Here is a 489,069-nt window from a genome sequence, read left to right as displayed (position 1 = left end):
CAGAAGTTCTAATGTGTCCTAAATTAAACTCCTCCATTCTCCTGTAAAACTGACACTTTCTTGGTGATAAATCAAGACGGTTATTTACATTGGGAAGCTCTCAGTGCTAATTGAGGGACCTAACAAGAGTGTGGGGTAAATAGTATGATTTATCCTAGCTACTTTCTTGCTCACAGATATTTCTAGAAGACTTTGCCTTCAACAGTGACAGTGACCAATTCAGATTTATACACGTCTTATTGATGTAACAGCTGGCTGCTGCATAAGTGGTCATCAGTGTGAATTGAGCTAGCGGGGACTGTCTCAGTCAGGATAGACTAAGTTTTTTTTGGTCCTTTTTATATTAGATTTTAAATGTAGGCTGGGTTTCTCTGTTATAAAATACCACCAGAATCCCAGTGGCTTAATGCAACAAAGGGTAATTTCTTGCTCATGCCAAATCTCCAGGGCAGCCATCATGGTAACTCCCCATGTTAATGAATAGACTGTGGAGAACTGCGCATCAAATCTCAAATGCTTGCACCTACATTCTGATTTCGCACATTTCACTGGTCAAAGCTAGAATGAGATCATTAATGTTAAGGGGGTAGGTACTCAGAAGGAATGAAAAGGAGACATCTTGGTGAGATGACTCCTGCCTACCACAGGGACCCAGCGTTACAGAAGAGACAAGTAAAATTCAACTGCAAACCGTCTAATTATATTATAGTAGAGGGTGAGCACAGATGACGCATCCTAGGAAGGTATACCATTACATGTGGAGTCTTTGAAGATAGCTTGTTGTTGATATTGTTAGTATTATTAGCCGGTATTATGTGCAGAAACACACATCATAATATTCTGATTCTCTGCTTGTCAAGGTCACCTTATGATCTAGTCAGGGTCATTCCATTTCAGGCAATGAGCTTCCAAGCTCTTCTGTGATATAGGAGCTGGGAAAGACCTTCCATCTTGGCTATACTCTGGGACGCACACCAACCATTAAGTAAGGTTACATCCCTACAATCAAAAGTATGCCTTTACTAAGAATTTTTACTTTTTGCCTTTTTCAGAGGAATTTTTAAATGTAATCTTGTGAGTAAAAGTCCTTAAACGAAGAAAAATTCATTCTTCTCAATGTGAGGAAAATAAAATCACAGTTTTCAATAAACTTTTGGGTATCTTTCTCCAAAGAGAAGAAATTATGTCAGCTAAACTTGCTTCTTACATTTCCCAACACTTCATGTGTTTAAAAGAGATAGAGCACTGACAAATGCTGTAAACACTAAAATGCTATGGAGATGTAGAATATTCTAATACATTGCTGGGCATTGAATAATGCTTTGGTCTTAATAAAATTTTTGTTGACTCTGCCCACACCCATCAGTGTCATCTCCTCCCCTTTTAAGGCATTTATGTCTTATAAAAGTGGTCCCAAATATTTTTACATAACAAGCATCTTTCTAAAGCTAACATTCTGAGAGCTGTGATCATACATTCCCACAAATATCTAACGAAAGCAATTAAAAAGGAGAGGCCTTTTATCAATTAATGTTTTAACCTTTAGTACAAATCCTTCTCATTTTTGATGATTTATTTTTAGCCCTGAGTCCTGTTAAGTTTTAATGCTACTTAAGCACAAATCATAACCTCAAGAGATATGCTACAGTGAACCACTTATAAAATACCAGCAATACCAGGTAGGACGGAGATGGAAGTATTCATTACTAGGACATAGTGGGATTTATCAAGATGAGTAGTAAAGGTGTCATGAGCTGACAGCTTCACAGAAATCACTGCCTTGTGATAGCTCTAGTATCCATTCACAGAGTCAGTGTTCGAATTTAAAAAATAATGCCACCTTCAAAGCATTGTGGGGCTCTTCTGAGTAAATATATTTGAGCTAGCTAAAAAGTATTTATCCCCTGCTCTGGGTATAAGGGGGATGACTGGAGAAAAGGGTGTCCTCCCCTTAATGGTCAGGGCAGGGACACAGCAAATCCACCCTATCTTGGTGGTACAGGGCATACACTACTGGTTCTGGAATTCTCATCATCTGACCTAGAGAAATAGGTGCTATAAACAGGAAATTAAGCAAAATGCTGGATGCTATAGATCTTTTGCCGTAATTTTTTCCTATTATTAAACTACAGGCTGTAGATTTCTTAGTTCTCACAAAACTTCTATCATTTTAAACTGACTTGTATATTAAGGGAAAAAAAAGATCTTAAGTAGGATGTTTTGTACTATTGCCTGACCCCCTTCTGTGACAGGTATGGCGTTTGATTGTTTGGGATTTTGTGTTTTTAAAAACGTATCACTTGACTTTTTTGCCAAGGGAAAAAAATAAATATGTTCCAGTGGGGGGGGGAAGGGGGAGGGGAAGTATTTATCATCAGTTTATAGATGAAGTTAAGGAGAGAGCTTAAATGACATGCCCAAGTCCATATGCTTAGATACTTCACCCAAGTCCGAATTTCTAGCAATGCCAACTAGGAAAAACTGAAGTCTTTATAACATAACATAGGAGAGCGAAAATATTTTGTATAGGATATAGATGCATATATTATAGACTGTATTTAAGGTACATTGACAGCAGCAAAATATTGCCTTGGCTCAAGCAAAGCCACTGTGTGGCAAAAGTGTTCAAGTTTTATACCACATTTTTAAAAGTTCTGAAAATATACAAATAAATAACTTGGATGCATATATTTATATATGCTACTTAGAATAGGTGTAGCTGAAAGGAATCAACTCTTTCTGCATCCAGTATTTTTATCACAGTATGTTTTGAAGGCAGCTGATTTCATTAATTAATTTGTTGATTAATAAATATCTCAAAAGTGAAACTGTCTTCACACTCACACCCTTTGTCTCTGAGGCCAGGGGACAAAATCTGTTAAAAGTCTTCTGTGGCAGCTCTTTGGGGCCCAAAGCACAAATGACTTTTAGAGGCTAGTAGGATACCACCAATTCACCTTGGAATCCCCTGGGAGGCAATGCAGTCTGTTTGTTGAATTGATAGCCATTATTGATTAGACATCACCTTGACAGTTGTATTTGCATTTTATATCTCCTATATCCTGTCCATGAATTGGTCAATCAGTGTATAAGAATAATAGGTAATTGTCTCCTTGCCTGTTCGTAATCTTCTTTCTAATGGCTCTTTGATTCTTCAACAGAGATTTTGCTCTCCTTTGGCTCCTCTAACTTTAAAATTGCTCCAGTCTTTCTAAGTTGCACATTATTCAACAAAGAGTTTTGTGATGCCTTCTAAGGACAGTGGCTTTGTTCAGTGCTGTGGTTACTCAAATGATCTTTGTTCTCAAGGAAAGACAGAAAAATGTGTGGATATGTGGCTTGTGGGGTATTAAGAGGTATGAACAAAGGGCTAAGAGAAAATGGGACAGTCAAGAAAAACATCACAGAAGGGCTGTCTTTTGTATTGGGTCTTGAAGGGTAAAAAGGAGTGTACCAGGTGATGATGGTTTGGGGTAAGGCTGAGTGTGTAGGCAAGAGTATTTGAGGGAGGGAATGTGAAGGATAAAGATAGGATTAGAGATTCAATATGGCTGGCAGGTAGGATGCGTGGAATGGAGAGCTTGGTGTGGGCTAGACTAGAACAGGCCTGCCATGAGCAGCTGAAGTTATTGGGTGTAATGCATTGGCTAGTGGTTTCCCAGGTGAGTGAGAACACTCTAGAGTTGTGTGAGAATATCCAGTGGGGTGTAGAAATAAAGTGTTAAAATTTGGATTTGTTTATTTGAAATATGAGAAAGGAGTTACGCTTTACTAATAAGTAACAAACAATTGGTCCTGATATTTCACGTGGTCTGTCTATCGGGCAGACAGAAGAAGTAACCAGGTGCAAGGAATCCCAAGGAATGGTGGGGATTCACAACACCAAAGTGATGTCTGCAATCCCTTTACTCATTCTTAAGGCAAACAACCATTTACTAGCAGTTTTTGTGAAGTTGGCTAAGTGAATTTATTTATATTGTCTAGTTTAATATAAGCCTCTCAAAATGGATAAATGACTTAAAACAGCTGAAGATAACATGAGTAATGCAAACCGTACTAAATTTTAACAAAAGTCCTTGCAAAATTGATATATGGTTTTGAAAAATGAGCATAATAATTTCATCAGCTTACCTAATGATACCCTTACTCCAACTGGATATGTGTTTCTTTGTGAGGTATATTCTGTGGCTCTGACAGCCATCAAAACTATCAGAAAGCAGCAGGAAATTTCCAAAAACTGTGAAGCCTATTCAAACACATTACTCTCATTAAACATTTTAGTGATAGCAAAAGATTCTATCCACCATGAAGAAATAGAATATAAAATAGCATTTATTTCATCTTTATTTTACCCTTTAAAATTTCAATTTTTATATTACGTGTATATTAATGTAGTAGTTGTATATCTACATTGTTTACAAATGTATATGTGTGTGTGAGATAAGGAATGTTTCATTTATAGGAGTGTGTAGGCAGAGGGAAACCAAAGAAGGTATTAGAACAAATAATATGATCAGTTTTGGATTTATGAAGATGACTGTAGCAACATTAAGAAATGGAGGATGAGAGACAAAATCCAGAGAATTAGCCAGGCTAGCAGTGTTATCCAAATGAAAGCTAATGAAGACCTGGCCTAAAACTGTGGTAATGGGTTTGCAATGAGAGATCTTCATTAGGAGAGAAAGAGAGAGAGAGAGAGTGTGTGTGTGTGTGTGTGTGTGTGAGAGAGAGAGAGAGAGAGAAAGAGAGAGAGAGAGAGAAAATGATTCCCTCCCGGGTTTGTAGTTTGCCACTCTGTGTATATGGTGGAACTGTTAGTTGAGACAGTGGGATATTGAGCAAGATACCTGTTAAGTCAGAGGTGCTCAAGGGATTCCAATGAGATGTCTAGTGCATGGTGAAGCTCAGAAGAGAGGTTCAGCAGCTTGGAAATAGAGATTTTACAGTTGCTTTAATTTCTTGGTTCATAACCCTTTCTATAACTGCTAGGCTTAAAAAATACTTCTCATTTAAAGACAAATTAACATAACATCTCACCATTTATAATTATTCATAATGAAATAATGATTCATAATCAGCTAGTGCATTACATAATGGTAAGGCAGCATTAGTAAACAGGACAATCTAAATATTTTCACTGGACATTGAGGCTGGTTTTGTACTCTACTTGACCTCATTAAAAGTATATTGTCCTTTACTGGTTTTCCCTGTTTACTATTTTGTTATTTTTCTAGTGGTATCTAGATTGTAGTTTGTTTTAAGACAGTCACTTTATCTCTCTTCTACATCTGTTCTTTCACACCTAAAGCCTTGTTGTTCAAGCCAGTCATTTATTTTCTTTTATTACACTATAGAGCTTGTGAATGCTTTCTGATTCTGCTGTACCATTTCCCTTCTGGAGGAATCACAGGCACTGTAAAACTGGGGTGTGCTGTCCATCTGAATCATCCATGCTCTCCATATTATATATTGAGCAACCTGTCAAAGCATGGTTTTTACTGTTATATAAATGCCTTTCTTTTTTTTCTTTTTTTGGTAAAATGCCTTTCATACCATGCCGTTCTCCCCAAATTCTTACTGTATCCCTATAAAGCAACTCTATATAATTTACCAGTTTTATTTTCAGATTCTAATCATTTATCTCAAAAATACAGTTTTGTAGTTAAGCCATGTCAGATAGATACCTATTTCAAGTTTGAAATTTCTTTTATTGTGTTTTTTTGTGGCATTCTATTATTTAAAATTTCAAACTCTTATGCTTTGTCTTCCTTATTAAATTGGAATTTATTTTAGTACAGGGACATAACTCTCTCCATTAGAATGCATGCCCCATGAGGACAGGAAGTTTTGTCCATTTTGTTCACTGATTCATCTTCAGTGCTTAGAATTGTGCCTGCAACATGATAGGTGACAAATGAATATTTTTGAATAATTGAATGAATTAATAAATAAAGGAACAGGATTGAGTCATAAGTCTTGTTTTCTAATTTTTTAAAAATCCAACATCTTCTTTACCATATTGCATTATTTCCCTGTAATTTAGCATCTCCATTTATTTTAAAATACTCAATTTCTTGTAAATTTATTGTAAGATTGTAACTTTCATTCACGTAACAAGTTTTGATCTTCCAACTTCTAGGAGAAAAAGCCCTTTCAATCTACTTTTACCTTAAGATATTAAGGCCCACAAACATATTTTATGTGAGTGTACAAACAATAGGTAGGAAGGTCAGGTTTAGTCTCTTAAAAATAAAACTCAACATTCATAAAAAGCTCTTTTCTCTGGAATGTGACAAATAAATAAACTAAAAAGGAAAGATATACAATGTCTTAAAATAATAGAATAGGAGACCCAGCAATCAATTTCTCTAAGACAGTGATTTACCCGTGAAGTGCTAATCATATGCTGCATTTCAAGGCATTGCTAAAATAACACCTAACCACATCCATGTCACCATTTTACAAAATGTTTTTTCCCCCATCTCAATTCAGAGGAGTAAGCAATTGGAAGAAATACAACTTAAATGTTCCAGAGAAATTTAGCCGCTGTGTTGTGAGTTGTATTTTGGCTATGGGGACTTGGGTCAAAACCTCTGTACATGAGGATAATGGGTGGGGAAGAAAATCTGCAGTGGTGGGAGAGTCTGGGCCCTGAAACTCCCAAGTCAGTTGTGTTTTGGAGAAATGCAGACATTGTTTGCCACGCTACCATGTGTCTCTTTGTTCTCTGAGAACATCCATTCTGTTCACCACCCATGAATGCACATTTGGTTTTATCTCATAATTGAGAGTGTAAATGAGTAAAGAAAGAAAGTAAAATATGTTCGTATTGAGATTCCCTACAGGCTCATTCATCACTTCTCTCCCCCCTTTTATTTTTTGTTGATTTTCTTTCTTATGAGGATCTTATAGGATAAAGCAAATTTTGGACAAGTCACAAAATTAACATTCGATTGAAAACAAATGAATGCTCTTAAGAGTGATGATGATAGAGGAACAGAGCTCAGGAGTTTCCACCTCACCACCACAAAGACGTTTATGGTGGGTACATAGCGATCTTCATGGTTATCTCCAGAATAATGGTATTTTTAGTGCCAGGTTGGACTCATTCTGGCCAAAGGCCGAGTTGGCAACGTGTTCTTTATTCATAATGAGCTCTAGCTTGCACGAAGTGGAACCAACTGCAGGCACTTTTGATTCTGACCTCTGGAGACCACAGACCTTGCGTGCAGTACCAAGCTGGCTTTTGACACCAGGAGGGAGAATTATGCATTTAAAGAATAAAAAGAAATAATCAGAAAGCCTGGAAATAGCCAAGGAGTTAAGCAGAAATTGTTTAGCTATTTGATGGCCTATTTGGTAACTGCTAAAAATATCATGTTAATATATGTAAGGGTGTGGAAAAACGCTTGCTTTAATATATTAAAGGACAAAGACAAGGTTCAAAACTATATCCAGCATTATGCCCTTTGAAGAAAATAAGTTTCTACATGTTTATATACATAGCTTATTTAATTAATTAAAATTTGATAAATAAAATTAAAGAAAGTATGTCTAAATGGTGGGATTCCTTGATGCCTATATTACAGGGATTTATATTTTCTTTTTTATACTTTTCCATTTATAATGGAGATTTCTCATTCACTTTCACACATTCATTTCCCCTTCTATTTTTCTGATTGCAGATAGGTTTTACAATTGGGTATTACTCCCTTCCTCAGGAGGCTCATATACTTTTCATGAACATTTTTCATTTTTCCAGCAACGGTCATAAAATAATTTAGGTGAGGTGACTTAGATGACCTAAGCTCAGTGCGTGCATTCTAGAATTCTTGTCTGCAGTGCTAGGATAGAAGCTCTGTCTCCTGTAGGGAGGGGATGTGCAGATGGGCAACTGCAAGCAACTATGAAGGCAGATAGTCTTGTAACGAGGTCCACATAGGGGAAGGCAGAGAAGTGAGATAGCCTTTGGTTATAGAATCAGACCAACCCTAATACCTGTTCCTTCTCTGGACTTTCAGTTACTCAAACACTTTCTTATTTAACTTTTCTGTTAACTTGCAATCACGTTTCTGTTGATATACATATTTTCCAGTTTTGCAGCAAATATGAGTTACTTTTATAATAAAGTTATTACCGGGCTCATTGAGTCCAAGACAAACTTTTTTTCATATTTGAAGTCTCTGAAATTGGGATATGTTGGACAATCTATGGCATGATGCAGTTTGTGTTTTTTCTTCCGTAGTGCGTATAAAATAATGGTGTTCATAATCAAAGCTGCTTTAGACTTGATAAAAGTTATTTTTAAAGAAAAATGGAATGCTACAGGCCCAGGACACTTGGAAGGATATGGCATATATCTCTGCAACCAAAGGGTGATCTAGATGTCCTTGCATTTCTGGAATGGTCCAAGAAGAAATCAATAACCTAGAAGTTGGCTTTGCTGTACTGTTTAAGACTGTTGTAAACTAGGCTGATCTTGAACATATTGATTCTGATATTGGAAATGGGAGCCAATCTTTTCCTTTAAAGAATGGGTAGGTCACTACTTACTTGAAATGACCCAACAGTAGATGGTTTTTCAATGTCTATTTCCCTTTTCTGGGTCTTTTAGTTTTGAATGGCTTCACCATCAACTTCCCCAATCATGCTATTTTAGGATGTTAAATACATAAGATTTACAATAATACCAGTCACAGCACCACAGCAACAATAATATGCTCATGCATACATATATATTTAAAAGTTTTCAATCACATTGTTACATTTATTGTATGACTTGATTCCCATAACATTTCTGAGCATTAGGTAGGGTATTAGCTCCTTAGTATGCAAGAGACTCGCTTACTGTCATGGAGTAGTTGGTTACAGAGGTGAGACTTCCAGTGGACTAGAAAGAAATGGTTGATAAAATGAAGTTTTATTGCATGAAGTTATGATCCATGTGATTGGCAAAGATAGACTACAATTTTAGAGTTTTTGAACCCAAGGTCAAGGTTATGGTTATTGATTCATGACTTTCTGCTCACATATCTATATATTCCTGTCACTAAAGATGGTCATTGGTGAACTGAGAACATCATAACTCACTAGTTCTTAAAAGTACATTTTTACTTTGCGCTAACTCACACTTTATTATAAATGCTTTAACAATAAACTATTTTAGGAGTTAAGGTATTGAGCGTTAATGTCGTTTATTGGATTAATTTCAAATTTAAAATGTTTCTTTGACCAGAATTGGTCAACTATGTCTATGATATTCTTTTATGTTATGATGAAGAATTCTATGAACAGTAACAATGTGCAAAAAACAACTTCTACATTTCTACCAGTAATGTTATAGTTGTGATAGAATCTATCAGGATCTGTGATAAAATTTATTAGTAGCAAATAAAGTCAATCATGTTTTATCCTTTGGTCCTTGAGTAGCATAGAACTTCATGTAAATGCAGATTTCTTTTTGATATATCCTATGTTATCTTAATGCATTAATTTAAGGAAAATGTTAACACCAAATCCTTTTCTTATTTGTATTTAGTTTGACAAGTGACTATGTTTCTGATAGAGAAATGACGTGCTCATTAAGAAGCACTTACTGCTTCCCTCATTTTTCATCACATTACCTGCTGTATTTTTTTCAAAGTATTTGTAACTATTTTAAATTATTATTTATTTATGTGATTATTATTTATTCTTGCACCTCTCCCCAGCCCCCTGCTAGAAGATAAATTCATTTAAAGTGGAAATAGGAAGTGAACTTGACCCAGTGGTTAGGGCGTCTGTCTACCACGTGGGAGGTCTGCGGTTCAAACCCTGGGCCTCCTTGACCTGTATGGAACTGGCCCATGTGCATTGCTGATGTGCGCAAGGAGTGCCCTGCCATGCAGGGGTGTCCCCTGCTTAGGGGAGCCCCACACGCAAGGAGTGCGCCCTGTAAAGAGAGCCGCCCAGCGCGAAAGAAAGTGCAGCCTGCCCAGGAATGGCGCTGCACACATGGAGAACTGACACAACAAGATGACACAACAAAGAGAAACACAGATTCCAGTACCGCTGACAGCAACAGAAGCGGACAAAGAAGACGCAGCAAATAGACACAGAGAAGAGACAACCGGGGTGGGGGTGGGGGGGCGGAAGGAGAGAGAAATAAATAAATCTTAAAAAAAAAAAAGTGGAAATATTTTCTATTTTGGTCACCACTTTACCTCTAACACCTAAGATCAGTGCCTGGCAGAGAGGAGGGGGAAAATAAGTATTTTTTGATGACTATAAAACATGCTAGAACTACAGTTGGCACAATGCGGGCGGGGAGAACTAGCATTTTTAAAGTGTTTAAGCTCTATTTGATGAGCAAGGATATGACTATACCAGACCAAAATAACTCAAGGTGTTTAACTGTAATAAGAAAGTGAGAAAGTGTAAATAGTAACAAAAATATTCAAATTAAAGGGAAGAAGAAGAAGGAAGAGTGAAGAAAAAGAATTTGGTGGATAAAACAGTGAAGTGGAGCAGCTTGCCTGTTGATGGTCAGGAGCTGGAATAGTATGGTAACAGGCAATAATTATAATTTGAGTGAGAACTGATATTATATGTTCACATATTCTTCCAAAAATTTTTTTGTTTTACACTTAAGGCTCAGCTTTTAAAAATTTTAAATCTAAGAATATATTCCATTATTTTTTCTTCTTTTCTTTGTTGTTCCCAATAATCAAGTCTTATGTTTTTCTTTTTAATTGTGTCAGGCAGGAGTTAAAGACAACATATAGGAAAATAATCATAAATTAAGAAATAAAAAGTAGCTAGAATTAATTTATGAAAGAACCCCTGAAGTGCATCTTTTATTTTTATTCTCATAAAAAGCTCTACTCTTTCATAAAAGCTCTGCTCACCTTGTGAATTACTGTCCCATCTTATGCAGCTATGCTTATGAAGTTTTGCTCTTCTAATTTTTCCATATCCTCCTCTTCACTAGGCTATGCTTTTCTGGAAGGCATACAGTAGCATCTTATTCTCTCAGGCATAGTCTTTCCTAGTATACTGCCTGGCACATAGTAGGTGGCTGGATAGGAAAATATAAGATGGTCTTTATTTCCTTGGTGAAGGGGGTGGGCTCCTCTGCTGAGGATTAAGGAGTAGTAGGATTAGGGTTGGGAGGTTGAAGGTATGAAAGGAAATTTCAAAGTAAAGTCACAGGATTTCCAAGCAGTATTGAGATTCCAGGTGAGGCTGGTAGCCAGAGGATTTGGGCCTGGGTTTGGAGTGGGGCAGAGGAACAAGTCTCAATTGGCTGCCGCTTCCTTTTATATATAATTTGTGGTAAGATATACATAATCTAAAATTTACCATTTTAACTGTTTTTAAGCATACAAGTCTGTAGTACTTGGTATTTTCACAATGTTTGTAACCATCACCATCATTGTTATTGCCAGAACATTTTCATCCTAAATAGAAACAAATGTACCCAGTAAGCAATAACCTCCTCCTCATTGTCCCCCAGCCCCTGAGACCCCCTAATCTACTTTTTATGTCCATGAATTTACCAATTCTAGGTACCTCATGTAAGTGGAATCATACAATATTTGTCCTTTTATTGTTTCCTTTTATATAAAATTGTGGCAGCGAATTACATAGATGAAAAGGCTTGGCCTTTTAACCTCAACACCTGACTGATTTATAGCTGTGAACAGGAAACATTTTAAAAGTTTAAGCAGTTTTACTTATTTTACTTGAGAAGCCCATTTATGTAAAGAAAATACAACTATTATTATTCAAAAGTACCTAGAAAAATAGGACAACTGTAGTGTCATGCTGTATTTGCTTAGGGATGCCCTATAATCTTCCAGGAAATTCATAGAAAGATTCCATCTAATAAGGTAAGAAAGATATTAGATAAATAATTAAGGTAAAACAAAGAAAACAAAAATACCCTCATGAATCCCAAATCCTAAAGATAAAGCAGTTTTGTTTCTTTAAATAAATGCTTTTATATCACATAATTGTGCAAATTCAATTAGAATAACTGATAGTCCAATGACATTATTTTGATTTTTTAAAAATTGTTAAAAATTTGTTTTTAAATCTTGTTTTATATTGGATTTTTTAATTAGAAAAGTTGTAGGTTTACAGAAAAACCATGTAAAAAATTCAGCATTCTAATATACCACCACCCAAATTATTAACCCTTTGAATTAATGTGGTGCCTTTGTTACAATTGATAAAAGAATATTATGGGAAGCGGATTTGGATCAACTGACCGAGTGTCTGCCTACCATGTAGGAGGTCCAGGGTTCAAACTTAGGACCTCCTGACCCATGTGGTGAGCTGGCCCACACTCAGCTGATGTGTGCAAGGAGTCCCATGTCATGCAGGGGTATCCCCCGTGTAGGGGACCCCCTTGTGCAAGGAGTGCACCCTGCAAGGAGAGCCGCCCCATGTGGAAAAAGCGCAGCCTGCCCAGGAGTGGCACCACACACATGGAGAGCTGATGCAGCAAGATGACACAACAAAAAGAGACACAGATTCCTGGTGCTCTTGACAAGAATGCAAGCGGACACAGGAAAATACACAGTGAATGGACACTGAGAGCAGACAATGGTGGGGGGAAGGGGAGAGTAAAAAAAAAGAATATAATATATATTATTATAGTTTTACTTCTTCCTTTCCAATTTGGATGATTTTTATTAATTTTTTTTCTTGTCTAAGTGCTTTGGATGGAGTTTTCCAGCACATTGTTGTATAACAGTGTTGACAGTGGTATCCTTGTCTTGATCCAATCTTAGAAGGAAAGATTTCAGTCTTTCATAATTGAGTATGGTGTTAGCCATGGCATTTTTATAAATGTCATTTAGCATGCTGAGGAAGTTTCTATTTCTATTTTTCTAAGTGTTTTTTAATCAAGAAAGGATGTTGGATTTTGTCAAATGCCTTTTCTGTGTCAATCGTGTGGGGAAAAGGGGTTGGAAATGCAAATCATTTCAAGGCACTCATAATTCAGGGGACTTGTGGGTGCTAGACTGTCCCCTTTTAAGATATGAAATCCCTCATATAGTAGTTACAGAAAGATGGGCACTCTGAATCCCAAATTGTCATGGTGAGTTTTTTTGGTATTTTTGAGGGCAGTTTTCCTGGAAAGGACTATTAGTACTTACTAATAGTACTTACTAATATTAATTAAAAATTAATATTTGATTTATTAAAGCTACAAATTTGAACTCTAGTTTTTCCTTATGCTTTTAATTTAAACTTATAAGTGTAGTTATTCTGTTTGCAAATCTATAAAATTTAAGAATTAATTTAAAAATTAAATTTATTGTATTTTATTTCTAAAGATCAGTTAAATTATCAAAACAAGTACTACCTTCCCAAACATTTAAAGAATTCTTAAAATCTATTAAACTGTATTTATAAATAAGGAAAATTTTAAAATATTATTCTAAATGTTACAACATTGCATATAAAAAAACTTATTTTATGCAATTCCATTTGAAATTATAAGTCTAAACAAATTGCCCAAATGCTCATTTAAAACAGGAATTGAAGGATTCATCTGAACATATTCATTTTTGTGTTATTACACTCTGTGACTATTATGCACAAGGTTTTCTATTATTTAACATAGGAATATTATATATTTGATTTACTTTTTCATATTATGCTTCAATCTAAATTTCCCAGGGGAAAAATGGAAAAAAAAAATCCATAAAGTAAATTGGCTCTAATCCACCAAGAACTTTCTTAAATGGACAAGGTTACATATCTGCTAGTAATATTGTTTGGCTTACAGGATTTTTATGGTTCTGAGATACTGCTGAGATTCTAGGATAGGGTAAACCCTCAAGATATTGGCTTTAACAGGCAACCCATCTCTGACAAAAGAAGTCTCACAGCCCACTCAAGTCCCCAAATTTTAGTGTATACAAAGTCTAGTCTTTCTACTTCATTGCTTTATCAGTCAATAGGATTCAACTAATCTTTTCATTTCTTAATTCTATTCTTTTTTTTTTTTTAAGATTTTATTTTTTTCTTTCTCTCCCCCCCATTCCCACTTTGTTTGTTCTCTGTGTCCATTCACTGTGCGTTCTTCTGTGTCTGCCTGTATTCTCATCAGGAAGCTCTGGAAATCAATCCTGGGACCCTCTGAAATAGGAAGAGAGGCAATCATTCTCCTGCACCACCTCAGCTCCCTGTTCTGCTACATCTCTTATTGTCTCTCCTCTTTCTCTCTTGTTGCGACTTCTTGCTGCTCCAGCTCTCCTCATAGGCTGGCACTCCCGTGTGGGCCGGCACTCCACATGGGCCAGCTTGCCGTGCAGGCCAGCCTGCCCTCACCAGGAGGCCCTGGGCATTGAACCCTGTACTTCCCATATGGTAAACGGGAGCCCAACTCCTTGAGCCACATCCGTTTCTCTCTTAATTATATTCTTTTTTTTTTTTTTCCAAATATTTATTTTATTTCCCCCATTGTCTGCTCTCCATGTCCATTTGCTGTGTTCTTCTGTGTCTGCTTGTATTCTCATTAGGCAGCTCTGGGAACTGATCCTGGGAACTTCGGAGTGGGAGAGAGGCAATTACTCTCTTGAACTACCTCAGCTCCCTGTTGTGCTACGTCTTCTTATTTTCTCTCCTCTGGCCTCTTGTAGCGTCACCTTGCTATGCCAGCTCTCCGTGTTGGCCAGCACTCCTGTGCGGGGCAGCTTTCCCATGCAGGGCTGCACTCCTGTGCAGGACTACAATCCTGTGTTGGCCAGCACTCCGTGTGGGCCAGCTAGCTGTATGGGCCAGCCTGCCCTTTCCAGGAGGCCCTGGGCATAGAACCCTGGACCTCCCATATGGTAGATGAGAGCCCAATTGGTTGAGCCACATCTGTTTCCCCCTTAATTCTATTCTAAATTCAATTTTTTAAAAAATATGATAGGACTCTAACTCTTAGAAATATTTAAATGGTATCTGTTTTGGATTCTTTCTGTTTTTCAGGATTTTGCCTGATTTTGGCTCTAACATTGAAATCACATGAATGATGGATAAAACCATTTGGCTTAGTTTGGCTGCCTCTGGAAGCAGACCTGAGGTAAGGACTGAAGTTTAACTGGAATGTAAAGCAAACGCTGTGGGGAAATGAGATAGGGAAGAGAGACAGATGATAAAAGTGTTTAGTCAAGCCAGTTATCACAGTCGGCTTAATGCCAGTGAGGAAACTGGGAGCTAGTGTAGAATACATGTCTTTGAGTCATCTCACTCAAGGAATGAGGGGACTGGGTATTTATATACCAACTTCTGTCAGTCATAGGTTGCTGCTTTTGGGAATCCTTAATTCCCATGACTTTGATCTTACAGCACAGAAGGGCAAAGTGGGCTTCAGGGACCAGAGAATGCCCTCAGGCAAAGACTACAGCAGCTGAGTTGCTAGAATCATCAGCCTGTCTGTCATTTCCTTCCTTCAGAGCTTTAATTGCACTTAACAACCACAGACCAATTTCATAGTTCTTAATCACTTTATTTAATACTGGAGATATTGCATAATCCCCTTCTACCTGCATGGCTTCCCCATCATCAGAGGTGAGTCTCAGTCATTGGGTTGCCCCAGGTTGCCTAGGCTTGTAACCACTTGACCTACCACCAGCAGTAGAGTCCATGTGGTCATTTGGCTAGCGAGTTATTCAAAGTTAGAATCACACCCTGGAGATCTGCTTCTCAGCACCTCTTCAGTACCAAATTGTCTCATTTTGAACTCTCACAGATGTATACCCTGAGAGAAGGATTGGAGTACAAGAAGTTTATTTGGGAGGTGAAGCAACTAGTAGGAAAGAGGGAGGGAAGACAGCTGACAAAAAAGCGCACAGTTTGGCCAGTTAGCACTGAGCCTAATCCCACTGGGGATCTCTGGGAGCCAGAGTAGAACATGTCATTGTGTTACCCCTTACCCCTGCAGTAAGGGATCTAGGGTATTTATTTACTAACTCCTTTCAGACATTGGTGAAAGGTTCCCCTTGAGGGATGCTAATTCCCTGGCACTTTTGACCTGTTGCAAAGTAACTAGAAAAAAAAAAATCTCCAGGCAAAGAAATGCAGGTGCTGGGAGCTGGAAGTCTGGCTTAATATGCGCTTAAGTGGTGAGGGCCAGGGGTTATTAATAAGGTTCTCACAGCATCCATTTTCCCACTTCTTGAAGGTTTTTATTTACTTTGATGTTGGGTGCTGAGATAAAATGAGAATATTTCAAGATTTTTTTTTCAGATTTCCAAACAAAATAAAATCTCCCAAAGTGCCAAAATCCTTTTAAATAACTGAAGCATTTTCAGTGTACTGGATAGTAAGTGTGAAATTGCTGGGAAGACAGATTTGCTAAACTGTGCTATTTAAGCTAAATTATTTATTTTTACTTCTGCTAATAAGACTCCCAGATATAGATGTGAAGGATAGAATAAACAAATTTCTTGGATCACCAGAGGAAGGAAAGATTATGAGTCATGTGTATATAGATAGTCAGGGAATTGTTTGGCGGGGGATTAACACGCCTGGGCATTAGTAGACCTATTTTAGAGCAAGCAAGTAAACTAGCATTGGGGGTTGGGACATGCCTGATTCCAGGGCTCCAGTGAGATAATAAAATAATATAAAATAAATTAAAATATTATTTTAATATTTGCATGATTGAATTAAGTTTTAAAAGTAAGAATACCTTTGGTAGATATTTAAGGAAATTTTATTGATAATACATGACAATATACTAATCTTGTGTTAATGTGACGACCATATTAAAACTTCTGGTTATCTAACATTTAGAAACACCAAAATTTAAAGTGAGGAGCATGATATCAAATGCTGATAAAACGTCTTAAAACAAAATTTACATCCAAGCCACTTCCTAATTGCACGTATATTCTGCAGACATATTAACAGTCAATTGTGATAAGGTGAACACAATGACTAAATAATAACAGTAAAAAGTCCAAATAAGTTTTTGTGTGTAGGAAAAAGAGAATAAGTTTTGATTTCCAAAATCAAATTGACAGTTTTCAATATCATGTGTCAAGCCCTTGTTTGTCTAGTGAGCAAAATGCTCTTCTGGGAACTATGGATAATACAAAGTCAAGTAACATAGTTATTGCCTGAAGGTTGATTATGGACCGTTAGCTGAGATAGTCTTCTCACACACTGGTCCATAAGCAACCTTCGGCTCATTAAAATACAATGGGGAATGTTGGGAACTTTAGAGGGAAGAAAAGCCATCTGAGATCAAAGAAGGGCCAGGGGAATCCACTGAAAATGCCAAACAAAACTTTCACCACCAAAGTGGCTGTTGAAAGAAATGACTGGTTAGAAAAGTGAATGGGAACCCCTGAGAAGAGTTTCCAAGAGGTCCTTTAAAACACGACAATAGCTAGATAGAGATACACCAAATGGAAATCCTCTTAGACAGGTAATGCTTTCCTTTTGGAAAGTAACTAGTCACCCCTTCACAATCTCTCTAAGTGGTTGCAGATGTGGGATGGCTGTCCCTACCAATGGTAGCACTGAGTATATTTTGGCAAATGGGTCTGAGCAACTCTATGAAATGAGTGGAGTCTCTGCTAAATCCTTGGTCTGCAGGCAGCCAATTTATATGAGCCATTAGCTGTGCTTAGAGTTGATTGTTCTGGGCCCAGATGCATGGTGGTAAGTAGCAGATCTATTTAATTATCTAGTTGCTCAGATCATTAAAATCACCGAGGAGTCAGTAGTCCTGTTCAGCTCTCTGAGTAATGATACCAAGCAGGTAGGCAGCAGATCCAGGGGAACTTCTCTGCACCTTCAACACAGCCTCTTCCAAACACTCTCCTGAACAGAATCCAGGTGTGAGGCTTACCCTCTCCATCTCCCACGAAACTGCCTAGAAAGCAGACAGCAAGTGAGTCATTTTTAATGTTTTCAAAAGAACGTTAAATAAAATCAAACCTGATTTTAAGGAAAAGCTAACGTTTCCCTCCAGTTACCTGTCAGAGTATGATTTTTTTTTTTTAAGACAAAAGCAAAAACAAAATCCAGACTTTTATCTGTGCCTTCACCATCTGTCAAATGAAAATGGGTCAGTCGGCATGTTCAGGGCAGGAGAGAGCCAAAAGCTATTAAACTGATGGATTTGTTATCCAGACCAGAATAAATTGATTGGAGTGAAAAGCAGTACTAATATATTTTAATTTTCACTTGTGATCAAACCCTGAGCTCTGTTTAGTTTGTGAGGCACCTTCAAGCCAGCTGATGTGGGTCTATCAGTTTGAGATGGGTGGCTCCAAACACTGGTTTATTGTGCTATCACTGATGTGTATTTGCTCAAGTTATTACACTGGACTAAATAGATCCTTTAGGTTCACCACTGCTGGCAAGTGCCAGGATTTGCCACGGTAGGAGACTAGGAAACCTGGTCCAACTTATTAGACAGTGGAAGGGAACCTACAGGAAGGCAGTCGAGCATGACCCTGGGACCTGAGAATAGAGCTATCCTACACCCAGAGGAAAGGCCACAACAGGTTCTGGGCCTATTGTTCAGAAGGCAGGCACGTTTGATTGGAAGTGACATACAGCTGAAACTCCGCTTTGGAGTAAAGGTCCAAGCCTTGGCCATTCCAAGAATTTTTCTTGAAGCATGGTAGGTGGGAATGAGGGCAGAGATCAACCCCTGGAAATGAGGTGAGCTGGAGCCAGGTGGGAAGTCGCTCCCCAGTGAAGCATAGGAGGTGCAGAGTGAGGCTGGAGGCAGTGAACACAGTAGCAAGTGCAGGTTTAGTGAACCAAACACGGGGATCAGGCCCAAGAAGGTTTTTCTTCAAGTTTTGGGGGTGGAAGTGTAGGAGAAGATCTAGAGAGAAGAATGTCATGACAGGGGGACTGATCACCTTACAAATATATACAGGATGAGAATACACAAGGGGCTTTGCCTCTCATGTGAGGAGCAATAACGGTGGCTTCCAAACCCAGCTGCTATTCAACTATGCATTCCCTCATTCAGCACACATTTATTGAGTGACACTTATATACACACACACATTCTGTTTCAGGCCCTGGGGCAACAAGCACATTCTTCAGAGAGGTAAAGAGTTCGTTATAACATCATGGCAATGCAACAATAGGGATATACACTTTTGTGAGTGGAAAGAAGATGATGCTTACTTAGCATGGGCCAGAGATGGAGGAGGGAAACTTCTTACACAAGGTAGCACTATGCAGAAACAGGGGACAGAAGCACAGGCACAGTGGCGTGGGATGGTTTGATGTACAGGGGAAAATAAAAGCAGTGCCGCATTCTTGTTCCAATGGTGACATCCAGAGGAGTGTGAGATGTGGCTGGAGAGGGAAGCCAGCTGCTCTCATGGATTCAGGAAAGGAAGTGAATCCATATGTGCCATTAAATTATTGCTCATAAAAGATTCCAATGACAATAAGAATAGCGAACATTTTTTGCAACTTAAATTTACAAATCTTAACTCTCTTCATTTTCATAACCATCTTAGGAAGTAGGTGACAATATTATCTTTATATTATGTATGAGAAACTTGAAGCTTCTAATTGAAGTTCGCCCTCAAAAAGGGCAGGGCTGGGATCTAACGCAGTTCTGTCTGCCTTGAAAGCTGACGCCGTTTCCCACCATCAGGGCTGTGCATCAGAACCATCTGAGAACAGACAGTGAGCGGAGCAGCGGCTCACCCAGGCCTGCAGCGGAGGGTACGGGCAATGGCAGGCCTTCAGCCAGGACATCGAATTGTCAGTCCCGCCTCATCTTCTGTCTTCCCATCTTGGCCCACCTACATTGCAGTCTTTTTCAGGGCATAAATTATGCACAGAGATCCCATCAGTTTTAGACTCTCCATCTGTTCATACTACTGTACATTGCAATGGTTCTCAAAGCATGGTCTGTGGATTGCTGAGGGTCCCTGAGACCCTTTCAGGGGGTCTGCAAGGTCAAAACCACTTTCCAAGTATTACTAAGACTTTATTTGCCCTTACTATGTAGACATTTGTACTGATGATGCAAATGACTTACAGTAAAAAGAAAAAAAGCCTGTTTACTGATGGAGCAGTAAAATTATTAATTTTATTAAATCTTGACCCAATAATCTGTGTGATGAAATGGGAAGTAGGTATGGAGCATCACTGTTGCATGCGAAGTACACCAGCTGTCTTGAGAAATGAAAACTGAGTTGTTAGCTGAACTAGCCTCTTTTTTCATGGTACAACATTTTCCTTCAAAGAATGACTAGCAGACTAATCTGGTTATTCAGATTTGGGTATTATTCAGAATACATTTTTCTTTAAAAAATGAGTGAAATCAGCCTATCACTTTAAGGAAAACAACTGATGCTTTGTTGACAATTATAAACTCAAGCTTTTATATGTAAACCTGTATCTGCCACAGGCAACATGACAGCCTTCCAAAATTTGAAGACTTTTTCAGATGAGATTAGAGGTGATACTAATAAATGAGATTTTTTTTGGATATTATGTAATGAAATGTGTCAATATTTGGAAGATCTGTGTAATTCATTGAAACAGATTTTCCAAATCACCAGTGCATGTTATAAAATTTTATGATTCATTCAAAGTGCAAGATAATGGATTTTAATGTAACAGAGAAGAAAAGTTCATTGATATGATTTTAGATTCCACATGGCAATTAATCTGTAAGAAACAACCACTTTCTGAATTTTGGTATAGTATCCAAGAAGACTATGCACAATTATCTGAAAAAACTATTAAAGTACCCCTTTCCATTTCCAATTACAACTCTGGGAGAGGATGAATTTTCTTCATATACCTTAACCAAAACAACATCTTACAAAAGATTTAATGTAGAAGCAGACATGAAAACCCAGATGTCTTTTATTAAGCCAGACCTTAAAGAGATTTGCAAAAATGTAAAATAATGCTACTCTTCTCTCTAACTTTTTTTTTGTGGGAAATACAGTTATTACTTTTTTTATCACCCTCCCCTTGCGGCTTTTGTTTGCTGTCTGCTCTCTGTGTCCATTTGCTGTGTGTTATTCTGTGTCTTTATTTATTGTTGTTTATTCCTCCCCCTTGCTGCTTGCTTGCTGTCTGCTCTCTCTGTCCCTCCACTGTGTACTCTTCTGTGTTTTTTTGTGTTTTTTTCTTTTTGTTGCGTCACCTTGCTGAGTCAGCTCTCTGCAGCACTTGCGGACCTGTGGCTCTCCGCAGCATGTGGGCAAGCCTGCCTTTATAAGGAGGCCCCGGGATGCGAACCCAGGGCTTCCCATATGATAGTTGGGAGACCAACTGACTGAGCCACAACTGCTTCCCTAGTTATTACTTTTAAAAAATGCTAACATGTAATGGGTTTTTATATTTTAAATAAATGCATAAAACATTTCTGTTTCAATTTCTATTATTGTAAACATTGGTAGATGTAACCCACATAAACACAGTAGAAAGGGGGTTCTCCTTGATAAAGTATTTTCACCTATGTGTTGCATTAGATGTAAATAGTGTTTTAATACTTATGTTCTATACTTTGAGGATTCAAAGAGTGCATAAAAATGTATATTGAAAGCATTGAGATAGAACATCCATAAATAGGGCTGCCGGCATCTGTGAATCTTCACAGAAACTTACTGGTAGACATAGATTACTGGAAGAGTAGAGCTAGCCCACCCCTCTTTTTAACATGAGGGAAACCTGTCAGGGGCAAATGACACTTCTCCATCTTTTTATTTGACGTAAATAAGCAAATGTGTGTGCTTATAGTGTTTCTTATTGAAACTATGCTGTGCCTTTGGAAAAGACCTCATCAACAATTACATTTCTGTGCCTCAATAAAGAGTAAAGGTATCTCACTGATATTTGAACAGTCCAATTACTAAACTTCATACCTGCTATAACAGTCTAAAAAATAGGTACATTTGCCAAATAAAATCTTTTTTCTAGTCAACACTTATTAAACAAACACGTTTGCTAGTTAAAAAGCAAAAAATTCCATTACTGACTTTTTTTTCCATAGAATTGATTGTTTTCACAAGTATATGTCAAATATTGGCTCAGAAATAGTTGGGTCTGAAGGCTAAGGAAGAGGCTAGAAGACAGCGATAGTCTGTTCGTTGTTTGGGGAAAAAGACAGACTCCTATACATCGATTGCTGGTTTATTTTTCTTGTGTTAAGGAACAGTTTCCACGTGTAGAGTGTAATAAAGCCTTGCTAGTCATAGTGTGATCCTCGAACTAGCAGCACCAGCACCAGTGGAAGCTTGTTTAAAACATAGGAGCTCAGGCCTACAGAATCAGTATCAGAATTTTTTAAAAAATCATACAAAGTTTGAGATGCTCTGCTATAAAGGATACAAATAATATACTCTCCATATCTTTTGGAGTGTTTTTCTGATCACTATTCAATTACTCTTCCAGTACAATTTTTAAGAAAGAGAATCAGTGTGCTCAGACTTAACCCTGGATTGCTAAAATGTTTACCCCTACCAATCTTTTAAAAATAAAATAAAAAGATAAAATAAATCAGACTAACACTGTGTCTTCTGAGATGTAATGCCATTGAAAAGGTCAAACAACTAAAGAAATGGAGATGAAAGCCTAAATGTGGGACAATAGTCACTGATAAAGTGAAACAATGTTTATATCTTAAAAAATATTTTGTCTTTAATGTGCATTTCTTAAAGGAAAAACTTTTATTTAAATATGAGGTTTTTCTACACAGCCCTTTATCTGCTCAAGAAAGGAAGAAGGCAAATTTTTAGATTGGAAAGAGATTTGATTTTCAAGATAACCTAATAGTTTGACATTCTTCAATATGTTGTACTTGCTTGCCAGCTACCAATAGCGGCCCCTTGCCTTATTCATTCAACCCCCAAACTTTGAAGGATAGTTAATTCTCGTTCCTAAGAAAAATAAAAACTTTATCCAAACATCTTTTAACACTCCCTAGTTGGTTGGGATTGCCTGTGCTTGGTAGCTCTGTAGTAGCCTGCTTTAGGTCAGTTAATATTATCGACAATCTTCCCTGAAATGATGAAAGATCACTTTATAAAACTAGCCCATCTTTTGAACAGTTGTTATTTTTGCTTCAGAGAAGGTGGGAATGAAGAAATTCTACAAAGCATGAGAAAAAGTACACCAGGGCCTTATACTGCCTTATTTTCATATTCTGTGTGAGGCAGACTAGTAGTTTAGGAATTAATCAGCAGATCTGGAACCTGGCAGGAAATCTATGTGGACATGAACACCCCACAAGATGGCTCTTGGAAGACCCTTGTGAGAACTGCCATTCTTAACAAGATTTCCTCTGGAATCAAGGAGAAGATCCAGATATTCTCTAGGGGGCCTTATCATTGGGCCCCCCTAGGGGATTTTTTAAAAAAATTTTAATTAAAAAATTTTTTTATTTTTTAAATTAAATTTAATTTTTTAATTATCTTTTTTAAAGTTAATAGATCACACACAATGTTACATTAAAAAACATAAGAGATTCCCATATACCCCCCCCCCTCCACTCCTCCCACATCAACAACCTCTTTCATCATGAGGCACATTCATTGCATTTGGGGAATACATTTTGGAGCACTGCTGCACCACATGGATAATAGTTTACATTGTAGTTTACACTCTCCCCCATTACATTTAGTCGGTTATGACAGGATATATATATATAATGTCCAGCATCTGTCCCTGCAATATCATTTAGGACAACTCCAAGTCCCAAATCCTCCTGGGGGATTGAGGGGTGGGATAATCAATCAAAGCAAACAGCTGGGACTCCTCCCCTGTCATTAGCAAAGGGGCAGAATAACTAATGGTATAAAAGGCAAGTGCCAAAACCAACCACCCCCCTGTTCTTGCCTTCTGCCCTCCTGCCTGGATCAGCATGCAAGCAAACCTTGGCTTCTTGTAATCTGTAATGGGGAACTGTAGTCTGTATATCAGGCCTCTTTCTCCTTTTTCAGCCCCTTTCCTCTCTACCTGGGACCCATAATCTGTTATTTTCTCCCATTTCTCTTCCCTCTCTTCCTTACTAAATTACTGGCCTAATTAAATTGGCTTGCACTTAAAATTCATTTTTTTTGTAGCTTAGCCAAGAACCTAGAAAAATCCAGCAATATGTGTATATTTCAGTATATCTGAAATATATATTTGGCATGGAGTTCTTCCCAAGGTAAAGATCACAGATTTTAAATATGTGTTATCTAGTACCTTATGTAGTCAGGGCTTTTAATGTCGACTCAATAAATACTTAACTGCAGCTTATACAATACAAGGCATAGATGTTAGACATTCCCATATGAAAAGCATTAAATTAATTAAAGGTCATAGCCACATCATTACGTACTTCAGGAACTTTGAGATAATGAGTTCCCTCTTGTTTTTTTTGTCTACTACCAATTTTAATGTGGTCAGTGATGAATTGATGAATGTTTAAGATATGTGCTTTCATTTACACTGATAAAGCTAGCTGTCAGAATGTGAATACACTCCGTACTTCCTAGATATTCCATTAGTCATTACTGGAGAAAATATGAATAATTGATTGACAAAAAAGTTTAAATTAACCCTCTGACAATTTAAAACGTCCTTAGAGGTGCCTAGGGGCATGGGACATTGGGGAAGTGGGGGAGATGGGATTGTTCTTTGTTAAAAAGAAGAGTGTCTCAAAGGAAAGAGGAAAAAAACACTCCCTACAAAAAGTCAATACACAATCATCTAATCTATTTTCTCATAGTGTAATCATCTTGGGTAAACATTTTTCATACATTATACTTATAGCTGTTTTTAATTATAGCATTGTTACATAGACTTGCCCACAAAGTAAGATCACCTGTTTAAATTATAGTTTCAGATGGCATTTGTTTTTAAAAGAGCAGATTTAGATGAGTACATTTAAAATATTAAAAATATTTAAATTTGAAATAAAAATAGAAATCATTCAAAAGAATGAAATATATAGCACAGTGCTCTGTGTAGAGAAGGTATAGGTGGCAACAGGGACCAAGATGTAATGAAAGAGGGTTTTGAAAATGGAAAGTAGGAAGAGAGGAAATAAATGAATTGCAACACTAGAGAACTGACAATCTAGGTGAATCTAGGCAGAATCTAGGTGAATAATAATAGAAATGATAATAACAGAGAAGTTAAAATTTATTGAGTATTTATGTTACATGTATAATTTTTCCATTTAATCCTCAGAATGATTTCTCAAGATGGATGCTATGGTTTTTCCTATTTCCAGGTGAGGAAACTGAGGCATGGACTTGTGCCTTGAGGTCACATAACTTTTAAGAGTTTAGTAGGAATCAAATCTAAGAAGTGGGTGCAGGAGCTCATTTCTCCAACCCTGCCTGCTGAGACAGGCTGCTGCTTCCTCACCTCAGGATTCCCCTGCCAGGTGGTCACTGCTCCATAGGACCAGGCTTCTGAGGAGAGCTAATCAGATAGTTTCTCAGAGTCATCTTCTCCCATTCACTCCACTTCCTCATCTCATTGTCCGGATCAATCCATTGCCCTCAGGCTTCCATTCTCACCATTTTTTGTAAAATAACTTTTTCCTCTGAAAGTTTTAATATTTCCAAGAAGTTGCAATTGGAGTACAGAGTTGACCTGCATTCTTCTCAGTGCTTGGTATTATCAGTATTTCTTATGTTAGGCCTTCTAACCCGTGTGCAGTTGATTTTCCACATAGCTTTAATTTGCATTTCCCTAATGTTTAATGATGTTGAAACATCTTTTCATATGTTTATTTGCCTTTTGTGTACTGTTAGGTAAAGTCTCTCAAGTCTTTTGTCCATTTTCTAATTGGATTACTTGCTTCTTGTATTGCTGAGTTTAGAACTCACTTTATATTGTGGATACAAATCTTTTTTGCAAATCTTTTCTCCTAGACTGTGTGTGGCATGTCTTTGCATCCCCTTAACAGGGTTTTTATTAGAGCAAAAGTTGTACATTTTGTTGGCTTCCATTTTATCGATTTTTACTTTAGGGATCATCATGTCTAAGATCTCTTTGTCAAACCCGAGGTCATGAAGACTTTCTCATATGTTTTCAACTCAAAGCTTTATGGTTTTACATTTTACTTTTAGGTATATATTTTGAGTTAAATTTTGTATAAAGTGTAAAGTTTAGGTCAAAGTCCATTTTTTTGTTTGTTTGTGATTTTCCAATTTTTCCAACACGGTTTGTTGAAAAGACTATCTTTTCTCCCTGCCAATTTGAAAAAATTGCTTTCACCATGGTTTCTAACAGTCTCCTACTTACCTCATCTAAAGGAATAATGGCCTGTAATGCACTTTGGCCATGTAATATCAATGTTGACCATGTGCTTTATAGCAGTAGTGATACCAGGACCTGTTCACCTGGATGCTGGGAGAAGAGAGGGAGAACACGGACTTCAGCTACCACCCACTGGGGGAATGAGACACATTCAGAGACTGTGGGAGCTGTTTGGACTCTGTAGACTGCCTGCTCATGTTGTGATGATGGAGCAAACTAGGGCTTATCTACACGGACTTCGGCAAACTGATAGAAAACTATCTTCCAAGAATATTTCCCATGTGCGCTCCTTGAAATAGGAAGTTAGCATTGTAGCTTAAATTTTATTTTCTTTTTTGAAAAATTTTTAATCACTTTTTCTTTTTTATGTATTTTTAAATCTGTTTCCTCATTTTTGTTTTTTTCCTTGCTCATTATAGTCTTATTTTTATTGACCTTTTTTTAGTTTTTTTTTTTTCCTTCCTTTTTAAAATCTTTTTTTTTTTTTTTCCCCTCTTAAACCCTTGTGTCAAGGGCTGACTTTCAATAGATTGCAGTGAGGATGCTGCTCTGCCACAAATGAAGCTCTCACGCAGAAACAGGCACTGTCCCAATGGTTTACAGCCAGGTTCCCCACGTGCCTGCTGTGCCTGAGGGTGAAGGGCAGCCCCCTTTTTGGCCAGGCCTGTTTCCATGGACACCAGGATCTCAGGATGCACAGGCGGGGTGTGTGGGGCCTGCTCTCAATGACCTGCAGGGGGCGTTGGTGGAGGCCCGGATGTCTGAGGCCGACAGAGGCTCAGCCCTGCCCTGCCCTATGGTTCTGCCTGGGCAGGATTCTGACTCCAAGCTGTTTCAGTCATAATGCCACAGATGGTAGCTTCGCCCCATTGGCTCCTCAATGTAGCTTTAATTTTTATTTTAAAAATGAGGTTTTCTTATTACAAAAGTAATGTATGCTTATTATAATAAATCTGAAAGTGCCAAAGCACTTTCTCCTCTTTTTCCTCATTCATGGGAGATACACATAGACTTGATAATGGTGATATATTTCTTTGGAGAAATAGGAAAGACAAGAGAGGGGCTTAGATGGATTGATGAATTGATGAGTGGATGGATGGATAGATGGATAAAGTGATAAAGCAAATATGAAAAGTGAACAGGTTTAATCTTGGCTATAGGAACATGGGAGCCTGTTTTCTTTTCTCTATTTTGGTCTGTACGCTTGAAATGTCTCAGAAATAAAGTGAAAATAAATACTCCCCCCCCCCCCCCCTGCCTCAAGATGTTTACTTTCAGATGAAGGGACACTAAACCTTTGTGACCTTATTATCAAATTATACTGAACAAGAGGTCAGAGGCAGAGCGTTCCCACCATCCCAGAGGTGAGAAGATGCTGCTTTCCACTGTCTAAAATGGATCAGTGCTTTTACTAAATGACATATGAAAAATAAGAGGGTGTCTAGTCTGCATGGGATGTTTGAAATGATGAATGGGAGATGAACTAGGTGTTTTCCCCAGGTCACTTTACAGGTATGCTGTTCCTTGATATATGTGAAGGCATGAATAAATTACCCATATGGCAATTTTGGACAATTTCCCACTGTAAAGATAATGAGAGCAGGCAGTTGAACTTACTGGGAGTTATTATTAGCTCAGCAGAATAAAATCACCCTTTAGAGTCAAGTCACAAATCTTACAGAAGGTTTTCTATGTTTTGTTTGCCAATGGGTCTGTTACTTTTTAGTACATTCTTTTTCTAGACATCTTGGTTCCCTTCTACCACCTGATTAGAATCTGGAGACTTCTTATTGAAATCTAGATAATAGACTGTAGTAATATACTGAAGCAGAGAGTTAGGGTAACCATTTAGATGGTTCAAGCAAAAAAATGTGTCTATCCATACAATGGAATATTATTCAGTCATAAAAAGGAATAGACTCCTGATACATATGACAATATGACTGAACCTTGAAGAGATCATGTTGAGTGAAATAAGCCAGACACAAAAGATCAAATATTGTATGATCTCATTGATAAGAAATAATTAGAATGTAGGTTATCAGGGCCCATGATGCGGTGTAGGGAATGGGAAGTTAATGTTTAAATTGTAAAGGATTTCTGTTTGGGGTGATGGAAAAGTGGTAATGGATGGTGGTGATGGTAACAGAACAATGGGAATGTAATTATCAGCACTGAATTATCAGTATTGTATGTGGTTAAAAGGGAGAAATTTTAGATTATAAATATTTTATTAGAATAAAATTTTTTTAAAAAATCCATGGAACAGTATGATACAAACAGCAAACGTTAAGTTAAACCATGAACTATAGTACAATTATAAAAATGTGATTTCATCAATTTTAACAAAGGTACCCCACCAATGCAAGGTGTTAATAATATGGTGGAATGTAAGGAACCCTGTATTTTTATGCATGATTTTTCTGTAAACATACAGCTTCTCTAATTAGGGAAAAAGTTAAGGATTTTGGCAAAAGTTTGATGCTACAGACACAATTATTTGGGGGGGGGGGGTGTAGGACTTTTCTATAAATATTCACTCAATGTATTTTCTGCTTAGACTAAATTTCAAATCAAATACATTTTACATTGGTTTATCTGTCTTTTGTTTATGGAATTGAAGGTATAAGTGATTTCAGATGTGTTGAGAATTCTTTTTATTCTTCAACTGGCTTTTATTTAAACACTGTCTATGGAATACTTATTTGCAACTAGATTTTTTTTTTGCTTTAGGACAGCTTAAAATTGCATAAGTTTTTTTTTTTTCTTCACACACAGACTCAAAGTTTGAAAGCAGTTTGGGCTCTTTAGAGAGATATGCATGACCTGTGTGGTTATATATTGGATATTAAATTAGCTATTTTCTCTGGCCTGTGGACTGAAGGTAGATTATTGTGAACAATGAAGAATAATATTTTAAATATATGCTCGAAAGTACATTTGTCAGTGTTAGAAGCTGTAGGGATTTTGTGTAATATTAGAGGTCTTTGTCAGTTTATCACTGGTTTAAGATATACCTCTGTGGTTTTGTTTGTTTCTTTAAGATAAGCCTTTGTGATTCCTAGACCTTCTGCATAAGAATTGAATTTGTACTTCATAAGAAATGTGTTATTTAGGTCAGTATATTTTCATGATACCACTGTGGTTTCAATTTTATGATGATATAATATAGAATTACATATGGGCATTTGGGGTAATATCTTGAAGTCATTCAATTGATGTATTTGAACTGAAATGCTGTCTCTTTTCTTTTGCTGTTTGAAGTGAATGCAGGAAGTTTGAATTGGTGGTAGAAGATATTGGGTTACCTAGTTTCATGGAAGTGAATGGGACATAGTATTAGTAGAAGAAATAAAATTATGTAAAAAAAGATTTCATTATAGGAGAGAGAAAAACTCACCTCAATATAGATGTGAACTATTATCGGGCTGAATATGGAAATACCATAGTATTACAGCCAAGAAAAGAATTATACTTGCTTTAGACAAAATGCAACAGAAAATTAGTATCAGGAATAGTCACTGAGGCTTAGAACAATGATTCTCAACCTTTTTTCTACTGTGCTATCCATGCTATCCCCATGTGTCAATTCCCATAGGAGCACCCAGACACTAAGTATTGTTTCATGCATCACATTTGATAATTGCTACAACCATTAACATTTACTATAATTTGGCTAACTATGGACTGCCTTTCAGAATAAGCAGTGGTTATGTACAGTTCTCATATTTCCGATGCAGTTGAGTGAGAACAATTGCAAAGACATGTTTGAGTTTATGCTATATCATATGTAAAAAGCAAATAATTTAAGAATGTTGATATTTTATTGTTTTCAGTGAATAAACAAAAGTGTAACTCATGCTTAATTATTGTACACTAGTTTGTTATGATAGCACATTTGACACCTAGTAGCCTAGAGGGACTTGGCTATGAAGAATATCTAAGCATAATGAGTTATCAAGATTTTGCTGTTATTGGTGAAAAGTGGCATTTACAAGGCCTGAATTAATTGCAATATACTGATTTTACTGGATTGAGCTGTTCACCAAGCAGCACTATTGATTATATTTCTAAGAGAAATGCTTTGATGGAATTTTGAAATCAATACAACTATTTGCATTAGGACTTTAAATCATTTGTTATTTTTATGGAGGTGATAGTGGTCCAGTTGGGAATATAATCTGATGAATTATGGATAAACAGAATGACTGGGCTTCATTTACACCAACCATCATTTTCCAGGATCTCTGGTTGAGTACCAGTTCTGGAGAGTTTGGCAAATTAGAACCTGGATATACTTGAGGACTTTTTTTTTAAGATTCGTTTATTTATTCCCCCACCCCCATTGCTTGCACTCACTGTTTGCTCTCTGTGTCCACTCACTGTGTGTTCTCCTGTGTCTGCTTGTCTTCTCTTCTGTCTTTCTCTTTAGGAGGCACCAGGAACTGATCCTGGGACCTTCCGGTGTGGGAGAGAGGCACTCAATTACTCGGGCCACCCCATCTCCCTGGTCTGCCATGTTTCTCACTGTTTCTCCGCTGTGTCTCCCTTTGTTGCGTCATCTCGCTGTGCCAGCACTCCATGGCACAGCCATCTTGCCTTCACCAGGAGGCCCTGGGAATCAAACTGGAGGCCTCCCATATGGTGGATGGAAGCCTAATTGCTTGAGCCACATCCATTTCCCTTGAATAAATTTAATATACCAAGCATTGTGCATGGGCAGGTCGTATATGTTTTTGTTAGAAATAAGAGAAAGATTGCTTTTCTTTGGCATTTAAGGTTTTGTTTGAAACTCATAAAGGATTTGTTTAAAATTGCATCATTACAGGCAATGGTGTCAGTTACAAGATCTGAAAAATGGAGAAGGTGGAGATATGGGGCAGAGAGTGGCTCTCAAGGTTTTCTCCATAGGATAAATAAGAAATTAAACAACAACAAAAAGAATATCAGAGGGAAAATAAAATGGAAGACTATGCTACTTTTCTTTTTTTTGGAGGTATTGGGGATCAAACCTGGAACCTCAAACATGGGAAGCTGGTGCTGAACCGCTTGAGCAACATCTGCTCCCCACTTTGATCTTAAGACTAGCCGAATTACATAGTTTCTTTTACTGTGAATTAAAATTATACAGAAGCAGGGCACAGTAAACCTGAGTAATAATATATGGGAACTTACAAATAATTAAGTTTTATTTCCTTTTAAAATATCGCTCAGGCAAAAAAGGTGGTTATCTAGTGGAACACTAAGAAAGACAAAGGAAAATGATAAAATGTTTAATGGTTAAGTAGTTTAATGTACAGTGCAGGTATGGGTAAGACTGACTTGTTTCTCTATAAACATTGAAAAGATTGGGTCATTCATTTATTTATCTGACTTTTCTGATAATGAAATGAGTTTAATCACCAGAACAGAATCCCAGCAGTCAGGAAAGGCTGGCAAACATGTGGAAATTCTGTCATGGCTCTACCTAACGTGTCCACCCACCCTTTTATTTATTTATCCCCATCTACTATTGCCAGCAGTGGTACAGGCATACCTTGAATATATTGTGGGTTTGGTTCCAGGCCACCTCAATGAAGTGATTGTTTCATGAACTCAGGGGTTGACTTTTGTTCAGATCCTGCTGGAGGGTGAGCACAATGGACACAGAGACAGAGATGTGTGCTCTTACAGCTCTACCTATTGAAGACGTATTTGGATCTTTAAGTACTGGGTAGTACAAATAAGGGAAGGTATAATGGGCAGAAAAGTATCTGATGGGACTATCATTCTCTGGTACCGTTTTCAAAGCATGTTGACATATTATTGCTGTTTTCTTCAACAGTGTCACTGTGGGGTGGCAGGCCAGGTCTTATTACCATTTCACAGATGAGTAAGAAGAGTCTAGTGCGGCAAAAACATTTACAGTCATGCATACCAAATCATGCCGTCCCAGGCTGAACTGTATTTCTCAGCACTCTCCTCCCCTCCACACTTGCAATCAGGTATGGACGCATGGCTAGTTCTTCTTGCCTTTGGAATGTGAGTGGAAAGGATATGTGTCACGTGTAGGCCAGGCTTTTGAAAAGTGGTAGGACTTCTCCATGCTCTCTCTGCCTTTCCACTAGCCTGAAGCAGTGGACTCTGATGCTCTATGGAATGGAGGAGTTACCAAACAGGAAGAGCCTGGGCCCCTGAATCACCATGGACACGAGGGCTGCCTGCTGATCAGGGATACGTACATCGGACTGTCCTGCAAGACTGTGTCTTCTACAACCAATGACATTTTGGTGTTTACTTGTTATAGCAGCTAGTATTATCTTAGTTAATCCATCCATCTAGGAATAGTAAATGTCTTGCACAATATTTCGTAGTAAGTTAATGATAGAGTGATTGATAACTAGAACTCAGATATCTAAACTCCTTGTCAAGGGCTTTGATGGGTGCTCACTGCTTAGGGTACCGTGGGGTCTGGGAACAAAGGATGCGTTTTACAGAAACCCTAAAGGTAGGTAAGTAAACTGTTGCATCTGATGCTCATTTGGAAAATCATGTTTGAAATAGTTAAAACCAATAAACCACCCTGGGTGCCTTATAAATCTGTGGTTTGTTGAGAAATAAACTTTATTAGCTGCATATGATGTTTCTTGGGGTACAAGACAGAAATACTCTTCTTACAGTGAGACAATGTGCATAAGATTTTATCCCAGATGGCTCTCTTCCTGCCAATTTTATGTGGAAATCAACAGCTTGTTTGGGAAAATGCCTAAATACTCTTCCGAGGTCAAAGTTCTCCTCACATGACAATACACTCATGTGTTTTTCTCTAAAAAGAGAGCTGTGTTGTAAGGCTAAACTTATTCCAGACTAAAGTATACTTAGTCTTTTTTTAAAAAATCCCCATTCTAACAAAAATAATAGATTTCATTATCCGGTGGCTGATGATTCCATTCATAGATAAGTTTCAAAAATTTATTGTTACCAGGCTTTTGGTTAGTAGCATTCCAATGTTTTCTTTCTTTTTTTTTTTAAGATTTATTATTTATTTATTTTTCCCCACCCCCTCATTGTTTGCACTTGCTGTATCTGTTGTCTTCCTTGTCTCTTTAGGAGGCACCAGGAACTGAACCCAGGACCTCCGATGTGGGAGGGAGGTACCCAATAGCCTGAGCCACCTCCATTCTCTGCTTTACTGTGTCTCTCATTATGTTTTTCCTCTTGTGCCTCTGTTGTGTCATCTTGTGTCAGACTGCTCTGCCTGCCTGCCATGCCAGCTCACTGTCTTCAATAGGAGGCATGGGAACCAAACCACAGATCTCCTGTGTGGTAGCTGGGAGCCCAGTTGTTTAAGCCACATCCGCTTCCCCAGTATTTTCTTTTTAATAATTATCTGTCATTGAAGGAAATGGTGTTAAAGCTTCCACAAGTGGCAACCTTCTGTCTATTTCTATAGTTCATACACAGCAGGGAATTCTTGGATCTCAATCCCAACCCCTGGATATGAGCCTGAGATTTTCCTTTTGACTTGAAAAACCTCTCAGGGGATTCTCCATGGCAAATTTGGTGACCTGGGGAGCTTTCAACAGTATGGAGGATGGGTAGGTGCACAGAGTGTGACAGAAAAGCAAATACCCCACAATGGGGCAAGATATGCTTTCCTCCAGTTCTATGCTGAGGTGCGCAGTGGCTCCTCCTCCACTCCTCACTTCTCTGTGCTTATGGGCCTCTGAGTACAGAGCCTATACCTTGTCTCTGTTGTATAAGGAAAACTCTCCCCTTTGCATGCAGAAGGGTCATGCCTGATGAACTATATGCATTATCTGTTGGAGGCTTGCAATAATTAACATGCTGTAGCTCAGTTTCCCCTGATATGCACTGGGGAAAGGCTAACCCCATCCCCCATAAGCCTACATGTCCAAGGGCATGGCACTTCCCCACAGGTTAAATAAAGATACCACATAGAGACAGGAGTAAAGGGAAATGGAAGCCTTCCCTACCTGCATATCAGAGGGAGATAAAATCCCTACAGATCAAAGAAACATCTGCTCCTGCAGCATGCCCAAAAACCATAACTCCCTAACCTACTATCTTCTAGTCACTATCAGAGAAAGTTTTCACCTCTAGGGCTTCCTATTGGTCCCTGCCCCTTACTCGAACCCTCAACCCCCTCCCACCAACTATCATTTCCCCTCCTAGGAAAGTTCTGTATAAATTCAAGTCCCCCCCTTCCAGGAGTGGGCTGAAGTCTCTCCTCAGACCCCCATCATGCTGGCAGGGGGGCTAACGTCTGTTCTTCAGATCCTGTCCATTAGGAGAGCTTCTCAATAAATTATTTCTCTGCCTGTGGTCATATCAGTCTCCATGTCCCAGTATGTGCCATTTTTCTCCAACATTATCCTACTTGAGGGGTGGGGGAAACTGAGGCAGAGTCTACTACGCCCTGGTGAGAGCCAGCCTTTGTGATGTAAGAAATGGAAACATGGAATATAATGAAATTTGTTGGAGCAGGATGGAAAGGCCAAGTCAGAAAAGATACTAGAATAGATTAGGTCCAAAAACCTGGAAAGACTCGGAATGAAGCTCAGGTCAAAGATGGGGATTGAAGTTAACTGTATGAAGCCAAGTATTCAAAGATGATACTAGTTGGAAGCAGAGTAGGATCAAGACCCAAGTTTTTATTTAATTAACAAAGTTAATTGTTATCTGTTTTAAAAATATATTTCCTATAAAAATTCACTAGAATTCCCAATTCTCTTTAAATCTTTCTAGTCTGAACCAGATGAGTGTGTGTGTGTGTGTGTGTGTGTGTGTGTAGATAAACTTCCCTATGGGAGATTCTTTCAGAGTTTCAGGATGAGATGTCAGAAAGTGCTCTCTGCTGCAAAACGGGCAGGGATTTTCCTTGATATCCTTGTGTTCCTTCTTTGGGCAGTGGAATTAGCTTGAGCAGCTTTAGAGCAAAGTGCCAGATATGGAAGTGTGCATCCGGCTTCTAATTAAACCAAGAGTAAAATTCTGATCAAAGGAATGCTTTCCGCAGTTGAGGAAGCCCTAGGAAACGGGGGAGTGGGAGAAGAAACCCTTGGCGAGAAAAAGGCAAGGAGGCGCTGGGTCAAGTAGCATAAGAGGCTTGGTGATGAGGATTACTACCTTGCTGGGAGTGGCGTCTGGGAAAGGAAATGCAATTAAAAGATCAGTCTTAATCGGTTTAACTCTCCTATCCCTATATGGTGACGGGGGGATGGGCAGGGGAGAGGAAGTTTAGTTTTATTTAACTGAAACAAACAAGTAAAACCCACCAAGACTTCATTAGGTTATCCCAGTTCCTTTCCCAAAACGTTCATTAACCAAGAACACTATACTTGATAGAGTAGCCAGAGCTTCAGCAGAGACTGACTTCAAAAACTTCCGAAACAACTCTTCAAAAACAGGCTAAAGGAGGGTGGGGGAGAGGAGGGGTTACAGGAATTTCTGAAGAGAAAGTGTCTGAGAAAGAAAAGAAAGATAATAGGAAACTGCTGGAGACACAAGGATCAAACACAAGTGCCCTCGAGGGAACACTGAGAGGTTTACATTCATATCCTACCACCTTCCCCTCCCCTGCTTTTTGAAACTGTCTAGTCAAGTTTAATTCAATTTTACTAGGATTTGGTTGTTATGAAAAAGGTAGACATGTAGGGCTCCAATTTTACCTTTTTGAGTTAGCGTTATTAATACAAATGGCACAAATGACCTAGATTTACAATTTGAGTGTGTGAAACAGTTCTGAAAAAAACTCGTTGACTTTCTGTAGTAAATTTTTTTTTTCATCTCAAAACAATGTTTGAGTGATCTTCCTAGCATCTCCTAACTGAATGTTACTCTTCTCAATATTTTCCTTTATATTTGCAAATACTTTTATATTTTCCTTAGCAAGCACAAAGCTGGTAGTCCCAGAAGCCAGAGATAATCCATCTGAGTTTGAAAGGAAGTGGTTAGGAAAAGAGGAATTCTAATAACAAAGAAGGTGATGGTGTCCTCAGTCCCTTCCTTCATCAGATGATGGTATCACTGCTTTAATGGTGAATTGTTGCCCTGCTCTGTCAATTATGGGCCAAGTTCAGGGAATATTTTCTTGACTTTGTAAAGTTTCTCTAGGTCCAAAGATGTAATAAATCTATGTCAACAATGATGACAAGTCTAGCAAGCATCTGGATTTTCCCTCTCTATTCCTTTCTTGATATTTTGTTTTGGAAATTGGAGTTTCATTTTGTAAATGTGCACTTTACCCACATGCAACCACTTGCCTCAGCTCAGAGCTCTCAGCGTGACTGAATCTGAGGATTCCTAGCTCATGGCTTTGTTTTGGAAAACAATATATAGAGAACACTTTAGTATACACTAAAGAAGAATTTGGTTGTCAATGAAGCTTCTGATCCATAGTTCACTGGGTCCATGTAGAAACCTCAGCTTCCTTCAGTTCTACCAGATCCAAAATTCGGTTTGGGTTTGCACTTTCATGCAGAAAACACATAGGCAGAGAATGCATGTCAGCTTTTGTTTTTTTCTCCATTTATGAACTTCACCAGTGGATATTAAAAATTTCTGGTAGTAAATTATCTCCATAACTGACAGCTTCATTTAAGGATGCAGTTAACTGAGTTTTAGTCATGCAGAATGTTTATTTTTATTTTTAATATAATTTTGCTGCATAGAATTATATGCATTTCTGAAGTGAATGTTATGATTCTCTCACAAATTCTGAAAGAAGTGCATAGCTAGTGAAATTTGAATTGGAAATAGGTTAACATGAGAGGGACAAACATGCTTCATTTAAACCACTATGGATATATATAAAACACAGTGTGGTTGCTAAGTGCCCTACTAATTTTTATTTGTTATCCTTAACCACACACTTGTGAAGTGGCTGCATTATAGTTTCTTGTGCTTTAAATGTTGGACCTGTAGTTATATCAAGTTTACCTGGGCTGATATATTAGTACAACTAAAATAGAAAAAAATAATGTTGTTCCTAATATAGATAAGTAAGCAGATCAATACACACAAAAATAAATATGTAAATTCATGCATAAGTTAATAGAGCTACGCTGAGTATGACCTCTTCAGATAAAACTTACAGTGACCCATTATTGCACTGTGATTAGGTAAGGAGGTGTGGAAAAGAAGAATACATATATTCTGTCTTAAGCCTCAATAAAACAGCATTAAGCCCAGCTCCACCAGGTATGTTGCAAATATTGTATTATTTGTATTTCCAATTACCTGTGAAGTATGCGTCCCCTAAACGAAGACTAGATTCATAATGAGAGCTGGGCTTGAATCCCAATTATATCACATTATTACCATGACTGTTAGTAAATCATTTATTTTTCTAAGACTCAGGTTTCTCATTTGTAAAATGGAAATGATAATAATGCCCTTGCAAGAATGATTTTGGAGATTGAGCATAATAATGGCTATTAAAGCTTATCATGAATTGCAACGAATTATGGAAATAGAAGGAATGGTTGGGTGTTGTAACCATCCTTTTTGCCACAAACAAAAAGTAAAGGTGGCAACGGACTTGGCCTAGTGGTTAGGGCGTCTGTCTACCACATGGGAGGTCCACGGTTCAAACCCCGGGCCTCCTTGACCTGTGTGGAGCTGGCCCAGGTGCAGCGCTGATGCGCGCAAGGAGTGCCCTGCCACACAGGGGTGTCCCCGTGCAGGGGAGACCCACGTGCAAGGAGTGCTCCCCGTAAGAAGAGCAACCCAGTGCGAAAGAAAGTGCAGCCTGCCCAGGAATGGCACCGCACACACCGAGAGCTGACGCAGAAAGATGACACAACAAAAAGAAACACAGAGTCCTGTGCTGCTGACAACAACAGACGCGGACAAAGAAGACGCAGCAAATAGACACAGAGAACAGACAACTGGGGTGGTGGGGGGGAGGGGAGAGAAATAAATAAATAAATAAATCTTTAAAAAAAAAACCCAAAAAAACAAAAAGTAAAGGTAACACTGAGTGGACATGAAGGTCAACAGGTTAATATGGTCACAAATTTGATAGCGACAGAAACCCTGTAAATGAACGCTGCCATGTTTAAATAATTTCTCTTATGATTTATTAAGCTTATTGAAGCAAATAATTAGACTGAGAAATTAATTATATTAAATAAATTGTAATAATTAAAATATTAGCATAAATTTTGAATCTTACTGTCTTCCTTGAAGTTAAAAACTCAGCAGAGGGGAATCCTTTGTGAGATGATGAAGCAAGCATAAGAAACAAGTACGCCAAGTGTTTATAAGTGCTTCAACAGCAGACATGTGAAAACCCTGATGGAGATCCTCAAAAAAAGGCTTTGTCTGGGGATTAGGTGGCGTACATGATCGGACAGCTTCCCATTTGGATGATCCTTACGTTTGTGCTGAGGCTGAGATACTTAACAGGTAAGAGAATTTTTTGTTTTAACTGCCAGACTGAAAAGAGAAGAAAAAACCCTCTGATTCCATCTAAAGCTAATTATTGCTACTCCAAAGGACATAAATTAAAAATGCTCAATACAATTTAAAAATTAAAAATACAGTGAATGAATGAAGTTGGCAAATCCTTAAATCTCTCCGACTGAGTACAGTGCATAACTCGCGATCAAGCTACCACTTCCCATCCAAGTAGAATCCACTGAGCACATCCCTCATTCAACTACCCTGGGACTTAGTCTGCAAATTCCAAGTTTCATATACCACTGTTCTTTAGCTTCAATAAACAAGCGCTCCTACAGCAATGGGCCAGGGGGAGGGAAAGGGCTTGTTATTGAACCCAAAGGGGACTTTCGCCCTGTTTGTGGAGTGAGCAGGGTTGGGGTGTGGCAAGAAAGGCTCTGCTCAGAGTTCCAGGGAGCTGGCTCAGAAACACTGAGGCCATTGTCTTTAGAGGCAACAAAAGGGGTTGTTGAAAAACCAAGCTTTAATATAAAGCCAAAAGTTTGTGCCTGTCATTTTGTGTTTATTTGGCATTTAAGTATGGCAATCATTCTCAGTTCTCGGTGCTGTTTATCTTTAAAAGGAAGGCCCACAGCCATGGAATGGGAGCCAGCTTGCACTATCTCACTCCTAAGGAAATCTCCAGCCGTTTTACTATATCCTCTGACTTCCTGTCTGAACCTTCGAGCTGGTGAGTGACAGATCAATGGGCTCCTTGACACCAGAGCCGGCTGACACTCCTGGATAGCTCTTTCTAACCAGATACACGTTTGGATTTACTTGGAGGATGGGGGACAGCATTCCTTTGTCATTGGGTCAGATTTTCCTGTGTTCTCATTTTTTTTGTGTGTATGTGGGTCTGGTTGGACAGTTCCTGTCAAATCTCAGGAGAATGGGAAAGTGATCATTGTGGAGTTTGTTTCAGTGTCTTGGTTACCAGTTATATTGAGCCTCTGGCTTATGGGAAACAAAGCTAACCTAATCTTGCACAGCAAAGGAAGCTGCTGCAATTATCTACTGCTTGATGAATGAGGACTAGAGAGGAGTGTGATGGAGTGGTGGTGGTGACTTGGTAATAGTCAAGGGTCACTACAGTATTGATTGGCATCCACAGAACTGACGCATTTTTTCTATGGTAAAACTAAAGAATATTGTCATTCATGGAAATGAACCAATACCCTTCACTTAGAAGAGGTGAAGAAAATTGTTCATAGTAAGCTTCCGAACATAAGACAAACTGCTAGAACTGATGAGTATGATACCACCGTATATTTTAATGATAAATTTTATTTTTTGTAATGCTTTTCATTTATATGACTATAAGTTACTATATCATTATATTCATATTTTATTATATTACTTTATTTGATCATTACAATAAATCTGGAAAGAACTTGCTAAAGGCATTAGTATTGTCCATGAGAAATTTGTTGAAAATGAGTTTAGTGATTTGCCTAGTGACGGATAATCCAGGCTAGTACCCAGATATCTTGATTCCTCATGCTGCATTATTATTTAATGTATCATCTGACTTCATGAAATGTGGTCACATAGAAAAACCTAAAGGTTCAACAGTTGAAATACAATAAAATGATTATAAGTTATACAGTAAAAAATCTCTAAGTTGCATCCAGTTCTTGAAACCACCCAGTTCTTGAAACAACCCAGTTTTTACCTGGAAAAAGAATAAATGTTGGGGAAGAGTCATTATTGCTTCCTGTGCGTTAAAGCAATGACACATAGTACATTCTCCTCATTTTCCTTTCTTCCTTTTTTTGCCATTAAAATCAATTTTCACTCGACTTTGGTGAAGCCTTTCATTAATTCTGGTTTAAATTATTTTAGGGTAAAGTCTCCTTTATACATCAAACCTTGACTTGAAGGAGTTGGATTTCCTTAAACCATTATTTTTGTGAGTTACAACCAAACCAAAACTCCATTTCTTTCTATCCATATTAAAAATGCTCACAATAATGAATCTTCTCAGTCAAAAGTGATTTTTAGAACTGCTGGTCTAGGTAATCTACTGAAAATCCTGTTTGTCTAACTTTTGGAAGACCCAATGAAAGCTGATGAGCTGAAAATAATACCTTATGAAATCCTGATCAGCCAATTAAATGTTTGAAGTTTAACTATTCTGTGAATTATGTAGATTGTCTTGGTCTATAAAGGAAGAAAATAGCCTGGTGGCTATTAAAGGAGTTAGTCAGTTCCTCAATGTATTTTTTGCTGGGGAAGATCATGAATGGCAATGTTTCTTTTGGGAATTTTATTTTATTTTATTTTCCCAAACATCTCTCCAAGTGGACAATTTGTGGAATGTTGAATATAAATATTTAAGGGACTCTGCAAAACTCTAGTTCTGAGTATTTCCTGCTCCCAAACTTTTGTTTATTTCCCAGTTAGAATGTACAGTAACCTATTTCAAGCTCTGGCTTGCATAGTTTTAGACAAGTCTTCCCTGGAGGTAAGAATGCCAGGGCAAGAATTTGCCAGATTGTAATCTCTGAGGTCACATATAAACTCTGCCAAAATTTCTTTGGAAACAGATGTTCCTAGAGAGGGGGTAGTGATCACATATCCTCTTACATTTGTTCAGGAAATGTTGATTCTGGAAAATACAAGGATTTAGGTTATGTTTATGAACAATTCACGAGGGATATACCTTTTCTGAGAGAATAAACATGATTATTCCAAAACATTTCTTTCTCTTTCCCGGCATTTTTCATTTTTAAAATATAGACATTCCCATTTACTTACACTCAGGAAGAAGTAGTCAGGTAACCACTTCCACCTCTCCCTCAGCCCACCCTGACAAAGTGGCTCCTCTATCAATCCATGGATGAGTAATTTAAAGACCATCATAATAATTCCTAATATTAGGAATATTGCCTAGCATACAAATCTAAACTTCAGGTCTTTCTCATTGTGATTTGTAAACTATCTTTCAGCCCCAAATAGTAGAATTGTAATATAAAACTCCAAAAGGGGTTTTATATTTGTTATATTTGTAAATGACTTATAAACCAAGAAAATGCTGGACCCCAAGTTAGTACTGTGGTATTTGTCCATTATAGTAAATGGATATACATATCAGGATAATATTGCTTCAGATAAAAAAATATCAAGAATTTCAATGGTTTTTTCCATTCAAGGGATGCATTTTATGTGGAATATAAAGCTATTAAAAAAAAAAACTGGTGTAAGACTGATTTATATTTGCTGAAAATTCCAGCCCCAAATGGCTTTATTGGAAGTAACAGTTGAACTGATTGAGTAAATAGCTACTGATAAGGATTATAGTTCTTTCACTGGTGAAAGCACCTTACTTAGGAAGTCTTAGGGATCTTTCATGTAATTTGTGGAATGGTCTATAGTTTTCCTGAGTTGTCAGAATGTTACATATTTCAAACTTCTAATTATTTAGTGAATGAAAAAATGTTAGAACAGATTTCTTCAGAAATTGCAGGATAATGTCCTTTGTAAATCTCACTCTAAAGAGGTTAATAGCTGTTCCAGAAATATCAAGGCAGTACTCTTTTTTGCATAATTGAGACTACAAACTTTTATAGCATTTATTTGTCTCGGTTTTAAAACAATGGAAAAATCTCTATGGACCAGACTGTATTTAGTCTTTATAGACTCCAAGTTTATATGTTTCCTTCCAGAGTCTATTCCACACTACATTGAGATTCCCAGTGGGTGAGAATGGGCCTGGCCAACATCTGAACTCATGTCTTAAGAATTCGATTTTGCTTTTAGATAGAATGAATGATCTCTGTTAAAAAAAAAAAAAAAAAAGGGAGGGCAAGTTAATGACATGGCTAAAATTTCTGAGTATATAAATTGATTCTCATAGCTAATCACATTTTTTTTCTTTTTTAAAGCTCAATATTAGGTATGCCAAAATTCCACTCAGTATTTTTGACAGACTCTGTTCTGCATTAGATAAGCAGCACTAATCCTCTTTAACCCACAGGTTATCTCATTTTAGAAAGCCTAAAGGGAACCCACAGGTTTTTTCATTTTAGGAAACCCAAAGTGAATTTGCTAACAAATGAATCCTGGAAGGACACCAGGGTGAGGTCCTGAAGAAAATTAAGGCTGTGATTAAAAAAAAATACAATCATGTTAAATGGATATTTTCTGCCCTTAAAGGCTTCCTCTATAGAGTAATATCTTACATGCTTTCGAAATGGAAGTCAACTGAGAATTGTTACATACCTGACGGTTTGAACATTTCTCTACCTGCTTTCTATGGTGACCAACTGTTGTGATTTGACCAGGACTCAGTGCTAAAACTGGGTCACTCCCAGGCAAACTGTTGAATGACTTTCTGAGGTTCCAGCCCTGCCATAAGATATTTCTGCAGCCTGGGAGTCAGAACAAAAATCAGTGTCTCCACTTCTCAGAACAAACATCACTTCTACCTGAACTTTGGAACAGGTGGGTTGCCTCAGGAAGCTCCCATTTCTGGGCTTTCTAGAGTCATTGTCTATTTCAAAGCTCCCATTAAAAATGCCATCAATGACTACTGATATTTAGAAGCGCAGCTGGAGGAACAGTGGGTCCTGCCTGTGTTTTTCATTTCTTCTATATTTATTGTGTACCCACTTCACACGAGGCAATGGGTTGGGTGATGGGTTCCAAATGAAGGTGGACTCCTGCTCTCCATGGGCTTAGAGTCTGCCAAGTCAAAGATGTAAACCTGCAATTCTTTGCAAAGCTTTATTCTTTCATTAGCCCAGTTCAGGATAAACCTATAGTCCTAGAATAAATTCTTTTAGCTTTACTCAACTCACTTTCACAGACTTACAATTTAGCATTATGCTAAATGGTGATATGAAGAACAGCTCTGTGCTTTACTAGGAAAAAAAATCAGTCACAGACTGTCCATTACACTGCTCAATGTTCATTATACAGAGATCTTCATGATATATGTCACTGAGAGTTCATGGCTGGAAAACATCTGTCTCTGCAGTTGAAAAAGTCTACTTCCTTGTAGTAGAAAATGAGAGCCAGTAAGCCAAGTTTTGCATGCAGTTTCCAGTATATTTCCTTTGCCTTGGTTTAGATTTTCTGGTAAAATTATACTCTCTCTTTTATCCTGTTAAAATGTTTTAATCTTTTTCCAACAAGGAGGCTTCTTTGTTCTCTTTGCAACTCAATAAGGGGGAAATATTTCTCTCTTCTCATATATTAACCTCCCCACTTCAAGGGCATTTTTTCCATATTTATGACTTTAGTAAAGATTTTCAGAGGACCATTATTCCCAAACTGGTTATAAACAAGGCAAAAGCTTCTTACTATAAGCTTCTCCAATGTTCTACAACCAGACCTGCCCCCTATTACTCTTGGTTTTTATGGGAGGAGTCTTTAAGGGGGTGTTTTCCGTAGAACATCACAACCTTGCTGCAGGGTCTGATGTCTCAGAAAAAAATCTCTTTTCACCTTTTCCTGCTCTCCTAATTCTCCTTTACAAGCTCAAATAATGTTTAAAACAAAACTTCTCAAAGTTAAATATGTGTTGCTAGGGCAACCGGAAGACAGCCACATTCAACTAAACTAAAGCCAAGGAATTGAGCACAGCTCCTTGGGCATATCTTCATCTTGGCTGATGCTGTATCTAGTGGAGGCGAGCTGAAGTCGATTTAGCCCTGGACAGAGGGAAAAGCCTGTCTCCCGAAAGCCCTCCCAGAACCGCACCATCTCCTCAGGAGTGAGATATTTCTTGTGTTTTCCCTTCTGTTTCCTTTTTGGTGGCATGCTGTCTGTGTCTTCTCATCTCTGCCTTGTCTGCAGATATTTTTTACAACAGAGAGAATTCCCCAGGTTATCCATCTGGATGCTTTTGCACTAATTGCTGAGCAAACAAGAGGGAGCATAATCTGGACTAACTGGAAGTTGGGTATCCCAGGTGCTTCTCAAGTTACTCTTGGCTGACCTGCATTTATTGAGCTCCTGCTATAACGATAGTGACGATACAATCTGGGTTTCAGTTCTGGCTTCCTCCCTGGGTATTCTTGGGCAAATCACTCAATGATTGTCAATTTTCTATTTCATTTAAAGGAGGAAATTTCATCATCTGCCTGACACGGGTGTTGGGATGATTAAATGTGTATAAAACAGTTTTTGCAAATGCATAGGATTACATCAATGTTAGGATCCCCATCCCCTCACCTCAGTATCTAGAATTTGGAAGGAAAGAATAAAGGGAAAGGGAGAGGGAAGAAGGCAAAGAGGAAGAGAAGAAAGGAGAGTGTGTATAGATTTTTGACTTTGAGCTGCTTGCACATTTCTGGCAGAGAGGCAAAGTGATTGGCATGCAGTGATGTTGGAAGGAGAGGGACTTCCCATGTTTAGATTTGGTTGGCCATGCAGAGTGTTCTAATTACCCATTGATCTTTTAGTGTTTACCTAAAACTTGCATTCCTTCCTGGAGAGACATTTATTTTGTTGTTATTAAGGGGGAAGAAAAGGCAAGATAGTTTAAAAAATGAGGGCAAGGGGTGGGATCTGGCATGTTTTTCACAAGGGTTGAATATATGCAAATTTTCTATCAATTGGAGGAGTGATTTAACCTCAGGGAAACCTCACCTACTCTTTATCTGAAGATAAAGTTTTAAATGCCATGTAGTCGAAAAAATTGTAATTCTAACAACCTTTTGGGATATAAAACCATGCTATTTTTAAACTTTAGCTAATATTTCAATCATAAAAGTCACCCATATTTATTTTAGAATATGCAAAAAATACAGATGGAGGAATGAATATTTAAAAATAAAAAATTTATCCAAAAATTCATCTTCCAAAGAAATCAGAGTTAACACATTTTCTCTTTTCCTTTTTTTTTCAGGAGTTACTGGGGATTGAACCCCACACATGGGAGGAAGCAGGCACTCAACCACTGAACTACACCTGTGCCCCAACAGTTAACACTTTAAAGTATTTCTACCATTTAAACTTTTTCAAAATTATGCTTACATGGTCTAAAAAATTTGCCATTTTCCTCAAAGTCCCTTTCACAGAAACAACTAAGTTCAACTTTTTGCTTCTTCACTTGCTATTTACCTCTTACCTGTTTGTATTTCTACTTGTTTTATAAGTTTTAGGCATTATTTACAGACTTTTCACTATGGAATATGTGAATTTAGCTCTCCCCTTCTTTCATCATGTTCACTTTCCATCCCCCATCTTACAGGTAGAGTTATGTTGTAATAATAATGTAAAATTGCATTTTATGCATGTGCTTTTAGGAGCTGAGGTTCAAAACCGAACTATGTGGTATACTATGATTACTTACTCTTTTCTCAAGCAACTTGGCAGTTAATAATCATATTGTTTTTCTTTTTTCTTTCTTTTCTAGGTACAAATGGGTAAATCTAGGATTTGTACAAATGGGCGTGGACATGACACAATGTTGGAAACCTGCTGGGAAAAAATACAAATTACAAAATTTCATTAACAGCTTGACAAGCATCTATAATAGCTCCCTCCTGTCCATTACATTTCTTTCCATTCACAGTTTTATATATTTGATGTTTGGAAGAAATTTCCACAGATGAGCTTTAGATGCCATACATTATAAGCCTATTTTTTCCTTCACTACAGAATATGTCTGGTGTTGGGTGTTAAAAGATTACTTCATATCATGGTATGCCCCCTGGCCTGCACCTTTGGGTGAGAAGTGGGTAAAATGGCACTAGGAGCATTCCTGGAAGCTGTTTCTGTACTGGGATGGCTAGTAATAACTTAGCTATACACGGAAGTGACTATGTACTTCAGAAATCTGTGCCTCTGAAAATAAACTGCAATTTAACTTCCTTTTAGGCAGATCCTAAAAATTCTTGCAGTCATCCCAACATGATCCAACACAAGGAGAAATACGAGTGGATGATATATTAACTTATGGTCAGTAGGTGGGCCCTTTCAACCTGGATGCTCATTTCCTTCAGTTTTTGGAAATTTTCTTGAATTATTTTGCTGATGATTTCATCTTCTACACTTTCTCTGTTTTCTTTCTGAAATTCCTCTTTAGGATGTTGAACTGCCTGAATGGACCCTCTAATTTTTCTTTTCATATCCTGTTTTCTTCTCCTAGTCCTTTTTGCTCAACCTTCAGAGATATTTCATCGACTTTATCTTCTAACCCTTTAAGTTTCTCATGTTTTTTATTTCCCAAAGGTTGTTTTGACCTCTGAATGTTCCTTTTTTTTTCTCTCTCTCTCTTTAAAGTTGTCTATTCCTGTTTCATGGATGAAATATTTTTGTTTTTTTCTCTGTCAGAGGATATCAATAATAGTTTCTTAGGGGAATTTTCCTCAATGAATCTATTTTCTCTTTTCCCATGTACATGGCTAGATCATATTTCTCAGCCTTTCTTGCACATAACTAGACCACCTTTCACAGCTTCCTTTACAGTTAGGTGTAGCTATATGAATGAGTTTTAACCCTTTGAAATATGAGCAAAAATGATGTTATGCCTTCCAGCTCAAGTCCATGAAAATCTCCCATGCTCTTTTTAGCTGGTTGGCAAAATTGAAAGCATCTGTTAAACATAAAAAAGACAAAAGGTGGAAGGAGCCTCAATTCCTTAATCAGTATTTTGGGAGAGCTGCCTGCTAATCAGAAACTCCCATTTTGGCCTTTATATTTTGTTTAAGGCATTATTCTATATGGGTTTGATTGTTTTAGAAGCTAGCATTATCTTGCTTAATTTCCTCAGCATAGTATGTTTTTTTTCTAGAGGGTTTTCTTTTCCCCCTATGTTTTGGTTCCTATCATTTATGTTAAAGGCCTTACTCAAATGTGTGGTTTTGCTTGGTTTTTCTGCATGTTTTTAAAAAGGGAGTCAAAATAGTTGATTGGTAGGCTTACAATCTGAGTAGGATTGGTTGGACATGAGCTTTTGTATAGGGTGGTCTGGTTGGGCCCATGTCAGTATTTTTAGGTCTCTCTTTTTGGTCTACTCAGATTTCCCAACAAGGCCATTTCAACTTCAATTTGAAGAGTAAAGGCTGGGGTCCCAGTGTACTGATGTTGCTAGGGGAAAGCCAGATGGAAGAATTTAGTGTTCATATTATAACTAAATTCCTTTGCTTTTGTACAATACCCAGACTTTAATTATGCCTGGTAGCCTTTAGAACTGAGCCTTTGTTTTATCTTTTCTGTAGTATGAACCTCCAGTTTTCCACCCTGGTGAAAGGAGTCATTCAGTGGAGGGAGGAGGAGAAGATACAGGAACTGTTTCTTCAAAGGCTTTCTACCAGTCCTGCTAAGGTTCTCCCCCAGTTTCAGAGGCACCTGGTCCAATTCCTGAGCCTTTAAGATTCTGGTTGGTTCTCAGCACAATATTCTGCTTTCTCAGATCTGATAAGTTAGTAATCACATGTTCATTTGCTTTCCAGGTTCCACAATTTTATTTCCTCTTCCATTCTCTCTAAATTTGTGCCTTTTAAATGTCACTTGGAAGCCTCACTCTTTTTCTATGCATATTTTTGCATAATTGTCTATTCCATATAAAAATTTGAATCCTACTTTCATGATTTTTCATATCATATACAAGTCTTTGGTCATGTTATTAAAAACTCTTCATAGTCATGTTTTATATAACAGCTTTATTGAGATATAATTCACAAATCATATAATTCCCCCATTTAAGGGTACAACTCAATTGATATTGGTATGTGCACAGCCTTGTGAAACCATCACCACAATTTTAGAACTTTTCATGACTCCCCAAAAGAAGTCCTGTATTTAATAGCAGTCACTTCCCATCCCACACCACTCCAATTCTTCCAGCACTGGGCCACCACTAATTTGCTTTCTGTTTCTATGGATTTTCCTATTCTGGATATTTCATATAAATGGGATCATATAATATGTGGTCTTTTTTTTTGACTGTCTTCTTTCACTTAGCATAATGTTTTAAGTTTTAGTCATGTTGTAGCATGCAACAGTACTTCATTCCTTTTTTTAAAAAAAGACTTATTTTTATTTCTTTCTCCCCCCACTCATTTGCACTCGCTGCCTGCTCTCTGTTTCTGTTCATTGTGTGCTCTCTGGGTCTGCTCATTTTCTTCTTCTTTTTTTTTTTGGAGGCACTGGAAACCAAACCCAGGACCTCCAATGTGGGAGGGAGGTGTGAATTTCTTGAGCCACATCCACTCTCTGTTTGATGTGTCTCTCATTGTGTCTCCTTGTCCCATCAGCTTACTGTCTTGCTCATCTTCTTTAGGAGGCACTGGGAACCGAACCCGGGACCTTCCATGTGGTAGGAGGGTGTGGGCACTCAGTCACTTGAGCCACATCTACTTCCCCACTTCATCCCTCTTTATTATCAAATATTCCATTGCATATATATACCAAGTTCTGTTTATTCATTCATCAATTGAAGGACATTTGGGTTGTTTCTACTTTTTGGCTACATGTATAATGCTGCTATGAACATTTGTGTACAAGTTTTTGAGTGGCCTTGTTTCATTTCTCTGGAGTATGTACCTAGGAGAGCAATTTCTGGGTCATATGGTAATTCTGTGTTTAATCCTTTGAGGAACTGCCAGACTTTCTCAGAGTGACTCCACCATTCCACATACTCATCAGTTCATAATTATTCTGTCTACAAAATATTGCATAGTTAAGATATATTATAGTTCAGTAACTATTTTTTTCTGTTGTATTTTTAAGTTATTTATACTTTTTCTGAAAGTTTAATATTCTTAAGAGAGTGTCCATGATGTGGTATTATCGGATGATTAACAAAGTATGAACAATTTCAACTCCTCCCTGTCCTCCCCACAAACTTTTTACAAGTGCATATTCTCATCAGCAGACACTTCACTTTAATATTGTCTGTTTTTTTATAAAAAAATCAGTGTTTACTTAATAGGTTTTAGGTGGCTATGTTACTGTTTTAATTTTCATTCATTTCCTTCTTAGTGAGGTTGAACAGATTTCCTTGTATTTATTTTTAAGTTAAATTTCTTTTTGTATGACTTTTCTGAAAACAATCATTGTCCCCATTTTATTAATAAAGATTGTAAACTCCATAGGGGACCAAAAGAAAGGAACTGACATGTTTTTGAGCTTTCATTAGGTTCAAGAACCTTGCTATGTGCGTTATAAACTTTGTTTCATTTAATTTAGCTCTGGAAGCAATCAATAGATAGTGTCTCACTAACACAAATTGCTATAAAATTGCAAAGCAGTTTTTTAAATGTTATATTTACAAGTCCAGAGATCAGAGAAGAGTCCTATACTTTCTTCCTCTTAAATATTAATTGAGGCAGATGAACTTCCAAAATTAATAAAAGAATGGCTCCTCATTCAAAAATAACAGAGAGTATACTATTTTCATTCAAAATTCGTTTTCAGAGTCAGTTGGGGAATGATTTCTGCCTTGATATGGTTGTTATGACGCCTATAACAATTTGTAAATTGTCAGTATTGTCTTTGTGTATTGACCTCCCCAAATGGGAATGAGGGAAGGGAGCTGGTTGTAAAGGAGTGTGGAGATGGAAATTGGAGACAACTCTGTGGATTTATTATATTGCACAAGAACTCCCTTCAACACCTTAGAGGAAAAACAAACATGAATTTCCTCTCAGTTCCTCAGGATTTCATTTGAAATTGGGAGCTGGGAAATTGAAAGCTGAAGAAATTCTTTGTATGTGATCAAGTTAATTTGATTCAATACATATACAATGGGTCAGTTCCTAGCTCTTATCTCACTTGACTTATTAGCTGCATGGGACACAGTTGAGCACAACTTCTGCCCTAGAACACTTTCATCATTTGGCTTCCAGGATGCCACAGCTCCTGATTTTCTTCTTGCCTTTCTGATCACCCCTTCCCAGTTTCTTTTATCATCCCTTTTATGAAGACTCTGAAATGGATAGCTCCAGGCCTAGATTTCCCAAACATTACTCCCTCTTTCCACTTGGATGTCTAATAGGCAGCTCAAATGTATAACGTCAGAACTGAGCTCCTGAACTTCTACCTGAAAAGTTTGCTCTTCCCAAAGTCATCTCTCCTCAGTTTTGCAACTCCATTCTTCCAGTTTGGAAGCCTCAAATTGTATCATCCTTGGCTCCTCTCTCACACACATTTCAACCCATCCATAAACACCTTGGCGCTACCTGCAAAATATATGTAGCATATGGCCACTTTTGCTCTACCCTAAGCCAATCTTTTGCCTGCATTATTGCAGAAGCCTCCTGACTGGTTTCCTTAGTCCTGCACCTTTCCCCTTTACTGTCTTTTCTCAACACAACAGCCAGAGTTATCCTGTTAAAATAGTCATATACAGAAAGAGTGGAATGCAAAAACAAAGCACAGAAGTAGCAAAGTTTGGGAATAACCATTAGTTGAGTGCAATTACAGTGTGGGTGCTAGGATTGGGGAAGACGAGGTTGTAGGGTAGGTAGGAGTCCAACTGTGGAAAGCCTTATATGTCATATTCTGAAGTCTGATAACAGACAGTGGGAGAGCTTTAGGAGGCTTTAAGGCTGGGAAAAGACATGGTCAGGTCATTTGAGCAGTGTGTGAGTTATAAAACATCACACTGGGGCAGAATAACCGGAAGTATGAGGATGACGTAGAAAGCTTCCCACACTTAGAAAGTCTCTCTGACATTAGGTTTATTTAACGTTGGGGTCTCCTTTACTACAGGGCTGCAGAGTTCTTGGAGGCAGAAAACAAAGAAACTGGGATAGACCATGTGACTAAAGCAGGGCAAAGGGAGGGACGTCACCATTCTTTGCAAAGGACTGCAAAGATTTTATTGCAGGGGTTATATAGGGAATTATAAATGGAATAATTTCCAGTGAAAAAGGCTAAGAGCCCTCTCTCCAGCTCGATGGACCCAGAATTCACTTTGCTGCAGGTCTCTGACTCCTCTCTGCACACTTGAGTGGACTTTCATTAATTTATGGAGGGCATGTCAGCACACACTGCTTTGGGGAAACTATAGTAGGGTAGATTAAAAAGCCACCTCCCCCTATAAACCATTATTTATACAGCTGGTATCTAGGGAAGAGGTGGGCAAATTTTCAAAGAACCCTCCTGGGATAAAGGTGAACCATAGACAGCCCAACTCCTTTATTTAGGTGAGCCTTATGAGACCCTCTCATAGACCAAGATGATTCCTACTGAGACATGCAGGCAGGAACGTCACCAAAGGTCCTAAAAGGAAACTCCATGAAAAAAGCAGCTGACTAGTGACTCATGTTCGGTAGCACATCTTGGAGCTTCACAGGGGAGGGCTGCTCTTGCACAAGCAGGTGGCGGGAGCTGAAAGCTCTTTCAGATTCAGATTTCAGGTTGTGCATTGGGAGTGGTCACTGGGCTGTGTGTCCAGGTGACATTAACTCATCCTGCACTAGATAATATGTCAGGCACCAAGATGTGGACTTTATGTGCATCTCATTTAATACACCCCACAATTCCAGAGGTCAGTACTATTGTTGTCTCCATTTTGCAGATGAAATGCACCCCCATATTGATTATAACAAGGCTTTCTGTAAACAGCAGAATAGCATCTCATTTAAAAAAAATTGTGACCAAGACAGGGAAGGTAGCTATTTCGTCTCAGTTGCTCAATACCCAATCAACACATTGTGCTTTCACACTGCAAGCACTGGCCTTTCTCCTTTGAACAGACTGACTCCATGTTGCTTTAGGAAATATTAGTTGAAGCAAAGGAATAAAACACTCGATATAGTGTTTTTAAAAACATTTTTAATGAAGAAATAATTCCATTCCAAAATATAGACACACAATTAAATAGTTTAATCACTTCAAAATATAACATGTCCCCAGTAGGTTCCAACACACACGCATACACACAAAACAATACTTAACAGCAATACAAAAAACCCATACAATAGTAGTTTTGTTACAATACCAAGGAATATTGTGAAATCTTTAGTGTCTCTGAATTGGTTATTTCAAATGGTGTCAAATTACTGTAGTCATAATTAAAAATTTCTTGTAGTTAATTAGCCTCAAGATGTAATGCATTTGATTTTTTTTTTTCTTTTGGGTTCAAAAGTAAAAATGCCCTTTCTTCTGAGGACACAGTGGAGTTCTTGTTTGTGGCTCCTTGCACAGAATTGAACCAAGGTGATTGCAGCAACCCAAGGTTGCCTATGTACAAGGTCTATCTACAGTTAACAGCCAAAACTAAGAAGGGTGGACAAAGATGATAAAAATAAAAGCAGACATCAATGCTAAATTATGTTGCAACAGTTTGGCTCATGCATATAAGAAAATACACAGTATATCACAACAAAGGCCACACTCTTAATGCAATTCAGTTCACATTACTACTTACAAATGAACCTTCCCTGCCTTAGTGTAGATCATTCAAGAACCCATTTTTCACATTCTTCCACACATCTCCCTCAACCAAACTTACCCCAACTTCCACCCTGACCAACCACAACTGATTCCTGAATCCCATACAGTAGTTTTCTGCCTCACCCCACCCCCCTTACATGGTGCTTTGAGGGAGGGTCGGCTTTGTTAGAACAGTGCTCATTAATAGACCATCATCACTGATGGAGATGGATGTGCAATTCAATGTGGAACAAGCAAGGAACAACCGCCGGAAGATATAGTTGTATCTAATGGACAGGTGAAACCTGCTGGGTTTGCACTTAGAACAGGCCCCAAAAGTAAAACTGGAGAGCCAAGGAAAGAAACCCACCCAAAACCACAAAAACCCAAAACAACACATGCCATTTTGTCTCGGTTACAGGATAGGGGTGCTTGAGTCTGGTCTCAGTGCTGACGTGGAGCTAAGAGAAAGAAAAGGTGGCTGGTTAGTCAGAAATTGGTCATTGGAGAAGTTTCCAGAGTCCTTGCAATGGCTTTGTATGATGGTACCAACATTGTGTGATGGAGTTGGCAAGGGACGCTATGACAAGGGGGAAGGTTATCAGCAAAACAGTCCAACCCTTAAATAGACTTTTTGATGTAGAAACACAAAGTGACAACAGGTCAGCTCAGTCCAGTCAGTGGCTGAGTGCCACTTGCAGGGTCTGATTTCTGAGTTCAGGTACCACCTGGCTATGATTTAGGTAGTTGAGATGTAGTGGTTTTAAGTACTGAGTATGAGGCACCAGTGGCCACCTGCTCCATCTAGAGCGGTATGGGTTCACAGAGGATGGGCAGTGGAAAAGAGATGAATGTTAAGACATCAACAAAACCGACAGAAAAATCTATCTGTGCAAAGAAATGTGAGAACTGTGCAGTTTTGCCACTTTGGTGTCCACCTGTCTTCAGGGGCTTTTGTCAGGCTGGTTCCCTGGAGGGAAGTAAGGGAATTAGTCCAACAAGGGACAGAATGAGCTCCTCATTAATGCCTACCAAACTCTTTCCTATTCCCAAGGTAAGCAATTTTGTTCCAAAGGGCGGTCAAGGAGATGGTTTCCAACCAAATGAAGTGACATGGACATCGTAGTTCCCTCTGAAGAGGGAGCTTGAAGATGATGGCCAGGACGTCTGTTTTCAGCTGCGCACCCTCCAATCAAGGACCGGGTAAGTGGGGGCAGGAGAAAGTTTTGGCCCGCCTTAGAAGCAAAATCCAATCACGGAAGTTTTAAGGATGACTTAGAACCTCTCTTGCTTATTCTGAATAAGGCCTTTCCAGGGATTTTGTTATCTAACTTTATTCTAAAGCAATGGTTCTTACACTTTACCGTGAATCAGAATCAGCTGTAGGGCTTATTAAAACACAAAGTGCTGGGCTACCCCACAAGAGGTTCTTAGGCCCGTGTTGGACCTAAGAATCTGAAGCTAATAAGTTCCAGGTGATGCAGATATTAATGGCCCACATTTTGAGAACCAATCACTGTTCTAAAATGATAGCAGCTTCTTTCTTTTAAAGAAATAGGAATTTCAGAGAAGCTCCTATTGTAAGTTTAATGTATCAAAAATGTTGCAGGTTTTTTTTTTTTTTCATCAAATCTTGACGCATGGAGAAGATTTTTTTTCTTTTACCCAGAACCCCGAAGGGCGGTCTTTAGGTATCTCTAAAGAAGGCCCTCAAAAAGAGCCATCTGCAGAGTCTTCCGTCCTCCTTCCTTTGCACACCAGCTTTTCAGTGAGAGTGAAATCCCAGCTCCACCTGGAAGAGCCTGTCTCCTCTCACAAGACCACGGAAGGCCGCATGCAGGACGCCAGGTGGCCAGCTAAGGCAATAAACATTCAGAAAGAAAAGGAGAGCGAACATTGGCAAGCGCACTTTAAGCCTGTACATTTAAAGCTGAAGGCCTCCAAACAACCTGATAGGGGGGCTTGTGAGGAGCGGTGCTGCTGAAGACATGCGCCCTCAAGCTAAAACGAGAGGAAACAAGACCATGGAAGCAGAGGAACTGTAGTCCATTTGGGGATCTTATGGCACCTGTGGTTTATAAACAGCTTTAGTAACGAGTATTTCAAAACATAGTTCACAGTTTTAAGAAGATCTGTGCTGATTTAAAAACTAGATTCTATATAATTTGAATGCTGCCTTTTTGAATACGATATCTATTTGGAAAAACTATTTACACTAAATTCTATGGCTGATCTGTTCGATTCTCTTGAAAGAAAACAACCCCAAGTTGGAAAGAAGCCCCAAAGAATGGATTATCCCGGTGTGTTTGGTTCGTCACTGCTCACAGAGACTTGCAGTCAACTGCAGACTACACAAGCCAAGAACACTTCTTGGCTTCTGGACTCTGAGTCTGTACACTCAGGAACCAAATCCATTAGGGTTAGTGAATAATTGCAAGTGGTTGTTTCTTCCCCCCAATTGCTGTGGGGGAAAAAATGTACAGTGTATAATAAACTGATTTGCTAAAATCTCCATGAATCCAGAAATCAAACTTCTAGCTATAAACAGTATTAATATTGTCATTGTAAACTGAACAGGTTCAATATCATGTGCAAAGGTTTAAACTGCTTGTTAATACTGCCATCCTATGTCACAGCAGCATGGGTCTCAGCCTGTGTTCTTTACCGGGGTGAACCATGTTACAGAAGATGTAGCTGTAAGTTAGCTTGAAACAAAAGTCTTTTTTTTTTTTTTCCTTCTCAAAACACACACCTATGAACTACAAATCTTAGAACAAAAAGTTAGCTGCACTGCAGTCAGCAGAACACATCTGTGGGGGTGGGGGGTTTGCCAGGAGCTGCTGCGTGTGCTGGTTGCTCTCTTCCACGAGCTTGCCGCCAGGCTGCTGTCTTCCTCCTCTGTGTGGGTGCAGCACTCTCCATCATCATCAGTTTTCATGTTACTTTCATCATCTGTCTGACTATAGCTTGCCTGGGAATAAGGAATGTGTAATTTTTTTAAGAGATGAAAACTGTTCTCTAAATTAGGGTTATGAAGCACAGGATCCCCCTTGCCCCCTGACACACACACACATACACACACACACACACAATCACATGCTCCTTTCCCTTCCTAATCAGGAACTAATGTCCTAGGACCTTGTGAGCTATCAAAGAGAGGCCAAGAAGTCCTGCAGGCTGACTTTCTTGTGTAAAGTATCCCTGAAGGCATCCAGAAGGTTTAAGCAGCCCAAATAGAAGAGAGATGAGGCTGCTGATCCATCCTCAGAATATCATGTGGATTATAAATAAACCCACTTTTGATTATCCAGTCCCCCCAAATCTGAGGTTAGGATGTGGTTGGCCAATGTGGAACCATGTGGCCAGAGGATGGTAGAGGGACAGATTCAAGACCTGAGTGGTCCAAGTGGAGTCTTGGTTGACTCTGTATGCTGTTTCTTCTAAAGTGGCTAGTTGAAAAACAGTAAATCAAGTTTTTCTCTATTCACTCTTTTTAGTATGTTGATCAGTGTATATGGATCTTCAGGTAGGCCTGAAGGTGTTTTTGGGCAGAGAATGGGCCTTCTATTTCTCTGGCTCCCACCTTCTGCCTGCCTCAGTGATGGCTAATAACTTATCCAAGGAATTCGGCTTCAGCACCTGTGGGTAAGAGGTGCCTATACTTTGGGATACTCTCTCTTCTTGCAGCCCAATCAGAGAGTCCAAAGAAAACAATTTTAGTAGTATAACTGTTCTAAAATTTCAGCTATATTTCCTGGCCACATTAAGGAAAATTATAGTAGGATAGAGCTAGCTGAAAAGATGATAAGCCAGTAGCTTCTGCTGTGTTCTATCAGGTTTTCAACACTTTTTGCCTAAGTGGCTGAATTATGGTGGGCTGGTTCATGTGGAATGGCAGCTAGGTAGGCTAGCGGAGGCAGTAAATGGCAGAAGGCCACAACTGTTTTAGTTTTACACTGCCGGATTTGCAACAATGATAAAACAATGGCCTAAGAACTTTCAGAGTAGTGCATTTTTTGGCTTTTAGGTACAAGAAACAAATGCCACTTTTTGTCTGGGTTTATGTCAAGGGTGTTTTATTATGCTTACATTTTTTTTCTCTAAGAACTAGCTGCCAATGCTTAAATAATGTACAGAATGAAAATGATCAAATTGCTGGAGTTAAGAAAAATAACTCTTATGAAAGGAAAAGACTTTCTCCTTTGGGACTAGGTTTGTTGTACGTGGAGTGAATATTTTCAGAAACAGCCCCAGGGAATTTTTTCACTCTACTCAGAATGAATCAGGAGAGCATGTGGTATAACATTCTCAAATCAAAGGGAAGTAGAATAGAATGTGGGTCAATAAGATCCTTCCCCTTATTACCAGAAGGGTCTTATAGCTCTTCAAGTATACTTCGTAATCGCAGTTAGACCATGATTTTTATTTGCTTAATCTTAATTGGAGGCTTGAGACAGGGGTCAGTAGTGTTTGAGCTAGAATGTATTCTTCACTAATTGATATGTCATTAGGATTTATATATACGCCTTTTACAATTTGGCAACCAGAGTTGATGGAGCTTACTGCCAATTGCACTGTAGACCTAAAGGATTCCATGGTTGGAAAAGACTTGTATAACCAACCTAGCCTTCAGTCCTTGGGCCCATGCAACCAGATTACTCTGAATGGAGTGTTAGTTTGAAATTCAATGGGAGAAGGATAAGTAAATGGCCACTAGCGGGATCCAGAGAGACCATCAATATCTATGGGACAGAGTAGCACATGGTATATCAAATTATTGCACATTAACTGAGTCCTGAACTGATTTATAAAGATTGAGAGAGCAAGCTAGTTTAGAGTCTTGGTAGTTCCCACACACTCGCAAAATAAATATGGCAGTTCCCAGTTACTGAATTGATTGGTCATAAAGCACTGAGCATGGTGCCAGGCTTGTATGTAGTATATTCATAATAAATTATAATATGCCTGCCAGCATGCTAAGTTCTTTAAAAACAATGTCCCATTTAATGCAACTCCTCTATGAGGTAAATATTATAACCCATGTTGTACCGAGGAAACCGAGGCTCAGAGAGGTTTCATAATTACCAAGGCTTACACTGCTAGGCGGTGGCAGAACCCATATTTGAAGCAGGTCTGTTAGAGTCCAGAGTCTATGCTGCAGACCACTCTATTAAATTTATCTGCTAGCCAAGTGTCAGTCTCTCTCTATTGGAATATTATGAGGAGACATTGATAATACCAGACAAAAATTTTCCATGTATTTAGTTAGATCCTTGGGGTGGGATCATATGCCATATAATGCTTTTTGATATTAATTCCTGCTAAATTGCACAGTGAATTTGAATCAGTCATTCAAAAACTATAAGGCTGAAGAATTTTTCCTCTGTTGTTTTGGTTCTTTTGTTTTCTGTAATAATCCATGGTTTTACTTTTGCTTGTTGAGGTATATACTTTTGCTCTTTTGGGCCCTAAGTAAAACATGACTAAGGAGTTGACCCATCTCCAGAGGTTCTGAACAAGCTTAGATTTTTTCCTTCTCAAGGACTAGTCAGATATTCAAAGTTGGGTATCACTATGGATTGGTTCTGTGGTTATGAATGCTTCATAGCCACAGAGGATCTCTGTGGCAACTCTAGAGTTACAGAGGTTTTTGTGCCCATTTTCCTAATGAATATAGTAAAAAATCAACACCTAAAGATGTCTGCCCAATCTGCTCTTGAGTAGAATGAAATGTTCCCTATACTGGGGTGACTGATATCATCAGGAAAGGAACACATTTTATCACATAGAAACATCTAAGAGAGGGTGATGGTGAATTCAGGTACAAGTTATCAGAATTCAGTGTACAGTGGCCACATTTCCTCCTAAATAAGAGGATACTTACTTGAAAGGAGAGTGATAAAGGATATTGCATTCAACCTTGCAAGCTGACCTGTGGGTGACAAAGGACACAAACAAGAAAGGTGACATGTCAAGTCTGTGACGCAGTCAAGCTGGTGAGTTATTTTGTTGGAAGCCATGCACAAAGCCAGAGCAAGAGTCCAACGAATGGAGGCAACGTTCTGATCCATCAGATGATCATATGCTCACAGAGCACCAAGGAAAACCATCTCAACCTTCTCCAGGGCATATGTCTTGAGTGGCGAGAAACAGACCTGTTGTATTCTCCCAGGTCCCTGTCCTACCATTGATACTTGAAGTTAGCAGGCATGGAAGGGAAAGCTAGTTCTGAGTCTTGGTAGTTCCCACACACTCACATAATAAATAAAGCAGTTCCTAGCTGTTGAATTGATTCATAAAGCACTGCATAAGAGCTTAAGATTTACCAGAGATGTGAAAACTCCAAGTAGGTCTTAAGCCATTAATAGATTTTTTTCTTCATTTTACTTATATAAGATTAAATGCCCAATTCATTAAGATAAATAAAAATTGAATATTTTATATGGAATGGTAAAAGGCCATCTCCCTTAAAAAAAACCAAAAACTTCTAGATTTCAATTGCTGTTGTCACTAATGTCCAGAAATGGAAATGAGCTCAAAAAGAGATCTAAAAGAGCGTCTAACTGCACGACCAGTTCACTGATTATTTAGCTACATATCTCTTGTTCCGTGTGGTGGAGCCCGGTGAGATATGTGGAGGAAATCCATCCCTCAGAGTTCCCCAGGGATGCTCTGGCGCCTTCATTCCAAGCTAAATCCCTTCTGTGGAGAGCCCATAAGAAGTAGCAAAGAAAGAATGTGTCTCATGGGTCTGCATATAAGGAGACTGACAACTGTAGCATTGGGACATGGGTTTACATCATGGGTTCTTAACCTTTTTTGTTCCATGGACCCCTTTGCCAGTCAGGTGAAAACCACGGACCCCTTACTAAGTCCACACTATACTGTGTATTATTTAGTAAATATATTACACCTGTACTGTGTCCCAACAAGAATAATGTTATTTTGAATATTCAATTCAAGTTCATGAACCCCCTGAAATCTTTCCATAGACCCCTGGTTAAGAACTCCTGCTTTACATATAGTCACTTTTTTGGGTATGACTGGGTTAATATTTATTTATATTTGAAATGTAGTTTTTAAACTGCAAAGGCTAATGGAAACTTCTAAAGAGGCAAAACTTTTCTTTTGTATTGTTGGATTGGGGTTGGTAGGCTCCAATTTCCCTTTCTTCTACATTCTTTTGGGGAAAAAAATTCAAGCCTTAATCAATAAACATAGGCGAGCAGAACATAATTTCTCTTTCCTTCACTGACAGAGCAGAAGAGGTTCACTGGTCATGTAAGAATGTGGAGAAAGTTGGTCTGGCCGATGGACGGAAGCCTGTTATGAAGAAATAGCCCGCTGGGGCCTGGAGAACAGCAGGCCCAGAGCAGGCAAACATCCCTGAGTCCCCAGAATCCCAACAAAACACCGGTGGTTTAGAGGGAAAGGGAACATACAAGAAAGACAAACAAGGCAGTAGAACAACCTCCATGGGCGAAAACAGCATTGACTTTGGGATGTTAATAATTACACTTATTCCCAATTGCATGTGTTATGTTCAGTGAATTCTCAGATGGATTCATATGCTCCAGTATGTCTGAAAAACCCATCTATCCACACCCTGCTTACCGTTGCCCCAGCATTAATTGGTGAGGTTCATTTACATTTGGCATGAAGTGAGCACAGAGGGAAACGAATGATTCCAGGAGAAGATCACTGCACCCACTTCCCTCAGAAGGGAAGAGATATATTTGTGCTTATTCAATTTCCTTGTGCCCTTTGTATCTTTATTTTCATCTATGAGGAAAAACGTATCTGTTAATCACCACGCCTCAGCCAACCAGGCCTCTTTTCACTTTCCAGATCATAATTTGTCAGAGAACATGGGGAGTGACAGCTGTAAGAAGTGTTTAAAATTTTTACCGAATGGAGTGCATGGGCTAAGAAGCACAGTTGAGACACTGGAAATGGAGGCTGGAAGGAGGAAGGAGGCCCTGACCTTGTGAGTGAAGTTAGAGACCCAGCTTGAGCAGGCCGGGGGGGTGGAGTGGGGGTGGGGCTGGGCACCCTGGTACCTGGTAGGCCTCATCCTGCAGCTTCTGCTTCAGGTAGTCCTCCATCTTGAGCTCATTCTCCAGCTGCCGGACAGAGTCGTTTTCATAGTTCTCATCCTCAGGACGCACATAGGGGTCCCCGTCTTCTGTAACCCTGGAAATAAACCGCAGGTGGCACTTTGGAGCAAATCTTAGAAGAAAAGTTTGAGAGGAATTTATGTGTGAACTGTAGCTTTGTTGGCACATCTATCTTTCCTTAGTCTTCCAGTTCACTTCCACTCCTATCGGCTTCTTTTATTTGAAGGAAAACTTTTTAAAACTTTGGAAGTTTGGAGAAATATACAATTAAGGTATTCTCATACGCAATTTTTCTACGACAGTTTGGTGATCATCGCTAGAGTTTACATGGATGGGTTGGCCTTTTAAATGCTCCTCAAATTAAAAAAAAAATAGATGTGTCATTTGAGGGAATATAAACTCTTCTCAATCAGGTTTTTTTTTTTTCTTTCTTTTTTTTTTAATGGAATGCAAGAACATTTTCTATAACGCGAGTGAGCCCTCTAGTGAAATAATGCTTGAAGAACTAACTCTCTCTGTTATGTACACACATACACACATACCCCAACTTTATTTTTATAGTAGAAGCAAGTCTCAGAATATCAGCTAGATACTCTAACCCTTGGATCTTGATGTTAAACATTTATACTAGCTCTGAATAAAAAAAATGCATTTAAATTGTTCAATGCCACTGCAAAATAAATAGATAAAAATGGTATAATTCCATTTTCATCTTTTTATCCCAGTACATGTAAAAACTCTTCATGGAACTGAACATAAGTGTATTACCTAAATCATATGACTAAAATATTCTTGGGGTAAAACACAGAACATATTTGGATAGTACAAATATTAAAATAGCTCTTAAAATAAAAGAACAGTTAAATAGAAGTTTCTGGGCTGGAACTTAAATGCCACCGTTTGTGTTTATTTATATACATATGACATGTTCTCGTTATTTTTGGAGGTTTGTGGCCAGCTTAAATGGGTCTGTGAGGCCCTAAGAACTTTCCCTCCCCATTTCCTGTGGCCTGCGTTGGTGGCTGCTCCTGGTACCTGCATGCAGGGACCTGAAGAACGCGGGGGCTTAAGTCATAGTCTTGGATCTCCTTGATTCCAAGCATTCTCCTTGGAACAAGGAGAAATTTAGGTAACCACCATGGAAATTCTTAATTATAAGGAGCCGAATAGATATGTATTTACTTGATAACATAGATGACCATTAATTCATTATTTTGAATAATAAATGAAAAAAATGTGAAGTTTAGACAAAAGGAAAAGAAAGCAAACTGGTATTAAAACCAACAGCATGCTGCCTTTTTCAATTACGTTATAACTATTTTGTTTTACTCTTACCCTGTGTTTCTTCATAGCTGGCATTCAAACCAGGTCTATTTATAATTCCACATTATTACTGGTCTTTTCCTCACTATTTGGGTTGAGAGCCAAAACACCAGAGAGGCCTCTGGTTAGTTTCTTCTTTAGGTCTTTAAAATAGCCAGTTTTTTTCTAGTTTTTTCTAGACCAGTCTGAAGTACTTTTCCCATCAAGCATAATCACCCTTGTGCAGCGTTTCAGCCTACGCACTCTCTCTCTACCCAGCCCCTGCTTCATCATCCTGAGGGCCCACTTCCTCCGTGTCTCCCCCTCCCCAGCTGGTTTTTCAGGTCTGCCGTTGCTTTGCCTTTGTTTCTCAGCTTTGGTTTCCTTTACCTGACTACTTTTAACTGATCCAGGGTCACAGGTCCAGTGGGGCGTCACGGGTGCTGCTGGCTTCTGACAAGCTGCAGAAGCCTAACTGGGGGAAAATGTCTCCAAAGTAATTTTTTCAATGGTCAGATTTATACATTGTTATATGAAATAGTAACCATTCAACAAGTCACCCAAATTGGATTTTTTTATAAGGAGATTTTATACCGTTACTTATTTGAATTTCAAGTGCCATGGTTAATTTTATGTGTTAATTTTACTAGGCTATGTTTCCAGTTGTTTGAACACTGGCCTAGATGTTGCTGGGAAGGTATTTTGTAGATGGGATTAGCACATAAAATCTATTGACTTTAAGTAAAGCAGAGGACCCTTCATAACGTGAGTGGGCCTCATCCAATCAGTTGGAGGCCTTAAGAGCAAAGAACTGAAGGTTCTAGAATAAAGAAGAAATTCCACCTCCAAAGTACAACCATTGGCTCCTCTCTGAGTTTCCAGCCTGCCAGACCGCCCTACGGATCTCAGATTTGGAGTCCCCATACCCAGTGTTTATATTGTGTTGTTTACACCCATTCTGAACAGCATCTCCAGAATCCTGGGGTCCTGCATGTGCAAACTTGGGTGTCTACCAGCGATATGGTAAATTTGGAGGTTAGACTGACATTTCCTGAACCAATCTGTGAGTGCCTGGAAGGCAGGAAGCAATTTTTGCACTATTTGTTTACAAGTAGCACAGTACCTTGGGCGAGGCTGGCTCTCAATAAGCCTGGTTGATTTAGGTTATTGATACTCCCTGGCAATGTGAGGATGAAATTTGAAATATCAAACTGAAAAGCAGCCTACTTCCACCTCTTCTGGCTGTCAGGGAATCTGCATCATCTCTTTCCAGAATAAAGCACTATGCAACCACGTTTTAATTTTGTTATTGTTCCCTACAGATTGATCCATTACCCACAGAAAAGCCCCAAGCAGAAGGTACTCACATATCACTGCGAATGGTGCTTGTGGTAGCTCCACCATGCACGTACCCGGGTTTTCTGGCGTGGATTTGAGCTAGAAAAGCCTTTTCAGAGGTTGGCGATGGAACCAGATCCTCAAACTGAGTCCGTGCAAACTCAGAATCCACATTACTTTCTGTTTCACTCCCCACCTCTATTAGGTACAATTGAAGAAATAAAGAATGGTTTGTTAGACCTTTGTGACCTGCAAATACAAGGCTAGATGAATTCTAACATAAATTATACTGTCTTGTATATAACATTAGCCAGTTCTTGTACATAAGTCAAAGAAATGTTTATTTTTTTTCCAAATGAGAATTGATGCTGAAATGAATTACCATAAAATTATTCTGTATCTGGCATTTTCTTTAATATCTCATAACTGCTGTAAGGAATTTTTGTCTCTTAGTAACTCATTTAATTCTTTATAACTTTTATTTTCCCCTCTATGAAAGTCTACGTTAAAATTGTTAATTTTATTTAATATTATCCTGCTTTAGGAAATACTGATCTTGAAATATTAATCCACTTAATATTTCAAAGTAGTATAGCATTATAAGAGTATAAACTAACAGCACTGGAGACTCTCAAAATTACTTTTAAAAAAATATTTGTTTCCCCCCATTCCTCTTCTCCCACCCTGCTGTTTTTGCTGTCTGTGTTGTCTTCTCTTCTTATTTTCTCTCCTCTAGGATTCACCAGGATTCGATTCGGGAGACCTCTGATGGGGAGAGAGGTTTCCTGTCAATTGTGCCACCTCAGTTCCTGGTTTCTGCTGCGCTTCACCTTGACTCTCCCCTTGTCTCTCTTTTTGATGTGTCATCATTTTGCTGCATGACTCACTTGCGCAGGCACTGGCTCACCACACGGCCACTCTCGTGGGCACTGGTTCACCTTGTGGGCACTCATGCCGGTACTGGCTTGTGGTGTGGGCACGCTTTCTCTTCTTCTTTTTCACCAGGAGGCCCCAGGGATCAAACTTAGGTCTTCCCGTGTGGTAGGCAGAAGCTCTATCACTTGAGCCACATCCGTTTCCCTCAAATTTACATTTTAGTCATCCTGCTAAGGCAGCGGCATTTGCCATTGTTCATGCTGAGTGAACCATGATTTCATCCTATTTGGTATTTCTTCATTTCATATAGCAGCAACAGTTTCCATATGCTCTGTTCCTAGGTATCTTGCTTTAGGCCCGAAACTCTTGCTAAACTATTTTCATTTTTTCTTATTTTAATTTTAATAAAATAGTTTATGTATTAGTAGCATAATTATGAATAGTTAATAAAATAATATATTTTTTAAAAGGTTAAGTTTAGGAATATATATTTATATACTTAAATCTAATTATAGAGGCTTTAAGAAGTTTAATCAGGATTTTTAAAAAAATTTAAGCTTTATTTCTTATAGTTGTCATCTCAACTATATGACCACAGTCCTAAGACAAATATCTTGCTAGGTCTGCTTTAAGGAGTAGATGAGATTTACAAGTAACTGGTATTATTTACTGGTATATTCATGCTGTTAACATGTTTAAAATTCTGTGAGGTGTAAGTAGGAAGAGTCTACAGCAATTTTACTCTATTATTTTTCTTAGTTCTTTTTTTGGTGATATTGCAAAGGTAAATTTCAGTTTAGGCTCATTTAATTGATCATGTGTTTCAAATTAGCAGAGTCTAAGTGAGTAAATAAAATCCTGGCTCTGGCACTGCCTGGTGCTCTGTCTCAGGCTGATCTCCTAACTGTCTCCTGCTGCTGGCCTCCCTTTCAATGGCTAATCCCTGCCTTACTGCTTCCAGGGGTTTGTGCTTTTTGTGTAGAAGGAAGATGAGAAGAGGTACAAGGAACTGCTAGATAGTTTCAAAACTGTTAGAGAAACGATGCAAATGTTTAAGTACTCTAAGATCTCTGGTTGATGATAATCTCAAAATTAGGTCTTCTGTTTAAATGAAACATCATTATAGTAGACATTATACAGTGGGGAGGCGGGTACCGGCTCTTAGAAAGAACAGGCTCCCTGCCAGGTGCTTCGCAAGTGCGATCTCACTTCAACCCCAGCAAGCTGGGACTGAAGTTCAAGGTATCGAGATTATTAAGTATCAAGCAAAGAACTGAACCAAATGTGTCTGATTCCAAAGCCTATAATCATACGGGTGCACACACACAGCATTTAAAGAACGCCTGCTTTGTGGGTTAGGTGGTTTTTTTATGCATTACCTCATACTCAGACCAACCCGGTCAGGCTTGCTTTCCAGTCTTAGAGGTAAGAGATCCGGGACTTAGGGGAGTTAAGTAGACTGTACAGCGCCACACAGCTAGTGCATGGAGAGCTTCAAACAAGGTCATTCCAGTGCCAAGGCCGTGTCTACCCCTGCACCCCCACCTGTATTCCAGTGCCTCGTGGAATACAAGGGAGACAACACAAACCTGAGGGGCTGGACAGCCAGGAGAGGATTCTCCTTGGAGCTGACATTTCAACTAGCCCTGGGAGACTGCAAAACCAAAACACTCCTCCTCCGCATCTCCTGACTAAGATGCACTGATAAACAACAGGACAATCGGCAAGAGAGTCATGACTGCCCCTGACTGCACGCAGCTAAAATAATATCCTCAGAAACGAATGCACAAATATCTTTTGAAGTAAATGTAAAACAACTAAGTACAATAAAAACCTAAGCTCATGACATCCTCAGGGGGTGATCAGAAATTTTAGCAAAGATTTGGGCCCACACATACTCACTGCAGAGTTGTAATAGTGGAAATTTAGACACAATGTAATATGACCCCAAATAGGGGGCCCGTCATATCTCTACAAAACAAAATATTGTTTATGAAGAAATTTATTGGCAAGATGCAAAAGTATAGCTAGAGAAAAAATTCAGTGATGTTTTAAATCTACATAGCTATTTGTCTAGAAATTTTCAGATATATATTACGAGATGAGGGCAGAGAGATACAAAAAAAAAAAAAAAAGGCTGGAAGGAAACACACCAAAATATTAACAGTGGCTATTTGCCAATTCTAGAACTATAGATTCATTTGAATACTTTTCTTTATTCTTTTTTTGTGTTTTCTGCATTGATAGTCTTTAATCAGCAAAATATAAACACTACTACAATATCCGAATACATCAACAAAATATCACATGGATCTTTAACAAATTTTTTTTGTGTGACGAGCAGATTTCCAACAGGGAATGGTCCCTAGCATTCGTGGCTCCCTTTGTTATGAGCAGATGACTGAGACGGGACCCAGAACTTACCAGAATTTAGTTCTTTCACGAGAGACGACATGGTGTTAGTGATGGAATCTGCTGCCACTAGTAAGTCATTCCTTAAATTTCTTCTTGAACCTTAAGAGAAGAAGAAATAATAAAAAACAAAACACCAAAGTTTTCTTTCTAAAATTTTCTGTTGTTTCTCATTTCCATTGACATCTTCAAGTAAGAAAATTTCCAAAGACTTCTCCGTGTCAGAAGAGGTTTAGTTCATTTTTCTGAACAAACACACTGGCTTAGGGCACTGATATAAGAAGACAGGGCCAAGGATGGGTGTACATATAATTCATTGTCCAAATTGGGACTATTTTGAGGGTGAAAAGGGGCAGTGTTAATAACAAGACAGGGTCACCCAGCGCCAACTGGGATAGTCCTGGGTAAAACATTCCATGTGTTACTCTATTAAGGAAACACCATGCAGTTGAAGTCTGGATTTGCCATGAGAGTTGTGCCTTCCCAGCTGCCACTCAATTTCTGGCCACTCCCTGACTGCTGGGCTCATTGGATTCTGATCTCTGTTACCACTCTCCACCTCCTTTCAGGGGTCCTAGAGCTCCCCTACCATTATGGGTGCCTCTTGGGAGTGGGAGACCAGTGCACTGAATGCAGAGACTATAAGTAAAGGGGTGAGGATTCTTGCTCCTGCTACCAAGACATGGGCAGATGTATGCCTGGAACCCTGAAGTACATTCTATGATAGAGAAGGATTGCTGTTATTATGTTTCTGGTACACTAAAGGTTAAATGGATATTTGTGGGCTGGCCTGGATTTGGGACAAGGGGGGAGATGGTACAGAGGACCAATCACCATAATATCTTTGGAGAAAACGGTTCAAGATTCTAAAGAACTGACTTAAAATGAACTTAGGTAGTATAAACTATAAGATAGTGACTGCCTATAAGCCACAATTTTATCCTGTCATTTCTCAGGAGGTAATAATAAGTTAAAAATACTAATATATATATTTAAATACAATCAAAGTAGTTAGGCAAAACATTAATTATAATGGAAAGCTCGAATTGAGTTAAAATACTGTAAATGTTTATAAAACATGATTTAGGAAAAGGACATTATTTCCTTTTAAAAATTAAAAGGGGAAGTTATTTTGTGAATTCCATAAAAATTTCTTGAGTTACACTTAATGTTTAGAAGCAAAAAGCCGTATTATGAATCCTTCCCTTTCTTTCCTAATAAAACAAAGTGTCTGTCATGGTCTTCCTTTAAAAAGTGGTAAGATTTTATCCCCATACCCAGGAGATGAGAGGACCCACTCCTCACACTGTTGATATCCCTGCATACTACTGGATGTTAAATTTTTCTTTAATCTGCTAGGCAAAAGGTGCTATTTGTTAAAATTTATATTTCTACGTCTACTCGTGAGCTGAACACTTTTTCATGTCTTCATTGGCAATTTACATTTCTTCCTCTGTTCCTATCTTTCACCTAGGCTTATTTTGGGGATGGCTTTTTAAAAATTGATCTCCTCTTTTGTTTTTTTTGCAGGCAGGAAGTTTATTGGGACGCTTTTCCAACTGAGGGGGTCTGAAGAATAGACTTCAGCCCTTGATTTCCTCTTGCTTTATGGATAATCGACATTGTGAAACTTGATTGTCACATGTGCTGGAAAAGGTTTCCTCAAGTTATTTTTTAACTTATTTATTTATTTATTCACTGTCTCTTGATTTGGTTTAAGTTCCCTTTTGCCTTAAAACTAGTAGTCAACTATGTCCTTATTTTCTTTAAATCTGTATGGGAGGACCTGGAAATATGTTCATATTAATAGCCTAAAGAAAATGGAAATTGCAGACCAAAATGCAATGCATGATCTAATTTGTGTGAAAAAAGAATGTGTTAACACATATACACACATACATACACATATATAGACACACACACACATATCCATATATAAGCAAAAAGTTGGGAAAGACTAACTGTAAACATTGGTTACTTTTGGGAATGAGATAAGCAGGGTAAAGGTCTATAGGAGGATCTATATTTTTTGTTTTATTTGCTCTAAATTTAAGAAGTGGTGGCAGGAAAAACCTTCTAAAAGTGTTAAAAATTTCCAATTTAATAAGGTCACATGCATTGGGACAACCTCAGCAATTTGTAAATGGGAGTGGCAGTCAGTAGGAGAATGGTATTTGTCATCTCTAATCACCCTTGACCTTGGAGGCCTAATCTTCCAGGCCCTTGGTACAAAGTCAGAGATTCAACTCTTTAGGGCATCTGGACAGGGAATCTATAAAATGACTGACAGTCGTTCCAGTTCATCTCAGGGATACAAATTTGGGATTGCTTAACCTCAGGCTTGAGTTGGCATTAATGTAAAGATCACTTGTAAATAGGAGATAATCCAGAATTTTAAAATGGGTTATCAGGAATTGGACGTGACTCAACTGATAGACCGTCCACCTACCATATGGAGGGTCCAGGGTTCGATATCCAGGGCCTCCTGACCTGTGTGGTAAGCTGGCCCACATGCAGTCCTGCCACATGCAAGGAGTGCCATGCCATGCAGGGGTGCCCTCACATAGGGGTGCCCCACACGCAAGGAGTGTGCCCCGCAAGGAGAGCCACCCCGCATGAAAAAATTGCAGCCCGCCCAGGAGTGGCACCGCATACACGGTGAACTGATGCGGCAAGATGATGCAAAAAAAAAAGACGCAGCTTCCCAGTGCCACCTGACAATACAAGCGGACACAGAAGAACACACAGTGAATGGACACAGAGAGCAGATAATGGGGGGGGGAAGGGGAGAGAAATAAATACAAATAAATCTTTATAAAAAAAAATAATAATAAAATAAAATGGGTTATCTAGAAGTTTTCTGAGATTATTGGTGAGAGGATTTCCAGGCCCTTAAAATAGGTAAAAACTCACTGAAAATTGAGGCAGGGCAAAAGAAGCCAAAGTAAGGTAAGATGGTGAAGTGAGAAGCAGAAGACCAGTGTAGGAGTTTCTAAAATGACTCACTGGCCAGGCGCTGGCCCTAGAACACATACAGGGCAGCTCTGACCACTCTCCACCACTCTGTGGTGGAGATAACCACGATAACTTAGTGCCACACAAAAGCAAGAACATTACAAAAAACGAAGCCACTTACTTTGTGCAAAAGCCTCTTGTACATCTCCCCCTACCCCGGTGAGCGAATCCTGAGGTGTATGAGTCGGGGTGGAGCAGGCTGACGCGGACCGGATGGGCATAGGAATTGGCCTGCTGATCGTGTGACTGGGAGAGGAGCGTGGAGAACCTGCGCCCTGGGTCTGGAGAGACAAGGCAAGTCATTAATTTCCTTTCTCAAGAAATTGCCACACACCAACCCAGCGTCTCAGTCTCGCAAAACAGTGACAATGAAATTCCAAAGCAGGGAGTAATCCTAGGTAAATGAGATGGTATTCCTAAAATCTGGGTTGAAGGTGCAGATAATTTAGGACCTTATTATATAGAACCTGAAGCTATGGTTAAATATTGAAAGCTAAGAATATTAACACAGTGTTGTTCTATAATATGTGGGGCATATGCCTATTTAATGAAGATATTATTAAGCAGAGATAATTACAAGGTGTGTTTATATTTTCTTCTTGAAGGAAGTTCTAGGTAGAATGAAAATACATTCAGGAGAAAGTTTTAAATATAAACTTGGAGACTATTTGGGATGGATGCAGTTTATTTACTTTCCTGGCATCATCTTTGGAGGACAATACACAGTTTAGATCATGTCATGCAATTGTGTGCAAGTTAAATCTCTAATGAAGACTCAAGGAAGGGCAAGTTGTTTGATCCCTATTTGACAGTAAAAGTTGATTTTGTCAAATTAATCTGTGGTTCAGGGATTCAAGTTGGGAAGAGAAGAAAATCCTGGTTTCTAATTTTTAGCTCTCTATAGGAAATATCCTTCTCTTCACCTATGACAAAGCAGTGAGGAGAGAACAACTAAAGTCTCAGGTGTGAAACGATTCTGAGGTTGTCACAGCTTGAATTTTATGGCTTTGTAGGAAGAGGCCCCTTGAAAATATTCTTCCAGTTTTAACAATTAGTTAACAAAGGAAGTCAGTCACACGGGGATAAGAAAATGCAAGTCCCTCAAGTGCACATACAATGGGTTAGGAGTTCCCACAAATTCCTTTCCAGTCCATTGAGGCTGGACAGGTAGAGTGAGGACTCTTTCACACCAGTGCCCAGAGATTTGCTATCGCCCCATTCCAACTTGTTTGGTGCTTGTCCAACCAGACAAGCACCAGGAGGATAGTGCTCTGGAACATTCCGTTTTGACCTTTACTGTAGGCTCAGCTGCTTGCAGTTAAAACACACATCAATCCTGTAAAATGCCATGCTGTTAGCTCTCCAGGGTTCAGCCTCACACACAAAAATAAAATCTAGGTATTGAGAAAAATCTGGAATTAAAAATGAAGCAAAACAGAACCGAGCACAGGAAGTAACTCAGGGGGTGCCCAGGGGCTGAGGATTCCATTCTTTCACTCTCAACAGTACCTTGCAATGGTCTGTCCAGGACCAAGGAAGAGAATTGTTCAGGGTTGCGATGCTTTACCAGCCTGCTCAAGGAGGCCTCTGGTTTTCCCCAGCAGATTTTGGGAGCTCAGTCCGTTACCATGAAACCTTCTGTTTCTGAGCTTCCGACTCCAATCATAAATAACTTTACATTTGAGTCATACTTGACAATGTACAAAAGATTTTAATATACATTAACTCACCCATTCCTCTCCACAACCATATGAGGTAGGTATTAGGATTCTACACGTCCTGGGGCTCAGAGAGGTAAAGGGAATTGCTCAGGAGATGGGGCTGGAGTGGCAGGGCTGGTGTCCGAGCCCTGGTGCTCTGACCATCCAGTGCTGTGAGAATCGTGGTGGGCCCTGGCCAGTGGAGGTTCCATACAGGAGAGGATGCTGGCCAGCAGCCTAGAGGGTTGCCTTCCCCTTGCAGTCCCTCCTGCCCATCCTTCTCAAGGCAGGACCCTCAGCTGGGCTCCTGGGCCTTTCTTATCTGTTCTCTTTACCAAGCAAGGATCCAGATCAAAGCAGGGAGTGGGCACTGGCGATGGGAAGTTGGATAGAGGGGGTTGTGGGAAGCTGGCTTCTCTTGGCTACACAGTATGGGTTGTGCCCCCAACCCTGGGAAGCCAGGTCCTCCTCTGTGATAGGAGATTTACAATAATAAAACAATCTTCACTTTTGTATATGGTTTACACTGTATAAACCCTTTCACACAGCTGTTTTATTTCATTTTCCTAATAATGTAGGGGTTGGAATAATAGTATCTTAGGTTTATATACGTAGTTTGCAGTATAACAGGCACTTTAACCTCAGATATGTCACTTAGTCCTCCAAAGAATTATGTGAGCTATGATTATTCCCATTTTACAGATGAAGAAACTGAGGCCCAAAGAGAATAACCGAGTTACCCAAAATCTCAGAGCTAGTGAGCAGCAGAGAAAAAGTGGATCTCCAGCCTTCGGTCTGCAAGCCCAGGGTGTTCCCCTGTACCACAGGTGCTGCCAGAATTGTGGGTGCTATGAGCCATCACTGCCTGGGGTCAGTGGAGGAATGTGTAGCCACCTGAAGGCTGAGAAGGCACAGGGAACAGGCCAGCAGCATGTGGTGCTCGAGCAGGGCCTGGGGTCCTCCTGCTGAGCCAGGGGAGCCCCTGTAGTTGCTGGGTCTTGACGAGGGGTTCCGGGTGCCAAAGGCAGGGAAGGGCCCATGGGCTATTCATCAGCCAGCTTAGAATTACAGGTCTACCATCACTTAGCCACACATGTGAGATCCACAAGGCTCTGAAAATCCCATATTCTTTCATAACTAGTTTGGTCCAAGAGGATGTGAAGCTAATTATATGGTAGTTGCACTGACTTGCCTTTCCAAAATCTGAAAGACTTTGAAATCTGGATCATATCTGGACCCAGGGTTTGCAAATGTAGGGTTAGGGATCTGTATTCCAAGGCTTGAGTGGCTCTTTGGGGCTGTACTTATCACCAGCTCCGCTTCCATCTCTCATGTCAGAGAGCCTGCGGGGCTCCTACAGTCAGTCTTGCAGTTCTGGGGAGACGCACGCTAGGGAGCCCTTCTACCTTCCTTCTGGTGGGCCTCTCACCTTGGCAGTACCCCCTTCTCCTAGTGTACTGGGCTCTCCCGCTAACCTCTGTCTGAGCTATTCCCAGCCCTTCCTCTCTCTGCTTAGTACCCAGTCTCCAAAACCAACTTTTCCTCTTCTTTCTATTTCCTTTCTTCAAATTTCCCATTAGTGGTTCATGTTAAGAGAAAAATAATTGATTGTGGTTATGTGGTAAGGGAAATACAATGGACTGAATATAAATTACACCAAAGCATGAATGACTAATAGCCACCATCTCTGAATGGAATCTCTAATTGGTCCCGTTTTTAGGCAGTCTGATTCTGTACTGAAGAAAAAATTCAGCTGCATCTTTCCTGCAACTCGCAGTTTCTGAGTCATAGCCAGTCTTTGCCCAGCTCTTTGTCTTGTGGAAGTAGGCCCTGCCTCCCTGGGTGAGCATGGCCCCATCTTTCTTTCTTGGGACACCGTCCAGTTTGATGCAAAGCATTTTCTTAGGACCTATTGCTGGGAACACCACCTCTGGCCTTCCTTTCTGTTCCGTTCTTATAGGAAAGGGGATTTGCCTCTTGGCGTTGGGGTAGATCAGTAGAGATATCAGTAAATTTCATTTTCACCAGTGGGGACTCTGCAGAATGGTAGTGTCAGGCCTGGTAATGAAGCATGATCGTCTTTTAACAACTTTAGAAGAGTTAGAGGAAATAATCCCCATGAACATCCTTTCCTGGAAACCACTCAGTGATTAATGGAGGAAAGACTTAAGGGGCAACAGTCCATGCAGATCAATATATAGATCTAAAATTCCCAAGAAGAGGGTTGCTTTATGGAAGAAGGAACGCATACATCATACTCGGCAAATTCAAACTAGCTCTCTTTCTAGAGAAAAAAATAAAAGAATAATGTCTACACTCTATCCTCAGTACCCTCACCCTGCTGTTTTATCAATTTTTAAAAAGTCTGACTAGATCCATGAATTTTCTGAACTTTTCCAGGAAGGTTTTTGGTTTTCATTCGGCAACAGAAAGGAGGGATGCTTGAAGGAAAGGAGCAAATGTCTAATTGCTGACCCAGTAGCCCTGGTGAAACGCTGAGCTGAAAACCACAAACACGAGCGAGTGGCACCAAGAGCCTCCAGCCGTGAAAACCCGCCTCCCAGGTTTGCAGAGAAAGCGGCCTCCCCATGCCTGGGGGCAGTGAGCAGCCTGGGGAGGAACTGAAACACAATGTTTAGCAGCATTTAACCCCTTCTTCATCCTTTCTTTCAATATACACTTAATGACTGTCGTTATACCGGCGGTAATTTCTATAGTCAGGCCTTTTGAAGGGACTGTTAAGTACAAAGTGTTGTGGGGATTCAGGGCGGGTGATTAATTCTGACTGGACAGGCAGGAGGTGTCATTTGACATGGGTGGTAAAAGTGGAGATTTCCAGGCAAAAAAAAAAAAAAAAAAAAGAGTATGGAGAGGAGAGAAGAACATTCCAGGCCTCTGGAATAGCCTGAGCAAGGCATGGGAAGTGCGAGGGGGAATTGGAGATTTGGTGGGCAGGCCAGTATGGCTGAAGCTCCAGGTTCACTGGGGGAGGCTGAGGACGGGTGGAGCCAGGTCTCGGGGTGGCCTTCAATGTCATAAAAGGAACTTAGGATTTATCCTGAAATAGAGGGATGCCTTCTAAGGTTTAGAAGCAGGGAGATCATTTTTTACTTCTCCAGAATGAATTAATCAGTCCCACAATAATATAATAATAATAATAAAAAGATGAGCAAGAAAGACTGGGAGGGCACTGTTTGAACACTACATGATAGTCTTACATTGCAACTGATTGTCTATGGTGGGGAAAATCACCTTCTCTTACTGTTGACTGGTTTTCTGCTCTACAGAACCCACCAGAGAGAATAAGCAAGGGAAATAAAAGAAGGTGAAACCCAAGCTGGTAACATTTGTCATTTCTGGTTGCTCATATTCCATAATGTGTTTAGAAGAAGTAGGAACCCAAGTGACTGCAATTTCCTAAATTAACTGGGCCAGCTGTAAATAGGGAGATGTGTGGGGGAATTTGGAATGATATTTGGTTTTCTTTGAAACTGTAAAGAAGTGAATGCATGAGTATGTGTGCATATAAAATACAGGATAAGTTTTAAAAATTTATATATACTCCTGTGTGTGTCAGATACTTACATCTGACATTCATATAGTATCTTACAAAGTCTGTTCACATCTGTTATCATTTAAATCTATACAACAACCCCATGAGACAGATGTTATCAGCATGTTTGAAATAAAGCACCTGGGAGTTGATTAACTTACTCAAGATCTTACATCTGTGAATGAAGAGTTGAGACCACTGAAATTCAGGTTAATACCAGTAATATTTAAAAAATTATATTATTGAGCCCTTCCTTTCTGAATTCAGAGTCAGGATATGTGGTTTTAGAATGGGAAACTGGAACTATACCAGGAACTCTGGAACATGTTGTCACTGCAGTTATACCCCAGCTGCTTTTATTATTCAGCTTTTTATGAGTGTTCTGTTTATGGTTCCTTCAATAAATCTTAAAAATACACAAAGAAGAAAGAGGGTAGGATAACTTTGATTCAAGTTTTGTAAAAAAAAAATTTATTGCTTGTGATACCATAATCATCATATTATATTACAGGCACTATTTTTTTTTTTTTTTAATTCATGTTCTTTCCTCGAAGGGGATAAATTCATGCATTACCTCTAACAAGAACAGTAAACGTAAGAATTATATATATCAGTATAATAAAATTCTACATTGAACCAATCACACAGACTTATGATGAAGCAAGAAGAGGTTATTAAATCAAGCACAATTTGTTGTCTGGGGTGTTTTAAGTCTGATTTTACAAAGTAAAAGTCCCCAAAAGGGAAAGGGTCATAAACAAAAACAGAATTTAGAAGCAGATGCCAGACTAAAACCTCTAAATTCTCTCCTTAGATCATGCTCTACCCCAAGAAGTCTATATATTAGATGGCATTTATTTCTGGTGGAACTGTCCCTATGGGGTTGGGATGTATGGGATTCTGCCTTCAGTTTTAACTGAAGGTCAGGATCAGAAATGGCCACAAGAATGTACTACTGCATTTGTCCATTTCATTATTAAGGACCCCTTGTGCAGAGCTCTAAGAGAAGGCTTTATTTTATATTTTATGCCAACAGAAGTTTGGGTCCTTGAGAACTGGTATTTCTGCTATGATAAAACCATCAAGTATGTTGTTCTCTTCTGCCCGTTGCCAGAAAGCTCAGAGCCAGACTTCTTCCTTTTGATTTAGATATGCATTTTCTTTTTTGTAGCTTTTGATTTTTCTGTATCTATCTTATGAAGTCATTGTTTATGTCTTTTGAACAGAGGCTTGAGTAGAGGAGCAAACAAATCAATGAGTGAAACGGGCAAACTCTCCCACCGCCCAGACACAGCACTGCTGGAGTCTGATAGTGAGGATGGCCTGACCTGGAGGACCTCCGCAGCGGTGCTCCCTGCTGGCCCACCTGGCCGACCTGCCAAGGTGCTGGGGCTGCTGAGCGGGCTCGGGAGGAGCTGCGAGGAAAGTGAGTGTGGTGCTCTTATGTGCCCTGGCATAGTTTGGCTCAATGCATCCATCTGTTTATGAACTTCACGGTTCATGGAACCTTTCAAGAACATGTTGCCTGGGAAATGGCCATGAAGGGATCCCCGAGGCAAATGGCTAAAGCAAGGCTGGCTGACTGCAGGATGACAGCCCTTCCCTCCCACGAGGAGGGGAAGGTTATATTGAGCCCTACTTCCCTTTTTCTATGCACAGACTAAGTAAGACACAGGAAAGAAAAGAGGCCGTCTGCAAAGAGAAGCACTTTAAGCAAGGCATTTTTCTCTACCATGATCTAAGTGTGTTGGAAGAACAATAACAATACCCCATGTATCCATTTGTGGGCAATTATACAGGCTATAAATTCTACATGCCCATCTCCCGGGGGGACTCTGTCATTTACGTTTGACTTTAGTAATTTTTTTCACAAAATGCAAAATAATGTAATACATTTTCTTTATTTCTGACATTACAGATTGCTTTACACTTTCCTTTTTTACATACCATGGGAATGAAGGGTAAAATGTGTTTAGCATTTTGCAAACATTCTCTGTTACATACAAACACACATAATGAGCCATAGAAAAAAGAAAGAATACAGAAGAGTTAAAAGATGTGTTAAAACTGGACAGGCCATGGTTCTAACTGATCCATGGAAATAATGTGTAATTTTAAAATAATGACAGAGTTGGGCTATATTGCCATACAGAGCTTGGTACATGCACTTGAAATTAAAGCATTTTTTATTTTAAAATTTTGATTCTCTTTCCTTTTCTTTTCTTTTTTTTTGACTATACTGCTCCCTCTACTGGCTTGTGAACTTGACCATAGAGTTAGACACAGTTCCAGTTAGGCTATGGTGAGAACCACAAAGCTCCCACATATACAATTTCCAGAGAGAATGCATGTAACAATCTTGTGACCTCCCACAGCAGAAAAACTCTTGGATACAGGAGAAAGGCTGGAATTACCTATTCTTTAGAGATTATTCTCAGCCAATGGTAGGGATTCTGCTTAGGGGAAGAACTGAAAAGATGGGAAGTGAACAGTTCCTCAGTATGATCTTTTCTTTCATAAGAACAGCACATTTTGGTCAGCAGTGGGAACTGAGCTTAATAATTATGCCATAAGCAAGATTTAATTGGCTGATTTTAATCAAAGGAGGTTCCACATCCTTTCATTAGAATGGAAGCTGAATATTCACAGCATAAGAAGAAGCAGAGGTTAGCCCCTGAGTGCTGTGGGCTTTTAACATAACCTTGAACCTCAGCGTAGCTCCAGTCACTGTAGCAGGTGTCTTTACATTAAGAGAAGGGTCTGATCAACAACCCAGAAAGGCAGGAGACTGGCTTACAATTTAGACCCTGGAAGGTCTGAAAAGTTTCCAACAAATTACAGCTTGCTCCCTCTTCTATAAGATGTAATAGCTCTTCTTTGGATGCCGACAGTAGTAATAGTTATCAAAAATGCTAAAATGTATATATCTCAATTCAAGCACTACATTGAAAAGGAGGCAAATTAGTATGATTTTTTTTTTTTCTTTCCAAACTGAAGCATGAACATACATTAGAGGCAAAAGCAATGAGAAAAACAGCAGGATGGCAGGCCCCTCCACTGTTAGTTAAGACCTGCAGTAGGGAACATAACTTACTCCCTGCTTCAGTTCTTCTTCCTACAGAAAGATTGAATCAATAACAGTTAGATTACCCAGGGTTCCAATGAGAGCATGTACACAGTATGAAGGGACGCAGGGCAGGGGAAACATCAGCATGGCCTTGATGACAGCTCAGGACTTTGCCACCTCAGTGGTCACAGTTCCAAGCAGACTTAGGTATTTGCGCCTAAAGACCTATCTTGCCTCCCTGTCTCCCAATCCTCTTTGAACACAGTCTATCTCTCTATCCCAGTGATTGCCCTGAAATGCACACCTTGAAAAAATGGGCTGTGCTCAGTTGGGTTTCATTTATACTAAGATGGCTGGTGGTAAACAGACTCTTATACATCACTATGGTGGCAGAAATATAGCAACATGAGCAGGTAGTTGTTTTCAAAGCTTCCTGAAGGGAAGGATGGCACCAGTTCTCTTTATTTAGTATATTTGGAAACGGAAGTAGAGAGGGCTTTTCTTGGTCATCAAATGAGATCATAAATCAAAAACGGCAGTGGGTTATTAATTATTTAGTCCTGTCCTACCATTTGAGGTACAACAAAAACTAAATGCCATGGTTTATATGTCTAATACTCTGAAAAGTAAACTTTGCCCAAAAAAGATATAATTTTCAACACTGTTAAGGAAGGCATTGATGGTAGGAAAAATTGACTAACGAATAAAGCAGAGTAAGGAAAACAAAAAGAAAGAAATGCTATACATAGAATAAGAGCACTTAGACAAGTGCCTGGAGCACAGTGGATTTCAAAAAAAAATTAAAACAAATGAATAAATGAAAGAAAGAGAAAAAGAAAGGAGTGAAGAGAGGGAGGAAGCAGGGAAGGAAGGAAGACAGGAAAGAAGGGAGAGGTACAAAGAAAGAAAAAAAGAAAGGAGGGAGGGAGGGAAGAAGGAAGAGAGAGGTAGAAAGGAAGAAAGGAAGGAGAGTGAGAGGGAGGGAGGAAGAGAGGAAGGGAGGAAGGCAGGAGGGGAGGAAGAGTAATAGAAAAATAACAAATGATGGTATGTCAGGGATGTTGGGAAACAGGGACTGGAAGTCAGGTCATCCTGTCTCACAGGTGTGCTGTGTCAGGGACTTTTCCTTAATTATTCTCCTATCAGAAATTCTGGTGCCTGCTTGTGGCATGTCACAGTTCCAATCTCTACTTGTTCGTGCTTGTTCATATAAGGCAGTTGACCACACAGTACTGCCACTTCTACTGGACTGTGGACGTGTGGCCAACATTAGTCTGCTCTTGATTTGAAATGTATTTTCAGTGTATACTGAAGACTCTATTAAAGGAAGAATGTCATTTTCCAATGATAATAATAGATTATAGCACTCTACAGAGGACTTCTATAGATCATCTTATTAAACACTCTGCTTTCAGAAAAGTAAGGAGATATTACAGTTTATATTTGAAGTTCACAGAAGTCATGTGGCTTGCTGCTAAAGCCACACAGATAAGATAAAGTACTTTACTGAAATCAACAGTTATTCATCTTCATACAACCATAATCACCAAGATTATTTAATGTCTAGATCTTACTTTTCAGAATTAGCTATTAGCCTCTGTTCGATCTACCCGTAATTGCTAAAAACTATTTAATGTCACATATTTCTAAATAAATCCAGTTTTGTTGCTTCCAAGGATATAAAGAAACTGGATATAAGCCAAGAAGAAGTTGTCCCATGAAGGTCCTCAGAGATCTGGCTCCAGCACAGTAATAAGACTGAGCTCTACAGTTGATTGCTTTTAATGCATCTAAGGAACTGTTCTATACTGAATTTGGAACATTTTTTGGGAAATGACATATAGTAAATGGAAAAACCATTGCACATTATGTGCAAAACATTTTACAAATGCCATAGTCACAGGTCTAGGACAGGTTTGTTTGAAATGCCTTACCTTCAGTAGCTTCATGAGACCTTCTAACTGGACCATTAGCTCTCTCCGGCTCTCCTGGAGAGCAGACATTCTCTGTTCCAGCTCATCCTTGCGCTGTCTAAGAAAAGAGAAGTTGTCATCAGAAACAGCCTTCAGTTCACTGAGCTATAATCACATTCTCCATTCTAGCGGGACTACCTGACTACCAGAAAAAGGGCATTTCTGGATCTTAGACATGGTTATTGGGCAGAGAACCATCTTCAAATGAATGAACAATCATAGCTTGAGGTGTACTTTTATTTGTTAGAAGTCATACTAAACCTACACAGAATTAGAGTCCTTTTAAACATTTACCCCATTCCTACCCTAAATTAATGAACCATTTAATGAAATGTTTTCTGAATGCTGACTATGTAGTGGACTCTGTGCCAATGGGTTCCAATGAATCAACAAATAAGCAAAAATCAAACTGCAAAAGGTCAATCCCACAGATCCTCCAAATGCAAAGACTCTAATAAATCTCACAGAAAATACTGATGTAGAAAAGTACATTTTAAATCTCTACCACATGCATATGCACTGTGACGCCTTTCAGAAGTGAAATGTGACAATATTCTACTCATTATAGTCAATCTCTATTTTTTTTGTTTGGGTTTGGTTTTATAATGTTTTATAATGCAAAGTCAGAATAAAGGAGTTCCTACATAATTGTTCTACAATTGAAAATAATCTATTGGGTATGTGTTTGTTCTGCCAAGTTAAATTGTCAGCAAGAATAGGAACCACTAAGGACAGTCTATACTCTATTAATTACATTGACACTAAGAAATACCAAAATGATCTTTAAGAGGGGGAAAAATGAGTTGGTATGGAGAAGAATATTAATAGTTCACAGTTTTTCTTTATTAGAGAAGTTTACAGATCAATTATTCATACAATACGGGATTCCCATATACTACCCTATTACTAACACTTTGCATTGAGGTGGAACATTTGTTTCATTTGATGATAGCATATGTTTATAATTGTACTATTAACCAAAATCCAGGGTTTAACTTAGAGTTTGTGTAGTGTAGTTCTGTGTATTTCTTTTAAAAATGTTATTCTGTTACAGTCTAAGAATCTAACATTTCCCTTTTTATTCACATTCAGATATATATTTCATTTGTAATGGTGTGCTACCATCACCACCATCCATTAGTTCACATTTTGAAGTAAAAGTATATTATTCAAAGCAATTTCAAATCCATTATTTCATGAGCATTAGTGAATAAGTAATACATGAACTTTTTCCCTTGCCCCAAAGGCATGTGAGTTTGAAATATTAGAACTTACATTTTAAAAACGTGTGGATGCTTTAACCATGTGTGTATTAATGCATGAATGTATATGCCTAGTCTCAAAGGCAGAGACGCAATATTAAGTGGGGCTAGAGCTGGGACTCTGAAGTGAAAAACCAACAACATCAAAATGTCACAGAGCTCAGTGACTCATACTACTGAAAAATATTTTGTGGGACAACAGGTTAGGAAAATAAATGAGACATTTTAAATCTGCTTTCATGTAGGCTTTCTCTACAATGAATTAGGAAAAATTCTGCCCCCCCCCCACTGTTTTTTGCTGTCTATGTCCATTTATTGTGTGATCTTCTATATCTATTTCTCTTTTTTTGTCTTCTTTTCTTGTTTTTCTCCTCTAGGATTCACTGGGATTCAATCCTCGGGACATCTGATGTGGAGAGAGGTTTCCTGCACTTGTTCCACCACAGTTTCTGGCTTCTGTTGCGCCTTGCCTTGACTCTCCCCTTTGTCTCTCTTTTTCCTGCGTCATCATCTTGTTGCTGCGTGACTCACCTGTGCAGGCACTGGCTCGCTGTGTGGGCATTCACATGGGCACTTGGCTCACCACACAGGCACTCGGCTCACCACGTGGGCACTGGCTCACCATGTGAACACGCTTTTTACCAGGGATCGAACCCAAGTCCTCCCATATAGTAGGCAGAAGCCCAATCACTTGAGTCACATCTGCTTCCCTAGGAAATTTTAATTTATAAATGTATCTCAAATTTTTGAATATGTTTATATTTTTAGCTAATATTGTCACTTGCGACTTATTGCTAAAGCAATCCTTCATTCAATTCCTCTACAATTGCCTCTTTTCTGAATCCAGAGGAGGAGACACATCATAATTTTATAGGTTTTAATGGTATCTTATTTTAGTCTTTGTCTCCTTGGGCTTAAGCATTTTAATTTTGAAAGTCTTGCCTATTCAAAAATCTTCTTCAATGACAGAGCCATGAGCTGTTTGCCTTTGGCTTTGTCTGCACGTTGTGTACCAAGTGCACACACAATCGGATTTGGTACAAGGACAGATAGTGTTTCTGATTTATTTCCAGTTCTCTTCTAGATGCTGTTCTGTGATTTTTAGGCCTTTTGGTCACAGGAGCACTTTGGGAGGAAGGTTGAAGCAAATTCTAGGATTGTAGGTAAGAAATACTCAGAGGGGCATTTAAAAGCTTTCAGAAAAAGTTAACTAGCCTTAATTAGAATCATTCAACATTAAAAAAATCTTACTTATACATTTATCTTACATTAGTCATTTCTCAAGACATGACATTTATGCTTTCAGGCAATTGATTGATTTCATTAAAAAATGTTCATTTAGTAGGGTCTTCTCTGTAAGTGTTTATACCAGTGGTTACCAAATGTGGGTCTTAGCATGAATCTGTGGTGCAACCTCCACTGTTCCAATGAAAAATTAGAAGTAAACAACTAAGTAGTAATTTTTTTTACATTTACATAAAATTAATGTTGTCATCTCTAAAGGAATGCCTTTTATATTGAGATTTTAAGATTATTTCTAATTCTGTATGTATATTAAAATATACTTTATTTTAGGACAGTAGACAAAATTTGACAATAGACAAAATTTGAATATGAACTATATGTTAGATCATAAAAGATATAAGCTGAACCTTCTGAATTTGATGATGGCACCATGGTTATATAGGATAATATTTTTGTTTTTAAAAATATACACTTAGGGAAGTGGATTTGGCTCAACTGATAGAGCATCTGTGTACCATATAGGAGGTCCAGGATTCAAACCTAGGGCCTCCTGACCCGTGTGGTGAGCTGGCCCATGTGCTGTACTGATGCGCACAAGGGGAGCCGTGCCATGCAGGGGTATCCCCCGTGTAGGGGAGCTCCACGTGCAAGGAGTGTGCCCTGCAAGGAGAGCTGCCCCACGTGAAAAGAAGTGCAGCCTGCCCAGGAGTGGCGCCGCATACACAGAGAACTGATGCAGCAAGATGACACAACTAAAAGAGACACGGATTCCCGGTGCCGCTGATAGGAATGCAGGCGGACACAGAAGAACACGCAGCAAATGGACACAGAAAGCAGACACTGGAGGGGTGGAGGGAAGGGGAGAGAAATAAATAAAAAATAAATCTTAAAAAAATAAAAATAAAAATTAAAATATACACTTAAATATTTAGGGGTAAGAGGTAATGATAATCTGCAACCTACTCTCAAGTGGCTCACCAAAAATACCTATGTACTTTATGTATATACACTTTTATATAGAAGGATGGGGCAAAATGTTAGCAGTCAATGAATCTGTAGTTGAAGGGTAGAAGGAAATTTGTTGTAATATTCTTACAACTTTTCTGTAGGTTTGAAATACTTTCAAAATAAAAAGTTAAAAACACTGTCATTTATGAAGCTGTGCTGGTAAGAGATGGCATTATTATAATATGGCAAACAAAAAGTACTCAATTCTGTTGTTTCTCAAAATAATAAAAAATAATTAGTGTCTGCAATTCAAATTTCTGGAAACCACAGACTTGGATCAGAGATTACAATTCCATTTTATGATTTGTAAAAATGTCACTTTATTATATTTGAATTTATATATTTTGAATTTCTTCAAAGAATAATTTTATATACATTAATAAAATATTTTGAGGGAATAAAATACAAGGCCATTTTTAAAGCAAGAGATAGATATGGCAAAGTTATACTTGTTTTTCTTGAGATTTGTAATGTGAGGTTAGTTGCTTCACAGTTTCAGTAAATGTTTTCTTCATTTTAGCAGATGGCATTCTTTTTGCAAATGCAGTTCTTTAGCTGTTTTGATAACACATCCTTCCGGCATTGGATGACGTTAAGTCTCTAAGGGAAGTTTTTCAGGGTCAGTGATTGAATGAGGAAATATAATTCTGATAACAGTGCAGACGGACTGGAGGCAGAGAAACTAATGGTCCAGTTAGATGATCAAGGTTTGAGAAAAAGACAGGCACTCCACCTCTGCCACTCATTGTGTGGGACCTTGGGCAAGTTATTTAGCCTCTCTGAATCTGTTTCCTCATCTATAAAAGGAGGCTAGGAATAGCATCTATCTTCATTTGTATTAGCAATTATATGGGGCAAAATATGTACCTTGTAGTGCATGGTAAGTGTCAGATTAGCACACAGAAATGCCTATCAGATAATCCTAGTCCAATAATAGATCTGGGCTACCAACTTGGCTTTCAGCTTCCTTGGAGCTCAAGTATAAAGGGAAACATGATCATTTAAAAAGTTCGTAGTGCTCTTACGTAAAAATAAACTATGTACTCACAAAAAGCAAAGCTCAGCTCCCTTCTTCCTCTCCCCCACCCTTAAATTGAAAGAAATTTCCCTTGTTAGTTTTCAATAAGAGACCAGTGAAAGAAGTAACGGATGGACACCTTTACACCTGCAGCTTCACTTGGCCACCCATCAGTGAGGACTAAGGCCAAACTAACTTTGCAAGGGACCCTTATTTTGAAGCTTGTTGAATAGAGTGTCTGAAATTACTAAAGAATAAAACTTAGAATACCCAGAGCAGGCTTCTTAGTCTGGGGTGTCAGAATATCTGTTCAATCTCCAAAACTGTGAAAGTGCCTAGCACCAAATAAGTGGTTTATAAGTTCCTAGGGAAATATGCTTCAAGGATGGAAGGGAATTCCAGGCAGAACAAGTAGCATGTGCAGAACATGGAAGCAAGGAAGGCAAATCAGCAGAGCGAGACTCCTTAAGGAGCTCTGGGCTCAGCAGGGGCCATGACTGGAAAGAGAAACCCTGTTCTCCAGGCAGTGGGGATGCCCACAAGCTTGGGCCTGGAGGATGGTTTAGAATGATCAGTGTTTTCCAACATGGCAATGTAAAGGAGGGAAGAAATATCAGTTGGAAAACTCATCATCAGGGATCTAGGCACATCAAGAAATTCTCCCAGACTGTATTATCCAAATCGAACCAGATTCTTTCGAAAGCAAAAGCTAACTGGGGGAAACCAGTGAAAATACGTATGAAAAACCCCTGGTCACCATCCCTCCTGTAGAAACTAGGACAGCCAATGGAAGAGGTAAAAGACATTCCAGGCAGAGGCGAGGCACCCTGACATGTGGATGAAGGATTACTCTAGTTGCAAGATGGTTAATTCAATGATATTTCTGTATATAGTAGATTTAAGCTTGTGAGCTGGGGGCTCTTATGTAAAAATAATCCTATTTGGAAAAAAACACTTTCAAGCAGGCATTCACTTTGAAGTCCCTCTAATAAGTATGATGATATGAAATACCACATTTTCTTCTTTTCATTTTCATCTTGTCTGGGTGATGTGCAAGGACTTCTAATACATCTCTTTCAGGCTAGGACAAGAAATATCTACATAGGTAGAAAAGGAAGAATCTCTCTGTTTTGTCCATTTTATAATTTTGTTATTCAAAGGTATTAAAGAATCTTTTCACATTCAGCAGTCCCCCTAGCTGTAGGTTCTGTAGCTCTCCTTCTCACAAGTCAAGCAGGTATGTGGGTCTGGGGAGAGGTAGACTGAATCCCAGTCAGAGGGTAGGCAGGAGCCTGGGGCCAGGTGTTCTGTAGCCCTAGGTGTAAAGTGTCAGAAGGACAGGGCTGGGTAGGAACCCCCAGAAACATCCGTGATTACTGTATATGTAAACCTCATCAAGGGACTTGGTAAAATCAAAACACAGGCACACAGAACCTGCTCAAGCTGTTGGACAGAGGAAGAAAATGACAGTCTAATTTTGACAAATGAGGCATTTATACTTTCTATAAAAAGACTGATTCAGAGTTCGATACACCTGGAATGCACCTTAGCATCCAAGCTGAAAGATGGAAGGAACCTAATCCTTGCAAACTAGAGGTACCTTGAGAAAGGTCAATATGAGTTTTCTATGTGGAAATGTCTTTGAGTTTAATTTTTGTGTTGTTTCCTAGACAAATATGTTTGAGTGGCTGCCATCTGCAGGGCCTGGTGTTAAGCCAGGCTGACGTGGACCCCACAAAATCATGTGGACTTGATTTTGCAGGGTGGGGTGCTGGGGAGAACTAGTCTTCCTCCAAGCTGCTCTTAGCTCTCTGACTCTGAAAGTACACTAAGATTCAGGGTTTGAACCAGATGACTTCTCAAATAATTTATGTTGACAGATTAGCCAACCCTAGGCCTTTTAATTCTGTTGCAGAAATAAGAAGGTATGAGGCCTACTTTTTAAAGTTCTGTATATCAAGCTACTAAGGATCAAGATGTAGAGAAAACCAAACTCCTTTTTATGTGTTTATGGGCAAATTTTAAAAATTTAAAAGCTATGATGGTTTCAGGGAGCAGGTGGAGCTCACTGCTTTCCATGTACAAGGTCCTGGGTTCAATTTCCTGGTACCTCCTAAAAAAAAAGCTATGATGGTTTTTAACACTTGTTTAATTATTTAGCTTTTTATGTGCTTGTTTTATTGATCACATAATACAAACCATGGGATTTCATTTATGTTCTAAAGAGCATTGTTTTCTCTCTCTTTTTGGTATCAAATGAAAATATAAAATATAAACAGCCTCTTTCCAAAGGCCCCAAATTTCAGCAATTAGGTATATGTTAGTAAAAATAAAAGCAAACAAGCATCAGCAGCTTGTGGTGGCCAAAGACGATTTTGTATTTAGACACCAACTAGAGTTCACTGAAGATCTCAAACACGTATATTCCCTGAGATTACTTGGGCTCCCTCTCTTACCTGAGGAGCCGGAGTTCTGCCAGCAGAGTGGGGTTTTGTTGAGCCTTCTCTGGAGTGGGCTGAGAAGCCTGTTCATGTTCTAGCCGCAGCCTCTGGATCTCCTGTAAGATTTCTCTTAGGAGAGAAAAAGTAAGACACTTCAGTTAACTTCTGGGATACTAACATCTGAGCAGATCAGGGTCGCCAAGACAAAGAAAGAAGGGGTCCTCATATATAAGGGAGCAGAAACAACCCTCACTAACCAACAAGCGCACTGTGTTTATGAGGCTTTGCCTGCGGCTGGTTGGGTGCTGGGGGTGAGGCAAAGACACAGTTCATCTCCAGTACATCCAAACCACGAAGGTTCTGCAGCAGCTGCTGGAGCCTTCAAGCCAAGGGCTAGCCCCAGGACTGAATCTCAGTGGCAAGTAATATAATGCTGCGGTAATGTGTTCAACTTAGAAGAGTGCACTGCTTAAGAGACAAAAATGTATCTTCCTATTATTTATGATCACCCTCTGATGCCATAAAGTACCCACAGCCAGCAAGTGAAGAGGAGCTTTGAGGGAAAATAAGGATAAATGAGGCTCATTTCACAAAACTAAATAACCTCCTTCTCTTACCATGAATGAAATTCCTCTCACTGAATTTATCTGAGAAGCTCCCAGTTAGGCAAAATCCTTTCTCTTTTATCTTAACATTTTCAGCCTCAATTACAGGATCTCCGTGAGAGTAGTCTTAAAAGGAAAGTGCTTCTAAAAGGTTTCACTGTAATTGAGTCTGTGACATAGAGTGCTATTGATGTGACCTCGGCCAGGGGTGAGATGCGTCAGTCGATTATTGATGTTGGAACAGGGCCGCCCTGCACTTAGGTGGATATTAGGCTGGCCATAAAGGATGGGTGACCTGTGCAAGGCAAATTATCCCTAAGCTAGTCAGAAGCCATTAAGTAAGGTTACAGGTCACTTATTCTCGGAGATGTGTGTAGGGGTGAGTTTCCCACCCAACAAAATGCATAAGAGCCTGGAAGACATCACAAAGCACCGCAAATGGAAGGTGAACTTGGCGAGCAGGGGGGAAACGGCTTTCTACTTGACAGGCTGATCTACAGCTGCCTGCTTCACACACACACCAGAATCCAGAGGCTGATTTTCAGTAAGTCACTACACCTGTCAAGGGTATGGTAGGACAATTATTCAGAGATTTTTTTAACCTTTTTTTTTTTCTTTTTTTTGGTCCCCTTGTTCTTCTGTGGTGGAAATCTTTCTTTAAAAGAAATCAACCAGGGAAAGCCAATGTTAAATAGTTAAGAGGCAGCTGGTCTAGTTACCAAAAAGGGTGGCCCATTTGACGCTAGCCCTTTCTCCCCCCTCTTCAGGAGCCCCTGAGGCAACGTTTCAGCACCCTCTGAGGCAACTCTGCAGAGCCTCCAGGCTCAGGATGATAACCAGTGCAATGGGGTTTCCAAGTTCTCCTCCTAGGGTAGAGACACCTAGGGGCCAGGAAATAACTCAGCCAGGATGAAGGTCTCCTTCTGCCATCCCTTCTCATTTGCATTTCTTTGTTCTCCCTCTGGTCCTAAATATGTGCATTTAGAGAGCGCCATTTAAACACTTCCAGGAAACATGCAGTCTGGGTGATACCATGACACAGCCAGGGCTGTTGGGACACTCACAGCACTTTTTGCAGCAGACAGACCCATTCTGGGGCAGGTACTTCCTGAGGTACTTCCTCAACGGAAGTCCTGGTCTCCCCTCAAGCGGCCTATCGCCACGCTCCAGTGGAAGCAGAGGATTGGATGGGAGGACAAAGTGCTTTGGAGACACAGAAGAGTAGCTTCGACATTGCAACCAAGATAAGATGTTTGGAGGCTTGTGGGGTTATACGTATAGTCTCTTTCCTTTTAGGAAGGAATGTAGGCGGAAGTAGATTTGGCTCAACTGATAGAGCGTCCACCTACCATATAGGAGGTCCAGGGTTCAAACCCAGGGCCTCCTGACCTGTGTGGTGAGCTGGCCCACACGCAGTGCTGATGCACAAAAGGAGTGCCGTGCCACACGGGTGTCCCCTGCATAGGGGAACCCCATGCGCAAGGAGTGCTCCCTGCAAGGAGAGCTGCCCCATGTGAAAAAAGTGCAACCTTTCCAGGAGTGGCGCCACACACATGGAGAGCTAATGCAGCAAGATGGCGCAACAAAAAAGAGACACAGATTCCCAGTGCCACTGACAAGAATGCAAGTGAACACAGAAGAATACACAGTGAATGGATACAGAGAGGAGACAACAGGGGGGTGGGGGAGGGAGAGAAATAAATAAAAAATAAATCTTAAAAAAAATCGCACATTTAAAAAAAAAAAGCAATGTGGGAAAGATGCTGAAACTATTGGAAACTCAAGCCAGGTTTGACCTGCTCCTCGTGTTATTATACAAAAATTCTCTTTGACCTTGACATTTTATTCCTTCTTCCCCACCCCCAACTTTTAACTTTACTTTTCATATAAGAACAGATGGATAGGAGGCAAGAAAGAACAGTGAGCAAAAGAGAAGAGGGCTGTGAGTGAAATTGGAGTTGTGTAAAGATTATTGCTGGAAAATGCAGACTCCCTAATAGAAAGTTTAGAATAATGTGAATAACAGGGAGAATCTTGTAAATTAACATTCCAGAAATATTTATTATTTTGCCTAAACATCTCCTGTTTTTGTTCCTTTACTTCTATTCCTAATATTGTCAATTTAACATAGATCATCATCACTTCCCATCAGCTTCTGACCAGCTCCCCTGTAAATCCAACCTGCATATTTAATAACATGATTATTTTGTCATAAGCATGCAGCTATTCTGTCACTCCCCTCACCACTGCCCTCCATTGTGACAGGATACAATTCAGGTTCTTTAGCCTAGGGTACCAGTCTCAAACATTGATGTTTCCAGTCTTATTCTTCTCAATCTCTTGTGCTAGCCAAGCAAGTGTCCTCACTGTTTGTCTCAAAGCCTATGTGTAACCTGGAATTCTCTTGACCCTCTCTTTCACTCTGAATTCCACTCTCCTGAAATGTCCAATAAAAACTTCTTGCCTTTTCCATAAAGTTCACCCATACAACCTAGAACATAGGGATGGTGAGGTAGTCTTTGGGGAAAAGAGTAGAAATGCATTTCCCTTAAAAAAATTTTGTACAACGGAGATAATATTAGCTACCCTGCCTACTTCACAGAGGTGGTCTGAGGATGAGAGGAAAAAATGTTTGTACATGTGCACTATAAATACATAAGATTATCACTATTACACTCTCCAGCACCCCAAAACAATGACCTAGGTTTCTTACTGTTGCCACCTGGAAGCTACAGTCATATGTGTGTGTGTGTGTGTGTTTTAAGATTTATTTGTTCCCCCCACCCCGCCCCTCATTGTTTGTGCTTACTGTCTGCTTTTTGTGCCCATTCATTGTGCTCTCTTTGTCTGCTCATTTGCTCTTTAGGAGGCCCTGGGAACCCTAGTTTGGTCCTCTTCCCATTGTATGGCTACTTGTTGGTTAGCAATCTTAGTTTGTTATAGAGAAAAGGGGTAAGGGGTAGAAAAGAGGTTATGGGATGACATCTGGGAGAATCTGTGAATAAGGGGTCTGCACTCTCATCTTGTTATTTATAGTTGTCCTGGGTGAGTCCAATGAACTGGAGAGTAGGTGTTGTAACTCTATTGAGATTCAGGTCCAAACTGGCACATGAACAGCCCAAATATTTAAGTCTCTTGGGCATATACCTCTCAACTCCAGTACTAACTATAGGTTCAAATAGAAGGGGCAGAAGAGCCATGTATAGGAAAACCACAGCTAAGTCCAACTCTGTCACACTGCAGAACATAAACTCCAAAGTAGGGCCCACTGTCAGGGCACCAAACTCCTGAGCTGTGTGCCCTGCCTTTAGTGTCTAGATGTCTCCAGAGACCTCAGGAGCCCTGCTTTTGAGGAAATATTTACTTTGGCAGTTAATGAGATCCTGCTGAAACGTGCATCAGTGTAACCTCTGGAATGACCTCTAAACTCACTTTGAAGTCTCTTAGCCATTTAAACAAATTTGTCTTTACTCTTTCCTCCTTTTGGTCAGGGTCTTTTTCCAATTGCATTACTAGATGGTGATTGGTAGTAATCACTTGGTCAGGGAGGCTCATCCCTGGGAGTCATGTTCCACTCTGGGGGGAGATAATACATTTATATGCTGAGTTTGACTTAGAAAGAGGCCACATTTGAGGAACAAGGAGACTCTCAGGACTAACTCTTAGGTACCCTATAATACTAGGCTAAGTTTCAATTCCTCCCCTATATTTTTAATGTAACATTTATGTAATCTAAGTATCTTTAAAAAAATTAAAAAGTATATATATGACAACCTTTGAACACCCTGTTCTCTACCACCATCAATCCTCACACAACCATGCCATGGGCATGAGAGTTCACAATGGTTCATTTCCATGCTTACACTAGTGCTGTTGCTTCCAACCCTCAGGCTAGTGAGCTCAGTTCACATACTTTCACCCATGCATTGCTGACTCCATATTTACTCCCTATTTTTAACTACTTTTTTTCTTTCCTTTGGGCTGTTTCTTCTTCTGGATTCTAAGTGCCTTTGCTCATTTGAAGCCATCCGTTCATCCAACACCCTTTTCCAACTTAGCACAATTATTTGCACATAGTAGATAAAATAAATGTTAAATATTTAATAGGATTTTCAAGGCTTGCAACTATACTGAAAAAATTCCAATTTGTATAGCAATTATTCTAATTATTCTACCATGCTTCTGCTTTCTCCCTTCTTGAGCCTTATCTCCTATTACTTGGTAATTTGAGAGGGATCATATATTGCAAACATGCTTAATAAATTCCAGCTCTGATGTAGGAACACTTCTTTGGGGTTTAGAGTAGAGTAGTAGTTTCAAAGGCTTCATGCCATCCCATTTATGAGGCTATTTCCATTCGACTTTGTAGTTTCAAATGATAAGAATCTGGTCCTAAGACAAGTAAGACAAAAGTCTTTTAATAGGAAAAATATGAAAATCTGACAAGAGCATTTGCTTCTTCCTTTTTATTTCTTCTAAGGAACTTTAAATACTGTTTTGATTATTTATCCCAGAGTTTTTAGTTCAAATTCTACAGGCAAAAAATAATTATCATGACCTCCACTTTCCTCTACCAACTTGACCTTGGGAGGGTTATCAGTGAATAAGGGTAGAATTCAGTGTGAAGACATTTTGGTGCTGTTGCAAGAAATAGAGAATGAGCAAGGTGTTTAGAAATTGGCTTTACTCAGCACTGGGTTTGAGATCCAACTTGGTCATTTATTACTTTCTCACTCAATATTATTTACTGAGCTTCTGTAATGTGGCAGGCATGGTTCTAGACTCCATGGACCAGTCAGCTTGGCCTCTGTTCTCAAAGATCTTATGTGCAAGCCAGATAGTAAATAAGGAAACAAACACATAAATAAGATTATCTTAGATAGTGATAAGTGCTTAAAAATATAAAAAAAAATAAGGGAATATGACACAGAATGACTGCTAGGGTAGTGAGCCAGATTAGATAGGGTGAGCTATGAGGAGGTGACATTTGAGCTAAGAACTGAATGATGAGAAGGAACCAGCCACGTAAAAACCTGGAGGAAGCGCTTTCTAGGCTGAGAGAACAACCAGTGCCAAGCACGTACTGAAAGAAAGAAGAAAGTAGCCCCACGAGGCTGGAGTGTAACAAGGTGAGCTGAGGCTGGACAGGTAGGTGGGAATCAGATCAGACCTAGCATGCCATGGTAAGAGGGGTTTTATTTGAAGGGAGATGGGAAACTATATTATTCCCATTGGCCAGGGAATAATACGATAAGATTTATGGTTTAAAACATGATGGTTGGACTAGGGCAGCTGTGGTGGAGGTACAGACAAGGGGCAGTTTATGGGATATACTGCAGATAAACCTGTGCTGAATAAAGGAAGGACTTGCTGATGGATTGGACATGGGGGGGTTTGGCTTGAACAACTGGGTGATGGGGCGTCACTCCCAGTGCCTCTTTAGCCTGAGAGCCTTACAAGAAACCTTCCTGACAAGACTCCCACTTGTCTCTAGGGGATAGAAACACCTTCTCCTAGCACCTAGGAGGGCCCTTCTGTGCCACAGAGCTTCTTAACAAAAACAGGTGCATCAGAAAAAGGGAAATGAGGTAGTAAAATGAGACCACATTAATTGAACTGACACCTCAGACCTTTATATATATATATATATATATATATATAAGCAATGTTTTTCTCATGCAGCCTCCCAAGATGAACTTTTCAGAAGCTGGCAAACCATTACAGACTCTAGATGTCTGCCATGAAATATGCAGATGGGGAGAGAAACCCCGATGCTTTAAAGTACAACTACAAGTTATTAATGAATGCACACTTGGATCAAAAAGCCAGCGTGAATAAAAAGTCTCACCTGTTCTTGTTTTCTAGTTCTGCGATCAGCTGCCTTTGTTGCTTATTTGCATCGATGGTGAAGGAGATGTCAGGAGCACTTCTCTGCTGACTTGGCTGCTGTAAAAGACATAGTATAGCCTATTTAATATGAAGAAATGTGAGCCCCCATGTATTTGAGAATACAGGAAACATGAAATAGACAGACAAGAAAAGCAAACCGTTTCTATCAGAACATTAAGAGCAAATACAGAAAATCAAATGGCCATACCCCCCTAAGAGAAACTTCTCTGTAGTTATGCCTACATGAGCCTACATGAGCACATGTAGGCAGTGGAAAACAAAACAGAATTCTTTGCGAGGCAAATACATAAAATATAGAGAAACTGTTTTTCAACTTCTGACCTGAAGCCTTGGGAAGCTATTTAATTCTCGCTACGGTGCTGACCTTAATGCAACTCTTCTTTTCAATACAGGCCGGTTTATAAAAATGTTTTTGTGGTGAAAACTCTTTATGGAAAAGTCTGTTCATCATGTAATGCAATATTAAAAGTGGATAGTTTTTAAGTCATAGTAAGGCTTTCTTTTCTTTGTTTTTTGGTCAACCAACGATGGTGGATTTCTTTATTCTTAGATGTAATTTTACATTAATGGATCACATTCCACTCATTCTTGGTCATGCAACCTATTTTAACAACTGGTGTAGATAAAGTCATAGTTTTATCTATCCTCATTTAATCACATATATCATAAGTCATCATATCATATTTATATATGCCTATACATGGGTATTTAGTCAGGGGTTTATTTGGCATAGTTTTATAAAAAGAGGGTCAGATTATACTTCTCTGTACCTTGCTTTCTTCAATCTACATTATATTATGGAAATTCGTCTAAGTCAATTTTTATTGCCTTTTAACAAATGAAAAAAATCACAATTAATCTTTTTCTCAAAGAATGCCAAGATTTTTAAAAAGGTTCCTGTTGCCTGAGCCAAAGACATGAAGGAACTCAGCCTGCTCTTTAATGTTCACAAATCTAACTGTAGGAAAGGCTAAACTTTTTAAAGTTCTGGTTTTCATAGAGCTTTTTATGATTTCAAATTAGCATTTTCTTTGGTAAAGAAAATATTTGTATTATTAATGAAGAATTTTGAGGTCCTATGTTTTGGATCCTAAATGACTTTAAAAAAAAATAATATTTAAAAAACATTTTTAAAAAAGATACTTAGGTTACATAATTGGTACACCAAAAATATAGGGATTCCCCTATGCCCCACTCCCCACACCTCCCACACCCTCCCATATAATCAACATCCTTCATTAGTGTGGCACATTCATTGCAATTGCTAAATGAATCCTGGGGCATTGCCACTGAGCATGGACCATAGTTCACATTGTAGTTTATACTCTCTCCCACACAATTCTGCATGTTAAGGGAAGATATAAAATGGCCTATATCTGTCATTGCAATGTCATTCAAGACAACTCCCAAGTCCCGAAAAAGCCCCCGTATTATACCTGTTTTTCCCTCTCCCTGACCCCAAAGCCTCCACATCAGTGTTGTAATTACTTCCACTAAATGACTTTCTATACCTAAGTCTGGTGTGTGCAAATGGCAGCTTTGACCTGTGATCCAAGTTTTTCTTCTCCTTTCATTACATGATGTTCTTGTTCAAGCATAGATTTTAGGTATTCATAAGAAAATTATCTGAGCTAGTTGTGGATTTTTTTTTTTTAAGATTTACTTATTTATTTCTCTCCCTTTCTCTGCCCCCCCCCCCGTCATCTGCTCTCTGTGTCCATTTGCTGTGTGTTTTTCTGCGTTCACTTGCATTGTCAGAAAGCACTGGGAAACTACGTCTCTTTTTTGTTGTGTCATCTTGCTGCATTACCTCTCTGTGTGTGTGGTGCCACTCCTGGGTGGGCTGAGCTTTTTTTATATGGGGCGGCTCTCCTTGTGGGGTGCACTCCTTGTGTGTGGGGTGCCCCTATGCAGGGCTGTCCCTGTATGGCATGGCACTCCTTGTGCTTGGCAGCACTGCGCATGGGCCTACTCACCACACGGGTCAGGAGGTCCTGGGTATCGAACCCTGGACCCTCCATATGGTAAGCAGACACTCTATCAGTTGAGCCATGTTCACTTCCCTAGTTGTGGATTTGAGTCATTGCTTTGCTCTTTATATTAACTGATCAGAAATTATACAGAGAAATTGGGTGTTAGGCTGGTTCAAACACTGAAGTTTGAATTTCACGTAATTTTCACTTACCAAAAATATTCTCTTTCTTCTTTTTTTCAATTATTAAGAAATGTAAAAATGATTCTTAGCTCATGGGCCATATAAAAATTGACTGGATTTGGCTATGCATAGTTTGTTGACCCATCTAGGGTTAAGGTGTCCCTTTTTATTTTATTTTTTAAAATTTTTATTCTCCCCCACTCCCATGGCTCCCTCGTCTGTCTGCTCATTATCTACTCATCTTCTTTAGGAGGCACTGGTAACTGAACCTGGGACCTCCCATATGGGAGGAGAGTGCCCGGCTGCTAGAGCACTTCCACTCCCTGTTAGTAGTGGTGTCTGCTGGTTGCAGCAGTTGTGGCATCTGCTGATTGTGACATCCTGCTGGTTGCAGTGTCTGCTTGTCTTCTTTTAGGAGGCACTGGCAACTGAACCTGGGACCTCCCAAGTGGGAGGCAGGTGCCCAATTGCTTGAGACACATCCATTCCCTCCCTTTTAATTTTAATTCATTTTTAAATTGATAGATAGTAGCCAAGATAAGGGGGAATTAATACTAAATCATAAACAGCAAGAAACAATGTATTTCTTTAAAGGATGAAAATATATAGCATCTAGGTTACTTGTTTTTAAAAAATTAGGGCTAAGGATTTAAACATATTCAATAAATACAGCAAATAGTAAATGGTAAATCCATTCATATTGGGAGAACAAAAATGAGAAGAACAATAAGGGATTTTGAGTTTGAAGGAGAAAAAAGAAAAATAGCTAGATTAAGAGAAGGCAAGAGGTAGAAATAGAGGCAGAAAGAGAAGGAAGAAGAAAATATCATTTATCAATGCATACTATGTGTCAGACAGCACACAATTACATGTGTAATTGTGTCTTACTTCTTTATGAGATGACATGGGAAAATATGGAGATGGTATGGCAGTTTGATATTATTTATGAATTCCAAAAAGAGACATTGATTATGCTTGTAAACTGGTCTGTTCCTTTGGGCGGGCTATTCCTTTGATTGTATTAAATTCAAAGGTTTCACTTTTACTTTATTTTAAATCAAGATTAGGGCTTTGATTTGATCACATCATTAGGGCATTTAGGGTTGAGTCTCCACCTCCTTGGTGGGCTGTATAAATGGATTGTCACTTGAAAAGAACACAGAATAAGATACACACAGAGAAGTGGATACACAGAGAAGAACACAGACTAAGAGAGACAGATCCATAGACATGGCAGAGGCCTGGGGAAGTGAGATGAGCCTGATAGTTTGAAGCTGAAGAGAACAGAGCAGCTGAGAAGTCCTGAGAGATGAGCCTTATGCCAGCCTAGAACTGAGAGCAGAAGAAGGTGGGACCATGGAGCCTTAAGAGGAAGAAGGAAGGCTGAACCCTCACAGACTTTGCCCGCCATCTTGCTTCAACACATGGCAAATGACTCTGGGTGAGAAAGTACCGCATACAGTACCTGGAATTGGAGTCTTTGGGGCCTTGTGACTGTAAGCTTCTACCCTAAATAAATACCCTTTATAAAAACCAACAGATTTTTGGTACTTTGCATCAGCTCCCCTTTTGGCTGATTAATACAGATGGCAAAGCCAAAGAGAGCCAAACAGATCTTCAGAGGTTATTCATAAAAAACAAGGCCAACACACAGGTGTAAGATGGATTTTCTCTCTTTCCCTGATCCCATCCTCCTTTTAAAGACAGGATCGGGGGGCGGATGTAGCTCAGTGCTTGAGCACTTGTTCCCCACATACAAGGTCTTAGGTTCAATCTCCAGTACCTCCTAAAAAAAAAAAGCCATATAAAGGCAGGGTCACTGTGACCCAGAAGGGCACTGAAATACATCCAAGTCAGCTAATTTTATGCAGTCATATCTCAATTATTGAATACAGGAAATCCGAGATTATTATCCTTATATGGCCTTTAATGTCTTATTATATTTTCATAACTATGGGCTATGGAAATTTCCCAAATTCTTTCAAAGACTAAATCTGGCTTGTTAATTATCTATATCCTACTAAAAAATTCAACCAATTAGAATTTAACCAATTTTCACTAGTTATTTTACTGTGCTGTAGGCAACATTTCATACTCAAGCCTTGAATTTGAGGACATCCTACTACTTGCATTTAGGTAAAATTTTCTTACATTTTGGGCTCCCTCAAATTTATTGATTTATTTAGTCTTCTGTTCAACACATTTTCTTTATATTCAGCATTTATTATGTAACAGGTACTGTGGCAGGTTTCATATAAAAAGATATCTTTCTTTTTTCATGAGCATTTATTTTTTTATTGTATTTTTTGAAGATAATAGATGACAAAAATGTTACATTAAAAAATATAAGAGGTTCCCACATACCCCACACCCCACCCACCCACTCCTCCTCCCACATCAACAACCTCCTTCATCATTTCGGCATATCCGCTGTGCTTGGTGAAAACATCTTGGAGCCCTGCTCTACCACATGGATTATAGTTCACATTGTAGTTTACACTCTCCCCCCGAACATTCAGTGGGTTATGGCAGGATATCTTGTGTCCAGTATCTGTTCCTGCAATATCATTTAGGACAATTCCAAGCCTTGAAAATGCCCCCACATCATATCTCTTCTTCCCTCTCCCTGTCCTCAGCAACTACCATGGCCACTTTCGCCAGATCAATGCTACAGTTTCTTCCATTACTAGTCACAAAAGTTCTATAGCAGAATACCAATAAGTTCACTATAATCCATATTTTATTCCTCCATCCTGTGGACCCTGGGATGAGGATGTCCACTCCACCTCTATATCGAGAAGGGGCTTAGATCCCACATGGTTGATGTATGCAATTCTCCTGCTTGGAGTTGTAGGCACTCTCGGTTCCCTGCTGTAGTGGTTGACCATCTTCACCTCCCTGTTAGCTGACCTGGGTAAGTCCAACAAACTGGAGAGTAGCAGTTGCAATTCTGCTGAGGCTCAGGGCCCAGCTGACACATGGCCAGACCAGACATTCAAGTCTCCTGGGTATATAGCAACCCCAGTGCTAACCACAGGTTCAGTAAAAGTGACAGAAGAGGCAAAAAAAGATATCTTTCTTACCTCAATGATCATATAAACAAATATAATTGGTATGATAACTGCTATAGATAATGTATAGACATGATTCAATAGGAGCACAGAGGAACCATGACTAAATTATTATAGTTATGGCAGGAGATATGGGGAGATGACATTTGAGCTGATTTATTAGGTAAGAGGGAGTGGGCAAGTAGAATCCAGATTTCAGCATGGTGTATTTGGAAATGGCAAGACATAGGTTATGGAGTAGTGATGGATAGGAAAGTAATAGGGATTTCCATAAAAAAGAGTGAAAAAAATTGACCCAAGTAAATAACCTCTTCCTTGTATTTATACCCTAATAATATTTTATTAGTTATTTATTAAGTTCCTCATACAGTTTTTGATATATGATTATGAAGAGATTTATAAAAGAACTAGAATTGAAGTGTGGGTAGTATCTTCTCTATGATGAATCCAAAAAGGTTACATATTAAAGAAGGCAGGGAACTCAAATGACCAATGTTCTTGAGAAAGAAATGAAGGCAGAGTTTGAAGAAGTTAGTGCACACATGAATAATGACATGTGCGTAGAAACTTGGCATTCGCACCAGGGAGGGGCCTGGGAGGGAACCTAAATGAACGAGGGGGGCCTGGGGTGGGGACTGTGCCCAAAGGGTGAATGTTTGCTCTGTGCAGCTTCTTGTTGCCATGTGGAATGTGGATCCAGTCTGGAAATCCAGCCGTGATTTGTAAATACCGGCAGCTAATAAAGTTAGAAGCATTGTGTTGTCTGAGAGTTCTCTTGTTCACCTCATGGATAAAGTTCTAGGGATGAGTTGCTCATGGCAGAGTTCCAAGGGATGGGCAAGGAGGCTCCCAGTCTGAGTCTGACAGAGAGATTCTAGGAGAGTGAGAAGTGGTTTATGGCAACAGAAGGTGGCACATTCGGCAGATAGAAGGACCTGCTGCTTCACCGAGGAATGCTTCTGAAGATGACATGGTGCATTGGAAAGCGTCCCAGGGCAACCCTGGGAAGCATGTGCTGAAGATGGCAAGGCTACATGAGGGAAAGAGCCAGGCCACTGTGTCACCCTGAGGCAAGTCTCCCCCATCCAAGGTTGAGCAGGGACAAACTGGCGCCACAGAAAACCCATGAAATTTTAAGACCTTGCCAGTTTCAGTTGATTTCTCCTGAGTTCTTCTGATTGAAATCCAGGTCTCTTAGCTGAGGACTCTGGAGTCTTGCCATGCCTGCCTGCATTGACCAAACACCATGGAGAGAGGGAGGCTTCAGGGAAGGGAGAGTCCTGTGACACTTGCAGGCAGGATCAGGCTTCCTTCTGGCAGAAGGAAACTTAAATCAGGAGACTGAGCCTCACTGAGGGACGTGGTGTGCCCACCATTGTGCCCTGACATGCTCGTGTGCAGTGAAGCATTGTGGCATGCCCCTGCTCTCACCCTCTACATTTGCTGCATGACCAGGTGGGGTCTGGAGTGGCTAGAGCTCATGGGCTGGTCTCCCCTGACTGCCATCAGCCTTGTCCACTTCCCCAAATGCACTGCATAAGCAACATCACCTTCTATTGGTGCGGTGAGCAGAGCAAAGTTAGAGAGCAACTGTTGTTTAGAACCTGGCTATCCCCTTCTCCCCCAGGCCAACTGAGGCTCTGCCCTGGTTGCCAGGCTCTTGCTTCCTGGCAGACGGAATGCTCCACAGGGTTCCGTGCAGTCAGCTGTGGCTTACAGGATTCTGGCATCCAGAGGCAGATCTGCAGTGCCCTCTGGGACCACAGAGGAGCTGCTGACAGCCACCGAACTGTCTTCCCAGCTGGTCCTGGAGCAGCTGAACCATCCTCTGCCGGCATTGTCTGAATGCTTGAGACATGTCCCAAGTCTCTTTGGGTATCTCTGGGAGGTCCTGGTATGTACTCAACAGTTGTTTTTATAGTAAAGAACTGACATACTTTAAGGATAGAGAAAGAGCTAGGCAAAGGACACAAACTCATATTAAAGAACTTCCTAAAGTCCTAATTAACTGGCCTAATTAACAAGAGCTGGTGAAGCCCTGAGTTGCCTGGGGTGGAGGTCAGTCCTCTGACATTACTGATTCTGTGTTTGACAGCATTCAGTGAAAATCTGCCATAGTTGAACCCCTTGATGGTCCAAAACTTTTTTAAAAATGAAGCCTAATATATTGCCAAGTTCAATTAATAGAAAAATGAAATAGTAGTGATAGGTTTAAAGATTAGAAATAGAATACATAGTAATTTAGAAAAACTAAAATAAAGTAAAAATAAATTGGGGTATTAAAAAATGAAAAATATTTTAAAACTTTGTTTTTGGTGTTTTGCCTTTCATCACTGTAATTGGTGTTGCCCTGTATGTACAGTGGCAAGGTGATTTCTTTAATTTCTTCCTCAGTGTCTCAATCTCACAGGCCATGTGTGAGCTGGGCCCTAAGCCTCAGCAGAGTTGCAGCTCCTACTCTCCGGTTTGTTGGACTCGTACAGGTCAGCTAAGAGGGAGGTGAAGATGGTCAACTACCACACCTGGGAACTGAGAGTGCCTACAACTCCAAGCAGAAGAATCGCATCCATTGACCATGTGGGATCTAAGCCACCTCTCAATATAGAGGTGGAGTTGACATCACCATCCCAGGATCCACAGGATGGAGAAATAAATTATGGATTATAGTGAACTTACTGGTATTCTACTATAGAACTATTGTGACTAGTAATGGAAGAAACTGTAGCATTGATCTGGAGAAAGTGGCCAAGGCACTCAGGGCAGGGAAAGGGAAGTAGAGATGATATTTTTACTTCCCTGGACCCTCTAGAAACAGGTAGTGTAAGTATTGTATTTTAATTTAAATAAAAGGCTCAGTATTTGATTTGTTTAAGATAGCTTTCGCTGTTTAATGCTTCTAAATTTTATGCAGTCAAAACAAAAGTTTTCCATTTATGGCAAAACAAATAAGAAACGCCCCCCAAGAGAAAAAAAAACACAAAAAATTCCCACCCCTCAGAACCTTATACTATGAAGGTCACTCTGTGAAAACATGGTTGATGTCTGTTTCAGCTGTGAGGTTTCATTTAAAAAACACTATTGGTGGCGGACTTGGCCCAGTGGTTAGGGCATCTGTTTACCACATGGGAGGTCCGCGGTTCAAACCCAGGGCCTCCTTGACCCATGTGAAGCTGGCCCATGCGCAGTGCTGATGTCCTGCCACTCAGGGGTGTCCCCCGTGTAGGGGAGCCCCACGCAGGAGGAGTGTGCCCCATAAGGAGAGCCGCCCAGCGCGAAAGAAAGTGCAGCCTGCGCAGGAATGGTGCCGCACACACGGAGAGCTGACACCACAAGATGATGCAACAAAAAGAAACACAGATTCCCGTGCCGCTGACAACAACAGAAGCAGACAAAGAAGACGCAGCAAATAGATACAGAGAACACACAACCGGGGTGGGGGGGAGGGAAGGGGAGAGAAATAAATAAATAAATCTTAAAAAAAATAAAAATAAAAAACACTATCAATAGTGATATGGCAAAGATCACCAGTATCAGTTTTCCTTGCTTTGTTCTGAATACATTGTAAGGAACTTTGCCCACAGGAAGCTCTAAAACATGTCCCTAACATGTCTCTGATACTTCCTGAGCACTTACAGAAGATCTTTAAGCCAGGCTGGTATTGGGTGTGAATGAATTTCCTCCTGAGATGAGCTATGCAAAATACCAGACAGTTCTGGAAAACAGAAAACTCTCGGGAAGGCTGGCTGCCTTCCAAGGGAAAAAAGAGACCATTTCCAGCAACAATTCAATAATTAGGAAATAAAGGTCTGGTGAAAAATATTTATAAAAGTCTTTATTATATGGGCATCCAAATATATCTGTAAATGGAACTGGGGTGGGTGGGGACATTGTGGAGGCCAAACAAAGGATTTCTGTGAGACAAGTTTGGTCTGTTGGCCTCATTTTGTGACCTCTGACTTACGTGGCTCTTTCATAGGCTTTATTATGTCATTTTACTTTCAATACAAGCAGTGCTAGCAAATATTATAATTATATCCCTACTTACAGAGGAGGAAACAGATCCCAAAAAGGTAGTGCTTTCTTCCCTTTCCTTCCTTCCTTCCTTCCTTCCTTCCTTCCTTCCTTCCTTCCTTCCTTCCTTCCTTCCTTCCTTCCTTCCTTCCTTCCTTCCTTCCTTCCTTCCTTCCTTCCTTCCTTCCTTCCTTCCTTCCTTCCTTCCTTCCTTCCTTCCTTCCTTCCTTCCTTCCTTCCTTCCTCCCTCCCTCCCTCCCTCCCTCCCTTCCTCCCTTTCTTTTTTTTTGTCAATATGAAACACACTTATTCTCTTTCAGTTCTAGAGGTCCAAAGCCCAAAATCAGTTTCACTGAACCGAGTCAAGGTGTGGCGGGGCAGCACTCTCTCCTAAGTTTCTAGGGTAGAATCAATTTCTTTCCCTTTTCTAGCTTCTAGAGCTGCATTCCAAAAAGGTAGTGCTTTGAATGAGACTGTGGAGAGCTGGCGCTCAAACTCACAAATCCACACTGCTAGTCCCACTAATATAGCCTGTGCATGAATTCAAAATTATCTAACCCTGTATCCAAGTGTGTCTAGTTTCCAGAAAGCCAATTAAGTAATATAGACCCTATAGGCTTTAAATATTCAGAAAGCATGTAGACTGAATGTGTATTCAAAGTTACATCCAGACGGAATGTGGGCCATACGTTAATTCAAGCTTACCTGGAATGTGGACAATATGCTAATTCAAGCTTAGCTGGTATTCAGACAAATGGCTAAACCTCTCCTGGCCCTCACCATGTAAGTCTCTTATATAAAAATAACCTAGAGCCCATACTGGATGCTCGGCTTTTTGGACAGGAGTCCCTGGGCCTGGCTGGTCGTAATAAATTTTTCCTTCTCAAGAATATTCCTGAATCCTGACCTTTAATACGCAATCAATGCATCTCTCTGCTTCCACAACACCACCTTTTGCTACAAGGTGCTTTGTGTGTCTACAAAGATAAATGCAAGGAAAACCGGAAAGGAGGCTTTGCCAGAAACCTCATCTTGTCTTTTCTTTCAAGTGGTCTTCACTTCTAAAGTCTGGTTTTCTCAAACTCTCAGCTGCCCTTTTAATTTAATTTTCTTTAATGCTTTTTTTCTTTATTTATGGCACATTGGATTTCACACACTCCAATTATATCTCTGTTTCATCATGCCTGATTTTGGGGCCGTGAAGTGCACTTTCAGCCTGCCCCGGGCTCGTTCCCATCACCATCATGGTAGTTTCTAACAGTGTTGCAGCCAATAATTCTGAGCAGAGAACAATGTCAGGGCTAATACAATGGGTCATTTTACGGCTCCCATCTGGGATCGTTAGTTAAATGCTTTGTATGAATGGCTCTAATAGTTGCAACATCTTACGGGAGAGGAGCGGGCAACAGCTTCTCCACTTGTTCCCCTGCCACCACTGTCCTTTTTGATGCACCGGTGACAGCTCATCCTCATTTCAGCACAGAGTTATTCTGAATATAAGTACAGGTTGATTATTTTTTTTAGAGACAGCAGCAAATGGAAAGAGGTACTAGCCTTGTTGTATTTCCTAATATTTTTTAAGTCCCATTTGCAACTATTCTGCTTTAAACCTAGTATCTTCCCTGACCCTATCTCCTTTAAAGCCATTAAAGGAACCATAACTGTCCTTGGGTAGTTTGTGTGGTCTCAGTGTCAGGTTGACTGTAGATGGTTTTGCTCCTTAAGTCTGCCATTTTAAAACTGGGATTGCATCAAGATACCAAAATATAGAAACCAATACATGAATAACGATTACAAATTGTCATGCTAATTAGCATCAATTATAACAATGAACTTGACATATGAAGTGCAAGGCAACAGATGAATGCTCTCCCACAAACTACTTACAGACGAGGAGGACTCTGCTGCCAGCCTTGCTGCGTACCTGGCGATCAGCCTGTGTTCTTCATCAAGTCGGTTTGAACTATCAAGCATGCTATTGAGAAAAGAGCAAGAGGGAAGCTATTAGGCAACTGAGAAAGACTGGCCCATTTGTGTTACCCTCAGGGGCTTTTGCTATGTCAATTTTTCAAAGCAAAAAAATGGAAGGTTATACAGAACGCTATTAGGTTAGTAACCCCGGACTTACATTCATGACATGATCTAATATGTAACTAGAAAGGTCATTAATAAATCCTGCCTTCAGTCAATCCAATTGTCTAAGAAGGTTCCAACTAAGAATGACCTTTATGATCACTATTTCTGATGAGAATAATTTTTCTTTAATTTTATTGCCTTTAAAATTATTTCCTTATTCTACAAGTAATGCATGTCCAAAATAGATATGTTAGAAAATATGGAGTAGCAAGAAGAAAAGAAAGATAAAAAATAATTTTGGTCAGCTTTGGGTGATTCCCAAGGCCTCGTCTTCACACACTTGAGTGTGGGATAGACATCCTGACTTTCTTCTGATGAACACAATATGGCAGTAGTAACGAGCTATCATTTCCAAGATTAGGCTAGAAAAAGTCCAAAGACCTGGCTTCCATCTTGGGCACACTCTTTCTTACATTCTCTTGGGTCATTTGCGCTGGGGGAAGCTAGTTGTCATGTCCTAAGGCAAGGATGTGGAAAAGTGTAATCCTCTTAGAGTAATTGGTCAAAATTTGGTTCATCAGGTATTATGGTGTGCATTAGGCCAGAATCAAGATTAGAAGCTAGTTTCTTTCATTCCCAAGGATACTTATGTTGTTTTCCATTAGCTCTTATGCTTCAGTCTGTCCCTTGAAGAAAATAAAATTAATACTCATGGTTATACATTAAAAACGAGGCACTCCTATATCACTAATAAGATTGTAAGAATTCTCCATTGAAAGCCTTGTATCTGTGTAAAGTAACATGCATTTTATATTTATATATGCATTTACATATGAAATGAACATGCAACATAATAGTCTTTTAACCTTTGCTCTAAAGTGAAAAGATGAGTAAAAATCCTTATGTATTCTGGCATTAGCTATGACACTCCCAAACAGCTCTTCCCTGGTTGGCTGAATCCATTACTGGAAATTGTTTCCTGGTCTTTGGAAGATATTCCTATCCCCATTATCTTTTCTGTAGTCTATACCCCTCTAATTTGTAAGTTATAACTCTTCTAATTCTGAACCTTTAGCCTTTTCCTACTGAGTGCAACAAATATCTAGAAGTCATTTAGGGATCTTGTGAAAATGAAGTTTTTGATTCTGTGGTAGGGAGTGGTGGGCCAGAATCCGGGATGCGTATGATCTGAGAATCTGCATTTCGAACAAACTTCCAAGAGCTGTTGATACTGCAGGTCAAAGGACCACACATTGAGTGGCAATGATCTAAAAAATCTTTAAAATGAACCCAAATGTAAACCATTTAAAAGTGGTTGTTTCCCAGTATATATGATATTTTACAAACATTGCCTTAAGACAGAAAACTCTAGCATGCAGGGCTCACATATGTGTAGTATCAACTGCAGTGGATTGAGATTTTAATCAGCATACAAATTTAGAGTTGGAGTATGGAAATAATTTTAACAGCAAAAGATAGAATTAGTTCTAGAAAATCGATGATTTAAAGCAGATGTTTATTCTTCATAAAACAATGTCTGTACTCTGAAGTGGTTTAAAATAATAACTAAATTCCTTATTATAGCTTCAGTAAAAAAGAGCAAGTTACACTGTCTTTGCATTAAACATAAAACTATGCCACAAAGAGACAGTTTAATTTGATTTTTAACGTTTATTATTTCTTGCTGGTATATTGGAGACCATAAGCCGAATTCAACATAGGTTGTGTAGATGGTGGGGCCTGGGAATTATCTTTTTGCCTGAAAGTGAAATTGTCAAACAACTTGTGAGTGTTTTTATCAGTAAATAATTTTTAAAGACCTTGATAACAAAAACTTTTTAATGAAAGATACTTTTATCATGAATGACTAGCATATATAAATAATATGAAGGTTATATAAAAAAAGCCTCCTGGAAATGTAAGACAAGAAATTATGGGATTGTGTCTAGTGGGCTATGACTCACGCGTCCATGCCTTTCCTCCCCCCAGAGCTGAGTGAACGAGGAGTAGAGCGATAAATTACCCCTTTGTGTGCACAAACGATTTATGAGTCCACATGTGCCATTTCAGTATGTTCAAATTATACAAGGGTGAATGAGGCATTCCTATGATAAATTCCATATTTCAAGACTTCAGTTACAAATAGTTGAAAATGAATGGCCAATAATCCCTAAATCATTAAAATAAATACTGATCCTAACACTTTATCCATCTCTGGCTACTCATTTTAAGACTTTATAATCAGTAATCATGATATAAGACCATGATCAATTAAAAAGTGGCTGCTGTATAGACCTAATTTTCATGTGGGGAAATTCATTATTTTGAAAGCTCTCCGCTTTCTACCATAAATGCATGGCCAGTGTCTATTGCTAGTGATTTCAAAATGGAATTCTAGGAAATCTAAGTGGCCCCATCTAAGGTAGGGTTTTCTAAGTTGTGATGATTTAGCAAAGATTTCTGGGAAGTGAGTGGTTTCACTGTGGGTCTGCTCTAACTTCTGGGGTGGGGCAGTCAGGCAAATATAGTGTGATCCAAGGGCACCAGAAACACTTCAATATTTTCCCTTAATATGTTTCCACTGTGTGAATGGTGATAGGAATTTTATCATTAGATATTAATTTCTGAAGGTCATTATGCCTCATGTACTACTCTTCTATTAAAGTGCAAATAGCTAATGGCATGAATATGGTCTGAGAAGATATTATTAATCAACATTTAAAGGGAAGGTTACTTTATCAGTTAATTTTCTGTCTTGCATTAATTGAGAGCAAAATGCTAGGGTAACAGAGCATGGTTCAGTCATATGGATGCCAGAGAGTGGAAGAGAGTCAGGGACGGAGTGGAAAGGAATGAATCAATTCTGGCGCCCTGAGAAGTGGAGTTTATAGGATTGAACAATCCTATAAACAAACTCTTGAAGCTTAAAGTGTTGGCTCTTTAATGAATGGTTTAAAGGGAAAGGAAAGAAAATCTTGAAATGGCAATCTTCATAGATAATTTACTGTATGCTGTAAATTATCTATTTACATACATCTATTTACATAGATGAAGAGATGGCCTCTTCATAGGGATGCCATCAAACTCCTGTATCTTAGACCTTGACATTAACATCCTGCTGATAAAATTGTCCACTAAGATCATGCATTCTACCTATACAAACTTAAATTCCTCCATTCCCCTCTATTCCAACAGTCACTAATGTACTCCAAGCCACGGTCATTGTCTTCTGAATTAGTGTAACGCCCTTCCAACAAGTTACCCTGCCTTTAGACTTATTCTCCCCTGCACTCCCATTCATTTTCTATCCTGTACTCAGCAATCTTTCTAAAATGAAGGTGGTGATAACATTCCTATGGATGAATCCTTCAATTGCTTCTCATTTCTCAGACTCTTAAATAAGACTTTCAACCTACATGACTAGCTTCATCCTTTACCCCCCAGTACTTTCTCTCCATTCCTCACGTGAACCACTCTCTCCACCCTGAGCAGTCTCTCTGCCTCCTCCACCCACTTCCCCTAGTCTTCTTCATCCTGGCGCCTGCTTTAGCTACTGCTTTCTATCCTCACACCCAAACTGTGAGTTCAGGTTCATTGTCCCTGACATAGCCCATGGAACTCTGTGCTGCCCTTTTGATAGGTGTTATCCCTTTGCATTTAATTGCCTTTTCATTTGTCTTTGTCCTTCACTAAACTTTAAGTTTTTGAGGGAAGAATGGTTCCATCTTTTTACCATTAAATCTTTAGGAGTTAGTCCAGTGCTTTGAGCACAGCAGAGATTGCCTAAGAATGAGTTGACAAGAGAATAAATAAGTTTAGTCCTCTTTGGCTTATGGACTCATGGTCCCTGGCTCACCTCTTCTATCTTTTTCTTGGCTCTGCCTACATCCTCAACATTTTGAGAAAATCAGAAGAATGCAGATGAAATACTGTACTTTACCACTAGCCATGTCATTTAAAACTGAACAGTGAATTATTCACATTTGGCAGAGTTAAAATCAAGACTCACTCTGTGGCTGGTGCGGAATCCTGATTTGCTTTCCACAGGTGCTAAAGCTCATGGAAATGCCAGTATACACATTCATATTTAGCAAGACCACCCCCACTCCCAATTATGCACAATTTCCTCTGGTTCTCATTTATTTTTGTCATTGTTTTAAAGATTAAGGAAGCAGATGACTTCCAAAAGAGGTAAGCTCCATTAAAAGACATGCTTAATCTTAGGAGAGCTGAATGGCTGGTAGGGATGTTATAAGAAAGTGGGTGGGAGGATGGACTGGATCATTTCTGGATTCAAAACCCAGTTCTTTCATCTATCAGCTGTGTGACTTTGGGCAAGTCACTTAACCTCTCTGTGGCTCAATTTTCTTATCTATAAAACAGGAATACAATGGTACCCACCTCTTGGTTTGTTGGGAGGATGGCCATATAATGTGCTTAGAGCAGTGCCGGGGCATATGTAAGATTCTATGGGAGTAACTATTGATCTTTTTATCATTATCTCGGAAGAGTCATGAAACATCCTGTATAAAATTATAACAGTGTCTTGGTATGACCTTTTCTTGCACCATCACCTCCTTATCGATAAATTAGGTTTTTGGTCAGTAAAACGTGAGTAATTGGATACCGGTCAGTATTCTTTGTTATACCAAAAAGAAGAAATACAGTTAAGTTGAATCAACCCAGGAGGTTTTTTAAAACAAAAGCAATGGGTAGTCTTTATATCTCTCACTTCCTAAACTAAGGAAGGAGTTAGCTTAGTTTAGGATTGCCTCCTCTTCTTTCTCCTTGCTCCTGAATGTAAAGCTACACTTTACCATGAATTTCTAATCAAAATGTCCTCTTTGTACAATTTATCAGGCAACATATGAGACCATGTCCTATTCTGAATTCTTATTTTAAGCACATTTGGAGAAAGTTTCATTCACGCAACAATATTGATGAACGTCCATGAAATGCCAATTTATTTCTACCATTTTATAATGAACAGGTTTTACAAGATGGAATAAAAATCTTAGCTTATTATATGCTTTAAATACTATTCAAACTTAAATTGGGAACTAACATTGAGTTATTGCCATGTGCCCGGTACTGTACTAGCTAATTTACATTTATAACCAAATCAGATTGGTAGAGTCAGGCTCATTTTCCAAGGAAACTTAAAGTTTATTGGAATCTATCACAGCCAAGTGAACTTATCTTAAAATCAATGACCTTAATTTTTATGATCAGATTATGTTCTGAAAGTCTCTGTGTGCATAACACAGCTAGTGCAGATACATGCACTGGTGCTGTGACATTCTCTAGATTTATATTCCTAGGATTCAAATGAAATACCTTTTCTAGAACCTGAAAATTTTACTGAAGAAAAGGAGTGATGTTAAAAAGGAAATGAAAGCATATACAAGGGACACCGTCAATACGTATAGGCAATAGTTTCTTTTTTTTCTTTCAACGGGTTATAATAAGCTTACATTGTACAAAATTAGGAACATTTACTGAAAAGGAGTAATCAAATCTTATACTACATATTGAAAATGTTAAAAGCATACAATTCAGTAGGTTTAATATTGAAGTGGAAGAGACCAGAAAGCATTCAGAATACATATTTTTAAATTCTTGCCCAATGATATTTGAGTTTTTTTTGTTTTTTTTTCTGTATTAGTTGCTTTTCCATGTCAATGAACTGTTGGTGTTTGTCTTTATCCACGTTTTCCACTTCTAACCATGCAAAGCTTAATACTTAATTTTTTAAAATCTGTGTTATACGCCCACACTAAATGTTTATTTAGGGGCTACTCTGTAATAGGTGATTTTTTTTCCCAGTAAAATAGATTTTGTGTGGTCTCAACAATTTTGCTTAGGGTAAGAAGGAACTTTATACCTATAGCACTACCAATATTCTATACCATCAACTGATGTTTATTGAGCACCTACTGTGTGCCAGGCAGTGTGCTGGGTGCCGGAGATATGGAGGTGAATGAGTCAGAGAGGGTCTGCCCCAAAGATGGGAAGATAGACAGCAAACCAACTAACCAACCAGCCAATGATTGCACTTGACAGATGACAGAGGCTAACATGGAAGACCTCCTGGAGGTGACTTTAACCTGAGATTGGAAGCCAAAGAAGGAGCCAGTCAGTATGTGTATGGAAGGAGGAGGCAGAAGTGAAGTGGGGAAGAATGTTTCAGACAGATAGGAGAGCTAATGTCATGGTCATGAGGTAGGAGGGGGCTTGGCATGTTCTAGGAATTGATTGAAGTTCACTGGGACTAAGTACTGTGATGGAGTAGGAGAACCCTGCAGTAGGCAAGGGCTAGATCACACAGGCTTGTAGACCACGGCGAGGGGTCTGAGTTGTAAGCTAAGTACATTTGGAACCTATTAAAGGGTTTTAAGCCGGCAAGGCAGTAAAAACTTAAACTTCACATATGGCTCCCAGATGTAGGCATCCTTTGTATGGGGAGATGTTTTTTTCTCTAAACCATAAAATAGTGTGAAACAATAATAAAAAAACTAGTTGGATTATCAATTCATTTAGTAAGAAATCTATTGGCAATACAAATGCACAGTTCCTTGTACTTGAGAAAAACATAAGAACAATTTTAGCCTAGTAATATGAAATAAGGAGTCTAACCAAGTGACAGCAATTGATCATGACATCAAAGTGTAGATTGCAGCCTTTAGCTGTCCCCCTGTCCCCCTTACCCTGGGGTGTAGAGGAATGGTAAGTGTTGATATAATCGTGGTTGGAATTGGAAGTTTGGGGCTGGATTCCAATCCCTTGGTTGGCCTGCCACAGATGTTCCCTGTAAATCACTGGCCAGTCCAGGCATCTGATAAGTTTTAGGGGAGGGCAGAAAAAGCTTTCACCCATTTATATTTTGAGACCCCTCTCCCTTTTGGAGAAGGTGCTTGACAATCACTCAGGTTGAGCTGCAGTTCATTCATGTGGCTTATCTGGCATTGGAACCAACAATAACACAGGTGTTCCTTTAGTTTAGCAGCAGACTATTAGTAAAGAAGTCAGTTTCCCACTGTGTTGAGTAGTTAATACAGGATAGACAACCCCCACATAGAGTCAATCATAAGCATGTGTATAACAAAAACAAAACCTCTAACCAAAAACAGCAATTAGGTTCCTAATTGCAGAATACACCACGAAGGATGCCCAAAAAGGGGGGCCGAGGAGAGGAGATGAAGCCCCATGTCAGAAGATCCCTGTACCAGCTCAAACTAGTATGCAGTCCGGATAAGTCACTTAATTTTTCAGAGCTTGAGTTTGCTTATTAGAAAACTGGAAACACGAATATCTGATCTTATTGTGTTTTGCAGAGCAAATGAAATAATGTGTGGGAAAGTGCTCTGTAACCTGTGAAGTGCTTTATAAGTGTAAAATTAATTACACATATTATGGCTGCTGTGATAAGATAAAAGAGACTGGAGAAAAAAGCCTTGCCCTTTGGAAGCTTACAGTTTAAATGAGAAATCATAATACATGGAACTAAATATGTAAAAGCTAGCTTATTAATAATCGCCAATCCTGTCACTAGTATATGCTCAAGACATTTATTAAAAATGAAATGAAAACAATATAGTAGAAGATGCAATTTCAGTGCCTAGATATGTGGAGGATACAGTGTGGAGAGACATCTGAAAGCTTCCTGGTGAGCATGTGTTCATGTAGGTTTTATAAGAGGCAAATTTGCAGAGTGGGTACAAGCTCGGGAGCAGGAAGATAATGGTTAGAATCCCTGCTCCAATATTTAGTGGCTGTGTGACTGAGGAAGAGTGCCTTAAACAATCTGAGTTGATACCTTTCCTTCTCTATAAAATGGAGATGATAGCATTATTACACAGGCGTACTTTAAGGACTTGACAAAATTATGTATAGAAAGCTCTGAACACAATGCTTAGCATACCGCTAATATTTTAAAGGTGGCCGTTAGTATGAAGATTACCATTATTATGTTTCACTATAATTAAACGATGATAAAGTATTATAGCTATAATGATGATAAAGGAGTGAAGATCACTACATTATTTCTGTAATCACAACAGGTGTAAGGAACTGTTCAGATCTAATTAAACATAAAAGAAGGGGAAAGAAAAATGGGAAACTGGAAAGAGAAACTTTTTAAAGTCAGAAAAAAGTTATGAGAAATATGGAGGGCACCTATTAAAACAGAGCCTGCTGCATTGGCCAGTCTTAAATTGTGCTTTGTTTTCAATATATAAATCACATCCAGTGTTCAACAAGGAGCTGTGTGGCAGCTCTGCAGAGAAGTTTTGCAGTCTTAACTGACCAGCAAGTCAGTGTGATTCATCACTTGGTGTAGGGGAAAAGGGCTGGTGATGGCAAACTCTGAACTTTTTTCTTTGGTGATTTGTTACAACTTTAATTAAGAAAAGGTCAAAGAAATGTGGTAGAAATAACCAGGTCGTGCTTAGAATTATGGGGGAGAGGCGACAGTGTGAGGTCCCATCACTGCCTTCAGACATGATTGAATCTATATTGACCTTCTTTGTCTTTGAAGATTACTGATACTTTTTTTTTTAAATTCAGTATTCAGTTGCATTGTTTCACCTATCATATGACACTGGGGTACTAAACTCATTGGGACTAAGATTAAAGCAATCATTCTTTCCTCTTGGAGTTTTGAGAGGCTGAGTCATGAGAAAGTGGAGATACTGTTTGATCTAGAACCAAAAGAGACACTTAGGTCAGCTGAATAGTGCATTTTTTTCTCCTTAAAGAGAAGGATATAGTACAAAATTAAATTAGTTGCTGGCTATATAATTTTTAAAATACAAATTAGGTAAATATATAGCTATTAAAACAAAAAAAAGTTCATCAGTGTATCATCTAAAATCATCTCACGTACTACTCTTGCAAAATGTTCTAAGGCAGGAATGGGAAGAACTCAAGAAATAGTCAAGGGGAAAAAGAATCCTAGAAACAAAAGGGTGGCTGACCACACCCAGTGGTGAGAGCAAGGAGCAGAGTAAGGGCCATGGGCCATAATGTGTTTGAGGGAGGTATTTTTGTGACACATTAGAGGAAAGGGGACCAGCTAGGCTGGGTGCAAACCAGGTTAAAGGGAATTTAACCCATTCACTCATTTAATAGTTATACCTGCCAAAAATTCACAGGTCCTTAGTTCAGAGAAAACCAGAGTTGTTAAGCAAAATCGAAATGTTTTTAAGAAACTGGTTTGCTAAATATGTTTGTAAACAGTAGTCTAAGCTAGGCTGAAACATACATATGATGACTATATGGTTTATTCATTTACTTTCATTCAAATTGCAAATGGACATTTATTATTAAGGTCAAGTAATCTTTACCAAAGGGACGAGTCTCCTATGTCATAATTAAAAATAGAAAGAGCAAAACTTTATGAAACGCTTTTATCCTAATCCATAAAGCCAGTAGGAGTCCTTGATTTAACGCAGCTGAAAGTAAGCTTTCCTATTATGGGACTGGGAAGCAGGTTTTATCAAGGTGGTTACTCAGAAACATTTGTAAGTAGTAGAAGAGTTGAAAGACAGTTTCTCCCCCATTATCATTGTTAAAGAACTGCCCTCCATTTTATTATTCCATAACAGCACTTTTCTCTTTTTCCACTTTATTGTAAATGATTTGGACCATGGTTTTCCTAATCAGCAGAGACATCCGCGTCCTTGGAATGAGACAAATTCTTGTGTCACCACTGTATGGTAATCTGACATGACAGCACAAAAGGGATTGGTGGGCCCACAGTACTGCATTTACCTGAAAGCAAATATTTAGCATGGTGACCATTAATACTACTTTTCCCTTTAGCTAAGATAAAAATGAGGACTTGGGTTCTATGGCACATTAGTTGCAATTATTCAAACAAACATCACAAAAGACATCTGAATTGGTTCAGTTAAGAGGTGCCTTAGTGACATCTTTGTGTCTGGTGACTTCGTCCCTTGCTGAGACTACTCATCACCAGATCAGCCTGTTCCCTCTCCAAGGACAGCCAAGAGGCCAAACCTGCACTAACCATGATGGGTTGTTCCGGAGCATGTTGACATACAAGCCGATGAGAACATGTTCATCAGCTAGCCTGTCTGCCACATTGAGGCTGTACTGTATCCTGAAACAGGCAGGAGGAAAGAAAGGGGGTTTGTTAGGAGAGGCAGACAGAAATAAGCAGAGCAGACAGGAGTGAGTTTGTGGCAGAAAAGACATTTATAAAACCAAGCAAGTAAAGGAAGAGCAATAAGTAGTGTTCTATGAAAAAATCCAAGCGAAATCCAAGCAAAGAAATTCACAATCCCATCTCATCAACTTTAAAAATAAATACTTCCAGTTAGGTTAAGTCACTTTCAAGAAAACAGATTTGCATTCTTCAAACCACTAAGACCAAGTAATTCATCTGAACAGTACACACATTGAAATGGGTTGCAAGCAGAGATTTAGTATCCTTTGGGAAAAAATTAAATCTTCAGCTTAGTCATTGAAAAAAAAAGGAAATCAGGGAGAGTGAGAAAGAACACAGATGTGTCTATTTGAAATAACTGCTCAGTGCTGTTAATTGGGTTATAACAGAACTGCTCTTACCACATTCAAGATGGTCTTTCAACACAGCGTTTTTTTGACACTAGAACTCTCCAGTTTTAGTTTAGTTAATTCAGTGTTCCAGCACACTGTCTTTAACTTACCCTTTGCCCTTCAGAAAAGCCGGAGCAGCCCTAGCCAGAAGTTTGTTCTGCTCTACTTCACTGTCCTTAGGAGGAGAGCTAGTTAATAAGATGGGAAAGCCAAGAAGAACGTAAACACAGCAATGCATTCAAGAACAGAAACTCCCAAGTCTAGAGCCAAGCTTCATTTGGATGAATCTCTTATTGTTTGAAACATCCAAGATGCTTTCAAATTTCCACAGAGTTCGACTGGGAGTAGAAACCTGACCTGAGAACCACAATCACAATCTAATATCCAAACCACCATGATTGCAGATTGACGTCTGCAATTTGTTTAACAACCAAACATTTCTATTGCATAGGCCTAGACATAATGGACATCCAGGCAATATTCATTACAGAATATCATGCAAACAGTTCAATAGATCCCACTAGCGAAATTTACTTTCTCCAGACTTCCCTGAATTCTCCAACTTTTTGAGTTGAATAGAAACTTAAAATAACTTGTTTAGAGATTGCTGTCATAAGTGCTTTACTACTACACATACAAGGCACCTCACCTTAGCTGAAAAGAAAACTTTCAGAGAAACAAAGAAATAAACCTTTAAGCCTTATAAATACATATTCATAATCTTTGTGACTATAAAAATACATAGCTGGTGAATACTGTCCCATCATATACCACATTCTTATTTTAGATTTGTTATGAGGCAAGATCGTTTTATTCACTTTATTTAGCAATTCAAATCATAGTTTTAAAATTGTTAAATGCAGTTTTACTAAAATATATAAATAATAATTAATAAAGTGTGGCCAAGCCAAAGCCTCCCAAGATCTACTATAATGGAAAGGTGTGTTTCACTTGGAAATAAGCCAGTCATTCTTCTTATGATTGTAGTGATAATGTGCTTTAACAGAGTTTGCTTCTTTGTAGATTAAACAAGAATTTTCCCTACAACTCTATTCTACCTAAAACTATTCCCCTAAAGGAGAACAGAAAAATAAACTACTGACTTTTTAAAAATATTAAGTGTTTAATTACTGGGATCTTAATTATGCAGTTTTACCATAACTTTTCAAACAGCTCTAAATCCAACACATCTATTAATCAATTCCTTGACCAATAGATACATTGCTTTAAAAAGTTTTAACTACGAAGTTTTAAGTTTTATTACCAAGTACCACTCTTTCAGACGGTGAAGTGTTAAAAAGCAGAAATTTATCAATAGTCACATTAGAACTATGAACACTATAATTGGAATCCTTGTTTTATAACAAGATTTGATACCAGATTCCTTAGTGAGGACTCTGGTAAATTTAAAATCAAATTTGATTTATAAAGAAAATATCTAGCATATTAACTTCAAAAATGAAATTAGATTGGTATAGGACAATTTGCTTTCCTAATGAGCTTAATGATTTTTTTTTCAGTGTATTGATCTTTACCTTCATACTAAGACTATAAAACCTACCTATCAGGGTCAAATAACCTACCTTAAGGCAGCACAGTTGGTGTTTTCTGTGATGCACTGTCATCTCACCAAAACAGTTTTCCACCCTTGTCTCCTGTAGCATATCCCTATATGTTCAATTTTCAGTAACTATAGTCTCCCTGCTTCCTGAGCAAGCCCTTCTTCATTTAAAAAAAAACAACTCAGGATAGAGGTACTTATTGCTTAATTGATTTCAGATACCTGAAAACCACTCAAAATATTATACAAAATATCAATGATTCTTCTCTTCAAATCAAGCTACGTCTCTGTCTTGTTATGCTTCTTTGCTCCATGAATCCCTGAAATTATGATGCTATTTCCTTAAGTCAAAAGCCTAATAATGACACAGGTACAACCTCTCATGATGAATGCATAAGAAGAAAAGAAACAGCAGAGAAGAGAAACACCAGAGGATCAGCCATGAGGATGTATCTACTGCGAATTATTCTGGTGAAATCTTACAGGAGGAAGATGATGTGCCAATTAAGCCCCAGATGTGCTGCACAACCACTTGGTCAGCGACGAAAAGCACAGGAGGAGCCCTACTGACATCTGTGTGGTGGATGGGTGGGGTAGAGGAGGGGACTGATTGCCCTGGCTTTCCTTTGGTGGTCTTGGTCTTTTTCTTTTTCTTCATTTCTTTGGGGGCTTCTCTTCCTCTTTCTACTTCATTTGCCCTTCTCCCATCTTCTCTTCTTTTTCACCCTTCTTCTGAGGTCCCTTTCTCTCTCAAAGGGATGAGCAGATATTCTAGGTATATGCATCTCATTTCCTTTCATTGTCATTTTCTTTGCATTGGCCATTGTCGGTGTTGGTTTGAGGGAATCACTTAAATCTCTTTATTTGCCTTTCTCTTCCCACCTGAATTCCTGGGAAATATAAATATGTAAGTCTAGAGACTGGGAAAACAAGTTCTTGGAAAATATGGGGATTACATCATCTCCACTTATGGGTTTGTGGAAATAAACTATTTTCTTTGGTTATGGCTCTTAAATTCTAGTGCCAGGAGCATTTCTGACTTTAGGTATTGACTGCCTTCATAGGTTCTGTACCTCTTAGAACTATCCTCACAGTTTTCTCATCACTTATTTCTGGGAAGTCCAAAATATGACCATGTACAGAAGAAGTCAACTGCTTTATTAAAACAAGAAAAAAGAAAGCCACCATTTCAAAATGATATGGATCACAAATTTAGAGGACTGGCTGGGAAGCAAGTTTCACTTTTGGGTCTACAAAATCTTTTCATGTGAAGTACCTTTCACCAGAATCTCTTCTGGTATTCCAAAGGAGCATGAAGAGAAGCAAAGAGAATTTTTTTTCTCCCTAGTTGTTGTTAAAATAGTGACAATATATAGTTTATAACACTCCCTTCAAAAGCATTGTATTCTCACAACATTGTACTGAATCATTTAGATTTTTAAACTTTCATTTTGTAGTTTGTCAGTTTACATGGAGAACTTAGGTGACATATGAAATTCAGTGTGGGCCTGGGCACCATAACACAGGACACTGAACCTACTTCCTTGTTAAGGAATGATTGCTTCCTCATATCCATGTTTCCCTTTAACTGTAGCTCTAGCTCTGAATGCCTCTCTTTGTTTTACAAGCCATGTCCTCAAATCAAAATGCATTCTTCTTTTAATCTCTGAAATTGGAACAACTTGGGGTTCTCCTTGACTTTGAGTGATGCATCTTTTCTAATCTAGTCCTGGGGTGACGTAAAGCTACTAACCCTAAAATTGTATGTATATAAATCTCTTTTCTTTGTCATTTTTTTTTTTTTCATCAGACCCTTGCCTATTACCATTTATGGGGGTGGTGACAATTGTACTCTGGAGGATATGACATGATCAGTTTTGAGGTTTATTTGTCCTGCTGAAAGAAAAAAAAGGCAGGAATTTTTTTTTTCCTAAAAATATCTCTATTTCTCACGAATTCCCTTTTAGACCTCTGGGAAACAGCTTACCTAAAGGGAAATTGTGTTCTAAAATTTGTCATACACACACAAACACCATGAATTCTGGAAGGACAGAATAATTTCACAATATTCCATATTTATTTATTTAAATTCTCTCCTAAGTTTTGAAGGATGACACTGATGCTAGTATTTTTACTTTAATGGACACATTTTTGGGGTCTCCTAAGCTAACAAAATGATACAAAAATGCTCCCTGGATTTTTACTCAAAGATGGAATATATATATATTAAGCCATTTCTGCTTATTTTGGTTACTATATTTGCCCTGGGAAAATATTTTCTTTTATTGAACATATTAAAGATCTGGATGCTATTTCACAGAGCAACAGCACTATATAAATCAATCATGTAATGTGGAATAATTATCACAGTAGTTAAAAAGGCAGTGATAATTGAACAGTGGTAAATTACACATAGATTTTTATTTTCATTGACTCTTAAATAATTGATAAACTTGTGTGGTATCTGGACTTGTGAAGAATGGTTAATAAAGTTGGTTCCTTCCTTAAGTAACTATAACTTGTGAATAAAACTTTCCTTCTCAGTTTAATTAACACAGATAAAAGTAAGGTCATAAAAATAATTTAAATACAATAAAGAGTCTACAGTTTTTTCAAGAAGTAATTTGTTGAAAAATTCTGTTTCCCTTTCCCTTTTTAGCTTTCAATATCTTATATCTGAAATATAAAATGTCTGCCAAATGCAAACATACATAAAAAATAGTTAAGTATTTCAGTGGGATAATTAGTTGTTGTCAATTCAGGCTGGGATGAAAGTTGAACCATCTTGAGAAGTTACCAGGAAAGAAAAAAACAATAATTCTTAAGTCATATTTGACTTACTACATTTACTATTAATTATGTTATCCCTAAGATATAAAAGCAACATCAATTGTAATTGTATTTTTGCCAAGAGAGCTTCTAGAAAAGTTTCCTGGGTATAGTGCTTCTACAGACAACAATAAAAGAAATTCTAGTAAAAGAATAAAGATTACTGAAGTGAGGAAGAGAGGTGATTGTGGTTTTAATTATGCACTAACATTTTAGTATAGGCAACTGTTAGAGTTGAGAGTGAAAGCCAATTTAATCAAGTTTGAAAAAAATTTAACATATTAGTGGAGCTCAGGTGCAATATGGAATAAAGAAATACCTGCATAGAGAGAGATTATCTCAAATTTCATGGAGTTTCATAGAACATGTCCAGAAAGCATGAAAAGAAAATGAAAGATTGAGGAAATCTTCAAGGTGCTGCCAGCTGTTGATTTAAAAATTTATCTATTTTTTTTTAATGACTAACAGGGGATAGGATTGAATACCTATAAAAAATTAGCCATGAAGAAAAAATTGATTTTTAGGAGCAAAGGCTGAATCCAGTACTTCATTTTTTTGTAGTAGAGAAATTGTAGATATACAGAAAAATCATGCACAAAATACAGGGTTCCTACATACTATCCTATTATTCATCTTTTACATTGGTGTGGTACATTTGTTACAACTGATGAAAGCACATTTTTCTAATTGTACAATTAACCATAGTCCATGGTTTAACTTAGATTTCACAGTTTGTGTCATGCAGTTCCATAGAATTTAAAAAAAAATTTATTCTAGTAACATATATACAACCTAAAATACCTCAATTTATTTTCTAGTCACTTCAGATTACAAAAGAACAAATGTTTAAAATTCAGTCTTAGCATTTTAGGTCAGATCAAAAGCCTGGGTTTTTAGGTAAAGAAACTTTGGGTAAGCAAAAGTGTTTGAAAATACTTAAAAAGAAAGAATAAATTCAATCTTTCTTTATTTGAAACCCTAAACCAGTTGACCAACTGGTCAACCAATCAAACAATCAACCAACAAAACTCACAAATGTTGTTTCACTGGGAAGATTTGGAATTTCGGAAGGGTTTGAAGTGGGAGATGTGCCGTCTTCATATAACAAACAACTTATTTTGGTGACAATTCAGAAAATAACATGTTAGATTGTGCTCAACATATTCTATGAATTAGAAGCAATTTACTAATATTTGTATTTGTATTTGGTAGAGTGATAACATCTGGCTAGGTGCCACATAAGAGCCAAAGTGATTCCTTTGGTTTTGAGTGGTTACTACTTTTAGAGGTTATCACTATGAAAAAATTAAAAGTGAAACATTTAAGCAATGTTTCTAAAATTGGCGGCAAATAAACCTATACATTCAAACTTTCAGAGTGTCATTATGGCTAATGAAGAAAGGTCCATTATTTAAAGATTATTCTATATAGGAAAGTTCTGATTAACCCTTCTCTTACATAAACGAGGCAAGGATTTTGGCAAGATAACTAAGATTTTAAAAAGGAACATGATGTCAACAAAGAAAGCAGATATAAAGAGACAATACTGTTGGCTGTAATGGGGAGAAAAGAGCCTTTCAGGCCTGGTTTTGTGGTCAGCCCTTGCAATAATGTTTGCAATAATGGTATGTTGTTGTTCATAGGCTTAGATAATGCTGTTGCCCCACCTCCACAGTTCTTTGAGCCCTTTTCCTAGAGGTGATGATAGAGCAATCTGGCCATTCTTTCTTATAAATTCATAAATTTGTTTAAAAAAAGCATGCTCAAGAAAATGCATGAGGGGATTTGGTTGATGAATTGTGTTATTAAACCCACATTCTACCTAATTATCTGCTAACCAGCATTGAGCTGATAACTACAATGTTAACCAGCACGCCAGCACTGTTGCACAGGTGTACACACACAAGACTTCAAAGGGCTAAAGGAGAAGGGCTTTGAGAATTCCCTCCTTTTAAGGGTGGAAAAAGTGAATCCAGTTATAGCTAGAAAAAGATATCAGAACATAGGATGTGACAGATGGTGGTGGTAAACAGAGTTATACACTCGTAAATCTGTGTGCGGTGTGAAGACTTCAAAGATATATCCCAGTGCCTTTTGAAGATCAAAGTGATATGCTTGTAAAGGACCCTAGGTGAGTAATGCCAGGAGTTTGTAGCAAGAGATTCTGGAGTGGTGATTTCAATTCATCCTCACTGTTTTATCTTCCTAAGATCTATCACAATACTGAAAACTCAGGTTAAATAAAATATTTGTTTGGCAAACTTCCCTACTTTCCTAATGCTGCCTTGACACTGACCAGCACCATTCTTGGATTATTTGTCCCCCCCACACCTTATTTTAAAAGGAACACTTGGGGTGGGACAGAAGCAAGAGCAGAGTTCTAGGTCATATTTCTATGGTTTAGTTCCAGTCATTAAAATGGTAGGACATCTAACTTAGGCCTACATTTGAGGTGATGGAGTTCCATCAATCTTAGGTGTATGAACATGGTTAAGAACTAAACAGTGGATTTGAATTGGCTACTTCAGTAGGCGTCAGATTCCCTACCTGGAAGAAAAATGGCCCAAGTCCAGTGGAATAAGAAGGTATAAATCATCAAGTGTTTATTTCCAATAAGTTTCAGCAAGGGACATTATCCTAGCCTCACCCAGTTGGTGCTAATTATCATTCCAAAAGGCTCTTAAATTCAAGAATCTTAGAAATCTCCTTCTGGGATCTTGCAAGTTCTACAAAATCAGAGACTCATCCAAACAAGAAGTTCTAGCCTGGCACCCTTCACATATCTGCATCTTGTTTATACTGGTCCAAGACTACTGAAATCAAATGAAATACTATAAAACAAGTGGGAAAGAGAGGAAAGAGCTGCGACTCTAATGTGAATCTTCTTAAGCCGGGGAGGCCTCCATCTCCATGGAGAAATGCTATGAGAGGATTTTAGTGATGGAGTAGAATGACTAGCAGTCTAGCTATGGAACTACTACTATGATTAGTGATTCAGGGCTGGGATACTGACCGTGCACCGTGGTCAAGCTGATCTACATACAGCTTTATGAGTGAATGCTCCTCAGCCACAGGGCTGGATGCACTTATTCCCTCAGGTAACCTGAGGGATTCAAACAATGAGACCTCATTAAAACTTCCCATGGACAGAGCAAGTCCCACTCAAAGAGGAAAGACATTCAATGTACACAGCTTTATTGAACAGCACCCTTAAAACAGAAATGGGAGGCCAATCTCTGAGGTGAGAGGAAGAACTGCAAGCTTTAAACGTGTCTGTAGTTCACAGGGAACATTCCAAAAGGACTGAAAATGGGAAGAAAGGGAAATGATAATATTTTCGGTTAATGGGCATCATGCATCCTGGAAGAACCAGAACAGCTCAGAATATTATAGGAATATTTTAGGGTAGAGGAAGTCATGTTATCCATCTAGACGCATCCACCATAAGCACCGTCCGAGCTGAAATGATATAAAATGACCTTCAGTAAGGATGGGGTCCATCTTTGCTTGACGTTTGCAGAATGCAGAGCTTCCTAATAAAAGCAAAACATCTTTCTGAACATTACATCAGATCTTCCCCAGAGAGACTTTATAGTTTATGGTTTTGTTTTAGAAAAGATGGTTGAATTTGCTGGTGGTTTGGAAAAGGTTTATTGAAAGGAAGTTACTGAGGGTCCAAACATATTTCATTGTGGATATTCTGCAGTTCAATTGCCTCCTCATTTCAACTGGTTACAGACTTAATTTATAGAACTGAAACATCATGTACTGCCACATTCTGTTTACTCTTCTAATTACAATTACAAGGAGCATTTTCACCTAGGGTCCCTGCTGATGTGCAAGTACGGGAACTTAGGGGGAAAATTAGCAGATTTCTGAGTCTCTCTTTGTCTTCAAATATTCACTAGAATGCACCAGGATATTACAGTGAAATTTGTATCCTAGAAACCTCTTCAGGGAAAAGACCAATTATGATTTTTTGTGAAATATGAGGTATTTTTGAGATCTTATGTTCAATTAGTACTCCGATTTTCCTTACCTTGCTTTTGCTTTCCTGTGGGCATTCTTCGTGTATTACTAAAGTGATTTTCTGGTGTTTTATTTGTGATAATTTGATCAAATGATTTAGAGCGCTTTTTGACTCTTGCAGATTTCCAATGTGTAACTCTTAGAGGAATTCCTGTTTCCCATTCTATTTGCTCATATGGGAATGGATTTTGCACAAAAAAATGAGACAAATATCCATTTAAAAAAAAAGTCCTATTATCCAGGCAATTACTTATAGGGAAGATACATGTACAAGTCTGATCCTTAGACTCTAGCCTCAGGAACTCCAGAGTTCACCAAGAAGAGGACTCTTTGAAATTTTCAACTTTAAATAATGAGATGTTTCAGAATGAGTATAATAATATACCACCCATCTCAAAATTCCAATTCTCTGGCTTAAACAGATAACTACAAGTGGTGTGAAAGTTTACCATAGATTTTGGCTCTGACTTTCTCCATGAGATATAATGCATGTGTGTCAGCAATAAAAATTAAACATACTCCACATTCTTACTGTGGGTAGATTATAAAAGCAGGTTTTCCAGAAGTCACATTAATACCAAAAGGCCCTCTTCAAATGTATTGACATGAATGAAATTGAAGACTACTGAGAGATATTTACACGTCAGTTTCCAACAATAATCTTCTGCAATTGGCTTACACTGAAATATTTTTCTTGTCACAGAATGAAGACTCATTACCAAAGAGAGGGCTTATTTTATAATAGGATTGGAACTTACCTCCTGGTAATAAAAGGACTTCCTGAGGAGGGGACAGAGTGGGAAAACAGGGTGTCATTCATGCTGGTTACAGGTCTGGGAGGCCTGAAACAAAGTGCAGAGTGTATGGAAAATTAAAACAAGTAAAAGCCATGAATTAAAAACCATCCTCGATCCCATGAGAAAGAGGCTGGAAAGATGAGAGTTCCATCTTGCCCAGGATTAACATGAAATTTTATATTTTCCAATTAAATTCTCTAAGTGTTTTAAAATTACATTTTCCCTGAGAACACAAAATCACAGCTAAACATTGAGATGAAGATCTCTGGGTACTACAGGAAAGTTCTCCCATGAGCATGGGGCCTTGGTATTTCATCTAGTCATATTCTCAAAGAGAGTGAGGATTTTGAGGCGGTCTTACAGAAACTGCATTCTAAAGCTCAATGCTTTGGAAACCTGATGACTATCAGAATCTACAACCTTTGGGAAGAGGAGAATTTCTGGGCTTTGAAAAATTCCTTTTGTCTTCTGCATGATGATGGCTCTCTTCTAATATGCCTGGTCTGGAATGACATGGGAAGTAAAATCACATTGCATCTTGTTTGCTCTTTGTTCTCAGTGAAGATGCAATTACGATTCATGAGGATTTATTGAGTTTTTTCACATGGCAAGAGAATATAGGGCTCAACAGTCCTCAGAATTATCTGTGATCCTAAACACCAAGTGCATCACATCAGTCATCCCTGTCTTATTTTTCACCTCATCCTGTCACTCTTTCCCCATCACCAATGTCTTAGTTCTGGTGAAACAGTACAGGTATGATCACTATTTCCTCTGTAAGCAGTTTTTAGTTTCATTTTAGGTTCCATGTAAGATATTCCATGGTGAGATGGGATGGGATTTAGAGTTCAGAAGATGGAAGCAAGGATGGAGCAATGCATTATTCTGAATCCCAGGAAATTTTGGTTTCACTATAATTCTTTGTTTGAGGGTGAGAGAAGAGAATTTTTAAAAGAGGAGACATTAATGACAGTTACCTATAGAATCTAGGTTGGCTTGATCAGAGGGCAAATTTGTAAATGGTTTAATTTTTAAGTTAACAAATCCATTACTTTTGGAATCTACAATGAAGAGACTGGGGAAAAGGTAAAATTGTTTAACCCAATATATTTATGGGAATGGACATGACGCTATGCAGGTTTTAAAATATAAGAACTATATACACAATTTCATTAGAACTTTTGCTTTCTGGTAGCTGGTGCTAGACTGCTCTCTTAAGATTTTGTAAGACACATATGTTGAATGAGGGCAAAACCAAAGTTTTACTATTTCATTTACTTTAAAGAGCTTAGCTGAGATTCTGAAAATTATCTTAGTTTGCGCATTACTTTTCTGGTATGTGTCTTTGATCCAAGTGAGCAATATGAGGCTAGTTTAAAACTAAGTCTACCTTGAGCTGAATACTTTCACAAGAAGGATGCCAATTTTATAAATATGTAAACAGAATAAAAAAGTAAACAAAATTAAAGTTCTTCATTGTAGCTTAACAAAAAGTTGTGAAAAAAATTGACCCACATTTCTGGTTTTCTTTTTTCTTAACTTTTGCATCTTGGCCTGTCTCCAGGAAATGAGAAAACAAATGGCTTTGGAATTCTTTTTAATTGACCTGGTAAGTTTACTCTATTTGACCTGGTTACTGTCTGCAAAGCTGAAATTGTATTAATAGTTTCTTCCTAAATGGTTTCACAGAGGTTTATCATGGAAATGTACTTGGGACACAAAATGGCAAAGTTGGCATCAACTGGTGATTTTTAGAGGGATTCAAGTTTCTATTTCTTCCATAATCAAAAGGTCAGTTACTTAATCTAATAAATGGCTCACATTGGAAATTTTAAACATATTTACTCTTATTAAAATGAAAAAGTTCCACAAGATGGGGTAAGTCACAGGGGCCTTTTGCAAATCTTCTTTCTGGACCGTATCTGGAGTAGTTTTGCATCTCATAACTGCTTCCAAGTCTTTATAAGTACATTGGGGACTGCTGAACTACTTACCAGGTATCACTTTTGACAGCAAAAAAATGAATAGAATAAAGACTGTTAATCATGGTAATATTTATAAGCAATTCAATAGCTAAGAGCAAATGCCAAAATACCCAAATGTCGCCACCTGCTCATTACTATTTAAGGAATAATTCATGACTGGCAATTTTTCTTTGCTGTATGTTGGTAAAATCCTTTGATTATAATAAAATAATGGTATTTTCTGTGTGAGACATGGTTAATTTCAATGTGCAGGTGTGTATACGTGTGATAGTAGCACTGCAACCTGTTAAAATTTATTTCTGCTGATTCCATCTTTTTTTACTGTATCCAAGACTACTAGTAAAATGTTAAATTAGCTGTACTGTGACTCGGCCACTTTTTGGTGTTTTTCACAATTAAAATTTGGAACTGATGTCTTAATTAAGGAAAATATTGTCTAATCTACTTATGTTTTGATCAAGCATAAGCCAATAATTTTTTTGTCTCAACTTATATTATACCCTATAATGACATTTTAGTGCGTAAGACTGGATACACTACCTATTAGAGTACTAGTATCAATTTTGAATACAAATCATAAAAACAATAAGATGTGTGCATTTAAGAAGACTGCATAATGTTCAACATTAGATTCCATATCTATAGGCATTGTATCATAATATATATTTCAGGCCACTATACATATTCAGGCTCACAATTATCCTTCTCATATCAAATATTTGCACTGCATGTTTTTTTTTTCCATTGAAGAATGTCTTAGAAGAAGTTGTACTAATTTTTTTCTTAACATTAATGCAATTTTTCCCCAGAGTAACAAAGAAGAAAAATGCATTATCCTGAATCGACACTGCACTACCCCCATCGACAATTCCAGCATGTGACAGTACCACCAATGTTGCCACTGCTCAGCCCCACTCACAGCTCTCTTCTCATTTTTGTATAAGCTTATTCATGGGTGTAAGTAATACATATCGAGATATCTCTGTAAGCCTATATGAACATGTGTCCAAAGAATGATAAAGATGTGGTTTCTGCCACAATTAAAAAATTGATTAAGAAATTATGAGAAAACAGAGGGAAAAGTCAGTCAGGGAGTGAAAACTTCAGAGGCAGAATTATACCTAAAAAGCACATTTTTATTGCCATGTGTGTTTCTAAAGAACATGCTCTAGAATGGTCTTTGTTAGAGATTCAACAATAAAATTTCTCACAGCAAATGTTTTTGTACTATGGTAATATTCCTTCTGTTAAAGACCTTTATTCTTTAAACTATACTTTAAGCACATTAAGCAGGGGAGAGGGGATTGAAGTATTTTATTTCTGAAAGTTTTTATTCACTACATTGTACAGCACTGTACAAAAGTGGTGGGACAGCTTATGATAAAGGATATGCTATGGAATGATATATACTTTGTCTGATCTATCAAAATTATATCTATATACATTTGGAATAAGTATGAATATTCATTATTTCCAGATAAATATTTGTTATGGCAGATTATGAGAGTATCCTTCTTTGAAAAAGATTAAATTATAATACTATTTATTTTGTCATTTATATTGACTTTATATGCCTATGATAATTTAGAATAGCTAAATGAGCAGCATATTTTAAAATTAAGTCTTAGACTATTCCCACCCACAAAAATGATATGGATGCCTATTTTGAGCAATAACACTTAGCAAAGAAACAAATAAAAAGAAATATTTCTACATATAAAAATAGAAAATAAAAATATTCTAATACAGACTAACTAAACACTCTGTATCCAGAGTGTTATTTCAATAGTTAAATATTTTACACAATTTGCGTTTTAAAATTAAGACATTTGCCCTGGAAAAAACATTATCAGTAAGTAGAGATCAGTATTTTGATTTGAAGACAATTTTGAGAATCAGGTTAAATATGTACAATTTTTCTTAGAAATAAAGCACATACTTTGTACACTTGTAAAATTTAGTACACAATTTTAGGAAATCCTGAAATTTGCCCATGGCACCCAGATTAAGAATCTAATGTGTAGATATTGCTCTCAATTAAGTCAGTGAATATTGCCTCTATGAAGTTTAAAAATTATTACTCATTAGCCAATTAAATAAATCTCAAACACACACACACAGATTATGGCCAAGCACCTGCTGGGTGCAAGGCCCAGTGCTAGGTCCATAGTGCAGTGTGACCTCTTGTAAACTGGATTTTAAATTTACGCTGCTCACTACCTAACTGTCTTGATGTGAGAGGCAGTATCCTAACTCCACGCTACAGCAAAGCTCTTGCAGCCAGGCCATTCACATCTACTCTTTCTCTGTCAAACAGCTCGGACTGAAGCTGTCTCTGGGTGAAACTCTTATGGGGTGGGTAGAAAGTGACTCGGTGGCAGCAGGGCTCAGAGAGCACAGATTTGCTCTCACTTCGATTTGTTCATTCATTAGGAACTTAGTGATTGTCTCTAACTGGCTAAGGAAGGAAAGCCGAGACCTTGTTAATGTCTCTTCCTCAGAAAGCTAGAGCTGGGCAACAGCTGTATGGGTAGCTTTGGGTATGTGGTTGGCCTTCTGGAGCATTCCCTACATTTATTTATTGCCCCCAAGGTTATTTTAAGGTTTATTTTTAGAAGCATAATTTCCAAAAATAAGGTAACCATATTCTACAGAACTGGTTTATATTAGGGTTTCCGATGCTTACCTCGTGCCAGCATATAAGATGAGAAACTGGAGCCTCCAGACTTTGTGCATTTCTAAGGGCAGTGATCCCTCAGAGCCCACATTCAGGAGCAAGCCAAAAAACCCCCTATTAATTACACAAAGCTCAGAGACATGATGCAACACAAGTCAGGTGATGGTCATTGCTGAGGGCCATCGGAGGAAAGCATCACTGCTTTCCTAAAGCTCTCTCATGCACCACAGCGCCTCTGATGGGTCCTATGCTGAACTGCCTGGATCACGCACTTGGCATCAGTGAATTCCTAAAACTGGTAGGACCGATCAACCCACTTCCTGGTGGCAATTGGAGCCTCTGACCTGTGGGAACCAATGGCAGGGCATAGGGAGGGGCAAGCACCTATTCTGGAATTAACAACATAATTTCTAATTATACACGGATGCAGGTAATATGCCTTTTTCTTCTTTTCAGCCCAAGAAAAAATCAAGAAAGAAACACTTTCTTTTCTAATTCTCCCCTATTATCTTGGCCACCCAGGCCTGAGAGAGGTTCCAGGGCACGAGGTTTCTGGGAGACTAAAGGAATGGGTGGGAGCAGTGCTCTGCCCACCAAACTCCCATGAACTTTGGAGAAACTTTTTAAAAAAGTCTGTTTGTGGATGTTCTGATGCATTTTCCCACTGATTGCCCTCTTCAACCCTCCCCTGCACAGGCCCTGATCCTTTCAACATTATGCAGCTTTGGATATTTTTTAAAAAGTGCAATTTCTTGGTTTGCTGGCATCTTTGAGAAGACTGGCTCTGCAGAGAAATGAAATGAAGGGCTTTTGTTTTTGGGTTCACAGTTAGTGTACAATATGCTTTAAATTTTTCTTACCATGGTAACTCTATTGATTGTTTACTTCTCATTGTGCAAACAACATTAATATCCATATGCTTTTTGAACATTTTCCACTTCTAGGTGAATTACATTAGTGTTGTGTAGATTACTTGTACAGTCCAACAAGAAAAATTATAATGACATTATTTTCACTTTCTGTTGTTAATTAAAATTTAAAATTTGGTCCCTGACAACTGATATGAAATTGGCTTCATTGGCATCTAGCCATGTGTCAGTGGAGAAAGATGCCACTTAATGTGGAGGGCAGAGATACTCACACGATGTGAGCCAAGTTGAGAGGCTTCTCAGGCTGGTCAGGGAACATGGGGTGCAAAGGTTCTCGGCTGGAAGCACAGCTCAGAGACTTGCTTAGTGCATTAGTTAGCTTCTTAGCAGGTGATTTCTGGAAAGAACAAGAAAGGTAGAAGCAAAACAATTAGCATTTATATAACATTTTATCAGATACTTTGCTTTTCAAAAAAGGAATTCATTCATTCATTCACTCACTCATTCATTCATTCATTCAAGGAATCCTTTTTGAGTACCTTCTGTGCATCAGGAAGTTTGCTCCAAGATGGCAATAGGGGGCTGGAAGAAGCCACCAGGGAACTGATTCCTGGCACTAAAGGTCAGCAAGTGGTGTAAACAGAAGCACTTTTTGTGAATGGGATTTAAAGGACCAGCAGGAGTCCTTCTGAAAAAAACTCAGGAGAAGGGAAAGGTAATTTCAGTTGGAGTAAGCAGCAACTGCAAGGGCGGAAGAGAAAGAGACTCCCTTCTGGAGATGAAGGCAGGAGACAGATCGTAAAGGTCTTCACACACCACATGGAGGACTGTGGTCTTTATCCCAAGGGCAGTGGGAGCTTAAACCCCAGGGGCCATTCGGTCAGGCGTAATTCTGGAAGGACTGCTCCAGCTGAAGTATAGAGCACAGTCCGGGAGGGGATGGGATAGAAGGAAGGAGATGAGCAGAATGTTTTGCAGGAATCCAGGTGCAAGATGTTTCAGGTGTGGCCTAACACGTCCAGTTAGAAGTAGAAGTGGAACTTTAATGCGAGTCTTTAGAATTTAAAGTTCATGTTCTTTCCAGGGCATTATGCTATGTCTCTTTCATTTGGACAGATGGAATGTTTCTCTTAAAATTATACAGCCAAAATGATTTTAAAAAATAATCTACCATCTATAAAAAAATTTTAACACAATTTTCCTTTCCAAAAGAAACCATTCATAATTTTGTCATTGCCGTTTACACATACTATCCATAATCATTATTATAATGAAGTGACTTTTGTCTTCATTATTTAAAACTAAGTAAAAAGACCATTGTTCAAAAGGACCCTCTTAGACTTTTGTTAGGAAGTAAAGTTCTTAGAGCACTTAAATCAGCAGCAACCACAGCTCTTCATTCCATTAACTATGGGGTAGTTCATCTTCCTGAGAAGTCTGACACTAGTTTATAAAGATAATGTCCTGTAGGGTGATTTTAGAGTCCACAAACCTTGAAAGGGAGACTTATTAGGTGACTTTTGCTTTTATTTAGTTCGACAATACAAAATGATTAGTCTTTAAACACTAACCCTCCAGGATTTGAGAAATACCAAGTTTGAAAATTGTTAATACGTTAAAAAGAAAAAGTAGAAGTTGTTTTTCCCTCTCTTCAATATTAAATTACATTTCATGATCTGTATTAAAATTATTTTCCTCAGCATATGATATAACCAAAAGGGAGGCACAGCATTCGAATTGGCATGAAGTCCTCAGTATATGCTGCCATAGTGAAGAAATGCTACTTGAATTCAGAATCTGATAGGTGATGAAAAATCAATATATTTACACTGGATATCAGTCCCAATAATGATTTTTAGAAAGATCACTGCGATTTAACATGCATATCCTGAAGACGTTCTCTCTTTTTTTTTAAAAAGAGCAATCAAGTTTTAAGTGACAACAGGATGAATCTAAACATATTAAATATAGAAAGGCTCATAACTAGTTTGCATTTTCTTATGATGAGAACTATTCCAAGAGGGACTGGCAGGGGTTGATAGCATATCCCACAAAAAATAATCCAAAACCCACACATAGAATGATACCTCAATGGAAGCAAAAGAGCAACATCATTGGAACTGACCTTTGAGTTTAACTGAGACAGAGGTCAGCAAACTGTAAGGCACGTGAGCAGCAAGTACACTGAGGTAGTCTAATTCCTCTCGTAGACCCTGTGCCATGTGCTCCTGAGAATACATCTTTCACATGGGCAGACATTCACAGACCACCTTTAGCTAGCTGGTCACAGACTATTTATTCATGAAAAGATCATCTGTTAATATAACCACAACCCCCACCAACTCCCTGCAAAAAAGTAAAATGAAACAGTATCTTTAAGCCTACCCTCCCATGCTTCTTTCTTTTATATTCCAGTTATGCATTTAACAGAACCCCAGAATCTAAGAAAAAAGAAACCAACAGTTTTTAAGCAATTCCCAAACAAAACAAAACTTGGAAAAAACCTTAACTTACTGTGAAAATACGATTATGTTCCAGAAGGTGCCTGCTGTTTGGTTGGCGTTTAAGTCAGTACTGACACTATCTATTTCCCAAGAAGTAATATAGTGTGAGTCTTTCTATATTTTATGGCCCAGGAAGCTCCCTGGGTTCTGAGATAATCAGATCCCAATAAGGTGAGGGAAAGCACAGAAAGCAATGTTAGATTTGGAGTGGAAGGTAAGTTTCCCTTAATTCTGCCGCCATCCTTGGTATTCCCTCTTATTCTGGGCAACACCCACACATCTGACGGTCAGTATTGCCTGGACTTTGCCTTACCCATGATGTGTACTCTTTCATTTGGTGCTGGTTGCTATGGGAACCACCGGCATGTCCCCTCCAGAAGCAGTCCTGACAGAGCTGGTAATTGTGACACTGTTGGCATCGGTAGCGAAATCCCATCATACTCTCACTGTGGCAGTAGGAACACTCAACCGGATGGAAGACTAAGGGGGAAGTAAATGAAGGGAAAAAAAGAATGAACAGAACGAAAAAAACATAACCTAACAGGAATTGCATTCTCCTGCCATAGGCTATGGTTTCAGGTGATAATCCATCTTGGCTGAGAGAAGCATTACGTGTATTCCTGGAATCTCACTACCGTTTACAAGCATGTGTGTGTGGGGGTGGAAGAAATGAAATGGTGATTGGGAATAGGCGTCATTTTAACAACACAGAGCTCTGTAATGCCACTTGCTCTCAATACTCCCATCTCTTATACTACAAGAATATAAATGACCCAAACTGACCCGCCTTTCCAAAAAACTGCTCTGTCTCCAGGAGACCAGCCGAGCTCTCTGGAAGGCTCAGAAGCACAATGGATGAATACAGCTGACTGTCCAGTGGGTACAGGGAAAATACAGATAAATGGAAATTAAGAGGAAGAAAAAGGAAAGGGAAATGCAAGGAAAGCTGAAAAACTCGAGAATTGAGTTACTTTTAAAAAATGCAGTGGCTAATGGGCTGTATTTAATGAGTGGTATTGCCTCCTCTAATAACCAGATTTTTTTTTGTACTGGAGGCAGGTGAATAGAACTCAAAAAATGTTAAAATTATCTCAACATAGTTATGATTCAGATTGTTCCAGAAATACTTAACACTCTTTGGAGGAAATTTGAATTATAAAACTGGCAAGGTAAAATATTTGAGATTTGAAGTTAATAAATCATCACATCCATGTAATTGCATGTTATGAGCTAGAGAGATTAAAGCAACAGCCACAATAACTCATGCCTTGTATACAGTTATTCTCTGGCTAACAGCTCAGTAAAAATTATGCAAATAAGAATAAATGAAAGATAAGGAGCAAATTGTAAGACAAACACATCATCAATTCTGTATCCCCATCCTCTGAACAAGCACCCTCCCTTTTCCGGGTTTGGGGGAAGATCAGGGTGGCATCAGCATCTAAGTACAACTGCTCCAGCACGGTGCTTCATTTCCTGCTCTGGGACAGAGACTGATCTGCAGCAGAAAATCCTGAGAGAGAAGGAATGAATGTACAGCTTTAGCTAGAAAAATGACTACTTGTGGAACTGTAAACAGTAAAACCAACTCATCCTGTATGAACAGGACTTTGACTGCTCTTTGTTTCTGCATGTGGATAAGGAGCATTAAAAAAACCCCAACAATACAACTTGGGTTGTGACTGCAGAGAAAATGACCTAATTGTCTTCAAATTGTCCCCACGAGCAAAAAGAGATGAATTGCTTTTCCTTGCTTTTAACTAAAAGAGATGATAAGGGCAAATGCTAAAGGTTCTGAAAATTAAGCTAACTTTAGCTCCGATACATATTAAAGAAATGTAGAGAAGTTAAGATTCTAATAAGAGATACGTAATAAATTATTTTATATTCAAGTATGGATGAATTCCAAAGTCAAATTAAACATTAAATAAGAACCCTTAAAGATCAGATGGAGGTGATGAATTGTTCCCATGTTTAAACTTCTTTACATCTTTTCTGAAGTGTTTTTCATATCTGATTTGGATATGCCAGAGTAATAAATTTATATGCTAGAAATAGTTGCGTGTGTGTGTTTTTAAAACATATTTCGAAAGTTAAATTTCACTTAACTTTTATGTAACAAACTTTTGAAAGTAGACCATTTGATGAGAGGTTAGCAAAGCACTACCACCCAGTTTTTGGCCATTTCCCCCACCTATTCCAGATCAAGGGCCTAGGAAGAAATAGTATTACGTACACCAACATTGGAAATTCAGATCTAAAACAAATAATAGATGCACATCTTAAGCTTTAATGAGGTTTCTTTTATTGAGTTGTCTTTACACCACACCTGACTTGTACTGAGAAGCACACAATGACAGTCTTGAGTTTGCACTGATCCTATAGGGTCTAACTGATTGGGGAGAATGGACAGTTTTATAATTAACAAACTAAGAACTATGAAATAGATTTCATAATAAAATGACCTTGGCTTAATAACTCTAGTCCAATCGCCTAATTTCAGTAATTTAAAAAACTGCCTTTGCTCACTCATACCTACTTACCATTCTCTACATTTGCCAGTCGGTGCAGAAGAGGCAGCCAGACCAGACACTGGGGAGGTGGATCTGACATGAGCGTATCCAAGAAACCATTTAAAGTGACTTTCTTCTGCATCAGAAACAAATGAAAATAAAGAATAGCAGAGAATAATCTTAATTTACCTGGCATGTAAACATTATTTGAGACTGAAGAAAGGCATTCAGTTAACCTTTAAAATATGACTAAACATGACTTCTCGAATGTGTTATTAAACTGATCAGGACTTGCCAGAGTGCTCATGCTTTATACTTATGCATACATAGGACTGGATTATCTCCATGGAGGCTGTGTCAGTATTTCATAGTGAGGAAAACCAACATAGCACCATCACTTTTATATGAGGGACATGTGAAAATGATGAGCAAAGAAGAAGAAAAGAAATTCTCCATAGAACTGTATCAAATAGTGCATCACAGTATGCACTATAATTCCCATATCAGCCAGTCCTCCAAATTCAAAGAACAAATTTCCTTGAAAACTTGCTTAGCTCCACAGGTACTCAATATTTAGTGTTTCATATGAATGGTTCTTCTCTATAAGATTAGTATAATATATAATTCTTGCCTATTTGGAGGCCAAGTCTGAATTTGTAAAAACATCCCTTCTATCCTTTATTTATGTATCTTTCATCTCAAGTCAGTCTGTTTGTGTCTCATTATCCTGATCCTTTCTGATGTGAAAAGAAATGTATCATAGCTGTAGTTTTCTGTCAAAATGGCCAAGGTAAGAAACTTACATTGATATATGATACTGTAATATTGTGAATGACAAAAATGGCATGTTCATATATGAAAACCATTATTTTATTTTATAGTTAGAACTGGAATACAAAAGTGGATGGAGTGTTAGAAGGCAAGAGTTTCATTTCTCAGACAGGAAAACAATCCTGAAGAGGTTAAGTCTCCTTCAAGATCCAAGGCTTACGATTGGAAAAACTTGTACTAGTACTTGTCATTCACAAAACAATTGCTTTGTTACCCTTTCATTAGTCTTGTACTTTTAGGAGCTATTCATAATTTTAGTGTTTCCTCATAATACTAAGGAACTTAAACTTTCTATGGGATTGAATCAACATTGTTATCAAAATATATATTACATAAATTATAAGTAATATCAAAGTTTTTTTTTTTAAAGCTAACAGAATATTGCCTTTCAAAACAATCACTTGGGGTGGCTTTGGAGTTTTCCTAGTAAAGTATTTCTAACAGTTTGAAACTTCATCTTCCAAACTACTGTTAATGCCAGTTTGTGAAGCACAACATAAACTGGTTTTATTATTTTTGTGTTACTACTTTTTATAGCTCAAATGATCTTATTCATTTTGACCCTTCACCATTGACTAAAAATGACTCCTAGGAGTTTCCAAAAATGTCATTATGTTTTGAGCATATATAAATTTCTCATCTTTCAGGATCTCTAGAAGATTGTATAATAGGACAGTCTAGAGGTTTCAAAAGGAATTTTGAATGATGGCAACACATATAGAATAGACAGCTCTTTGGAATACGTAAGTTCTACTGAGTTAAAGAATCAGTTCTGTTATCCTATCCTTACCTGAGGAATATCCTGGGGCATTAGCACATTTACTGCGGATTCTACAGTACCTAAAAGCTAAGAATTCGGCAATAGATGAAGCTTTTATTGCCTCTGTGATTGAGTGAATCAACATTACCTGCAGTCATAATTCTCTGGCGCAGGCCACCTGCACATCTGTAGCTATAAAATGACCATGAGCAAAACAGACCCAGCGGCAACAACGTGACAGCAACAACAAAATGGAAGTGGAGTCAGAACACCCAGCCCCCTGTACTCACTAGTGACAAATCCCACATTGTTACAATTATTAAAGAGGAAGTATTTTTTCCCTCATGACCTCACAGGGTTGTTGCGAGGTATAAATCAGATAAATCTTTTTGTGAACTATAAAGCACTGTTCAAGTAGGGAGCCATAATTTTAGAAAACCATGGAAAAAGGTGGAATGCAGTGACGATGAAAAATACTTGGTTAACAGACTTGTGTTTTGAGATGACAGTTATAAAAGTTGATTCCAGTTTAAAAAAAAAAGAATCAGTGAAATTCAGTCTAGTGAGCATTTGTCGAGTCCCTGTTAGGGGAAAAGGATGCAACTTCTTAAAAATACAAAGATGGCTAAGATAGGAGGCTTGACATCTTTAGTGAAAGACTTCCCATAGAAAGTGACTTTTGGCCAAGGAAAAGGAGTAGGTACAAGAAATGGGGAGGACGCTTGGGATAGAGAAAACAGCACAGGCCAAAACACAGATTCACAAAACAGCATGGTTGTGTGAGGGAAAGGAGAGCGGGGACTTCAGTGAGGACGGGCAGATGAGCTGGAGGAGAGATGGCCTCATGGGGCTTGAATGCAGTCTTAAGAGCTGGCGCTTTGTCCTGGCAGCAAGGAAGGCTGCTAAGCAGGGGCAGGGCCATCGGTTCACACTGTGGGAGTTGGATCAGGAGAGAGGATACCTTCCTCATTTTTCTCTCTGTGCATTTTCTCCTATTGTACCAAATGCAATTTTAGGACTCCTTAAAATGCTTTCTTGTAATGAGGTTCCAAAATATTTTGGAATGCAATAGGGTATACAACAAATGAACACATATACAAACAACCAAATAAATCCAGATAGGGAGACCAGTTTGGAGGTTAATGTAATAGTCCAGGCAAAAGAGATGAGGAGGAACAGATCCGAGAAACTTCTGGAAGATTAGATCAGCTGGACTTGATTGAGGAGAAGTTGTGGGTGCTGAAGAAGGAACCTAGGAGGACGCTTGGGTGAATGGATCCATTCTGATGCTGCCAACTCCAAAGGGGTCTATACAGAGCAGCCTGCTTTAGTGGGGGCAGAGATAAGGAGGCAGGCACTGGGAGTACCCAGCCTGGCTTGGGGGTGGGGCAGTGGGGAGGGTCAGCAGGGCTTCCAGGATTAGAGCTGACACAGGAACAAGTGAGCACTTAGTGTGTCAAACCACCCTTCCCCTTATTGCTTTGTACGTGGAGGTAGACTGGACACATTCTGATTTTACATACATCCATGAGTCTAATTCCTAATAACTCTTACCAGGGTGTTATCTGGAAATACTTCATCCAGGGAGCTGAGGCCTTCTTTTATCCACGATCTGTTCTACTCTGATCTCAGACTTTGGGGCTTTACTGGTCATTTCCCATCAATTTAAGATCAGCAAGAAGAGACAGAACTTTTAGCCACCTGTTCCTTAAAGCAGATTGGCTAAGAACAAATGCTTTGGAGTCAGCAAGAGTAATGATTAAGGGTAAGGGCTCTGCAATATGCTAGGGAGAGACTCAAATTCTGGTTTTGCCACTTCCTGGCTCAAGACATTTTTACCTTGCTGAGCCTCAGTTTCCTCATGGTGAAGTGGGGACAATGCTAGAACTTCCCTCAGAAGGCTCTAGAGAGGATTAACTGGAGTACTGCTTGCAAAGCACTCATCAGAAAGTCTATTTCACAGAAAACACTCAACAAACACGACCTACTGAGCCAAGTTCAAATCTTGGCTCTGTTATTGATTAGCTGGGTGACCTTGGGCAAGTAACTTAACCTCCCTGAACCTTAGTTCATCATTGTGAGGTGAGAAAGAAAGGGCTGACCATGGCCAAGTCAGTTCCTCCCTGGGCAAGGAGGTGGGAGGCAGTTGTGATGTCCTGGAACTCAAGGTAAACAGGTCGATGAAATTTACTAACTGGACAGTAATGCAGCTTTCCACAGTCTACTATATACATATTTCTTACCTAAGGAGTCCTTTCAGAAGACATACTTGGCTAGTTTGGATTTTTATTTTTAATTGTAAACAGACCTTCAATTTACGGATTTATAAACCACCACTGTGCTACGCTGGAAATGGCTTTTAGATATACAGTCTTTCTACATGACTAGAGAGGTAGAAATATGGAGAGCCTCCCAAACTAACTTGGCTTAACTTGTTCTACCTCCAGTTAAAACTCATCGCTCCAAATCCCAAATGCATTATACCAACAAAGACTTAGGCAGCTGTGTCTGGCATATTTTTGGTCTTCCAGATCTTGATACATGTGCTGTGAGTCCTTTCTTATACCTCTTGCTAAACATTGGTAGAGTTTGGAGCTGGGGAAGACTTGTGTTTCATGGAAGGCTCAGTGACAATTCTGCCCTTCTCAGAGTACAGTGAAAATAGTACTGTTGTCACAGTGCCATATGGATCCTGAGGTCATTGGGTTGTTGTAAGGATGAATGAGATCATCAAAGAACTTAGCTTGGTGTCTGGCTCATTGTCAGTAAACACTAAGTATTACTACTACCCAGGGGCATTGAGTTTAGTTGCTGGTTCTGAGGCTGGAAGATACTCTAGAGCTTGCTATCATTAAGAAGAATTTGTCTAATAATAAACGACTTGGGATGACATGTAGAAGAGAGCAAATACCGTTTGAAAGGTACTTCCTTCAATACATTTTCCCTACCTGTTGAGAGAAGCAGGATCTAGCTGACTGTTCTGTGTAACCAAATGAAGGGCCTTCAAAAACTGCTGTGGGGAGTTTGAGAACTTCCCTCAGGAACTGGTCATATCGTCCATATACCATCACCCCACTGGAATCAGAAATCATCGAGAAAATATCTGATAGAAGGAAAAGGAAATATTTTTATGCACCACATACACCTTCACCATTGTTTTAGTTCAACATATCTATCTGCTGCAAATAAAAAAAAATGACGCAGAGTTAATATGCTTTTTTTCAACTTATAAAAGAACAATATAAAGGTTAATTTTATACCTAAATATACCCGGTATGGTGTTTTCTCTGGTGTCTTTCTTAAGATGATCCTGGCAGAGAGTATTAACTAATATTTTGGGGAAAATTAGTATATTTTGTTAAGATATAGAAAATCACCTTTTTGTTTTGAATTCAATTACCAACTCATGTATAGATCAATAGGAGTTATTTCAGAATATATGAGAAATATAATGACCTCATTTGGAAGTTGCAGTGGGATTTTGCTACAAAATTGGGGTGTATGTGCATCTATTTAACTAATTAGCTATCTATCCACCTATATTATAGTTAAAATGCTTGGGTCTTGGTTTATGATATTTGAAAAATGAAAGACAATGGGATAAGGATGTAACCAAAACACTTGATTAACTTGCTACAGAAGCAGAAAACTTTCTATAAATCATAGTGTTCTGGGTGAAAGCCTCTTGATTTATGGAGAAAAGGCTTTGAAACTCATGCAGTAAAGGAGCTCAGCCTTGTGAATGAGCATTGCGGTAAAGTGAGCATCGTGGATTATTCTCAGCAGAGCCTGTGGCTTCACTGAACCTGTGTTCTTCAGTTTCTGCCAATATATGCTCTTAATGAATATTAATGACATAATTTCCCAAGGTACTTTATAATTCCTCTACGGAAATCACTATTAGAAAAAAGGGGTTTGCAGGATTTGCTATCATATATTTTATTGCTATTCTCACTAGATTGTCATTATGGTGCTACAGCTGCTGTGAGAAATTCTTATAAGTTCAGTGTGCCACCTCAGTTCATTTTGGTTTAATTTGACAAGGTTAAATGTAATCCAGGGCATATTGTTTTTATATTGTGGTCCCGTGTTAAGCACAACATAGGCTTTTATTGGGTTATGTCATAAGAATGTAAATTGACTCTCATTTTCTTTCTTTCTTTATATTTCTCTCCCCTCCCCACTCCCCCAGTTGTCTGTTCTCTATGTCTATTGCTGCATGTTCTTCTTTGTCTGCTTCTGTTGTTGTCAGTGGCACAGGAATCTGTGTTTCTTTTTGTTGCATCATCTTGTTGTGTCAGCTCTCCATGTGTGCGGCACCATTCCTGGGCAGGCTGCACTTTCTTTCGCACTGGGCGGCTCTCCTTATGGGTCACACTCCTTGCACATGGGGCTCCCCTATGTGGAGACACCCCTGCATGGCATGGCACTAATTGCGTACATCGGTACTGCGCGTGGGCAAGCTCCACACAGGTCAAGGAGGCCCGGGGTTTGAACCGTGGACCTCCCATGTGGTAGACAGACACCCTAACCACTGGGCCAAGTCCGCTTCCCTCATTTTCTTTAAATACTCATATCAAGAAGCCCAGTTATAATGGATTTCTACTGTGTTTCAAATATTTGTCTATCATGAGGCTATAGAAATCCTCTCTGATCAACAAAATTAATATTGTTCCTATCCACATTCATAAACATTAGGCTTCATTATAACTAATCAACATGTTGTATGATCTTTGTATCTTTAAAAAAATTTGAAAATCTATTTTAAAAAAACTAATCAAGAAAAGTTCTCAATAGGAAAAATTCTTATAATAATCCCAAATATAGAAACTTAAGAATCCCAAGCAAAAAGGGGAAAAGGGAACCTAGGAAAAGTAAACTGACTTTCTTATTAGGGTGGCCACCTTTTTTCTTTAGGCTCTTTTCTTTTTTCTTTCTCTCCAGTTGGTTGACTTTAATTGGGTCAGCCTGATTATCTTCTAGGTGCTGATGTTCTAGAACAGGACATATTTTAAAAGTAGCCTAGGCTTTTCAAATCTCCCACTGAATGAGTTTAGACAATGTCTCTAATTAGATCAAGTACAGGAGTACCAATGGCATCCTTTCACAAACTAGCAGCTAACATTGAACTTAGTTGTGTTGAGTAGGTTCTGCTAAGCAATAGCCAAACAAGGCTGGATCACTGGCTCTAAAGCAGGGGTTCTTAACCTTTTTTGTTCCATGGACCCCTTTGCCAATCAGGTGAAAACCACCTACCCCTTACTAAGTCCATGCTATACTGTGTATTATTTATTAAATATATCATACCCGCACCAACATGTTCTCACCCAAGAATAATGTATTTCTGAATTTCAATTCAATCTCATTGACTCCTTGTTAAGAACCCCTGCTCTAAAGAGAAGCAGCTGTTAATGGCCACTTAGATTTAAAAAAAAAAAATGAGGGGATTAGGAGGAAGCCCTTAAAATATGTGTTTGCACCTTAATTTTGGACCCTCTGTTATATTCTTCATATGTATCTATACATACACACAGTCATACATATATGCTTATAATATATGCATTTATATTTATAACAAAGGGTTACTTTAAGGAGAAAATTAATATATGTAAAGTACTTAGTGCTTAGCACAAACTGGTATAGAAATGTTAGCTATTTTTATGATTAATTACATATTGTTTTATTCTGTCATTTACCTTATATGTTTATGCTTTGTCTCTGAGATATGACTGTTATGTAAGGGTCCAGACCATAGTCTAAACTGCCTTTGTATTTTCTATAGCAGCATACAAGAACAGATACTTAGGAAAAATTTTCATTTGTTGATTCATTCAGCTAAAATTAACTTAGCATCAACTAATTGCCTGAAATTGTGTGAAGCAGTGAATATACAGGAAAATCAGGATATAGATCTTTGCTCTCTGGGAGGCCCCAGTATATTGAGGGTGACAGAGCAATGCTTCCATCATACATCGTATCTGTTATACTTCAGAACATCGTGCCAGGAGTGGCTGTAGCTCAGTGGTTGAGTGCCTGCCTCCCACATATGAGGTCCTGGGTTCAATCCCCAGTACCTCCTTAAAAAAAAAAAGAACAAAAAACTGTAATGGTGGTGTGAACACAGTAATCACATGGTGTACTGGATGCAGCAGGGGCTCAGAGAGCAGGTTCCAGAGGGAGGGTAGAGTCAGGGAAGATTTCCTTAGAGGGGTGACTTCTAGGCCAAGCTTTTAAGTTCAATTAGAAGGGGCTCTTAACCAGGGGTCTGTGAGCTTGAATTGACATTCAAAAAAACCATTGTCCTTGTGGGGATGTGTTGGTGTGCGTGTGATGTATTTATTAAATAATACACAGTGTAGTGTGGACTTAGTAAGGGGTCCGTGGTTTTCACCTGACTGGCAAAGGGGTCCATGAAACAAAAAAAGGTTAAGAACCCCTGAGTTAGAGGGTAGTCAGGCTCACAGGAGAGGAGTGGGCTTCAGGAAGCAGGACCGGCCCGTGCCTGGGCATGGATATGAGGGTCAGAAGGTTGTGATCAAGGATCTTCAAGAGGTTCACAGGGCAGGGGACGTGGGTGCAGGCAAGGACACAGTGAGAGAGGAGGTTGAGCGAGGAAGTGTTGGAGAGCTCCGCTAAGGAGGTTAGCTTGGGTCCAGAAGGTGCTGGGGAGATACTGAAGACTTTAAGACAGACCAGTGAGTTAGAGGCATTAGCCTGAGGGGAAGCGTGAAGCAGCCTGAACAGTTCAGTAATAGAAACTGACAACCATTAATACATGACGCTTGCCATAATAGTAGTCTGTTAAGTACAACAAAACCACCCCTCCCCAGAAGCTGTAGAATAGCATATGGCATAGCAGGTTTACAGCACTGGATTCAGAATTCCTTAAGATCCTTAGAACTACCTGGGAGCCCTAAGGCAGAGATCTAATGGGAGTCCTCACCTGTTAAGACAAGAGGTTATAATTGGGCCAAGAACAATTTGGCAGGAAAAGAGTACGGAGGTCAGCTTATATTTAGGTTGCTGTTCTACAGCTGCAGGGGTACCCTTGCTAATCCTTGGCTGTGCCAATGATGTCCCTGGCGTTATGCAACAAACACCCTGCATATCTGGTTGTTGCTGGCCCTCAGTATTGGACACTGATGCAACAGGGTAGTGTACCTTTTAATGCATTTTAAAACATTTATCAGAAAATCAGCTTTAGGTTTTCTGTTGTTTTCTACTTCTAAAAATTTCTAATTGATTTCCAGCCAATTATTCTTGTGCTATGCTCTCTAACAATAAGGGCCTAGCTGGTGCAAACGAAATACCCTTCATTTGTAAGCACAAAAATACAAAAATTGCCAAATAGGCACAGCTGGCAAACTGGCTTAAAGTGAATTAGAAAATTTTAAAGGGAAACCCTTCAGTGAACCCTGAAAAATTTCATATCCTTTCATTTTACTTTTTCTTTTAACAAAGCAATGCAGCAAATCACAAACCTGTCTGGGAGCCAGTAAAAAGGAGATTGTAGGAAACACAATCCCGTTTATCAAGAACCAGCCGCTGCTGTCTGTGGGTTTACGGGTCCCTATTTACTTACTCAGTCAATAATTATCACTGAAATTAGAACTATCAGTGACCAAGGATGTTTGTTCTTGGCTAATTAACATTTTGCTGAGGTTCCTATTACCAAATTGCCTTAGCTAAATTACTTTTGGTCAGATGGCTTTCAACCGAGTTACCTGGAAACCACTAAAACAATTCTCCTGAGATTAACTATGCAAAGAGTGACTCCTCAATCAGAAGAGGCAGGGACAGAGACCCAAGGTTGTGATCCAACTGTGCTGAGCTGGGAGAGGGGCCCACGTTATCCTGCTGGCATGCTATTTGTCTCTCTCCAGATGTTGTGTCACTGTAAGACTTGTTTCTGCAGCCTGGAGGACTTAGTGTACCTCCCAATGGGATTCGCACATTTGTTGCTTTATTCATGGTACTGAGGAGGGTTTACTTTGGCTACTAGAGAGCAGGCATGCTTTGTGCACTGACTGTGGTTGCTTTTGGTTTTGGTGGATGAGGGGATGGAATGAAGTGAGACAACATTATACCAGTTACACCAGTTTCTTTGCTTTGAGCTCCTGGACTTGTAAGAAAACTGCAAGAGTTCTGGCAATTTACAAAGATTTGATAACATCCTTAGTTATGGCTCAAGTTTTGTAACTGTGCAGACATTGTCAGTTGCCTTCCTAACAACCATTCCCTGCATCTCACCTCCTGTCTTTTCTGGCCCCAATTTTTGTTTCTGTGCTAAGGGAAATCAGGGGCCCTTCCTAGCCCAGGAGGAGAGTGTTGGCTCTCTCTGATAATCATGGGCATTCCTTTCCTGCGACCAGGGATTGGCTTAGTAATTGGTCTGTGTTGCCACGTGGGCAGTTCAGCTGGGGGTCGGCCTCTAGAGTGAGACTGTGATTCCCGAAACTGCTGCAACCCAGTCCCGCCCCCAGCAGGAGGATGGACCCCGACTGACTGAGGACAGCTGAGTGGGAAGATGGAAGCACCTGGACCTTGGGGACACCGAAGTAACCACATTAAAGGCTCTGGGAAGTTCTGAAGCACAGAAAAAAAATTATTTTTTCTGTGTAAAATAAGTAGTTAAAACTTATTTTAATATGGGACTCTTTAATCCAGGTACCTATTAATATAACATTGAAAAAATATTTGGAAAATGTTTCTTAGTACTATTTTTTTTTTTAAACGTTCATCTGAGCTTCAACATAAACAGCCACAGTCATCAGGGGAGGCTTCCAGGAGTTTCTTCCTTTGACTGGGTTCACATTACTAAATTTTCTCTTTCTAGCCTCACTCTAAAGGAAATGCCTCCTGAATTACTCCGAAGCTATTAAAAAAAAAGAAACTGATTCCTGCACTTTTTAACTTGGCTATTCACTCTCCATCAAGCCTGGGGGTGGATATTTTTAAATTCCCTACCTCCTACTGCTTAGTCGGATTTCTCTGGATCCCGACCACATTTGGCCATTCTGTGAATGGAAGTCCCTGGAAATGAGGGTATGTGGTTCTGTGGCTTCAGCTTTTCTAATAGTCCAATGGGATAACTCTTCCCTGGAGCTTGTCTGGGGAAACTTCGGAGACACAGGGTTGTTTTTCTTTGGCTCCTCCTCCCCGCCCCCCCTTCATTCTTCCCCTCTTGCTGCATCAAGAAACAAGAGAGAACTCTGAGAAGCTGGTAGGCAGTAAGTGCATAGAGCCCAATGACTGTGTATAACAGATGGTCATCGTTAGCAGAGTCCTTAGAGGTCTCTAACTTAATCCCCAAACTCAGAATGAAAAAGGAAGCATAAAGTATCTTCCACAGGGCAACCCAGCAAATGAGTCACAGAGCTGGGCTTGCAACCTGGTCCTTCTATCACCTAAGACAGCGCTCTTGCTACCACAGCATTATATATCAAAACTCAAAATGCTTAGGGTAGGAGAGAGGGTTGAATGGAAATTAAAATACAAACAAACAAATGAATACTATATGGCGTGGTCACGGCAGCATCAGCATCATTTAAAACTAGTTAGAAATGAAAATTCTTGCTGCCGTCCTCACTGCAGGCCTACTGAATCAGAAATTGCCTAAAAAAATAAAAATAAAACTGAGCTAACATTGTGTTACTGGCTTAAAAACCCTACCACATTTAATGAGAAGATGTACATTAAATGCCTATAATCACTCAGTGTACTTTAGCTCTTATGTTTATATAGTCATCCAGTCATTTCTTGGTCTGTTCAGTCCCTATGTAATTCCTATGCCTATATCCTGGCAGTGTGTATTGGGAGATCCCAGTGATGTGAAGAACATTTCTGAGAAGTTAGAGGAAAGGTCCTGGGAGCTTTGGCTTAGCTTCCCTGCAGGGAAGGTTGCTCAGTCTGGCCATTTCCCCATGATGAAGGACTTATGCCTGTAAGGCAATAGATATGTGCTGAGCTTAGTCAATGAACTTGAAGGAATGTATGTCTTACTTTAACCTCAGAAGCAGTCCAGTTGTCAAGGGGTTATAAACAATAGTAATTCATAAGTATGAGGAAAACATTTCATTAATATTAATCTAATGTGAAAATATTTCTATGATAAAATCCAAAGATAGAACGAGATTGTATTTCCAGCAAATTGCAGAGAATGAGCAAAGGCACAACTTGGCAAGGGCACATGGTAGAAATGGGAGGAGGAAACTCTAGTATCTAGGAGGGATAAGCAAAGAGAGACACACGAAATAACTTACATCTTAATTTGTCCATGATCTTCCCTCCACACAATGTGGCTAAAGCCATTTTGACAGCAAATACTGAAATTTTACCATGGCCTTCCCTGTTTAATGAGAACAGAAAAACAATGGTGTCATTTGGAGCATTTCTAATAATCAGGTTTGACATTTTCCATTCTGTAGAAATCACAAAACACTGTAGTTGCATGCACTACGTGAACACATCCGTTTTAGAAAAGGTTGTGAATACAATTAAAAGCACATTTCTGAAAAGCTGTCTTTTAGATGTTTTTTTTTTCAAGAGGCATTAGAATTTCTAGTTTATTTTTGTATATGTCACTTGCTCAAAACATGGAATGGTAGGTAGCTAGAGGAATATGAGATAGCCAGCTATGGATTAAAATTACAGAAATGATTTTTTTAGTTTGGACTCCATAAAAAATTTGTGAAAGAGGATTACATAGTCTCTACAATTTATTTAAGCAAGAATTTGGAAACATCATTTTTTTTGGGGTGGGGCTTGTAAAAGAATTCCTTAATTTGAGGGTAGGGTAACACACATTGCTTTTAACGATTGTGGTGATTTGAAACTGTGTGTACCCCAGAAAAACATGTTTTTAAATCTAATTCATTTCTGTGAGTATAAACCTATTGTAAGTAGGATCTTTTGATGAGGCTACTTAGTTAAGGTGTGGCCCACCTCATTCAGGATGAGACTTAATTCTATCACTGGAGTCATTTATAAACAGAATGAATATATGAAAAAAAGAAAGTCACAGAAGCAAGAAGCTGAAATCAGTGAAACCTGGAAGAGAAGGGAGAGACCAGCAGACGATACCATGTACTTTGCCATGTGACAGAGGAGCCAAGGATCACTGGCAGTCAATATTTGGGAAGAAAGCATTGCCTTGATGATGCCTTGATTTGGTCATTTTATTGGTCTAAAAACTGTAAGCGAATAAGTTCACATTGTTCAAGCCCAACCATTTCATGGCATGTGCTTGAAACAGTCTAGGAAACTAAAACAACCATCTTTCCTACTCACAAGCCAACATGCTTATGTGATATATTAACTTTTCAAAGAGACTTGGAATTTCAATTGGGGAATCAGTAAGAGCTGTGTTTGAACAGTCATCCTTCTACTTAAATGTTACAAGTGCTTCTGAAATCTTGATTGATTCAGGAAGTATAAATAACTTGTCCTTCTCAAAATTGGATGTAATGAGCATACTGTAAGAAGAATAATGCTTCAGTTAAATGATTTTCCAGCTGGAAGAAGTTGTTTATTCTTAGCTTGGAATAAAAAAAGTCTATCATATTAGCAATTTATTTCTTTGACAGTTGCTACTCTTAGGGATGATTAAAAGAATTATTTAAAACAATGTGGTTGAAGGCTAAGTAAAGTTTGTATTGACAAGACTTTAGTATATAAAATACATCACTTATATGACTAAGATTCATATATATTCATATATAACTGATCTCATATATGAGCTCTAAGATAAATATAAATATTTATAAGATAAATATTTATGTCTGTTTCCTGTAAGACTTCAGAGAGGGTGTCATTTGTTATTTGTCTTTGTTGCTGTCATTCTTAGCATAGTACCTGAAACAAAGCTGGTCAGAGTGCAAAACTGAATTCTATACTAGTTATTCTACCCTTTATATTTCTAGGTCTGAGCACCAGACATCTAATTACTTATTGGCCATCTCCACTTGGATACACCATCCCAAACCATGCATAATCAAAATGGAACTCATTATTTTTCTATAGTTTCTGTAAAACTCAGACTAAACAATACGAACCTGCTCTTCCCTCTACAGTCCCACTTTGGTTGTTAGAACCCCTACGTATCTATCTGGTTACCACAAAATGATCCTTGACTCCCTTGCTCTTCCTCAATCCACTACCACCCCAAACTAATGCTTGAGGGACTGAAATATACCTCTTAACTGTATACTGAATATCCCTTCCTTTCTTTCCGTTCCCACTGCCATTCCTTCCATCAGCAATTATTGTAACACTGTTAACATCTTAAATGATCTCTCTGCTTGCATATTCATATCAAAAGTTTGCTGTATTATTTCATTGTTTTAAGCTCCTATTATCTCCTTTTGCCACAGGATAAAGTTCAAGTTCTTTTCACGGCATTCCTGGCTTCCTTCACACAGCCTTTCCCCTGGATGTGGAGGCAGTCACTCTCCCCACTGTACCCACTGGTATCTACTGCATGGAACTACCTTAATTTATTTATTTATATGTCTGCAATGAGACTTGATTCTATACTGAAGGATTTCAGGGAGCAGAAATTTTGTCTTCTGAATAATTTGAATCCCTAGTGCCTAGCACTTTGTATTACAAGTAGTTAGTGATCAATAAGTTTCTTATAATAATGAATGATTGTTAATACTTATAATAGACACCTATAGAATTTTGAATGTCCACTTAAGTTGTTTTCTAATTTTAGAGCAGGGAGCCCATAATAAAATGCAATGACTTTGCAAAAACCACCTTATTAAAAAATTGTTTAATGTCACCTGCCTTCCTAATTGCATGGGGACTTGAAAGTGTCAGATTTTATTTCAGCTTTTCCTAAGCTGAAACATGGTGAAAATAATGACAACAGGGGATTGTGGGAAGATGGCTATGGAATAACAGGCAGAGCTGAATGCTCTCACTAAAACAATAAAGAGCTAAAAGCTGTCTAAAGGACCTGGTTTGGGTGTAAGCAGACCAGGACAGTGCTACACAACTCCCAGGAGGGTGAGGGACAAAGAGATGAAGAAGCTGAAATGACAAATGTGAGTTACCAAGCCCCTGTGGTGGCCAGGAGGAGCTCCTTCCCCCACCCCCAAGATATTAAGCTGGGGTCAAATACCTGGCTCACTGCAGCTGACTCGGAGAGGAGCACATATCTTACTCCCTGTCAGCTGTTTCAAGGGAAAAGGGAGGGGGAGGTCAGGGTGCTTTTCTTCAGTGAATTCAGCCTGCAGAACCCACTTTGAATCTCTGATCCAGCGATTCAACACAGGAACACAGGAAGGCTGAAACTGAAACATCTCTGTGGAAAGGTGCACTGACTAGAGCCATCTGCTGGCTGGTCTGGAAATTGCGTGGACAAAAAATGGTTCATGCTCTTTGTATCCAACCCCTGGGAGAAAATTTGTGCCACACTAGTGAGTCTCTGGTCCGATTTTGAAAACTTAAGCTGGCCAATTTAAAAGGCTAAGAATAAGCTGAACCAAATATCAAAGAAGAACTGTGAAAAAACACAACAATAGGCAAGAGAGAGAAATGAGCCATCAGAGTAAATTCACCAAAATATTCAGATGCCTAGACATCAGCAAAAAATTATAAGCCATGCTAGGAAACAGGAAGAGATGGCCCAGCCAAAAGAACAAACCAAATATCCTGAAGTGATACAAGATTTAATACAATTAATCAGTGATAATCACACAACTCTCCCAAATCACTTCAAAAAATTTAAAGAAAATATGATGAAAGAAATAAAGAATATTGAGAAGACACTGAGAGAGCATAAAGAACAATTTGAAAGTCTGCAAAGAAAAGTAACAGAACTTATGGATATGCAAGACATGATGAATGAGATGGACATTATATATCCTGCCATAACCCACTGAATGTACTTGGGGAGAGTGTAAACTATAATGTAAACTATAATCCATGGGGTGCAGCAGTGCTCCAAAATGTATTCAGCAAATATAATGAATGGGTCACAATGATCAAAGAGGTTGTTGATGTGGGAGGAGTGGGGGTGTGGCAAGTGGGGTATGTGGGAACCTCACACATTTTTTAATGTAACATTTTTTGTGATTTATGTATCTTTAAAAAAAAAGGACAATTTATTATTAAAAAATAAATAAATAAAAGAAAAAAAATAGGATATAAAAAAGGACCTGACATCAAAGAAATTGTGGATGGCAGTTTAGCTTTTAAGATCCTATACCACCTGTACAAAGTGCCCAGTTTTAAGTTATTTATTCTGTTTGACCTTTTTTAATTTTTTCAGTAATTAACATACAATCAATAAATATTACCATATCATCACACACAAAAAAGGGGGTATGACATTAAGAGGTAACACATGGGGGTAGTGGAAATATTTTATATCTTGATTGTGGAGGCAAATTCTTAGACATGTTGACTTCAAGTATTTTATTTTATGTAAATTACATCTAATAAAGTTCACTAAAACACACACAAAATACTTGAAGGGCAAACTTTAATAGAAAAAAATTTTTTTCCTACATTATATTAGTAAAAGGCAAACTCTTATGACATTTATATAGAGGTAACTTAAAAATAGCAGCCTGGAGGGGAAAAGAGAAGTGGAAGAAATTTAGTCTGTCTCTCGATTAAGAATAGTGATAGTTAATGACAACTCTAATCCGGAGTTCTCTCAGAATCCTTTCAAGAATTTTTAACTTTCAAAATTTACATGAAATTTGTTCTCTTAATACAAATAGATGTTCTATTCCATTTCTATCTTTTAACCTGACAATGCAGTGTTTTTAAAAATTCAGTCTAAGGTTTTAGTTCCTGACGTGTACAAGAGCAGTTGCAAATTATGTTCTGGGCTTAGCACAACATTTGCAAATGGAAACCATAAAATAAAGCCCTATTCAAACAATCTTAAGAATGGGAAGAAGTTCTATAGAGGCCACAGATTTAAAGAAATTTTCAACTTTTTCTGACTTTATCACAGACTTTCAAATTACTTTTTCTGAGATACCAATGATATTAACTATACATATAAACTTATTAAAATGACCACAATTTAAAAAAATCTATTAGAGGCACATAGGAGCAGATTTGAACTGCGTGAAGACAGAATTCGTGATTTTGAAGACAGAATATCTGAACTGGGAAAGACAGGAGAACAAAAAGAGAAAAGAATGGAAAAAATGGAACAGGATCTCAGGGAACTGAAACACACAAACATTCACATTTTTGGGGGTCCCAGAAGGAGAAAAGAATAGAAAAGGAGCAGAAAAAATATTTGAGGAAATAATGACCAAAAACTTCCAACCCTTAGGAAGGACATTAATATCAATATCCAAGAAGGACAGTGTACCCCAAATAGAATAAATCCAAACAGACCTACCCTGAGACACCTACTATTCATTGACAAATATCAAAGATAGAGGATTCTGAAAGCAGCATGAGAAAAGCAAAGCATTACATACACGGGAAACTTAGTAAGATTAAGTGCCAACCTCCCATAAGAAATCATAAAGGAGAGAAGAAAGTGGTATGATGTATTTAATGTACTGAAGGAGAAAAACTGCCAGCCAAGAATTCTGTTTCCAGCAAAGCTGTCCTTCAAAAATGAGCATGAGTTCAAAGTCTTCACAGACAAAATCTGATAGAATATGTTACCTGAAAGACCATATTTGCAAGAGATACTAAAAGGGATGCTGCAGTCTGAAAGGAAAAAACAAGGGCGAAAGATTTGGAGAAGAGTTTAGAAACGATGATTATATGGAAGGGTAAACTAAAGGATAAGAAGACAGACAATAGAATGATATGACAACAGAGAGCTGAAGGACAAAATGGATGAAGTAAGTAATGCCTTTACAGTAATAATACTGAATGTTAATGGATTGAATTCCCCACGCAAAAGACATAGACTGAGAGAAGAGATAAAAAAAACAGGAGCAGTCTATACGTTGTCTACAAGAGACCCACCTCAATTGAAATGACCTAACCAGGTTAAAAGTAAAAGGTTGGAAAAAGGTATTCCATGCAAATAGTAACCAAAAAAGAGCTGGATTAGACCAGAGAAATGTAAAATAATATTATAGTATACGAACAATAATTACTCAGTGCAACTGGCAAATTGTTCCTGAGATTGGTATTCTGTAATTTTTTTTCACACAAAATAAACACTTGTTTTAATTGAGAAGGGCTGGAGAAGAGATATATTTTTGGATATCTCACTTTCTTTAATCCTTTCCTTTTTATACTCTTTAATTAAAATAATCTATCTGGATCAATAATGATTGAGCATGACTACTGTTGAACAAGATTTTGAGTTCTTCTGCCTCATAAAATTATGAGTTGACATATTGTTATCTGCTGTAATTGATTCCAATAAAACGTGAAGAATTCCCAAATAGGAATTTGATTGTCTAGACAGAATTATGGCCTAAGTGGTAATTAAATAACTAAAACAATAATTTATTTCATTCTTAGAGATTATTAGATCGAATAGAGTTATAAGACTTAGAATTATGTTATAATTACTATATTTGAATTATTATTTATATTTATAAATGTTTGTTGCTATGCTATTTTTTATAATTGACTATGTTAAATCTAACCTGGACTCGCCTGTGTTTTAAAATTTTTAATTTCTTTCAATCTATTTTTCTGTTTATTTTCAATTTTACAACAAAGGACTTTTTAACAGCTAAAAAAAAAGCCATTGATAATAGACTTTGGTTAGATCATATGGCATGTGAATATATCTCAGTAAAACTGCTTAATAAAAAATAAATACTTGTACAAGAATAGCTAGAAATAGCAGCTATGTATAGTAGGGGAAGCAGATTGAGAGGTGAAGAATTTTCTTGTTTGCTTGCTTGTTTGTTTTTTATTATTATTATTATTATTGAAATAGTGAAACTGCTTTAATAATGATTGAAGTGATGAATACGTAACTATGTGAGTATACCAAATACCATTGATTGTACACTTTGCATAAATTGTATGCTTTATCAATATGTATCAATAAAATTTGTTTAAAAAAAATAAACTGAGGAACAGGCAAGTCCTCAAAGCAAAGAAGAAAATGGAAGGTTAGGAATAATAAAAAGATAAGGTAGCCTTCAAAATGCAAAGACATGGAGAAGAATTATATGTGAGACTTCAAGAACAATACAAGTTCTTTTAATGATTTAGAGAACAATTTAACAGAAGGAAGCGAGTTGGCCACGGATGACTGTGGAACACCGAGTTCTCCAAAGGATGAAATGATGATAGCTCACAAGTGAATTCTAAACCTTAGCTTTTAATGAAGAAGAGATAAGAGAGATCTCCAGTCCTGCTTTATTCTTGGTAATAGAAGACTGATGACACTAAAGCAGAGAGTGGTTGTATCAGAGATATTCTGCCAAATTGACGTGATAAATCTAGATATATCAGTATAGTGGAGGGCAGCTGAATGAGAGTTTTGCAGGAACTCAAGGGTGAAATTAGGCCCTGGAATCTATTGTTATGCAAGCTAGTCTGCCAGATTGCAAATGTGACCCCTGTCACAAAGAAGGATCAGAGGGGTGTGCAGGGGCTCGGATCACGGTAGGCACACTAATATTGGATAAGTCCAGACCTTGTTCACCCCAGGCACTGGCTAAACATTTAAGGAATGAATAGAGACGACTGACTCTGCAATGAAGAAGGGGGACACTAAATACTTAAGTAAAAAAGATTTTTAAGACTACTTTCAGTAGCTATGAAAAGCTAAAGGGGGGGAAAGAAAAAGGTTTTCTAAAGTTTTCTAAAGGCCTTTGACAACGTCCCACGCCAAAGGCCATTACTTAAAGTCACTTTGGGATTAGAGTTCTTGTTTTGTTGCGAAAAAGGAATTGTCAGAGAGACAGGAAGCAAGGAGTAGGAGAAGTTGGTCTACTCCAGATTCAGTAACATAAGAGTTGAGCTCTGCAGGAATGGCAGTTGAGCTCTACAGGAATGGTCGTTAGCACCAATTTGATTTACCTAGAGTGGGTGAAGTATCTCAAGTGCCTAGGAAGTAGAAAGTCAAGTTCATGAGGTTGAATAACAGGAAGCTCTCAGGAGTCTTGGGCAAATGCGCAGGAAAGGGGCTTAATGTTCCAAGGTATGTCTACACAAGGAGGGTTGTTAGGAGTAAAGAAGCAAAACCGCACAGGCGGAACTCGGGCTGTCAGCCACAGCTCAGGAAGCAGACCTGCCAGTGTGGGTGTGCTTAGCAGGAAAAACAGATCGTCCCGGCTGCCACGGACTGAACAGCCCCTGAACGAGGCAACCCCAAGGGAAGCCCTAGAAAAGTGGATATTCTTTCCTTGCTTTTATGTAAAACTATGGCACGCCTTCAATTTCATGGGTAGTTCTCATGGCCACACCTCAAGGAAGACAGAACAGCGGCAGAAAAGTTTGAGAGTAATGGAAGCATCTCAGTGTATGCATTAAAAACTTAGATTTTTAGGGGTGGGATAACCTTAGAAGCCAGAAATGGCACAATGACCTAAGCTTTTTTTTGTGAATAAAGCAGCTAGTGTGGTTGACTCTTTAGTAGGGTAAAAGGTTCAGTAAAAGCTTTAAAAAGAAATCTATTGGCCAAGAATTTTTTAATTAAAAGAATAATTTTATTTAAAAAATAAAATTAATTTATTTTAATGTTTTCTTTTTCAATGTGGAAAGAGAACACAATGCATAATGCATGCTTTATTCATTTTTTCCCCTGCAATTTGTCTTTATAAGCCAATTATCTTGGAGACTTTGCCTAGTCAAACCATTTAAAAAAACCTAGTTAAATTATTATATTGGTATTGAATTCACACCTAACAGGATATTTAAGAGAACCAGATTAATATAAGCAGATTATCAGACGGACAAACTGAAATTGCTTCATAAATCAATGCTTCCTTACATCTTTAAATTCTCTTTTACATTTTGTTTCCTCATCCTGAAATTTTTGCAGTTCTCCTTGGGGGCAACTGATTGAAAATGGAAGCACAAAAGTACTGATATTAAAGATTTACCCCTTGGTTAAAATATATACTACAATATGTAGGGTGCTTGCCTTACAAACATGGATTACTTCTAAGTTTGATTCATCATAATATTAATAAAAAGAGTAACTGCTTCACTCTGGGTTGGGTTTCCTTGGTTTTGCAAAGAGAAAAACTGATTTCTTTCAACTAAGAAAATACTATTTTTAGCGAAAAGTTGCCTGGAAGGGAAAATTTGTTTTTGACAAGAAGGAAAATTAATAAATAGATATTGATAGGTCTGGGATGCTAGGTTGAACTGGAAGATAATGTAGATTTTTCTCCAGATTCCCAAGAGAATTTCCTGTTTGAAGTTACAGAATTCATTGAGAAATTTCAAGTCTTCTAATATGAGATTTGAATTCTGACTGATGCTTTCTTGAACACGCAGGAGAAATTATTTCTCTATTTTAAGAGTACTAAAATCAGAAGCTCTTCTTTAACCAACATATTTTCTAAAAACATTTTTGATATGCGAAGGCACAGCACTTGAACTGCTCTTTCTCACATGTTTTGGTGGCTTAACTAACTGGGAATATTGCTTCTTCCATGTGCTTCCATAATGTGCATCACATGTTTCTTTATTTGGGAATATTTGCTCATTGGATCACTTATTTAGTAACTCAATAAATACTTATTGGCATTGTCCCAGAGTTTGGGGATACAAAGATGAATAAGACATGGCTCCACCCTCTGCTCATGGTCTACTGGGGAGAACAGGCCCCAAATAGTTAATTTCAATAAAACAAAGATCAGGGACTTGGCCTTATTCATTTTTTCGCCCATAGCACTTAGCAGACAGCAAGCTTTTAATACATGTTCATTGACTGAGTGAGTGCATAAGTGAAAACAAATCTTTTTGATTTACTATTATAAGATTTTTATATTGGGAAATACCAAATGTTTGAGTAAAATTACAGCAATTGATTTAAGGCCCTTAATGGCGCCTTTTATGTGATGCCTTGAATTTAGATGTGATCACATACATGGTTTTTCTGTTTTTTAGGAAGTGAAGGTAACATATGAACATATAGAAACCCTTTGTTTGGCCCTAGCATATCTTTGGGTTCCACACAAAGTTAGCAGAATATCTGGGAAGAGAACCAAATGTTCTCCTAGCACTGGGCCACGTGAGGTGGCCAGGGATCCTCCAGCACGGAAGGGGCCAGAGCTGCTCCCTCACCATCTGGCTACCAGGACTGAAGATCTGTGGGATTTGGAGGACAACTGTTTACTGTGGTACACAGCAAAAAAAATCCTTCTTTCCTCACGTATTGTAGGAAGGCAACTATGCACTTGCAATGAGAGACTGATAAGTATTATCTGAATTTGGCAGCCTCTAATGCCAAGGGTGAGTGGGGACAGTGTGTGAGACGGTAAGGCGTGCAGGGAACGAGGCACGCAGGGAGGGCATGAACGCCTTCAAGATCCTCTCTCGCTATTGCCACTGTGTGCCAGCGCAGGCATTTACTATGCATTCAGTTGTTAAGCACTGTGGTCTAATGGAATGAAGTGGACTTTGGAGTCAATAGAGCAGGGATACAGTTCTGGTTACACCATTTGATATCTGAGAGACACTGGGCAGACTTCTTTTTTTTCCTCTGCACCTCAGATTACCTCAAAGAGTTATTCTGACGATGTATAAAACGTTGACTATAAAGCACCCTGTAGAGCCCCTCACACATCTTAGGTGTTCAATAAATAGCATTTCCTACTGCATCTTTCATAAGAGTTTGACCCAAACCAAAGCATCCAGTTTACTCTGAGGTCAGAATATCAACCCAGACAGCATAAAGCTCATTAATATAATTTTTTGATTAAGCGTGTTTGAAATTGTATCTTGTATCTATTCCTTCCTATCCCGTATGAAATTCCATCTGTCACTACTCATCCAAAGTCTGACCGAAAAATGAGAGCCATTAAGAATGTTCAGTTTCTCTACATGGTGGAAATTCTTTGGAAAGTGATTAGGTTTTAATAACCACGTAGGAATCTTGAACATGCTATTTTCCACCAGAACAAAATTTTAGTCAATAGAGGAGAATGTTCTGTGAACATCTTGAATTTAAGAAATGCTAGGAAAAAACCCACTGAGCCACAGAAATGCTGCTTTAAATATATATTCTTAGCCATATAGATAATAAAAAGAGAGAAGAATGTTTGGTTTTATCTAACTTCTCTCTCTCTTCTTTGCTCTTACACATCTGCATAGCCTCAAAAGTGAACAATACATTTCAACGGCACATGGAGAAACAACTGTGTACTGTGTAGATCTTGCATTAAATATCAGAATCATTTTTAAAACTGAAAAGGCAGAAGGATTTTGGCAGAATCCCAGGATTATTTCATCTCCATGCTTTTGAAATAGTGCTGTAGTACTTTTCATAGTGTCAGGGGACAAAGCAGTGGGAACGGCTGTTCAAGTGGCTCAGCAAGGAACAATCTGTCAAACAGAGAGGAAAATACCAGCATTTTGTATTCTCTACATAAGACTATTACATGATGGGTTTGGAGTTCTGGGTAGCTGACATGAAACTGACTCTGAGGCTACAATGTAAAACTCGTTCAGGCCACATATTTCTTTCATACATATTCTGTCAGATATGTCTAAATATCACAAACTGGAAAGGTTAGGAATGTGAGTATAATAATAATATATCCTATAATGAGCAGGGTAGGTCTGGAGAAAAATACATTTAATTCTGATTTTCAAAAAAAGAAACAGAAAACATGAATAGAGCTGAACTTTAACTGATTCCTGAAAAAAAAAAAACAGATTTTTTTTCCATTGATTTCATCTACTATGAGGCTGTATGGTCTGAAAACCATTTAACCTCTTTATGTCTCAGCTTCATCCCCACCTCAAAATGGAAAACTGTAATAGTAATAGAGCCTTTATTAGCCATCATTGTCATTAAGAATATATATTGGCCCCTGGAAATAAGAAAATTGCGGCTCCTTTTAATACTTATTGTTGTCCTTGTATGAATTGTGGGTAACTGAATATGTGTGATGAGGCTACTGTCAAATTATCTACTTCATGAGGAACTGTCTTAAGAAGGAAAACTCTGCTGAAATAAAATAAAATTAAGTCAATCAGACTTAAGTTGTTGTCAGTGTTTCGCAGAGAAGTAGGAAGAGAGAATGAGAACTGCATTGCAGGCACCCATGGTAGTAGCCACGAACACTTGGTCTCCTCTCCATGGAGCAGAGTATGAATGCAGGTGACCTCGCACACTTGATCTCATTAGCCTTGGGAATGGAAAGGTGATTAAGCAAGACTTAGAAAAAGAAATTAGTGTGACAAGAGCTAAGAAAGAGAAACATTTGCTTTTAATTCATTCTTTCATTCAAACATTCATGTGCTTGGTGTTGTCTCAGGTGTTGTAGATACAACCGAGAATGAGACATAGTCCAACCCTACAGTAGCTTGTGGGGGCAGTTACGTAAATAAGATAAGCACTGTGAAAGTACAGCAGAATCATGTGGAAGGCAAGGGGCAGTGGGACCTAGGGAAGGGCGATCAACTTGCCCATGACAGCTGAAGGGCTTCATAGGAATCAGAGAATTTATTTGATCCCACCTCTGAAAATGACCACATTACGGACTTTTAAGCATTACTTTCATTTTGTAACTTTCCGCCATGTTGTTTCTCTTTAGAGTTACTATTAACTAGAAAAAAAAAATAGAATAACAGTCAAAGTTCTTAGAACACTTTAAAGGGATTTTTCTTCATCAGAATATGGACAACAGGTGAGAGAAAAAGCTGCTTCCAAATTGTTAATGGATTCTTAATGAGAAAGTCTCAAGTGGAAGGCTTCTAGCAGCAAAGAAGGGAAAGAGGCAGGCCAATTACTGGGGTGCATAGAAGGAGAGAGACGAGGAGATTGTCTCAAGGGTCTCCTGTTTCCTCACATAACTTCTTCCTGCTTGGCCCTTTCTCCCTCTTCTGATACCTCTTTTCCCATCCTTCTCTTCAGTGACAGAAAGGCGGTCACTGACATAGGCTAGCTTCTATAATCACACTACACGTGCGGCTACATACTATATCTGCTAAGAGGCTGGCTTGGTTGAACAGAGTAACCTTACAATCACAAAACTGATTATGGTCTGCAGTAAGCATGCTTATATGAGAACTGGGCTCCAGGTCGTTTTGTGGGGGGAGGGGAAGGGACAGTGCTATTTAGGGATCCTCATTTCATGTTGCCTTTGTTTGGCTCAGCCCAACTGGCTGGTCCTGGTGAATTTTAAGTCACCACCAAAAGAAAAAAAATGACCAAGTTTCATTGAATATAAATTCTTACTCTTCATGAGTTTAAATTGCTGCGTTGCCCTTCTGTTTTGGTTTTTTAATCACTTCTTTATATTCCATGTTGTTAAGGCATCTCTCTCTTTTCTTTTTTTTTTGCCTTTTATGTAGCCATTTCAACAGGTAGAAAATGGTAGAGAATTCCCTAAATGTTTTGGTGATTCAATAATAGCACCAGCACATCTCTGATCGTACGAGGCACATTTATGTCCACCAAAATTCTGAAGGCTGTTTTAAACACTTGGCTGTATTGTGGAATGACTAGTTGGAAGTGATATCAGATTTCCACAGTGGATTTCTCTTGGCTAAATAGGAATTTATTGTTAAAAGAAATAGAGTTGAACATTCATTTTCTTTTCAAGTTTATCTTGTGATATTCACTTCTAAGTTACATAGTCAGTCAGTTGTTCTCCCCTAATGGCTGAAATCCCACATCTAAAATTCCAAAAGCCATCAGATGGAAATTTTGAATACCACCCAGTAGGACTGCCTATAGTCATTTGGTATGCCAAAGGAGAGTAAACAAAAGAAATATCTGCAGATTGGGTTCTCCAGTGGATGTATTTATAAACCATTGAGATTAGTAGAAGTATGTGTTGGGGCCTTCCTGTCTGTAAGAAGAGTAGTTATCAAAAAACATTTCTTATGAACATTGGTGTGAATTGCTTCTTAACTTTGGGATAGTCCTAAAGCTTAGCATTCATCAACCTTGAAATGATTCAGCTACATAATGGTAGCTATTTAGAGAATATTTATATCTCTAATTTTTAGTTCTCTTCCAAATATATCTAAACAAAAGCGAAAAATTCAATTCTATTAGTTTGAGTCCTATGAATTTCATAAAATACCCTCTTCTTTATTGTTACCCTGGCCCTATTTCTATACATATGGAATGAGTGCAAATTACCCTTGGGTTTTGATTCTTTTAGAATCCTTTCTCTAGCAATAATCCAGGATTTGGCAGAAATTTATAGTTCTCTTTTTACATTTTCCATTGTTACAAAAACAACCTAAAAAAATACTAAATTCCCTGAAGATTTTAGAGCTTGCCTGAAAGCTGCCAGGCGGCTCTTGTTAGGACACCATGACGTTATACAGCTTCCATGGTCTGCTACCTCTCATGTGGTATCACAGTGTTCTCTACCTGTCCCACCACTCAGTTACCATAGAGATCAGGCCAAAGCAGTAGATCCAGTTCTGAAGTCTGCACAGACTAAGCAAGGAATCTCTCAAGCTGGACTGCTTCTTTGAAAATTACTTATTTCAATTTGAGAATTTCTCAAAATATGACCACCATGGCATGGCATGGATTCATTACCACTTTAGGTCGCAAAGTGACAGCTGGGAACTTTTGTAAAGAAATGGCATAATAAAAATAGTTGGAACAACTCTACTCCCAGGGTTAAAATACTCCCAAGCATTGGTTAGACAAGGAGACTAAGTGAAATCTTTTGAGAGTTGTAAAATAAGGTTGCTGAAAGTCAGGTTAGCGATTTTCCTTTTTAATATGGACACTAAATGATGAAAGTGGCAAGTGTTAATATTATATGCAGACTTGGAGCTTTGACAAATGATCTTTTGAAATTTCAGGCTGATAATGTAATTCAAGGAAGATTTTTATGTTTAAGAAGGCTGCCACATATGCGTTTGCAGAGAAACCTTAGCTGATATCTAAGTCCTCACTCTGCCAGTAGCATGGTGCGAGACACTGGACAAGTGACAATGTCTGTGCTAGAGACCCTTCATCTGTAAAATGAGAGATTTAGATGAACGCTCTTTAAGAATTATGCCACCTCTGAATTTCTCTGGTTCTATAAGGGAAAATGATAAGATAACGAGGCTGTTTCTAGCGTGGAGGAGTGTGGATGCCATCACATCATTTTATGGAGGCACATTATTGACCCGTCCGTTAACACAAGTCATGGTTACCTTCACTAGGAGAGTCAGGAAAACCTTTTCAATTTCTTCCCTGTTTGCTCTGGGGTCTTTTATAACACCTCAGAAACACTGTCTTAGACAATTTGCAAAGAAGAGATTTAAAAATATCCTCCCACTTCATGCTTCATTAAATCCCTCCACAGGCAGGTTCTCACGCAATGTTTTTAAATGTCCAGATTTAAGCGGTGGATGAGTTAATTAAAGGTCAGCACATAAAATACAATTGTCCTTAAATTCCTATGATATTATTTCAACCTCTAGTTTTTTCCATAGCATTTGAAATTTATCTTAAAGACATGGAGACTTTACTGACATAAGCATCAGATCAAGGAATAAAGAGATAGGTGGTTACTCTGGAAAATTATTTAGAAAAGAGACCAAGAAATACAAGAGGAAGGAAAGACCAAATATCTAGCAAGTATTAGGCATTCAGAGGGAACTTACGGATCAAAGGCTGCAAGCAGGAAATTAAGCAGAAGGCTGATGGACTGCTCCACGTGGATTTGGTGAGTGGTTGGCATCCGTTTGTTGAGCTGGTAAAAAATGGTGGAGAGTACAGCCTCCAAGCGGGTCACACTGAGTTCTATGTTTGGGTCCAGGTTGTTCAGAGCATTTTCCCGCAACGCCTCTATGACGTTCCAAATGTCCACCAGGTGCACTACATACAGTTAAAACAGAGTTAACACATCAGCCCAAAGTGCATGGGAAGATAAATGCACTGTGCTACATGTGCCAACTACACTGTTTTTCTAGGCTCCCCACAGGCTTTGATATGTGTTCAGCTGCTGTAGAAGGTTAACATATGTAAATATACATAGAGAGTACATGATCTCATGATTTGATTTACTATATATAGTAGCAGGCAAAAGATTTACTAGTAGATAGTTATTTCTAATCTTAATAATGACCCTTGAAATACAGCTACTATCCCCCTGTTATATGCAAGGAAACAGAGGATCTGTGAAGTGAACTGACAAGCACAAGGGCAAAACTGGTATTAAAATCCAAATCTATCTGGCTAAAAATAACTTTCCTACCGCACACCACTGACACATCGAAAAGAAAAGACCAACACTTATGTTCCAGTATTTGAAAGGTTAGCAGAACTGCATTTGAGTATTTAAATATTTTCATTTTTTTAATATACTTTTTACTAGTATAGAGTTCGAAATTTTTTAAAAAAAGGGAAGTTAAGGGAGTTAGGAAGACGGGAAAAAGAATTAAGCAGCAGAATTAAGTCACAGGTCAGTTAACCAACCTGGTCAAGAACAAGCAGCTTCTTGGCTCCATTATTGACTAGGCCCTTTAACTTAAGTCATGGTTACTTTGAGTAGGATAATCAAGACATACATTTCCATTTCTTCTCTATTTGCTCTGGGGCCAGTTATGCTATTTTCCAAACCATAACCAAGAGAATAAACATACTCATCACCCCTAAATCTTCCTTGTAATCCATCCCCACCTCCCATCCCAGGCAACAACTGACATGCTTTATGCCACTATTTTCTAGAATTCTTTATAACTGGAATCATACAGTATGTGCTATTTTCTGTCTGGATTCTTTTGCTTGGTGTGACTATTTTGAGAGTTATCCCTGTTGTTGCATGTATCAATAGTTTGTTCCTTTTTTATTGTTGTGATATATTCCATTATAGGGATATATCACAATTTATTTATCTGCTCACTTGTTAATGGATATCAAGGTTGTTCTAGTTTTGGGTAATTATGAGTAAAGCTGCTAAGAACACTCATATATATGTCTTTTATAGACAGATGCTCTTATTTCTCTCGGCAAATACTTAGAAATGAAGTGGCTGGGCTGTATGGTGTATGTTTAATGTTTTAAGAAACTTCCTAACTTTTTTCCAAAGTTGTGCCATTTTCCATTCCCCTCAGCCATGTATGAGAGTTCCAGTCCCTCTACATCCTTGCCAAGTTTAAGGAACACTTTTCATAACACTTTTGCATTTGCAAATAAATATTTTATCTTTTCTCAAAGAAATACATACTTATATTTTAGTTGTGAGAAATGTGCACAATATATACGCCTTCTCACTAACAACTTTTAGTCTCCTACCTCTTTGTCATTTCTGACACTATACTTAAAAGGCAAAACTAACATCTCTTGAGCTCATATTATGTATGCCTGGCACTGAACTATGTGAATATGTGTCTATGTGGTTCCTCTCTTTCACTTTTGTTTCTCTGAAGAGAGTATGTTAGTTCTTTATCACCAATCCCTTTCTCTAAGTCCTATCTCATTAAAACAACAACAGAAGCAAACAATTTTGAAGTTGGACTCTCTTCATTCCAGCTGAGTTTGACGATGGGGCTTCTAACTGTGGGATCCTAAGGGACTAGACCAATCTGTGCAGACCCTCTTATTGCCAAATTTGACATAAAGGAAAACAAAAACCCAATGTCTTGTTCTCATAATGAATTTTATAAGTATTTTTGGACCTAAGAGATAAGTGGGTTATGCAAATCTCCAAACTAACCAAAACAAGTTATGAAGAAATTTCACCAAGTCCTACATTTGGAAGTTTTGCTGTTACTTTGAATAATTACTTAAAATAAAATATTTTATGTCATGAAAGAAAGGAATCTGTGATTGACTTCAAGGAGCACTGGACCAAAGACCCAGGCTCACATACCCCCCCACTGAATGTACTGGGGGAGAGTATGAACTACAGGGTAAACTATAATCCATGTGGAGCAGCAGTGCTCCAAAATGTGTTCACTGAGTGTGATGAATGTGCCACAGTGATGAAGGAGGTTGTTGATGTGGGAGGAGGGGTGTGTGGGGGTGTGTGTGGGGTATCTGGGAAACTCTTATATATTTTTTAATGCAACATTTTTTGTGATCTATATATCTTAAAAAAATACAATTTACAAAAATGATGGGGTGGGGGATGGGGAGTGGGATATATGGGAACCACTTATTTTTTTTTTTTTAAGATTTATTTTTTGATTTCTTTCTTTCTTTCTCTTCCCTTCCCTCCCCAAGTTGTCTGCTCTCTGTATCCATTCGCTGTGTGTTCTTCTGTGACCACTTCTTTCCTTATCAGCGGCATCACAAATCTGTGTTTCTTTTTGTTGCGTCATCTTGTTGTGTCAGCTCTCTGTGTGTGCGGCGCCATTCTTGGGCAGGCTGCACTTTCTTTCGCGCTGGGCGGCTCTCCTTATGGGGAGCACTCCTTGTGTGTGTGGCTCCCCTATGCAGGGGATACCCCTGCGTGGCAGGGCACTCCTTGCACGCATCAGCACTGGGCATGGGCCAGCTCCAATTCCATTGGGCCAAGCCCACTTCCCTCTTATGTATTTTAATGTAACATTTATATGATCTATTAACTTAAAAAAAAGACAATAAAAAAAAAGAAAAACAAAAAAGAAAAAGAAAAAACAAAGATCTAGGCTGAAAATCTAGCTCTTCTACTGATGAGTATATGACATAGACATAATGGGATGGTAGCACCTAAATGGGAAAAGGCATGAAGTCCAAAGTGATATTCCTGGCACACAGGAGAAAAATAAATGATTCGTGAACAAATAAATCATGATGGTCAGGTCAAAAGGAAAACTTGAAGTGTGTCTATGGTTTGGGGCGGATGACTATAAATCACTTCTCAACTGAAATATCTAAATATTTATTAGAGGCAGTGGACTTGGCCGAGTGGTTAGGGCGTCCGTCTACCACATGGGAGGTCCGGGGTTCAAACCCTGGGCCTCCTTGACCCGTGTGGAGCTGGCCCACGCACAGTGCTGATGTGTGGAAGGTGTGCCCTGCCATGCAGGGGTGTCCCCCGCGTAGGGGAGCCCCATGTGCAACGAGTGCGCCCTGTAAGGAGAGCTGCCCAGCGCGAAACAAAGTGTAGCCTGCCCAGGAATGGCGCCGCACACATGGAGAGCTGACACAACAAGATGACGCAACAAAAAGAAACACAGATTCCTGTGCCACTAACAACACTGACAACAACAGAAGCGGACAAAGAAGAAGACACAGCAAATAGACACAGAGAACAGACAACCAGGGTGGGGGGTGGGGGGAAGGGGAGAGAAATAAATAAATAAATAAATCTTTAAAAAAATATATTTATTAGAACTGTGTAGATTCAGATTCAAGTAGTTCCACATTTACAACTCTCTCTGTATTTCAAAATATTGAACTCCAACAAGGAAATTACTTGCATTTCTTCATGTTATTTATCCAGGTTTTCAATTGAGCCAGCAAGACTCCCAGGGAGAAGGGATCTACAAGTTGAATTTAACTATTTACTTTTTATTCCTAAGGGAAGGAGTTGGTATTCCAATGATCATTCTTTCTCTATGTGATCTACAAATCCTCTGGATCTAGTCCTCGGGTATGTCTGGGAGCTGGACGCAAAGCTGAGTGTGATGCTGAGATCCGGCCTGAAGTCCTGACTGGTATCTGTGGGGAGCTTAAAGCAGGTGGGTGGTTCCTGGCTGTGGATTAGGTGAAATAGACACCCGAGAAGAGGAGCATGGACTGTGACCTGGAGGACAGGATGGAGGTGGCTACGGGCCAAGAAAGAGGAATGGCTGCTGGTGGAGGGAGGGAACCCGGGTGTGTGGCGCTCGCCTGGTGAACGGGGACGTGGGAAGCCTCCTGGCAGTCGCAGGGGTGGAGCCCCACGGGCCCATGGGAGTGGCACGTCCTCATGGAGGTCCCCCTGCCCCTCAGCCTCAGCTTGCCCAGAGTACACTCACCTCTCCACTGCCAAACCCACTTATTCTGGGGTTCCCTTCCTTGGGCGAATGGCACTATCTCCCACTCTCGTCCCCAGTCGGAATCCGGATTCCATCCCTGAGTCTTCACTCACATCTGATATTCCAGCAATGAGCAAGGCCTACACGCTCTCTTAAATATCGCTTTATTCCCTCCACTTCTCTGGACCGTTATTATTAATACCACCACCCAAAGCCATCACCGTCATCTCTCACTGGGATGACTGAATCAGCTCTTTCGGTTTTCATTCTCTCCCCACTGTCATTCTTTCTCTACACTGCAGCCAGAGTGATATTTCTGGCCTGCAATTCTAACGTGCCGCTTGTGTGCTGCTTAAAGTCCTTTAGTTACTTCCCATTACTCTGGAATTCAAACTTGTAAACAGGGCTTGCCAAGCACTTTTTGATGTGGTCCCTGCTTACTTCTCACCTACTTCTCACCCGTTGTATCGTAGGGTCAACAATTCCTCAAGGATGTCTTTCTGGATCCCTTGCTTCTGGATTTCTTACCCCTCCTTTGTGCCCCCTTAGAACCCTCTTCCCCAGCACGGCATTTAGTGTACTGCACTGTGCGGAGTGGCTGGTCGTTTGCCTTCTGTATTGTGAGACACTGGAAGAAACTTGGTCGTGATAACTGCATGCCCCTGGCACCCATCCCGGTGCCTTACACATCACAGGGGCTCAATAAATGCTTGCTGGCTAAATGAATGAATGAGGAAGAAATGACTCCCTGGTGAAACAGGTTTTCTAAGGATGCATTCTATTTCAAAAGAGACAATAAGGCACAGCCATGAGGAATCAGTCCTGAGGCAGTCACTTGTCAGAGATGTCATCAGTCAGGTTACTTAACTTCTCTGAATCTTTATCTCATAAAAATAGGATTGAGAATAGCACTAACCCTGTGATGATTACTATGAGGATTAAATGCGATAATGACTGGAAAACATTTGGGTCGGTGCATGTCACTTAGGAAGTAAAAATTGTTAATGATTACTATAGACAAATTCAATATATGAATCAAATGGAGGTTACTAAAAATAACTGTGCTCCATATTTGTGTCCTCAGGCATTCACGGTCTCAGTACAAGAAGAAATAAAATACTAATTCTGGCTTACTGGGAGAATAGACAATTCTAAATGACTTAAATAAAGCTAGTTTTCATAATTATGTGCAAGGCACTGTAGTCGGCCCTGGGGATTCAATGGCAAATAACGCAGATGTGGGTCCTGCCTCTGGGAGCGAGCAGCCTGGTGGGAATACCGGTGGGAATAGGGACATGACTCATATAATCACACCAGTAGATAATCAGAGAATATCATATGCCATCACACACAGGGGGCCACATACAAAGCAGGGGGTTTGTGAAAGGGCCAAGAGACCAAGACTGATAGGGTGGAGGAGCACTGCAGTCATGATAAAGATTTTGGTCTTTATGCTCAGAGTGTGAAGACACTCATGGGTTTTAATCAGGAGAGTGAGAGGATCGGAAATGCAGCTGAAAAGATAATTTCTGACTGCAGATGAAGACAAGACTGGAGATGGGCAGGCGCCCACGTGGAAAGCAGATGGAGCCTCCTGCTGTGGTAAAAGGTGGAGGTATTTTGCAGGAGGGGAAGGGGGTGGTCGTTCACAGAAAAACAAAAACCTGTATGGTAAGTGCTTGCATTCCAAGGATGGCTAGTAGAGAGGATGCAGGTTTCACAGTCACAAAGACTGAAGTTTCATGAATAACTAACTGTAAAACAGAACATTTTCTTACCTCTATAAATTTTTATCATTTTCTTTTCAGAAATGAGCTAACTAATACCATCCCAAGAGAACTGCAGGGAGGACAGAAGAGAAAATGTCTACACAAGTGCTGACTACAGAGCCTGGCACATAACAGGTGCTCAACAAATGGTAGCTAATAGTGTTAAAGCAATGAAATATCCACTTATCTGCCACAGCCTTGCCATGCTATTAATTTACATCACTTATGAGTCCAAACCTAAATTTTAGCTCAGGTCTCCAAATTCAATATACTAATCCATACTTATTATATTAATCCATATTATATTACGTAAAAGAAGCATAAACCACTCCCAGCCTCAAAAATGGAGACTTACTCAGTTTAGTTGCCATAATTTGTGTTAGTGGAGTTTTAATTGATTTTAGTGCACTAGGTAACTGGAAACCTGGAGGAGAAGGTCCTCTTTAATTAAGGGTCTTTGGAAACTTAAATTTCATCGGTAACTACTTAGAGAGGTGCAGACTGTAGTGCAGAAGACTGCAGAATGGGGTAGTCAGCTGTGTTCTGATCTGGTCCTATGACTTTGGGCAAGTTACTTAACTTCCTGAAGTGTCAGTTTCCTCATCTGTAAACTTAGAGCAATAGTACTTTCACCTTATTCTAAGGTGGAAAGAGATGATCCCTGTAAGGCTCTTTGCACAGTGCTTGGGGCATAAGCATTCAATACATATTAGCTATTCTTATTTAGAAATTTAAGTATCGTAAGCCTTTTGCTTACTTAAGTAATGTTACACTAAGATAAATTCTAAGTTGAGAGACATTAGGAAGTCTATTTTAAAAGTCTGGCAAAGTTTAAAGTATATTGCTTACTGTTGTGCTATCAAATCATGTTAGAAAATGAGGAAATTTATTTAGGCTGTACAATGATGACTACATACCACTAGATGGCACTCTGCATATTTTACTAAACAGCAAGCTCTTAACTGTCCCTAATCACTGAGTACCGCCTTGGAGCATGCTGTCACAGCACAGGAGATAGGAGTGGGCCCTTCCAGCTGTAAAGCTGCCTAAGCTTTATATAAATACCCTAGATAAGGCAATGGTTTGCATAATGGAAGTCTTTAGTTAACATGAACCATATCAAGAATAAACAAAATGAATTCTTAAAAATAATATTTAGCATTTCATGGAACCCTTAAAATAATATTAGTGATAATTTCAGATATTAATTATTATTATTGAAACTTCACAGTTGGTTTTTATGAATCAATGGAAATAGACAAAGCCTTAACTAGTGAAGATTGCCTTAAATCCAGGCAATGTCAGATAGAAAAGGGCTCAGTATGAGGGGCTGGAGTGAAGGTGGGTAGAGAACAGCTTGTTGATCGGGAGAGATGGCCTTATCTGCTTGCTGATGTCTTCAGTTATTTTAATAGGAGATGGAAATTTTGGGCTATAATTAGAGATGATTTAAATCCAAATAAACCTGGTAAAAGTGCTAAAATGACAAACTCATTTGTACCTAGACAGAAATGGCTGAGGACACAAATTTTATTAGAAGTAGTAGAATCATATGAGTAGGGGTAAAGTATGGGGGAGAGGGTATACAAAAGACAGGAATACCAAGAGTCAACTTCAGAATTTAATCTATTTCACGATTTAGAACAAGGTCAGCTTTTCCTTATAAACCTTTAGAACAGGAGTTCTTAACAAGGGGTCCATGAGCTTGAATGGAAATCCAAAAAAGCATTATTCTTGTGGGAACGTGTTTGGGTGGGTGTGATATGTTTATTAAATAATACGCGGTATAGTGTAGTAAGGGGTCTGTGGTTTTCACCTGACTGGCACAGGGGCCCGTATAACAAAAAAGATTAAGAACCCCTGCTTTAGAAGCCCCTCAAAGGGCTTGCAGCTGGGGAAGCTCAGTAAACAATCACCTTACAGTGCCTTAACTCTGGTCACTTTAGATCAGGGGTTCTTAACCATTTTTGTTCCATGGATCTCCCTTGCCAGTCAGGTGAAAACCCCAGACCCCTTACTACACTATATTGTGTCTTATGTAATAAATATATCACACCCGCACCAACACGTCCCCACAAGAATAATGCTTTTTGGGTTTCCATTCAAGCTCATGGACCCCTTGGTAAGAATCCCTGTTTTAGATCAGTTTAGATCAGTGGTTCTCAATCTTGGATGCACATTGGAATCACCTACAAGGTTTATTTATTTATTTATTTTAAAAGAAGATTTACTTATTTATTTATCCCCCCCCTCATTTCCCCCCATTCTGCTCTCTGTGTCCATTTGCTGCATCTTCTTCCTCGTCTGCTTGTATTCTCATTAGGCAGCTCCGAGAACCAATCCTGGGACCTACCGGAGTGGGAGAGAGGAGATTATTTCCTTGCGCCACCTTCACTTCCTGTTCTGCTATGTCTTCTTATTTCCTCTCCTCTATGTCTCTTGTTGAGTCATCTTGCTGCACCAGCTCTCTGCGTCGGCCAGCACTCCTGCATGGGACAGCTTTCCTGTGCTGGGCGGCACTCCCATGCAGGGTGGCACTCCTGCACGGGGTGGTATTCCCACATGGGCTGCCCCTCCGCGTGGACCAGCTTGCCCTCACCAGGATGCCCTGGGCATCGAACCCTGGACCTCCTATATGGTAGAAGGGAGCCCAGTTGGTTGAGTCATATCCACTTCCCAGCTTACAAGCTTTTAAAATTGCTCCCACATGATGCTGCCACTGTTACTGGTTCACTGACAATACTTGGAGTAGCAAGGAACTAGGCTTCTTAGGAAAGCAGAACCTCAGGCCCCACCCTAGGCCTAGAGAACCAGAATCTGCATTTTAGCACATCCAAGGAGGCTCATATTCACATTAAAGTATAAGAATCACTTCTTGAGGTCTGTATATCTGGTATGCTCTAGAAGGTTCTGAGGTGTGTTGCAAAGACCTAGTTAATATCAATTTCTGAAGTTTAAGAATCATTTATATAATTATGCATGTACACACTATTTTAGAGGGACTTGAGGTTTACAGCTATGAGATGTAAACACAATATGCTTTCCTTCTTAGGAGAAAAGGAGATTTCAGTTATGCTAGGAATTGAACATAATCTGTTGACATGCCACTGGGAATAGATATATCCTCTAGCATGTTGATCGTGTGTATGCATATGCATTGTGCCAGTGTCCCCTCCCACTTACCACCAAGACCCACCATGCATAAATGATGGTGACTGGTGTCTGAGGCTTAGTTATGACTTGTTTTCCCATCTCTGATTTAAGCAGGGAAATGCTGAGAGAGCTCTGTTGTTGAATTACTCATCAAATCTCATAGCAAAGAAGAGAAGTAGTTTTTCCTGAAAACTCATCTACTTCTCTCCTCCCTAGACTTAAGTCTCCTGACCTTACTCCCATATTCCCAGCACGAATTTTCCTTGTAACCACACTCTTTAGAGAATAAGAACCAAGTTTTGGTAATATTTCTTATTAGTTTATATGCCGGATTTGAAGTAACAAAGTGCGTTCTTTCACATAGCAGATTCTTAAAAAATAAATCTGTGGCTTGTAGAAAAGTTAATTATGGGGACTGATTCTTTTAGTTATCCAACAAAGTTGTGGTGTCTTTGGAACTAGAAGATAAATACATATATAAACATTGTCTTTTTCCTGTGATGGCTTTTAAATGGAAAGTTTCAGTCCATATTCTACATGCCAAGTAGACTTCAGTTACAAGTGCTTTTAAGGAGCTTCACATATGGGTCAGTGCTGCCACAGGTGTAGGGTGTGAGGGGGTGGGAAGAGGAACTTATCTCCCTGTCAGTGTCAGGAACAACTCCCAGCTTCCTCATCAAACTCATTATCCCAGCTGCTAACTCATTCTTAGCCTCCCACTCCAGAGACCTACAAAGTCATTGATTCAGCAAGTAGTTAAACCTCCTCATTAAGAGTCAGCACTCTCTGGGTTCTGGAATTAGAGTTGTGAACCAGGTAGGTAGGTCCCTGACCACACTGGACCTTTATGTGGTGGGATAGAGATATCAAACACACAGGGGCTTTGAGAATGCAATAAAAATCTGTTTTCTCCTTATAGAGGGTAAAATTGAGCTTAGAGATACCAGTCTTGGATTCATGTGGTTCTGACTTTTCTCTCTCTCTTACTTCATTTGTACAATAGAGGTAATAATATCTATCTTTTAATCTTCCAGATTTGTTCTGAGGAACAATGAAAATGTACATGAGAAATTGAGTAACAGTAAAGCACTATATATATTTTAGGCATTTTTATTTTTGAGAGAAAACAGAGAGGCATTAAAATGTACTGTTATTCAAATAGAATTAGGAAAATCTGCCCCCCTCATTTTAAAAAATTTATTGCTTCACTCTCAGTTATAAGGATATCTGTCCCCTAATAGAAACTTTCTCTTGCAACTTCAGATTTGTTTTCCTCTTAGTGGATGTAATGATGTTATTAATCCATGACACATTCTATCATAGTGATTACTATTTTAGTTCAATTTCACATCAAATACCTATCTTGAAACCTCTAAAAAAATTTGGAGAGCCTCGGCTCATGGAAAGAAAAGAATTTTCAACCTATTGCTCCTTAACCAGGCATCTCTTACACAGGCCTTAGTGTTTGGAGAAAGACTGACATGTGCTTATACATACCAAGCTGGGAAAGGGAGCAAAATATGAGATTCCATAGTAATTTCAAAGGAAATTAAATCCATGAGAGCAGTTGTAGCTCAGTGGTTGAGCACCTGCTTCCCATGTATGAGGTCCCAGGTTCAATCTCAGGTACCTTCTAAAAAATAAATAAATAAATACTACCAGTAATTTTTAAGGCCTACAAGACCAATATGCTTGATGTTATAGGTGATTTGATCAAATATGAGACAGCCTGACCAAAAAAGAGGTTTTAATTCCCAGGAATATATCAGATGACAATATTGAAGATCAACATGCGAACATCAAAAGCTCGCATCTGTAGTGTGGCAAAAATGTGTTTCAGGAGCTCAAAATAAAGAGATGTTATTGTGGGCAAGAAACCTTGGAAAGGTTTGGAGGAGGAAGTTGGGCTTGTGCTGGTTCCTGAAGCATGGAAGAATGTGCACCGATGGAGGAGAGAGGAGGATCCTCTAGGGAGGAGCAGATTTAGCAACCAAAGGCACAGAGCAGAGAATGCAGATGGTGGTCAGGCCTTGTATTGACCTGACTGGGGCAGAGGAGTTTGAACTGGTGCTCACTGGAAAGCATAATTGAATAGGAAGGCAAGGTTTGAATCTCAGTACCTTTTCTACTGCCTATTATATAACATTTTTCTAATTTTCCAGGCTGGAAAATAGAGCAATTGAGTATTTGCACCCTATATAGTTTAATGCTTAGCTTCATTTTCAAACTATCATGAATTAATTCAGATACCCACCTACACCCAACTAGTACAGTGGAAAAACCGGAGGTAATCTTTAGAGCAGTGAATGGGTTTCAAACTATGGTGTCTGATTCAATAGGTCTGGGGTTTGGCCAGGGCATTCTCAGGTTTGAGCAGCTCCTCAAGTGATTCTGATCACAAATGAAGTTTGAGAACCACTGCTTTGGAGCACAACTTAAAGAATGGAATTAGACAAGAACCGAAAGGGAGAGAAATTGATGAAGCTATCACAAGAATCCCTGGAACATATGGTCAAGAGAGCCATGTGCAAATTAACCAGTTCTTAAGATAGTTTCAAATAAATAATTTATTTTTCTGCCTCTATTCAGGCCTCTTGTTGTGACAAAATAGTGTTGAAAATCTATTAAACAAGAACTCAATAAATCGATATGTATTGCCAGCGTCAATAAATGTATGTGACATAATTACATCAAAGACAATAGCCATCACTCACATTAACCAAATATTGAGGTCTGAAAGAAAATGTTAATACAAACATGACCTTGAGATTTTTCCCACTAGTGAGCATGAGTTATACCTTTATAAAATATGTACTTAAATAGCACTTGAATAGCCTACCAAATTTTATTTATGGTTCCAAATCCAACATCTTCCTTGCTCCCAAAATATGCCTTTATCACCAAGGTGGTTCTCTTTGCCAAAGATCCTGGGATAGAAGCTTCATATCATACAAAGATAAGATTTTAGTTTCACTCTAATTTCCTGGTTAAAGTTGATGTAATAAAGCTTTAGGAATAGGTCCATAACATATTTTTTGTGAATATAAAATTGAATTTCATGCCAACCCTCAAAGGCCCTGGCAGTACATTCATTGCCTATTAGGAAAAAATATTTGGTGTTCCTTAAATTATGTTTGAAGACCAGCATCGTTATTTAAAATAAGGAATAATAATTGTTGGCTCAATAGCTGTCATACTGTAAAACACATTTTACTAACTTCAATTGAATAGGCATTTATTAAGCCTATTATTTTCAAAGTATTGTACTAAGGATTGTAAAAATAATGAGAAGGTAAATGAAAAAGAAGGATCTGAACAATAACTAATTTCTCACTGCCAGTGTAACTTTGTTCAGAATATATTTAATAATTTTGGAAGTAAGATGATCTAGTATTCCCCGCCCCCCCCCCACACACAAACACATAATTTTATACATGGCTTTTAGACTTCACTGGATAATTTTGCACCATTCCCTACATTCTAGTGCCCTAATTTGGGCTTTTATTGTTTCCTAACTTAGACTTTTACTGCAAGCCTACTCATTCATCACCAGATTCTGCCCTTTTCTCTCTATCCAAAGAAATATTATAAGGCTCAGCTCTGGTCATGCCAGTCTCTATTGGCTGTGGGGTAAAGCCCAACCTGTTAAGAATGAAAATCAATATTTGGGTTCCAGTCAACTAACATTACCCGCATCACCCACCACTCTCTGGCATCTCCCCAGTCCAATGCTCCAGCCACACTGGACTTTTTACAGTTCCAAAATATCCTGTTGGCTTTCTCATCTGCACCTTTATGCACATTGCTTCTTCCCCTCCCTCCAGTGTCCCATTCACCTCACCATCAAAGTATTACATGCATGCTATGTCCCCTAGGAAGTCTATTCTGATACTGTCAGATGGAATTATTCTCCCCCTCTCATTGCTTCCAGAACCCTTCATATATCTATTAGACCATTTATGACATTCTACATTTTACTTAGTTATTTTTTAATCTTCTTTTGTAAGATCAGTCCAGTGATTGTACTTTAGGAGAGTGGAGGTTCCCTGAAATCAAGGGCTAAATTTTATGTTGAGGGCCCTGTGTTCTTTTGGGGGAAAAGGTCTATGGCTTTCAACAGATTCTCAAAAGTGATACATGAGGAGAAAGGCTTCAGAAGCATGGCACTCAATAAGAAGCATCTTAAAGACATGTACTATGTCTGTTCATCTTTGTATTCTTCACAATTCCTTGCACAAAACCATGTTCTTACTGGGTGCTCACTAATGCTTGGTGAATAGAAAATAACAGATTATATTCAACAGTATAACAAGTTGTACACTTACAACATGCAGGAAACACATATAATTTCCAGAAAGTTCCCCTCAATCTTCTAGGAAAGCTCGATGAGCTCACTGAACATGGATCCCCCCAGTAGCTTTTCATTCTTTATGTAGTATGACTTGAGCAGATGGCCAGAATTCTAGATGCCAATGGCCAGAGTCCAGGGGAAAGAGCATCCACAGAGCTGGCAATCATGAGGAACTGCCTTCTACTTTTCCTTTATAGCTGTCCATCGTACTGACCCCATCCGGCCAACATGAATGCAAACAGACAAAATAAATATGTATAAGCACTGAAAAGAGTAAGTAGGAGTTCTATGCCATGTCAGAGGGCCCTACTTTGGAATTTGTTCTCCTGAGTGTGATGGAGCTGGACACAGATGTGACCTTCCTACACATGCCTCTTCTGTCACTTTTACTGAAACTGTGGTTGGTGCTAGGGATGGTGTATACTCAGGGGGCTTGAATCTCTGCACTGACCATGTGCCAGCTGGGTCCTGAGTCTCAGCAGAGTTGCGACTTCTACTCTCTGGTTCATTGGACTTACCCAGGTCAGCTAACAGGGAGGTGAAGATGGTCAGCCACCACACTAAAGAATCAAGAGTGCCTACAACTGCAAGCAGAGGAATTGCATCCATCATCCATGTGGAATCTAAGCCCCCTCTTGATCTAGAGGTGGAGAGGACATCACCATTCCAGGGCCCACGGAATGGAGGAATAAAATATGAATTAGAATGGACTTACTGATATTATACTATAAAACTATTGTGACTGGTAATAGAAGAAATTGTAGCATTGAGGTGGAGAAAGTGACCATAGTAGTTGCTGAGGGCAGGGAGAAGGAAGGAGAGATGTGATATGGGGGCATTTTTGGGACTTTGAGTTGTCCTAAATGATATTGCAGGGTCAGATGCTGGACTTTATATATCCTGCCATAATCTACTGAAAGTACTGGGGGAGAGTGTGAACTACAGGGTAAACTATTATCTACGTGGCACAGCAGTGCTCCAAATGTGTTCAACGAGTGCAATGAATGTGCCACAATGATGGAGGAGGTTGTTGGAGTGGGGGGTATTCAGGAACCTTTTATATTTTTTAATGTAACATTTTTTTTGGTGATGTATATATCCTAAAAAAAAATACAATTTATAAAAATGATGGGGTAGGGGTAGGTAGTGGGTTATATGGGAACCTCTTATGTTTTTTATGTTTCTTTTTATGATTTTTAATGTAATGTTCTTCGTGATCTATTAAGTTTAATAAAAAAAGTATAAAAGAAAAGAGTAAGTAGGCAACAATCGGCTGTGAAAGGCTACCTTTTTCTGCACTCACCCTGTACTATTTAAATATATAATTAATTGTCTTTGTGAAATGAGAGTAAATAATGAGATTGAAAATACAATATGCATTTCATTCACCCATTTAAAATAGCTATGGCCCAGCTCACTAGTGCATGGAAACTGCTTGGGAAGTGGGGCTAGCATTTGTCATAAAGATCACTAATCGGCAGTACAGATTATCCTCAGGTAACTTGAGTGAGGTCACTGATAAATGAGCATCATACAAAGAACATGGGAAGCAAATCTTTTGTCAATAAATTTAGTGGAAAATATTGATGAGGCACCTCTCATGCTCAAAGTAAATGTATGCAGTGGATGATGTTTCAGACTCCTCTCGTGCACCTTGTCACAATCCACTTGGCCCACCTCTTTCTCTAGCCCCTGAAAAAATGACCAGCACCACAAAGACTTTTACCAGCTCTGTGCAGCTGCACCAGACCACGCTTGACCACAGGTTCTTGCTGCATACCCCTGATGTCTCAGTAAGGACACTCCGGACCTACTTAGCACTCACACATGCAATTCAGAAGCATGGGGTGTTAACTCCTGCAGCCCACCCTTGACCACTGCAGGATGGGAGCAGCTGGATTAGTACCTCCTCCTTTTGTTCCCTAAGCAGACATTGCTGAGATGCATTTCCAAGTTTCCTTAGGAGTTCCTGCACTGCCTATTGGCTTTCCTCCCTCCCCTGCTTCACTTCTGCTCTGCGATCACTATTCAGATGAACTGCTTCCATGTGGGCTCTACCTTCCGGGGAAATACAGGTTAAAACATTGATTGTAATCAAGTCACTGCCTACTCCTGGTTGAACCCTCCAAGAATAATAAATGAGAAGAAGCTGATGATTATGACCATGTTCAAAGTAGATGCTGGTCCTGTTTGGGTATAGAAGTGTTCTTCAACATATCCTTCTTCACAATATGATACTACTACCTTATTTGGCAGTATTTTTATTTATTTATTTATCTGTCTATCTATCTGTCTGTCTGTTTGTCTGTCTATCTATCTATCTCCCCCCAACCAACTCCGTTGTCTGCTATCTGTGTGTTCTTCTGTGACCGCTTCTATCCTTATCAGCAGCACCGGGAATCTGTTTCTTTTTGTTGCGTCATCTTGTTGTGTCACCTCTCTGTGTGTGACACCATTCTTGGGCAGGCTGCACTTTCTTTCGTGCTGGGTGGCTCTCCTTACGGGGTGCACTCCTTGTGTGTGGGGCTCCCCTACATGGGGGACACCCCTGCGTGGCAGGGCACTCCTTGCACGCATCAGCACTGCGCATGGGCCAGCTCCATACGGGTCAAGAAGGCCCGGGGTTTGAACTGTGGACCTCCCATGTGGTAGACGGATGCCCTAGCCATTGGGCCAAGTCTGTTTCCTTTATTTGGCAGTATTAAATTTGATAAATAAAATGCATCACACTTGATCTTACATCCAAATTAATTATCTTTCTGGGAAAGTAAGCTAGTTAGGAGGGTGTCATTACTGCTGGCTTTGTGGTAGGCTATGTGGTCTGTAGGCTTGTCTCTGTGATCCAGTGTTTTTGATGACAAGGCTCGACATATATCGTAGGACAGCTACTGATTACCATAGCACTTGGTTAACATTTGGAAATTAGAAGCTGGGATCTTTAATTATATGATTTGACCTGGTATTTGTCCAAGGGAAGACATTTAATCTCTCTTTGCTATGCTCTCTTTACCTGGAACTGCAGAACTTGATAATTTCTGATAGAAAAGGTGATAAAGCAGAAGTATAGCCCTATACCATGAGTGATTAAAAAGAGTTATTGAGGGAAGCGGACTTGGCCCAATGGATAGAGCGTCCGCCTACCACATGGGAGGTCCGTGGTTTAAACCCCTGGCCTCCTTAACCTGTGTGGAGCTGGCCTAGGCGCAGTGCTGATGCATGCAGGGTGTCCCCTGCATAGGGGAGCTCCACGCACAAGGAGTGCACCCTGTAAGGAGAGCCGCCCAGCGCAAAAGAAAGTGCAAGAATGGCGCCGCACACACGGAGACCTGACACAGCAAGATGATGCAACCAAAAGAAACACAGATTCCCGGTGCCGCTGATATGGATAGAAGCGGTCACAGAAGAACACGCAGCGAATGGACACAGAGAGCAGACAACTGGGAGTGGGGGGCGGGGGGGAGAAAGGGGAGAGAAATAAATAAAAAATAAATCTTTAAAAAAAAGTTATTGATTTAATTTATTTTAATATGTTAGAGATATCATTGATTTTGCCACTATAATTATTTTTTTCTTTCACTTAATGACAGATGACTCAGGGGCCTAGCAGGCTAAGCATAAGTTTATATGGCAAAGTTTGAAGGTGTATCTATTATTTAATAGTCACAAAATCAGAAACTTTATAATAAATAGTACACATTCTTTAGATTCTAAACTTGAAGTTTAGTCTAACACGAAATATGTACACTAAAGAATATTACTACCTAGGATAACTTGAATTAAGGGAAAGAAGTCATACTGCAGTTTTCTTCTGCAGCTGCTCCAATTAAATTTTGATAAGGCCAAAAAATGACTTTATCTGACTTACAGATATCTAAGTTTTCCTGCAGATACGTTGTTATTCCTAGGGAGTAGGGTTAAAAATGCAAGGAAAGGCAGAAACTTTTTTCCTATCATTGGATATTTCACATTTTCAGCTTCCTTGCTTCTGCTTGACATTCTGAAGAAGCTCAAATAAACTGTAATCATGCCAAGCAAAGATTTTGGTAAAGGCCTAGGAAATTTGAATAACAGAAAAATAATGCAGGGGAAAAAAATTAGTGTAGGCCGAAGGAAAAGCTAGATAAGTTAAAAAAGCTTTAGAAATCACAGTCTCTAGAATGGGGACAATACGTGATGTACCAAAAATATTACATAGAAAGTGCTTTTAGGCTAAAGAAAAAGCTAGATAAGCTATCAAATTGCTACTTTTAGAATAAAAAACAATATGCTATGGTCATATCTGAACTCTTACGATCATCTACAAGCTCCCTGAGGTGAAGCTCTGTTTCTAAATCATCTCCATCTCCCCCAACATGCGCAGCAAGATGTGCTCAGTTATTACTCAATAGACACTTCATCAATCCATCTTCAGGTGAATATGGATTAAACGCCTGCTATGTATGCAGCACCAGGGAGGAAGTAAAGGGTGGCGAGAGAGATCTTACCTAAGTCCCCCAGAGCATGTGATCAGTGCCCAGGGGCTGTGCCCCACACAGAGTTGACCTGCCCGACACCCTGATTCAGTCCACTATTACATCCTCTCTTATCTACAAACTGGTCTAACCACCCCTGCTCAGAGAGCTTTAAAAAACATAAATTTGATACTAACTCTACCCTGCTTCAAAGGTTGTAATAACTTTGTAAAGTCTGCTTTAATTTGTAAAGTCTGCTTTTCTAAAAAAAGTAGTCCCTTCTTGATTTACTCTAACCTTGATTGCTTCCCACTGCACTCGAAAAAAGATAATTGAAGTTTTAGGTCATGGCTGACAGGAGAGTACATAGCGTGGGCCCTGCTGATCTCTTCAACTTTGTCATCTTTCCTGAGGAGGAACGCTGCCTCAGACCCCCTCGGTCTTCTTTTTCCTCCAACAATACATAGTTCACGGCTACTTCACACTTGCTGAGAAGCGCTTTCTTGGATGGCTCCTCCTCCTCAGCCCAATCCAAGCTCTAATACCTATAACTCAGAAACGAGTTCCCGGCTCACCACGTGCAGTGTGGCAGTCCATCCCAGTCTATCCCACTTTCCTGATTTATTTTCTTCACAGCATCCATCCCTGCCTGAAATTACTGTACTATCTGCTAGAATGCAAGCTCCAGAAGGGCAGGTGTGTTTTTGTTTCATTCACTGCTCAGTATACAGAGTGCCTGGTACATGGAGGGTGATTGATAAATATTAACTGAATGAGTTAAAAAATATTTCCCCAATAGAATGGAGTTTTTTTTTTACAACAGAAGTTATTAAGAAATTGGATTAAAAATTTTTTTTTTCTTTTCAGGGGCATTTTATTGGGTTGTCATATTAATGCACCCTTTATTCCTCATTCTTAAAGCCAGCAGGGAATACTGAGAACTGACACAGTGGTGGTGCATGGCATGGGTACCACTTAGCAATGTGCCTGCCTTTCGGACACCCTGCTCTACATCCCAGGTGGCCAGGCTCTTAGCAGTTTGGTATTATTTAAGAATTCCAAAAACAGATATTGGATCATGTTTGTAAACTGGTCTGTTCCTCTGGGTACATCAGATTGTATTGGATTTAGAGTTTCACTCTTACTTGATTAAATTATGAATAAGGGTTTGATTGGGCCATGTCAGTAGGACAAGGCAGATGAGTTAGTTGGGGTTTTGATCCTGGAGCCCGGGAAGTAAGCACATAGAGAAGCAGATCCGTTAGAAAAGAGAGAAGGCTCCATTAGACAAAGCAGAGGCCCTGGGAAGAGAGATGAGCCATTTGCCTGACAGTTTACAGCTGGCCTTCTGGAGCGAGCAGAGCAGCTGAGCCCAGAGAGAAATGAGCCCTGGGAGAGAGACAAGACTTGTCCCAGACTGCAGCTCAGATTGGAGGAAACTGGGACCATGGAGCCTTAAGAGGAAGAGGAAGCCTGAACCTTTGCAGTCATCTCCTGCATTCTTGCCTCATCACGTGGCCACAGACTCTGGGTGAGAAAGTACCTCTTCTGGTACCTTGAGTTGGGCTCTTTAGGTCCTTGTGACTGTAAGTTTCTACCCCAAATAAATACCCTTTATAAAAACCAACCGATTTCTGGTATTTTGCATCAGCACCCCTTTGGCTGACTAATACAGTGGCTATCACTGGAAAAAAATGCCTGGGAAAACACTTCTAGGACATTAAAAAATTAAAAAGGCATTGGACAGATTTAGGTAGAAAAAGATAAAACTATAGTAAAGTAGGAGTAAAGTGGAAATAATCATTGCCAGTCTGCATTATAACAGTTCATACACATAATAAAAATGCAATGTATGGCTGAATACATTAGCGTTTGCATCTTGCATAATGAAGTGGTTGCTTTCTGAATGTTTATGTGTGTAGGGGTTAACTCAATCATTCTGACCATCTTCTGTGGAGCTTCTATGTATCAAACTGTAGAACAATGTACTTAAGCTTCAGTCAGATTCTGCAGGAAAGGAAATTGCTCTCTGATGCTAGCACCTTCTGCTCCCATGAGACCCCACAGATCCACAATGCTTTCTCTGGAAGGGGTTTTGCCATATGACCTTCCAATCATAGGTTCAATAGCTAGGCTTTTATAACTACTGCAATTCCTTAACAAACATGGGAAGCAACGTAATATTTTTGAGAATTCTTGTGGCAGGAAAATTCAAAGTTGAGGAACTTAAACTTGAGACAGAGTTAGGGGTATTGAGCCCTGGGGTAAAAGCGTATATAAATATTTGCCATTCCTGAAATACAGTGGTCATGACAACACACTATGTAGGCTATCAGGTGGCATTTTATTATTTTTAAATTACTAAATACTGAACCATACACTGACATTTTCCATTGTCTGCTTGCTCAAAAGTTTTTCCCCAGCAGTCTCAACAGGGTCATTCATGTATTCAGTGAGAACTTATGGAGCACCTACTATGTGCCAGGTCGTGGGGAGCCACTGGTACACAAGACACACTCTGATCTTTGCCCTTAAGGAGCCAACATTCGAGGTGGGGGAGACAGATAAACATAACAACTAAGTAAATTATATAGTGCAGAGAATAAGAGAAACTGGTTAAGTGCTTTAGGAAAAAGAAAAACAGAGAGTAGGGCAAGGGAGCTTAGGGCTCTCAGGCTGTCAAGGCAGGTGCCTCGTTGAGAAGATGACAAGTGAGCGAGGACTTTGAGGTGAGGAAGTCAGCCAGTGGATTTCTACAGGAAGAGAGCTCCAGCTGGAGGGCACAGCCGGTGCAAAGGCCCTATGATGGATGCATGCCTGCTGGGCTCCAGGGGCAGCAGGAGTCCATGTGGCTGGAGCAGTGACTGTGTAGAAGAGTGGATGGAGATGAGGCCAGAGAGGAAAGAAGGCCAGATCATGTGAGGTCCACTGAACCATTTTCAGGACTGTGGGTTTTCCTCTGAGGGAAACAGAAAGCCACCGCAGTGTTTTATGCAGAACTGTGACAAGCTCTGACTCAGGTTTTAAAAGTTTTGTGATTTGCTTTGCTTCATGGTAGAAATACTCATACTGAAAGGTTTTATTATCCCCTGTCCGGCTTTCCAATGTTTGATGCTTTGGTGGACTTGTCACTGGGAACTGACTTTTGACTCCTACTTCCCTGCCTCCTTGTTCAGATCCCGCCTTTGGGTCTTTCTTTCGCTCCTTGGTGCCAAGGGACTTGAATGTTTGAGGTAGAAAAGCTTTCAGTAAACAATAATGAATGCATCACTAGTACAAAACAGGGTCTCCCCCCTTCCCCCCCAAATTTAGTCTTAGATCTGCTTTGACTTTCATACCAAAGTATATGTCCAACTTCTTAGCACACATCTTAGCATTCTCATAGGTGTCACTGGCATGCAGGTCCATGGCTAGATTTACTGGAGTAGACATACTGGTTGTATTAGATTCATGCGGTTGCATAACAAATTACCAGAAACGCAGAAGCCTAAAACAATATCTGTTATTAACTCACAATTCTGTGGGTAAGAAGTTCAGTATGGCACAGCTGGATTCTCTGCTCAGTGTATCACAAGGAGGAAGCCAAAGTGTTGGCTAGGCTGAGTTCTCATCTGGAGGTTTTGGAAAAATTTGCTTCCTAACATATTCTTCTGGGTTAGCAGAATTCAGTTTCTTGTAGTTGTGAGACGGAGGTCTCCACTTTTTTGCTGGCAGTTGGATGGAGCCTCTCTCGGGTCGTAGAGGCTGCCAACATTCTTTCCCATGTGCCCCCTCCATCTTCAAGTCCCCAGTGGCATATTAAAGCCTCCTTTTGCTGTCAGCCAGAGAAAACTCTGCTTTTTAAGGGCTCATGGGATTAGGTCAGGCCCACTCACATATCTTAGGTCAAATGTGTAACATAAGCTAAACACAGGAGTAAATTTTATGTAGGGCATATACTCTAAGGGGTGGGAAATCTTGGGGCTCACCTTAGACTGTCATTTAGGTACAGGTGGTTTGGACTGGGTATTTGTGCAGTCAGCACAGAAAGATGTGGGCAAATTTGAGAATATATAGGAAGTATAAGTGACAAGGCATCATTATGATTGATTTGGTTTGGGCTGGGGGAAGAGGTCAAGGATGACTCTCAGATTTCTATTTGGGCAACTTGGTGGGTGGCGGTATCATTCACCAAAGAGGAAACTCTTTCCAAGGGTTTCTTTGAACAAACCTTCTACTTTCCTGTTACCAACCTCCAGCTCTCTTTTGTGCTAATCATTTCCAATAGGTGTGAGTAATATATTGGAAATGAAATTTCCAGTATTGCCCAGAAGGTACAATAAGCTAAATATGCATGTAATTAAATTAGGTATAGGAGAACTATGCGATTGGAAAGGGTCTTTGTATACTCCTTCTTCACACTTTCCCCCCGTGGCCTAGTGTAATGCTTGGCACACAGTGAATTCTCAATTCATATTTGTTGAATAAATGAATAAATAAATGATTGCCAATAACAACAACAAATGTGAACAAAGCCTCAAGGAAGAGGAAACCAAAGGGCACCAGAAACGCTCTTCCTGCAGAATCCCAGGTGTGGCGGCGTGGGAGAGGCCTTTTTGTCCTCCCTGTCCTCCTGTGCCCAGAGATCCGGGGAGCCAGGTAGCAGGAGAGCACCCTCTGGGCATCCCTTCATTGCTCTGCTGACTGGCTCTGGGCTAGGCTGGCAGCCTGCCAGGAACATGACTTGGCTGGCCAGGAGGGGAAGGTCCTTGAACCTTGCTTGTCCCCTGTAAGATAGGATTGGGGAAGCTCGAAAGGCATTCCTCTGCATGCATCACTCTTTCCCAGCTGACTCGAGCATTTAAAGATGATGCCCTTGCCGAAATTGTGAGAGTAAACGTGCTTAGTTGGTACAGCTTCCTGGTATAATGCAGGAGCAGTAGGAAGGGAAGGAAGCCAATGCATCTTACATCCAGATGTCTATTAACAAGACTACAGGTGTTGGCTCAATTCACAGGTAGTGCAGTGGCAGCAGCTTGAGCAGACAAAGCTTCTAATGATTTCTAAAAATAAAAATACTATCAAGAAAACAAAACACTGAGCCTTTATGATTTTAAAAATAAAAGCAATTAAAGGGAAAATGGAGTTTTAATCAAACCTACATCAGCATCATCAGGACTCTAAAGTCATAGCTTTTCTTTCAAAGGCTTATTCTGATTAAGGGGAAACAATTTAGTCTAGATCCAGGGTGCCCAGAGAGGAGTAGTTTTTCTATGGTGATATTAATATTACACAGGCCTCTTTAATAGGTTTGTTTATGTTCTGCTTCCACCACCAACTTCCCCACAGGGAATTTTTAGGAACATTATATTCCAGCACAGTGCACTTTTCTTAATTCTAAACAAGTATCTAGAATGATTCAACAACAGGAATGAAAATACTTATCAAAAACATTTGGAACAATACACATAAAAACAATTATGGCACAAGTGTTAGTCATCTGCCATTTATTTCCCTGCCTGAATGTTCCAGCTTTTCCTTTTGATTCCTTGGGTATGGAGAACCCACCTCTCTCTTCTCTTTTAAACATCTCTTTTTGGGGATCCATTTCCTTTGCTTGAATTTTTCACATTAAAGCTCATTTTTCTCATCCAAAGTTATATACGTCATTATCTGGAAGACAGAGATCCCTGCTCGTGGGCAGTTTGATTGGCAGAATTCTAAGAGAGCCCCAAGACTCATGGCCCAGGGTGTGCACACATCTTCTCCTAGTTATTCAATCAAACAGTAATCTAGGTGCTGCTGTGCAGGGATTCTGCAGATGTAATTAAGGTCCCAAATCAGTTGACCTTAAAATAGGTACATTATCTGGGTGGCATGACCTAATCAGTCCTTTAAAAGCAGGGAGTTGTCTTCAGCTGCTCACAGAGGAGGACGTCGGAGAGACGTGCTCTGGTTGGCCTGGATGCAGCCGCGACCATGCATACTCTGACCTGCCTATGGGAGCCATGTGGCAAGTATTGTGCACAACCTCTAGGAAGTGAGAGGAGTGCCTGACTGAGAGCCAAGGAAAAGGGGGCCTCGGTCCTACCAGCCCAAGGGAAGGAATTCTGCCAGCAGCCAGGCACCCTGGACGAGGACCTCCCCAGCCCCAGATGAAAACCACAGCCCATCGGACACCTGCACTTCAACTCAGCGAGACCCTGAGCAGCGAGGCCAGTCAGGCCGTGTTGAACTTCTGACCTACAGAAACTGTGAAATAATAACTGTATGCTGTCTTAAGCAGCTACATTTGTGGTCATTTGTTTTGAAGCAACAGATACAATATGGGTGGCCCCATCTGCCTACTTATAAATGAAGTTGAGCTGGTATGCTAGCCTGAAGAAACCTGAGTGGGCTATTGGTATTTATTGGTAAAAACATCTCTAAAAGCTACTCTTGCTGCAAAAGACTAGTTAGCTGGTAGGTAAAGTGAGTCAGCTGGAGCAGATTCATGTACTCAAAGAATATTTAGTGAGGACCTACTACATGCATGGTACTCACTTGGGTTAATTTTGCAGAGATAGAGAAATATTTATGCAAACAGGTAATTGCATGTTTTGTTCATTGCAAATCCTGAAAGAAGTTAAGAGACATTAAAAACAAAAGCATGTAATCTAACTTGAAAATTATGTCTGGATAAGGGAAGCTGTTGAAGATGTATTTACTAGAGAAAAGTTATTTGGAGAAACCTTGAAAATACAGATACAAATAGATACACTTTTGCCTCCTTACCTTTTAAACAAAAATATCAATTAGATTTTGGTTGCTATGAGTACACAGGGACAATTCAGACTGTAGTCAGCAGGCCTAAAAGACTGTGCAAGGTCAGCTGTGGATGTGGAGTATGGTATTGCCTGGCTGCTTTAGGTGGGTCGTATATTGAACAGGAGGAATATATACTTCTGATTTATTTCTCTTGTTGCCTTTTGTTGTTCATGAACTCCAATGTAATTTCTGAAAAAAGATCCTGTTGACATGACAGGGTATCTGGATCATTAACCATGTCATGCTGACAGAGGAAATAATGTTCTAGGAGAAATCCCGTTATAGGCTTAAATGTTATAATTTCATGCACAGCTTAGATAGGGTATAAGGTATTTTTTTGTGTGTGGAAAGCAATAAAAAAACTCAAAGCTAAAGAAAAGGCTGTTGATTAGTAATGTATATTAGAAATATGATTTGTGTTTAATATAAACTCTTAGCTCTCCATTTGGTCACATTCCTTCTAGAGTATAAATGAATTTCAGAGAAATTCATTCTTGTATTCTATTAGAGAATGTGCTAGTCATGGCATGGGGAGGGAGGGTAAGACAGGATATAAAAATCAAAGATGAATAATAAGGGAAAGAAACTAATTTGGAAACGAGTTCCAAAGGAGAAAAGTTAAAGGAAAGGTCTTTTGCCTAAAAAAACATAAATGGATTTCTTAAAACTCTTCATTTATAGTAGGGGTTGGTGAACTTTTTTGAAAAGGGCTAAATGGGAAGCAGATGTGGCTCAAGTGATTGGGCTCCCATCTACCATATAAGAGGTCCGGGATTCGATTCCCAGGGCCGCCAGGTGAAGGCAAGCTGGCCCACGCGGTGAGGTAGCCCACGCGGAGTGCTGGCCCACGCGGAATGCTGGCCCCTACAGAGTGCTGGCCTGCGTAGAAAGCTGGTGTAGCAAGATGACGCAATAAAAAGAGACATGGAAGAGAGAAAATAAGAGACACAGCAGACCAGGGAGCTGAAATGGCACAAGAGATTGAGCACCTCTCTCCCATTCCAGAAGGCCCCAGGATCAGTTCCTGGTGCCACCTGAAGAGAAGACAAGCAGACACAGAAAACATACAGTGAATGGACACAGAAAGCAGACAGGATATGGAAAGCAGACAATGAGTGCAAAACAAGTGCGGGGTGGGGTGGGGAGAAGTAAATAAATAAATCTTTGAAAAAAAAGAAAAGGGCTAGAAATTAAGTATTTTGGACTTTGTGGATCAAGAGGCACAATAGAGAATATATGGGTACATAAATATATATATATATATATAAACACACATACAGAAAAAACAAATTGCCACAATTTTTTTGTTGATGAAATTTGAAATATAGTAATAGAATACAATTTTGGCATAGATGTCTACTAATGAGATGAATGGAATTCACATTTGGGAGGGGATAACATTTTGCTTTATTGAAGTTAAAACTTAGTGATCCATTTATTGGCCATTGTGAATTATGCTGCTATGAGCATCAGTGTAAAAATACCTTTTTGAGTCTCTGCTTTCCATTCTTTTGGGTAATAAACGTAGTAGTGAAGTTACTGGGTCATACAGTAATTCTAGACTTAACTTTCTGAGGAACTGTCAAACTGTCTTCCACAGCAGCTTCACCAATTTAAATTGCCACCATTAATGAACGAGTGTTTCTATTTCTCTGCATCCTCTCCAACACTTGTAATTTTCTATTTTTATTAATAGTAGCCATTCTAATGGATGTGAAGTGGTATCTAATTGTGGTTTTGATTTGCATTTTCCTTACGGCTAATGATATTGAACATTTTTCTCATGTGCTTTCTGTCCATTTACATATCTTCTTTGGAGAGGTGTCTATTCAAGCCTTACGTCCATTTTTAAAAATTGGATTGTCTGTCTTTTTGTTATTAACATGAAGGATTTCTTTATTCTGGATAGCAATGCAAGCATCCATCAATGATGAATGGATAAACAAAATGTGTTATATACATACAATAAAATATTTGGTAGGGGACTGATGTTTTGATACATGCAACAACATGGATGAACCTTAAAGACATCAGGTTGGATGAAATAAGCCAGACACAAAAGGACAAATATCATATGATCTCACTGATATGAAACAATCAGAATAAGCAGACTCATAAAGTCAGACTCTAGATTATAGGTTACCAGGCGATGGGGTGGGAATAGGAAACATGAAGTTGGGGCTTAGAATTTACAGTGTTTCTAGTTGGAATGATGGAAATATTTGGTAGTGGATGATGGTGATGGCAGCTTAACACTGTGAACATAATTAACAGCACAAAATATATATATTTGAATGTGGTTAAAAGGGGGAAATGTTAGGTTGTATACATCGTAACAGAAGAAACATTAAAAAAAAAAATCCATGACACTGAATTACACAATCAGGGAATCCTAAGTTAAACCATGGGCTACACAGTTAATAGTACGATTATAAAAAGGTGCTTTTATCAATTGTAACAAATGCTCTGCACCAATGCAAGGTGTTAATAATAGGGTGATATATAGGAATCCTGAATTTTATGCATGATTGTTCTGTAAACGCACAACTTCCCTAAAAAAGGAAAAAAAGTTAGGGTTCCTTATCATCAAATTGACTACAAATACCCATCTGTAAAATTTATTCTTATTTCATAGCTACAAAAACAGATAGTGAAATCAATTTAGTCCATGAGCATACTTTCCGGTCCCTAGTTTAGAGACAGTTATTTTCAGCATCCATCAGGAATTACATCAAAGGGAATGAATATGAATGGCAGCGGAAGGCATCGCTGCTCTAAGTTGGAATCCATAAACAGGGTAGGGAAGGACTCTGGGAAGGAAAAATGAGGGAATTAACCAACATTTCTGATCTTTGAATTTAGATAACAATGAAATCCCCTAAAAACCTATACGCTCCATTCTGTATCCAGATATTTATTTTCTATAGGTGATCATTTTACTGAGTTCAGTTTTTATGTTTTATCCTCCATTATGTAATTTTAAACTTTGTCTTTTTTTCATATGTACAAAATAAATTTTACCTGTAAATCAAGTTTGGTCATAAAGATAATCTGTTCTCAGTTCAAGTGCTCCCATTGATTTCCATGAAATGAATACTATAATAAGAATTTCCAATAAAACAATGCCCTTACAAACATACTATCTAGATTTTTTTCTTATTTCTTTTATTGTGGAATAAAACTCCATTATAAGGGACTATAATTTATTGTGGGTTAGGTTTAATATTGCAGACAAAATTACTTTCCTTTAATACAGTGGTGTATATTTAATATTGACTGATGTTATGGTGGAGAAACACCCCAGCTTCTGGTTACCCTTTTAAAAGGAAGCCTCCATCTTTGGTTAAGATAAGCCAAGCTCAATTGTATTAGCATTTCACAAGTACCTCTGGATACCCTAAGCATTATATTTATTGTCAGGAAGGAAAACTTAACAAATACATTATGTACTGCATTTAAGTTTCTGACCAAGGTAGAAAGACTTTTATAAAAGGACCTTATTTTTAGCAGGGCATTCAAAACATGTGTCTTTCTCCTTGAGCTTCAGTTTTACTCAGTGTGTACAGAATATACGTTTTCTTATCCTCAAATGTATGACATTTATAAGGACATAGGAGACACATAATTCTTGTCTCCTAAATGTCCAGATGGCTCTCTCAGAGGTCCCACCCATCAGGACACTGCCTCCTCCATGTTCCCATATCATTATGTGCATAGATCTAGCATTACACCACCACACTGTTGTGAAAATCTGTGCCCAGTCCTTCAACCTAATTGGAGTTTGAGCAGTGTAAAGGCAAGACCTGTGTCTTATTCACCAGCACTCTAACCCTGGGGCTTAGCACAGTGTCAGACAAAGAGCGGAAGCTCCTGATATGTCTACAGAATAAGCTATGCTGAGGATATATTATTCCTCGGCATTTGTTATTCAGTATGAATATGCTAAGGATCAGCTGCACAGGGATGAAGGTTCCATTGCCACCCAGGAATGGACTAAGAAGGGAAGAGCAAGAGGACAACATGATGCCCAAGAATGAGAGCTGGAGGAATGGGCATAGGGTTGACCTGGTGGGTGTGGTCTGCAATGTTGGGTGCAGTGCTGCCAGTCACCATGAGTCTTGCTATCTATTATTGTTTTGCTTTTTTTGGTGACATCCTTACCATTTTGTAAAGTCTTTTGGAAATCCCCAGCTCTACTAAAAAGAACCTAATGAAGACTGCACTTGGCAGAAACCTTAAGGGGGATAGAATTTCCTCCCCTAACCTCCTTTTTAAGGGTCAATGTAGTGGTTATGAGTGGAAAGAAGGTGGGAGAATCCTATCACATTCAGTGCTGAAACATGGAGATTCTAATTTTGGTGTCAATGTGGTGTGGTGCTTTGTGCAGGGAGGGGAAGATGTTTCTTCTCTGGGAACATTTTCCTTCTCCTCTAACACCACTCTTGGAAAGGTCTTTTATTGGCTCATCAACACCAAGGACTACAAATACAACCACACATTCCTTTCAAAATCTGTAGTGGTTTTCTCTCACTGATTTTTCTGGGGGATTAGTTTAGCTTCCTGTGAGGAAATCATGACATTCCTTTGGGGTCTGACCAACCTGTGTTTTTCTCCCTTTCCCTCCTGCCCCAAACTTGAGGCCATTGTTAGCCAGTGGGGCAGGGAATAAGCTGCAGATGATTAACTTGAGGAATAGATGCTCTTCCCTATCCTCTTAGCCCTAATCTGGGGGCTGGGAGTGGTCTGCCCAAGGCTCTGGTAAACATCTGTTGGAGACTCTGCTCAGGGGGTGCATAAGGTGTGGAGGTTCCTATAGCCACCTGAGTCTAAGCCCCCTGTCAGCTATTCAAGAACTATGTATGTGTACTCGAGACATGCTTTTCATCTCTTTATTTGTACAACACTCATCAGAAAATGAGAAGTTATTAATTTTGCATAGCAGTTTTCAAAAAAAGATAAGAAGACGTTCATACTCATGAACTATTAAGCAATATTTTCTTTCCCAAGAGAAAAGATGAAGGAATTCTTGACCTAGAAGGGAAGGCAAAACTGCTCATTGTGATTAGTGATCTAGCTGGCTGCTTACATTTAAAAATTTAGGAAAAAGCTGAAGCTAGTTCCTTTGTTTCATTAAGTCATGTCTCTTCTCTTGCTACTGTCTGATATAGGCAAATGTGGTTAACAGTCTGATACAAAGGGCTAATTTTACAATTTTAGAAAGAAACTTAAATGTTTTCTAGGAGTTTATAAACACTTTTAAACACTTGTAAAGGAGATAGAATTTTAAGGAGGATTCGCTGTTTGATATTTTATAAAGATCTTGGAAACCACATTGATGGCACTGCAATTACAATACCAAGTCTAGAGAAAAGAAGAAAAACGTCTGCCCAAACAAACCATTCCAAGGGTAGGAATATACACACATCCACAGACCCATCCATTTTAGTAGTTAAAGAGTAATTATTAAGACTTCAGAATTACTTAGGATTATTCTCTCTACCATTTGAGTATCAAAGTAACAACCCTTTTTTCATTGTTGTGTAAACATATTTTTATCAGTATTTGTAAGAACACCTAGTTTTGATAAACATAGTAAAAATGTAAACTACTGGACTCATGAGGATAATTAATTCCAATAACTAGCATACTTACAATTACATTTCTTCTGAACAAACCTAAGCTTGCATGCTGTTCTGTAGGTGGAAAGTCGGATACGATCCAGATCTTGAGCCCCTAGGGGGGGAAAAGGCCACATATGATATGCCATGTTTGTGGAAAGAATTTCCAATGTTTATAAATAAAACAAACTGCAGATACAGTCCATATGCATCATTTTAGTTTTTATTTTTATTAGAATATAAATATAAATTTACAATCTGAAAAGGTCTGTTCCCATTCCCCAAGTTCTAGGGGAAGAGAGCACATGTGTCCAACATTGAAGATCAGATTGTGAACTCTGTTCAGGAACCAGGAAACAGCACCTCATCCCTGTTATGCCTGCTGCTTCTGAGAACCATCTGTTCAAGCTGTGCCTTAAACAGCCAGATGATAGGAGATACTAAAATCACCACAAATAACTTTGAATGCACTGTCATTGGTCTAAGAACACGGCGGTGAGGTGAGCACACACTGCATGTTGGGTATCTTTTCTGTGTGACATTGGGCAAATTGCTTTTAGAAAGCTCAGTGTCCTCATATGGAATATGGGCATGATGATAATACTTCAGAGGAGTATGAGGATAAAAAGTTAAGATACCTAAAGCACTTAAAACTGTGCCTGGTACACAATGAGTGTTACATAAATATTCATATTATTACTACTACCAGCCCCTCTGTCAACCTCAGAGTCTGAGACTCCTTTCTAAAAGCAACCTCTACTCTTCCTTATACTGTGGCTTCCCATTCCTTTCTAAAGTAAAGGGAACATGTTCCTCCACATTCCTAAACTACTTTCTTTAGGCTATTCTTCAGGAATCCAGCATGGCTCTCTATGCCCAGAGCATTGGGTCTGAATTCTCAGCCCCAAATCCAAGCCCTTTTGCACTCTATTGCTTTCTTACCTACCTGTGATAGTTAAGTGCACATGCCAACTTGGCTAGGTTATAGTGTCCATTTGTTTGGTCAAGCAAACACTGGCCTGACTTACTGTGAGGGTATTTCATGGATTTAAAACATTAGTTGATTGCATTTATGGATAATTACAGCTACAATCAACAAAGGAGGCTGACTGCCTTCAGGAATGAGAGAAATCTCATCCAGTCTGTCAAAGGCCTTAATGGGAGAACTAATGATTTTGGCTGTCAGAAAAGGAATTTCTATCTCTAATTCAGCCAGCCAGCTTCTCTTGTGGGTTTCATCAAGACCTTCATTGGAGTTCCCAACTTGCCCATGGAATACAGAATTGCCATCGCCCCATGGTTGCATGAGCCAATTACTAAAATAAATCTCTTACTATCTATCTGTCTATCTATCTATCTATCTATCTATCTATCTATCTATCTATCTATCTATCTATCTATCTATCTATCATCTCCTGTCAGTTCTGTTTTTGTGCTAAGCAGTGACTAATGTATTGCCCAACAATATTTCCCACTCTTCTCTACATAGAACCTCTGCCTTGGCTTGGGCTGGTCCCCCCACAGTCCTGTGTAGATGGGACTGCTCCTACTTCAATACCTGAGTTGCTGGTATTCCTTCCACCCTCCTTTGATTGGGCAAATCTTCAGACTGTGTTTAGAACATAGCAGACTTTCAACAAATGCTTGTTTTCCCCCACTTCTAAATATTTTGCTTTCTCCAATCTCCTCCTAAATTCTCAGTCAAGAGGTCCATAGCTCTAAACTACACTTATCTCTTCCTGACTACCCAACATGATCAGAACAGATATAAGGGCCATAGCTGTATTTTGACATGTATTGAACTTTCTCTTTACTCGTGGTACTCCAGTAAAATGTGCGACATACAAATTTCAGAATAAGTAAGTGAACAGGCCTGGAAACAATTATGTTGGAAGGCCAACCAAAGTCATTATGAATTAGCAGGTGTCTCTTACTGAGAACACTTAGCTTTCTGTCAACTCAAACTGTTCTCTTCAGATTCATTTGAAAACATCAATAGTTCTGTATACTTTGTGCTTAAATGAGGCAGGGTATTAAACAATTATTCTTGTGAAAGTCTGTTACTTGGCAAACAGACTCATTGATACTGAGCATTTGAAGGATCAATGAGCTGGGACCTTTCTTCACCCAATGCAGGAATTTCCTTAAAAAATGATCTCAAAAAGGAATACACTACTGATACATGCTACAGCATAGCAGAAACTTGAAAACATTATGTTAAATGAAAGAAGCCAGACACGAAAGGTCACATATTGTAAAAGATTATTTATATGATTAAGCAATCCATAGAGACAGAAAACAGATGAGTGTTTGCCAGGGATAGTGAAGTAGGGTAGGGGAGTAACTGCTTAGTGGGTTCAGAGTTTCCTTTTGGGATGATGAAAAAGTTCTGGAACTATACAGTGGTGATGGTTATTCAATACTGTAGAATGTAGGTTCTGGGAAGACAGCATTGGAGTACATAGGAAGAGCTTAACTCTCTCACAAAAACAACAGAGGAAAGACCAAAAGCTGAATAAGGGGTCAGTTTTGGGGGGACAGCAGACCAGGACAGTGCTATGCAACCCCCAGGAGTGTTAGGGACAGAAAAATGAAGAACCCGAAATGATGACTGTTAGTTGCCAAACTCCCGTGGCAGCCAGGAAGGGCACACATCCCCTAGCCTCAAGGCATGAAGCCTGGATAAAACCTGTGGCCTACTGCAGCTGATGGAAAGGGGACAGAAGTCTTCCTTCCTGGGAAGAGGGAGGGTGTGGTGGACGGCAGAGTGTGGTTTCTTTTCACTGAATTTGGTCAGCACAGCCCCCTTTGAATCTCAGCTCTGGTCAGACCAGAAACACCAGCAATCAGGGGTTGAAAGAAACACCTCAGTGGAAAGGTTTGCTGACAAGTGCCATCTGCAGGTCAGTTGGGAAATTGTAAGGAGAAAACCTGCTTTTAGGTCTCTCTTAGCCTGAACTCCTGGGGAAAAAAATCTGTACCCCATTAGAGATTTCCTGGCTTGATTTTGATAACTTAAGCTTGGCAATTTTAAAGACTCAGAATAATTTGAACCAAAAATGAAAGAAAAGCCATGAAAAAACAACAACAACACATCACTAGGCAAGATAGAGAAATTGACTGTCAGAGTAAATTCACCAACATATTCAGATGCCTAGACATCAGCAAAAAATTACAAGCCATACCTGGAAGAGAAAGGCCAACCAAAGGGACAAACCAAGTATCCTGAGGTGATACAGGATTTAAGACAACTAATCAATGACAATCATACAAATCCCCTAAATCAATGCAAAGAATTGAAGGAAAATCTGGCTAAAGAGATAAAGGATTTTAAGAGACACTGGGTGAGCACAAAGAACAATTTGAAAGCCTGCAAAGGAAAGTAACAGACCTTATGGGGATGAAAGACATGATGGAGGAAATTAAAAATACATTAGAGGGAAGTGGCTGTGGCTCAATCAGTTGGGCTCCCACCTACCATATGGGAGGACCTGGGTTTAGGTCCCAGGGCCTCCTTGTGAAGGCAGGCTCACCTGAAAGTGCTGCGGAGTGCTGCCCAGCTTGCAAGCACTGCAGAGTGCCACCTGGCCTGCAAGTGCCGCAGAGTGCTGCCTGGTTGCAAGTGCCATGGAGAGCCAACTCAGCAAGGTGATGCAACAAAAAATAGGGAGACAAAGCAAAAACACAGAATGCACAGCGAGTGGACACAGAGAGCAAATAGCAAGCCAAAAAGCCACAAAGCTGGGGGGGGTGCGGGGTGCGGAGATACATTAGAGGTACATAAAAGTAGATTTGAGTTAATCAAAGACAGAATTAGCGATATCAAGGACAAAACATTTGAACTGAAAAGGCAAGAAAACAGCAAGAGCAAAGAGTGGAAAAAATGGAACAGGGTCTTAGGGAATTGAATGACAACACAAAACACACAAACATACGCATTATTGGTGTTCCAGAAGAAGAGAATGGAAAGAGGCAGAAAGAATATTTGAGGAAATAATGACTGAAAACTTCCCAACCCTTATGAAAGGCATAAATACCAATATTTAAGAAGGACAATGCAGAATAAATCTGAATAGACCTACTCTGAGACACCTACTATTCAGAATCACAAATCTCAGAGATAAAAAGAGGATTCTGAAAGCAGCAAGAGAAAGCAAAGCATCACATACAAGGAAAGCTCAATAAGATTAAGCAGGGAAGCAGAAGTGACTCAGGTGACTGGGCTCCCATCTATCACATGGGAGGTTACTAGTTCAGATCCCAGTGCTTCCTAAAGAAGACAGTGAACTGGCAATGGGCAGGTGCAGTAAGCTGACACAAGAGACATAGGAAAGGAAGAACATAATGGGAGACACAACAAAGCAGGGAGCAGAGATTCCTGGTGCCTCCTAAAGCAGACAGCAAGCTGACACAACAGGCAGGTGTGGCAAGCTGACAAAACAAGCTGATGCAACAAGATGACATGCAGAGGAAAAACAGAGAGACACATCAAAGCAGGAAGTAGAGGTGGCTCAAGTGATTAGACACCTCCCTCCCACATAGGAGGTCCTAGGTTTGGCTCATGGGGCTTCCTAAAGAAACAAGGAAGATGAACAGACTCAGCAAGTGAAAAACAACAAGGAGGTGGGGAGAAATAAATAAATAAAATAAATCTTTATAATAAAAAGATTAAGTGATGATCTCTCACCAGACCTCATGGAGGCAAGAAGAAAGTGCTGTGCTGCATTTAAGGTACTGAAAGAGAAAAACTGCCAGCCAAGAATTCTGTATCTGACAAAGCTGTTCTTCAAAAATGAGGGTGAGTTTAAGTCTTCACAGACAAAAAAATGATAGAATATGTTACCAAAAGACCAGCATTACAAAAGACACTAAAGGGAGCATTGCACATGAAAGGAAAAAACAAGGGCAAGAGACTTGGAGAGAGTGTAGAAATGAAGATTATTAGTAAGGGTAACTTAAAGGGCAAACAGACAGACAATAGTAAGCTATGACAAGGGAAAGCCAAAGGATAAAATGGATAAAGTTATTAATGCCTTTACATTAATAACATTGAACGTTAATAACTTGAATGCCGATCAAAAGACACAGACTGAGAGAATGGATTAAAAAAAAGAAGAGCCATCTATATGCTGTCTACAAGAGACTCACCATCCAGAGTAGCAATATTAATACTGGACAAAATTAATTTTAAATCAAAACTGTTATAAGGGATGAAGAAAGTCATTATATATTAATAAAAGGTGCAATTCACCAAGAAGATAAACTATTAATAACTATAATGAATATTTATGCACCTAACATAGGTGCCCCAATATATGTGAGGCACATACTGGCTAAACAGAAGGGAGAAACAGATGTCTTTACAATAATAACAGACATCTATAGAGCATTACAACTCAAAACATCAGGGAGGGATACAAGATAATATACATTCTTTTCAAGCATTCATGGATCCTTTTTCAGGACAGACCATATGTTTGGTCACAAGACAAGTCTCAAATTTAACATGATTGAAACTGTACAAAACACCTTCTTTGATTTTAATGAAATAAAGCTGGAAATCAACAGTGGATGGAAAAAAGGAAAATTCATAAATATATGGAGATCAAACAACACACTTGAATAATTAGTGGGTCAAAGAAGAAATTGCAAGATAATTCAGCAAATATCTTGAGATGAATGAAAATGAGAACACAACATATTAAGACCTATGGAATACTGCAAAGGCAGTGCTGAGAAGGAAATTTATAGCCCTCAATCCTTACATTAAAAAAAAAGAGCTAAAATTGAAGACCTAACTGCACACCTGGAGGAACTAGAAAAAGAACAGCAAACGAATCCAAAACCAAGCCAAAGGAAAGAAATAATAAAGGTCAAAAGAGAAAAAAATGAAATTGAGAAGAACAACAGCAACAAAAACAGAAACTCCAAAAGAATTAACAAAACCAAAAGTTGGTTCTTTGAGAGGATCAACAAAATCGACAAACCCTAGCTAGACTGACAAAGAAAAAAAGAGAGAGCATGCAAATAAATAACATTCGAAATGAGAGGGGGGACATTACCATTGACCCTGTAGAAATAAGAGAGCTCATAAGAGGATACTATGAACAAATACATGCCAAAAAACTAGACAACATTGACGAGATGGTCAAATTCCTAGAAATACATGAACAACCTACAATGACCCTAAAAGAAACAGAAGATATTAACAAATCAATCACAAATAAAGAGATTGAAACAGTCGTCAAAAACCTCTCAAAGATGAAAAGCCCGGAACCACATGGCTTCACAGGTGAATTTTACCAATCACTCAAGGATGAATTAGTACCAGTCTTGCTTAAGCTCTTCCAAAAAACTGAACAGAAAAGAATACTATCAAACTCATTCTAGGAAGCCAACATCACCCTAATACCAAAACCAAATAAAGATACTATGAAAAAAAAATTACAGGCCAATATCTCTAACGAATATAGATGCAAAACTCCTCAACAATACTTGCAAACCAAATCCAAAAGCATATTAAAAGAATTATATATCACAGTCAAGTGGGTTTTATCCCAGGTATGCAAGGGTTTTTCAACATAAGAAAATCAATTAGTGTAATCAATCACATTAACAAGTTGAAGAAAAATTACACTATCTTCTCAATTGATGCACGAAAGGCATTTGACAAAATACAGCATTTTTTCTTGATAAAAACATTCCGAAAGATAGGATTAGAAGGAAGCTTTCCTAATATGGCAAATTGCATATATGAAAAACTTTCAGCTAACATTGTACACAATGGTGAAAGACTGAAAGCTTTCTTGCTGCGATCAGGAACAAGAGAATGATACCCACTGCCACCACTGTTATTCAATATCTAACTAGAGCAATTAGGCTGGATAAAGAAATAAAAGGCACTCAAATAGGAAAGGAAGAAGTAAAACATTCAGAATTCACTAAAGATGTGATCGTATATCTAGAAAATTCTGAAAAAAATCACAGCATGGCTACTAGAACTAATAGAATTTAGCAAAGTGGTGGGATACAAGATTAATACACAAAAATCAGTATAATTTCTATACACTACTGAAGAACAATCTGAGGAGGAAATCAGAAAAAAAGTCCATTTATAAGAGTGACTAAAAGAATCAAATATTTAGGAATAAACTTAACCAAGGACAGAAAGTACTAAACTTCAGAAAACTACAAAACATTCCTCAAAGAAACTGAAGAAGATTTAAATAAAAGGAAGGACATTCTGTGTTCATGGACTGGAAGACTGAGTAACATTTAAGATGTCAATTCTACCTAAACTGATTTACAGATTCAAGGCAATCCCAATAAAAATCCCAAAAGCCTTTTTTTTTTTTTCCAGAAATGGAAAAGCCAATTACAAACTCATTTGGAAGGTAAGGGGCACCAAATAGCCAGAGATGTCTTAAAAAAGAACAAAGTTGGAAGACTCTCACTTCCTTGACTTTAAAGCACATTACTTAGCTACAGTGGTAAAAACAGCATAGTACTGGCATAAAGATAGATTGGCCAGTGGAACCAAATAGAGAACTCAGAAATAGACTCTCACTTATTCAGTCAAGTGATTTTGACAAGGCTGTCAAACACACCCAGCTAGGCCAGAACAGTCTATTCAATGAATGGTGCTGGGATTACTGGAAAGCCACATCCAAAAGAAACTAAGAGGACCCTTATATCACATCTTATACAAAAATTAATTCAAAATGGATCAAGGACCTAAATATTAAAGCGATAACCATAAAACTCCTAGAAGAAAATGTAGGAAAACATTTTCAAGATCTTGTGGTAGGCAGTAGTTTCTTAAGCCTTACACCCAAAGCATGAACAAGAGAAAAAAATAGATAAATGGGACCTCCTATAATTAAACACTTTTGTTCTTCAAAAGACTTTGTCAAGAAAGTAAAAAGGCAGTCTACTCAATGGGAGAAAATATTTGGAAACTACATATCTGATAAGGATTTGATATCTATATTCTATAAATAGATCATACAACTCAATGATAAAAAAACAAGCAACCCAATTAAAAAATGGGCAAAATTCTTGAACAGACATTTCTCTAAAGAGGAAAGACAAATGGCCAAAAAGCACATGAAAAAAAGCTCAATATCACTAGATATTAGGGAAACATATATCAAAACTACAAAGAGATAACATTTTGCACCTTATAGAATGGCCATTATTAAAAAACAACAACCACAGAAAACTACAAGTGCTGGAGAGGATGTGGAGAAACAGGAACTCTTCTTCACTGTTGGTGGGAATGCAGAAGGGTGCAGCCTCTGTGGAAGACAGTTAGGCGGTTCCTCAGAAGCTGAATATAGAAGTGCTGTATGATCCAGTAATACTGTCACTAGGAATATATTCAGAAGAACTGAAAGCAAGGAGTTAACTGACATTTGCACACCAATGTTCATAGCAGCATTATTTACAATTGCTACAATGTAGAACCAGCCCAAGTGTCCATCAACTGAAGGAGGGATAAACAAAATGTGGGTATATATTATTCAGGTATAAGAAGAAATGAAATCGGGATGCATATGACAACATGGATGAATGTAGAGGATATTATGTTGAATGAAATAAGCCAGACACAAAGGGAAAAATATTGTATGGTCTCACAAATATGAACTAAATTCTAGAGTAGTGGTTACTAGGAAATAGAAGGTGGATTGAGAATGGGAGATGGTGCTTAATGACCATAGCATTGTTAAGGTTAATTGTAAAAGTGTGGAAATGAATAGAGCTGAGAGTAATACATTATAATGAGTATATCTAACACTGCTGATTTATAAATGTGACTGTGGCTGAAAGGGATAGTTTGTGGAAATAAATGTCAATTTAAAGGAAACTAGAGAATAATCTAAGGAATGTATAATAGTGATTTTGGTGGTGGATGATGATTGTGATGAATAGTATAAATATAGGAATGTTTTTCTTTTACAAAGTGCTAAGCGTATGGTAGTAACTGGGAAAATTAATGTAACCTATGGACATAGTTAACAGTAATATTGTAATATTTTGCAGCAATGTCAGGAAGATATTTCTTCAATACTAAAGGATGATAGAGAGGTTTCGAGGGTTTGGGATTTTTCTTTTTGGAGTATGAAAATGTTCTACAATTGACATAGGTGATGACAGCACACAACTCTATAATGAAAATGATAACCACTGAGCATACACTTTGAATGGACTATACAAAGCATGGGACTGTATTACACAGGGAATCCGGTGGTGAATGATGGACTGTGGTCCACTGAATGATAACAAATATATAATACTAATGTATGATGTTAATAACTGGGTAGGTTGGTAGAAAATACACCAAATATAAGATATGAGCTATAGTTTGTAGAAATATTTTGATGATGCTCTTTCATAGTTTGTAAAAATTGTTTCACAACAATGTAAAGTGGTGGTAGGGAGATGTATGGGAACCTTGTATGATGATATGCATGTTTGTTTTACAAATGCATAAATGTTACTATACATTTATTGTTTACATATGTTCCTGTATGAATGATATACTTCAGTAAAATTGTATTAAAAGTATGTTGTGAATTGTATAATTCAGTGGCCCTATTCAAGAATAGTCATTTAAACCTCAGGAAAAAAAAATGACGATGTAGTACACAATTAAGTTCCTTTGTACAGTAATCCTGACATCTCTGTACCCCCACAGGAATTCTGGGGAGAATTTGGGAAAGCTTCACTGAGAGTTGCATCTGCAACTTCTCTGGGAAACTATAAAGAGGGAGGCAGAGATGCTGCACTGACTCACCAGTCCCCTATGAGTATGTGGACTTAAATAACCCTTTGTTTAGTTCAAGATTCAGGAGGGGTCAGGAATTAGACAAATATTTCCTATTTGTGTAAGTTCCTCCTGGCTGATGATGTAAGTCCTGAATACTATAAGCCATAAGTAATAAAATGTAGCTTTCCGGACATAACAGTATACTACCTTGCATGGACAACATAAGTGGCAACCAGAGCATTCATAACAGATTCTGGAACCCAAAGAAGCTAAGAAGAAACTTAAGCTCATGCTGCATAAACTCTTGTTCTGTTTGTCCACCTTGTTTCAAGTATATTTGTTTATCTCTACCCCAATAAGCCATGAGTTTATAACATTACCATTTTACAGACATTGTCTCTTCTTGAAAATCCGTAAATCCATAGCCTGCCTTGGGAATAGTTGCATGTTTTCTGTTTCTTTATCCAGTTCATTGATTAAAGCCAAGGATTCAAACAGGGTCTCCAGTATGTTATTGGAGACCTTTTTCCAAGTTGATTGACACATTCATTATTCTTCTATTCATAGCCATGATGCTACACAGAAATCTACCTAACTGTATGGTGACCCAACCAACATTAGTCAACAGATGCACAAACTAAGAGCCTTTGACAAAATCTTGCTGAAATTAAGGTTCATTTTCCCCCAGATCTAGCAGTCTAGTAACCTTATTAAAAATGGAAATTAGCTGACATAAGTCCTTTGTAAAAATGAAATAACTTAAATAAATGAATAAGGAAATGAAGCCAGTAGAACAATTCTTGTTCTTAGCATCTTGAGTTTAAAAATGAAATAACTTAAATAAATGGATAAGGAAATGAAGCCAGTAGAACAATTCTTGTTCTTAGCATCTTGAGTTAGTGTCTGGAGACTACCACTATAATTTGTCCATTACCAATAAAAAATATATTTTAGCATAAAATCAGCATCAACTTCATACCTACATCAAGAATTTAACATTCTTCCCATTTAATAACAAATGACAGCAATTTTCACATCTCTTTCTTTTTGCAATGTTCTCATTATTTCTCAAAATTACAGACAGTGTTCTGGCTTTTAAAATTATTTCACTGGGCTTCAACTCATTTAAATGATGTCTTAGATTTGCTTCATAGTAATACAATAGGGGCTGGGGATAAATAGATAAGGGTAGAGATGAGTTGTTCTTTTCTCAATCCTTCCTTCTTACCTCTACCCTTCTTTCCTCCCTTCCCCCCTCCCTCCTTCCTTCTCATCCATCCAATCAGTCATCCACCCAATAAGTCTCACTTAATTTCAGCCTTGGTTTTATAATGCTTTTAACAGTTTAAAACATTTCACTTATATTTTGCCTTCTGTCTTTTGATAGCTCACCATAAAATGTTCTATATAGTCATTTAGTTTCTTAAATATCTCGTTTATTTTAACACTCGGCCAACATATATTTACAAGGTAAAGATGAAGCCTATGAACCCTGTGTCTTAACTCTTTCCCATGCTTGATGATTAACTAGATATATATGTGTGTGAGATTGGGTAAAAGATAAAGGAGTTAGGGAGTCAATGAAGCTATATTTCTACTTAATGCACATGAATGGGATAGGGAGTCCCTCATTGAGCCAAGGTAGAACCAGGGAGGAATAGGTTTATAGGTGGGTGAAGATGAAGAGTTCAGTTTAAAGAGCTTGTGAGACATTCAAGTGGAGGTATCTCATGGGCAGTTGGATATATGGATATGGAGCTCCTGACTATAGGGCTATATCGCAGAAAATATTGATAAACATATAAAATGCAGCAGTGTCACTTGACGGGGCCAACACAGGGAATATTTTCCCAAAAGGAAACCTTGTGTACAAGCAGGTTATTCCACATTGTAGGTGGTAATACATGGCACAAATTTGGGAAGAGGGAACCCTGTCGACTTATGAAGAGTGTAGAGAACTGTTTAGTAGTTGCTCAAGGGCTGAATGACTTTTGGAAAAACTGAGGGGACAGCAGTCTTGGCTGGACATTGGCTTTTAGTGTTGAACACTATCAGCGGAGTCATGGTGACCCCACTCCAAGCCCTTCATTGGTAGAAGCCTTGACAGAGAGGAAGTAGGGGTGGGGAAGGTCAAGTTTATATGGTGACTATTTCTGAGAAGCTGGTTCTTGAGCATACAGTAGGCGTTTGGGGGAGAATCCATGAACACTAGGGGTCCCTAGCACTGGAGGTAAGGCCTTGGAAGGAAGTTAACTGGGAGTGAACCAATCAAGAACAAAACTTTGGTATAAAGTCTAACTTCACAGTCTGGAGGTATTAAGAGCCAATGAACAAGAAATAGAGTGGTCAGAAAAAGCAGGAGGCCCTCTAGTAACACAAGAGTAAATCAGAGAGAATTTCCAGAATGTCGACCCATAGTGTTACCATCTTAAAGAGGCTGAGGGGCATGAAAAATTAGAAAGCAAGTGAAATAGTCATTGTGTTTGTCTCATATCCACCATGGCTGATGGAAGTAGGAACATGCATGGCCTTTTTCTGAATTTTTTGAAATCAGTTTCCAAAAACCCATAGTATACAATGCAAAACAATGCCTTAGGTCCCATTCTAACTGTGTGCAAGCTGACCGTAGCCTGCATTCTGAAGGAGGGCTGACTGCCGCAAACAATCCAGCAGTATTTGTTGAGTATCTACCTGTGCCTCCCTTTTGTCTCTGATCCCTCCTCTCCTCAGTGCCATCACTCTGCTCTCTACCCGGGCCTTCCTCGTCTTGTGTTTATCGTTGCTTCTCTCCCATTAATCTACCATTCCTGTGTCCCACAGGCTTTCAAGAAACATCGATGCAGCATCTAAGGGGAATGATTCAAAGCTGGGTCCTAAGAGTCTGTCCCTTAGGAACTGATAATAGTGGGAGACATGGACATGCTCACAAATAACACACAAGGCAGAGTAAATGTGCTCTTAGGGCAGAGCGACAGAGAAGAAGGAGAGTTGAAGTTCAAGAACAAAAAACTGATAATTCAGGCATTATATGGAAGAGAATTTTTGGTTAAGGGTGGCCTTCCTTGAATTTCTCAAATCAAAGTAGGTGTCACCTGTTTTGTTTTTTTTTAAGATTTATTTTATTTATTTATTCCCTGTCCTGCTTGTCTTTTGTGCCCACTGCCTGCTCTCTGTGTGCTCTCTGTGTCTCCTTGTCTTTTCTTTAGGAGATACTGGGAACCAAACCTGGGACCTCCCATGTGGGAGAGAGGTGCTCAATCGCTTGAGCTACCTTCACTCCCTGCTTTGTTGTTTCTCTCATTGTGTTTCTTCTTTGTGTCTCCTTGTTGCATCATCTTGTTGCATCAGCTTGTTGCATCACCCCTTTGGTTCCTCCTCCTCCTCCTCTTCTTCTTCTTTTCTCTTAATATTTCTAGGTAATACTTAGCTGACCAGATTTGCAAGTTCCTGGTTCTTTTTTATCTCTCTGTCTAAATACCACAGATACCTGGAGGTACCACAGATACCTGGAGTCCAAGTCTTTAAATCAAACTGCACTGTTAAAAGTGTCCTCTTCTTTCTTTGGTGAGCTGCTGAAAGTGCTGGGGTACTCATATATTTTCAACATTTTATCGCAGTCTTAATGAGATTAATTTCTCTTTTGTTTGTCAGTCAACCTATCAAAATCAATTCCTCCATTTGAAACTGGCCAATTGTTTTATACAAAAGAAACCCACTTAAGGTAGACATGACTATTTAAGGCTGACCCAAGAATGTTACTCAAGAAAATGAAATTTTAGGATCAGATGTGTTTTGTTGTCTTTGTGTGTGTGTGTGTGTTTTGTTTTATTTGGCATACTCCAGGAAGAAATATGCACATTTGTGTGGCTTGCTTAACTATTCTAATCACTGAAATCAGAAGGACTCATAAAACTACTTAATAAAGCCACTCAACCTCCCTGAAAAGTTTCTATGAAATGATAATGTTACAATTTGAGAAATCAATGTGCAATTTTCTTAAGTCTTTCTCACTTAAAAAAAAATTTAGAGATGTTCTGTTTAGGGCCCCTCTTTGGAAATGGTGTTTATGTGTGATGAATCTGGACTCAGATGGGATCTCCCTTCATAAGACTTTCATGCTAATGTGCTGGAGGTGCAGTTAATGTTGGGGTTTAAGATATATTTAGGGGATTTGAATCTCTGGACTGACAATGTGATAGCTAGATCCTGAGCCTCAACAGACTCCAGCACCTACAATCTGATTTATTGGACTTACCACACTCAGCTAAGATGGAGGTGAAGAAGGACAACCACCACACCATGGAGCCTAGAGTGATTACAACTGAAAATGGGAGGATTGCATCCAGCATCCAGGTGGAATCTGAGCCTCCTCTTGACATAAAGGTGCAATGGACACAACCAATCCAGTGTCCACATAGAAGAGGTGGCATTGGATTGGGAAAAGTGGACATAATGGACAAAGGGTATGGGGAAAGGCAGGAAGAGATGAGAGGTGGAGGCGTCTTCGGGACATGGAGCTGCCCTGGATGGTGCTTCAGAGGTAATCACCGGACATTGTAAATCCTCACAGGGCCTACATGATGGAATAGAGGAGAGTATGGGCCATGATGTGAACCAATGTATATGAGGTGCAGAGGTGCCCAGAGATGTACTTACCAAGTCCAGTGGATGTGTCATGATGATGGGAACGAGTGTTATTGGGGGGGGGGAGAGGGGGGATGGGGGGGTGGGGTTGAATGGGACCTCACATATATATTTTAAATGTAATATTATTACAAAGTCAATAAAAAATAAAAAAATTAAAAAAATAAAAAATAAAAAAAAAAAAAAAAAAAACTTATGTCAGTCTTTCTTTGAGTTGGACAATTTTAATTCAATAAACATTTGCAACATATGTATTTGTCTGCCAAGCACTGCACTGGTGCAGAGGGAACTGGGCTAAGGTCCTTAAGCTCAGACAAGTACTTACAAAATCATTAAGTAAGCATTAAATATAAATCATTATATTTCTTACAGGATGCTGACACAATCTTTGGTGCTACAATGATAAATTCAAGATATGGCTCAAGATTTGATTACTTTTTATGTTAAATGTTAATATTTTTTTTCTTTGTCTGCCAAGACACTGGGCAGTATGTACGTAGCTATCACTTTTTTAGTCTAAGTATTTCGGGTGTGGCAGGACTTCTGTGCTACTTCAGGTTTTCTTCAGATGGCCAGGTTGCAGCTAGGCTCCTTGCTCTGTTGGATTTGTATCAGCAAAGGTTACAATTCCAGGTGACTGGCTATGTTAGGAGTGAAGACACAGTACCAAGCATGACCTCAGAAACTGGAAGGCCTTGACTAAATCTTTCAGGGCCACTTTAAATATGTCTCTAAAAGTGGGAAAATGTCTTCGAGAGAAAGCAAGGAGCATAACTGAGATTCCCCACATCAATTTTAACTTTCTTCCCTCTTTGTTAGTTCTAACGCAGACTTAGTGCCACCAAATTATTTGGAGATGATAAAGGAAACTATAAATCTTATTATCTAGGACTTTTCTTTATCTGCTCCAACCCTCATTCTTGCCAATCAGTCCCAGTCTTCATTAGAAACCTAATTTTGTCTGCTGCCTTCTCAGGAAATAAGGCTTCTAGCAAACCCCTTTTCATCCTCATTCCTTATGCAGGGAAGGAGAGATCAAAAGACAATAAGAGATCTTACTTCTTTTTGGAAAAATATTTAATTTGAGATATGTTTCCCCCTCAATTTCAATTTCTTTTTCTCTTATGAATAAGAGAAATGATCTATAAGGGAGACACTGCCAGCCAATTAGCAAGCAGGTACTTATATAAACCAATGCCCTTTATTAAATGGATTCTCCTGTGGAGTCAGGAAATATAGTCTTGGTTTGGTTTCCCCTCATATAATGGGTCACCTTCAAGTGCTTTTTATCTTTTGTTTTCCTTTGCCCTTCTTAGAAACTGGTGTGTGAGACAGATTGCCCCCTTCAGCATAAGGTCCAAATAGCAGCTTACAGTTCAGCCAGTAATTCTCTTTCCCATGTGAACATGGATATACTTGTTTAGATAAAACATTCAGTTTTTCTTCTGACATATTTTACTGACCACCTATTATATGCTAGATGCTGTGATTTTGCAGGGCAATGAACACAGACCTTAAAGTTTAGTACATTGTATTAATATCAATGTTAAATAGAATCAAGTGTCCACCTGTGTATATGCAGGTATATGTAAAACTTTTCCTTTCATATAAAATGTACAGTCTAATAACAAATTATGATGTGTTCCTGACTCATTTAACTCTTCCCTAATAAGAGGCAAAAGTTTCCAAATGTATATTTTATGAAATGAATTTAGGATTATAAGAAAAATTACAAATGCCATGAATTATTAAGTGATCCTTTCTAGTCTTTCCATGTGTACTCAATGGAAACTATAGGATCGTCCTTAAAAGTTATATACTTACTCATCTCTGCAAATAGCTGTCTTCTTTCTGCCATGGTAGTTCCTCTTTTCCCACTATCTTCAATCATTCTATGAGACAAAATGATGACAATGTGTATTAGTCTCATGCTAATGAAGCTAAGATCCACTTCTATATAAACACACTTGCAAGATTTATGCCACAGACATAAAAGATAAAAAGTATTGAAAGCCATAGCAGTTTGAGATGGTTATGAATTCCAAAAATAGATATTGGACTATGTGTGTAATCTGGTCTGTACCTGGGCATGATTAAGTTATGATTAGGGCTTTGATTGGGCCACATTATTAGGGCATTGAGTCCCCACCCCTTGGTGAGTGGGGACTCACAGATAAAAGGCAGGGCAAAGGACAGAGTTGAGGGCTTCTAATGTTGGAGTTTTGATGTTGGAGTTTGATGCTGAAGTCTTAAGCTGGAGCCCCAGGAAGTCAGCACACAAAGGAAAGAGAAGCAAGTCCCAGGAAGAGAGGACCAGAGCCAGAAGAACACAGAGGAATAGAGATGGCTCTTTAGACATGGCAAAAACCCCAGGGAGAGAGATAGAGCCCTTCACCTGATAGTATATGGTTGACCTTGTGCAGGAGGCAAAGTCTAGACAGCCTCATAGTCTACAGCTGACCTTGTGGAGAAAACAGAGGAGCTGAGCCCAGAGGAACCCAGGAAGCCTGAACTCTCATAGACGTCAGCAGCCATCTTGCTCCAACACATGGAAATAGACTTTGGTGAGGGAAGTAACTTATGCTTTATGGCCTGGTAACTGTAAGCTCCTCCCCCAAATAAATACCCTTTATAAAAGCCACCAGGCTTCTGGTATTTTACAACAGCACCCCTTTGGCTGACTAATACAAAAACTATAAGTGTATTCAAAAAGAACAGCTTTACTTACACTAACCTAAATTGCCGTCCACATTTTTCCATATTTAATGTTGTTGGAGTTGTTGGAGGGGATATAAACTTTATCTTTTCAAGCATAACAAAAATAACTACAATGGCAAATAACCTTGTGCTTTAAATACAACCATCTGCATCTGGGAGGTAACTCACTTTATATAGTTTCTTTTTTGATTTTGGGAATAGCTGCAAAGAATAGGGAGCAGATGTTATGGTTTCCAGTCAACAGATGAAAGCTGAAGAATCTCCTGGAGTTAGGAAATGGGGAAGGGAGTGGATGTTCTGCCTTCAGGACCAGCATGCCTTGCCCCACATCCTGCTGGTAATGGTCCCTGTTCAGCCAAACCCTCCATTTAGAAATAGGTAATTTTCTAAATGCTCATTTGGAACCTGAAACAATTTTCCTAGACATAATAATTTTATTGTCTGCAATGTAGCTATTTAAAAATATTAAAATGCTGACTCTTAAAACAAAGAACACCAAAAGAAAAAATGTAAAATTTAGCTTGGCAATGTAGCTATTTAAAAATATTAAAATGCTGACTCTTAAAACAAAGAATACTAAAAGAAAAAATGTAAAATTTAGCTTGAGAAAACTGCTTGAGGAAAAAAAAAAGAATGAGAAACTTAATAGAAATGTTTAGGAATGTAAGGAATTTTGTGCTGCACATCAAGGATTTTATAGATTCATCTATTTGATTTTCTTTTTTCTTTTTTTTTTTTTTGAGGTACCAGGGCCAGGGATTGAATCCGGGACCTTGTATGTGGGAAGATGGCACTCAACCACTTGGTCACATCGGCACCCGAGTTTTATTTTTCATTTTTTTGCTTATTGTTTGTTTTTGTTTTAAAGAGGCATCGGGAACCAAACCTGGGACCTCCCATGAAGGAAGCAGGTGCTCAGGTGCTCAGCCACTTGAGTCACATCTGCTCCCCTTGATTTTTTATTATATGTAATGAAACTTAAAAAAGTAAAGTGACCTCTCTCATACACATGTATACATGTATATGTATATACGGATACACCCACACCCACACGGCTATAATTTCTATTTTCATTCTCAGGCATGGTTGACATAAGGCCTAGCTGCACTGATGCTTCTTCCTGTCTTTCAATGGGCCTTGCTCTCTCTCAGTGGGTCTGTATCCATGCTCTCCTTTTTGTCTGTATAGCTCGCTCCCTGGACCTAGCTAACTTGCAGTCACCTCCAGGTCTCAGTACAGGTGTCTCTTCCTCCAAAGTCTTCCCTCATGTTCTATGACTGACTGGGCTTGGTGTCTATTCTGGACCTCCATAACACCCTATGCCTCTCTCTCAATGCTAAGCATTCATTCAACCAATCTTTACTGAGTGCCTTCCACACACCAGGACCTGCACTAGGCTATGAGTAAACCATAGTCATCAAGGCAAAATTCCTATCCTCAAAGTGCTAACATTGTAGTGGGTAAGACACAAAAGCATAAAAGCAATGAAAACACAATGTGATGATTATGGCCATAGAAGTGGAAAGAAAAGTGCATGTACACAGGAGAGGGGCTGATTACCAGGGAAAAATTTAACAGAGTTACTAGCAGGAAACTGCTAAAGAGGTAATGGAGCCGTGTACCAAATGACTCACCCAAAGGTAAAAGAAAAACTGGTGAAAGAGATACTGGTCAAATTGGTCTAACAGCCTCATGAGTTGCTTCTATGATTCAAGGGTTATTTGCTTATTTCTAGGAAGAGAAAGAAGGGCATGAAACAGCCTTGGTTTTTGGAGTCAAGGGAAGTCTGTGTACACATTCACAATGGGTGATAATAGAACTTGGGTCTGGCTTAAATAACAACTGGAAAGGAGTAGAGTTATCAATGAAGCTTCCTCACTTTGGCAACAATTCAATGCTGAACACTGTCCTATATTTTTTTTTAATAAGATTTTAAAGATGGTTGCTATATAGAGATCTAGGCAACAAGGCCTGCTTCTTGATTCACATAACTCTATCTCCTTCACTCCAGAGGAAGTGGGTAGATGATAATCTGACATTCACAAAATAGTCTGGGTACAGCTTCAAATTTTTATTTTGAGTGCATACAAGATATAATTGAGGCAAAAGAGAGATACAGGATAGAACCAGTGATATGTTCCTGAATCTGTCTACATTCTGGAATGAGATGAAAAGAACCATTAAAAATAAATCACAAAGGATGGCAGGCTAGAGAGCTCTGACTGAAAATGTCAGGGAGGCAAAGACCAGCATATTAACTTGCAGCACTTTTTGCTGGCACTATCGATTTGGTACTGCTTGTGACATCTCTTTTACTAGTTAGCTTTTTTTTTTACTAGTTAACTTTTTGAGTGTCTCTGTAAGGTTTTTCTGTTAATTTTTTTAAAAAAAGCTTTAGTTTACACAAATGTTACATAAAAAAATATAAGGGATTTCCATATGCCCCCGTTCCCTACACACACATACTTTCCCACATTAACAACATCTTTCATTAGTGTGGTACATTTGCTACAATTGATGAACACATTTTGAAGCACTGCTACTAACCATGGACTACAGTTTACATTATAGTTTATACTCTGTAAGGTTTTGGAGGGCAGCAACCTCAAAATATTTAAATTCTTCACAGTGCCTAGCAAAATGAAATCAATGAATGATATGACCAGTTAGTATTTATTGAATAAGGAATAAAACAGGAAAAAAGAGGGGAGCAGAGAGAAAAACAAGAGATTAGTTTGCTTTCCATGAAATGGACTTCCAATTATATTTCCAAAAACTGACTCACAAAAAAATTGAATTCAAATTTTAGTAGTTTCAGAGATTAATTAATTGAAATGAGAGAAATGACTTTATAGCTATTATAATCTAGGATCATACATTTTAAAAGCCAAATTATGTCTCATGAAACAGAAATTGAAAAAGATGCAAACTACATTGATGACAAGCTTTGGTCTATCATCACTATATTTGGTTAATTAACTCATAAAAGAACTATCATTAGCTACAAAATAGGCATTGATTCTCATTTCTAGGAAAAATTTATACCTTATGAGGAAAAGAAGGAAAAACTTAATGGTGAGAAATAATAGGAAGCATGAAATATAATTATAAATATTAAAATAAAAAACACACTTTTCCTTTTTCTACTAGGATTTCCTGGGAAGCAGCACTGTTAGAAAAACTCAGGGGAAGCGGATGTGGCTCAACTGATAGAGCGTCTGCCTACCATATAGGAGGTCCAGGGTTCAAACACAGGGCCTCCTGGCCCATTTGGTGAGCTGGCCCATGCACAGTACTGCCACACGCAAGGAGTGCCATACCACGCAGGGGTGTCCCCTGTGTAGGGGAGCCCCATGCATAAGGAGTGCACCCTGCAAGGAGAGCTGCCCCCTGCGAAAAAAGTGCAGCCCACCTAGGAGTGGCGTCGCAGACATGGAGAGCTGATGCAGCAAGGTGATGCAACAAAAAGAGATACAGATTCCCAGTGCCACTGAGAATGCAAGCAGACACAGAAGAACACACAGCAAATGGACACAGAGAGCAGACAATGGTGGTGGTGGTGGGGGGGGGGCGGGGTATAAATGAAAATAAAACCTTAAAAAAAAAAAGAAAAATTCAGAAAACTCACTATGGCCCATTGAATCATTGTTATAATAGTGGAAAAAAAGGGGTTTTTGTGTGGCTGCCAGTTTATAGTCCACACTGATTCAAAAGTAGATGTGTGGACAAATTAAACGTATGAATCGAATACACATGAGCACCACTGGAGGCTCCTTAGTTTTCAGTCTAACTGATGAGTGAGACTTGAGGTACATAATGCTTGACTGCATTGTCTTCGCCTTTGATAGAGGAAAGAGCAAAACCTTCAGTAGGGGAAGGAGGAAGTGCTTTTACAAAGCAATTTTGCTTCTGAAATAACTGAAATTGTTAAGAAGCTCTGCTTATCATGAATTTCAGGGTAACAACAGCTGTCCAAAGTCATAGGAGATGAAGGGTAAAATAGCTTGCTTGTGAAGATCCCAATGCACATTGTAAGGTGCACCGCTCACCGATAGGCCCGATTCGGTCAGTTTCTCTCACTCCTTCATGCAGACGAGGTGCTTACAACCTTAGAATATACAGGGAGATTACATAAATGTCAAGAGAATAAAAATAACTAACAGTGATAAGCGAGTGATTAGCCCTGTCAGATGTTTCTTTTACTAGAGCTCAGTCCCCCGAATTATACAGGACATGTGCTATTTTCGCTTATGAGAATCCATTTATTCGTTTACTTAGGAAATATTTATAGAGTGGCTATAATTTGTCAGGCATTCTGCTAGATTCTGGATGAATAAGATGTGATCTTTGTCCTTGAGAAGATCCCAGCCTAGAAGGGAAACAAATTAGTCTAAAAAAATAATTATAATATGGTATAAGATGTACAGTAATGACTATGTACTGCTGGATAATAGTAGTTTATCTCTAGGAAGATCTGAAACAGGCATCAAAGAAAGGTGACTCTGGAATAGAGTTTTAAGGGATGAATAGGAATTCACTAGATAGAAAAGAGTGGGAAAGGGCATCATAGAGGGAATCATGGGGAAAATCACCAAGCTTTAAGAGGTGTGGTGTGCTTGGGAGCTGGGAGGAGTTTAAAATTGCTGGTTAAGAGTGTGAGTGAGATGATGGAGAGGTGACTGGTACTAGGTCTAGGAAGCATTCCCTGTTATAGCTAGAAAACGTAGGGCTTTCATGTAGGAGACTGGAGGCCACCCAAGTTTTTAATAGGGAATTGATATTTACAGATTTAGGTTTTGGCTAGATTACTCCAACCTGTTTAGTGGAGGAGATATTGGGAGCTAGGAGGGTGGGAGTGAGGGCAAATGCTTAAGAGAAGATCAAGTTATCTGGATATTCCTGTAATCCAGAAGAGAGAATATTATGATTTAAGAGAGATTGTGGAGATGAATTCTTTAGGTCTTGGAGATTCACAGGCTGCATGGAGAATGGCAGTGGAGAGGTCCTTAGCTTGAGTTCTCCCCTACAGCACTTCACACATATTAGGAAATAATCTGCTGCTCCTGTGGCAATAATGAATTTGTTAGAGGTGAGGTCACCAAGACACACTTTTCCCAGTATAGCCATTAAAGGAGGGCTGCAAAACTGGACAGAGAGAATACTAACTCCTTGCCTTTCTATATGGGGAGGGATGCAAGAACAAAGTAAAACAGTTTGGGAACTAGCAAGAAATATAGAATAAATTAAAAAATAGGCTGCAGAAGAAACGTGAATTACATTTTGGCATAATGAGAATAAGTTCACAATGAAATAGCGCATCCTTGAATTACTTTCTTCATGACACATCTTTAATACAGCCCTGATAAAGATGCATTTCTATTACAGATGTTGTATAAGAAGTTTTAAAGGTAGAAGTCATGGTATCTTATGTTTGTTAAAACATTATGAAAACTATAAAATATTTTTCTCTATAGCCTTGTGAAACTGTTGGGGAGATGTTATTATTCCCAAAGTAAGATGAAGAATTTGAGAATCAAGTTTCAGCTGCCCAAAACCATAAAGTATTTTCTGGAAGGGAAGAAAATTGAATCCACTTTTGTTTTTAATTTTTAAATTCTTAGGCTAGTGTGGATTCTAATCACCAGTAATCTCATTCCAGTTGCAATTGTCCAATACAAATTAGGGTTTACTGAAATTAGTAAACTGAAAAGAACTTGACAGTACTTGGTGATTGCAGGCCAAAAGGAGAATAGAGAGGAAGGGCCCACAGTCCTCAAACTCACTGTGAAATTCCTATATGCACTGCTTCTTTAGAGAATCTTCCCATTTTTAAATACTGTTCTACTGGAAATAATCATTGAGATGAAACTAAATCCCAGTGTCCAGAATTATGTGCAGGTAGACACATATAAACGCACAAACACACACTGATTCACACTCTCGCAATTTAAACCCACAAAAGCTGACAATGTTTCTAAAAACCTCCAGCTCTGCTTTGCTTTTTCTCCTACTTTAGCAAATACTTGTTTCACAGGCTTTATTTTTAATATGACAAGATTGCTCCCCTGCTTTATTTTCTTCCATTTTGCTCCAGGTGGATGAGAAGAAGATGCTGGGTTCAGCAGTCACCAACTGCTGCAATCCCTGAAGTTAATAATGACAATGAAGCCTATTTCAAGCTTCTTTCCTTCTTTAATTGATTTATTGGTGGCCTGCTTCCATTTCTGTTAATGAGGAAGGCCTCTGATATGACTTTCTCAGATTTACATTCTAGTCCTAATCTTTGGCAATATAATAAAAAAGTATTCAGAGCTCTTTCCTGAGGCAAAGTATAATTGCATTTGCTTTTACTTGCTAGTCCTTTATCTAGATGAGCCCCTGACAGGAGGAAAATGCTGTTGCTAAAATAAATGGCTATAGTGGGTTTCTGACTTTGTTTTGTACTTTGAACATCATCCTCTACTCCTGGAAGTTGGGTTTTTTGTTTTGTTTTTTTTGAGAGGTGTAAGTTCACTAGTGTAGTATAATGACCAGTCAGTTGGGCTAGCAGATGATGGGTTAGACTATCAGACTATCGGGGCTGCCACAGACTATGGGTACCTGTACCTCTGGGAGCATGACCTCTGTGCCGAGATTTGGGGAAAAGGGGTTGAGATCTGAGCACTGGGCTCTAGAAGCAGGCCAGGGAACCTCATGCACTTTACACTTTCCGTATTTTTTTAGGGGGAGGGGATGCAAACTTTGGAGAAATGGGAAAAGGAGAGAGAGGTAGGAAAGTATATTTTGCTTTGTTTTGATAGGGCAAGGAAATAAGACTTCTTCTGAAAGAAGAAATAATAGTAAGAATGATAATAATGATCATCATAGTTTTCCCAGGGATGCCATAACAAAGTACCCCATACTTGGTGGCTTAAAACCACATAAATTCATTCTCTCACAGCTGTGAAGGCTAGAAGTAAAAAAATCAAGGTGCTCCCTGTGGAGGCTCTAGGGTAGGATCCTTCCTTGTCTTTTCCTGGCTTCTGGTGATTGCTGGTAATCCTTGGTATTCCTTGGCTTGTGGATGCATCATTCCGATCTCTGCCTCATCCTCACAAGGCCTTCTTCCTTGTGTCTCCTTTAGGACCCACCCTAAATCCAGTACACCCTCATCTTCACTTGATTCTATCTGCAAAGACCCTATTTCCAAATAAGGTCACAGTCACGTTCCAGGTGAACATGAATTTGGTGGGAACATTATGCAACGCTGTACAATAATAATAGTGAGCACTGCCACATCGCTGTTTAAAACAATTGCCATTTTAAAAAGTATTATAATGTTCCAAGTACTGTGAAGGGATTTTTCTCATTTAGTTCTAACATAAATGCCGAACGGTAGATATTACCACTCCCATTTTACTGATGTGGAAACTGAGGTTCAGAGAGATTGAACAACTTAGGCAATTTGGGCAACTGACCAAGTAACTAATTTAAAATTTAAAACTAAACATGCCTGACTACAGAGCCCACTGCACTTCTTAAGAAAGGCCAAAATGGAATTGTTTAAAATAAGACTCAAGGGAACGGCTGTTTTTCCTGAGGAAGTAGGGGCAGGATATTGCCCACACATATGCACACTGAAAGGGGCTAGAGTTAAGATATGTGACAGTGGATGCCAGAAGGTGTCAGGATGGAAGTAGTAATGCCACATTTTTGCTAAGGGAAGTGACCTGCAAGTCATTAGGTGGCTATATATATTCTGCATTGCTTTCCCCTTCATTTTCTTCTCTCTCCTGTTCTTTTCATTTTATTCTTTTTCTGACCCAACCTCCCCTTCCTGCCCTTTCTTTTCCCTTTTCTTAGTTCTTCTCTGCTCCTGTAATCACTTTCTTCATTTCTAAATGTATTAGGGAAAATGACTGAAATAACAAACTAGACAGCTTGAGAAAGAAAGACTAGGCAGATATAGAGGGAAAAGAAATATTATGAGGGTCACTAACACATGAATCTTATGGTGGCACAGAGCAGGCCTCATGGTGTTTCGTTACTACTGTATACTCAGGAAAGCAAGCTGCCTTTTGACAGCATATAGACTCTTGAATGACTGAATGAATGAACATAAAGTGGGTGGTTATTTATTTGGGGATATTTTAATGGAACTAGAAAAATCTTCTTACCCTGAAAACCTCTCCTCCTTGTGTGTGTCTCTGAGATATATCTTTAAATTTCACTATGAGTTTATCCCCTTAAAATCCAAATTTCCCTGGGATAATCAGAGTTTGCCTTAGCATAATTAGTTTAGTTGCTATCTTCTTAATACCTGGCTTAGACAAAAGCGGTGAGAAGATGGGAATTTTGTGTCGCTGGGAAAAGGGAATAGTAATGGCTTTTGGGTTCTTTCCGGAAAGGCCAGTCTGGATGGCATGTTCCAGAGGCCATAGGAGGAAACTGTCCTTTGAGATAAGGAAATTGGTAGGGCAAATGGTGGAAGAGGGCTAAGATAGGCAGGTAAGATGATGTCAGTATCATCTACTGATCGCTATGTATTACAGATTCAGAATCAGTAACAGAGTATAGGAAGAACATAAGCTTCCAAATACAGTACAAAGAAGGTAAGAAAACGTCATAGGAAATGTCTTTTAAAATTTCTTTAAAATTTCTATTTCCTTTCTAACCAATTCTACTATGTCTCTGAAAATTTATCTGTACCAGAGCCAATATTTTCAAAGAGTATGTCTCAATAATTCTAAATTGCAAAAGGAACTAATTTTTCCTTTAATAAACATGCATTTAAAATGAGGGCTTAAGGAAACCTTCATTTTACCACTTTTCAGCTTAATTTTATGGGTCAGTAAATGTGGAATGGAGGCTAATCCATAGTTACATATTAAATTAATTAATATATGCTATTTTTTCCTTTCTCCTCTGAAATTCTTTCAGTGGGGAATATCAGAAGCTGATATAACAGGACTTAGAAAATAGCAGTGACATTGTAGAGGCTCTGATGATTGCTGACCATTAAAAGCACTGCCAAGTACATGGGGTTAATGAATGTACAAGCCAAAATTAAATAGGCCACATGGAAAAGGAACAGGCAGAGTGTAAGGGAAGCCAGTAGCCATGGCTGCAAGATCCCCTGCAGTAAACAATAGCATTTTGCACACCACGGTCCTTACCCTGAGATGAAGGTTGACTGGCATGGCAGGAGTACAGGATGGTAAGAGAAGAAACAGTGGCAGCCTTATTTCCTGCCTCTGGATCTGTTCCTATGAATTAAAAGGCTCTTGGTTATGTCTACTCATTGAAGGGAATTTTGTCTGAAAATAAAGGATGACTGGAAGAAATTTCTGTTTTGAGAAAGCCATGGCTCTAAATTGCTGGTTGCCAAGAATTTGAGTGGGAAAGAGGAGCCGGTGGGAAAGCGCCTTCCTTTTGCAGTCTTGGATGGCTCAGGGCCTCTGAATCATCTTGTTGAGGCAGAACATTGAGGCCTGGGCTAAGTAGTAGGAAGGGACTCAGATTCATTCACCATTAGTAATAACAATAATCAACTTTATTAAGTGCTTACTATGTGTGGGTAGGATCTATACTACGCATTTTACATGGATCACAATACATTACCCTGCTTTACAAATGGGAAAACTAAAGTTGGTGAGGCAGACAGAAGAACAGCTCCTCAAAAAGGCCCACGTCTTAATCCCTAGAACCTGTGAGCATGTTACCTCACACGGCAAAAGGGATTTTGCAGATGTAACGATGTTAAGGATTTTCAGATAAGATTATATGGGATTGTCTGGGTAGACCCAATGTAATTACAAGAGTCCTTATAAAGGAAAAGTGGGAAGCAGGAGAGCAAGAGTCAGAGAAGGAGAAGTGATAATGGAAGCAGAAGTCAAAGAGAGAAAGAGAGACAGAGGGGGGCGGGCGTAAGGGAAAGAGAAAGGGAGAGAGATTTGAAGATGTTACATTTCTGGTTTTGAAGAAGGGTCCATGAGTCAAGGAATGGAGGTGGCCACTGGAAACTGGAAAGGTAAGGAAATATTCTCCCTAAGAGCCTTCAGAAGGCAGGCAGCCGTGCCAGCACCTTGGTTTTAGCCCAAGGAGACCAATTTTGGAACTTCTGACCTTCAGAACTGTAAAATAATAAGTTTGTGTTATTTCAAGCCACTAAATTTGTTGAAATTTGTACACCTGCAATAGGAAACTGACACAGCTGAGAAGGGTTACAACACTTTCACACGCTCACATGGCTGCTAGCCACACAACCAGAATTGGCACGCGTATTACTCCAGAGGCTGCACATTTAGCCATCATGCCGCAACACTTCCCTGTACTTCCTTAGCCTCTGTTAGCGCCTCGTGCTCTCAAAGGTCACACACTAGGCTGAGTCCTAATTTTCACGACTTTATTTAATCCTCAGATTAGGTGATGTTATTATCCCCATTTTACAGATAAGGAAAATGAAGCTTAGAGACTTTAAAGAGCTAAAATTTAAACCTAGGTCAGTCTGACCTACAGTCCAAGTTTTTAGAATCCTCATTCTACTGATGTATAAATTCAGCCAACATTTATTGAGTACCAGCTAAATGCCAGCATAAAACACAAGCTTGAATTTGAGTACTTGGTGTCTCAGTAATTCTTTTTTTTTTTGAGGTACAGGGGCTAGGGATTGAACCTGGGACCTTATAAGCGGGAAGCTGGTGCTCAACCACGGAACCACATCGACTCCCCTGAGTAGTTTTTTTTCATTTACTTGTTGTTTGTTTTGTTTTGTTTTTAGGAGGCACTGGGAACTGAACTCGGGACCTTCCATGTGAGAAGGCGCTCAACCACTGGAGCCACATCCACTCCCAAAATTATCTATTTTTAAAAAGAGGTACTAGGGATTGAACCTAGGACTTCCTACTTGGAAGCAGGCACTCAACCACTTGAGCTACACTGCTCCCAGTAATTCTTGAAGACTTCTGGATGGCTTATCCAGTGGTCTATATCAACTACACCCCAGGTGTTAGTGGTGAAATCCTTGGACATAAAGCTACCACTGATACAAGATCTATTAACCTTAGCAGCTTCCTGATTAGAATTAGCCAGGGTATAGGTCAATACCATCTATATCAATAAGTTTAGTTAGCTCCAATTGGCTCATTAATATGGTCAGATTTAATAGAGGTAAAAGTAGCAATGAATATTTTGAGATTATTAGAATATCAGACCATACATCTGACTGCAACAATAGAAGAATCATTGGAATCCCGGTCTCCCATATAACAAAAATTTTCTGCATGGGATTATTCCCTGCTTATATAAATACAATATTCCAGAATTTAAGAGTAGCTAGCTAAAGCATGTGGAAACAAGGTTGCACGTTACTGGGAATTTTATGACCCCCAAAAGCTGGTACCATAATGAATTACCTTAACCCAATCAAAACATTACATCCTTTTATTATGTTATGTTATTCTTACCATAATATAAAGGACAAAGTGATATACAATAGAATTATATAGAAAATAGACCTGCCCAGAGAACCAGAAAACAGATCTGTTTTTTGAATTATAATCCCCCCATGCTAGTGCTTGTAAATGGAACAAATAAAAAAAAAAACTGCACTTGTGTTTTTCTGACTCATAATGCCATACTTCAAACCACCCCCACTCCACTGACAAACTGCTAGAAACAGAGTCACGGTGCTGCAAAATAAGAACTACAGTAGTTGCATAAAACATTTTTAGCCAAACATCATGACCACCACTGTGAACATGCTTTTGAGATTCTAAAAATCACTCCTGTGATGCATCAGTATTGCAGTTTATCTGGATGTGTCTGCTCTGTGTAGTTGTGAATACTGAAAGCAGGTATTCTAGATTCACTCTTCAGTGTCTGCATTTATGGAAACAAATGTCCCTGGGCCTGGTGGGGACAGACCAAAGGGTAATAGCAGCAGGCTAAGTGTCCCACACTGAACAAGCAGATCTTTATTTACAAAGGCTTCTGCCTGGGGGTACTCAAGTCATTTCCTGGTGGTGCTGGCCCTGGGCACCCAGATGAGCCTTTGTCATTCACCATTTGCTCAATGCAGCAAGGCAGTGACGCATTTAATAGCACCTTAGTGACTTCAAAGGCTTAATGCCTAAACTCCTACCTGGAAATGATCAGGCATGGAGGGAAATAACTACTAAAAAACTGCTCTTTAAAAGTTACAAAAAGCTGTTGAAAGGGGTTCTGGGACTAGGGAAGTTTATTAATAAGTGAGAAGTATCTTTTGAGCACACAGTGTAGAAATCACACCCAGATATGCTCCCTTTCAGCAGTGAGCTACTATACATTATTAGGTCTGAAACATGCATCAGTCCTCTCTCTTACATGGTTACCTTAAGTTCAGGTCATTGTAAGTAGAAGCCAGGGCTTGCATAACATTTCAGGGCAAACATAGTCACACCAAGCTGCTTCTCATCATTACTTTCCCATTCCTAGCATGTATATGCGCTACTATTTTCCAACTTTGGATTTTCATTTGGTGAGTAGAATGGAACTAAGAGGTCAAGTGATGTGTCCAAGGCTGCATAGCAAAGTAGCAAAGCCCACACCAGAACTTAAGCTTCTGGCTCCTGGGGAGTATATTTTCTCCTTTCCAATTTAGAGCTCTATCTCTTTGAACCAGTTCCTTGGGTGTTAAAAAAAAAAAAACTTTCTAGACTCTTATGAAGAAATTAATAAGGGGTATTTGGAGTCGGGGTGTGTAGAAGAGAACCATGGAGTTCACAAGTGATTGCCATAATCACAAGAGTCCGCAGAAATTCTTTCACACTAGCAAGTTGTCACCTTGTGGCACCATTTGCCTGAAAATGTTTTAAAAACTCGAATTACCCTCCAAGTTGCATTAGCAGCCAAGCTAATGAGACCTTCAAATGACAGAGCTTTTCAGAGTTTGTTATGTCTCTGTCCAAACTTTAGGATTATGCCAATATTTTATGAATATTTGTAGGGAGAAGACTACTTGCGAGAGTGGAGAAATGAAAGAAGCCTATTCTGTTTGAAGAGAAGAGAACTGGACCACTCTCCTCCAAACCAAAAGAAAAATGATGGTTGTTTTCAGTTTTAAAATAAGTTGCTCAGACTTTGACAGATGTGTTTCTTCTTAAAACAGACCTTGCTTATAGCCTAATAACACTAAATCAGAGTCATGTGCAGCTGTTTTCTGCAAAACTTGTTCAGAGTTATTTGCAACATGATCTCAGAGCGTTTCACTAGGCATAATGTTCTGCTCTAATCCTCCATTACTGTGCCCCTCACAGCTCTGCACTCTTAGAATCGGCACCCTTCCAGGATTGTTCACTATGCACAAAACTTTAGATTTAAGGGTGTGGGAAAGGGGCATTACTATTAGAAAAGCATTTCTTACTGTACAGTGCTTTCTTCTTACAGATATACTAAACCCCTAACACATTAGAGGGCAGAGATTTGTCAGATGTGGACAGCAGATAGGCCATAAAGAAGCCAAGTTTCAGTTAAGAGGGAAAAGGTGAAAAGAGGAGATGCCTTAGTTTTCCAGGTTGCTATGACAAACACTAATTGGTTTAAACAAAGGGAAGTTATTGGTTCACGGTTTTGAGGCTAGAAGTCCAAAATTTAGGTGTCAGCAAGGTGATGCTTTCTCCTTAATGTCTGGAAAAATTCAGTGCTGGCTGCCAGTGATTCCTGGGGTTCCTTCACTTGAATCCTTGCCTAGTGTCATATGGAGATGCCCTCTTGTTTCTCTACTGCATTCCCCTGACTGCTGGCTTACAGTTTCTTTCTCTTTCTAAGGACTCCGGTAATACAGATTGAGACCCAACTTCATTCAGTTGGGCTGCACCTTAACTAAAAATATGCTCAAGAGATCCTGTTTACACTGGGTTTATTGGAGTGTAGATTAAGATTAAGAACATGTCTAAATTAGAACATCTACCACAGGAGCCAAAGGAGGGTGATGGCCAACCGAACATCAAAAATATGTCTAGGTGCAGCATGCTTTGCACCTGGATTTTAAATAAACCATATGTTTGAATGGCAAAAAAGCCCAATATGGACACCTTTCTGTACACATACTACACTGTAATTTCTGAGGTCCGCCAGGATATTCTCCTCATTAGCTGACATGTGTTTCCATGTGGACCTTAAAACCAACTTTCACATTTCTCATTTCTCTGCTTGCCCTACCTGTTTTCCTTCTTAAATAAGAAAAGTGAGAATGATAGCATTAGTTACCAAGTGAAAAAAAATACTACAGGGAAAAATCCTGGGGAAAAAGAGAAAAAGAAAAGATAGGATAACTATCTTCAAATACTCGATAGACTGACAGGTGGAAAACAGTCAGACAGATTTGGTTCGAGTTTGCTTTTGATCCAGATATTGGAATAGAATTGATGGGTGGAAACTACAAAGACAGTGAGTTTGGTTTGACTAAAGGATGATTTTTCTAACAATTTGGGCTGTCTTCAGGCATAATACAAAATGATTTTCAGTGATACCAAAATGACCCTCTTCCCCTCATTCATGGGCACTTGACATTCTAGAATCACTTCTTTACAAGGCAGAACACTTACTCAAGATTAGGGCATGATGACTGTGGAGTGAAGTTCATGCCATCAGGAACTTTCTTTTTATTCATGTGTTACTGCTTTTTTCCCAAGACTTGGGGAAAGAAGGACAATGAGGATGCTTAGTGCAGGGGAGTCTCCAGGATGACACTGCACCTGTGTGCATGGGGCACTAGAGACTGTGGGATGAAGAGAAGTATGTACCCTTTCCACAATTTGAACACAGGCCTGATACTGCACAAAGGCCTACTTAACTTGATGAATATTTATTTTATTTTGCACTGCCCTACTAATGCCCGGGCTCTATTTGAATAAAAATAAAGTATTTATATACTGCTTTAGGATTATGAAGTACTTTCACTTGTACTATTTTAGTGGTTTTACAAGGGAAAAAAGGATTAGTGGTGCCATTTAAAAAATATTTTTTTATTATCGAAGTTGTGAACTTACAAAAGTCATGCACATGTGTAGAATTCCCATGCAATACCCCTTCAGTTAGTGGTCCCATTTTAAGCTGATACAATTCTACCTTGTTCTGTGGTCAAAATCGTGGTGGAAGAACCTATACTTTCTAATTTATAGTATTATAATTTCATTCAAAGCTAAATATTGTAAACACATAGTGAGAAATATCACCCTTTTTTGGTCTCCTTTTTCCTCGTGGGCAGTATATTAGTCAGCAAAAGGGGTGCTGATGTAAAATACCAGAAATCTGTTGGCTTTTATAAAGGATATTTATTTGGGGTAGAAGCTTACAGTTACCAGGCCATAAAGTGTAAATAACTTCCCTCACCAAAGTCTGTTGACACATGTTGGAGCAAGATGGCTGCCCACATCTGCAAGGGTTCAGGCTTCCTCTTCCTCTTAAGGCTCCATGGTCCCAGCTTCTTCCAACATCAGCTGTAGGCTGGGATAAGTCTCCTCTCTTCTGGGCTTGTTTCTCTCCAGGCTCAATTGCTCTGGTCTCTCCACAAGGTCAGCTGTAGACGATCAGGCTCTCTCTCTTCCCAGGGCCTCTGCTGTGTCTATGAAGCTGTCTATTCCTCTTTGTTCTTCTCCTGCATGTTTACTTCCCAGGGCTCCAGCTCAAAAACTCCAACTTTCTCTTCTGCCATGTTGTTTTCTCTTTGAGTCCCCACCCACCAAGGGGGTGGGGACTCAACATCCTACTGATGTAGCCCAATCAAAGCCTTAATCATAATTTAATTAAGTAAGAGTGAAACCTCTGAATCTAATACAATCTAATGTACCCAGAGGAAGAGACCAATTTATAAATATAATCTAATATCTATTTTTGGAATTCATAAGTAATACCAAATTGCTACACTCTACCCTCTGAATTCCAAAAGAAGCTTACAATATTTAAAAGAAAAAAAAAACCTTAAATCAGTAACAATGCTAAAGAACAAAATCATAACGCAATCAGTTTATGGTCAACCACCACACCAGGGAACTGAGAGTGCCTAGAAATGCAAGCAGGAGTATCACATCTGTCAACCATGTGGGATCTAAGCACACCTCTCAACATAGAGATGGAGTGAACATGGCCATCCCAGGGTCCACAGGATGGAGGAATAAAATATGGATTAGAGTAGACTTACTGATATTCTACTATAGAACTATTGCAACTAGTAATGGAAGAAATTGTATCACTGGTGTGGAGAAAGTGGCCATGGTAGTTGCTGATGAAAGGGAGAGGGAAGAACAGATTGATGTGGGGGCTTTTTTGGGACTTGGAGTTGTCCTAAATGATATTGCAGGGACAGATGCTGGACATTATATATCCTGCCACAACCCACTGAATGTACTGGGGGAGAATAAACTAAAATGTAAACTATTATCCATGTGGTACAGCAGTGCTCCAAAATGTGTTCACCAAATGCAATGAATGAGCCACAATGATGAAAGAGGTTGTTGATGTGGTAGGAGTGGGGTGGGGTGGGGTGTTGGGTATATGGGAACCTCTTATATTTTTTAATGTAACATTTTTTGTTATCTATGTATCTTCAAAAAAATAAAATAAAAAATAAATTAATTTTTAAAAAAGCAACATAAAAAAAAAGAAATACAGTTTGTCTTGGGGCAAAGCCCCATCTGGCTATAGGCCTCTGAAACTTACAAAACAATTTATCTGCTTCCAATACACAAATGGACAAAGGATAAACATTTTCATTACCGTAAGGAGAAATTAGGAAAGAGACATGAGTCATGGGTTCTCTACAGTTCAGTCAATCTGCAGGGCATCCTCCATTTGATTTCAAAGTCTGAGAGTCATTCCTAAGACTTTGGTTTCTTCTCCCTGGGGCCTCATTGGGACCCACCCTTCCCACAGGCTTGCCCAATGGCCATTTGCTTCGTTGCACCCTCATCAAGCATCTGGGTGTTGACCAAGCTCCAGACCTCACCTTCCAAGTACCTTGGGGTAATGGCCACACTTTCCCTGACCTCTGGGGTAAAGTCTTAGCCCCTTAGTATAGTGAAGTGAAGACAACATTCTCCCTAACTTTTGGCATACAGGCTCGCCTACTCTCAGACCTCTCAGGGCACTGACCTCAACCTCCCTAATTCCCAGGGAATGTGCATCACCCTCTCTGTACCCTCAGGTGGCAAAACTCTCCCTGAACATCGGGTGGGAACATCTACCCTCTTCAATTGCTGCGGCAAACTTACCCTCTCTGTACACATGGGTGGGGTTCCTCTCTTGGTCCAAAGAGATGTCTTAATTCCAGATCTCAGTTTCCATGGTTTCCCTCTTGCAGTCATTTTCTTTCAGTCTCTCCCTTTCATGGCCCTTTTGTTCCAAGCTGACAGTGGTTTTATTCATATAGCTTTCTCAAAAAGCTTGTTGGTTTAGCACGCTAGAAGCAGGGGTCTAAGGCATCAGACAGTAAGACTTTCCACAAGTCTTTCCTAGAAAACTGCATTTTCAATCCTAATTTACAAATTCCAAGTTTGGTTAAGTCCTCAAATGGGGCAGTATTGTCTGGGGACTTGATTTCCAGAGGCTTGGAATTTCTGGAATCAGTTTCTGGTTTCTTTGTGCCCAGCAATTCAGCTTATCTTGCTCATCTAGCATTTTGCTATAAGCTGCAAGGAGAAGCCAAGTCACATTCTCTGAATTTACTTTGGAACATTCTTCAGCTAAATGCCCAGGTTTGCCATTTTCAAATCCTGCCTTCAATAAAGTATCAAGAGTTAATCTTGCTAAGTTCTCTAAAACATTAAAACACAGATTGCCTTTCCTCCAGTTTCCAATAATAGTTTCTTTTACTTCTAAGGCATCATAAAGTCTCTTAAACATCCATATCCCTATCAATGGTCTCTTCAATGCAAACTAGGCCTTTTCCATCAAGGACCTCACAATTCCTCAAAAAATATCCCTTGCCCATTTATAAAACCATTCCAACATTTTGGTAATTGCAAAAGAATGACCCCACTCTCTGGTACCAAATTTTGTGTTAGTCAGCCAAAGGGGTGTGGATGCAAAATACCAGAAATCTATTGGCTTCTATAAAGGGTATTTATTTGGGGTAGAAGTTAACAGTTACCAGGCCATAAAGCATAAGTTACTTCCCTCACCAAAGTCTGTTGCCATGTGTTGGGAACAAGATGGCTGCCTATGTCTGCAAGGGTTCAGGCTTCCTGGGTCCCTCTCTTCCTGAGGCTCATTTCTCTCTGGGCTCAATTGCTCTGCTCTCTCCAAAGGCCAGCTGTAGACTATCAGGCAAATGGCTCATCTCTCTTTCTGGGGCTTCTTCCATGTCTAATCCAGCCTTCTCTCTTTCCTCACACATCTGCTTCTCTGTGTATTTACTTCCCAGGGCTCCAGGATCAAAACCCCAACCTCCCTTCTCTGTGGTATGTGTTCTCTGTGAGTCCCCATGTCCTACTTACATGGCCCAATCAAAGCCTTAATCATTATTTAATCAAGTAAAAGTGAAATCTTTGAATCCAATATAATCCAATATGCACAGAGGAACAGGCAAGTTTACAAACATAATCCAATATCTATTTTTTGAAATCATAAACAATATATCAAACTGCTACAGGCAGTATTAGATTTTCTCATTTCAGAATCTTACTTTGTAACTTACATAGTACATATGAAATACACCATAAAATGGAATAAAAGAATCCAAGTATTTGGGTGGGGGGGATTTTAGCAATCCTTTAGCAAGTCCCTCTTTCTCAATGCAGCAGCCATGTCTCAGTCGCTTGACTTCTGCTTGTGTCTTTCAATGCCTGAGTCTCACCTCTGACAGTATCAGTGAAGTTCATTAGGACCACTAGTGTCTAGAATGAATGAGTTGGGAAAACTATACTGATTGCAGGCCAGTTGGTGGGTTTATACTTTGTAGAGAAGGAAAGGAGCTGTTGGAAGATTTATGTGCAGTGGAGTCAACAAGTAAGCAATAACTGTGGACTGTCAATCAGACAGCAAATGCACAGGATGACTTCGGGATGGGGAGGAACTAAAGACTTGGAAGGTTTGACCTGGCAGGGACAGCAGTAAGGACTCACAGATATGAGTGCTATTCTTAGAAACTAGGAGGCTTCCTTTCTCTAAGCAGTGCTTGGTGGTATATACTGTAACAGAGAGGAACAACACATGGATTACTCAGTTGAGCTAAGAGAAACAAAAATAAAATGAGAAAAATTATTCACTTTTCTTATTATGGCTCCAATATATTTTTACATGATGGGGAGATGTAGCAAACAGCAAACTATCTAAGAAGAAATAAGATTTCACTTAAATAAATGGGGTCTCACTGATCATTTTGAGAAGTAATTTTGTGCAGTTTTATGTAGTTTTAAATTTTAAACTATGCGGTTTGTGGATGTGAACTTAGAAAAGATCTTAATAGGTATAATTTGACTCAATCTCCTTAATAAATGTTAACTAGCTCTTTCTTTGATGATTAAGAGCCTTTTGTATTTGTCAAAATTACAGTCCTGTGTCAGTAAAGCCTGAGGTGATTTGTTTTGGATAACTGAATATTTTCAAAGAAGTCAAATATCTTAGAATACCAGTACTTTAACTATGTGGCTGTTTAAACATGAGTACAAATTAGTTTTTACTACTTCCCAATTTTGAATGGAGCTCTAAAGCCACAGAAGGTGAGAAGTGTTGCCTTGAGGCACCTTATGCCCTTCTTGGGCAAAACTGAGAAAGTGTGGTACAGTAGGAAGATTAAATTATATGAGTAACAGTGAGAGAATTATTTCCGCAAATTTGTCATTTCTAGAATGAGAGAGGTTATTTTAAATTTCCAAAAGTCTCTACTGATTTTTCCATCACTATTTTCAAATAGGACCTATACTCAAGAGAGTTAATTATTCATTGTACTTTTGGCCAGAATGTGCTATTAATGTTTCTCAGAAGTTCATAAAATTACTCTTATTTTAAATGCATTATTTTGAATAGCTCAAGAGCATGTGAGCAAATGTCCTCTAATGCTAATAAATTCAAGACATTTATTTCAGTTAAACTTTAAATTTCTTAATACTGAGATTTTACCTTCACAAAGTTGACTCCATCTTATCTATCCAGCCCAATTGTTTTAGAACCTGGATTCAGTTCTGTCTATACAATCTTCCTATTTTTATATCCCTCATCTGTGATTCCATTTGAAGAGGCATGACACAATGACCAGGGAAAGCAATTAAGTTTCCTGTTTGGTGACAACTGCTTACTATAATAACAACAGGAAATGCACACCTTAAAATATTTTGCCTGCATGGATTTATTCATACTAATTATGGCTCATATATAATTTATTTGTAAAGGCTCTCCCACAAACAGTCTTTTAGGAATGAAATCTAACAAATGTTAGTGAAGGAACACATACCAGTAGTGTTGAAGAATCATTAGTTAAAGTAACATTTCAGAGTTTAGTGTGGGATTGCTCTCTTGAAATTACAACTTTTATCAACATTAAGAGCCAATCTGAAGGCATGCTTCAGTACTCAGTCATTAGTGCTTGTGGCAGCTTACCATATGCAAGGCATTGAACTGGGATTTCCCAATCCATGGCACTGGTGTCTGCTAGGTGTACCTAGTATAAAATTAAATGCTGTATATCGAATATTATTTTCCCATTGATTTCAAATTTTAAATGAGATTTTAAAATAAATTCCGAAGGTAGTAGATGACAGGAAATAGTGTCTTTGGAAGTGTCTGGGGAAAGGATCCTTCCTAACAAAATAAAAAGAGATGAAGGTGAAGAAGCAGCTAGCTTCTCATGAACTATTTAACAGCCCTGTGTGAAGAGTAGCACCTTAAAAGTTAGGCCTGGTAACTGACCAGGGTGGAGGGGCCCAGTAATTGTGTACTGCTTTAAATGCTTAAAGTTCAAAACAATTTTACATACACTACTTGATATAGGGAATTTTAGGTCTTTTAAGTGAAGAACTAAATGAATTGTGCTATGTAAACTCCAGGTCTTTGTTAGCATCTTAAATTACAAATTGCCCATCCAGCATTTCCTCCATGTGCATTATCTGCTACGTGCAGCTTTGCCAAGCATATCACTCAGCTGGAAAGCAATCATAGAACCTGCATTTACTATGCTTGTGGACAGGCTTCAAGAGCAACTTGTATGTCCTGCAGGCTTTAGAAAGAAAACTGGGGACAGAATGCCCTGGTTCAAGCAAACACCTACATTTATTTTTGGAATTATTTCTCGGAACTGTGAGGAGATGAATTTTTCATGCAGAACCAAAGACAGGAAGCAAGAAGTTCCTTGAGGTCTTATAGCTCGACTAAACTTATCTAGTGTATCCTGGAGGTTTAATCACCAGGTAGGGTAAATCCTCAGCAGATATAAGTAACCTTAGGTTACTTTTAGATTGTCTGCTTTAGTTGGGAAACTGCCAAACCTACAAAGACCATGATTCTTGGTTGACACTTACGTTTCTCCACCTTGAATTTCTCATCTCCTGTCCTTTCTTTGTGTCCTAAATTAGACTGTGTTTACTTTTATATCTTTGAAAGTGCCTAGTACATGGTTGAAAATGTCCAAATATGCAATGTGCTTCTTTTCCATTTCTCTCACTCTGAAACACACAATGTCTCTCTCTGCCCTTTGGACTGCAGATGAAGCAGTTACAGAGTTTTAAGAAAGACAAAGCATTCTGGAGTGGAGGTTTTCTGTGGAGTAAGATATCTTAATTCAAATCTTCTCACTGCCATGGACTACCTGCATGTTCTTGGGCAAAATGCATTAAGTTTTTCTTACCCTTGATTTTCTTATTTGAAAAGGGGACTGTTTTAGTTTGCCAAAGGGCTGCTGATGCAAAGTACCAGATATGGGTTGGCTTTTATAAAGGGGATTTATTTGGGACAAAAACTCACAGCCCCATGACCATAAAATATCCAAACCAAGGAACCATCAGAGGTCCTTTCTTACGAAAGTCAGCAACTGTTGGTCCTGTTGTCTGGCTACATGGCAATCAAGATGGCCACCGATTTCTGCCACAGTCTCTGCTTTTTCCAGGGCTTCTCTGTCCTCCAGCAGTTCTCTTTGTCTCACATTGCCAGATTAAAAATGGCAGCACTCTCCTTTCCAGTGTGTGTCCCAATTTATATTAGACCCAGCAAGAGGGTGGAGAGTCACCATGAGTCATGCCTCCCTGATGTAGTCCAATTGAAAGGGTCTCACACCCACAGGAATCGATTTTTTTCACCAACATAATCCTCTTTTTGGGATTCATAAAAGACTTTCAAACTGCCACAGGGACATAATAATTTATCTTTTGTAATTACATGAGGACTGAATAAAATATTGTCTGTTAAATGTCTGGTATTGTACTTATTCACTTCTGTCATTGACATCTGTTGTTATTATGCTTCCAATATCCCCTTTCCTCCTTATTGCTTGTAACATCTTTCCAAAGGGGAACCTATTCCATGTATTTATGGTGGGGCTCACCCTACTTCCCTTTAGAAAAAGAGGTAGATGACTGAACCAGAACTGTGGACAGAAGACCCCTTTTGCTTGGCCACAGCCGTGGTTCAGGGCTAGGCACACAACCAAAGCCAGGCTTTGCCATTTAGTTGCTGGGGATATGAAGCCAGTGCATGTGATAAGGAGGTTACTGGAAGTCATCCTACCTGTTACTTGAAAAGTTCTTGTCCAAGAGCTAGGGAGAGACACAAGAGCTGGCTATGCTATTTGAGTAGGAGTCACTGTGAATAAAGCTAAGCAGACAAGCAGAACCTGGAAATAGAGACAGTGCTCTGGGGCTGTTCTGGGGACCTCTGGATCTTATCAAGCCTGAAGCCAACTGTCTCTGGGGTCTTGTGTTTACATAAGCTGAGTCTTTCCTTTTAAGCTGGTTTAAGAGCTATTTCTGCCGCCTCCAATAGGTGGAGACTATTTTAATTCCCTTCTCTTCTTTTCTTTTTTCTAAACTAAAGAGAGGACCTTGTTTTTTTTCCTTTCTTTTTCAAAATAAATTTTGCCCTGATTGCTATTTAGAAAAACTTCCAAAAAGTATACAAAAGAAAAAAATACTATTAATATTGTTTGATACAATTCTTGTGATTTTTCTACAGTTGCATTCACGCTGAACATTCAATTTCAAATCCTACCTTTTTAATCTAATTTTTATAACAGCATCGCAAAAAGTAATACATATTCACAGAAAAAATTTTAGAAAACACAGGAATGTGGAGATAGAAAAATTAATCTACTACCCATATTCATCTCATTATTACCAACTTTTCAATTTATTTCCTTTATTCTATCTTTTTTTTCAATATCAGAATTAGATGATAGATAGTATTTTATAAATTGCAAATTCTCACTATACATTTCTAGGAAACATTGTATCAGTGTTCCATAATCTATTCAACCAGTTCTCTATTGCTGGATATTTAGGTTGCCTGAAAATTTCATTATTTTAAATAATACTGTGATGAATATCCTTGTTTATACGTTTTTATGCAAAAGTGTTCCCACTTTAGGCATTCCTAAAAATGGAATCACTAGGTCAAAAGTCATGACCATTTTAAGTCAATTAAAAATATTACCAAACTTCTCCCAGAAAATTTGTAGCAATTCCAACTCCTACCAATAGTTTATGAGAATGCTGAACATTGCCTATAATAGCTATGGAATGATTTTAGCTATTAATTTTCTTGTCTTAGGACATTTGGTTGCTTCCAATTGTTCACTGTTATATATAATTCTGTAACAAGATCTCTGTACATAAGTCTTTGTATTCTTTTCAGATTATTTCTTTAGGTGATTTCAAAACTGACTCGAAGTGTGTAAATATTTTGAAAGCCATTGGTATTTACTAATACTGTGAAATTGCTTTCCAGGATAATTATAATTTATACTTCCACCAATAAAGTGTGAGAATGGCTTCCATTTCACGAACATTACCTATTAACCACTATTAAAATCAAGCAAAACAACTCAACAACAGAATGTCTAAAAATTCTTGTTAATTTGATAGGTATTATAATGTTGTACTATTTTTAATGGGCATCCGTCTACCACATGGGAGGTCCATGGTTCAAATCCTGGACCTCCTTGACCGGTGTGGAGCTGGCCCATGCGCAGTGCTGATGCGCGCAAAGAGTGCTGTGCCAGGCAGGCGTGTCCCCGCGCAGGGGAGCCCCATGTGCAAGGAGTGCACCCTGGAAGGAGAGGTGCCCAGCGCATAAGGAAGTTCAGCCTGCCCTGGAATGGCACTACACACATAGAGAGCTGACACAACAAGATGATGCAACAAAAAAAAACACAGATTCCCGTGCCTCTGACAACAACAGAAGCGGAGGAACATGCAGCAAATAGACACAGAGAACAGACAACTGGGGTGGGGGAAGGGAAGAGAAATAAAGAAATAAATCTTAAAAAAAAAAAGTGAAATTAGGGAGCCAATGTGGCTCAGTGGTTGAGTGCTGGCTTCCCACATAAGATGTCCTGGGACATCAAAAAAAAAAAAATTGAAGTTAATATTTCCCCTGTTCTTCGGCTTTTTTGTTGTGAACTATGTTTATGTATGCTTTAATACTTAAAGCATATGTTTTGTCTCTTTCCCATTTTAGCACTGTCATAGTATTTTCCTACATATTTTGCATAAGTTCTTTACATATTAATGTTATTGATCTATTATTTTACAAATGCATGCTAACATGTATTTTAAAAATAATTTTGATTTGTTTCATATATATTTCTACATGAAAGATATTAAACTTCCGACAAGTATACTATCTCTCTATATTACATGCAGTATATTATCTTATATATTATAAGTACTACCAACACATTGGGAGTCTGTAGAAAGTAGTGGTCTAGTACACAAGTTGGGATACTAGGCTTCCTGGGTTCAAATCCTCTCCCCCCACTTCCTTGGGGACTGTTATACTACTCCCCTCTGCCTCTCCCATTTATAGAACAGGGATAATAATAGTGTCCTCCTTCTAGGACTATTGGGAGGATTACCTGACATATCAGACTGTGGTGGATTGAATTGTGAATCCCAGTTTGGACATGTTCTTGGTCTTGGTCCACCTTTTGGTGAGTGTGGAGTCATTGTAAATAAGGTCTCTTCAAGATGTTCTTTCAGGTAAAGTGTGGCCCAACTGAACGAGGTTAGGCATTAATGTGGATTACTGGAGTCCTTTATCTTAAAAGCAGAGTGAAAACCAGATGGAGAGTCTGATGGAGGAAGAAGTCAAGGGAGCAGCCAGAAGTTAACAGAACCCAAAGAAAGGTGAAAAAATTGCCATGTAGATCGCCATGTGAAGGAAAAGTCAGCAACCCTAACGACTGCTGGCCAGTCAGAAGATACCTAACTCTGGGAGGAAGCAAGCCTTCTAGCCTCTGAAACCATGAGCCAATAAATTGCTGTTGTTAAGTCAACCATTATACGGTATCTGTTTTAGCAGCTAGGAAAATAAAGACATATAGCTTCCAAAGCCTTGCGTATAGCAAGTTCTTAGTTATCATTTATCTATTTTCCTTGATTCTCATCTAGCTGATAATTTTATTAATGGCTTTTTTGATGTGCAGAAATTAAAAAATGTAATATTGCCAAATACAATTTCTTTTTCATCATGAATCTTCATTTTTATATTTATAAAACCCTTTTCCTTTCACAGATCATTTAAAATTCCTCTAGATATTTTCCCAGGAGGAAAGGAAATATATGTCCATATAAAAAAGACTTTTACATGAATGTTCATAGCAGTTCTGTTTATAGTAGCAAAAAACTAGAAGCAACTCCAATGTACATTAATAGATGAATGCTTAAACAGTAAATAAGCAAAGCAATAAAAAGGAACAGATTAGTGCTACACTCAACAAGATGGACAAATCTCAAAATAATTATGCTAAGAGAAAGAAATTGGACAAAAAAAGAGTATAAACTATAGCATTAGTATCACATATACTTGTATTTACTTATAATCCAAGGTTTTCTCTATTCTTATACCATTAACAACCTCTTTGATTTTAGTTCAACTTAATTATAATTACAGTTTTACAATACATTTATTACTGGTAAGCTAAATTTTCCTTCATGTTAATATTCTTTCCATGCCTAAGCCTAACCCTAAACACAAGAGTCCTAGATCTTATTGTTATCGTCGGAAGAGAATATTTTAAAATAAGGGAATATTTTAATACAGCTTTAAATTCCAAAGGATATAAACATTTTAGTTTAGGACAGTTTTCTTATATTTTAAGGAAAAGTATAAAGAAAAGAAAGCCGAAATAGCAGCAATGCTAGCTGATGTAAAGAACGCCAATCTAGGTGGTGGACTTGGCCCGGTGGGTGGTTAGGGCTTCCATCTGCCACATGGGAGGTCCGCGGTTCAAACCCTGGGCCTCCTTGACCCGTGTGGAGCTGGCCCATGCGCAGTGCTGATGCGCGCAAGGCGTGCCCTGCCACACAGGGGTGTCCTCCGAGTAGAGCAGCCCCACGCGCAAGAAGTGTGCCCCGTAAGGAGAGCTGCCCACCGCGAAAGAAAGTGCAGCCTGCCCAGGAATGGTGCCGCACACATGGAGAGTTGACACAAGATGACGTAACCAAAAGAAACACAGATTCCTGTGCCGCTGACAACAACAGAAGTGGCCAAGAAGACGCAGCAAACAGACACAGAGAACAGACAACTGGGGTGGGGGGGGGTGGGGAAGGGGAGAGAAATAAATAAATGAATCTTTAAAAAAAAAAAGAACGTCAATCTAGACAAATTAGAAAAACCTGTTGCTGATGACCACACACCCCAGCTCTTCTCTCTTGCCTAGACTTTAATTGCTTGTTTTCACAGAGAAATAGCAGTAAGAGTAGTCTTTGATACCTCCAGTAGACAAAAACATTAACTTAAGGACAGGGCTGGTTAAGGGAGAGTTGTCTAGGATACAGATGGTGTATTTACACCTAGGATATAGCAGGACATTTATAGGCAACAAATTTGCATACTCTTTGGCTGTTGTGTGAATGTGGGAGGGAAAGTAGTTTAGGGGCTCATAATTTCCTCGTATTGGTTTTTCAACAAACCAATAAGTCTGCCTTGTTGCCTTCTGGTTTTGGCCATTGGAGTTAGTTTAAATCTGCTCATTTGGATGCTGGAGGTTGGATTATTAAATTAAAAAGAATTGCTTCACTTTTTTTCACATTAGTTTCCCACATGGGGAGCTGCAATTGCTGACTATTTTCTTCTATTCCAAAATAAACAACCTTTCATCAAATGTGTGAGAATGAGAATGCTTACTTTGAGGAGTAAAAAAAGACAAAACTCAGTTAACACTAAATACCTACTGTGTACACGAACGACCTTGAAAGTACTGATAAAAGGATTTATTCTGAATAAATGCAAGAGCTCTTTATTTGTAATAGCAATTTTCCTTCTCCCTGGAACATGCAGCACAAGAGAGGCATTGTGCTTTTTTGTATCTATAATATTTAAGCATCTTTCATTCTAGATCTATTGACATTCTTGTTTCAGTTAGATTTCAAGCCAATTGACTTTTCTGTAAACTTCCTTGTGTACAGAGGATGTCAACCTGCCCACCCACAACAAACCCACATTATAGGGAAAAGAGATCAGAACCCAAGTTAGCACCTGACTTTGTTCTGGGTACTGAATGAGTTCCACTGGGAACTGCCCTCCCGCACTTCCACTTGACCTTGAGGACGGGGCTCCCCTCCACTCCCTTCTTGGCTATGCCCGCCAGCCTCTGGCCAGAATCCACCTTCCTGGCCGTTTGGCTCTCACTAGCTCCCTTAGGTTATGAAAATGTCAGAGCAGTTCAATCCTGGCAAGATAGCAATGAACAAATTGACATATTATTCAAATACCAACATTGAAGGGGATTTCATTTGCTCTCATTAGTACCATTAGCAGCAGTCACTCTCAGTCAAAAGGTCAGAACTATGGAGATGCGAAAACAGGACATTTCTAGGAGGCATATCCTTTGAGGTGAAAACTTCAACTGTGCGGGTCTGACAGATTGCTAGTGCTTGGGTAGAGAGGGGCTTCCTCCAATTTTTAAGGGCATGCTAATAAACAAAGCGTTAATCAAACAGTGCATAAGAAAAACCCAAATCTGCTATAGAAATCTTGTTACAGTTTCTAAGCAGTTTCATGTAGAAAGGCATAAATACGGGAAACTCTTTTTAATCTTCTTACATACTAATACTTGCTAACATTTTGAGAGTTAACTCTATGTCACTTATATAAACACTTTATAAGTATTATCTCTTTACATACGATAGACTTTACATATATTAAGAGTAGGTAGGACAGGATAATGGCTGAGCTCTGTTAACTACAGCTCTGCCTCTTATTAAATATATGCCCTTGGGGAGATGACTTCACCTCTCTGGCCTTAATTTCTTCATCTGCAAAAGAAAGATGATAACCCCTAGCTCATGGGGTTGTTGTGAGGATTAACTGAGTGATGACAATTACTTACATTAATTTAGTGATTTCCATGTGCCAGGCACTGTTCTCTAAATGAGGATTAATTAACTTAAAATTAAATGAGTCAAACAAAGAAGCACTCGGAACAGTATCCGGAACTTAGAAAGTGTTCTGTTTTATTATGTCAGGTAACCCACAGACATCTCATATAATGTGCCACAAACATGTACATAGGGCCCAGCACCTACCTGTTTGGCTCTGCTGTCAACCAACATGTTGGAAAGAATTACCTTGTCAGCATAGCTCCCCAAAGGCTGCTACATTTCCTTCCCTGACTTGTGGCTGACAGTTACTGCCAGAATCCTCTGGGATGCTACTGCCCATACCCTTTGCAATATCTTCCTTCTCCTCTCAACTCTTTATTATCAAAACAATACTTCATCTCTTCCACCTTTTTTTTTTAACAAATCAATTTTATTGACGCAGATTAATAAAACATAAATCCATCCAACGTGTACAACCAATGGTATTTGGTGCAAATCACATAGTTGTGCATTCATCTCCTCAATCATTTCTAGAGCACCTTCATTATTCCAATAATAACAATAATAAACAAAACTCATCACGTCTCAATCTCTCTATGCTTCCCCTGCAGTACATAGTTGCTATTCCTTTTCCTTCTCTCTAGGATATTTGTATTTTGTAGAAAGTCTTACACATGCAATATCACCCATATGTGTGTTTTATTTGAGGTTTCATTATCTAAACCACCTTTTTTTCTCCTGTGCTTTCCCAACACTCTCCCCTGACTGTAGTGATCCTAAAACTTTGGAAGAAATCAAAAGTAACTTCTGGGAAAAAAGTGGGGGCCCTGATGTTGGAAGTAAACTTCTAATATCTCCCCACTCATAAATGAACCTGGATATAATGCCAAGAGAAAAAAAAAATCCACTTAAATTGTACAAAAGCATAAGTATAATGGACTCAAACCAGAAATTCAATTAGAAGACTGCTTCCACAATGATAAAGGTAATAATTTTTGTTTTGTTTTATCTTTCTAAATGATCTTTACCTACTTTAGAAAGACTTACATATTGGAAAGAAAAAAATCACTATTTTTTCAATATCAAAGAGCACTGGGATTTTAACGAAAGGGGACATTTCATAAATAAAAAGTTCCCACCTCAGTTACATAACATCCAAAACAATACTGTGAGGTGCCATACGTTACAAGAAAATAGATGATACAGTGGTACTTGCTTCCAACAGCATGATTTATGCAGGTTAGTTTTGTTAGAAAAACTTGACTATTATTAGATAGCTTGATTTCCTTGGCCACAGTAACCTGGCTCTAGTGCTGCATGTAATAACTGGCAACTTTCGGGGAGGTTTAAAAAATAAGTTAGATGTACTCTGCCTGACTTCTTATGAAGATGTCACTGGCAAAATCTCTTTCAAATCTACTCTTTTTTCAAATTATACTTTCACCCCATAGCTTAGACCCTCCATCATCATTCTTGTTCTGGATTCTTACATTAACCTCTTCTCTCATTTCTGTCCCTCCAATATAACCTCCCTCGAGTCTATTATTTAAAATGCTATCAGCATGGACTTTCTCAAATGTCTATGGCTTCCCAGTGTATACAGGATGAAGTTTAAATTCCACAGAGGAGCAGATAAGAACTTCCGGTAGAGAAGATTCAGTATGCTTAAGAGGGCTGCCCCTGACTTGATATCCCAGCTCTGTACTTACTGGCAGTGCAGTTTCCTCATCAGTAAGACGAGGACAATATTTGCACCATAGGATTTGGTAAAGAGTAAATACAATACTGCAGGGAAAGTGCTTGGCTCAATGCCAAACAATCAGTAAATGGTTACTGTTGTTGCAATAATAAGGTGATGATGATAATGATGAAGATGATAAGGATGATCTGGTCCTAGCACACCTTTCTGAATTCCATTCTTATTATATCTTCGTGGCCAACCTACATTTCCAAAGATTTCTGATTTTGGTTCCTCTCTATTTTTTTTGTTTTTCGTACTATTTTCTCTCTCTTTCCTCAGCATCCTGTTTAATGCCCCCTGCTTCTTTAAAGTTTAGTTCCAGTGCTTCCTTCTCTATAATGTATTTTCTCACCCTTCTTATAATATCTGCTCTGTACCATATGACTCCTAAGTATAGTCCCAGGAAGCCCTGAACCTAGGGAATATGGACTGTCAATATCTTTTCAGTGCCAAGCACAATGTCTGACATAAACATATTCACTATTTATTTTTAAATCAAGGAGCAAGTAAATGAACATGAGAATTCTGAGTGAATAGTGATATATGGTATTCAAGATCAATATTTCACTGGAAAATTTTGGATTAACAGTCACCATAGTTCAAGAATTTCTGTGGATGGAAGGGAAATTTCAAAAAGAAGTATTTATTTTCTTGTCCAAAGTCGCCCCAATTTATCAGATGCTTGAAATGAATCCCCACAGTAAATTGTGCTTAATTCTAGAGCTGCACTGTCCAATACAAAAGCATTTAAAAGCTATTTAAATTAATTAACATTAACTAAAATTAGAAATCTAATTCCTTAGTCACACTAGCCACATTTTAAGTGCTTAATAGTTAGTAGTTACTAACTACTACAGTTAGTAGTTACTGTTTTGGACAGAAAATTTCCAGAACCACAGAAGATTCTATTGGACAGCCCTACTCTAAAGTCCTGCCCTGTCCACTATACTTAAAAACTGGGTTACATTCAAGCCCAATTAGCCTCTATCCAGTCTCATATGAGTGGAAATTTCTTTTGAATAAACTTCAAGCAATTAATTATTATTCAAAATATTTTGCTTTTTTCTATGAAAGTCAAGGCCTTCCTGACTTAAGCATGTTGCGTTTTATTTCAGTGAAATTATAAAAATGCAACACTCCCTACCCTCCATTTGATTTGGAACATTTCATTTGCAACATCAGTTGCAACATCAGTTGTGGACACAGATGCACATAGATGGATAAAGGGATTTGCAGACCTGTCTTTCCTACTCTTTAATATTAATATTTTAACAATGTTTTAGATTTGTATGTTTATATTGACTCAGCTAGTCTATAGAAGGACCCAAGCAAGCTAACTCTTCAGCAAAAACCTTTACTCTATACCATGCTGCCTTATACACACGTTCTGTCTAAAGAATATGGAAGTGGACCAGTTAGGTAAACATATAGCCATGTCCATGAACCTTACAGCTACCAGAGCAGAAATATGAGCTAGTGCATTTTTTACAAGATAATAGTTTCACAATGACTGCCATTGTTAATACTTATAAACAGCACAACCATAACAAATCCTGTATGTATGTTTGACTATTTTATTAAGATATATTCCAAGTAGTAGAATTGTTGGGTCCAAGGATATGCCATTTTCAAAGTCTTTGCTACACATTGAAGTTGACCAAAACAAAAGAAAAAACCCAAAAAGCAAAAGTATCAACTTATACTCTCAATGCCATGTATGAATATTCTCATTTTCCACAATCGCCTTAACATCAGGTATTATATCATTCTTCTTCTCACTCCCTTTTTAAATTATATTTGCTAAAGGGTAAAGTGTTTGTTTAATTTGTAGGTCTTTTAAAAATAACTAGTGGTATTCTTTTTCTTAGTGATTTATGAAACCTCATTATATATTATGGATATTCAACTTTTCTCTTTCTAATGTGTTTCAAATATTGTTTCTAGTTTGCTCTTTGCCTTTAACTTTGCTTATAGTATTTTCCAGAAATAATTGTGGTTTTTCATGTAACCATTTTATGCTTTATGACTTTAAGGGTGTGCTTTAAAAGTTTCTACCTTAAGATTTGAAAATAATTTATCTATATTTTTTTCTACCATTTTCCAAGATTTACTTTCTGTATTAAAATTGCTAATCCATCTGGAATTTTCTTTCATGTGAGGTTTGGTTAGAGGCAAGTGATTTTTCTGACTGGAGTCTTTCCCCAAGCAAACCAACATTAACAGGTTTTAGACATTAAGTACTATTGTCAATTTAAAACAAATAAATTTAAAAATCCAAATTTAAAGTGTTAATTAAAATGGAAATGTGGTGTCAATAGTTAACATATCATAATAAGCATGCCAGAGAAGGGGGAATTATTATAACAATACCACTCTAAAATATATCAAGCTAATACTGTTAAAAAGATTATCAGTTGATCATCCCTTTTTTATATATGAAAACAAGTAACATATTGTTCATTATTAGCAGTGAGTTTATTCTTTTCCAGTTAGATACTGGTCTACTCACTGTACAATTCTTGAAAAGTTTAATCATTTTTGATGAAAGACTTTATTGTTTATTGAACAAAGCCAACATCTACAATGAGTTCTGTTAAGAACCTAACAAGCATGTCTATTGTTAGTGATTTTTAAATGACATTAATGGAATTAATTAAATTTGGGAATAAATTTCTGAGAATTATACTACCCATTATAAATTCCCACTTTTCCCCCCCACTTTTACTACATAGAGAGCCAAGACCCTTCTAACCAAGTCTATCTTATTCTCTGAATTAATCATTATTTTCATCATCATTATGATCACGGTACCTTCACTTTCTTTTTATTTGAAAGTTTAAGAATCTTTAAAAAAGAGTCCAATTTTTTTTCTCACCAAAAAATTATATGATAGCCAATAGAAAAATCTGCTTTAATAAAAGCCTAGGTTAATAAATAGTAACTCCCCAAAATGGACTATCTAGCTGATATTGAATCATGATTCATTGGCTTGATCTTTGTCAATTTTAGAAATATTGTCTCAGCATTCAAAAATTATCATTAGGAATTAGAAAATTAGGGAAACGGACTTTGGCCCAGTGGTAGGGCGTCCGTCTACCATATGGGAGGTCCGCGGTTCAAACCCCGGGCCTCCTTGACCCGTGTGGAGCTGGCCCATGCGCAGTGCTGATGCGCGCAAGGAGTGCCCTGCCACACAAGGGTGTCCCCCGCGTAGGGGAGCCCCACGCGCAAGGAGTGCGCCTGTGAGGAGAGCCGCCCAGCGTGAAAAGAAAGAGCAGCCTGCCCAGGACTGGCGCCGCCCACACTTCCCGTGCCACTGACGACAACAGAAGCGGACAAAGAAACAAGACGCAGCAAATAGACACCAAGAACAGACAACCAGGGGAGGGGGGGAAATTAAATAAAATAAATAAATCTTTAAAAAAAAAAAAAAAAAAGAAAATTATAGAAGAGGATATATTAGTTATAGGATTCTTCTTCATCATGACCCTATGGATCACTGATCTCTGTAAAAGAAGTAAATACTTGCCGATAAGTTATACCTGCAGATGGCTGAGAGTTTAGGGAGCTCTAGAAAGAAAATTTAAAATGTTAAGAAACAGTACCAATCATTTAAAATTAACAGTAAAGCATGTTCTAAACAAGGGTCAACAAAACTGTGATTCAATTAAAAATATCTTGGCAAAATATCTAATTTAAAGCAAGCACACCAGAAGTTGATTTTGGTTCTTAAGCACATAGGTACCAAAACAACGATAAAAAGAGCATCCATCTTAATGACCCCTTTCAGTTACGATGATCTAAGAAATGGATATGGGCATGTAGCCTAGTGTCAGACACAGAAATTTGGGTATTTATTGGTTTTTACACACTTGTGGCTCTAAGCTCTAAACTGGCTGATAATTGAATAGAACCATGTCTTATCATGTACTTAAAACATAGAACAGTGGAATACTAGCATATTTTAGTAATTTAAACTCATTCACATTACACTATCCTCCTATATAGAGAGACAATCCCATTTCAGTACTGAAGGGAAACAAGCAAACTTGAGGAAAAAATCGTTTACACATTTATCTTTACTTTCTGTTTGTATTTCTTTTTTTCTATCTTCTCTCTCCTCTCCACTTTTTTATCTCCTTCCCTTCTCCCTCCCTCTTTTTTCTCTTTTAATAAACACACGCCACTTTCTACCTCAGGTATTGTCAGTTTTGAGGCTTTCACACTTTATAATATTTTACCAACTACCATCTTTCACTCAATTTTGGCAACTTCCGTTCTCTAGTAATAACAACTTAGTGTGGAAATACTTTATGCTTTGGAGTCATATTCTGTATTTGAAACAATTAAATGAAAAAGAAAAAAATGAATTTTGATTCAAGCATTGGCATTTTACAAAAGGTTTATAATGCATTTGAAATTTGCTATCATGGAAACAGTTCCCTTTCTTTAAAATCATAGTAAAAAATTGTTTTAAATAAGGATTACAACTACTTTCTCAAACTTAGGATATGGCCTGTATGTACAAAAATTAGAAAGGCCAAGGAAATAGTAGTGAAAATCACAGAGTATAACTGGATTTAACAAGTCTAAGTCTCTCTTCTTGAAGAAAGAGAAGTGTAAGACTAAAGGTGGATAATTTATTGGCATTTATCCTAATCAGTGCTTGTTAGTGGAGAATGAAATAATTGATTTTAACTAAGAAAGTAATATTTAAAGGTTTTCCTGTCAAAAAACTCTTCAGGGGGACAGTGAATACACTCGAATAACAGGTGGGCTTTGCTCTCTTTTAGATTACGTTTTCTCTTTTAAGCTGCCAAAACAACTTTGTTCTAAGAAAAGAGAAGTTTCATAGGTTAAAACTTGGCTAAAATATTAAAGTAAATCCTAATGTATTATGAGATACCCCAACAGCAATCATCACTGGAAACCATGAACAAGGAGACAAAGTAAGTTATTATTGAAAACATTTTCTCTTTTTTTCTGTCTTGATGTGCTCTTTGCTGCGTATGGAAGCCTCCCCTTTGGAAGCAAGCTGCTAGGGTAATATGTAAACAACGCAGAAGTCAGCTTCTGGGCTCTGGGAATTGATGCTTCACCAAGCCACAGTGAATTGTTTACATTTTGTTTTCACCGGCGTCTGAGCAAAAGAGTTCATCTTATACTCAACCGCAATGTAATTACTTCTGTTTTTAAATAACACAGTATAACCACAGTGCCTAGACGAAGAAGAAACGAGTGAAAATAAAATATGTTGTAAAATTTATCGATAAAAGTATTCATTTTGGATGACGCTTGAATAATATGAAGAAAGGGGAAAAAACAGCCCAGGTACAATAAGCACGCTGAAAAACACGCTGGAGAACTTGGTGCTGCGGCTTGATCCAGTATACATCCGAGGAGCTTTGGATCAATGCCACTAATAACTGTCCTCTAAGAAAAGTGGGCCATTTTCAAAGAACAAAACAAGCAAGGAAACACTTTGCTCGGTTTTACATTGATCCGAAGACACTCATTATTACATTCTCATCACTTCCTCCCCAGTTTTCTTGCTCTTACTTACACACGCGCTTGCATACACTACTGCAGAACTCTAAAAATTCACAAAATTTTAGTCTCTCAAACAGATGAAATTGGGGGGGGGCTTTAGAGGGGACAGGAGAAGTTTGTCTTGTGCCATGTAGGGTGGGGGTGGGGACGGCAGTGAAATCCCATCCAGGGCGTTATGGCACTGCAACAAAAGTCGGAGGGGTTCAGGTTCGTAGATTCGATTGTACCTTACCTGGTTTTGCAGTTAAATGCACCAACATGCCCCTAATCCTTCCTCTGAAGAGCTACATATGCCGAAAGCTATAGTATTTGACCTTACACGTTTCCACAGGAGAAACTCCAAAGTAACCTTTAACTTCAATAAAAAGCTGTGTTCATTCTTCCTCTTGTGCTCAACACACAGCAATCTAATACACCTCATCATGTGGCCCGTTACCATGGCAGCAATGAATCCAGCTGCTGAAATACAAAAGACTGACAAAAAGTTGCTTTTTTCCCCTCCACCCACCCTGACAATGTCAGATTTTTTCCCCTGCATGACAAGTCTAATTTGAATATGTTTCTGTTGCTGACTCAACTTCACACACACACAAAATAGAAAAGTGAATAACAGAGATAGAAGAATGAAAGTTCTCCCAAAGCATTTAAACCAACTAATGAAATAAGTATACATTTTTAAGTGGCCACTAACCCCTTGAAAATTATATACTACTTTTGCCAACTAAATGTTTTTAAATGCTACTGACACAATGGGAAATGCAGCAATAATCCTGCAGTTCCTTTAAAACCATGCAAAAATTACATTAAATTATTCAGTAAACACAGATGATGAAAACACTACATCAGTATACGAAGGGCTAGTGTCAAACTGTTTTTCTGGAGCAAACTTCTAACCACAGCTCAGGTGTGGGAGGTATAATTCTTCATTTTCTTCTCATCAAAACCCTGCGTTTAACTGATATTTAAACAGATTGTTTCAGTTCTATTTAAATTGATCATACATTTCATAAAATTGAATCTGTGGTGATCCAGCTTGCTAAAATCAACAAAACTATATTTGGGGTTCTGTGTTAAGAGTAGAGTTTTGGAGTTAGGGCAATATCAACTCTGAACAGTCCTGGGACCCTCAAACCAATGGCTATATAATTAAGATGGAAAGAATCGCCTTTCATTTATTACTAATATTTTAAGGACTTAAGGAAATCCTGGGTGACTGGAGTTTCACCTCTCATCAGTCACTCTCCTCTCCCACAACCTGCACCAGCTGCTGATCTCTGTCCTCCAATGGGCTGCTACTTTGTCTTTCACTCTTAGATTGCTACCCTTCTGCTTCCACAGCCTTATTTCCCAAATTTACCTATTTACTCATCCCTTTAGATATGGACTATCCAGGAAAGGGGAACATTGTCTTACTCACCTTTCTATACAAGTAACTAGGTAAACAGGGCTCAGTGGCTAGTTCTAGAAGGGATAAGGGAGGGAATGAATATATTAGCTCAGGGATTTGTAAGGGACCACCCTTACAGTGGTTAACCCTTAGCAGGTGATCTGCACATTCTTTTCCTTAAGACGCCACATCACAAAGTGGGGTAGGAGAGAGTAGCTCTTAAGAAGAGTTGCTGCAGAGTTCCACAGACCTAATTTTGAAACCTGGCTCTTGCCCATACCAGCTTCGTGATTGTGGTTAGATGATTTAACTTCTTTAAATCTCATTGCACTGTTCTGTAAGGTTCCTACTTCACAGGGTTATGAAAAAGGATTAAATGAGATAATCCAAGGAAAGCACTAAGCACAGGGCTTGAAACATCCTGGGGTGCTCAATAAATGAGGCCTCGTATTACTTAGTAAAAACTTGTATGACTTTTGAACAAGAGAAACAATGACAAAGCTGATTAGTAGCTGACTTCTTCTTGCTGATAAAAATGTCGTTTTCAACCAGATACTCAGTATCAATGATATGCTTCATAATGTAAGTCTGGGTAAAGACACAGAATCAATATAGTGGCCGTTTCAGGCAAAAAGCGGGGACGCTTGCTCCCACCTTGGAACCATCAAGGAGGGGGCCTGACCAGTGAACAGGTTATACATGTTCCCAGTGGAAGAGGGAAATGTGGTAATCAATTTTTTGGACCTTTAAATAGAAAAATACATTGAGTAAAGCAGTTTTAATTCAGGTATTTATAATGGGTTCTAAAAAATGGTCTATATATTATTTATTAGATTGTTTTTTCAAATTAAAATAGGGTATATAGAATCTTGATCATAAATAGCATCAGAATAGAAATCATATAAGCAGATTTCATTTTTAATAATTCACTGACATTGCATTAAGAGTTTTAAAAGAAGGCCACCTTGATCTGTAACAACTACTGTAAAGTGCTCACCAATGTACACTTTAGCTGCTTTCCTCTATAATCATCTAACTCGGGAAATTATTTGACACCAAAGTCAATTGGAGAGGAAAAGTAACATTAATAATCCCTTCGAGGCTTGCATGACTAAGCCCCACTCCTTTCCCTGTATTCCCCCTGCTGCCTAGACCTACCATCAATATACTTTATCACCAAGCAATTGAGCACTGATTGTCCATTGTTTGCCTGCGGTATTGACATGATTTCCACCAGGGAAGGCCTGGGTCTGTCTCACCCTCGGTTCTATCCCTAGGACCTAGGTTTGTTCAGGCACATAGTAGGTGCACTGTTGGTTTGTGTGGGCTACTGAAAGAGAGACTGTCAGAGAGACCAACAAATTCAAGAGTTTCCCTGTGCCCCCACCCTCTTCCAACCTTTCTACCTCACCACCCCCACCACCAGCCCGCGCAGAGTCTGGCTTTTCAAGTCTTTCTGCAGTGTAGCCCTCTCTCCCTAGCTTCAGGCATGCAGTATTTTAACTGGTATTTTACACTGAATGACTTTTTTATCTTTACCAATGTTTTATTCATTTTTACATACATTTTTAACATAGTATTGTTTTAACGAAATAGCTGATAGCAGTGTGTAAATACCAAAAAAATCAATGTTTACTATATTACAGTTTACTTTATTGTATGTGGAAGGCATGTAAAGAGAATTTTATAAAATACATTTTAATAATTATCAAAGATGTTTTCTTCACTGCCTTTTGTTCACTTCATTTTTCTTTTGTATCCCTATTAAGGTTTTTTTTAAAAAAAATACTGATGTGTACATTCTAAACAGTGAAAATCACAGATTTTTAGTGCATAACTTGCTAAGTTTTGACTAATACAAGCACACTTGTGAAGATAAATTATTTCCATCACTCCAGAAAGTTCCCTCCTGCTCTTTCAAAGTTAAACCAGTCCCTCTGGTGATAATCAATGTTCTGATTTCTTTAAATAAATTTTAGAACTTCGTGTCAATTAAATCGCTTATATTTTAGGATGGTTCTTACACTGGGTATAGTTATAATGAGAATCAACCATTTTGTTGTATGCATGCTTATCTCATTTCATTCCTGAGTAGTAATCTATTATGTGGCTAATATTTTACTCTACTCCTGTTGATGGATGTTTAATATGTCTCTAATTTTTGACTATTAAAAATAAAGCTGCTATGAACAAAATTCCTTTGAAGAGTATGGAGCAGAGAAATGGGTTAAAAAAGCTTGCTGCAGAAAGAAACTTTCATTGCAGGAAGTTGCCAGAAAGAATAAAATGAATGTGGTGCATTGCAAGATTTCTCTATCATTTAAAAAAAAAAAAGCCCTACAATAAATCAGTTGAGATTATAAAAATAGCTTTGGCACTGCTACAACCCTGAAAAATCCTTAAGTGTCGTGACACATAATGATGCTATTCTATAAAAAGTTTACAAGCCTGAGTGAGGCAGGGCAGGCAAAAAGGCAAGGAGTGTCTACACTGAAAAATCAGTACCTCCTAATTCTGTTCATGACAATTTGTAAAGGACAGATTAACAGAACCACAATTTGAATAATTTATAATTATTCTCGTATGGCTGACTGAATAGAGATTCCTTCACTGCTTGCTCTTCCTTCTTTGGGAGTCTTCACCTTGCGCCTTTTCTCTCTGAGAAATTGGTTATGTGGCCATTACACGTATTTAATTATTCTTCTTTTGCAAATTTCAGAGCCTATCATTCATCTAATAAATGTGTATAATGTATCTAATTGTATCTATTATAGTATAGTATAATATAGTATAGAGATACATACAAGATAGAGAAATCTTGCAAAGCATAACATTCATTTTATTCTTTCTGGCAACTTCCTGCAATGAAAGTTTCTTTCTGTGGCAAGCTTTTTTTAACCTCTAGCTGTTTCTCTGCTCCATAACCTTCAAAGGGATTTTAACATTACTTTTCCTATGCAATGGGCTTTGGTGTCAGGTAATTTCCTGAGTTAGATAATTGTGGAGAAAAGCAGCTAAAAGTGTGTATATTGGTGAGCAGTTTACAGTAGTTGTTACAGATCAAGGTGACCTTCTTTAAAGGTTAGCACAGACTTTAATATGATTGGCAAATTTAAAGGTGCACCCTTTGTCCGATATTAAGGCAACCTGTATATGAAAATATTATTTAGTTTCACTAAATTTTAAATCCCCGTTAGCACATGTTAAGATTAATTTGCCTTTCAAAGTGACCAAAACTTGTAACATAATCTGTGCTGATTTGACCCATTTAATTTCTTAGGAAGAATCCAATTGCCCAGGAAGAAATGGTTTTGGTGACAGCATAGGTGACAAGGCTTCAGAATGTGACACCCTGGTTCCACAGAGGTAGGAGGGAATTTATGAGGTTATTTGCTTCACTGCCTCTCTTCAGACTTGATGGCACCTAATTCCCAACAAGCTCAGAGGTCATGAGCTTGAATTAAGTGGCATGGGTACAAAAACATTGGCTGTTGCTGTTGATGAAATTAAAACAAGGCAAAACGATATGAACCTCTGCAAATGAACTTTTGACATACCACATTTTAAAAATTATTATTTATTTTTTAGTGTACTTTATTGCTAGTGCCCTGGTTTAAATTACAATAAGAAAAGTTAGCAACAAATAAAGACTGTAATCTACTGAACAATTTTTGCAAACACATAGTTTCTTGGGCCTCTTTGGGCAGCAGACCTAAAAAATATTAATCAGATTAATATCTATTCTAGTCATGAAAATGCCTTATGAGAGAATAAGGGTTTTTTAAGCTATCTCAATTTTATTTAACTCTATTATCAAAATATTCTACTTTACTCTTAAGATATCTTCAAAACATGCACTCCTCTTTTGAATTGTATTAATAGTGCTACAGATAATAAGGATTTCTTTGTGTTTTTCTACTGTTGACACATCACAAAAAATATCTGATTTTAAATAACACTATGAAATTGATTTCTGCACATCCTACAAATGACCTATTGTGAATCCCAAACCATTTTGCAACCTACTCGCTTATGGAAATTTATTCTCAAACTTCTGTTTTTGCATTTTCAACTCTTTAAAATTCATCATTATACAGTTACATTCTGAACTCAACCTTATTGAAAAATATAATTGGTTTTTAAACTTAATAAAAAGTTACATTTATTTTCCATTTATTCACTATAAAGACAATACACATTCATTGTAGAGAAGTTGAAAAATTCAGAAAGATTTACAAAATAACATTAAAAACACTCAGAATTCAACTATCAGAGGTAACTGATATCAACATTTTGATGAACGTCTTTAATTTATAAACTAAAAATCTTGGAAATTTTGAATACTGCTTCATCACCTAGTAGAAGACATAAAATAAATACACTATGGTATTATGTATTATTTGAAAATACTATTTTAATATTCCATATAATTCTTCTATTTGTATATATCAAAACTTATTTTGTCATCCCTTATTGTTAAATATATATTTAGTCTTTTCTAGGTATCTTATTAAAGCAATGCATATTTGTACATAAATTTTTGGTTACAACTTGGAGTATTTCCTTAGAATAGATTCCTAGAGAAGAATTATTAAGTTCCAGTTAGAAAATCTAAGCACAGAATTTCTGAATTGGTAGGAAGGATCCATATCTATAATTTAATCTGGAATCTCATTTTATTGATGAGGAAACAGACTCAGCGAGGTAAAATAGAGGGCTCTGTATCCTAGAATAATTATTCTAGTGTTAGACTAGAAAATGGATATCTGACTGCGAATCCACTCTGCGTGGTAAAATTCCACAATGCTGACTCCAGACAGCACTGCATTTTGAAGTGTTCCTCCCCAGTTCCTGTGTGGCATCATCTGTGAAACTCCATGAGCGTGCTCTAGAGATTAAGTTGGGAATGGGAGCTACTAGGAGCTGGGCGACACTGCCTTCTTTGTCAGGGACAGTCCACATGACAGTATCTCTCCAGCCACTTTCCACTGATAGCAACAGAATGGATACTGGGAAGAAATAAATATTCTAACCCAAAATCTTTCCTGTGGAGGACAAAATGGAAAAAGATTCCAAGGACAGTTGAGAGGCTAGGATGTTCGTGAAGTTAGTGAGCTCCAACTGATGTAAAGTTTAGCAGAGGTCTTAAATGGTCTCTGTGTTCTTTTATGGTCTTGCATGCTGTTGGCAGAGCTGAAGAGCTGTTTGATTTGCGTGGTAGACTGTCAGGTGAGTCAATAAGTGCCTGTTTGGTCTCCGTCTGTAACTACTCTACATCCTGTAAACCAGGTGTGTTAGCACAGCCATGAGGCTGTCTCCACTTGACGGGATATATTTTTTCTCAGCTCGAGGGAAAAAAGAAGGACATTTCTGAAAATCTCTTTCTTAGGAAACAGGCAGATCCCTAAGACCTACTCTTGAAAGAATTCATTTTCTTAGTATGAATAGTTGAGACTATTGTGTCCTCATCTCTTCTTTGTAGCTTATTCTAAAATGAGATGGCTTATTCTAATTCAATAAATTTTAATTATGTGCCTTCTAAAAGTATATATTGTACTATATTTAGGCAAAGAAATATAAATAGCCTACAACCTAGATGCGGAGATAAGAATATGGATAAGGAAAATATAACTGTAAACATATTTATGTGAGAAAGAATATAATTAACTGACTTGAGGATAGACAGATAATTTAAGTAGGTCAGTTTATGCAGAACATTTAGGGCAAAAAGAAAACCACCCACTCAGTGTTCCCCAAGTTTGGAAAGAATTTGTTGTTGGCAGAGGAGGTGTATTTTCCTTGATTCCTTTACTTTGTGTTCAGGGACTTGGAATATATCATAACAGCATACATTCTAAAGCTCAAGGGAAGGATGCCTGATAAACCCTAAGAGCATATTCAGTGACCCAAGATTAGATGGGGAAGTGATAGAAGTTGTTGAGTTTCTCCTTTCCTTTGTAATATTCCTCTGGGAAGGGACAAGTAATTAAGTAGTGTTGGGTTCAGTGGGGGGAGGGTGGAGAGAACTATCTATCAAGTAATGGGTATATCATCGGTAAGAAAAAGAAGAGAAGGGGAAGCAAATGCAATGTCATGCCTCCTGTAGGTTCTTATTCAAGGTTAATTACTGATGACAACTCTGATAAAAATGAAGGGTATTAGAAGAGAAAGCAAGTTCAAAGAAAACTTACATCAAAAACTATAGGAAAATAAGTTGTTACAGAAAAATATAGATTAAGAACACATTGAATAGAATACAAGGTATGTTGAGGGAAAGAAGAAAACAGGAGCATATGTAGTTTTAGATGTCACATAGTACAAGTATCAAGAAGGGAGAAGAAAAAGAACACTGATGAAATACATTCTATTAAGAAAATTGTCTGGAAAAAACTGAGACAAGTAACAAACTAGAATTTGAAATTTTATTTTGTATACTTGAAGTCCATCATTGGAATGAATGAAAACATCTAGTAGCTAAGCAAATTTTATAGATATTGATCCATCATATAAAGATATCAGGCACCCTGGATCCTTCTGGGTGTCTGTGTTGGCAACCACTCCATCAGCAGGGACCTTCCATCTGGCATTTAAGAGTTTCCCATACATGAGCCTTGCTCCACACGTCATGCTGGTCAATGTTTTATGAGGCCACTACATTTTGCTTAGAGCCTCACTGTGAAATGTGAAATGGAGAAACTGGAGAAGGTACAATGCTGTACAATAAACAGGAAGGAAAGTGGAATATAAAACTGGGAGGGAGGCACTTAAGCCTTTGAAAGGATATCTGCTCATAAATAATGGTGAGCAGGTGTTCTTTACTTTTGTTGAAGGACTCACAGTATGCTTTGGCCAGGTTAGACACTAGGAAGGACTACCTGATACAATATCAAACTTCTGGGTTAGAAGTAATTATCAAGCAAAAGACATTAATATTTTAATTTGTTCATCAGAGATGAACAGCATTTTCAGAGGACATTAGCCACTCAAATTCATTATACATGTAAGTCCTCTCTACATCCCAGTGAAGACAAAATTATGCACTTATATGCTTCTTTATGCACATATTGAGCAGAGAGAAAACTGTAGGTTAAGCATCATATCCTATGGTTTGGACTGCCCACCCATTTATTATACTTGTAGTAATAATAACAAAACTACTAAACACAAAGACTATTTTCTCTATTTCAGGTTTTACAATATCTTTGATCAACATTGTAGACCCATCAAAAAATAAAAGTAAAAAAAAATATGTTCTAATCACTTAAGATCCCATCAACCACAGTTAGCATTTTCATATTTATCTATTCACATCTGTCTATATGTAAATGTCAGTTGATTTTAAAGTGGATTATTGCTTTTTCTTCTTTCTACCCCCCTCCCCTTCTCTTCCCTGCCCTGCTGTTTCAGGTGTCTGTGTCCATTTGCTGTGTGATCTTCTGTATCTATTTCTCTTTCTGTCTTCTCATCTTTCTCCTCTAGGGATTCAATCCTGGAGACCTCTGATGCAGAGAGAGGTTCCCTGTCAATTGCGCCACCTCAATTCCTGGTCTCTGCTGCACTTCACTTTGACTCTCCTCTTCACCTCTTTTTTGTTGCATCATCATCTTGCTACGTGACTCACTTCCCCAGGCACTGGCTCACCGTGTGAGCACTGGCTCATGGTGTGGGCACTCACGCAGGCACTCGGCTTACCACGTGGACACTTGCGTGGCACTTGGCTTGCCACACGGGCATGCTCATGGGCACTTGGCTCACCGTGTGGGTACTCAGCTCATCACACGGGCACTCGGCTCACCATGTGGGTACTCAGCTCACCACACGGGCACTTGGCTCACCATGTGGGTACTCAGCTCATCACACGGGCACTCGGCTCACCATGTGGGTACTCAGCTCATCACACGGGCACTCGGCTCACCGTGTGGGTACTCAGCTCATCACATGGGCACTCGGCTCGCCACCTGGGCACTGGCTCGCTGCACAGGCATTCTTTCTCTTCTTTTTCACCAGGAGGCCCCAGGGATTGAACCTGGGTCCTCCCATGTGGTAGGCCTTGTCACTTGAGCCACATCTGCTTCCCAGGATTATTATTTTTTTAAACTGCAGCCTTTTCTAAATTCTCTGGGAAGCTACAGACTTCATAATTTCATCTTTTTTTTTTTTTTTTTTTTTAGTAAACTTTAATGGGTCTTTTGGTTATATATACATATTCTAGTCTGGAAAAGAGAGGCAGAGAGAAGACAAACTAAACCATTCCATATAATAGAAGAAATACTGGGTTCATCATGGGTGGGGAAGCTGAAATTGTGAGTGTTTATTAAATGAATTGAGGAAGGGTCTGGGGACTAGAGCTAGGGAGTTTGGGTGATGAGGCATAAAGCCCAGGCCAAAGGGAAGTTGTGGGGTAAGCAGGTCCTAAAATATGGCAGTCCAGGAGGAGAACAGCCAGTCTAAGGAATACTTGTGCTGGTGACATATTTTAAATATTTTGACTTGTAATATCTTTGCTATCACTAAATTATTAATAAAGTTTATGAAATGATTGCTCACTGGTCCCAGCTTCTCAGTGGGTAATTAAGTTTACAGCCATGCTTGGAATGGGGCATAAGGCATGCTATGCTGAGCGAAGCCATCTCAGTGGTATCTCAGACATCTCTGACAAAGTGACATTTGAGCTGATACCTGTGAAGAATGAAGAGAAGGTGTTTCAGGCAATGGGAAGAGCACATGTGGAGTCCCCAAGGGCGAGAGAGCCTGATGCGTTCAAGGATTGCAAGAAGACCCATGTGGTTGGAGAGAGTCGTGGCATGAAACTGGAGAAGTTGGCAGGGACCAAGGTTTTGTAAGCCAAATTAGGGATCCTGAAACTTATTCTACATGCAGTGGGAGGCTTCTGAAGGACTGAAAACATGGTAGTGACAATAATCCAAACTCCATTTTTAAAGGACACTAGCTATGGTGTGGAGAATGGATAGAAGAAGTGTAGTCTGGAGGCTAACAGATGAGGTGGACTAGAATGCTGACAACGGAGACAGTGAGAAGTAGATATATATGAAATATATTTTGGAAATAGAATTGACAAGAAAAGGTCATAGATTGAATGTTGGGGGACAAATGAGAAGAAGGTATAAAGAAGATCTATCAGCATTCTGGAATAAATGGAGGTGCTGCTTACTACAAGGCAGAAGCCAGGTGCAGGAGCTTGCTGAGGAAGGGTGGGGATAGGTGAGGGACGAATGAGGGAAAGGGTTTAATGTGAGATGTCTCTGGGACAGTCAAGTGGCTACATCACATAGCCTGTTTTCTATAGAAGCCTGAAGCCCTGGTCAGAAGGCTTGCATGGAGACACACTGTGAGAGTTGTATGTAGAGAGGATTATTAAAGCCATGGGTAAAGAAGAGAAAGCACAGGCAGAGAAGCATGCCCAAGACTTCACATTGAGACAGGGGGCTAGGGAGGTGAGAGGAAACTCTTGTATGCCTCTAGGGCAGCCAAGACAAAGGGGTTTTTCGGGAAAAAAGGGGTCGTCTTTCAATGGAAAGCTGCTGAGAAGTTGCCTAAGATGAGAATGGAAAAAGCATTCCCTGGCTTTGGAATATGTAGAAAATGATGACCTTAAGAAGAAGCATTTTAGTAGAATGGCAGAGACAGGAGAGTGAGAAGAGTGACAGGTAGGGGCAGAGTCAGCCATGAATTTTTATTTTTATTTTAGAAACTTGGATTTGTATGGGGAGCATAGAAATAGAGCAGTAACTGAAAAGAAACCTTCCTTCAGGAATGGAACGGTGAGAGGATTTTTAGGTTTCTATATTCTCAATGAAGTAGGACGAAGGTTACTAGCTCAGAGTGAGGAATGGGGAAAAGAGGTGGGAGGTGAGTGGAGAAATAAAGAACTAGTCATTGACCTCATATTTTTTGAATGTAACATTAAAAAATCAAATAAAGACCAAAAAAATTTTTAAAAAAAGAACTAGTCATTGGGAAGTGGACTTGGCCCAATGGATAGGGCGTTCGCCCACCACATGGGAGGTCCGTGGTTCAAACCCTGGGCCTCCTCGACCCGTGTGGAGCTGGCCCATGCGCAGTGCTGATGTGCACAAGGAGTGCCAAGAATGGCGCCGCACACATGGAGAGCTGACACAGCAAGATGACGCAACAAAAAGAAACACAGATTCCCGGTGCCACTGATAAAGATAGAAGCAGTCACAGAAGAACATACAGCGAATGGACACAGAGAGCAGACAACTGGGGGAGGCGGGGAAGGGAGAGAAATAAATAAAAATAAATCTTAAAAAATAAAGAACTAGTCATTGCTGGCAGATCACTGAATTTTTTCAGTTGTCCATGTTTCTCCACCATAGGTTTCAAGAAAAGGTAAATCACTGCCGTTGTATTCCCCTTGCCAGTGATGCTGACAAGATATAAAGGAACATCTGCTGGGTGACTTTCTGGGAAGGGTCTCTTCACTTTAAAAAGAGATCCACCACCATAAATGAAAAGGTTGATCCATCAGAAGAATGGTGGCAAATGGTTCTGTGTTGGGGCACAGGTTGAGTGGAGAGGCAAGGCCCAAGAAGAGCCTGAAAAGGTAGCTGGGCTCTGCTTGCTACCTCTCAAATGATAAAAAGAAGCAGATGCTAGATCATGTGTAGGAGTAGGTCAGAGGAATTAGGCATCAAGAAGCATCTCTTTGAAAATATGTTTTCTTGTTTTCCCTTCACATGCTATATGTGATGGGGTTCTGTTTTGCAAGTGGTTGCTAAAGTGAACTGTAGGCTTTCTGTTTTGCTATTATTAACATTTCCTGGGGTGGGAGTTGGGGGTCTTCACTGCCCATGTCTAACTGCTGTCCTTGCTCCTTCTGTAGCTCAGATTCACTGAGGGGCAGGCAACAAGCAGGCAAGAGGGCATTTCCAACAGGAGTTAACCTCTCCAGCCTCCTGCAACACTTGCTACCTCAGGCTCTCTGCATTTCATCCTCAGATCTCTGGTGCACAACTTGGCCTTCTCTATATGTAAGTCGTGTCCTGAGACCCACTCTTCCCTTCCAAAGTTATCTCCCAAAAAAGGGACTTTATAAAATAACTTTTAAGTGAAATTTCCTTTTCCAAGACTTTTGTCTCTCCTTCTAACAATGCCATCTCCTCTGGTGCAGGTCCCTAGAGCCCTGGGAATTTACTGAACAGCAGATTCTGGGAGAGGGAAAGTGAGCCCTGATTAACTAGCTGCTCACCTGCTCAGGTGACGCCTTTGCCTTTTAATAGGGGACTGTTGGAGACATAGAGTTTCAGGGACACAGCAGGCTGTTGATGTGGGTTTTACGAAGAGAGGAGCACAGGGGCCTGACAGGAGGTGATCTGTGGAGTCTCATCTACTTTCAAATTCAGGATCCACTACTTGCTGACTGCACAATCTTGGGAAGGCCCTGAACCTTCTGAGCCCCATTTGAAACTGAATAGTATTAGTCCCTACCTAAGGGCATGGTGGTGAGGACCAAATAGGAAACAATTGGAAAGTACCTACTATGGAGCCTAATAGGTAACCAATAGGTGGTAAATAGGTAACATTTGGAAAGTACCTAATGGGGAGGGTAGCTGTAGCTCTTTATATTTTACAGCGGATTCTCAATCATGACGCTGCTGACATTTTGGACTGTATAATTCACTGTCGTGGGGAGTGTTCCGAGCATTCACTCATTGTATGATGCGTGTCAGCATCTCATACCCTTACCCACTAGATCAGGAGTTCTTAATCTGTTTTGTTCCACGCACCCTTTTGCCAGTCAGGTGAAAACCATGGACCCCTTACTAAGTCCACACTATACTGTGCATTATTTAATCAATATATCATACCCGCACCAACATGTCCCCACAAGAATAAAGTATTTTTGAATTTCAACTCAAGCTCACAGACCCCTTGTTAAGAACCCTTGCACTAGATGCTAGTAGTTCTCTCCCACCCCAAGCATGACAATAAAACATGCCTCCAGTCACTACATTAGAGGGAAATGGGCATGCTTATGTACCAATTAAGAAACATGGATAGATGATTTTACTTCTGCCTTATGATTTATATATGGGGCAGAGTCCATGCAAATGATTTTGTTAGGAGTAGTGATATATACCTATATTAAACAACTCATTTTTTCAAGGCACACAAGGGTCTTTCGTTCATGGATGTTCTTTAAAATTTACCAGTCTATGAATCTGGGAAGGTGAATAAATAGCAGGGCATGGGAGAGGAAGTTGAATTACTTTCAAATGCTCACATTTTTTGATGTGCTATTTTTTCCCTTTAAAAATACATGCTAATTTTGACTCAACAGAAGACTCATTAGGGTTTTCATAGAAAAGTATTGTTCCCCTTCCCTTTACCTTGAGTAAAGCATTTTAGCCAGATGCAGTATTTTATTCTAGGCCTTTGAAAACCCCAGCATACAACTAAATATCCCAGTAGGAAAAGAATGGCATTGTATGAATGCATGTCAAGCTGTCGGTGTTGTTTTCTTCAGAAAGTTTCAGGTAGTTAAATTTTATTGGTTAATTTCATCATTGAGTGAAAAGTTCTCTTGTCCTATTCATTTTTTCCATTGCTACTACATTGCTTTAAAACGGCCTTTCCAAAACAGGAGAAATTTCCAAATCCTTAAAATTTCAACTTGAAAAAAGGCGACACTATCAAAGAATGGAGTAAACTCTAAATATTTTTCCAAAGAAACTGAAAAAATGGCATCATAAGCATTGGGAAACACGCTGTCTGAGAGGGTTAGTCCTAGCAGACGTTTCATTCCATATCTGTAAAAAGCATTTGGAAGAACTTAGGGTCTAGTCTCTTTGCTTTCACCATCATTCTCCAGCCCTTAATCAGACCACAGAGAAGGACATTATGTTAAATGCCAGTTCTCATTTTTATGATTTAATGAGCTACTTTGAGAAAGCTACTGTTCCACCAGTCCATTAGAAGCATCAGGGATGGCTAGTGCAGAAAGAAGGTTTAGGTCACACAGCTGAAACTAATGGCAGCGTTTCAGTTATTCATTTACATTCTTCAGACTCTCTGACATGTCTCCTTTGGTTACTAGGCAACCAGAGCTTACTGCAGTTAGTATACATTAAGCATGAACTCTAGGTGTATGGATGAGAGGGAATCTCTGAATATTTTAATGAGAAGGCAATCATGAGTTTAACTATTATTTTTGTTATTAGGTAAGAAAAAATTTGAGGGCTGCAACTATCTGTCAGAAGGTGTATTAATAATATTTTACTGAAAACCATTTGCACTTAGAGGTGACAACCCTACACAGAACAGCCCCAGAGCAGGAGAATATGGAAAACTTCGAATGAATTCTTTTTATCATATGGAGGATTTCCTGTTAAATATGGAATTTAGGATAGAGATTTACAAGTTCTGCTTCTTAGACCCTTTAAGTCCTTGGGTTGTAGGAAAGGAGAATCCAGGAGAGAAAGAGAAGGTTTTATATTAGGGTAATATCGATATTGCCTGAATAATGCCTGCCCAAGTTTGCACATGTTTCTTGCCAAAGGAGAAATTCAAAATGCCAGGGTATATGTCAGGGATCTGGGTGGTGGCATCTCTGTCATACTCAGGGTGGCACCCTGAGCTGTTTAGGGGGTATATGAACTGAGGGGGACTAAATATGTTGTGATATGAAACAGGGATCTGTTTAATGAGGTTATGAGAGGCTCATTTGCTGTGGCTGAGTGAGAAGACATGACCCTAACTGGAATGCACTAAAACTCTTCCTTTACCCTGCCCCTTCTCCCCCGCCTCTGTGCCTTCTGTGGAAGTTACTACCCTAGGAAGAAATTTAACTTCAGAAGGAAACAATGTGAAAATATAGGGCTGTTTATATACATTAGGTAGGAATGATGAAATAATCAAAATCTGTACTTAGAAAAAGATAGCCACCTTACTTATCCATCAAAGTGGGAATGGAAGAAAAATGCTGCCAGTATTTATACACATGCATAAATACAGTTTACTGAAATTTCTAATCCAGTGTTAAATAATTGTAAGGAATTGGCAGAATTAACAGCTACAGTATTTATCTGCTTTGGTGATTTGAAACTATCGGCTTCACGGTTAAGATTTTGCAAAAGTAAACTATACAGATTTAAAAGTCAAGTCACTAATATGAACACACTAATATGAAAACACATTACTATGAATTTTTGTAAACCTATCATAAGTCTTAGGTTTTGATAGGAAAATACTGTTCCATCATTCTTGTGATGGTCAGAGTCTCTAAAGTTACACTAATGTAAAGGCAAATAGCAATCTGCAAACTTTTCTGGGGAAATGAAGGGCAATCAAAAATGCTACATGATTCAACATGTCAGGGACTTATAATCTGGAAATGTGAAAAAAAATCTTATTTTTATAAATTATTTTTATCTAACTCAAAGGTAGACATGGAAAATGGTGCAGATATGCTACTCATATTTTTAAAAATACTTTTTTTGAATTTTGTGGCAGTTTGAAGCTTTCATGGACATCAGAAAATCCTATTCTTAAAACTAATCTATTCTTTGCATGTAAACGTATTGCAGATGGGACCTTTAGATTAGATTCAGTTAAGGGACCTTCCTTTTGATTAGATCATTTCAGCAGGACATGACCCAGGGTGGGTCTTAATCTTCTTACTGGAGTTCTTACTGGAGTCCTTTATAAACAGAGGAATAAAAAGCCACAGTAACAGAAAAATGCTGCAGAGGCAGAGAGGAACCTAGAAGCTGAGAGAAAAGGGCCCAGGAGCCAGAAGCTAAGAGGAAGTCACTTTAGCCAGAAGCAGAAAGCAAGAAGGCCTGAGAGAGAGAGATGAGCAGATCCTGCCATGTGCCTCATTGTCCACAGCTGCAGCTGAGTGAGACAGCATCTCTAATAGTGCCTTGATTTGGACACTGTCACTGCCTCAGAACAGTAAGCTTTTAAGCTAATAACTTCCTACAATAAAAGCCAACCCATTTCTGGTATATTGTTCCTAGCAGCTTTTAGCAACCTAAAACACATTTCTTGAATGTTTAGCAAACTGTTAATAGGTAGAAAACAAGTTATTCATATAACAATAGTGGACCAAAGACATAGATATATATCATTTTGTCATATTACATAAGGTGATTATGGAATGCTCTATTTTAAATTTGAAAAGTGACTACTTGGCATTCACCTTACCTGGTATTGCTAGCACCACATTATGCCTCTTTTTTGCTTGGATTGCTTTGGTATTCCTATTTAAAGGACACTTTAGGTCATGTATGTTGAGGTTCTACACACACATACAGATGCACATAAGACGGCAAGAGGGATTGGGCCTGAAAGATTCTTTTGTGTTTGCTTGCCCTTGTATCTGGCCCCTAGAAAAGTACCTGGTATTTGGTTAATGTTCAACAACTACTTGATGAACAGTGAATGTATTAAGAATGTATTATTAATAAAACTATTAGTATTAAGAATAAAACTAATTTCAACCTTGTTTTCTCAGTCTTCTCTCCTCAGATCTGAAAGCTTTAACTGGTGGGGGCGGGGCGGGATAAAAACAAAGATTATAGTATTGACTTGTTTGTGGTGTGGTGGAGCAAAGCTGAGGTGGCTGGACACTCTAATCTTAGATACGACTTTGCTGCTAATTATGGGGGGTGGTCTTAACATCTCTGGCCCTTGATTTCCTCAAATGTAAAATTAGGAGGTCTGGGTTAGATGATGTAAAATACTTTTTCTGGTGCTTAAATTATTTGATCCAGAGACATGATCTGAGGCAAATCTAAATTGACTATTACTTGGAATAATTAAACCTTATTTATCTCAAACTTTCACATTCCTAGCACAGTGCCAGGTAACATAAGAGATGTGAAACATATATTTAAAGAACAAATGTATGAATTATCATTTTAGGTATAAATGCTGCCTGAATATCATTAGAATTTTTCACAGAAGGAAGGAACTCTTCTCTTTGGACACTGACTTTTGCAAGTAAAATAAAGTCAAATCTCTCTCTGAACTTTTGAGGTTTATTCATATCAATTATTATTCTTATACATTGTAACTGAGTAGTGTGATGTCAAAAAAATTCAGAACACATTTATATGCTTTCTTATGTCTAGGGAAATTACTATTTTGTGACCTAAACAAACCCTTTCATAATTTATCATAAACATCTTCATAAATGTTCTTAAGGAGGAAAAAGGAAGGGAGATAGAAACCCATGCCTTTGCAAAAGATCTGATGGTGATTCTAGATAATATTTAGCCCTGAAAGTATACATTCTATGTCTTTAGACATGACATTTCCAGACTTAAGCTCACATCAATAAATGACGGTTTTGCATTAACATGTGAGAACCACAAGGTACTACATCTTAAAAAGTCTTCTTGAGCTGTAATAGTGTTAATTTAGCATCAACCTAAACATAAGCTTAATTCCCAACAAGAAAAAGATTTGCTCACTGCTCAGGAAATATTTTAAATGGGAAATTCTAGCACACTCTCATACACATTCTGACAGGATTAAGGTGGAAAGCTCTTTTAGAGTGGCAGTTTGCTGCAATGGGAAGGCAGGACAATATTTTAGTTCTGCCTCTTACCAGAAATATGACATTGGCAACTTACCCAAACTCTTTGAATCCAAACTTCTGTACCCGAATAATAGGGAAAATAAAAGCTAATTTGAGGCATTGTCCTATTGTGTAAATAAGATCATGTTTCCCCTAATGGAGCTCTCCTATTGCTTAAGATGACTTGATAGAGTGTTGTAATCTTCAGCTCACTAAAAGCACTAAAGCAAATCTCAGAATATGAACCTCCATACATCATTCAAAACCAAAAAGGAAGATGGCTCTAAGATTGGTAGAGAAGACTCACAGATGAAAAAAGACCTGGCACCTGTCCTTGATGAAAACACAATTCAAAGAAAACAGACATATAACATGAGAAATTACAACACGATGCTGAGAGTGATAGAACGGCAGTGGCTTTTCTTTCTGTTGTCTGAGCTCCTTGAAATGGCCCAAAGAATTATGTGAATTCAGAGATAGGACTGATAATCATTGAACCAGGAGGATTTCATCAATGGCTTCACTAAAACAATAACAGCAACAGATGTGATAGCTAGTGAAAGATGACTAGGATATTGTAAATCACTGAAGATTGGATTGGTGCATGTCGGAGAAGGAGATTTGGAGAAAGGTATCAGTGGGAGGAAAGTCTAGGCAGAAGAACCTGCGTTGAGAGCACTGGCTCAGAGGAGGAAAAATACTCATTTTTAGCAAAGGTCAACTGATGAGGATCAAAGGCAGGCTGTGAGACCCAAGAAGACAGTTGTGCCTGTATTAAGACAGCTAAGGAATACAGAACACTGAGTCTGTCCTGCAGTTGATGGGCTGCCAACTCTGCCAACACTGACTGTAATTTGAGGCCAGAGTTGGGGCTATCATATTGGCTACTGTTTGCTAGGCACTTACTATATACCAGGAACTGTGCTTGGTTGTTTCATGGTTATTCTTTCATAGTCTTCACAATGAATTAGACATATATTTTTAGATAGGGAAACGGGCTCAGAGAGGTCAAGTACTTGCTGCTCAAGATTACATGTTCTTAAATTATGTAAATGGTATAAAAGGAGTGACAGGATTTTTAAGATACTAATTTCAAAACAAACCATTAAGGAATGGAAACATTGAGATCAGAATAAAATTAGGAAGTTGATTTAGGCAGTCATATTTTGAAAGGAAAGGAAAGTAGGAACAACTACAAAGTGAGAAGTTGTGTTCCAAGCAAGGCTGTTCAAGAGTTGGGCAAGATCGGCTGCTACAGGTTTGCTCTGGAATGACATAACCTTTTGAATAATAAATGTGCTACTTCTGTGTTTAAAATTACTCAGTGATTATATTACATGAGAAGTAATGAAGCATAATAAAGCAATGCTCAGGCTGAAGCTGGAAGCCTGGGTTTATATTTCTTAGCCCCTCCCACTTACTTAAGCTCAGGCTGGTTACTTAGCTTCTTTGGGCCCCAGTTTCCTCATCTTTAAGAAGAGGGATGAGGTACATCATAGGGTTGTTTAAGCATTAAGTTAAGTACAAGTGTGTATAGAACAGTGTTTGGCACAAAATATGAACTCTGTAAACATTAGCCACTGTTGTTTTGTTCTTTTGTCCTTATTCACCCAGTCATTTATTTAGAATCTACAGTGTGCCAAGCATTGCACTGCTTTCTAGGGATATGAAATGGATAACAAATGATTTTTACCTTAAACACATTTGATTTTTCGAACATGCTGCTCTGTGGTTCAGCAGAAGTACTCCCAACTACATCTTGGTTAAAGCACTTTCTGGAGCTCTCTGGGTACCAGTGATTTAAAATCTCCCATCAGGGAAGTGAATTTGGCTCAACTGATAAGAGCATCCGCCTACCATATGGGAGGTCCAGTGTTCAAACCCAGGGCCTCCTGGCCTTTGTGGTGAGCTGGCCCATGCAAAGTTCTGATGCGCACAAGGAGTGCTGTGCCATGCAGGGGTGTTCCTCGCGTAGGGTAGCCCCATACACAAGGAGTGCGCCCTGTAAGGAGAGCCACCCCATGCGAAGAAAGTGCAGCCTGCCCAGGAGTGAGAGCTCCTGCACACATGGAGAGCTGACATAGCAAGATGACACAAAAAAAGCAACACAGTTTCATGGTGCCACTGACAAGAATACGAGCAGAAACAGAAGAACACACAGCGAATGAACAGAGAGAGCAGACAACTGGGGGGGGAGGGGAGAGAAATAAATGAAAAATAAATCTTTAAAAAAAAATTTCCCTCACAACACTGCTCATTAATAGAAGGACTAACACCTCCACTCCTCTGACCCCTCTCCCCCAATTTTACATTAAGATCTCTTCAGCCTGAATGATCTTTTATCACAGGTGTTTCCCTTACCCTACCAGGTAATATTATGGAGTCAGTGAGTTTATGTCAGTTGTTTCCTTCCACTTATGTGTACCATAATTTGGCCCTCTCGACTTCAGGATTACAAAAAGGTCCAAGGAATACTGCTCATGACGCAGCTGCACTTTCTCAGAAAGGATTCTAAATTAGGCATTGCAGGTTCTACATTAAAATTGATTGACTTGATGATCACTGTTGGTAGGAGAAGCATCATGACCCTTTGATGGCAACCATAGTACACTGAAATAGATGGATGGGCAATTGTGATAACCTCAGAAGAAAAGACCCAAAATAAGTGAGAAGGAAATGAAAATAGCAAGGCACTTACTTTGAAAATAATCAAGTGAGGTGCCAACATGATTAAGTAAAAAGCAACTTTAATACCAAGGAAGTCATATAGTGAGTGGGATTATTGGGACAGTGGCGAAATGTTTACTTGTCAACAAAGGCAGACCCTGGCATCCTGACCATTTTGCTTCCAATATCCTTGGTCCTTATTATAAGAAATGCAAAACTTTCAGATCATAATGTATTTTCAAGGAACAAACAGCCATTACAAAAAAAAAATGTCAAATTACTCAACTGTAGGTGAAAAGAGCCTACTAAGATAAATTGGAAGCTCTAGAATAAATATGACTGCAGGAATGAGACTGATGCCCTAAAAAGCAGTTTCTATGCTATATGTACAAAAGTTTATGAGCTAAGAATGTTAAAAAAAAAAATCACATTTGGGACATTACTGACAATTTAAAAATTTCCCCATTAAGTTGATATACAAAATGGGAAAATTGACAATGATTTTGTTAACAGCCACAAATTAATGCTATAATACTGAATAACTTAGGATATGGTTTAAAATATGTTCAGCTAAATTTTTTTTCAGTATAAAAAGCCCAACATTATCTTTAACTTTAAATTTATTACCTGGGAATCATTTCCTGCGAGAAGCAAGCAATCCCTGATTATGCTGATAATTCTGTAAGAAATTACTAAATCACTGATGGATCTCGGTTAGGGGCCAAGCAGGAAAAGAGAAAGTAATCTAACCCAGATGACGAAAGACTCCGAGAAGCTAAATGGGAGCTGAAGAATCAACCCTGGAAATTAGCAGCAGCAGGAAGCCAGTGGCCTTATCATCCACAAGTGTCAAGGGACAAAGGGAAGTGGTGGTGTCACTGGGTTCAAAGTCATGGAGGAGAACAATACTCCAGAAGTCACTAGAGGCAAGGTGGAGTGCTGTGGAAAAACAGGCACACGACCAGCAATCGGGGTTAACAACATAAGTTTTTCATTTTCATTTTCTCCTCCAGAGCAATGTTACACCAGGCAAATTGGCTTACTGATATTTTGGAAGGGCACTAGTTTAGCTCCTGGGAACTGCATCAAAAAACATCTTGTAAATAAATGAAATCACCATTTCAGTTCCATGTCCAATCTCAATAGATCATATTTATATACACTTAAGATTATGAGAGAATTATTCACCGTTTCAAAGTTAATCGAAAGTGTAAAGGAAGCACCACTGCCTTTGGATTAGATTTAGACAGTGGTCGGTGCTCTGTCAGCTGCACTGTTAACATTGCGACTTGTAAACATAGGTGTATTCTGACGCTCTGGAAATCACCATTTTTTTTCAAAGTAGTCAATAAAATCACACTTTGAAAGGTGGACTCAGGAGGAGGGGGAAAACCACACGGTTTCTTCAGTGTGGCCACCATTCATCTCTATTCCCTCTCCATTCTGCCGAGAAATGACAATGTTATATTTCTGATTAATATTAAAACAATTTGCAGGCTCATGTCTTTTGTAGCATGGAAGAGTAATTAAATATGGTGATATAAAAAGCTTAGCTTAATGTGTGTGTGGGTGAGAGAGCGTGTGTGTGTTTTTTATTCACATGTATATACACCTGACCTAAATAATGTCCTATTTTTAATTTAAGCAATGTAGTTAAAAAGTCCCCATGGTCAGTTTCTGAAATGTTACCGTTATTCCACTCACAGACCTTTTAATGACTAAACAATCATAATTACAGTAAAATATTTCTTTAATTGATGCTATTAAAATAGGTCTTGTCTTATTCTAGCTTGTTACTTTCATAGCAAGTGTGTGTTATATATTTTTAAAAATCAGATGAACTTTATAATCGAACCAAGTATTATGACAGGAAAAGATGTCAGGGCTATCTCTATAACTCACACCTCATAGTTGAGATGGTTTCTGATAATAACAACAGTAAATCAATAGGGCAGAAGCTAAGTCTTTCACTGTTTAGCACCTCACTAAAAGTATAAAACTAAAAGGCATTGATAATATTTAACCCCATTTTCTTTTCACACAAAGAAGAGAAACACTTTAAGGGGAAAGAGTTTAATGTCCCTCTTAAATAATTTTTCTCAAACTCACTCACCTAAAATTCAATGAAGCAGCAGCATGAACTTTCCAAAACCATCTATTTTCTGTTCTTTGAAATGGCAGCTGATTATGGCATTTAAAGATTTGCCAAGCATTTCATCCAGGGACTGGTAAATCCTATTTATCTGCAATGAGAAAACACAACTTCTATTTAGCTAAGCCATTCACATTTACATGTTCATTACAGAAGCAGGAAGCCAGATTTGGCAGCTGTAGATCATACAGTATTTTACAAATTCTCTCACACCCATTAATAAGTGACTCAATACTCAACTTGGAACCTTGGTTTTCATTTACTATAGGAAATAGATAGAATAATAGACACTCTACAAGTTATTTTGCAGATGAGCATGTTGAGGCTCAGAGGAATGAAGTGACTGCCTAAGATTAAGCAACTGGTTAGTAACAGAGAATGGGCTAGAATCTGTGCTCCTGACAAGCTTTTTGTTTTAAGCTGACTAAAAACCCAGAAACTGGAAAACATGGAATCTTCTGTGTTTCCAAGTAGGTAATTTTCTGGAATATTATCATCATAATTCCTCCTAAAGTCAAGGAATTTACAGTTGAGATCAGAGTCCTCAAAACAACATTTCCTCTAATTTTTAAAGCTTGAGAAGTGGTGCATAGATATCCTGTAAGGGCAGACTGTGGCGAAGATAACCTGACATTATTTAATGATCCACATGACTTATGTTATGTAGTAATAACAGATAAATAATAAATAGTTCACAAAATTGGCCAGTAATGTTTCTTAACAAAGTGAAAACATTTACTAAATAAATTTTTGCCTAATGGTTTTGCCTTTGAGAAAACTTACAGATGAGAAATGAAAGTTCTAGGTTGGATGATGCTGGATGCTCCAATGCTTAAGATTCTCTGTGACCCTTGTTCTGGAGTGACCCAGGTATTCTACCACCATCACCCATCAGCTCATCTTGCCCAACATGCTTCCTTCTTGTTAGAGAAAAACGGCACTCACTGGGACATGGAGACTGACATGATGCAGACAGGCAGGAAGTTTATTGGAAAGCTCTCTCAACAGAGGGGGTCTGAGGATTTGAGTTCAGCCCATGCATGGAAGGTGGTGGATATGACTTTATACAGTACATCAATAGGCAGGGAAATGTTAGTCCGTGGGGAGGGGGTTAGAGTCCCAGTATAGCCTGTGGTTAATAAGGGGCTGTAAAAATGAATTCTTCTTGTGCATGGCTTGGGGGTAGTGGGTTAGGCGGTGGGGTATTTTTGGAATGTGGGTTTCTGGTGATCTGGAAGGGATGGGTCTTGGAATGTGGGGGTCTGGTGGTTTGGAAGGGATGAGGGTCCTTATCTGCTCCATTCCCGCTATGATATGGTTCATCCTTGGGAGGAAATATGTTGTCCTATGCATGTAGGCATATTGCTTAATCGATCGGAATGGAGTCACAGCCTTAAGACCTGTTAATCATTGCAAACCTTGTAAGGGGTAAACTCTAACATTTCTTTTTGCCCCTTTTTCCTCTTTGCCTTCCCTAATAATAAGGCTGGGGTGTTACTCTACTGGGTACTAGGTGGCTTTAAGTAGCAGAAATATGAAGTCTGGAAACACTAAGTTATGCTGCAGGAAAAGAGTGGGGAGATGGGGAAACAGTAGTGTAAAGGACAGAAGGTTTTTGAGAGGAGTGGATGGAAAGGGAAGAGAGAGAAGGAGCTTAGAGCTGTACCTTGAAGGACCTTCCAGATGCAACTCTGTGCTTTTCTCTCCCAATCAGGTGTTCTAAAATGATTATTTTAGATTTCACGGCTGGCTTTAGGTATTCTATGATTTTATGTACACAGAGAAAATTGTATGGTAATAACTCCCTGTCCTCAAATCCCAAATTCTCAGATATTTAATGATTGCATGGGATTTATTTAACAGGGGATAATGAAGTTTCGTTATACAATTAACCCTTTTTTTTCATCAGATTAGGACAGAACAGTTTTCCCCCATACTTAGAATCTAGGTATATACATGTATATGGCATCCTTTGAATTAAATGTATTATTACAACAGTAGGAATTTTCATATATTTTTGTTTTATTTTGAAGTACATACTACCATTTTCTTTCATTGTAAAAATATTATTCCCTCTCATGAATGCAGATCTCCAAGCCACAGCATAGGAAATAGATGAAAATCTTACACAATCTTATATTTTTAAATACAAGTCTACCTAAACATAACAAAATTTTCATAAATGAACACATACATATTAATTTACATCCAGTATATCTGACAATAATGAGTCACTCAAGAAATCCCTTGGTATTCGCCAGGGAACCTCCTAAGATCTTGTTGCTCACTGTTGCTTGTCTCCCTGGTAATCCTGAGAAAGCTATTTGTGTGCTCATATTACGTCCAGGTCCCTGAGTCACGCACAGACTGCAGCCGACAGGAGAAAGACCAGACAATGCTCAGATAGAGAAGACACGTCAGTGCACCCATTGAGTTGGTCCAGGTTGCTCTGGGATCTGTGGCTCCACTAAAAGGTGCAACTTGGATGATGTCAGGTTTATATGCCTATTGTAGATTTTGCATCCCACTCAGCCTTTATGTCACAGGCCTCAATGATAATCAGTTTTCTAACCTGGAGGCATCACCACCCCTCTTGGTTTCTGTCTCCCATGGCTACTGGGGAGTATATCTCTATGCAGAACTGAATATCCACAATTCTTCCTACTCCAGAGTCTGAGGTGGCAACCTCCCAACTGCCACTGAATGAAAGGCATCCTTCTGACTCTCTCCTGCTGCAGCCTATTGGCCACTTGCAAAGCAAAATTCTCACATGGATAGTGGAAGGAAACAGAAAAGGATACTTTCCTCCTTTAAATTCTTATTTAAATTCCAGGACAGCTAACTTAAATTCTAGGCCAGCTAACATGTGTCTTGAAAGTAACTATTTAGTCTCATGGGATAAGATAAATACCTATGATATGTATAAATGATGTGCCAGAGACAGTTAGTGGCAGAGACAGAAATAAAATCCAGTCTTCTGATCCTAGTTCAGGGTCCGTTCCATAAAATTCCAGAAGTATTTTACATTTTGTCTTTTTTTTTTAAGAAAAATAAATATTTAATCCAGTCTCCTCTCTCTTACCTCTCTGAATTTTCATGACACTGAAAATAACTCGAACACAATCTGAAGAATTCAAAGACCTCTTAATCACACTGAGAACATGAAGAACCAAAAGGCATTTTATCTACTTTTCTTGTTATGCAAGAATGAAGGAGCCTAAATGCTTTAAAGAAGAATGATGATGGTGCTCTCCAGGATTCCTTTTGCAGCACAGTCTTCCCATTCCTTTTAGTTAGGCTTGGGAGGCTATGGTGTCATGTTTCCACCTTACTTGGTTTTGGAGGTCAAGATGGAGACAATCTTCAGATCATGTAGCCATAGAGGGCAGTTTCAGCATTATAAGAATCAGTTAGGGATAACGATGACCACAGATTTGCAAAAGGTGCTGTACAGCATTCATACCCATGAAGTTTGGTCATTTCTGATGTTTGACATGGTTGGTCAAAATAAATTTTAATGGCTTTTAATAAAGTTTGGATAAGAATGACCATAGTCACTTCAGAGGCAATAACCTCTTGTTCACTTTCCCAGGAATTTTAAACAGGTTTCTGGTTTTACAAGTAGCCCCATGCAGTTATATTCACAAATCACTTGCTAGGGTTTCATGCCAGGGTTAAAGCTCAGCTCAAGATTCTGGCTACCCCTCTTCCATAAACCCAGTGGCAGCCGGATCCTCTCCAACAATGAAGAGGTTGGAAGAAGTGGAAAAATGGAGGTGTGAAAGTTCTCTGAAGCATCTTCTGTATACGGAAAGGATAGTAAATTAGGATCAGAAGGCTGGGCTTTATTTCTCACTCAGCCACGAATTAGCTGGGCAACTCAATTACTCTTACCTGGGGTTCAGATTTCTCATTAGTAAAATGAGACTATTGGCCCAGATCAATGGCTCTCAATCATGGGTGATTCCCCCTACCCTGCCCACCCCCAGCAAGGGGATATCTGTCAAGATTTGGAGACATTTTTGGTTGTCAGCAGTTGGGGGGAACGGCAGAGAGAAGGAGGTAGGTGCAGTTGGCACCTAGTAGGTAGAGACCTGTTGTGCTGCTGAACACCCTTCAATGCATGGAACAGCCCCCCACAAAGAATGATCTTCCAGTCCAAAATGTCAATGGACCTGAGATGGCTCACATTCCTCAGCCCTGGATACTATTCTGTAATTTGACTATTCAGTCTCTTTACACATCCCATCCTAACCTCTGAAGTTGTATGAGGTGAGACTCATTCCCCTTCTGAAGCACCCTTCAGCTCTTCTACTATATCAAAAAGTGTCCTTTGACTTCCTTCCCTCACTTTTCAGCTCTATTCTTGGACCCTTTCATAGCCCAGTCATTGGTGTTTCCATACCACTCTTTGAGTTCCTCCATTTTAGCACATTACCATGTAAAATTACAATGAATTTTCTTAGCCTTCTACAAGAATGTCTGAAACTTGAAGGCAAGAACTATCTTGTTTATTTCTTCATCATCGCTAGCACATTGTCTTTAATGAGGAATAATAATCCTCACAAAATGTTTATTGGAGTAAATGATTGGAGATTGAGTAACAGGCAAACATTAAGTTCAGGATTTTTTCACTCAATTTACTACCCAGAGTTGTAGTATGAATTTATACTGATAATTTCACCAGATTATTAGTTATTAGCCTAAGACCATCAAAGTGGCTTAGGAAGACACATTAAATGGATTTGGGATCATGGTCCTGGAACTAAACTCAGAATCATTTCAGATGAAAGGTTATTAGGTCAGAGTCAGGGGAAGGATGGATGGGAAATGGACCTTATGGACACTTAATGGCTGGAGGCAGAATTAGTGCCCAGGGTCACTTGGGTACCCTCTCTGTCCCAAAGACTTGTTTTTGTTGACTTACAGTATAGCCTAAGAACCGGCAAGGTCTTGGGTATCCGTACATATTTCTTATGAAGGGCACAGATTATTACTTCAATCCTCCATGGTCTAAAGGGTCTGTGGCATGGAAGGAGAGAATTTAGTTGCTCAGATCCAGTGATGCACCATCCCTAAAGGGCAAGATCATTCAGGTGGATGGACACCTCCCACCAGGGATTCTAGGTGCCAAGGGAAATGCTGTTGAGACTGGCTGCCTTTACTCCTGAGCCAAGCAGTCATTTTGTTGTGAGATGTTTTGACATCTTCAGCCAATTAAACAGGGAGTTAATCTAATCTCAGGGGTGTGTTTGTATGTGTGTGGGGGTGTGTTGTGTGTAGTTTCTTTCCACCAAATCATAGCTCAATGATTGCAGGTGCCTGGGCTTTACTTCACAGTTTTTCTAAGAACCTAGACAATTATGTGGGGAATGCAGAAGCACTGCTGTGCTTTACTTCTCAGCCACCTAATTTAGTAAGTACTTACTCAATTTACTGTTCACTCCCCGTAACATATGGCAAGAGAGCCAGGGGATATTTGAGCAAGTATAAGCAGAGAATTCAGTTTTACTCTTGATAATTTATCAATAGTCAGGGATAAAAAAACAAACATGCTTCATCATTTAGGTGAAAGTAAGATCAAGCAGAGAGAACAACATTTGGACAAAACAGTTGTCAAAAGGAGTGAGTATACACATTCAGCAGTGAATGCAAAATTTTTTACACCAGAAATGTCAGAGGCCTGCTGACATTCAGCAACTCTTAAGAAAAATATGGAGATTCGCCTGTCAACATCAGTTCAGCTGGGTATTCAGTCAATTGCTTTAAAGGTGCCGAGAAGGAAGAAGGTGGATAAAGGATTTCCTTGCTCTGTTTCTTGTACAGGCAATTTGTCCCCCCCCGGGGGACCACCTTTGTGTTTCTTTCTGTACATCTTATTGTAAGGTTCAAGGCAGTGCTCACCTGTATGACATTTGCATTTTAAAAGGAATTTCCCCCATATGTTAATGTTTTGCACTGCACCTGGGCAAGCTAAGAACTCACTTGAGTGCCCATACATTTAATTTTTATAAGAAATGTTTTAAATTAGCTTGTATATTCGTATTTATGGAAAAGCAAAAGCAAGTTTGATTTAAAATGGATCAAGACTAAAGAGCCTGGTTGTGCAAAAAGAGAAGTAAGCCCCAAGAAAAGAGGAACTCTGAGCCCAGGGAAAAGAAATCGCTGGGAAGAGAGGCACCCTGAGCATGGAGAGAAGCAAGCCCTGGGAAGAGAGGAACCCAAGAAGCCAGAACCCTGGAAGACACCAGCAGTCATCTTGCTCTAACATGTGGCAAAAGACTTTGATGAGGGAAGTAACTTATGCTTTATGGCCTGGTAACTGTAAGCTTCTACTCCAAATAAATACCCTGTATAAAAACCTAAAAAAATAAAAATAAAATGGATCAAGAGATAGCTAGAAAAAGATGGAGTTTGTTAAGGTGGTTTAATTTTATTCTTTTTAGGAAATGTGGAAAGTACAATAAAATATGATGAAATTAATATCACCTGCATTCTGCTACCCAGAATCAATCCCTATAAAGATTTTATACATTTACTTCTAATACACATATTCATACATGAATACACACTCATGTATATTAGTGCCCAGGAACACTCAGTTACTGTCTCTTTCCCAAGGACTTGTTTTTGTTGACATATAGTATAGCCTAAGAACCAGCAAGGTCTTGGATGTCTGTATATATGTCTTATGAATATAACTTTTAATATAAGTTAAGATATTTTGTTTTGAATTCTTTTGACTTTTCACATTCTATTCTTGTTGAGCCATACATATTCAGTACAAATACTTCCTCTCTTTATCTAGGTACTTATGATGAGAGATTATTTCTGTTCAACTTGTTAATTAAAGGAAATTATACACATCATGATGTGGGACATCAGTACTCATATCAGTAAAAAACCAAGTATACTGAAACGTAAGAAAACTAGAAGTCATTTTCTCAGAATTTATAGAGTGATTTTCTCATTTTCTATCTTTTTAAAAAATGCAATTGCAAAACTAAGAGAGTCTCATTTACGTACATATACAATCACTAAACCTACAGTATCCCAAGTTTTCTTCTATGATAATCTCCTTTTATGAATATGTCAGACAATATGCAACTAGAACAGAATACAGACATATACCACCCCATAGTGATGAACTAACTAAACCTTGAAGTTAATTCCAAGCAAAGCAGAAAGATTAACATTTTTTGCTGATGAGGGAAAGTGTTTATTCAAGCTCAGGCTTTTGTCTTTTGTATCTGGGTATGCCTGCAAAATTGGTTAAAAAAAAACAACTGAATTTTGAAAGTTAATTCAAAATGTGTCAATGATTAGTCCAACTAATTTTTTAAAAAGACAAATTTTTGCTTAGTCACATGCAGGCCTATTGTAGGTTCTATTGAAATCTCCCTGGTAATATGTGATTATCTATATTTTGCTCACATTCATTCGTTAAAGATGTCTACTGTAGACTTAAAAGAGATTAATGATACAGTGTGATTTGATATTATAACCAAGGGCTAACAATTAACAAATAATTATGATTATAAATAAATAAAACTCTTCCTCTCTTTGAAACTCCAATGTCTCAGGAATTGGCTTTAAAGATGCATGGGGAGGAAGGAAACTGCTTTTGCTTGGTATCAGTGTAAATGTGTCTGTTTGATTTTACCATGATAAAAACAAACAAAAAGAAACAGAGAGACATAAAGAAAGTGAAAGAAAGAGAGACAGGAGACAGAGTGAGGAAGAGAGAGAGAGGGGGAGGGAATGAGAGAGAGAACTCATGAAACTGGATATAGGGAAAATAAGCAAGATTAAAAATAAATTTTATAGGGCCTTTATCAGTTACATTAGTGAAAGAAAAGGGAATGAATGGATAGGGGAGTAAATACATGCAGATTACCATACCTTCCACAATTTATCAATTTCCAGAACTAAATTTGTGCTATGCACATTGAACCCCACTTTTGCTTTTCGACATTATTCTTCTCTAACATATAAAAAATCCAACCTTTTTTCTTTTCGCTTTCATAAAACAACATGTTCACAAATATAGCAATTATTTGACACAGTGTCAGTGACAAACTCTGGCATGGAAATCGTTTTTTTTGAAAAACATATCTTATTTTAAAAATTTTTTTGCAACGTATATCTTATTTCCACAGAACAAATATTTATGTGCAAAACAAAAACATGGGTTGATGTGTTATTAGACAATGAAATGCTTTTTCTGGAAACCATAAATACAGAGAAACATCTAATTCTGCAAAGAAATGTTTAGGCCTTGCCCTTTGGCGGCCCATTTCCGCATTATTTCTACTGTGCTGGTGGCCTTCCATAGGCCATAGGCTTTAGCAGCTACCTGAGCATTACTGAGAGCTTGACTTTAATTTTCATCTGACTCAGAGGAATGAGTGTCGTGCCACACTGGAATTAAGAAATTTTATATATATATATATATATACACACACACACACACACACACACACACACACACATATATGTATATATGTCCTATTCAGAAAGGTTCTCAAACTTTTTGTTCTGAAGACCCAAAAGAGCTTTTGTTTACATGTGTTATATCTACTGGTATTTTATTATATTAGAAATTAAAAGTTGAAAATTTAAAAACTTTACTTATAAACTCATTTTAAAATAACAAGCCCATAAAATGTTAACATAAATACTATATATTTTCAAGAAAATAGCAATGTTTTGCAAAACAAACAAAAAAAGTTAGTGAGAAGTATGAAATAATTTTACATTTTTGGAAATTTCTTTTTTGTCTAACTTAATCAAAGATAGCTGGATTTTCATACCTGTTTTTGCATTTAATCTATTGCATATGTTGTTTTATTTGAAAAACCTCAAACTCACATAGATACATAGTTGGAAGGGCAAGACTATTTTCATAGCCTTTTAGATAACTGTGGATATTCTTTTTTTTTAAAGATTTATTTATTTATTTAATTTCCCCCCCTCCCCTGGTTGTCTGTTCTTGGTGTCTATTTGCTGCGTCTCGTTTCTTTGTCCGCTTCTGTTGTCGTCAGCGGCACGGGAAGTGTGGGCGGCGCCATTCCTGGGCAGGCTGCACTTTCTTTTCACGGGCTTTCCTCACGGGCACACTCCTTGTGCGTGGGGCTTCCCCACGCGGGGGACACCCTTGCGTGGCACGGCACTCCTTGCGCGCATCAGCACTGCGCATGGCCAGCTCCACACGGGTCAAGGAGGCCCAGGATTTGAACCGCGGACCTCCCATATGGTAGACGGACGCCCTAACCACTGGGCCAAAGTCCGTTTCCCATGGATATTCTTTTTTGACTCGACACCTAAACTCAGTGGTTGTTTCTTAAAAGTGAGTTGCAACCATACCAATTTTTTTATGAAACCTTATCAATGAATTTTGAGTATCCATTACATTAAAACCCATCAGTCAGTCTGTCCAGCATTTTGAATGATTTTTGACCTATGTATGATTTAAAACATCATGCATTAATCACTTGCGAAACATTGGTTGAGTTATGCAGATTTTCCAAATGTTGACTCATTTCAATTTTAATAACAAAATGTATTTGTTAATATCACCATCAATCTCATCAGAAAAGCCTTTTGGGTATTAGGAAGCTGTCAAGCTCATGGTGGCAGATGCAAGCTTTCCAAAATTCTTATTTTTACGTGAGAGTTTGAATTTTATTATTATCAGGAAATACTGTCAGTTGTTTCCTCTGAAGTTACAGACTCATTTCATTCATTTTTGAAAAAATGTTTGCCGTATATCTAAGTCTGAATAATCATTTTGTCTGTTAGTTGTTCTTTCAAGCAAAAATGTTGTGCCAGAAAAGAAGTGGCTAGTTCAGCTAGTTGGAGGCAACTGTTGTCTCTTAAAATGTTTCAAAAGTGTTTTATGCATACTTCCTCTTTCCTTACACAGACTATTAAAAAGATGTTTACTAAAGGTTCAAGATTTAATAAATGTTTTTGTAGTTTTTTTCTTACTGCAAGAGCATGGCGGTGAAGAACATAAAGACAACCAATACAATTTGGCGCCACTGCCTTGATTTGTAGTAGGCTCGAGCAACTTCATCCCCCCATTGCTTTGCAGCATCAGTGTAAATATCAGCACAGTGGAAAAGGCAAATAATCTAATGGAATTACTACTAAATTTGTTTTGATCTCAAGCCCCTGAAAGTATCTTGAGGACTCCACTTTGAGAACCATTGCGCTAGAAGAGAGGGAATATAGAAAGGTGGTTGAGTGACAGTTCTAAGGCTTGAAAATCACAAGTAAATCTTACCTCATTACAGATTTAGTCTCTATGGCATACTGGGCTAGTTACTTCGCCACTCCAAACCCTATTTTCCATTCTAAAATAACAGGTGCTACCTCACAGAAGTGTTCCAAGGATTAGAGGAGATCCCTCAGCAGTGCTCCATGTACGACATACTCAACAGATGTTAAGAATGATTACTAATATTAATATTCTTGCTTCTTTTTGAGACCAAGAAGCAATGGTGTGAGTAAATCAGAACATCAGCTGTTTGCTGGGATTTGTTTATCCTACGCCAATCCAAGTTTTGGTTCTATATTTCCTGTATAAGCACAAGCTAAATGCCGTTTTGTTGGTTTTTTCTTTCCCCTAGGTTGAGTACAGAGATTGATATTTTGCCCCTCACAGGCTGATTTGGTAAATCCACGTGTTGTCAGTTATAGGTGACATTTCTTGGTAGTTACAGTTAGTTGTAATAAATGAGACAGTATTTAGGGTGGGGCCCAAGATCTCAGGATTCCTGAGTGTGAGAGGCTGGTATTACCAAGGAGTTACACTATTATCAGAAGACTAGATTACAAGGAGACACAAAGACCCCTTTTGCCTGGGCCTCAAATAAAAACTGGAGAAACATATTTACCCCTTGCCTAAACAGCCTCCAGATTTTACCTCTTTGTGAGGAAAGGTGCATTCAAGGAAATGGACCCTGAGGTAAAAAGGGGGAAAAGGTGTTCGCCTCAATAAGGAGTTGAAGAGCGTGTGTATGAGCATACATATGTGTTGCAGGCTCACAAACAATGCTAGAAATCTCCAAGGCTCAGAGGACGATCCAAATAAGTAAATGGTGTCAGTCATGGAGACCCAGGTCTGCTGTGGTTTCATATTTTACCTTTTTGAATATTTTTCAGTCCCTCAAAGAAATATGCTCTCTCTCATTTTCCTTAAAAGAATTGGTGGTTTGCTTTGTCTATTTTCTTTTACAACTTTTGATAGAGATCTAAGTACAAAGAAACAGTTAGCAAGCCTGATGTAAGTGGCAAATGATATTTGGAATCAGTGTTGGAATAATAATAGGAAGTGGTGGTGACAGAGTTGAAATGAAGAGTGTGTGCCCTGTTTAAAGAGGCCAGCTCCCTCTGACTGTGTCATATGGAAGCACAAATACAGTAAGGTACATTTTCCTATTTCCCAGTTCAGGTAGAAATCCAGATTTCTACATGGAATCTTCAAATTTATAACTGTTGCCTCAAATTTATTTTGAAACATTAGTTAGGCCAAAAAATATGTTGGCAAGGTTTTCAGAAATTTCAGATTTCTCCAGTTACATAATTGCACCTCCCACCCTCATCTCAGGAACCAATAAACTTTGCATTTGACTCATCTCCATCAAGGCCCACAGAAGTAGAGAGGGTAGAAACAGGAAAGAGAGGAGCTTTCATCTCCCTCTGGTGGTTAGAGAATGCTCAAACACCTAATTGAACACTCATTCATTTTGTGTATATTTATTGAAAACATCCATCTGTGTAAAACAATCTCACTAAAATTGGCAGAAGAGAATGCTGGCCATTATGTGTGAGGTATGAACTACAAGGCAATTTTAATGTCAGTGTTTACTAGACTCTATGGGTTAAAAACTGCAACAGAAGGGAAGTGGATTTGGCTCAATGGATAGAGCATCCACCTACAATATGGGAGGTCCAGGGTTCAAACCCAGGGCCTCCTGACCTGTGTGGTGAGCTGGCCCACACACAGTGCTGATGCATGCAAGGAGTACTGTGCCACGCAGGGGTGTCCCCTGTGTAGGGCAGCCCCATGCCCAAGGAGTGTGCCCCACAAGGACAGTTACCCTGCGTGAAAAAAAGCACAGCCTGCCCAGGACTGGCGCTGCACACGGAAAGCTGATGCAGCAAAATGACGTAACAAAAAGAGATATAGATTCTGGCTGCTGCTGACAAGAATACAAGCCCACACAGAAGAACACACAGTGAATGGACACAGAGTAGACAATGGGGTGGGGCAGGAAGGGAAGAGAAATAAATAAAAAAATAAATCTTAAAAAAAATGCAGGGAAACAGACTTGGCCCAGTGGTTAGGGCATCCGTCTACCACATGGGAGGTCCGCGGTTCAAACCCCCAGCCTCCTTCACCTGTGTGGAGCTGGCCCATGCGCAGTGCTGATACACGCAAGGAGTGCCATGCTACGAAGGGATGTCCCCGCGCAGGGGAGCCCCTTGTGCAGGGAGTGCACCCCGTAAGGAGAGCTGCCCAGCGCGAAAGAAAGTGCAGCCTGCCCAGGAATGGCGCTGCCCACACTTCCCGTGCCGCTGACGAGAACAGAAGCGGACAAAGAAACAAGACGCAGCAAATAGACACAGAGAACAGACAACCAGGGGAGGGGGGGAATTAAATAAATAAATAAATCTTAAAAAAAAAATGCAACAGAAGAAGGAGCAGAGGATTCAGTTACAGTGGGGATTTAAAAGATATAGCCTTCTAGACTTAGCCACCAGGACAAGAGAAAGGTCTAAATATGTGTACTCTGACCAAAGGCAGGGTCAGCAGTAAGTGCTGTTCCTTGGCTGGAAGGTATATTCAGAGTTTTCACATGTCAAGAGGAGGGTAGGCAGAATGATCATCTTATCCACTAGCTAGAGTGCTATCTAGTAGTTTACTGGCTAACTTGATCCCTGTTTTAAGTATTTAATAGTTGCTTAGTACTTATTAATTAATGGTGAGCTTCTTATGTTCCTTTGTTTAGAAGCATAACTTGAGAAAAGTATTTTTAGGATGAGAAATGAGATAAATTTTGCAGTTTCTGAAAAATAAAATAGAATTCCACATGTCAGAAATACAGAGCTAATCAAGAATCTCGAGAAAGTAAAAAAAATAGATCCGATGACAGTCTTGTTTCATTTGCATGCCCATGTTGTCTCAGAACACTGTTCCCAAGTTTTATAGGTCTATAGCTCAAATGCCAACGTTCAAGGATGGTTCCCTCTGTATATTAATTTCCTTGTTGTTTTGCCCTCCTTGACACACTCAGATAATGGAATGCACTGAAATACAATTGCTCTTGGAAGCTCACTACTTCATTATATTTTTGTTTTGAAAATGGTGTTTAGAGTTGAGAGTATGTCAGCAGAAGTAACCAGAAGAAAGTGGGTGCTGTTACCAGGTCAGCTTTTCAGAAGCTGTAGGCAGTGGATATTGGCGTTCTGTCAAACAATCACCATGGGCAGCAAAGCCATTCGTAGCAACGATTCAGCAGCTTTGACAACATTAAATACGGTAACCTGCTACCATGCAAGGCAATAGGCACCCATGTTCCTTCACAAAGCAGTCCAGACAGGAAATGTTTTATTTTTCAGGGTCATTTAGAAAGAAATCTGGATAGATCTTTAAAGCCCAGGCTTTCGCTTGTTTGCATGTATGTATGTATGTGTGTGTGTGTTTTAGAATCCAGATTAAAATATTTTTCCACACGGAACATACAGATTTATTCTGTAAGGAGAAACACATTCAGACTGAGGGCTGAAATATTAGAAGCTAGTCATCTCAAGTCGGATATTGTGCTAAGAGGGAGTCATGCTTTAGATCTGGGTTGCCCAATCCAGTAGCCACTAGCCACGTGTGGCTTTTGAGCAGCTGAAATGGGGCTGGTCCCAATTGAGATATGCTGTAAGTGTTAAAAAAAGAAACAACACTGGATTTCAAAGATACAGTACAAAAAAAGAATGTAAAATATCTCATTAATAACTTCTTTTTTTTTTTAGCAGAATGCTCATTTATTTTTTATTTTAATAAACTTTTATATTGATAACATGTTGATGGGATAATTTTTTGATGTACTGGGTTAAATACAATATATTATCATGTGGAAAATTTTAAATTACATATGTGGCTTACATTATATTTTTATGGGACAGTGCTGCCTTAGAAAAAATATTTGATATCGCCTTCCAGTTTCTCTGTCTCGCACACGCGCACACACACACGAAAGGGAGGAAGAAGTGAGGCAAGGCAGAGGGCATTTAAAAATACAGACTTCACAACTCGATTTAGGGTACTGACTTGGAGATTCCATTCTCGAAGGCAAAGAATGGTATAGGTCATAGCACTGAAGTACTTCCTACTTCTAACTGTGGATGGACCTGCATCCAGGGATGAAAGGGCACTTGTCAAGGTATGCTTTATCCTGGCCATTTTACTAAGAATGAAAGAGTGCTGTCAACGTTGCTGAGAAATGTTTTCCCTCTTGCCACTTTTATAGATGAACAAAATGAGCTTTGCATAAATGAACTGGTGAAGCCTCTGAATTTTTCAGTTCTGTTTTAGATTGGATGCTCTCAGGAATGAGGTGGTTGTGTGCAGGACTCTATCATAACACACTGGGCTAAAACTTTGATTGAAGAAGGATTTTGATAAAAGCAAAGCCTGGCTATTGTTTAGCTATTTAAATGTTTTTAAAAAGTAATTGCTAGATTTACCTGACTGTGTTTTTATTGGTGTGTGTTACTCATGCTTTGAGTATATACCCAAACTCCTATAGAAATTATAAGCCACAGTATATACAATTTTTAAAAAATGGACATTTCCATGAATTTATCAGCTCAGCTACCAAATTATTCCCCTAAATTCTGGCCAGTGTCGATAGTTTCCCAGCAGTCTTTCTCACATACCTTGTTATCCTTTCTAGTTTTGGTCCTGGATTCAGTTCCATCAACCAGCTTTTTTTCATCTTCTTCTTAACAAAACTCTGCTTTGAGGGCTCTGAAAGTTTAGAGCATAGCACATGCTACTTTGGGGCTCCAAAGTTTCCCACCTTTTGTTCTTAAAATTCTCTTTCATCTATTTTAACTTTAATTATTAACTTTAATTTTTTGAGGAGCACAGTTGGAATACAAAAAGATGAGAAGATGTTTAATTAATGGTGGCAGGGCCTTTCTCAACAATTGTCCAATGGCATATTCTAGCAAAAACAAGGTATCACTGTACCTGTCTCCTGAACTAGTTGGGAAAAAGGGTGGAGCTACTCAAAAGCATTTAAAAAATATATATTTAAAGTCATGCAATGTCTCCCCTCCCTACCAAATAAAAAATATAATTTGTCCTTCCAATTCAGAAACTGAGGCTAGTCTCTGGTGAGACTTTAATTGCAGACTGGCTCGTCATGCCCTCCTAAGATCTCTGTCCACAAATCTCCCTTCTTGTAAGAACTTGAATTATTTACCCCAGAAAAACAGATTCTTAATCTTTTATTGGTTCCTGTGGGTGTGAACCCAATAGGACATTTTAAAGAAGTTATTTTTGGTTAAACTGTGGCCAAATGTTTGGGCTTTAATCAAAATTACTGGTGTCTACTATAAGCAGAATGAATTCAAACAGAGAGAAAAAAAAGCCACAGGCAGAAGGCGGAAGTCAACCATCCCCAAAAGAGAAAGGAGAGGCCATGACCATGAAAAGGCAAGGCCCAGGGACTGCCAGCAGCCAGCCCCAGAGCACCACAGTCTTCTGGGAGAAAGCACTGCCTTGTTGATGCCTGGACTGTGGACTTCCCTGAGCCTCAAATTTATTGCAAGCCAATAAATTTCCATTGTTGAAGCCAGTCCTTTGTATGGTATTTGTTTTAGCAACTGGGAAACTAAGACATTTCTATACATTGAGAGTGACATATATGAAATTTTGCATGTCCACTGAAAATTAAGTAATTTTTAGCATCTTAGGTTGATATTTTAATGATTTTTCATATATTTTTGCTTTCTCATTTTAAAAAAGCCATCAGTGCCACCATATGAACATTTTCATAAGGGACAAAAAAGTATATATAAATACTTTTAGCATTCAGTAGGATAATTGTTTTTTAACATTTTCAGTTTGACAATGAAAGGAAATTTATTTATACCACATTTTACTTTTTGACAAGTTTTAAAAAAATCTAAATTCTTGACAAGCATCTCTGAGCAATGCAAAAACAGTGTCCATATTTGGAAAAATCTACCAGAGCAAAAGAATTTTATGCAAGCCAGGACACGCTTACAGTGTTCATGGAATAGTAACCACTCATTATCTGATTCCAATGGTTGGGATTAAAAAGATGTTAAGACAATGCAAATAGGACAAGAGTAGACCACTGACTCCATTTTACTTCATTTTTAGTTAACTGCATTACAGTATTAAAATAAAAAGGATTTTAAAATCTAACAATTAGAAATTTTTCTTCTCTTTTAGATTTTTATTACTGACAAATACAATAAAAACAAAAGACTCCTGTATATTCTAAGAGTTTATGGTTGTTAATGTAACTCCTTCAGGAAAACAAAATAAACAAAGGAGAATCACACCATTGAAGTCTGTGACATTTGTAAAATGTGGTTTGAGAAAGCTGACAGGGCTTGAAGGATTTCAATATGAGCGTAAAAAGCAACTTCAGATTGTTCTTTGACCTGAAAGTTCAGTAAGAAAGGGGTTGATGGTGATTGGCAGCTCATCTGAAGTCCTTGGCCATTAAGAGAAGAATAATAATGACACAATTCTCAGACACTTAAAGAAAGAAGAGCCCCTCTATTCTTTGAATGTGACTCTTAACAGGACGATATGCAAAAGATAAAATCCAAAACTATGGAACCTTCATTGACAACCATGGTAAATTGTTTTCATGAATGGTACTTCCTTTCTCCTATGCAAATGACAAAATTGGAAGTAAAAATGGGACTGAAACACATAAATATATATATGTAATTAATTTAAAAGAACTTGATGTATGTTAAAATCTGAGAATGTTGTAAGATGTGCTGTAACAGAAACAGTTGACAAATATAACTCCATGTGTATGCATATAAATATGTGTGTATGTGTATGTGTGTGTGTATATATATATACACACATGTAACCCTTATTTGCTCATTTAAGAGGTGAATGTGAAAGTTGACGGGTTTTGGGAATTAGATAAGATGAAGATTTAATTTCTTCATACATATGAATATTGACTCTTTCTCAAAGGGACTGTCGACTCCATGCCAAGGTTATGAGATTCTTGAAAGAACTGGCCCATTCACACCAACAAAATAAATGTTTGATTATACTCAAATACGTCAAGTTATTTGATTAAAAAAATACTTGGAAAATCCAACTTCCAGAAAGTTAATTTATTGTTATTTAATGAAAGTAATTTATAGAAATTAATACCTATACAATTTTTGTGGTAAATGAAAGCACATGTGCAAACTGACAGATGAATGGGCAAATGGCCACAGTCTGCTGATATATTTTAGAGCCTTTTCTTCTTACTTAAAGTTAATAAAGGTGAATATAACACTAAGAAAAACTTGCCTGTTTAGCTATGCCTTGAGCCAGTGTTTCCTTTACCAGATAAAGTTAAGCAAGTAGGATGCTGAGCTTCTTTAAGCAGGGAAATAGCAGGTGGGGAGTAGAGGAAAGGGGCATCAGTGGGTGGCAGTGATCTGAGTCATGTTTGGGTAAAAGAGAAAGAACAAGGATTTCAATTCACTGACCCAGAGACGGCCTTAGGTGAGTGGGTGCAGTGCGGGAAGGTCACCTCTCTAACCTAGCAGTTGACTTGCTTTCCTACAAAGATTATGGGATTTTCTTTTGGTGCCTGGCTGAATAATAGAATATTATCACATACTGTTTGGCTGATAAGGAGTTCTGAAAAAATGCATATACTAGCAAAAGAATTCCAATGCTATTATTATTGCTATCTTTTATTATTTAAGAGTTTTATTGTCAACTTTCTAAATGAAAGTACATAATAAAGTATAGAAGATTATTCCGCATGGGACATATGTTTCAAAACCTTCTGCATTTGGGTACAGAACATGAGATTAGCTTTCAGAACATTCACAAGAGATTAACTCCCACAATTATGCTTTGTTCCAGCTAGTGTTAAAGGCACTGCATGTGTCCTGAGGAAGCGCTGATAACTTACTGGAGTACAGCACAGTGACTGGGGTACACACCAGCTTCTTATTTTCTCTAAAGGTGTTTCCTCATCTTTAATATACGGGTAATAATGGTGCTTACCTAATAGAGTAATCTTGAGTAGTGATTTAGAAAATGAATGTATTATACCTAGCACACAGCTATCGGTCAATAGCTGGTAACTGCTCAAGGATTATTAACAGGAGTAAGGGGTAGGAAGTAACTAAAAGAAATGGGGACATAAGAAAATTTCCAAAGGGTCATTTATAAAAAAATATTTCCTCCCAGGCAATTAGCAGCAGCTCTATTATACCAGATATTTGAGAACATCCCCAGTCTAGGTGGCAGACAGTTGTCCAATAGCAGAAGAGAAAAAGGAGTAAGGTAACCAGGGAAATTACCTAGACCGCCCTGTTTGCCTTGAGCAGGGGCTAGAGCCAGGCGGTCACTTCTCCCTTCAAGGCCCCACAGCCCAGCCAAGCTGCAGGGAACACATAAACTGCCACTAAGCTCATGAAAGTATTTAGCTATAATGCACTATAAAAAGTGCCAAGGGCCAGAGGAGAGACACATTTTGGATATTAGGATTTCAGATGATGGAGAAAAGTAGAAGAGATTATTTCCAGTTGTGGCATCCAGGGAATTTCACACGTCACTTAAACTGGTGGTAGAAGAGTAGCACAGCGCCCTCTACATGTTGGTGTTTAAAAATATTTATATCCAGAATGAATTCTATGGAGTGCTGTTTGACCATCTTCACCTCCCTGTTAGCTGACCTGGGTAAGTCCAAAGAAACAGAGAGTAGGAGTTGCCACTCTGCTGAGGCTCAGGGCCCAGCTGGCACATGGGCAGTCCAGAGATTCAAGACCCCTGAGTAGGCACCATCCCTAGCACCAAGCACAGGTTCAGTAAAAGTGACAGAAGAGGCATGTGTAGGAAGGTCACGTCTTAGTCCAGCTCCATTACACTCAGGAGCACAAATTCCAAAGTAGAGCCCACTGACATGGCATAGAACTCCAAATCCATCTGCCATGATCATATGCCATGTGGATCTCCGTAGCCTTCAGAAGAATCAGCACCAGGGAATCAAGAGTGCCAACAACTGCAAGCAGAGGAATTGCATCCATCATCCATGTGGAATCTAAGCCCCCTCTTGATCTAGAGATGGAGTGGATATCACCATCCCAGGGTCCAGAGAATATAGGAATAAAATATGGATTAGAGTGAACTTACTGATAATCTACGATGAAACTCTTGTGACTGGTAATAGAAGAAACTGTAGCATTGATATGGAGAAAGTGGCCACAGTAGTTGCTGAGGGTAGGGAGAGGGAAGAAGAGATGTGATGTGGGGGCATTTTTGGGACTTGGAGCTGTCCTAAATGATATTTCAGGGACAGATGCTGGATTTTATATATCCTGACATTACCGACTGAATGTACTGGGGAAGAGTGTGAATTACAGGGTAAACTATTATCTATGTGGTGCAGCAGTGCTCCAAATGTGTTCACCAAGTGCGATGAGTGTGCCACAATGATGGAGGAGGTTGTTGGTGTGGGAGGAGTGGGGTGGGGGGTTGTGGGGTATATGGGAACCTCTTATATTTTTTAATGTAACATTTTTTTGTGTGATGAATATATCTTTAAAAAATACAATTTACAAAAACGATGGGGTTGGGAGGTGGGGAGTGGGGTATATGGGAACCTCTTATGTTTTTAATGTTTTTTTAAGTTTTTCATTTATTATTTATTTATTTATTTCTCTCCCCTTCCCCCACTCCCCCACCCCGGTTGTCTGTTCTCTGTGTCTATTTGCTGCGTCTTCTTTGTATGCTTCTGTTGTTGTCAGCAGCATGGGAATCTGTTTCTTTTTGCTGCGTCATCTTGTTGTGTCAGCTCTCCATGTATGCGGCGCCATTCTTGGGCAGGCTGCACTTTCTTACGCGCTGGGCGGCTCTCCTTATAGGGCGCACTCTTTGCGCGTGGGGCTCCCCTACGCGGGGGACACCTCTACGTGGCACGGCACTCCTTGCGCGCATCAGCACTGTGCATTGGCCAGCTCCACACGGGTCAAGGAGGCCCGGGGTTTGAACCGCGGACCTCCCATGTGGCAGATGGACGCCCTAACCACTGGGCCAAGTCCGCCGCCTTTTTTATGTTTTTTAATGTAATATTCTTTGTGATCTATTAACTTTAATTTAAAAAGTGTAAAAAAAAAAAGAATGAATTGTTGGACATTGGCAGGATGATGACTGGCATATACCAGTTACTCAATAAACTCTTCCTGAACAGAAATGTAGACTTTGGGTTAGAATGTTAAAATCTGGTAAATAAGCAAATACATGGGCATGTAAGGACAGTGCGCAGGGGTGTGCGGGGAAATAAAAGGAGAAGGGCTTGGAAAGTTGGATGGTGCCAAGTTATATAGAATGTGGTTAAGAAGGTTGGATGGTATTTGAAGATGGAGAGAAGCCACTGATGGTTTCATAGTAGAATGAAGGATAAAGTCTAAATTCCTAGACATGAATCACAGGGCTCTCTGTTCACATCTCTAGTCTTTTCTCTCTCAATCCCCTCTCCATTCATGCCGAATTTCTTTCCATTCCTCAATTAACACCATTTTCTCTCACCTCTGGGTGTGACACATGCTATTCCTTTTGCCTCGTAATTTCTCACTTCTTCCCTGTTACTGCTTCTTCCACCTGGCTAACTCCTACTCATCTTCAGGTCTCAGCTTAAGCATCACTTTCTCCAGGAAGCCTTACTTGATCCCTGTACTAGCTTAGCTACCTTTCTAAGTTCCCCACTGCTCCCACACTTCTCATTGCACCTTATTATAATTACCCACCTATTTTTAGTCTTCCCTGTTTATGGTAGTCTCTTTTAACGCGGCTACCCTGCCTATCTGGTAATTTTCCCAGTACCTCTTGCACAGCCTGGAATATGTGTTAAATGAATTTGTTGAATAAATGAAACAGACAAATCAGAGCTGGGCATTAAGAATGTTGATCTCACTAAAGTATATCCCATATTGCTGAAAGAGGAGAACCTAGGTTTTAAAAAGTGAAAGTTGCTGGCATTTGGGTATGGTCACTAAAATATTAAATTAACTTATATGGTAAAAATTCTTAACATTTATTGAGCACTTTCCATGCCAAGCCCTATGTTAATTGCTTGCCAGGCACGAGCTATTTAATCCTCATAGTAATTTCATGGGGAATATATTGCTAATGAGGATGTGAAATCATAAACACAATTACACATAAATAGAATTTTACCCTTTTACAAAAATATTGTGTGTATACCTTCAATACCATGGGTAGCTCTGGTTATCACAATTCATAAGATATACATATGAAGTATTTAAAGATATATAGATTGGCAGGTAGATAAAGATGAAGAAATATTGGCCATTCCACTTAGAAACAGAAAATTTAGTCCATAAAGCTTTGAGTCTGAATGAGATGACAACAGACTTATCCACTAGAAATCCACCAAAGCTTCACAGAGGTAAAGTTAAAATCTATAAAAGGATGTACCATTAATATAGCGTAGACTGAACATAGAAAAAATGTTAATATTCAAACAATTCATGATTCATAGACCTATAATAAAACACTAGTGGAAACTAGGATTTGGGAAATAAATTCTTATTCTGACAAGTAGGATAACTGCATTCTTTCAAAGCACATCTCTCCTTAAAAAATAAAAATCAAATGAAAAGGAGAGTGAATGTAGCTCAATGGTTGAGCACCTGCTTCCCATGTATAAGTTTCCAGGTTCAAGCCCCAGTTCCTACTTAAAAAAAAAAAAATCACAGCACATCTCTTGGTGCCACAGTAATAGGAAAAAAAAACCCATGTTAAAAGGGGCAAAGGTCCAACTGAAGGCATTAATTTAATGTTCTTATTCGAGTTAAAACAGATATTCATAAATACCCAATTGTAGCTGCGTTGCCATCTGGGCCTCTTATATTGTCTGTCTCCAAGCTCAGTGGGTATTTGCTGAGTGACCAGGGGTATCAAGGGTTAAGAAACTGAATTTTCATTCTATTTTGAGGTAAAGATATTGACTCTAAATCCAAAAGATGATTAAGAATGTCTAAAAAGGAAGGGATCCAGTTACAACCATTACTATAAAAAGACTATGTCTCAAGGGGAGAAGGAGGAACAAAGCAGGTGTGTACAAGTAGGGAAAACAGCACCCATACACATGTACACTCTCACACACACACAATTACACACTCCTCTTTCACTATTTTGAGCTGATTCACATAACTGGAACCTCACCCTTAAAGTAGAAAGAAAAGTTCACCTGACTCACAGTCTTTCTGTTTATAGTTCTCGTTTAGTGTTTTGGCAGTATACCCAGGTGCTTGGAAGGTCAACTTTTTCTTTTTAAATATTTTGCTCTTAGAAAGTGAGGATTTCCATCTTCTGTTCCAGGTGCCAGGAACCTGTGTAATATGAGATCTGCATGACTGATTTGTGCAATGGAGAATTTTAAAAAATATTTAAGACCTCTTTGACTTTCAGGTTTTCTTGTGCAATGGGCTTTATTCAAATCTTTGAATACTAAGCTCCCTTTTTTGCTAGGAAAAAAGTATCAGTTTGGGAATATGTGAAGTATTCTGGAATTATAAGCCATCCTTGGAACCTGAAGACAAGATTTATGCCATTTTTATATTCCTATTCTACTTCTACATACAAGCTAATGTCAAAACAACAAGGAGAATTTACAAGGTTCCCTCAATTTCCTATGACTACTCTACATGACAGAAAAGAATAAGAAAAACAAGAGATGATTTGTTGCTTGAAAAGATGTTTGGGAAACTTTAAAAACAAACAAACAAAATGCAAGTTAAAGTTAATATGGGGGGAAGTGGATTGGCTCAAGTGATAGAGCTTCCACCTACCATATGGGAGGACCTGGGTTTGATCCCTGGGGCCTCCTGGTGAAAAAGAAGAGAAAGCGTGCCCGTGCGGCAAACCAGTACCCATATGGTGAGCCAGTGCCCACGTGAGTGTCCACATGGTAAGCCAGTCCCCTGCACAAGTGAGTCATGCAGCAAGATGATAATGCATCAAAAAGAGAGACAAAGGGAGAGTCAAAGCAAAGCACAGCAGAAACCAGGAACTGAGGTGTTGCAATTGACAGGGAATCTCTCTCCCCATCAGAGGTCTCCAGGATTGAATCCCAGTGAATCCTAGAGGAGAGAAGATGAGAAGAGAAGGCAACACAGACAGCAAATGCATCAGGGCAGGAGAAGGGGATGGGAGGAAATATATAAATAAATAAATCTTTTTAAAAAAGTACATCTGTGGCTAGAACAAAGAGAAAGACAGGAAATGATAGACATGAAATGAAAAAACAAGTTTATAAACAACAGAGAATTTGGTAAAATTAATAAAATTTCTTTGTAAAAATCAGGATGCCCCATTTTCCCCTAGAGAGCAATAAGAGCTTGAAATAGATCATCTTCGGTAAAAATTATTCAAATAAACATTTTTTGAAATTGTAACAACACTTTACACTTGTTCATATCATTGCCACGAGTCCCAGAAATGAGGCTCTATCTTTAGAATGATGGAGGGAATGCACTGGAATTATTTCATGGATTGTGGGTATAATGTGTCCTCATAGGAAATGTGCCAGGCCTGTAGAACATTCTTACTTGCGTTTAGCAGTCATCTTGCAGACCTATCAATTCCCAGGATCACATTATTCCTTTGCCCATATCATGATAAACATTAAAAACATCTTATAAATGTCTTATAAATCACTGTGATATCCATTTTCAAGATGATGAACACAGAGATAAATTTGTGAGCCAAGAATGAATGGATAGAGGGTGGAAAGCAGAATGGAATTTAGGAACATCAAATTTCTAGTCTTCTGAACAGAGCATTCTTATCACCAAAGAAATTCTAATAAAGACCTGAGCCAGTACAACCTGAAATATTAGAGCATTGGCTTCAAGGAGGTAGTTTTTTTGTTTTTTTTTTTACAGTATTACAATATTTGGATTACTTCCTAAAATATTAAATTAAACAATTAAAACAGAACCAATAGTACCACATTAAGAAGATATTAAAGGTGGCCTAAAATTTACCTTTTATTAAGGGTAAAATATTTTGGCACTAAAGATAAATTTCTACACACACACAAGCAAAACCCTCTGCTATAATTATGCAATCAGCTAATTAATTTCTTGAGAACAAAAGGAAACAGAAACACAACATAATATAAAGCAAGTTTTGAAGAATGTAAAAAATTTAGTCTCAACTTAAATGCTTGTTAGTTGGCTGATGTTTGAGCATATGGTGTAGTTGGGACAAATTTCCTGAAAAGACTCTGAAGCAACACTAAGTGTGTCTTGAAAAGGTCTATTTTAATAGCGGTGCAGCCATTTCATTGACTTTTCAAAAGAGAATATAAGAACACAGTATACAACCAGAGGATTTCATGGTTGCACATGTCCAAGGTCTCCAATTTTCCTTTACCTACAGAATGTATTTCAAATTCCTCCATCTGTTCTGCCTCTACTAATCTACTGCGTTGGTTTAGTTATTTGGATGCTTTACAATAGCCTCCCACTAGTCTCTTTGCTTCCACTTTTACCCCACTTCAACCCACTCTTCATAGAAAAACCAGAAAGATCTTTTCAAATAAAACTATGATCATATCACCCCCTTTCCTTCTTTACCCTACCTCACTGGCCTCCCATGGTGCCTGCAGGAAAAGATCAAGAGGCTGAATATAACATACAACGCCCCCGTCTGGTACAAACCTTGCCTACCAGCTTGACTGTCACCATTACCACCTACTCTCCTATTCCCCTCTGGACTTCTCTTAGCTCCTTAAATGTATCAATCTTTGGACATGTGTCCTCTGCCTGAAAAAGTTCTCTCTAATGCCCAACCCTTCTTTCTGCAAACTCCTGCCAATGCTACTTTGGATTCCCACTGCTTGCTTTCATAGCACATATTCCTTTCCCTTATCTATTTTCATTCTTTCACTCATGCCTGTAGAGATGCATTTATTCAACAATTATTTGAGGAGACCCTACTATGTACCAGGCACTGTTCCACATGCCAGAGAGGAATGGGCCATGTTCTCATGGAGCCTACACTAATTACATGTGTAATAATATATATTTGCATGTTTATTTAATATCTGTCTTTCCTTTTGGACTGTGAACAATATGAGATCAAATAGTACACAGAGTAAAATTTCCACGTTAATGACAATCCAGAAGCCAGTCCGCAATAGCTAGTGCTTTTCCTTATTTTTAGGAATGTATCAAAAAGTAAGGGTGGCAAAGACCACTGGCTCTTCTCTTGTTCCTGGGCACATAGCTAGACTATATCTCCCAGACTCTCTTGCAGTGAAGTCATGTGATTAAGTTCTAGTCAACAGAGGGTAAACGAAAGTGATATGAGCCACTTATAGCTCTGCCCTTATAAAGCTTCCCTATTTGCCTCCGATGATTTTTCTATTACTGCTGGCTGTAAACAGAGGACTCTGTGGTCCAAGAGGATGACAAAGTGATAATATGAAAGCAGCCTGGTCCCCTGAATCACCACATGGAGGAAAGTCATGCTGACGAGGAACTCCTATCCTAGACTGTTACATGAAGAAGAAACAAACTTCTGTTAGAGGAGGCTCTGAAATTTTAGGATTTGTTTGTAATAGCAGCAAGGGTTTCTCCCCCAACTAATTTGTTATACATTTTGGCTTTTCTAATAAAATTAGAATTTAGGGATATTAGCCAAAGTGGCCACTTCCATTATCCCCATTTTAAATTCTGATTCTTTCTTAAAGAAAGACATTGACTAGTTCCACTTGTAGTCACGTTCAAGTAAATAAAGATCATGGGTCCAGTTTAATTCCTCTCTGAATTCTGTGACCCCTTTAGGTATAAAGATAATCAACCTTAATTAGAGATCTGTATAGAAAAAGAAATGCTTTGAATTTGTGGCCTCTGCTTTAGGAAAAGAAAAACAACTTAGGAAAAAAAAATTTGGTACTTCTGATATCACATTGTTTCTAAAATAAAAGTAACAATCTAAAATGTCTAGACATTGACTTGTGTTGAATCAAGCAGTTAAAAGCTAAAACCGATTATTATTACTCTAGTAAATTTATGTCATTTGCCTAATAGCTCAAATTTATTTTCAAATGTTCTATAAATATAATCAATCCTAGCCCTAAAATACAATTTTTTTCCATAAATGAAGTGCTAAATGTGACATGTATGGTTTCTTATTATTCTTCACTCTAGGTGCACGCTCCTAAAACTACCAAGTTGAAATGTTTATAACTGAAAAACAAGTTTATAGGTAATCCTAAGCATAAATAATATTTGAGGCTAGTGTAGACAATAAGACACAGAAATTTAAGTAATAAGTCAACAATTTCACTGCCATTTTTCATCATCTGATGAGTAATATTGTATTGTTATTTGGGTCCTACTGAAGTAATTGATACAATGAACTTTTAAAATATTGCTTTAAAGGTTAGGGACTGGTGAAAAAGCAGGAAGTACAATCAGACACTCCTCAAAATTCTTGACCAAAAACATGAAATCAATTAAGTGAGTACATATCCAGTCACAGCAAATACCATAAACGATGCTGTTAAAAAAATGAATAGGAATAGGCTGGGATATTTCTCTACATCTCTTTTCTTGGCCTGGATTAGATTCTATTGATAAATGAGACCAAATTTTTCACAAAATGCTTATGACAAGACTAGGAAATGAGTTAAAGAATAGAAAATGAAGTCAACCAGATTCTACAGTGATCACAGTGAGAAAGCATCCAACTTACTCATTCTTTCTTTTCTGATAAGCTGTCAGAAAAGATACCATGAGAAACTCAAGGGACTCTCCAATTATCTCAATAATATTTACTAAGTGTGCTTGCTGAAGTGCCTGGTCCAGGAACCACTGCTCATTCCTGGTGTTGATGTAACTTCCCCATCAATGTATGAGTCTAGTGTTGTCACACACCATCTGTATAATCTGACCCCTTCTTGAGGTCTATTCTCTACCTTGTATGTACAGAGAAACAGATTATAGATCGTTCTAAGAACGAGGGTATCTAGAATGGAAAGGGCCTGCTGTATTACTAAAGCTAATATCCCTTTAACAAAAACTAAAGCAATTTTCATCTTCCCTCAGTCACGGTAAGTCTCAATCACCTGCCCACATAACAGAGTGGATTTAAATAACACTCTCAGCCTTTGCCAATTTCATGAACAGGCTCAAGAAACCACATGCAGATCTTTATGAACAGTAAAGAGCACTATCCTAGAGGGTATGCCAGGTTTTACTGTAACAGGGTTTAATATTTAGACCTGCTAAAATATGGGCTGAGCATAATTTAAAAAAAACCCTCCAAAATCACATCTTTCATCTAACTGAGATACCCCAACAGGGCATCCTTCAGAATCAGAATTTACAGGCCAGAGCCCAGCTTCTTGAAAATTCCTATTTCTCATATTTAAGGTGTTCAGTTAACATCTTCTCAAATGTGCACTAAGAACTCCTAAAGGGCAACAAGTAAAAGAATGATTTTATCATTTTGCAAATAAATTCAACTATTTACTATACAGTAAAAATATTTTTGAGTGCGAGGAACATTAGGCAGAATTTGACGAGCTGTTTAGAATATTATGTCTTTTTATATTTACTGTAATAAAGGATTCATTGTGCAAAGGTCTAAACATTCTGGCAAGCTGCAGCAATACTAGGAAACTCTAATGCCAGGCACATTTTATATCCATATTAGGCTGAAGAAAACAGCCTGGCTGAAATGAACTGCAAATTATGGTTTTCTTTTGCTTAAAATTTTCAGATAAGTCAGCGATGTTCTCTTCAGATTATAAAGTGAGGTGCTAACTGGTATATTTCTAGAATATTCTGGTTGATTACAAGTACACAAATCAACAATGACTAAACAAAACCTGCAACTCAAAAATAAGCTTACTGTTGCTTAAAGATGTTTAAATCATTACAAATCTTTAAAGAGTCTTTTAGCTTCCTAGTAGAATTTAGGGGGAGCGTCAATGTTTGTAACTTCAAAAAGGCATTTGAAACGATGACTGTGTTTACACTGGACTGCAGGAGTTAACAATTTTTATAGGTATATAAAGATGATGCTTAATGATCTATGGAGATTTAACTGATCATATCATTTTGGAAAACACAGTCTGATTTGCTGTGCATTATAAAGTAGTTATTTTATTAAGATTTCATGTTGACAACTAGACCTAAAATGTGGAGCAGGAAACATAAAGATAGTTTCTATAATATTATCTAAAATATGTTTAAGGACAAAATTGGTATAAATGGTCAGATATTTCTGCCAACAGCATAAAGAATGAAACTATGGCACTTGGTGATATTTTGGCTAATATTTCCAGTTCACCCAGTGAATATATCTTCAAAACTTTTGTATAAAATAATAAAAAAATAAAGATATTTCATTAAAGACATAAAATCTGTGGAAATGAAGGTAAATCAGAACTAAGCTACTTAGCACACTGCTGATGGGTCTTTAGTCATACTGTAATGAAACACAGGAATGGAGGATGGGCTGCGACATATAAGAGTGATTCTTGAGGATTCCTGTCACAGATTAAGAAGAACACTCTAATGTTAATTACATACTTTTAATATTGATATTTCAAAATACTTTGGGCACATGTGTTTCCACCATGGATGAGAAATTGCAGGTTCTGATGTTGGTTAAAATCACCATTGGTAAATAGGAGAGGTCCAGAGGAGCTAGGGGCCACAACACATTTTGCCACTGTGCAGTAAGGCACTTTTTCATTCTACCCAGTGATGACTGGCAGTGCCCTCGAATTAAAAGATTGTTACCAGGAATAGTCACCAAATTCCTTCCTTTTTCCAGTCATAGGCCCAGCTCAACTTGATACCCAGAGATGCTTTGCAACAGCGTGCTGCTGAGTTTTGACATGCTAGTTTCTGGCATAGATGCAGGTTAGTGTTCACCAAGCCTGGGACAGGCAGCACTGCTCCAACATTTCTGGGAGTGTTTGCAGTTCTGTAAGCAAAAAGATGTCACTCTGGGGCCAAGATAAAATGATTCCCTAGGAAAGCCAGCCTGAAGTAAAGTAGAATGTGCAAGCTGTTTTGCTGTCAGGAGTCTGAGTTCCTTCTACCAAGTTGGTAAGATTGTGGTACATGAATGGAATCCAGGAGTTTTAAATAGTGAAGAAAGGTGCTCACCCTCAAATCTGCTGGCTCTCAGTGACCCAGGAAATCCCAGTAGAGAACCTGGGAATTGCCTAGAGACATACAGCTTTAATTTGGGTGAGCAAACACAAACGGGAACTCCAGGACCGCTCCAAGTCTTTATCCCCAGCCTATAGATATGTAAACTGATGGTTCCTAATACTGTTTCAAATTCCTTCCTAAAATCAGAAGAACAAGAACAAGACCTGAAAGCAGCCCTCCATACACAATGAAAAGAAGACAGAAGTCCATAAGAAAAAAAAATAAATGCGTGTTTTAAGGAAAGACTTAAATTTCCTACGAAAATACAAAGTGGCTAATGGTGGAGTAGGCTAAATCAAGGATGACTTGATTGTTGTGAGCCAAACCATCAGCCTGGGCTCAGTTGCAAACAACTGTAGGCAGGTGGGCAAAGTACAGTATCCAAGGAATGTGGCAAGAGGCAAGAGGCCCTTAGATAGATTGTGAGGGGTCTTAGGTGGCGGGCACTTATACGTAGCATGTGACCTGATTATAGCAGCATTAGATAAATATTTACCATGAATGAATACATAAATGAAGTAATAAATGCCTGTGGATTAGCAGTGGGGATCCTTGTCATGGGTATGAGGTCTTCTTGACAAGGATGCAGCCCCCACAAGAGCAGAGATGGGGGGTGGGAAGTAGGACAGGGATCCAGCTACTGGACTTGGGATGGCACCAATGTAGAATAAAACCAGAAGGACAACTGCCTACCTGCCAAGAAGAGAGGACTGTAAATCAATGGGTGCTTTTATTTCTGCCTGAGAGTGTTGGGGAAAAGGAGGCAGAACTTTGCCGAGGGACACACAGGGGACCAGTCAAGTCATCACACATTTGCTATTGGGAGAGGTAATGAAAGAGTCTGCAAGGTGCAAACAGAAGGGAACTGCTTACAAAATTATATATATTATATTTCGATAATATCAAAATATAAAAAAGGTTTTTCGCTGATTGTCCCTTAACTTCAGGTTCATAGCTATACCTGACAGGATTTGAAACTCAGACTAGCAGAAATTTGCTTCAGAGGTTTTTATGGGAACTTTTAAAATGCTATCATTTATATTTTAGAAAATAGTTAATTTTCAAGTAGTCACTGGCCTATGTAGACAACAATCTGAGCTAATATCCTAAACCCATGTCAGTAGCTCCCATAGAAATATGTCCAAATAAAAACTAAACAGAAATTCAACATATCCCATATTGGTAGTTGCTTTTGAGCTCTTCATCTCCAAGTAGAGAGAGAAACTGAGATTACATGGTGGAAGAATCTCAAACCCCTTGACCAATTCTGAATTCAAGTTGTTTTTCTTTCATTCTGGGGACTGGAATAGGTCAAAGAGAGCCATGTTTATAGCTTGAGCATGAATTATTTCAACCCAGTAGATCCATAAAAACCTCTGCTTGAATGAGCATTTGCATTACTATGTCATTTACCAAATCAGAAGTAGTGATTGAGCAGTGTTTCAGGGTATGAGACCTGAAATTATATCATTTATCTGTCTACTGTCATCTAGTGGGTAAAGGACAGGGATACAACTAAGTATCCTAGAATGCAGAGGACAGCCCCCTCCACACAACAAATAATTAATGGGCCTGGATGTCAACAGTGTCCAGTTTGAGAAATCCTGGTCTAGGCTGTATCTCTAGCTCTTAGAACAAAACTGGTAGGTGATCAAAAAAACTCATTAAAATATCAGTAACTGTCAGGATAAATTATTCAAGCCAATTATTCCACATAGCGGGATAACCTTTTTATTTTCATCATGGACATGAGTATCATAGTTTTGTATTCTTAGAAAGTAAGTAAACATAAAATACTTATGAATTAAGAGGATGGCGGATGTGCTCTGAAAGTTAAGCTATAAATAAACACAGAATGAACTGAGTCAGGGTACGAAAAGATCCCTTGGAGATAAGGAATGTTACCTAGTAAGGAATGCTTGAGTGCGCGAGTGAAGTGATGATTAAAACATGGTTTCTGAAGTCAGGTGCCTAGATTCCAATCTCTGCTCCACCATTTACCAGGGAGGTAAATTAGCTAAACATCATGTCTCTGTATCCTCATCTATAAAATGGAAATAATTATGGCACTTGTCACAGGGTTGCTAGAGGAGTAAATGAAACAATGTATTTAAAAAGTGTTGTAAATGCAATGCCTAGCATCTACCGAGCACTCAGTAAATAGTAGCTATTACTTACAAGAGTAAACTGTAATTTCACTTAGTGTATTAACAAACCTATAGTAAAAATGTGTTACTGACAACTGGAGAGTCAGCAAAAGAAGCATAGAAAAGCAGGAATTAGAATGGGAGTTAAAATTTATTGATCTCATACCATATGCCAGACATCTTATTAAGATATCCATGACCTCAATTAATCCCCTCAGATAATCTTTAGCTAAAGGCGGCTAAGGAATCAAAGGACCATCAGCAGTAAGAAACAGTACTCAGACGCCTGGGACTTGTCTGACACTGGGCAACCCTTGCTCTTTCCACTATACCAAGAAAAGTTTCCCAGTCAAAAAATGATAATGACTAGTCCACATGCAGAAGATTCTGATGCAAATTTACCTTTGCCATGGAAATACATCACTTCCTGGTCTTTTGGCTAAGATCAAGAGTGCTGTGGAAATATACACCTTAGCTCCATGCTCTTAAATATTTGAATGATCCAGCTAATGCCTTTTACCCTGAATTAATCTTATTAAGCAGCCTTCTGATTCTATTTCTCTTTCTACATCTGCCTGCAGGTACAAAATGGGCACTTAACTCATAAGAGTATCCTTATTGCACTTAACATTTGTTTCTACAAAATTTTATAAGCTGCTTTGTGGCTTCATAAGTTCGTGTCTATGAACTTGGATAATAGGAGTTGACCTCTGAGAGAAAACTGTGTCTGCACCTGTAAACAACTAGCAACTCCAACCCCTACATGTGGCGGTGTTCAGAGAATATACTGTCAGCTGTTGGGCTAGGGCAGCAGTTGTGGAGAAGGGAATTCAGATCTTCAAATCTATGGCTTAATAATATCTGAGGGTCAAATGGAGTGCCATTTTAATTACCTTATTCACTGTATTTACTTGTGTCAGAAGTTCACTTCTTATATATGCTCTCCATTGGGGTACTTTTTTCCTTCCATTTCTGAGGTGTAAATATATTATTTTTTCCTTGCAGTTTCTACCTATGCGGGCAGCATTTATTACGCAAGGACAGTGACTTTACACTTCTGACTGATCTGATAAGAGCTGTTGAAGGCGGCGGTGGTGGTGATGGGATGGTGGAAGTATACTTAATTAAATACTGGTTGCAGAAGTAACTAGAAGAATATGCCACCCATAGCAACACTAACTGGCTGTGAGGCAAATTATGCTTGGGGCTGAAGATACATATCTTGCTTCTGTGCTCTTGGTACAATATTAAGACAGGATTCCATGCATTTTTCTTCTCTTAGGATAATTTAAAGGGAAAATATCAGCAATTAAGTAAGCAGGTAAGTGTATAAGTAAATATGGCATTTATTACAGGGGTTCTTAACCTTTTCTGGTTCCATGGACCCCTTTGCAGAATACAGTGGCAGATAATTTCATGACACTTAATGTTGGAGATCAGAGAAAATAAAGATAATGAATTTATTTTTTTCAATTCAAGCTCATGGACCCCTTGATATTGGGTCCAGGGACCCTGTTTAAGAACCCTTGATTTAGAAGCTAAGACTTATTGGAGGCCACAAAACAGCCTGAAGGTGCCAAACATTTTCATCCCTCTCTTCTGGGCTGAATTCAGAAAAAATGACCTGGAAGTTGGGACCAATGATGAGGTCTCCTATCAAGTATCCATTGAGCATAAGATTCCCCTACAGCTTTTCAAAACCATCAACAAATTACTGAACTCATTTTTAGCAACATCGATCATGCACATTCTAGTTGACAATGGCATATTCTCATTTATGGCATAGTCATGACTTTAGCTCCTGCAATTCAATGACAATCTAATCTTAAAAGCTGCAAGTAAGGAGGGACATGTTTTAAAATAAGACAAAACAGGTAAATTTAGAAAAAGGCACTTGTACTGCAGCAGTCCTCAAAGTATGGTCCATGGACTCCTGGGACCCCTGGATCCTTTCAGGAGATCTACAAGATCAAAACTATTTTCATAACTTCATAATAATACTAACATGTTACCACTTGAACTGTTGGTACAAAAGCAATAATGAGTAAAACTTTCAGCAGTATCTCTGCAAGACTTGAGGGAGTTACACTAAACTGTATTAGTAGTTTTAACTGCAGTTTTGAAAAAAGGCAAGTTTGTTTCACTTAAGAATGTTTTGATATAACAGTAGAGATTATTAATTTTATTATATTTCAACCCATAAATGTCTTTTTATATGCTGTATGATTAAATGGGAAGTACACGTAAAACACTTGTGCTGCACACTAAAGTGTGCACTATACACGATATATTACATAACGTGTTATATAATATACATTATATAGGTAGATAATACATGGCATATATTATACATAAAGCATTTACACAATAGTTTCAGTTGTGCTGAACTAGCTACTTCTTTCATGGAATATTTTAAGTGAAAGAAAGAGTGACAGAATAAATGGTTTTTCAGGTTTGTGTAATTTGCAAATATTTTTTCAAAAATGAACAGAGTGAGTTGTCACATCAAATAAAGTAAATGACAGTGTTTGTTGCCAAGGATAAAATTGGAGCTTTCAAGGAAAAATTAGATATTGGGAAGTTTGCATTTGCCACCATAACCATGACAGCTTCCAATACCTAAAGGACTTCTCTAATGAGATTGATGGTGATATTAAAAAGATGATTTTATTGTTATTATAAAGTGCAACACATAAATATTTGGGAGATCTGCATAACCCAGTGAAGCAATATTGTCCAAATGACCACCATATAATGATATAAAATCATATATAGGTAAAAAGATCTATACGGCATACACAACAGATAGTAGATTGCAATGTGCCAGACTAAGCAAAGTTCACTGATATATTTTAGATTTCATGTTGCAACTCACCTTTAAGAAACAACCACTTGTAGAGTTTAGCTGTTGTATCCAAGAAGAATTTCCACAGGTATCTGAAAAGGGTGCAAGACTACTCCTGAAGTTCCCAACTACATATCTGTGTGAGGCTAGATTATTCTCATACACTTTAATCAAAATAACATGTAGTGATAGAAGAAATACAGAACAGACTTGAGAAATCAGTTGACTTCTATTATGGCAGACATTAAAAAGATTTAGAATAATGTAAAGCAATGACACTTCTCTCACTAAATGTTTTTGTTTATAAAATATGGTTGTTTTTTAATAAAAAGAGGTTATTTATATTAACATGTATTTGGTTTATTATTTTTTATTGGATTCATAAATTAAAAATTGAAAAATTTCCCAGCCTAAATTTCTAATATCAATAGATGCCATGCACACAAACAAAAGTTCTTTAGGGCATAGCAGTAAGATGGCGGCGGAGTAAGGAACTCCTAGAGTCATTTCCTGCTACAGGGCAGTTATTATAACACCCAGAGCTATCTGGAGTTAGCTGATGCACATGTTTGGGGGGTCCAGGAAGCCAGAAGAGCATCCTGCCACATCCTTGAAGGAATGGAAGGAGGAAACTGGCCATCTACAGAGAAGACTCATAAGTAGAGTGCGCCACACCACAGGGGCCGCTGCTCATCCTCCAATGGAGGCACAAGCCACCTCAGGAGCTGTTCCTCAGCTGGAATTGAAAGTTTCATCCCCAAAAATGGGGGAGGAAGAGATGGTTGGGCACCAATTTCAGCTACCAATGAGTAAATTTAGTGGGCTAAAGTACAATTCTGAGAACAGCTAAAGTTTGAGACTGTCCAAGTTAGAAAGAGGTCAGAAGCTGCCATCTTAACTCCACACCTGGCATGAGGGGAAGCAGGGTGGACTGAAAATCACAGTGCTGGTGGGGACCAGCTTCTTTCCATCCAGATCGGATTGCAGTTCTAGCCTAGGCACCAGCCCAACCTCTGGATGGGAGGAAGCTAGAGGGACCTGTGCCAGACTCTCTGGGAAATTACCAGCCAAGCCATGGAGCCCAGTGATTATCCTACTCTGGTGGCATGAGTCACCCCAGGAGCTATTCTGTGGCTGGAATTGGAAGCTCCATTTCACAAAAACAGGGGAGGAGGAGACAGTTGGCTGCTGATTTTGACTACCTATTGGTAGGCTCAGCTGGCTAAGATATAACCCTGGGAACAGCTGGGGTGTGAACCTGCCCAAGTTGGAAAGAGGCCGGGGGCTGCCATTTTGACTGCCCCCAGCCTGAGGGGAAGCCAGGCTGATCAAAAATCACAGTGACAGTAGGAACAAGTTTCTTTCGCCCAGAGCAGATTGCAGCCCGAGACTAGGCTTCAGTCCCACATCTGGCAGGGAGGAGGCTGGCGGGTCCTGCACCAGCCTATCTAGGTAACTACAGGTACCTTTGGCTGGCACAGATTGAAAATTGGAAATCTACTGGGGCAACTGCGGTCATCTTAGACCCACACTGCACAGGTTGCTTCCCATACCTGCAGCTCCATCCCCCCACCCCAGGCAGGGGATAAGGGGGCCTGAAGTTTCATCAGTCTCTCTGGGCAACTAGAATATAGGCCTGCATGACTTGGATTATTCCACACAGCTGACTCTGTCATACCCCTTGCAAAGGAGAAAGTTGGGAGAAGCCTCATCAGTCCCTGGGGGAAAGAGGCCAACTTGAGCCTCCACAGCTTATAGTACCAATTACATCCTTGACTCCTACTGCACAACCAGCAAGGGAGAAAGAGAAAACTAAGGAGAAAAACTGTACCCAGAATAAATACTCTAGTAAGCCAGATGCCAAGACACAAACAAAAAATTACAATCACACCAAGAAACAGGAAGCTATGGCCCAGTTAATGGAAAAAGATAAGCCTCCAAATGACATAAAGAAGTTGAGACAACTAATCATAGATGTTCAAACAAATCTTCTTAATAAATTCAATGAGATGGCTAAAGAGATTAAGGATATTAAGAAGACAGTGGATGAGCACAAAGAAAAATTTGAAAGCCTACATAGAACAATAGCAGATCTTATGGGAATGGAAGGTGCAATCAATGAAATTTAAAAAACATTGGAATCATATAACAGCAGACTTGAGGAGGCAGAAGAAAGGATTGGTGAACTTGAAGGAATGACCTCTGAAAGTGAACATACAAAAGAACAGATGAAGAATGGAAAAAAATGAACAAGGTCTCAGGGAACTAAATGACAGTAAATGGCATGCAAACATACATGTCATGGGTGTCCCAGAAGGAGAAGAGAAGGGAAAAGGGGCAGAAGAAATATTTGAAGAAATAAAGGTAGAAAATTTCCTAACCCTATTGAAGGACATAGATATCCATGTCCAAGAAGCATAACATATTCCCATCTGAAAAAATGCATAGACCAACTCCAAGACACATACTCATCAGAATGTCAAATGCAAAGGCAGAGAGAATTCTGAGAACAGCAAGAGAAAAGCAATGCATAACATATAAGGGATCCCCAATAAGATTAAGTGCTGATTTCTCACCAGAAACCACTGAGGCAATAAGACAGTGATATGATATATTTAAGATACTACTGAAGCAGGCTAGTAAGATAGGGAATAGATGGATCTGGAACCTGGCGGAGAGTCTACGTGTACATCAGAAACCCCCAAGATGGCTGCTGGAGGAAGCCCACCCCTGGTATTCTGCTACCCAGAAAAAAGACTCCTTTGTGAGAACAAGGAAAAGCCCTGGATGTTCCCTAGACCCTTTATCATTGGGTCCTCACTAAGGAATTGATGGGTGGGGTAATCAACCCAAACAACAAACAGCTGGAACCCTCTCCCCTGCCATTAGCAAAGGGGTGGAATAATTAACAGTTTAAAAGCCATGCACAAACCTGAGCGCAAGCACTTGCCTTGCTCTTTTGCCTACAGACCCGTCCTGTCCTCTGTGTGTAGTTTTTGCCATTTTTCCTCTGCTACGTGGCCATGCAAGTAAATCTGGGGATTTATCATCTATAATGGGGAATTATAGCTTGTAAATCAGCCCTCTTTATCCCTATCCCTTTTCATCCCCTTCCTCTCTACCTGGGACCCCTGCTCTGTTATTTTCTCCAATTTCTCTTCCCTCCCTACCAGAATAAATTACTGGCCTAACTCATCCAGCATGCTTTTGAAATTCATTTCTGCAGCATAGCCAAGAACCTAGATAAAATCTCTTAACACTACAAGAGAAAAACCTCTAGCCAAGAATCTTATATCCAGCAAGACTGTCTGTCAAAAATGAGGGTGCAATTAGAATATTCTCAGATAAACAGAAACTGAGAGAATTTCCAAGCAAGAGACCAGATTTTCAGGAAATACTAAAGGGTGTGCTAGAGCCTGAAAAGAAAAGACAGGAGAGAGAGGCCTGGAAGAGAATCTAGAAATGAAGATTTTATCAATAAAAGTAAATAAAAATTTCAAACGAGTGGTGAAAATAAAATATGACAGATAAAGTTCAAATAGGAATTAACTTAACCAACAATGTAAAGCACTTGTATTCAGGAAACTGCAATTCACTGTTAAAAGAAATTTTTAAAAAGGCCTAAATAACTGGAAGAACATTCCATGCTCATGAATTGGAAGACTAAATATCATTAAGATAATTCTACTCAAATTGATATACAAATTCAATGCAATCCCAATAAAAATTCTACCAGCACTTAAAAAAAAAAAGGAAAACACAATCATCTAATTTATTTGGAAGAGTAAGGTGTCTGAATTGCCAGAAACACCACGAAAAGGAAAAGTAAACCCTCATCTCTAGACTTTAAATCATATTACCTAGTTATAGTGGTAAAAAACAGCATGATACTGGCATAAAGACAGACACATAGACCAATGGAACCAAACTGATGGTTCAGAAACAGACCCTCACATGTATGGTCAAGTGATTTTTGACTAGCCTGTGCAACCTACACAGTTCGGGCAGAACAGTCCATTCAACAAATGGTGCTGAAAGAATTGGATATCCATAGCCAAAAGAAGGAAAGAGGACCCTTATTTCACATCTTATCCAAAAATTAACTCAAAATGGACCAAAAACCTAAAAATAAAAGCAAGAACCATAAAACTTCTAGAAGAAATTGTAGGAAATTAGCTTCAAGACCTGGTGGTAGGAGATAAGAGGAGGGCTGAGATGGACTACTGATGTTTAATATATGTAGAAGTTTTAGTTAGCTTTACTGTAAGAGTGTGGAAATGTATAGAGTGGATGGTAACACATAGTGAGTAACAGCTAGTTTCTAAATGGGGATGTGGCTGAAAATGTTAATCTAGGTATGTAAATGCCAATTGACAGAACACTAGAGAATAATCTAGGAACTGAATAGCACAGTACACCAAGAGGTGGATGAGAATTGTGGTTGATTGTGGACATGCAAGAGTGTCCTTTGTGAGCTAGAGCAAATGTACAGCACTACTGCAGGATGTTGGGAATGTGGAGAAGCATGGGAAAAAATACAGCTGGAGTGACCTATGGACTATGGTTGCAGTAATAATACAATATTCTTGCATCTATATAAAAGATGTACTGTGTTTATACTGAGGCAGTATGGAAAATGTGAGCCCAATGTACACTGTGGACATGGAAACAATCAGATGATATTATCTTATCTGTAGCAATTGTTTCACCAGTGTGGTATGTTGAGGGGGTATTGTTTGGGAATTCTGTACATGTGCATGACTGTTTTATAATTTTACAACTTCTGTCATAAAAAATATATTTAAAAAGTAATAATGGGGTGGGCTGGGGAAAAACACACCAAATGTAAGATAAGGACTATTATTAGCAGTAAGATTTTGACAATATTCTTTCATAATTTATACCAAACGTCTCATGACAATGCAAGGTGTTGGTGGAGGGTTGATGTATGGAACTCCTGTTATTCACGTTTGTTTTGTAAGTTCACAACTTTTACTATACACTCAATTGTTCATGTATGTTCATATATAAACGATATAAAGATAATAATAATAGGGTTGGTTTGTGGAAAATACTTTGGTTAGTAGTAATATTTTGAAAATGCTCTTTAATCACTAGTTTAAAAGGTTTAGTAACAATGCCAGTTATTGGTGGTAGAGTGAGTTATGAGAGTCCTGTATGATGTTATATATGTTTGTTTTGTAAGTTCACAACTATTACTATACACTTACTATTTATGTATGAGTGATATACTTCAATAAATTAATTTTTTAAAAAGTTCTTTAGGGTTCTCAATAATTTTTAAGAGTATAAAGGCATCCTGACACTAAAAACTCTGAGAATAGCTAATGCACAGAAATGCATTTTGAGAAATGAAGTAAATAGTTTAAAGAGAATAGGCAATAAAAAAATAGACCACAAAGAATGAAAAACAAAATCTCTAGAAGTTATGCTGTTCACATCTTTAAATGTGAACATTTATTGTGAAGTTTACATGAATTCTATTTTCTTTAATTAAGAGATATTGGATTGAAAATGTTACAAGACACACCAGAACTTGGAAATGTCTTGTATATAGTATCACAAAGGATACACTAACTCTTAATTTAGAAGATTGTTGCTATTAATTCCAAGTGGGACTGTCCTAAAGGACAAAGAAAATCTCATTTTATAATAAGCATTAATATGTTAAAAAAAATGATGAGTTAAAAATCAACAGAACACCACTGAATCATATATCTGAATGTGACTAATGAGGAAATTTTTGGTGGTATATATGTTATTAAACAAAAATAACCATAGGACTGTATAACACAAAACATGAACCCAAATGTAAACCATGTACTATAGGGAATAGTACTTTTAACAATATCCTCTCATTAATTGTAACAAAGGTACCACACTAATGCAAAATGTTAAAATTGGGGGTGGGTATATGGGAACTCTGTATTTTGTACATGGTTTTTCTGTAAATCTATCTTCTCTAATAAAAAATAAAATCAACAGAAAATATTTAGTGAATTAAAATGAAGATTTCTACATAAAAAGTTTGTAGCAAAGGCTGAAATTCTCCAATGGACTACTTTGCTTCTGAAGTTCTTAGGAGGAACAATTAGGGTAAGCTACTGTTGGCATATTCACAGGAACAAAATTTACTAGTAAGATGCTGAATGATTTTTGAAACAGCTGAGAAATCCTGCTGACAGAAAGATTCTTCCTGACAGGGGACAAGAGTTCAAGCTGAGTTCTGGCATTTTGTGCAGATGACTTTTCCAAAATAACACCAGGGAACTGTTAAATATGGCATGGTACTCAAAGTTATGGAGAAATTGACAACAAAGCATAGCAGCATAGTTTGAAGCTATCATATTAGAAAGAGGAGAAATGCAATAGGAATCACTTGGCTCATTTTCTAAATGATGCTCCCCTTAAATCATTATTAACAAAGGGAACATACGCTGCATGAACTGGTAAAGAAAACTGACAGAAAACGTTCCAAATGTACAAGTCATTTACATTTACATTTACATATGCCACCACATAAGGAGAAAGGAAGAGCATAATGCTAGGAACTCTGCTTTTGATACCAAGAAATTTAAATCTTTATCGTGACTTTCTTTAATTAAAAGCATATTGGATTGAAATTGTTATAAGACATGGAAGGTAATGTTGATTAAATAAAGGTCATCGGGGATAGTGAAAAGTAGTAAGCAAAAAAATGGCAATTCCACAAAATGAACGATGAGTAGATCCACGTAAATAGGATCAAAAGCAATGTATTACAATGGTCATAGAAGATGGATTTCAAATGAAAATGAATCAGTTGTTAAATAAAATGTGCACAATTGTGAAGCTCCTAATAGGAGACCATCCTACTAAATGTGATGATAAATCCAATTGTTCCATTGCATGGACGTGCTAGTCAAAAATCATGCCAGTCACAATCGCCTTTGAGTGAGGACCATTTGTACATGGGAGCTTGGGTTGAGAGTGTAAGTTGGCTTCCTGGTAGCTCAACTCCCAGTTGCAAGTTAGTGACAAACCTCAAAATCACGAGATTTTCAAAATCTCTGCTGCTACTGTTCGATCCAGTGAATTAAAGGAACACCACCTATAGATTTTCTTGACAACTTCTTGCATTTAACACTGTTGATCATTCTCTGCTACTTTTTTTTCTTTATTTGAGAAGTTGAGGGTTTACTAAATAATTGTGCGTAAACTCCAGCATGCCCCTATATCCTATTAACACCTTGCATTGGTGTGGAATATTTGTTACCACTGATGTTAACACGTTTTTATAATTGTACTATTTCCTATAGTCCACGGTTTAACTGAGGTTCACTGTCTGTGTTGTGTAGTTCCATGGAATTTTTTTTATTGAAGTATATCATTCGTACATGAACATGCATAAACAGTAAGTGTAGTTTCATGGATTTTTAAAAGAATTTTCATTCTGTTAGCATATATACAATCTAACTAATTTCCCCTTTTAATCTCATTCAGATACACATTTCCTCGCTGTTAACTGTGTTCACAGTGTTGTGCTAGTATCACCACCGCCCATTACCAAAACATTTCCATCATTCCAAATAGGAGCCCTGTACACTGCAAGCCTTAACTTCCCATTCTCTGTCCCCATCCCGTCGCTGGTAACTTGTATTCTAGATTCTGACTGTATGAGTTTGCTTATTCTAATTGTTTCAAATCAGTGAGATCATACAGTATTTGTCCTTTTGTGTCTGGCTTGTTTCACTCACTTGATGTCCTCAAGGTTCACCCATGTTGCTGCTTGTATCAGAACTTCATTCCTTTTTATGGCTGAATGGTATTCCATTGTATGTAATATATCACATTTTCTTTATCTCTGCTTCTTAACACTATCTCCTTTCTCATATTATGCAACATCCCTTCTTTCTGGTTACAGACTTCTGTTTCTTAGGGCGGCAGACCCTTTTAAAAAACCAGTGCCAACACTTACTTGCTGTAAATTATTAACACTTAACCTCTCTCAATTTCAGCTTCCTCAATGAAATGCATGCAGATAATCATGCTTCCTTGTAGAGTTATTGTGAAGATGAAATAAAATTGCAATAATAAAAATATCTGCTAACCCTCATATAGGCCATTCCAGGCATCATACCCTGCTTGAGGTGGTGCATTAACCCTTCTAATCCTCACACCAACCCCTATGCGGTTGGTATTAATATTACACTCAAGCTATAGAGGAAAGGAGGGAGAGCTTGTGTAGCTTGCTAATGACCACATCTATTAAGTGGTAGAGTGGGAATTTGAACTCCAGCAGACTGAATCCATGGCCTGTGCTCAAAACCATCGCGCTGTATTGCATGTATAGCACTTAGCAAAACTACTTGGTAATAATAAGCACTCAGTATATGTGAGCCATTATTGTTGTTTTAATCATTTATAATTTGTAATCATTCCCTACCTTTTCAGCCCCTGTGGTTAACTGTCTGCTTCCCAGCCACTTCTAAAATGTTGGTTTTTTTCAGGGCCTTATTCTTATAGATTCCACATACTGTCCCTGGGCAGTTTCATTTACTTTCTTAACTTCAATGACATTTATGTGCTGATGATTTCCCAAGCCTTATTTCCTACCTTGACTTCTCTTCTGAACTCTAAACATACATATCTACCTTCTTTTTTTCCTTTTCTCCTGGCTTCTTTTTGAACAGATTGATTTAGAAATACCTAAAATTAACATCTATCTGCCCCGCCCTCCAGCTCTATTAATAGAGCTACATCTAATTAGTCTCCCAAGCTAGATAGTTGGGAGTCAGCCTCTACTCCTTGCTTTTCTGAAATCCAAGAGGTTTACTAAATCCCACCAATCCTATTGCATTCATGTCTCTGGGAACTGAGGCTGTTCTCCACATTCTATGCTTCTGCCTCCCTCTGGGAGAATTCTCAGGAATTTCTCTGCTGCAAGTGACAGTGCATTTTAACCAGTCTCTTTGCTGCTAGTCTCTCGTCTCAAATCCTTCCCAGTCACCATGCAGGGCTTTTCATTCTCTTATCCCTTACTAACCCTCACAAAAACCTTGTAACACATGATTATTACTGACATTTTGGAACTGAGCGTTATATATAGGGGTATTTTATTTATGATTCCAGAAATTCAGAAGAGTTAGGACAACAAGGTCCAGAATGTGACTGGGCAGTGCATGCCTGAAATGGATGCAGAAGATGACTGGATTTAGGAGGCCAAGGTCGGCGAGCCCAGAGTAGTCATGGATCACCACCCAGACGGGAACTCATTGAGGATGATGGCAGCTGTTGGGATTGTGAGGAATCCCATGCACCGGTTTCTAAATTCTTCAACGTGTAGTTGAGGAACTCATTTTCCAATAAAGTGGAGAGGTTAAGGTGGATGCCATAAACCCAAGAGAGTGTCTTTTCCCATCAAAGGCTGGGAGGGAGCTTGACCAATCCCGTCATCTAATGCCGTGGCACAGGGTGAGGTAGAATAAACAACTGTCCTTGGAGAGGGCTGATGGGGAAGCTTTGTAATGGAGGCCAGGCAGGCTTCCATCAAGGGCAGGAGATAGAGAAATGGTTCACGATGACAGTGCAGTGTGTACATAGAGGGACGGGGGGCAGGACAGGAATTAGTTCAAAATGGGAAGGGTAAGAGGGAGGTGGCTCAGGATGTTGTATCTGGGGATGGGAATCTGGAACAGAATGAAGGACTGGGGTTTCTATGTTCAGTGTGATTTACCAAGAGTAACAGGCATGGGAGCATGAGGATGGAAGGGCCATAGGTTTTCCAAGGCTTTAGTTTCAGAAGCCCGGTACCTTGGGCATTGTAGGCTTCCATGGAATGAATTGCTATCACAGTTGGTCAGTGTTTTTCTAAAGAAATCCTTGCTGCAGAGAACAGGTAGTATGTTCAGTGAATTCCTAGGACCAATCTTAGTGTCTCTTTGAGTTGGGACTGAAATTACTCTGCAAAAAGCTGAATGTATTCACCAGGCATCTGAAAAATAATGACAATAAGATAAAGTAAAGGTAAGAGAAGAGGATAAAAAATAAAGCAAGTTCTGAATTCCTAAGCCCCAAAGCTACTTACTGGTTCTCAGTTCAGGTCCTTATGGAAACTCCATGAAGTCAGAGTAACAGATTTCCCTTTGGTAAGTAGTGCTTTAGTATTAAAGGGTTTCTAAGGTAATTAACAATGAGAAAATTTTTCCAGCACTGGAACAATCTGAGTTGTTTCTTGACATAAATAATGTGGTCATCTTTTTGTGTTTTACTTGAAACTAAAATTGAGCTACAATGAGAATTGAGTTGTTCTTTATTAAGAAAATAAATCAGCTTGTATAAACATAGAGCTGTATTATTTTATTGCTAAAATGTTTTCTATATATGTTACTTTCAATAATTTAATGAGAACACATGAAATTACTTATATTACTAAGAAAAAGGTATCAGATAAAATCAAATTACGAGCATTCTTTTAGTAAAGAAACATTATGAATATTATGCATTTTCAATAATTTGTAGAATATGAATATGGTAGGTAGAATATGTCACAATCAATTTGAAACTATAAGCTTACAAGTGTGGCAAACAGGTTCACGCATGAAAAAAGGAAAAGTACAGAACTAGGAAGAAAGCAAGGCAGCCAATAATACTTTATTCAGCTGTCTTTCTACATTAGATATATCTTTAGGAAATTTGAAGCTTTACAATTATAACAAATGAAATTGTTATCCAGGGACTGTGCAATTTTGTAATGCGAGAAGATACTGGAAATTCTCTGATAAGCAGTTCTTTGAAAAAGCATCAAGCAAGATTTATCTGGATCAATGAAAAATAAATTCTCAAAAAACATAATGCAATTTGAACATTGTATAAGCACAGGCCAAGGGAAATGAATCTTTTTCCATAAATGGATCACTAACCTGATGGCTAGCTTTCTTCATAAAATTTCATGTAACATCTGAAGGTCTTTATGGAAAAGAGGATCAAAAGAAATCACTGTAATATGGGAATATGTGAATCCTTTACCAAATCATATGAAAACATTTCAGTATGATTCATGTGGCACAGAGTTCTTTTTTAAATCTGTTTAACATCCTGTTTTATTAAAATTAAGATGATTTTCACATGTTGGTTAGCAGAGAAGGAATGCTTATGAAGATTTTTACATGTCCTTCATTAAAGCTAGAGGAATGACCTAAACACATGAGTGTCCAATAGCTATTTTAGAAAACTCTTAAAGATTATAATTCATATCTTTAGACTTAGGATAGGGCTAGGCAAAGGATGTGCTAAGAAATTCCTAAGTGCAATTAATGTCAGAAGAAATAGTAGCAGCATTGGGTAGTCATTAATAATAAAGAAAAAGAATGAAGAATTTTAAGGAAAATCTTTGATAATTTGCCCAGGCTAAGCACAAATCCACAAGGGAGGCTGGCCTTGAGGTGGAATTCTCAATCAGCATGGCTGCACTGGTACAGATTAAGCACCACATCTTTCCCAGAGAGAGGAAGCCAAAGGGAAGTACCACACTCCTGTGAAGCAAAAGGCAAAGGACACTGGACTGGGTATTATCAAAGATGACTACTCAGAGGTCTGAGAGTAATTCTATTTGCAGATATATTGAAGCTGTTTTTTCAGATACCCTTTCTCTGTGAGGTCTAAGGCATATTAATACTTGTGAACCTAAAATTAATATCTTGTAGGGTAGGTGGACCCTAGCTAGGAGGAAACAACAAGATATAAAGATGCTATGAGAACACAGAGGGACCTGGAAGAAGTAGCCTGGGAAGGAACTATGTTAGCTGGGCTGGAGGAAGAAGTGGAGATTTCAGAAGGGGTAAGAGAAAGTAAGCTCATCATACAGGGAACACTTGAAATGATTGTTGGTTCCCCAATTGTCCAAATCCTCAGGCAAATATTCTTGGTCTCAAGGGTGAATCGGTTTGTTTGTTTTGACGAATCCAATTTTTAAAAAAAAGTTCACATCAAATAAATCATCAGCTTTCTTGTCACAGTAGGTATTTTGAATGAGCTGATAGGTTTTGTTGACTGCTGGACTTATCTGCACTTACATATTCTTGCCTAAACAGAATTTATGGGGACTTCTTTCTTCTAGTAATGATGATGGATTTATTTTGCTCCATTACACTTGTGTGGCTCCTTTAGTGACAACACCATGCATTTTGAGTCAGTGGGAAGCAGTGATCCCAGCTGTGACTCCAAGGCAAAGTGAGGGCAAGTCCATTGTTGTAATACCATTAGCAGACTGCCTTCACCCACTGAGCTTAACAGCCACAAAAATGTTTCCACATTAATGGTGAATCCTTAATCAAAAATATCTGGATACAAAGCCTCGTCAGTTATGCACACATGCAAGTCCCACTGACTGCCTTTGTCTAGCTTATTGAAAAGGATGCCAAGTAGAACTGACTCCAAGTCTTACAGCCTTTTGTTGTGTTTTTTTTCCAAAGTCAAGGCACTAGCTGAAGGTTCTTAAAATATCTGAGGTAGGACCTTCCTGGGCATAAATCTTTCTTAATGTGGAGCATTTCCAATTCTGTTTCTCTCACATTGTTTTAACAAATGTTAATCCATTATATCTGTTTTTCATCTATTCCTTAATGGCAAAGGAGGCCAACTAAATGATTTCTAAGTCTCAGCAACAAGATTCTACAGAACACTTTCCACAAGTGTTCAGGCTATATACACACCCATTAGTTCTCTGCATATGTCTACAGTAATAGTAGCATTGTAATCTGTCTTGTTCTTTACAGATTCCAAACTGTTTATACTGTTAAACTATACATAAAACAATTCAGAACAGCAATAACTGCTAGACTAATCTTTCTAAAATTCTGTATTCATGTGTCAGTAGGCTGCTTGAAAAACTACAGGAATTTCCTGTTCCCATCAGACCAAGTCCTGATTCCTCATCATGGCATCACAGTGCACCTCCACCTTATCTTTCCTTGCACCCAACCTATTCTTCCAGTGCTCTTCAAACAAGACCTTCTGTTTCAGCCAGGTCAGCCTCCAAAGTTAATTGAACATGTTGTAGTCAGTTCTGCCTTTGTTCATTTTTTTTCACCACTTCAGGTTCCCAAGAGTCCATCTCAGGGTTCATTCTCTCCAAGAAGCCAGTCGATACCAATTTCTCTCTCTATTGAACTCTTGGAGCCTTTACTTTCTGATTGGAGGCCTTTTGCTCTATTGTATGCAATTATACATTTTATTATATTTTGTTTATTTATAGAGTCCTTGTAGCAGTTTGGCATTATCTGTGAATTCCAAAATAGATACTGGATTATGTTTGTAAACTGGTCTGTACCTGGGCATGATTAAATTATGATTAGGGCTTTGATTGGGCCATGTCAGTAGGACATAAAACTACATGGCAGAGCAGAGGAGTTAGTTGGAGTTTTGATACTGATGTTTTGATGTTGGCATTTTGATGCTGTAGTCTGAGCTGGAGCTGGGGAAGTAAGCACACACAGGAGCAGAGTGGCTGAGCCTGGAGAGAGTCACCCAGGGGAGAGAGACAGAGCTGGTCACCTGATTGTCTACAGCTGGCCTTGTGGAGAGAGGCAAAGCCTAGAGGGCCTTATAGTCTACATATAGCTGACCTTGTGGAGAAAACAGAGGAGCTGAGCCCAGAGAGAAATGAAACCCAGGAAGAAAGGAACCCAGGAAGCCTGAACCCTGGCAGACATCGACATCCATCTTGCTCCAATATGTGGCAAAAGACTTTGGTGAGGAAAGTAACTTATGCTTTATGACCCAGTAACTGCAAGCTTCTACCCCAAATAATACCCTTTATAAAAACCAACTGATTTCTGGTATTTTGCATCATTACCCCTTTGGCTGACCAATACAGTCCTCTAGTTATTTAATGTATAATTCTTATCTCCTATATAGATAGGTTCTTTGAAGGGCCACATCATATGTTGTGCAATTGCTCCCTGTTGTCCCTGATACTCGACTTGTTTTTGGATATCATTTTAAACGTTTCCATGATTGTCATACATGCCCTTGGCCAGCACCCTACTTCCCACCCCCAGCAGTATTTTCAGCCTAGATATTTTTAGGCTACTAGAGCACTAATCACAGTTGTATATTGTGGATAAGTAGAAGTCCTATCTAATTCATCTTAATCCTCAAAGTAGCCAAGGTAGCACTGCTTGTAAAAAGAATTTAACAGTAGTTGCTAATTAAGTTTCCATTAAATTTCAACTTCCAACATGTCTGCACTATCTATAGCCCTCTTTTTGAAAACAAACCATTTCCAGAGTTAAAATGATTAAACTTCAAGAAAGTAAATTGACATTTGGTATGTGAGAAGAAAATAACATTTTGGTGCTTTCCTAATTCATTTATTCAAAATAATGTTAAAGTCTAAATTTAAATATAAATTAATCCGTTTTATTATCAAACATCATTATTTAAGAGACAGACGCTATACCAAAAATGCAAAAATAGATGTAGAACATAGTCAGTAGGTACTTTTTATAGAACTGTCAATATATCAATGTGTTGGGCTGTTGTCAGCATAAAATTTTACATCACTGTTAATTTTTTACTTCAATATATTTTTAATTGGATATATCTGTAACCAGCAAAACTAATACGAAAACTATCTTTCCATTGTAACATTCAAGAAAACCTCATGACACAACCAATTACTGATTAGCTTTATTTTTTCCTTTTCTTTCTTGATTAAAGCATGACTATTTCTTTTCTTAGAGGTGGAGAGAAATTTTGATGGACTTGGACAGTCATGGAAAAACCTTTACCAAGCTATTGAGTAATTTTAATTAAAATTCAGTTCAAGTCAATTTCTCATGCTTAGCAAAAGCATCTGCCGTGTTTCCTCGGCTTTAAGCACTGGCGCTAAAAATATAAGCATTTTCTTGTTATAAAGTGCTGCGCCTGTGTCAAGTTAAAATAGCTTCTGAGGACAATTTTCAGCACATTTAGAAGAATTATGATTTTAAAAATGCAGCTTTCAGAAAAACAGCACTGATGCTTCTTCATTCAGTGATGTAACTGCATTTGTTGCTACACACAATGGCTTTTCTCTCAGCATGTGCTTATTCCTTGAACCATTAGCCTCCTCTCAGTCTCTTTGTCTGGATCATAGCCAGAACATAGAACATTGCCTTTGACATGGCAGATGCTCAAAAATATTTGTTGAATGAAATGAATGAATGAATGAGTGAGTACAAAAACCCTGCCTTAACTCATTTATGCTCTTCTACCTGTCTTACTTGTTTCTAGCCTAGAATGTTCAGTCACTAATTGTTGAAAACCAACTAGAAAAGAAGGCCTTTATGTAAGTAAGAAAAAAATTGTTTAAGTACACTTATCATTAGAAAAGATAGTTTACTTCCATCTGCCAGAAAATTCTCTAATAAATACCCACTCTAAGGAATCCAGTGTTAAGTGGTATCCCCTTTGATTTGGTTCTGTTGTTTGTTACAGTCTCTGCATAATCAAAATGAGAAGTCCTGTAAAGTCCATCTGTCTGGTCTTAACTGAGGGTTATCCTGGTTTCTAAATCTGGTTTTTGCTCCCCGTTTTCAGGAGCCCTTGACCCTACACTGGCAAGTGATCATGTTGTGTGCGGCTCTGACATTGTCCTTGTGAATGGTTCTCCTAGGAGAGTTCTACTCTATGGTCTGGGACAGGCCTGAATGCAGGACCACGTTTGCTATGCCATGGCATTTTTTAGAGAAAAATTTTCCATATTTTCAAAAGAGTACGATGTTATCCCTGTTATACACATTAAAACTGGTATTTTTTTGGTAAATAAATGTGGCTTATTCATAAGGTTTTTCTTGTGATTGGTAAACCACACTGGTTGAAACAAAGTTAGATGCAACATTTTTACAGGCTAGCCTTGATTTCTTTATTGAGATTGCAGTGCCAGTCCCAACATAATTTAGTTATTTCTAAATATGCTTTCTCCTGAATATATATTGTCATATAATGATTTTTAAGAAATCTTGTTTCAAACATTATCTGATCATATGTAGAAGGAAAATTAGGAGTTATTTTCTATATCAAAGGCTGATATCTTATCAACCTACCTTGTTCAAGAAACAGTATCTAAAGTTTGCATTAACTAACTGAAATTTTTTTTTTTCTGTAAATGGGATTTTCTTGAAATAGTCCCCAAAGTAATTCAATCAGTCCACATAGTGATTTTTCTTGTGGGTGATGGTTTTTTCCTATCAAGAGTCAAACCCAATAGGTGCATTGCCTACAAATACCTGTGCTACAGATTCCCCTCCTCAGACTGTTCTAGAATTTTACCCTATCAAGTCTCCATTTCTTTTAGAATCTTTGATTTATCCATGTCTATGGGCTTTTTCATATAAGCCCTAAAATACTTGTTGAGTCTATTCTGTTTATAAGTAACATTTTTTAAAAAGTCCTTCAATTTGGGCCATGCTGGCCAGTCTTTCTTTTTCCTTCTTACTCCATCAAGTTCCTTAAAGAGCAGTCCTGCACTCACTACCTCCCCTTTTCCATCTTCCTTTTTCTCCTCACTCTAATTGAATCCAGCTCTTTCCCCATTACTTACACTGAAATCACTCCCAATAAGATTGCCAGTGACCTTTAATTGCAGAATCCAATAAATACTTTTCTGCTCTTATCGATCGTGTTTGCTTCATATTTCACTACTTATCAGTACTTCCTTCTTAAAAAGAATTATTTCCCTGGTTTCTGTAAAATGATTTTCTTCTGATTTCTTCTTCTATCTCTGTTTTCTTCCCAGTGTCTCCTGTAGTACCCTACCTCATTCTCGAGCAAAATCACTAGTATTCACCAGGCTTCTTCCTCCAGCTTTTTCCTTTTGGTACCCATGCTCCTTAGGATAACTCACACATCTCATGGCTTCAGCTACCTATATAAAAACCTTTTAAATTCATGTCTGTACACCACACAGTTCCTCCCATTTATCCAACTGCCCACTTGCCCACCATTACTTGGATGTCCCACAAAAGCTTCATACTCAAAGTATCTAAGACTACTGTCTTCATTATTCCAGTACCTGAACCATTTCCCACAATTCCCATCCATTATGGATGATATCACCATCCACTCTGTTTCCAGAGCCAGAATCTGGGAACCATTCATGACATGTCTCTTTTCCTCCTACTCTCTTGTTCAATCTCTGTATCATACTGATTCTATTTATGAAATATTTCTTGAATTATTCTACTTTTTCTACCTTACTGCAATTAATAATGCATCTTACGTAGAAGAATAGGCTCTAAAAGTTTCTTGTTTGGAATTTGTAGTGTATAGCCTCCTCACTGTTCTTCCTGGTTTGGAGTTCCCACCCTCAAGCCCTTTATAGAAACTGTGGCATCAGAGGTTTCTCTAACATTCAGAAGGATTATGAAATTGCCTGCTCATAATTCTTTAATGATTTCCCATTGTCTCACTATAAATTTTAGCTTTCAAAACAGTCTTAAAGACCTTTATGATTTATTTCTACCTATTTGTCCAATATTACTATTTTTTTAATTTTTATTTTTAAAGAAGGTATAGGTTTACAGAACAAACACACATAAAATACAGGATTCCCATTTACCACCCTACCACCAAAAGAGTGAACTGGTGTGGAATTTTTGTTACAATTGATGAAAAATTATTAAAATAGTACCATTAACTATATTATCCACAGTTTATATTAGGTACTTTTCCCATATACCATCTGTATTAGCCAAAGGGGTGCTGAAGAAAAGTACCAGAAATATGTTGGCTTTTATAAAGGGTATTTATTTGGAGTAGAAGCTTATACTTACAAGGCCATAAAGAGTAAGTTACTTCTCTCACCAAAGTCTGTTGCCATGTGTTAGAGCAAGATGGCTGACAGTCTCTGTGAGGGTTCAGTCTCGCTCTTCCTCTTAAGGCTCCATGGTCCCAGCTTCTTCTGATCTCAGCTGTAGGTGGGCATAAGGCCCATCTCTCTTCCCAAGGATTGTCTCTTCCTGGGCTCAGCTGCTCTGCTCGCTCCACAAGGCCAGCTGTAAACTATCAGGCGAACAGCTTGGCTCTCTCCCCAGCACTCCAGTGTCAAAACTAAGCTCTCTCCTCTGCTGTGTTGTTTGCTGTGAGAGTGTCTGCCCACAAAGAAGGCAGGGACTCAACATCCTACTGACAAGGCCGAATCAAAGCCTTCTTAATTAATCAAGTAAAAGCGAAACCTCAGAATTTAATACAATCAAAGGGTATCACGCCCAGAGGAACAGACCAGTTTACAAGCATAATCAATATTATTTTTGGAATTCATCGATAATATAAAAATGCCACATCACCCTATCATTAATTAATGTTGTACATTGGTTATCATTTATGAAAGATCATTTTTGTACTATTAACTATAGTCCATTGTCTACAATAAGGTTCACTGTGTTATAAAGTCCTATATTTTAACTTGCAATTTTCATTCTAGTAACATATACAACCTAAAGTTTCCCCTTTAATCACATTCACCTGTATAATTCAGTGCTGTTAATTACACTCTCAATAATGTGCTACCATTACCACCATCCATTTCCAAACATTTACAGTCACTCTAAATAGCAATTATGTATAAATTAAGGATCAATTGTACATCCTCTAACCACAGTCCATCCCCTGGAAACTTATATTCTAGATTCTAATTTTACAAGTTTGCTTATTATAATTAGTTCATAGCAGTGAGTTCATAGTAGTATTTTTCTTTGTGTGTCTGGCTAATTTTACTCAGTATAACGTTCTCAAAGTTCATCCATGTTGTTGCATGTATCATGACTTCATTCATTTTTACAGCTGAATAATACTCCATTGTATGAATATACTACACCTTATTTATCCATTCGTCAGTTGATGGACATTTGAATTGCTTCCTTGTTTTCGCAATTGTGAATATTGCTTAGCTATGAACATTGGTGTGTGATTATCTGACCAAGTCCCTGATTTCAGTTCTTCTGCATATATACCTAGTAGTGGGATTGCTGGGTCATATGATAATTCTATAGTTAGCTTCCTGAGGAACTGCCAAATTATTTTCCACAGCAGTGGCACCATTTTACATTCCCACCAGTAATGAATGAGTATTCCTATTTTTCTATTTGCTGTTTTCTATTTTTTGTTTTTTTTTTTAATAGTAGCCATTTCAGTGGGTGTTAAATGATACCTCATGTTTTTTATTTACATTTCCCAAATAGCTAGTGATTGTCACATACACTTAAGTCATTTGTATATCCTCTTTTGAGAAATGTCTATTCAAGTCTTTTGCCCATTTTTTAATTGAGTTGTCTTTTTTATTATTGTATTGTAGGATTTCTTTATATATTCTGGACATAAACTCTTATTGGATATGTGGTTTCCAAATACTTTCACCCATTGAGTAAGTTGTCTTTTCACTTTCATGACAAAGTCTTTTGATGCACAAATGTTTTTAACTTTGGAGAGGTCCCATTTACCTATTTTTTTCTTTCATTATTTGTGCTCTGGGTATAAAGGCCAAGAAACCATTGCCCAACACAAGTCCCCTACATTTTCTTCAGTTTCATTTGTGTTTGTGCAGAATTTCCTCCCCAGCTCTATGTTATGTTTAAATTCTCTCCCTCATTCAGTGTCCCATTTTCCTTAGTCTTCAGTTCTTGGACCCTCTTCTCTTATAGCAGTTTGATCACCACCACCCCAATTTTTTGGTGGGGAGGGTTCTTCCCTTTTAGGGTATCCTTACTTGGGGAGCTAGATGGGGTCAATCCAAAAAGGTGCATCACTCCAGAAAAGTCTGTTTTGTGTTTAGGTAGTCCAGTAAACAGAAACTAGGTTGAATGAATGAACACTTTACAAGCCCAGATTTACCACGCTCCCCCTCTCTCCTTTTATTTTTTCCTTTTGGGTGCCCTTTTGTATGTAGCATTCCTCAGCAGCCTGTGTTCTACTGTTTGTCTCTGTGGTGTTGGGTCACTGTCCCTAGATGTGCAAGGGGTTCTATCACTGCTATCCCCAATGGCAGGTGGGAGGGATACTAGCCTCTGCCTCTGTGTGTGCAAACTGTGTGTGGTTGAGTGAGGGAGAGGGAAAGGACCATCGTGTCTGTGGTGGAAGTTTCCTACCTGATATTTTTGTCTTTCTTAGATTCAGTATTTGTGGAGTCCTTCCCCAGTCTATACCATCTTTGGAATTCTAAATAAGTGGGAATTATCCTTTTATTTGCTGAATCTCTGGGGAGGTTTTTTCAGGGGATGTCATCTGTCGCCATGTTGATGACATCACCAACCTGTCCAATATTATTTTGTACTACTCATTACAACACACATTATACTTAGCAATCCTAAAACTTTTGTAGTTATCTATCAATATCTTACTTTTCCAATACTTTTTTCCTCCCCCCGTCCCCTCCCTGCTGTTTTTGCTGTCTGTGTCCATTCACTGTGTGATCTTCTGTATCTATTTCTCTTTTCGTCTTCTTATCTTTCTCCTCTAGGATTCACCTGGATTCGATCTTGGGGACCTCTAATGTGCAGAGGTTCCCTGTCATTTGCGCCACCTCAGTTCCTGGTCTCTGCTGCACTTGACCTTAACTCTCCCCTTCATCTCTCATTTGTTGCATCATCATCTTGCTGTGTGACTCACTTGCACAGGCACTGGCTCACCACATGGGCACTGGCTCACCAAATGGGCACTCATGTGGGCACTCAGCTCACCACAAGGACACTCGCGCGGGCACTCTGCTCGCCACACGGGCACTCAGCTCACTGTGTGGGCACTCTGCTTGCCACACGGGCACTCGTGTGGGCACTTGGCTTACAATGTGGGCACTTGGCTCGCTGCACAGACACCCAAATGGGCACTCGGCTCGCCGCACAAACACTCAGCTCACCCCGTGGGCACTTGGCTCACCATGCAGGCACTGGCTCGCCACATGGGCACTGGCTCGCTGTGCAGGCACGCCTTCTCTTCTTTTTCACCAGGAGGTTCCAGGGATAGAAACCAAGTCCTCCCATATGGTAGGTGGAGGCCTTATCACTTGAGCCACATCCGCTTCCCACTTTCCAATAATTTTAAAATAATATTTACTTGTGTCCAGAATATTATTCTATACTCATATTGTACACCAACCTCCCCAAATGTGCCTGCCAAACTTGCAGTCATCTTTCAGGTTTCAGCTCATTTATGTTTTCTTCTATGAATCCTATGCTCACTGTATTGTGCCTTTTGACACGTGTGTTGTAATTTCTGTCACATGAAATGAAATTGTCACACACCTCATGTAGTATTTGGTACATGGCTGGTGATCAAGTATATATTAATGAATGAATGAATGTTTTGAGATAAGCCCTCAAAGGTGCTAGGAAGGAGAGGAAAAATAATATATTATTGAGAAACTGAGAGAATATTTCATAGAATTATGAACCAACTTCCACACCCTTTAAAATATATGCTCCCATTTACCTGCTTTATATGTAGAAAATTATCTGATACTGTTTGAAATAAAACAATGATTTATAGCCACCACTGATTTAAAGTGCTGCCAGACCAATTCCTAATCCTTCTGCCCCTGGGTTTCCCTTATCAAAGTTGTTTTATTATGTTGCCTACGAATAGTCTAAGGAAGAATGAACTCCATAAAAGAAATTAGCTTAGGGTGGCAAATCATGATTATAAGGGCACAAGAATAACTGACATGAATTTTTAAAAGGCTCCAAGTTAGAACAGAACAAAACTGGACTGATTTCTACTCTTGGCCCTACCAGTGATTTCCTTCATGTTCTTGGACAGAGTGAATCTCTTTAGGCTGTGGTTTCCTCTTCCATATGTTACGTTTCCCCTTCCATATGTTCCATATGTGTTAGGCTGATCCCAGCTCTAACATGTGGTGACTTAGTCCAGAGAAATGCTTCTCTGGTCTCAGTATGATATTAGAAAACTATATTATCAAAGAGGTGGGAGAAGTACACCAGAGGGAAAATGCTCATAAAAATGCATACACTTGCTTTTAAAAGCATTAAGAGTATAGCATGGAAGCTGAATCATTATAATTAATTTATGTGCTGGAAACTCTTCCGGTCATGATTAAGCCTCATGGGTATAATATCTTCATTTATATCAATACATATAGTATTTCATAATTATAATGTAAGAGTAAGGTGCGCTGGTGGGGAAATGTTTACAGGCAAGTTGAACACTATGAAAGATGTTAAAGCATAGTAACATTTACTATTGGTGTAAGTGCTGCAAAATTAATGACAATAGCATTTTCTTGCTTATTGCTTGCTATTATAGCTAATCATGGGTGGAGAAGGCCTGCCCTAGTGCTTTTGATTTCTGTAATGATGAGGTTCTACAGAAAATGAAGGGAGTCTTGTGTGTCAGTTTACTGCAGTTGTACACCTCTGTGTCCTTCAAGAATGTGAGATTCTTCTGAACTTTTGCTTTGCTAAGAGAATGACACAGCTTCTAGAGAAAGACACGATCTTACATGAATCAAGATTTGTAGAGATCAACACCTACACCTGGAGGAAATGTCAGAGAACAAGATCACATCACCCTTTACTTGTTACATTTTCCATACAGGTGAATGAATCATATAGGACAAGCTGATGACATAAACACATTGTAATCAAGCATGACCTTATTCCTTAACTATTCTGTCCAGAGACCTCTGATGTAAACTCCAAGAAAGCTAAAACTTGCTGAAATTAAAACTCAAAATAAAACGTGGCCTGACCGATAACAATAAATGTAGACTGTGGGCAGAATTGGAGGGTGAGAAAAGGATATCGCCCAGCTCTTTGTAGAAAAATAGTCTCAAATGCCCCTAAGAATTGTTACTGTTCTTTTTATTCATTATTCACAACAGTCTCATAGTCATTCCGGATGGTTTAAAATATATTTACATTATATTTTCAAAGTGGAATGTTTTATTTATTTATTAAAAATGTACCGGACAGTGCAAAGTAATGATAATCCAAAAAATATTTATTGTCTGCTCAATGACAAGTATATGATTGGAAAAGATTTGATCTAGAATAGAATGGTACTATCTCCTTACTGTATATGAGACGTGCACTAACAAGTATTTACAAACAAATAAAAGCACACCTATTTCCTTTAAAAATCCAAGAATTGTTGAAGTCCATTGGTCAAGTAAGGGAAGGAATTTTAAGGGGTTGAGACTTATTTTTATGAATTTTTTATTTTTCTGGGCATATTTTATATGTGTTTTGAAATGTAGAAAATGTGTATAATGTAGGAGATTACAAAGAGGAAAATAAGCTATATCTCATTATTCAAAGATAACTGCAATTTATGTTCCCTTCTAGGCACTTTTCTATCACTATATTTACATAATTTTGATCAACTACACTATTTCCCATTCTGGTGTTGCTACATAATGATATGAACATTTTCCCAAATCTTTAAAACTTCTCATAGACATCATTTCACCACATTCAAGTTGCTACGCTAATAAATGTTTTATATGGATTATCTCATCTAATTCTCTCAACAATCCTAGTTGGAAATCCTTTGATTATCCCAATTTGACAGATGGGAATAAAAGATAGAGTGGTTAAGCGCCTTAACTAACATCACAGTTTACAGGAAGTCATTTCATCTACTTCATTAAATAAATGTAAAATGAGCTTATGTGTATAAAAGTCCATATACTATTTTATTGGGTTGAGTTACCATCGTTTCCTTAACTATTTTCTTTATGTGTATGTACATTATTATTCATGAGGTTCACTCCCATTCTCATTCCCATGGACTTATCCATTTTTCAAGTATACCTCAGAGCAAACTACCTACACTACAGGTAAGAGAGAGATACGTGACAACATCCCACAACCGAAAACAGTGCTCTGCTATGGTAAGGAAATGCTGGGTCACCCATGCTCTCTCAATACATGGTGTGTTTCAGCTTATGAGACACATCTGAAAAGCATCAGAAAGAATCCTAGATTATAAATTAGGAGAACTGGGTTTTAGCTTGCCATTTCAAGTGAACTGTTTTATTCTGGCACAATTCATCTCTTCAGCCTGTCTTCTCAGATGTCAAACAACTTCCATGAGGGGGACATGAACAACTATGAGTGATGGTTAGTCAGTCTCATTTCAGCTCTCACAAAGACAGCTGCACAAGGCAAAACCTCCTTGGCCTATTGAAGTCTCCTCACATACTTGACTTAGTTGCCAGAATAGGACAAGCTGATGACATAAACACATTGTAATCAAGCATGACCTTATTCCTTAACTATTCTGTCCAGAGACCTCTGATGTAAACTCCAAGAAAGCTAAAACTTGCTGAAATTAAAACTCAAAATAAAACGTGGCCTGACCGATAACAATAAATGTAGACTGTGGGCAGAATTGGAGGGTGAGAAAAGGATATCGCCCAGCTCTTTGTAGAAAAATAGTCTCAAATGCCCCTAAGAATTGTTACTGTTCTTTTTATTCATTATTCACAACAGTCTCATAGTCATTCCGGATGGTTTAAAATATATTTACATTATATTTTCAAAGTGGAATGTTTTATTTATTTATTAAAAATGTACCGGACAGTGCAAAGTAATGATAATCCAAAAAATATTTATTGTCTGCTCAATGACAAGAAAGAGGAGCACCAGACCATTACCACTTCAGTGTCAGAACTCACAAGAGAGTTGGGAAGACAGGATTACACTCCTACAAGATGAGTGCTATGAATGAGGAATAAAGGGGGCTTTTTGAAGTTAAAAGTAGAAACAAATTTTAAAGAGAATAATTACGTCATACACAAAAAATTAAATCGTTAATACAACAGAGCATTCAATTTCTCTCTAAGCATCTTTACAGTCAAACCAAAAAAAGGGAAATTGGTAGATTATATAGTTTTCCTTGTACAATAAAGCTTACAACTTTATCTTGAGAGAAAACTTTTTTTCAGGCACAAATTTCTAGGAATTGTGAGGCAGAGCTCCTCTATTAGTAAGCCAGAGGGTGCTGATGCAAAATACCAGAAATTGGTTGGTTTTATAAAGGGTATTTATTTGGGGTAGAAGCTTACAGATACCAGGCCATAAGGCCTAAGTTACTTCCCTCACCAAAATCTATTTTCATGTGTTGGAGCAAGATGGCTGCTGACAGCTGCGAGGGTTCAGGCCCCCTGGGTTCCTCCCTTCCAGGGTCTTGCTTCTCTCTGGGTTCAAGGTTCCTTCCTTCCCAGGGCTTGCGTCTTCCTGAACTCAGGTTCCTCTCTTCCTGGGGCTGGCTTCTCTTTCTTCTGTGAGCTTACTTCCCCGGGCTCCAGTTTAAGGCTTCACATCAGACTCCAACATCAAAAACCATCACATCAAAAGCTCCAACTCTGTCCTTTGCCATACCTTTTATCTTTTATCCCTTGGTGGGTGGGGACTCAACACCCTAATGATGTGGCCCAATCAAAGCCCTAATCATAACTTAATCATGCCCAGGTGCAGACCAGATTACAAACACAATCCAGTATCTATTTTTGGAATTCATAACTATCAAACTGCTACAGCTCCTTATTCTGATTAGCACAGTTGTTCCAAAGGCACTCCTTTCTTTCTTTATCCCTAAAGCTCCATGTCTTCTAGTAAACCTCAACAGGAATCAAGGACACAAAATTAAATGGTTATTCAGTAAAAACATTCTATATGTGGGCGAGAAGGGAAGTTGTTACGTCATTGCTCTCTAGGTATGATTTCCAACTTACTATACCACATAGAAAAGATGTCTCAGCCATACCCTTGGCATAGTCAACTCGGGGTTGAATTTTTTGACAGCTGTTAGAAACGCCAATATGCTACATGATTGATTGAAGAAAGATCTTTATCCTTAAAAATAATAGGTTAGAAGGTAGCAGAACTAATATTCAATGGAAAAACTAAGAAGCCTGACTTGAATTCTCACACAGGCCACTCCAATCCATGAGATGGGGAAAAAAAATGTTTTTAATTAAAAAAAAAGAGTTCTGAATCTGTTCTTATGGTTTTATAAGTATCATAAACATGGGAGAAAAATTTTGGCCTAGAAAGCTTTGTGGGAAGAGGTCACCAATTCATGGACTAATTCATAAAATAACCTAAGTAGGCTCTTGCCAAATATCTCAATATTTGAGTAGAAAGACAGACTGTCGGGTCTTCATAGTTGTTAGATCTTTCAAGTAGTTGAACAAACTGACCTAACAGTTACTTGGTATTGTCTACTTGAATACTAGGTGATGTGTATTTTATTTTTAGCATTGTTAATATAAAGTCTTCCTTCTTGGTTGCAATAAGTAACAAATACACCTGCTTATTGAGGCCACTCCTGATTTGACAGCAAAGCCGTGTCATCATCACAGTGCAGCCTGCCTATCTTTCTACAGGTGTGGGCACATGAACAGCCCAACCCATCTAAACATTTAGGACTATGAAATAAGGCAGACACAGCACAGCCCTTTATATAATATTTAAAATGGTAATCAAATCTGTCAAAAGATGGTAATATTAGGGTAGCTTTTCTTGGGATTGGGGAAATATTCTGGGATCCCATATAATTGGCAGAGATTTAGAGTCATAACCAATTCCAGATTAAGGACTGTTGAAGTCCTCTTCTATCTTGCATTCCACTATCTGTTAAGCAGAGTCATCTGGAAATAATCTTCCTTGTTGAGTATCAGAATGTGTTTGCCTTTCTTCTAGCTGATCTATATAATTCTGTATCTTCTGACACACTGACGCTGGATCAGGTGGATTGTGTGAGTGCCCAAGGAAGCAACGTGTCAAGATGTGTGGCAGAGCTCAGAAGGTTTAGTGCTTAAGGAAGATTGCCACAATACCCAGAGGTCACGAGGAGAGAAAGGAGATCACCCCTCACGACAATCACCTCTTTGTTAGGAGGGCAGGTTACAGTGACAAGCTTTTCTCCCATCTCTCCTACTATTACCCACCACCACCTTCTCATCATCGTGTATACATTTTCATAGTATGAAGGAAAGGCTGAAACTAGTAGGAAATTACGAGGCATAGTTTCTTTCTTATATAAACATTGTTTAGACAGCTCATTTTGGAACTAGGCTGGAGAAGGCCATATGTGATACATACCATTTAATTAGGCATTATGGAATCAGTTAAGTCTTCTAACATCTATGAACAGACTATTGTAATATTCTCTCTTCTCTGCCTCTATTTTTGCCTTCTTTAAAATCATCACCCAAAGCAACCAATCTAAAACCCATTTATCACATTTTTTTTTCTTACTTTAAATGACCTTTCCTACCTATAGTTGTACTTTTCAATCAAAGCAGATTTGTAACCAAAGAGAATTCAGAGGACACTACCAATGTGTTTAGGAAATGAGAGGTTATTGGATAAACCTGGTGCATTTTCCTGAAAATTTGGAGAAAAATATTGAATGAAACCAAGTAAAATGGAAAACATGAGAATTTAAAGAACTTGATATATATATGGCAGGCTACATTCAGTTCTGACTCCAGGCCTCCTGCGAATATGTTTTTTTCTTAATGTCTCTTTTTTATTTTTTAAAAGAAGCTTTAGATTACATAAATGTTACATTAAAAATATAGGGGATTCCCATATGCCCCAACCCCCACACACATGCTTTCCCACATTAACAACATTCTTCATTAGTGTGGGACATTTGTTACAATTGATGAACACATATTGAAATATTGCTACTAACGGTGGACTAGAGTTTACGTTATAGTTTACACTCTGTCCCATACAATTTCGTAGTTTATGACAAAATATACAATGGCCTGTATTTGCCATTGCAGTGTCATTCAGGACAATTCCAATGTCCTGAAAATGCCCCCATGTTACACCTATTCTTCCCTCTCCCTCCCCTCAGGACCTCTGGTGGCCACTGCCTTTATAACAGTGATAAAAGTTCTTCCATTGCTAGAGTAAAAAGTCTATAATAGAATATTATTCTATTATTAATATTCTATTATTCTAATATTAGAATAATAGGAATTTAATATTATTCTATTATTCTATTATAGACTTACTTTGTTCTTTTTTGTTTGCTCTGGGAGAGGGGTTTGGACGTCAAAAGAATAGATTAAGGAATAAAGATCAACCCCGGTGGAATGACATAAAAGACCTTTCATGGCCAGATACCGACTGACCTCTTCAGAGACATCTCTGTCCCTTTTAGCCTGATACTTCACTCTCTGAGACCACCAAACTCTTTGTCATCCCCTCCACACAGCCTAGAGTTTATCTTTTTCATACTCTTTCTTCTCGAATGCCCTTCCTATTCTTATTAGGTAATTCCTACTTCTCTGTCAAGACCCAATATAAGTAGTATCTTCTTCAGGATGTCCTGTCTGGGCACCTTTACTACGATCACATACTACATCATGACAAAATCATCAGTCTATGTGTTGTATTCCTATTCAACCATGTACTCCTCAAAGGCAAGGACTTGGGTGTAGGCTGTTTAAGATATCAAATATGAGTCTGACACCTGCGATGTAGGAAAGTTTTATTCTACCATACAGGGTATGGGTCACATAGTTTTGACATTGGCTGGAAAATGAACATTTAAAAAATTGGAACAAGGTTCTTTTCTCACTTTTTTGTTAATAGAGAAAGTACACAGTAAATTAAACCTGATTTTTCTTTCATTTTGTATTTTGAAAATATATACAAACTTATACGCTAGGATATAGAATAGACATTATAAGACCAAGAGCTAAGTTTCTTACACTGAAGTTTCAGTTAGGTAAAATAAATTCCTAAAGAATTAAAGTATCTCTCTCTCTATATATAGAAGCCCTCCAGTCATCAAAATAACATAAGTAAATACCTACCCACATTTTTTTACTCAATGTTCTCCTTTCAAAGAATTCATAAAATTTCAAAGTCATTCTTTTATAAAAATGCCTGCTCTGGTTACTTTCTCATATCACTATAAACATTACCTAATTTTTTAGCACTGTGGGTAAATAGATGTTTAAATAAACCAAGGCAATAGCATATCAAAGAATTCATTCATCAGTGAGAGATTGTGAGTAGCCACTACAATTTAACCACTTAAGGTCTTGTCCAGATATGAGTAATTTAATTCCCTCCACCACGGCCATTAAGAGAGATATTGCTGAATGTTAAAACCACTTAAGATGAAGAAAGGACCCAGTCAACCTTAGCTATGTCTACTACCGCTGTGGCCCCTTAAGCATAGAGTTGTATTTTAATGTGTGTATTCCTAGACTTGCAAAAGCATTGCATGTGTGTATGTTCCTAAATTGTGATTTTGTTGATTTGCATAAGAAATGTGTTGGCTTCTCTTTCAGCAAATGCCTATCTAACTAAGCCAGGCAGCAGCACTTTCATTTGCTACATCCCTTGTCATCAGATTACCGAAATGATTTGGCAGAAAGCCTGGACTGGTGTCTCTGCCTTGAAAATTGTCAAATTCTAAAATTTACCCAAATGCTGCAACACCGATTGGTGAGGGTTTTGCTTTTGTTTTTTTTTTTTAAATTAAATTCATATATCACCTTATTAGAAAATAAAGCTTACTTTAAAAACACACATGCACATACATTTAGGACCATACATTTAATATTCAAAATAGGTTTAAGATTCTTTTGAACACATATAGAATATATTTAATACTATAATTATAAATCTTTAAAGATCACAACCAAAAGACCCACACTTATTTCTTTTAAACAGTTAGCAATAGGAGAGGCAAAATGTTTAAGCAAAAATTGTATGCCCTTGAATTTAATTTCTTACCTAGAATTTTTGTTTCTTTTCTAAATGTTTCAGGCAGAAAGAAAACCATCAGTTTCCTCTTTTGTATATTATAATATGCAGACCTACCACCTCAAGTCAATGTTCCTAAGTTAAACACAGTGTCTGTATGACCTTCAAGAAATTCAGCCTACTGTAAGAAATGTTAAGGGTAATTCAGAGAAAGCATACTCTCAGGGAGTAAGTTATTGCCTAAGACAAAAGTAGGCAGTTCTGGAAGCTTCAGTGTGTCTTTGAGCCCACTGGGGTACCATATAAGAAACTGAAGCAATAATTTACCCTTGTGCAATGAAAAATATAATGTAACTTGCACACCAGGAGCCTCTGCCTTGTTAAGTTAAACACTTCCCTCATGTCATTTTAAAGGAGAAACTGTAATACTGTAAATCTAAGTAACTTAGATTTATGTTCTGGCGTCTGGCAAATGATTACACAGAATTTTTTTTTTAAGAAAAAAGGGGCAGACACTCTCATAGTATGGTGTTATTTTAGGATTCCAAATGTTTTGGTGTAGGCGCTTTCAGAATGTGGCTGGAATTGACTTCATAAACTGGCAAACAAGAAATCGATTATTGTAGTGTGGTTATTGAAAGAGCAACAAGGCTAGAAGGGAGCAGCCCCACATTGCTGGGAAGAGATCTTCAGAGCCTTCTGCAAGGAAATGTTAGAGGTGTTACTGACATCATTAGTGTTTCCAAATTTTAGTATAATCCCAGGGGACAAGGTAAAAAAAATTTAACCAGGGGCAGGGGTGGGGTGGGGGAATGTGTGCTAAGAATTTATGCTAGCAGCAATTTTGATTGAATGATTGCTTTTTCTGTGGTGCAGAGAGAAGATATATTTCTCAGGCCACTCTTTTTTTCCTTAATTAATTAATTAATTAATTAATTAATTAATTAATGGGGAAGGGGACCTGGATTTCTAATAAATGAGAAGCAGAATAATCTTACCAGAGGTCACCTGTTTCCAGTCACAAACCACCCTCATAGCCTCAGCTGAACCTAATTTTGGATGGACTTGCTGGTAGAACAAAAGTTCATGGACCCATTGGTTCATTTTAACTTGTCATATCCCTTTATTGAGTATAACACAAACGCTGAAGAGAAAAATAGACATTTGTTCTTGTTAGTTTATTACCCTTCTTCTCCCACAAAAAAATTCCCATAGGTGATAAGTTTAATAGGCCTTAAAAAAAAAAAATCTCTTTTTTTTTCTTTTTAAGTTTTAATATTTCTGAACTTAATGGAAATTTTTAAAAATCAAGAAACTTTTTTAAGTTGAAGATGACTTTTTCTCTTCACAAGGTCTTCTTAAAGCAAGGATAACGAAGTCTAATAAATTTATAATGTGATCATATTCTAAAATGGAATAATAATTTTACAGTAGAATAGTACAAGTCCCTTCTAAGGTCTGAGTTTTGATGGACATGGTCTTTCTCCTTATCTGTGGCTGTACTGCAAGTTATATATCTGAATAAAGTTAAATAATATTGGAAAACATGCCAGTTTAAAATTTGATTCCTGTTTGTGTTTTAAAATCAATGCTTTTTATCAAGTGAATGAAAACAAAGTACCAAATAGTAGAGGTATTTATGGAAGTCCTTTAAAATTCTTAGCTCTAAGTTCAAAAATTATTATGTGAGCTATGACCTATCACACTTTAATTATTAACAAAAATTACTAAGAATGATTTAAATCAGCATTTCCAAAGTGTATTTTGTGGTGTTAAAGGGTATTATGCAAATTTTTTAAAAGAAAAAAATTTCCAAGATCAAATTAGCTTGGGAGACAATGAGCTAAAGAAAATCAAATATGTCCCTTTACTGTAGACTGCTAATGAACTTTTAATGCTAAGGTTCACTTAAATCTTCAAGAGAGGGATAATACAGAGCAGTTCTTAAATTTATTTGACCCATAATCTCCACCTTTTTCCCACATAGCATTTCCAGGGACTACCTCTCCCAAGAACACAATTTAAGATTTGCTGAGTTAAATTAAAATTTGAAGAGACTTTAAAATATTGGCTTACCAATTTCACAACTTTTAAATGTCTCAATAATCCTCAAATTCTCAGTTTTTATCTTGTTATTACTTAAAACTAAATGTTAAGCAAAAAAGTAGAGGATCAGAGTGATATAAGTGCTATTTATATGCATTTCTACTGTATAATATGTATCTTCATTCCTGTGTGACATTTCCCCTAAACTTAGTTCTTTTATTTTGCCTGCTGGTATTATATAGCTCTAAATAAAACTGGGGAGGATTAAAACTACAGTAAATTACCTTTTCCTCCATTTCTTTACTGCACATGATCAGTTCTCAGAAATGGAAAACTATTAACTTTTACATTTGTTCTCTACATTCTATAGGAATTGCCCTAACAGAGGTTCGTCACTTCCTGAAATTGTTTAAGGGCAAGACTGCTTGAGTGATAAGTGATAAGACTCCTAGGATTTCATAGTACTGGAAAATTGGTGACGAAGAAGGTCTGAGACATTTTGGCAAAGATTTAGAGAATCAGTGGGGATGAGATTCAAAAGACATAAACAGACAAAAGATGTTGGCATCAGACTGCAGATGGCCTGTGTACATCTTACCACGAATCAACAGATTCTACTCATGGTTCTACCAGCCTTTAACTTTAGATCTGTGTTCCTTTGGGGGTTTTCCCCCCTCATTAAATAATATGGAAATTCATTAGAGCTCTTTATTGATAGTCCAGCCCTTTGTTCTCTCAGGGACGCATTGAGATTGCACTCCCCACCCAAATGAAGTGTGGTGCGGTGGCCTGGTTTGTCCAAGGAAATGTGAACATAAAAGACAATGGCCTTCAGCCAATCTGTGATGGCCAATCTGCATGAATGAGAAGCAAACCTTGCTTGGATTTTACAAGTCACTGAGATTTGGGGTCATTTGCTACCTCAGCAAACCACAAGTAAAGTTGCCGGAACACTTCTGATGTCTGCATCTTAGTTGATCATATACAGAAGAAAATAATAACATTCCTCTTGCCTACAAAATGATATGAAAAATTGGATGCCTCTTAGAAGGGTTACTCTTTTGGTAAGTCAACATGTTTCTACAAATTATGACGAAGAGTCTAAGACTAGGAATCCGTATGCATTAGAAGACACATTTTATTCAAAAGTATTCTATGCCCTTTAATAAAACGAGTTAAGCCAGCTGTATTTATGGACTATGATTAATTCAGTGAATTCATTGTTCCAGCATCCATAAATCTGTACAATACCACATTGCATAAGAATAGGGTACAGAAAAAAATTAAATGAGAGTAAAGAGAAAAATAATAAAAATAACTCTATTGCTAGAACAACTCTGTTTAAAAAACATAGAGGTCAACAAAGCTTTCATGACTCAGTATCTCTGAGTCATCCTTTCACCACATTCATTTTAGAAGAATGAAAAATCCAGTTTTATTTATGTAAATAAGCATACTTGTATTTTATATTAAGATACAGTAAGTATTCCTATGTGATAAAAATACACATTCTGTTTATCTTTTTTATAATTCATTTAGGTTTCTTTAACCTATCAAAGCTATAATATTTAATCTCAAACTATAAAAGTGTTTGTTAAATATGAGATTTTTTTAAGAGATAAAATAATCCCAAGATTACCTTCTAACTCAGTTTTCTGAGACAAAAACACTAAATGTTAAGAAAGGGCAAAATGACTTCTTTTTGAAATGTAGATTAGCACAAATAAATTAAGACTTTAAATGACAGAATAATATATAATACACTGCTATTTGAATCCAATGTTTTAAAGTAACATCCTCGAGTATCAACATCCAGTGAAGGGGACTACACAATTAATTTCATTGTCAAGCACAGTTAAGGCACAAAGGTAGGAGCTTAATTAAGATCTGTTAGATTAATAAGACTTAATAAATTGGCTCAGCTACTTGGATATGAAGATTTAAAATCAGCTATTTTCCAAGGGCCAAACTTAATTTATTTTATAGATGTGCAAAAAATAAAAGGATAAAACTATCCTTTAAAATGCTCTAGGTTGATATCATTTTTTTCATGATTTGTGATGGAGATTTCTGCGTTCTCACTTAAATATTGATTTTGAACATTTGGTTAGATTCACAGGTTTTTTAAGGATAGATTTTGGCCCCACCTTCAGCAGGGCCCTTCTCTTGGTAGAGACAAGAGAGCCCTGTATGAGAAAACATATAGTGAAATTTGTTAGTTTTCTAAATTTTGGGAATTGACATATGAAAGGCAAATAATAAACATGTGTAAAGTGTATAAATGATCCAAAGAATATGAAATTACTTAAACATCCTTAGAATGAATAAGCTAAACTTCCTCTTGTTCTGATTGTCCACTAACTTTCCAGAAATATAGAGATATTCAATTTTTAATAAAGAAATGCAGTTTTTCTTTGCTCAGAATATGCTGATAGCAAAATGATATTAAAAGTTGTACTTCAGGCCTTAAACATTTTTAAGAAATATTTTGGGCCAACTTTACACTTTAGGGTCACATATCATATCCTGTAAGTAATTGTTTGCTATCCTTTTACTACTACATTGTGATCCCAAAACAATCCAATGTTTTTTGGTTCTTGCAATTTGGTTTGTTTGTGTGCAATAATATAACAAATTCTAATTTAGATGTGTCTCATTGATTTTTTTCCCCCTATTTGTACTATCCAGCATTCTGGACTACATTTGTCAAAACATGTCAGTTTTACCACTTTATGACTGTATTTTTGTTATGAAGCTCTCTGATAATATATAGCACATTCATCATACTTAAACTTTCACTGTCTCTTGTCATCACAATCAAGTGGCAAAAATGGAAACAGATAACCCCCTCAAAAAACAAACATGTTTTTTTTTTTTTTTTTTTTTTTTTTAAAGATTCATTTATTTATTTAATTTCCCCCCCTCCCCTGGTTGTCTGTTCTTGGTGTCTATTTGCTGCGTCTTGTTTCTTTGTCCACTTCTGTTGTCGTCAGCGGCACGGGAAGTGTGGGCGGCGCCATTCCTGGGCAGGCTGCTCTTTCTTTTCACGCTGGGCGGCTTTTCCTCACGGGCGCACTCCTTGCGCGTGGGGCTCCCCCACGCGGGGGACACCCTTGCGTGGCACCGCACTCCTTGCGTGCATCAGCACTGCGCATGGCCAGCTCCACACGGGTCAAGGAGGCCCGGGGTTTGAACCGCGGACCTCCCATATGGTAGACGGACGCCCTAACCACTGGGCCAAAGTCCGTTTCCCACAAACATGTTTTTAACTGACTTTACTTGACAAAGAGGACCATGAATGATCACTATTCTAGACAGTCTAAGGTCAAAGAATAATTATGGTTAGAATGAGAAAGAATAAAGAGAAAAGGAATTGTTAAGAAAAACTTCTCAGAATACTTATTTATTCATTCCTTAAACATGCATTCAGTGGTTTCTATGTACCAATTACTGAGAATACAAAAGTGACTAAGAAACAATCCATGTCATCAGGGGCTCTGAGAATGTATAATGAAGGTGACTTGTGACTTATGAGGTCAACCTTGAAGGAGAAGTAGGATCTGGCCACAAAAAAAGATGAGTGATAGGCATTCCAGGCCAAAGGAAAAATTAGTAGGTGGACTAGCAGAGAGATATGATAGTGGATGGTATATTCTGGAGGCAGCAATTAGGTATGATTAATGTCTTGGGACACCCAATGAAGTAGTGGAGATAAGGTTAGAGAAACAGGTGAAGGTTTTGTGATGGGCCTTGCAGGACATACTAAGAATAGTAAGCTTTATGTGGAAGGGAATGGTTGGCCACTGAAGGTTCTGAAGGACAGGAGAAATCCTACCACGTCTGTTTGTTGGAAGATAGGTTTGTTGGTGGCATTATAGGGATGTGTTGGGGGAGAGCCTAGGCCAACTGGGAAACCATGGAAATACCAAGTGAGATGATGAAGACCTGATAGAAAGAAATTACAAAGAGTATAGAAAGGAAGGGATTTCTTTGCCATATATTTTTAAAATGTGGTAATACTGGATATAGGCCATAAGAAAGCAGATAACGTCAAGGTCAAGAGCTGAGGAGGGAAGACAGTGGAGATGGATTAGAGATAACAAAGAGATGCTAAGGAAAGGGCAGTGAGGGAAAAATAACTGTGAAGTATTGTTAACAGCTCAAATAAGGTTGGAAAACATGAATCTTCCAATCAGCAAACGTATGCAATTTCTCCAAAAGCTTAAACATTTTAAGTCACAATTTTATTTTTTTAAAGTAGAAAACTATTGGAAATCATCAATGATATCAGCAAACTGCCTATATCTTCTCTGGAACAAGGAGTGTAAAAAAAAAAAAGACTAAAAATGATAGAATGAATCTCCATTTTTTGATAACAGGAATTAGCTAATTTGACCTGATTCCCCCACTGCAATAACTAAAAATATGTGAAATATAAAAACAGCAAAGAGTTCATAAGATGGTCAGAATTTAGCAGCTGGAAATTTAGGAGAAGACCTGAATTCAGAGAAGTAAGCTCAGGCTTACTTCTTAAGCATTTGCCCTTAGGCTTTTGACCATCAGTAAAGAAAGATCTTAAAAACCAGTTGCCCTTTAGACAGCCTTCTGAGCTGGGTAGAGAAGTCAAAGCCCATGGCTCTAAGTTTGAACCTTAATTAACTAACCCCAACTTTAAGTTGGGATTGATCTGACAGGTCATACCTTCTGCTAGGGTAGGAGTGACCCTGAAGAAACCATTCCTCACACAGATTTGCAGCCTAGCTTCCTGTCACCTGGGTGATTCAGGAAACCTTACATACTGTATATCAACTAACGTGATCCTAGTCTACTACTACCTCCAGGCACTGCCAGAAGCAAACCAGGTCCTCTCCTGAGGAAAACACCATCCTCATAGGTCTCACAGTATTCTTACAAATAATATTTAAAATACATTTCTACCACATAGTTAAGGATTATCTCAGCAACCAAGAAACTAAGGCACTATGAGTGAGAAATGTTAGGAAAAATAATAATAAAAAAAAGTCAAACTAGAATTACTGGGATTATGAAATATCATAAAACAACTTCACTTACTATTTTCAAAAAATATGAGTGATAATTTCATCGGCGAACGAGGAAATATAAAAAGTGACATAATAGCAGCAGAACAACATTTGTCTCTTTTACTGTTGACGCTATTTTGCCGCATAGTTTAAATTTCTTGCATTTAAGAATTTAAATTTTTGTATTCACTTTTGTTTCTTCTTTGACCCACTAAAAACAAAAACAAAACTTCATCCTAAACCTAATATAACTTTTATTTATCCTGGTAGTTTAGTCCACAACATGAGGTAGGCAAAACGTGTCCACACTAGTGTTTGTGTGTGTACCTGCGGGCACTATGAACACTCAGAGGCCTACCGTCACAAACTACTTGGGAACACTGATTTCTACCAGGCTCGGTCCTATGATCAACCCCTCAAGACACAACTTGGTATGGCAGGGAGAATGAGGCATCCCAAGTCACCAGGAAAATTTGCAAAGGTACACTTGTGGGGAAATGAAAATTACCTGCAGCTTTGACAACCTAATGGGTTAATTTTAAGTATCACTGAAGGTTAAACTGTGGTTTTCAAAATTGCCTAAACTGTTTGGAGTTTAGGCATTTTCATTGGAATGCATGTATTTCTGGTGGGCTTAGTACAGGGACTTTAAAGCGCTCTACAATCAGATTATCCTTGACAATACGTCTTGACTAACAAAAGGAGGAAACTGAGCAGTGAAAACCTTCAGGGGTGAGGAAGGTGAAAGGGGACAGAAGGCAGAGAGGGAAAGTGGGCAGAAAAAGGAGGGTGTAGGACCAACATGGAGCTCTGCCAACTTCAGAGCGTTTTTTTGCCTTTGCCAGATTATTCAGTATTTGTAAAATCAGGTGACAATCTCAATATAATGCCCATTTTCCATTTAAGGAGAATAACACAATGTATTTTTCATTCTTGGCAAAGTTGAGTGAAAGATCCATATGAAGATATTCATTGCTCAAACCTAGTTTAACCAACTTAGTTCATTAGAATTTGGTCTGTTTAACAGAGCAAAACTGGAGCATTTGCGTTTTAACAACTGTTTAGCTCCACACTCTGTAATAAGAACATCAGCAGATTTATTTTCCCCATATAAAGGAGAATTTCCAATTCACACCATGTACTCTGTGACTCTTATGGAGAGTATTTATTCAGAAGGAATGCTGTGCAAGTTTGGAAAAGATGTCTCTAAGAGCAGATCCGAGAGGTCATTTGACAAAACAAGAAACAAAACCTATACATGGTCAAAACATGAAGAGAACTTAAGTTTGTCATTCTTTCTTTTAAAGAAAAAAGGTCCTAAATACTTAAAACACAGCTTGGCAATAGCAAATCAGACAATTCTTCCTTTCCCCCCTCCACTCAGGCTCTGTATAATGAGACGCCTCCATTCACTTAGCAAATATCAGCTTTTTTTTGAAGGAGGGGAACCTGCTCGGAATTAATGAGGTGACACCAAAAAATAACTTCTATTAATAAACTGCTTTCTTCAGTGGGAATTGCCTCTCATTTTATTAGTTGTTTTTTTAAAAAGCAGAATATCTTCTAAAGACCTTTTATACATTTTCAGACCACCTTGTTTTCTTTCCCTCTTCTTTTTTTTTCCTTTTTAAAAATTAGGACATGCCATCATGCCATGCAAGGAAAACTAACCTCTACCTCGCAATAATACAGTTTCATCCCATGGCATAACGGTAAGTTTTGCCACACAGAACTACTGTTTTGCAACTCATTAAACTCTGGGAGTTTAAGGGAGGAATTAATAGAGGAAAATTAAATAAGGGTAAAAGTGAAGTTGCAGATGTGGAATGTAAGTTTTAAAACTAAGATAAACTGTTTTTCAACTGCACAAAATATAAAAACACCAACTAGCTCAAGAAAGAAAGCTAACCTACTGAAAAATCTTCATGATCATTTTTTCATTCACACACACACACAAACATCAACAGTAACCTCCAGAGAGAAGCAATGTACCTTAAAACCAATCTTTTCACTTACCATAGAGTCTGCACACCATGATTTCTTAAATTCTTTTAACTCCAGTACATCCAGAACATGTGAATCTTTAGCACATTCACTTAAGGAACAAACTTTAACCAAATAGTTATTTTACAATTTTACGAGAGATAACAGAAATCCCTGAAATTCTAGGGAGAGACAGGAGTTTAAAATCCAGCTTCTAGATTCTGGTGTCTATCTTTAACTTGAAAATGATTTGGTTTCACATTCCATTGAAGTCCCACTGGCAGATGCCTTTGGTAAGCTCACCAATGGCAAGCATTCAAACGCCCTCCCTTCAACCCCTCCTCCCTCTGACTAAGCTTCCGCTGTTCTATCTAATGCTGATTTACTCAGCTGTCTTTTTACCTGTCTCTGCGTGGGTGAAAGGAGATGCTTTCATTGACGGCTATTACAGAAACCCTTGGAAACTAAGATCAGCCCAAGGACTTGCTGTGCTTATCCCTCTGTCATCCCCTCCCCCTACTTACTGCCAGAAACCAACTGACTTCCAAACTTGGCTGCCCGAAAAAGAATGTTCTCTGATTGGCATTCCTGGAAGCAGAAAGCAAGGCAGCTCAAGTTTGTTCTGTTGCTCAGCATAAATAACTTCTCAGGTACACACAAGCGAACACTTAAGTTTCCTAGATTTTTAAAATTTTGTGGAGAATTTAGCAAATCTGGGGCATGATATATCTGTTGTAATACAGCATGTAAGTTTTAATATCTACATGTATTTCTTCCCAAAAAGGCTATGGCTAAGGTTAAAAAAAAAAAAGGCAAATCACTTTTTTTAAAAGTTGAATGAATCTTTGTAAATAAGTTGGGACCCTTTAGAGTAAGAAACACAGCCACTCTGCCTATTTGCCAATATTCAGGAGGGCAACTGTTCAATCTGTGGCTCTTCTGAGAGAAAAACTTGCTTATAGGAAGTATGTGGAAAGTCCTATTACAAAAACTGTGGAAAACGGATTCAATTGCCTTGTATAGCAGCCTTCAGGAGGAAAGGGTGCAAAGACCAATTCTGACTCCCTTGTCTAATGCTTCTTTTTCAGGACCATCTTGCAAAACTTCGGGAGGACTGGGAAAGATAAAGTATCTATTACATTGAGGGGAGATTAAGTAAATGAGGAAAAGAAATGTATTTCATCAAACAGGATCTGGCAAGGATTAATAAAGTGGGGCCCCTTTGAAACACCACTGATAAAAATGTGTTTAACATTTACTTAGTGGTTGTTGGGACCAAATGATCTGCTGCTGCTGAGAATCATTTACCTCTTTATGTTCAAAATAGTGAATTTATTGCATGCAGTTTTCAAAACCAGGCAACTTCTTGAAAGGCCTGATAAAGGATTTATAATTTCAATAAACAGACAAACCACTGTGCCAAACATTTTGGGGTTTTTAAATTTCAGTTGGTTGTGGCTGCCAATTTTGGGCTACCGTCAGCTGGCTGGGTTCAGAGTGCTGGAGTGGCTTGCAGCTGCTCCTTGTAACTTGTATGGACATCTCAAAAATACTGAAGTTTGACTCCAAAAACACAGCCCTCTGTTTGTTCATAGTTGGTTTGCAAACTTCTCTTCTAGGTTATCTTTTAGTACATCTAGAGAAAGACCATTTTAAGGAACCACAGGTGAAAACGTGACTAACTGGTCTCATATTTCTAATTTCTTTCCATGGTATTTTGATGCCCCATATAGATTGGTGTTCTACCAGGTTGCTTGCTACTTCACCTAGCTTTATTACCAGATGTCTTTTTAAATAAAGTTTAAAAGGAGGAAACAAGGAAGAAGAAACTTTCCTTACTCTTTACCCCAAAGTTTATTATCTTAGGAAAATGGTAGGCTATATGCAATGCTATTAGACGGTGGCATTCATATGACTTCATAAATGTAGAAAAGTAACAGCCCAAAAGCATCCATTTCTGCCCATGTTTCTCTTCTCTTTCAAAACACTCCACCCTAAGGATATGGATGGTATCAAAACTCATGTGAACTAAGAGGAGTGGAAGGAGTTGGAATCCGGCCATCTGGTTCACATTCAGCCACACGATTCACTAACATTGTGTCATTGAGAGAGTACTAGCTTATTTCTAACACTCAAGCAAGGCTGGAACTGAAAAACTGCTGTTGTAAAAGTGGATCTTTTAACCTTCGAGAAATGATTATATGTTGACACACATTTTAAATAAATATATTTTGTATTGGTTTGATTGATTTTTTCTGAAAAAAAAAACATTTGTATTTTTCTTCATCAGCGAAAGACTAAATGGAGTATATATTAAGTACTGAACACCTTTATTAAAGCCCCCCAAAATTATACATTTTCGCATATGTGATTGAATCTAATTATTAACATGATGAATATTTGTTCAGATAATTTCTGCTGATGTTGCTGGCTTATAAGAAAAGTAGAGGGGAAAAAAAGGAAATCCTAGGTCCTTCTAATATTTCACACATAAACTATAACAATTTTCCTTACTGAATTGTTACTGGCTATTCCTTATAGCACAGCATTCATCAATCAAATACATCCTCAGCTTCCTGATGTCCTGTGCCAATCATGAAAATTCCAGAACAGTTTGAAACAGCACTAACAGTATTAGTCCAGACTCAAGGTTAAATGAGCACAATGGGAATTTTTTTCTTTTCTTTTTTCCCCTAACCTTCATGAGGCAATTGATAAAATTTATAATGGCTAGAGCTCAGTCTTTATCATGAATAAATGTTGTTTTGCTCTTTCACATGAGAGTTAGGATTTGATCAGAAAAATAGCTTTCAGGGCTTGCTTCCAAAGAAAACTGGGCTTGTAACAGGCAAATCAGCTACCCTTGATTTATCATGAACAGACAGTTAATCTGTGCATTCTCCAGAAATAGAGTGTTAGCACCAGTTTTGTGGATGGTGAATGTTGGTAGCAAAAATGACATGCAGGGGTGGACACATCTGATGGGACACCTTCTTCCCTTGGCTGTTTGAGGTGGCCTGCTGGGACAGCTTCCTTCTTCTGGGAGTCTGATGGAAAATTTAAACTGGAAATCTTCTGTGTTTGCAGAATAATCCTGTGCAGTTTTATATCTACTGGTACAGGACAGTATACTCTGTTCATTATTTGGTAAACTCCTTCCTTGAGATTCTCTTATTCATTACCCTTTTGCTGGGACACTTATCTGAAAATGCCTTGATTTGTAGTCATTTATGCTGATAGAATATGTAAGGTGACACACTGATTAAGGGTAAGGATAATTTTTTTTGGGTTTCCCAGAGCTTCTTGCTCATATCTCACATGAAGTTGGCAATTAATAATGGTTTCTTAAAGGAATGGTGCAGGATAAAAATTAATTATTTAAAAATATTGTTTTTTGAATGTGCTGTAGTAGGCACATTGAACATAGTGAACCTGATCACTGCAAGGCAAACATGCCTCATCATTTTTCCTTCCTGTGGCCCTTGAGATACTGGGATTGTAAGTATTCTAAGGGTTATGATTTTGCAGATGATTTTTTTGCCTTTTGCATATCATTTATTTTTAAAAGCATATATTATTATGTAAAATTGTATTGGGGGAGCAGTAAAAGTTAATTAAAAAGGAAGGGAGCAATGTGGCTCAGGCAGCTGGGTGCTGTCTCCCACATGAGAGGTCTCAGGTTTGGTTCCTGGTGCCTCCTAAAGAAGACAAACAATGACTAGACAATGAGCAGACATCGCGAAAAAAAAAAACAATGAGTAAAAAACCCCAATAACAAGCAGACAACTAGCAGACAATGATCAAAAACATTGAGTAGACAACAAGCAGACAGCACACAAAAACAATGAGCAGACTAGGGAGCCATCTCAGGAAGGGAGGGGGACTTAAATAAAAAAGAAAAGTTTAATAAATTCAAGTAGTAGTTGTTTGAAAAGTAACAAAAATAAATGTAGCTGAAGAAAATGTAAAGATAATATACATAAGAAATATTGGAACTAAAGGGACTCTAAAAATAGATATGAAAAGGATTCACAACAGCAACATGCTATGTTTAATTCTTTTAAATGCCAATCAATTTTAGAAACTAGATGAAATGGACATCCATTCTGGATGTCTGTCCAATAAAAATAATTTTAATCATGGAAAGGGCCATAAGCACATATTTGCTAATTATAACATATAATAGAGAAAAACTAAGATCAGTGATAAGCTTTGATGACAACACAATGAAATGGGCTAGATGAAAAATCCTAATATAAAAATGTACATGTACCATAATTTAAAATATATTCGAACATCTGTAGACACTAGAGGGAAAGAGAAAATCTAGAAGGAATCCTATCAAAATGATTTGTGGGTTCTTTTTAAAGATCTTAACCCAAATTTTGTTAAATTTACTGTAATGAGGTTATTTTACCTTGATAATACACACACACAATATTCAAGTAGCTTTTCTTCATTTATTCATCCTCTTCCTTGCCTTTGAAGGGACAATTCTATTCCTCTCCTCTGGGCCTCTCCTGTAATGGTGTACAGAGAGTAAGGGTTAGAGGGAGTGGACAGGGAATAGAGATTCTCTAATGTAGGAAGGGACACAGAGAAGCTTAGGGGTGCTTAAGTTAATTTTAAGAATGAAGAAGGGTGTATTTGTCAGCCAAAGGGATGCTGATGCAAAGTACCAGAACTCTGTTGGCTTCTCTTTTTTTTTTTTAAGTTTTACTATTTATTTATTTGTTTCTCCCCACCCCCTTGTCGTTTGCACTTACTGTGTCTGCTGTCTTCTTTGTTTGTTTAGGAAGCACAGGGAACTGAACCCGGGACCTCCAATATGGGAGGGAGGCACCTAATCACTTGAGCCACCTACGTTCTCTGCTTTGTTGTATCTCTCATTGTTTTTCCTTCCTGTGTCTTGTGTTACCTTGTGTCAGCTTGCTACACTTGCCCAGTGCATCAGCTCACTGTCTTGCTTGTTTTCTTTAGGAGGCACCAGGAACCTCTGCTCCCTGTGGTGTTGTGTCTTTCATTATGAATTTCTTCTTGTGTCTCTTGCTGAGTCATCTTTTTGTGCCAGTTTGCTGTCTTTTTTAGGAGGTACCGTGAACTGAACCACAGACCTCTCATGTGGTAGACAGGAGCTCAGTCGCCTGAGCCACATCCACTTCCCTCTGTTGGCTTTTATACAGGGTATTTATTTGGGGCAGATGCTTACAGTCATAAGGCCCTAAAAAGTCCAACTCAAGGTACCATAAGAGCTATTTTCTTCACCCAAAGTCATTGGCCATGTGTTGGAGCAAGATGGCAGGCTATATATATGTGAGGGTCCAGCCTGCTTTTTTTCTATTAAGGCTCTGTGGGCCCAGCTTCTGATCTCAGCTGTAGTCTGGCATAGGACTAGTCTTTCTCCCTGAGGATCGTTTCTTTCCAGGCTCAGCTGCTCTGGTCTCTTCAGAAGGCCAGCTGTAGGCTATTGGGTTCATCTCTCTTCCCTGGGCCTCTGCCAGGTCTAATGAGCTTTCCCTCTTCCTCTGTGTTCTCCTTCTCCATGTACTTAGTCCTGTGCAAGAGTCTATTTTATCCCCACCAACGGGGTGGGAACTCAACCCTGCACATCCTAATGACGTGGTCAAATAAAAGCCCTAACCTTGATTTAATAAAGTAAAAGTGAAACCTCTAAATCTAATACAATCTAATATGCCCAGAGGAATAGACCAGTTTACAAACACAATCCAATATATAATTTTGGAATTCATAAACAACATCAAACTGCTATACTGGGTGATAAAAGAAAATGGTGAAAATGATGAAAAGGGGGAGGGGTCAGGGCAGAATCAGACACACTAGAGTGGGGGCCAGACTGGGAAAGGCTACTCTGATGAGGTGGACTTTGAGGAGACAGGTCAATAAAAGAGGTTTAGAAAGTGCTGTGTGGTTTTTTTGTTTGTTTTTTTTAAAAATTTCTTCTCATGAAACACTCATTCAAGAAAGGTCTATACTTTTCAAGCTCTGGTAGTGTCAAATTTGTATGTTTCCTTGGATATTGATTATAAATCCAGTTTTATTTACTTACATAAATATTTTTTTAAAGTTAATGTTAATTGTTTTACTGTTTTTGTTAACATCAGTTTTCTTTGATATGAGGAAGAAATCATTTTCAACCTTGCCTTAATAAACTTTCTTGATCCTTTTCCTCTGTTTGCATTTTGTTTCTATTTCCCTCTCAGTTTCCAGGATGTGTACCTATTACCATCTTTTGGGTTGACCACTGTATGTAGGGTAGCCCTCTGTCCTGGTTTGCCTGGGATTGAGGGGTTTCCCGGGATGTAGGACTTTCAGTACTAAAACCAGGAAAGTCTTGAGCAAACTGGGACCAGCAGGTCATCTTAAACATGCCATTTAGAATCTTTTTAGTTGGATGCACATTTTTTATAAAAATTAACTTTTTTACTAAGAGGTATTTGGCTCAAATGGGTCAGTACTCTGAACATACAGATTCTCTTTTTTGGCTTTAATCCTGGTTAACCATGCAAGCTAAGACAGGTCAAAACTTCCGTGGTTACAATTTCCTCATTCTTAAAATCAGAATGATAATACTCACTTCAAAGAGTTCTTACAAAGATCAAATGAGATGCACATAATTAATATATCATAATCAAATTCATAAACCATATTTGAAAGTCAAGGTGAAAAACTGCTTCTAGTCAAGTTTCTTAAGGTTTATTGAGACTTAGACATAGAACAATACTATTAAGAGTGATTAAAAAAATGACAGGACAGAACTAAACTTGATCAAGTCTAGTAGTTATATCCAGCTTACTCAAGTGAACACATGGTTAATTAGTGGTTTTCAAACCCCTTGTTTTGCTGTGGCACTCTTTGTTCAAAGGAAATAGTCACTGAACCACAGAAGTGAAAAAGCATAGCTCCTTTAGCAGAAACTCAGGTGTCAAGCCTGTAGTCCTGCCCATTTCCATTAGGTAGACCCTGCAGGGACTCTGGGAAACCTTCAGGAAACCAAGAAGCACAGCTGGAAAACCACTGAGCTCTACGCTTCTACTATTTAAAAAAATATATTTATATATAAAAATTCCATTCACCTATTTTTAAGAGTCACATAGAACTGTTAAGGCTTAAATGAATGTTTTCTGTCCCATCCCTCCCCACCCCTGAATCACAGAGGTAACTATCTTCAACTTTTAACTGTTAATTATGATGATTCCACCATAATCTTAAATGATACTCTCATACAGCTATTTTTTATTTTTATTTTTCAAATGTTCATATTATCTAATTGCCTCCTACTACGGAAGTTACGAATTTTGCCCTCAAACACATTTCCACCAGTGCTTGCACTATGATTCCATCTCTCTGTCCCTCTCTCTCTCCCTCTTTCTTTCTCTCATACCCACACCCACACACACACTTCCTTTTCCTTAATACTCCTAATTTTGTTACAGAACAATTTTAGGTTAAATACTATTGGTGTTTCCATTATTTTGGATATGTACATATTGTTCACGTGAGCTGCATGGGGATTTCTGGTTACATTTCCTTTCTTTTACATGCTTTTCTTTTTATCTGACATTGGTATTATGGTTAGGTCTTTTTTTATTTGCTTAATTTTCTATGTGCCCAACATTACATTTTCTAAAACTCTCCAGTGGATAGGTAAAATTCTTCCGAACATAGTCAAACATAGCAGTTACTTTATCAGCACTTGCACCCCAACCCTGACTCCTTTTTGTGGCAACCTGTCTCCTCTCCTGTAATCCTGAGACTGCTCTTTACCTCTCTTTTGTGCTGGGTCCCACTCCCTGCATTCTTTCTCCTCTTTCTTGACAAGCCCCCCATGGATGGGTGAGAGGAACAAATACTCTCTTAGCTTCCTGAGAAAGAAGGCTTGAAGTAAATTTTTGGAGAATTTAAATGCTTGAAGATGTCTTTATTCTCTTCTTACACTTAATTTGTAGCTTGGCTAAATGCAGAACTCATTGTTTAGATGTACTTTTGTGGCAGGGGGCAGTCCTAGCAGGCCTGCTGCCTCTCCCTGGGACCTACAACCTCTGCTCTAGACCAAGTGTGTCATTCTGGTGGGATAAAACCCAATCCTCCAGTAGATAAGGGGACTGCCGGTACATTCCTTCCCCTATTGTTCCGAGCCAATGTAAACATTCACTAGAGACTGACTCCTGATGGGCAAGTTTTACAATATCCAGCTCACACCCCAGTGGTATATCTCTCCCTGGCAGGGAGGGAGCAGGGTTTCTCCACTGCAGCAGCACAAAACAATATCTCCCTGCTTAGGCCAGGGATTGAGACCCCCTGACTAAGCGGAGCCCGCGCTCACTAGCAAAGCTGATCTTGCCCTGTCTCTTCTCTCTCTCTCTATATATATATTTTTAAATTAATTTATTTTTTAATTCATTTTTTAAAATATTACATTAAAAAAATATGAGGTCCCCATGTGCCCCCCACCCCCCTCACCCCACTACTCCCCCCATAGCAACATTGTCCTCCATTATCATAACATATTCATTGCATTTGGTGAATACATCTCTGAGCATCACTGTACCTCATGGTCAATGGTCCACATCATAGCCCACACTCTCCCACGTTCCATCCAGTGGGCCATGTGAGGATCTACAATGTCCAGTAACTGTCCCTGCACCACCCAGGACAACTCCAAGTCCTGAAAATGCCTCCACATCTCATCTCTTCCTTCCATTCCCCACACCCAGCAGATACCATGGCCACTTTTTCCACAGCAATGCCACATTTTCTTCGATTACTAATCACAATAGTTCATGAAAAGAATATCAGTAAGTCCACTCTAATCCTTACTCTATTCCTCCATCCTGTGGACCTTGGATTGGTTGTGTCCATTCCACATCTATGTCAAGAGGGGTCTTAGATTCCACATGGATGCTGGATGCAATCCTCCTGCTTTCAGTTGTAGGCACTCTTGGCTCCATGGTGTGGTGGCTGACATTCTTCAACTCCATGTTAGCTGAGTGGGGTACATCCAATAAACCAGAGTGTAGGAGCTGAAGTCTGTTGAGGCTCAGGGCCTGGCTATCACATGGTCAGTCCAGAGATTCAGATCCCCTAGATATATCTTAAACCCCAGCCCCAACTACAATTCTGGTAAAGTAACAGGAAAGGCTTGTGAAAAGAGATCACATCTGAGTCCAGCTCCATTACACAGAAACACCAACTCCAAAGAAGGGCCAACTGACACGGCAGTGAACTCCATCTGCCATGACCATAAAACCTGTGGGTCTCTGTAGCCCTCAGAAGAACCAATACCTGGGGTTGTATCTACTTTATCTGTCTCTGAGACTCTGCTGAGGTGTGCATAAGGGCAACCCCTCTGATAACCTCCAGGCTCTTTTTTAGAGACTCACAGCCATAGAAACTAATTTGTCCTTTCCATTTCCCCCTAAAGTATAAACCACAATGTAAACACAAATGTTACCTTGTTTGAAACCTATTGTCTCAATATCTGTACATCAGTTTCAGTAAATATGGTATGAATATGTTAAAAGTTTATTGCTGTGGAAGGGAAAAGGTTTTATATTGGATATGTGGGAGTACTGTATATTGTATATATGAATTACTGTGATCTAAAACTCTTGCGAAGATAAGCTTAATAATTAGAAAAAAGAAAAGAAAAAGACAGGATGTAGAATTTTTCCAAATTAATATGTATTCTATATCTAACCTTTAAACTCATCGCTATATTCCATTTTACTATTAAGGGAACCTGGCAATATATTGGGGTTCACTTTTCAGGAAGTTTTGGATCACAGAGTGGTTCAACAATGGCAGCGGAGGAATACTGGTGTGGGATGTTATTGACAGGGGACATATGGTTGACAGGGAGTTCTACAGAGCATATATCCAGGGTACATAAAAATGTTTGGCTATTTTCATAGTGGAAACAATTAAAAACAACAACTGAGGGAGTGCTGAGTTCCTAGCCAGGGGAGCTCTATCACAGTCCCTAAAGGAACAGCAACAATCCCCCAATTGCAACAGCAAAGACCAAAAAGGAATGAAGATCCAACAATGAGCCCCTGATACTAATGACTATGCTTGTGAGCCTGTGCACCTGAAATAAGAACAAGGCCTAGAGCAGCAGTGTACCTAAGAGTTACCTCCTGAGAGCCTCTGTGTTGCTCAAATGTGGCCAGTCTTGAAGCCAAACTCAGCATGCAAATGCATTGCCTTCCCCCCAGCATGGGACATGACTCCCAGGGATGAGCCTCCCTGGTGCCAAGGGATCACTACCAAGTACCAGCTGATAACGTAACTAGAAAATGACCTTGAATAAAAGGTTCAACTCGGACCAGCAGAATATCCCTGTCTACATGTAATAACAGGAGTTAAAAATGCTTTTTGACCTAAATCTTCTCTCTTTATAAACAAAACATCTTTCCACCAGAGCCTGTGTGAGTTGTGCTTTGGCTAGGAATCCTGACACCTGTATAGGAGTGGTTTGACACATCTTTAGGTGTCTGTCTTTCTGATCCACAACTTTTCTGTCATAAATTTCCAGTAACTTCCACATAGTCTTTTAGTTTCTAGAGTTGCTATTGAGAAGTCATTCTGTTTCCTGATCTATTTTATTCAATCTATTTTTGTTTGTTTCTTTTTTTTCTCTCAGCAAACATTTATTTCTTCTTTAACCCTGATGTCCTAAAATTCTCATAACACTGTACCTTGGGATAGATACTTTTGCTTCCATTTACTCTGTTTGAAATTCAAGGGATTTTTACTCATATCTCCCTGTTCTGGAAAATTTTATTGTATTTCTTTAGCAATTAATTTCTGATCTCTCTTTCCTTTGTTCTTTCATTTTGAAACTCCTTTTAGTTCTATGTTGGACCCCTTAGACTGATCCGCTAATTTTATTATCTTTTCTCTCCTATTCATCTTCTATCTATCATCTCTTCTCAGGAAGAACTCTTTAATTCTTTCTGTTGAATATTTTTGCTAACATATTTTTTAATATATAAGAATTCTATTTGTCTCTAGTTGTTTGTTTTCATGGCACCATGCTTTGTTTCATGGACACAATATCTTTTTTAATATCTATGAGAATATAAATTTCAGCTTTTAAAGTTTTCGTCCTTTTCCCACAGTTTTTCTTCCCTTTAAATTCTTATTTTTTTTGTTTTGATATCTTTTATGTTAGAGACTTTCTTAAATATCTGGTATTCCTTTGCTGCCTGCTCATGTTTAAGAGTGACTAAAAAGCTAATCAGGGACTGACATTGTCAGTGGACATAGGACATAGGACATAGGACGTTACCATAAGAGAATTAGTCAAATTTGGAGCCCTGAAAGTGAAACTGAAATGCCCTTAAGAGTAACTAGATTTATCTTCCTTGGGCAGTGAGACCCTCCAGAGTAGACTCCCTCCAGTGTTCTGCCAAGGAGGTACAAGTCTGGTGGCCAATGTTCCAGGAGTGAAGCTGGCTAAGAAGACTTGTGGGGAGATTTGCCACTATTCAGCATACAGATTTCCACTTAATTTCCCAGATTTCAGCTGCACACCTCACTCCTACCCACCACCCTTTCCAATACTCCTGAGTTTGTAGCCTCTCTAGTTAAAGTATGCCAGAGAATAACAAGCCTCCGCCTCATCACTTCTAGCAGGGAGTAGGAAGAGTAGTTGCCTGGTTGCGCAGGGTTGAGGAGGGAAGTTGGGAGGCCATTGCTCTTATTAAGACTTTCGACCAGTCCTGTTTTCAGCCCTACATGTCTTCAGTAGCATCCAGTTCCTTTTCCTTCCAGTTCTTGAGACTTTTCAGGCTTCTCTAAGTAGTCTCCATTTGTACTTGTTGCCTTCTTCTCTAAAGGCACTTGGGTTTCTACGTCTCTGCTCAGCTAAGTCAAGTATCACTCATGCATCCCCTTTCCATTTCCCAAAACCTGTGTCAATATCTGTCTGTCTGCTGATGTATTCTCTCCCATTTTCTTTATTCCAGTGAATATTTTTTGTTTATTTATGATTAGTGTAGGGTTTGTTTGGGAGGGAGGGGGTAGAGTTTAAGCTTGTGCTCCATCCACCATCTTAACTGCAATTCTCTGTCTTCATAATTTAACATTGCTGTACAAAGGGAACAAATTTTCAAACGTTTCTCCAAATGATCCCACCAAATTCAGTAGGGAGGAGGTATGTCGGGGGAGCAACATAACATCTTGAATTTCTCCACACGAATAACCAATGTTAAAATGAAAGAATCCCAATAAGGTATATAATTATATTAGATACAGTGGGGTATAACATTCAATTAAGAGAAAGATATCTTTTAATTCTGAAGTTAGTTGTGGCCCCTTGTATTAAAAGTTTCAATGTATCTGTGGCATTAAGTGCATGAATATGTATAATTATAAATAATCCCTCCATATGTATTAAGTCATATCCTTTAAGACTACGAATCTTAAAAAGTGAAACTAAATTTCATTTGTAACTGAACTTCTGCCTAAACTATCAATAAAACCATAACCAAGTCAAATCAAGTAAATTCTACCTTCTTAAAATTTACATTGGAGTCATTTTGTGGTTGCTTTTGGTTGGAAGGCAATGTAAAATTTGATGGTGAAATCATTTCCCTTTTAAATTTCATGTCATTTCCATTGGGCCAAATTTGTGTATTTTGTTATTTAAGGCAAACTTTGCCTTGAATCATTTTATGCACTAATTCTGTTCCTTTCAGCATGTCAATCTGGAAACTTCAGCTTTCCAGAATATATATCATACCCTATTTTTTCAAGAGGATCACATCAATATTATAACTACTAACTACTCTTAGAGATGAGATGTTTACACCTTGTTTTTCTATAGCTATAAGAGTTGGTCCTGGACAAAGAGTCAAAGGTCATCCTTAGTATCCTTTATTTTCTTTCTACATTCGCCCTCTTTACATATAGCTTGATCACCTATCTCCAAAATACATAATTCTACTCTTATCCTTCGTTCAACAGGACCCTGCCCTGAGCCTCACACTTTGCAGGGCCCTGCAGCTCTATTCCTCCTCTGGCTGGGCCTCTCTCCACAGAATTGAATTAGAGGAAGAAACAGTGACCCCCCCCTCTATATCCTGCTCTGGGTACTTGGGATCCAGGAATTTCCTGTCTCAATGGCCCTGACACTGGCACTAGGTCTATCTTCCCAAGAGTGGACCTGCCTCTAATGTACACATCTTATATGGTCTAAAATGTAAACCATAATGGAAACCATTGACCATGGCTGTCAGCTATGCTTCAATATTTGTACATCAGTTATAATAATAATAAATGTACCATCCACATATAAAAAGATTATTAATATGAGAAGGGGGAAAAGGGGAAGGATGCTGGGTATATGGGAGTCCCCTATATTCTGCATGTGACTTCACTGTGACCTAAGTAAGATACTGGGGAAGAAATGGTAGAAAATGTCACTGTACATACAGGACAACAGATATTATAGTGATAAAAGGCAAAACATCAAAAAAAAATTTAAAAAATATTTTTTTAATATCCCAATTTAATTTAATTTTAGTTTTAGTTTTTTCTAAATTATTATGTATTTTATTTCTTATGTTTAAACTGATCATTATTACTTCATTTTCCTGTTAATTGTATTTGGTGATATTCTTGGCTTCAACTTTGAAGAAGTTTTGAATCATAGAAGGGTTATAACTGTGGCAGGGGAGGATCACTGGTGTGGGGTGTCAGTGATGGGAGATACATGGAAGGAAGTTCACCTGGGCATACATATAAGGTATATAAATGTGTCTAAATATTCATGGGGCATTGTCACAGTGGATAGAGATTCACACAATAACCAAAAGAATACTGAATTCCCATCCTGGGGAGCTCTGCCACATTCTCTAAAAGAATAATAACAATCCCCCAAGTACAGGGGCAATGACTAGTGAAGAAGGATGGTCCATTAATGGGCCATTAATATTGATGACTATGCTTATGAGCATTTGCTTTTGAAATTGCAACTTAGCTTAGCATTGTAGGGTGCCTCCATGTTGCTCAAATGTGGCCTCTGTCTAAGCCGAACTCAGCAAAAAAATGTATTACCTTCCCCCCAGCATGGGACATGACTCCTGAGGATGAGCTTCCCTGGCACGAGGGGATTACTACCAAGTACCAACCAGTAATGCAACTGGAAAAAGACCTTGAATAAAAGGGGGAGAAGGTAAAGACAAGTGAGTTTATATGGCTAAGAGACTTCAAAGTGAGTAGGGAGTTCATCCCAGAGGTAACGCCTATGCATGTCTCAGTAGGACCTCATAGACTGCCAAATAGTTAAATAGTAGGGCTCCTGGGGGCTCTGGAGACACCCAGGTCCTATGGTCATGGCAGATAGTTCCAGAGTCTAGTGCCATGCCTGTGGGCCCTACTTTGGAGTTTATGATCCCAAGTGTGACAGAATTGGACTCAGTTGTGACTTCTCTACATATGTCTCCTCTGTTCCTTCTATTTGAACCTATAGTTGGTGCTGTAGTTGGTAGGTGTATGTCCAAGAGACTTGAATCTTTGGGCTGTCCATGAGCCAGCTGGGCCCTGAGCCTCAGTGGAGTTGCAACACCCGCTTTCTAGTTCATGGAACTCACCTAGGACAACTAACAAGGAGGCAAGGATGGACAACCACCACACCAAGGAACTGAGTCTACAACTACAAGCAAGAAAGTCCCATCCATCAGCCATATGGGATCAAGGCCCCCTCTCAATTAGAGGTGGAGTGGGTATCACCATCCCAGAATCCTCAAGATTGGGGAATAAAAAATGGACTAGATTGGACTTACAGTATTCTACTATAGATTTTTGTGATTCTATCAATGGAAGAAATTATATTGTTGATATGGAGATAGTGGCCACTGGAGGTGCTAAAGGCAGGGAGAGGGAAAAGGAGGTGTAATATGGGGACATTTTCAGGACTTGGAATTGTCCTGAATGACATTGCAATAACAGACACAGGCTATTATATATCCTGCCATAACCTACAGAATTGAGTGGGAGAGAGTGTAAACTATAATCCATGCTGTGTGGCGATGCTCCAAAATGTGTTCATCTATTGCAATGAATGTACCTGGAATTCACAAGAATTTGAGAATTTCAATTTGAACTTGGCCTTTGAAATCATTGTAAAGACACATTTGTTAAGGTAGGGGAAAACATGTTAGATTGACTGGTTTGTAAACTTGATTTGTAGCTTCTAAATATTTAGACATAGAGTTTCTGTGTCTTTACTTGTACTACTGCCCCAGCTCCTGCAAATATTATGGACAAGCCATGCTGCCACGCTGCTCTCATATCAACACCTCAGGGCTTTAAAACTAACTGGGGGTCACAGGCGCTCCTGTTCTCCCACCTCGTCAACCACTGCTCGGCCTCTGCTTTGCCATGTCCCATTCTCGATGACCATGTATCCTCAGATGAGTGCAGGGACACCACCTGGCATGCTTGATTGCGGGGGACACTCCGGTCTCGCCCCCCACACAGCCGCTGCAGCTGATGCCCACTTTAGCCACTGCCTCCATCAAAATGGAGCTGGAAAGGGAAACGGACTTGGCCCAGTGGTTAGGGCATCCGTCTACCACATGGGAGGTCTGCGGTTGAAACCCCAGGCCTCCTTGACCCGTGTGGAGCTGGCCATGCGCAGTGCTGATGCACGCAAGGAGTGCCGCGCCACGCAGGGGTGTTCCCCACGTAGGGGAGCCCCACGCACAAGGAGTGCGCCCTGTAAGGAGAGCCGCCCAGCGTGAAAGGAAGTGCAGCCTGCCCAGGAATGGTGCCGCCCACACTTCCCGTGCCTCTGACGACAACAGAAGCGGACAAAGAAACAAGACGCAGCAAATAGACACAGAGAACAGACAACCGGGGGGGGGGGGGGGGGGGGGAGGGGAATTAAAAATAAATAAATAAATCTTTAAAAAAAAAAAAAAAGGAGCTGGAGAAGTACCTGCCTGAACTCATGGCCAGGAAGGACTTGCTCAACCCATCCTTCACTCATTCCATGTAGTTGCTGATGGCAGAGATTGAGAAGATTCAGAAAGGGGATTCAAAAAAGGATGATGAGGAAAATTACTTAGATTTATTTTCTCACAAGAACATGAAGCTGAAAGAACCGGTACTGATACCTGTCAAGCAGTATCCTAACTTTAAGTTTGTGGGGAAGATTCTTGGACCAAAGGGAATACAATCAAAAGACTACATGAAGAGACTGGTGCAAAGATCTCTGTGTTGGGAAGGGGCTCAATGAGAGAAAAAGCCAAGGAGGAAGGTCGGCACACAGGTGGGGACCCCAAATATGCCCACTTGAATATGGATCTGCATGTTTTCATTGAAGTCTTTGGACCTCCATGTGAGGCTGGTGCTCTTAAGGCCCCTGCCATGAAGGAAGACAAGAAGTTTCTAGTACCAGATATAATGGACGATATATGCCAGGAACCATTTCTAGAGCTGTCCTCCTTGAATGGAGTACCTGAGCCCACTCGTGGATGGGGTGTGCCAGTGAGAGGCCGAGGAACTGCACCTCCCCCTGACCCGTTCCCAGGGGCCGTGGCTCTGGTGCAAAGTACACCAGTGTGAGGAACTATCACCAGGGGTACCCCAGTGACTTGGGGAGTGACACCCCACCTCCTGAGAGGGGCGCTCCAGCACCAAGAGCACGGACAACAGGCATCCAGAGAATACCTTGGCCTCCACCTCCTGCACCAGAAACATATGAGAACATGGACATGACGATACATATGCCCAACAGAGTTATGAAAGCCTCAAAGGGTATTAGAGCCAGAGCCAAGGGGACTCAGAATATTATGACTGTGGACATGGGGAGGTTCAAGATTCTTAGGAAGCTAATGGCCAAGACGACTGGAACAGGACCAGGCCATCGCTGAAGGCCCCTGCAGCTAGGCCAGGGAAGGAGCACACAGAGTACCCATGTGGACATTACTAAACACAAACATGAGGGGAAAGTGTCAGTGATGAGCAAAGTTGTAACTGATTTCTTGTATCTTCCAGGATTCCTGGTGCTTTACCCACAGCAGACAATTGTCTAAGTGTTTTTCTTCGTGGTCCCCTTCTTCTCCCCTTACTCCATTCTTACTCTGCATTCTGGCTTCTGTATGTAGTCTTTTAAACGGAGTTAAAATAGATTTAGAAATATCAATTTAATTTTTTAAGGGCATAGATTTTTTTCTTTGTTGTTTAAATATAAACAGAAGAATGTACCTTTTATAATAATAATAAAAAGTTGAATAAAAAAAAAACAAACCCACATACCTGTTAGTTTCAAAACTGGCATTGCTTGCTGAAAGGTTCTGAAATAAAGACTTGCTAACTTTCTCTTAGTTTTGATTTGAGTCATCCCCTAAAGTTGTAGTTGCAGAATCCCAAACTAGGCTACATTTCAAAATTCAGGGCTATTTAAGATTTAAAATCACAAATATTAACAGCAGTAGGTGCCACCATGCAAAAGTGAGCTCAGACTCTCTAAAAGTGTTTCCCTTAAAAGTACATGGCTGTTGACTCTTAAGGTTAAAATTTAATATGAAAAATCCTCATAAATTAAATAGTTGATGCAATTTTTAACATTAATTGATTTAAAAACAACAAAAACAAAATTAGGTTTGTGAAACTGACTTTTTCATTACGTGGGTTTTTTAATCTAGCCCTAGACATACAGTGTTGAGAGAGATTTAAAGGGAGAATAGGTTTTAAAGAGGCTGATTGAGAGAGAGGGACTGGCCACCTGAATTGAATTTAAATGCAGAGCTTTTTAGCCAAGAACAGTCTTTGAGTAATAGTGCTAACAGCTAAACTTTCAGTATTTAAAAAGATAAAAAGCAAAGTATTGTGTCTATCTGAGGTTCTGCACTGTATGAAAAACTCACTTGGGCACTGGAGCCAAAAACCGGTGATTTTCATAAGTTGATGGTTGTCAGTATTGAACTGTTCCCAAGTTAGTTAAGTATGTCCCAACACTAGCATGATATAAAAAGGGACACTGCAGCTGAATGAAAAAGGAATCAAAATCCACTTTGCTATATATGTTAGAGTCTTAACTGGATTTGTACCATCCTCCCATTTTGTTCTTGAAGATTAAATGCTACATGTGTAAATCTGCCTAAATAGATAGCTTAAACTTATGTCAAAATGTCTGCAGCAGTTTGTCAATAAAGTTTGGTCCTTTTTTATTAAAAAAAAAATCCTAACTGGGAACCCTCCCATGCTTTCTCTTCCCTGTCAAAATTGATTCTGTCCTCAATAACAAATAAGCCTCAAAATCATATATTTTTTAAACTCACCAGAGAGCTAAGAACTCAAACAAACTTAAATCAATTCATTTTGAGAAAGGGATTAATCCATCCTTGGAGAGCATCCTAAGGCTGTTCTCACTCCTGGGACACAGTGGAAGGAGCAGCATTCCCATCACGGATGAGGGGGTGTGGAAGAGAAACCAGCCCAATTGTTCACACACTTGTAACAGCTGCAAGTGGGCTGGTATCATAGAATCCTGAGGCATCCACAGAGAGAATCTGTACCCACCTGCCAATTCTTGTCCGCAGGCCTTCACTGGAGTGTTTGGGGGTAGCTCACACAGGGAAGCCAGGAGAGCTAAGAGAGATTTCTTCCAGGTACATCCTCCTGCACTGCTGCAGCTTTCCAAAGCCTGGGGGTAGGGCAGCAGGGTAGAGAGAAATGTCCTTGCCTAGACAGCTGAGGGCTTAAGTATAAAGGAAGAAGAGATTTTCTGTGGTTCAGAAATATGGGCAGCTAGGCTTTAAGAGTGGAGACCTCACTGGAGCATTGCCATTCCCAGGACTGCTAACGGAGAAGTCTGATTCCTGTCCTCAAAACAGCTAAAGCCAATGATTAACTGAATCTAGCCAAGACCGGAACAAAGCCCAGACCCTGAGCTTGTATATTTGCAGTTGAGTCAGCTCCGTCCCTTGCCACACAGACGCACACACATGGACTCATTACAGCCTGACAGAGGGGGGGGGTGAGCCCTGTTCTGGAAGTAAATACTATTTGCTACTATGCTTGTCCCCACAAAGGCTAGTATACAAGTAAAAGAATGATGAATCACACGATGTAGAAAAATGTGACCTATAATGTCAATGAAAAATAAGCAATAGAAGCAGACTCAGAGATGGCCCCGATGTTGGAATTGGTGGAGATTTTTAAAAAATAAATATGTCAAAAGATAAAATGGAAAAGGTGGGAAACAAGCAAAATAACTGGGAAACTTCAGCAGAGATATGGACACTATAAAAAAGAACTAAATATAAAGTATAAAAATGATAATTACAAAATCATAAATGAAGGATTAATTCTGTGGGCTAAACAGACTACATCCAACAGAATAAAAGGTCAATTTAAGAAAGAGCAATAAAATTGTCCAAACTGAAAAACAAGAGAAAAAAAAAAGAGGAAAATGGAACACAAAATATGTGACTGTAGCACAATATCTAACAGCTTAGTATATGTGTAATTGGAGTGCCAGAAGGCTATGAAGGAGAGAATGGAGTAGAAAAAATATCTGAAGAGAGTATAGATGAGCATTTTCCAAAACTGATGAAATATATCAGCCCATGTATGAAAAAAAATCTCAGTGAAACCCAAGCAGGATAAATGCAAAGAACACCACCCTGATGCTTTTTATAATTAATTTGCTGAAACCAAAGGTCAAGAGTTAATCGTAAAAGCAGTGAAAGAAGATATTATATATAGGGGAACAACTATGAGAATGATGCCTGATTTCTCATCTAAAATACTGGATGCCTAAAGACCATGCAATAATATCTGCAGAGTGCTGAAGGTATGCACTTGTCAGCCTAGAATTCTATTTTAGCAAAAATATCTGTCAATATGAGCTGCAATAAGACAGACATATTGACAGAATTCATTTTTAGCAGATATGCACTACAAGCAGTAAGAAAGTTTTTTTCAAGCTGAAGGGAAATAATTCTTGATGGAAGCCTGGATCTACATGAAAGAATATTTAAATGGATAAATGGATATCTGCATAGAAATAAAAGGCCATTTAAAACTTACTATCTACCTACCTACATTTAAAGACTAATGAATAAAGCAAAAATAACACATTTAATGCTTATGACTTATGAGAAAGTAAAACAACAATATAGCAAAGGGCATCAAGCAAGTAAATGTAATTATATTTTTGTAAATTCAAGTAATATGACATTATTTGAGGTAGACAGTGATAAAGATACATATTGTATCATATCGAGGCACAACTATTGAAAAAATGGAATAGTAAAATATTTAATCAACACAAAAGATGGCAGAGAAATAAGAACACAGGAACAGAGAATAGATGAGACAAAGAGAAAACCAATACCAAGATGGTACACTTAAAACTCAATATGAAATATTACATTAATTGTAAATGGTATGACTAAACACTCCATTATAATCCTGAAGAAAAAGTCAATATCCAACTCTATGTTGTTTACAAAAAATATACTTTAGGGAAGTAGATGTGGCTCAAGTGATAGGGCTTCTGCCTACCATATGGGAGGACCCAGATTCAATCCCTGGGGCCTTCTGGTGAAAAAGAAGAGAAAGCGTGCTTGCATGGTGAACTAGTGCCTGCGCGGCGAGCCAAGCGCCCGCACGGTGAGCCAAGTGCTTACAAGAGTGCCTGTATGGGGAGCCGAGTGCCTGTGCAGTAAGCCAGTGCCCGCACAAGTGAGTCATGCAGCAAGATGATTACACAACAAGAGAGAGATCAGGGTGAGAGTCAAGGTGAAGCACAGCAGTGACCAGGAACTGAGGTGGTGCAATTGACAGGGAAACTCTCTCCGCATCAGAGGTCCCCAGGATCGAATCTCAGTGAATCCTAGAAGAGAGATGAGAGGAGAAGACAAAAAAAAGAGAAACAGATACAAAAGACCACACAGTGAATGGACACGGACAGCAAAAATAGCAGGGTGGGGGTGGGGGAGGGGAAGGGGAAGAGAAGGAAAACTATATATACTTTAAATATGATGCCACAGATTGGCTGAAAGTCAAAGACTGGAGAAAGAACTACCATAAAAATGTTGGTGTGCCTATTAATTAGATATATAACACTTCAAGACAAATTAGATTTCAAGATAAGGTGTATTATCAAAGATAAATAAGGAATTTCATAGTGATAAAATGATCAATTCATTAAGATGTACAACCAAAAACAGAGCTACTAAATACATGAAGTAAACACTGACAGAATTAAAGGAAGAAGAGATTAACCCCCAATCATTATTTAAAGGTAAGCTGAAATTTAAGACCATTTATCCCCTCAACACACTTATACACACAATTACTGACCAACAGTAAACTGGAGGGGAGTATGTTGTAAGGAGAGAGCTCCTGAACCTCCCAAGGGGGATGTTATCTCTCGGTTGCTGGTCACGAATTCTGACACAGGGAAGAAGCCTTAGCACGTGGTCTGGGCAGGAGGGTCCATCAGAGTTTCTAGATGGCCAGCAGCTTGGGCATTTCACAGGTATGACCCCTTGGGCTACCAGGTGGAACCAAATATAGCAGTCTCACCCATTTTCCCTCAGGCTCATACAAATATCACTAATTTTAATTTTTTGCATTCTCTGATGTAACAAAGGTGAGGAAAAAGCTGTCCACTCTCTTGACACCCCCCTCCCATCCCCTGCTCGTTTGTCTTGATTGCTAAGTGCTGGTGTGCATTCTGAGTGGCATGCTCTTAGCCTTACTTGCGATCTATGTGGCCAACAAGACCATGGCAATTTGAGGCAGCTCTGTGGCAGCCACTTGCTACAGAGAGCACACCAATGGGCACAGACTTTAGTACAGGCTTATCCTGGGGAAGCTGTGAAAAAGCTGTTGAGTTGCGCCTGCAGGTGTGAATCCAGGTCAGTGCTCTGAGGTTCTCATCAGGGAGATGGCGGTATGCACTACTATTGTTGGATTTCTTATACCTAAACATTGTCTTCATAAAAGTAGGGAGAAAGAGCTTGATATAATGTTTTCTGCCTTAGAAGTAAACGGAAACATAAAAATTTCTGATAACCACAGACATTTTAAGAAAGGTTATGAAGGAGTGGAAATTTCTGTGTTGGAGGCAAGACTTGAAACAAAGTTAATTGAAATGCTGAGTGTGAAGGCAAATAATCAGAAACTGAATAGGTCCTATCTTTTACTAGAAAAAAGACCTGGGGAAGAGAAATCTTAAGATCCAGAGCAAGATGAAGTTATGGTTCTTGTTACAAATAGAATAAAATATAGTCACCAGAGGGTAAATCTGAATCCCTCAAATCCCAAGTGGCTTAAGCCAAAAGAATCTTAAAATTTCTGTCAAAAGCTGTACATAGCAGTGAAGGAAAGTTTAGATTCCTAGAGTCTAATGTGCAGCCCAGGTAGAAAGATTATAGATGTATGATTAGATTGTATAGATTATATATTAATCCATTATATATGAGGTTATAGATTTCTATATATTCTATAATCTATTATTATCTATTTTATGTTTTCTACTTCCTAATCTCTCTTACTGGGAATGAGATGAAACTAATCAGTTTCTAGTAGTTTACACATATATCATGTGCTGAATATCTGACTGAATTTTGATATGATTTCTGGGGCTTGTACAAATATATTTTATTTCCTATGAAGTGAGTGACCCTGGAAATTAAAGTTAGAAGCAAGTTTTTATAATACAAAGAAAAATGAATCTGTTACCAAAATTAAGAGGAAAATCTGATAACTTTATTTTCTTAAATTTAGCTATTCCTTAATGTCATCTACCATGTCCTATTATATTTGTGTGTGTGTATGTATGTGTGTGTGTTATCCAACTACATTTGCAATGGGATAGTTTGTATAAAGAATCAACTGTATTATAAAACCCATAATACAGAGTGACACTGCGTAGGAACCTTTGCAGAGAGTCAGAGTCTAGACATGGTGTAATGTATTCATTAACTCAAAGTAACAAGGGCAAAAACTCTCACTAATCAAAGCTGAATCCCACTAAGAGCACCTCACATTAGCTGGCAGATGTCTAACCATGCAGGCTCCCTTAGCTGAATTGGGAGTTGTTCATTGATAAACTGGTTACATCTAGTCTCTGCAAGGTAAGAGCACCTGCAAGTCCATGGTGTGAGGTTTGGTTCTCAGCAAAATTGTGGAGGTGGTCTGGTGTTTGTAGTGGAGGGTTTCAATCCTGGTAACACTTCAGAAACACTGGTTAGCTTTAAAATAAAACACTGATGTCTGGGTCTCTTACCCAGAAATTTTGCTTGAACAGATCTTAAGTGGGGCTTAGATACTGGAATGCAAAAATAATCCCTTGATACTTCTACTGTGCAGTCAAGGTTGCAAACCTCTTGTGGAGTGGAAAGCCCATGAAATTTGTGGATCATGGGTTTGAATTTTTTGCTTTTCTGTTCATTTGATGTGGGGTATTCAGGAACTTAATTAAATGTCATACATTTCAATTTACTCATCTGTAAAAGGAATATAAACACATACCTTGCAAGGCTGTTACGAAGACAAGCAGCAATGCATGTAAATCATGTGGCCCTATGCCTGATATATGATAAATACTGAGTGTTCACTATATATTCAGATACTCTAATAAAAGAAGATTTCAGAGTACTTACTAATGAAGTAAGAATTTCTCTCACCTCTTTAGGTATTCCTATTTCCTTTTCAGGAGCCTGCTCAAAGCTTCCTCCCATATGACCGTGCCTTCTACAGAGGCACTCAATATTTTTAACCTCCTTGACAGCCTTCCCACTTTAAATGTATCTAGAGCAAGTATTCTCAACCACTGAAAACACCTGCAGGGCTAGAATAAACTTCTGATTTGTAATCCTAGTTTCTGGTACAATTTTCTGCACAGATACAAATCTGAGTAAGTTCTTCAAATTTATTTCCACATTTGGAGTAAAATCAAAATGTTCAATGATAAAGAAATCTACACATAAGCATTTGGGAAATCATTTATTCATCTATTCCTCCCTAAGTATTTACTGAACTCCTAATTTATGTTAGGCATTGGATATAAAAAAATACATAAGACACTGTCCCTCCTTTCACAGAGTTCAAAATGTAGTAAAAACAACAGACAAAATTTATGAAATTCACTCTGTCATTCATTCATTAACTATTTATTGATTGACTGCAATACAGCCAGTGACATTTTAGGTGCTTGGAGACACGGTTGTAAACAAAACAGACACAAATCTCCATCCTCATGGAGCTTACATTCTAAAGGGGGCCTTATAAGAGAAAACATTTTTATAAAAGAGGTAAACACAGGGAGGTCATGGAATTTAGTTCAGGGAAGCACAATCCCAAGCGGGGGTACCTTTATGGGAAGGCTTCCTGGGGGAGAATGATGGGAAAACTGATTCTTCAAGAAAAGCAGTTAGCCAGGCAGCTTAGAGAACTTTCGCATTTGGATCAAGCAGATCTTTTCTTGTTCTTCTCAAGACTGTGCAATCCCACTCATGACTTCTCATTGCTTTACCATGAAAATAGAAGGCACCCAATTAAGATTTATTTTTACTCCATTACTATTTATCTCAGTGATTCCCTTTACCTCTATTGGTTCACTCCTTTCCTTCTGTCTCAAAGGAAAGAGTACTTCCTTTCCTATCTAAGACTACTCTCTCCCTTCCCCATGCTCTAGACCCATCCCATCTCTTCCCTTTTGAGACTGTTCCAATCATTATCTTCTCTCCGACAGCCTCTTCCTCTTCTCTGCTATCACTCTCTCCTCTGTCTACAGCTGTGCTCAAGGTTTATATGCATTTATATACTCATGAATATTTGCACGTGTACATTCATGAGCATGACTCAGCTCCCCATTGGCTAGATCAAGTGAGTTCAGATCCTGCCAAGCCATTTCAGAAGAAGGTGGAACGCTGTATGAGTCACTCAAAGGGGTGCTGATGCAAAATACCAGAAATTGGTTGGTTTTTATAAAGGGTATTTATTTGGGGTAGAAGCCTACAGATACCAGGCCACAAAGCATAAGTTACTCTCCTCACCAAAGTCTATTTTCACTTGTTGGAGCAAGATGGATGCCGATGGCTGTGAGGATTCAGGCTTCCTGGATTCCTCCCTTCCAGGGACTTGCTTCACTCTGGGTTTAAGGTTCCTTTCTTCCTGGGGCTGGCTTCTCTTTCCTCTGTGAGCTTACTTCTCTGGGCTCCAGCTTAAGTCTTCAGCATCAAACTTCAACATCAAAACTCCAACATCAGAAACCCTCAACTCTGTTCTTTGCCATGCTTTTTATCATAACTCAATCATGCCCAGGTACAGATCAGATTACAAACATAATCCAATATCTATTTTTGGAATTCATAACCATATCAAACTGCTACAAGCCCCTTTTACTTGACTTCTTAGTACTAGAAATCAATGTTATGGGTCCAAGTTTATGTGTGAGAGGACATGGACTCAGCACAGTAACACCAGCTTTCTCAGGTTGATCAAGACGTATGCTTGACAGTTAAGAATATCCTTGATGAAGTAACTATAACTTAATGAATGACAAGTTGTTTTGGAGATAAAATCTTTAAAAGGAAATAACAATAAATAGAGCTCTGTATAGTTATACATGAGGAATTTTGGGTATGATAAAGAAGAAGGTGGAATAAAGTCATAAATGAGGAGAAAAGGAAATCTGGAAACAAAGTGAGGACAGTAATTGTAGGTGGGAGACTGTGGGGAAAGGAGATAAATCCTGAAAAGATGGACAAAAAGGTCACGTCATCTAAGACTCTGACTGCTATTTACTTTATAGAATAACATAAATCACAACCGAAACCCATTAGAATTTCCTCTCTCAAATTTGTAAGGAGACATATTGCTTTGTCAAATTATAGTACCAAACACACACACACACACACACTGAATTACAGTGTGATTTGGGGCTTCATTGTGCTGAAACCATTGGTTGTACAATATAATTGACTTATGATAAACTATGAAATCCCATATTTCATTTTTGTGGTCTTATTTTTGTAAATTACTCCTTCATCTAAGGTGAACAATGAAGAATCAGATTCATGTTAAATATGCCTCATCTTCCAGTCCATTGCTTATATAGAGTATCCTTATTTCTTTAGGTAAAATAGTTCATTTATTTCTCTAATGTCACAAAGAATAATCTCTTTCAGAAGACAATATTCATGGAAAGAAAAATGCACAAAATTGCAACATGCAAGGAAATAACATTTAATTGTGTCTTTTTAAAAAATACATATAAACCTGCAGAATAAAGAACTTGAAAGTGACATTAGAAGCAGGGCAAGGATCAAGGTTTTATAGAGATCAGAATTGTCTTGAGTGAAAGGCTTATTAAATTCTAATTAGTTACATTTATTTTTAATAGTTGGGGAATATAAATGCTAAAAGAGTAGAAAACATACCACTGGATTTTGTAAAATATGCTGTAAATATTAGAATCATTTCTTATTTGAATATGGTAATAAAAATGGGAGTTAGGTAGAATTTTTTAAAAAAGATTCTTAATACTTTGTAGTTCAACCCTAAAATAAAGGCTATGTTTATCTATTGGTCAGTATAAATCCCAAATTTATAGGTTTTAATATAGCTATATATCAATTATTTTATCATGTACTATAGAAAATGACATAATGAAATAGCATAATCAGATTTTGTATTTGTTCCCTCTTAATTTCTTACTGATCTATATACTTTCTAATCTTCCTTTATGAAATCTAACAAGAAATATTTATAAAATATAATTTTAATTCTCTTGTTTCATCTAAAATCAAGTTTTCAATATAAAAAAAAGTAACAGCTGAAATGAGTTTATTTTAATAAAGTCTTTTATTTCACCTGATTTTTAAGGTAAATTTACTAAGCTAAGTAATGATAAGTCTGCTTGCTTCCAAAATGAAGACACTTACATGACCCCAGTGTATTAGATTCACACACCTGCTCACAAAGAGGAGAGGATTCAAAACGCATTAATGATTCTTACCATTTAAAATAATATCCAAATTGTCCACACTTTCTCTCTTTTAAAATAATAAAATTGGCAAAAATAAATTGGTAAATAATATTATTACAACTTCAAGAATGCTGTAATGGAGTACTAAGTTATAAAAAAAAAAAACCTTCACTGTTCAACCATTTCTTAAAATGAAATTGAAAAGGCCAAATCTGTGGTATATTGGCCACATACCATGGGAAGAGTTTGTTCAGTGTCCTTCCAACAGATAAGATTATAGCAATCAGGGTATCTGAGTTATTAATTTAGGAAAAAACTTGAATTCACCTAACAGCAGATGTCGTTGCAAAGGAAAAAGCTGATGATGTTATAACATATACTGTAGTTTCAAATCTCTAGATCAAATATACATATAAAAATGAAGGCTCTTTTGGGGCTTAATATATTTTGTAGTACTCACCAGGAAAGTCTGAGTCGTGCTATGTATGCCTAAATGATGCTTTATAGTAGTTTCAGTGGGATGCCTGAAGAACATTCTTTTACTTAGGTCAGAGTCAGAATCAGAGTTTGGAGACTGCATTCTCCCACTGGGAATGTGATAAAATATGTGAGCAGAGAGGTTACGAGTGGAAGACTCCCAAACAGTAGCTTAAATGACCTGAAACAACTTGCACTGTCTGTCTCTGTGGTTCAAAGTAGAGAGGTCATGGACACCTGTCCTCACTTAGAATTTTTTAAACCTTTCCGTGAAAATGCACATTGGGGTTATGGACAGAAAGCTCTGGACTGATCCAAATTAGGAAAAATATTTTCAATGAGTGTGGAACTTTTAACCCAATTTTAATCCACTGAAATTGGCTTCCAAACTTCTGGAATTGCTCATGTCAGAGTTCCTAAAACCAGGCTTTATTTTACATAGGCAGCTTAACCTAACCTGAAATCTCTTTTCTCCTTAAATATTTTTTTCTCTCTTTTCTTCCATGACAGCACTCTCTCCTGGTTTCCCTCTTGTTTTTCCAGCAACTCCTTCTCAGCCTCTCTCTGAGAGGCCCTCAAAGATGGACTGCTCCCAGTCTTTGCTTTACACTATTCTGTTCTCACACAGGTTCTTGGGTAGTCTTAACTATGCTTCTGTCCAATCCAGGTCTTTCTCCTGGTCTCTAGACTTGTATATCCATCAGCCTATGGGACATTTCCATTCAGTCCCAATCAGTGGGTGCCTGCTATATGCCAAGCATTGTGCTACAAGTGGGAAAGATGGGGACTTCACATTGTCCAAGCCTAACAGAGGACTCATTACTTGTGTCTCCCTTTTCCTCAAATCTGCTCCAGGATGGAGACACTACCTTTTCTGGGTAACCTTCTTAATCTCCCCCTTCCCCACTGCTCCAAATCTATATTTAAGCTTATCATAATTTTCTGTTTATTTTTCCTCTTCCCTGTTAAACTACCACTCTTTGAAAGTAGGATTCTGAATTTCCAATACTTGGACAAAGAAGATATGCTGAAAGAATGAAACAAGGAGGGATCTTTTGTTTTGTTTTGTTTTAATGGTTAAATATAGAAATAGTAAAAATCATAATTTTCTACATTTAATAGAGATCATTTAAGTTACTTAAATTATTCTAGGATAATCTTATTAAATGTTTTTCTCAATTTGTATAACTTTTTAAAATACTTATTTATGTACTAAAATATAGATGCTTTGCTAAGTCTTTTGTGGAAAAAATGGCATTGAGCTATTAATATAAGACACAGAGAATGCAAATTCATTTCTTTAAGGCAGACTCCCTAAAAATATCATTCATAATTACATGTGTTTTGTTTTAAGACACAAAGAGTCTTGCTCAGTAAATCTCTATTTATCTTACATCTACAGCTGGCAGCCACTGCACACGCATATACTCAAAGGCTCACAATCTAATTAACCCTGTTTGTAGAGGGTCAGTGCATTTATGATACAACTAAAACAGCTACAGAGGGAACCATGGGTACACTTAATAGTATTAGTTTTTTGCATATAAAAATGGTCAGTCTAATTAAAAGATTTGCTACATATGTGAACAAATGATATAAAACAGCATAAAAAGGATAATCCTCCACAATCTAAAAATTTTATTGAAAAGCAGATGGATGGGAGATAATAGACATGATTTCTAAATAAAAACACTCAAAAGCTTTATTTCTACAAAAAAAAAATTACATTTAATATTCTTCTGAGAGAGGTTCCCCCCCCTAAAATAGAGAAGAACATGATTTGCACAGTTAAAGCTAGACTCTTTAAAGAATTTTTATAAAGTGTGGGGTGGAGGAAGCAGATTTGGCTCAACTGATAGAGCATCCACCTACCACATGGGAGTTCCAGGGTTCAAACCGCGGGCCTCCTGGCCCGTGTGGTGAGCTGGCCCACATGCAGTGCTGATGCGTGCAAGGAGTGCCGTGCCACGCAGGGATGTCTCCCATGTAGGGAAGCCCCATGCATGAGGAGTGAGCTCCATAAGGAGAGCCGCCCCATGTAAAAAAAGCACAGCCTGCCCAGCGGTGGCGCTGTACACACAGAGAGCTGACGCAGCAAGATGACACAACAAAAAGAGACATAGATTCCTAGTGCCACAGACAAGAATGCAAGCAGACACAGAAGAACACACAGCAAATGGACAAAGAGAGCAGAGAAAGGGTGGGGGGAGGGAGAAATAAATAAAAAATAAATCTTTAAAAAAAAAGTGTGGGGTGGACTTCCTATTGATTGAGATATTGGAATAAAATACTCTAGGGAACCATTCCCCAACAGAATCTTTGATCAACAAGCAAAAACTGGCAGAACCATTTTCCTCAAAACTCTGGAAAACAGTTAAAGGGTTGCAGTAAACAGGTTAATACCAAATTAAGAAAATGCAGCTTTAAAAATGTTAACAGAGCTCATGGGACCCTTGCTACCCCCTCCCCAGCCATGGTATGGAGCCAACTTGCACCAAGATTGTGGGGCACTGGCTGTGTAAGTTTGAATTTTGTGAATCCCAGAAATGATTATTGTTCTTGAACTATTCCATTCCTGTAGGACAGGGCCCTTTGATTGCATTAAATTCAGTTAAGGGACCTTTGATAAGACCACTTGAATAGATTTCTTTAGGGCTTTTCACTACTTCAGTGAAGCATGACCCAGTTTGTGACTCTGCTGTCTTGTTGAGCCTTACTGACAATAAATACATCTTTTTTTTCAGCATGGCTCAGAGTTCATAGACTTTTTTTTTTAAAAAGCAGTTTATTTTTTTCATCTGATATTACCATTTTATATTATTAAATTACATTTGTTCAGCTTTAAAGAAAAATGTCTTATACATACAATTTTACCCATAATTTCACATAATATATTTATATTTCACATAATATATTTAGTTCATAATAGGGCAATCATACAGTTTTTGTTCTTTTATGTCTGGCTTGCTTCACTCAACACAATGTCCTCCAGGTTCATCCACGTTGTCATATGTTTCATGACTTCATTTCTTCATACTGCTGCATAATACTCCATCATGTGTGTACTCCACATTTTGTTTATTCATTCATCAGTTGACAGACCTCTGGGTTGTTTTCAACTTTTGGGTATCATGAATAATGCTACTATGAACATTGGTATGCACATGTCTATTCATGTCACTGCTCTCAGTTCTTCTGCGTATATACCTAGCAATGGTACTGCCAGGTCCCATGGCTAGTCTATATTCAGCTTTCTTAGTAACTGCCAAATTATCCTCTACAGTGGCTGTGACATTGTACATTCCCACCCACAGTGAATAAGCATTGCTATCTCTCCACATTCTCTCCAACATTTACAGTTTTCTGACTTTTTAAGAGCAGCCAGTCTAATAGTTATGAAATGATATCTCATTGTTTTAATAGTTATAATTTGCATTTCCCTAATTGCTAGTGATGTTGAACATATTTTCATGTGTTTCCCCACCATTTATGTTTCTTCTTTGGACAGTTGTCTTTCAAATCTTTACCCCATTTTTAAATCATATACTTTGTCTTTTTATTTTTGAGTTGTATAATCTCCTTATATATTATAGATATTAAACCCTTATCAGATATGTGATTGCCAAATATTTTCTATTGAGTTGGCTGCCTTTTCACCCTTTTGAAAAAACAAACACTATACTAGGTGAAGAAGACTAGACACACAGTACTACATATTGCAGGATTTCATTTATATCACATGTAAATATAAATCCATTTATAAAGATGAAATTAGATGAGTGGTTATGTAGGTTTGAGGAAGGAATGCTAAGGGTATGGAGTCTTTCTTTTTGGAGTAATAAAATTTTTGAGATGATGAATGTACAACACTGTGATTATACTAAAACCCACTGATTATATAGTTTGGATAGATCATATGATATGGTATGTGACTATAACTCAGTAAAACTGCTTATTGAACAAATAAATAATTGACCAAGAATAGCCAGAAACAGCAGCTATGTACAACCGGAGAAAGAGGGAGATTGAGTGGTGAGGAAATTTCTTGTTTGTTTTTTATTATTATTTTTGAAATAATGAAAATGCTCTAATGATGACTGAGGTGATGAACGCACAGCTAGGTGACTGTACCAAATACCACTGATCGTACATTTTGGATGAGTTGTATGCTTTATTAATATGTATCAATAAAATTGGTTAAAAAATGACAAAAAAGCAGTTTGTTTTGTTTTGTTTTTTGCTTTATACTTACTTTTAATTTCTGCACTGAAAATAAGAGGTGAAAACAATGACAGGTTTACAGTGACTTCATTTTTTGCCCTTAAATTAATCTTTGCTCTTAGGGACAGAAAAGGAGGAGAGAGAAAAAAGCAATTTCACTGAGATAATTTACATAGTATGCAATCTATCCAAAGTGTATAATCAATGGTTTTTACTATATTCACAGTACTGTGCATTATCACCACAGAAATATTTACAACAATTTCATTACGTGAAAAAGAAAATCTCTACACCCCTTAGTTGTCCCCTCAATCCCTCTATCCTTCCACAGCCCTACACATCTGCTAATCTATCCTTTTAAATTGATTTATATTTACATCTTTTATGGCCTGACATTAATATCTTATAACATTAACATACATTTGTTCAATTTCAAAGGAAAACAGTCTTATAACTGCAATATTACCCATATTTGTATTTCACATGAGGTTTTACTAAGCTATACTTTTCCATGTTACATTTTTTTAGCTTTCCTTCTAGTAATATACATGACCTTAGACTTCCACTTTTAACCAGTCATACCCAAATATAGCACTGCTAGTTACATAGTATGTTTACTTTCACCTCTACTATTCATTTCCAAAGATTAACAAACATCTTTTTTACCAATTCTGCACAGGCTAACCCTCAGCTTTCCATTCTCTAACCTCATTCTATTTTCTGGTCACCCATGATCTAGTTATTAACTCTATGAGTGTACACAAGCAATTTAGTCCATAATAGTGCAATCATACAGTATTTGTCCTTTTGTGTCTGGTTTGCTTCACTCAACATAATGTCCTCCAGGTTCATGTCTTTTGCTTCACAACTCCATTTCTTCTTATAGTTGCATAATATTCCATCATGTGTATATACCACAATTTGTTTATCCATTCATCAGTTGATGGCACCTGATTGACTGTTATCAATCAATTCCCTGAGCCCCTGCCCAATTTTTTCCACTCTTTTCTCTCTCTATTGTTCTCTCTTCAATTTCAGCTCCTCTGTCTTCTGTATCACTTATTCTTTCATCAATCATTTCGACTCTGCTGTTATATGCCCCTAATGTGTATGTGTGTGTGTGTTTAGGAGGTAATAGGGATTGAATCAGGATCTTGTACATGGGCAGCAGGTGCTCAATTACTGGACTACATCCACTCCCCAATGAAAGTTGTTTTGTTTGTTTTGTTTTTAGGAGGTACTGAGAATTGAACCCAGACCTTGTACACGTTAAGCAGGCACTTAACCACTTATGTTACATCCTCTCCCTGCTAATGTGTTTTTGATATCACCTATCATGTCTTTCTATTTTTCTATTCAGGCTTTCAAATTTTTTCAGTGTCTTTTGATGTCTTTTTCTCTTTAGCCATATCATTTTTCAACTCACTAATTTGAGTCTGGAAATCTGTATGAATCTTGTTGATTAGTTATCTCAAATCCTATGTCTCATCTGGGACTTTGACATATTCCTTTGCGTGGGACATTTCTTAATTTTTTTAGTATGGCTTGTAATTTTTTGCTGATGTGTAAGCATCCGATTATGATAGTGAGTTTACTCTGATGCTCAATTCCTCTCTTTTGTAGGGATTTAGTGGCAGCAGGCTATGTTTTTACTGCTGTTCTTTGATTCTTAGTTCAACCTATTCTAGGTTTTTAAGATTGTCCTTGTTAGTTGCTCAAATCTGGGCCATGGGTCCAGTAGCATGTTGCAGTACCTTGGGGAGGGAGACTGTAAAGGTCGGAAAAAGCCTCTTTTACTTATTTACTTTTTGTTTGTTTTAGCTTTTTTATTGAAGTTTATCATTCATACATGAACATCCATAAATAGTAAGTGTATAGTATAAGTTGCGAATTTATAAAAACAAATGTGCATATCCTCATACAGGGCTCCCATACATTATCCCACCACCACCTTGCGTTGTTGTGAAACAATTTTTAAAAACTATGAAAGAACATCCTCAAAACATTACTACTAATTATAGCCAATATCTTACATTTGGTGTATTTTCTTCCCAACCCATTCAGTTAATGACATCTTTATTAGTATTACATACATGTTATAATTCATGAGAGAATGTTCTCATACTTGTTCTGTGAACTACAATCCATATTCCACCACAGGATACATTGTGTTATAGAGTTCCATGCTTTGTACAATCCATTCAAATTGTATACTCAGTGGCTCTCATATTCATCATAGATTGTGTTTCATTACTTCAGTCAATTTTAGAATGTTTTCATTACTCCAAAAGGAAAAATCCCATGTCCTCTTATATCCCCCATTGGTGTCCCTTATAGTTGATATATCTTTGCCACTGCTGCAAAAATATTACGATAGTACTGATAACTATAATCCATAAGTGACACTAGTTGCAATTTTCCCATGTATCACCATATACTTAACACTTTGTAAAGGAAGAACATTCTTATACTATTAACCACAATCTTCATCCACCAAAATCACTGTTATACAGTCTCTACATTATTTTCTAGCTTCATTTCAATTAAATATTATATCCACAGATTACCCTGTACAGTCACAATAACATTTATAAATCAGCTAGGTTAGTTATATTTGCTATAATGCATTACCATCAACTCTATTAATTTCCACATATTTACAGTAAACCTTATTAAAAATTCTATATACATTAAGCATCTGCTCCCATTTTCAACCCACAATCAATTTCCTAGTAACCTGTACTCTAGTGTTTACCTCTGTGAATTTACTCATCATTTTAGTTTATGTTAGTGAGACCATTCAATATTTGTCCTTTTGTGTCTGACATTTCACTCAACATAATGCTTATTTTACTTTCAATTTCCTCACATGCACTTCCTTGGTCCGCCAGCAGATGGGGTCTTTAATTGCCCTCTCAGGTCAAAGCCTGGTCAGAGTGTGTTTGGGGCAACACTGATCCCAACAAAGTGACAGAGGATCCTGCCTGGAGGCTATTCAGAGCCTCCCAGTTCAAAGTTTCTCAGAGGTTGTTCTCCAACCTTTGTTGGCAGCACTATCCCTTTTCCAGGGTAGGAAATAATTCCAGTCCCATCTGGGTCCTCAACAACCAGTCCCCACCTGGTTGAGAGAGTGGGATCTCTTTAGTCCCATGCCGGCTCCTAGGACAAAGAATGATGCAGCCCCACCTGGCCTGGAAGGCTTCACAGGACACAGCAGATGCAATTTGTTGGCCAAAAGTTGAATCAGGCTGAGACTTCATCCTCTCTCTCCTGTTTTCCTGGGGAGGTAGATCCCTGTGTCCCCCTCTGTCTGTAACCACTGGTTTGAGGCTGGAGAATTCAAAATTGTCTGCTCATAGGGTAGGGGAACGGCGCCCACAGCTGCAGCTGCAGCTCCTACTCGTGGTCTTTACAATATAAAATTTGATATAATTAAGTAGTTGTCTTGATCTACTATTCTCAATTTCCCTCTACATAAAGGTAGACAATATAGTTACAAAAAATGAAATTTATTCCTCAATCAATAAAAATCACAATATGTGACAAAATTACATTTATAAGAAGGATGATAATTAGGATGTTGCTATAAGTATCCATTTTTAAACTTTTCCTCTAACTTTGAAAATATTCAAATTTTTCTATCAGATATGAGGAACAATAAGACATCTCCTATATAGTTAAATCATTGATTTGTGAAGCTATCACAGCAATTTCAGATTTCAATAGAATTGTAAGACGTTACAACCATGATAGACTCAACTATAATGTTGGGAAGGCAGAAAATGTCAAACAAATCATTTGGAAGAGAAAACAAGCTCCTCTGCCAGTATTTCAAAATCCTGAAGAATATAGTCTTTTACTACAGTACATGTTTTAAAACATGTGCAAATATATCCTGAGAGAGCAATGGTTCCAGTACCAAATATTTCTGGAAAGTTCTAAAAGGTCCCAAAGATAGTATTTCAAATTTCATCTCAAGGATGTTAGGAAAGCAGAGTATTTTTAGGGAAATCTATTTCATCTTTGTAACTGATGCAAAAATCTGCTGTCCTAGTCATGTTTATTATAGTATGCGTTCATAAAGTTGTGGTTACATCTTAAAGAAAGGAAGAAAATCATATGAAAATTTTTTCTTTTTTTCAGTAAAACCATGGTCTTCATTATGAAATGACACTCTGTGCAGATTATAATTAATATTGAATCCAAAGATATCAAAAGGAAAATACAGACCTTAATATGTCAAACAAAATAACTTTAGAATGGCTTCATTTACTATCAAAGTTTAATAAAAAAATACCATAAAGAAGTTTTATTCAAACTTTAAATTGTTGTAGATTCTCAATGACTATCATAAAAAAAGTAAGGTATATTGTATGTTCAACAAAGTCATCGGGAATCAAGATTTGCCTCAACAAATATTAAAATTTTTAAATAAAGTCTGAGTGGGTTTATTTCAAGAACTTACATTGCATTTGCTTTTAAAGGATTTCTGAGTAGTAAATATCTTCATGACCTTAAAATTTACCATAAATTCTCATTATTATATTTAATTCAATAATGTAATGTTTGTTTTGGGATTGCGTTCATTACTCATTCAACAAATGGAATGCCTAACCATGTTCCCAGCATTGTACTATGTATTATGGATATAAGGAAAGTTAAGATATAGTCCCTGCTTGCAAAGAGTTTGCTTTCTGCTAAAGAGAAAATATCTAAAATAACAATCAACACAGCCTGCTAAATTCTAAAATATAGGTTTGCAGAGTGCTAAAGTGCAAGGAAGTATTTAATCTACAGGAATGGTTTACACAAAAAAGTCACTTATAATCTCAGCCCAGAAAGAGAAATAGGGAACAGTCTTTGGGACGGTTATGAGTGATAAGGGGTAGGGTGAAATTAAAGAATTCCTAGTGGTTTATTAAAGTTGAGGGTGACTGAGTACATGATTATGATAATTATAAAATGGGAAGTAGTATTTTTAAAGCACTATATGATTTATATTTTTCTGTACATATTTTGTGGCCTAATCCATGGAATGATACAGAAGATGCAACTTTAATCACAGACTTTAGCAAACAAACGCATTAAAAAGAAGAAAAGGAAGTAGTCCTGCTCCAAGAATAATCATGTTTACTAAAGACATCTAGAAAGTGGATGTCCTAGTTCTGATTTCAGGAGAAGCTAGACTAAGGAAAAGGGAGAATGAAGCCTTTCTGTTTAAAAAGTCTGACTTATTCAACTTCAGATTTAAATTCCTTACTATGTGCATCTGGATGATGAATGAATGAGTATACCAAAGAGGGAACTGGACGCTTGCATGTCCTGTCCAGGACAGACACTTATTGACACTTATTTTCTTTGTAGTATTAGATAGAATATTTAGTTCTTATTCCACATCTATAAAACAAGAACATAACACTACATATATATATATATATATATATATATATAATATATATATATATATATACACTGACACACACATATGCATTTATTGCAGTTTTCAGGATTGAATTTAAAAAGTAAAAGATTGCACACATTTAAATTTCCATTTGGTGTTTCTGGAATACTTTAATTTTCTAATCATTTTTTCACTTATCCACAGAACTTGATTCAGAACTGGTTACATTGCAATAGAGAAAACCAATTTAACAACTGTGAGTTTGGAATTTTAAATAACTTGGAAAAAACAGTTCATTTTCTTTTGGAAATATTTCTAATTACTTTTAATAATTTGCCTAATTATATTTATTTTCTCTTCATTCTCACTGCTCTCTAAGAGTCAACTAGGGAAATCAGGCTTTATAGGTATCATATATGTGTTTTTCTTAATAAAACATAGAGCTACCAAATAATGTTTTGAATTAAATCTCACCAAACACCTTGCTTTTATGGATGACATTGTGGCCATGTGCCAAAGCACAGTACCCTTTATTCAAACAGCATTAAGGGTGATCATGAGTAACAAGCACAAGCCACTGTCATGGTCAAAGTCTGTTAACAATCTCCATCACTGGTTTTAGGCAGGCTACCCCCTGACCTTGTCTCCTAGTACACCCTCTCCTTGTCCCTTGACAATGGCATGTGCATTTCTGCTGCACATTTGCCCTTCCTGTTTCCTCTGTCTGGAACTCTATCCGCCTTACTTCATTTAGGTTTCTGCTCAGATATCACCTTATTAGAAAGAGACCCTTCCTGACCACTCGATGCAAAATATTCCTCTCTCCTATCCTTGTCTATTCCAGGCACTTTCTTTTCCCTTACCCTGTTTTATTTTTTATAGTCATCACATGACATATTATACTTTTATTTCCTATTTGTTTATTGTTTTGCTACCCCTATTAGAATGCAAGCTCTGTGAGAGTGAGGACTTTGCTTTGTTTATGGCTGTATCCTCAACACCTAGAATAGTGGCTGACACAAAATGGGCTCTAGGTGAATACTAGTTGAATGAATCAATGACTCAGTAAGTAAACTAAAACTAGCAGACTGTGCCTATAGTGACACATTTATCTATAACTTAGGGACTTTTTTTTAATGAGATGGTTGGTTTTAATAACCTAGCATCCTTCAATGACGTGTCAGTTAAATGCACCTTCCAACGGATCAATGGCCATGTAGAAAAACCTATTAATACTATACATTGACTACCTGTGAAGAATAATGACTGAAAATTCTGCTCTATATTAATTTCAGAAGAAAATTTAAATAGAATAATTTCAGATAGGATGATTAAGAAAGCACATTATAAAGGAGGGGACATTTAAACTAAAAATCAACGGTGGAGATGGAGCCAAGCAGTGAGTAGCATTGAGGAAAAACGATTCACACAATGAGAACAATATGGGGAAAGATTCTGAATGGGAAAAGAGTCTCTGCACATTCAAGGAAATAAAATGCCTGCTGAATGGAATAAGGGCAGACTGCCACAAGTTGAAGAGACAGGCAAAGATAACATTGTTTGGGGTCTTGTAGGTCATTGAGGTAAGTTTTCATTGTGTTTCAAGAGCAATGAGAAGCCACTGAAAGCTTTTGAACTTGGGACAGTAATACAATGTGATTTATATTTTTAAAAGATAGGCTGGACTTCCAGGTTCAGACCAGATATAGTAGACACAGTTCTCCTTATTCTTCCTATATGTACAACCTACAATCCTGAATATTATATATAAAACAAACATAAGAAGGCTTTGCTATCTGGAGAGAAGATAGGGCATCTAGGGACCTGGGACATAAGAAACAACACAGCAGTGCATCCTTGGATTTTCTTTTTGCCTGGACTAGGTAATGGAGAAGCCAGCAACCTACAAATATCAACAGGCACAGACAAATAATCCCAAGGAAACCCTGCTCTCTAAAGGACCATGAAAACAGAAGCCTAGCAAGAGAGAAAAATTTAAATAATAGCCACCCTATTCCTGTCAAATATCATAGAAAAACTGTGGCCCCATAACCACTCACACCAGCAAAAGTCAAATGAGGACCTTAGACTTCTGTACCGACCTACTGGTAATAAGGTGTTCCAACCTTCCCTTGATGGGGTGTGCCAAAGAAGCTTGAATGGCCAGGACTTTCATCCCTGCCTGGCCCTGTGGTAAGGAGTCACCTCACCTCACTGTGGTATCAGTGGGGGAGGCTGAACTTCTACCCCACCAATGATGATGATAAACTGCTTCCTCAAAGAGGTAGTACAGAGGAAAGCCTAGTGAGAAGCTGGCCTTTCACCATCTCCTAGTCATAAGGAGACCATATGGGAAGTAGTAAAAAGGTGCCCTTGTCCCCTGAAACCAGGGTAGCATTAGCAGAGGCCTACTGAGGAGCCTTAACTCCCACCCCCACCCAGCAGGAACACGGAGTTCTGCCTCCTCCTGGGGTGTCAACAAAAGATGAATGGGAAATCTGTACTTCCACCCCACCTGGAAGGAGCAAGGTACAGCCCACCCGTCACCACTGGTTAAGTGTTAGGGAAGTCCTGCTGAAACAGGAGATTTAAATAAGATTCAGAGTTTCAGAACATAATACTCAAAACTCCCAGTAGTTAGCAAAGAATCAATTGACATACCAAGAACAGGAAAATCTCAAGCTGAATGAGCAAAGACAATCAATACATACCAATAGTGAGGTGACACGGATGCTGGAAATAGCTGAAAAAGATTTTAAAGCAGCCATCATAAACTGCTTCAGAAAATAATTATGAATATGAATGAAACAGGAAAAAATATAAAGTCTCAACAAAGGAAAAGAAGATATCAACAGAGCTTCAGAAACCTGTGGAACTGCAACAAAAGATCTACCTTTTGTGCTACTGAAATTACAGAAGGAGAGGAGACATTCTGGAAAAGAAAAATCTAGGTTCATCCATATTTATTCATGGGAGAATTCTACTGAACGTTTAGAGAAGATTTTACACCAATTCTAAACAATCTCTTTTGAGATGGAAGAAAAGGGAACACTTCCCAATTCATTTATAAAGCCGATATTACTCTGATACCCAAACCAATGACTGAACAACAACAAAAAAACCCAAAAAACAAACAAAAAAAAACTACAGACCAACATCTCTCATGAATATAGGCACAAAAATCCTGAAAAATATATTACAAATAGAATTCAGCACACTTACTTTTCTCAACAACATATAAAATAATTGCATACATCACCAAGTATGGTTGATTTCATGGACACAAGGCTGGCTCAATATTTTAAAATCAATGTAATCGCCATATTAAAAGCCAAAGAAAAAAGTTACATGATCATATAAGTGGATGCAGAAAGATCATTTAATAAAATTCAATACCCTCTCATGATAAAAACTCTCTGAATACAAGAGAGAGGAACTTCCTCAACTTGATTTGTAAAAAACATTAAAAAAAAAAACCCAACACTACAACTAGCATGATATTTAATGGTGAAAGATGGAGAGTTTCCCCCCTAAGAGTGAGAAAAAGGAAAGGATTTTGCTTTCCCCACTCTTATTCAACATAGTGTTGGAAATTCTAGTCAGCAGAAAATAAGAGAAGAAAAAGAAATAAGAGATATACTGATTGGAAAGAAAGAAACAAATCTGTTTGCAGACAGCATGATTATCTACATAGAAGATTCTAATGAATCTACAAAAAATCTCCTATAACTAATAAGTGCATTTAGCAAGGCCACAAGATAGAAGATGCACATACAAAAATCAACCTTATTTCTATATACTGACAATAAACACGTAGACACTGAAATTAGTAATACAAGACCATTTACAATCAATCAAAAAAGAGAAACACTTAGGTGTCATCCTAACAAAGCATGTATAGGTCTTAGATATTTGAAAACTAAAATTCACTGGTGAAAGAAATCAAAGGGCTAAATAAGTGGAGACACATATCATATTTATGAATCAGAAGACTCAGCATAGTAAAGATGGCAATGAGCCTCATATTAATATGTAGGTTTAATACAATTCCTATCAAAACTCTAGCAAGATATTTTTTTTAAGAGATAGAAAAATTTACTTTAAAATTTGTTTGGAAATGAAAGGGAACTTCACTGCTATAATGATTTAGAAAAAGAATAATAATAGTAGGAGGAATGAGTCTACCCAAGTGTATTAGTTAGACAAAGGGGTGCTGATGCAAAATACCAGAAATCAGTTGGCTTTTATAAAGGGATTTATTTGGGGTAGAAGGTTACAGTTACCAGGCCATAAAGTGTAAGTTACCTCCCTCACCAAAGTCTATTGCCATGTATTGGAGCAAGATGGCTGCCAATGTCTGCCAAGGTTCAGGCTTCCTGGGTTTCTCTCGTTTCAGGGCTGGCTTCTCTCCAGGCTCAGTTTCTCTGTTATCTCCACAAGGCCAGCTGTATACTATTATCAGGTGAGTGGCTCGTCTCTTTTCCCTGGGCCTTCTCCTTCCTCATAACCATAACAAACAACTCTGTGCTTATTTCCCAGGGTTCCAGCTCAAAGACTTCAGCATCAGAACTCTAACATCAAAACTCTAACTCTGTTCTTTTGCCAAGTCTTTTATCTGTGAGTCCCTGCCCACCAAGGGGGCAGAGATGCAATGTCCTACTGACATGGCCCAATCAAAGCCTTATTCATTATTTAATCAAGTAAACCTCTGAATCCAATATAATCTAATATGCTCAGAGGAAAAGACCACTTTTCAAACAAAATTCAATATTTCTTTTTGAAATTCATCAATAATATCAAACTGCTATACCAAGTGATGGACAAAAGCCTTTTTATACAGCTACAGTAATCAAAGTTGCATGGTATTTGTTGACATATAGACACATAAATCATTGGAAGAGAACGGAGAATCCAGAAACAGACTCACACGACTACAGCCAACTGATTTTTGGACACAGATGTAAAAGCAATCCAATGGAGGAAGGATAGTCTCACCAACAAATGGTTCAGGAGCAACTGGATATTCAAAGGCAAAAATAAAGGTGAGCTTTGGTCTAATCCTCACACCTTATACAAAAATGAACACAAAATGAATCATAAATTTAAATGTAAAATATAAAACTGCAAAACTTTTAGAAGAAAATATAGGAGAAATCTTTGAGACCTAGAGCTTGATATAGCATTCTTATAAATGATACCCAAACTCCATGCCATAGAATTAAAAGGAATCCATAAATCAGACTTCATCAAGATTAGAAACTTTCTTTCTGCAATGAATCCCATTAAGAGTATGAAAAGACTGGGAGAAAATATTTGCAAGGCCTATATCTGCCAAGGGACTATTATTTGGAATAAATGACCCTCAAAACTCAAAATTTAAAAAAAAAAACACAACACAATTAGAAATTGGGCAAAAGACATGAAGAGGTTATATAGATGAGGAATATGCACATGAAAGGATATTCAACATCACTGGCCACTGGGGAAATGTGAATTAATACAATGATGCAATATCACTATGTAAGTATTAGAACACCTAAAATTTAAAAAATAGCAATTATTCCAAATGCTGCAAAGCTATTTAAAAATTGGATTTTTCATACATTTCTGGTAGGAATGTAAAATTATATAGCCATTCTTTAAAAAACTAACCCACTTACATGTTGTCCACCAATTGTACTCTGGGAAATTTATCCCAGGGAAATGAAAATTCACATCCACATACATGATGAAAAAAACCACAACTGTACACAAATATTCATAGCGGTTTTATTTATAATAGCCTCAAACTGGAAACAACAAAAATGCCCTTTGATAGGTGAATGGTTAAGGATACTATAGTACATCCTTACTATGGAAAAATGTTTCACATCAGAAGCGAATGAACTATTGATATATCCATCAGCTTGGATGAATCTGGAGAGCATTATGCTGATCAAAAAAAATATCTCAAATACTGTATGATTTCATTTATATAACATCCTCAACATGACAAATTATGGAGTTGCAGAACAGATTAGTGGTTGCCAGGAATTAGGGAAGGTGGGAGGAGTGGGTTGGAGTGGCTATAAAGAGTAGCACAGAGAGATCTGTGTGGTTATAGAACAGTTCTGTATCTTGATTGCAGTTGCCATTCCCCACACTTCATAAAATGACACAGGACTACACACACACATTGTATCAATGGCAATATCCTGGTTTTGATATTGTACTGTAATTACATAATTTGTAAACTTTGGGGGAAATGAGGTGGAAGGTACAAAGGACCTCTCTCTGTACTACTCTCATGTAACTCCATGAGAATCTATAATTATTTCAAAATAAAAAATAAAACAAAAAGGTATTTTGACTGCTGTGTGGAGAGGGCCTTGAATAGTAAGACTGGTCGTTCAGGTGAGAGCTGATGGTGACGTGGATTGATGGCTATGCATGAGGCTCCATAGAGGGCAACCTCTTTGGTACATCGTTGAGAGGCAGGGTGGAGGGGTGGGCAAGGAAGAACCTTCATCTGGATGGCTCACAAATTTACGAGTTTGAGAAATTATCAATCTTTGTGAAATAAGACAAGAGGGCTGAAACAAAACTCTTTTGTCCTGAAGAATGACAGGAGAGATCCATCAAGAGAGCGTGAATGGAGTCCAGTCTAGCCACAGTGATGACAAAAATAATAACAGCACAGGCTCAACAGATGGTCTTATATTTCATAGCAAAGAAATACAAGATCCATTGAACTGTGGAAAAAAAGAAATTGGAGTTAACACAAAACTAAAAGCAGTGCTCAAGGAGGGACTCTATTGAACAATACAGAACAAAAGAAAAGTAAACCAAGAAAGCTATAAAATTAATTGAAGAGTCATAGAAATAAATGTTGTAAACAGAAGAAGTGAGAATAAAACATAATATAACAATGGAAACACTTTATTTTAAAGTGTTGTCTGTATTTTTATTGGGGATAATACATTCAGGATTATATTGGCTTCTGTTACATCTGAATGGCAATGTAATGAACCTAAAGAGGTGAAATCACTAGATATTTTTAATGGAATTCAGGTAAACACATCTAGAACAAAACTAATCCATTTTCTTCTTATTTTATGCAATTAATTTGACATATATTAAAACAAATATAAGTCAGGTTTGAAAGGCATGCAAAAATTTGACTAAATAATTTTGGCAAATACATTTAAAAATTTGCTCTCTGCCCTGATGTATTATAGGTATTGAATTGGTATCTGGATTCTTGATAATCCAGCAGCTGTTTTGGGTGAACAAAAAGGATCCGGTTTGGCTTTGTATTTAGTTCCCCAAGCCATAAAACAATAAAGCAACAAACCAGTCCCATATAGCTCTAAATGGCCACAGCTGTACTCTTTGCTCATTAGTTCCTTAGAAAATAGTGACCAAGAAATGCTAACTGCAGAATTTCTGAAAAACTTCCCCCTTTCCCTGCCTATTCATACCAACTTCTAGTTTATGATAATAAAGACAGCAAGTTCCTTTTTTAAAAAATATTTTCGACAAGTAGCCCAATCAACTAAGGTTAACAGGAAAAGGATAAAGTATCACTATTAGAAGCTTGCTGGAGTTGTTTGTAGAACTTATCTTTATGGAGGACACAGATTTTCAGGCAGAGAGGATGACGTGAATTACTTTAAAAAAAAAGTACTTAAGATGCAAAAGTCAACATTTGAAATAATTTTTGATAATTTTTTAATGATCAAAGTTCATCAAAACTAACTCATTTAATATCATATTTGAATTAAATCTGCCAAACATGCAGAATGCCAGATCAGTTTCAAAGTTATCCCTTACAAGATTGTGCCTTTTAAGGACCAATTTTCAAAGCAACTATAATCATTATCATTAGTAATCCAAGCCAGTAGCTGCCACAGATAATAAAGGATCTTATTTAATCTGGCTCTAAAATAATGCTCACAGAAGCAAAGTAGAGAAAAATCAGCAAGCAGCAAGGAAACAAATTACAATGAAAGCTAACAGGAAAAGAAAAACAACCCAGAAATGAGAGAATGGCAAGTTTATGCATAGAATAATTCACTAATTATTAAAATCTGACATATATATTTTTAATGTAATATTATTACAAAGTCAATAAAAAATAAAAAAATTAAAAAAAAAAAAAAAAAAAAAAGGAACCTGATGTTAATGAATATACAAGCCATTCGAATTAAGAAGTAAGGTACACTGTGATGGCTTTGAAGAAGTTGGTGCTTGGTACTTGAGAGCCTGGAGAAAAGCAACCAATTCACTTTGGGAGTCAGGTAGTGTCTCCTAGAAAAAGATGATGGAGTTGGGTCTAAATTATGAGTAGGACGTTAACTATGGGACAAAGTAGGGAAAGTGAGGACACATAAACAGCACTGGTAATCGAGGCCGCCCTGTAAAACTAGATAAAGGAAGACTGGGAACGGACAGTTGATGTGGGAGAGTTAGAGGACCATATCTGAACTTTGGGAGCTAGACTGAAGTTTTCAATTTTGTCCTGTAAACTAAAGGAAATACGTCACTGGTCAGATTTAAAGAAGACCCTGACCATAGGGCTCATGTCCTAGATCTAGAGAGATGTCCCTGGCTTTAGTGTGGGTAGACGGCAGAGGGGCAGGCCAGGGCAGGGGGAGTGGGCAGTAAGAAACTGGTGCTGTAAGAAAGACAGGCAGAGGCTCTGGTGACCACACTCTGAGTGGGGGCAGAGAGGGTGACAGATGGAAGAAATTCTCTTCAGGGAGTGAGGGAGGAACTGTAGATAATATGTTGGCCTTGAGTTAAAAAGAACAACGGGGAAAATTAAACTGACCTTGTGTAGTTCCCTTCCAGTCATAGCCTTAGAATATCTCTGTAAAGTCTTAAATTATTTTTTGCTCAGGGGTCAGTTACAGGCCCCAAAGAATTAGGAGGTTTGTTTCTTCAAGTTTGTTTCTATTAAAAAAACACAAAAACAGGTGAAAGTAATTCAGAGAGAGAGAGAGAGAGAGATTGCGAGCCCTCCTAGTCACTATCTACCCTCCCAGCTGTGGTTCCGTGTCTCAGGAACTGTCTCTAGTCTGTATAAAGTACCAATTGTCAGGGACCCCATCAGGTGAGACTGTGGGTACAGAGAGTGCAACCCTGTCCTTCAGGCCAGGAAGGCCAGCCATTTCTCAATTCAGTGTACACTCCCTAAATTCACAGTACAAAAACATACAGAGTGAGCTCACTCTTTAAGACAAGAAAATCAAGGTCTCTTACTACTGAGCTGCAACCCAAGGATAAACTCTCAGGAAAACAGGAGGTAAAAAGCTGCCCCAACTCCCAGAAATAGTCACTCTCCAATCACTGAAATTTAGCTCTTTGTATACCATTTCCTTTTAATCTTTCATGAAACCTTGTTTACTCTCATTTTTTTTTTCAGATGTATTTTATTTCAAAAGCATCCAAGAAAGGTTCTGGTTGGGTTAACAATTTGATTGCTGTGGTTACAATTTGACTAATATATATAGATCCATACTATGCCTGAGATATATGGAAATTCATATTCTTAAAGCCAAGGCAAAATTCCCAATAATCTTCTTCTAAATGATCTATTCTGGCTTTTGTCATTTAAGCTCAGTCTTATGCCGTCTTAGAAAGTGATTTTTAACTCTTGCAATTGTCCTCATATATCTATAAATGGAGAACACAGTTTACGTAAGCAAGAATGTTTTGTTTTCTGACAAAGAAAAAGTGAAAACAACTTATTCAACAGAAAGAGTAAGGTACATTTCTAAGAACCCACTGCAGTTTAGAAAATAGTGGATGTCTTTCGTAAACTCTTCCAGCATAAAGGCAACCTGTAATTTCCATTGAGTTAGGCCTTCTGCATACAGGTCCGCACACGGAGTAATTTTGGCTTTGTAAGAGTGCGCCCAGGACATCTCACAATGACACATAAAATGGAGTAATTCTTTGGTTGGCTGCAGCTCAGAGCAAAATCCATAGCAAGATCAATGTTTGCTGTTTATAACTTTCTTTTTGATGAGGCAAGAGGGAAAGTAAAGGCAAGAAGATGACAGGTTGAGCCTCCTTGGCATAATGATTTTGAAATTTAAAAATTGGTTTTAATGTTTAAATATGTCCTCTATGCTTTTGAAATATATATATACTCACATATATAATTTCACTTTTGTTGGTGAGGAAGAAAGCTAATGATCAAATTTACAAAAAGCAGAAAATAGTTTTCCACAAAATATTACTCTAAACGCTCCAATATTTGTTAAAATTGTCAATATTTGCAGTAAATCAGCAATATGTGGTGATTTATGTTATAATTAAATCCCCTATCGTTTTGGGGGATGTGATAATAAGAGATATATAAGTATATGAAAATTACAGGGAAGTGGACTTGGCCCAATAGATAGGGCATCTGGCCCCTACATAGGAGGTCTGCGGTTCAAACCCCGGGCCTCCTTGACCCGTATGGAGCTGGCCCATATGCAGTGCTGATGCATGCAAGGAGTGCCCTGCCACGCAGGGGCGTCCCCCGTGTTGGGAAGCCCCATAAGCAAAGGAGTGCACCCCATAAGGAGAGCCACCCAGCGTAAAAAGTGCAGCCTGCCTAAGAATGGCGCCGCACACATGGAGAGCTGACACAGCAAGATGACGCAACAAAAAAGAAACACAGATTCCTGGTGCCACTGATAAAGATAGAAGCAGTCACAGAAGAACATACAGCAAATGGACACAGAGAGCAGACAACTGGGGGGGGGGGGGGTTGGGAGGGGAGAGTAATAAATAAAAAATAAATCTTTAAAAAAAAATTACAAAGAAATAAGGGCAGGTAATCACTGGGTAGCTTTTCCTAGTCAAGAGACCCATGGGGAACTTACACTATACCCATAAAAAGTCAATTTCACTTTCTTTAAAGTTGTGAGTATGATTTAATATCTGTGAGATAATGTTGGATGCATTGATCATGTCTTGGGTTTGGGGCTTATTGGAGAATTGACTCTACCTGAATAATTTATCATTGGCGTATTTATTAGCAGAGTTAAACAGGTAAGTCATGCATGATCTTTGACACCCTTTTGATAATCTGAATGAATTGTTGAGAATTTTACCGTCACCTATTAAGAAGGAATAATTAAGAGTTAGGTGAAACTAAATTATTAAATTATTAAATTTATTTTTGAATTTATGTAAAATCATAAATTTTGAAATTTTGAAATTTCAAAATCATCCAATGCATTTTTAAACTACTGTGGCAAATGGTTGAGTTCATCGGACATTAGGAAATATGTAAAAAAACCATATTAAGACATCTTCAAAAGTTTGGCATTTTTCTATGGAATATGTATTCTAGTAGGAATATATGTTTGGATTCACACCATATCCTTCACCTCTATTGCAGCATTGTGTAGTAGCTCTACCCTTCCACCAAAAGGGACTCAGAATGAACTGGAACTTCCAGATTCCGTGTCCATGGGCTAGCCAGATTGCAGGGCTTCTCATGTCAATATTATCACCTCTATTGCCAACCAGATCCCCTCATTCTTACTGGCTGCCCTGACTCATTCTTTCTTTAATCTCCTTCCCATGAGCTCTCAACAAACCATCCCAAGTTTGGTATCCTGACAAGGACTTATCCATCCTCTTCCTGTGGCAGGATTCTACACACATGCCTCCTGCACTCACCTTGTAGGGAATCCTGCAACCCCTGGACTATACTTGCCACCTGCCAGGATCACAGTATTTGACAGAGCATGTTTTCCTGAGGCTGCACCCACAAGTTTGGATAACTGCTTCTGACACTATGCTCTTATGCAATTTTAGGCATTGGGGGTTTATTGCCCAATCAGGTTACCCAATATCAGTCTCCAGGTTTCCTCATCAATGCTGACAGCTTTGTTTGACAGAAGATCCAGTACTCTTTCTGCCCAGGCAAGTCAGAGTAATTACTGTGGCCAATCACACACTATAAGATGTCTCATCATGAATGCATAGGCAGATATCTAAACTTTCACTCAACTGAATGTGACCACAAGATTCTAAAGGTGCTATAAAGATGGTTATTGGAAAAGATAATTTTCCAAATAAAGCACCAATATTGATATCACTATGAAATATATGCCCTAAGTTTTAAGTTTTCATAAATCAACTAAATTTTTGGATTCCAAAATAGGTTCACAATCATATGGAAAACTTCACTGAGACTGCATTCTTTGACTTTCCCTTCTAGTTCAGTCTTAAGAATCAAAAGGAAGTTCATAAGCATACTTAGTTGAGTAATGTATTACCTTTTTTATCAGAGGATAGTGTTCCATGAAACAGGGTCCTCTTAATACTACTGTGATGGTTAAGTTAATGTGTCAACTTGGCCAGGTAATTGTGCCCAGTTGTTTGGTCAAGCAAGCACTGGGCTAATTGTATACAAGGACATTTATGAACTATAGTCACCAGTGAGTTTACTGCATAGATACCTGATTACGTCTACATCAATGAGGGAGATTGCCGTCAGCAATGAGTGATGCTTTATCCAAACAGCTGAATGCCTTAAAAGGGCAAGTGATTTCAGCTTTGCGAGAGAATTTCCCAGCTCATTTTTGGACAGCGAACATCTCCTGGAAACTCATCAAGGACCTTCATTGTAACCCCTGGTTTGCCGCTTGCTTGTGGAACCTGGACTTGTGCATCCCCACAGTCACGTGAAAGACTCTCATAAAATCATATACTATTGACAGATATCTCCTGTTGATTCTGTTTCCCTAGAGAACCCTGACTAATACAGCTTGGTACCGGGAGTGGCTCTTGAGGAACTGAGTCTTAAACATGGGATGACTGAGGTAGTTCTGGGAGTTTTGCAATTGGCTCTCTACTCTAAGTGGACTCAAGGGTACTAATGACTTCCTTTCCACTAATGAAGAAGCCACTAACAGTCCATGGTGTGAGTTAGCAATAGAGATATGCAAAATATCATCACTGGATTCCCCTACTTCCATGCTTATAAGAAGCAAGGATCTGGGCGAGAGTGTTTTCAACACCTTAAGAGTTTTGTAGGGTCAAAAGGTATAATGATGTTGGCTGGCTCCTCCTAGATACTCTGGATACAATTACAAAAGAAAGAGATGAGTTAAAGGCTTCAAATTCAAAACGTAAACTGCAAGAATGATGTGAAAGTTTCTATGTGTGCTCTGAAAGGAAATTTTGTCTCCTGTAGCGTGGGCTTGAAATGTCTGAGAACCAAACTAAGACTCTCATTGTAGTGTAGCAGAGTTACAAAGGAAACCAAAATCTCAACTCCACATGGTTTCTGCAATTAAAATAAAGGCACTAATTGGAAAGGAGTGGAACCCAGAGGATTGGGATGGAGACAAATGGATGATGATAATATTGGTGGGGACATTGGAACCCTAAATTCTGCTGAGACTTTCCCAGATAAACCTGCAATGGCTTGCCCTGCAGAGACCACTCCTTGTCAACCTTGTATCACCCAGCCTCTAGCCTGCCCCAGGGAGTCAGACCTCCTTCCAGCCCTGAGGTGGGTACCAGCCAAACTGAAGCCTGCACTGCCCAGCCTCTGGCCTGCCCCAGAGAGTCTGGACCTCCTCCCAGCCTTGAGGTAAGTACCAGCCAAACTCCAGCATGTACATCTGAGCCTCCAGTCTGACCTGAGGAATCTGTCTTCCAATCCTTGCCTGAATAGATTAATCCTGTTTCAACAGAAGAATATGCAAAGGAATGCCCTTAGGTGAGTAGCTTGCAAGATATCGCTAATCCTCCTCCTTACCAACCCTCACCACCCCTCCTGTCTTCAGGACCTATTCCTAGACTGAAATCACAATAAGCCCCCAAAGGTGAAAACAAAATGTGACCCATGAGAAAGTACAGTATACTCTGAAAGAACTGCAGGAGTCTTCTAACTTGTATAGACAGAAATCAGAGGAATATGTGTACGAATGGATATTAAGGGTATGGGATAATGGTAGAAAGAATATAAAGTTGGAACAGGCTAAAATTACCAATATGGGCCCACAAAGCAGAAATTCTGGATTCAATGCTGTAGCTCAAGGGATTAGGAAGAGCTCTAACAGTTTGTTTGGGTGGCTGACTGAAACATGGACCAAAAGATCGCCTAGCACGTCTGAAGTTGAGATGCCTGATTTGCCCTGGTATACAGTATAAGAGGGAATTCAAAGGCTAAGAGAGACTGGAATGCTAGAATGGATTTACCATTTGAGACCTGCCCACCCACCCCAGGAATGTCCAGAGGACACACCTTTAACCAGGACTATGAGGAATAAATCCCTAAGACCAACTCCATCTTCCCTGAAGAGCTCTGTGGTTGCTCTTCTCTGTAGTCCAGATATTATTGTAGGGAGGGCTGTAATGGAATTAAAATGCTTAAATATTATGGGGATGATCGCATCTCTGTCCAGTAAAAATCAAGTATCAGCAGTTAATCGCCAAAGACAAGGTGGGCGTGGCTACTGCAAGGAAAGGCAGATTCAAAGCAGCACTCAAAATAATCTCAGCTAGAGAGAGTTATGGCATTCGCTAATAGATCATGGGGTACCTAGAAGTGAAATAGATGGACAGTCTACTAAATTTCTTCTGCATCTGTATAAACAGAAGAGTTCTAGGTTGAGTGAACAAAACCCTAACTCAAATTATAGACTCGGAATCACAGCGCCTTAATCAATTTCCAGACTTGAGATAGATTATAGACCCAGAGCCCCTTGAATGAGGAGATGGCCAGGTCCCCTTGGAGAAGGATCCTGTTAAAGGGCCCAAAATTTATACTGTTAATCTTCCTCCCACCTTTCTCCAAGGAGACCTATGGTCTTTTACCAGAGTAACTGTGCATTGGGGAAAAGGAAATGATCAGACATTTCAGGGATTATTAGACACTGGCTCATAAGGGACATTAATTCCAGAAAACCCAAATGTCACTGTGGTCCACAAGTCAGTCAGATTAGGGGTTTATGGATGTCAGGTGATTAATAGAGTTTTAGCCCAGGTCCATCTCACAGATGGTCCAGTGGGTCCCTGGACCTATTCTGTGGTGATTTCCTCAGTTCCAGAAAGCATAATTGGAATAGATATACTCAGTAACAGGCAGAATCCCCACATTGGATCCCTAACTTGTGGAGTGAACGCTATTATGGTTGGAAAGGCCAAGTGGAAGCCACTAGAACTGCCCCTACCTGGCAAAATAGTAAATCAAAAGCAATACCAGATACCTGGATGGATTGCCGAGATTAGTGCCACTATCAAGGATTTGATGCAGGGGTGGTGATTCCCACCACATCCCCATTCAACTCTCCTATTTGGCCTGTGCAGAAAACAGATGGATCTTGGAGGATGACAGTAGATTATCATAAACTTAACCAGGTGATGACCCCAAATGCAGCTGCTGTTTCAGATGTGGTATCACTGCTTGAGCAAATCAATACATCCTCTGGTTCATGGTATGCACCTTTGATCTGCTTTTTTTCTCAATTGTCATTAGTAAGGACTACCAGAAACAGTTTACTTTCAGCTGGCAAGGCCAGCAGTATACATTCACTGTCCTGTCTCAGGGATTTATCAACTCTCCAGCCCTATATCATAATATTGTCCACAAGGACCTTGACCTTGATTGTCTCTCCCTCCCACAAGACATCACACTGGTCGATTATATTGATGATATCATGTTGATAGGACTTAGTTGGCAAGAAGTAGCAAAGACTCTAGACTTACTGTTAAGGCATTTGCATGACAGAGGATCAGAGATAAATCTAACAAAAATACAGGGGCCTTCCACCTCAGTGAAATTTCTAAGTGTCTTGTGGTGTGAGGCATGTCGAGATATCCCTTCTAAAGGGAAGGAAAAGCTGTTGCATCTGGCCCTTCCTATGACCAAAAAAGAGGCACTATGCTTAGTTGGTCTCTTCGGATTTTGGAGACAATACATTCTTCATTTGGGTGTGCTACTCTGGCCCATTTACCAAGTGACCAGAAAAGCTGCTTGTTTTGACTGAGGACTGGAACAACAGGAGGTTCTGCTACAGGTCCAGGCTGCTGTGCAAGCTGCACTGCCACTTGGGCCAGATGATCCAGCAGGTCCAATGATGCTGGAAATTTCAGTGGCAAATAAAGGTGCTGTCTGGAGCCTTTGGCAGGCCCCTATAGGAGAATCACAATGCAGACCCTTAAGATTTTGGAGCAAAGCCCTGCCATCCTCTGCAGATAACTATTCTTCTTTCAAGAAACAGTTTTTGGCCTGCTATTGGGTCTTAGTAAAGACTGAACACTTAATCATGGGCCATCAGGTTACCATGAGACCTGAGTTGCCTATCATGAGCTGGTAATTGTCTGACTCACCAAACCATAAAGTTGGGCGTGCACAGCAGCATTCCATAATAAAGTGGAAGTGGTATATATGAGATAGGGCTCTAGCGGGTCCTGAAGGCACTACTAAATTACACGAGGAAGTAGCACAAATGCCTGTGGTTACCTTCTCTTTCCCTGCCATGTTACCTTCTCTTTACCAGCTCATAGTTTTGGCCTCTTGGGGAGTCCCTTACAATCAGTTGACTGAGGATGAGAAAACCCGGGCCTGGTTTACAGATGGTTCTGCACAATATGCAGGTACCACCTGAAAGTGGACAGCTGCAGTAGTGCAGCCCTTTTCTGGGACATCCCTGAAGGATAGTGGTGAGGGCAAGTCCTCCTGGTGGGCAGAACTTCGATCAAGGCACCTGGTTGTTTCTTTTGCTTGGAAGGAAAAATGACCAGTGGTGCATTTTACACTGATTCATGGGTTATTGCTAATGGTTTGGCTGGATGGTCAGGGACTTGGAAAGAACATGATTGGAAAATTGGTGACAAAGAGGCCTGGGGAAGAGGTATGTGGATAGATGTTTCTGAATGGGCAAAAACATGAAAATATATGTGTCCCAAATGAATGGTGATCAGAGGGTGACTTCAGCAGAAGAAGATTTTAATAACCAAGTGTATAGAATGATCTCTGTGGATAATGCTCAGACTTTTCCCCCAGGCAATCCTGTCGTTGCTCCAATGGGCTCATGAAGAAAGTGGCCATGGAGGTAGGGATGGAGGTTATGCATGGGCTCAGCAACACAGACTTCCCTTCACCAAAGCTGACTTGGCTACAGCCACTGGTGATTGCCCAATCTGCCAGCAGCAGAGACCCACACTCAGCCCCCAATATGGCACCATTCCTTGAGGTGACCAGCCTGCTACCTGGTGGCAAATTGACTAAATTGAACCACTTCTACCATGGAAGGGGCAGCGATTTTTTTAACTGGAATAGACACATACTCAAGATATGGGTTTGCATTTCCTACACATAATGCTTCTTCCAAAACTACCATCCGTGGACTTACCAAATGTCTTATCTACTGCCACAGCATTCCACACAGCACTGCTTCTGATCAAGGAACCTATTTCACAGCAAATGATGTGCAGGAATGGGCACATACCCATGAAATTTACTGGTCTTGCCATGTTCCCCATCACCCTGAAGCAGCTGGATTAACAGAATGGTGGGATAGCCTTTTGAAGACTCAATTATGGCACCAGCTAAGTGGGAATACCTTGCAGTGCTGGGGCAATGTTCTCTAGGAGGCTGTGTATGCTCTAAATCAGTGTCCACTCTATGTTGCTGTTTCTCCCATAACCAGGATCCATGAGTCTAGGAATCAAGGGGTGGAAATGGGAGTGGCACCACTCACTATTACCCCTAGTGACCCACTAGGAAAATTTTTGCTTCCTGTCCCTGGAATCTTAAGCTCTGCTGGTCTACAGGTTTTAGTCCTAAAAGGAGGATGGCTACCACCTGGGAACACAACAATGATTCCATTCAACTGGACGTTAAGACTGCCACCTGGTCACTTTGGGCTCCTCTTACCTCTGAATCAACAGGCAAAGAAGGGTATTACTGTCCTGGCTGGGGTGATTGATCCTAACTATCAAGGGGAAACAGGACTGCATCTACATAATGGGGGTAAAGAAGAGTTTGCCTGGAATACAGGAGATCCTCTAGGGCATCTCCTAGTACTGCCATGCCTTATGATTAAAGTCAATGGAATACTGCAACAACCCAATCCAAGCAGGACTAATAATGGCCAAGAATCTTCAGGAATGAAAGTTTGGGTCACCCATCAGGCAAAGAAACATGGCCAGCTGAAGTACTGGCCATGGAATGGGTAGTGGAAGAAGGTAGTTATAAATATGAACTTTGACCACATGACCAGTTACAGGAAAAAGGACTGTAATAGTCATGAATCTTTCCTTATTTTGTTATGAGAATGGTTGTTCATGTACACAAAGCAAATTTCTTTGTTTTCTTCCCCAACTTTTTCCCCTATCATAGGACAAGTTGTATTAGTTTCATGTCATAATATTTAAGGACGTCAAGGTGAAGAGTGAATATTACCCAATGACTTGCATCCTATTCTGTAGGGAATTAATCTGTTTCCAGTTGTACATAAGAGAGTTGAACACTGTTAGGCGGAAACATATATATACATATATATGCATGTCTGATATTGTTTTTACTTAGAGACTAAGTATGGTTTAAGGTAATGTGTATGGTTGCCGAGTTGTCAAGGGGTGGACTGTGATGGTTAGGTTAATGTGTCAGCCTGGCAAGGTAATTATGCCCAGTTGTTTGGTCAAGCAAGCCCTGTGCTAACTGTAATACTAGGACATTTATGGACTTTAGTCACCAGTGACTTTACTGCATAGATAGCTGATTACACCTACATCAATCAGGGAGATTGCCATCAGCAAAGAGTGATGCTTTATCCAATCAGTTAAATGCCTTAAACGGAGAAGTGATTTAAGCTTTGCGAGAGAATTTCCCAGCTCATCTTTGGACAGCCAGCATCTCCTGGAAACTCTTCAAGGGCCTTCATTGGACTTTCATCGGAGCTCCTGCTTTGCAGTCAGCCTATAGAACCTGGACTTGCGCATCCCCACAGTCACATGAGAGACTCATAAAATCTCATGAGAGACTCATAAAATCTCACACTATTGACAGATAGCTCCTGTTGATTCTGTTTTCCTAGAAAACCCTGACTAATACAACTACTCAGTTGTATCAGTAGGCTTCAGGCATAGTAAGAGTTTTTTATGGTCATAAAAACCATTTTATTTAATCATGAACGTAAGACAGCAAATATATGATAACACTGTAGTATGCTATGTAATGCATTTTTTTGAGAGAAGATAAATTACAACATAGCATGATTTACATGAAAACTCCTGTCTCGGTGCACCCCTGCCATTCCTTGTACCTATCAATAATACCACTAATGATGGTTTCTATGTGGTTAGCAGTTGGAAAATACTGGTCTGTATAATCTTCTAATTAAGTACTTTCATTTCTACTTTTCACACTTGACCTTTTCCTATTCTCACACAAACTAACTGGCTTTTTAAATTAGGTAATCTATCACTTACACAACCTGTCACTCTGCAACCACAGTTTGATGTTAAAGTTGGCCCTGAAATTTTGTGCAAAATGAATCCCTTTCTTTCACACTCTTCTATCCTGATTGTTAGAGTTAAAGGAAATTTTTTCTGATATTTTGGTCTCCCAGATATATTCAGGCTGTGACACAAAGTTGACATACAGTTTTAGTTAGTGAATCGAGTATTAATTTCCAAGTTTCGTGTGTATGTATGTGTGTGTGTGTGTTTCATTTTGTGGAATATTCTGTTGTCTGCTATTATCTGCATACTTTCCAAGTTCAGTGCTCCAGTAATATGATTGAGTTAATAAACATTTATTCAAGGATTTCTTTGTTCCAGACGTAAAAAGTGCTTTCATATACTCTATTTCACTGTGATAAGTAATTAACTACAGTGCTGGTCCATAGGCAGTATTTATGGATTTTTATGTCTGTAAACATTTTTAACAGGTTCAGGTGTAGTTATTCTACAAGGCAGATAAAGTAATGGTGTCAAGCAGATTTCTTAGTCAAGAACAAATGCAAGATGCTAACAAAGTTGTATAGACCTTCAGTTACCTAGAGAACTTCATGATGTTTTACACACATTTAGTCTGCTAAAAAGAAAAACTCCTGATAGATTCCTTTATTAAATATTATCATTTGGGGGAGTCATGTATTGCTCATGTGATGGTTTATGGCTCTCTGTTCTTTATGAAAATCACAGATAAAACATGAAACTTTGCATTGGCATTAAAACATATTGTAAAACTTTATGATCTGGACTCAGCCTGGCTTCAAATCCTGACTCTATCACTTGCTAGCTATATGGATGGGCATACTTGACCAAACTGTGTTTCAGGTTTTTAGGTTTTTTCTGTAGCTACCAAATGGGGGTACTGATAAAGTTTACCCCTCAGGGTTGTTATGTGGTTTATGTGAGACAATACATGTAAACTGCTTACAACATAAGTCATCAATAAGGGTGGTCAAAGGAATAAAAAACAGATTATTTTTGTTGTCATACATTATCATTCAAGAGACCAGTATTGATTTTATGAAGCATATCATGATCTCATGATTGCACTGGAACTTTGTGAAACTTAAGGAAGAGATGGTCAAGAGGAATGCTAATGGTTTGCTAAGGAAAAATCAATACAGACTGGCTTCATTTCTTAGTGTCACAGGATAGGAAAACACAGCAAATTAAGTGCATCTGTATTGCTCCAGGCTTGATAGAACCTCTGTAAGCTCCTCAAAGTCAGGATCAAACTTCCTTTATATGCGTATGTACATACATAAAATCCAAATGGAAAATATGGACAATATAGTCAACAAAGGCATATTAGAGTTTAAATTTTTGTCTTTGTGTATTCAAATGATTGAAAATCAAATATGTAATTTAATATAATTCTTTATGTAATTGTGGCCTATATGGTAGAAAGATGAGCATATTATAGTGTTTAGTAGGATCTAACAAATGCATTCACAAATCACCTTTATCGTGCATAGTAACTAACAAATCCTTGCACAGAGTAGATAATTATGGAAAAATTTTAAATAACTTCCTGCAGACAGGAAGTTTGGAGGATTGTTATGTTTATGGTACCAACTAATGAATCTCTGGCAACACTGAGGTAACTCTAGTGCTATTTGTGGCAGGTCACAGGGTTTTCAGCTCAATCCTGTCGTGGTCTTTCATTAATGGTGAGGTTGGACACAGAGGATCACTACCCCATTAGTGAAATGATCAAGGCTGGGAAACACAAAGGCCAATAGAAGGGGAATCTAAAGTATTTAGCAGGTGGAATGAGAAGTTAAATCCAAGAAGGTGAAATTTTTAAGAAATTTTTATTGTAGTAACATATACAACTCAAAATTTTTTATTTTAGCCACTTCCAAGTTTATAATTCAGTGGTATTAATTCATTCACAATATTGTGCTACCATTGCCAATATCCATTATCCCAACTTTTCATTGCCTCAAACTGAAACTCTGCACTCAATCGCTCCCGCTTACCCACCCGCCATCCCAGGCCCCTGGTAATTTATAAACTACTATCTGTCCTATAAAATTTGCCCATTCCAAGATATTTCATACAAGTGAGATCAGTCACTATCAAACAAGACGAAATGTTAATTAAATGTATGGTATAAAACAAAATAGAAATTAGGAAAAATGTGGAAAATATATGAAGATTTTAGTTGAATAGAAGATCATCAAAAGCCACAAGTGTTCTCTTGTTAAAAGAAAAGAACAAAATAAGCTCGTATGCTGTATTATTTTATGCAGAATAGTAAAGTGCCAATTCTGTTGTATTCAGTGCTGGTTAAACCATTCTGGAGAACAGTATTGAGTCAGTGTCAAACAGACAAATTACAAGATGTTTTGTAGCAAGAATCCAAATAATGAGTGGCTTTTAAAGCCTTAAGGGGATGAGAGCCATAAACACTAAAGCCATTGAGCCTGGAAAAAACTCTGGGAGGTAGAATGATGTACGAGGTGGGAAAGCCATCATGTGGAAAAGCAGCTGTATATATGAAAAATAAAGATAAATTTAGAGGTGGCAGATAAAATGCATTTAATGGAGAAGAAGTGAATTCCTCATAACTAGACGTTGTCAAGGTGAGGCTTAAAGGAAACTGAGGTGTCCATCTGATGGGCATGAAATTTGATGACCTTTTATGTATTTCCTTAACCTGAGGATCTATGACTCAGTGAATTTTTACCTTATTATGTATATAGTCGGGCTAATATGTGTGCTTATGTACATGGTTACAACAGGCAAAACCATAAACCTACTTGAAAAATATACAAGGAATTATGTTAAAATGAAAGTATTAAAGTTAAGGTAGCAAATTAAGGATGATTGTTTGTGTGTATGCCATTTTGTTTCAGTGCCATCAGTATGGTATTTTTACCAAATTTATATTTGAAATATATAAGCATTTATATTGAATGGTTGAAACAACAGTTATCAGATCTTGTAGCAGTATGAGGACACTACAACAAAGAAAATACATAGATCTCTAAAAACAGATTCTAATATCATTTCTGGACAATTTACTGAAGCTCCGATAGGCTTAATAAAGTGGACTGAATAATAGATAGTCAAATATAGAATTTTATATTATACTTTTAAATTATCCTATCACAGAATATCATATTTTTAAGGGCTCAAAGAGGTCAGCTCATAGTTTCCTTAACTCTGATCTGCAGTTTTGTTGTAGCTCCATGATGGAGATTTCATGAGGATATTACAAAAAATATAAATAAATAAGAACAATGTGATGAGCTTTTCATAATGTGAAATAATGTCACTTTTTTAAGTGTCAAAATATCAATTCTTGGTACATCTCACCCTGTAGCATAACCACACCCACGTCTCAGGAAAAGTCCTTTTTCTCATTTCTCAATAAACTCTTTTTACTGGCCTCTAAAAAATATATCAGTTCTTTAATGAAATTCTGATAAATACAGGTGCTAGTTTTTTTAATGGTCAGTGTCCCTGTGTCCATTTTTCCATTTTTAATTTTTTAAAATCATATAGGTACATAAAACCCCGAAGACCAGCAGTACTTACCTAAGTAGCAATACCTCCCTACTCATAATTCTTAATTTTTCATGTTTTATGGAAGAAAAGCAGAACTTCCACACTCTCTGGACATTTTTCCAGCAACTTGAATGACTCAAGCAATGATTTAGATAATGAACACCTCGGAATCCACCTCTGCCTCAGTTGGGGGTATGTTAAGTGAAGCACTTTGACTTTTTTGTCAGAACTGAGTTACTATGAGGCATTAATGAGTAGGCATAAAATGAGATGTGTTCAGTTCAAAAAAGAAGAGAGGTAGTGAGTCACTGGGAGGGACTGTGGCACCATAGCACAGATGCATGCCTGTCCAATTTTCATGAATCCCATGAGATTCTATTCAGGGAGCTGGAAAACCTTAACAGTATAATTACTGTAGCAATTTTAAATCGCACCATTGTCCTGTCTTGTGCATTCCCAGTGGTAAAAGACAATGATGAAAGCGAGTTTTAGATTTGGACCATCAGAAGACAATTTCTAAAATATAAAGCAAAGGAATGAATAGAAATCCACAACATCAAAAAACAAAACAAAACAAAACCAGAGCAATTTATCAAATACTCCTGGAGAATCTCCTCTCCTTTCATCTCCCCCAGGCTAAAGAAGACACTGTCCACAGCTAGACTGAAGAGAGGTCCACAGATTTGTGTGCTCTGGTAAGAACACCACTTTCCTCTACATCCTTCCCAATACCTCTAAGTTTTCCTCTTCTTCCTGCCATGAACTTCCTTTGATTTGCTGAATCCCAAGAAGGGGGCATTAACTACAAAAGTTTCCACTCTCTCTCTTAGCAGACACCAGGACTATGTCCATCACACCTTGCAGCTCTTTAACTTCAGATGTCCATGGCCCTAGGTCATCCTTCCTGTCTGGGACAATTCTCTCTACAGCTCTCTGGGCATATTCTAGTCCACCCACTATCTCCCATCATTGAATGATCTCCAGACCTTTCGATTGTGTCCATCAACAATACAGAGAATCCTCTGTATTTGCAATCTCTTTTCTGAGTTTTCCCATCCTCTTCTTGCATCAACCGAAATGATTATCCTTTAAGAACACATCTTCCGATTCTGGGCCCAGATCTTAGCATATGTCCAACTTCCTCCTCACTACCATTTCCAGGCCTTTTTCTTTCCTTCACCTTCACTTTGAAAGTAATGTAACACCTTCTCCTCTCTCTCTTCAAATCTACACCTACTCTTCACTCTCCCCCTCCATCCATGCCACATTTCTATGTTCTGCTTCATGTCCTGAACCACATGTTTGCACTTTGTCTTTCTTTCCCATTTTGCCTTTAACTCATTCTAATCAGAAATTCATCTCACCTCTCCATTGGAACAGCTCCTAATAGTGTCAATAAACTCCATGGTTCCAAATCCAATGGTCAAATCTCAGTCTTCATCATACAACCTTTCAATAGCACTCTACATACTTTTTGATTGCTGAAACACTTGTTTTACTTGACTGTACTTCTACCTCACTTGTCTATGCTTCTTAGACTTTTTTGCTAGATGGAGCTCCTGATCATGATATGCAAGGGTTAGGGTGTCCAGAGGTGTTCAGTCCTTGGCCTTCTTCTCTAAGTATACTCACTCAGATAATCATCCAATGTCCTACCTCTAAATACCATCTAAAGGCATGCATTTCTCAAATCTATAACTCTATTTCTATATCTCCTTAGAAATCTAGGTTTGAATATACAACTACTTAGCCAATATCACCTTTGGATAAATAATAGGCTCTCCTGTATAAGATATACAAAACTGAACACTTAATCACCCAATTCCCACTATCCTGCTTTTCCCACAGCTTTTTCATCTCAGAACATCATCCAGTTACTCAGGACTTGAAGTCATATTTGACTTTCTTCTATTTTGCTATGTCCAATATTTTTTAGCTATATGCAATACACCAGTGCCGTAGTTTTCTGGGATGCTTAAAACAATGTAACATGAAATGGGTTGACTTTTCACAACAGGAATTTATTGGCTTATAAGCTTACAGGTGGGAGGCCATGAGAATCACCAAGGCAATGCTTTCTTCCCAAAGACCAGTTGCCAGCAATCCTGGACTTCTCTTCCATGTGGAAAGGCACCTAGAAGTATTTTCTGGTCTCTTCCTCCTCTTCCAGGTTTAGTTGCTTTCAGCTTCTTGCTTCTGTGGCTTTTTCTCCCTTTGTATTCATTTCATTTATAAATGACTTCAGCCAGACGCTTAAGACCCACCCTAGGCTATGCCTTAACTGAAGTAACCTCATCAAAATGCCCTATTTACAAAAGATTTATACCCACAGGAATGGATTAGCTTTAAGAACTTGATTTTTCTGGGGTACATAGAGTTCTATACTTTCACAACCAGCAAATCATGTTGTCTTACATTAAAAACACACTTAGAATTTAACCCCTCTTCACCACCTCCATCACTACAACTCTTGACCAAGCCACAATCAGTTCTTAACTGGACCTTAAACTAGTCTAGCAGTTGATCTCCTTACCTTCACTTTTGTCCACTTTTCCAACCCACACCAAAACTCCAAACCTAAAATACATTCTTCATACAATGGCCTGAGTGTTTAAAAATATAAATCAGATATGTCAAGCATCTGCTCCAAAATTTTCAGTGGATTCCCATCATTTCAGAAAAATATCCAAATATCATACCCTCTACAAGGTCTGACAAGAACTACCTCTTGGTCTTTGCTCTATGCTTTTACTCTTTTTTTTTTTTTTTTTTGTGGTTCATTCTGCTTTGGTGATCCAGATCTTCTTTCTGTTCCTTGAAAAACTCAAGCATTTTGTTTTCTTGCCTCAAGAACTCTTGAAAATACAGATTCCTTGTGAACATGCTTCCCTCATGTATTCAGATGATTTCTTTGCACTTTTTCTTCAAATCCCTGTCCTGTACGCCCTCTCTTACATAATCTAAATATCATCATCTGTGGTCATTCTTCATCCCATTATTTGTCATTAAATAAAAGTATCTATCAGGGAAGTGGTTGTGGCTCAATCGACTGGGATCCTGCCTACCATATGAGTTCATGTCCCAGGGCCTCCTTGTGAAGGCAAGCTGGCCCGTGTGCTGTGGAGAGCTGGCACAGCAAGATGATGCAACAAAGGAAGACAAGCAGACAAGCAGAAAAAAGCACAGCAAATGGACACAGCAGACAGCAAACAAGTCACAAGGTGGGGGGGGGGATAAATAAAAATAAATCTTAAAAAAAAAAAATCTACCAGTACTTGAATGTATGTGTGTATATATTTTTTAATGTTTTGTTTACTCGTTTGATTTGGTCTCCTCCACTAGAACAAAAATTCTATGCTTTCAACAGGACAGAATGAGATCACTGTGTGCTTTCTTTCCTGGGGTGAAGTGAGAAAGATCACTGTGGTAGTTACTAAGTGTGTATATGGCAAACGAATGAATGAATGGATGATTAAAGATACTTTTTCATATTTATATTTTAAATAATGTCATCATTATTTTCCAAGATATACTTCTAGTTAATATAATAAATTACCCTTGAAAATATATGCTTCTTTCTCCAGAGGATTTAAATTACATTTGAGTATCATGTTAAACACAAGCAACAAAGGGGTTAAAACAAAACCAATGTAATGTTTATCACATTGGCATTACTATTTGATCTGTAAAACTGTCTTGTTTTTGACATATATAAAATTCTTTTCAAAACTTTTATATGAGGATGGTTTTATAGTGTTTGAGATAGAAAAAGGGTTAATATTTTATAATGTTCTTGAAATCTCATTTGGTACCTAACACTGAAGAATATTATAAATCTTACTATGTAAGATTTTCGCAAACTTCTGCAAGAAGGTTAATTTAAGTGAATGTAGCAACTGTTCCTGGGCTGGCTTAGTAGGTGTTCAGGTCTATTAAAGATGCGGAGGAGCTTTTGTACAAGATACAGACCTTAACTTCAAGGAGTAATCTGGCCAGTGGGACTGTTTAAATGTTAAATATGTACAACAACCATAACAAAACCTCAAACTCTTAGATATCTAACACATAGTAAGTCTGATTTAGAGAAGTATTATTTTTGGAGCATAATGAGAAAGATATCAAATCTCTTTTCTCATCAAGATAGTTTAGGTTTTGCCTAAAATTCTTTCATTTATCTATATGATTTTGTGCCCTAAATATTATTGGGAGATGATAATAGGTATTGTTTTATGAAATCTGATAATGATCTATTGTAGAGGTATTAAAGAACTCACTGTCCATCTGCTATATCTTTGAGTATCTATTATATAAAGCCCCAATAGGACTACGTTCCAGGAAAACTTTTTATTCCCTGGGGAAATCAGTATATTTCCATGTTCTGTACAATGAAGTCATATAAATAAAATGTTTCTTTTAATCACTGTGGCCAACAGGAAGCTTAGAAACAAATGCAAATTTCAACCATTAGAGCTGTGGAGAATTTTATGGCTTACATTTTCGTGGTCTATTCTCTCCTCTTAACTTTTATGTTTTTATGTTCATGAATTTTTAAAATTCTTTGCATAAAGATATTTTATTATATGAGCTCTCAAATTATTTTTGTAATAAAGTAAGAAATAGGTAAAACTATAGGAATTAGATATTCCATGTTTCTTGGATACCCTTAATCTTATATATTATTATTTTCAATAAAGGTCATTAATTATGGGCAAAATTAAAAGAGATTTTAATATTAATACTTGTGATTTTCATACAACTATTAAAAAATCAGAGTATTATTTGCCACAAAAATCACTCAACTTAGGGTTCGAAAAATATTGTGACTCCTTAAAAGAGATCCTGAAAGAATAGAGCAATTTTAGGAAATAGGAAAACATTTGATTTATTAAGAACATATAAAGTTGATACAATATAAACAATACAAACCAACAAAAAGGTTGCAACCAAAACAAAAAAAAAAAATTGAGAGAACACATTTCAATTCACGTCATTCCCAATTTTTTTTTCTTCCCCTCCCCCTTCCCCACTCTGCTGTTTTTGCTCTGTCTATTCGCTGTGTGATCTTCTGTATCTATTTCTCTTTTTGTCTTCTCTTCTCGTCTTTCTCCTCTAGGATTCACTGGGATTCCATCCTGGGGACCTCTGATGTGGAGAGAGGTTCCCTGTCAATTGTGCCACCTCAGTTCCTGGTCTCTGCTGCTCTTCACCTTGATTCTCCCCTTCATCTCTCTTTTGTTTACCATCATCTTGCTGTGTGACTCAATTGCGCAGGCTCTGGCTCACCATGCAGGCACTCAGCTTGCTGAGCAGGCACTTATGTGGGTACAAGGTTCACCACGCAAGTACTTGGCACGGGCACTTAGCCCACCGTATGGGCACTCAGCTCACCATGTGGGCACTTGGCTCACCATGCGGGCACTCGGCTAGTCACGTGAGCGCTGGCTCATCTCACAGGCACGCTTTCTCTTCTTTTTCACCAGGAGGCCCTAGGGATAGAAGCTGGGTCCTCCCATATGATAGGCAGAGGTCTTATCACTTGAACCACATTCACTTCCCTCTAAATTTCTTTATCAGACGTCTATATGTAAAAGAAAAAGATACGTGTGCAAAGACAACAATATAACTAACAAATCTTTTAGCAAGTAAAAGATTGATGCAGCAAACAATATGACTGATTCATATGCTAAAAGCAACAGTAGCTGTGTTTACAGAAATGAAATCCCAAGCCTGATGACAGCTGTAATCACATTGAACTGGGTTGCTGGGAAGCTCTGATCCCCAACCTTTCAATTCGACTACTTGAAAGGAACTTGTAAATGTAGATTGCCTTCAATTTTTCTAAATTAACAAGTCAGTGAAGGCCAATACCTTCATAGTTCATGAAATTTCCAGTGGACATCTAAGAGTAATGTTTGCTTGCTTCAATTTAACTTTTAGAAATGAGAATAAAATTTAGAAATCCACCAAGAGTAAAATGGAGTACATCCTATAATAAACTAAGGAAAAATAAATACCAGTTTTAAGTAACTAACCTTGTCATAAAATGTATTTTAGAAATTTTCTCAGATACAGAAATTTTAGTGATTTTGGTTGTGAAGGGCCATTCAAAGCAACCATACTTTAATTTACATTTGGCTTCTATTTTCCTGAACTTATGAGTATTTGAACAACTCCTTTTCGAAGGTGTAATTAAATGCTATTTGTTCCCCAATATCCTTTTTTTTCCTTCTCCCATATCACTAGGGTATTATTTTGACTCATAGGTGCTCAGCTCAAAACTGAATTCCTTAGCTCTTCTTGCAGCAAAGCACAGTCAACTAAATTCTAGCTAATTTGCTGACAGAGTCACTGCAAATCTTGCCCTTAAAATAATTGTGTTCTGCTGATCCCTTTTCTCACTCCTCTTCGTTTGGAAATGGCAAGTAAGACTTAGGCCCACAGATGGACACCACATGTTGAGGATGGCAGAACCACATACTGGCCAAGGAATACTTGGCAATGACTAGACTATTGTTACTTGAAGAAGAGGAACAAGCTTCTTACTTAGCTCAGTTACTGTAAGGTGAAGTCTCTTTGTTGCAATAGCTAATATAAGTCTGTTCTATAGTCTGGATATAAACATGTAACACAGAAAAACAACAGAGCACTAGGAGAATGTATTAGTCAAATATGGCATAGTCACATAAGGTGATACCAAAGAGTAATTAAAAATTACATTTATCTGGGCAGCGTACTTGGCTCAATGGTTAGAGCATCACCTTACCACATGGAAGGTCCATGGTTCCTACCCAGGGCCTCCCTGACCCATGTGGAGCTGGCCCACACACAGTGCTGATGCGCGCAAGGAGTGCCCTGCCACGCAGGGGTGTCCCCCATGTAGGGGAGCCCCATGGACAAGGAGTGTGCCCTGTAAGGAGAGCTACACTACACGAAAGAAAGTTCAGCCTGCCCAGGAGTGGCACTGCATACACGGAGAGCTGACGCAGCAAGATGACTCAAAAACAAAAGAAAATGAGACACAGATTCCTGGTGCCTCTGACAAGAATAGAAGCAGACACAGAAGAACACACAGTGAATGGACACAGAGAGCAGACAACTGGGGGTGGGGGGCGGGGGGGAGAATGGGAGAGAAATTTTTTAAAAAATTACATTTATCAATGTTTTTAATAACATGGGGAAACTATAATATGTGAGTGAAAATATTCAGGACATAGCAATATTTATAAAGAGTGATTTGAGATATGTAAGAGTGCTTTGACAAATGCCTAGAAGGAAATATGCCACAAAAATAACTGAAATTATGTCTGGAATAGGGATAATAGGTGCATCTCCCCCACATCTCTTTAATACTTTGTCTGTGCTTTGCAAATTTCAAGAAAATATCATTTATTATTTATATGATTTTAAAGAAATTATACTGAAATTAGCAGTTGTCTATGCACGTGTTTCCTGTACCAACTCTCTATTAGTAGAAGAGATAGCACCTATAATGAAACACCTACCCTTTCTTAGTGACATGTATATTTTTAACCTCCTAACTCAGTAGTTCTTAACCAGGGGTCCCTTGGGGATCTGTGGAAAATTTCAGGGGGTTCATGAGCTTGAACTGAAAAATAATTAACTTATTGTCTTTATTTTTTTCTGACCTCCATTTGAGTGTAATAAAATTGTCCGCTACTACATTCTGAGAAGAGGTCTGTGATTTTCACCTGTCTGGCAAAAAGGGTCCATGGAACAAAAAAGGTTAAGAATCCCTGATCTAAATAGATTCATAGCAGAAAGCTTTTCATCCTTTAAAATGTCTGTTCAATTGATAGTGGCTGCAGCATGATGAGAATGATTCTGAGGTTGCATCCTTGGCACAGTAGAGCTATAAAAAGGCATCATTGAAGAGCAAAGTCTTACATAGGTGCATGAAAGAGGACTGATTAGATATTTTCCATTACAGAGCAAATGTAACTGTTATTGTGGTTATATATATTGCCAAATAAAAACGTTTCTGAGTAAGAACAAGTTTTATGTATTTTCTTTGAACTTACTTTTGCCTCATAATGTGAAAATCAAATTTCTCTTGAATCCAAGTCTTAACCATAAACCTATCTTCTATATATATATTCTTACCTTACATATAGGAAAGAATTCAATTTTGCAACACATAATAAAGTATGGCTACTCTGGTAGACTGAATCATGGACCTTAACAAAAGACATGATAAAATATTAATCCACATTCCAGGGGGTGTGAATCCATTTGTAAAAAGGCCTTTTGAAGATACTATCATTAGTTAAGGTGGGGCCAAATTGAATTAGGGTGGGTCACACTACATGCTACTGGAGGCCTTATAAAGGCAGGAAATTTATGCATAGTCAGTCAGTAAAATTGGAAACTGGAAGACAATGGAAGATGTAGAAGCCAGAAGTCACAGAAAGTCACAGGAGGAGACCAAGGACACTGCCATATGATGGAGGCAGAGATGCAAGTCAAGGAACCCCAAGGATTGTGGTGAACCATCACCACAATGCTACCTACTTTAGAAGAGAGCATGGCATTGCTGATGCCGTGCTTTGGGACTTCTGACCTCTCAAAGTGGGAGCCAATCCACTTCTGTTGTTAAGCCAACCCACTGCATGGTATTGGCACACAGCTCTGGCAAACTAAGACAATTATTATCTAATTTGGGGTTCTTTTTTCAAATGCCTATGAGAAATAGTTATTACCCATTTAATAAAGTAAATAAATAAAAACCCATATACCAAATTACCCTCTTCTCTGTTTATAATAATATCCCTAACTCTTGTGTCAAAGTGGTAGAATATATCAGGGCTCTGATGTTCTCTTTTTTGAATAGCAAATATTATGGGAGAGGAAGGAAGAAAATGATACGGGCAACTTTGCTGAGTTTCAGGTACAGACAGTGAGTTGCTTTTATGATAACAGAGTGACATGTCCAAATGAAAAAAAGGGGCAATAAAAACATATTCTCTCCTTTGCTCTCCTGATGTCTGCTGTATGATCAGAACAAGTTGATATTAATAGCTACACCTACCTAAGCCAGATAACTTTTAGGGCAAAACCATATCCTTCTTAATTTTTGAAATGCTGGTTTTTAAACTCCTTCAGGCAAGAACCTAGAGAGATTCTAACAATATACTAATTTTACCATTAACTCAGATTATAAATAGACGATATTTTATTAAAGCTATAGAGTCTATTTGTAGTTTTCTATCAACTATTTTGCTTAGTTTTTGCAACCATAACAATCTGAAGAGAAGAAATTTGTAATTCTGAAAATAAGAACATGAATATCCTGAGAAAAGTGAAATATGCATACACAAGTGCATTTTCAAGGAAAAGAATAAAGCTGAGAAAATTCTATGTATCAATATATTAAAATCCATACTATAAAAAATGTAAAACATTATGTTCAAAAATATTAAGAAATACATCTACCATAGCATATTCCATACAAAGCAAGTTATAATCCTCAGAAATTTAGTTCAATGCATTTAAGCTGAAATTGTAGACACTCAACCATGACCAATGCAGTAAAATAAGAAAGAATGGCAATGTCCAATACATGGAGGAAAAGTCTGCCTTAAAATTCACAATAACCTGGAAATGTAATTCCAGATGACCTCAGTATAGCTGGTAGCTGGTAAGGGCAGGGACAGGGGTTGAAGGAAAAGTTTGCTAAGTATTTTACAGGGAGGGGAAGAAGGTGGTAGTTTAACTCTAGACTTCGATGAAATTTTATAAGCTTAAAAAGGAGAGCTGCCCAGAGCAAAAGAAAGTGCAGCCTGCCCAAGAATGGCACCGCACACACGGAGAGCTGACACAAGATGATGCAACAAAAGGAAACACAGATTCCCAGTGCCTCTGATAAGGATAGAAGTGGTCACAGAAGAACATACAGCGAATGGACACAGAGAGCAGAAAACTTGGGGGAGGGAGGGAGAAAGGGAGAGAAATAAATAAAAAATAAATCTAAAAAAAAAGTATACTGTAAATTTATGAATAATAAAATATTAAAAATATGATGCATAACTACAGAATCATTACTGGGAAAAACAATAAAGATGAATTAGTCAATTTTTTAAAAGGTAGGAAAAGGGGTTAAGAGAAGCAACAAGAAAGTAAGAGAAAAATATAAAAAGTGAAGAATAAATCAAAATTGTCAATAATCACAATAAATATAAATAAATAAAATAAGTAGTCTGGTATTCAGTCTAGGTAAATTGCTCTATGTTTTTTACATGAGCCATGCCCAGTGAAATGGCTAAAAAAAGTCTATCTTAAAGGGATAGAAAAGGTGTAGCAAGTGAGTGCTAATGAAAGGAAAGCAGTTTTGGCGATCTAAATAGCAGATAAAATAAAATTCAAGAGAGAGTATTCAAGTGAACAAAAAAACCAAACAGGTGTTTCAAAGAAAAGCAAGGAGTAAAAGGGGCAACCATAGTTGGCTGGGAGCTCTTAACATTACTCTTGCAAGAACTGAGATCAAGCAGAGAAAATAATTAAGAGGGTCTATATGTCCTGATTTGTCTGCTCATCCCAGTTTATGATTATCATCTCCCTGAGTAATTATTTATTAATAGCACCCCCATTTCCCACTCAAGTGTGGACAAATTACGCAGCCATACTAATAATTACGGATATAATGAAGTTTAGTAAGTTTAGTAGGACAGTTAACAAACTTATTCATTACTTTTGTGCTCTCATCCTTGATTTTGTCACCTTCAACGACCACCATGTTTTCCCTCTGTTTCTAGCCTTTTCTATTAGATTTTGGATGACTTTCTCCTTGTCTACATTCAGATCCTAGCTTTAGTATCACCTCCTCTAGGTATCCAATCTAAACTAGACACTGCAATTATCTGTCCGCCTATCACATCTCCCTGTTGCATTCCCCTCTATGGACCTATCACCACCTGATATGATACTGTTTGTATATTTGTTTACTTCTTTATCCTTGCCTCCTCCTACTAGCATGCATGTTTCATCAGAGCAAGGGCCTTGCTAGCTTTGCTTTCTGCTGTATCTCAAGTGTCTGGTGGAACATTTTTTTTCTGTTTAAAGAAGCATCATGGGAGCATTATATATTAAACTTATAGGATATGGCTAAAGCAGTAGCCAAAGGAATACTCCAATAAATCAACAAGAGAAGATGTTGAAAATCAGGCAAAAGTTAATACCTAAAACATAAATCCAGGGAGTTTTCAAAGTGAAATTCCAGGAGAAAATGCTTCCTTTATGAAATAAGCTGTTCTAAACTATTGATAAAGACAGGGCCCCAGAATGAAAGCAGATCCAAAACCAGGTGAGGAAGTAGCAAAAACAATAGCATAATATAAATCCTGTGCATAACTACAAGAACCTTAAATATGGCATTAGCACATGAAATTCAACTACGTATGAGGATATCGAACATAATGAAGTATACCTTTTCCAGGAATACCAAGACATTATAGCTAACAGGATATTTAACAACAGGAAAAACATTAATGGATTAAAACTACATTAATAGGTTAAAAGAAAAAACTCTCAATAGCTGTTTAAAAAGTATTTAATAAAATATAGCGCTGATTTCTGACATAAACTCTCTGTAACCCATGAATAGAAGGGACTTCCCATGAAAAGCCATATCAATTAGAAAGCAACAATAATAATTATATTCACTAATGAAACACTAGAAAATATTTCCACTAAAGTCAAGAAAATGTCAAAGATGCTTAAACTGGAGCCCTGGGAAGTCAGCTCACAGAGGAAAGAGAAGCCAGACCCAGGAAGAGAGGAACCTGAGCCCAGGAAGAAGCAAGCCCTGGGAAGAAAGGAACCTTCAACCCAGAGAGAAGCAAAACCCTTCTTACCCCACAGATCTGAGAGAGGTAGACCTGTCCCTCAAAGATGAGGGAAAGCCAGGTGGTCAACTCGTCGCTCTGAGAGGGTTGTGCCTGCATGCTAAAGGTTAGGAAAGGCCAGGTGGTCAACTCATTGCTCTGAGAGGGTTGAGCCTGTATATCAAAAGTTAGGGGGAATGTTGTCTTCACATCACTGTACTAGGGGGGTTAAGGCTCTAACCCAAAGATTGGATAAGGTGTGGCAATCACCCCAACACTCTAGGAGGGAGAGGTCTGGAGCTTAATTGACATCCCGATGCTTGGTAAGGGTGGAATCAAGAAAATAGCCTTTGGGCAAGCATGTGGAAAGGGTGGGTTCCCATAAGGCACCAAGGAGAAGAAACCAGCATCTTAAGAATGACTCTCAGACTGAAATCAAATGGAGGATGCCATGCAAGTTTACTCAAGTGTAGAGTGCCTGTGACTCATGTTTCCCTCCCAATTTCTCCTTATTGTAATGAAAATGTTTTTCTTTTGCCCATATGTGTAATGGAAACAGGTAAATTGTTTTGTAAATTTCAGAGGTCTATAGCAGACAGGACTTTGCCCCAAGACAAACTGATTTCTTTAAATTGATTGCGGTATGATTTAGTACTTGCATTGTTACTGATTTAAGGTTTTTTCAAGTATTGTAATGTCTTTTTGGAATTCAGAGGGTGGAGTGTAGCAGTTTGACATGGTTATGAATTCCACAAATAGATATTAGATTATGTTTGTAATGTGGTCTGTACCTAGGCATGATTAAGTTATGATTAGGACTTTGATTGGGCCATGTCATTTGGGCTTTGAGTCCCACCCCTTGGTGGGTGGGGACTCACAGATAAAAGGCAAGGCAAAGGACAGAGTAGGAGGGTTTTTAATGTTGGAGTTTGATGTTGAAGTTTGATGTTCGTCTTAAACTGGAGCCCCGGGGAGAGAGATAAAGCTATTCACCTGATAGTCTAGAGCTGACCTTGAGGAGAAAACAGAGGAAGTGAGCCCAGAGGAACCCAGGAAGCCTAAGCCCTCACAGAGGTCGGCAGCCATCTTGTTCCAACACTTGAAAATAGTCTTTGGTGAGGGAATTATCTTATGCTTTATGGCCTGGTATCTGTAAGCTCCTACCCCAAATAAATACCCTTTATAAAAACCAACCAATTTCTGGTATTTTACATCAACACCCCTTTGGCTAACTAATACAATGCTCATTATTTTCACTATTATTCAACATTAAATTGGAAATCCTATCCAAGACAATTAGGAAAGGGGGAGGAAACTTAAAAAAAATAAAAACAACTTGCTTGCTTGCAAATAATATGGTTGACAAAAAAAAACCAAGACAATTAGATATTGTCAACTATAAAACAATTAGAACTACTAAGAAAGATCAATATGAAAAAAAATCCATGGTTCTACACTAGAAATAACCAATTAAAAATTTAAAAGTAAATATTTTTAGTAGTACAAGAAATACAAAATACCTATAAATAAACCAAACAAGAAATGTTGAGGGCCTATATGGGGTAGACCCTCTATCTTTTTGACAGAATATATGGACAAAGATATACAACAATTTTTTTCTGGATTTAATACTGGAAAAACCAATTCATTCATATTTATTCAATACAATCCCAATAAAAAACTTGCAATAATTCTCCAATCTATGTGAAAGATAAAACGTCCTAGAATATTTATTTTTAAAAAGATTTCTCTTGAACTTCCTACTGATAGAGGGGCATTGCCCCATCAGGTATCAATAATGATGTATATAGTGATAAAGATAGTGTAATACTGGTTTTAAAGTAGACAAACACATTAATGGAATAAAGTAGAGTTGAGAATGGGATCCATGTAAATGTAAAAATTAAGTTCACAGAAGGCAAAGGCATTTCACATTAGTGAAAAAAGGATGGGTTCTTCTAATAGTCATGTTTGGGCAACTCAACTATCAACTGAGTCACTATAGTATAATGGTTTGTAGCATGGTCCCTGGACCAGCAGTATCAGAATCTCTAGACAATTAGTTAGAAATGCCAATTCTTTGGCCCCACCTCAGCCTGACTGAATCATATACTCTGGGGGTAAGGACCAGCAATCCAGGGGACTGTGATGCACCCTGAAGTTTGAGGACCACTGATTTAGAAAATAACAATCAAAGTCTGTCTGTTTAAGTTCAAATCCCAGTTTTCTCACTTACTGACTTTCATAACTCTATATTAATAATTTGTCTGTGTTTCAATTTCCTCATATGCAGCTAGTATAAAACAATAGTAACTTGTAGGACTATCTGGAGGATTAAATTAAGTAATTCATTTAAATACTTAACCCAAGGCTTGGGATATGGTAAATAACATATACAGGTTCACTAGTATTATTTGGACAATATTTATCTCATGCAAAAAAATGACTTTACATGTTCTAAAGACCTAAGCGTCATAAAATAAAACACCATCAGAGACTTCTGGGGAAGATGGAAGAGTAGGGAGTTCCAGGACTCAGTCCTTCCACCAAAATAACTATTAAACAGGCAGGAACTGCCTGCAACAACTATTTTGAAACCCTGGTGGGCCAAAGAACACTGCACAGCATCCAGGGAAGAGTGGGAGGAAGGGAATTATAAACTACAGTAATGAACAGTAATTTGCTCTCTCTGCACAGTGGGTGCTGGTGCCCATCCCCACTCTCATGGCAGGCCACTTGGGTCCAGTCCCTGGATAGCTAACTGATGACAGAGATGGACATAAACATCATCTTCTCCAAGAACAGGGGTGGGCACAACTGATCACTGGTCACACAACTTTTGATTAGCAAATTCAGAAACAGGGGCACAGCTCTAAGGGCAGCTGTTCTTTCAACTTGCCCCAGCCAAAGGTGGTGGCAGACATGGGTGGAGGTGGTGGAGATTTAAAGAGGCAGCTCTTGGGAAACGGACTTTGGCCCAGTGGTTAGGGCGTCCGTCTACCATATGGGAGGTCCGCGGTTCAAACCCCGGGCCTCCTTGACCCGTGTGGAGCTGGCCCACGTGCAGCGCTGATGCGCGCAAGGAGTGCTGTGCCACGCAAGGGTGTCCCCCGCGTGGGGGAGCCCCACGCGCAAGGAGTGCGCCTGTGAGGAAAGCCGCCCAGTGTGAAAAGAAAGAGCAGCCTGCCCAGGAATGGTGCCGCCCACACTTCCCGTGCCGCTGACGACAACAGAAGCGGACAAAGAAACAAGACGCAGCAAATAGACACCAAGAACAGACAACCAGGGGAGGGGGGGAAATTAAATAAATAAAAATAAATCTTTAAAAAAAAAAATAAATAAAAATAAAGAGGCAGCTCTTAAGGGCTGCATTTGGTGGGCAGACCAGGAAAGCTCAGCTTTGGGGAGGCATTGGAGAGTATTTTGGAACCCTTCCTGATCCCTGACCCGGGGCACATTGGAGCCAGTCTGTGCCTCCTTTTCTGGGTTCCAGGCCCTGTTTTGGCTGGGAAGGACTGACTTGGGAAAGTCCTCTCTAGGGCCACTCTCCTCCCAGAATTTGCCCTCCAGGCAAAAACTGCATGAGACAACAAAAGGAATGTAAAAATCTATAGCGACAGTCTAGGACAAAATCCTGCCAGCTTCAAACACAAGGAGAGGGAGGTCTGTCTCCTTGGAAACAGAGGGGAAAGCCAAAAGCCTATAATCAGGGAATCTCCAAAACAACTATCAAGCAGAAATCCAAGACAAGACAGAGACCTAGAAAGACAGAGAAAACCCTGTACACAGAATTTGCCTTAGGCAGACCTTCCTGATAAGAGGGCTGAAGCTCAAAAAATGTTGTCTTATCACCAGCAGGTTACAAAATCAAGAAACAGACATCTCAGGGACTACATCTCAGTATTAATATTTTAAAATATTAAAATGTGTGTAACAAAAGATTACCAGACAAAGAAATAGTAAAGGATGGCTCATCCAAAGGAAGAAGAGAAGAATCCAGAAAACACCAACAAAGAGGACAAAAATATAGACATAATAAACATGGCCTTTAAAAAAATCTTTAAAATGCTAAATAAGATAAAGTAAGTACAAAGAAAGAACTAAAGGATATCAGGAAAACAATGAATGAGCAATATGAGTGTATAAGTAAAGAAAGAAAATTTAAAAAGGAACCACACAGAACTAATGAAGTTGAAGACCACAGTAACTGAAATGAAAAATATCCAGGAGGGTTTTAATAGCAGATTGGAGCTGGCATAAGAAAGAATCAGTGAACTTGAAGACAAAACTTGAAATGAGTCAGGCTGAGGAACAGAAAGAAAAAAGAAATATTAAAAATGAAAATAGCCTAAGACAGCTCTAGGACAGCATCAAGTGCATTGATATAAACATTATGAGAGTACCAGAAGGAGAAAAAAGCAAGAAAATGGCAAAAGGAATATTCAAAGAAATAATGACAGGAAATTTCCCAAACTGAGCAAAAGACATGAATATGCACATCTAAGAAGCTAAGAGAACACCAAACAGGATAAACATGAAGAAAAATACAGCCTGCGTTTTAGTTTGCCAAATGGCTGGTAATGCAAACTACCAGAAATGGTTTGGCTTTATGAAAGGGATTTATTTGGGGTAAAAGCTTACAGTTCCAAGGCCGTGAAAATTCACACCGAGGTACCATCAGAGATGCTTTCTAACCAAAGTCAGCTGTCACACATTGAAGCAAGATGGCCATCAATTTCTGCTGAGGTTTGAGCTCAGCTGAGAGCAACCAGGAACAGGGCTTGTATATTTCCAGGTCTCCTGTATCAGTCTCAACAGTTCCTTTCTCTTCCTGAGTTCAGCTATAAGCTATCAGGTATATAGCACAGCTCATCTCCTCTTGAGCTTCTCTGTGGGTCCAGCCTTTTGGGGCTTCTTGCTTAAGCAATCCTCTATTCCTCTCTCTTACATGGCAAGTTCCAACATGCCTGCTTCCTTTTCCTTTGTCTCTCTCTGTGTTTCCATTTATATCAGACCCAGTAAGAGGGCAGAGACTCAACCTGACTCACATCTCACTAACATAATTCAATCAAAAGTCCTGAAGTGGCTGTATCAAGTAATCTAATCAAAGTACCCTCAACTAAATTTAATGCAATCAAAGGGTATCACACCCACAAGAATAATTTTAAAACATAATCTTTCTGTTTTTGGGATTCAAAAAATAATCCCAAACTACCAATCCCATCATATACTGAGTACACTACCAAATGCAAAGGACAAGAAGAGAGTTCTGAAAGCTGCAGGAGAATAGCAATGTGTGTGTATTACATTGTGTGCTGATTTCTCATAGAAACCATGGAGGCAAAAAGGCAGTATGTTAAAATATTTAAAGTGCAGAAAGAAAACAACTGCCAGAAAGAATTTTATATTCAGTGAGACTCTCTTTCAAATATAAGGGAAAGATGAAGACACTCTCATATAAAGAAAAGCTTAGGGACTCTAGTTACCATTAGACCTGCCCTACGAGCAATGCTAAAGGGAATTATTCAGACAAAAGAAAAGGACACTAGACAGTGGTTCAAAGAAGTATGCATAAATAAAGACGAGTGGTGAAGGAAACTATTTGGCTAATTATAAATGTCATTATTGTTGTATTGTATTGTTTGATATGTAACTCCACTTCTAACATCCTACAGGTGCTAAAATGTAAATGCATAAAAACTAATGATAAACCTATATTTTTGGACATTCAATGTACAAAGATATAAGTAGTAAAAAGTACAAAAAATGGTGGGTGGTCAGAGCGGAATAGGCAAAGTTTATGTGCATGCTGTTGAAGTTGTTTGTACCAAACCAAATATTAATGTTATATGTTTAGGATGTTAAATTTTAACCCCATGGTAAAAACAAGGAAAATAGATGAAAAATATATCCAGATAGAAATGAGAAGGCACTCAGTATGGTATAAGACAAATAAGCAAATAAATACAAAATTAGGTATTAATGTTAGAACTGAGGGACTAAAAACATCCCACAAGAAAGTCCAGCATGAAAAAAAGAATGAAGTTCTTAAAACTTCTTAAAAGCCATAGTAATCAAAACAGCATTGTACTGGCACAAGGACAAACATATATACTGATGGAATCGAATTGAGAGATCAGAAATTAACCCTCACATTTATGGCCAACTGATTTTTGAAAGGTGGTAAAGACCACTCAATTGGAAAGAACGGTCTCTTTAACAAATGGTGCTGTGAATACTGGATCTCCAATTGCAAAAAAATAAAATTTAAAAAAAGGAGGAAGAGGCCTATCTCATACCATATACAAAAATAAATTCAAAGTGGATCCAATATAATATAAGGTGTAGAACTATCAAACTCCTAGAAGAAAATGTAGGGAAGCAGTTGTAGGACCTTGTGTTTGGGAATGGTTTATTACACTTTAAACCCAAAGCACAAACAACAGAGGAAAAAATAGATGAATGGGGCCTCACCAAGATTAAAACCTTTTTGCCCACAGGACTTTATCATGAAAGAGAAAAGACAAGCTACTTGAAGGAAATATTTGGATATCACAAATCTGATAAGCGCTTAATATCCAGACTATATAAAGAAATCCTACAACTCAATATTAAAAAGATAAACAATCTAAATAAAAATGGGCAAAAGACTTGAACAGGCATCTCTCCAAAGAAGATATACAAATGGTCAGAAAGCACACGAAAAGATGCTCATATCATTAGCCACTGGGGGAAACGCAAACTAAAAATACAATGAGATGTTTCGCACCTATTAGAATAGTTGTTATTTTTAAAAAAACGAAAATAAGTGTTGGTGAGGATGTAGGGGAATAGGAGCACTCATTCATTGCTAGTGGAAATGTAAAATGGTGCAGCCACTTTGATAGTTTGGCTGTTCCTCAGAAAGCTAGGTATAGGATTACCATATGTATTAGTCAGCCAAAGGGGTGCTGACGCAAAGTGCCAGAAATCTGTTGGCTTTTTATAAAGGGTATTTATTTCAGGTAGAAGTTTATAGTTACGAAGACCCTCAAGAGTCTAACTCAAGGCTGATTTCTCACTTAAAGTCAATTGACACAGTAAAGCAAGAGCCTTCCTCTTTCTCTTAAGGCTCGTGGGCCTAGGTTCTTCCAAACTCACCTGCAGGTTGGAGGGCTTGTTTCTTTCTAAGCTCAGCTGCTCTGGTTTCTTCACAAGGTCAGCTGTAAACAATCAGGTGAATGGCTCATCTCTATTCCACGAGCCACAGGATTAAAGTCCTCTCCTCTTCCATGTCTGTGGAGCTCTTTCTTCATGTGTATCTTATTCTGTGTGAATGTCCATTTACATAGCCCACCAAGGGGGTGGGGACTCAACCCTGAGTCACTCTAACAAGGTGGCTGAAACAAAGCCCTAATCTTGGTTTAATCAAGTAAATGTAAAACCGCTGAATTTCATACAGTCAAAGGGTATCACACCCAGAGGAACAGGCCAGTTTACAAACATAATCCAATATCTTTTTTTTGGAATTCATAAATAATCTCAAACTGTCACACCATATGACCCAGCAATCCCTCTACTAGGTATATACCCAAAAGAATTGAAAGCAGGGACTCAGACAGATATTTGCACACCAATAATCATAGAAGCATTATCGACAATTGCCATAAGATGGAAGCAACCCAAGAGTCCATCAACCAATAAAAAAATAAATAAAATGTGCTATATACATTCAATGGAATATTATTCAGCCATAAAAAATGAAGTTCTGATGCATGTGACAACATGGGTAAACCTTGAAGACATCATGTTGAATGAAACAAGCCACAAACAAAAGGACAAATATTATATGATCTCACTGATATGAAATAATGAGAATAAGCAACCTCATAGAGTCAGAATCTAGAATATAGGATGGGATGTGGATAGGGAATGTGAAAATAAGGCTTAAAATGCACAAGGTTTGTATTTGGAATGATAGAAATATTTTGGTAATGGATGGTGGTGATGGTAGCACAACATTGTAAATGTAGTCAACAGCAATGAAATTGGTACCTAAATATGATTAAAAGGAGAAATGTCAGATTGTATATATGGTATCATAATACTTTTTTTTTAATCAATGGAACTACATTACACAGTGAACCCCAAGTTAAACCATAGACAATAGATAGTATTAGAATTATAAAAACAGTGTTGGGAAGTGGATTTGGTCCAACGGATAGGATGTCTGCCTACCACATGGGAGGTCCCAGGTTCAAAACCCAGGACCTCCTGACCCATGTGATAAGCTGGCCCACACACAGTGCTGATGCTTGCAAGGAGTGCCGTGCCACAAAGGGGTGTCCCCCGTGTAGGGGAGCCCCGTGCACAAGGACTGTATCCCATAAGGAGAGCTGCCCAGTGCGAAAAAAGTACAGCCTGCCCAGGAATGGCACCGCACACATGGAGAGCTGACGCAGCAAGATGACGCAGCAAAACAAGATGACGCTGACAAGAATACAAGCTGACACAGAAGAACACACAGTGAATGGAGAGAGAGAGCAGACAACTGGGGGGGAGGGGCGGAGAGGGGCAGGGAAGGGGAGAGAAATAAATAAAAAATAAATCTTTAAAAAAATAAATAAAAACGTGTTAACATTAATTGTAACAAATGTGCCACACCAATGCAAGGTATTAATAATAGTGTGGTATATGGGAATCCTGTATTTTATGCATAATTGTTCTGTAAACCCAAAATTTCTCTAATAAAGAAAAAATAAAAAGTAAAATAATAATAATAATAATAATAATGAATAAAATGAAATACCCTCCCCCCCCAAAAAAATCACTGTATGATTTTAGTCTTTTGGTAGGAAATATATTCCTAAGACACCAAACCAAGAATCCATAAAAAAAATTGATATATTTGCTTATTAAGAAATTTAAACTTTCTCTACCACAATTAAAGAAAGAAACAAATGCCGCAATGAGAGACAAATAACTCAACTGAACAATGGGCAAATTTATAAAAAGGAAATACAAGTGGCCAATAAAAATATGAAAAGACGCTAAATGTCACTAGTAAATAAGAAAATGCAATTTAAAATAATGAGCTATCAATTTTTCAGATCAGACAGGAAAAATATAAAAAAGGATCAATAATATCCAGTGATGGCTTAGCAGTAGGAAAGTGCAAACTCATCTACAGGTTTACGTTTACGTGGGAAAGCTGTTTTAAAGGAAAGGTTGGGAGTATTAGTGAAAATCTACTTGTAAGACAACATCCTAAAATACAACAACGTTGGCAGTGGACATGAAGACAATTGTTCAGGGAAGACAAATTTACTTTGTTGTTAAAAGACATTAGAATCAAACAATATATCAATCAATAGGGGAAAGCTTTTACAAACTAAAAGAATCCCTTTATGGTTTATTAGGCAACACTAAAAATAATTAGAAAGACTTATGTATTCAGGTATGGAAAAAAAATCACCTGAAGAAATCGAGTAAGAGAAATGGAAAAAATTAAGTACCTCACAGTCTACTTTACTTTAGAAAATTGTATGTATTAACTACATATTTTCAAAATTCATAGGAATCCAGGTGTCCATCAATAAATGAAAGGATAAACAAAATGTGGCATTTATACCCAATGGAATACTATTTGATCACAAGAAAAAAATGTAGTGATGAGACATGCTGCAACATGGCAGAATCTTGAAAACATATGCATATAAAATAAGGAAGACACAAACTACAAAAATTGTTGCCATCACTTCTAAGAGATATCTAGAAAGAGCAAACTCATAGAGATAGAAAGCAGATTCCTCACCAGGGGAGGGGAATATGGAAGGGTGTGTGTTTGCAAAAATAAAATAATAAATAAATTTATAGGAAAAGGGGCAGGAAGTAGTGAAAGAAAACAATTCTATTTTATAAACTTCTGCATTTTAAATCTTAATCATGAGAACACATTCATGTGCTCCTTTATGATTAAAACAGAGACTTCTGGTATTTAGTACCCCAGAGTCAAGAGTGCTTAAAGTCCTGTCCATGTACATAAGACAGTGTCTCACAACTAAGAATTCTCTTGACCTTCCATACTCTAAATGCTTTTATTTAAAACCTTTCACAGCATTTTAACAATGCTGTGAAGAAAACTTTTACTATTTTAAAATATACTTTAAGAAATTGTAACACAAACCTCAATACAGAGCAGTGGTTGAGAACAAAGGTCTGGTAACAGACAATATGGGTTAAAACACCAGTTAAGACAAAGATAACTGATAAAAATAGGTTTTTGAATTACAGTTGCATGAGCTAAAATACTATTATTCATAAGCAAAAGGGAATATGAAAGGGAAAATATATATTAAGATAGGATTGAAAGAGACACATTTATAATAATGGTCAGACCGAGATAAACACTTTACGGCAAAGAAAAATTGCTGCAAGTGTGGATTAATTTTTTCCTACAGGAAAAGCAGAGGAGACATTTTGCAGGTGTATACCTCCAGCATTAACAATCACTGCTAACACTTATTTAGTGTTTTCTAAGTAGCAGGCACTGTTTGAGTACTTTAAATGTCTCCAATAATTTAATCTCCACAACTATCCCCATTGCACAGGTGAGAAAACTGAGGTACAATGACTTTAGTACTTTGCTCACATCATACAACTAGAGTGAAAAAGAACTGTTTTAACCCAAATTGACTGTAAATCTGAGCTGGAAAAAAATGAGGGATGGGAGTTCAGTGAAGTCAGTGTTCTGCCTGACTCCAGAGAAACAAAGAATGAGTAGTTAAAAGCTGGAAGCAAACTCCTTTACCTAATGCAACCTCTTCCGTTCACACATGAAGAATCTGAGAAGGAGGGGTTACAATAAATATCAATTCCTAGTAAGTATTATAGCTGGGCATGGGATTGAACCTCAAAACCAGTGACAACTCTTCCGTTAATCTTTTTAGACTATTATCCTGACCTCAGTAACTTAGAAAGGGAATCAGGGTAAATAGAATGCAGAAGACAAAAGGGTCAGACAAGTAACTAATTCAGAAGCTGGAACTTCCTTTGGTGATTGATTCAAAACCTGTAGTATTTAATCCTAACTGTGTAAGATTTGCTTGTAGCCGAGAGGAAGAAGGGAGAAGAAGTTTGAGAATAAAAGGATACAGGAAAATAAAGGAAAAGTCGGTTCTGGAAACACTGACACATACAACCTTATATGTTATTTTTCCAAAAATAAAGAAATAGTCAATTGCCATTATTTCTACATTTATATTTTAATTCTGGATAGTTAATTACAGAAACGTATCTTCAAAGTGTCTTCCCCATTGGATACCTTAGACTACAATAAAGGTTAGCGTTTTGCATAATGTTTAACAGGAAATATCAGTTGCCCATCAATGATTGAAATTTGAAGGATATTAGGAAAAACCCCAGACAAAAATACCCCTGACTGGAGATGCCTGAAATTCTACCTCCTGATGCATGGCCAAGGGAATGCAAATTCTTTGGGGGCTGCAACCTAAGTGATATGATCACTGTACCCCCAGCACCAATATCCCAACCTAGGAGGCACTCGAATATCAACAAGAGGAAGGGAGGAAGGAGAGATGAAAGGAAGGAAAGTGATTGATCCACTTTTGGTCCTCTGTTAATATTCAAATACTCTCAGAAGGGATCATCTCTTTTGTCCCAACACTTTCATGTGAGTGTATTTAGCAATTCATACTGTTCTTACTGTAACAGCAAGGAAAGTGTTGATGTGCATGCTTCTACTTTCCTTCTTTACCAATGGCATAAATTGTCATGACTACTGGTAGTACTTCATGTTTCTCCAGAAGAAAAATATTTTCTTAATGCACTATTTAATTAATTCTCTTAGTAGAGGATGAATTTGTGAAGTCCCTTCTGTTTCCACTCTAAAATAAGGAAACAGAGATTCAGAATGGTTAAGGCCTTAGAAGACTGATCACCAAGCAAATCTGTGTTCTCCTTAAAATTCATTCATTTCTCAAAGCCATTCAGATTGTTCCTATAGAAGCCAAACAGAGATATCTCACCAAATTTAAGGACCACAGAAAAGGTAAAGCCTAGGCTTATTTTCAGAACTGTCATATCAAATTGTCACCTGTACTGTGGAGTGCCTCAACCAAGATCTTTTAGGATATTATAGAAGAAAGAGTCAGATACTTAAACTTTAAGCATATAATGTGTTCCTTTTGTTGTTTAGGCTATATCACATACATTTTCTAATTTCCTTTCCTCATATAATGATTTCTGCATATATTTTTTTCCTTTGAAGTAAAGACTGAAAACACTTGGTGCAAATGAGTCACTAAATTACACTTCAGCTCAAGTCATTGAAGACCTTCCTGCAGAGGTGTGCTAAAAGGTTGCTTTAGCTGTTCTTCGGGATGGACGGTTGCCCTCTGGGTCCAGTTACACTCACTGGAGAGCAACTGGCTAGATCAGCAGACGTTAATTGCTGATGCTTAATGACTCCTCAGTGTGTCTGATGGCAGATCAGGGCAGGCAACAGTACCCCCACTCTGTACATTTTGATCCATGAAATTTTTAGTCTGTTTGTGACAACCAGATTTTGGGAGAACAAAAGCCTATCGATCATTTTGCTCAGTTCCTCAAATCTTTTACAATATTTCACCAACGAAGTGTCCTGCATTCCTGCATTACAGTATTACAGAGGGGCAAAGATTTCAAGCCCTGGAGTGTGTCTATAAGGGCTTTAATTCTGGCTCTGGCACTTAGGAGCTGTGTGAACTTGGGCAAGTTACAAAACCATGGCTGGCCTCCGTTTTCTCATCTGGAAAAGGTGGGTAATAATAATGCTAAACTCACAGGATTATTTAAGGATTTAATGAGATTATGCATGAAAAAAAAGCATTTAGAACAGCTATAGTTAAAACAACAACAATCATTCTGCTAGTGATTATATTACTTATCTTCAATTTCTCATTCCGTAATTTATACACTTAATATTTTCCAAAGGATGTGGTAGCTCACAGATTCACCACATCCAAAATAGAATTCATCCTATTTACCATATCTCCAAAAACCTTGCTCCTTCTATTCTATTCTTTACCTTGCTAATGGACCATCCAGTGAAGAGTTCCTCAAGCTAAAAAACTCAACAAAATCTTCATTTCTTCCCTCTCCTTTGGTCTCGAACCCAAGAACTCACCAAATCTTACCCAAATTATATTCTCAATAATCTGCTTCAGGCCTTCTTCCTTCATTTCCAGAGAGCTACAAAAATTCTCCCTGTGCCCAGCTACTTTCCATCTTCTATTCTATCCAATGTGAGGTCATCATATTTCTCTTCCTCAAACATAATCCTGACCACATGGCTTGTCATTTTTTAATGTATTCATTCGATGAACAACTATAAACTCATCTGCCCCCTGATGTACTAGCTAGGTGCTGATGGTACAGAAAGAGATGGTTCTGGTTCCTGCTCTCCAAGGGCTCATGACCTGGTAGGGGAGATAGACAAGTGCAGAGAACATTTTAACGCACTGTCATGCATGCTATGTGTGATAGTAGTTACAAGGTTCTGAAAGACTGGGGTGGGGGCAGTAACATGGACTAGGGAGAGGGATACGGAAACAAAGAGTTCCTTTCAGGGTATTAATTGCTTTAAAAACAAAACAAGACAAAAAAACAAACTTCAAAGGCTTCCTGTAGCACTTGGGGGATTCTAAATCCTGCAGTTTCAGTCTGGCATTCAAATCCTTCATAATGCAGCCTGAATGGAATCTCCCAGCAGTTTTCACACACTCTACAATCCAGTCAACTTGTCTACTTACAGCTCCTTAAAGGAGCCCAAGCACCAACCCTTTTTTACCCTTTCATTTTTTTGCTCATTTGCTCAGACTAAAATGGCCTTTTCCCCCTCTGCCACTTTTCCAGGAACAGCTTATATGCTACCACCTCCTCAGTGACGTCTCTGAAAATGCCCGAGTATGAATTAATCTCTTTCTTCCCTCCTTCCTCAGGGCACTTTGTACTTCCATTAACACCTACCGGGTCAGCCCAGTGTTAGAATACCTTCTGCAAGCATCTTTTCTCCCAGTGGACTGTGTGCTGGAAGGAGACAGGTGCCATGTCTCATTATCTTTACCTTCCTCAGAGCAGCTTTTACAATGACCAGCCTCTAGGAGGTGCTCAGTTAACATTTTTTGAATTAAATTAAATTAACCGGTTGAGAAGGCAATTTTCTTCTTCGTGACTCTGAGCACTTCCTCGAAAGGCACTCTATTCAAAGGACTTAACCTTTTGGCTGAATATTTCCACGTTCTTTTCTCAACTCTGAGGGAGGAGATTTTTAACAGAAGGAAATAAAGTAAAGCCTCCATTTGGCTATTTTAAAAAGTATTATCTTTATTTCAGGAATTTTTAGAAGCTTTTAAAAATTTCTTAAAATCCAAAGTCAGAAATGGTTTAAAAATCTGACTTGATTGCAGAGAGAATGATGAATAAATTTAAGATTAATGTAACATACTGGACTGAAACTAACTGAAGTAGTCATATTGTCTTGTACTTTCTGACCTCAGTATCTTAATTATAAAATATTTTTGTGTTTGCATTCATTTGCAGAGTTGAATATTTTACACAGAATATAGTCTAATGAATGAAGTGACAGTAAAACATATCAGCAGAAAGTGATAAAATGGACAGTTGGTAAAATGAAAGGCTAAAAGACAGTAAAATACTTTGTTCATTTACTTACAGCATAGTTTAAATTTTTGAAGGAAAAACTAGATTATTTGATGGCATCTTCAAAATGCTAACGCTATGGGAAGTCCTAGGAGAGTTGTGTTTCTGAGGCAGATGAGGAAATAGTGTCAAGCTCATGGTCACACAGTTAGTAGTGAAAGAGCTAGATTAGAATTAACATCTCCTGGTCAAGTCTTCTGCTTATCTCACTGGTGGTAAACCATGATGCCTCCAGCGGAGCCCCAGAAATTACATTCAAAGCCAAAACACAGAACTTGTATGCTGTGAGTGAGATTTCCAACAAAACTGTATTCCTCGTGCATCTTCCTTCTTTTAATACTGTGTTCCCATTTAGACAAATCTCTTATAATAACTATGTACTCACCTCTCCCTCAAGCAGCGGCTTTCCAGAACACAATATAATTCTAAGACACTAGAAAAATTAATTTCCTAAGTTCTAGCTACTGTATGATTGCACAGAAGTGTCAAGGCTGTACATGCTGTTGACTACAGTCTGTGAAAAGGGAGGGGAAGGAGGCAAGGCTGCTGGTATATTAGAAAACATTCTCTGATAAGTTCTTGGTAGCATGACAAAGGACTTTTGTTTCATACTTTGACTGTGACTTGGACTTCTAGAAGGAAAGCAAAGACGTTAAGAGTGGGGGCTCTGGATCACATAGCTTAGATTTTAATTAGGTTCTACTCTTTAGTGTGATCTCACACAGATTTCCCATCAGTAAAACTGGGATAAAAATAGTTATTTTCTTTACACCATTGATTTCATTTTTCTTGAAGGAGGAAGAAAAACAACTGGAGTAAACATTAGAAGAATCTAGAATGATAGATCATGAACACAGGAACAAGAGTGGCTGATCAATTTTAAAGACAGAACTTTCATTAAAATGTAGCCATTTTATGATGTCTCAAATTAGGACAAAGTAGTCTCAGTGAAGATGATCAGGTCTTTGTTCTCAGAATCAGCTTTGACTCACCACTGTGAGCATTTACTCCACCCTTATAGAGTGGGCTGGTGTAACAGCTTGCCTACTACTACTGCCATGTGTGAGAGCGATTCTCACCAGCAACAAGTACTTTCTAGAGGATAAAAGGGCTTAGAATGGTCTACACAGTTCTTGCCTTAGTTTATAATCTCATAGAGTAAAAGGGACATGTTATCAGACATATTGATCCAGAGAATCTTGGAAAGCCCCTCATAACTATATTTATTAAAAATATTTTGTGATTCAATGTTTAATAACTATCAAAATTATGGTTGAGAGAAACCATTAAAGAAGGATTTCCTGAAGCATATTCTTACATTTTAAAAATACTCTTAAGTCTACCCTAGAGGAAATGAGACTTTCGAAGAACCATGAACTTCTTTCACTTCATGCACGTGGCTTATTGTTTTGTAAAATTCAATTTGGCATGATAATATCCCCTTATATTAGGAGACAGACAAAAAACCTATAAGACATGTAACTATGAATACAGCTGAAGACTTTTTTTCACTACAGTACAAAATGACAATGTTGTGACTATCCATAGTGAAAATATCACTCTCATTTCCCAGCCTGTAACAGGTGGCCTTCTGCTAAGTAACTGGCTTGTTTTTCCCTTATGGACACTATGAATTATGTAATTCTTCATGTGCCCCCTTTTGAAATGAATGTTAAAAATCTTGAGCCAAAGTTTTGCCTAATCTCTAAAATAAAAATTAAAAAATGAAAAATTTAAAAAAAACATTTTCCATACTGCTGTGTTCTTCTGGATATATTTTAATTTCCTGCCATTCAAATCAAATACAATAACTTAATGAATAATGAATGAATGAATCTGTACTTTAATGATAAAGAAGTTACCCCATCATATTTAAAGGATATAAGACAGAAGGAGTATCAATCTGCATAAATCTATAAAGTTTTAAAAATCAGATAAGAATTCTGGAGGTTAGGCAGTTACTAGTGTGTGGGTTCAGTTGCTCAGACATGTTGGACTTAATGTCTCTCATATTTTCCAGATGTTTTCCTGATGTTAACAGAATGGCTGCTGCAGCTCCAGTTATTCTGCCATTGTTCAAAACAAGATGAAATGAATGGCGGAGCAGGAGTAGTGACAGTGGACATCCACCTACAGCTCAGTGCTTAGGACTGTGTCACATTGTTACCCATAATTATAGAGGCTTAGAGCCTCTAGAGCAGCAGCAAACTGAGAAGATGCTGGGACTAGATTCTGGAGGTAACAACATATACACTCTACCATAGGTGTCAACCATGGAAATAGCACATTCCATTAAAATAACCCCAAACTTTCAACCCTTGGTTCAAGTTAGATTCATACTCTCTCTCTACTTTTCCACTTTGCAGGTCGCACACCCTGGAAGTTTCATCTCATTTTGGAACACGGCACCATGGGGTGGGGGAGTTAAAATGGTTTCAACTGAACTCCCGCAAGGTGTGACTAGAGGAGGCCTCTGGGGCTCCCACAGTTTTAATTCATCATTCTGATGATGGTGATCTTTTCATATACTTATTGAACATTTGAATATCATCTTTGAAGAAATGTCTATTCAAATCCTTGCCCCATTTTTAAATTGGGTTGTTTGTCTTTTCTTTTTGAATCACAGGAGCTCTTCCTATATTGTGGGTATTAAATCCTTATCCGATACATGGTTTTCAAATATTTTCTCCCATTCTGTAGGTTGTCTTTCACCTTGCTAATGTATTTGATGCACAAAACTTTTTTAATTTTGATGAAGTTGCTTTTATCTATCTGGGTAGTGCTTTTTTTTTAGAAAGCATTTCAACCTAGACCTCTTTTAGTTAACCAGAACATAAATCATTTCCTTAAGTTTTATTTAAATCAGAAAGAGAGTATTTGGCATTTCCAAGGGTGAAGCTTGTAGGAAACTAGCTCTATGACCTTTTGTTTTGTTTTCACTACACCCGCCATGCTCTGTTCTGTAATACATTCTGTCATATGAGCTGAGAGAACCCTTAACTGTCAGTATGGAATAGGCGCTACCAGCTGGAGTGGCAATTCAAGAATTTTCACTGGGACAAACTCTCCAAGCTATGAAATTAATGCTGTTCTTCAGTTGCAAGTAACTTTGGCAATCAGTTCTAATAGATTTGGCAGAAGCTCCCTGAGCTCAGTTCATTGTCTAATTTCAAGGTTTTAGGCAATTCATAATAGTTGTACAGGAAATTCAGGTTTCAAGGTCATACTTCATAGCAACCGTGTATTAGAAACAGATGGATTTTTAAGACAGAGGCTTGGAGACTCTAACTCATTAAAAAGCGAAATAAAACATTGAATTAAGTAATAAATCAATCACAATAGCAGGTATATTAACATTTTTATGACCTCCTGTGTACTCCAAAGAGAGAAAACACTCATCTTGCAATCCTCTGCCAAAGGCTGGACATGAAAGAACTTCCAATGGACAACAGGGGTCTAAGTAATTTCACTACAGGAATTGATGGAGAATTTCCCCAAGCAGGTGACTTTACTTTTGTTCGATATAGACTCAAAGCCTGGATTTTGTTTAATTGCAGTATGTGGACCTATTTATCATGGCTTAGTAGTCTAAGTAAGAGTTTAATAACTGAAAATTGGTTGTTTCATTCTCTGTCTTACCAGTGATTTTCTTTGACCTTGGACTAGGCACTTGACTCTACAGAATTGTTTTTCCAGCGCAGTCTGGACTTTCACTTTTGTTCTATAGGACAAAAGTAATTTACAAGGTGGAATATCAAATATACAAGTAACAAAGCTGGAAAAATTAAACTAGCAACAATGTGTTTTCAATTATATCTCAACATATTTTGGAACTCTAAATACAGATTTGTTTAGCCACTTAAAGTATTTCACCATTTTTGTAGGAAGCAAAGGACCTTGGTTAAAAACAAAATGAAACATTGTCTCATGTCTCCTTTCACTGAGATTTCTCTCTATATCCAAAGTGTCTACTATTAAAATGCCATTCTTTATTAACTTCTGGCAGCATCTGGTGACCCACTAAAAATAACCCTTTATAAGGGACTAAGGGGAGATAAGCAAACTATTTCTTTGATGCATAGACAATTCTCTTTGGTTTGTGGGAAGTACTACTTGAAATAAAAGGATTTGACTAAATGACCTTTTGAGTTCCTATCTAATCTTTCTGCTGCACTCCTATAGCAGAAATATCTTACCCACTAGTTCTAAGTACAGCTACACACCCACTTGCACACACACAGGCAATACAAAGGCATCCCACACTTTCATTCACACACAGATCTGTGTATTTGTACACAAGGTAAACGAACATAAGAAGGAACAGAGAAAGAGGGGAGAGAGAAAAAAGGTGGCCAAATGTTTAAAAAGTAGCAAACCTGAGGAAAAAATGGTCACGAGAAGGTCCTTGGAATTAACTTATCATCCAATATCGAAAATTCTTCCCTGGGCCTCTTGCAGATGAAACACAAATATACTTGCAATTATGTATTCCAATGTTAAATAAAAAATATAGACAAAGGAAAAGACACATAGCCTTACTGAAATGGCTTCTCTTCTCTTGCTTATTGAGCAAACAGGAAAGTTTCAAAAACGGGCAAAAAATACAAATTGTGCTTTCTTAAATAACTAAAAGGATCAACTTCTTGTGTTAGGAATATTCAGAAATTATTTACATAGGACTTAGTCAACTGTATAAAGTGCAGTAAAACAAAACTATAATTTTAAACTTCTGCGATGATGTAGATATAAGGATGTGGAGATTTTCTGTTTATTGATTAATTCTAATAATAATAGCTAATATTTACAGATTGCTTCATATGTGCCAGGCACTGTTCTTGGTATTTTCCATTCATGTACTCACCACATAATATCTCTACCCACCACAACCAACAAGAAGTAGGTCCCATTATTATCTCCATTTTCACACATGAAGATTTGGAAGGAGTTTGCTCAAGATAGTACAGCCAGTAAGAGTGAGAGGCTAGGGGCTGAACGCAGTGAGTGTGTTCAATCATAACACTACTACTTTCTAACAGTGTTTTATATTCACCCTATTTTTTAACCGATCAAACTTAGCTTAAAAGAGTTTAAGAACAGCCCACTCCAGAGGACAAAAGCTGATAATCAAGACTATTTCTCTTTAAGTTCCTCTCTTTTTTGGTGTGTAGCAAAATTTTATAAAATGTTGTTTCTCTCTCAAGTGCATAAGAGCAAAGGTCTGGTGAATAATGGATCTTTGATTTTTAACCAGAACATGCGCAGTCCTGTTCTTTTATCATGTATCACCAAGCATAACTTTGTACTAGCAATCATTCTGCTAAAGAGCATGACCCAATGTTTCAAAGGAGGGCTGACGTCAAGGATGTGCCAACACGCACGGTCTTACAATAACAAGAAAACTACAAGAAAGCACAGGGCTAGCATCAGGCACTTGAGTCCAACTTCAGTCTCACAATGTGGAAATCATATTAACCTATTTACAAGAAGAGTAAACGCAGAAGTGAGAAAATGGATCCATGGATCACTTAAAATCCTTGGAAGACACCTTGCCTAGCTAATCTATTTCATCGCCCCCCATTATGTCTAAATATAATTACACAGGAAAAGCACCTTAGTGCAAATGTAAATCACATTCTCTGCTACCTACAAAAACCTGTTTGATCCCAATTCTTTTTGGATCAAAAATATGAGTTGAGGAATTACTGAATTTTTCTTCTATCACTGGGTATCACAGGTATAGTTTTATTTGAATAGTGGAACTGCCTACTTTGGAACTATATATTGCTGAGCATGCTTTCCTTTAACAAAAGATCTAAAGAACAAAGAAAACCTCTGATTTCTCAATGCTTTTTTTCAAAACTTATGAAGCAAAGGTCTGAGCATTCACTACAGCAGGAATAGCTTATATGTAGAAAAATGTGAAGGAGGTACCAATAAACTCTAGGAATCAGACAGAAAGAGTTGCAAGTGCAGCAGAGGACAAAAGAAGAATTAAAATGGAAAAAGGTTTAAAGCAAGAGGAATTGGGAAGAAGAAAGATGGAAGGGGGAGAGCAGTGGAGAAAGAAATGACATTCCTGGTTGCTTGGACTATTTTCCATCTTTTGGGGGTCCAGAAGCAAATGCTCTACATCTGCCTGTGCCTGTGGAGACACTGATGCCCCAGGAAGTAGAACACTTCTTCACGTCTACTTTGCACACTGCTTAGGCTTTACAGGGCTGTGCAACAAAGAACTCCATCCCTATACCCATAAGAATGGTGCCCTCCATAACTACTACAAATCTGACATCAAATCTGATTTCTTTTAAAATTGTGTCATCTTGTCAAAATGTATTAAATGTGACTGTTCCCTTCTCAAGGCAGAATTAAGGAGTTAGCTGGGTTTAGAAATTTAGCTTGCATCCAATCCATGCTCTAGCTCATCCAGAGAGTGCAGCTCCAGGATGTCCCCCCTTTCCTGCTCTTGAGTACCAGGCTCTCCACACAAGGAATTAAATTTAGTCCTCAATATGACACAAATGGCCAGGTTGTCACAGATTTCTGGGGTATTTTCTTTTAGGTTCTGAGGAACCTATAAACCTTTTTTTAAGAAAGCCTCCCATGTCTCTACAAAGTTTTAAAAACTATAATTTGTCTGCAAGTCACCGACAACAGGAAAGGCATGCCATCTTTGTGTTCCAGAGCACCAGCTACCAGAAAAAAATAACTCTGCTCTGTCCAAATCCAATAATGGTTATCAGTTACTTGGGAAAAAAATGTGTTATTTAATGTACTGGTATCTCATACAACAGGCTATTTATAATAGGAATCAGATGATATCCTACCAATCTTCATGAGAAGAGTAGGTTTCTTGGGTTACTTAAGTGGACTGATTTTCAAAAGACTTTTTGTGATTGGTTCTGAAGAATGGAAAACTGCATTATGGGCTTCATGTTCTAAAGCAAAAAGCTCTCATTTTTAATGGTAAATGTAAATGGTAATTATGGCATGTTATTTGTAGCATGTCAAAATAAGAACACAATATTTCCACTTGGGAAAAAATTCACAAAGTTAGACAGCATCGTACAAAATGAAAATTTATATTTTTTACAAGGATATGTTCATACAAAGGGTCAAGAGATAGAGCAATTTACAAGAGTTCTATGTTTTGTGGTTATTTTCACACAAAGCTTACCACTTGATCTTGTTAAACAACAAAAGTACCATATGGCTCAACTCACAGTTCTTATAAGCAATGACACTGTCTGACATCTCTACGAGGAACTAGTAGAGAACACAGTAAATCAAAGATCAGGAATAACCATTGGAATGATTAGTAAAAGTTTAACATGTGTGAGGCACAGCATGAACTATTCGAAGCCCTAAGGTACTCTACTGTTGTCAAAAAACCGGTAGAACTCAACCAGCAGTCCCAAAATATTGACTCTGCAGGCTGGGTGTAAGGCATCACATGACATTGAAACATAGTTCTTCATAAATCACCATTTCCAGATTTAATTAGTAAAATAAAAAATAGAAGACAAGGTTGTAAAATACTATAATTTAGATGCTATCACTAGATAATTTCTCAGTATGTAATAGACCACCTCAATAAAGTGAAAATGATGAAAGGCAAATGATCTTGAAGCTTAAGCTTGAGTCATTTATTCTGCATGACCCTTAGTTTCCTCAACTGCAATATGGGACTAACAGGCCTGCCTTCCTGACCTTCCAAGGTTACTGCAAGGATCAAAGAAGATAAAATCTGTGGAAACTTGATGTATAATGTAAAGTACTATATAAGCAAAAAGTACTATTATAATAAACTAGTACATTATATGTAGGGTCTGTGAGAGGTTTCTTTCTTTCTTGTTTAGACAGAACAATGCTTGTAAGTTATTGTATTAGTCAGCCAAAGGGGTGCTGATGCAAAATACCAGAAATCTGCTGGGCATTATAAAGGGTATTTATTTGGGGTCGGAGTTTACAGATACCAGCCCATAAAGCATAAGTTACTTCCCTCATCAAAGTCTATTTCCACGTATTAGAGCAAGATGGCTGCTGATGTGTGAAGATTCAGACTTTCTGGGTTCCTCTGGGCTGAGTTCCTCTGCTTCCTCCACAAGGTCAGCTGGAGACTATCAGGCGAACAGCTCTGTCTCTTTCCCAGGGGCTCCAGCTTAAGACTTCAGCATCTAACTACAACATCAAAACTCCAACATCAGAAATCCTCAACTCTGTCCTTTGCCCTGCCTTTTATCTAATCATAACTCAACCATGCCCAGGTACACATAAGATTATAAACATAATCCCATATCTATTTTTGGAATTCATAACCATATCAAACTGCTACAGTCATCCAAGGTGATTTATATGTCTTTAAATAATAAATATTTTCTTTCAAGTTTTCTACTAGGACAATTCGACTATACACGTGTAAATATTTTTGCGTATGCAGCAAGTTGAGTCTTATCTCTAAATAGTCATATTTTGAAGTTAGCTGAAAAGTAAATGGAATGTAGTTCTGATTTTATTAAAATGGGAAAATTAAAGAGAGAAATCATGCCAAGGAGTCTTTGGAAAGGAATGAATGTGTTTTGAAAATTGATTTCTTTCATACAGCAAGTCTCCCACATCACTGGTCCTTCTTGAAAAGGGTGCGCCTACTCTGTAGGTTTGCAAGTGACAAGTGCTGCACCATGGCACAGCAGCCTCTCCGGGGATGAGTAATTTGAGATCAAAGAGGGTCTGTAAACAAGTTACTGCATAAGCTCTACTACGAGAGATAAAAATGTTGATTTCTTCATTTGAATATTTTAATTAAAGGCTGAAAGCTCATCCTTCTTGACTCTCAGGTTGTACGCTCAGTCGTTCTGTTCAAGAGTTTGTCTCCTGTGAATTAAAGATATGAATGATAAATATGCATGTGTCTGTAACAGACATGCGCGCTCCACTGCGGCCCCAACTTGGGCCCATCTGCTCTGATGGAAAGCTGCCCACTGCTAAGCTGGCCCACTTCAATTCAGCAAAGCTGAAGGTCTGTGTGTGGGTACACTGTGGTGAGAGCTAACTTCCTGCAAAGAGCCCTCCACCCAGCCTGCGTAGGGATCTGTTTGTACTTGACCATACTTGTTGGCTTTTGGTGTCGTAAAACAAAATGCTCCTAGCGTGAATTAAAACAGGGCAGAGTTCACTAATATTTCAGGCATCTGTGGACACAGAACACGTGCAAAACTTTCTATAGGAAACGGCTCATAGTGGACAAGGGGGCCAGAGACAAAAGAGGGAGGAGAATGATCCATCTATGTGGTATTTGTGTAAGAATTAGGAAGTAATATTACATGAGGTCCCCAGAGTGAGTCTTTTCTTATCATCCTGCATACAAAAGTATGTTTCATACCCTCAAGAGGTTCTATAAAGGTAGATGAGAGGAAGTGTGCAGGGGTATTATCCTGTCATCAGTGGAGGCGCTGATGTCACTGAGGTAGGATGCCCTCTTTACAACCCTTTCAAAACCTAAATCTGAAATCACTGAAGCAAAGGACAGGAGGCAAAACCTAGGGTCTTTAGGTGGGATAACAGTGAGGTACCAAAATAATTCATCTGTTTAAAGTACTAACTGTTCTAGGAATGGCTCTGTTCTTTATAAATATTATAAAGAGCAGTAACCCAAGGCCAACAAGATCATGAATAAGATGACTGACAGAGATCAAGGCATGTGTTTTGAAATTCACAGGAAGTTCATGCATGTCAAAGGGACATAAATCAAAGGCACTGCTACAGGAGAACCCAGAAGGATGACAACTCCTATGTATATTTACTCATTCAGTCAGTCCATTCATTCATTTATCCACACAACAAATGCTCAATAAGCACTGATTACGTGCCAGATGCCAGGGATAGCCCTCGTGGAGCCCTCATTCCATGGGGGAGAGAAACAATAAACAATCAAATGCATGATACAATGCCAGATAGTAGTAAAGCCTGTGAAGAAAGGTGAAGTGGGTGGTACTTTAGATAGAATGGGCAGAAGAGGCCTCACTGAGGGTAATATTTGAACAGAGACCTTTGTGAAGGAAGAGCGTGAGCCACAGGAAGTTCTGTGAAAAGGTGTTCCAGGTAGGGGGAATAGTAAGTACAAAGGCCCTGAGGTGGACAAAAGTTTGGCACTTTCAGGGAGGAGCAGTGAAGTAGAGGGAAAGAGGCCAGGGATCAGATGATATGATATGAGGCTGGAAACAGGCTTAGTAAGATGGTGTAAGCCTGATCCGTAATGCTTGGCAAGGTCACTGATTTTTTAATCTAAGTGTGAAAGAAGTGACTGATGGTTTTAGGCTGATGAAGGATATTATCTCTGATATACTTTTATATTTTTTCATTTTTTAATTAAATTATTGAAGTATATCACTCATACACAAACATACATAAACAATAAGTGTATAATAATAGTTGTGAACTTACAAAACATATATAACATCATATAGGGCTCTCATAACTCACCCTACCACCAATAACTTGTATTGTTGTTAAACATTTTTAACTAATGATTAAAAAGCACTGTCAATGGGAAGTGGACTTGGCCCAGTGGTTAGGGCATCCGTCTACCACATGGGAGGTCCATGGTTCAAACCCCAGGCCTCCTTGACCCATTGGAGCTGGCCCATGCACAGCGCTGATGCTCACAAGCAGTGCCCTGCCACACAGGGGTGTCTCCACATAGGGGAGTCCCATGCGCAAGGAGTGCGCCCCATAAGGGAAGCCGCCCAGCGCTAAAGAAAGTTCAGCCTGCCCAAGAATGGTGCCGCATACATGAAGAGCTGATGCAGCATGATGATGCAACAAAAAGATATACAGATTCCTGTGCCGCTAACAACAACAGAAGCGGACAAAGAAGAACATGCAGCAAATAGACACAGAGAACAGACAACTGGGGCAGGAGGGGGGAAGGGGAGAAAAATAAATAAATAAATCTTAAAAAAAAAAGCATTGTCAAAATATTACTACTAACCAAAGTATTTCCACCAACTAACCCTATTATTATTAATTTTATAACATTTATATGATTAAATGTATAGTAAAAGTTGTGAACTTACAAAGCAAGCATGCATAACACCATACAGGGGTCCCATACATCAACCTTCTACCAACACCTTGCATTGTTGTGAGATACTAATCATAGTCCTTATCTTACATTTGGTGTGTTGTTCTCCCAAACCACCCTATTACTATTTTTTAAATATATTTTTTATGAAAGAAGTTGTAAACTTATAAAACAATCATGCACATGTGCAGAATTTCCAAACACCACCACTCTATCAACATACCACACTGTGGTAAAACATTTGCTACAGATAATATCACCTGATTGTTACCATGTCCACAGTGTACATTTGGCTCACATTTGCCATACTGCCTCATTATCAACACAGTATATCTTTTGCATAGATGCAAGAATATTATATTATTACTGCTAACCACAGTCCATAGTTCGCTCTAGCTATATTTTCCCCATGCTTCTCCACATTCCCAACACCCTGCAGTAGTGATGTACATTTGCTCTAGCTCACAAAGGACACTCCTGTATCAGTGCTATCAACCACAATCCTCATCCACCTCTTAGTTTACTGTATTATTCAGTTCCTAGATTATTCTCTAGCATTTTGCCAATTGGCATTTACATACCTAGACTAACATTTTCAGCCACATCCCCATTTAGAAACTAGATGTTACTCACTATGTGTTACCATCCACTTTATACATTTCCACACTTTTACAGTAAAGCTAATTAAAACTTCTATATACTTCAAACATCAGTAGTCCATCTCAGTCCTCCTCTTATCTCCTTTAAGAATTCTACCACCTACCCCCAGGTCTTGAAGATATTTTCCTACAATTTCTTCTAGAAGTTTTATGGTTCTTGCTTTTAATTTTAGGTTTTTGGTCCATTGTGAGTTAATTTTTAGATAAGGTGTGAGATAGGGGTCCTCCTTCCTTCTTTTGGCTATAGATACCCAATTCTTTCAGCACCGTTTGTTGAATGGACTGTTCTGCCTGAAATGGGTAGGTTTGACAGGCTAGTCAAAAATCACTTGAACATACATGTGAGGGTCTGTTTCTGAACCACAAATTTGGTTTCATTGTCTATGTGTCTGTCTTTATTCCAGTACCATGTTGTTTTTTACCACTATAGCTAGGTAACATGATTTAAAGTCTGGAGATGAGGGTTCACTTCCTTTTTATGATGTTTCTGGCTATTCAGTACCCTTTACCCTTCCAAATGAGCTTAATGATCGTGTTTTCCATTTTTTAAAAAATGCTAGTGGAATTTTTATTGGGATTGCATTGAATCTGTATATCCATTTGAGAAGAATTGACATCTTAATGATACTTAGTCTTCCAAACCATGAGCATGGAATATATTTTCAGTTATTTAGGTCTTTTTTTATTTCTTTTAACACCAAGTTACAGTTTTCTGAATACAAGTGCTTTACATCTTTGGTTAAGTTTATTCCTATTTGAGTTTTATCTGTCATATTTTATTGTCATCATTCTTTTGACACTTTTAGTTACTTTTATTGATATAATCTTCATGTCTAGACTATCTTCCAGGCCTCTCTCGACTGTCTTTTCTTTTCAGGCTCTAGTACATCCTTTAGTATTTCCTGAAAATCTGGTTTCTTGCTTAGAAATTCTCTCAGTTTCTGTTTATCTGAGAATATTCTAATCTCAACCTCATTTTTGAAAGACAGTCTTGCTGGACATAAGACTCTTAGCTGTAAGTTTTTCTCTTGTAGTATCTTAAATATATTAGACCAGTGTCTTCTTGCCGCCATGGTTTCTGGTGAGAAATCAGCATTTAATCTTATTGGGGATCCCTTATAAGTTATGCACTGCTTTTCTCTTGATGTTCTCAGAATTCTCTGTCTTTGGCATTTGACATTCTGATGAGCATGTGTCTCAGAGTTGGTCTATGCAGATTTTTTTTGGATGGGAGTATTTTGTGCTTCTTGGACATGGATATCTATGTCCTTCAATAGGGTGGGGAAATTTTCTACCTTTATTTCTTCATATATTCCTTCTGCCCCTTTTCCCTGCTCTTTTCCTTCTGGGACACCCATGACATGTATGTTTGCATGCCTTTTGCTGTCATGTAGTTCTCCAAGACCTTGTTCAATTTTTTCCATTCTTGTCTTTATCTATTCTTTTGTATGTTCACTTTCAGAGGCCATTCTTCAAGCTTACCAATCCTTTCTTCTACCTCCTCAAATCTGCTATTATGATTCCAATGTTTTTAAAATTTCTTTTATTGCACCTTTCATTCCCATAAGATCTGCTATTTTTCTATGTATGTTTTCAAATTCTTCTTTGTGCTCATTCATTGTATTCTTAATATCCTTAATCTCTTTAGCCATCTCATAAATTCAATTTGTTTGAACATCTATGATTAGTTGTCTCAACTCCTTTATGTCATCTGGAGGTTTATCTTGGGCCATAGCTTCCTGTTTCTTGGTGTGGATTGTAATTTTTTGTTGGTGTCTTGGCATCTGGCTTACTGGAATATTTATTCTGGATGCAGATTTTCTCTTTTGTTTAGGGCTACCTGCCCTTTCTCCCTTGCTGGTTGTGCAGTAAGAGCCAAGATTGTAATTGGTGCTATAAGCTGTGGAGTCTCAAGCTGCCCTCATTGTGCCAGCGACCAATGAGTCTTCTCCCAACTTTCTCCTTTGCCAGGGGTAGGGACAGAGTCACAGTTATGTGGACTAATCCAAGTCATGCAGGCCACTCTAGTTGCCCAGAGAGACTGATGAAGCTTCACACCCCTTTCTCCCCTGCCTGGGGAGAGAATAGAGCTGCGGGTATGGGCAGCAATCTATGCAGTGTGGGTCCAAGATGACCACAGTTGCCCCAGTAGACTTCAGATTTTCAATCTGTGTCAACCAAAGGTACCCGCAGTTACATGGATAGGCCGGTGCAGGTACTGCCAGCCTTTTCCCTGTCAGAGGTGGGGTTGAAGCCTAGTCTAGGGCTGCAGGCTGATCTGGGTGAAAGAAACCAGTTCCTACCGTCTCTGTGATTTTCAGTGCTGGCTTCCCCTCAGGCTGGAGGCAGAGTCAAAATGGTGGCTACTGGTCTCTTTCTGACTTAGGCAGATTCACACTCCATCTGTTCCCAGGGTTATATCTTAGCCAGCTGAGTCTACCAATCAGTAGCTGAAATTGGCAGCCAACTGTCTCATCCTCTCCTGTTTTTGGGAAATGGAGCTTCCCATTCTAGCCACAGAATAGCTCCTGGGCTGGCTCATGCTGCCAGCATAGGATAATGTCCAGGCTTCATGGCTTGGCTAGTAATTTTCCAGAGAGGCTGGTGCAGGTCCCCACAGTTTCCTCCCTGCTGAAGGTAGAACTGGGCCCTAGGTTAGAGCTGCAATCTGATCTGGATGGAAAGAAGCCAGTCCCCACCAGCACTGTGATTTTCAGTCTGCCCTGCTTCTCTCATGCCAGGCTGGAGTTAAGATGGTGGCTCCCAGCCTCTTTCTGACTTGGACAGGCTCAGACTTTAGCTGTTCTCAAAACTGTACTTTAGCCCCCTGAATTTACTCATCAGTAGCTGAAGCTGGTGCCCAACCATCTCTTCTTCCCCTATTTTTGGGAAGTGGAGCTTTCAATCCAGCCACAGAACAGCTCCTGAGGTGACTTGTGCTTCCAGTGGAGGATGGGCACCAGACTCCATGGCATGGAGCATGCTACTTATAAGTCTTCTCTGCAGATGGGCAGTCTCCTCCTTCCATTCTTTCTAGGATGTGGCAGGATGCTCTTCTGGCCTCCTGGAGCCCCCAAACAGGTGCTTCAGCTAGCCAGAGTGCTCTGAAGGTTTACTAATTGCCCTGTAGCAAGAGCTGACTCTAGGAGCTCCTTACTCTACTGTCATCTTGGTGGTTTTTTTATTCTCTGACTTACTTTCATAAGATTATTCTTGCTTTGTTTCTTGAGGACTGGCCATGGTAAGAAAAAGAAGAAGCAGGGAATCCATAATCCAGCTACCAAAATAATACAGACAATTAATACTATGACTTGGACCAAAGTGCTCTTTGTGAAGCACTTGATAAGTGGTTGGACTGGGGTATATTTTGAGGGCACAGCTGAAAGAATTTGCTGAGAGATGGGTTATGGGATGGCTAGGGAAATGGTTGACAAGAATAATGTCTAGGTTTGGGTGTGAGCAACTGGCTGATTGCTCAGAACATACTGAGATAAGAGAAGCTTTGGGGAGAAGCATATATCAGGGAAGTTCTCTTCGAAATATTAAATAGGCAGTTTTAATACAAAGTCTAAAGTTCAGACTTCAATCATTCGAAAATATAGGCAAATCTAAGAACCCATCTGCCACATAACAGAGTGCTCAGTAAGTGATGGCTTTTATTTGGTGGTGGTGGTTGTTTACTGCCAAGTTAACACCATATCTTACCTCTAAGACGTCACTCCAGAAAAGAGTGGGATAAGAGGGAACAGACTGACTCAGCTGGGGCAGGAACTGTTCAAGAAGTCTACCCAGTAACAGATTCTTGCTCTGAACAAGAGAGAAAACCTGGGCAATGTTAGTAAGGGAACAGAAGCAGTAGTTATCTGGAAGGGAAATGGCAGGGAACAGTAATGACAACTGCAGGTTCCCAGGCAGCTATCTTCAGCAATCGTTCTCCAATGTTTTCATCTCACTGGGAAGCTTTAAAGAAATGAGGTTGGAGGAGTCATTTCAGATCTGACTCAGAATATTTAAGCAGAGTCCCAGAACATGTAATTTAAAAGTGTTCCCCAGGTAAGTACATGTTTGAAACTACTGCCCAAGGACACACCCTTCTAAGTCCTCTAAGACATGACATGTTTGCTAACATTGACTGCTCAAAAAGCAGGATAGAAAGAACATCATGGTTGTCTTTTATGTCACCACCATATTCAGTGGGAACATAAAGCCCATTTATTAACAAAGGTACCCAACAAACAGATCTAAAAGAGGTTTGCTTTTCAGAAGAGTGCTTTGAGGCCACAAGTGACTGCAATGTTGCTGCACTTCAAAGAACATTTTTCTTTCAGAACAGTAACCACAGTCACCCATGTATGTAAACATTATTATCTGAAGGTCATGAGCACTATAGCATTTCAGAAAGGGTATGAAATAGGGAGTCAGTAAAACCTGAAGACTACCAGAAAATCAGGTGACTTGAGGAGAACTTTCTTTACCTCTTTTCTTCATCTTTAAATTGAGGCTCTCACTATATTGGTGATTTTCAAAGACCCCTAAGGTTCTGCATTATTGCTTCAGTTGAGAAGCTGGATTAAGGAGGAGGCAGTTTTGATTTCATCTTTTTCCAGTTTTGTGCATAAAAAAGGGATTCCCCTCCTTAAAAAAAATAAATAAAAAGAGGCTTTAAAAGCATTATACTAAGTGATCTAAAGGAGCTAGCCTGTACTAAACCTTCATTACAAACCAAGTAAGCACTTTAGACTTGCCCTTCTTGCTTTTCACCATTATCTTGTGAGTTAAGGGTTATAAAAAACACTTATTTCATAAATGAAGAAACTGAAGCTCAGAGGAATTTATATATTTTTTTAAAAAACATATTTTGCTGACACAGTTTGTAATCAGAACTACTTTATTTCAGATTCAGGCCTATAATATACAAAGCTCACGGCCTTTATGTTAACAATAATGCTTCCTTCTAGAATTTTATTTTTGTTTTTGATGTAAAATGGTCTGACCTAAATTAATAACATCTCTTCCTTAGTTCTAAATGATTTTTGACAATTAAAAAACTGTCCACCACGAAACCCTTCCCCAAGTTCTAGCTCCATATATAAAAACTATAACTAGTACAGCTCTGCCTATATGTTTAATGGAAACTTAAAACTCAACAAGTTTCAAATAAACTCATTTAATCCAAACCTCTTCTCTTTTATGATAACACCACCATCCACCCAGTCAACCTTTGACTCTACTTTCTTACAAAACTACCCTCTACTAGTATATTAAACTTTCCTCATTAATTTCTCAGATCTATTCTCTCCTTTCTGTCTTTATATCCCTGATTTATTTCTCATCTAAGCAATTGCAAAGAGCATTCACCTGCTCTGCCTGCATCTACCTGTATCCTTCTTAAATCTACCCAGGGCTACCACAATTATTTTCCCAAAAGAAAAATTCAACTCTATTATTTTCCTTCTAAAATATTTCAATGGATCTCCACTGCTGAGAAAACAAAGTACAAGTTCCCAAAGTTGGTATACAAGGCTCTCTGTGATCTGCTCCTGCCTACCTTGTGAGCCTCATCTTTTGCCAAGCCTGATCTCAAACCTGTGCTCCAACAATTCTGAGTTATTTGCAGCCCTGCATATATCATGCTATTTCTTGCTCTTATGTTTATGGTCATGTTTTCTCTCTTCTCTCATCTTCAGCTAGATGACCCTTCTACTAATTCTCTAAGACTACTTCAGGAGTTGCCTCCTTCAGGAAGCTTTCTCCTAGCTGGATTATGTCCTTCTCTGTGCATTCTTCTCTCATCATTTAACCTGCAATTTTGAAAGTATTTAAATATATACTTACCCAGTTATATGAGAAGGCAGGGGTTCTTAATCAGGACCATGGAAAGATTTCAGGGGGTCCATGAACTTGAATTGAAAATTCAAAATGGCACTCTTATAGGTACATGTTCATGTGGGTATGATATACTTGTTAAATATACACAATTTAGTGTGGATTAGGGATCTGCAATTTTCACCTGATAGGCAAAGGAGTCTGTGGAACAAAAAACGTTAAGAACCCCTGTTATAAGGTCTTTCAGGGACTATGATCTATACTAAATTTTCAGTCTTTACTTCCTAATGGTGTCTCAGGCATGGTAGGTAGCCTTTCACAAAAATGTGTGCTGGATTAAAAACTTTCAAAATTGAAGACATTTTTGCTCACATCTCATACAAAAATTGACTCGAAATGGGTCATAGATAGAAATGTAAAATAATAAAACTTTTGGAAATAAACACACAGGAGAAAATATTCAGGATTTGGGTGTAGGTAAGAGTTCTTAAACCTGACATCAAAAGTACATGGTCCAAAAGGGAAAAAAAAAATCAATAAATTGAACTGCATCAAAATTAAAATTGTTTTTTTCTGTGAAAGACCCTGTTAAAAGAATGAAGAGACAAGTCACAGACTGAAAAAATGTACCTGAAAACTACTTTTCAAACATATAGAATATATAAAGAACTCTCAAAACTCAACAGTAAAAAAAACCAAATAATCCGATTAGAAAATGGGCAAAAGACATGAACAGACATTTCACCAAGAAGGACATACAGATGACAATTAGGCACATAAAAAGAATTTCACCATAATTAGCCATGAAGGAAATGCAAATTAAAACCAGAATGAGCTATTGCTATATATCCCTCAGAAGGACTAAAGAAAAACATTGTCATAACACCAAATGCTGGTGAGGATGAAGAGAAACTTAATACTTTATACACTTTTGGTGGGGATGCAAAATGGGTTGAGCCCACTCTCAAAAACTGGTAGTTTCTTATAAACTAAATATCCAGCAATTGCAGTCTTGAGCATTTATTCAAGGGAAATGAAAACTTACATTCACACAAATACCTGTGCATGAATGTTCATAGCATCTTTAATTTATAAAACCCCCCAATTGGGAAAAAACACAAAACAAAAAAGATGTCCTTCAACAGATGAATGGTTAAACAAACTGTGGTACATCCATACCATGGAACCCTACTTGTGAACTTTGGATAAAAATCAATGGATTTTGCAAGGTGTTACCGTTAGGGAAAAGGGGTGAAAGGTACATGGGACTTTTCTGTGTTATTTCTTACAGCTACATGTGAATCTATAATAACATCAAAAGAAAAAGTTAAAAAAAAAGTGAAAGCATTTAAATGTATTACAGAAATTTGGGGAGGCTTCCATATGAGAAGCTGAAACAATGTATTGAGCAATAGACGCTGCTTTGGTTAATCACATCCAACAATCACGGAGATGGCTAAATTCCATTATATTAGTTAAAGACGATCAGATATGGCTATGGAAATAGATTGGTTGAAAAGCTAAAAGGTCTTGGCCATTCATCATTGCCTGTGGCTAAATTCAGCTCATCTCTTAGATGAAAGGGTGGGTTGTGGCAGTTTGATACTATTTAAGAATTCCAAAATAGATACTGGATTATGTTTATAAACTTGCCTGTTGCTCTGGGAGTATTAGATTGTATTAGATTTACAGGTTTCACTTTTACTTGATTAAATTAAGATTGGGGTTTTGATTTGGTCACATCAATAGGATGTAGAGTCCCCACCCCTTCTGTGGGGGGACACTCAGAAAAAGGACAGGGCAGAAAAGAGAGCTGAGTTTTTGGACGCTGGTACCCCAGAGACAGCCGAGTCATTCTCTGATAGTTTCCAGCTGCAAAGACCAGAGCCCTGAGCAGCCAAGCCCAGGAATGACAGGAGCCCTCTAGCCTACTGCTGAGATCAGAAGAGGCTGGAACCATGGAGCCTTAAAAGGAAGAAGGCTGAACCTCACAGACATCATATGCCATCTTGCTTTAATACCTGGCAAATGACTTTGAGTACCTCCTATGGTATCTTACGTAGGATTCTTTAGGGCCTTGTGACTGTAAGCTTCTACCTCAAATAAATACCCTTTATAAAAGCCAACAGATTTCTGGTACTTTGCATCAGCACCCCTTTGGCTAACACATGGGGCATGAGGATCTATACACACTTCCCTCCAACATTAATGTTCTAAAATCGAGTCATGGTTTTAAGCCAACCTAGAGGATATATTAATTTCTAAAGGAAAAAGAAGACTGTCACTGAAATCTAGTTAGAGGAAAAAGGTAAAGACTTTCCCTTTGGTAAGCTTACCAAAACAGCTTTAGTACAGCATTTTTTGATGAAGAGAAACTTTAGTCACTTTCTGGAAACAGGATACACCAAGCAAATGCACAACATGTGGAGGCACTTTCTTAGGAAAATTGGAAATATAACACAGCACCATCCCATTAAAGCATAAGTAATAAAGAACAAAGGAAACACATATTTAATCTATTATAATAAGCAGTAAAGTATGGAATATAATTGAAGACAAGATTTATTTCACAAATACAACTATGGCTCTGAAATAGTAAGACGCTTTCAAAAATCTATACGCTGTGTGTATTTGCAGGTGTTATGTATGTATTTTTAAAATAATTATTCAAGGAATTGAATCTTTTGGCACTGAAGTAATTTTTCTCAAGGAAAGGTCTAGCAAAGCAATAGATGGTTAACATTTAAAGAGAGGAAATCATTTTAATAACAGAATGTATCCTGCACTGGATGAGGGAGCATCAGTCAGAAACTTTCCAGCATAAGGGATTCTGTTGTGCAGGAGGGTGAAGCAGGAGGAGCACAAGAACTTATATTTCCTGAACAACAAACAGAAACCATAAGGATTAGCCAACCATTAGTCCAAACAAAGATTAAGAAAATATTTTCTTTATACAGTTTACCATCTGACAAAGCAAACAAAGCTTGTGAACCTGCAGGCCAGCCACGTAAGTGGAAAAATCCCAACTGGAATGGATTAGCTAGAGCTGACTTCCGTGTAGAAGGAATCAAGTTGAATGAACTGGGCCAGCTGTTTTGGAGTTTTTTGAGCAAGGATTCAGAAAGGCAGAAAGCAAGGTGAAAAAAAAGTCTAGCCTAAAAGCTAGAACTAAACAAACAAATAAAGGCTTTTAGGCATATATGCCAGGATAACAAACCTATAGATGCCAGGATAACAAACCTATAAACACCAGTGCCACCCATTACCCTCACCACCCCAAAAAACCCTATACTTCACAATTATCATGGCACAGGGCAAGGTGAGGTTCATGGGCTACTGAAACACAAAACCCTCTGGCCATATTTTTGTATCCCTTTTCTTCTTCAAGAGTACCTTAGATGTTCAATGATTCAATTTTTAACAAAGTCAGTGTGCTTAGCCATGGACCTTACATCTCTTAGAGGGATGGTTCTCAAAGTTTATCCCCTGGACCAGAAGCAAAACCATCACCAACAACTTTTTAGAAATGCAAATTCTCAGCCCCCACTCCAGACCTCCTAAATCAGAAACTCTGGGAAGGGAGTACAGAAATCTGTATTTTTAAAACCCTACAGGTGATTCTGAAGCACACCAATGCTTGCAAATTACTGTCATATATAGTTGGGGTCCAAAACTCCATATTTCAGGGTTGGTGTGGGATTAGGACAATGATCTTACAATCACAGATTTTCTTAAAAATAAAAACTGACCCTTCATCTTAATAAAATACACCTAAATAAAATAACCAAGAGTAAATTTTAGGATCTTTAAATATCCATTGTGGAGTGAATTCTGACACTAGCATTTCTATGCTTAACATGGACCAGATTTCATTCATTCTGTTCCATTATCCCAGGTCCCTCCTGGCAGAGGAAACTCTCTAATCAGGAGTCATGACACTAAACTCTGTGGTCTGGGCAAAGGATGTTGAATTTAGGAGCACCCAAGTAGGACTCAAGTTCCCACTTTTCTGTTTGCTATCTATGATCTTTGACAAATCACAAAGCCTAAAGGAGAAAGGAGTCACTACTACACACGGCTGTCGTGAGGAAGAAGTGAGGCACCATGTGTGAAAATGGCTTTGGAAGCTTCATTTTATTGGTCAAACACTAATTTTAAAATATTATTCTCCTTCCTCTTTACCATTTCCTTTTCAGGAAAAGGGAAGCATGATGCTAAGAATTTCACAGTGGATCACAAGATATGACATCCATTACTTCTCTATTGCTACATAGTCTTCTCTTTCACCATATATGAGTCTAGAGATTTGGGAGGTAAGCTTAGTATTTTTCATTGCAGAAATCTGAGAGAGTTGCTGGCAGGAGTCAATGGAGATATCCAACTATTCATGCAGTTGTCATTCCCTTATTCAAGAAAGCCACTGAGACAATGCCACATATCTCCTGACACCCTTCATGTTCCTCAGAATTTCTATTCTATAGTTCCTCATATTTCATACAACAAAATTTTGCCTTCCTTTATGTCATATTGTCTCACTGCTTGTTTTCTTCACATCTCCCAAGTAGAATGTGAGCTCCCTAAGGACAAGGGAGCTCCAGGGTTAAGTCTCTCCTCTACCAGAACAGCTATTAGACAGGCAGGAATGTCTGAAACAACTATTCTGAAACTCCAGAGTTCAGGAGAACACTGCAGAGCATCCAAGGAAGAGCAGGAGGAAGAGGCTGGTAAAGGGAAAAGTACTGTAAAGACAAGTAAATTGCTCTCTCCTTATGATGGTTACTGGTACCCATCCCCCAACCTTGTACCCTGCATAACTCTTGAGCAAATTTTCCTGATAGGCTAGCTGACACTCAAGAAAATGTTTGGCATATCACCAGTTGGTTACAAATACAAGAAAAATGCATTTCAGGGAATAAAATCACAAAGTTAACATTTTAAAACATTAAAATATATAGTGTGTAACAAAAGACTATAAGACAAAAAAAAAGAAATAGGAAATGACGGTCCATCTAAAGGAAGAGGATAAAAATCGAGAAAATGCCAATGAAGAAGAATAGAATGGAAACATACTAAACAAAGACTTTGAAAAGTGATCTTAAAAATGTTAAGGGAAAGGAAAGAAAAAAACAAGAAAGAACTAAAGGATATCAGGAAAACAATGAATGCAATATGAGAATCTTAGTAAAGAGATAGAAATTTTAAAAAATGAACTGAACAGAACTATTGGAGTTTAAGGTCACAATAACTGAAATGAAAAATTCCCGGGAGGATTTCATTCAGCAGATTGGAGCTAGCAGAAGAAAGAAATAATGAACTGGAAGACAAGACAACTGAAATGAGTCATGCTGAGGAACAGAAAGGAAAAAATTACGAAAAGCAAAAATAGGCTAAAAGACATCTGGGACAGCATCTAGCACACCAATATATGCATACAAGATTCTCAGGAAGAGAAGAAAGAGAGAAAGGGGCAGAAGAAAGCAAATACTGACAGATATGAGAGAAATTGACAGTCCCACATTAATAGTAGGACATTTCACCCAACAACAGCATAATACCATTCTTCTTGAAGATTTTTATCAAGGATAGACCACATCTTAGGTCACAAAACAAGTCCCAATAAATTTTAAAAGTATTGAAATCTTACAATTATCTTTTCCAACCACAATGGAATAAAGGTAGAACTCAAAAACAAGGGAAGAAATGTAAAATTCACAAATATGCAAAAATTAAGCCATGTACTCTTAAACAACCATGGGTTAAAGGACAAATCAGAAGCAAAATTATGTAACATCTTGAAGCAAATGAAAAGTAAAATACAACATACCAAAACTTATGGGATATAGCAAAGGCAGTGCTAAGGGGGAAATTTATAGCTCTAAATACTTACATTACAAAGAAGGAAGATTTCAAATTAGAGACCTAACCTCAAAACTGGAAGAACCAGAAGAAGAATTCCAAATTAAACAAAAAAGTGAGCTGATGTAAGGAAATAAAGATTAGAGTGGAGATAAATGAAACAGAATAGAAACAAACAATAAAGAGAATCAATAAAACCAAAAGTTGGGTCTCTGAAAGATCAATAAAATTGACAAACCTTTAGAGAGACTGATGAAGAAACAAAGAGAGAGGGCACAAGTAACTAAAATCAGAAATGAAAAGAGGGACACTACTAATGACCCCATTGAAAAAAAAAGGATTATTAGAGGATACTATTAACAACTGTAAGCCAGTAAATTAGATAACCTACATGAAATGGAAAACTTCTTAGAAACACATAAACTATCTACACTGACTCAACAAGAAATAGAAGATCTCAATAAATGAATTATTAATAAAGATATTGCATCAGTAATCAAAAACCTCTCAAGAAAGACAAACCTATGACAAGATGGCTTCACAGGAGAATTTTACCAAACATTCTAAGAAGACTTAACACTAACCTTGCTCAAACTCTTCCAGAAAAATGAAAAGGGAACAAGCCTCAATTCATTCTACAAAATCAACATCATCACCCCAAAGCTAGATAAAGATACCACAAGAAAGAAAATTATAGACGAATCTCTCTTATGAATATAGAAGGAAAAGTCCTCAGGAAAATATTAGCAAACCAAATCCAAGAGCATATTAAAAGAATTATATACCATTATTGTTTATTGATTCAAAACAATAGTCAATTAATGTAATACATCAGATTAGCAGAATGAAATAAAATAATGAAAAAAAGAGATGCAAACAATGTTCAATAAGACATTATTGCTATTCATTTCTCATGGTGGCAAGCATTGCTTTAACTTCGTTTTGTTAATAAGAGATGTCCATTCAAGAATACAACATGTTTTTCATTGCTAGGACTCTAAAGTTTTCTACTATCAGCAGAGTAAGAACGTCTCAGAAATACTTTACAGAGAATGGTAATACTACCACTGAGGACCAGTGATGCATTCTGACTTAAAAGATCTATTTGCCCAGAAGCTACACACTGCAGCTGTGCAATTCATCTGCTAAACTCACCACTGGTGAATATCTGTATATGCTGAGGGTTTTCAGGAACTGTTGTTGACAGCCATTTGCTTCAAAGATGAGAGGGCCATTTTGTGTTTCCTGTCTGAGACAGTAAAGGTTACATTTCAATAGCAGCCCAGAACCTGAAAGACAGTTTATAGAAGACCAGCTGGGGAAAACTGGACCAGAAATGATTTACTAGTGGATACTTGACCCTTTGAGATGAATCTGTACACTTAGAAATAATCCCTCTTCTCACTTGGGAAGATAGTGAAACCTAAGTTAAAAAGATGAACTCTGACTTTTTTTTCAGAAGGAAAAATAGTCCAGGGAGTTTTAGTATTAGAGGTCTCTAATATTTCTGTGTTTTGACTCAATTCCATTGTCAAAACCTACAGCAAAGTCTGCTAAACATACACTCTGGTGCTGGTGGTAATTTGGGGAGCACAGGAATCAGGTAAGTATCCAGCGTGATGACCTATTGTGCAAGCTGCCATCACACTTAGGAAATAAAGAGTGGCTTCCTTCAACGCATGCAGAAACTCAGAACAGAAACACAAGGGAAAGGCATGCTCCAGGCAAATTCCCTCAAATAAAAGGAGATATGCTTGAGCTGGAGCCAGTGGAAGTTCAAGCCAATTTCACTCAAGTTTTCTAAGACAAGGTAATCTCAGAAAACCGAGGGACTTGGGAACATCCATGAGAATGATGTGTACATAGCTTTCTACTCTATTATAATAAGCTTATGTCATTACTTAGCATTTGTGACTTTTTATAGAGCTGTGGTAACTTTTTAAAACAGAAATTCTGAGGACAAACCTGATTTTGTAGATCTTTTCTTAATTACAATATAGAGACATTAGTTAAATAAATCACAAGGTTATGACCAAGGGATCACTTTCCATGCACCTGGTGATAACTCATCCTAATTACACACGACCCAAGAGCATCCTATCCACAGGAATGCTGGTCTGCCCATTCCTTTCTTCTTTCCAATCAAATAAAAGCTACTCTAACTCCTACCCTTAACTTGACTGCTTACTATATACAGCAATGCCCAGGCAATGCTAAAGTCGTCTAGTAGCTTATCTACATAGAAACCTAATGAGACATTTTATTTTTATACATTGTATCCCCCTTCTTTCTTCTTTTACTAATAATTTAGTATTAGAACTAGTGAATTTTAGCTCCATCATCCATAATTATGATACAGAGCAAATTACTTAACCTCTCTTTTCCTATTCTCGTCTCATCTAGAAAAATAGAGCTACTAATGCCACCACAAAGGGTTACTGAGGGGATTAATCAGATAATACATCTAAAGTGTTTAGGACAGTTCCAAGTACACAGGAAGTCTTCAGTACATGTTCACTATTTTTATTCAAGTAAGTGCCCATATTTTGATTCCAGGTTCCAGGAAAAAATCTGATGATTTTTCTTCCTATGGATATCTGCCTACAGGACAAGAATGCCCTAGTCATGTTGGTCCTAATAACAGTTATAACTCTAAATGTGCATAAGCAAACTGGCATTATTATTTATAGCTTAGTCTCTATAGACTTGGTCAATGTGACTGTAACCTTGAGAAAAACATCTGGCTTCTGAATTTATAAGTGAAGATCAATCCTGGATGTTGATGAATTCACTGTTTATCTGTCAACCCCAACTCCATTTTTACCCTGCAACTTCTATTACTCACCTTTGGCTTTTAACATAAGCTGCAGGTAAGACTCATACGAGGCCATTTAAATTAGAAACTCGGGGCTGGAATCCATGCATTCTAATTGAGAAGTACACATCTGGACTAAGTCCCATAGTTAGTGTTGACCTTAAAATCCTAAAGCCAGAAAGAGAATCTGGTTCAGTAGTTCTAGGATTCAATTTAGATACCTGTACTTTTAACAAACACCCCAGATGCTACTGGATGCAGGTGGTCCTTAAATCATATTTTTTAGAAAAACTGCTTTTAAAAAATTACCAGGATCATGGTCATAATGAGTCAGAGGTATACACAAAAAACCATGGCAAGTATTAACTTTGCCTTAGGCTAGCTCCTTGACATCATAAATTATTGAACCCAAGTGAATAACATAGAATGACTGATGGAACAAAGAGGAAGGAAAACTAAAATACCATGGGCTTAGTGAGGGCTTGGGGTAGGACAATCAAGGGAATAACTGTTTCTATTTGTACAATGCTAGGGATGAGTCTCTTAGTTTGCCACCACTCAACCCTATAGATGCTGGGTGGGAGTACTGAGGGAGGAAAGCTAAGAGAAAAAGAAACAAAAGCAAAGAGATGGAGAAAAGCGAGAAGTTGGTAGGAAAAAACAAGGGCAATTGGCATCAATATCTTCACAAATGGATAGAAGCAATTAAAGCTAAGAGAGAAGTAAAGCACGGGTATGTGTCACTTTCTCCTTCCTTAATCACTAATCTAAGTCTCAAAACAAAAGCAAAAATAAGAAACAAAAAACAGTACTTGTGCTAACTCACATGAAATCACAGGAATTTTTTCCCCCTTAAACTATTATGGTGAGGTGAAGTTAGGTCATTTTGCCTTTCTACCCACTCCATAGCAGATTGGTGATTAGAATACCACTTTCTTTGGATTCCCTTCATTTGTTTTCCTTCCTTGTCTATGAATGGTCTTGAACTATAAGAATATGGAAAGAGTCTCAATCTCATATCCAAATTCAATCTAAAGTATTTCAAGTGCTTATCATACTTTTTTCCCCTTGCTGTTATGTCAGCTATCTACCAGAAAATATGGTATTAAACAAAAACAATGAACTCTAAATGAACTCTAAAAAAACAAAACAGAAATAAAAGGATTTAGTCACAACATTGAGAAAAATAAACAAAAAGAACAAATAAACACTTGAATTAGTTTCCTATTTTGAACAGTAGATTCATTTTTTGAGCAAATTTTCAAAATCAACCTGATTCCTATCACTTACTAAAAGCTGTTCAGCAGCATTAGAAGAAAATATTATTTTGTATACATTTTAATGGTAAATATTACTTTTACAGTTTAGCTTAAAAGGAAGAGGTAGGATTTATCTGTATATGGAAAAAAAGAAATCACCTGACACATTCTGTGTTTATAAATAGAAACTATCCCTGTAGGGAAAAATCTGGACCACTGCCCATAGAAGACATGAAGTACACGTCTCATCTTTCTAAATCACCCTCTTCTTGACCCTATTCATTTGTGTAGGAACTATTTTTCTTCATATTTAAGCCTTATCTAGGCATTTTGGTGATGATTTAATTATTACCACATTTTTAAACTGCCAAGTAATTACTTTAAGAAAGAAGTATGACTAGTATTTCCAGAACTAGGGGCTTTTATTTTATCAAGGACGGCTCTGTGTGAGAGACAACATCTGTTACACCATTGAAAAATCTGTTCTTAAAGGGATGGTTCCTCCAATCTGCCCAAATGGTGTTATTTAACAAACACTGTATAATGAAGGTTTGGAAAAGTCTTATGCCCCAAACACTGCAGAGGCACAATCATTTAAGCACCAAAGCAAAATGAGTAAACGAGTAATAGAATCAGGTTGACAGCACAAAGGAAACAGAAGGAATGAACAAACAGTACAACAACCTGTGGTGAGGAATATTGAAAGGATAAGTGAATAATATTTTCCCAAACCAAGAATGTGTGTCATCTTAAATCAAAAGCAGATAATTGCTCATAAGCATTTTCCTTGCTTACTCAAGTTCATGACACCTTTAAAAAGTGTATGGAGTAAAGCTTAAAAATTACACATTGTCAAATGGGATACCTAGTTAAAAGGCTTAATCAAATATTAGTAACCAGAAAAAGTGGGTGCTAAGTAAATTCAAATTGAATATGTTCTCTGAGTTTAGTGAACTGCTGACAGAGTAAAATAATACAAAACACAGAATGGACATTAAATAAAACTGAGCTATACTGAGGGTTAGAACCACAGACTACTACTCAAAACTACTCAAAAAGTATCTCCCCCTATGTTATTGCAATACAAAACAATTTAAAACCCTTTAATGCTTACTTCTTGTTAATTTCATCTTACTCCATTCTGGGGATTGTAACTGTACCCCAATTATAAAATCTCTATTCAGAAATGCAGCTTCTCTTTCCTTATGATAACCATGTAGTCAAGATTTCTTTTAAAATGCCCAAGAAAAATGTCAGCTTGCAGTAGACAATGAATCCCCGATGGTGGAGCTGATGTGGTAATGACAATGATGAATCTGGACATCTGCATATGCATCTGTCTCTAACAATACTGTGCGACAAGAGCTCCTAAAAAAATCATCTTCAAATGATGCAGATGCCCCACCCTTTCCTCCAAATAACTTCATGTCTGGTATCAGCTCTCGAAAAGAATATAAAAGCAGCTAGAAAAACCATCAATGTATGACCAGGCAGCTAAGAGGAACAAAGGCAGGAAAGTATAGGCATGGCTCATTTTATTGGTTCAACCACAAAATAAGAATGTGGAGTAGTTATTCCCATTTGAGTTAAGGATGCAAACTAATTGTGAAAGCCTCTTTGAGGCCACCATGAGAACAAGATGGTCAAGTAGTCCCCCCTCCTTCCTCAAAATTCCTGGGCCGTGGAGCCTGTGCTGGTTGTGTGTTCTTTTAAACATCAATAAATTTGACAAACCTCTAACAAGACTGAAAAATTTTTTTTAAAAGAAAGATATCAATTACCCTGAAAGATCAAAGGAATAACCAGGGACTATTACAAATGACTGTATACAAATAAAACATGTCAACCTGGATGAAGTGGACAAATTCCTTAAAAAATTCAAACTACCACAGCTCATACAATATGAAGTATATCATTTGAATTTCCCTAATAAGTACTAGGGAAATTTAATTTGGAACTGAAAAGCTCCCAAAACAGAACTCTATCAATCCAGATGTAGAATTCGACCAACAATTTAAAGAAGAATTAATACAAATTTTCTACTATCTCCTCCATAAAATAGAAGAGGAAATAAATCCCGCTTCATTTTAGGATGCTAGTATAACTCTAATATCAATACTAAAGACAATAAAAGAAAACTAAAGACTAATATTCCTCATGAAATGTCACACTCCTTAACAAAATATTAGCAGACAGATTCAGTAGTAAGTACAAAAATAAAAAACAAATATATGGAATTTATTGCAGGGATACAAGGCTGGGTCAGTAGACAAAAATCAGTCCTATAATCCAGTATATTAACAGGCTAAAGAAGAAAATCACTTGATAATGTAACTTTTTGCAGAAAACATCTGACAAATATCAGCATCCATTTGTTATAAAAACATTCAGAAAAAAATAAGAATAAAGGAAAGACTGCTCAACTTAATAAAGAATACGTACCTAAAACCTACAGTTCACATTATATGTAATAGTGAGGACTGAATGCTTTCCCCCATAGACAGGAAGAAAGATCAAGATGTCCATTGTCACCATTCTTACTCAACAAAGTACTGGAAGACTGAACCAGTGCAATAGAAAAAGAAAAGGAAAAAAAAAGGGATACAGATTGTAAAGAAAGATATAAAACTGCCCCTATTTGTAGAAGACATGATGGTCAAAATCAGGACTCTACAAAAAATTTTAGAGCTAATAAGTGAGTTCAGCAAATTCCCAGGATACAAGATAAACATACAAAAGTCATATTTCTATATATTGCAGTGAATACAAGGACTGTGAAATTTAAAATGTATTATCATTTACAATCACTCAAAAATGAAATACTTCCATGTAAATCTAAAAAAACATACCCAGAACCTGTATCCTATAATATACACATCACTGGTTAAAGATATTAAAGATTAAATTGAGAGATGTACCATATTTATGGATTGGAAGACTCAATTACATAGAATATGTCAATTCTCCCCAAACTGATTTACAGGTTTGACACAATTCCTATCAAAATCCCAGAATGATTTGCTGCAGACATAGACAAGATTTTCTAAATTTTAGATAAGCAATTTGATCATTCAGTCCTTGAACTTTAACCTTTGACTGGAAGTGACCTATAGGCAATAAAGATTACTTTCATTTACTGCATTTTTACTTGTGTGCATTCTGGGTGCATGGTGACCGCTGGTTCAGTCCAGGCAACTGACATGCTTTTCATGGTCATATAGTACTTATGCAGGTGTCAGGAAAGGTCAAATATAATTCCATTTTTATTTTGAATTTTTAAGCTTTTGGAAAAGTTCCATGTCCTCATGTATTGTGCAATAACGACTTCCTTGGCAGTTTTGGTGCGTTCGTTGCCAGCAATGGATGTTATAACAGAAAAAATTTTCATTAACTCCTGCCACCAAATGATAAATGCATGATAGGGCCTATGAAATGAATTTATCAGGTATAGTGGGATTAATAATAAAGTGAGGGATCCAACATTCAAAAAATAACTAGCCATTAAGGAAATGCAAATTAAAACTACATGAGGTATAACTACATACCTATCAGAATGGTAGAAATTTTTCTTAAATGTGACAACAATAAATGTTGGTGAGGATATGGAAAACTGGATTACTCCTTCATTCCTGGTAAGACTGTAAAGTGGTACAGTTATTCTGGAAAACAATTACAATTTTGCACATAACTAAAGTTCAAACTACAGTATGGCCCTGCAATTGCAGTCCTGGGCATTTTTCTCAAAGAAATTAAAATTGATATTTACACAAAAAAATTGTACATGAATATTTACAGTGACTTTATTTATAATAGTCAGTAACTAGGAAAAAAAAACTATGTTTTTAAACAGGTTAATAGCTAAACAAACTGTGGTACATCCATACCATAGATGCATTGTCAGAGAATTATGTGGAGGGGGAAAAAAAAGCAAATACTAAAAGATTACATACCATATTACTCCATTTGTATAACATGCTTGAAATGATAAAATTATAGAAATGGAGACCATATTAATGACTGCCAGAGGTCATGGAGGAGGTGGGGTCTGGAGCAAAGTGGATGCAGCTATAAAGAGTAACAGGAGTATCCTTGTAGAGATGGGATTGTTCTATAATGACTGTATCAATGTCATTTCTATGGTTTTAACACTGTACCATAGTTCTGCAAGATGTTACCAATGGGAAAAACTGAGTAAAACACACATGGGATCTTTCTATATTTTTTCTAGCAACTGCATTTGAATCTACAATTATCTCCAAAAGTTTACATATATATGAAATGAATATCATTTAACTATTCTGATTATATTGGGCAATGTAAAATGAATATAAAATATGAATTGGAAGTTGATCTGCGCTGCTTTTTATAACAATATATGACCAAAAACAGATAGCACAGATAATACTTTTGTCCATGTTCATGCAGGTGACAGAAAAAAAAAATACACACATTTTTGGTCTATTCTCTGTTACCACATTCATACCATCAAGTCTGTTCAGAAAACAGAGCTTGGTTGCTACACATAGGTTTTGGCACTACTCTTGGCTAGGGCTTGCTGTCACCTAGGCTCTCTCATTCACTTACTCAAAATAAAACATAGTTCTTACTTGTCATTATTTTTTGACTAAATAAAAACACCATTGGTAAAGCAGGGCACCATCAATTTCACAAAAAATTTTCGTCTCTGTTTTCTTTGTTTGGAATTTTATGCAGGAAGAACTTTCCTATGTTGAACTTCTAGGACACAGTTGTTGGTCATTCTACATATAAATACTAAGTAATTTTTCTAGGTAGTAAAGCTATTGAAAGGAACTGGCTAATTTTATGTGGTAATTATTAGGTCTGTTCAGTCAGGTTGCAATTTTCATCCATTCGGGCACTTGATAGGATTGTATTTCTTGGCCATCTTCAAGTTATGTATGGCCATATGACTTGCTTTGGTCCATAAAAATAAAAAGACTTTATGAAATGGTGGGTGATTCACCATGTTCCCATGTGCCATGATGAAGGAAAATGATGTTCCAAATGATGCAGGCTGTATCAGCCTGTGTCCTAAGTAAGGAAGATACATTGATCAAGATGGGGATACAGCATCAGTGAGAAATAAACCTCTTTTCAGGTACTAAGATTTTAGAATTGTTTGTCTCCACAGCATCATCTAAACTATTGTCACTGATTGACATATTTTTCTGTATCAATGATATATTTATTAATTATATATCAATTACATTAAAATAATTTGACCACAGGACCCTGCACTATGTCATTGAATCAGTTAGTGAACTATTCATTGGCATATTTGATAGCACCCTCCACCCTGAAAACATACACATACTAAAAACAACAATAAAGTAAAATCCAGTTTTGCATCTTTTTCCTTATGGTATAAGTTAGAATAGTAGTATACTAGTTACTCCATGACATCAAGCTTTGTATTGTTGACTGGGATACATGAGTCACAGAAAACAAATACATTGCTTTGAGCATATTCAATATCTATAGAGCAAAGTTTCACACATTCATATATGTGTGATTCTTGGTTAATATTGACATTAATCATATTAACTGCATATTACCCATCATTTGCAAGAAGAAAAATATTGACTATCATTATATTTGGACTTCTGGGAAGATGGTAGATTAGAAAGGCATGGGAGTCTCTTCTCTACCAGAAAAATAGCTAGAGGTTGGCAGAAATGGCCTGGAAGAAAATCTTTTGGGGAGCATGTGTAGCTCAGTGGTCAAGATTCTGCTTCCTATGTACAAGGTCCCAGGTTCAACCCCCATACCTCCTAAAAATATGTTCTAGGGTTTAGGACACCAGGGGATGGCTGGATACCACCCAGAAGCAAGAGGAGAACAGGAAAAAGTCTTGACAGAAAGATTGTTGAGTAGAAGCTGCAATTGCAGCCACTGGGGCCCTTTCCCCACACTATGAGCAGACAATTTTGAATTCTCCAGCCTCAGCCCAGTGGCTACAGAGGGGGCTGCAGTGACCCACCTCCCCAGGAAACAGAATACAGAGGGATACAGCCTAAGGCTGATTCAGTTTTTGACCCACAAATTTGGTCCTCTGTGTCCCACAAGCACTTCAAGGCAGGTTGGAGATGCACCATTGTTTGCCTTGGGAGCCTAAAAGGGACAAAAGAGATCCAACTCTCACATATACCCTCACTACTGACTGGGATTGGTTGTTGAGGATGCAGAGGGAAGTGAAATTATTTCCTACCCAGTAAAAGGGAGGGGGCTTCCAGCAGATACTGGAGAACAGCCTCTGAGAAAGTTTAAATTTCCAGGCTCTGAATAGCTTCCAGACAGGATCCTATGTCACATTGTTGAGATCAGTGTTGCAAGGAACATACTCTAACCAGAGTTTGAACATAGAGGAATGCCAAAGAGCACCATCTGCTAGCGGACTAAGGAAGTGCACTTGAGGAAATCAAGAGGATTTTTCCATTGTTTACAGCCTCCCTCCCCAAGGGCCTTCGAAGTAGGGTCTGCAACACATTACTGGGCCCATGGCCCAGATTTGAGCAACTAAAAGGGACAATCCTAAAGACTTAAAACAGGTTGAACCAAGAATCAAAGAATGGCAGTGACACATAGCCTCCTGCCACTAAATCCCTATGAAAGAGAGAGAAATTGAGCATCAGAATAAACTCTCCATCATAATCAGATGCCTAAACATCAGCAAAAATTACAAGCCATACTGAGAAAATGGAAGAAATGGCCCAGGCAAAGGAATATACCAAAGCTCGAGAGGAGACACAGGATTTGAGACAACAAATCAATGAGAGTCATATAAATTTCCAAAATTAAATTAATGAAGTGAAATAAATATTACTGAAGAGACAAAGGATATCAAGAAGACACTGAGTGAACACAAAGAAGAATCTGAAAACCTGAACTGAAAAATGATAGAAGTCATGGGAATGAAAGACACCATAGGTGAGATTAAAAGAAACACACTAGAGCCATACAGCAGTAGACTCAAAATGATTGAAGACAGAATAAGTGATATAGAAGACAGAACAGCTGAAACTGAAGAGAGCAGAGAGAAAGAAATAATGGAAAAAAACTGAGCAGGAGCTCAGGGAGTTGAATGATAACACAAAATATATCAACATATGTTTTATGGGTGTTTCAGAAGGAGAAAGAAGGGAAAAGGGGTAGAAAGAGTAAGGAAATGATGGCTCAAGATTTTCCCAACTTTCATGAAAGAAGTAAATCTACATGTTCAAGAAGTGAAGCATATACCAATCAGAATAAATGCAAATAGACCTACTCCAAGACACATACTCAGAATGCCAAATATGAAAGATAAAGAGAAATTTCTGAGAGCAGCAAGGGAGAAGCAAACCATCACATACAAGGGCTACCCAGTAAGACTCAGTGCAGATTTCTCATCACAAACCATGGAGGGGAGAAAACCAGTGCTATCATATAATTAGGAAACTGAAGGAGAAAAACTACCACCTTAGAATTTTTAATCTGGATAAACTGTCCTTCAAATATGAAGGTGAGTTTAAAATATTCAAAAAATAGGAAATAAAAGAGTTCATTAAAAAAAGAATCCTCCTTGGCAGGGATTATTAAAGGAGCCTTGCAGCCTGAAGAGAGGCTTAGAGGAGAGTGTAGAAGGCAGGAATAACAGAAAGGATATCTAAAAGAATAAAAAGAGAAACAAAAATAACATATGACATATGAAAATGAAAGAATAAAATAGTGGAAGTAAATTATGCATTTTCAATAATATCATTGAATGTGAATGGATTAAACCCCTCAATCAAAAGAGAGAGGTTGACAGAATGGATAAAAAACATGAGCCATCCATATACTGCCTAAAAGAGTCTCACCTTAGAACTAGGGCTACAAACCAGCTGAAAGTGAAAGGCTGGTAAAGGATACCCCACATAAACAGTTGCCAAAAAAGAGCTGGGATAGCTGTAAAAATATCAGACAAAACAGACTTTAAATGCAAAAATGTTATGAGATCGAGAAAGCCATTATATATTAATAAAAGGGACAATCCACCAGGAAGAAATAAGTCATAAATATCTACGCACCTAACCAGGGTATCACAAAATACATGAGGCAAACTCTAACAAAATTGAAGAGAGAAACAGACATCTCTACAATAATATTTGGACACCACTCACATCATTAGATAGAACTAGACAGAAGACCAACAAGGAAACAGAGAAATTGAACAATATAATAAACTAGACCTAACAGACATATACAGAACATTGCATCACAGATAAGTGGATTATATATTTTTCTCAAGGGCTCATAGATCTTTCTTCAGAATAGACTACATGTGAAATCAAAAGGCAGGTCTCAATAAATGTAAAAAGACTGAAATTATAAAAAGCACCTTCTCAGATGATAATGGAATGAACTAGAAATCAATAATAGATGGGAAAGGGGAAAATTCACAAATGTGCAGAGGCTAAACAACACACGCCTAAACAATACCTGAATAGACATTTGTCCAAAGAAGAAATACAAATGGCAAAAAAAAAAAACCACATAAAAAATGTTCAACATCACTAGCAATTAGGGAAATGCAAATCAAAGTGACAGTGAGATACCATTTCACACCTACTGGAATGACTACTATTAAAAAGAAAACTGCAAGTACTGGAGAGGATATGGAGAGAGAGATAGGAATGCTTATTCACTATTGGTAGGAATGTAGAATGGTACAGCCACTGTGGAGGCTTGTTTGGCAGTTCAGAAAGAATTTGAACATAGATTTGCCATGTGACCCAGTAATACCACTACTGGGTATATAGCCAGAAGAACTAAGAGCAGTGACACGAACAGGCATCTGCAGACCGGTATTCATGGTGGTGTTTTCACAATTGCCAAGAGAGGGAGACAACCCAGGTGTCCATCAACTGATGAATGAATAAACTGTGGTATAAACACACAAAGGAATATTATGCAGCTGTAAAAAGAAATGAAGTTGTGAAAAAAAGACAACATGTATGAAACTGGAGGACATTATGTTAAGTGAAGCAAGCCAGACACAAAAGAATATTCACTGTACAGTTGCACTATTACAAACTAAAGACTCATAGAGTTAATAACTAGAATATGGGTCACCAGAAAATAGAATGAGATTACAGAATGCAAACTTGAGGATTAACCTGTGCAGAATTGGTAAAATCATTGTTTGTTAATCTTTGGAAATGAATAGAAAACTTGAAACAAAACATACTGTTTGTAACTAGCAGCTCTATTATATGGTTATGACAGTGGTTGAAAAGGAAAGTCTAAGGTGGACTGTATAGCATAGAAAAACCTCACACAAAATATGAATATGGATAATATTGCATATGTAAGACTTTGAAACTGAACAAATGTGTGCTATTATAAGATGTCAATATCACAAAAAACAAAAACATACTAAGAAACAGACAAAAGTACTACATATTGTATGATTCCATTTATATAAAATATAAATCAATTTATAAAGATGGAATTAGATAAGTGGTTATGTAGGGCCAGGGAAGGATAAGAGTGATTGAGAGGTGATTGCTAAGGTGTGTGGAGTTTTTCTTTTTTGGAGTACTGAAATTGTTACAAAATTTTTTTGTGGTGATGAATGCACAACCCTGTGACTATACTAAAAGCCATTAATTGTACACTTCGGATAGATTGTATGGTAAGTGGATATATCTCAAAAAAACCTCCTTTTAAAAAAATTAGCTTTTAAGCTCTGAGCCATAAGTATGAATGGTCACAGAACTTCCCAATGTTAAATTATTTTCATCATTTGAAATACTAAAGCATATACTTGTAACTTTAAAATTTTCAATTTTTCAATTGGTCCTCAAGTTAGCATTTTTAACCCAAAAATATATACTATAAAGTCAGAAATTTCTCACAATCCTGTCTTTGTCTAGGCGTTCATATATCTCTTCTTTATACATTTTTCCTGCAAAACATGGTATAAAAAGTATGGATATAAAGGAAGCATTCCCCCTCCCCGCCATATTTTTATTTGTATTAAGGGGAACGTAACAAAAGATCAAATTAGGAGGTATTATGGTTTTCAACAATGATAGAAATTTAACGCACCAGAAAATTATTAACATGAACCAGGTATTATATATCAGTAGTTAGTAGCACGGACTCTGCAATCAGACTGCTTGAATGTAACGACCATCTCTAGCCGGGTGACACTGGTCATGCTTACTGTGCTCCCTGTGCTTCAGTCTCCCCTTCTATAAATGGAATTAATGGTAGTTCATGCAGACTTTGTTTAAAGCCCAAAGAACGATGCCCAGCACAGAGTAAGTGTCCCATAAATTATCATTATGTTTGCTTTAAATTTAATACACACTCCCCCAGCATACTCCACACTTAATATCACCTTCCTTCACTGGTAAGTGTCCCTTGGACACTTCTGAGAATCTTAGGGACCATATTAAGAAACAATTAAAATTCTATTTTGAGACATTTTGCTGGTTTCACAACAACCAAAAACAAACAATGGAACTATTTTTATCTGAAAATAACTGCTGCAGTAAAGAAAGTAAATAGCTCTATTTCATTAAATGTAAATAACCCTTTGCTAACAGGATAATAATCAGATAAGAGTATTGCATTCTCCATTGGCTTTAAAAATTGTTGATAGGAGCTCTGTACACTTCCCCCGGTTCATGGGTAGATAATGGGGAAACAGTATGTGCCCTGAGGAGGAGAGAAGCAAAAAAAGAACCAGAGTGAGGCAGATGTCTTTCATTGAGGAAAAAAATGTCAGAAAATTAACAAGAAAACGTTCAGAAAGATCACTTGACTTAGTAAATACTTTCTCACACATCATTTTCTGAGCAAAGATATGACTTCTCAGGCATCCTTTTCTGTTCTCCAAGTCTAGTCCAGATTCCACATCCTCATAGAATACCTTCTGTCATTCAGTAAACTTATCTCGATTTGTAATTACACATTCATTTTATAATTATTTTATTGACCCTCACTTTATTGTGCTGGTGGCTCACACATCTTTCTGCTCACCATTGATCCCAGTTCCCCGCCAAGCACTAGTAACAGAAGCTAGAAAACTGGAAGATTTTCTGAGTAAGTCAAGAAAGGATAAGTGAATGTATCATAGGATTTATATAATAAACTTGGAAAATTCAAGCTCAATTTCATAATTCAAAGACACCTGTGCCCAATGAACTGCAATCAAACTGACTACAAGACTGCATGCACTCTAGGGTCACAAAATAAAGATTCAGCCATAATTTGCAAGTTGTGGTGGTGTAGGTGGTAGGGGGAAGTGTGGAGAGACCACTGAAGAGGTGGATAATTTTTCTCACATCCACAAGTCCCACTTCTATGTAACTAAATTGGATTCTTTTTAAAAAATTTATAATGCTGCATAAGTGTGATTCTGGAACTACATATACTGGATTTAATGAAACCAAAAGACAAGAATTTAAGGAAGTCTACGAAAACCAAAATAATTTTGAAACTCATTGGATGGAGAAGCAATTAAATTTATGTGGAAAAAAAAAAGGAGACTTAAGAGAGACAACCATCCAAAAAAATAAGTATTATGAAAGCTCCCATAAAAGCTCAAATAAAGATTAATTCTCTAAATATGTGAAGTTCATCCTACTGAGATCTTTCTTCATATCATGATTCATTTAAAACAAGCAAAGATTTTCAAAAGTATTTCAACTTAGAACTAATGAGAACATTTGATTTCCCTCTTCATTGCTATACAACTTAATATAAAGTACATACAGTTGGCTAAAAGACATGAAATACACGAACACCCTCAAAATATAGCATGCTTTTAATCACTGGTAGTTGAAAGAGAATTGTATAATTATTCTTCTAAAACTGTCCAATCTCTTGTCAAAGTGATTAGATTAAAGGTAATTAAACATGCTTGAAAAATTCTGCAAGATGGTATTCTGAAAAAAACGATGCCATGGTTTGAACAAAGAGCAGACTAATAACTTAGGAACTTTAAGATTAGGTGCAAACTTAAATATGTAGTTTCAGTCATCTGCTTTTAAATAATTTACTGTTTCTGGGCTTTGCTGATCAATACTACTTTACTCAGTAATTATCGTAGGAACCTTCAAGTGTGGCAAAAAGAAGCTACTCAAAGGATGGGTGCCATAATTACAGTATTAAAAATTAGGAGGAGTTTACAGCACTGAACAAAGTGTAGCACATAGTAAAGAGGTTCATCTTCATAGATGCGGTCAATGTATCAAATATAAAATCCTATGGGTAAAATGGGGTCCTATTTTTTACCAAAAAAAAAAAAAAAAAAGTAACAAAACTAAACCCAACTGAGTTTTTAACACTTAATAGCTGTATGACCTTGAAAATATATTTCATCCCTCTGTGCCTCAGTTTCCTCATTCCTAAAATAACTTTATTACTTACTCCTTATGGTCTATTGGTATTGTGAGAATTAAGTGAGATAATAAGGCTAAAGCACAGAGAATAGTGTCTGACACATGTGGAGAGCTGTTATTTCCTGAAGTTTCTACCTTTGGAATAAGAAAAAAAGTTTTTTTGTAAAAGAATTAATTACTTCAACAAAACAGGCATAGTTTATGTTCATAAGGCAACACGAACACATCAAATACCAAGTAATTGTGACAGCTAACAGGAAAATTTGAACATCAAAATCAATTCAAAAGAGCAGGAACGAAAGGGGAAATAGATGGTAAGCTTCGCAGCAAGTGTTTATCCAATATTATTCCCCCAAGTTTTACACCTATCTTCCTCTTCACAGCCATACTCCAAGCCTACCAAAGAGGAAAGTTTCACCACCTAGTCCCAGGAAGGAATGGTGCCAGCAGCACCAGCACCGCCGCTGCCATCCTCTTCTCTCCTTGGCTTCGGTCTTTTGATAGACATCTTTCCATCTCCCACTCCGGGTACCAGAACGAACCGACCGCCCGCCCTCTGTCCGGCGGAAAACTCCGAAGTGGGCAACAGGCTACAAACGCCCAAGACACTCACCCCCCGCGTCTCCCCGCCCCACCCGTCCCCACTCCCACCCCAGCCATCCGCCCGGGCCCCGCAGTGCATTGCAACTCGCGCAGACGGCGCCGGCTGGAGCGGAACCCGCAGCGAAATTCCTGGTGAAAAGCCCCAGGTCGGTCCCCAACGGGAATGCCATCCCTAATGGGGCTGGCCACGCAACCTCCGACCAGCACAGCCCGCGAGGACAAACAGGAGGGCGGCAGTCACAGCCCAAACAACTCAGCAGGCGACGCGAGGGAGCCAGCTGCCATCGCCACCCCGGGAGCGGCGCGGCCGCGCGAGCGGGGGCTGAAGCGCGCCCGGGGCTTCCACCGGCGGCCGAGATTTACCTGCGCGGCCCCGCGGCCCCGGGCGGGCCATCCTGCCGCAGCCACTACCGCCGCCCCGCGGGCCGGAGGCGCCGCCCGCCGCCCGGGGAGGGGCCGCGCCGCAGTCCTGGTTGCGGCGCCCGGCACATGCTTCGCGCTCGCGTCTGTCGGCGCCGGCGCACAGGTGGGAACCCCCGCGAGTGGGCGGTTGGGCGAATCCCTTCCCCCGCCGGCGCCCTCCGCCCCCCGCCGCTCTTGACTTTGCCGGGTGCGCTGCGCTTGCCCTTGCTCCGGCCGCCGAGACGCCGGTGCCCCGGCGCCGTAGGCGGCTGCGGTCCCTGCGCAGCCGGGGCTGCGCGTGCTGTGCACTCCCGCCTCGCGGCGGGCTCGGCGGCCCCGGACGCCGCGGGCAGCGCGCAGCAGCCCGGCCCGGCGCCCACTCCTCGCCCGGCACACGGACCCTCTCCGCCCCCGCGCCTCCCCCACCCCGAGCTGTCAGGGAAGAAAACGCCGTGCACACACCTTGGAATGGACGCGCGTCCCAGTCACCGACTCGCCAAACTCTTAGAAGGTGTCCACTGGTCTGTAGGGAGGTTTGGGCATGGAGCAGAAGCCGCTTTCTTATTATTTAATAATGTTGAAAGTGCCGGGTCCGCTGCCAGAGTTGTGGGTCATGTGGGCACAGCAGAGGCTGGCTGCTGCCAGTACCAGGGTTTCCTGAGGATCCTGAAACTATGATCTCATCCTCCTCATCCGCCTCCCCCCGCCTTTCTCTCCGCGGGCGCGCACGCACGGCACACTCTCACACACACACACAGACGCGCATACACACTCACACTCACACTGCATGCACTCTCCTCCTTCCTGGACCGAAATATTTCTCCAGGGAAATATAGTGTTCACGCTCTTCATCGTGGGGGAAAAATCCTTCCGGATAGAGATTTTTTTCTCTTTTAAAGCTTGATTTATGTGCTTTGTTTATTTCTTACAGTTTTCCCTCACACGTGCAGAGGATCCGAACAGAGCCTTGAAATTAAAATAAAAAATAATCAGTCTCTTACCTTGACCTAGATTTTGGTCAGAACCCAAGGATTCAAATAGTACAATTTCAATTTAAACAGAGGCAATAATATACAAGGCTCGAGTATGGAATAGTGATAATATCTTAGATGTATGCAGTGGGTTTCTTTCCCAAGCTGCAAGCATTTCCCAAACATTACCTCATTTATTTGCAGAGCATCTTTGCAGAGGAGGTGAATGAGAAGGCAAGTAGTACTGTCACTTCAGAGACACAGAAGCAGACAGGATAACATGACTTTTCCAAGTACACATAATAATCCAGTATTTCACTATAAAGAAATATTAATGTACAGCCACTCACAGGTTGCTTATTCACCATAAGCAATTACAAAAAAAAAATGGGTTCCTAAAAATAATGAAGATAGTCTTATTATTTTTAAATTATTTGTCTGCTGAGATAGGAAATGAATTCATTAATTCACTTTTCTATACATATATTTTCTTATTTTGTCTTGTATATACTTGTATATCTCCCGTTTCATATATTCATACAATTTGGGGGGGGGTATATGTATGTGCTGTGTGTACACACGCATTTGAATTGTTGAAACTTGGATAGTAATTTCAAGCAATTTTAGTCAGCATTTTGGAGGTAATCCCCAATATCATGGTGATTGATGGGTATATTTCACCTAACCCTCTTTTAAGTACCAGCTGAATGTGAAGAGCTGTGCTATGTATTGAGAAAGTTAAAACCTGGTATTTCTCCTTCATTAGTATGCATCTAGATGCTGAAATAAGGTGTGTACATTGAATGGTCTACAGGTGAGACACTTGATTATTTTTGGTGTTGTGAATGATTATAAAGGAAGTAAAATATGCAGCAGTCCATTTATTTTTCCTGAATTAATTTGTTCCACATTAAAAGCTTTTCACTGGTCTGTATGCCCCATACCTCATTATACCTTTGACCCCCACAGCATCTAAATGGCCAAGGTTATAAGTTTAACTTTCCCTGTACCTACATATATTATATTAAGATAAACACTAAATGGGTTGTTGTGTTTTTTTTACAATGCTAAAATTTCCCACATAGAGACTGTTCGTAGCTTTTGTTCAAGTATAGGTAAGAAAATCAGCAGATAACTAGATTTCTAATAATCCAAACAGAAGGAAAATGGTGTGAGAGTGATCAAGGAAAAAGCAGAAGAGAAAGCGGTGAAAGAAAGAAAAATTTAAAATGAAGAAAAAAATTAAGGTACAAGAAGAGGGAATGAAGAAGAGAAGAAAACAAAAGGAAAAGAAAATGAGAACCAACTTTCACTTGAAAGCTAAAATTCTCGAAATGTTGCTGCATATAAAACAAGTCAAGAAGCCATAGATTTTCTCAGTGTTACAAACCTTTTTTTTTTTTTTCATAAACTTACAGAGATTTGATGGCAGGGACACCAGGTATCGCCCTGAGAAGCTTCCCTGAATACCAATTTTCGAAGTTCAAATACAGGATTCACTAGAAGAAGTAGAGGCTGACCTATCAATATAAGGGAGTAAGAAAGATGACAATGGGATCAAGTAGCCACGATGTATATAATATACCCATTTTCTGAAGAAATTAACAATGAAATTCAGGGAGACAAATGTGAAACCAAAGGAACAGTTATATTAATGTAGGTAATAAAGTTATAGGCTGCACTATTTGAAACAAAACAACAGTAATAATAATAAGCTTATATTCCTAAAGCATTTCAGATTTTTCAAAATGCTTTTCATGCAGTCTCTACTAAGCCTAATAATAATTGGAGGTCGGTGCCTTTGCGGGCTTCATTTTAAAAGAATAGAATAGTTCTCCCATGTTCTCTATACGGTGAATGAAGATACTGGAATTTTCCACTCATTGTTTTGGAAATCTTGTATTTTCTGATCAGCCAACTCTAACGATGTTGTTCAGTATACCTTCCTCCAATCCTTCTCATAAACAATACAGCTAGATGGATTCCTGGGCATAGATTGCAACAGTGATTTATAATCCAGGATTTTACACAAACTATTAAACTTCTATTTTAACTTGGAAGCTTTAGCATGTAGCAGGCTCTAATGGCTTTGCAGTGTCTCTGGAAGATTTCAGCAGAAGAGGTGGAAGCCTAATTGAACACCAGTATATCAAGAGCACTTTCCTTTGGTCTGCATATTCATGAAAGATTTGTTTTAATTAGTGATGTACTTAAGTTTGATGATTGTACCATGTATTTCATAAATGCATTACAGCAGCAGTGGCTCAAAAATCACTAGCACTTTGTGTCAGGATACCTTCATTTAGAGAAAAATATTTTTAATATAGCTGTGTACACACTTATGACTCCTGCTAATGTAATATTCTTTTTCAAAATGAAAATAAATTACTGATGTCTACTATTTTGTTTTTATAATTCCTGGATTTTTAAAGTAGGTTATAGGTAAAAGGAGAATGGCCAGAAGTAAAATCAGAGTGGTCACCATGTTAAATTCTTATAAAAGTATAAATGTGTATGTGTTTTCTATACATAATTATATAGAGAATGTATATGTATCATAGGTTAAATAAGGATCACTACTCTTATCTATGAGCTGGTACTAGTTTGGGGACTTGAAAAAAGAATTAAAAAATTAAAGACACCAACTATTTTCTCAATTAGAAAATATATTTCAGAGAAGGATGATATGGGGACTTGCAAAACACAAAATATCATAAATTCAACCCTACCTTACCTCCCAAGAAACTGATTAGCTTTCAAGAATGAAAAGTACATTGGCAGAAATTGTGCATTGAGGTATGGCCCTGTCAGTTGTTAGAGAGCAACTTTTTTGTGTGCTAGTGTGTAAATCCGGAAGACAGCTATATTTGTTCTAGATTGAATTGTGTTCACCAAAGAGACATATTAAAGTCCTAACCCCAGGTTTTGTGAATGTGATTCTATTTGGAAATTGGATCTTTGAAGATGTTAATAGTTAAGATAAGGCCAACTAGATTAGGGTGGGACTAACCCAATAAAACAGATGTCCTCATAAGGAGAGGAAATTTGGATACAGGCAAAGGAAAAGAGAAGATTGCGTCTCATTTCTTTCTCTTTCTAAGGCGTCCAGTAACCTGGATTACTGGAATCCTGTATAGAGAAAAGAAATAAAGATAGAGTCAAAGCCATGGCGAGGAGCCAGAAGCAGGAAGTTGGGGGTGGGGTGGGGCCCAGAAGAGCATGGAATGGACATCACTGTGTGACAGGACAGCCAAAGAACCCCAAGATTGCAGCTCACCAGTGTCAGAATGTTACTGACCAGGAGGAAGCAAAACCTCCAAAACCCTGAGACAGTGGATTCCTATTGTTTAGGGAGATACTGCCACAAGCCAAAGAACCCAAGGATTAATCACAGGAAGCTAGGAGGGGAATGAAGTGTCCTTTCCTGTGGAATTCCATTGAAGCAGGGTCTTGCCAACACCTAGATTGTAGACTTCTAGCCTCCAGGACTGTGAGACGATACATTTCTGTAGTTTTAAGCTACCCAGTATGTAGTACTGTTAAAGCAGCCCTTGCAAACTAAGGCCATGTTTAAGCTAGCATGAAGTGCTTTGCACACACAACTCATAACCCTTAGCTGTGTGGTGGGGCTGGGATGGTCCTCAGGCATAGGTCTGCTTGTCTGACTAACACCCTCAGAAAAAATGCTGTTTGTGTTCTCCCTGTTGTCTTTGGACTGAAGGAACTCAACCTTAAAGAAGGTAAAATATGCTCACAGTTGGAAGAGAACAGGTGTAAGCATTCAGGCCTTTTGTTTCCTGGTGTCAGAATGAACAGATTTGTTGCTATTTTAAATAGCTGTAATTCCACTTTTTCAGTAATTCACTAAATACCTATTATGGTGGTTTTCCACATCTCAAACATATCACACCAGTGCATTGTCTACTCCTTGGAGAATTTATTTTCTCAATGGACCATAAACAAAACGCAAATGTTTTAGAGGAAACTTAAATGTTACAATGAAAACATGGAGAGAAACAGCTTTGTAGAAGATCCATACAATCTACTCATTTTACTCCTAAAACTGTTTCGGTTTTTTTTAAAGATTTATTTTTTACTTATTTCTCTCCCATTCTCCCTCCCCACCCCCACCCCCAGTTGTCTGCTCTCTGTGTCCATTGCTGTGTGTTCTTCTGTGACCGCTTCTCTCCTTATCAGCTGTATTGGGCATCTGTGTTTCTTTTTGTTGCGTCACCTTTTTGTGTCAGCTCTACCTGTGTGCAGTGCCATTCCTGGGCAGGCTGCACTTTCTTTCACACTTGGCAGCTCTCCTTACGGGGCACGGTCCTTGCGTGCAGGGCTCCCCTACACAGGGGACACCCCTGTGTGGCAGGGCACTCTGCACGCATCAGCACTGTGCGTGGGCCAGCTCCACACGGGTCAAGGAGGCCCGGGGTTTGAACTGCGACCTCCCCTATGGTAGGTGGATGCCCTATCCATTGGGCCAAGTCCACTTTCCCTAAAACTGTTTTTAACCTAATTTTTAATTGCTTTGAAGATTAATGTTTTTCATGATGAATTTGGAATATCTGGAAATATTTGATCAAGAACATTTAAGTAAATCAGAAATGTTAATGACAAATTTGATCAATGTAGATGACCGGTGCAAATAATTAATGACAAAAGTTAATACATATTGGAGATTAATTATCTGAATATCCATTCACATTATCTCAGGAAAATGTCAAATTTTATCTCGATGTGTTTCAAATAAAAACTAATTTTTTTCTTTTAAAAATTTTTTTCTTTTTAATTTTATTTTTAAAGAAGCTTTATATTACATAAATGTTACCTAAAAAATATAGGGGATTCCCATATACGTTCCTCCCCTTCCCAAACTAACAAGATCCTGCATTAGTGTGGTACATTTGTTAAAATTAATGAACACATATTGAAGCATTGCTAGAAAACATGGACTACAGTTTACACTTTGTGCCACACAGTTTTATAGGTTTTGACAAAATGTATAATGGCTTGTATCATCACTGCATTGTAATTCAGGACAATTCCAATGTCCCCCCAAAAAACCCATGTTACCCTATTCTTCCCTCTCCTTCCCCTCAGAACCCCACTGCTTTTATATCAATGATACAAGTTCTTACATTGCTAGAATAATAAGTCTACATTAGTCCATAGTTGAATTACCCCCTTATGTTTGTTCATTCCTCAATCTTGAGGATTTGGGAATGATGATGCCCACTCTGTTTCTGATTGAGAGGGGGCTTAGATTCCATGGGGCAGATGGATGGATCTGTCTTGCCTGCAGTTTTAGATGCTCTCTGTTTCTTGGGCCAGTCACTGTCCATTATCATCCTTTCTTGAGTGTCCTGGGTGAATCCAGTGAACTGGAGAGTAGGCACTGCACCTCTGCAGACATTCAGGGCTCAACCAGCATATGAAAAGACCAAACATTTAAGTCTCTTGCACATATATTTAACAAGTATAGTGCTAATTATAGGTTCAAATAAAAGAGGCAGAAGAGTCATGTGTAGGGAAATTGTAAATGAATCTAACTCTGTTACATTGGGGAGCATATATTCCAAAGTAAGGCCCACTGGCGGGTGCTGAATTCCTGAGATTGTCTGCCCTGCCTGTAGAGTCTCTAGAGCCCTCAGGAGCCCTGCTGTTTTAGGCACCGTTTACTGTGTCAGTCAATGAGATCCTGCTGAGATATGTGTAAGCATAACCTCTGGAATGACCTCCAACTAACTTTGAAATCTCTTAAGCCATAAAAATTCATTTTTATTTAATATTTCCCCCTTGTGGTCAAGGTCTTTCCCCTAATGTATCGCTGGTTGGTGCTAGGTAATAATCTCTCAGTACCAGGGAGATTCATCTTTGGGAGTCATGTCCCATGCTGGGGGTGGGATGGGTAGTGAGTGCATTTATATGCTGAGTATGGCTAGAGAGAGGTCACATTTGAGCAACAAGGAGGCTTTCAGGAGGTAAGTCTTAGGCAATATATAATACCAGGATAAGTTTAAATTTTATAAGAAAATGTTCAAAAGTACAATCAAAATCAAGGGCCTGGAGTAACAATCTGTCTTCCTATACTAGGCACTGTCCATGTACTTGGGGAATTCTTGCTACTCAATTAGAGAATACAGCAGGACTTCCCAGGATGGGAATTCAGTGTTCTTTCAGTTATTCTGGGGGTCCTCCCTCACCGAGACAATGCCCCATGACCACTTGAACATATTCACGTACCACAGAGGCATGCCCCAGGTGCATCCCTTCCCACACATTCCCCCATCAGTGATCCTCTCCTGTCACAGTTGTGACCCTTCTGTGATCCAAAACCTCCCCAAGAACAAAACCAAAAAATAAATAAAATACAAAAATACAAAACAATAAAATAAAAGCAATATTTTTATTGTATCCTTCATCACAGTAGGATCTGTTATCTTTTGTGTACAGTGACAGTTTCATCCCTATGTTCCCCCAGTTTCTTTATTTTATTCACTTTATCTTCAAAGACTTTAGGTATGGAAAAGTCACATAGAAAATATAGGAGATTCCGTATAACCAATCCCCACTTCCTCTCCCACTCTCCCCTTTTAACAACATTTTACATGTGCATTTGTTATGATTTATGTAAAAATATCGAAGCATTGCTCCTAACAATGGTCAACACTTCACGTTATGGATTACATTTGCACCTACACTTTTGTAGGTTTTGACAAAGTCTAGAATGGTCTATATCTTTTACTGCAAGATCATACAGAACAATTCCAATGTCCTAAAAATGCCCTATGTCCTCCTCCCCTCAGAACTGATGGTAACCACCAAGTTTTAATTTTTTAAGAGTAAGGTTTGTAGCAAATATAACACCTAAATGTAAAAAGATCATTGCTGGGGAAGGGGGAAAAGGGTTTGATGCTGGGTATATGAGAGTCCCCCATATTGTATATGTGACTTTACTGTGATCTAAAACTTTTTTAAAGACATAATAAAAAAAATTTTTTTTAAAAGGGTATAGACACTAAGAAAGGAATGGAAGAGATTTTCTTGCTGCAAATCTCTTGTTGCAAATACAGAGCAACACCTATTACAGTGGTGAAAGGCAAAATGGCAAAAACAAGTTTTGTGATATTTTTCATCGTTTAATACCCCAATTTATTTTTTACTTTATTTTAGTTTTTCTTAATTATTATGTATTCTATTTTCTAATCTTTAAACCTATCATTACTATTTTGTTTTCCTACTAAATGAACTTGGCAATATATTAGGCTTCATTTTTGAAGAAGTTTTGGATCACAGAGGGGTTCAACTATGTATGGCAGGGGAGGAGCACTGTTGTGGGGCATCATTGATGGGGGATGCATGGGTGAGAGGGAGTTCTCCAGGGCATGTGTGTAGGGTATATAAATATGTTCAGATATTAATTGGGTATTGACACAGTGGGTAGACTTACACACAACAGTTGAGGGAATGCTGAGTTCCCATCCAGGGGAGCTCTGTCACATTCCCCAATGGAACAGCAATAATCCCCCAAGTGCAAGGGCAAAGGCCAGGGAAGAAAGATGGTCTAATGATGGGCCCTTGATACTGATGACTACACTTATGAGCCTGTGTGCTTAAAATTTCAACTAGGCCTAGAGCTGCAGGGTGCCTAAGAGTTACCTCCTGAGAGCCTCCATGTTGCTCAAATGTGGTCACTCTCTAACCCAGACTCAGCATGTAACTGCATTACCTTCCAGCATGGGACATGACTCCTGGGGATGAGCCTCCCTGGTGCCAAGGAATTACAACCAATCACCAGCTGCTGATGCAACTAGAAAAAGACCTTGGATAAAAGGGGGAAATGGTAAAGACAAATGTGTTTATATGGTAAGAGACTTCAAAATGAGTCAGGAGGTCATCAGAGGGATTGCACTTTTGCACATTCAGCAGGATCCCAGAGACAGCCAAAGTAGATACAACCCCAGGTAGTGGTGCTCCTGAAGGCTACAGAGACACCCAGGTCCTATGGTCATGGCAGATGGCTCTGGAATTCAGTGCCTTTCCAGTGGGCCCAACTTTGGAATTTGTGTTCCTGATTGTGATGGAGTTGGACTCAGATGTGACTTCTCTACACATACCTCTTCTGTCACTTTACTGAACCTGCCATTGGTGCTAGGGTTTGTGTATGCTCAGGAGACTTGAATCTCTAGACAGTCCAGGTGCCAGCTGGGCCTTGAAATTCAGCAGAGTTGCAATACCTACTCCCTAATTTGTTGGACTTACCCAGATCAGCTAACAGTGAGGTGAGTATGGTGAACGACCACACCAGGGAACTGAGAGAGTCTACAACTGCAAGCAGGAGAATTGTATCCATCAGTCATATGGGATCTAAGCCCCCTCTCGATTTACAGTTGGAGTGGACATCGCCATCACAGGGTTTGCAGGATAGAGGAATAAAATATGGATTAGTGTGGACTTACTGGTATTCTACTATAGAACTATTGTGACTCTAGCAATGGAAGAAATTGTATCATTGATGTGGAGACAGTGACCACGGGAGTTGCTGAGGACAGGGAGAGGGAAGAAGAGGTATGATATGGGGGCATTTTCTGGACTTGGAGTTGTCCTGAATGATATTGCAGGGACAGATGCAGGACATTATTTATCCTGCCATAATCCGGTGAATGGACTGGGAGAGAGTGTGAACTACAATGTAAACTATAATCCATGCTATGTAGCAGTGCTCCAAAATGTATTCATCAAATGCAATGGATGTGCCACATTGATGAAAGAGGTTGTTGATGTGGGAGGAGTGGAGTGGGTTTGGGGAGTGGGGTATACGGGAACCTGTTATATTTTTTAATGTAACATTCTGTGTGATATGTATCTTTTAAAAAAAGACAATAAAAATTTGGATTTTCAAAAAAATAAAAAATAAAACAAACAAGAATAAGGCTCATAATTTCATGCAATAATATGGAGGGCTAATATCAAAGAAACCTGCTACATAGTGAAAATTTAATCAAAGCAATTTTATTTATGTGAAATCAGTTTGACTGACTTAAATTTCTTTCACAGAAATGATTCTTTACATATCATGTAAACACAGACCAAATCTATTCTAGACTTTCAGGAACCATGTTAACATGCACACATTTTAATTTAAAATTTAATTCCTATGGTAAATACTGCGGCGGCTTGCTCGGTCGGTAGAGGTGGGGTCTGGCTGCGGACGAGGGGTCGGTCCCGCTTGGGACGAGGGGTCGGTCCCACTTGGGACGAGGGGTCGGTCCGGCAGCAGACGAGGGATCGGTCTCACAAGGGGTTGCGCGGTTTGGCTGACGGGGTCGCCCGGCGAAGCCGGCGACGAGGGGGTCGCCCGGAGAAGCAGGCGACGAACTGGGGACAAGGGAGGCCAGGCCCTTGTCGGGGGCTCTCAGGACTGGAGGGCGCACGGCAGAAGAACTACCGTGGAGACAAGGTAAACACGCAAGTCCACTTTATTGAGGGAGAGGCAACAGTTTTATAGGGGCTGGGGAAGGCTGATAGGCTGATTGGTCGAAGCCATGCCCTGTTCTGATTGGTTGCCAGCGAAAGGTCAGTGGGCGGTACCGGATGGGGGAGGGGTGGTGGTTAGGGATTGGCTGTCGCTGTTGCTGGGGGAAGGGGCAGGGTTTAGGGATTGGTGGCTGCTGTTGCTGGGGTGGAGAGCAGACTTGAGTTTCCCGCCCACGCCTGGCTGTTGCTGCTGTCGGGGGAGGGGAAAAGGGCAGACTGGAATTTTCCGCCCTGCACCTGCGCAGGGAGAAAGAAGAAGAAGGGTGCCGCCCCACAGGCATCGTGTGGCGCCATCCGGGAGGAGGGGCGGCCGCGGAAGCATGGCTGCCGAGAAGGGGAGACCCGAGGGCACTCTGCGCCCATGCCGAGCTCCCTTCAGGGGTGGCGGTGAGTCCGACCAGCCACCCTATTATGGGGGCAGCGGCTTGGCCTGCCGCGGCTGCTCCCCCGCCAGGCCAGCAAACCACACTTCAGCCCGAGGGGTGACCACAAAATACCATGTAATTTATTTGATGAAAAAGCATTGTACGTTATGATAAATGAAATAAAACTATGAGGAGGAATGTAGCTAAACTAACTAAAATGTAATTTTAAAAATGTATAGCAAACGTGGGTAGATCCATAATTGAATATTTGGAAATAATGGGATTTTAACTTTTAGAGGATACATTTTGAGATAGTTCTAAGTACATACAAATGAGTTGATAATGTATCCACTAATAAGCAAATTTTATTGTTAGCTGAGATGTTTATATTTTATTTGTGCCACAAATAGCATGTATAATTCTGCTTTTTCCTTCTTGCTGCTGATGTATATCACCTACATCAGCTTGGATATTCTACATTATTTCAATGCTTTTTCATTTACATATTGCTCTTACTGTCCCCCTTTTTTATGTCAGTCAGCTAGCCTGAGAAAACATTAATAGCAGGGATTTACAGTCTTTTATCATAAACAAGATTCTTATTTTGTATCCTATCCTCAATCTATAGTCGGCCTTGCCTGTAGTGCTCATTCAGTATAAATAAAAATTTTTGTGATTGAGAAATTTTTTTTATCTGCTCATATTTCAAACACTTTTTTAAAGATTCTCAACAATAGGGGACATGATGCAGGAATTTTTTTTCCCCTCCTCCCTAGGAAATCAAGCACATTATTTCATACAGGACATGCTTAGAAGATACTTACAGGGATAATACGAGGATGATGGTAAGTAAAATTTTAAATATTACCTGTGGCACTATGCTGCATGTGAAAATAACTCTTTGCTCATGAGCACTGTTGACAGAGTGCAATTTGTATATGTTCTTTGTGAACAAACTGAATCTATTGCCTTGTTTGGCTTGCTTTTGCTATTGGGTACATAGACCTTTGTCTTTGTATGGTTAAAGTAAACAAACCAAAAAGTATTGGATGGCAGAGTTATGTACATAAAAGGATATTCATTTAAATCATGTGAACAATACCAGTGCAGTATATTTCTCTTTATAATGATATTTCTTTAATTAAACAAAGAAAAATAGTTTTAACTCCATTCATCTGTATCTGTCCTAAATGATTATAGGAAGAGACTCTAAGCACTTTTAAATATTCTGTAGTTTACATTAAAGGAATTAGTGGTTATTTTAACATCTTCTGTGTTTATGATTTCAAAGCAAATAGAAACAAATTACTTATTTTATATTAAAGGTGAAATGAATACTTTAAGGATTGTATTTGTTGTACAAAGTATTCTATACCAAATTCTCCATGCCTTTCCTTGCCAACTGCATCCTCCAGCCCACTGAAATTCATCCTCCTTGAACTCATGAGACTTACTCTTAGAAACACTATCTTGAAATATATCCATATAATGTGTTGTATTACCTAAATGTTTCATGTATATTACAAATCAAGATTATCCCTTCCTTATCCTAAACATTTAAAAAAATAAATCTTACACATCTTGTACTTATTAAATAAATATTTGCTGATTGCTTTGTTGATTAAAAATAGGCCACTGTTTTAACATGATGTTGCCCCAAATACAAGAGTAATGCTTTCTCTTTCTATTTATTATTTACCTCCATGAGTTTCCGAATCTTCAAATATATATATATGAATGATACAGAATCAAAGTTTTTATAATAATGATTTGATGTTTAATAATATATATCTTCCTTTCAGATAGAAAGAGAGAGGGAGGGAGGGAAGTAAGGAAGGAAGGAAGGGAGGGAGGGAAGGAGGGAGAGAGGGAAGGAGGGAGGATGGAAGGGAGTTAAATTAGAATCATTTTGTTGTTTAGTTGCAAGGGGTAATTATTTTCCGTGATCTCTTAAGTTTCTACCTTAACCAGACAATATTACTGTAATGAATGCATTTTAGATCAGGTAAGTTTTTTTTAAAGAAACTTAAAATAAATAAAAAAGAATCCAGAGATTTTCAAGTGTAAAGGATTTTCTCTCTTTGATATTATTTCTGTTTTGTTGTAAATTTTTGATAATTAAAATTTTTAGCTAATTTACTTTTCCAATTATATGCCCATCATATGAAGACTGGCTTTATTTGCTCAAAGAAATGAACAAATATTTCAACTACTTAAAATATTTACTGAATGTCTAATATGTATTTAAAACTTTTGTTTAACCATAGGTAATATCAAAGACCAGCTATCAAAGAAATGGTCGTCTTATGGAAATTCACATTTAATCACTTTAGTTTTTTATTTCCAAAATAAAAATCTCAAATACAATTTTTTTTCATGTCCTGGACAAAAATACACTAGGGCCTGTTCCACTGCTACTCTCACTTCTATCTGTTGTGAAAACATTTCTGATCTTTTCTCCTGTTAGTAGGATATTTCTTACTGGGCAGTGCCAAAGGATCAGGCTTTTTCACTTAGCTTTTATTTTCACTACTCCCTGGGACACGTTTAACCTGTGAAACTCTCTTGATACAAGATGAGAATGAGCAGAAATCCTCAGTGCAACCAGAATAAGATAAGCCATAGTTACCTTGGGTTAGGGAAGCTATACCCCGCTTTTAACACTAGAAACAGGACGCTAAGAGACTAAAAAAAGATTACCTAAAAAAAAATTCTTCAAAGCAGTCTTTCGTGAAATAATGCAGAACTTTGCTGATCTTAAGTGCACTATTTTATGGTTACTGTGATTTTAACTTTCTCTCACGGAGAATTCAAACATGCGTAAAAGTCGATGTAACCACCTCCATCAGCCAGTCATCGCAGTCATTAGCCAACAGCCAGTCCCTTCAACACACCCATCTACTTCCCCCTCCCCAGTGGTATTTTGAAGCAAATCCTGGGGTGTGATTATTTTTGAAATGGACATTGCACCCACAAACACAATTACAAGTGTTTTTTTTTAAAGATTTATTTGTTTCTCTCCCCTTACCCCCCCACCCCAGTTGTCTGTTCTCTGTGTCTATTTGCTGCGTCTTCTTTGTACGCTTCTGTTGTTGTCAGTGGCACAGGACTCTGTTTCTTTTTGTTGCGTGATCTTGCTGAGTCAGCTCTCCGAGCGTACGGTGCCATTCTTGGGCAGGGTGTACTTTCTTTCATGCTGGGCAGCTCTCCTCATGGGGTACACTTCTTGCGCATGGGGCTTCCCTACGTGGGGACACCCCTGCATGGCAGGGCACTCCTTGCGTGCATCAGCACTATGCATGGGCGAGCTCCAAACAGGTCAAGGAGGCCTGGGGTTTGAACTGCGGACCTCCCATGTGGTAGACGGTCGCCCTAACCACTGGGCCGAGTCTGCCGAACTACAATTACAAGTGTTGAGATACAGAGTAAATAACTTACAAAGTGTTCATCCCAGGAGGTGGCTATTCATACTCTACAGCAGCAGTTCTCAGCAAGGGGTCCATGAGCTTGAATCAAAATTAAAAAACAAAACAAATACTTTATTCTTGTGGGGACGTGTTGGTGTGGGTGTGATATATTTAGTAAATAACACACAGGATAGTACGGACTTAGTAAGGGGATGGTGATTTTCACTTGACTTGCAAAGCGGTCCTTAGAACAAAAAAGGTTAAGAACCCCTGCTGCAGAGGTTGCTTCTTCTTAACTTAGTGTTCACCTCTGGGTGATCCAAGAATTTCGTCTTGTTTTGTAATTCCCCTATGCTTTTATACAAGGTCCAGATTAATAATATCTCCCCATATCATTGCCAGTTTTTGTTGGTTTGATTTTGGTTTTGGCTTTGTTCCTTCATATTCCATCTCTTCACCTTTCTCTCTATCTCCCTTTCCCTCTCCCTGCCTTCCTTCCCTCCTCCGCCACCCTACTTTAAGTGAACAATTAGATGTGTTTCCACAAATGTGTGCACATTGTAAGCCATGACGATCAAGATACAGAACCCTGAGTGATCAGGAAGTCAGTGCCCACAGCCTCCATTCCAGAGATAACACCATTTTAATTTTTATTATTATAGATCTTACTTGTCTGTTCCAGGACTTTGAATAAATGGAATTATATAATATGTATTTTGTGTCTGTCTCAAAGCTCAGTGTTAAGTCTGTGAGCTTCATTTATGTTGTGTCTATCAATAGTTGGTGCCTTTTCATTGGTGAGTTCTAGTCCATCTTCTAAATACATCACAATTTGTTTAGCCATTTTACTGTCAATAAACATTTTGGTTGTTTATAGTACTTTCACTTATGAATAAAGTTGCTATGAATATTTTTGAACAATTATTTTTGTGAATCTTTATTTTCATCTCTTGGGTAAACACTTGAACAGTTTTATATTTTGAAGACCCAACTGCTTGAGCCACATCTACTTCCCTCTTTCTTCTTTTCTAACATTAGAGTTTAATGTAATAATTTTCCCTCTAAGCACTGTTTTAGCCACATTCCACATATTGCATGATTTTTAAAATATTCGATTCATTTTTTTCTAATTTTCTCAGTGATATCTTCATTGGTATTTAAAAGTATAATTTTATTTTATTTATTTATTTTTATTTATTTTTATTTTTATTGTCTTTTTTTTAAGATAAAAACATCAAATAAAATGTTACATTAAAAAACAAAAGAGGTTCCTATATACCCCACTTTCCACCTTCCCACCCCCACTCTTCCCACATCAGCATCCCATTTCATCAGTAAGGCACATTCATTGCATTTGGTGAATATACCCTGGGGCACTGCTACACCACATGGACCACAGTTTACATTGTAGCTCACACTCTCCCTCAGTCCATCCAGTGGGTTATGGCAGGATATACAATGTCCTACATCTGTCCCTGCAATATTATTCAGGACAACTCCAAGTCCCAAAAATACCCCCATATCACACTTCTTCCTCCCTCTCCATGCCCTAACAACTCCCGTGGCCACAGACTCCACATCAGTGATACAATTTCTTCCATTGCTAGAGTCACAACAGTTCTATAGTAGAATACCAGCAAGTCTACTTCAATCCATATTATATTCCTCCATCCTGGGTACTCTAGGATGGCAATGTCCACTCCACCTCTAAATTGAGAAGGGGCTTAGATCTCATGTGGCTGATGGATGCAATTCTCCTGCTTGCAATTGTAGATACTCTCTGTTCCCTGGTGTGGTGGTTGACCATTCTCACCTCCCCAACAGCTGACCTGGGTAAAGCCCAACAAACCAGAGAGTAGGAGTTGCGACTCTGCTGAGGCTCAGGGCCCAAATGGCACATGGATAGCCCAGAGATTCAAGTCTCCTGAGCATACACAAACCCTAGCACCAATGGCAGTTCAGAAAAAGTGACAGAAGAGGCATGTATAGAGAGGTCACATCTGAGTCCAACTCCATCACAATCAGGAACACAAATTCCAAAGTAGGGCCCACTGGAAAGGCACTGAACTCCAGAGCCATCTGTCATGACCATAGAACCTTTGTTTCTCTATAGTCCTCAGAAGCACCACTACTCGGGGTTGTACCTACTTTGGCTGTCTCTGGGATCCTGCTGAATGTGCAAAAGCGCAACCCTTCTAATGACCTCCTGACTCATTCTGAAGTCTCTTACCTTATAAACTCATTTGTCTTTACCATTTCCCCCTTTTATCCAAGGTCTTTTTCTAGTTGCATCAGCAGCTGGTGATTGGTAGTAATCCCTCAGCGCCAGGGAGGCTCATCCCATGCTGAGAGGAATGTAATGCATTTATAACGCTGAATTTGGCTTAGAGAGTGGCCACATTTGAGCAACATGGAGACTCTCAGGAGGTAACTCTTAGGCACCCTGCAGCTCTAGGCCTAGTTGAAATTTCAAGCACACAGACTCATAGGCCTAGTCATCAGTACCAAGGACCCATCATTGGCCCATCCTTCTTTACTTGTCTTTGCCTTTGCACTTGGGGGATTGTTGCTGTTCCATTGGGGAATGCAGCAGAGCTCCCCAGGATGGGAACTCAGCTCTCCCAGATGGGAACTCAGCTCTCCCTCAGTTGTTGTGTGTAACTCTATCCACTATGATAATATCCAATGAACATTCAAACATATCTATAATTGCTATATGCATGCCCTGGAGAACTCCCTCTCACCCATGCATCTCCAATCAATGGTGCCCCATACCAGTGCTCCTCCCCTACCATAGTTGTGATCCAAAACTTCTTCAAAAATGAAACCTAATATATTGCCAAACTCAATTAGTAGGAAAATGAAATAGTGATCATAGGTTTAAAGATCAGAAATAGAATACATAATAATTTAGAAAAACTAAAATAAAGTAAAAAATAAATTGGGGTATTAAACAATGAAAAATATCATAAAACTTTGTTTTTGATGTTGTGCCTTTCATCACAGTAATAGATGTTGCGCCTTTCATCACAGTAATAGATGTTGCCCTGCATGTACAGTGGCAAGGCAATCTCTTCCATTCCTTCCTCAGTGTCCACATCGCTTTTTTTTTTCCAATTTTTAATTTTGTTTTCTAAAAAGTTTTAGATCACAGTAAAGTCACATATACAATATAGGGGACTCCTATATACCCAACATCAAACCCTTTTCCCCTTCCCCAGCAATGATCTTTTTACATGTGGATGTTATATTTGCTACAGCTGATGTACAGATATTGAAACATAGCTAGTAACCATGGTTCCATTATGGCTTACATTATGGTTTATATTTTAGACTGTACACTTTTCTACATTTTTGGTTATATTATGGTTTATATTTTAGACTATACACTTTTATAAATTTTTGGTGAAATTTAACATGGCTTATATTCATCACTGCACAATCTTGTGGCACACTTCCATTGCCCCCCAGTAACACCCACTTCCATCTACTCTATTCCTCTCTTCCCCTCCCCTCAAGTCCCGCAGTGACAACCAAGCTTCACTGTGTGAAGAACAAGATTCTGTCCTCCCCTATTGGGTGTCACCCATGCTCTCAAGAGACACCCCCTCCTCTGTTTGAGAACATCAGGCCTCCTCAGGATGGGGTATAACACTTTCCAGCACATTGTATGTGTCTCCACCCACTGATATAATACAATATGACAAGATGAGCACTCACACACTTTCTAGAAGTCTGCCCCAAGTGCACCTGTGCTAGATGTCCCCAGACTCCTTAAACAAATAACCCTTCCTTATTATATTTTCTAAAGAGTTTTCTCAACATTATAGTTTCCACCATGTACCTGACAATCTCCTTTGTTTACCTGCTCCCCACAAGCCCTCCCCCAGAAGTATAATTTTAATTTCCATATATTAGCAGGTATTGCCAGATATTATTCTGTTATTGATTTCTCATTGAATCCAATTGGGCAGAGAACATACTTACTGATTTCAATTCTGGTTATATTTATTGAAAGTTATTTTATAGCCCAGAATATGGTCTATCCTAGCAAATAATAGTGGGAAAGAATGCATTTTCCATTGTTACTGACTGAAGTGTTCTATAAATAACTTTTAGGTCAAGTTAGTTAATAGTACTGTCAGCCGCTTTATATGACACACATTTATTATCTCACAATTTCTATGGGTCAGGTAGTCTGGGCATGGCTTAGCTGGTGCTCTGGCTCTGGGTCTCTCACTGGGCTAAAGTCCTCCCAAGACTTGACTGGAGGCAGGATGCAGATTCCCTTGGGTTGTTAGACTGAGGCCTCAGTTCCTCAAAAGCTGTTGACCAGTGGCCTTCTTTGGTTCTTTGACCCATGAACCTCTCCACAGAACATCTCATAAAATGGCAGCTGGCTTCAAGAGAGTGAGGAAGTGAAATGGCAAATGAGAGTGCTGCAAGAGAGAGAGTGTGCTAGAAAGACTTTGTAACCTCATCACAGAAATGACAATCCTTCTTTCACTACTTTTGCCAAATTCTGTTCATGAAGCAAGTCACTAAATCCATCCCACACTCAAGGGGTGGAATTGCCCAGGGTGTGAATACCAGGAGATGGGATCACTGGAAGCTCTGCTAAAAGCTGCCTATTGCATTTGGATTTGTCAAATTCTCCTTTTAGCTTTATCAATTTTGCTCCATGTACTTTGAAGCTGATTTGTTAGGTGCATATATATGTAGGATTGTTATAGCCTCTTATCAAATTGATCCCTTTATTACTATGAAATGACTGTCTTTACCCTTCTTTTATTCTTTCACTTTTTCTTTTTTCCCCTCCTCTCTCTCTCTCATTCTCTCACTCTCTCACTTCTTACTTTCAGTCTCTCTCTGCTTTCCTTGATCAGTGTTGCAGGGATTAATCAATTTATTGATCTTCTCATAGAAACAACTTTTGGCATCTATTTGGGTCTTACTTTTTGATGCATTCTGACCATCTCTTATCTTCTAAATGGAGTGTTATGTTCACAAGTATTTAATATAATTATTAATATACTTGGATAGTTAGTTATTTAATTTCCTTTTTGTCT

General features: G+C 38.4%; 1 protein-coding gene, 1 long non-coding RNA gene and 1 pseudogene across 51 annotated transcripts; 2 read left to right on the top strand and 1 right to left on the bottom strand.

Annotated features, from left to right (window-relative positions):
• Positions 1–38,442: 38,442 nt before the first annotated feature.
• On the top strand, positions 38,443–55,549 carry LOC131273608 (uncharacterized). Its single transcript, XR_011646032.1, has 5 exons — positions 38,443–38,661; positions 39,278–39,385; positions 45,551–45,639; positions 47,868–48,028; positions 54,086–55,549. It is a non-coding gene; the product is annotated as an uncharacterized lncRNA (long non-coding RNA).
• On the bottom strand, positions 52,412–470,454 carry DTNA (dystrobrevin alpha). Of its 50 annotated transcripts, none has more exons than XM_071208607.1 (24): positions 470,180–470,420; positions 453,402–453,495; positions 268,885–269,014; positions 209,482–209,549; positions 193,279–193,359; positions 162,833–163,046; positions 147,385–147,470; positions 140,071–140,225; positions 135,562–135,667; positions 133,332–133,498; positions 130,787–130,911; positions 124,945–125,028; positions 115,878–115,955; positions 115,217–115,309; positions 104,998–105,085; positions 93,812–93,909; positions 87,374–87,487; positions 80,346–80,442; positions 78,439–78,459; positions 70,213–70,372; positions 67,089–67,178; positions 63,818–63,986; positions 61,092–61,224; positions 52,412–53,492 (listed from the first exon to the last, which is right to left on the bottom strand). In XM_071208607.1, the coding sequence occupies exons 4-24, from the start codon at positions 209,546–209,548 to the stop codon at positions 53,352–53,354; spliced, it is 2,367 nt and encodes a 788-aa protein (XP_071064708.1). In that variant the 5' UTR covers position 209,549; positions 268,885–269,014; positions 453,402–453,495; positions 470,180–470,420; the 3' UTR covers positions 52,412–53,351. The 50 variants fall into 50 exon arrangements, with proteins under 50 accessions (XP_071064708.1, XP_058133093.1, XP_071064716.1 ...); XM_058277110.2 differs by lacking the exon at positions 453,402–453,495 and adding an exon at positions 346,644–346,746; XM_071208615.1 differs by lacking the exons at positions 78,439–78,459; positions 115,217–115,309; positions 115,878–115,955; positions 453,402–453,495 and adding exons at positions 58,916–58,963; positions 123,171–123,260; positions 283,864–283,954; positions 346,644–346,746 and having other exon boundaries at positions 52,412–56,002; positions 470,180–470,419.
• LOC101437883 (KH domain-containing, RNA-binding, signal transduction-associated protein 1 pseudogene) lies at positions 256,921–359,189 on the top strand (annotated as a pseudogene).
• Positions 470,455–489,069: the final 18,615 nt, after the last annotated feature.

The sequence above is a fragment of the Dasypus novemcinctus genome, chromosome 16, assembly GCF_030445035.2.
Source record: "Dasypus novemcinctus isolate mDasNov1 chromosome 16, mDasNov1.1.hap2, whole genome shotgun sequence".
Lineage (NCBI taxonomy): Eukaryota > Metazoa > Chordata > Mammalia > Cingulata > Dasypodidae > Dasypus > Dasypus novemcinctus.
The sequence above is the reverse complement of the archived record's forward strand: the minus strand, read 5'-3'. Positions and strand labels throughout refer to the sequence as shown.

Coding starts and splice junctions, on each gene's coding strand:
- DTNA (XM_071208607.1), bottom strand. CDS start 209,548: ATGATTGAAGATAGTGGGAAAAGAGGAACTACCATGGCAGAAAGAAGA. Junction 105,086..115,216: donor CTCCGGAACAACCCATCATG/GTTAGTGCAGGT, acceptor TTTTCTCAATAG/CATGCTTGATAGTTCAAACC. Junction 61,225..63,817: donor AGCACCATTCGCAGTGATAT/GTGAGTACCTTC, acceptor GTTTATTTCCAG/GGTTACAGAAGACGGGGACC.